The sequence below is a fragment of the Nomascus leucogenys genome, chromosome 12 (genome assembly GCF_006542625.1).
Source record: "Nomascus leucogenys isolate Asia chromosome 12, Asia_NLE_v1, whole genome shotgun sequence".
NCBI lineage: Eukaryota > Metazoa > Chordata > Mammalia > Primates > Hylobatidae > Nomascus > Nomascus leucogenys.
In genome coordinates this window covers 22,046,461-22,507,122 of record NC_044392.1, presented here as the reverse complement: position 1 = coordinate 22,507,122, position 460,662 = coordinate 22,046,461, and the positions used below count along the sequence as shown (strand labels likewise).

Sequence of the window (460,662 nt, the reverse complement as noted above, 5' to 3'; positions counted from 1 at the left end):
TCAGAACTTCAAAAAAAAAAAAGAGGTCGGGCACAGTGGCTCACGCCTGTAATCCCAGCACTTTGGGAGGCTGAGGCAGGTGGATCACTTGAGGTCAGGAGTTTGAGACCAGCCTGGCCAACGTGGTGAAACCCTATCTCTACTAAAAATACAAAAAATTAGCCAGGTGTGGTGTTGAGCACCTGTAATCTCAGCTACTTGAGAGGCTGACTCAGGAGAATCACTTGAACCCAGGAGGCAGAGGTTGCAGTGAGCCAAGATCGTGCCACTGCACTCCAGCCTGGGTGACAGAGTGAAACTCTGTCTCAAAAAAAAAAAGAAAAGGAAAAGAAAAGAATAGAAAAGAAAAGAAAAGAATAGAAAAGAAAAGAGCGTCACCAGGAAAGGATAGCCAAGTTAAACAAGACTTTCAATTTCAGTACTAAAACTGTAACTTGGGCTGTGTGCAGTGGCTCATACCTGTAATCTCTGCACTTTGAGAGGCTGAGGCGGGCAGATCACTTGAGCCCAGGAGTTCAAGACCAGCCTGGGCAACATGGCAAAACTCTATCTCCACAAAAAATCCAAAAAGTTAGCCAGGTATGGTGGTGTGTGCCTGTAGTCCCAGCTACCTGGGAGGCTGAGGTAAGAGGATCATCTGAGCCCAGGAGGTTGGGGCTGTAGTGAGCTGTGATTGGACTACTGCACTCCAGCCTGGGGACAGAGTAAGACCCTGTCTCATAAAATGAAATAAAACTGTAATTTATTTGCAATTCAACTTCAGTTTCACGGGTTCAAATTATCTCTGTGCTTTAAAATCATTTCCCCTGAGAAAGAGAGGTTTAACATCTGATGACATCCAAAGTGCTTCAGAGTGTATAGTCTGTTTCTCTTTTCCTTGAATCTGGGCTGGTCCTGTGGTTTGCTTTAACCAATGAATATGGCAGAATTGACTCTGATTTTGGAGCCTACATCATAAAACATCTTTCATCTTCTATCTTCTACACCTGTGAAACTCCCACTTGAAACACAGCTGAAAGGTTCAAAACAAGAGTTACCTGTAAAATGTAAGAAGAGAATATTGACCATCAGTTTCACAATTATTTCCTGAATTAATAGGTATAATAATCTAAGTTAATATATAGGAATCTCTTATATAGGACTATATGATAGAAATGGAAGAAACTGATGAAGAAATAAGTAATCCTAAGATGTTAGGCAAGTTAGACAGCAGGAAAAAAGGGCCTACTGAATGCTAATGATAAACTTTAGTTTCTTGATACAATCACCATTTAAAAATTAGAATCATTAAAATAATTTCTGAACCCATAATTGGTATAAATTTTTCTTTTTTCTTTTCTTTTCTTTTCTTTTTTTTTTTTTTTGAGACAGAGTCTCGTTCTGTTGCCCAGGCTGGAGTGCAGTGGCACAATCCTGGCTCACTGCAACCTCCGTCTCCTGGGTTCAAGTGCTCTCCTGCCTCAGCCTCCTGAGTAGCTGGGATTACAGGCATGTGCCACCATGCCTGGCTAATTTTTGTATTTTTAGTAGAGACAGGGTTTTTCCATGTTGGCCAGTCTGGTATCAAACTTTTGACCTCAGATGATCTGCCCACCTCAGCCTCCCAAAGTGCTGGGATTGCAGGCGTGAACCACTGTGCCAGCCTGGCATAAATTTTTCTACTAAATTAGGGGAAGGTAACATGGAACTGTATGACCCTTGAAGCATCAGAAAATCTCACTGGGACTGAGTTTCTTGCACTGTAAAATGACAGTTTGGTTAGATAACTAGAATACTATTGGAAAATTTAATTACAATCCTGAGTATCATTACCAAAAAGTGCCTTTCAAGTATGAGGAAGAGAGACACATGGTCACCAGCTTTAGGAAAAAGAACACACATAACCTAAGTATCTGGAGACTGTTAAAACTTCCCTGTTGATATAGCATTGGCAAAGTCTTTGTGTAACCCAAAGGTATGCATACATTAATTTGAAGGCCATTATTCATTTTTTTCTGAGACCGAGTTTCGCTTTTGTTCCCCAGGCTGGAGTGCAATGGTGTGATCTCGGCTCACCGCAACTTCTGTCTCCCGGGTTCAAGCAAATCTCCTGCCTCAGCCTCCTGAGTAGCTGGGATTACAGGCATGTGCCACCACGCCCAGCTAATTTGGTATTTTTAGTAGAATCAGGGTTTCTCCATGTTGATCAGGCTGGTCTCAAACTCCAGGCCTCAGGCGATGCGCCCACCTCGGCCTCTCAAAGTGCTGGGATTACAGACGTGAGCCACCATGCCCAGCCGCTATGACTATGTATATAGAAAATCTGGGATGCTCAACTAAAGAATTTTAGAATTAATACAACAAGTTAGAATGGCTAGCTATAAGTAAAGATCCATAAACTTAGTAGGTTCCCTTTATAGGAGCAATGGGTTAGAAATAGAATTTGAAAAAGTAAAAATAAAAAAAGTATATCTGTACACAATACATATATATATATATAATGTTTATATGTATATGTATATGTAACAAGTTGATCAGAAAAAAGTATTACAGCCGGGGCAACATGGCAAAAACCCGTCTCTACAAAAAAATATAAAAATTAGCCAGGCGTGGTGGTGCTTGCTTGTAATCCCAGCTACTCGGGGACAGAGGGGTAGTCGGGTGGGGAGTGTTGAGGCAGGAGGATGGCCTGAGCTTGGGAAGTTGAGGCTGCAGCGGGCTGAGATTGTTGCAGTGGGCCGAGATCGCGCCACTGTACTCCATCCTGGGTGACAGAATGAGACCCTGTCAAAGAAAGAAAGAAAAAGGGAAGAGAGAGAGGAAGGAAGGAAGGAAGGAAAGAAGGAAGGAAGGAAAGAAAGGGAGAGAAGAAAGGAAGAGAGAGAGAAGGGAGGAAGGAAGGAAAGAAGAGAGAAGGGAAGGAAGAAAGGAAGAGAGAGAGAAGGGAAGGAAGGAAGAAAGGAAGAGAGAGAAGGGAAGAAAGGAAGAGAGAGAAGGGAAGAAAGGAAGAGAGAGAAGGGAAGGAAGGAAGGAAGGAAGGAAGGAAGGAAAAGAAAAGAGTATTAAATGGGAAGTGAGTATAAAACCGTAATAAAGAATACAAAGATTGGCTGGGCACGGTGGCTCACACCTGTAATCCCAGCACTTTGGGATGCCCAGGCGGGAGGAACACTTGAGCTCAGGAGTTCAAGTCCAGCCTGGCCAACATAATGAGACTCCATCTCTACAAAAAATGTTTTTAAATTAGCTGAGTGTGGTGGCTCATGCTTATACTCCCTGCTTGGGAGGCTGAGGTGGGAGGATTGCTTAAGCCCCGCAGGTCGAGGCTGCAGTGAACTATGATCGTGCTACTGCACTCCAGCCAGAGCAACAGAGTGAGACCCTGTCTCAAAAATAATAATAATAATATAAAGATTAACTCAATAAAGAGTCCCTCCTGAAAAGGAGGACTTTGAACTTCTTTCTAAGAAATTGTTTTACCATAATAATCAAAACCCCTTTGATATGAAATAAACACTGTGTTCATATTTTTTGCTAAATTAACAACATATATGTGTATAGCTATACATGTATTTGGGGGAGTTTCTAGTATGGCTATACTCCAGTTTGTCTCTCTTTTTTTTTTTTTTTTGAGTTGGGAGTTTTGCTCTTGTTCCCCAGGCAATGGCGCCATCTCAGCTCACTGCAACCTCTACCTCCCAGGTTAAAGCGATTCTCCTGCCTCAGCCTCCTGAGTAGTTGGGATTATAGGCATGTGCCACCACGCCCGGCTAATTTTGTACTTTTAGTAGAGACGGGGTTTCTCCATGTTGGCCAGGCTTGTCTTGAACTCCCAACCTCAGGTGATCCACTTGCCTCAGCCTCCCAAAGTGCTGGGATTACAGGCATGAGCCACCGTGCCCAGCCAGTTTGGCTCTTTAAAACATTGGTCACCCTAGCATTGGCCATTCATTCACTAAGTATTAAGCTCTTACTGCGTGCCAGCTACTGTATCAGGGACTAAGGTAACAGCTGTAAAAAAGGCAGACAAAATTCCCTTCTCCTCAAGGAAACTGTAGTGTGGTTGGAGAATCCAGTAAAGAAAACTGACAATTAGAATATACTGTGCAATGAGTGCTAAAGAAGGGGAAATGACCTAACAGCACAGAAGCAGGGCCAGGAAGGCTTCCCCCAACGTGGAAATCTGGAGGAAGGGGAAACAGAGGAAGGAAGCATTCTCCCCACCCTAAGGAAGACCAGAGGGAGCATGGCACAGTGGGGAGCTGTGAAGTTTTCTATCACTTTTTTTTTTCTAGCATTAGCAAATATTTGTGAGTGTTTGCTGTATGCTGAGTGATACAAGGAGCACAGAATAACTATGTGAGTGATTACAATACAGTGGGATTGGAAGACATAAGAACTCCGATTTCGGCTGGGTGTGGTGGCTCATGCCTGTAATCCCAGCAATTCGGGAGGCCAAGGCAGGCAGATCACAAGATCAGGAGTTTGAGACCAGCCTGGTCAACGTGGTGAAACCCTGCCTCTACTAAAAATACAAAAATTATTCAGGCATGGTGGCAAGTGCCTATAATCCCAGCTACTCAGGAGGCTGAGGCAGGAGGGTCGCTTGAACCAGGTAGGCAGAGGTTGCAGTGAACTGAGATCACGCCACTGCACTCTAGCTTGGGCCACGGAGCAAGACTCCATTTTTTTTTTTTTTTTTTTTGAGACAGAGTTTCGCTCTTGTTGCCCAGGCTGGAGTGCAATGGCGCGATCTCAGCTCACCGCAACCTCTGCCTCGTGGGTTCAAGCGATTCTCCTGCCTCAGCCTCCCAAGTAGCTGGGATTACAGGCATGTGCCACCACACCTGGCTAATTTTGTATTTTTAGTAAGAGACGGGGCTTCACCATGTTGGCCAGGCTGGTCTTGAACTCCTGACCTCAGGTGATCCACCTGCTTCGGCCTCCCAAAGTGCTGGGATTACAGGCGTGAGCCACCGCGCCCGGCCTAGACTCCATCTTTAAAGATAAAAAAATTTGGGAGGCTGAGGCGGGCAAATCACCTGAGGTTGGGAGTTCCAGACCAGCCTGACCAACATGGAGAAACCCTGTCCCTACTAAAAATACAAAATTAACCGGGCATAGTGGTGCACACCTGTAATCCCAGCTACTCGGGAGGCTGAGGCAGGAGAATCACTTGAACCCAGGAGGCAGAGGTTTCAGTGAGCCGAGATTGCGCCATTGCACTCCAGCCTGGGCAACAAGAGCAAAACTCCATCTCAAAAATAAATAAATAAAATTAATCAGTCAATCAATCAATTGGGCGTGGTGGCACGCGTCTGTAATCCCAGCTACTCAGGAGGCTGAGGCAAGAGAATCACTTGAACTTGGGAGGTGGAGGTTGCAGTGAGCTGAGATTGTGCCACTGCACTCCAGCCTGGGTGACAGAGCGAGACTCCATCACCAAAAAAAAAAAAAAAAAAAAAAGTCAAATTTCAACACAGGAACAAAACACAGCATAAGACATGTCACAACAGTGGAGATACAAATTCAGGTAATATTTTAAGTGACTTTGCTCATTGCTTTTATGTTCTGATTTTTTTTTTTTAGACGGAGTCTCACTCGGTCGCCCAGGCTGGAGTGCAGTGGCATGATATTGGCTCACTGCAACCTCCGCCTCGGAGGTTCAAGCCATTCTCCTGCCTCAGCCTCCCACATAGCTGGGATTACAGGCACCCACCACCATGCTCGGCTAATTTTTGTATTTTTAGTAGAGATGGGGTTTCACCATGTTGGCCAGGCTGGTCTCGAATTCCTGACCTCAGGTGACCCACGGGCCTCGGCCTCCCAAAATGCTGGGATTATAGGCATGAGCCACCATTCCCGGCCTGTTCTAACTCTTTTCATTTGGAAAAAATGTAAAGTTGTAGAAAAGTGTAATGAATACTCACATTTCTCCCCACTTAGATTTACCAACTGTTGACCTCTTGCCACACCTGCTTTGTCTCTCTACATATGTGTACACACATCTCTCTTTTGTTAAAACATTTGAAAGTAGGTTGCAGATGTCCTCTTACATTATTCTTAAATATCCCAGCTTGAATCTCCCAAGAACAGGAGTACTGTCCTGCAGAAGCACAGTGTCCTAACACACTTAAGAAAATCAACATTAACTCAGGCACATCAACCAACATTCACTCAATGCTCAAATTTCTTCACCTGTCCCAAATTCTTTTTTTTTTTTTTTTTTTTTTTTTTTTTTTTTTTTTGAGATGGAGTTTTGCTCTTTTTGACCAGGCTGAAGTGCAGTGGCTCCATCTCGGCTCACTGCAACCTCCACCTCCTGAATTCAAGCCATTCACCTGCTTCAGCCTCCCACATAGCCAGGATTACAGGTGCCCACCACCACGCCCAGCTAATTATTGTATTTTTAGTTGAGATGGGGGTTTCACCATGTTGGCCAGGTTGGTCTCGAACTCCTGATCTCAAGTGATCCACCTGCCTCAGCCTCCCAAAGTATTGGGATTACGGGCGTAAGCCACTGCGCCCGGCCTCCAAATTGTCTTTACAGCTCTTCTCCCAACTCATCACATTTAAAAGTTCTTCTGTACCTTAGTGTACTTCTACTGTGCCTGGAAAACAAATGTAACCTCGTTAGGTCTGTTTCTTCCCTTAAGATAAGCTATACTTTAATATTTATTCTAGTTAGACTTACTGGATATGTGATTTATGACTTATGATTGGATCTGTGAAGAAAACAATTTGGAAAGCATTCCTGGAAAGGCTACACATCACAATTAGCCTCTAGATGTCCTCCTTGGATAGAGGAAACCTGCAGCTAGTACCCAACAAGGACTTTTCCAGAGCAGTCACTATTGAGCAGATGCATTTTTCCCTAGTCGACATAGATGAAAGAGTTTAATAAATGCTTCAGAATTCCAAACTGAATATAAATAAGCTCAATTTATATGGTTCTCTAAACACTTGGCACACCTAAACAAGGTTGTAAGCTGGAAGAGTATGAGGATAAAAAATGAAGCTGACTGTCCTGTAATCCTAGCATTTTGGGAGGCCGAGGTGGGCAGATCACTTGAGATCCAGAGCTCGAGATCAGCCTGGCCAATGTGGTGAAACCTGGTCTCTGCTAAAAATACAAAAATTAGTTGGGCGTGGTGGCATGTGCCTGTAACCCCAGCTACTTGGGAGGCTGAGGCACTAGAATCACTTGAACCCAGGAGGCAGAGGTTGCAGTAAGCCGAGATTGCACCAACTGCACTCCAGCCTGGGTGACAAAGTGAGCCTCCATCTTGGAAAAAACAAAACAAAACAACAACAACAACAAAAAACACAGAAAGAAATGGCCAGGCATGGTGGCTCACACCTGTAATCCCAACACTTTGGGAGGCCAAGGCAGGCAGATCACCTGAGGTCAGGAGTTCGAGACCAGCCTGGCCAACATGGTGAAACCCCATCTGTACTAAAAATACAAGAATTAGCCGGGCACAGTGGTGGGAGCCTGTAATCCCAGCTACTTGGAGGCTGAGGCAAGAAAATCACTGGAGCCCGCGAAGCAGAGGTTGCAGTGAGCTGAGATAGATCGTGCCACTGCACTCTAGCCTGGGCGACAGAGTGAAATTGTGTCTCAAAAAAACAAACAAACAAAAAAAAACAACAGAAGTTGATAGGACAAAAAGAGACCAGGGTAAGTATTCACAGACTTGTTTCTGCCACTTTCAGCTCCTTTTAAAGGGATATTTATATGACTCAATATTGTGCCTTTGTTATACTCATTAGTTAAATGGGCAGAGAAACAGAATGGAATGAGCCTAAATGAGAAGCCATACAGAAGACGCCTGACAGAAATTATTCCAAAAGTGAGAAGAGGAGACCCAGAAAGGATAGGAGTTTCCAAAGAGACAAAGAAGAGCAATTTAGGAGAATAGTTTCTGTGATGAGTGGGACTTTGGGGGGGAGATTTATAGCGGATTATAGAATATGTTGTGTTAGATGGTGCAGTTCTACTTTATCTTTCCTCATATTTATTCCAGTTATAATAATAATAATAATAATCTACTGAATAGTAATTACTGTGTCAGACACTATGCTAAGCACTTTGCATACATTATCTCATGTAATCCTAATAACAAACCTGTGAACTCTTATTATCCCCATTTTACAGTCAAGAAAACTTAGTCTAGAGAAGTTAAGCAGGTCATCCAAGGTCACCCAATTAGTAAATAGCAGAACTAGCAGAGCAAGGATGTGAGTCTTGGCTGACTCCAGAGCTTGTGTTCTTACGTGTTTTGCTATATATGCTATAAACATGATTGCTTGTCACTGACATGTGGGATCTGGAAGCATATGCGAAAGTGTAAAGAGGCCATGCAGCCTACTTCAGCCTACTTCCAGCTGAGGCTGGAGTTGCTACTATGACTTCTATGTCATCAAGCCCTTAACATTCCAGGGTTTTGGATAGTCCTTGCATATTTTCAGAAGGTAGCCATTCCTATCACCATTTCTTCACTCACATAAGAAAAATGGTATACTCCTCCTCTCTCTCTCTGTCTTTTCAAAGGCTGGCATTTTTCTTTCCCACTGTTATTCTTTGGGAAAAGAGCATCAGTGAGAAAGTGGCTAACATGACCTCTGTATGATTCAGAGAAATGTGTCCACCACAACTAAGATAAACTCCTTGTCCAGTGTGGTAAGCATAAAATGACACTTCCTCATCAAAGATGTCCACCTTATAATCTCTAGAACCTGAGAATATGTTGTCTTACATGGTCAAATGGATTTGGTAGATGTGACTAAATTAAGGATCTTGAGATGGGGCGATAATCCTGCATTAGCCAGTGGGCCCAAAGTAATCACATGAATCCTTTTTTTTTTTTTTTTTGAAACGGAGTCTCATTCTGTCACCCCAAACTGGAGTGCGATGGTGCAATCTTAGCTCACTGCAACCTCTGCCTCCTGGGTTCAAGCAATTCTCCTGTTTCACCCTCCCGAGTAGCTGGGACTACAGGCGCACGCCACCGCTCCTGGCTAATTTTTTTGTATTTTAGTAGAGACGGGGTTTCACCATGTTGCCCAGACTGGTCTCGAACTCCTGAGCTCAATCTGCCCACCTCAGCCTCCCAAAGTGCTAGGATTACAGGCATGATTCACCGCGCCTGGCAATCGCATGAATCTTATAAGGGGGAGGCAGGATATTGAGAACAAGAAGAGGAGGTATGACGATGGAAACAGAGGTCTGGAATAAAGCAGGGTTACAAGCCAAGGAAGGCAGGCCGCCTACTGAAGACGGAAAAGGCAAGAAAACAGGCTCTGCCCTAGAGCCTCCAGAATTCATTGCAGTAGCAATAGGAAATGAAATGATCCATGAACACATTTAGGGGTAGACTGACTCCAGAAACTCAGTCATAGCACAGCCTGATTGGTGATAGAGTTCCTCAGTAGGCCAACTCCTCTACACATAGAGGACAAAAGAGCTTCCCAGATCTCTAATAATGGCTAAAATTCAGACTATTCAGCTGGGGATGGTGGCTCACACCTATAATCCCAGCACTTTGGGAGGCCGAGGTGGGCAGATCACCTGAGGTCAGGAGTTCCAGACCAGCCTGGCCAACATGGTGAAACCCCATCTCTACTAAAAATACAAAAATTAGCCAGGTGTGGTGGTGCACATCTGTAATCTCAGCTACTCAGGAGGCTGAGGCAGGAAAATCACTTGAGCCCGCCCCAGCCAAGATCACACTATTACACTCCAGCCTTGGTGACAGAGTGAGACTCCATCTCAAAAAATAAATAAATAAATTTAAAAATCAGACTATTCCTATCCTGTGCCATGTACTGTCCTAAGAGTTTATGTCTACATTTAATCTTCACAATGTCACTGACAAAGCTGGTTCCAGCTGTCAGGTGCCAGTTGCCAGGTCTGCGGTGAGGCAAAGGGCCTTCCCAAATAGGCCTTCCCTAATCTACTCCAGTGTCCCATCTGGGTTGCCAGTTTTATTAACAACAAAGCTGGTCCCTATAAAGATGTGGTATTTTACTATTTGGTGTCATGAAGTCAATATACAAAACTAAAAGTGAGTGTCAGCTAGTGCAGGCTTTATTCAATAGCCATGGAATCCAGAAGTGGGAGCCTGGCTCACAGATCAATGTCTCAACAAGTGAAAGGTGAGGGGACTAAAATTTAGGGCTTCTCTAATAAAGGGGTTGGACATTAAAAGCAAGGGGAGAAATATTCACATTTTTTCTGGAAATGGGTGGTGGGCTTCCCAGAACCACAGTGCTGCCTTCTGTTTTGTTCTTTTATGGCTTCTTCTGGTCATTATCTTGGCAATTGTCAACTGTCATGGCACTAGTGGGAGTGTCATTTAGCATGGAAATGAGATTATAATGAAGCCTGAGGCCTTCTTGAAGTCATTTGGTTGGCTATCTTGGTTCTAACCAGTCTCAGTTAGTCTGGTTACAAAGGGAACTTTTAATTGCAGCCATCCTGTTTCTTAAAGATAAACAGTTTGGATACGGTCGGAATTCAGCTATGTCACGTACACGTTATACCAGGTGACAAATCTCCCAGTGCTACTGCTTGTCATGGGTGTGATGGCTTCAAGACTGCTTTGTAGGCCGGAGTGCTGGCCACACAGGCCCTGAGGGCCTGCAATTCCAGTGGGGTGGCCATGGTGTACTCCATGGCATCTGGAGGTGGTGTTCTTACTGATGACAGGAAGGCGGCTGGGTTGGAGGGGGAGCTCATAATGGCTGCATGGAAGGGACTGGACCCATACAATATAATACCCCCAAAGGCAGCTTCAGTCACAGGGAACACCCTAATTTGGTCCCCACCATCACCAATAAGTGAATAGTGGGCTACATCTACGAAGAGGACAACAGCACCACCATCTAGTTTTGGCTACACAAAGGCAAGACCCAGTGATATCCTAACTGTGGAACCTGCCCCATCAGGGGGCCCACGGAGCCTCTGTGTTAAGTTACTCAAATGTGCTATAAAGTCTTTTCTTTCCAATAAAGACTAGCCATTGCATTGGCCTCTTCTCCCAAAAACAACAAAAAAACAAAAGACACAAATCTCCCTTTTTCTCTACATTCACTCCTCATTCTTTTTCTTTTTCATTTTTTTTTTTGAAACAGGGTCTTACTCTGTCACCCAGGCTGGAGTGCAATGGCATGATCATAGCTCACTGCAGCCTCAACCGCCTGAGCTCAAGCGATCCTCCCACCTCATCCTGTGGGACAGCTGGGACCACAGGTACCTGTCACTGCACCCAGCTAATTTTTGTATTTTTTTGTAGAGATAGGGGTCTCACCATGTTCCCCAGGCTGGTCTCGAACCCCGAGCTCAAGTGATCTGCCTGCCTCAGCCTCCCAAAATGCTGGGATTATAGGTGTGAGCCACTGTGTCTGGCCTCAGTCCTTATTCCTGAGGAGTGCTGTGGAATGAAGGTCTGTCTTCTACAGCTTCTTCAAGCTGAATTTGGGTGTTTACATGGGGCCTATTAGATTAGTGAAATTTTTCCCTAACTAGTCTTAGATAGGTCTGGTTATCTCCTGGGTGCAAATCTAGCTGTTTATATCCCTGTATGGCTTCAATTCACTTTATTTATTTATTTATTTATTTATTTTTTATTTTTTTTTTTTTTTTGAGACGGAGTCTCACTCTGTTGCCCAGACTGGAGGGCAGTGGAGTGGTCTCAGCTCACTGCAACCTCCGCCTCCTGGGTTCAAGTGATTCTCCTGCCTCAGCCTCCCAAGTAGCTGGGATTACAGGTGTGTGCCACCACGCCCAGCTAATTTTTGTACTTTTAATAGAGACGGGATTTCACCATGTTGCCCAGGCTGGTCTCAAACTCCTGACCTCAAGTGATTCACCTGCCTCAGCCTCCCAAAGTGGTGGGATTACAGGCGTGAGCCTCCGCACCCTGCCATCTTCAATTTACTTAGACACAAAAGAGACCAGACAGTTTGAGAGACAGGGCCCAGAATCAAGAGAAGTAGGATGGCAGCTAAAGAGCCCAGGAAGGGTAAAAACCAGGTGAGATTAGGGATGGCCTATTTTGTGATCTCCCATATTCCCTGAGCATTTGTGCCCTTTTTGTTAAATTGGTGCAACCACTTGAACTGGTCATAGATAAATTTAATATCTTTTTCTATTAATGTTGAATTATTCACCAAAGCACAACAGGAAGAGTTAGTGATTACACATACCCCACCTTGCTCTGCCAAGAGGTAATCAAAAGCCAAATGGTTGTCAAGCACAGTATTGGCTAATGAGTCTGGGAAGACTTTGAGGCAAGTAAGAGCATCAGTCTTATAGGCTAGAGTTTCTATCATTGTTGTGAGGTTGCACAAGGTAGTCTCATGCTAGGCAAGCCTTCCCCAGGGGGCAAGGAAACTGCCCACTATCTCGATATCCAGCCAGAATAGTAATCCCAGCACTTTGGGAGGCCGAGGTGGGCGGACCACCTGAGGTCAGGAGTTCAAGACCAGCCTGGCTAACATGGTGAAACCCTGTTTCTACTAAAAATACAAAAAAATTAGCCGGGCATGGTAGTACGCACCTGTCATCCCAGCTACTCAGGAGGTTGAGGCAGGAGAATCATTTGACCCAGGAGGTGGAGGTTGCAGTCAGCCAAGATTGTGCCATTGCACTCCAGCTTGGGCAAGAAGAGCAAAACTTTGTCTCAAAAATTAAATAAATAAATAAATAAATAAATAAATCATAGCAAGAGTGGACTGATCGCTGGGTGTGGTGGCTCATGCTTGTAATCCCAGCACTTTGGGAGGCCGAGGCGGGCGGATCACGAGGTCAGGAGATCGAGACCACGGTGAAACCCCGTCTCTACTAAAAATACAAAAAATTAGCCGGGCGTGGTGGCGGGCGCCTGTAGTCCCAGCTACTCGGAGAGGCTGAGGCAGGAGAATGTCGTGAACCCGGGAGGCGGAGCTTGCAGTGAGCTGAGATCGCGCCACTGCACTCCAGCCTGGGCGACAGAGCAAGACTCCATCTCAAAAAAAAAAAAAAAAAGAGTAGACTGATCAACTTTTGGGGCTGCCCACTTGAGTATTTTATTAGCTAACAATAGCTGTTTTCTTAGCTCAGTGGTTCTCAAACTTCATCGTGTATCAGGATCCTCCCACCTTAGCATCCTGAGTAGTTGGAACCATAGTTGCATGCAACCATGTCTGGCTAATTTTTGTTTTTGTTTTTGTAGAGACAGGGGTCTCACTTTGTTGCCCAGCTTGATCTTGAACTCCTGGGCTCAAAGTATTCTTCGCGCCTCAGTCCTCCTAAGTGCTGTGGGATTACCGATGTGAGCCGTTGTGTGCCGGGTCGGGATTTTAAATAATGATGCAACATGGTTAGCCTTTACCTCCTGCTCTTTTTATAGTATGATACCAAGGCTTATTAACATACTATAGGCATTCTCTTCTAAGATCTCGGGGGAAAACCTATTCTATTTACACGTGTATTACACAATATATTTATTTCACATTTAGCAAAAAAATGCAATCTAAAGATCATGATCATGGCTCATTGTTCCTTGACTTTGATGGGGATAATTGCAAGGCTGAGATTTTTCTCTCCATGTGGGTTCTCATCATTCAGCAACCAGCAGCCAGTTTAAACTTCTTTACATGGCAGCTTTGTTCCAAAACAGCAAAGGCAGAAGCTGCCAAGAATCTTCAGGCTCAGGCTCCAGTGCTCACACATCATTCTGCCACATTCTATTGGTCAAAGCAAATCACAAGGCCTGTCCAGATTCTAGGCCATAGAGTAATAGAGTCTGCCTTTTGATGGAAGGAGGGGCAATGTCACGGGCCATGAGAATGAGGACTCATGAGACTCATAATACTTTGGGAGTCATTATTATAACAATCTGCCACAGTTGGAGAGTGCGAATTATTTTGCTACATAGAGCTTTGATCAACGAAGTATAAAATAATCTCTAGAAATTAGCATCTTTTTCTTTTAAATTATTGAAGGAAATTCTTTATCATAAATCTAGTAAGTCTTTAATCAGCATAACATATATCCCTGAGCCAACTTCAACCATTTTCACTGTACCTAAAAAGTAAAACTGCTGAAACTTCATCTAGAAATTGGCAAGAACTTTGCATTTTTCTTCTCCATTTGAATTCTGTGTCTGAAGTGTAGGACTCAGCACTATACACACTATCTGAACACTAATTAAAGGGAGGATTTTTAAAAGAGAAAAAAAGAAGTGATTTTCATCCTTTATGAGGCAAAAAAGAAAGCATAAATTTTAAACACAGCAAATTTCTCTTAGATCTGTTCTTTTCTACTGTTTATTGAACACTGGCTCATTCTATATACTTCATACCCTTCCTTCCTTCCTTCCTTCCTTCCTTCCTTCCTTCTTTCTTTCTTTTTTTGCGACAGTGTTTCACTCTTGTTGCCCAGGCTGAGGTGCAGTGGGGCAACCTTGGCTCACTGCAACCTCTGCCTCCTGGCTTTAAGCGATTCTCCCCTCTCAGCCTCCCAAGTAGCTGGGATTACAGGCATGCGCCACCATGCCTGGCTAATTTTTGTATTTTTAGTAGAGATGGGGTTTCACTATTGGCCAGGCTGGTCTCAAACTCCTGACCTCAGGTGATCCACCTGCCTCGGCCTCCCAAAGTGCTGGGATTACAGGCGTGAGCCATCATGCCCAGCCTACTTTGTGATTTCTTAAGAAACAATACTTGCACCTGTATTGAGTTGCTGATGAATTTCAATGTGAATAATATTTATAGCTTCTCTTAATTGTCTTAGCACCTGCAGGTGCCTATGATTATTTTCTTTATTTATACTCTCCTTAACTACAATGAGTCACTACTGAGTTCTGGGTAGCAAATTTAGCTGTAAGTTTCAGCTCAGCTGAAGCTAAATTCCAGAAAAAAAGAAAACAGTCTTGGGGCTGGGCGACAGAGGGAGACTTAGTCTCAAAAAAAAAAAAAAAAAAAAAAAAAAAGTCTTTGCATTAAATGGTTACAAAATTATCTGAAAATTTAGAGGATGGTAACAATTATAGGGATATAATAAACATGAAATGCAAAACTGGGCTATTTCCCTGGGCTTGGACTTCTTTTTCTTTCTTATGGTTTCTGTATATTTTGGTTTTTTTATCCTACTTATTTCATTAATGGCAGGACATCAAGTATACAAGAACATAAAGATTTGTTTCATCTATCAAATGCAAGTTTGTATTAGGTAATCTCTTTGATTCTATGATTTTATTTGCTATTATGGGAAATGTTTGTGATTCATCCATGCAAGTGTTGAGTCTAATACTGACACCAAAGAATGTTTTGTTGGCCAGGCACGGTGGCTCACGCCTGTAATCCCAGCACTTTGGGAGGCCAAGGCGGGCGGATCACGAGGTCAGAAGATCGAGACCATCCTGGCTAACGCGGTGAAACCCTGCCTCTACTAAAAAATACAAAAAATTAGCCGGGCGTGGTGGCAAGCGCCTGTAGTCCCAGCTACTCGGGAGGCTGAGGCAGGAGAATGGTGTGAATCCGGGAGACAGAGCCTGCAGTGAGCCAAGATCGTGCCACTGCACTCCAGCCTGGGTGACAGAGCAAAGACTCCGTCTCAAAAAAAAAAAAAAAAAAGAATGTTTTGTGAGCAGTTTTCTTTTGTAAATTCAACTGCAAGATTATGAGATCCTAATTATGAGATTCTGATTCTCTTAATAACTCCTTAAGAATAGCACCCATGAAGTAACAAATCTGCCTAAGAGTTCTATGACACTATAATTGGGATGTCAGAATATTCTGTTCTCTACCCATTGTGATTTCAGGGGTTCTAGAAAACTCCTCTCTACAAAAACAATGCTTTCTTGCACTCTACAATAATGGATAAGACTGGAGACCTTGTCTTTCCATCACTGTTACTTAGAGTAGCACTGAGGTATAATATCCGAACTGTTTTACAAAGTGCAATAAGTTGAGTTAAATTCACACTGGAGTGTAAAAGTATAACATCATAATGCATTTTTGATAAAGGGTAAGATAGAGCCTGGGAAGGAAACATACTAGTTTGTGTCATTTCTGGTAATAAATATCACTGCTTTATGACCTGCATGATGGCGTGGTATTATCTTTCATTTGTTCCATATTTACCTTCCAGGTGCTTCAAGGTGTGTCCTAGCCAAGTAGGTAAAGCTGGCAGGTGGGGTAATGTCCCAGGTCAGGACTCACAGGTCTATCTCAATTGGCTCCATTGTCTATTTCACATCTGCCTTTGCTGTCCAAATCCAGACATGGAGTATGCACATGGTAGGTGGAGGAATTTCAAAAGAAAACAGGGCTTATTTTTGAGACAGGAGAAGAGGGTTTATTGTTTCTCAAAACAAATGCTCCTGATGTCACCTGGAATACGTTCTGAAAATAAATTGATTTATTTCAGTTTGGACTTTATATGCAATAAATTGTATGGGTCTCCTAGAAATGAAAACAAATCCCTTAAAAAATATATCACGCCAGTCAGATGAAGTCCATAAAAAGCAAAAACAAAAACAAAACACAGCAAAAAGGAAATTAGTTGAACCATTAAAGTATAAGATCACTAAGCACAAAAATGCTTCCATACATTTTTATTTTATATTTTTATTTTATTATTTTTTTTTGAGATGGAGTTTTGCTCTTGTTGCCCAGGCTGGAGTGCAATGGCACGATCTTGGCTCACTGCAACCTCCACCTCTTGAGTTCAAATGATTCTCCTGCCTCAGCCTCCTGAGTAGCTGGGATTACAGGCACACGCCGCCATGCCTGGCTAACTTTTGTATATTTAGTAGAGACGGGGTTTCTCCATGTTGGTTAGGCTGGTCTTGAACTCCAGACCTCAGGTGATCCGCCTGCCTCAGCTTCCCAAAGTGCTGGGATTACAGGCGTGAGCCACCATGCCTGGCCTGCTTCCACACATTTTTAGAAAGAACTTACTGAAACCAAAATATGAAGCCTTTTGGGAAATGTTAACCTAGACTTTTGAACTAGTGTGTAGTATTTAAAAAAGCACTTGATGTTAGAAGAAAAAAAGAAAGCACTTGATGAAGAGTCAAGAGTCCTGATATTCAAGTTCAGGCTATTTCATTAACTACTCGAATGACACTGAGCAATCCAATTAAATCTGCTTGTTCAAAGATCTCTAACTCATTTATCATTTATCATTATCATTCTGTGATGCCGTTCATTAGTCTTACCTTGAGCTCTAAATCCTCTCTTGACATCTTTAATTTTTATTAAAGGACATTTCCTACAGTCTCAACTGGCTTGTGCATTTAGCAAAATGTGCATTTCACAACTGCATAAGCAAATTAAGAAAAAATAATAATCCTTACTGATACATACACGGATCTTACTACTGTTCTATAAAAAGTTAGGTATAGGCTTGCTCTTTTTATTGATATCATTAGATTTCCTCAGCCCAGCCCAAGGCAAGGCTTCTAAAATTGTGAGGTTCGTACAGGTAGCCTCACACCTCTCTTTCTTCACCTCCTCCTACTTCCTCATGAAGCCTTTGCCCTGACCCCAGGTGTCTCTGCTTTCACAATACTCTACAAGCTGCCAAACACCCACCTCTTTCTAACCCCCTTGTGCCCACTGTTTTGTTCACTGTTTCATACACAGTGCCTCATTATTAAAATTCCTTCTTATTTATAAAAACCAATGGTCATTCTTAAAGTTCCCAACTCAGTGGATATGATGAGGAAAACTATTAGATTAAAATAATTAATATTAAGTTGTGAATAAATCTACAGCTTATTTTACAGAAATGTAATTGGTGGAATTTCAGACTTAATAGCAATGTAAGAAAAAATTTAGGGGGTGCAGGGAAATTTAGGAAGGTACAAGTCACTTAAAGGGCCTGTCTGCTTTATAGCCTTGCTGCTTAAGTGTGGTCCTAGGACCAATAGCAATGAAATCAGCTGGGAGCTTGTTAGAAATAAGAACCTCAGTTCCACCTGTCAGAATTTGCATTTTAACAAGATAGGGGAAACTCGGGGTAGTTTGTACGTATGTTAAAGTTTGAGAAGCACTGGTTTATACTATTCCAAGTAGGCAAACACCTTTTCTCCACTTTAATTTAAAGCAGGGTCAGCTGTTGCTTATGAGGATCTGTAGTCAGTGAAGACCAATTTGATGTTTCTAAGCAGCCTTCCAATTGTTGACCCAAGGGCATAATTGCCACAAATACTCTATTATAATTTAATACATTTGGAGAGGAAGAAACATTACAAAAAGCTTTTTAAACTCAGTGTTGAAGGGATGTAAAGCAACTGAAAATAAGAAAACTATCTAGGATACACAAGTACAGTAGTGAAAGCAGAAATCAATGGCTGAATAAAAGATTTCAACCTATATGACAATCTAAAGCAAATACAACTGTTAAATAAAATTTATAGGAGGCCATTGTTTTGGACTGAGCTCCTGCACTGGCCCAACAGACCAGGCCAAACCAGAATGGAGTCACTGAAACTAAGTGCCATATAATCAACTGAACTTTGAAATTAACTGAAAATATCAGTTAAAACCAACCAACCAACCAACCAGGAGATTCACAGCAACCAATCAGAAGGGGCCCAGTTTACCTGACCCAGCATGTTAAGAAAGTTCCCTCTGTTTTAACTCTATAAGAAAAGTAGCTGAAAGACCAATCTCCTTTTTGTTATCTTTCTACTTTCTTCAGTGCTTTTTTGCCTATAAAGCCAACCCCCTCTAATCAGCTCAGTGAAACACCATTCTTTTATATAGGATGAGATGTTACCTGTTTCTAGAACTGCAAATGAAAGCCAATTAGATATTTAAACTAATTTTTTTTTGGTAACTTTGCCTTTTGAAGCAAGAATGGAATCACTACACAGTTGCTAGGACTACTATTGAGAAGTGTAGGAAGAAGTTAATGTTGTGTTTATGTTAAATGTATTAATGAAGGTAGCCAATCCAATCCAATTAATTCTACGAGGTCTTTTTCAACTTCCATCTCCTATCTTGTATGAAACCTTTTCTGCTTCTTTCTATACATCTGCCTTTATTAGGTGATCAACTGTCCTGGTTATCTTAGGACTATCCTGGTTTTCTCACTGGAGGTTCTGCATCCCAGGAGATCCCTCAGTCTCCAGCAAACCAGGACAATTTGTCACCCTACCCGCACTCCTAGCTAGAAATACTGCTTCTGACTTTGAACTACTTTAGCTCTCTGAACTCTCACCATTTATTTAGCACCTGTCATATTTTGCTTTACATCATAATCATTTGTGTACAAGAAATGTTTCTGAGATTTGCCTACAAATTACTTCAGGGCAGAACTGCGTCTTTCATCATTTCCTTTATTCCATGCAGCATTAATCCAGTGTTAGGTTTGTAGGAGTCACTCAACAGTTTGAATGAAGGAATCTACTTGAAAAAAATAACTATAGCCAATTGGAACTATGCCTGCCATGGAGTTTCAATCTATTGAGTCACAAAAGTGACAGTTTGGAAATCCAAATAGTCTTATATTCCTATTTTTGCATTTAGGACTATTTTAAATGTGGCTTCAATCCAACCTTTCACTCCTCCACTGTGTTCCTTGAACCATGATTGATGCAAGAATATCCAGGGGGTAAAAGAAATCACAAGATAAGCATTTTCCCAGAGAGTAGTGTTTACTTAAAGGTTTTATTTTTTTAGTGGGGGTGTGTGAATGTCTGCACAATTAATACGTTTTGTCAGATTTTTCATTTGGGGCAGTATGGAAGATTAGGTGTCCAGAGAAATCCTCCTGGCATACAACCCCTAAAAATGATGGAATACACACACACACACACACACGACACACACACACATCACACACATACAAATGGTTAAAAGATAAACTTGACCACATTAATATTTTAATGAGTTTACTTGAGCATTCAGCAATGCATGAATGGGGCAGCTCCAGCCTGCAAGCAGTGAAGTGATCCAAGGGGAATGAGAGACAAACCTTCATGAGGTGTTTGTGGAAGCAAGACAAATAAAATATATTGATTGGTTAACGTGGAAATCCCTAGTTAGAAGTTAATTGATGGCTTCTGATTGGTTAGGCTTAAGTTTTGTTTTGCCATTTACATTGAACTTTGGTTTGCTTGGGTAGGAACCCAAGGTGCTGAAGCCATCTCAGCCTAATGGCCTCCCAATTAAACCATATGTGTGTGTGTTTACACACACACACACACACTCAAAAAGCTTTAGTATGTATGGCTCAGTTGGTAGGAAGACTTGAAATCAACAGTGCACTCAAATGTTAATATTTGCTCTGGGGGCATTTGTCTACATGGGTGGCCTAATGCTTGGGTTCTAGTAGATTCAGTGAGCAGGGGAGAAAACTAAGACTTAGCCCTTTATGGTGCAAGATTGGATGGAAGCCCCTGCATGGATTTGGGAACTGCCCCCCGCCCCCCAACAAAGATACTTCACTTCAGCTGGTAAATTTAAAAAAAAAAATGGCAGGATTTGTCAGGGATGCTTGTCTGTCTCAACTTAAGTTTTGTCAGAGGAAAAATATGTCTTTATGAAAGTTCCTAACCACGCAAAAAAAAAAACAAAAACAAAAAACAAATCCCTAAAAATCCCTAGATACAAATTTAAAGTGGCCTTAGATTGGTACTGCTCCACCTGGCGGAATTACCTGGGAGAGCAAATTCAAACACTCTCTTGAAGAATGCGCTTTAAACCTGGACCTCAGAGAAATCCCAGGGAATGTGAATGTATATTGGTAACTCTATGTTTAACTTTTTGAACAACTGCCAAATTATTCTCCAAAGGGGCTATATTATATTATATTCCCACCAACAATGTAAGAAGGTTCCAATTTCTCTATATCTTCACCAACACTTGTTATTGTCTTTTTATTGTAGACATTCTAGTGGCTGTGAAATGGTATTTTATGGTTTTTATTTGTATTTTCCTAATGACTAATGATGTTGGACATCTTTTCATGTGCTTTTCGGTAATTTGCATATCTTCTTTGGAGAAATGTCTATTCCAATCCTTAGCCCATTTTAAAATTGGGGCTGGGTGCAGTAACTCATGCGTATAATCCCAGCACTTTGGGAAGCCGAGGTGGGCAGATCATCTGAGGTCAGGAGTTCCAGACCAGCCTGGCCAACATGGTGAAACCCCGTCTCTACTAAAAATACAAAATTAGCTGGACATGGTGACACATGCCTGTAATCTCAACTACTCGGGAGACTGCGGCAGAAGAATCGCATGAACCCAGGAGGCAGAGGTTGCAGTGAGCTGAGACTGAACCATTGCACTCCAGCCTGGCCAACAAGAGTGAAACTCCATCTCAAAAATAAATAAATAAATAAGTAAAAATAAAAATAAAATAAAAGTGGGTTGTCTTTTTATTGTTGAATAAGAGTTCTTAATATATTCTGGATACTACTATCTTCTTTTTTTTCTTTTTTGAGACAGAGTGTTGCTCTGCTGCCCAGGCTGGAGTGCAGTGGTGCGATCTCAGCTCACCACAATCTCTGCCTCCTGGGTTCAAGCAATTCTCCTGCCTCAGCCTCCCGTGTAGCTAGGATTATAAGCACCTGCCACCACACCCAGCTAATTTTTGTATTTTTAGTAGAGACTGGTTTAGCCATGTTGGCCAGGCTGTTCTCAAACACCTGACTTCAGGTGATCTGCCCACCTTGGCCTCCCAAAGTGCTGGGATTATAGGTGTGAGCCACCGCACCTGTCCTAGATACTAGTACCTTATTTTATTTTAGTTTTGAGATGGAGTCTCGTTCTTGTTGCCCAGGATGGAGTGCAGTGGCATGATCTCGGCTCACTGCAACCTCTGCCTCCCAGGTTCAAGTGATTCTCCTGCCTCTGCCTCCCAAGTAGCTAAGATTACAGGCACCCGCCACCACACCTGGCTAATATTTTGTATTTTTAGCAGAGACCGGGTTTCACCATGTTAGCCAGGCTGGTCTTGAACTCCTGACTTCAGGTGATCCTCCTGCCTCGGCCACCCAAAGTGCTGGGATTAAAGGCGTGAGCCACTGCGCCCAGCCACTAGTACCTTCTGATGAGGTACAATTTATTTGTGTTTCCTATTGTTACTTTTGCTTTTTGTGTCATATTTAAGGGACTATCACCAAATGCAAGGTCACAAAGATTTAGGCCTATGTTTTTTTCCTAAGTTTTATAGTTTTAGTTCTTACGGTTAGGTTTTTGATCCATTTTGCATTATTTTTGTACATGGTGTGAGGTAGGAGTTCACCTTCACTCTTTTGAATGTGGATGTTGAGTTGTCTCGGAATAGTTTGTTGAGAAAACTATTCTTTACCCATTAAAATATCTTGGCACCCTTTTTGAAACCAATTGACTATGAATGTAGGGTTTATATCTGGATTTCTAATTCAATTCCATTGATACATATCTCTATTATGTCACAAAGTCTTTTATAATCTAATCTAATTATATATCATCACTTCTCCCATATTCTATTGATTACACAGACCCATTCTGATACAATGTGGGAGAGACTACATGAGGATGTTAATACCAGAAGGCGGCCGGGCATGGTGGCTCACGCCTGTAATCCCAGCACTTTGGGAGGCCAAGGTGGGTGGATAATGAGGTCAGGAGATCGAGACCATCCTGGCTACCACGGTGAAACCCCATCTCTACTAAAAATAAAAAAATTAGCCGGGCATGTTGGCGGGTGCCTGTAGTCCCGGCTACTCGGGAGGCTGAGGCAGGAGAATGGTGTGAACCTGGGAGGAGGAACTTGCAGTGAGCCGAGATTGTGCCATTGCACTCCAGCCTGGGCAACAGAGTGAGACTCCGTCTCAAAAAAAAAAAAAAAACAAAAAAAACCAGAAGGCAAGAATCACTGGGGGCCACCTTGGAGGCTAGGTGCCACATAGCAATAACCATATGATTACCCCTTTCTAGACAGAAAAAAATCTTAGTAACTTAATAAAAAATAGAACTTCTAAATCTGATAAAAGCAAGTTTCCAAATACATACTCCAAACATCGTGTTTAATGATGAAATGAAGCATTCCCATTAAAACTAGGAAGCAGACAAAAATGCCCACTATCCCCACTCTTACTCACTGTTGTACTGTAGGTATTAGCCAGTATAATAAGGCAAGGCAATGAATAAGAGATATAAGAAGTTGAAAGGAAGATATGACTAATTCTTGAGAGATAATGATTTTCTACATGAAAAACTGAAAAAGGATCTATGAACCAGTTAATAAGAGCAATTAAGAAGGTTTCTGGATATAAGATTATACCAACAACACATTAAAACTTTCTTTTTAAGTGATAGTCTTATTATAACAACAAAAAATTTTAAATATTTAGGAATAAATCCGGCAAAAATGTGTAAGATCTTGATGGAGACATTTATCAAAGTTTATTTATTTATTTATTTTTGAGACGGAGTCTCACTCTGTCACCCAGGCTGGAGGGCAGTTGCATGATCTCAGCTCACTGCAACCTCCAACCCTCAGGTTTAAATGATTCTCCTGCCTCAGCCTCCCAAGTAGCTGGGATTATAGGCAGGTGTCAGAATGCCCGGTAGTTTTTCTTTTGTTGTTGTTTTTTTTTTTGAGACAGAGTCTCGCTGTCACCCAGGCTGGAGTGCAGTGGCACGATCTCGGCTCACTGCAGGCTCCGCCTCCCGGGTTCACGCCATTTTCCCACCTCACCCTCCCGAGTAGCTGGGACTACAGGCGCCCGCCACCACGCTCGGCTAATTTTTTTTGTATTTTTAGTAGAGACGGGGTTTCACCGTGTTAGCCAGGATGGTCTCGATCTCCTGACCTTGTGATCTGCCCGCCTTGGCCTCCCAAAGTGCTAGGATTACAGGCGTGAGCCACCGCGCCCAGCCAATTTTTCTTTTGTATTTGTAGTACAGACGGGGTTTCACCATCTTGGCCAGGCTGGTCTTGGACTCCTGACCTCGTGATCCACCCTCCTCAGCCTCCCAAAGTGCTCCCTTACAAGCGTGAGCCACCACGCCCAGCCTATCAACATTTATTGAAAGACATTAAGGGAGACTAAATAGAAGGACATAGCCTATCTGTGAATAAGAACTATCAGGAAGACAGTCATGTTCTACTGGGTTTTCAAATCTTATTGTTCAGTTGTACTAATTGAAAACATGAGGTATTGACAAAACAATGAACAAATAAATCAATAGAACAGACAAGAAAGCACAGAAACTGACCACACTATGGGAATTTGACATAAAATAGAACTATCAGTTTAGAAAAAGATACTCAGTTGGATCCATTAAGATTTTTTTAACTCATATCAAATAAAAGTAAATTTTAAATGGATAATTCAATATTCAAATGTGAAAGTAAAACTTTAAAACTTCTTAAATAAATTATGGGAGATCTTCTTCTCTGTGATCTCAGGGTGAAAGGATTTCTTAAGACAGAAAAACTCAAACCATAAAGGAAAATATCACTACCTGCTGTTTATCAAAATACATTATAAAAAGAGTGAAAAAGGCAAGTGACAATCTAAAAGAAGTATTTGTAATATATATATATAACTGTGTGAAAGAAAAAAACACAAAGGGTCAACTAAATATATGAAAGTGCTCAAAGTCACTGGATATCAGGGAAATTCAAAGTAAAACCAGAATCATATTTCCTGTCACATATATCAGACAGGCCAAAACTAGCCAGAGGTGAAGATGTGGAATAACAGGTGCTCCCTTCACTGCTAGTGAAAGTTGGTAAAGCCCCCGTGGAAGACAATTTGGTATTGTTCTATAGTTCCGTAGATGTGTACAAACCACCTCAAACTTAGTGACTTAAAATAACACACCACATTTTCTATGGGTCAGCAAATTGGAAAGGACTTGGCTGGACAATTCTGTAATCTCCTTTAGTTGCAATAGGACATCTGGGACTTGGAGCAGCTAGGGGTTGGCTAGCATCTGCCTTTTTTTTTTTTCTTTTTTTTTTTGGAGACGAGGTCTCCCTATGTTCTCAGGCTGGTCTCAAACTCCTGGGATCAAGTGATCCTCCCATCTCAGCCTCCCAAAGTTTTTGGGATTACATATGTGAGCCACTGTGCCCGGTTGGCTAGGATCTGTCGTCATGCTATCTCAGGATCCCTGCAGGTGACCTCTCAACATGGGGGCCTCAGAGTGCTTACAAGGCTGCTGCAGTGCTTACAAGGGAGCCAAGATCTTTTCGGAGCAAGTATTTGATGTAACAAAGTAGAAGCTGCATGGCCTTTTATGAACTAGCCTTGAAAGCCACATGGTATAACTTCAGCCATATTCTATGGGTTGAAACAGTTGCCCACCCCCTATCAAAGGAAAGGGATATAGATTCCATCTCTTAATGGGAGGTGTGTCAAAGTCACATTGTAAAAAGTCCACGTGAGGTTAAAGTTACTTTTGTGGCCATCTTTCTTTCTTTCTTTCTTTTTTGGAGACAGGGTCTCACTGTTGCCCAGGCTGGAGTATAGTGTCACGATGATGGCTCACTACAACCTGGAACTTCTGGGCTCAGTTGATCCTCCTGCCTCAGGCTCCTGAGTAAGTGGGACTACACGAGTCGCTATGTGCCACCATGCACGGCTAAGCAGCTTTCAAAAATATAATCTGCCACAGGCACTATTTACTAAAGCTGAAGATTTGTATACTCTATGACTTATAATTTCACACCTGGGTATTTGCCCTAAGGAAATTCTTTCCCATATGTGCCTGGAGACACAACTCTCTGTATTATAAAAAAAATGAAAACCACCAAGATGTCTAGCAACACTAGAATAACACAGAAACATTTTGTAATTACAAAAAACCGAAACATCGTCCAGTAACACTGGATAAATTTAAAAATACGAACAAAGCTATTTATGCTACTTTATCTTATATTGTTTAGGAATATCTACATTTGTGGCAAACTAGTAAACAATAGAGAAAAACAAGGAATGATTAACCCTAAATTTGAGACAGTGGTTTGAGGAAGGGAGAACAGGCAGGAGAAACAATCAGGAAGAGGCATACTCAAATGGTTAAGGTTCTGGAGTATTCTGTTTCTTCTCTTTCTGTTTCAGTCTGTCACTCAAGCTGGAGTGCAATGGTGTGATATCGGCTCACTGAAACCTCTGCCTCCTGGGTTACAGTGATTCTCCTGCCATAGCCTCCCAAGTAGCTGAGATTATAGGCACCCACCATCATGCCCAGCTAATTTTTGTATTTCTGTAGAGACAGAGTTTCACCATGTTGGCCAGGCTGGTCTTGAACTTCTGACCTCAGGTGATCCACCCACCTCGGCCTCCCAAAATGCTGGGATTACAGGTGTGAGCCACTGCGCCTGGCCTGGAATGTTGTTTCTTAAGTTGAGTGGTAGTTATTTAGTGTTCAGTTTATTGCTAATCTCTTTTTTTTTTTTTTTCAAACAAAAGGTTTTACATATTTATTACTGAACCAGCCTGGTAGTGCAGAGCATATTCATCAATACTAATTTTTTTTTTTTTGAGACGGAGTCTCACTCTGTCGCCCAGGCTGGAGTGCAGTGGCGCTATCTCGGCTCACTGCAAGCTCCGCCTCCCGGGTTCCCGCCATTCTCCTGCCTCAGCCTCTCCGAGGAGCTGGGACTACAGGCGCCCGCCACCACGCCCGGCTAATTTTTTGTATTTTTAGTAGAGACGGGGTTTCACCGTGGTCTCGATCTCCTGACCTCGTGATCCGCCCGCCTCGGCCTCCCAAAGTGCTGGGATTACAAGCGTGAGCCACCGTGCCCGGCCATCAATACTAATTTTTGCAATTAAACATGTCCAACTGTCCAGATAGTGGTGACGTTTCCAGCTTGATATAGTCAGATGATAGTGACCTTGATACAGAATAGATATGTGTGCCATCCCATGTGCAAATCCTTATAGACCCAGCTTGGTTCTTCTCCAATGTCTCCTCTTAGTGTTGTACCTGATTACCAGTTTTCATCCAAATCCACTGGGGAATGACACAGTTTTGCTTTTGTTTCTTGGCCAGGAATTACTTGATCCTGAAAGTCTTGTGAGAAGACATGGTGAGAAACTTAGTCCTATTATTAATCTTTAAAACATATGTTTTTGTTGCATACATTCTTATATTTATAATTTTCATAAAATTTAAAAAAAAAAAACATTTATATAAAAGGCGGGCCAGGCGTGGTGGCTCATGCCTGTAATCCCAGCACTTTGGGAGGCCGAGGTCAGGAGTTCAAGACCAGCCTGGCCAACATGGGGAAAACCTGTCTCTACTAAAAAATACAAAAAATTAGCCAGGTGTGGTGGCGGGCGCCTGCAATCTTAGCTACTTGGGAGGCTGAGGCAGGAGAATCGCTTGAACCCAGGAGGCAGAGGCTGTAGTGAACCAAGATCGCACCACTGCACTCCAGCCTGGGCAACAGAGCAAGACTCCGTCTCTAAATAAGTAAATAAATACATACATAAATAAAAGGCTTGGTCATATGTATAAGCCAGTAAAACCAACAGGAATCTGTTTTCCCCTAGAAAGTCTATTAACCAAGAATACAAATAGGAAACTTGTATTCTTCTCTGATGATAGACCTTTAAACATTTTTTAGAGTACCATTGATACGATAGAGTAGAATGCAAAATTTACATCCATTTCAAAGATAAAACAAACAGGATGCAGTGGCTCATGCCTGTAATCCCAGCACTTGGGAAGGCTGAGGCAGGATGATTGCTTGAGCCCAGGGGTTCAAGACCCGCCTGGGCAACATAGCAAGACTCCATCACTACAAAAAATTCAAAAAAAATTAGCTGAACATGGTGGTGCGCACCTTTAGTCCTCATTACTTGAGAGACTGAGGTGGGAGGATTGCTTGAACCTAGGAGGTTGAGGCTGCAGTGAGCCATGATAGTGCCACTCCAGACCAGGCAACAGAGTAAGATCCTGCCTCCAAAAAAAAAAAAAGATAAAACAGACTAGGTGGGGACATGGGGCCAAATGCCTACATTCCCTGGCAGGTGGGGCATTCAAATTTATCCTTTCTCTGTAGAGGGTATTTGGACAGAAAAGTTTGAAAATCACTGGGTCTCCTGGCCAAGTTGATCACTGATTATTTCCTGAAGACATTCTGTTTCTTCTGACTTCCATGCTTTTGCGCCTGCTATTATCTCCAATACAAACCTTTCAAGTCACAAAATTTACTTGGTAAGATGGAAGTAGGTGAGAAGCCAACTTGTTCTTGCCTGGCACCAGCACAACTTTGACCTACATTCTGTTTTTTCACAGAAGGAAGATGATCTTAGGTTTGTGCAAGTCTGCCTGACCTGAAATTTGAAGACCTGGATCATAGCTATTTGGTGAAATTAATTGTTGCTATATATATATATATATATATTGTTATTCAGAATTTATTCAGCCCAACTAACCTATGAGGGAATCTTAGTCAACTTCCCAATAGATGGCAATTGATTATATTGCTAAAATTACCACAATTGTTACTTGAATTTTTTTTTTTTTTTTTTTTTTGAGACGGAGTCTCGCTGTCGCCCAGGCTGGAGTGCAGTGGCACAATCTTGGCCCACTGCAAGCTCTGCCTCCCGGGTTCACGCCATTCTCCTGCCTCAGCCTCTCCGAGTAGCTGGGACTACAGGCACCCGCCACCACGCCCGGCTAATTTTTTGTATTTTTAGTAGAGACAGGGTTTCACCGTGGTCTCGATCTCCTGACCTCGTGATCCGCCCGCCTCGGCCTCCCAAAGTGCTGGGATTACAAGCGTGAGCCACCACGCCCGGCCTGTTACTTGAATTTTTACTGGGCAATCTAATCTAGACAATTAGATTCCATTCCACTGGAACTAATAGGTGGACTGTTAGAATATTGCAAAGAGGAATTTATATAGTTCTACAGAGCAACTTTTTATCTCCAAGTATGAAGTTTAATGTCTTCCTATTTCTCATTCTAAAAGATATGCCAAGAAGACATATGTCTCATTATCACACATTGGAGAGCTCAGCTCTGAGTCAGTGACCCTCTCACCTACAGAAATCATCCACTGTGCCAAAGGAGGCACTTCAGTGAGGCAGGTTGGCTAACCTTGTTCTTTATTGCTTATGGGGCTTTATATGTCCTGAGGACAAAAGACTTGAGTTTCAACATCTATCATTTCTGCCTGTTGGATTTCTTAAATCCATCCTATTTAGGAGAAATTTCTTAAGGTGTACATCCCACTTCCTACCTGCATGATTCCGTGATAATCAAAACCTGTTTATTGAGTGCCTGCAATCACTGTGATAGACACTACCCAGGGGAATCAAGAATGGGTAAGACCATCTCTGTTCTTCAGGAGCTTTATAGTCATGTGTGTGTGTTTGTTTGTGTGTATGTGGGAGAATGAAGTGGGAATTAAAAAGTACATAGAAAACTGTAATATAAGGCAGAATACACATGCTATGTGTAGGCCCGCCAATAACATTTCTGGGATTAACAACAAAAGAACAAATTGAGGCCCACATGCCATAGACTTAAATCTGTAAAAGTTGTAAATGAAGTTAACACAGACTACCAAATAAAATATAGCCTCATACCTCAACAAGTAAATTTTCATAGCAACCAAATAGAAAAATATGTGTGTAAAGCTATAGTTTTTATATGATTGAAAGTGAAATGTCAAAAATGACAGAATTTAAATATTATTGCATGTGTCCAGATGTTCCACTGATAATCCAGTGATGTGTGGATGAGAAATAAAATTTTTAAAGTGTAATTTATATAACATTATATTTATTCCATAATTTTTATCTTGCCATCATTTCAACAAAATGGCGAATTATGTTATTATCATTAACATTTTTGTTTATCTGTATTCTATCTACAGCAATTACCTAGATGTAGTAAAAATTAAAGGCTACAGGCCGGGCACAGTGGCTCATGCCTGTAACCACAGCACTTTGGGAGGCCGAGGCGGGTAGATCACTTGAGGTCAGAAGTTCGAGACCAGTCTGGCTAATATGATGAAACCTTGTCTCCACTAAAAATACAAAAATTAGCCAGGTGTAGAGGCAGGGGCCTGTAATCCCAGCTAGTTGGGAGGTGGAGGCAGGAGAGTTGCTTGAGCCCCGGATGCGGAGGTTGCAGTGAGCCAAGATGGCGCCACTGCACTCCAGCCTGGGTGACAGAGCAGGACTCCATCTCAAAAAGTAAGTAAATAAATAAATAAACAAATAAAGGATACAAAAATTGCATATGTTGAATATATTTTCATTAAGAATGTCAATGTAGGCCGGGCGCCGTGGCTCATGCCTGTAATCCCAGCACTTTAGGAGGCCGAGGCAGGCAGATCACCTGAGGTCAGGGGTTCCAGACCAGCCTGGCCAACATGGCAAAACACCGTCTCTACTAAAAAAAAAATACAAAAATTGGCCGGGTGTGGTGGCGGGCGCCTACAATCCCAGCTACTCAGGAGGTTGAGATAGCAGAATTGCTTGAACCTGGGAGGTGGAGGTTGCAGTGAGCCAAGATTGCACCACTGCACTCTAGCCTGGGTGACAGAGCAAGACTCTGTCTCAAAAAATTGAAAAAAAAAGAATCTCAATGTAAAAATGTAAAATAAAAACTACTGGCCAGGCATGGTGGCTCATGTCTGTAGTCCCAAAACTTGGGGAGGCTGGGGCGGGCTGATTGCTTGAATCTAGGAGTTTGAGATCAGCCTGGGCAACATGCCAAAACCCCATCTCTACAAAAAATACGAAAATTATCTGGGCCTGGTGGTACGTGCCTGTAGTCACAGCTACTCAGGAGGCTGAGGCAGGAGGATCACTTGAATCACTTGAGCCCAGGAGGTTGAGGCTGCAGTGAGCTGAGAGCATGCCACTGCACCCCAGCCTGGGTAACAGAGCAAGACCCTTTCTCAAAAAGATTTATTTGATGTTTTAAGTTATTTTACTTATAAAATATTTTTATCTATTAAAATTGAGTAGAAAATAAAATTATAACTAATTAATATCAATATTTTAAGTCAAAATTATTTAAATCTGACATTTAGAAATGTTTTGGCCAGGTGTGGTGGCTCATGCATAAAATCTCAGCACTTTGGAAGACCAAGCTGGGTGGATTACCTGAGGTCAGGAGTTCGAGCCAAGCCTGGCAGACATAGTGAAACCCTTTTTTTTTTTTTTTTTTTTTTTTTTTTTTTGAGACGGAGTCTGGCTCTGTCACCCAGGCTGGAGTGCAGTGGCGCGATCTTGGCTCACTGCAAGCTCTGCCTCTCGGGTTCACGCCATTCTCCTGCCTCAGCCTCTCCGAGTAGCTGGGACTACAGGCGCCCGCCACCACGCCCGGCTGATTTTTTTGTATTTTTAGTAGAGACGGGGTTTCACTGTGGTCTCGATCTCCTGACCTCGTGGTCCGCCCGCCTCAGCCTCCCAAAGTGCTGGGATTACAAGCGTGAGCCACCGCGCCCAGCCCGTGAAACCCTATCTCTACTAAAAATACAAAAATTAGCCAGGTGTGGTGGTGCATGCCTGTAATCCCAGCTACTAAGGAGGCCAAGGCAGGAAAATTACTTGAACCTGGGAGGCAGAGAGCCGAGATTGAATCACTGCGCTCCAGCCTGGGCAACAGAGTGAGACTCCATCTCAAAATAAATAAATAAATAAATAAAAATAAATAAATAGATAAATAAATTTTTTTTCAGCTAAGGTATTGCATATAGTAAAGTAAACAAATCTTAAGTATATAATTTGAAGAACTTTTATACTTGTGTACATCCACGTATTCATCACCCAGATCAGACACTGAATATCTCTAAGACATCAGCAAGCTCCCTCATGCCAGTTCTCCAAGCTGATAACCCTGCAAAAGGTAACCATCAATCAGATCTCTATCACCAGATAAGAGTTTTGCCTGTTTTTTAAGCATTATTGAGATATAATTCACAAAATATACAGTTCACCCATTTCAAGTGTGCAATTCAATGCTTTTTTTTAGTATATAAACAGAGTTGTACAAGCATCACCACAATTTTAGAACATTTTCATCACCCCCAAAAAGAAACTCTATCTCCAAACACTCCCCCTTTCCCACCCATTTTCCCAGCTCTAGGCAACTTCCAATCTACTTTCTGTCCGTATGGATTTACCTATTCTGGACATTTCATACGAATGGAATCATACAATTTATCATCCTTTGCAAGAGCTTTTTTTCACTTAGCACATTTTCAAGGTTCATCCATGTTGTAGCACATGTCAGCACTTTGTTTTCTTTAATGGCTGAATAATGTCCCATTGTATAGATGTGTCACATTTTAACAATCCATTCATTAGTGGTTGAACATTTGAGTTGTCTTCACTTTTTGGCTATTATAAATGATGCTGCTGTGAACATTCTTGTGCGGCCTTAATGTTTCTACTTCTCTTGAGTATGTACCTAAGAGTAGAATTGCTAGGTGATATGGTAACTCTATGCTTAATTGCCAAACTCTTTTGTAAAGTAGTTGTATCATTTTTACATCTTTTCACTTAAAGTCTGTTTTGTTTGATATGAGTACAGTCACTCCAGCTTTCTTATGGTTGCTCTTTGTATATATTTTTCCATTCTTTTACTTTCAGTCTATGTGTATCTTTTTTTTTTTTTTTTTTTTTTTTGAGACAGTGTTTTACTCTTGTTGCCCAGGCTGGAGTGCATTGGCGCGATCTTGGCTCACTGCAACCTCCGTCTCCCAGGTTCAAGTGATTCTCATGCCTCAGCCTCCCTAGTAGCTGGATTACAGGCACCCACCACCATGCCTGGCTAATTTTGTATTTTTAGTAGAGATGGGGTTTCACCATGGTGGTCACGCTGGTCTCAAACTCCTGACTTTAGGTGATCCACCCGCCTCTGCCTCCCAAAGTGCTGGGATTACAGGTGTGAGCCACCGTGCCCGGCTGTATGTGTATCTTTGAATGTAAACTGTCTTCTTTAGCCAGTGTACAGTTGGGTCTTTTTTATAAACGTAGTCTGACAATCTCTACCTTTTGATTGGATTTGATTGGACTGCTCAATTAATTAACATTTATTATTGTTATTGATATAGTTGGATTTATGTCTGACATTACAATTTTTGTAGGCCAGGCTCGGTGGCTTACGCCTGTAATCCCAGCACTTTGGGAGGCTAAGGTGGGTGGATCACCTGAGGTCAGGAGTTCCAGACCAGCCTGGCCAACATGGTGAAACCCCATCTCTACTAAAAATTTAAAAAATTAGCCGGACATGGTGGTGGGTGCCTGTAATCCCATCTACTCAGAAGGCTGAGGCAGGAGAATTCCTTGAACCTGGGAGGCAGAGGTTGCAGTGAGCCGAGATCGCGCCATTGCACCCCAGCCTGCGCAACAAGAGTGAAACTCCGTCTCAAAAAAAAAAATTTTTTTTATTTCTATCTCTCATGTCTTTTTATTCTTCTCTTCCTCCTTTACTTTTTTTTGTGTGAATATTTATTAGTGTAACATTTTAATTCCTTTACTGATTTCTTTTACTACATTTCCCTCGTCTCCCCTCCCCTTCCCTTTGCAAGAGCTTTTTTTCACTTAGCACATTTTCAAGGTTCATCCATGTTGTAGCACATGTCAGCATTTCATTTTTTTTTTAATGGCTGAATAATGTTCCATCGTATAGATATACCACATTTTAACAATCCATTCATTAGTGGATGAACAGTTGGGTTGTCTCCACTTTTTGGCTATTATGAATAATGCTTCTGTGAACATTCTTGTACAAGTTTTTGTGTGGCCCCTTCCCTCCCCTCCCCTCCCCTCCCCTCCCCTTTCCTTCCCTTGACAGAATCTCACTGTGTCGCCCAGGTTGCAGTGCAGTGGCACGATCTCAGCTCACTGCAACCTCTGCCTTACGGGTTCAAGCAATTCTCGTGCCTCAGCCTCCAGAGTAGCTGGGATTACAGGTGTGCACCACTATGCGTGGCTAATTTTTGTATTTTTGGTAGCCATGTTGGCCAGGCTAGTCTGGAACTCCCGACCTCAAGTGATCCTCAAGCCTCAGCCTCCCAAGGTGCTAGGATTACAGGTGTGAGCCACCACACCCAGCCCTATATTTGTATTTTCTTAGTGCTCACTGTAGGGCTTACTATATCATCTTAACTGAGCAGAGTCTTGTTCAGATGTATTCCAAGTTAATTCCTGTGAGGTAAAGAAATACCATTCCTGGCCAGGTGTGGTGGCTCACGCCTGTAATCCCAGCACTTTGGGAGGCTGAGGCTGGGGGATCACGAGGTCAGGAGATTCAGACCATACTGGCTAACATGGTGAAACCCCATCTCTACTAAAAAATACAAAAAATTAGCCAGGTGTGGTGGCAGGCGCCTGTAGTCCCAGCTACTCAGGAGACTGAGGCAGGAGAATGGCATGAACCCGGGAGGCAGAGGTTGCAGTGAGCCGAGATGGCACCACTGCACTCCAGCCTGGGTAACAGAGCAAGACTCCATCTCAAAAAAAAAAAAAAAAGGAAAAAGAAAAAAGAAATACTATTCTTATGTAGTACTATTCCCTCTTTCTCCTTTTGTATCAATATTGTTATACCATATTGTACCACTCAGGTGGGGGATTTTGACAATGGGGGAGGCTATATATGTACACTTATGCGGGGGTAGGTGGTATGTACACATTCTGCTTAACTTTCCCATGAACCTAAAACTGCTCTAAGCCGTGGGGGGTGACTCAAGCCTGTAATCCCAACACTTTGGGAGGCTGAGGCGGGGAGATCACTTGAGTTCAGGAGTTCGAGACCAGCCTGGCCAACGTGGTGAAACCCTGTCTCTGCTAAAAATACAAAAAATCAGCCGGGTGTGGTGGCATACACCTGTAGTCCCACCTACTTGGGAGGCTGAGGCAGGAGAATCACTTGAACCTGGGAGGCAGTGGTTGCAGTAACCCAAGATCGTGCCACTGCACTCCAGTCTGGACAACAGAGCCAGACTCCATCTCACACACACACACACACACACACACACAAACCTGGGCCGGGCGCGGTGGCTCACGCCTGTAATCCCAGCACTTTGGGAGGCTAGGTTGGGTGGTTCACTTGAGATTGAGAGGTCAGGAGATCGAGATCATCCTGGCTAACACAGTGAGACCCCCATCTCTACTAAAAATACAAAATTAGCCGGGTGTGGTGACACATGCCTGTAATTCCAGCCTACTTGGGAGGCTGAGGCAGGAGGATTACTTGAACCCGGGAGGCGGAGGTTGCGGTGAGCCAAGATCATGCCATCGCACTCCAGCCTGGGCAACAAGAGTGAAACTCCGTCTCAAAAATAAATAAATAGGCCAGGCGCGGTGGCTCACGCTTGTAATCCCAGCACTTTGGGAGGCCGAGGCGGGCGGATCACGAGGTCGACAGATTGAGACCACGGTGAAACCCCGTCTCTACTAAAAATAAAAAAAAAAAAATTAGCCGGGCGTGGTGGCGGGCGCCTGTAGTCCCAGCTACTCGGAGAGGCTGAGGCAGGAGAATGGCGTGAACCCGGGAGGCGGAGCTTGCAGTGAGCCGAGATTGCGCCACTGCACTCCAGCCTGGGCGACAGAGCGAGACTCAGTCTCAAAAAAAAAAAAATAAAAAAAAAAAAAAAAAATAAATAAATAAATAAATAAAATTAGCCAGGCATGGTGGTGGGTACTTGTGGTCCCAGCCACTCGAGAGGCTGAGGTGGGAGGGTTGCTTGAGCCTGGGAGGCAGAGGTTGCAGTGAGCCAAGATTTGCAGCCTTGCCTGGGTGACAGAGTGAGACCCTGTCTACACCCCACTCCCATCAAAAACAAAAAAAGTATGACTCAGAAAACATGGTCTACAAACTTTTTAAGTCCTGACACCGGCTCTACCTCTGGGCCCTTTAACAATACTCATGACTTCCTTCATGTCGCCTGGATGGTTCTGGCTCCTTATTGCCTTGTGGCCTTTGACCTTGATTTTTTTTTTCCTTTGTTTGCAATGTTCCTCCTCCCTACCCTGATGACAAAACTCCTCTTACTGGTTCAGAAAACCGGGTTCAGTTAGCTTTCTTCCATTCTCCCTTCCCTCTCCTCCAATTGCCAGCTGTGATAATCATTAACCTGCTCCCACTGTATTCAGAAGATAATAACACAAACAATAATAATAGCAGTTAGCCAGGCCTGGTGGCTCACACCTTTAATCACAGCTACTCAGGAGGCTGCGGCAGGAGAACAGTTTGAGTCCAGAAGTTTGAGGCTGCAGTGAGCTATGATCATGCCATTGCACTCCAGCCTGTGTGACAGAGCAAGAAACCTGTCTCCAAAAATAAGAATAAAAATAAAATAACAATAACTATTAATATTGGTTGAGCACTTCTATATACCAGTGTCTATATGTGAAGCTTTGAAGGTATTAACCCATTTAATCCACACAATGACCCTGTTGGGTAAACACATTTTTTTTTTTTTTTTTTTTTTGAGACGGAGTCTTCCTCTGTCACCCAGTCTGGAGTGCGGTGGCGCGATCTCTGCTCACTGCAACCTCCACGTGCCAGGTTCAAGCAATTCTCCTGCCTCAGCCGCCTGAGTAGCTGGGATTACAGACGTGCACGTGGCGCCCGGCTAATTTATTTTTTTGTATTTTTAGTAGAGACGGGATTTCAGCAAGTTGGTCAGGCTGGTCTCAAACTCCTGACCTTGTGATCCGCCCCTCTCAGCCTCCCAAAGTGCTGGGATTACAGGGGTGAGCCACTGCGCCCGGCCTTTTTTTCTTTTTTTTTTTTTTTTGAGACAGAGTTTTGCTCTGTCACCCGGGCTGGAGTGCAGTGGCGCAATTTCGGCTCATTGCAACCTCTACTTCCCGGGTCAAGCGATTCTCCTGCCTCAGCCTCCCAAGTAGCTGGGATTATAGGTGCCTGCCACCACACCCAGCTAATTTTTTGTATTTTTAGTAGAGATGGGTTTTCACCATGTTGGCCAGGCTGGTCTCAAACTCATGGCCTCAAGTGATCTGCCCACCTCGCCCTCCCAAAGTGCTGGGATTACAGGTGTGAGCCACTGCGCCTGGCCAGTAAACAATTTTTTTAAACATCTTTTTTTTTCTTTTTGAGAGGGAGTCTTGCTCTGTTGCCCAGGATGGAGTGCAGTGGCGTGATCTCAGCTCACTGCAACCTCTGCCTCCCAGGTTCAAGAGATTCTCCTGCCTCAGCCTCCCAGGTAGCTAAGATTATAGGCGGCTCCCACCACACCCTGCTAATTTTTTGTATTTTTAGTAGAGACAGGTTTTCACCATGTTGGCCGAGCTGGTCTCGAACTCCTGACCTCAGGTGATCCGCCCACCTTGGCCTCCTAAAGTGCTGAGATTACAGGTGTGAGCCACCACGCCTGGCCTTTAACATCCTTTTATTGTAACACTTATTGTTTTGAAATGGCTTATACCTATTAGTGTCTCCAATAGACAGTCTTATTCATCTTCTAAGCACTAGCAACTATACAAGTTCTGTACACCTGTTTTTTTTTTTTTTAATATGATGAAGTCAACACTTGCATTTAACCAAACCTTGATTTCCAAGGACCGAGTAATGTGAGATTTTCAGTGCAGTGGTGGGAGAGGCTTGGAGTCTGAGCAGAGGCTTTGGAGTCCCTCCAATCATATATCATCTTTGCCCTTGCAGTAAATGGTATCACCATCCTCTCAATTGCTTAAGGAAACAACCTGGGGGTCATCTTGTTTACTACCTTTCTTCACACCTGCACCTCGGGAAAATATCCTGAAATCTTTCAATTTCTATTTCCACACCAATCAGCCTAGTCCAGGCACCACCATCTACCCCCTGAACTTGCCCAATAACTTTGTATTGTTCTTCAGCTCCTTTTTGTTCCATTTCTGCTCCCTTCAAGTCATTCTCTATAAAATAGGTTGATTTAAAAAAAAATAAACAAACCAATGGCCGGGCACAGTGGCTCATGCCTGTAATCCCAGCAGTTTGCGAGGCTGAGGCAGGAGGATCACTTGAGCCCAGGAGTTCAGGACCAGCCTGGGCAACACAGTGAAACCCCGTCTCTACAAAAAATACAAAAATTAGTCCGGTGTGGTGGTGCCCGCCTGTAGTCCCAGCTACTTGGGAGGCTGAGGTGGGAAGATGACTTAGTGAGCCTGGGGAGGTAGAGGATGCAGTGAGCCCTGATTGCACCACTGCACTCCAGCCTGGGCGACAGAGTGAGACCCCATCTCAAAACAACAAAAATCCAAACCCTTCATTATCTTGCCTTTGCACTTAACAGATAAATCCAAACAATGTGATTAGGTTCCTGCTTAATGCTCCAAACTCAACTTCAAACCCCTTTTTAACATGCTCAAGCCTCCTGGCCCGTTCCTCAAACAGCCACGCTTCAGCATCAGCCACAGTTCAGCATCGGGGCCTTCACACCCATTATCCTCTGTCTAGAATGTTCTTCCTCCCCATGGTTGGCTTGGCTGGCTCCTTCTTGTCATTTAGGTCTTAGCTCCTAAACTGTCTCCTCAGAAAGTCCTTCCCTGACCATTCTGTTTTGTTTTCTGCTCAATACTTATCACTGCCAGTGATTATCTAATCTACTCATTTTATTATTTATGTTCTCCATTAGAAACATAAGCTTTTGTTGTTTGAGACAGAGTCCCACTCTGTCGACCAGGCTGCAGTGCAGTGGCATGATTTTTTGGCTCTCCTCTGTCCCTCACCCCCACCCCCCACCACAAGCAATCCTCTCATCTCAGCCTCCCGAGTAGCTAGGACCATAGGAACCTGCCACAATTCCCAGCAAATTTTGTTGTCATTGTTGTTGTTGTTTTTTAAATTCTGTAGAGAGGGAGTCTCACTATGTTGCTCAGGCTGGTCTTGGACTCCTGGCCTCAAAGTGATCCTCCTGCCTCAGCCTCCCAAAGTGCTGGGATTATAGGCTTGAGCCACCTGTTTGTTTCCTTTCATGCCTAGTCCTGCAGAACATAAGCCTCTAAGTACAGGTGCTTCTTCTGTTTATTCACCACTGTATTTCTAGCACCAAGAATACTATCAATATTTTTTGAATGAATGAATCAAACAGTGAAAAGGCCAGTCATCTTGGTGTATATAGAAGGTGGCCAACAGAGACCCAATAGCAATGAGTCCCTATGTTCCTACTGCTCTATAACTAGTGGGACTGGGGAGGGGAAGCAGCTGGGGGTCTACCAGACCCTGTCACCAACTAGTTGGCACACGTGGCAATCACAGTTGTAGAAGAGGCCAAACGGAGCAGATCTGCCAATGACAGCCAGTACTAAACTCGACTGGACGCTGAGGGCCAGTTCTGCTTTCAGGGAACAGTGCAGCCTGCTGGGTGGCCAAGGGAACGTGTACAAACCCACTTTGTTTAAAGGACCACAGAGAGTAGTCAGTTCTGCTAAACCTCATCTATTTGTTCAGGGATTTTTGTCCTGGGGAGGAGTGGGGAAGAAGCGATTAGTCAGGCCAGGCTAGCTGGTATTAGTTTGCAGGCTGAGTGCGACTCTTCAGTCTCTACTCCTCTCATCATTGCCTTTTCACCTACCTTTACTCTAAATTCACCTACACCTCTGCCTTCACAAATTCCAAGCGATTAACTGTTGTATTTAACCTCTGTCCCAAATCTCTCTGCATCATTCTTCTTTTGATTATGAAGACACAAGGGCCCTTTGTTTATTTTATTTTTAAAACTTTTTTTGAGAAGGAGTTTCGCTCTTATTGCCCAGGCTGGAGTGCAATGGCACAATCTAGGCTCACTGCAACCTCTGGCTTCCAGGTTCAAGCAATCCTCCTGCCTCAGCCTCCCGAATAGCTGGGATTACAGGCGCGCGCCACCACGCCCGTCTAATTTTTTGTATTTAGTAGAGACATGATTTCACCATGTTGGTCAGGCTGGTTTCGATCCTAACCTCAGGTGACCCAGCCACCTCGGCCTCCCAAAGTGTTGGGATTACAGGCGTGAGCCACCGCGCCCGGCCTCAAGGGCCCTTAAATATTAGTTAGTTGTTCCATTGTTTGGTGTGTTTTATTATTTGGTGCAGGTTTTGTCCCCTTATCTAGTTTGAATGTTGCTGAAGGACGCTGGTTTTCAAAGCGTAAGGAATCTCCTGATAAAGGCACGAATCTTGGTGTGCAGATAAGCCAGCGATTCTTGCTTCTGGCTAGTTCTACGTTGTTCCTGGATGGTCAGTTCAAACTGCAATGATCCACAGCTCCAGAAGCGGCTTCTTCCAGTCGGCCCAGGAGCCAAATGCCCCCGCAGCTCCATGCTACCACGCAGGGTGCCGTTTCGGACTTGCAGGGAGTTGTCGCAGTCCCGTTTTGGCTGCACATTCTACCGCTGGGGTGGAAGTGTCAAGCAAGATGTTGTCGCTGGTGTCATGATGTCCGGGTGAGAAGCTTCCTTGGCGGGTTGCCAGGGCCAGCCTGAGAGCACTGGCGCCGGGAACCCGCGCTCCCGGGAAGGGGCGGGGATGTGGGCGGAGCCTGGCAACCTCGGGACCACCAATAGGATGCTCAGCCGGAGCTGGCCCTGCGCGTGACGCAGCGGAGCTCGGAGGCAGGGGGCGTAGGGGCCGGGCTGTCCGGCGCTTTATCTTCTCTGCCGCTCAGCAGGCGACGTTGCGGGCCCTGGGCTCCAGGAGAGCTTCCTTTAGCCGACCTTCCTGCTGGCTGCTCTGTGACCGCTTCGCGGCTCTGCTCACTTGGCCGAAGTGCCTGCTGCCGGGCGCGGGCCTCAGGTATTGGTGGTGCTCCCGCGCCTCTCTTCGCTCCCGCATGGGTCCACTGGCCTCAGCCCGCGGGGAAGGGAGAAGCGGTGGCGGCAGCAGCTCCGGCCCGGCCTTGTCCTGGGCTGTGCTGCGGGGAAGGCGAGGCTGGTCTACTGCAGGGGAGTTGGGGAGGGGAGGGGAGGGCGGGAAAGTTACCGTCAGGCTCACGGGTCACGGGCAGCCTTTTAAACCCTGCACGCTGGTTTGGTGTTCCCCAAATCTCGTGGCATCTCTCAAGTCAGTAGTAAAGAAAGTTAGGAATTAGAAGACGTTTTATTCTTTAAAAAACGAAACCAAAAATGCACTCAGGAAGTCGGCCTTCTAATGATTTAGAGAAAATGTGTGAAGGGAAGGATGGCATTAGCAAGCTTATGTTTTATTCTAAAATATTAGGATGTAGGTAAGTTTCTGTTTTCCCTAAGTGTTAATGGTCATGTAATTTAAATAATAGGTATATTGAAAGGTTATTTGTAAGTGAGAAACAACTATATAAACTTTATTCTCTGTATTTATATTTAGGTTAAGTTCGTTGGTCACTTTTTTTTGTTTGGGACGGAGTCTGGCTCTGTCGCAAGGCTGGAGTGCCGTGGCACAATCTCGGCTCACTGCAACCTCTGCCTCCCGGGTTCAAGCGATTCTCCTGCCTCAGACTACCGAGTAGCTGAGATTACAGGCGTGCGCCACCACGCCCAGGTAATTTTTGTAGTTTTAGTAGAGACGGGGTTTCACCATGTTGGACCAGGCTGGTCTCGAACTCCTGACCTCAAGTGATCCTCCGGCTTCGGCCTCCCAAAGTGCTGAGATTACAGGCGTGAGCCACCGCCTGGCCTGTTGGTCACTTTTTAATATTTAAGTGGCTGCCACCTGTTTAAACCACTTTTTTCTTTTTTTTCAGTATACTTGGTTTCCTCTTCCTTGAAGTAGAGTTCAATTTGAAGCTTTTTTTTTTTTTTTTTTTTTTTTTTTGCTTTTTAAAAGTTGGGCGGTGTCAGTGAATGACTTGTTAAGGAAGTCTGTGCGTTGTCTGGGTGTGAGAATGGGTTTTGGAAGGAGCTCTGTGGCATTGAATTACCGTTTAGAAATGCACGTGTTTTAGTGAATCACATGCTTAGAACCCATCTGTGGTTTCGCAATCTTTTAGGATAAAGACCTACTGAGTGAGCACACTCTTTCTATCTCTGGTTCATTTGGCCCACTTTCCTTCTGGCTTTCCAGGTTCATGCCACACTGGCTTTATTTTTGTTACTGGAAAGCTTCATTTTCTTTCCTATCTCTTGGCTTTTAGGAGTTTCCTCCACCTCTAACGCTGTATTCTCTCCCTCCCTCCAACTCTTATACCTGCATCAGATATCAGCCTACATATCACTTCCTCTGGAAATCACCCCATCCCCATTAAGCCCTCCATGAACTCTATTCTCCTTAGCAGAAGTTGATCATTAATTGTAATGAATTAGTTGCTTTGTTTCCTCTGCTAGTGCATTTCATGAAGGCTGGTTTAGCCTATCTTATCTCTTAATTCTCAGGGTCTGGTCCAGCACTTGGCCCAAAGAAAGAATGAATAAGTTGGTGGACAGAGGAAGGAACTTTTGAATAAGAAATAGTGATCCCCACTTAACTGCTTTCTGTAGTTTCAGCTACCTGAGGTGCGAAACAGAGTACAGTAAGATATTTCGAGAGATACCATGTTCAAGTGAATTTTAATACAATACATTGTTAATCTCTTACTGTGCCTAACTTTTTGAAACTTTGCCTCCTGGGTTCAAGCGATTTTCATGCCCCAGCCTCCCAAGTAGCTGGGATTACAGGCGTGTCCCACCACGCCCGGCTAATTTTTTTTTTTTTTTTTAGATGGAGTTTGGCGCTTGTTGCCCAGGCTGGAGTGCAATGGCACGATCTTGGCTCACCGCAACCTCCACCTCCCGGGTTCAAGCGATTCTCCCGCCTCAGCCTCCCAAGTAGCTGGGATTACAGGCATGCACCACCACGCCCGGCTAATTTTTTTTTTTTTTAAGTAAAGACTGGTCAGATCTTATTGGTCAGGCTGATCTCGAACTTCCGACCTCAGGTGATCCGCCTGCCTCAGCCTCCCAAAGTGCTGGGATTACAGGTGTGAGCCACCACGCCCGGCTCGCCCAGCTAATTTTTGTATTTTTAGTAGAGACAGGGAGGGTTTCACTATGTTGGCCAGACTGGTCTCAAACTCCTGACCTCAGATGATCGGTCTGCCTCGGCCTCCCAAAGTGCTGGGATTACAGGCGTGAGCCACTGTGCCGGGCCTGTAAATGAAACTTTATAATAGGTATGTATAGGAAAAAACAACGTGTATTGGGTTCACTGTTATTCATGGTTCTAGGCATCCACTGGGAGTCTTGGACCGTATCCCCCATGGATATGGGAGAACTACTGTATTAACCGGGGAAGAGTCCCTTTTTCCTATGGGAAAAAGTTTTTAACAAAGACCAGCCAAGTTCTATTTTTCTAAGAGGATGGCTTTGTTTTGCATTTTTTTGCCACATTGGTTAATAAGAGATTATACTAACCGTACAGATGTAAATGAGAATTTGTTCTTGTTCTTTAGTTTTGCTGATTACTTAATGACCCAGTTCTGTGGTATGTAAAAGTTGTAGCCTTGTGTTAGGTCAAACCTTTGGGTGCCAGAGGGAAAAATTTTTGCTCTGGATTGTAAATTCTATCCATAGTTGTGTCCCTTTTCCCCCAGTGAATCTAAGGGGGATGTGGCAAAGTTCTTTTTTTTTTTTTTTTTTTTTTTTTTTTTGAGATGGAGTCTCGCTCTGTCGCCCAGGCTGGAGTGCAGTGGCGCAATCTCGGCTCACTGCAAGCTCCGCCTCCCGGGTTCACGCCATTCTCCTGCCTCAGCCTCTCCGAGTAGCTGGGACTACAGGCGCCCGCCACCACGCCCAGCTAATTTTTTGTATTTTTAGTAGAGACGGGGTTTCACCGTGGTCTCGATCTCCTGACCTCGTGATCCGCCTGCCTCGGCCTCCCAAAGTGCTAGGATTACAAGTGTGAACCACCGCGCCCGGCCGTGGCAAAGTTCTTTACCTGGAGTAGGCACTCAGTATTTGTGATACAGATTTATGGGCTCTTTTGAAAGCTTTATTAATGGGAACACGGAGGCAGGCTAAAGTTGACATGTCTTTCTAAGTTCATTTGTTTCTCAAATCAATTCTTTTTGTTTTGGTTTCTTAAGTTAGATGCTTATCACACTAAACATGTAATTGCGTGCACAGATTAGATTCTTAAGAAATCCTTTTTCGATCAGTGTGTTGTATAAATAGCTGTCTACTTAGCTTTATGTTACCTGGGGGGGAATAGCTTTATGTTACCTGTGACTTTGAACAAGTTTGTTAGCATTTCTGAATCTCCTGCATCTTTAAAAATGGACATGTTAAATGAGATATGTGCTACACCTACTGCACTCAGCACTTTGTTACCTGCTTCCTAAACACTAGAGATTCCTTCACTGCTAGACCTCTTGAAAGACTAGTCTTATGATCACTGTTTTCACTTCCTCAACTTACTTGCAGCATACTCCAATATATTTATTTGTCCTTCCTCCTAAAACTGTGCATGTAATCAAATCATAGCTATTAATGTCCCCCAATTGTGAAATATCCCATGTCCTGTCCTCCTTTTCTTTCCTTTTCTTTTCTTTCTTTTTTTTGAGACAGAGTCTAGCTCTGTCACCCAGGCTGGAGTGCAGTGGCACGATCTTGGCTCACTGCACCCTCCGCCTCCTGGGTTCAAGCAATTCTCTGCCTCGGCCTCCCGAGTAGCTGGGATTACAGGCACCTGCCACCACCCCTGGCTAATTTTTTGTATTTTTAGTAGAGACGGGGTTTCATCATCTTGGCCAGGCTGGTCTAGAACTCCTGACCTTGTGATCCACCCTCCTTGGCCTCCCAAAGTGCTGGGATTACAGGTGTGAGCCAGTGTGCTTGTTTAAGAAACAGTGGAAGGCCAAAGTAATGAGTAGAGAAAATGAGAGAGCCAAGATCATGCCACTGCACTCCAGCCTGCAACATGGCATGACTCCGTCTCAAAAAAAAAAAAAAAAAAAAAATGCCGGGCGCAGTGGCTCACGCCTGTAATCCCAGCACTTTGGGAGGCCGAGGCAGGTGGATCACCTGAGATTGGGAGTTCGAGACCATCCTGACCAACATGGGGAAACCCCATCTCTACTAAAAATACAAAATTAGCTGGGTGTGGTGGCTTGTAATCCCAGCTGCTCGGGAGGCCGAGGCAGGAGAATCGCTTGAACCCAGGAGGTGGAGGTTGCGGTGAGCTGAGATCATGCCATTGTACTCCAGTCTGACCAACAAGAGCGAAACTCTGTCTCAAAAAAAAAAAAAAAAAAAAAGATTGATGGTGTTTAAATGGGTGGTGGTGAGTGGCAGGCAATGCAGGAGTTACTAGATCATGGTAAAGACTTATGATGTTTGAAGGGGTTTAAGTTGTGAAGTGACTTATCTAACTTATCTTGAGTGCAATGGCGTGATCAGGGTTCACTGCAACCTCCATCTCTGGGTTGAAGCGATTCTTCTGCCTCAGCCTCCTGAGTAGCTGGGACTACAGGTGCCTGCCACCACACCTGGCTAATTTTTTGTATTTTTAGTAGAGACGAGGTTTCACCCTGCTGGGCTAGCCAGGATGGTCTTGATCTTCTGACCTTGTGATCTGCCCACCTCGGCCTCCCAAAGTGCTGGGATTACAGGTGTAATCCACCATGCCCGGCCCTGTTTTAGCTTTTGATGTAAGGTTTCCTCTAGAGTAGCTTGATGGTTCCTCATCTTATTACCAAGGACCCCCTTTTTATATTTCTTCTTTTGGAGACAGGGTCTCACTCTGTTGTCCGGGCTGGAGTGCAGTGGTGCCACCTGTGCTCACTGCAACCTTCGCCTCCTGGGTTCAAGCGATTTTCCTGCCTCAGCCTCCTGAGTAGATAGGATTACAGGTGCTTGCTGCCACACCTGGCTAAATTTTTTTTGGGTATTTTTAGTCTAGTGTACCTTAAATATGCTCCAAACACTTAATATTAGCCTACAGTTGGGCAAAATTATTGAACACAGACTATTTTACAATAAAGTGTTCATTATCTCATGTAATTTATTGAATACTAAACTGAAAGTGAAAAACAAATAGTTGTATGAGTACTCAAAATATGATTTCCACGGAATGCATGTTGCTTTTGCACCATCATAAAGTTGAAAAATTTTGAATTGAACCATCATAAGTTGGGGACTATGTTGTGCTTAGAATAATTGGTTACATATTAACTGGTATATTTGCTTTCTCTCTTAATGCCTGCCTGTTGTACTCCAGGTACTCCACACTAGATTTGAGGGAGACTTACAGAAAATACTATGTAATCCCTATCTTTGAGAACTTAAGCCTAATATAAGAGACAGAGTATTGCTCTCTGATTATAGGACAATGCAACATGTGACAGGATGCTCAGTGTAGTGGGACCACAGAGAGGGTGAGATGAGAGGTGGTGGTAAAGGAAACTTCAGAGGGTGTGAGTTGGAAGCAGTCTAGCAATTAGAGGGCAGGTTATAGAATCTGTTAGTCTTTGTTTTGAATTCTAGTTCTGCTGTTGGAGAATTATATGATTTGGGACAAGTTAAATCACTTCCCTAAACTCATCTGTAAAATGAGGATAATACTTATCTAAGGTTGTAAAGATTAAATGTAATGTCGGCCGCCCCGTCTGGGAAGTGAGGAGCGCCTCTGCCCGGCCGCCCCGTCTGGGAAGTGAGGAGCGCCTCTGCCCGGCCACCCATCGTCTGGGAAGTGAGGAGCGCCTCTGCCCGGCCACCCATTGTCTGGGAAGTGAGGGGCGCCTCTGCCCGGCCACCATCGTCTGGGAAGAAGTGAGGAGCGTCTCTGCCTGGCCGCCCCGTCTGGGAAGTGAGGGCGCCTCTGCCCGGCGCCCCGTGTCTGGGAAGAAGTGAGGAGCGTCTCTGCCTGGCCGCCCCGTGTCTGGGAAGAAGTGAGGAGCGCCTCTGCCCGGCCGCTCCGTCTGGGAGGTCTACCATGGAGGCCAGAAGCAATGTGGGGGCTGGACGTGGTGGCTCACGCCTGTGGTCCCGGCACTCTGGGGGGCGAGGCGGGTTGATCACTTCGGGCTAGGAGTTCGAGACCAGTCTGGCCAACTTGGCGAAACATGAAAAATACAACAGACAAACCAACCAACCAACTCAGTGACAACAAAACAGGTCTACCCTGGAGTCATACTCTAATTTTTTCTATTTTCCTTCCTTTCTGATCCTTTATCCCACTTTCTTTTTCTTCCTCTTCCTTCTCCCTCTTCTTTGTCAAATAGAGGATTGAGTTATTATCACTGATCCACATAAAGTCCCTCTCTACCTTATTTTAACTCCCACCCCCCATTTCTATTCCCCGACTTCCCATGTGTAACCTTCCTAATATGTTTGATACGCATCTTTTTGTTTGTATGTATTTTTAGAAAATGTTTATTGTTTTTGTGTGCAAAAAAAAAAATAAAAAAAAAAAAAAAAAAAAAAAAAAAAAAAGATTAAATGTAGTGTAAAAAGTTTAGCAGCACAGTGCCTGGAGGTACATTATAGGTGCTCATTAAATCAGAACTGTTGGTATTAATTCTATTACTGCTGCGGCTGTGATTCTTTGAAGGCTTGAGTAGGAGTTAGCTATATAAAGAAAGGGTAGAGGAGAAATAGCTTTCTATAGACAGGGAAGAGTATATGGGATGCATGGTGGCCAAAGAATATTTGGGAAATAACAATAGTATCTGTCTTGATTCTATTGAGAAGAAAATAATACATGTAAAATACATAAGCACTAAAAAAAAAATCAGCTGTTATTATTCTACTTTGAGAAATATTGCACTGTGCTATACTGTTTCGTAGGGCTTGGGTAATAAACTTTAATCTGGCATTTATTTTTTAATCATTTTGCTGTCTTTTTTTTTTTTTTGAGACAGAGTCTTGCTCTGTCGCCCAGGCTGGAGTGCAGTGGCATGATCTTAGCTCACTGCAAGCTCCGCCTCCCAGGTTCATGCCATTCTCCTGCCTCAGCCTCCCAAGTAGCTGGGACTACAGGCGCCCCCCACCAGGCCTGGCTAATTTTTTTTTTTTTTTTGTATTTTTAGTAGAGACAGGGTTTCACTGTATTAGCCAGGATGGTCTCAATCTCCTGACTTCATGATCTGCCCACCTCAGCCTCCCAAAGTGCTGGGATTACAGGCGTGAGCCACCGCACCCGGCCTCATTTTGCTGTCTTTTATGCTTTAAACTTTTGCTATATGCTCTTTGAAAGAGTATCTACTTTAAATTCCCCATCTGGCCAGAAAAAAAAAGTCTCTGTTCATCTGACCAGAAAAAAAAAAAAAAAAACGCATTATTCCTTGTAAAATTCCTCTCTTACTGAAACATCTTGGTTCCTTTTGCATCTTTCTTTTTCTTCCCTGATTTCTTCTACTTAGAGGCCGTCCCTCAAAGTTTAGTTTTCAGTTCTCACTTCTCTCATCATTTCTGATGAAGAGATAGATGCTCTTTTGGCTTCCTCTGTCACTTTTACACAGAATTGGACCATTGTAAGTTGGGCTGATTAGTTAGCCCTGACTTTTCCCTTAAGTTCCTCTTGATTAGATCTTATGATATCATAACATTTCTACTTGATATATTCATCTGCTGTTCCACAATTGTTTCATTTGTTTGATTTCAGAAATAATTAGAAGAAAGCTGATCTAGATTTGTCAGATTTTTACTTTGCCAAGCTGTGATAGTTGAAAAACAACTAAACCCACCATGTACTATATTTCATCCTTTTATACAGAAAAGGATATGTTAATATAAAAATTAAGAAAGACTGTAGTCTTGGAATTTAAATATATGTAGGTTTAAAATAATGTAATGAGTATTTTACAGTTGTTTTCTTCTTGCTTTAGACTCTTGAAAGCTTTATCACATAGTGAAACACTGCTTTACTTTTTATTTAAAATTGTTGTTTTGGCCGGGTGCGGTGGCTCATGCGTGTAATCCCAGCACTTTGGGAGGCCAAGGCGGGTAGATAATTTGAAGTCAGAAGTTGGAGACCAGCAAGACCAACATGGTGAAACCCTGTCTCTACTAAAATACAAAAATTAGCCACGTGTGGTGGCAGGCACCTGTAATCTCAGCTACTCAGGAGGCTGAGGCAGGAGAATTGCCTGAACCCAGGAGGCGGAGGTTGCAGTGAGCCGAGATTGCGCCATTGCACTCCAGCCTGGGCAAGGCGATACTCCTTCTCAATAAATAAATAAATAAATAAATAAATAATTTTGAGATGTGGTCTTGCTATGTTGCGCATGCCAGACTCAAACTCCTGGGTTCAAGTGATCCTCCCGCTTGAGCCTCCCAAGTAGCTGGGACTACAGCTGCATGCCACCATGCCCAGCTAGTGAAACGTGGCTTTAGAGTAAACCTTGTACTATGTTGATACTGATCTTTGATCATGTTTTTTCATGCTTAAAGTGTCTCACCACTGCCTTCCTGAAAAACTTCTAATTTCTTAGGCCTTTATAGTTTGACTCCTGTCCTCCTTTCTAGTCTTTTCCCTCATCATGTTTCTCCATTACCAACTTTTTTCCCCCAGTATTTAGTGGTCTTTGTAGTTTGGATCCAACTAATGCCAGTTCAAATCTGGCTCTGTCGTTAGCTGTGTGGTCTTGGGCAAGTTACTGTAATGAGAAGAAAAGCAGACTCTAGTACCTGGGGCTGTGGTGTGCGTTCCTATCAACTCAACTTGTTCAACTGCAGGTGTATTCCTGGTACATGGGTGGAGGACACTGATAGTAACTACTTTAAATCATTGTTTTCTCGTGTCAAAACTGAGGGTAATTTTTTTCAGAATCGTTATGAATATTAAATGAGAAAACTTAAAGCACCTGGCAGGGTCCTTGCCCTTAGTAGATACTTAACAAAAACCTGTTTTTGTTGTAGTTCAATTCCATCATGGTTCCCTGAACAGGGCTTATAAGGTCCTTGTTTTAATCCTTTCTTGCACATGGAATGCACAGTTCTCATCCTTCAAGACTGTCTAAAATACCTTTTCTGTGAAACCTTTACATCTTCTGCTAATCTCTGCTGTCTCTGAACTTAAGGTATTGTTTTTACCATTGACTTTGTTTCTAAATCATACTCCACCTTGTGGCATCTTTGTAGTTACCTATTACTATTTAATCCTTATTTTCTTTTACATACTTAATGCTTTGTTCAACTAAATTGTTCTTTAAGAGTGGGGTCTATGTTTAAAAAGGGGCTTCGAAACCAGTCAAATTATTTTATAGGACCTGATTTCTTCAAATTTGTTATCTTGAGTATCTTATACCTAGAAAATGCTTTGAAATGATTAATGCAAAAGGAAGAGAATATATCATCAAATTTCACCTCTCCTAAATATAGTGGTATTGTGAAATTCACGTAAGCCAGATGCTTAGTTCAAAGCTGATATAGTTTGCCTCTGTGTCCCCACACAAATCTCATCTCGAACTGTAATCACCACGTGTCAGGGAGGGATCTGGTGGGAGGTGATTGGATCATGGGGGCTGTTTCCCCATGCTGTTCCCGTGATAGTGAGGGAGTTCTCCTGAGAGCTGATGGTTTTAAATGTGGCACTTCCTTGCTCTGTCTCTCCCGCCACCACATAAGACATGCCTTGCCTCCCCTTGGTCTTCTGCCATGATTGTAAGTTTCCTGAGGCCTTTCCAGCCATGTGGAACTGTGAGATAGTTAAACCTCTTTCCTTTATAAATTACCCAGTCTCAAGTAGTGTCTTTATAGCAGTGTGAAAATGGACTAATACAAAAGCTTTTTACACCTTCTTTCCTAGACAATACAATGGTGGGTGAAGAGAAAATGTCTCTAAGAAACCGGCTGTCAAAGTCCAGGGAAAATCCTGAGGAAGATGAAGACCAGAGAAACCCTGCAAAGGAGTCCCTAGAGACACCTAGTAATGGTGAGGCTTAATTTTTTTTTTTTTAGGTGAATTAGTGAAATAGAGAACAAATACAGTGTTATAGAATAAGTATTGCCATCTCTTTAATTTTTTATTGTAAATGGGTATTGATAGTTTTATATGTCTAGTAACAAAGCAATTAGAAAATAAGTCCTTTCTTGTTAATTAATTCAGTGGACATCTATTGGTATGTGCTGTGTTTTAGAGACCATTCATTCAGTCACCTAACCTACCAATAATTGCTGAGGTCCCCCGCTGGATGCTGGGGCTATAGCAGTAATCAGTACGGATTTGTTTGCCATTATGGAGCTCCAAGTTAAGTGAATGACAAAACCTCTAAAATCATATGCATAATTAGATTTATCACAGTGTAATATTCTTATAATTAACTACTCTCGTAATAGATATAATGAGTAAAATGTGAGTAATTAGCAGGGTGCCTAACCCAGTTCAATACTGAGCTATAAATCTTGGGAGTGGATTAGTTAGGGAGCTTTATTAGTTCTTGTATCCACGTTTGCTTAATGCCTGACTACAAAGAGGAATACGATAGTTCTTTGTTGTTAAGGTCAAGGTTTATGATTATGAATGATAGACTTGTAAACACAACTCTAATTGATGTCATCTATTGCATCAGGGTATTTATTTTTGCAGTGACATTTGTAAAGGTTTGATTTCAACAAGGATTTGAAATTTGAGGATTGTTTAGTTAACAAATAGGTGTGGAACCTTCTGAAACAGTTTGTCTTTGGCGTTTCATCTCTTTTCATAAAGAAACAGTTTTGTTTTTCCTACCTAAATTTAATTAAACTTAAATATCAACAGCTGGATCCCACTAGGAATGTAAATATTGCTGCTCGAGTTGGCATAATGAGGTTTATTGATAGGCTCTTAGTTAGCTATATATGACATATTTATATTGCATAGGGGCTAGTTTTAGTGTGATATAAAATGTGAAATTTATGCAAAGGAGGATGAGCCAATACTGGGGAGAATTCTCCTTCCATGATTTAGGGACTTAGTGAGAACCCAGCTTGTTTCCCTTGCCTGCATTCTCACACATTAAAAACTTCATGCTTGTTTGTTCCTTCCAGTTCTTGGGACAGAAAGGTTATTTTAATTGAAACTTTGTCACTGTATATGATCATTCTCTTTATGTCCCAAGTTTTTAAAAAGATTCTAAATTCTTCTAATTTCTATGTATTTTCATTGTTCTTTATTGTCCTAGTTCATTGTTTTAGTCAATCCAGGTTTTAGTGCCAGTGTTAAAAATTGAATTGGTTAGCTTAAATCAAGAAGTATAACAACCTCTTTGGTTTAATGTAAGTAATGCTAATTTGAAAATCTTTCTTCACATATTGTAACATTTATTCACCTTGGGGAGTAAGTGCTTTGGGAGTAATCCCAAAGTTCTGGGATTATGGGCCTGAGCCACCGTGCCCAGCCTGGTCTAGGTGCCCTTTCTTTCTCTCCTTTTTCTTTTTTTTTGAGACAGTTTTGCTCTTGTTGCCCACAGTGGAGTGCAGTGATGCAATATCGGCTCACTGCAACCTCTGCCTCCTGGGTTCAAGCCATTCTCCTGCTTCAGCCTCCCAAGTAGCTGGGATTACAAGCATGCATCACAACGCGCAGATAACTTTGTATTTTTAGTAGAGACAGTGTTTCACTATGTTGGTCAGGGCTGGTCTCGAACTTTTGACCTCAGATAATCCACCAACCTTAGCCTCCCAAAGTGCTGGGATTATAGGCGTGAGCCACCATGCCCAGCCCTTTTTCTCCTTTTTCTTCCCCTTTTCTTCCTCCTTTGTTTCTTCCCTTTCCCCCCATCCCCTTCTCTTCCTTTTTCCCTCCCTTTTTTTTTTTTTTTTTTTTTTTGAGACAGTCTCACGTTGTCACCTAAGCTGGAGTGGTGCAATCTTGGCACACTGCAACCTCCACCTCCCAGGCTCAAGTGATCCTCCTGCCTCACCCTCCCGAGTAGCTGGGATCACAGGCATGTGCCACCACGCCCAGCTAATTTTTGTATTTTAAGAGTCCGGGCTTCAACGTGTGGGCCAGGCTGGTCTCGAACTCTGGCAAGTGATCTGGTTGCCCCGACCTCCCAAAGTGCTGGTATTATAGGCATGAGCCACCATGCCAGGCCTCCATTCCTTTTAATTTTTTAGTAATATGTTTGCATACCATTAAAGTCACCGTTTTAATTGGTTGCTAATATATTTACAAGATTATAGAACCATCACTGCTGTTTAATTCCAAAACATTTTTATCACCCTGGAAAGGAGTCCCATTCCTCCCTTCTCTTAGCCTCTAGCAACCACTAATATACTTCCTGTCACTTTGGATTTGCTTGATCTGGGCATTTCTTATAAGGGGATTCATAGAACATGTGGCCTTTGTGTCTGGCTGCTTGCACTTAGCATAATGTTTTGCATGTTTGTTTGGTTTTTTGATTTGAGGCGAAATCTTGCTCTGCTGTCCAGGCTGGAGTGCGGGGCTATTCACAGGCATGATTATAGCACATTGCTGCCTTGGTCTCCTGGCCTCGATCTTCCTGCCTCAGCCTCCTGAGCAGTATGTTTTAGTATGTATCAGTACTTCATTGTTTTTTTTTGTGGCTGAATAATATTTCATCATATAAGTATGATACAGTTTGCTTATCTTTCAGTTGATATTTATTTCGGGGGGGTTATTTACAATGATTGGCTATTATGAATGCTGCTGCTATGAATATTTGTGTAGAAGCTTATGGAATATATGTTTTCAGTTCTCTTGGGTATATATGTAAGAGCTGAGTTGCTGAGTCATGGTAAATGTATGTTTAACTTTTTGAGGAACTGCAGTACTTTTCCAAAATAGCCACTCCTTCTTATGTTCCCACCAGCAATGTATGAGAGTTCCAGTTTCTCCATATCCTCACCAAGACTTGTTATTATCTGTCTTTTGATGATAGCCTTCCAGCCAACAGATTAATAATCTCGTGTCAGTTAAGCACCTTTGATCTAAATGTAAGATAGGGTACCAGGTTTGTTAATAGGGATCTTGAAGTTGGTGTGCATAAGATACCCAAATATAAAACAATCCTTTGTTATAAATAGGAGTTAAGGCCGGGTGCGGTGGCTCACGCTTGTAATCCCAGCACTTTGGGAGGCCGAGGCGGGCGGATCACGAGGTCAGGAGATCGAGACCACGGTGAAACCCCATCTCTACTAAAAATACAAAAAAAAAAAAATAGCTGGGCGTGGTGGCGGGCGCCTGTAGTCCCAGCTACTCAGGGAGGCTGAGAGAGGAGAATGGTGTGAACCCGGGAGGCGGAGCTTGCAGTGAGCCGAGATTGAGCCACTGCACTCCAGCCTGGGCGACAGAGTGAGACTCCGTCTCAAAAAAAAAAAAAAAAAAAAAAAAAAAAAAAAAAATATATATATATATATATATATATATATATATATATAAAAATAAATAGGAGTTAAGTGAGTTATAGTAACCAAATAGAGACCGATGGGGTTGGGGAGCCCTTGCTTTAGAATGGAGGAAAGTCTCACTGAAGTAGATTTTGAGTTTGGCCTTTGAGATAAGAAGACTGGGAGAGAGCTTTCAAGCCACAGAGGTATACATTTGCAAAGACTTTAAGACAGTATAGTGTTGTGTGTGTGGTGTTTTGTTTGCTTTCAGAGAGGATGGAGGGATAGGTAGTACAGATGGATTTGTGGTTGGTTTTCATGGATAGGAGTATAGAGCAAATTGGAAAGGCCAGAAGTAATTAAGAAGATAAGGCTCCAACAGCCTCTCAGTGCCCAGCCAACTGCCCTGGCAGCCGGTGGGTAGTGGCCCTTGCTGGGGACCCTCCAGTGGGCCCAGGAAGACAAAAGTGGCTCTAAATTTGACACATGCACATTGAAGCAAGTCAAAGGACTTGATATGAAGCATAGAAGCAGATAGTGTCAAATAGCAAGCAGTAATTGGTATACATTTGGTGAGTGGGGCAGTGTTTCCTTTTTATACTGCTGCCGAGGTGGTGGAAATTAGTTAAATTCATTGTGAAATGGCACACACTGAAGGTATTCGTTAATGAGGGTTCCAGAAGCGTTAAAAGTAGCACCACCAAAAGCTGGGCATGGTGGCTCACGTCTGTAATCCCAGCATTTTGGGAGGCCGAGGCGGGTGGATCACGAGGTCAGGAGATCAAGACCATCCTGGCTAACATGGTGAAACCCCGCCTCTACTAAAAATATAAAAAATTGGGCGCGGTGGCGGGCACCTGTGGTCGCAGCTACTTGGGAGGCTGAGGCAGGAGAATGGCGTGAACCTGGGAGGAGGAGCTTGCAGTGAGCCAAGATCATGCCACTGCACTCCTGCCTGGGCAACAGAGCAAGACTCCATCTCAAAAAAAAAAAAAACAAGTAGCACCACCATATGCTGACCTAGACCAAGTATTTCAAGGAGTCACAAATGCTAATGTGACAAGGCAGAGAGGATTGTTGTAGTAGGACATAATAAAGACATTTCCTTTTCAAAACCAGCACATCTCAACCTTTTTCAGTCAACTCCCTTTAAACCTCTAGCACTAAAAACAGTGACTTGCATACTTAATGTTAAATGAAAGACGACTAGGTTTTCTGGATTTAGAAAGACCACCTTTAATACCCCAAAAGAAGAAATCTGTGCAGTTGGCAGTTGTGAGTGAAAACACTGTTTGCCAAAACAGACGGCTGGTCAGAAATGATTGTATACCTGGGTTATGTGGGATGTCTACCGCTGCCACTTGTAATCCTCGACATGACAATGTCAGGTAAGGCATTTCAAACATAGATACAGTTACAGTAGTTGAAGGAATGTCAGATGACATGACTGTTGGTAGATGCAACTTCATCAGGATGGTAAACTAAATAGACATCTACAGCTTCTAGAAGAGGAGAGCAAAACACATGCAAGAAGAAATGGTCAGTGTTCGGTTACTGTAGCATTCTAGATGCTTAATAGGGGCTCTGGTTTTGTTGTAAAGGTGATGTCAGTTCTCAGAAATACTGTATCAACATGTTCTATGTGGTGGCTTCCATCTATAGTCTGAGCTGCTTGGGAGGATCGTTTGAGCCTAGGAGTTGGAGTCCAGCCTGGGCAACATAGTGAGACCCCATCTCTTTAAAAAATGGTCTTAACTACTGGAAGATTTGCAGATTTAAAAAAAAAAAATAGGACTTGAAGTCTTACTGTATATGTTGTCATTGACTGATGACCTACTTGTGTGAATGATTTTGGACAAATCTTACAGCTTGTCAGTGCTGAGGTTGCCTTTTATGCAAAGCCAAGGATAGCAAATATGAAAGCACTTTCTGAGTATATAGCACTGTGTTCATCAAGGTATTATCTTTTTTTTTTTTTTTTGAGACGGAGTTTTGCTCTTATTGCCCAGGCTGGAGTGCATTGGCACGATCTCAGCTCACCACAACCTCCACCTCCCAAGTTCAAGCGATTCTCCTCCCTCAGCCTCCCGAGTAGCTGGGATTACAGGCATGCGCCACCACGCCTGGCTTATTTTGTGTTTTTAGTAGAGATGAGGTTTCTCCATGTTGGTCAGGCTGGTCTCGAACTCCTGACCTCAGGTGATCCGCCCGCCTCAGCCTCCCAAAGTGCTGATATTACAGGCATGAGCCACTGTGCCTGGCCTCATTAAGGTATTATCTTATTGGCAGTGCTGTCCACTCTTCTGTCCCGGTTCCTAAGGTAGCTTTTATAATCTGTTGTATATCAACTGAGAATTATAATCTACATGAAATCCTCTAATATTCCTACCAGAAATTATCTCTTGATTTAAAACAAGATAATATGATGTTGTAACAGTTTAGCGGTAATAAGACAAATTATCTTCTTGCATGTACAGACAGCCTACACAGTTGATACAGATGTGGTGATAAAAGAAAAAGAAGCCAAAGTTACTCCAGTTGAGTAATATAGTTCCCAGATGGCCGGGCACGGTGGCTCATGCCTGTAATCCCAGCAGTTTGGGAGGCCGAGGTGGGCAGATCGCTTGAGGTCAGGAGTTCGAGACTAGCCTGACCAACGTGATAAAACTCTGTCTCTACTAAAAATAAAAAAATCAGCTGGACGTGGTGGTAGGTGCCAGTAATCCAAGCTACTCAGGAGGCTGAGGCAGTAGAATTGCTTGAACCCGAGAGACGGAGGTTTCAGTGAGCCGAGACCGTGCCACTGCACTCCAGCCTGGGCAACAGAGTAAGACTCCGTCCCAAAAAAAAAAGAAGTTTGGTTTTATTAAACAAATTGCTAAAATATGCTTATATTTTTTTTTAAATTTAAAATAATATATACTCATTGAAAAATTCAAACACTATAGAAAGTTATTAAGTAATATTTCCTCCCTCAAGTAATATTTTTTTTTACATGTGGGATCATATTTAAGATCTCTTCTGCAGTTTGTTTCTTCTATACTTTGTAAGTCTCAGATATCTTTTCATTTAGTGTATGCAATTCTTTTAAATACCTGTGTAGTATTTCTGCTGTACAGATGCTTGGTGGTTTATTTAATTTGCCCCTTATTGATGGAAACTTAGGCTGTTTCCAGAGTTGCAGTATTACAAACAGTGCTACAGAGAGCATCATGAAACAACGTCATTGCTTACTTGTACTGGTATACCTATAGGATATATTCTTTTTTTTTTTTTGAGACAGAGTCTCACTCTTTCGCCCAAGCTGGAGTGCAATGGCGCGATTTTGGCTGACTGCAACCTCCACCTCCCTGGTTCAGGTGATTCTCCTGTCTCTGCCTCCTGAGTAGCTAGGATTACAAGTGTGCGCCACCATGCCTGGCTAATTTTTGTATTTTTAGTGGAGACGGGGTTTCACCATGTTGGTCAGGCTGGTCTAGAACTCCTGACCTAGTGCGCCGCCTGCCTCAGCCTCCCAAAGTGCTGGGATTCCAGGCGTGAGCCACTGTACCTGGCCAGGATACATTCTTAAAAGTGAAATTGCTAGGTCAAAGGGCTTTTGCATTTAAAATTTAGATATTATCAAATTTCCTTTAAAAAATGTTATGCCACTTTATATTCCTATCTATACTGTTTCACCACACTCTTGGCAATAATCTTACCAGTCTTTTAAAACTCCTGATTTGTTGGGTGAAAAACAGTATACATATAGCATAAATTTGTTCTCATGAATTTTAAGTGAGGTGGGGAAATTGTTTCATATTTATTGACCATGTATTTTAAAAGCCCTGTTCATATCCTTTCCTCACTTTTATTCCTTATCTGGTGGTGATTATTTCTACGAGCTTTTTCTATATTACATAAATTAATCCTTTGATTATGTACTTTGAATATTTTCTAACTAGTGATTTGTCTTTTGACTTTGCTTATGTATGTATGCTTTGCCATGTTTTGTTTTTATATATCGAATATTCTTTTAATTGTTATAGTGTTGTTTTGTTTTTGTTTTTGTTTTTGTTTTTTGAGATGGAGTCTCGCTCTGTTGCCCAGGCTGGAGTGGAGTGCAATGGCATGATCTTGGCTCACTGCAGCCTCTGCCTCCCGAGTTCAAGCGATTCTCCTGCCTCAGCCTCCTGAGTAGCTGGGATTACAGGCATGTACCACCACGCCACGCTAATTTTTGTATTTTTAGTAGAGACAGGGTTTCACCATGTCAGCCAGGCTGGTCTCGAACTGCTGACCTCAAGTGATCCACCCACCTCAGCCTCCCAAAGTGCTGGGATTACAGGCATGAGCCACCATGCCTGGCTGCTTATAGGTTTTTTTTGTCATGCTTAGAAATCATCCAAAATTATGAAAAAAAGAAAACAATGACTTTTTTTTTTCCTTTGTGGTGTTTTATATTGAAATATTTGATCCATGTGAAATTTATTTTTGAGCAATGCATTCATCATTGGGGTCTAATTTTTTAGTTTTCCAAAATGGCTAGTGAGTTGTTTCAACATTATCTATTAAGTCTCTGTTTCTGTATGAGCATATACTAATCCACGTTTCTGGCTCAGATTCCATTTTTCTGAAGTAGTGCAGACGTGAGTAGTTGAGAACTTTGTAAAGTTTTTGTGGTCAGTGGAGCAGTAGACGATTACAGATGGATTTTACTATCATCTTCCCTTTTATTATTAAGATTGAAAAGTGATTCACTCTTTCAAGAAATACTCCTAAGCCTAACCATACTATGGACATAAAGGTGATTTTTCAAGTGACTTTTGTATCGCTTTGTGGAGAACAAAGTGAAGCTGAAATGTAGGTATTCTAAGACATGGTCAATGAGAGTTTTTTGGAAAACAATCAGGATTTAAAAATGAGTTTGAATTTCTAGGCAATAAACTAGTCAGTGCCTACACGTTAGCTAATTCTGTTCTTGCCACAAGTAGATGAAGAAAACATTTGTTAAAAGAACTGCAACTTGAAAATTGGTTATTAGTCACTGCTTGGTATTCCTTAGTCATTTTTATGAGTGTAATCACATAGGTTGGCTGGCCTTTTTTTTTTTAATGCTGCATGACTAGGGGTCAGAAGATATGGATTTCTTCAGGCTCAGTTACTTATTGGCCATGTGACAGTGTACAAGATGTTTAATTTCTTTGAATCTCAGTTTCTTTATTTTAAAAATAGAAATGAGGCCAGATGTGGTGGCTCACGCTTATAATCCATGTACTTTGAGAGGCTGAGGTGGAAGGATTGCTTGAGATCAGGAGTTCAAGACCAGTCTGGACAACATGTCAAGACTCCATCTTTACAAAAATATAAAAAAATTAGGTGGGCATGGTACCATGTGCCTGTAACTAAAGCTACTCAGGAGGCTGAGGTGGGAGGATTGCTTGAGCCCAGGAGTTAGAGGTCGCAGTGAGCTAGGATTGTACCACTGCACTCCAGCCTAGGTGACAGAGCAAGACTATATGTTAAAATTTGTAACAGGTTTAACAAGGATGCGGATTTAGAAATTTGGAGGCCGTAACGTCTTCAGGGAAAGAAGAGTTGCAGAAATGGGTGGAAACTATTGGCTAGCAAGAAAACAAAGATAAGAAGTGTAAACTTCTTTCTCAGAACATTTTATATTAGAAGGAAAAGTGCAGCATGTCATGAGGGTTAAGTGATCTTCAAAAGGACTGTTTTTTTAAAAAAAATCGTTTCTCAAATTTCAGTTATTTTGCCATTATATTATTACTATTACTATGTAACTTTAAAAAATTCACTTGAAAATTTATTCTCAACCTAATAAATTGTTAAATCATGGGTTTGATGTTCAATTATTTTTTAAAAACAAATATGTAATACTTGATAAGTAAGTGTTAGTAGAAGAACTACAGATTTTATTTTCAGTATCATTGATGACATCCATATCATAATTTCTGAAACATGATTTTTAAAGGACAAATTGTCTCTGAATGTAAATATGGACAATATAATTGACTCAGTGGGTTGAACTTTTTGAATAGGGAACGATTAAGACAATAATAGTTTGAAGGGTTAGTCTTGAAAAAGAGATGGGCTACTCTTTCCTCTGACACAAATGTTGGAGAAGAGGATGAAAGACAGCGAAAATTAAGAAACATAGAAGACATTTAAGGATTTGGTACCAAAACTGAACAACTAAAAGTTACTTGGTGGGGCTGGGACTTGAAAGTGGGAAAGGTTTCGAACTAACTTTTGTGAGGAATGTCACAGAGATTCATCAAGAGGCAGAGACAAAGATTGCATATTTTCATTGCAGGCCTGCCTGAGGCTTGACAGCAGCAGTTTAGAATGGGCCCATTTTCCTAACTTTTTCTGTAGCGCATGGCAATTTGGAATCAGAAGGCAGATAGCAGGTAATTTCTGGAGTCGGCGTGTGGCATGGTGGGTCCAGGAAATTGGTGGTGGTGATAAGGGACAGATAGAAATAATGACAGAGGGTTAGTAAGTCCGTGCTGGTTAAGAAAACTGGAAAACCAAAACAATGACTTCTATCAGAAGAGAAACTGTCTCTTTCCCTGTCTTTCTCTTTAGCGATGAAACCTTCCCTAGAAATTCCCCAACAGACTTCTCATGTCTCATTGGCCAGAGTTAGATTAAAAGTTATGCTAGCTGTCTACCTTTTGCCTCTCCAGTCTTTTATTTTTTATTTTTTTTTTTTGAGACGGAGTCTCACTCTGTCGCCCAGGCTGGAGTGCAGTGGCGCAATCTCGGCTCACTGCAAGCTCCGCCTCCCGGGTTCATGCCATTCTCCTCTCTCAGCCTCTCTGAGTAGCTGGGACTACAGGCGCCCGCCACCACGCCCGGCTAATTTTTTGTATTTTTAGTAGAGATGGGGTTTCACCGTGGTCTCGATCTCCTGACCTCGTGATCCGCCCGCCTCGGCCTCCCAAAGTGCTGGGATTACAAGCATGAGCCACCGCGCCCGGCCCCCTCTCCAATCTTTTCTACCCTACTTTGTTTCCTGGGAGACTGACCTTAAGAACTGTAACAATAGTCTCCAATGCCCTGTGTGGTTCTGTTAGGCTTGGCCAGTTGGGGAACTTCAGGAGATCTAAGAGCAGAGAGTAAGGTGGGTGTGTTTGTAACTAAGGTTCTCTCCCTGGTAGGTAACCATCGCTCCTTTCTAATATTTCTCTCTAAAGAGTTCTCTCTGGGTTCCACTAACCCTTTACCCCCTTTGCCCTTTCTGGCCTCAGGATAGTAACAGCTTTCCTGATGTTTATTACTAGCCCTAGAATTCCACATCATCCTTACCATCCTTGTTGCTTTTCTTAAACTCTGACCACGCACGTACAATAAGGACCTCTTTAAATTTTTCCTAGTCAATAAGCTTGAGTGGGTCATCTCTTTGCTGCCTAATACTCAGGCCCATTTTTAAATCAGTTTCTGGCAAAGGCAGTGACATGCATGTCCTTATTTGGGAAGCAACTGGCAGTGTTCACCATGGCTATGTTACATTATAAAAAATAATGTGTATGTACTTGTCCGTTTTATTTGCCAACCAGATTTACAGTAAACTTGGCCATCTAGAACAAAGTTGGGAAACGTGGCCATGTTCATTCTTTTGTGTTTGTAGTGCTTTCTCATGTTATCACAGTAGAGTTGAGTAGTTGTTACATAGTTGCAGACTATACTGCCCATTACGGAAAAAGCTTTCTGACTCTTCATCTAGAATTACATTGTTCAATATGGTCGCCACTAGAAGTACACTGTTTAATATAGTCTGGTTGAGCACCTGAAATGTGGCTAGTCTGGATTGAGAAACACTATAGTTGTGATATGTCAGATTTCAGACTTACTGGCACCCGTTTCTTTTTAATGTGGCTCTTAAAAATTTTAAAATTACACATGGTGATTCACATTTTATGTATATATATGTGTGTGTATATATATATATATATATATATGTTTTTTTTTTTTTTAGACCGAGTTTTGCTCTTGTTTCCCAGGCTGGAGTACAATGGTGCGATCTTGGCTCACCGCAACCTCCACGTCCCAGGTTCAAGCGATTCTCTTGCCTCAGCCTCCCAGGTAGCTGGAATTATAGGCATGCACCACCACGCCTGGCTAATTTTGTATTTTTAGTAGAGACGGGGTTTCCCCATGTTGGTCAGGCTGGTCTCGAACTCCTGACCTCTGGTGATCCGCCTGCCTCGGCCTCCCAAAGTACTGGGATTACAGGTGTGAGCCACCGCGCCTGGCCACACATTGTATGTTTATAGGATGACACTGATCAGGAATGTAACTAGTGGCCTAGAAAGTAAGTAGATAAGCTTCCCTTAGGCCAAAGCCTATTAAATACAATATTGTCAAGAAAAGAGAGCATGGCATTAAGAGGCATCTGACTGAGCCTCAGGCCTCGGAAAAATCCAACAAGTCTTCATACTTCATTCCTTTGCCTGGAATAATGTTTCTAGCATTCGTTCACCATAATTTTTCTTTATTATTTGAGACTCAGTTCAAATATTAACTCCTCTGCAAAAGCCTCCTACACCCGTTATTCTCCCACAGCGCTTCTCTGTATTGTCCTTTTCCCTATTTGTAGTTTTCTCTTGAGATCCTGAAGGGAGGGTTTGCCCTGCATGTATTGGGTCCTCAGTGGGCTTTTACTTAATGGATGAGTATATACATTGAGTAAATTAGTTACCAATTTAACAAGCCTGGTTATTTGTCTCTTTTCTTCTGTGTAACTTTGGCGGTAGATTGACTATAGTAATAGAAGTATAGGATTGTTAGGGAGAACACTGTGGAAGCAGCCTAGGTAGAAAGGCACAGCTCCCCGGGACTGCTGAATGGGGCCTGATTGCACTCCTCATTTCTGTTTTTGCTAAAGGTATCACTATAATAGTATAGTACAACAGTGGATCTCTCTTGTCTTGAAGATTATGTAGGGTAAAGTACATTTTTGTTTTATTTTTTTGTAGAGAATGGGGGTCTCGCTTTGTTGCTCAGGCTGGTCTCAAACTCCTGGCTTCAAGCGACCCTGCTGTCTCAGCCTCACAAAGTGCTGGGATGATAATAGGTGTGAGCCAGCACACCTGGAGTCTGGTGTTTTTTTTAGGGTGGCAAAGCATGTCATAATTTTACAAAAATTTTCATCAAAACTGGTTAAAATAAGATTTTTGACATGTCAAGGAATAAATTTTAAACATTCCCATTAAATATAGTAGGTTTTAAAAGATAGCTTTTATTCATGAAGATAAGTATTGCAAGGCTGATTTTTTTAGAAATCAGAAATTTAAGGGAAAAAATGTTGAATAGTTTTCCTTATGGACTTATGTGGGGTTCTATTAAGTTTCGGATAGCAAATAACTGACTCCTAGTGTTAGCAGTTAGTGTGTTACTAGAGGTAGGCAAATGATTCAGAAATTACATCATCCTCAGTCCTGGCTTATCATTGTTTCAGGGTCAGTGTTTTAGACATGGAGAAACCTTGAGTTGAGTGCTCGTAAATAGTTCTTCAAATCATTGGATGCGGGTGGGGATGGTGGCTCATCCTTGTAATCCTAACAATTTCAGATGCCAAGGCATGAGGATTGCTGGAGGCCAGGAGTTCAAGACCAGCCTGGGCAACATAGCGAGGCTCTGCCTTTACAAAATTTTTTTTTTTTAAATTAGGTGGGTGTGGTGGCACATGAGTGTGGTGGCATGTGCCTGTAGTCCTAGCTACTTGGGAGGCTGAGGCGGGAGGATCCCTTGAGCCTAGGAGTTCCAGGCCACAGTGAGCTATGATCATGCCATAGCCACTGCCCCCTAGCCTGGGCAACAGAGTGAGAACCTGTCTTTAAAAAAAAAAAAAAAAAAAAAAAAGCAGTGGATATTAGCTTTTAGGCATTCTTTTGACTTTTTTTAACATCTAATTTTTAAATTTTAAATTGTAGAAAGTTAAGAATTTCTTTGGAATATTGTATGAGGAGGTATTTTGAAGGTAAAGGAAAATGAATTGGCATTTTAAAATATATTTTTCTTCCACTTACTTAACTTTGTCATTTTCAGTGAGGTCTTCAGAGACTCTGTGAACAAACCTGTTTTCTCACTTTCCAGTGGCTGCGTCCCAAAGCCTGTTTGTAATGATGGCTGTCATGTTATTTATGGATAGACATTCTCTTTGGAAGGGACGCACGAGTAGTGAAAATTAATCTTTTACAGTCTCCTTACCACTCCTCCTCCCCCACGGTAGCTGAATTAGTTGAAGGAAAGAAGCTTTTGTCTTCATTTATTTGTGAAATAGTTTATTTATGAAATCATGGTCTGGTCATAGAACTAAATTAAAAATATATTCATATAACTTACTGAAAAATCAAATGGACATTTGTCTTCCCTTATATTTCTTAATCAGTTACCAATTTGTAAATATCTCAAATTAATCCTCTGCTCACCGTTCTCCTTGCCATTTACAACATCACTTTTTGTCTGGATTTATTGCATTTCTCTGTTATGTGGTCCTTTGCATCTTCTAATTTCAGCTCAGTATTTTCCTGCATAAAATTCTTAGTTTCCTCAAAGCCCTTGTTATTATATGACCTCTAGCCGTCTTCCCAGTCATCAACTCTGCCACTGTCGATAATTGAGACATTCCACTGTCTCCTGGCTTCCATTGATGTTAAGTCAGGCACGCGTTGTAATTGCAGTACTTGCGTAGTTGATATTCTTTCTGGGTGCTTTTAGTTTTTTTTAACCCCTGCGTCAGACAGTTTCACTGTGATATATCTAAGTAGATTATTATTATTATTTTTTCTTTTGAGATGGAGTTTCACTCTTGTTGCCCAGGCTGGAGTGCAATGGTGTGATCTCGGCTCACTGCAACCTCCGCCTCCCCGGTTCAAGCGATTCTCCTGCCTTAGCCTCCCGAGTAGCTGGGATCACAGGCATGTGCCACCATGCCCACCTAATTTTGTATTTGTAGTAGAGACGGGGTTTCTCCATGTTGGTCAGGCTGGTCTCAAACCCCCGACCTCAGGTGATCCACCTGCCTTGGCTTCCCAAAGTGCTGGGATTGCAGGCGTGAGCCACCGCGCCCAGCACTAAGTAGATTATTTATCTGCTTGGAATTCTTTGACTTTGTCCTAGAATTTGTGTCTTTCAACAGTTCTGGCCAATTCTCAGCTGTAGTCACCTCAAATATTGTCTCTCCCTATAGAGCTCTGATTAGATGCATTTTGTACCTTCTCATTCTTCATGTCTTTTTTCCAAGCGACATACTGTGAAAAGAAATGTCCAATAGAAGATTAAATTATATTTCTACCATAAAAACAGAGTAATAGGGCAATGAAAATAATATAGAAGAATATGTAATGACAGGGAAAAATGTTTACAATATATTAAGTGAAAAAAGGTTATAAAGCAGTATGCGTATGAGTTTGTTTTTATGTTTTTATGGTTTGTTTTTAAGGGAAGGGGTTCTTAAGCTTAAATTATCCCAAATATGCCTCCAAAGTTCATTTTGGCAAAGTAAATATTTCTGTTCAGTGTATTTTTTCTGGGAAATTACTTTTATAAATTTGAATGGCTTTTAATCTTCCTTTTTAGGCAAAATATACAATAGCAATTGTCAATGCTGAAATAAAAATACTTAAGCTATTACCATGTAGAATAAATGAGAACATACAAATTCCCAATTTTAAAAATTCATCTGCCAAAATGATAGTTCATTATCATAGGGTTGTTTTTTTTTTTAACGAAGATAGCAAACTAGACGTTGTAGTTTTCTGTTTCACACTTTTCAGTATTCATTCCATTCTCTTTCATTCACTTACCTGTGTAGGTCTGTGCACATAATGATGTCTGATGTTTCTCGGCTCCCATAATATAACAGATAACTTGACACTTTATTAAAAAGATAGAATAAAGATATTTAGTATCTCATTATTCACAAACTCATTTGTGAATAATGGCAGATGGCATTCAAAATTAACTCTACCCTGGGCCAGGCATGGCGACACATGCCTATAATCGCAGCATTTTGGGAGGCCGAGGCAGGAGGATTGCTGGAGGCCAGGAGTTCAAGTCAAGACCAGCCAGGGCAACATAGTGAGACCTTGTCTCTACAAAACACTTAAAAAAAAATTAGCTGGGTGTGGTGGCACACATCTATGGTCCCAGCTAGTGGGACGGCTGATGGAGGAGGATCACTTGAGCTCAAGTGTTAGAGGCTGCAGTGAGCTGTGATTGTGCCACTGCAGTCCAACCTAGATGACAGAGTGAGATCCTGTCTCAAAAAAAGCCCCAAAAACTCTACCCATATTTTATTAAAAGGGCAGAGATAAATTAATCTCACTGCTTTTAAAATTATAGTGGTACCATGATTCAGTGTGAAAATAAGAAACTGTCTCTAAATCTGTGACAATAATAAAGCTCAGTATGCACCATACACAGGAGTTACACAGAGCAGCACATTCTCATAGAAAATACTGTCATACCTTTCAAATCCAATTTTTGTTATAAAATTACGAAAAAGATTATCAGTCAGAATACCGCAGTTAGTCAAGTTAAACACCAGGAAACTACATTACTGTAACTTAATATACAGAAAGGAATATTTCAGAACAGAGAAATTAGAATGAAATGAATTTTCGAGTATTTTTAGCATCACCTCCCCAAAACCCTGTACCCATTAGCAGTTACTCCCTTTTTGTCGTAACCCCGCGCCCCGCGCCTCACTCTCTAGGCAACCACCAGTGTTTTGTCTGTCTCAGTAGTTATCTGTTCTGGACACTGTTATGTAAATAGGATCATACAATGTGTAGTCTTTTGTGACTTCCTCTTTTCACTTGGCAAAATGTTTACGTTTCACCCATATTATAGCATGTATTAATATTTCTTCTGGTTAATTAATGTTTCTTTTTTAGTAATCCATTTTATGGATATACTACATTTTATTAATCTGTTTTTCAGTTTATGGGTATTTGTTTCCACTTTCTATTATTATGACTAATGCTGCCCATAAATATTCATATACAAGTTTTTGAAAGGGCATGTTTTTATTTCTCTGGTGTATATACCTAGGAATGGAATTACTAGGTCATATGTTGGCTCTGTGTTTAATCTGTCGAGGAACTTCCAGACGGTTATTCAAAGCACTACACCATTTAACATTCCCACCAGCAGTGTCCTGGATAGTTGAAGTTTCTTTCTCCACATTCAAGCCAACACTTGTTATTGTTTTTGTTTTTGATTATAACCATCCTAGTGGGTGTGAAATGATACCTCATCGTACTTTTGATTTGAATTTTCCTGATGGCCAGGGATGTTGAGTGTCTTTTCATGTGGTTATTGGGCATTTCTATTTTTAAGAGAAATATCTGTTCAGTTACTTTGCATTTTTTTTTTTTTTTTTTTTAAGACCGAGTCTCACTCTGTCACCCAGGCTAGAGAGCAATGGCGCTATCTTGGCTCACTGCAACCTCCGCCTCCTGGGTTCAAGCGATTCACCTGCCTCAGCCTCCCAAGTAGCTGGGATTACAGGCATGTGCCACCATGCCCGGCTAATTTTGTATTTTTAGTAGAGACGGGGTTTCTCCGTATCGGTCAGGCTGGTCTCAAACTCCCGACCTCTGGTGATCCACCCGCCTTGGCCTCCCAAAGTGCTGGGATTACAGGCATGAGCCACCGCACCCGGCCTACTTTGCCTGTTTTAATTGGACTATTTGTCCTTTTATTTTTTTATTTTATTTTACTTTATTTTTGAGATAGTCTAGCTCTGTAGCCTAGGTTGGAGTGCAGTGGCACATTCTTGGCTTACTGCAACTTCTGCCTCATAGGTTCAAGTGATCCTCTCACCTTAGCCTCCCAAGTAGCTGAGACTACAGGTGCGCATCCGCACGCCCAGCTAACTTTTATATTTTTAGTAGAGAAGGGGTTTTGCCATATTGTCCAGGCTGGTCTCAAACTCCTGGGCTTAAGTGATCCTCCCACCTTGGCCTCCCAAAGTGCTGTGGTTACAGATGTGAGCCACCATGCCTGGCCTATTTGTCTTTTTAATGTTGAATTGTAAGAGTTCTTTGTATATTCTGGATACAAGTCCCTAATCATATTTGCGAAATTTTTTTTCCCATTCTGTGGGTTGTCTTTTTACTTTCTTGATGGTGTTCTTTGTAGCACAAAAGTGACTTAAATTTTGATAGAATCTATCAATATAGTTTTTTTATATTTTCTAATGTTGATTGTTCTTTTGGTGTTTAAGAAGTCATTGTCTAGCCCAAGGCCTCTGTTTTCTTCCGTATTTTTAGGTATTTGATCCTTTTTGAGTTAGTTTCTACATATGGTGTGAGTTCCACGTCCATCTCCATGCTTTTTCATGTGGCTATTAAGTTGTCCCAGCTCCATTTGTTGAAAAGAAGAATCTTTCTGCATTTTTCTTGGCACCCTTGTCAAAAATCAGTTATTAATAATCATAAAGGTGAATCTTTATTTCTGGACTCTCAGTTCTTTTCCATTGATCATCTATGTGTCTATCTCTAAAATTGGGAAGTGTGAGTTTTCCAGCTTTGTTATTTTCTTTTTCATGATTTGTATGGCTATTCTGTGTTCTTGAATTTCTGTATGAATTTTAGAATCAGCTAGTCAATTTTTGCAAAGAAGCCAGGTGAAATTTTAGTCAGTATTGCTTTAAATCTATAGAAAAATTGGGGAGCATTGCCATATTAACAATATTAAATCTTCTAGTCAATGAATATGGGATGTCTTTAGACTTACTTAGTTCAATTTTTATTCCATTTTCTTCATGGCACCTTTTATTTGCATCAGATATTATAAAGTTGATGAATTCACATTATTTTATTTTATTTATTTATTTTTTTGAGACAGAGTCTCGGTCTGTTGCCCAAGCTGGAGTGCAGTAGCATAATTTCGGCTCATTGAAGCTTCCACCTCCCAGGTTCAAGTGATTGTCCTGCCATCTTCCCAAGTGTCAGGAACTACAGGCACACGCCACCATGGCCTGTCAAATTTTTGTATTTTTTTTTTTTTTGAGATGGAGTCTCATTCTGTCTCCCAGGCTGGAATGCAGTGGCGCGATCTCGTCTCACTGCAACCTCCGCCTCCTGGGTTCAAGCACTTGTCCCTGCTTTGGCCTCCCAAGTAGCTGGCATTATAGGTGTCTGCCACCATGCCTGGATAATTTTTATAGTTTTAGTACAGGTAGGGTTTCGCCATGTTGGCCAGGCTGGTCTCGAATTCCTGACCTCAGGTGATCCTCCCGCCTCGGCCTCCCAAGGTACTGGGATTACAGGCATGAGCCACCATGCCCAGCCATGAACTCACATTCTTGGACATAATCCTTGTCATCCTTTGCAATCATTTCTGGTTGAGGTATGGCATTTTTATTTTTTCTTGGCATGTTGGCAAATATCCTCTGAGACTTTCTTTTGAACCATTGTATTTTTAAAAACATTTATTGTAGATATAGGGTCTTGCTACATTGCCCAAGATGGTCTCAAACCCCTAGGCTCAACTGATCCTCGCCACTTGGTCTCCCAAAGTGTGGGGATTACAGGCATGAGGCACCATGCGTAGCCTGAACCATTATATCTTTATCATTCATGTTCATCCTAAGACTGTATAACATAATGATTTCCTCCATTATAGTCTGCAGAAATTCCAAGTCAGAAGTATTTGTTGTGGAACTATCCTCCATCTCTAGTGCAGCTGTGGTTGGCTCCCATCTCCAGTTGGCTGTTTGGTTGGACCTGTTCTGTGTCTTTTAACCTCTGTATTATTCTCTGTCACTATTTCTCTAGGCTATCCTCTGTATAATTTCCTTTGATCTATATTCCCATTTACTAGTACTCTCTTCAGACATGTTTAATCTACTGTTTAATTTATCCATTGAATTTGAAACTTCAGTTTTTTTTTGTTTTGAGGAATCTTGTTGGGTTTTTTCAAACCTGTTTGGTTAAATGGTTTCTTGTTCCTTGCTTATGTTTTCCTTCCTTTTTTCTTTCCATTTTTTTTTTTTGAGACAGGGTCTCACTGTGTTGCCCAGGCTGGAGTGCAGTGGTGTGATCACGCTCACTGCGGGCTCAAATTCTTGGGTTCAAGTGATCCTCTCACCTCAGCCTCCCAGGTAGCTGGGACTACGGGCATGCACCACCATGCCTGGCTAATTTTAAAACTTTTTTTTGTAGAGATGGGGTCTTGCTATGTTGTCCAGGCTGGTCTTGAACTCCTGGCAACAAACAATCCTCCCCACCAGCCTCCTAAAGCGCTAGGATTACAAGTGTGCACCCCCATGCCCAACCTTCCTTTTCTGTGTTTTCAAGTTTCACTTTTATTTCCCTTGACATATTAATCATTCTGATTTTTTTGTCCTAAAAGTAACAATTCCATTATCTTTAGTTTTTCAGATCTGCATCTCTTGGCTTTTGTTTCTGCTGTTTCCCATTTATTCTGCCTAGTTTCCTAGTATGTTTTATGAAGTTTGACTATTTTCCTTTTTTTCTTTTTTTTGAGACAGAGTCTCACTCTGTCATCCAGGCTGACGTGCAGTGGCGCAATCTGAGCTCACTGCAACCTCCGCCTCCCAGGTTCAAGCGATTCTCCTGCCTCAGCCTCCGAATAGCTGGGACAAGCTTCTTCTTTTTATGGTAACTTTATCTGTTGGAATTCTGTACGGCCTTGATTGATATTGTAATCTTCCAGGGAGGAATTGCACTTGTGTCTGCCAGTAGCCTGGAGACCCACCTTGGGTTAGCTTTAGAACATATTTATCTCAGATTTTTCAGACCACGTAGATAGTGTGAGTTTAGATTGCAAACTCTAGTGAGGGGGTTATGATTTCTTGGGGCAAATTTTCCCTCTCTGCACAGCATCAAGTAGAGACAGACACATTTCCTTCTGTTTTGGTTTCTTATACACTGAGGATGTAGCCTTATGTGTGGTCCCTAGTTTTATGTGGCAGTATCCTGTTAGACTTCCCATTTTGGGCAGGCCCTAGACTTTGCCATTCTGTAAAGTATTGTCCCCTGTGTACTATTCTGCAAAAATACTGTACCCTGTGTTGCTGTCCGTGTAGAAGCTCAAGGTTTCTAGGATTTGGCGAGAATCCTTACATTTCTCATATGTCCCCTAGGATTCTAGTGTCATTTTCTTTTCCTTTTTTTTTTTTTTTTTTTTTTTGCCTCTGGATTTGTACTAACTTGGCAATAAGTTTTAAAAGGTTTTCGGTTTTTAATATTTTACCCAGCATCTTAGTGGTCTCAATTGTAGAATCTATTCAAGGAATCTAATTTCCCATGCTGTCACAATCAGATCTATAGCATTGCATAATTAACATCGTTGTAATTACTGTGTGTACATTTACTAGTTTTGTTCTGAGTATTTTTACATATAAATTTCCTTCTAGTTATTTTAACCATGCTGTCATGTTTTATGGTTGTACCACAGTTTACGCAGTTACCTTTGTATTTGTTTTCAACTTTATGATTTAGATAGTGCTACTAGGTAGCTGTATCCATCAACTTAAAAGTCATGTTTTTTTCTTCCCATAGGTCGAATTGACATAAAACAGTTGATAGCAAAGAAGATAAAGTTGACAGCAGAGGCAGAGGCAAGTAACTCCCTCTTCTAGAAACAAAAATGTAGTTTTAGATAGAGTTTTGTTTGGTAACATTTTTAATGCTAAATTGTTCAGATAATTATTTAAGCAGTTCATCAGTTGCCGTTATCCTGTGGAGCAAGAAAATAAGATCTGCTGACATGTCATCCTGTATAAGGATCCAGATTGCCTTTTTCTCTCCCATCTCATCTATCACTGGCATTTTCTGGCTCTTACCAGCAAATCTTGGTTTTAGTGCCCCATGTTAATAGTTGATAGTGTTGAATGTCCGTATGAGTGCTTTGCGAAAGTATCTGTCATGGTTCATAGTAAATAGCAGCTGTCCAATAAATGTTGAATCTGAATCTAGAAGTAGATTCCTTGTCAAGGAAGTAGAAATAACAACTTAAAAAAAAAATCATGAAATCATTTCAAGTGGGGATAAATAGTTCTACAAACCAGAATTCTTCAGTACCCTCAGGAAATTGTGGAGGGCAAAGAACACTTTTTTAAAAAAACATTATAATCCAATATCTGGGTGTAAGTTGACTTAAAATCCAAAGCAAACTCCTGTTTTCCCAAGGAGAAGATCACTTCCAAAATTCATTGGCCAGTTTGACTATATAAACATCCAGTGATGAAGATGAAGTAGCCATTTTATTTATTTAGTTACATGCATATATGTATGTACATATGCATTTATAGAATAATCTAGATTTAGAAATATTTTTGTAATCATTTCATGAAATCTATGCCAGATTATTTATACTCACTTTGATGTCAATGTCTTTGTTATTATCAAACCTAGTTTTTCAGTTATCATCCAAGGCCAGGGGCATAGTATTTGTACTTTCATCTAATTTGTTGGAAATCAGTACTGTTTGAGTCCAAGGATGATGCTGTCACAGAAAATTTGTTAAAGAACGTATTTGCTTAACATTAAGAGATCTACCCTGTCCTCCTTCCATCATCCTGTAGGCATATTTGTGATGACTACAATGTAATCCCTTACGGTACTGCTTTATAAAGTGGTACTCAAAAGATGTATTTACTACACTTGAAATTGTGGGTATAGACTCCTAGTTAATGGGGTGTTTAACTTTATTTTTCCTGATTCCATTAAGTTACCTGTGTAAGCCTCCAGCACTACAGTGATGAAGGTCATTTCTGGTGAATGTCTTTTCCAATTAGTGCTTTGTTTCTCCATCATAAGAGATTGTTTAAGGATTTGTTATGCAACTTCTTACCTGATGACTAATTTATAATTTTGGCTAAGAAAATAACAATATTTAATGTATAGACACATGCTAGTTGTTTTTTTGTTTTTTTTTGTTTTTTTGAGACAGAGTCTCTGTCGCCCAGGCCAGAGTGCAGTGGCACGATCTCAGCTCACTGCAACCTCCGCCTCCCGAGTTCAAGCAATTCTCCTGCCTCAGCCTCCCAAGTAGCTGAGACTGCAGGCACATGCCACCACGCCTGGCTAATTTTTTGTAATTTTTAGTAGAGATGGGGTTTCACTGCATTAGCCAGGATGGTCTCAATCTCCTGACCTCGTGATCCGCCTGCCTCGGCCTCCCAAAGTGCTGGGATTACACCCGTGAGCCATCACGCTCGGCCTAAAATTAATTTTGTTTTTATGGTTTACTAGAGTGTTTCTGACCCTTTTTATTTCTCTAGTCAAGCAGGATACCTACATTTTTGTTATTCCTTTTTCAATTCTTCTTTTGTCCTCTTTTGCTCCTCCCCTTCTTATCAAGAACACAAAAACTTATTATGTTCTATTTGTGAGGGCAAGTTTCAAATAGGTGAAAAGTAAGTCTGTCTCTGCTATCATTCCTCTATTTAAAAACCTAAAGTGGGAGGAGAACCTTTTCCCATACAGAATCACAAACCCAAAGGTGAAAGGGAGTTTGGGGTGGAAAGTAGAGGTTTTGTGGAAAAGGGGTAGAAAGGGGTGGCGGGAAGAGAGATAATGGGGGGATGTTCCAAAGATTTAAGTTAAAACTTTTTAAAGAATATTCTACTTGTCTGCTTTATATATTAATAAAATTATGAAATCTTTTAGCTTGGTCACTTAGGAGGATTAGAAGGAGAAAGTAATGAATGAAGTAAGGGAAAAGCTGAAAGAAAGGTGGACCTTGGTTTAGCTCGTATTAATATGTGTATTGTGCAAGTGACATAAGGGTTGCAGAGTTGTGCAAGACTTGTTCCCTGATGTTAAGGGAAGTATTGGCCTCAACAAAGGTAATGGTGTTAGAAAACTTACACTGTACGTATTTTAGGGCACTTGATGGACATCTGTGTCTCTGTTGGGGCACAATGGCAAGAAAAAGTTGAAAAATTGAGGCTAGATTATAAAGCATTTTTTCTCAATTTTTATGCCCTCATTCGTGTAGCTCTTTCTATCTGAAATTTCCTCTTTCTCCATTCACCAATCAAAATAATGTATATCCTTCAAATTCTAGGTCAAATCTTGCTGCTTCTACAGTTTTCTGAACATTGCAGTTGAAATGATGTCCTCTCTACTCTATATTCCTAACTACTTAGTTTATACCCCTACTATATACTCTATATGTATTAGACTATGCATTGTTGTGAATGAGTCACCAAATGTCATTTGGTGAACTTTAGGTGATTTGACTTAGAAGTTTTAAAATTGTCAATTATTTGCTGTCTAATGAGATTGAATATTTTACCATTGTTTATTAATTGTAATTTCTTTTTTTTGTTTTTTTGAGACACAGTTTCACTGTGTCGCCCAGGCTGGAGTGCAGTGGCAGGATCTCTGATCACTGCAACCTCCGCCTCCCAGGTTCAAGTGATTCTCCTGCCTAAGCCTCCCCAGCAGCTGGGATTACAGGCATGTGCCACCATGCCCGGCTAATTTTTGTATTTTTAGTAGAGGCGGGGTTTCACCATGTTGGCCAGACTGGTCTTGGAACTCCTGGCCTCAAATGATCCACCCCTCCTCGGCCTCCCAAAGTGCAGGGATTACAGGCGTGAGCCACTGCACCCAGCCAATTGCAATGTTTTTGAACAAGATATAGTAGGACTACTGTTCTGATCTGGAAGTTCAGGATGGCATATAGAGTTTGGAGACAGTCAGAATAGACAGGGAGCTATTGTAATATTTTAGTATTCTAGACTGAGGAAACAGATGAGCCAGTAGGAGAAGGGAAGCACATTTAGAAGTCCTCTTACAGGCTAAGCTTTTATACTAGGTGCTTTATAATATATAAATAATTTTATACATAATCTTACTTAAATCATCCCATTTATAAGAGATCTCTAATTGGTCACTTTTTTTAGTTGTTGCTTAGATTTGTTGGTTGACATTTACTAACATGGAAGGACTTGAGATGATAGGTGTGTGAACATTGTTCAGAGCCATGAACTTGGCTTGTTTTTTCACATACTAATTCCTCTTGTGGGTTTTTACAAATAATTTTTTTAAAATGCAAGTTAGGAATCTTTCCGGTCGTTTGTAATTTGTGTCATGTGCCTCCCAGTCGTCACGTCATCTTTCCTTGATCTTTAAAGCGAGAGCATTGCACTAGTTGTCTCCAAGGTCCCTTTTAGCTCTAAAGGTTTATGTCATAATTGTGTAGCTGACTAAAGCTTTTTCAGAATTCACTGCTTGTTATTGTAAAGGGAATAGGTAGTTGATAAATCCCATCGGGCAGCTGTTTCAGCTCCACAGAACTAGAGTTGTCAGGTAAAATACAGTACATCCAGTCGAATTTGAATTTCTGATAAACAATGAATGCTTTTTTAGTAATCATGCAATATTTGAGACAGACTAAAAAGTTATTTATCTGAAATTTAAATTTAAATATAGTGTCCTATATTTTTTATTTGCCAAATTGGGCAACCAACAAAGAACTCTGTGAAAAGTTAGATGTGTAGATAGAGAAGCTCTTATTAAGTAAGGAAAAGTGTGAAGAAGTTCGTCAAGCATTGAGCAAACCTTTTAGTCTAAAGGGAAGAGGAGTGAGGGAAGTGATAACATGAGTGTGTTGAAATTAGTGGTTTGAACTGACTGAATCTCTTAAGGTCGCCTCGAGGTCTAACGTGCTTGTTAAAAAAGGTTTTCAGTATGTACTTTTTATCTAATGCCAGTGGGGTCATACAAACTTGTGTAACTCTGAGTTATGACCTTTTGAAATCCTTAGAATTGTGTTGTAACAAGACTTAAAAGATCTTAGAACAGTCCAAGGGAGATTCATATGATAAAGTCCCAACCAACTTACATTAACAATCAAATTAGTTTTGCTTTTGTTGTTAGAAACAAGGTCTCACTATGTTGCCCAGGCTGTTCTCAAACTCCTGAGCTCAAGTAATCCTCCTGCCTTGGCCTCCCAAAGTGCTGGGATTACAGGAGGGATCCACCATCCCTGGCCTAGCTTTGCTTTAACATTACGTTAAGCTATTTCTTTTGGTTGCAAATAACAGAAGCCTACTTTGGTTTATTTAGGCTTAAAAGAAAATATATTCAAATGATATCAATATATCTCACAGAATCTTAGGAGAAGATGAACATTCAAGCTCTGGAAAGAGTAAGGATTTTAGTAGGAAGAGTTTAGATACTTTAGATATTTCAATATAATAAAGTTCCCACTCACTTTCTTTCAAAGCTCAGAACCTCAGATTTATTATAAGAGAGAGAATTGAATTTTGGCCAGAAGGACAAGGTCATATAGTACAGCCCTGGCCTGGACATTACATGCCTGTCCTCGGCCCTGAGAATAGTTTTCAGAGAAAAATGAATATGTTAAGAAGGGCAAAGGGAATGTCTTTACTAATTGGTATTTCTTGAACTTTTAATAATGTACACAACTTTATAGAGGGAATGTTTGGTCTCATGTGAATATTAGAAGGATGAAAAAAATTACTTTCTGTTTCTCCTTCTTAAAAATACATTTTTGGGCCAAGCACATTGGCTCATACCTGTAATCGCAGCACTTTGGGAGGCCGAGGTAGGCGGATCACTTGAATTCATGTATTTGAGACCAGCCTGGACAACATGGCAAAACCCTGTGTCTACAAAAAATACAAAAATTAGCTGGGCATGATTGTGTGTGCCTGTAGTCCTGCTACTCGGGAGGCTGAGGTGGGAGGATCATTTGAGCCCAGGAGGGGAAGGTTGCAATGAGCCGAGATGGTGCCACTGCACTCCAGCCTGGGTGATAGAGCCAGACTTTGTCTTAAAAAAAAAAAAATTGTTGCAACATATTCTGTTTGGTTCTTATATAGCATTTCAAATATTGTTTTTTTCACATCAGTACCTTATGCTATTGTCCAGCCATTAAATAATCAAACTGTGATGAGTAGGAGTCAGTATACAAAAATTAGCTGGGTGTGGTGACGCGTGCCTATAATCCTAGCTACTGGGGAGGCTGAGGCAGGAGAATCGCTTGAACCCAGGAGGCACAGTTTGCAGTGAGCCGAGATCATGGCATTGCGCTCCAGCCTGGGAGACAAGAGTGAAACTCTGTCTCAAAAAAATAAATTAAAAAAAAGAGTCAAGTGTCATGTCTGAATAAGAGTTTCTCACCACGTTTTTTCAGTCATTCAAGTAACGCCTTCTAAAAAAGTTTTTGGTCCAGGCATGGTAGCTCACATCTGTAATCCCAGCACTTTGAGAGGTTGAGTCTGGCGGATCACATGAGTTCGAGACCAGCCTGACCAACATGGTGAAACCCTGTCTTTACTAAAAATACAAAAAAATGAGGCGGGTCTGGTGGTACACACCTGTAGTCCCAAGTACTCTGGAAGCAGGAGAATCACTTGAACCCAGGAGGTGGAGGTTGCAGTGAGTCGAGATCACACCACTGCACTCCAGCCTGGGTAACAGAGCAAGACTTCATCTCAAAAAAAAAAAAAAAAGTTTTTGGATAGTGTTTATCTGTTGATTTATTGGCCAACTGCTGGAGAGACAAGTCTAAGTATTTTCTGTCCAGAAATCCTTTGATTATTGTATAAGTTAAGATTGGGTTTTGCTGTAATAGTGAACAAAATAATAGGGGCTTATAGATTAGTAATTTCTTTTTCTCATGTCAGCAATTCAGAGGTAGCAGGTCCATAGCTGGTACTGGCTCCATGGTCCTCAAGGACCCTGGTTTGGTTCCTTCCAGTTCCCTGTCTCACCATTTGTAATTGCCCGATGGGTTCTACTTACCCTCTGCACAGACAAAACCAATGGACTGAGACAGTGGTAATGCAGTAGAGAAGGAGTTTAATGCAAAGCTAGCCAAGTGGAAGGACAGAAGTTTATTATACACACCAGCCGCTGAGAACTCAGAGGCTAGGGTTTTTAATGGTAAGTTGGCAGGCAGGGGACCTAGGGAGTGGATGCTGCTGATTAGTTGGGGTTGAAATCATAGGGGTGTGGAAGACAGTTCTCATGCGCAGAGTCAGCCTCTGGGTGGGGGGTCACAGGACCAGTCATGGGTTTAGGGGGCAAGCCGTTCAGTCGCCAGAATTCAAAGATCAGAAAAACATCTCAGAAGCCCAATCTTAGGTTCTTATAGTAGTGATGTTTTCCATAGGAGCGGTTGCGGAAGTCACAAATCTTGTGACTTTGGGTACAGTAAACTATTACAGAAAGGCAAGCTGTGCCTACATTTTAGCAGAATTCAGGTCCCTCCCATAATCCTAATCTTGTGGCCTTTCTTTAGTCTTACAAAGGTGGTTTCAGTTCCCAACAAGAAAGGGGGTCAATTTTGGGGAGGGACTATTATTTCCTTACATCAAACCATGAATTTCTCCCACAGTTAGATTGGCCTCTGCTCAGGAATGAGCAAGGATGGCCAGCCTGTGAGGCTAGAAGCATGATGGAGTCAGACATGCTAGACGTTTCTCACTGTCATAGTCTTTGCAAAGGCAGTTTCACATTCATAGGCTGTGGTCCTCCTCATTGCCCAAATGGCTCTAGTCATTTCATCTGAGTTCCAAGTGGCCAAATTGAGGGAAAGGAGTGGGGGTAAGGAACAGGTATCTGTGTCTGTTAAGGAAATTTTCCGTGGACTTTGACAAACCATTTCCACCCGTATCTCATTGGCTACCTAGGTGCAAAGAGAGACTGGAAAATTTATTTATTCTAAGCAGTCATGTGCCCAGATAGAAATCAGGGATTCTAGTACTAAGAAAGCGGGTAGGCATTGATAGGGTTGACAAATAACAGTTTCTACTGTGGCTGTCCATTTTTCTTTGCTGCCGCAATCTACTGGTCAAATTTGACCTTTTTGCTATGCAGGTGTGACTATACATTTTTCTGATTTTTCCTTTCTGCCTTTTCTCATTTAAATGCACAAGTGTAAGAATCTCTAGTCTATTTTGAATAATTTTGTGAAAGTCAGTTTATTGTGCTTTATGATTTCATCACTTACAAAAGGTAGACAGGTACCTGTCCTGTTGCCCTCGAATGTTCAGCAGTTCAATTTAATGAATGCCTACTTGGTTTCTTTGTCTGTCAGGTACTGCATTAAGTGCTGGGATTTTAAAGAAGTTGTGTTTTCTGTTCTCATGCTAACTGAGAACACTATATATAAAATGCATGAGCAAGGGGACAGTGACTTAATTAGATACCTTAAAAATGTTCTTTGGCCAGGCACAGTGGCTCACGCCTGTAAACCCAGCACTTTGGGAGGCCAAGGCAGGCAGATCATTTGAGGCCAGGAGTTTGAGACCAGCCTGGGCAACATTGTGAAATCCCGTCTCTACTAAAAATACAAAATTATCAGTTAACAAAAAGATACGGTGTTTAAAATCAGTTGGGTGGAGGGCAGACAGTGAGATGCCAAAAAGCAATAATATATAGAATTTCAAGTAAGTGCAATGAAGGAAAAGAATGAGATTCAGTAAGAGAGAATAGAAAGAACTTTAGAGTGAATTATCAGGAGACCTTTCTGAGGAGTCAATTTAGTATAAGTCCTGAGCACTGTATTACCTGTTCCATTGTGTTACTTGTTTTGCTCAGAAAGGTCAGGTTTCTGGTACCATGCCACCAAGATTAAAAGATTCTCTGTGCAAAGACAGGCAGCAAATCAGAGAAAGAAATAATTTTTAGACTAGCAATCATATGACCTTGTGGAGTTAGAGTATAATGTTCTTTAAAACCATTTTTGAAGAAATTGTGATCAAGGGACCTACTTTTTTTTTTTTTTTGAGACACTGAAAATATTATTATTTACTGATTGGTTTACTTTGTTTTTTTCTTTCAGCATACTTTAAGATTGTTTTATGTCTCTGTACCTTTGAAAGAGTTATTTACCCATAAATGACCCTGACCTTTTTTCATTATAATACTCAGTCCAAAGTAATGTCTGCCTGGAAGCCTTTTTAGGTAGAAGAGTTATCTTTCTAAAATGCAAATCTGAACATGTTTACAAATCTTGTGCTTAAAATGTCATTGACTTCCAGATGTCTTTAGGATGAAAAATTCTTAAAATGGCTTAAAGATCCATGATCTAGTCCCTACTTGCTTTTCCAGGCTTATCTCTGATCACTATCATTTGTTCCTTTAACTATGTGTTCCAACCATAGGGTCTTTGTATCATGGTTGATTCCTATTCTTGGAATCTTAGAGGTTATCTAATTCAGCTGCTTATTTAATACAAAAGGTTTCCTTAAGCTCTAAAAATATAGTTTACTAGATTACCTAAAAAAGCACCTTTTCTAGTTTCTAGTTAACTGCCTCCTCCCTTCTTCAAGCCCTTCTCCCTTCCTTCCTTCTCTCCATCCATCTGTCATGGTGCTAGGGCTGTCAGAGTCCACTGGCTGCATGAAATTAGTATCAGCAGATATGAGATTGAAAAGATAAGCAAATTAGAAAGCCTATAACCTCAACATTATTTTCAGGTTACTGATACCAGACATTATTCAGATTTATTAGTGATCACATACTGAGTTCTAATTAACAAGTTTCATGTGATAGAAGTCAGAAGGCAGAAGTGGACTGTTTCTGTACTATATTTCTTAATATTCCCTCTTACAAAGGGAGTAACAATAATAAGCAGTTACTCGTTATTGTCATCACTGCTAGGATCTGTGAAAGGAGGAGATTCAGGAAACGTCCACAGAGCAGAGTTCTTTCTTCCTTGTGCCCCAGTGGCAGCACCTTCTATCAACTTTAATTCCTCAGAGAAAGAGGAGAAGGGCATTAGGAAATGAACATTAGGCATGTAATTATAATGCCATGTAAAGGAACGTGGTAGGTTTAGTTACCTTTTAACAATAAAAGCATTAAATGATAGGATTTGCTTAAATTACAATTTTTATTGTACATTGTTTTATTGTTCCTCATAGGATAGCTCAGACCGAGGGGGAGAGGTTGGAACAATGAATACCTGGAGAGTGATAACTGTGTCAGGTGCTATCCTGTGTGCTTTCAGTTCCAGACCATTATCCATGTGTAATAGTTTCTATCCTGCCGAGCTTTGTTTATAGAATCAAGTTGAAAGGGAAAACACCTGTACAACCTGGCCAATCAGACAACCTCACATATCTTTTTCTTCGTAGTATCTTTTAACTAGGATATTCCCCTTCTCAAACACACACACACACACACACACACACAGTCTTGGCTGGGCACAGTGGCTCACACCTGTAATCCCAGCACTTCGGGAGGCTGAGGTAGATGGTGGATCATTTGAGGCCAGGGGTTCAAGACCAGTCTGGCCAACATAGTGAGACCACATCTCTATTTAAAAAGATAAAAGTTTCAGGCTGGGCACGGTGGCTCACGTCTGTAATCCCAGCACTTTGGGAGGCCAAGGCAGGCGAATCACCTGAGGTTCCAGACCAGCCTGACCACCATGGAGAAGCCCTGTCTCTACTAAAAGTACAAAATGGGCTGGGTGTGGTGGTGCATACCTATAATCCTAGCTACTTGGGAGGCTGAGGCAGGAGAATTGCTTGAACCTGGGAGGCGGAGGTTGCGGTGAGCTAAGATCGTGCCGTTGCCCTCCAGACTGGGCAACAAGAGTGAAACTCCGTCTCAAAAAAAAAAAAAAAAAAAAAAGTTTCAAGGAAGAACTCACTTTTTTGTCAAGTGGTGAAAGCAGCTAGCTGAATAATATTCAGGACTGTCAACCAAGTGGGAGGTCAGAAGCTCACCCAGTGGTCTGCAACCATGGCGGAGCCAGAGGGGCTCAAAGGGCCTGTGCTGTACCAAGGCTCCAGTTCCTTGCAGTGCTCCAGATGACCCTGGGCAGTATATTCTTGAGCCCCTTCGTAGTCGCTGTGATTGTCAACTAAAGAAAAGCTTTTTAAGAATTAAAGTTAGTGTATTTAGAAGTCTTATTGAGAACTGTAGACAGAGCCTGCTGCCTGGGAGTAGTCTTATAGAGAGGTTTGGTTAGCCTTTTCTGGCACTGTATTTCAGTCTACTGTTTATGTATAGGTGGTGGGGGTTTTTGCATTTGTAAATTTACATTATGTTTGTTTAGAAGTTAGAAGTTATATTAGAGTAGAATATGTTAAGGTTTGGTGTAAGACTATATTTGGTTATAGATTATAGAAGTGTAATTACTGTCATTTTATTTATAGGAAAAGGCAAGGTTATTATCTCAAGGAATATAGTGACTTAGGCAAGAGATGTGGGGGGAGTGTGTGTTTTATTTTGTCTTAAAAGTATTTGGAAAGCTGTGTATCATCATAGAGTCAAGAACTTTTTGAAATTGTGTTGGCAAGCAGAAATGAGTAAATATGGCTTTTTTTTGGTTTGTTGTTTTGTCTCACATATGGATACCTAAACTACTCACATATGAATGTTACCTCAAGAAAAGAAAATATATGAATTGATCATATTAAAATAGTTACTTTTAAGTAATGTTCTGTACCGTCTGAGGTGTCAGAGATTTGGGGGTCATAGATGAGGGAAATTGTGAAAGAAATTTACAATACTGGGCCAGGCGCGGTGGCTCATGCCTGTAATCCCAGCACTTTGGGAGGCCGAGGTGGGCGGATCACCTGAGGTTGGGAGTTGGAGACCAGCCTGACCAACATGGAGAAACCCCGTCTCTACGAAAAATACGAAATTAGCCGAGTGTGGTGGCACATGCCTGTAATCCCAGCTACTCGGGAATCTGAGGCAGGAGAATCGCTTGAACCCAGGAGGCGGAGGTTGCGGTGAGCCGAGATTGTGCCATTGCACTCCAGCCTGGGCAACAAGAGGAAAACTCCGTCTCAAAAAAAAAAAAAAAAAAGAGAGAGAACTTAGAATTATGGTAATTATAACGTGGGGATAAGGCACAGTGGCACCTGCCTGTAATTCTAACATTTTGGGAAGCTGAGGCGGGAGGATTGCTTGATCCCTAGAGTTCAGCTTGGGCAACATAGGGAGACCCTGTCTCTACCAAAAATAAAATATTTTCCGGAAGTGGTGGCGCACACCTGTGATCCTAGCTACTTGGGAGGCTGAGGTATTTTGTTTTATGCTTACAAGGGGTATACATTTTAAAAGGGTATATAAATCACTATGTTGCTTTTTAGGTAGCTGTTTCTGGAACTTCAAGTCAGATACAGGAATTTATTTTTTGCTTTTACTGCTGCGAACTCACTATGCCTTTCTTTTGATCCAGCTCTGTTTAAGGTAGCCCTTTAGAGAAATGCTAATGACTCACAAGCATGTATTAGTTCCCCATCTTTTTCTTTGTTTTAAAATTCTAGGAATTGAAGCCATTTTTTATGAAGGAAGTTGGCAGTCACTTTGATGATTTTGTGACCAACCTCATTGAAAAATCAGCATCATTAGATAATGGTGGATGTGCTCTCACAACCTTTTCTGTTCTTGAAGGAGGGAAAAACAACCATAGAGTGAAGTAAGTATGTGCTATTTTCTTTTAATGCAAACATCTTCTCAGTATAGTTCAATGGTTAAAATGGACTGCAGCAAATATGTTTGAGTTCACACCCTGGTACCACTTTTTATTGGCTATGTGTTACATTGGGAAAGTTATTTAACCATTTGAAGGGGGGTAGGGTTTTCTTTGTCTTTACGTATAAATTATAACATACATGCATACCTCTTTTAAGACTAATGCCGGGCACAGTGGCTCACACCTGTAATCTCAGCACTTTGGAAAGCCGAGGCAGGTGGATCACCTGAGGTCAGGAGTTCAAGACTAGCCTGGCCAACATGGTTATTTAACCATTTGTCTCTACTAAAAATACAAAATATAGCTGGGCGTGGTGGCGGGCACCTGTAATTGCTGCTACTTGGGAGGCTGAGGCTTGAGGATCGCTTGAACCCAAGAGGCGGGGGTTGCAGTGAGCAGAGATTGTGCCACTGCACTCCAGAGAGAGACTCTGTCTCCAAAAAAAAAAAAAAAAACACAAAAGACTGACTAATAAGGTCAGGCGTGGTGGCTCATACCTGTAATCTCAGCACTTTGGGAGAGTGAGACGGGTGGATCACTTGAGGTCAGTTGTTTGAGACCAGCCTGGACAACATGGTGAAACCCTGTCTCTACCAAAAAATACAACAATTAGCTGGACGTGGTGGTGCACGCCTGTCGTCCCAGCTACGCAGGAGACTGAGGCATGAGAATCGCTTGAACCTGGGAGGCAGAGGTTGTAGTGAGCCAAGATCATGCCACTGCACTCCAGCCTGGGCAACAGAGACCCTGTCTCCAAAAAAAAAAAAAAAACAAAAAAAAAAAACACACACACAAAAAAAAACAAAACTGACTAATAAAACAACATAGCCAACACTTGCTGAGTGTTCTACATGATGAATTCATTTAAACCAAACAGTGATACTATGAAACAGATAACTGTAACTATCCGCATGTTACAGATTAGGAAACTAAAGCACAGAGTACTTAATTAAATGTCCAAAATTACATAGCAGGGATTTGAACCTAGAGTCTTGCTCTAGAGTCCTTGCTCTTAATCATATCGTGGCTGGGCATGGTGGCTCACGCCTGTAATCCCAGCACTTTGGGAGGTCAAGGCAGGTAGATCATGAGGTCAGGAGTTCAAGACCAGCCTGGCCAAGATGGTGAAACCCTGTCTCTACTAAAAATACAAAAATTAGCCGGGTGCCGTGGCAAGTGCCTATAATCCCAGCTACTCGGGAGGCTGAGGCAGGAGAATCACTCAAACCCAGAGGAAGGAGGTTGCAGTGAGCTGAGATCACGCCACTGCACTTCAGCCTGGGTAACAGAATGATACTGACTCAAAAAAAAAATCATATTAATACGTGCCTCTCTATTGCACTCTATACAATACTTGTAATAAAGTACAGTGCGATTAGTGTATACTTTTCTAATTGGTGGTTCATCCAGAATAATCGAGTGAAGGCTATCAAAGGCTAATATATGTTAACTTGCCATTCCATGCTCTTCTCAGTTTTATGCCCCTGTTCGGAGACATAGACTGATGTTCTGGAGAATAGTTTTGACCAATTATAGTTAAGTACTGGTAGTAGTACGAAAAGCCCTAAAGAAGATGAGCAAGATGTTAAAATGGGAGTTTTTAGTAACTTGCAGCAACCTCTAAGATCAGGAGGCTGTTGGGAGTTGCTGGAAGTCCTTTGATATCAGGAAGGGTATGGTAAATATCAGTGCAGTTTCAGAGGACAGATCAATAACAGCATATATGACCTGGAGTAGAGTGTGCTTAGAGGCCTGTCTATGACCTTAGGGGATCTCTACAAGAAGGAAAAGTGATTGCCAAGGTCCACAGGGGCTGGGTGTGGCGACCTTTCCCTTCTTAAGAGTTGTAGATGTACCTGCCTCACAGGATTGTTCAGAGGGGGTAAATGAAATAACATACATAAAAACTGTAACACAATATTTGGATCTGTTTTAGCTGGGCATGGTGGCGGGCGTCTGTAATCCTAGTAGTGAAAAGGTCATTGGTCAATTAATGTTGGATGGTGTTATTGGTATATTCTCTTGTCTGTGGGATTAGATTTCTTATAATACTTGAAGTACTTATATCTTGTTTTAATTTTTCCTCTTCGCAGGGATTTGAGAGCACCTCCAGAACAAGGAAAGATTTTTATTGCAAGGCGCTCTCTCTTAGAGTGAGTACTTTTAGTTGTTTTTAAATATGTTTGATTTTTTTTAAACTATTCTGATAGAATCATTGCTTAGTATATGGACATGTAATGAGTTCTGTATCAGTATAAATCATTAGTGGGTTTTTTTGTTGTGTGCTCTCTCTTGCTCCTTTCTGATCTTTTGGTTCTGTATCTAGTTTCAAAAGAGGAGTTAGGGATAAGAATGGTTATCTGGGCTTGGCACTGTGACTCACACCTGTAATCCTAGCACTTTGGGAGGCTGAGGCAGGCAGATCGCTTGAGTCCAGGAGTTCAAGACCAGTTTGGGCAACATGGCAAGACTCTCTCTACAAAAAATACAAAAAATTAGCCAGGCTTGGTGGTGCATGCCTGTAATCCCAGTTACTCAGGAGTCTGAGACAGGAGGATCGCTTGAGCCTGAGAGGGTGGAGGTTGCAATGGGCCGAGATCGTGCCCCTGCACTCCAGCCTGAGCGCTAGGTGCAACACCCAGCAACTCCAGCCTGGGTGACAGAGCAAGACTGTCTGAATAAAAAAAAAGTGTACTTTTCTTTAAGAAGACATCTTATGCTTATCAAAAGTTACTTTCTGTGAGTCAAGTTGATGTTTACTATTTCCCCTAGATAAGAAGGCCAGTTTTCTAAGCATGCAATGTGCTGTTCAGTGTTTTCTAAGCATGTAATGTACAGTGTTCAGTGTTCTGTCACACTGTAGTTTGAAGGAATTAATCTTTTAAAATTTACATCTTGGGGAAAACGCAGGCTTTTCACATAAAAGGGAAAAGAAAATTTATTTTAAACATTATAATTAGGATTTTAATGATAGAATTTATACATGAAAAATAAACAAAATTACATATTAAAAAAAATTTTAACCAAGGAAACAGAACATGTTTTCTATGGCTTAGATGAGTTTTTATTAGACTGTGAAGATCCTTAGTCCAGAGATTGAGTAGTAGTATATTATATTACTCAAAATCATTTAAAAGGTTAGCATTATCTTTCCAAAAACAAGTTAAAACAAGTTAAAAAAACTGTTTTAGTCAGATATAAAAGATTTATTTAGGAAAAGTCATCTATATTATTGTTATATTCTAAAAGAAAATTAGACCAGTCTTAAATACAAAAGTCAATGAGGAGAAGGTAAAATCTTTGTAAATGGTTGAGTTTTATAGATGTGTAGGGTAGTAGTTGGTTATCATCATCATCATGATCAACGTTATAGAAATTCATGTCAATTTTAACATTTTGGAAATAGATAGTACTTAATATATATTAAATTTAGGGAGTAGAATGTATGAATAGGATTAAAAAAATTCTTAGCATTTGAAATAGTTTCTTTGTTTCCTGTTTTTAGTGAATGGCCTTTGTTTACTTAGAAAACATCCATTTCTGGTAGGTTTTAAAGAATGTAGACCATTCTTTTTTGAGATGTTTTTGGAGAGTGGATTAAGCATCTTCTCAACTGCTTTAAGTTAACGCTTTAAGAAAAGACTTTATTATATGGTGTTTTAAATTTAAATATACATTATTAACTTGTTTTGTTTGAACTACATTTACAGTGAGCTGCTTGAAGTGGACCACATCAGAACAATATATCACATGTTTATCGCCCTCCTCATTCTCTTTATCCTCAGCACACTTGTAGTAGATTACATTGATGAAGGAAGGTAAGACAACAAAAAAGATGGCTGGCTAGTTGATGCATGAGAAGTTGGGGTTTTCACTAAATTTTGGTAAAGGGTAAATTGATTAAATTGCTTCAGGAAATCCTAAAGCAGCAGATTTGAGGGTGATATTCCTCTGCCCTGAAAAGTTTAACTGATGGAGAAAATTAGAAGTTACACTACTTTTATTTTTAAAATGGTTTATTTGAATAGACCATAATCAGTAGTTTCTAGGTTATTTTCCCAAATGGGAGAACTTTGTACACAGTTGACCTACGAACAACACGGATTTGAACTGTGCATGTCCATTTATATGCAGAATTTTTTCAATCAATATGTTTAGCACTCTGTATCCATGGGTTCTACATCTGCAAGCAAAGGCAGATTGGGATCTAGAGTATTCCAGGATGTGAAACACACATACAAGAATGGCAGATTTTTCATATCTGTGGGTTCCATGCGGCCAACTGTGGGCCTCGAATTTGCATAAGTTTTGGTGTCTGCACACTTTCCTGGAACCAATCCCCCGTGTATAGGGAGGGATAACTGTATATGATTTATTAACTTTTTGATTGTCTTTATTTAAGATGGTTACTTAAAACAAGTAGCTTATTGGAATTGAAGGTTGAAAAATTTGATATTTCTTTTTAATGTGAAAGTCAAATTGTAGGCCAGGCGTGGTTGCTCGTGCCTGTAATCTCAGCACTTAGGGAGACCGAGGCGGGAGGATCACTTGAGCTCAGGAGTTGGAGACCAGCCTGGGCAACATCTCTACAAAAAATTTAAAAATTAGCTGGGCATGTTGGCAGACACTTGTAGTTCCAGCTACTCAGGAGGCTGAGATGGGAGGATTGCTTGAGCCAGGGAGGTTAAGGCTGCAGTGGAGCTGTGTTTGTGCCACTGCACTCCTGCCTGGGTGCAAAGGAGACCCGATCTCAAAATTTTAAAACTCAAATTGTAGGTTAAAAAATGACAGTGTGGTAATCATGGATTGAATTATGTGCTTTTTTTGAAAATTAAATTTGGAGATAATGGTATAGTATATTAACAGATTTTTAAATTGTACCTATTTCTTCTGAAAAATCATCTTTTGTACATAAGAATGATTGTTGTTTGAATATTTTCCATAGAATATTTTCGGTTAAAAAATTAATGTGAGAATCTAATCTTTCAGAAGTTCAAAGTCCAATTATCTTAGATATCTTAAGTTTGAAGACTATTTATCTTAGGGCTTTTAGAAAACTTGTTTCTAAAGAACATATTGTTGATATATATATATATATATATTATAAAGCAGATGGTTAGAAGCAGATCTCTAACTAGCAGAACTATTACATCCATGACTTCAGCGTATTAATGTTGTGGTGTTTCCTAAGGTTGAAAGTTTGGTGTTTGAAAGTTTTAAATTCTGTGAACTCAGTGTATATTAAAAATTCACCTCTATGTTCTTTTTCTGTACCTTTTCTCCCCAGGCTGGTGCTTGAGTTCAGCCTCCTGTCTTATGCTTTTGGCAAATTTCCTACCGTTGTTTGGACCTGGTGGATCATGTTCCTGTCTACATTTTCAGTTCCCTATTTTCTGTTTCAACATTGGGCCACTGGCTATAGCAAGAGTTCTCATCCACTGATCCGTTCTCTCTTCCATGGCTTTCTTTTCATGATCTTCCAGATTGGAGTTCTAGGTTTTGGACCAACATATGTTGTGTTAGCATATACACTGCCACCAGCTTCCCGGTTCATCATTATATTTGAGCAGGTAAGGTTTTAAGTGTTACCCAAGGCGATGCTGTCCTCGGCTAAAATAATAATAATGATGATGACATACTGATACTATTATTTTTAGCTGTATTAACTTGGATAAATTTTCATATATTGTTCCTTTTGCCATTATCTGTAAAATTGTTAAACTAGAATCATCTCACCTCTTAAGTTTCATTCTAGCTTCCATGTTCTCTGAATTTTGATAAATAAAATAAATTACGTTGAACTTTTTTTTTTTTTTTTTTTTTTTGAGATGGAGTCTCGCTCTGTCACCCAGGCTGGAGTGCAGTGGCACCATCTCGGCTCACTGCAATCCCCGCCTCCCAGGTTCAAGTGATTTTTCTGCCCCAGCCTCCCAAGTGGCTGGGACTACAGGTGCCCGCCACCACATCCGGCTAATTTTTGTATTTTTAGTAGAGACGGTTTTTCACCATATTGGCTAGACTGGTCTCAAACTCCTGACATTATGATCCGCCTGCCTCGGCCTCCCAAAGTGCTGAGATTACAGGCGTGAGCCACTGCGCCGAGCCACATTGAAATATTTTTGATGCATCAAGATTTTGTTCCTGAATACTTTTTGTAAAAGTCATTTAAATTATAAAATATTTTCGTAATTAAAAACTTCACTTTTGAAATGTCAGATTCATTGTTTTGTCATGTAACTATATGATAAAGGTTTTATTTTGTTTATACACTCATCAGGATTTTCTGACTTTATTGGCCATCTATAATGCATTTGGCTAATGGAAAGGACACTTGCAGGAGACTTTCTTTGAACAGACGTCTTTTTCCTCCTGCTTTTGTAGATTCGTTTTGTAATGAAGGCCCACTCATTTGTCAGAGAGAACGTGCCTCGGGTACTAAATTCAGCTAAGGAGAAATCAAGTATGTAATTTCTTTTGTTCGTTATTTTTTCCTCCCCTCCCCTCCCCTCCTCTCCCCCCACCTCGTTCCCTTCCCTTCCCTTCTTTCCTTTTCTTCTTCTTTCCTTCCTTCTTTCCTTCTTTCCTTCCTTCCTCCCTCTCTCTTTTTCTTTTTCTTTCTCTCTCTTTTTCTTTTCTTTGTGTAATTTCATTAGTTTAAAGGATTATTGGCTGGATATTTCACCCTTTGTTGTTTACTGGGATGTCACATTATATAATGTAGAGGTTGTGTTTTATTTCAAATATATATGATCCATACTGATTTTGAGGACCACTTCATTGTTTCCTGACTATTCCTGCTTTGCCCTTGAACCTACAATTGTAAAAAATTGATTATCTTTTGTAACTTTGCATTATTTTTATGGAATGTTAATAGCCTCATTACACCTGTGCCTGCCTATTCTTTGCAAATTGTTGCTTCACACTCTAGAAGTTATCTCAGTCACAGGAATAACTTGGTTTAAAGAGATTGGTAATATTCAATTCGTGCAAGAATAAGAAGTCATTCCGGAGATCAGGAAAAAACCAGCTGATAAGTCATTTTATTCTTCCCTGTTCTGTGCTTCCTTATATTCCACCCTTATTTTTGCTGTGAAAAATCAGAGAGCCTTTGCTCTAACTATAGTTTTCCTTTTCTAGGCACTGTTCCAATACCTACAGTCAACCAGTATTTGTACTTCTTATTTGCTCCTACCCTTATCTACCGTGACAGCTATCCCAGGTAATGGTACTATGAAGCAGAAATGTGGTGAGCACCAAAAGTGTGGCATGAGTGAGGTGGGATAGGTAAACGGGCCAGTTCATGTAGGGACATCGAAAATATAGAATGAGTTTTCATTTTCTGTCTGACCTGGGAAGCCTCAAATGGTGAGTAGAGAAGTCTAATTTGATTATAGTAATTCTTGACAGAATTATAAAGTATTTCATATGGTCATAAATGATGTTGCTTTGTGTAAAACCATTAATTATATTTATTTTTATTAATTTTTATTATTTTTAATTTTTTTTATTAATTAATTAATTTTATTTTTTTCTGAGATGGGAGTCTTGCTCTGTCACCCAGGAGTGCAGTGGTGCTATGTCAGCTCCCTGCAACCTCTGCCTCCTAGGTTCAAGTGATTCTCCTGCCTCAGCATCCCAAGTAGCTGGCATTACAGGTGTGTGCCACCACTCCCGGTTAGTTTTTTTGTATTTTTATTAGAGATGGGGTTTCACCATATTGGCCAAGCTGGTCTCGAACTCCTGGTCACTGCCTTCCAAAGTGCTTGGATTACAGGTGTGAGCCACCGCACCTGACCAAAAAACATTAATTGTGAGGGTCTTTATTCAAGTTCAATTACTTTATTTAGAAACCTTATTTTTGTTTCTTTCTTTTTCAGGAATCCCACTGTAAGATGGGGTTATGTCGCTATGAAGTTTGCACAGGTAAGTTTTTGTAACTGCCTAAGGTATGTTGATTAGGGGATGGGGATTCATATTTATGATAATAATATAATCTACTTTAATTGGGAGCTAAGAATGCTTTCTGTTGACATTATGCAGTCTTTTAAACTGTTTCCAGTACAGTAAATGGTGTGTGTTTTGCCAACATCAAAAGTAATTTTCTTTAATAAAAGAATATATTAGGCTGGGCGCAGTGGCTCGCGCCTGTAATCCCAGCACTTTGGGAGGCCTAGGTGGGCAGATCACGAGGTCAGGAGTTCGAGACCAGCCTGGCCAACATGGTGAAACCCCATCTCTACTAAAAATACAAAAATTAGCCTGGCGTGGAGGCATGTACCTGTAATCTCAGCTACTCAGGAGGCTGAGGCAGGAGAATTGCTTGAACCTGGGATATGGAGGTTACAGTGAGCTGAGATCATGCCACTGCACTCCAGCCTGGGCGACAGAGCAAGACTCCATCTAAAAAAAAAAAAAAAAAAAAAAAAGAATGTATTATTTTATAAAGTAATTCTAATTCGTTATTTCATTAAGCATTAATTTCCCCCTTCCTGTTTTTCGGGGGAGGTGTATATGTATGTGGGTATAATCTGACTCTTCCCCATTCCTCCTCCCACCTCCATCAGAATCATTAATCCTGGAATATCCCATTTTAAATTATTGTCTCAATCAAATGCCCATTTATGAAGTAAGTTCTTTCATTATGGGTTTTTTTTTTTTTTTTTTTGAGAAGGAGTCCCACTCTGTTACCTAGGCTGGAGTGCAGTGATGCAATCTTGGCTCACTGCAACCTGTACCTCCTGTGTTCAAATGATTCTCCTGCATTAGCCTCCTGGGTAGCTGGGATTACAGGTGCCTGCCACCACACCTGGCTAATTTTTGTATTTTTAGTAGAGACAGGGTTTCCCCACGTTGGCCAGGCTGGTCTCGAACTCTGACCTCAAGTCATCCATCTGCCTCAACCTCCCAAAGTGCTGGGATTACAGGTGTGAGCCACTGTGCCCAGCCATGTTACGGGTTTTAAGCAGCAGGAAAAACAGGTTCTAAGAGTAAGAGCTCTTTTAAAAATATCATTTGGTAAAGGGTTAGGAAAAGTGATGGTAGAAACTAGGCTTGAGTAATCTCCCTGAAGGATTATAGCAGTCTTATGTACTAGTGTTAAATGGAATACATATGCGAACGTTACTTTAAGGGTCACATCTGTACTTTCTTTTGGAGAGAAAAAAATCGCCTTCCATCTTATTAAGCCATCATTATTATAATTCTGTCTCTGTTATGTTCCAGGTCTTTGGTTGCTTTTTCTATGTGTACTACATCTTTGAAAGGCTTTGTGCCCCCTTGTTTCGGAATATCAAACAGGAGCCCTTCAGCGCTCGTGTTCTGGTCCTGTGTGTATTTAACTCCATCTTGCCAGGTAACGTGGGTACTTGTTAATTTGGTCATGCATAAATTCACGAGGTAAATAGAAAGCTATTGCCTGTGAGCACCTTTGCTTTGCCTACTTTTTCATCTAAACTTCTATACATCTATACCCATCTTGACCTCTTTTACATCTACTTTATAAATGAAGTATCCTTCATCCAGTCTAAGGTCAGTCTTTATTTTTTTTATTTTTATTTTTTTGGGGATGGAGTCTTGCTCTGTTGCCAGGCTGGAGTGCAGTGGCACAATCCTGGCTCACTGAAACCTCTGCCTCCCGGGTTCAAGCGATTCTCCTGCCTCAGCCTCCCAAGTAGCTGGGATTACAGGCGTGTGCCACTACGCCCAGCTAATTTTTGTGCTTTTAATAGAGACGGGGTTTCACCATGTTGGCCAGGATGGTCTTGATCTCTTGACCATGTGATCCGCCCACCTCGGCCTCCCAAAGTGTTGGGATTACAGGCGTGAGCCACCGCGCCCGGCCAGGTTAGTCTTTCATCTTATGGCTTTCACTCAAGTTGTACCTTTCTCTGACAGTGGACAGTCCACATTCATGCTGTGTCTTCCTGTTCGCTATTCAGTTCATTGTAATCTTGCTCCTGATTCCACCAAGCCACCTAAATGCCCCTTGTTGAAATTACTAGTAACCTCCATTTTCTAATCCAGTGGATGGATTAAGATGTACTTTACCCCTTATCCAAGTTGACCTCCGTGAAGCATTGGGTGCTGCTGACCACATTTTGAAATCTCTCTTGTCACTGTTTTCTTGCTTTTTTTTTTTTTTTTTTTTTTTTTTTTAAACCGGGTCTCTCTTTGTCACCCAGTCTGAATGCAGTGGTGTGATCATGGCTTACTAGCCTTGACCTCTGGGGCTCAAGTGATCCTCTCGCCTCAGTAGCTGGGACTACAGGTGCATGCCACCATGCCTGGCTAAGTTTTTATTTTTTGGAGAGATGGGGTCTCGCCATGTTGTCCAGGCCATTCTCAAACTCCTGGGCTCAAGTTATCCTCCTGTCTCAGCCTCTCAAAGTGCTGGGGTTACAGGCTTGAGCCACCATGCTCGGCCTTTTGCTGCTATTTCTTATTTTTCTCCTGTCTTTCCAGCCATACCTTGATTTCTTAAATTTATTTATTGCATTTTTTTGTCTATTATGGAGATATGTGGGTACCTATTACTATGCTGGGTGCAGAGGACTCAGAAGTGAACAAGACATGTATTATCTTTACAGTCTGGGAGCTTTTATAGTTTCCCTTACTTTTCCTCTTTTCTTTACTCATTGAATGTTGGTAATGTTTTCTGTCAATCACCTTCCCTTTCTTTTCTTCTCTTGCATTCCTCTTCCAATAACCTTCCCTCACCGGCCCCAAGACTTATTTGAATGAACTCTGTATCTGTCCCTAAAATAGAATATGTGTTACATACTTGAGTGTCTTCCTCACTAGCTGCAAAGTTATTGAGATCAAGGATTGTGTTTTATAGTCAATCACAAGTCTCTCTCATATTGTCTGGTACATAGTTGATGCTCTATAAATATATATTTTTCAATAAATGAGTGAAAGAGGTGGACATATAAATGGATATTTTATAATATATTGTAACATGCACTACATAAGTAGGATAAACAAAATGCTTATGGCCTTTGTTTCATATTAGAGATAACATTTAATATTGGGTATTGAAAAATAGGTGGGTATTTGCCTGGCAGAGAGTTGGTGGAAAGGTCATTCTAGGTAGTGGGATGGATGCAAGGGCATGGAGCATTCTGGAATGGCATAAATCCAGTTGTGGATGATGTTTACAACACTTAGAGGGTAGAATCATTGGAGATATGTTTAGAATGTTATCCATGTCACTATTAACATTTTGGACTGGTTAATTCTTTGTTTGGAGTGGCATTCTTCTGCATTGTAGCATAAACTGTTTAGCAGCATCCTGGCCTCTAACAACTAGATACCAGTGGCACAACTCCCTCTCCTCCAGTTGTCACAGCACTGGTGCAGTGGCTTGCACCGGTAGTCCCAGCTACTCTGGAGGCTGAGGTGGGAGGATCACTTGAGCCCCAGGAGTTGAAGTTCAGCCTGGGCAGCATAGTGAAACCCTGTCTTTTAAAAACAAAAAGTCTCTAGAATTTCAAATGTCCTGTGGGGGAGAGGGGGCAAAGTCTCTCCCAGTTTTAAACAATTGTTTAAGAGGGGGGTATGGGGGCCAGATTTTTAAAGGGCCTTGGGTACTAAGTTAAGCCATATATCTAGGCATTTCTTAAAAACAAACTGGGTAGGCTGGGTGCAATGGCTCACGCCTGTAATCCCAGCACTTTGGGAGGCCGAGGTGGGTGGATCACGAGGTCAGGAGATCGAGACCTGCCTGGCCAACATGGTGAAACCCGGTGTCTACTAAAAATACAAAAAATTAGCCAGGTGTGGTGGTACATGCCTGTAGTTCCAGCTATTTGGGAGGCTGAGGCAGGAGAATTGCTTGAACCCTGGAGGCAGAGGTTGTAGTGAGCCGAGATCGCGCCACTGCACTCCAGCCTGGGCGACAGAGCAAGACTCTGTCTCAAAAAAAAAATAAAAAAAAAAAGCCAGACTGGGTAATGTCATTTGTTGAACCCACTTTGAAGGAAGTTACTGTTTTAAAATTAAGATAATTAACTCTAAAAGTATATCATCTCTGGAATGGGTAAACTGGAATAATAACTTATATTTTACAAAATAATCCCAGCTAAATAAAATGATGGGATATAATTTGTTGCTTGGCATGTGAGCTATTTGGAAAGACTGCTAATATTGTTAATCTCATTTTTAGGTGTGCTGATTCTCTTCCTTACTTTTTTTGCCTTTTTGCACTGCTGGCTCAATGCCTTTGCTGAGATGTTACGCTTTGGCGACAGGATGTTCTATAAGGTAGTATATACTTAGACTTAGCTTTCTTTTCACATTTTATTATCTTCTTCATTATTAGTATTTCGACATTGTTGTCTAATGTCACCAGCCTTTCACACAAACATTGTGAAATAATTTTCTTTTCTACAAGTTTTGCCAATATTTTCTGAAATTCAGTTACAGATATAACTAGCATAACCTTGTGTTTTCTTCTGTCTCTAATATCTGCTCCCTTAACATAAGCACATGGTTTCTGCTGGATCCTGCAAGGATATATTGGTGATTCCAGTAGGAAACTGTTTGTTCAGAGCACACCATGAGACTTCCGAGTGTTCATTCATTTGAAATGGACCGTCTAGTTCTGTAATAATGACCTCAGCAAATTATTCCATTTAAGACAATTGAGCAGTTCACGAGGGAAATAACTTTTCCCTCTTTTGTTTTGAAAGGTATTAATTTTGCTTCAGATAGTATCCTTATGCTTCTAAAGTTGGAATTAAGCTATAGAATTAGAGTCAGAATGGCTCATAGCATTCTTTAACCCTACCTAAAGCTGTCTTTGAGTTTTGATTGTTTTTGGCAACACTTCAAGTCTACCACCTTTTTTCTCAAAGAAACTTTAAGTGTGGATTGCAGATTTTAGATATCTGATTTCATTCATCTGATCTTAAAATTGGGAGCAAGAAATATTTATAGGGATACCAGGACTTTGAGGTAGCCACCATCTCACTCTTTGGGTAATTTTGCCATTTATGGTAACCACCAAACAGCTCTCTAGTGTTAGCACTCTCTCGTCTTCATGACCATAGAATTTTCTCATGACATTCTAGCAAGGTAAGGGGGGTGGGGCTTACTGATTGCTGTTTAGATGAACATTAGATTTAAATGATTCTATGTGTTCTGTAGGAACCTAGGAACTAAATCATATATAGTACGAGAATTCATGTCATATTCAACACTAATAACCAAAATGCCTTTGAAGATTTTTCTCTCATCAGTGTATGAACCAACAGTTTATCACAGTATACTTTGATTTTTCTGTTACATGTGTTCTTTGGGAAGGTCAGGGGGATTTGCTTTCCAGTGGGGTGTGTGTGTGTTTTATACCTTTACTTTTTCCCTCAGGATTGGTGGAACTCCACGTCATACTCTAACTATTATAGAACCTGGAATGTGGTGGTCCATGACTGGCTATATTACTATGCTTACAAGGACTTTCTGTGGGTAAGTAGCAAGGTTGAAGTTGATATTATTTATGAAATCGAGATTCTTTTTCAGAAAGTATGAGTATTATACAGCTGGAAGAAGTTATATTTAATTGCTCATGAGGAAAGGGTAATAGTATCCAGTTTTCTTTTGAGAAATTTACATCTAGAAACCTGCTTTGAATGGTACTGCTTAGAAACCACTGTGTACAGTAGTAGGTCTAATACTGTTTCTTTTGCTCTGAATTTTATCTTACATAACAAAGTAAGAATGCATGGAGATTGTTGGAGTTGAAATGATCCATCAATAAGGGATAGTTTCTTATGAATCTCATTGCCAACAAATAATCTCCCTTTGGTCTTTTTCATTCTTTTTTGGTTAAAGGTAGAGAAACACTTTTTTTTTTTTTTTTTTTTTTTGAGACAGAGTTTCACTCTTGTTGCCCAGGTTGGAGTGCAATGGCATGTTCTCGGCTCACTGCAACCTCCTCCTCCCGGGTTCAAGCGATTCTCCTGCCTCAGCCTCCCAAGTAGCTGGGATTACAGGCATGTACCACCATGCCCAGCTAATTTTGTATTTTTAGTAGAGATGGTGTTTCTCCATGTTGGTCAGGCTCATCTTGAACTCCAGACCTTAGGTGATCTGCCTACCTCAGCCTCCCAAAGTGCTGGGATTACAGGCGTGAGCCACCGTGCCCGGCTGAGAAACACTTTTCTGTGAGAAACACCTTTGTGTGGATTTGTATCTCTCCAATCATCCTATATAATTCATGCTTGCTTTAAATTTTTAAAAATTACTTTGTAATGTTTTCCTTTTTCTTTAGTTTTTCTCCAAGAGATTCAAATCTGCTGCCATGTTAGCTGTCTTTGCTGTATCTGCTGTAGTACATGAATATGCCTTGGCTGTTTGCTTGAGCTTTTTCTATCCCGTGCTCTTCGTGCTCTTCATGTTCTTTGGAAGTAAGTATCTTGGCATGCTGTGAGTACTGGGTACTATGCTAAAAAAGAAAACCAGATAGAAAGGAAACTATAAAATCAATGTAGGAGAACTAGATAGTAGTAGTAACATTTTAAGGTAGTACTTGTTTATCAGATGGTCAGAATATTGACTTTGAATAATTATACACAGCTCTGTCTCAAGATGTTTACACTTTGAAGTAGGGAAATGAACTAGGTAACCTCATGAAGACCATTGATAACACTGATTTGGTAGGTCATAAAAGTTATCTATATAAACAGCTTTCCCATTCGTAAACATTGTCGGTATGCACCCCCTAGAAAACTGACAAGTTTTTGAGTGAGTAGAGAGGGAAAAGTTGGAATATGAATATTCTAATTCCATGAAATATATATACACATGTTCTGAAAACACTGATTTCTTGTAAGTTACTGATTTTAACACTGAAGCTTTATTTGTCTTTATAGAAACAGTGACCAGAATAAAAAAATATATAAACAGTTGTTGCTCACTGTGATTATTAAATAACAGCAGATACCTGAGGCCCCTCATCTTCTGATAAATTATGTTTTGATACCTGTATATTTCTTTCTTTCTTTTTTTTTTTTCTTTGAGACAGAGTTTCACTCTCGTGACCCAGGCTGGAGAGCAGTGGTATGATCTCAGCTCACTGCAGCCTCTGCCTCCCTGCTTCAAGTGATTCTCCTGCCTCAGCCTCCTGAGTGGCTGTGATTACAGGCACACACCACCACGCCTGGCTAATTTTTGTATTTTTAATAGAGATGGGGTTTCACCATGTTGGCCAGGCTGGTCTCGAACTTCTGACCTCTGATAACTGTATTTCTTTGTTGCCTTCCTGTTTTTAGTGGCTTTCAACTTCATTGTCAATGATAGTCGGAAAAAGCCAATTTGGAATGTTCTGATGTGGACTTCTCTTTTCTTGGGCAATGGAGTCTTACTCTGCTTTTATTCTCAAGAGTGGTATGCACGTCAGCACTGTCCTCTGAAAAATGTGAGTCACCGACCTGGTTGGAGTGCAAAAGAACCTGTTTATTTTCTGATTGTGAGAGTTGGTGGGCAATGTTGAGGAGGATAGTAGTGGAGATTATGATGAATTAGTGTTAAAGAGAGGGAAATGAGGAGTAAAAGCATTAGTTTATGATCTGATCTTATCGTACTTGAAGTTTTTCCTTTCGTTTAGTTTTCTTCACATTTAACTCTCCTAGCTTTTGGTTTTCTTCTTTTACTGCCTTTTCTTCAGCCCCTTCTACTTTTTTTTTTTTCCGAGACAGAGTCTCACTCTGTCACCCAGGCTGGAGTGTAGTGGCGCAATCTCAGCTCACTGCAACCTCTGCCTCCCGGATTCAAGCGATTCTCCTTCCTCGGCCCCCGAGTAGCTGGGATTACAGGAGCATGCCACCATGCCCACTAATTTTTTGTATTTTTAGTAGAGATGGGGTTTCACCATGTTAGCCAGGATGGTCTTGATCTCCTGACCTCATGATCCGCCCACCTCGGCCTCCCAGAGTGCTGGAGCCACCGCGCCCAGCCAGCCCCTTCTAAGTATTCTCCAGGGTTTTCCTAATGCCATGTATGTCCTTACTACCACCACCTAAAACATACCTTTTTTTTTTTTTAAACCTCTTTCTTCTAAATAAACTCTTGTAAAAATATTGGACAACACTTAGATCCTTCCATTTCTCTTGATTCTATTTTTGTTTTTGGTTTTTGGTAATTATATTCAGGTTTCATTTATTCTTAGGACTTTAGTTTTTAGCTATACATGGGTACAGATTTTAGGAGGATGGTTTTGTTTTTTTTTTAGAATTTTATTTTCAGGTAACACAGTATAGGACATAGGAATTTTCCAGCAAACACTCTGGTTAATTTAATTGATGTGATCTGGTTAATTAGATCTACTAGCACTAGCCGAAAGTACTGCTTATAGTTATGGATAGAATTTCATGATGGAAACACCCTAAGAAGTAGGATTGCCAGGCTTTTTGTGTATTTGTGTATTTCTTGTATTTAATACTTTTGTCCTGCCTCCTGTATTGGATTTCTTAGAAGACCCCAAATGTCCTATATTCTGCTTTTTTCAGTAAATTACAAAAAATATGGCAGATAGAGCTATTTGTCTCAAGTTCATCTAGGCATCTTGTACTTGTATTTGCTAAATTTGGTGGCCCTACTAATAATTCATTCAATCCCTACAACCTTCTGGGTTTGGAGGGGATGCCTTTTTTATTTATTTCCTGGGTATTTCTCGTAGGCATCTGTAACTGAAAATGTCCGTAATGAAATTAATCAGTTTCCTCTCCAAAGCTTCCCCTCTTTCTGTGTACCCTATGTCTGTTAGGCTGCCTCAACTCTCCCTCTTTATTTCATATTAATCTCCTTTGTTCTTCTGAAGTAATTGCTCTTGACTGTCCCTGGTCACCTGGATTCCACATGTCAGATTTTATTCTCCTATCAAAATCCAGTTTGGATGCCACATCTTCCATGATGATTTTTCAAATGCTTGCTTCCCTCTCTTTCCTATTTCTGAACTTTTGTAGTGCTTCATTTGCTCCTCCTTTGATAGTTCAGTAATTTTAAACCTTGTATTAGTCATTTATATATATATATGTCATGTATGTATATGTTAGTCATTTATATATGTGTATATATAATATATATTTATATTTATATATTTATTTATATATTATATATATACTAATATTTAGTACCTTAAAATCTAAATGGTGGTTATATATATATAACATTTATATTTATATATTAATTTATATATATTTATATATTATATATATGCTAATATATACTAATATTTAGTGCCTTAAAATCTAAATGGTGGTATATATAGGTACTAAATATTAGTACATATTAGTATAGATATAATATATAAATAAATATATAAATATAAATATATATATATATATACACACACACACACATATATATATATATTTGTCATCCTTAACCACCATTTAGATTTTAAGGTAGTAAAAGTAGGGCTGTGCTAAAATAAAAGATACAGAAAGAAATAGTGCCTATTTAGAAACTGGTCAAAGTCCACACAATTGTGTATAGTTTACTGGACTTTAAAAGCTTTATGTGAAGCATCTAAAATAAATAAATCTGTGTCATAGATAAAAGTACTGAACATCTTCTGAATTAGTGAGCTGCTTATACCTTGAGGGTTATTGAAATGGTGGGAGGCATTTTAGAGATGTACAATGTATCATGTTAACATCCCCCACCTACCTCCATACCTCCTCTACTCTACGCAAATAAATTATTTTTCCATTCTTATTTTTCCCCACTGCAGCCCACATTTTTGGATTATGTCCGGCCACGTTCCTGGACTTGTCGTTACGTGTTTTAGAAGCTTGGACTTTGTTTCCTCCTTGTCACTGAAGATTGGGTATCTCCCTGATTTGGAGCCAGCTGTTTCCAGTTGCTACTGAAGTTGTCTGTGTTATTTGGACCACTCCAGGCTTTACAGATGACTCAGTCCATTCCTAGGTCACTTGAAGCAAAGCTGTTGGAAGTTCACTGGAGTCTTGTACACTTAAGCAGAGCAGAACTTTTTTTGGGGGGCTGGGTGGGGGGAGAAGGCCGACTAATAGCTGAAGTAATGACAGATTGTTGCTGGGTCATATCAGCTTTATCCCTTAGTAATTGTATCTGTTTTTTTTTTTTTTTTTTTTTTTTTTTTTTTTGAGACGGAGTTTGCTCTGTGCCCAGGCTGGAGTGCAGTGGCGCAATCTCGCTCACTGCAAGCTCCCCTCCCGGTTCACGCCATTCCCTGCCTCAGCCTCCTGAGTAGCTGGACTACAGGCCCGCCAACACCCGGCTAATTTTTGTATTTTAGTAGAGACGGGTTTCACTGTGTTAGCCAGGATGGTCTCGATCTCCTGACCTCGTGATCCGCCCGCCTCGGCCTCCCAAAGTGCTGGGATTACAGGCTTGAGCCACCGCGCCCGGCCCTGTTTTGTTTCTTGACTCCGTCCAATCAGAGAATAAACATCATAGTTTCTTGGCCACTGAATTAGCCAAAACACTTAGAAAGAAATCACTTAAATACCTCTGGCTTAGAAATTTTTTCATGCACACTGTTGGAATGTATGCTAATTGAACATGCAATTGGGGAAGAAAAAATGTAGAATGATTTTTGCTATATCTAGTAGAAAGAAAATGTCTGTTTTCCAAAGATAATGTTATACATCCTATTTTGTAATTTTTTTGAAAAAAGTTCAATGTTCAATTTTCCTTAGTTTTTACCTTGTTTTCTCTATAGGTCATGATTTCTGTGAAGCAAAAAGATGCCTTTTACCATGAATTCTTGAGTTTACATCAATAATACTGTATATTAAGGGGATCAGAAGTAGGAAGGAAAAAATAAGAGATAGCAGAGGAAAAAGAAAAACATTTCCTCTTATAACTTCTGAAGTAATTTGTAAAAAAGATTTGTAGAGTCAATCATGTGTTTAAATTATTTTATCACAAACTTAACATGGAAGATATTCCTTTTTAACTTTATGGTAACTTCTTTGAAGTTATTTAGAAATATCCTTTGGAACAATTATTTTATCGTCTAATAAATATTGACTTATCTTGAATTATTTTGCAGACTAGTGAGTCTGTAACATAAGTATTAATCACCTCCACTCATATTAAAGTGATCATTAAGAATCCAGAAGCTGGCTTCTGCATTTGCTCAGTTATACTTTTAACGCTAGTATGTTTTTAGGTGGAATAAATTAATATGTGATTGGTTTCAAGAAAATGTACTCTATTATGTAATACTTCCATTTTATAAGATTCCCATTTCTAATACAATGTGTGTAGGAATTGTTTGTATGTATGAGGTATGATTGTAAAGATTGAGCATTGGAAGGGGCATCAGAGACCATCTCGTTCAACTTTCCACTCATAGAAAGATTTATGAATTATTTAAATGATTGTTGTTACTGGGAACAGCCACTTGAGAGGCTCTCTTGGTATTGTTCGGAATTGTTTTAAAGTCAGTTTGAGTCTCACAAGAAGGTAAGTAGAGTTTCTTAATAGTCACAACTTAATTTGAACCCCAAGTATCCAGCTTAATCACGTATCTTACTCATGATACCACTGGTCCAGATGAGTTTAGGTAATTTTCAAACATTAAATCCAACTTCAGCAGACACAAATACACCTCAGAGGAGCTTATTTTTAAAAAGGTACTCTGCATGTTCCTGCAGTAATGTTCTGCACAACAGTATTGTGATTGTAATGGAATCATAACCTCCTAACTGGTTTGCTTGAATATGGCTTGTAATTCTTGACATTTTTCTTAAAATTAAAATGAATCAGTCTCTTGAACTTACAACTGCATTTTAAATATATTAGGAATAGATTGCTCTGAGACCTGGTTATGAGCAAGCCAATCTTTTGAATCTAGAGAATGGAATTCTTAGGTTTATATTTCTGTTAAGAAATACTATAAATATGACTCTTATGAGAAGACTTTGTTGCTCTGTAGTGTTTCTGAATACTGTATTTGTTGGATTGATCGAGGCTATTTTTCAAAAAACTCTCTGCTTCCTGTTCGTTTGTTTGCTTTTGAGATGGAGTCTTGCTCTGTTGCCCAGGCTGGAGTGCAGTGGCGTAATCTCGGCTCACTGCAACCTCTGCCTCCCTGGTTCAAGCTATTCTGCCTCAGCCTCCTGAGTAGCTGGGATTACAGGCCCATGCCACCACGCCCAGCTAATTGTTGTATTTTTAGTAGAGATGGGGTTTCACCATGTTGGTCAGGCTGGTCTCAAACTCCTGACCTTGTGATCTGCCCACCTCAGCCTCCCAAAGTGCTGGGAAGACAGGCGTTAGCCACCGTGCGTGGCCTCTGTTTCCTGTTATTAGTGATTTTCCTGCCCAAGATTGCGACAACAAATATGTAGAACTACAGACTGTTTAGAATGCTGAGGCTGTTCTAAGAAACTTTCAAAAACAGTAGGACTTCAAGGAATGGTCACTTTCTATGAAAGAAACTGGTTTGATAGCCATAATCTTATTGCTAGCTGCTTTTAGCAAAAGTCTTTTCTTGAAACCGCCACCCGTACTCTTTAAACAAATAAAAACTAAAATCTCTTGGTAATGTTTCAGGAAGATTTATTTTTTCTATTTTGCTAATGTGGCGAAAATTATTTTCAGTTATAGGATACTTTTTTCCTTCTGAAAAGTAATAAGCTTAAAGTTTTTGTTTCTGTAAGATGTAATGATAGTAACTATTATTTTGGGCATATTAACCAACAGAACAATTATGTAGGGTGTATATCACTTTCTCATTAGATCTCTAACTTGACCTTCTAGTACCTTTGTGTGTGAGGATGAATTTGTTAGATCCTTTTATTCTCAGTCTTGGATAATGATACAAAATGGAATTTTGTTTTGTTTGTTGGTAGATTCACATACTAAAACTTTGCAGGTAAAGTTGCTTGCCTCATGTTAGAATTTAATTAGAAAACTGAGGCTGCCTTTTTTTTTTTTTTTTTTTTTTTTTTTAGACAGAGTCTTGTTCTGTCGCCCAGGCCAGTTTTTTTTTTTTTTTTCTTGTACAGATAGGGTTTCACCATGTTGCCCAGGCTGGTCTCAAACTCCTGGACTCAAGGGATCTATTTGCCTCAGTCTCTCAAAGTGCGAGATTACAGGTGTGAGCCACGGCTCCTGGCTCCTTGCTCCAGAATCAATTTTTTAATGGAAGATAGCTCATACTTTTTGTTTTTAAAGAGACAGGGTCTCACTCTGTTGCCCAGGCTGGAGTGTTAGTAGCGTGATCATAGCTCACTGCAGTCTCAAACTCCTGGACTCAAATAGTGCTCTGGAGTACCTAGAACTGCGAGTGCCTACCACCACACCCAGCTAATTTATTTGTGTTTTTTTTTTTTTAGAGATGGGGGTCTCACTCTGTTGCCCAGGCTGGTCTCAAACTCTTCACCTCAAGCAAACCTCCCACTGCTGAAAGCTTTTGGGATTACAGGCATGAGCCACCATGCCAGGCCCACACTTATTGTTAATAAAGTTTCAGTGACTTGCTTACTAATCTTATGCAAAATTTCATGTAATTTATGTAATACTACATAGCAATGCTACATATGGTATATATACATACACTGTATACACAGAAAGGTCTGTTCTGGGTATTTTATGTGTCTTATCTCTAGGCTTTATGGCTCTGAAATGGAGGGAACTGGACATAAATGTTTTGAGGAATAAAGTGAATTTTTTGTTGTTGTTGTTTGTTTCTTTTGAGACAGTCTCGTCACCAGGCTGGAGTGCAGTGGCGTGATCTCGTCTCACTGCAACCTCTGCCTCCTGGGTTCAAGCGATTCTCCTGCCTGAGCCTCCCGAGTAGCTGGCATTACAGGTGCCTGCCACCATGCCCGGCTAATTTTTGTATTTTTAGTAGAGATGGGGTTTCACCATGATGGTCAGTCTGGTCTTGAACTCCTGACCTCATGATCTGCCAGCCTCAGCCTCCCAAAGTGCTGGGATTATAGGCATGAGCCATGCTCCCTGCCAAAGTGAATGTTTTGGGTGAAGTTTATATAAGGATTTGACTTTTTTATCATTATTAAAGTTTCTATCAGGTAATACAGTGTTGGCCCTCTGTTGAAATAAAATGTTACATATAGCTGGGTGTAGTGGCTCATGCCTTTAATCCCAGTACTTTGGGAGGCCAAGGCAGGAGGATTGCTTAAGCTCAGAAGTTTGAGACCAGCCTGGGCAACATGGCATAACCCTGTCACTACAAAAAATACAAAAATTAGCCAGGCATGGTGGTGCACGCCTGTAGTCCCAGCTACTCAGTCGGCTGAGGTGGGAAGATGGCTTCACGCCAGGAGATGGAGGCTTCAGCGACCTGTGACCTGTGATCACACCACTTTATTCCTCAAAACATTTATGTCCCAGTTCCCTCCATTTCAGAGCCATGGGCAACAGAGCGAGACCCTGTCTCAAAAAAAAATTACATATAAGCCCGGTTTAAAGAGAGGATAACATGCAACTACCCTAGTTGAAACAGAGTGTGTCACTTCTTTCCCAACCTAAATTTAATGCCTAGTTTGAAAATCAGTAGACAGTAATAAAGTTGATAAGCTTTAGGTTGGTAGGAAAGCTATGTAATCTATATAGTGTACTAAATCCTTATATGTTTTTGGTAAATAAAGACTTTAATAGCTAATTTGGACTTCAGAAAATGGGTTAATTTCACGAGTGCATATCACTTTTGACTATATTAGTCAAGCATATTATTAAAGTTTAAAAAACTTTAAAACTTCTGTACTGTTTTTTTCTTAAGTGCTCTCTTCCTGATTTCTACATTACTACATTCACATTTCTGCTGTCAATAAGCCCTAATGGAGTGATACACTTTAAGCTAGTAGATACTGCACCATGCCTTGTGGTGGTGTTTCCTTAATGAAATGGAAGCTGTAATTCCTGTTTGTTTTTAAATACTTTTGAAACAGTTCATGCACCCCATCATTTAGAAATGCACTTTGAATTTCCGTGGAAAAAGGTGCCAATTTTGGATTGGGAAAGGAGCTGAAGCCCCAGTCAAGACTCTGCCATTTGGGGTAGTGCAGCCGATTCCTGTGTCTGTTTCTTTCCAGCGCGTGTGTGAATCCATAGTGTTCTGAGCACCAGAAGGGTCATGTAAATCTGAAGTTGTTATTAAAGGTTTTTCTATAGTGAAAGATGTCTTTTCTGATTCATTCTTGTATGTTACTTTCCTGAATTGCTATTTCCTCCTCTCCCTGCAAGTCCTTGTCTGATCACTGGTACCAATACTTTGTTTAGTATGAGTTGTATTAGCATTAACTTAAAAATTTTTAGGCCGGGCGCAGTGGCTCACGCCTGTAATCCCAGCACTTTGGGAGGTCGAGGTGGGTGGATCACAAGGTCAGGAGTTTGAGACCAGCCTGGCCAATATGGTGAAACCTCATCTCTACTAAAAATACAAAAAAATTAGCCGGGCATGGTGGCACATGCCTGTGATCCCAGCTACTTGGGAGGCAGAGGTTGCAGTGGGCCGAGATCGCGCCACTGCACTCCATCCAGCCTGGGTAACAGAGCGCGATTCCGTCTCAAAAAAAATTTTTTTTAATTTAAAAATATACAAAAATGGCAAAATGCTGCACATGTGAATGTGATAAATATATTTGGAAGAAACCTAGTCTATTTTTTATTTTTTTATGTCTTTGAGACAGAGTCTCATTCTGTTGCCCAGGCCAGAGTACAGTGGTATGATCTCAGCGTACTGCAACCTCCGCCTCCTAGGTTCAAGCGATTCTCCTGCCTCAGCCTCCCCAGTAGCTGGGGTTACAGGCACACATCACCATGTCTGGCTAATTTTTGTATTTTTTAGTAGAGATAAGAGTTTTGCCATATTGCCCAGGCTGGTCTTGAACTCCTGACCTCAGGTCATTCACCTGCCTCGGCCTCCCAAAGTGCTGGAATATAGGCATGAGCTACTGCACCCGGCCAGAAACCAAGTCTCTTTTAAAAGTAACTTCAAGTGTATTCAGTATTAACTGTATGGTTCATGTACATAAATGCTGTTCATCTTGATACCAGGCAACTTTATATGCTGAATATAGCCAAAAGAGAAGGCAAACAACTGACCAGGACTTTCTTGTCCAGTCTAATGAAGGGGAACTGTGTTAAAGGTTACAAATAAATTGTGGGGCCCAATTGTGACTTTGTATTTGCATCAAGAAATGCAGTGATAGTGACTCTCCTGCCGCCTCTCTCTCTGGAGGCCGTTATTTGTTGCTTAATTCCTTTTGCTCTTGGCCTTTTAAAACCTGTGAAGGGGCCAGGTGTGGTGGCTCGTGCCTGTAATCCCAGCACTTTGGGAGGCCGAGGCAGGTGTATCACTTGAGCTTGGGTGTTCGAGACCAGCCTGGCCAACATGATAAAACCCTGTCTCTATTAAAAATACAAAAATCAGCTGGGCTCGGTGGCACACACCTGTGATCCCAGCTATTTGGGTGGCAGAGGCATGAGAATCGCTTGAATCTGGGAGGTGGAGGTTACAGTGAGCCAAGATCATGCTTCTGCACTTCAGCCTGGGTGGCAGAGTGAGACTCCGTCTCAAAAACAAAAACCCGCGAAGGTATCTAAGAAAGCATTGCTCTACCTCCGATGGGTAGAAATGGACTTTAGATTTTTAATGAAAGGTGAAAAGCAGTTGGCTAGGAGGTATGCCTCTTAAGACTAAGGGAAACCAGTTTTGGAGCAAGATAGGGTTACTTCCTCCTGCTATCGTTTGAATGTGTCTCCTCCAAGATTCAGCTACTGCCAATGTGCTGTTATGAGGACAGCCTATTTTTTGGAGACAGTGTCTCGTTCTGTCGCCCAGGCTGGAGTGTGTGGCGTGATCTGGGCTCACTGCAACCTCCACCTCCCAGGTTTACATGATTCTCCTGCCTCAGCCTCCTGAGTAGCTGGGATTACAGGCGCCGGCCACCATGCCCAGCTAATTTTTGTATTTTTAGTAGAGACGGGGTTTCACCATGTTGGCCAGTATGGTCTTTAACTCCTGATCTCAAGTGATCAACCCGCCTCGGCCTACCAAAGTGCTGGGATTGCAGGCATGAGCCACTGCACCCAGCCAAATTTCTCTTCTTCATAAATTACCCAGTCCCAGGTATTCTGTTATGGCAGCTCAGATGAAGATGCCCTTTCTGCGAAGAATCTACTCGTAATAGGAGCCTATTATGAGGAATACTTGACATTGCAACACTTTGTTGGTGGAAGCACATATGATAGCAACAGTCAAGGAATACTCTCTAGTTACTCTTGATGACCTAGCTATACCCACCTGGCTCTGCAGTGCCAAAGGAGTGGGAAAGGGGAAATCCTTTCAGAAGTTAACTCTGCCCCCGTTTCTTGGACCCAGTGGCTGTTGTTCATTGCTGCTAGGGGCAAAGCCATAGTGTTGGAATTTTTTCTGATGAATTTATGAAAGCTTAGAGTTGTGTCACTTTAGGCTTGGATGGCTATCATTTGGACTCAACCAAATTCATGCATCTGATTTATAAAGCATATAACTTGGTAAATTTACTATGAGAAATCAGTAGCATACTCAAGGTTGGCATGATCATTGAATTTGCTCTCTGTAGATGCCCAACTTAGTGTACAATGAGAAAGATGAATTTATTCTCATAGACTGCATAATCATTTGTCAGATACTGTGCCATGCACTGAAGACACATGAACAATACAAAAGCATATTTCTTCCTGTAGGCATGCCCGTGTGTGAACTGAATGATCAAGTCAGACATCATTCAGTTTTAGGGATGCCCTTCTTGTGTGGAAGCAATACCAGAAGCTACTCTTTCCCTTGGAAAGTGGCTGAGTAGTGCTTAGATTTCCTTCTCAAGTGTCTGCTTTTAAAAGTTGCTAACTGGAGGCCCGGTGTGGTGGCTCACACCTGTGATCCCAGCACTTTGGGAGGCTGAGGTGGGCTTATCACTTGAGGTCAGGAGTTTGAGACCAGCCTGGCCAACATGGTGAAATCCCCTCTCTACTAAAAATATAAAAATTAGCTGGGCATGGTGGCGGGTGCCTGTAATCCCAGCTACACAGGAGGCCGAGGCTCCAGAAAATCGTTTGAACCCAGGAGGCAGAGGTTGCAGTGAGCCAAAATCATGCCACTGCACTCCAGCCTGGGCGACAGAGCGCAAGACTCCATCTCAAGAAAAGAAAAAAAATCGACTCTGACCATCACTTTTACATGTCTTGAGGTTTTCTGTTTACGAAGATTCTTACCTACTCAGTTTACATTTTGCTATGGTATTTTCCATCAAAGACCTTAATAGTATTTTACTTTACTCCATTTTAGGATTCTCGGTATAATTAAAAATTAGGAGAGGAGTTACCCTGTGAGTAGCAATTGTATTTTTTGATAGTGATAGTCTTATTGTACTGTTTTTGTTTATGCCTCATCTATTAACTTTTTTGTGTTGTTTTGTAGAGATAGGGTCTTGCCACGTTGTCCAAGCTGGTCTCGAATTCCTGGCCTCAAGCCATCCTCTAGCCTAAGCCTCTCAAAGTGCTGGGATGACTCTGGCATGAGCCACTACACCCAGCCACTCATCCAACTTTTTTTTTTTTTTTGAGAGGGAGTTTCACTCTTGTCGCCCAGAATGGAGTGCGATGGTGCTGCAACCTCCACCTCCCGGGTTCAAGCGATTCTCCTGCCTCAGCCTCCTGAGTAGCTGGGACTACAGGCATGTGCCACCACGCCAGGCTAATTTTTGTATTTGGTATTTGTATTTGGTAGAGACAGGTTTTCACCGTGTTGATCAGGCTGGTCTCTATCTGACCTCAAATGATCTGCCCACCTCAGCCTCCCAAAGTGCTGGGATTACAGGCATGAGCCACCACACCCTGCCTCATCTGTTCAACTTTAACAAAGTAGGCCTTTGCTGAGAGCTTCAGACCCATGTATTAATGTATAATCAAATAGTTACTTCTCATTCTCATCCAGATATCTCAGTCTTACTGCAAACTTAATATATCCACAAGTCCTAAACGGATCCTTCTCCAAAGCCCTCCTCCAAATCTGGTCTTCCTCCTTTGTTTCCAGTCTCAGTAAATGGTATTGTTACAGGAAAGGGGGTTCAGATTCAGACCCCAAGAGAGTTCTTAGATCTTGCACAAGAAAGAATTCAGGGCGAGTCCACAGTGCAAAGCAAGTTTATTAGGAAAATAAAGAAAAAAAGAACAGCTACTCCATAGAGAGCACTGAGGGTTGCTGGTTACCCATTTTTATAGTTATTTCTTGATGATATGCTAAACAAGGGGTGGATTATTCATTCCTCCCCTTTTTAGGCCATAAAGGGTAACTTCCCTACATTCCCATGGTATTTGTAAACTGTCATGGCGCTGGTGGGAGTATAGCAGTGAGGACGACCAGAGGTCACTCTCGTGGCCATCTAGGTTTTGGTGGATTTTAGCTGGCTTCTTTACTGCGACCTGTTTTTATCAGCAAGGTCTTTATGACCTGCTCTCTCATCCTGTGACTTAGAATGCAGCCATCTGGGAATGCAGCCAAGTAGGTTTCAGCCTTATTTTACCCAGCTCCTATTCAAGATGGAGTTGCTGTGGTTCAAACTCCTCTGACATTATGTATGATCACCGTACCACAGCACAAGACAGAAAAGAGACCTTTGATGTCTCACAGATCTAATCACTTCCTAAATCCTTTAGATTATACTTTATGTTTTTCTAGAATGTGTTCACTTATTTCTATCTGCTTTCTTAATACTGTACTTGGATTTTTTTGAACTAGGTTAAGAATACAAAAGACGGATAACTTTGTGTGCTCTATAATGCTACTATGTGTATTTTAATTCTTTGAAAAATTAGGGTAACAGGGGAGGTAAGGCTAAAGGCTAAAATGCTAACACACCCAACATGTTTGATCGGAAGAGTTCAAAGGGATTATGGAGACTTGAACGCTTTGCTCCAATTTCTCACAGCTATTACTCTCAAAACCAGAAAATAGCCGTAATTCTGTCAAGACAGAAGAGAACTGTCCAACCGATTTTCTCGTTTGTCCAGGCACTGTACTTGGTGCTAAGGAATATGGTGATTGAATAAGATAAAGTTTCCTCCCTGTCTGGAAGCAACTAGACGCTGGGTTTCTCCCAGTGGTTCCTTATTTGGCACTACATCTCTGCCTTAATATGAAACGATCCGGCTCATGCCTGTAATCCCGGCACTTTGGGAGGCCGAGGCAGGCGGATCACCTGAGGTCGGGAGTTCGAGACCAGCCTGACCAACATGGAGAAACCCCGTCTCTACTAAAAATACAAAATTAGCCGGGCGTAGTGGCACATGCCTGTAATCCCAGCTACTAGGGAGGCTGAGGCAGGAGAATTACTTGAACCGGGGAGGCAAGGGTTGCGGTGAGCCGAGATGGCACCACTGCACTCCAGCCTGGGCAACAAGAGTGAAACTCCGTCTCAAAAAAGAAAAGAAAAGAAAAGAAACGATCCCGCCGGGCGCGGTGGCTCACGCCTGTAATCCCAGCACTTTGGGAGGCCGAGGCGGGTGGATCACGAGGTCAGGAGATCGAGACCATCCTGGCTAACATGGTGAAACCCCGTCTCTACTAAAAATACAAAAAAAATTAGTCGGGCGTGGTGGCGGGCGCCTGTAGTCCCAGCTACTCGCGAGGCTGAGGCAGGAGAATGGCGTGAACCCGGGAGGCGGAGCTTGCAGTGAGCCGAGATCGCGCCACTGCACTCCAGCCTGGGCGACAGCGAGACTCCGTCTCAAAAAAAAAAAAAAAAAGAAACGATCCCTCACCGAACCGAGCCTCAGTACAGTGCGAAGGCTCTGACGATACTCTTTTTTTTTTTTTTTTTTTTTTTTTTGAGACGGAGTCTCGTTCTGTTGCCCAGGCTGGAGTGCAGTGGTGCCATCTCGGCTCACCGCAACCCTTGCCTCCCGGGTTCAAGCGAATCTCCTGACGTATCCTCCTGAGTAGCTGGGATTACAGGCGCGCGCCACCTCTCTTGGCTGATTTTTGTTTTTAGTAGAGACGGGGTTTCACCATGTTGGTCAGTCTGGTCTCGAACTCCTGACCTCGTGATCCACCCGCCTCGGCCTAAGAAAGTGCTGGGATTACAGGCGTGAGCCACCGCACCTGGACGCTGATGGTATTCTTTCCTGAGGGCAGGTTTTCACGCCAGAAGCCCCGACGATTATACCTGAGCTAGTTCCACCTAACCTCAATCCTCCTTCCCTGCCCCAAGGGGGTGAAAAATCTGGGCCCAGGAGGCCTTCCTTGTGCTCTGGCGGTTGGCGTTTAAGGGTCCAAGGAAGACATGACCGGAATGTAAAGCACTGGACGGCTTACCCAATAAGGGACCCAGAGTTTCTTATTACCCAACATCCCCCTGAGTCTGGCTTTTAGAAAAATATGCAAAGCGTCCGGGCGCGGTGGCTCACGCCTATGATCCCAGCACTATGAGAGGCCGAGGCGGGCGCATCACGAGGTCAGGAGTTTGAGACCAGCCTGGCCAATATGGTGAAACCCCGTCTCTACAAAAATCAGCCGTGCATGGTGGCCCGCGCCTGTAGTCCCTCGGGAGGCTGAGGCAGGAGAATCGCTTGAACCTGGGAGGCGGAGGTGGCAGTGAGCTGAGATCGCACCACTGCACTCCAGCCAGGGCGACAGAACGAGACTCCGTCTCAAACAGAACAAAACAAAACACAAAATACAAAATTAGCCGGGCACGGTGGCGTGTGCCTGTAGTCCCAGCTACTTGGGAGGCTGAGGCAGGGGAATTGCTTGAACTCAGGAGGTGGATGTTGCAGTGAGCCGAAATCGCGCCATTGAACTCCAGCCTGGGCGACAAGAGGGAAATTCTGTCTCAGGGGAAAAAAAAGAAAGAAAAAGAGAAAGAAAGAGGAAGAAAAATATGCAAAGCAACAACAACAAAAAGCTAGAAAGATGGAAACAACTCTTATAAGACCCTTGCTTAACCCGCGTGCGTCACGGGCCACAGGGGTCGACCCTCGAGCTAACCCCCGCCGGCGCCTGCGCACTGGCCTGGCCCCGCCCGCGGCAGGAAGCCCCGGGGTGAGACACTCTCAGATTCCGTGACAACGGCCGGATTAAACGTTTTTCTTCTCCTTTGCTACGGAACCTATGCTGTGACTTAGAAAACAAGAAACTCCGAGAGGCTGTAGGGATTGTCTTAGCTGTCTCCCTCCTCCGCCGGCACCGCTGAAGGCAGCCCCTATCGAGGGCGCTAAACCTCGGGGCCCTGGGTTTCTATGACGACAAACAGGCGTTCCAGCAAAGGAGGAAGTGAGCGGTTGCTGGGCGGGTACACAATGTGTGGGTAGGATTGCGGGTGTCCCTTTCCCGTCATTTTAAACCAAGAAGCAGTGCGAGGCCTGCCCAACTCCCGAGTTTGTGGAACTGGCGCGCGAGAGTGCTGCCTGTGGGGAAGGTCGGGGTCCCCAGCCGAGCCGCCTGCAGCGAGTGTCGCCCACCAGGGGTGCCGGCGCTCTGCGGGGTCCGCCGAGCGGGTCCTTCCTGCCCTGCTCCTTGACCTTGACCTGACGGTCCACTAAGGCTTCTTAGTCGCGACAGATAACCCCAGAACATAGAGGTCGCCCCGAAGAAGGAAAACCATGCTAGATGAATTCTAAACTGCGATCTGAACCTAAGTACTCAATAGTTGTCATCTTTTTTTTTTTTTTTAATCTTTTTTCCTCTGCCTGCAGGACTATGTGGCAGCGTGCAAGTCCCAGTGCGGCGCTGATTTGTGTCTAAATTAGCTTTCCGGAGGATTATTTCAAATTACTAAAGAGATAGGAGGCATTGTTTATTATGTCTCTCCCGAAAACGTCCTCCACCGCGCTAAACTCTACATCAGCATCTGAGAGCAAAAAGTTAAAAGTGTCTGTAGCCAAGGAAGGGACAAGAGGTAAATTTCGTTGATTCTGAAGTCATAAACAGTCATGGCCGTAAGACAGAAATCACCTTCCATTCACCGGTTTTTTAAATCTGATACTCAGAATACCTTGATTGGCTACATTTTTCTAACACACTTGCTTCAATAAAGCAAGAAGTCATTCCTTTTACAGTATTTTGAGTCAGAGTACTGTTTCACTACTCCATCTAAATACTGTTGATAATTTTTTCAAATGTTGATTTATATATGGTTTTAAATTCACCCTATTTTAAATATCAGTAGTTATGTATTTTTTGGTTCCTGGTCTTTCGCTTTAAGGAACTTTGAAAAAGTAATAGTGAGGCAGGGCGCGGTGGCTCACGCCTGTAATCCCAGCACTTTGGGAGGCCGAGGTGGGCGGATCACTTGAGGTCAGGAGTTCGAGACCAGCCTGGCCAAATATGATGAAATCCCATCTCTACTAGAAATACAAAAATTAGCCGGGCATGGTGGCTTGCGCCTGTCGTCCCAGCTTACTCCGGAGCCTGAGGCAAGAGAATCGCTTGAACCCAGGAGGTGAGGTTGCAGTGAGCCAGGATCGTGCCATTGCATTCCAGTCTGGGAGACAGAGTAAGACCCCATCTCAAAATAAATAAATAAATAGGCCGGGCGCAGTGGCTCACACCTGTAATCCCGTTTGGGAGGCTGAGGCTGGCGGATCACGAGGTCAAGAGATTGAGACCATGCTGGCCAACATGGAGAAACCCTGTCTACTAAAAATACAAAAATTAGGGGGGCGTGGTGGCGCGTGCCGGTAGTCCCAGCTACTCAAGAGGCTGAGGCAGGAGAATCACTTGAACCCGGGAGGCGGAGGTTGCAGTGAGCCGAGATTGCGCCACTGCACTCCAGCCTGGCGACAGAACGGGACTCCGTCTCAGATCACGAGGTCAGGAGTTTGAGACCAGCCTGACCAACATGGTGAAACCCCGTCTCTACTAAAAATACAAAATTTAGCCTGGTGTGGTGGCACTCGCCTGTAATCCCAGCTACTCGGCAGGCTGAGGCAGGAGAATCACTTGAACCCAGGAGGCAGAGGTTGCAGTGAGCCAAGATCTTGCCACTGCACTCCAGCCTGGGCAACAGAGGTAGACTCGGTCTCAAATAAATAAATAAATAAAAAGTAATAGCAGAGATAAGAGAAACGCAGTTTAGTAAAACGTGCCAATTTGTATTAGCTTTTAGTAATTTTTCTAAATGAGAGCAATTCCTTAAGATTTTCATTCATATGCAGATCTGTACTAGAGTCAGCTAGTGTTATCCTTACCCCCTGTTCTGTTAAAGCTTTTCCCATCTCACCTGCACCTTGTACTAAAGCCCCAAGCCCCACCCAACTTTTTTTTTTTTTTCCTGTTTGTTTTGATCTCAAGCTCTCAGGAGATTTGGTAATGTAAACCCTAACAACTTTTGATAGTAATCAAAGCATGATACCTCCTTAGAGAAATAAACATAACCCATACCATGTTAGGGCATAGATTAAGAAGAATAACAACTCAACCCTACCTGACTGACTTCATAGGAGGGCTTTTCCTATATTAGCCCAACTACCTGCCTTTATTACTCCCCTGCCCTAGTCAAGAAAGGTAGAACCCTCTTTTTATGGTTCCCATTCCGCAGATTTGTCAGCTCAGATTGTTCCACTCTCATTTGCAACAATCCCAGTTCCATTTTTACTTTTAAACCCGACCCAGATCCTTTCCACTCTGTAAATGCCTCGACTTAATGCAATTATTCTCACCTTTGAATTCATGTAAGAAAAAAATTACTAAATAATTTGACAGCTTGGGGGGAGAGATTTGTGATTTTCATATGGAAGGGAAAATAGACATTCATTCCTGTCTTCTTAAGGCTCTCCCAGTTACCTGAGCAAGTGAAATGAGTTTCGTTTTCAACTTTGAATTGAGAATCATGCAGGTTCATCTTAGTACCTGAGTTTTTGAAACTGTGTCTGATGTAATGTGAGTAGGGTAGGCAAGATGAATGTTATTTTCCTTGACTAGATGATGTTCACGGTTTTAAATATTATTTGTTACTATCCTTGTCAAATAGAAGCAGTGTTTCTCTCTGTTAGAAACAGATGGGATTGATGAGGCAGTCTGAGAAGCTCCATCTAACTTAAAAAATATATATAGTAAGAGTTTTTCTTTTCCACTACTTACTTAGGACTTCCTGAGCTAAAGGAGAAAAAAAATATGGTGGATCGTTCAAAACCCCTTCCTACTTCCCTTCAGAATGAGTTCATTCCCAAAGAAGTTCTTCTTTCTCTGACCTATGCGGCCAATGCTGGTCCTTGTCCTGAAAACTTACTGCCTCCTAAGAAAATTAAAACCCCAAAGGTTTGTATGTACATATGTAGAGTAATGGGGAACATTATTTTTTGGGAATCTGATTATTCTTTAAGTATTTATTATGCACATGTTATATATTCCAGATAGCCTTAACAATTTTAAGATTGATTGAGACAGAGTCTTACTACTGTGGCCCAGGCTGGAGTGTAGTGGCCTGATCATTGCTCACTGCAGCCTCGACCACCTGGCTCAGGTGATCCTCCCACCTCAGCTTCCTGAGTAGCTGGGACTACAGGTCTGTGCCACCACACCTGGCTAATTTTTGTATTTTTCGTAGAAACAGAGTTTCGCCGTGTTGCCTATGCTGGTCTCAAATTCCTGGGCTCAAGCAATCCACCCGCCTCAGCCTCCCAAAGTGCTGGAATTTCAAGTGTGAGCCAACATGCCTGGCCTTAAACATTTTTTTTACGCTGTAATCCCAGCACTTCGGGAGGCCGAGGCAGGCAGATCACGAGGTCAGGAGATCAAGACCATCCTGGCCAACATCATGAAACCCTGTCTCTACTAAAAATACGAAAATTAGCTGGGCATAGTGGCATGCGCCTATAGTTCCAGCTACTGGGGAGGCTGAGGCAGGAGAATCACTTGAACCCAGGAGGCAGAGGTTGCAGTGAGCCGAGATTGCGCCATTGCCCTCCAGCCTGGACGACAGAGTGAGACTCTGACTCAAAAAAAAATTTTTTTTTAAATAATTTCTTAGATTGAAAACTCCAGTGTTTTGTATAAATTGTTTCCAAGGCTTGAGTATTTCCACTGACCTGTTTTTATGTGGATTTACTAAAATGATCATTGCTACTCTTAATGTTTTTTACTCACTATAGAATTATTCTAGTTTTAGTCTTTATATTATTTAATAAGAATTCTGCTCTCTTTTTTCCTTAGAGTACCCAAGTGCCCTTAATGTAAATACAGTACTTACTGAAAACTATTAATAAATTTTGTTTGATTAGATCGCCCTCTGCTGGATATTCATGTGTATTTGCCTTTTCCCAGGGCACTCTTCCACGCCTTGTAGACCATGTCTGGCATCACCCTGTTCGAAGGAATAAATTCAAATACCTGATTGACCATCCCGTCTCCCTCACGGGAGCTGGAAGGTAAAGAAGGAAAATAGTAGGGTAGATGCTGATAAATAGAGTTGTTTTCTCATTTTGTATGATTACCTTGGGAGGGGCAGAATTAGAAAAATCACTGAATCATAGATGATAAAATTTACAGTGTCTTTGAATCAGAATACAACCCAGAAGGGCCAAAGACCATCTTTTTGTGTATGATTATTATCAGTAGGATGGAAATAGGTGCTGACTTTACATGTTTTTGGTTTAAATTTGCTTTTTGCATGCCTTTGTATACTTGTCCCTATACTCTCCTATTCCCTGTTGTACCCTAGTAAAAGGGACAAGATCCAACAGGCAGAATGCCTTTAGTGCTCCTTTTATCTGTGTGTATGTCTCCTTCGTGGACATCTTTAGAAGAAAGAACTAGGTAACATAGCTTCATGATGTGGAAAACCTTGAAAAACAAAAGCTTAATTTCTGGATCTCTCCAAAGGAAGCCCTTAATCTTTACACTGTTTCAGATCAATTCAGCAAATACTGTTTGTTTTTGTCTCATTCCTACAAACATTCTAAGTCATTCTAAGGCGGTCAAGTGGGTCAACATTTTCCCTGTGAAGATTGAGACCTGCTAGTTTTCTATGTATTGTCTACTTATCAATTTACTCCATGCATGCCCCCTCACTTAAATGTCACTTCTTCTGAAAGAAATGTTTACACTTAACATACTTGAGTAGGTTATTTAGTCTTTCTGAAGCCCCATTTTCTCATATGTAAAAAGGGAATAATAGGCTTGCCCAGTTTTATGTGCCTCCCAGGGATATTGTAAAGCACAAATAAGATAATGGATGCAAGAGCACTTGTAAAACTATAATGTGCTATTTAAGTATAGGTGCTATTACTCAGCTATGCTTCAGTGCAAGGAAAAGTGATAGAAACTTGTCCTATTGACTTTTATGTCCTGAGGCTTTATATTTTATTCTATGCCTCTAGATCATGGTTATAATTATTGGTAGCAATAATTAGTATTATGAGTTGTTTGAAGTACTTTGAAAATTAATTAGCTATATCTGAATGTGGCAATAAGCTGACATTACAGTTTTAATGTCGGCCAGGTGCAGTGGCTCATGCCTGTAATCCCAGCACTTTGGGAGGCCGAGGTGGGCAGATCATTTGAGGTCAGGAGTTCGAGACTAGTCTGGGCAACATGGTGAAATTCTGTCACTACAAAAAATACAAAAATTAGCCAGGCGTGGTGGCGCACGCCTGTAATCCCAGCTACTTGGGAGGCTGACACAGGAGAATTGCTTGAACCTGGGAGGTGGAGGTTGCAGTGAGCTGAGATTGTGCCATTGCACTGCAGCCTGGGCGACCCAGCGAGACCCCCTCTCAAAACAAAACAGAACAAAAAATAAAGTTTTAATGTCAAATGACTCTGAGTTGGAGATTTTTAAGTGTGAAGTCAGGTTGCAGGATAGTGCCCCCTCAACCCCACGAAAACATTTTCACTGTAATCTCAGAACCTGTGAATACATACCTCACCTGGCAAAAGGGACTTTGCAGATATGATGAAAGTTAAGGACATTGAGATGGATAGATTATCCTAGATTGTCAGGGTGGGCCCAGCCTAATCACCTGAATCTTTATTTTTTTAAATTTTATTTTATTATTATTTTTTTTGTGACGGAGTCTCCCTCTGTCGCCCAGGCTGGAGTGCAGTGGCGCTATCTTGGCTCACTGCAAGCTCCGCCTCCCGGGTTCACGCCATTCTCCTGCCTCAGCCTCTCCGAGTAGCTGGGACTACAGGCGCCCGCCACCACGCCCGGCTAATTTTTTTGTATTTTTAGTAGAGACGGGGTTTCACCGTGGTCTCGATCTCCTGACCTCGTGATCCGCCTGCCTTGGCCTCCCAAAGTGCTGGGATTACAAGCGTGAGCCACTGCGCCCGGCCTACACCTGAATCTTTAAAAGTGGAAAAGGAAGGCGGTCAAGTGGGTCAGAGAGATGAGAAAGGAAGAGGACAGATTTGACTTGTGAGAGGAGTTCAGCCTGACATTGCTGGCTTTGAAGATAGAGGAAGGGGAAAAGCAGCCAAGAAATGAATTTGGCTACTAGAAGCTAGGAATTCTAATGACAGCTCAGCTGCCAGCTGTCAAGGGAACAGGGATTGCAGTCTTACAACTTTAAGGAACTGAATTCTGTTAACAACCCAAATGAGCATGGAAACGGATTTTCCTCTAGAGCATCCAGAAAGAAACACAGCCCTGCCAACGCCTTGATTTTAGCCCTTTGAGACCCTGTTGGACTTCTGACCTACAGAGCAGTAAGATAATAAATTTGTGTTGTTTAAGATGCTAAATTTGTGGTAATTTGTTATGGCATCAATAGAAAACTAGTGCACAAATGCACAACTAATAGTATTCATAATGAGATAACTTGTCCAGCAACCTCAATCGCCCAGAACCCAGCAGTAAAATATAAAACAACAAAGCAAATATTCTGAGTAATATTTTTCGACAACTCTTTCAGCAGAATTCAGTGCAGAAAATAAATCAGTCTAGATATTTTAAGCAGGAAAGAATCAAATGCAGAACATTGGGTATTTACAAAATTGTTGGAAGGGCTAAAGGAGCTGGTATGAGGAAGTACCTGTGGGAATAACTCCCAGAACAGGGTGACATTGACAACTTCAGATAAAAGACATGTTTATAGATACACATAACTCAACCAATGATGATTTGCAGAAAAACTTGAATTATGAACTCAGTTAATAATCTGGGGGCTGAAGAACGAGGTGGAGGATTTCTTAAAGACAAATAAATAAAATCCAGTTATTATGTTATGATTAAGAATCAAAGTTGTTTTGTTTTGGTTTGGTTTGGTTTTGTTTTTTTAAATAAAAATAGATTTTCCAGAAGAGTGGAAGCTGGTGTTTTACCATAGAATTTTATGAAGAAACAAAACATATCTCTAATTATTATTATTATTATTATTTTTGAGAGATGGAGTTTTGCTCTTGTTGCCCAGGCTGGAGTGCAATGGCACAGTCTCGGCTCACCACAACCTCCGCCTCCCGGGTTCAAGTGATTCTCCTGTCTCAGCCTCCGAAGTAGCTGGGACTACAGGCATGCACCACCATGCCCAGGTAATTTTGTATTTTTAGTAGAGATGGGGTTTCTCCATGTTGGTCAGGCTGGTCTCAAACTCCCGACCTCAGGTGATCCACCCGCCTCGGCCTCTCAAAGTGCTGGGATTATAGGTGTGAGCTACGGCGCCTGGCCCTCTAATTATTTTTAATAAAAAATTATATTTCAACAAGTAAATAAAACAGGCTTCTTCTAAAAATAAATAACATAATCACCTCTTAAAGGTTCCACTTCATAATGATACTATTAAAATGGCAATTACATTTCCAACACATGAATTTGTAAGGGACACATTCAAACCATAGCAATACCCAGTACTTTAATAGTGTATAGAAATACAAAAGGCTCCTCCAAATCATGAGTGAACTCCCATTCACAATTGTTTCAAAGAGAATAAAATACCTAGGAATCCAACTTACAAGGGATGTGAAGGACCTCTTCAAGGAGAACTACAAACCACTGCTCAACAAAATAAAAGAACACAAACAACTGGAAGAACAGTCCATGCCCATGGATAGGAAGAATAAATATCGTGAAAATGGCCATACTGCCCAAGGTAATTTATAGATTCAATGCCATCACCATCAAGCTACCAATGACTTTCTTCACAGAATTGGAAAAAACCACTTTAGAGTTCATATGGAACCAAAAAAGAGCCTGCATTGCAAAGAAAATCGTAAGAAAAAAGAACAAAGCTGAAGGCATCATGCTACCTGACTTCAAACTATACTACAAGGCTACAGTAACCAAAACAGCATGGTACTGGTACCAAAACAGAGATATAGACCAATGGAACAGAACAGAGCCCTCAGATATAATACCACACATCTACAACCATCTGATCTTTGACAAACCCAACAAAAACAAGAAATGGGGAAAGGATTCCCTATTTAATAAATGGTGCTGGGAATACTGGCTAGCCATATGTAGAAAGCTGAAACTGGATCCTTTCCTTACACCTTATACAAAAATTAATTCAAGATGGATTAAAGACTTAAATGTTAGAGCTAAAACCATAAAAACCCTAGAAGAAAACCGAGGCAATACCATTCAGGGCATAGGCATGGGCAAGGACTTCATGTCTAAAACGCCAAAAGCAATGGTAACAAAAGCCAAAATAGACAATGGGATCTAATTAAACTAAAGAGCTTCTGCACAGCGAAAGAAACTACCATCAGAGTGAACAGGCAACCTACAGAATGGGAGAAAATTTTTGCAATCTACCTGTCTGACAAAGGGCTAATATCCAGAATCTACAAAGAACTCAAACAAATTTACAAGAAAAAAGCAACCCCATCAAAAAGTGGGCAAAGGATTCGAACAGACACTTCTCAAAAGAAGATATTCATGCAGCCAACAGACACATGAAAAAATGCTCATCATCATTGGCCATCAGAGAAATGCAAATCAAAACCACAATGAGATACCATCTCACACCAGTTAGAATGGCAATCATTAAAAAGTCAGGAAACAACAGGTGCTGGAGAGGATGTGGAGAAATAGGAACACTTTTACACTGTTGGTGGGAAGATAAACTAGTTCAACCATTGTGGAAGACAGTGTGGTGATTCCTCAAGGATCTAGAACTAGAAATACCACTTGACCCAGCAATCCCATTACTAGGTATATACCCAAAGGATTATACATCATGCTACTATAAAGACACATGCACACATATGTTTATTGCAGCACTATTCACAATAGCAAAGACTTGGAACCAACCAAAATGTCCATCAGTGATAGACTGGATTAAGAAAATGTGGCACATATACACCATGGAATACTATGTAGCCATAAATGAGTTCATGTCCTTTGTAGGGACACGGATGAAGCTGGAAACCATCATTCTGAGCAAACTATCACAAGGACAGAAAACCAAATACTGCATGTTCTCACTCATAGGTGGGAATTGAACAATGAGAACACTTAGACACAGGCTAGGGAACATCACAGGGTGGGGAACATCACATCCTGGGGCCTGTCGTGGGATGTGGGGAGGGGGGAGGGATAACATTAGGAGGAATACCTAATATAAATGATGAATTAACGGGTGCAGCACGCCAACATGGCACATGTATACATATGTAACAAACCTGCACGTTGTGCACATGTACCCTAGAACTTAAAGTATAATTTAAAAAATAAAATAAATAAATTAAAAAAATAAATAAAAGAAATACAAAAGGCTCCTTAAGTAGCTTGTTGAGAAAATTTGAGTGATGATTACTAAATCAAAATATTCTTTATTAAAAAAAATTTTTTTTTTGAGATGGAATCTTGCTCTGTCATCCAGGCTGGAGTGTAGCGGTGTGATCTTGGCTCACTGCAACCTCTGCCTCCCAGGTTCAAGCGATTCTCCTGCCTCAGCCTCCTGAGTAGCTGGGATGACAGGTGCCCGCCACCATACCTGGCTAGTTTTTTAATTTTATTTTTAATAGCGATGGGGTTTCACTATATTGGCTAGGCTGGTTTTGAACATTTGACCTCAGGTGATCCGCCCATCTTGGCCCCCTAAAATACTAGGATTATAGGCGTGAGCCACCGTGCCCGGCCCCAACATATTCTTTAATTATATGTTTGTGTATATATGCATAAAATATTGTGTGTATAATATATGTATAATTATATAAAATATATAATATATAACATATAATGTATAATGTCCACATATGCATTATATATGTATATACATGTGTATACTGTATACATATATGTACATATACATGTATGTACATATATGTATATAATGTATACATACGCACAGATACACACATGTATGTACATGAAGCATTCATCATTTTTAGCTAACAAAACAATTGTAATGGCCAACTTCTCCAGCATTTATTGTTGTGATAGGAACTGCTGTTCCATCATCCTCAGAGCAGCTCGTTCAGATCTTTGTGACTATCTAAAACCTGTAAGAGGGTGGAACAGAGAAAGAATCTGGAGGATTGGGAAATACAGCTCTAACATTTCTCGCCTGGACATATCCAAGAGACAGAATATCACAGCGCAGGACATCAATAGCTTGATGTCTTTTACTACCAATATATACGTTTAAAAATAGTTATGGTCCATGTTGTATATTTCAGGATCTTCCTGGGACACTAGAACTGGCCTATTTCCACCAACCTCACATGCCACATCAGCTGCCAAATGACATTGCCCTCAAAGCACACCCTCTCCCACCGTTTCACAATATTGCAACCGTTATAGTCATTCTAAAATAATTTAAAATTTCCTTTCATCTGTAAAACCTTTCTAGCTTCTCTTAGACTAAAGCCCAACATGTTAAGCATGATTTGCAAGGCTTTCTGTGTTTAGTTCTCTAATTTCAATAATTTTATTCTTCATACTTCAACTGTATATTCAGTCATCCCTCATACTGAGGGATATGCGGGGGATTGGTTCCCAGACACCTGCAGATACCAGAATCTGTGTACACTCAATTTCTGCAGTCAGCCATACATGAGTCAGAAACTCGTGTATATATATATGGAAAGTTGGCCCTCTGTATATGAGGGTTTCGTATCCAGTGAATACTGTATTTTCAGTCAGTGTTTGGTTGAAAAAATTCATGTATAAGCAGACCCACGCAGTTCAAGGCTGTGTTGTTCAAGAGCCAACTATACTACATTTTCAGTTCGCCGAAGTCACCATGTGCTGTTGTGTCTCAGGACCTATGCATATGCTGTTCTCTATACTTCTTGTTTGCTTACCTAAATCCAAATCAGTTTTTTGTTCTCACTAATTGTTACTGCCTCCCGAGGTTTTCCCTGACTTGGTCTAAACTGTATTTAGGTGTTGTTGTTATTAGTTGTTCCAATAACATTCTATTCTCTGTTACAATAGTCTTTATATTATACTTTTCTTTGGTTTGTGAATCTTCCCCTCTATACTGAAGGCTCTCCAATGGTAGGGACTGTGTCTATTTTAAGAAATAGTTCTATATTCCTTTCATCTAGCATATTTTCTGTCACTTATAATATGGTTAGTAAATATTTGCTGAGCAAATTAATGAATTTTGGGCACGTTCATGCACAATCCTAGAACCCAGGGCACCCAAATTTAATAATATTGTTTTTTCTTTTTTTTTGAGATGGGGTCTCACTCTGTCACCCAGGCTGGAGTGCAGTGGCACGATCTCAGCTCACTGCAACCTTTGCTTCTCAGGTTCAAGCGATTCTCCTGCCTCAGCCTCCCAAGTAGCTGGGACTATAGCTCATTGCAACCTCCGCCTCCTAGGTTCAAGCGATTCTTCTGCCTCAGCCTCCCAAGTAGCTGAGATTACAGGCACGCACCATCACGCCTGGCTAATTTTTGTATTTCTAGTAGAGATGGGGTTTCGCCATATTGGTCGAGTTGGTCTCAAACTCCTGACCTCAAGTGATCTGCCCGCCTCAGCCTCCCAAAGTGCTGGTATTATGGGCATGAGCCACTGCACCCGGCCTTGAAATTGTAATATTTCTGTATTGTCATTCTTCACCACTAGAATCAGTTCCATGAGGGTAGGAACTTTTTATTTGCTTTTTTCACTATTAGTGTTCCTAGCTCTCAGTGCCTGGTATGCAGTAGATGCTGAATTAGTCTTTACTGTGTAAATCAGTAAATACATTTGGAGTTTATAGAAGGATGTAATGGACAATCATTTCAGGGTACCATTGTAGTGATGAATTAATGCCTATTGTTTTCTGTCGTGGAAATCTTAAAAGAGTCAATGACTCAAGATTCCATCTCCTGGGAGAATATGTTTGGCCTAGCTTAGACCACTTGTCCACATCTTGGTTATCAGAGGATTTTTTTCTCCACTTTTCTTTATTTTGTTTTATTAAACTTCTTATTTTGAAATAATTTAAAGACTCACAGAAAAGTTGCAAATGCGATCAACCCTGGAAAACATTCCAGGGGAGCGTGGTGGAAGATAACTGCTAAGAGATTGTTTAACTTGGCAGTGGTAATCATCATCAGCTTTCTAGCAAATAGTTTCAGAAGAGAGGTATGGGTGGAAATCAGATTGCAGGACAATTTCAGGAAGTTTGATGTTTAACACAAGTGAGCAAGGATAGATCAATCGATTGATCCATTGATAGATCATAATAACATGACAGCAGCCAGGCATGGTGGCTCATGCCTGTAATCCCAGCACTTTGGAAGGCCGAGGCAGGTGGCTCACCTGAGGCCAGGAGTTCGAGACCAGCGTGGCCAACATGGCAAAACCCCATCTCTACTAAAAATACAAAAATTTAGCCAGGTATGATGGCACGTGCTTGTAATCCCAGCTACTTGGGAGGCTGAGGCAGGAGAATTGCTTGAATCCGGGAGGCGGAGGTTGTAGCAAGCTGAGATTTTGCGCCATTGCACTCCAGCCTGGGCGACAGAGTGAGACTCTGTGTCAAAATAATAATAATGATAATAATAATCACAACATGACAGCAATGCATGTTCAAGGAAAGATTTTTAGAAGGGGAAAAAGTTTATTATAGGTCAAAGGGGATGTTCCAGTAGAGTTAAAAAAAAGAGATCAAAATATCTTATTTTAAGCCATTTTGCAAACCACAGTTAATCTGTTTTAATTTAAAAAACACAGCGTGGGAGAGTAGATTGTTTTTCCCCTAGAAATCCACATATAAAGTTGTAGGATTCTTATCTTTGGTATCTTGCTAAGTTGAATTTTAAATTCCCTGCTGAATTTAAAGGAAAAGAATCAATAAGAAGTTAGGACTGATGGAATGAGACTCCTGAGGATATGGGCAAAGATGGAATCAAGCACCTAAGTGGAGGGAATAACCATAGAAAAGAGAATATATTTTAACCTGATACTGAAGGAAAGGAAAGAGTTTGTGATATGAATGAGAAATTTCAGGTGGAGAAGAGAAAGAATGTGGGGGAACTCATGTTTAATGCCTCAGTAAAGTGTTACGTAAGGAGATCAGTTTTGCTGACACAGAGGACCGTCTTACCCATTAGAAGGATTTGTGTGGATCTCACCTGCTGTTATGTGGTATCCAGATAGAAAATTTGTTTTGTAAATATATTTTTCTTACTTTTTAGGGATATTTCTTTTCTGTATGATGTTAAATACGCCAAAGGACAGACTAGGGAGAAGGCAGTTTGTCCCCCACATTTGGCCCGTTCATTACAGTCACATGATGGTGTCATTGTGCCCCATAAGGTAAATAAAGTATTTGACAAATAATCTTCTCTCCGTCTGTCTACTTTTAAAAATCATTTTTAAATGATTTTTAATATAAATATAAAATATAAAACAATGTCATACTATAACAACCTGCATTGCTCACCAGTGTTCATAGCATTTTCAAATTACTTCTTAAAATGGGAAAAGGGTATTTAGCAGGAAAAGATCAAAATATCTTATTTTAAGCCATTTTGCAAACCACAGTTAATCTGTTTTAATCTAAAAAACAGTGTGGGAGATTAGATTGTTTTTCCCCTAGAAATCCACATATAAAGTTGTAGGATTCTTATCTTTGGTATCTTGCTAAGCTGAATTTTAAATTCTCTGCTGAATTTAAAGGAAAAGAATCAATAAACTTCTGAATATACTAGCACCAAGGTTATTCTTTAATTTATGGTTATTTTAGAGATGTGTGCTCTGGTTAGTTTTTGTCATTTGCTATGACCCACATTGCTAATATTGTTATTTCTCCAATCAAAATTTTTCAACTTAAAAAATAATGTCTCTTTAGGTTAGGAATTAGGATTTGTGCAAGTGAATTTTTTCGCTATTAATATATTCATTCTTTTCTTTTGCTTTTCTTTTCTTTTAAGCCAAATATATTAACAGATACTTTGATTCCTGAAGAATTTCATATTGTGTCAAGTACAGGAGTTTCAGGTTTGGAGTGTTACGATGAGTGAGTACTACGATATGTAAAGAGTACCTGCCCCAGCTGGGTGGCCCACGCCTGTAATCCCAACACTTTGTGAGGCCGAGGTGGGTGGATCATCTGAGGTCAGGAGTTCAAGACCAGCCTGGTCAACATGGTGAAACCCCCTCTCTACAGAAAATACAAAAATATTAGCTGGGTGTGGTGGTGGGTGCCTGTAATCCCAGCTACTAGGGAGGCTGAGGCAGGAGAATCACTTGAACCTGGGAGGCAGAGGTTGCAGTGAGCCAAGATTGCACCATTACACTCCAGCCTGGGCAGCAAGAGTGAAACTCCATCTCAAAAAAAAAAAAAAAAGAAAGAATACCTGACAAGTTGAACTGTTTCCTCCTTCCCATACATAGAAGAACCTGAGAAAAGTACTCATATTCCTGAGCAATATATAAACTGAAATGAGGAAACATTTGAGCCAGCTGTCCTAATACAATTAAGAAAGATACAAATTGGTGGGGTGCGGTGGCTCACGCCTGTAATCCCAGCACTTTGGGAGGCCGAGGCGGGCAGATCACGAGGTCAGGAGATCAAGACCATCCTGGCTAACACGGTGAAACTCCATCTCTACTAAAAATACAAAAAAATAGCCGGGCGTGGTGGCGGGCGCCTGTAGTCCCAGCTACTCGGGAAGCTGAGGCAGGAGAATGGCATGAACCCAGGAGGTGGAGCTTGCAGTGAGCCGAGATCGTGCCACTGCACTCCAGCCTGGGCGACAGAGCGAGACTCTGTCTCAAAAAAATAAATAAATAAATAAAAGAGAAAGATACAAATTAAAAAAAATAAAAACTAAAAGTACTTAAAAGAGTTTGGGATGTTAGTGATTAAATTATTCTTATTTTTTCCTGCCATTTAATTTTGAATTTTTAAAAAACTGGAACTTTGTTTTGAATGTGTGACAATGCCCTTTAGGAATATTTTGGGCAATGATTATGGAGACAAAGGAAAGTAGCCCTCTGAGCCAGCATCTCATAATCCATGCTCCAGGGCTTGGCTCCACATTGCAGACTCATTATCTTGTCATCTTTGATTCCTGTTTATGGGATTGAAAATAGGATCTTGCTTTTATTTTCTGAAACAACACTTGAATGTTTTATAGTTTAGAAAATGAGAACTTTGGACTAAAGTTTTATAATAAAATATCCAGAGGCTGTCACTCTTTTGATATTGTCTTTCCAATATGTATGTTATAATATATTGCATTTCATTGTAATGGTATGTTTCAGAACAATATTTTGCCCAAGAGAACCAAATGAAATTCATTTTTTGGGTAACCTTTTATTTTAATGTAATTTCAGACAAAAAATTTGCAAAAATGGGAAAAGGAATGCCTATATACCCTCTACCTTGAGTCACTGGTTGTTTACACTTTGTCCCATTTGCTCTTAAACATATACAAGCATGCATACACATGCACATATTTTCAAACTATTTAAGAGTAAGTAATCAAATACTTCTACCACCAAGTACTTCTTTAGTGTGTATTTCCTAACAACCCATTAGTTATAGATCTTTTGATGACTTTTTTTTTTTTTTTTTTTGAGACAGTTTCGCTCTTGTTGCCCACGCTGGAGTGCAATGGCACGATCTCGGCTCACTGCAACCTCCGCCTCCCAGGTTCAAGCAATTCTCCTGCCTCAGCCTCCTGAATAGCTGGGATTACAGGCAGGCACCACCGCGCCTGGCTAATTTTTTGTATTTTTGGTAGAAACAGGGTTTCACCATGTTAGCCAAGCTGGTCTCGAACTCCTGACCTCAGGTGATCTGCCTGCTTTGGCCTCCCAAAGTGCTGGGATTACAGGCATGAGCCACCATATATGGCTGATTTTTTTTTTTTTGAGACAAAGTCTTGCTTTGTCACCTGGGCTGGAGTGAAGTGGCGCGATCTCGGCTCGCTGCAACCTCCACTCCTTGGGTTCAAGCAATTCTCATGCTTCAGCATCCCGAGTAGCTGTGACTACAGGCGCCTGCCACCACGCCCAGCTAATTTTTGTATTTTTAGTAGAGATGGGGTTTCGCCCTGTTGGCCAGGCTGGTCTTGAACTCCGGACCTCAGGTGACCCACCCGCCTCAGCCTCCCAAAATGCTGGGATTACTGGTGTGAGCCACTGCACCTGGCTTTGATGAATTTTTTAAAATTTCATCATTTCTTCTGTATGATCATTATTTCTTCTGCCAATTTGTTATTTGGCATTTTACCATATGGAATAATGGATTTCTATTTTATTTGATGGATTTTAATTCTTTACTATCATTATTTTATTTTATTTTTTGGAGATGGAGTTTTGCTGTTGTTGCCCAAGCTGGAGTGCAGTGGTGCGATCTTGGCTTGCTGCAACCTTCCTGTCCCAGGTTCAAGCGATTCTTCTGCCTCAGCCTCCTGAGTAGCTGGGATTACAGGCACATGCCACCAAGCCTGGCTAATTTTTTTTTTTTTTGTATGTTTGGTAGAGACAGGGTTTCACCATGTTGGCCAGGCTGGTCTCGAACTCCCACCATGGCCTCCCAAAGTGCTGGGATTATTGGCGTGAGCCATCGCGCCTGGCCCTTTATTTTTATTTTTTTATTTTTTTGAGACAGAGTCTCGCTGTGTCATGGGTGGAGTACAGTGGCACGATCTCTGCTCACTGCAACCCCCGCCTCCCAGGTTCAAGCAATTCTCCTGCCTCAGCCTCCTGAGTAGCTGGGATTACAGGCGCCTGCCACCATGTCCGGCTAATTTTTTTGTATTTTTAGTAGAGATGGGGCTTCATCACGTTGGCCAGGCTGGTTTCGAACTCCTGACCTCAAGTTATCCACCTGCCTCAGCCTCCCAAAGTGTTAGGATTACAGGCATGAGCCACTGTGCCCGGCCCATTATTTTGATGCTCAGATTTTTCCAGATTTGGCCAATGGCCAAGGCTGCTCCTTTGAGCTGTCTCTTGTGTTCTTTGGCCATGTCCCCATGATTATTTGAACACTTATTTTATGGCTCGATAAGACTTCCAGGTTCATCTTGTATTTTCCAACTGCAGCCCTGGAATGGGTGGTGAATCACCTCTCCAAGCAGTACTGATTCCTTTCAGTGGAGAATGGTACTTAGAAACCAAGATTCTGAGGGTTAGTTGTGCTAATTGATAAACAGGCCAGAAAATTTTCTTAAAATAACATTTACCTATCTTATTTATTATAGCGAATACACTACTCTCCTCACAGATAGTGAAAACAGGCTGTTGCTCTTCCCATCCATGTAAGTACAGTTTATTTTCTAAAATCTTTCTCAGAAAGAATACCTATATACATACATATTTATTGGTACTTCATTAAACAAAATTATTAAAATTATAGCAGCAACCCAAGGCAATAGTTGCCTATAAGTTCATCATCTAATCAGTGTTTTCGTTTTTACAATTGTATATTCAATGTTTATGTATTTCACTCGTCTAATTGCCTATTCAATTTTACATATTTACATATATAGCATAATGTTTAAAAACTATAAAGTACTTTTATATTCTATGTTTAACCATTAGTATTTCTCCATTTTGCTATAGTCTTTTTTTTTTCCTTTTCTTTGTCCCTTTTCTTCTCTCACATTGTGAGGTAACCAATGTTAAAAGTTTGATGTTTATCTCCCTACATTTTTTCTTTTCTATGTTCTTACACTCCTATATGATAGGTATATAGAATTTTTTGGGGGGAAGCATTATTTTCTCTTATGAAAAAGAGAATCATACTATTTGCATTTTTCTTGCTTTTTTCTACTATATTATGGATCTCTCAATAGATTAATAGACACAGGTCTAATGCTTAAAATGCCATTAATATCCCAGAGAGCATATATATTCTCTTTACACATATTATATTCTTTTTGCCATTTGAGAATTACCTGTTGCAATGTTAACTGCATAAGTCTGCCACCTTAATTTTTTAGGAAACCTAATAAAAGAGTCGAAGTGGCCCAGCTGAATGATGTGATGGATACTATGCTAGAGAGGGCTGGTGTGGAAAATCAGGAATATACAGGACCAACTAAGGTAATTGCAAAGCCGAATGCAACCTGATGGCTAAGAGCGTGCACTCAGGAGGCAGATTGCCTAGGTTAGAATTCTGACCCTGCCATATATTTGCTGGTGGCCTTGGATAAGTCATTTAATGTATTTGTACCTCAGTTTCCTCATCTGAACATTGGAGATAATAATATCACCTGCCTCATAGGGGTTTTGTGGAGATGAAATGACATAATAAATGTAAAGTGCTTAGAACAGTTCCTGGCATGTGGTAGACACTGTATAATTAATTGTTAGTATTATTATTTCACCAAATATAAGGTATCATTGATTGTAAGATCCTTATTATTTCATGTAACACTAAAAAACACTGCCATGTATATTTTTAGTAGAGATAGGGTTTCACCATGTTGGCCAGGCTGTTCTCAAACTCCTGACCTCAAGTGATCTGCCCAGCTCACCCTCCCAAAGTGCTGGGATTACAGGCGTGAACCACCGTACCAGGCCACCACTTGTAATTTTTATTTTCTACTTAAGAAAGAACTCTTTTAGTCTTACATAGATAGAGACTTTTTTCTTTATCAGGGCTATTTCTTTTTGGTTTTATATATTTTATTTGTATATAATTGGAAACTTACAGAAAAAGTTCAATAGAAGACACTGCTATGTCACCTTTACCCGGATTCTCCATCTGGTGATTTACATTGTGCCCTATTTGCTTTTTTATTCTCTCTCCTTCCCTGTCTATATATGCATTGCTTTGTTCTGAACCATTTAGAGTGAGTTGGAGACATCATGCCTCTTTAACACCCAGATATTCAGGATATATTTCCTACAAACAAGGACATTCTCTTATATATCCATAATATAGTTATCAGGAAATTTAATGTTGATATGATAGTATTATCTGACACAGACCACATTTAAATTTTATATTTTATCAATTGTCTCTATAATGGCTTTTAAAAATAGCTATTTTTTCTTCCTAGTCCAGAATCCAAGGATCACACAGTTCTTTTAGTTGTCATGTTTCTTTAGACAGCTTTAATCTGAAACAATTTCTCCTCCTTTCTTTGTTTTTCTTGACCTTGTTGTTTTGAAGAACACAAGCCAGTTATTCTGCAGAATGTTCTTCAGTTTTGGTTTGTCAGATGTATAGTCATGATTTTAGATTGAGGTTTTTTTTTGTTTTTTTTTTTTGGCAGGTATAACATAGAAGTGATACTGTGACCTTTTCAGTGCATCAGATAAAGAGGCACATGATTAAACCAAATTTTTTTTTTTTTTTGAGACAAAGTCTCACTCTGTCACCCAGGCTGGAGTACACTGTGATCACGGCTTACTCCAGCTGCAACCTCCCTGGGCTCAGGTGATCCTCCCACCTCAGCCTCCCAAGTAGTTGGGACTACAGGCATGTGCCACCATGGCTGGCTCATTTTTATATTTTTTGTACAGACAGGGTCTCACCTTATTGCCCAGGCTGGTCTCAAGCACCTTGCCTCAAGCAATCTGCCCACCTCAGCCTCCCAAAATGTTGGGATTACAGGTGTGAGCCACTGTGCCTGGGCGGACCAACTCTTAAAAATCAAATATCACTTTTGTATATATATATAAATGAAAATGTAAGTGAAATAAATTAATCAAGGTGTTTCTAAAACTTATTTACTTTCTGGGTGTTAACCTCTTAAAATGTTTTTTACTAAGACTGTGACAAGTACTGATTATGTTACTTACCTTCTGACAGATGCACAAACTACTACATATATTGAAGAAGGAACAGACCATTTACAACACAATATTTCATGAACTTATTCGACAAGTCAGTGTGGACTGTGCAGACAGAGGAGAACTTCTGTCTAAAGTCAGGTTAGTGCTATTATTGGAATGGTCCAATTTCCTTTTGATTTTTATATTAGATTTGTCTTTATATCTACTTTTGAGAATGTCACAAAAGTGCACTTCTCTGTTCTACTGATCATAAGTAATCTAACTGCATTTTTTTCTTTTTTGTTAATATATGGAAAGGGTCTATAGCTTTCATTTTATTTTTGCCATATTATCTTGGGTGAGATACAGTGAGACCTGATGCAGATCAAGAGAAATAACCCAGAAAGAGTTTTATAGTTTTGTTATACTCACAGCTACACTCCTGGGGAGAAGCAGCATGCCATACAGGGCCATTTGGGGGAGACACCAAGTCAGTCATGAGGTAAAGAGAGGAAGGGAACCTGTGGGGAGGCACCTCTATTGTGGTTTCCTTGGGAAGGAATAGGTGAGGCAGGTTAAGTAGACTTAGGATTGGATTGTTTGGATAATTTCACTGGGCATTCCATAATAGAGGTTGTCCCTGGTTGTTTGGTACCTGGCCTTTGGGCAATAAGAGAATTTTTGAAAGATATTTTTGCTGGATAGAGACAATTTTTAAATTTAGTACTTTAAATATGTTGTTGCCCTGCTCTCATTTGCATTGTTTCCAATGAGAAATCTGCTGCCATCCTTGTCTTTATTCCCCCAAACGTAATGTGTCTTTTTCCTGGAGCTGATTTTAGGATTTTTTCCTTTTTTTTTTTTTTTTTTTTCTGAAACAGAGTCTCGCTCTGTTGCCCAGGCTGGAGTGCAATGGTGCGATCTCGGCTCACTGCAACCTCCGCCTCCAAGGTTCAAGCGATTCTCCTGCCTCAGCCTCCCGAGTAGCTGGGATTACAGGCGCCTGCCACCACGCCCGGCTAATTTTGTATTTTAGTAGAGATGGGGTTTCACCATGTTGGTCAGGCTGGTCTCAAACTCCTGACCTCGTGATCCGCCCACCTTGGCCTCGCAAAGTGCTAGGATTACAGGCATGAGCCACCGAGCCCGGCCTTAAGATTTTTTTCTTTACCATTGCTTTTGAGCAATTTCACTATGCTATGCCTTGGTGTGGTTTTTTTCACATTTCTTGTGCTTGGTGCTTATTAAGCATTTTGATCTGTAGCTTTATGGTTTTCATCAAATATGGAACATTTTTGGCTATTTCTTTAAGTGTTTTTCTGTCCCTCCACCTCTTTTGAGGGAATTTGTTTACACATGTATTAGGCCATTAGTACTGAAGTTGTCCCGCAGATCACTAATGTTTACACATTTTTGCTCTTTTCTATTTGTGTTTGTTTTGGATAGTTTCTATTGCTATACCTTCAAGTTCATTAATCATTTTTTCCCATAATATCTAATCTGCTTTTAATCCTATCTAATTATTATTACTATTATTATTATTTTTGACATATAGAGTCTTGCTCTGTTACCCAGGCTGGAGTGCAGTGGCATGATCTTGGCTTATTGCAGCCTCGACCTCCTGGGCTCAAGTGATCCTCATACCTCAGCCTCCTAAGTAGCTGGGGCTACAAGTGTGTGCCACCACACCCAGCTAATTTTTTTGTATTTTTTTGTAGAGACAGGATCTTACTTTAATCCTATCTAGTATATATTTTCATCTCAGACATTTTTGCTTTCATCTCTAGAAGGTCAGTTTGGGTTTTTTAAATATCTTCCATGTCTCTAGTTAACTTTTCGAACATACAGAATGTAGTTAGATAACTTTTAGTGGTTTTGTCTGTTAATTCTAACATCTATTTTGGTTCTGGGTCAGTTTTGATTCATTGATTTTTCTCCTTATAGGCGTGTTTTCCTGCTTCTTTACATGTTTAGTAATTATTTTAGTCTGCCTTGTGCTGCTATAACAGAATATCACAGATGGGGGGCAATTTATAATGAGCAGAAATTTATTGGCTTACAGTTTGGGAAGCTGGGAAGTACAATATGCGAAGGTGCCAGCATCTGGTGAGAACCTTCTTGTGGTGATCATAACATGACAGAAAGCGAGAGGGTGAGAGAGAGAGAGAAAGAGGGAATGAGTCCACTTGTGCGATAATGACCCCATTCCTGCAATAATGGCATTAGTCCCTTTATCAGGGCAGAGCCCTCATGACTTAAACACCTCTTGAAAGGTCCACCTCTTAAGACTGTTATAATAACAATTAAATTTCAACACTAGTTATGAGGGGACAAACTTTTTTTTTTAAATTTGTGTCAATAACTTTATTTTTTATTATTATTATACTTTAAGTTTTAGGGTACATGTGTACAATGTGCAGGTTACATATGTATACATGTGCCATGTTGGTGTGCTGCACCCATTAACTCGTCTTTTAGCATGAGGTATATCTCCTAATGCTGTCCCTCCCCCCTCCCCCCACCCCACAACAGTCCCTGGAGTGTGATGTTCGAGGGGACAAACATTTAAACCTAGCAGTAATTTTGATTGGATGGCAGACATGAATTATGCCTTATTTGGATGCTGTATATTTTTGTTTTCATACAAATATTCGTTAGCTTTGTTTTGGGACACAATTAAGTTATTTAAAAAAAATTTGATCCTGTTAGGTCTTTAGGTGGGACAAGAGCAGTGCCCAATTTAGGGCTAATTATTTCTGAATACCAAGACAAAACTTTTCTGTGTACCAGATCCAATGTCCCATGAATCATGAGTTTTTACAGACTGGTTGGTTGGTACTGGTACTACTTCTATGCGAGTTCTGGCATTCTTACCTCTGATCCTTTTGGGTAGTTCTTTCCTTGGTCTTGGATAGTTTTCCCACATTTATACCCTGATCAGTACTTAGCTGAACACTTGAGGGAGATCTTCTGCTTATCTTGTGTAACTCTTTTCTCTCTGCTACTCTGTCCTCTGAACTCTAGCTGCTTTCGTCTCTCTAGACTGTTAACTCTGTCTCCTTAACTCAGAGAGTCAACTGGGGTCTTCCCGGATTCCCTCTCTGTGTGCTATGGCCTGGAAAACTCTCCCAAGGCATTAGGCTGGCACAATTGTAGGATTTGCTTTATTTATTTCTGGTCTCTCAGGGATCACTTTCTTTCATTGCCTGATATCCAGTGTCTTAAAAATGGTTTCATATTCTTTATCCTTGTTTTGTTGTTGTTACTTCAGGTAGGAAAGTAAATTTAGTTCCTCTGGATTTCTTTTTATATTTCCTGTACCTATATCTATACTATAATTCACTATATAGATTAATGTCTTTCAGAAGTTTTGGGAAATTATCGGTGATGATCTTTGACTCATGTCTGTACTGCATTCTGTCTTCTGTTTCTGGAGCTTTGATTAGATATATGTTAGATATTCTCATTCTGTCTTTGTCTCTTAATCTCTTTTTCATAGTTTCCCTCTTGTCTCTGTCCTACATTTTGGGTAATTTGTTCTAGGACATTACTGTTTTCTCTAGGTGTGTCTATTCTGCTATAACCCATCTATTATTAACTCAACAATTATATTTTTCCCCTAAGAGATTTTTTTTTTTTTTTGAGACAGGATCTCGCTGTGGCCCAGGCTGCAGTGCAGTGGCATGATCTTGGCTCACTGCAACCTCTGACTCTCGGGTTCAAGTGATTCTTGTGCCTTAGCCTCCCAAGTAGCTGGGACTACAGGCACACACCACCATGCCTGTTTTTTTTTTTTTTTTTTTTTTTGGTATTTTTAGTAGAGACAGGGTTCGCCATATTGGCCAGGCTAGTCTCGAACTCCTGGCCTCAAGCGATCCACCCACCTCAGCCTCCCAGAGTGCTGGGATTACAGGTGTGAGCCACTGTGCCTGGCCTCCCTTAAGAGTTCTGTTAGTTTGTTTCCACATCTGTCTCATCAAGTATAATAATTTTATTGCTTATTCATTTTTAGATTCTTTTTTTTTTTTTTTTTGAGATGGAGTTTCACTCTTGTCACCCAGGCTAGAGTGCAGTGGCACGATCTCAGCTCACTGCAACCTCCACCTCCGCATTCAAGTGATTCTCCCCCCTCAGCCTCCTGAGTAGCTGAGATTACAGGCATGCACCACCATGCCTGGCTAATTTTGCATTTTTAGTAGAGACGGGGTTTCACCATGTTGGCCGGGCTGGTCTCGAACTCCTAATTTCAGGTGATCCGCCCACCTCAGCCCCCCAAAGTGCTGGGATTACAGGTGTGAGCCACCATGCCCAGCCCATTTTTAGATTCTATCTTTTATTTCTCAAACATTTCATGCATAGTCTTATAAAATCTGCTATTGGTTATTTCTTCTGAGTCTCATTCATGGTGGTTTATTTACATTAGTATTTTGCAGCCTTTGCTTGTGGAGCTAATATTTCACTGACCTTGGCCATGGGATTCTCAGGACGTGAATCCAAGATGCTTTCTGGAAAAGAAGATTTGCGTGTGCCCCCTTCTGGAATCTGGGATTCATGCAGTAGTCCTACATTTGCCCATGTCTCTGACTTTGAAGTCAGCCCAAGGCTTAGTCTCTGGTTCTCAGTGCTGGTATTTTCCTGGGGACCACCCTGACCTTGGGTTTGCTTACTGCTTACAACTCCCACTCCATTTCTAACTTACTATTTTTTGTTTGTTCTTATTGTTTTTCATCCCTAGAGTCTTCTGTTTCTTCCTGCAAACTCAGTAATGCTTTGAAAAGTGTGTTCTCTTATGGATCTAGTTGGATTGTAATGGGAAGGTCCTTCAGAGTATTTAGTTCTTATATTGTCAGGAGGGGGAAATCCTAAAGACAATGTTTTTTAAATTGATATTTCCAATATATGAGCTGCATCTTGAGGTGATAAACTCCCTGTCACTTTCAGCCTTAAAGCAAGGGCTGTATAATTCTTTCTGTCAATGGATGAAAGATTAAACGACCAGTCCAACTCAGACATATTACAAATCCAGGACCTCAGGCTTAGGGTGTAACACCTAGATCAGTTTTTTTTTTTTTTTTTTTTTTTTTTTTTTTTTTTAAGACAGTCCTGCTCTGTCACCCAGGCTGGAGTGCAGTGGTGAGATCTCTGCTCACTGCAACTTCTGCCTCCCAGGCTCAAGTGATTCTTGTGTCTCAGCCACCCAAGTAGCTGGGATTATAGGCATGTGCCACCATGCCACGCTAATTTTTGTATTTTTAATAGAGACAAGGTTTTGCCATGTTGGCTAGGCTGGTCTTGAACTCCTGGCCTCAAATGATCTGCCTGCCTCGGCCTCCCAGAGTGCTGAGGTTACAGGTGTGAGCCATCACGCCTGGCCTAGATCACTGTTAATATAAATGAATACTATTCAGTTATGGTATTTATAATTTATCATCTGTGATCACTTCCAAATATTTTGTTTGGTTTTATTCAGAAGCAAAAGAAATGACTTCTTTGTATTAAAGATTTTTGTTTATGTTTAAATAGTTGATGTCGTTTTACATGTTGTCAATTTGAAAAAAGCGGTTTTATTCATGAATTTAACTATAAGAATCTCACTATACGTAAGTCATGCTGTTAGATGTTGTAAAAATACAAATATATAAGACATGGTTTCTAGTCTCATAGAATTTATATCTAGAAGAAGGAATAAAACAAGTTTTTATTTTTGTTTTACATCTCACATATGATATTCCAAATAATTAGGGCTCTGGTTACAATTCTCTACAATTGTTCACTCACTCATGGCAGGAAAACATAGCCTAGAGTCCTTTTTTTTTTTTTTCTTTTTTAATGAAGCCACAGCATTCTGCTTCTGTGCTTTTTATTATTTATTTATTTATTTATTTTTGAGATGGTGTTTTGATCTTGTTGCCCAGGCTGGAGTGCAATGGTGCAATCGTGGCTCACTGCAACCTCTGCCTCCCAGGTTCAAGCGATTCTCCTGTCTCAGCCTACTGAGTAGCTGGGATTACAGCATGCACCACCACGGCCGGCCGTTTTGTATTTTTAGTAGAGACAGGGTTTATCCATGTTGGTCAGGCTGATCTCAAACTCCCGACATCAGGTGACCCACCCACCTCGGGTCCCCAAAGTGCTGGGATTACAGGCGTGAGCCACTGTGGCCAGCCTTCTTTTTTTTTTTTTTCTGTATTGTTCATCTCACATATCTTTTGGAATGTCTGTTTACTATTTCATTCCCTGACATTACTTTCTCTCTTGCATATTTTCTATCTTTTTTTCCTTTCCTTCTGCATGATACCTTGTTTCTCTTATTTTATTTCAATAGTTTTTGGAGAACAGGTGGTTTTTGGTTACACGGATAAGTTCTTGAGCAGTGATTTCTGAGATTTTTGGTGTACTCGTGATGTGGTTTGGCTGTGTCCCCACCCAAATCTCATCTTGAATTGTAGTTGCCATAATCCCCACATGTTGTGGGAGGGACCAGGTAGAGATGGTTGAGTCATGAGGGCTGTTTCCCTCATTCTGCTCTTGTGATAGTGAATTAGTTCTCATGAGATCTGATGATTTTATTTATTTATTTATTTATTTATTTTTGAGATGGAGTCTCACTCTGTTGCCCAGGCTGGAGTGCAGTGGCGCAATCTCAGCTCACTGCCACCTCCGGCTCCTGGGTTCAGGCGATTCTCCTGCCTCAGCCTCCCAGGTAGATGGGATTACAGGTATGCACTACCATGCCCAGCTAATTTTTTGTATTTTTAGTAGAGACAGGGTTTCACCATGTTGGCCAGGCTAGTCTGAAACTCCTGACCTCAGGTGATTCGCCTGTCTCAGCCTCCCAAAGTGCTGGTATTACAGGCATGAGTCACTGTGCCTGGCCAGATATCTGATGGTTTTATAAAGGGCTTCTTCCTTTTCTGGGCTTTCATCCTTCTCCTTCCTGCTGCCATGAAGAAGGGCATGTTTGCTTTCCATTCTGCCATGATCGTAAGTTTCATGAGGCCTCCCCAGCTCTGTGAACTGTGAGTCAGTTAAATCTCTTTCCTTTATAAATTACCCTGTCTTGGGTATATCCTTATAGCAGTGTGAGAATGGACTAATACAACCCATCACCCGCTGAGCAGTGTACACTGTATCAAATATGTAGTCTTTATTCCTCACCCCCCCTCCTAATCTTCCCCCTCAGTCCCCAGAGTCCATTATATCATTCTTATGCCTTTGCATCCTCATAGCTTAGCTCCTATTTATAAGTGAGAACATACAATATTTGGTTTTCCATTCCTGAGTTACTTCACTTAGAATAATGGTCTCAAACTCCATCCAAGTTGCTGCAAATGCCATTATTTCATTTCGTCTTATAGCTAAGTAGTATTCCATAGTGTGTATATACCACATTTTCTTTATCTGCTCATTGCTTGATGGGCATTTAGGTTGGTTCCATATTTTTGCAGTTGCAAATTGTGCTACTGTAAACATGCATGTGCATGTGTCTTTTTCATATAATGACTTATTTTCCTGTGGGTAGATACCCAGTAGTGGGATTGTTAGATTGAATGGTGGTTCTACTTTTAGTTCTTTGAAGAATCTCCATACTGTTTTCCATGGTGGTTGTACTAGTTTACATTCCCACCAGCAGTGTAAAAGTGTTCTCTTTTCACCACATCCAAGCTGACATTTAGTTTTGATTTTTTAAATTATGGCCATTCTTGCAGTAGTAGGGTGATATTTCATTGTAGTTTTAAATTGCATTTTCCTGATAATTAGTGATGTTGAGTATTTTTTCATGTTTGTTGGCTGTTTGTATATCTTCTTTTGAGGATTGTCTATTCATGTCCTTTGCCCACTTTTTGGTGAAATTATTTGTTTTTTTCTTGCTGACTTGTTGGAGTTCATCATAGATTCTGGGTACTAGTCCTTTGCTAGATGCATAGTTTATGAATATTTTCTCCCTCTCTGTGGGTTGTCTGTTTACCCTGCTGATTATTTCTTTTGCTGTGTAGAAGTTCTTTAGTTTAATTAGGTCCCATCTATTTATTTTTGTTTTTGTCACATTTGCTTTTGGGTTCTTGGTCATGAATTCTTTGCCTAAGCCAATGTCTAGAAGAGTTTTTCTGACGTTATCTTCTAGAATTTTTATGGTTTCAGGTCTTTAAGTCGTTGATCCATCTTTTGACTTTCGTATAAGGTGAGAGATGAGGATCGTTTCATTCTTCTACATATGGCTTGCCAATTATCCCAGCACCATTTGTTGAAAAGGGTGTCCTTTCCCCACATTATGTTTTTGTATGCTTTGTTGCAGATCAGTTGGCTGTAAGTATCTGACTTTATTTCTGGATTCTCTAGTCTGTTCCATTGGTCTATGTGCCTGTTTTTATACCTGTACCATGCTGTTTCAGTAACTATAGCCTTGTAGTATAATTAGAAGTCAGGTAATGTGATGTTTCCAGATTTATTCTTTTTGCTTAGTATTTCTTTGGCTTTCTGGGCTCTTTTTTGGTTCCACATGAATTTTCGGATTTTTTTTTTCCAGTTCTGTGAAGAATGGTGATGGTATTTTTGATGGGAATTGCATGGAATCTGTAGATTGAGTTTGGCAGTATGGTCATTCTCACAATATTGATTCTACCCATCCATGAACATGGGATGTGTTTCCATTTGTTTGCGTCATATGCAATGTTTTTTCAATAGTGTTTCATAGTTTTTCTTGTAGAGATCGTTCATCTGCTTGGTTAAGTATATTCCTAAGTATTTTCTTTGCTTTTTCTTTCTTTCTTTTTTTTTTTTTTTTTTTTTTTTTTTGCAGCTGTTGTAAAAGGGATTGATTTCTTGATTTGATTCTTAGCGTGGTTTTCTTGGTGTATAGCAGTGCTACTGATTTGTGTACATTGATTTTGTAACCTGAGAATTTACTGAATTCATTTATCAGATCTAGGAGCTTTTTGGTTGTTTGTCATGCAGAGAGAGGTACGTACAAATGCTTGACCAGATTGCCCGGCAGATGATTGATTTCTACAAAGACTTGGTAACTCAGCGAATGATGGACCAGCGCATTTTAGAAGAATTGTATAATTTCAAACATGTTATTGAAGAACTGACCAGGTAAAAACTATGATTATCTTAAACACAAAACAAAAGTCAATGTCATGTCTCTAAAGGGAGTAAAAAATATTTAGGGAAAGTGGAATGGTTAAAGGCCAAGGTTCTTCTGTTTCCTTTTCATGTTTAGCAAGAGTACAAAAAGAACTAGATGTTATTGTAGATATAGATATAGATAAATGGGTTATGCAAGTTCACATAAAAATGAAGATTCTGTATATATTTGACATGGAAAAGACTTACTCTTTCTTCTAAAATATAGATGTTGCTGGGCATGGTGGCTCACACCTGTAATCCCAGCACTTCTGGAGGCTAAGGCAGGAGGATCACTTGAGGTCAGGAGTTTGAGACCAGCCTGGCCAACATGGTAAAACTCCGTCTCTACTAAAAATACAAATAATTAGCCAGGTGTGGTGGCACATGCCTATAATCCCAACTACTGGGAGGTTGAGGCAGGAGAATCACTAGAACCCGGAGGTGGAGGTTGCAGGGAGCTGAGATCATGCCACTGCACTCTAGCCTGGGTGACAGAGCGAGACCCTGTCTCAGAAAACAAAAATAACATAAAATAAAATACAGATGTTTACCTTAATCAGGTTTATAGAACAGTGCCATAATTATGGATGTTAACATTATGGATGTTAACATCTCAAAGAGAATAAGTATCATATAGCCATCAAAGTTAGTGATCATCTAACTTCTAACCTTGAAGCAAGATGGTTAGTGGTGAGAATAAAGAAGATAGGATAGTCATATCAGAAAGTGGGGTAGACCAGCATGGAGGACTTGCATGTCAGCATCTGCCTCCCTCCATTCTAAAGGATCTCCCCTACATCTTCTTTCTGTCTGATTCCTGCCAGCCTGATTCCATTTCCAAACCTGGCAAGATTCCATCTAGAATGTACACTCAATTTCTTGATTTGGTTTATAAGGTAGAAAAACTGGGAAGGGAGGTACACATGATAACTGAGAAGATTCCTAAGTATAAATCTGATTTTCTCGGTAGAAACTTTTTAGAAATCTCCAAATATGAATTAAAAATTTATTTGATTTATTTCAGGGAACTGTGTCTAGTTAGGGCACATGATGTGAAATTAACAAAGAAAACAGAAAAAGCCCACAAGGATTTGGCACAAGCTCTTTTAGATGCGGAAAAGAATGCCAAGTGAGTTGCTTCAAGTTTGTTTAGCTTACATAGGGGAAAGGGAAGAAGCTTATGTAGCTTCTCAAATAATATATATGATACTAACTTCTTGAATTCTAAAAGCACATATAGATAGCTTACTTTATCTGAATTTAGTTGATTTCTCATTCTGGGTGCAAAGAAGGTAAAACATGATTTTTTCTCTTGGAGATAGACTGTTGCTTTCTGCATTAATCATTTTTGTTGAGTGAGGATTGCAGGCTATTACTTTCTGGTTTTCTACAAGAAAGTGTAAAGAAACAGTGAGCATAGATAGCATAGATTCTGGAACCATACTGTTTGCTGTGTGACCTTGGGGAAGTCACTTAACTTTTCTGGGCCTAAGTTTGCCCATATGTAAAATTGGGATAACAATATTACCTACCTCATAGGGTTATTACGAGTATTAAAGGAAGTAGTATAAGTAAAGCACTTAGAATGGTGCTTGGCATATAGTCAGCACTATGACAATATGAAATATTCTTATTCTGGTTGCTTTTAATGAAATTTTATGTCATGAAATATTTCAAACATTCAGAAAAAGAAAGCATTATAGTGAGTACTCATTTACCTTTCATGAATTACCAAATGTCAGCCATTATGTCATACTTGTTTCACACCCCATTTTTAGGAAACAAAATTTTATAGAAATATTTGGAGATTTAGGCCAGGCATAGTGGTTCATGCCTGTAATCCCAGCACTTTGGGAGGCTGAGGCAGGAGAATCACCTGAGGTTGAGAGTTTGAGACTAGCCTGGCCAACATGGCAAAACCCCATCTCTACTAAAAATACAAAAATTAGCTGGATGTGGAGGTGCTTGCCTGTAATCCTAGCTCCTTGGAAGGCTGAGGCATGAGAATTGCTTGAACCCAGGAGGCAGAGGTTGCAGTGAGCTCAGTTTGTGCCACTGCACTCCACCCTGGGTGACAGAGTGAGATTCTGTCTCAAAAAAAGAAAAATATGTGGAGATTTAAAAAAATACATCTATATCTATGTCTCTATCTCTATATATCTCCATTCTGCTTCTTCCCTCCCCAGAGTTAATCACTAATCAATAGTTGGTATGTAACTTTCCTATCCATGTTTTTATATTTTACTATAATACATAGTTACATATAAAAAAATTTGCGGCTGGGCACAGTGGCACACGCCTGTAATCTCAGCACTTTGGGAGGCTGAGGTGGGCGGATCGCTTGAGGCCAGGAGTTCGAGACTAGCCTGGCCAATATGGCGAACCCTGTCTCTACTAAAAATACAAAAAATTAGCTGACGTGGTGGCATGTACCTGTAGTCCCAGCTACTTGGGAGGCTGAGGCAGGAGAATTGCTTGAACCCAGGAGGTGGAGATTGCAGTGAGCTGAGATTGCGCCACTGCACTCCAGCCTGGGCGACAGAGCAAGACTCCATCTCAAAAAAAAAAAAATTTTGCTTTTACCAACTAAATACTATTCTTTTGAGATCTTCTCATTATGATGCATATAGAACAAATAAATTTTTTCTGCACTATAATATTAACCATATGACTAAATTATAATTTATGTATTAATGTATAATTTATGTATCAATCACTCAGAATGGATTTTTCCATTTGCTTGGTAGATTTTTCTCCATCCCTTTATTTTGAGCATATGGGTGTCATTGCATGTGAAATGAGTCTCTTGAAGATAACATACCAATGGGTCTTGTTTCTTTATCCAGCCTGCAACTCTGTGCCTTTTAATCAGGACATTTAGCCCATTTACATTTAAGGTAAACCAGTAAAGATATATATAGATTTGATCCTGTCATCATGTTAGCTGGTTATAATGCAGACTTGTTTGTGTGGTTGCTTCATAGTGTCACTGGTCTGTGTACTTATGTGTTTTTTAATAGCGGCTGGTAATGGTCTTTCCATATTTAGTGCTTCCTTCAGGAGCTCTTTTAAGGCAGATCTGGTGGTAATGAATTTTCTCAGCACTTGCTTGTCTGTAAAGGATCTTATTTCTCCTTCACTTATGAAGCTTAGTTTGGACATATATAAAATTCTGGGTTGGAATTTCTTTTTTTAAAGAATGTTGAATATTGGCTTCCAATCTCTTCTGGCTTGTAGGGTTTCTGCTGAGAGGTCCACTGTTAGTCTGATGGGCTTCCTCTTGTAGGTGACCTGACTTTTCTTTCTAGATGCCTTTAACTTTTTTTGTTTTATTTTGACTTTTGAGAATCTGATGATTATGTGCCTTGAGGATGATCTTCTTGTGAAGTATTGTACTGGGATTTTCTGCATTTTCTGAATTTGAATGTTGGCTTCTCTAGCTAGGTTGGGAAAATCCTCATGAATGATACCCTAAAATATGTTTTCCAAGTTGCTTACACTCACCCTATCTCTTTCAGGGACATCAATGAGTCATAGATTTGCTATCTTTACATAATCCCACATTTCTCCAAGGTTTTGTTCATTCCTTTTTATTCTTTTTTCTCTGTTCTTGTCTCTCTTATTTCAGAAAACCAGTCTTCAAGTTCTGAGATTCTTTCTTCAACTTGGTTTATTCTGCTATTAATACTTGTAATTGCATTATGAAGTTATTGTAGAACATTTTTTTCAGCTCTATCAGTCCAGTTACAGTCTTTTCTATACTGGCTATTTTGTCTGTCAACTCCTTTATCATTTTATTGTGATTCATAGCTTCCTTGAATTGGGTTTCAGCATACTCCTGCATCTTAATGATCTTTATTCCTATCCATAGCATCAATTCTGTTTGTGTCATTTCTGCCATCTCAGCCCAGTTCAGAACCCTTGCTGGAGAGGTGGTGCAATCATTTGGAGGAAAGAAGGCACTCTGGCTTTTTGAGTTGTCAGAGTTCTTGTGTTGTTTTTTTCTCATATTTGTGGGCTGATGTTTGTTTCATCTTTGAAGTTGCTGATATTTGGGTGTTTTTTCCCCCTTTTATCCTATATGATGACATCGAGAGTTTGATTGTGGTATAAAGTGGATTAAACCAACTGGCTTTATTTCTGGAAGATTCTAGGGGCCAACGCTCAGCTTCCAACTCCTGGACCGTGTACTCCAACTCTGGGGGACTTGTATTGGGACCAGCTTTGTTCTCTGCTCCCTGAGGTTAGGAATCCACTGCACTGGGGGAGCTGAGGTGCTCCTGGACCACTGGTCACTACACTCTGATGGGTGGTGTCAGCCAAAGCCTTTCATAGTGCTGTGGCAGTGGGATCTGCCCTTGTTTTCATGTGTCAGCAGCAGCGGTAGTGGCAGTGTTGTGGGGGTGCATTCTCGTTGGCTGCAACAGGTGCTGGGGTGCCTGCTTCCGTGTGGGTGTCACCACAGAGTGGAGGCAGCACAGCTGGAAGAGGGTTGGGGGGCCCCTGCTGGTAACTGTGTGCACAGTTATGCTGGTGGTGGTCTTAGCATGGGGGCGAGGCTCTGGCAGGTGCAGGTCTATGTGCATTCTCTGTGAGCTGCAGGCAGGGGTGGTCACTCAGGGCAGGGGAGAGTCCACTGTTCTCTGAGCTTAGTTTTACTCTTGGAGGAGTGTTGCCACTAAGGGCAGGGTGCTGGTGGGGGTGGGACTGGCTGGGTGTCTGCCCACCAAGGCTGTCACTGTAATGGATCAAAGCCTTGTGGCAGGGGTTGGGGGGGAGGCTGTGAAAGGGCAGAATGTACTACTGCCATATCAGTGGCAGGGCAGGGTGCATGCACACATGCATGCTGGCGAGGCAAGGAAAGCAAAACATGCCTGCACACACATGGGCCGGCAAAGTGATGTGGGGTGTTGCCATGGGCCTGGGGGAAGCTGCAGTATTGAGAGGGAGCAGGCAGGCTGGTGCTATGGGTCTTGTTTCTGTGTACATGTACTCACATGTATATGTATAGTTAAAACCAAAATTGTATTATATGCACTATTCTACAATCAGTATTTTTTCAGTTAAGAGTGTCTACCTATTTCAGGCCATAGTCACCAAAACAGCGTGGTACTGGTATAAAAATAGGCATGTAGACCAATGGAACAGAATAGAGAATCCCGAAATAAACCCAAATACTTACAGCCAATTGATCTTCAACAAAGCAAACAAAAACAAAGTGGGGAAAGGACACCCTTTGCAATAAATGGTGCTGGGATAATTGGCTAGTCACATGTAGGAGAATGAAACTGGATCCTCATCTCTCACCTTGTACAAAATCAACTCAAGATGGATTAAGGACTTAAACCTAAGATCTGTACTATTAAAATTATAGAAGATAACATTGGAAAACCCCTTCTAGACATTGGCTTAGGCAAGGATTTCATGACCAAGAACCCCAAAGCGAAAGCAATAAAAACAAAGATATATATCTGGGACCTAATTAAACTAAAGAGCGTTTGCACAGCAAAAGGAACAGTCAGCAGAGTCAACAGACAGCCCACAGAGTGGGAGAAAATCTTCACAATCTATACATCTGACAAAGGACTAATATCCACAGTCTACAATGAACCCAAACAAATCGGTAAGAAAAAAACAAACAATCACATCAAAAAGTGGGCAAAGGACATGAATAGACAATTCTCAAAAGAAGATATACAAATGGGCAACAAACATATGAAAAAATGCTCAACATCACTAATGATAAGGGAAATGCAAATCAAAACCACAATGCAGTACCACCTTACTCCTGCAAGGATGGCTATAATCAAAAAATCAAAATCAGATGTTGCCATGGATGCGGTGATTAGGGAACACTTCTACACTGCTAGTGGGAATGTAAACTAATACAGCCACTGTGGAAAACAGTGTGGAGATTCCTTAAAGAACTAAAAGTAGAACTACCATTTTATCCAGCAATCTCACTACTGGGTATCTACCCAGAGGAAAAGAAGTCATTATATGAAAAAGATACTTGCATGGGCATGTTCATAGCAGCACAATTCACAATTTCAAAATCGTAGAACCAACCCAAATGCCCATCAATCAACGAGTGGATAAAAAAACTATGGTATATGTATATGATGGAATACCACTCAGCCATAAAAAGGAGTGAATTAATGGCATTTTCAGTGACCTGGATGGGATTGGAGACCATTATTCTAAGTGAAGTAACTCAGGAGTGGAAAACCAAACACTGTATGTTCTCACTGATACGTGGGAGTTAAGCTATGAGGATGCAAAGGCATAAGAATAATACACTTTGGGGACTTGGGGGAAAGAGTGGGAGTGGGATGAGGGATAAAATACCACAAATATGGTGCAGTGTATACTGCTTGGGTGATGGGTGCACCAAAATCTCACAAATCACCACTAAAGAACTTACTCATGTAACCAGATACCACCTGTACCCCAATAACTTATGGAAAAATAAAATTTAAAAATTAGGAAATAAATAAAAAATAAAAATAAAAAAAGAGAAGATGGCCGGGTGTGGTGGCTCACGCCTGTAATCCCAGCACTTTGGGAGGCCAAGGTGGGCAGATCATGAGGTCAGGAGATCAAGATCATCCTGGCTAACATAGTGAAACCCTGTCTCTACTGAAAATACAAAAAAAATTAGCTGGGCGCAGTGGCAGGTGCCTGTAGTCCCAGCTACTCGGGAGGCTGAGGCAGGAGAATGGTGTGAACCCGGGAGGCGGAGCTTGCAGTGAGCCTAGATCACGCCATTGCACTCCAGCCTGGGCGACAGAGCAAGACTCTCTCTCAAAACAAAACAAAACAAAACAAAAGACACAGAAACAAACAAATGATAAAAAGAATGTCTACGGCCAGGCACAGTGGCTCACACCTATAATCCCAGCACTTTGGGAGATCAAAGTGGGTGGATCACGTGAGGTCAGGAATTCGAGACCAGCCTGACCAACATGGAGAAACCCTTGACCAACATGGAGAAACCCTTTCTCTACTAAAAATACAAAATTAGCCGGGTGTGGTGCCACATTCCTGTAATCCCAGCTACTTGGGAGGCTGAGGCAGGACAATCGCTTGAACCTGGGAGGCAGAGATTGCAGTGAGCTGAGGTTGTGCCATTGTGCTCCAGCCTGGGCAACAAGAACAAAACTCCGTCTCAAAAAAAAAATAAAAAATAAAAAAATAAAAAGAATGTATCTACCCAGTAATGGGATTACTGGGTTAAAGGTATTTCTGGTTCCAGATCCTTGAGGAAAGGCCACATCGTCTTCCATAATGGTTGAACTAATTTACACTCTTTGGGAGACTTTTAATTACTGATTCAATCTTGTTACTCATTATTGGTCTGTTCAGGTTTTCTGTTTCAATTTTGTAGGTTGTATGTGTTCAGGAGTATATCTAGTTTCTTCTAGGTATTCCAATTTGTTAGAGGATTGTTCATGATTATATTTCAGTGGTATCAGTTATATCTCTTTTTGTTTGTTTCTGATTTTATTTGCTTGAGTCGTCTCTCTTTTTTTCTTGGGTAGTCTAGCTAGAAGTTTATTGATTTTATTTTTTCAAAAAGTTAACTTTATTTTGTTGATATTTTGTAGTTTTTTAGTTTCTCTCATTTATTTCTGCTCTGACATTTATTATTTCTTTCTTTCTACTAATTTTGGGTTTTGTTTTTTCTCTCTTTTCTAGTTCTTGGAGGTACATCATTAGGTTGTTTATTTGAAATCTTTCTGCTCTTTTGATATAGATGTTTATTAATATGAACTTCCCTCTTAGCACTTAGTTTGATGGTTTTCTGTAGTGGTAACATTTGAATCCTTTCTCTTTCTCTTTTTTGTTTCTGCTCTGCCAGTGAGTTTTTTTTACGTTGATGTGTTTGCATGATGGTAGATATTGTCATTTTGTTTCTAACTTTTGCATTATCCCATTGGTCTTGTGCTTCATTTGTTTCAAGACATTTAAAAATTTTCTTCTTAATGTATTTACTGACCCAGTGATCATTCAGGAGCATGTTGTTTAACTTCCACATATTTGTACAGTTTCCAGTTTCTCTTGCTATTAATTTCTAGTTTTACTTCATTGTGGTCCGAGAAGATACTTGATATGTTTCCAGTTTTTAAATATGTGTTGAGACTTATTTTGTGGCCTAACATATGGTCACTTGTGGAGAATGTTCCATGTGCTGATGAGAAGAATGTGTATTCTGCAGATGTTGGAAAAAATGTTCTGTAAATTCCTGTAATGTCCATTTGTTCTAAAGTATTGCTTAAATCCAATGTTTCTTTGTTAACTTTCTGTCTAGATGATCTTTTGAATGCTGAGTGTAGGGTTTTGAAGGCCCCAACTATTATCGTATTAGCTTCCATCTATCTCTTTAGATCTAATGTTTGCTTTATACATCTGGGTGCTCCAGGGTTGGGTGCATATATATTTAGAGTTGTTATATCCTTTTCCTGAATTGATTCCTTTATCTTCATATAATGAACTTCTTTGTCTCTTTTTATAGATTTTGACTTAAATTCTGATTTATCTGATATAAGTATAGATACTCCTGCTTGCTTTGGTTTCTGTCTGCATAGAGTGTCTTTTTCCATCTCTTCACTTTTAGGCTATATGTTTTTGCAAGTGAAGTGAGTTTTTTGGAGGCAGCATATGTTTAGGTTGTATTTTTATATCCATTCAGCCAATCTATATCTTTTACATGGGGGAATTTAATTCTTTTATATTCAAGGTTATTATTGATAGGTGAGGACTTATTCCTGTCATTTTGTTAATTATATTCTGATTATTTTGTATAGCTTTTTCTCCTTTCTTCTTATTTTATTGTTTATCATTGCTGTTTGATGGTTTTCTGTAGTGGTAACATTTGAATCCTTTCTCTTTCTCTTTTTTGTTTCTGCTCTGCCAGTGAGTTTTTTTTACGTTGATGTGTTTGCATGATGGTAGATATTGTCATTTTGTTTCTAAATATAGGACTCCCTTCAGGCTGGTCTAGTGGTGATGAATTTCCTCAGTTTTTGCTTATCTGAGAAAGACTTCTTTTGTCCTTCACTTTTGAAGGATGGTTTTGCTAGGTACAGAATTCTTGGCTAGCAGGTTTTTTTCCCTTTTTTTTTTTTTTTTTTTTTTTGAGATGGAGTCTTGCTGTCACCAGACTAGAGTGTAGTGGTGTGATCTCAGCTCACTACAACCTCCGTTTCCCTGGTTCAAGCGATTCCCCTGCCTCAGCCTCCCGACTAGCCGAGACTACAGGCACGTGCCACCATGACTGGCTAATTTTTGTATTTTAGTAGAGACGAGGTTTCACCATGTTGGCCAGGATGGTCTCAATCTCCTGACCTCATGATCTGCCTGCATTGGCCTCCCAAAGTGTTGGGATTACAGGTGTGAAACACTGCTCCTGGCCTCTTTTTTTCCTTTCAGCATTTTGAATATATCATTCAATTCTTTCCTGGCTTAAGGTTTCTGCTGAGAAATCTATTAGTCTAATGTGGATTCCCTATGTGTAACTTGATGTTTTTCTCTTGCTGTTTTTAGAATTCTCCCTTGTCTCTGACTTTTGACAGTTTGACTGTAATATGCCTTAGAAAATATCTTTGTGGGTTGACTATCTTGGGGATCTTTGAGCTTCCTGTATCTGGATGTCTTTATCTCTTGCAAGATTTGGGAATTTTCAAGCTATTAGTTTATTAAATAGGTTTTCTATGTCTTTGTCCATCTTTTCTCTTTCTGAAACTCTCCAGATTAAAAAAAATTTGGTCACTTTATGGTGTCCCATATATCCACATAAGCTTTCTTCATTGTTTTCAATTCATTTCTCTCTCTACTTTTTAAAGTCTGAGTAGGTTTTTTCAAAAGACTTGTCTTCAAGATCAGAAATTCCTTCTTCTACTTGATACAGTCTATTGTTGAGGCTGTCAAATGTATTTTTTATTACATTTATTGAATTCTTCAGTTCCAAGGTTTTTTGTTTCATTCCTTTTTATGATACCTGTCTCTCTTGAGTTCCTCATCCAGATCATGGATTGTTTTCCTGATTTATTTGTGTTCTTTATCTGTGTGTCTTGTATCTCACTGGGTTTCTTTAATATCATTATTTTGAAATCTTTTTCAGACATTTTATAAATTTCCTTTCTGTTGAGATTTGTTACTAGATAATTATTTTTTCATGTTTCCCATGTTCTTACTTTGCTATCTGTGCATCTGATTTAATCGTCATTTTTTTCCAATTTTATGAAAAATTCTTTTTTTTTTTTGTTGAGACAGAATCTCACTCTGTTGCCAGGCTGGAGTGTACTGGTGTGATTTCGGCTCACTACAACCACTGCCTTCTGGGTTCAAGCTATTCTCCTGCCTCAGCCTCCCAAGTAGCTGGGACTACAGGCACATGCCATCACACCTGGTGAATTTTTGTACTTTTAGTAGAGATGGGTTTTTGCCATGTTGGCCAGGCTTGTCTTGAATTCCTGACCTTAAGTGATCCCGCCTCGGCCTCCCAAAGTGCTGAGATTACAGGCAAGAGCCACCAAACCTGGATAATTTTATGAAAAATTCTTTATAGAGGTGGGGTTCACTGTATCATCCAGGCTGGAGTGCAGTTGCATGATCGTGGCCAACTGCAGCCTTGACCTCAATGCTCAAGCAATCCTTACACATCAGCGTACTGAGTAGCTAGACTACAAGTACACACTAGAGTGCCTGGTGCCTGGGTAAAATTTTTTTTTTCCCTGAAATGTGGTCTTACTATGTTGTCAAGTCTGGTCTCAAACTCCTGGGTTCAAGTAATCCTCCTGCCTTGACTCTTAAAGTGTGTTTTCTTTTTTTCTTTTCTTTTCTTTTTTTTGCCAAAAATGACATTGGTATTTTGATAGGGGTTGCATTGAATTTGTAGATTGCTTGGGCAGTATATTCATTTTAATGATATAAATTCTTCTGATCCACTAGTATGGTATGGCTTTCAGTTTATTTGTGTCCTCTTCAATTTCTTTCATCAGTGTTTTGTAGTTTTTCTTGTACATATTTTTCACTTCCTTGATTAAATTTATTCCTAAATGTTCTTTTTTGGTAGCTATTATGAATGGGATGGCTTTCTTGATTTCTACTGGTTCATTGTTGGTGTATAGAAACACTACTGATTTTTGTATGTTGATTTTGTATCCTGCAACTTTACTGAATTTGTATATCAATTCTAAGAGTTTTTTTGGTGCCACTTTTAGGAGTTTTTAAAAAAATATATAAGATCTTGCTGTCTGCAAACAGGAACAATTTGACTTCCATCTTTCTAATTTGGATGCCCTTTATTTCTTTCACTTGCCAAATTAGCTAGAACTTTATGTATTTTTTTAATAAAAATGAGATCAAACATTTTATAATTTTAGCATTTTGGTTTTTTCATTTTGTATTATAACATGAAGAAATTTCCCATGTACCAAAGTATTAAGAATATGATTTTTAGCCAGGTACGGTGGCTCATGCCTATAATCCCAGCACCCCTGGGAGACTGAGGCGGGCGGATCACTTGATGTCAGGAGTTTGAGACCATCCTGGCCAATATGGTGAAACCCTGTCTCTACTAAAAATACAAAAATTAGCCAGGCGTGGAGGTTGCAGTGAGCCGAGATTGTGCCATTGCACTCCAGCCTGGGGGACAAGAGTGAAACTCTGTCTGAAAAAAAACAAAAAACAAAACAAAACAAAGATATGATGATGTTTAATTATCTACAGTGTTTTTTTTTAAAATCATAGAACTACATTATATTTTTATCTGTCTACTCTTTTGTTGTTGGACACTGAGATTGTTTCTGGATTTTTTGCTTTTGCTGTTAAATTAGGGTCATTAATTCTCTTTTGATAATTGAGGTCTAATTTTTAGAAAATAAAGTGCACAAATCTTAAGGGTATAGCTCAGTGAATTTGTACATGTGTATTCACCTGTATAATTTTTTTCTATTAGTTTGAACAAATGAAAGCCTCTAAGACGAGAAGAATTCTACTTCAGTGGCCTTTAATTCTTATTGCAAAGTCCTTGGGAGGAAGTGTTTCAAAAGATTTGTGAAATGCTAATTACATTATAACTTCTATGTTTGTATTTACTTCAGGAGGTCTTTTAATTTTTCTGTCGCCCAATCTGGAGTGCACTGGTGCGATCTTGGCTCACTGCAACCTCTGCCCCCCGGGTTCAAGCAATTCTCCTGCCTCAGCCTCCCAAATGGCGAGAACTACAGGCACGTGCCACCACACCTGGCTAATTTTTGTATTTGTAGAGATGAGGTTGCACCATGTTGCCCAGGCTGGTCTCAAATTCCTGACCTCAGGTGATCTACCTGCCTTGGCCTCCAAAGTGTTGGGATTACTGGCATGAGCCACTGTGCCCAGCCAGGAAGTCTTTTAATTTTAAATGAAGCTTCAGTGTAAATTAGAAGGAAAAAGATATTCTGGTAGACATAAAGAAACAATAGTTAAGAAAAGGTGCTTTATTTAAGGTTTTAAAGGGTTAAGGGACAATTTTCTTTAATCTTGTACTAATTATGTATAATTAAAAATTTTAGTGGCTCACAATTATTGGGCTTTGTACCTTTCATAAAGAATCTTAGGTCTATGAGCAAACTTTGACAATAAAACTGTTAGGTTATTGTTACTTGTATGCTGAATTTTTCATTAGATTTGGTGTTATTATACCATTGGAATGTCATGTCAGAATTCTAGTGAAAAATAAAGAATAAGATGAAAAGTGTTTAGAGCAAGGAACAATATATGAGATTTTTACTTTCATTAAGACTTTATAAGATTTATAAATTTAATGTGAATATTTTTCTTCTATTTCACTGTATATGTGTTATCAATATATTCAACAATTATACCATAATTACCTTATGATGAGTTTTTAAAGGAACACATTACCTATTTTAAAACAAATTTCTTTTTTAAAAAATATATGTGTCTATATTGTTAGTATAAATTAAATGAAGCTGTTTCTTAATTGTTTTTATAGAATGGTAGAAGAATATCATGACTTATATACATTACAAAGAGAAAGGATGGAGAATGATATGAAACAGTTAGTGACAGAAAGAGATATCTGGAGCTCAGCCACATATGAATTGGCCCTAAAGGTTAGTTCATCTGGATTCACAACTCACACTTCTTTTTTGGCTAAAGGTTCATTCTACAGTTTTAAAATTTGTTTTTTGTTTGTTTGTTTGTTTTGAAAGAGTCTTACTCACTCTGTTGCTCAGGCTGGAGGTCAGTAATGTGATCTTGGCTCACTGCAACCTCTGACTCTTGGGTTCAAGCAATTCTCCCGCCTCAGCCTCTTGAGTAGCTGGGATTACAGGCATGAGCTGCCACACCTGGCCTATTTTGCGGTTTTCAATAATCTAGACAAAGACTCAAAAAAATGAGGATGTATATTTGTTGATGTATAATGTAAGTTTTGTGGGCTTTGAAAAGGAAAAGTTGAATTTCTTCTTTTTATTCTTGCATTTGTTGGGTACGTAGCTATTACACAATTAAGGGATCTTTTTTTTTTAAGGGCAGAATCTATGAAATATGAATAAGTGTTCTTTTTCTGTTGTTTGGGAACATGTTAAAATTTTCAACTTTAATTTATACTAATAATAAAGTAGGAAAGGTGGTTCTTATCTCTTCACACAAGGTGACCATATTTGGATCACTGGATATCACACTCTGATTCTCTTTAAAAAAAAAAAAAGAAAACAGGGTCTCACTCTGTTGCCCAGGCTGGAGTGTACTGGTGAGTGGTGCAATCACAGCTTACTGTGGCCTTGACCTCCTGGGCTCAAGCAATTCTCCCACCTCAGCGTCTTGAGTAGCTGGGATTACAGGTGTGCACCACCACTCCTGGCTAATTTTTAATTTTTTGTAGAGATGGGATTTCTCTATGTTGCCCTGGATAGTCTTGAACTCCTAGGCTTAAATCATCCTCCTGCCTCAACCTCTCAAAGTGCTGGGATTACATTCATGAGCCACTGTGGCTGACCCACTCTCTGATTCTGTTACCTTGGTACACAAGATGACAAATGAATTGAAATATGGTACCCTGTGGACCATTATAGTAATACTTTAGGGAAATAGCAAAGTCACACAATATTCTATATTTCTAAAATGTTTACTTGTTGGTTGCCTATTCTGACAACTGGGACTTCTAGGTACAGTGAATTTTGATCCTCAAAAGATTAAAAAATGAGTTCAGTTAAATTGGTTCACTGGTCTACTGGTGGCAGGTCACAGCGTTCTCCATGGAGATATACTGCATTAATGCATTAATACATCTGCATTAGAGCTCTGTATTAACCCTGCCACATGTAGTAGTTTGTCAGTTATTTGGAAGAAAATGTAGAAGGCATCCCTGTCAAGTGTCCTAAAGCTAGAGAGAAAGCTAATACACTAGATGGTGGAATCAAGACTTGTTATTTAGGAAAGTTCATTTACTTACTAGAGGTAATTATTAGAAATCTAGATCGTTACTGGGGACATGCTAGAGGCATTTCCATTCAAGAGAGGAGAAAGGATTTCTGCTATCACTGGAGGTCCTAATTCAGTAATAACATGCAAATAAGATCAAGAGATATAACTACTTAAAAGAAGCAGCAAAATCTCTTTAAAAATTTTTTTTCCCACTGATTTCTTTAGCAAAAATCCCCAGTACATTGTTGAATAGAAGTGGTAAAAGTGAATATTCCTGTTCTCAGTCTTACGGGGAAGACATTCTGCTTTCACCATTAAGTACAATATTTACTGTAGGCTTTCATATATACCCTTTAATGGGTTGTGGAAGTTCCCTTCAGTTTTTCATTTGTTTAGAGTTTAATCATAAATAGGTGCTGTATTTAGTCAAATATATTTTCTGTGTCAATTGAGATTACTACATCTTGATTTCCTTTTACTTTATTAACATATTACATTGTTTTTAACACCTTTATTGAAGTACAATTGATATACAGAAAAAACAAATCTACACATGTTTAATATATTCAATTTGACATTGAACATTTACATACACTCATGATACCCTCATGACAATCAAGGTAATAAACATATCCACATTAACTGTTTATATTTATTTTATTAATTAATTTTAAATTTTATTTTAGATTCAGGGGTACATGTGCAGGATAGCTACATGGATATATTGTGTAAATCATAAGATTTGGGCTTCCAGTGAGCCCATCACCCAAATATTGAACATTGTGTCCAATAGGTAAATTCTCAACTGTTGGTCGTTTCCTACCCTCCCCACTTTTGGAGTCACCAGTGTCTATTATTTTCGTCCTTGTGTCCATGTATACCCATTGTTTAGTTCCCACTTACAAGTGAGAACATGCAGTATTTGATTTTCTGTTTCTGAGTTTTTTTCACTTAATTGCCTTCAGCTCCATCCATGCTGCTTCAAAGCACATAGTTTCATTCTCTTCTATGGCTGCATAATATTCCATGGTATATACCACATTTTCTTTATCCAATTAATCACTGATGGACACTTCGGTTGATTCCATGACTTTGCTATTGTAAATAGTGCTGGAATAAACATATGAGTGCAGGTGTCTTTTTGATTAAATGATTTCTTTTCCTTTGGGTATATAACCACTAGTGGGATTGCTGGGTCAGATGGTAGTTCCATTTTTAGTTCTTTGAGAAATCTCCATACTGTTTTCCATAGGGGTTGAACTAATTTACATTCCCACCACAGTATATAAGTGTTCCCTTTTCTCTGCATCCTCACCAACATCTGTTTTTTTTTTTACTTTTTAATAATAGCTGTTCTGACTGTTGTGAGATGGTATCTCATTATGGTCAAAGTCACTATTATTTCCTGATAATGCAATTATCTACCTAGCAAAGATAAATTTAAATATTATTTGAATTAATTAGCCTTTAATAATGTTGCTGAATATAAGATAAATATACAATTTTTTAACAAACATTGGGCAAATAATGCAATTTTCTACCCAGAAAAAAATAAATTTAAACATTATTTGAATTATTTAGCCTTTAATAAAGTTGATGAATACAAGATAAATACAAAAAAACCCCAACATATTACCTATATACCAATAATAAACACTAGAAATGCAAAGAGGGAATAAATTTAATAAGAAGGGATAAGACCTATATCTTGAAAACACTAAAACCATACTAAAGAACTTAAAAGAAAACTAAAAGGAGAGCTGTTTAGCTTATCACTGGTTGAGAACTATAATCAATATTGTATAGATGTCAGTTCTCTCCAAATTAATCTTGAAATTTGATATAATTCCACTAAAAATCTCAATAACAATTTTATTTTTAGGAATTTGGCAAGTTGTTTATAAAACCCATCTGGAAGAATCTGAATATGAGAATATTAAAACATTTTAAAAGAAGATTAATAAAAATAACTTGTACTTTTAGACATCAAAATGTATTATAAAGTCAAAGTAACTGAGAAAATGTGTTACTTGTGTTAGAATAGATAAATACAACAGAACAGAATAGAATGGTCAGAAATAGACTCACCTATATATGGGATATTCAAATTGGGTTGGCACAATAGATTATTCAATTGTTAAAAAATGTAGATCTCGGCTGGGCGTGATGGCCAATGCCTATAATCCCAGCACTTTGGGAGGCCAAGGCAAGTGGATCACCTGAGGTCAGGAGCTCGAGATCAGCCTGGCCAACATGGTGAGACCCCGTCTCTACTAAAAATACAAAAATTTGCTGGGCATGTTGGCGGGTGCCTGTAATCCCAGCTACTGAGGAAGCTGAGGCACGAGAATTGCTTGAACTCAGGAGGTGGAGGTTGCAGTGGGCCGAGATCACACCACTGCACTCCAGCCTGGGCAACAGAGTGAGACTGCATCTCAAAAAACAAAACAAAACAAAACAAATTTAGATCCCTACCTCATTAAAAAGATACCTAAAAAGTAAATCCCAGAGGGGAATAATTAAATGTTAAAAACAATGTAATTATAAACATAGTGAAGAAATTACGTGAGAATTTTCAAAAAAATAGTAGCTTTTGTGACATATAATTCACCCAATTAAAGTGTACAATTATGTGTTTTTTAGCATGTTCGCAGAACTGTGAAACCATCACCACAACCAATCTGAAAACTTCTTCATTACCCTCAAAAGAAACTCCATACATTTTAGCAGTCGCTTCTCATTACCCCCAACCCATTCAACTTAGGTAATCATTAATGCACTTTCTTTTCTCTCCAGGGTACATCTTTTTTTTTTTTTTCCTGAGACGGAGTTTCGCTCTGTTGCCCAGGCTGGAGTGCAGTGGCGCGATTTCTGCTCACTGCAACCTCTGCCTCCCGGGTTCATGCCATTCTCCTGCCTCAGCCTCCCAAGTAGCAGGGTACATCTTATAATTTAATGCACTCATATAATTTGTAAAGATCAAATATGTGTATTTAGGATAGACATCATCTAAAATATTTGTCCTTTCTTTGTGGTAGATACATTTGATTTACTCTTTTCTAGCTATTTTAGAATGTGCAATAGATTGTTGTAAACTATAGTCAGTATACCTATCTAACACTAGGACTTATTTCTTCTGTTAAATCATATACTTGTACCCATTAATCAACCTCTCTTTGTCTTCTCTCTCTCCTACCCTTCCTGGCCTCTAGTAACCACGAATCTACTCTATCTTCATGTGATCCACTCTTTTAGCTCCCACATGTGGGTACTTGCAAACTTTGTCTTTCTGTGACTTGGCTTATTTCACTTAACAAAATGACCTCCAGTTTCATCCATGTTGCTGCAAATGATAGGATTTTATTATTTTTCAATGGCTGAATAATATTTCCATTGGGTTTATATACTGTGTTTTCATTATTCATTCATTTGTTGATGGGCACTTCGGTTGATTCCATATATTGGGTATTGTGAATAGTGCTGGTATCTTTTGATATATTGATTTTCTTTCTTTAGGACATGTACCCAGTAGTGGAATTAATTGCTGGAGTATATGGTAGTTCTATTTTTAGTTTTTTGAGGAACCTCCAAAATGTTCTCCACAGTGGCTATACTAATTTACATTCCCACCAACAGCGTACAAGTGGAGACAAAAGTGACTCCATGTTGAATGCTAATGTGCCATGCTGACTTCTGATTAGCACCAGTCAAGTGAATGCCTCCTGATTTCTATTTACTTTTCTCAGTGTAAGAACAAAGCAACCTTGATGTTATCACACAAATTATAAGGCTGTGATGCTTACAGCATTCTTGCCTGTTCTGGAGGGTTGCTTTTGTGTTGCACAAAACAAGCATACCCTTTGTTTATGGTATATAAGCCTTGAGCCTGGGGAGTAACAGTGCAGAGATCTACATGTCTTGTGGCTACCCAAGACCATGCTTCTGTTAGTTTCCCCAATAAAACACCCTTTACCCACAAACTGGATTTGTCTGCCTTGGTTTTTGGTTTCTCAGCTCCTTCGGCATTTAGAAAATTCCTTGCATATATGGCCCTTTTATAGAACAGTTCTCCTTTCTCCACATCTTTGCAAGCATCTATGTTGCCTGTTTTTTGATACAATCCATTTTAACTGCGGTGAGATGATATCTCATTGTAGTTTTGATTTGCATTTCTTTGATGATTACTGATGTTGAACAGTTTTTCACATACCTGTTGGCCATTTGTATGTCTTCTTTGGAGAAATATCTATTCAGATCTTTTGCCCATTTTAAAATCAGATTATCTCCTTTTTTTTGCTATTGAGTTGTTTGAGCTCCTATAAATTCTGGTTGTAACTCCCTTGTCAGATAGATAGTTTGCAAATATTTTCTCTACCTCTGTAGATTTTCTCTTCACTTTGTTGATTGTTTCCTTTACCGTGCAGGTTTGTAGCTTGATGTAATTGCTTTTTCTTTCTTTTTGCTTTGGTTGCCTGTGCTTTTGAGGTCTTACATGAAAAATCTTTGCCCAAACCAATGTCCTAGAGTGTTTCCCCAATGTTTTCTTCAAGTTTCAGGTCTTAGATTTAAGTCTTTAGTCCATTTTGATTTGATTTTTGTATATGGTGAGAAATAGGGGGTCTAGTTTTATTGTTGCATTGGTCTGTATGTCTGCTTTTTTGCCATTACCATGCCGATTTGTTTACTATGGCTTTGTACTAAATTTTGAAGTCAGGTAGTGTGATGCCTCCTGCTTTGTTCTTTTTGCACAGGATTGCTTTGGTTATTTGGGGCCTTTTGTGGTTCCATATAGATTTTAGGATTTTAAAAAAAATTTCTGTGAAGAATGCCATTGGTATTTTAAGAGGGCTTGCATTGAATCTGCAAGTTTCTTTGGGTAGTATTGCCATTTAACAATATTAGTTCTTCCAGTCCATGAGCATGGAATATATTTCCATTTTTTATGTCTTTTTTTTCATCAGTTTTATAGTGTTCCTTGTATAGATCTTTTACTTCTTTTCCAAATTTAGGTATTTTATATTATTTATTGCTATTTTAAATAGAACTGCTTTCTTGATTTCATCTTCAGATTGTTTGCAATTGGTATATATAAATCTTACTGATTTTTGTATGTTGATTTTGTATACTTAAAATTTATTGAATTTGTTTTTCAGTTCTAACAGGTTTTTGGTGGAGTCTTTAGGTTTTTTTAAAGTATAAGATTATGTCTTTTGTGAATGAGGCTAATTTGATTTCTTTATTTTCAATTTAGACACCTGTTATTTCTTTCTCTTGCCTAATTGCTCTGTCCAGGACTTCCAGGGATAAAAGTGGTGAAAATGGGCATCCTTGTCTTGTTCTAGATCTTAGAAGAAAGGCCTTTAATTTTTCCCCATTCAGTACAATGTTAACTGTGGGTTTGCCATATATGGCTTTCTTTTATTTTGAGGTATGTTTCTTCTATACTAAATTTGATGAGGGTTTTTATCATAAAGGCATGTTGAATGTTATCGAGTGCTTTTTCAGCTTCTACTGAAATGATGCTATGCTTCTTGTTCTTGGTTCTGTTAATGTGATGTATCACATTTATTGATGTGCGCATGTTGAACCATCCTCATATCCCTGAGATGAATCCCACTTGATCATGGTGAATGATCTTTTTTAACATGTTGTCGAATTTGGTTTGCTTATATTTTGTTGAGTGTTTTTACATCTATGTTCATCCATGATATTGGCCTGTAGTTTTCTTCTTTTTTGTTGTGTTCTTGTCTGGTTTTGATATCAGGGTAATGCCTTATGAATTTGGAAGTATTCTTTCCTATTCAAAGTTTTTGAAGAGTTTATGTTGAATTGATACTAGTTCTTCTTCAAATACTTGGTAGAATTCAACTATGAAGCTATTAGGTCCTGGGATTTTCTTTGGTGGGAGACTTTGTGTTATGGCTTTGATCTCATTACTTGTTATTGGTTTATTGAGGTTTTCCTTTTTTTTTTTTTCCATTTTCCCCCAGGCTGGAGTGCAGTGGCACAATCTTGGCTCACTGCAACCTCCATTTCCCAGGTTCAAGCAATTCTCGTGTCTCAGCCTCTTGAGTTGCTGGGATTACAGGTGCCTGCCACCACACCTGATGAATTTTTGTATTTTTAGTAGAGACAGTTTCACCATGTTGGCCAGGCTGGTCTTGAACTCCTGACCTCAAGTGATCTGCCTGCCCCAGCCTCCCAAGGTACTGGGATTACAGGCGTGAGCTACCATGTCCAGCCCTAGGTTTTCCAATTTGTTCATGTATAGTTGTTTATAAGTCTCTAATGCTTCTTTGTATTCCTGTGGTCTCAGTTGTTACATCTTCTTTTTCATTTTTTATTTTATTTGGATATCCCTTCCTTCCTTCCTTCTTTCCTTCCTTCCTTCCTTTCTTCCTTCTTTGTCAAAGATGGTTGGCTATAAATGCATGAATTTATATCCAGGTTCTATATTCTATTGCATTGGTCTATATGTCTGCTTTTATGCCATTACCATGCTGATTTGTTTACTATGGCTTTGTAGTAAATTTTGAAGTGAGGTAGTGTGATGCCTCCTGCTTTGTTCTCTTTGCACAAGATTGCTTTGGTTATTTGGGGTCTTTTGTGGTTCTCTATGTTTTCCTTCCTTCCTTCCTTCCTTCTTTTTCTTTTCCTTTTTTTTTTTTTTTGAGACAGAGTCTTGCTCTGTCACCCAGGCTGTAGTGTAGTGGGGTGGCATGATCTCAGCTCACTGCAACCTCTGCCTCCTGGGTTCAAGTGATTCTTGTGCCTCAGCCTCCTGAGTAGCTGGGAATACAGGTGTGTGCCACCATGCCTGGCTAGTTTTTGTATTTTTAGTAGAGATGGGATTTTACCATGTTGGCCAGGCTGGTCTTAAACTCCTGGCCTAAAGTGATCCACCTGCCTCGGCCTGCAAAAGTTGGGATTACAGGTGTGAGCCACCACGCCTGGACCTTTATCTTTTTTCTTGTTTAGTCTAGCTAAAGCTTTATTGATTTTGCTTATCTTTTCAAAAAACCAACTTTTCAGCTGGGCGCAGTGGCTCACACCTGTTATCGTAGCACTTTGGGAGGTCAGAGTGGGTGGATCACCTGAGGTCAGGAGTTTGAGACCAGCCTGGCCAACATGGTAAAACTCTGTCTCTACTAAAAGTACAAAAAAATTAGCCAGGCATGGTGGCAGGCACCTGTAATCCTGGCTACTTGGGAGGCAGAGGCAGGAGAATCTCTTGAATCCAGGAGGCAGAGGTTGCAGTGAGCCAAGATTGTGCCATTGTACTCCAGCCTGGGCAACAAGAACGAAACTCCATCTCAAAAGAAAAAAAAAACCCACCAGCTTTTCCTTTCATTGATTCTTTGTATTTATTGTCTCAATTTTATTTATTTCTGCTGTTATCTGTATTATTTCTTTCCTTCTACTAATTTTGGGTTTGGTTTGTTCTTGCTTTTCTAGTTCCTTGAGGTGCATTGTTAGGTTATTTCCCATCTTTCTATCATTTTGATATAGGAATTTATTGTTATAAACTTATCTCTTCATACTGCTTTCACTGTATACCATAGATTTTTGTATGCTGTATTTACATTTTCATTTATTTCAAGACAATTTTTCATTTTGTTCTTGATTCCTACATTGACCATTGGTCATTCCGTAAAATGTTATTTAATTTCTGTGTGTTTATGAAGTATCCAAGATTCCTCCTGTTATTGATTTCAAGTTTTATTCCATCATTGTGGTCAGAAAAAATACTCTATATGATTTCTACTTTTTTGAATTTCTTCAGACCTGTTTTGTGGCCTAAGATATGGTATATTCTAGAGAATGTTTCATCTGCTGACAAAAAGAATGTGTATTCCTTAACAGATGGGTAAAATGTTCTGTAAATGTCAGTTAGGCCTATTAGGTCCAGTGTGTAGTTTAACTCCATTTTTTTTTGTTGTTGATTTCTTGTCTGTCCATTACTGAAAAGGGTGTTAAAATCCCCTAGTATTATTATATTACATTTTGTCTCTCCCCCCCTTTTTTTTTCTTTGAGATGAAGTCTCACTCTGTTGCCTAGGCTGGAGTGCAGTGGTGCAGTCTCGGCTCACTGCAACCTCCGCCTCTTGGGTTCAAATAATTCTCCTGCCTCAGTCTCCCAAGTAGCTGGGATTACAGGTACCTGCCACCATGCCTGGCTAATTTTTGTGTTTTTGGTAGAGACAGGGTTTCACCATGTTGGCCAGGCTGGTCTCGAACTCCTGACCTCAAGTGATCCGCCCAGCTTAGTCTCCCAAGTGCTGGGATTACAGGTGTGAGCCGCTGTGCCTGGCCATCTCTCCCTTTATATCTGTTAATGTTTGCTTTGTATAGTTTGGATCTCCAGTGTTGGGTGTATAATTGTTATACCTTCTTTATAATTGTTATGTCTTTTTGCTGAATTGAATCCTTTATAATTATATAGTAACTTTTTTTTTTACAGTCTTTGATTTGTAACCTATTTTATCTGATATAAATATAGCTACTCCTGCTCTCTTTTGGTTTCCAATTGCATGGAATATCTTTTTCTACCCATAAACTTTCAGTATGTATGTATTATTATAGTTGAGTGGATTTTATGTAGACAGATATTGTTGGGTCTTGTTTCTTTATCCATTCAGCCATTCCGTACCTTTTAATTGGATAATTGAGTTCATTTACATTCAGTGTTATTATTGATAAGTAAGGATTTACTACTCCCATTTTGTTGCTTTTTATCTTGTTTTATAACTCCTATTTTCCTTTCTCACTGTTTTCCTTTGTGATTAAGTGATTATCTCTGATATTATGTTTTAATTTGTTGCCTTTTTTTTTTTTTTTTTTTTTTGAGATGGAGTCTCGCTCTGTTGCCCAGGCTGGAGTGCAGTGGCGCAATCTCGGCTCACTGCAAGCTCTGCCTCCCAGGTTCACGCCATTCTCCTGCCTCAGCCTCTCCAAGTAGCTGGGACTACAGGTGCCCACCACCACGCCTGGCTAATTTTTTGTATTTTTTAGTAGAGACGGGCTTTCACCATGGTCTCGATCTTCTGACCTCATGATCTGCCCGCCTTGGCCTCCCAAAGTGCTGGGATTACAAGCGTGAGCCACCGCACCCGAACATTTGTTGCCTTTTTTTAAGTGAATCTATTGTAGGTTTTTGCATTGTGGTTACCGTGAAGCTTACAAAAAACATTGTATAACAGGTTTTTTTTTTAAAAAAAGAGATGACAATTTATCTTAGATTACAAAAAAAGAAGCAAATAAAATTGAAAAAAATATACTTTATTCTCCTCAACATTTTGACTTTTAGTTATTTGCATTTACATATTTGTATATTACCCATCTCTTAACAAGTTGCTGTAGCTATTATTGTTTTTGATAGATTTGTCTTTTAGGCTTCACACTAGAGTGATTGCATACCACAGTTACAGTATTAGCGTATTCTATATTTGTCTGTGTAGATCATTTTACCAGTGGGTTTTATACCTTCAAAGTTTTTTTTTACATGTTGGTGTTTTTTCTTTTAGATTGAAGAACTCCCATTAGCATTTCTTGTAAGAGAGGTCTGGTGATGGTAAATTCTTTCAGCTTGTGTTTGGGAAAGACTATCTCTCCTTCATATTTAAAGAGTAACTTTGCTGGATATAGTATTCTTGGATAGCAGAGTTTTGTTTGTTTGTTTGTTTTCTTACAGCACTTTGCAAATGTCATTTCTCTCTTTCCTGCCCTGTGTGGTTTCCACTGAGAAGTCTGTTGCCAGGTAAGTTGGAGCTCCTTAACGTGTTATTTGCTTCTTTACTCTTGCTACTTTTAGGATCATCTTTTTGTTCTTGGCCTTTGAGAGTTTGATTATCGTATGCCTTGGGTGGTCTTGTTTGGGTCACATCTGTTTGGTGCTCTCAGACCTTCCTATAACTGGACATTCATATCTTAAGTTTTTGAAAGTTTTCTATTATCTTTTTTTTTTTTTTTTTTTTTGAGACGGAGTCTGGCTCTGTCGCCCAGGTTGGAGTGCAGTGGCACAATCTCGGCTCACTGCAACCCCTGCCTCTCGGGTTCAAGCGATTCTCTTGCCTCAGTCTCCTGAGTAGCTGGGATTACAGGCATGTGCCACCACGCCTGGCTAATTTTTTTTGTATTTTTAGTAGAAATGGGGTTTCCCATGTTAGCCAGACTGGTCTCAAACTCCTGATCTCAGGTGATCCACCTGCCCCGGCCTCCCGAAGTGCTGGGATTGCAGGCGTGAGCCACTGTGCCTGGCCGATTCTTGTTTCTTTCTATCCTTTTTTCTCCTCCAATTGTGTACAAGTAGCCTGTATTTGGGTTCACCGATTCTTTCCTCTTCTTGATGCATTCTGCTGTTGAGAACCTCTGATGAATTTTTCAGTTCAGCAAATGTATTTCTCAAGTCCAGTAGTTTTATTTTTTTATTATTTCAATCTCTTTGTTACATTTCTCTGATAAATTTCTGAATTGCTTTTCTGGGTTGTCTTGGAGATCACAGAGTTTTCTTAAAACTGTAGTTTTGAATTCTTCATCAGAGAGCTCACGTGTTAGAGTCACTCACTTGTTCCTTGCTTTGTCCATTTGGGGAGATCATGGTTCCCTGTTTGCTGTTGTTTCTTATGAATGTATGTCTATTACTTTGCATTGAAGGGTTAGTTATTTATTTAGTCTTCTCTGTCTGGCTTGTTTTATGTTTGATTGGCTATTTTTGCTTAGCAAATCTTAAGGTTGCTGCCTCCTTTTCAGCACTACATGGTGCTTTAAACCCAGGTTCACCTCAACTCTAGTAAAGGATTGAAGTGCTACCCTTCCCATGTAGGGGAGTTTCCAAAGGCAATATCTCTGCTGTGTGAGAAGGATGGCTAGGGGCTAGTGCCCAGGGAATCTGTGGAATGAACCTCGCACAGCATGATGCTGTTGATAAGCCTCTCTCACATGGAGTCTCCTTTGGCTGAGTTGCAGAGCAAAGTTTCCAGGCCTAGGGATGGTAGTCCTTCTTCTACTCTTTGTCTCCACCTGTCCTCAGGCATATTTATCTCTTCAGGCACTTGTGATGGTTTCCTGCCAAGAAATCAACATGATGGGGTCTCCTGCCAAGGAATCGACATGATGAGGAAGCCTGTTGTCCATCTTGATCTCACTTTTTCCAGTGTAAAAACCATGAGTTTGGGGAAAATTTTCCATGTGCTTTGTGCTGGGCAGAAGCAGGGAGGGAGGTTGAGGCTGCAGTGAGCTGAGATCGCACCACTGCACTCCAGTGTGGGTGACAGAGTGAGACCGTGTCTCAAATATGTGTGTGTGTGTGTAAAGAGAGAAATATGGAAGCTCTTTTTTTTTTTTCTTTTTGAGACAGAGTCTCACTCTGTCACCCAGGCTGGAATGCAGTGGCACAATCTCGGCTCACTGCAACCTCTGCCTCCTGGGTTCAAGCGATTCTCCTGCCACAGCCTCTCAAGTAGCTGGGACTACAGGCACATGCTACCATGCCCAGATAATTTTTGTATTTTTAGTAGAGACAGGGTTTTACCATGTTGGTCAGGCTGGTCTCAAACTCCTGACCTTATGATCTGCCTGCCTCGACCTCCCAAAGTGCTGGGATTATAGGAGTGAGCCACTGTGCCCGGCCAAAGCTCTTTCTAAGTATGACGAGAAATCTTAAAATTTAAAACTTCCATTCAGTGACAATCACTAGAAATAAAAACAAATAACAAACTGGGAGAAAATGTTTGTACAGTTAATATTACTAAAGTGGTCGAATAAATAAATTTAAAGGTAAAATAATCCAGCAAAACAGTGGGCACAGACTATAAACAGATAATTCGGAGTAAGAAATTCAAATAGCTAATAAATATATGAAAATATGTTCAACCTCACCAATCATCAATAAGATGGAACATACAGAATAATTAGATAACATTTTTAGCTTAGCATATTGGCAAACATAAACAGATGATAAACATGAACATTTGCATGTACTATTGATGAGCATATATATTGATATAACCATTTTAGAAATTTTTATAGAGGCTAACAGTATTTTAAATTGGTACCTGTTTGATTAACCAATCACACAAGCAAGAAGTCATTCCATTCCTAAGAAATACTAATACAAGTGAATAAGAATATGGATGTTCATTTCAACATTGCTTGTGATTACAAAAATATTGAAATAATCTAAATATCCATCAGAAGGGAAATTATAATTATTCAAACAGTATAATACTAAGGAGCCATTTAAAAGAATGTTGTAGATATATATGTATGTGCAAAGATGGCTATGATAAGTAAAAGAAACAGCAAGTTTTAGAATAATATAAAAGGATAGGAGAACATTTAATAAAAACTATCGCAAGTATATAAATAACTATGTGGCCAAGTGCAGTGGCTCAAGCCTGTAATCCCAGCACTTTGGGAGACTGAGGCGGGCGGGTGGCCTGATGTCAGGAGTTTGAGACCAGCCTGGCCAACATGGTGAAACCCCGTCTCTACTAAAAAAAATACAAAAATTAGCCGGCATGGTGGCCCATGCCTGTAATCCCAGCTACTCGGGAGGCTGAGGCAGGAGAAACACTTGAACCTCGGAGGCAGAGGTTGCAGTAAGCTGAAATCACGCCACTGCACTCCAGCCTGGGCCACAGAGTGAGAATCAGTCTCAAAAAAAACAAAACAAAACAAAAAACAAACAAACAAAACTATATATAGTTTACATATGCACACACACAAAATCTTCACTAAGAGAACAGCAAACTAATAAGATAGATTACCTTTGGTTAGTTGAATGTTAGGGTTGGGTGAGCTGGTGGGAATTTTGAAATTTACTTTATACTTCTATATTGTTTGACTTTGTTTTAACAAATATATATTAATTTTTTGACTATGAAGGGTAATTTTTGAGGATCTACTAATTTTTAAAAATAAACTTTGAGCATGTGTTATGTGTCAGACATTATGCCATGTACTGGTTGGTAAAATAAAAATAATTGAGACAAAGTTCCTGCCCATAAAACTTTATGAGATTCAAATATCTCAACAATTGAGAATGATGAGCCTTTCCAGACAAATGAAATGTTAGCAGGGATAAATGTATAGATTAATCTTATTAATATGATTAACATTAATAATTACCATATTATTTTTAAAAAAGAAGCAGCAATTATTTATTCAGTTATTATTATGTGTCAGATATTTTGCTAAGGGAATAATTAGCATAGTTCTTACAGTAATCCCTTGAAATAGTACTATCATTACCCACATTTTTCGTATGAGGACTCAGAGAGGTAATTTGCCTAAGTTCACATAGCTAATAAATGGTGAACCTAGCAAGTCTGATCCCAGAGCCTGAACTCCCGATTTCCATTATATACCATCTTCAGAGACAAAAGACAAACAAAACTCAGGGCAGCCACCTAAAGGAGGAGACCCAATGTAAGAGCAATCCATGTAAAAAAAAAAAAAAAAAAGATTTGTGACATTGAAGTAACTTGATTCGCTGTAAGGCAACTGCATGAAATGATTCTCAAAACAGTGCTGGACTTTTACAAGATTAGAAGTAAAGAGAATAGAAGGAGATCATTGTCTCATTTTTCTCTGAAATGATCAGACCTCATCTAGAATACAGTGTTCCATTCTGATGCAGAATTTTTAAGGGCACATTGACATTTTCAGAGGAAACAATCATGACAGTAAATACATGATGTAAGAAACAGATTTGAGCTAGACATGTTCAGTGGAGAAAAAAGAAGAAAAGTGAGATCCCTCACACTAGAAGTATTTCAACAGTAGAGAGCTGGCCCCTGGTAGAGGTTTCTGTAGAATTCCTTGCATTTATGAGCTTTGTGTTAGATCATCCCTAGAGTCCCTTCTAACTGAAGTGACAGCTAGAATGTCAATTCCCTGAAAATAAGGACTTTATCTCTTTTGTCCATGTCTATGTCCACAGTGTCTAGAACAGTATTTCATTAAATGACTATGCAGTTGATTTCTTATATTAGTGGTTCTCAAAGTATGGCCCAGGGACCCCCTGTGTGGGGGGGGCGTCCATGAGACCCTTTTAAGAGCTTCAAGAAATCAAAATTAGTTTCACTGTAATACTAAAATGTTTTTTGCCTTTTTCATTCTCATTCTTTTATTAAGAGTATTCAGTGGATTTTTCTAGCAGCTACATGATGTGGTATATTCTAACAGATTGAATACAGAAGCAAATGAGAATCCAGCTCTATTCTTCTAAGGCAAACATTAGATTTGTAAAAATGTAAAACAATAGCACTCTTTTTACTAATTTAACAAAATTTTAAAAAATAAAGATGCTATTTATGTTAATATGTAATGGGTTTGTTAATGTTTAAGTGATTAACAAATACGTTTTAAATCTAGTTTAATTTCCGCCGGGTGCGGTGGCTCATGCCTGTAATCCCAGCACTTTGGGAGGCCAGTGCAGGCAGATCACGAGGTCAGGAGATCGAGACCATCCTGGCTAACATGGTGAAACCTCATCTCTACTAAAAATACGAAACATTAGCCAGGCATCATGGTGGGCGCCTGTAGTCCCAGCTACTCAGGAGGCTGAGGCAGGAGAATGGTGTGAACCCGGGAGTTGGAGCTTGCAGTGAGCTGAGATCGCGCCACTGCACTCCAACCTGGGTGACAGAGCAAGACACCGTCTCAGAAAAAAAAAAAAATCTAGTTTAATTTCCAATACAGTAAATATCAATAGATGCATTCCATATAAATAAAAGCACTTGAGATTATAAAGGGGTCTTGAGATAACATTTTTTGTATAAAGGGGTCTTGAGATCAAGTTTTTGGAGAAGTTTCGCTATACACTATACTTCAATTTGGTTCCAGTTCAGTGGAAAATATGAATTTGTAATTCGTGTTAATGATTTAAACAAGAAATTTTAGTTAATGATTCGATGAAAAATTGATATATGAAATCACTGTAATAAATCATAGTGGTTTGCTAATGTTTTAGGTTCCTGATTATAGTACATTATTTTTATAGGTAATTGAAAGAAATAGAGTCATATTGGCTAGAAGACTTTACCTTAATGAAAAAGGCTGGAATAAATACACTAAGCATTTCATCATACTGTTGTCAAACAAGGTAAAGATCAATTATCTTCAGTTATGGGAAAAAAAGATGCCAAGTGGTGAGGGTTGAGACTGTAAGATGCCTTTGTTAGATTTATTGATTTTAAAAATATCGTTTTATATTAGTGCTTATTGTGTACAGAATGAAAAATCTATGGGAAGGTGAATAAAGGCTCTTATTTGTCTATATTTGTCTTCTAATTAAAGCAATTTATTTAAGTTTAATAACACTACAAGGTTACTCATATATAATCCTATTGATTCATGGTTAAAGTAAAAAAAGTAAATAGCTGTGTTTTTTTGAAATAGTTGCATTATCAATTTCATGGGAAAATTCAGTGAGCACACTAGATAGAAAAGAAGGGCATTTAGCATGTTTCTACCGAGTCAAAACATTTACACTAGTCATTTCATTTAACCCTTAAGACAATTCTGTGAGATAGATATTAGGGTCTTTATGGATAATAAAAATTAATCCCAAATAGATTAGATAACATTGCCCAAGGTGACACAGCCAGTAATAGCTACAATTCACATTTGGTTTGGTTTGGCTTCTTGGTTCCTGTTCTGTCTAGCACACCACACTGCCCCTGTGAAAGTCCTATGGAAACATTGGGTTCATGTTGCAAAGGAAAAAAAAACCTTGTCTCTTAATACTTTATGTACCATGGAAAATTCATCACCAAATGAACAGTGTAATAGTGTAACTTTTCAACTTTTAATCAATTTTCTATGAATTTCTCTAGTATTACAGTATTAATAATGGCCTGGTATATGTTAATGACTTTGTTATATACATAAATGAATATATTATTTGATTCTATGCATTTTATCTAGGACACTGAAGACCTTGCACTGTTGCAGAAGTTGACACAAAAATGGAGAAACTTAGTGAATAAATTTAAACAAGAGGTAGAACAAATGGAAGAGTCTACAAGCGAGACACTGAAAATTGTTAAGGATGGGCTTATCAAATGGCAGGAATTCTTCAAGTGAGTCACCAAGAATCTTGTTTTTCTGATAATACTTATATCATGTCTGATAACTCAGTCAAATTCTCTCTGTTCCTCCTTCTGTCTTTTACCTTGTAATCACTCTAACATTGATTTTGGGGAGCAGTCCCTATGAAGGCACAATCCTGCTAACAACCTTGAATAGTCGTGTGGTTTCTAGTGCTAAGTATCTCTCTAGTCCATCCCGATCCCCCTGCTCAACTGCTGTTGTCCCCATTTGAGTCCAGTTCTTTTTCTTTTCTCTCTTTTTGAAATAAAGCCAACTTATTTCATTACTTTGGCAAACTTGAGTATTTGGATCCATCTGCAAATCATATGCAGAGACGTAAAACCAATGGGTGACAGTTGGAGGGAGATGGTTTTGATTGGATATCATACTTTGCAATGATTAGGGAAATCTGACAATGAAAGAAGCTGCTAATAAAGTAGTTAAGTTGAGGTCAGGTGGCTAAATCACAGCCAAGGTTAGTGGGAATCTATACTTTGGATGCAGTCTGGACTAGATTTCTTTTTTTTAATTTAATTTTTTTTTTTGAGACTGGGTCTCATTCTGTCACCCAAGCTGGAGTGCAGTGGTGCAGTCTTGGCTCACTGCTACCTCCATCTCCTGGGTTCAAGCGATTCTCCCACCTCAGCCTCCCAAGTAGCTGGGATTACAGGCATGTGCCACCACACCCAGCTAATTTTTGTATTTTTAGTACAGACAGGGTTTTTTCAGGCTGATCTCTAACTCCCAGCCTTAGGAGATCCACCCACCTAGGCCTCCCAAAGTGCTGGGATTACAGGCATGAGCTACCATGCCCAGCCTGGACTAGACGATTTCTAAGGTTTTTGTTTGTTTGTTGTTGTTGTGTTGTTGTTTTTTAACTTTAAGATGCTTTGTCTGTTGAGGCCTGGACTAGATGATTTCTAAGGTTTTTTTTTTGTTTTTTGTTTTTAATTTTAAGATGCTTTGTCTGTTAGGTACCATTTCCATTTCAAATTGAGAATAATGGTTTCAGTTTTTCATACCCCCTTAAAGGTTTCCCCAGTAGTAGATTTGGAAGTTCTGGAAGCTGAAGCTGGTATGTCTCCAAGCTGGCTGCTCCTGCCGTGTACCGATTTCTATTGTTTGTTGATTCTTAGGTGGGAGGCATGCACAGGTGGCCATAGTTCTTGTCTCTTTAGCTTCAGAACCTTATTTATCAATAGCTTTCACCTTGTGAGACTTCAGAGCCATTAAAGGAAATTGTTTTCTACCAGAAGTTGGGATTCCTGGCTTAAATCTTGAGTCTTAATTACTGTAAAGGCTTTCTTTCTGTTTATATATTGCTTTGACAGCTGCATTCAACAGATCTTCTTCTGATAACGATCTGGTTTTTAATTCTCAAGACTCAAGAGACCACCCTTTAAAAAAAATACTCTTGTGGCCCATGGCCCTGTCACTTGATTGCTCAGGTCTGAATAGAATCTGAATTTATGTTTACAAATTTAATGATAAATACCTGTGGGGAGAGGGGCTGGACCTGGAAGGCATGCTTCAGAATTATTGAGGAGAAATATGTTAGTTGTTTAGTCTTTAGTGTATGAACTGATGATTTTGTTTGTGCCTTGTTCTGAGACGTTTCTCTCTTTTTTCTTCTTTCAGTGAAAAAGACATTTTATCCCCTAATAACAGAAATATATTTGATTCAGTTCTTTTAGACTTCAAACAGTGGCAGAAGGTAAGACTTTTTAATAAAGAGCTTGGCAATCAAAGTGCTGGTTGTAAACTTGGCATTCCTGACCTACAACTGAGTCACATCTCATCTTTTTTTTTTTTTTGAGACATTGTCTTACTCACTGTCGCCCAGGCTGGAGCGCAGTAGTGTGATCTTGGTTCACTACAACCTCCACCTCCTGAGTTCAAGCGATTCTCCTGCCTCAGCCTCCCAAGTAGCTAGGATTACAGGCATGTGCCACCACGCCTGGCTAATTTTTGTATTTGTAGTAGATACAAGGTTTCACCATGTTGGCCAAGATGGTCTTGAACTCCTGATCTGAAGTGATCCGCCCACCTTGGCCTCCCAAAGTGTTGAGATTACAGGTGTGAGTCACCATGCCCGACCACATCTCATTCTTTAAAAATGCCATATTAGGGGCCGGGCACAGTGGCTCATGCCTGTAATCCCAGCTACTCAGAGGCTGAGGCAGGAAAATCACTTGAACCAAGGAGTCACAGGTTGCATTGAGCCGAGATTGCACCACTGCACTCCACCCTGGGCAACAGAGTGAGACTCCGTCTCAAAAAAAAAAAAAAAATGCAATGTTAAGTTTTATGAACAACAAGGAAAAAAGCAAGTGCTCTGGGACTTTTAAAAATATGCTTAAATATTCTCAGTTCTATTTCAGATTTTTGGGTCAAATTAAGTTAGACTGCTAGAAAAGAAATCAGAAATTTGTTATTGGTCTGTTCAGGGATTCGACTTCTTCCTGGTTTCGTCTTGGGAGGGTGATGTGTCCAGGAATTTATCCATTTCTTCTAGATTTTCTAGTTTATTTGCATAGAGGTGTTTATATATAGTATTCTCTGATGGTAGTTTGTATTTCTGTGGGGTCAGTGATTTCTCCTTTATCATTTTTTATTGTGTCTGTTCGATTCTTCTCTCTTATTAGTCTAGCTAGTGGTCTATTTTGTTAACTTTTTCAAAAAAAAAATAGCTCCTGGATTCTTTGATTCTTTGAAGGGTTTTTCATGTCTCTATGTCCCTCAGTTCTGCTCTGATCTTAGTTATTTCTTGCCTTCTGCTAGCTTTTGGATTTGTTTGCTTTTGCTTCTCCAGTTATTCTAATTGTGATGTTAGGGTGTTGATTTGAGATCCTTCTAGTTTTCTGATGTGGGCATTTAGTGCTATAAATTTCCATCTTAACACTGGTTTAGCTGTGTCCCAGATATTCTGGTATGTTGTCTCTTTGTTCTCATTGGTTTCAAAGAACTTCTTGATTTCTGCCTTAATTTCATTATTACCCAGGAGTCATTCAGGAGCAGGTTGTTCAATTTCCATGCAGTTGTATGGTTTTGAGTGAGTTTCTTAATCCTGAGTTCTAATTTGATTGCACTGTGGTCTGGGAGACTGTTTGTTATGATTTCAGTTCTTTTGCATTTTCTGAGGCGTGTTTTACTTCCAATTATGTGAATGATTTTAGAATAAGTGCCATGTGGCACTGAGAAGATTTGTTGATTTGGGCTTGAGAGTTCTGTAGATGTCTATTAGGTCTACTTGATCCAGAGCTGAGTTCAAGTCCAGAATATCCTTGTTAATTTTCTGTCTCATCAATCTGTCTAATATTGACAGTGGGGTGTTAAAGTCTCCCACTACTATTGTGGGAGTCTAAGTCTCTTTGTAGGTCTCTAAGAACTTGTTTTATGAATCTGGGTGCTTCTGTGTTGGGTGCATACATATTTAGGATAGTTAGCTCTTTCCTTGAATTGATCCCTTTACCATTATGTAATGCCCTTCTTTGTCTTTTTTGATCTTTGTTGGTTTAAGGTCTATTTTGTCAGAGACTAGTATTGCAACCCCTGCTTTTTTTGCTTTCCATTTGCTTGGTAATTAATAACCTACCAACCAAAAAAAGCCAAGGACCACACAGATTCACAGCCAAATTCTACCAGAGGTACAAAGAGGAGCTGTTACCATTTCTTCTGAAACTATTCCAAACAATTGAAAAGGAGGGACTCCTCCCTAACTCATTTAATGAGGCCAGCATCATCCTGATACCAAAACCTGGCAGAGACACAACAAAAAAAGAAAACTTCAGGCCAGTATCCCTGATGAACATCAATGTGAAAATCCTCAATAAAATGCTGGCAAACCGAATCCAGCGGCACATCAAAAAGCTTATCCACCATGATCAAGTCGGCTTTATCCCTGGGATGCAAGGCTGGTTCAACATACACAAATCAATAAATGTAATCTATCACATAAACAGAACCAATGACAAAACCCACATGGTTATCTCAATAGATACAGAAAAGGCCTTTCACAAAATTCAACATCCCTTTATGTTAAAAACTCTCAATAAACTAGGTATTGATAGAACATATCTCAAAATAATAAGAGCTATTTATGACAAAACCACAGTCAATATCATACTGAATGGGCAAAATCTGGAAGCATTCCCTTTGAAAAGACAAGGGTACCCTCTCACCTCTCCTATTCAACATAGTATTGGAAGTTCTGGCCAGGGCAATCAGGCAAGATAAAGAAATAAAGAGTATTCAAATAGGAAGGGTGGAGGTCAAATTATCTCTGTTTGCAGATGACATGATTCTATGTTTAGAAAACCCCATCGTCTCAGCCCCAAAACTCCTTAAGCTGATAAGCAGCTTTAGCAAAATCACAGGAAACAAAATCAATGTGCAAAAATCACAAGCATTTCTATATGCCAACAATATACAAGCAGAGAGCCAAATCATGGATTAACTCCCATTCATAACTGCTAAAAAGAGAATAAAATACCTAGGAATACAGCCAATAAGGGATGCGAAGGACCTTTTCAAGGAGAACTACAAAACACTGCCCAAGGAAATAAGAGATAACTCAAATGGAAAAACATTCCATCCTCATGGATAGGAAAAATCAATATTGCAAAAATGGCCATACTGCCCAAAGTAATTTATAGATTCAGTGTTATTCCCATCAAATTAGCATTGACATTCTTCACAGAATTAGAAAAAACTACTTTAAATTTCATATGGAACCAAAAAAGAGCCCATATAGCTAAGACAATCCTAAGAAAAAGAACAAAGCTGGAGGCATCATGCTACCTGACTCCAAACTATGCTACAAGATGACAGTAACCAAAACAGCATGGTACTGGTACCAAAACAGACATATAGACCAATGGAATAAAACAGAGACCTGAGAAATAACACCACACATCTACAACCATCTGATCTTTGACCAACCTGACAAAAACATGCAATGGGGAAAAGACTCCCTGTTTAATAAATGGAAACAGGCTAGTCATATGCAGAAAGCTGAAACTTGACCCCTTACTTACATCTTATATAAAAATTTACTCAAGATGGATTAAAGACTTTAAAATCCCAAACAATAAAAACCCTAGAAGAAAATCTAGGCAATACCATTCAGGACATAGGCATGGGCAAAGATTTCATGATGAAAATGCCAAAAGCAATTGCAACAAAAACCAAAATTGACAAATGGGATATAATTAAACTAAAGACCTTCTGCATGGCAAAAGAAACTATCATCAGAGTGAACAGGCAGCCTACAGAATGGGAGAAAAGTTTTGCAATCTATCCATCTGACAGAGGTCTAATATCCAGAATCTATGAGGAACTTAAAGAAATTTACAAGAAAAAAATGAACAACCCCATCAAAAAGTGGGCAAAGAATATGAACAGACATTTCTCAACAGAAGACATTTATGCAGCCAACAAACATGAAAAAAAGCTCAACATCACTGATAATTAGAGAAATGCAAATCAAAACCACAATGAGATACATCTCATGCCAGTCAGAATAGTGATTATTAAAAAGTCAAGAACCAATAGATGCTGGTGAGGCTGTGGAGAAATGGGAATGCCTTTACATTGTTGGTGGGAATGTAAATTGGTTCAACCATTGTGGAAGACAATGTAGTGATGCCTCAAGGATCTAGAACTAGACATACCATTTGACAGCAATCCTATTACTGGATATATACCCAAAGGAAGATAAATCATTATACTGTAAAGACACATGCACATGTATGTTTACTGCAGCACTATTTACAACAACAAAGACATGGAACCAACCCAATGCCCATCAATGGTAGACTGGATAAAGAAAATGTGGTACATATACACCATGGAATACCATGCAGCCATAGAAAGGAATGAGATCATGTCCTTTGCAGGGACATGGATGAAGCTGGAAGCCATCATCCTCAGCAAACTAACACAGGAACAGAAAACAAAACACTGCATGTTCTCACTCATAACTGGGAGTTGAACAATGAGCACACATGGACACAGGAAGGGGAAAAACCACACCCTGGAGCCTGTTGGAGGGTGTAGGGGCAAGGGGAGGGAGGGCATCAGGACAAATAGCTAATGCATGCTTGGCTTAAAACCTACATGATGAGCTGATAGGTGCAGCAAACCACGATGGCACACATATACCTGTGTAACAAACCTGCACGTTCTGCACATGTATCCCCAAACTTAAAGTAAAAAAAAAAAAAAAAATTTTTTACGTTGAACACAAAAAGCTTGGTAGATATCAGCTTTACACTTTTTTCTTCTTTGAATATATATTTGCTTATGCAGGGTAAGGATTAGTAACTTTTGCTTTCATGTGTAGCTTAAAATGACAGCTCTACTGTATATTACATTGTAAAGCTTTGTTTCTCCCAACATATGTCTTCTTCATCTATAAAATAGACACTCACTGAAAAAAAAAAAAAGGGAAGAAATTAGGAAAATCTCCTTGGGTGGCAGTGAGTGTAATCCGCATGGACCTAGGGGGACTGAACAAAGGGGGGCAAATGCGGGAATAAAAGAGACAAAAGTATATTTGGAAGAAGGGGTCGGGGGCACCTTGCCTCTAGTGGACAAGGGCCCTGAGCTTTACAAAGCCCTCTGTATTTATTAGGCAAAAGAGATAGCGAGAAAGGGGGCAGGTGATTGTCAGGTAATTGTCAGTGGGCCATTTGGTCCACAGCAGGCTTGCGAGACTGCATCCTTTGAACAATAGGTGCTAGATTTCTCAGTAGATAACTTCAAGGAGCCCAGCACCAGGGAGTGATGTCCCTCAGCAAACCTTTTGGTGGCAGGCGCAGTGTGAGTTTGCTCACATCCTGCATTCATGATAAAGTTTGCTGTTTGATCATATAGCCGCCAGTGGAATGCTGAGTTGGTCACGTCCCACAGGCCTTTGGCTCCCTACATATCCCCCTTTCTGTTTATGTATTAATTGAAAGAATGTAAGGCCAGGCTGGGCAGCTCTCATTTTCCAATTGGTGGTCCATCCGATTTTACAGATTATGAACAGAAGACAGAGACAAAACAACATTATTCCAAGAACTACATATAATATGTTAAGGTGGTGCTTTAGATAGGTCCAAGGGTTGAGGCTCTCCAGGCCTTGCTGGAATTCAGTCCAGTCTTCAAAAGAAGGCTGAAATTCTTGAGTTTGCCTATTTAAATCAAGAATTTTGTTTTGCAATTCACCAATATTAAAGGTGATGGCCGGGCATTGTGGCTCATGCCTGTAATCCCAGCACTTTGGGAGGCCAAGGTGGGTGGATCACCTCAGGTCAGGAGTTCAAGACCAGCCTGACCAGTATGGTGAAACCCTGTGTCTACTAAAAATACAAAAATTAGCCAGGTGTGGTGGCAGGTGACTATAATCCCAGCTACTCAGGATGCTGAGGCTGGAGAATTGCTTGAACCTGAGAGGCTGAGGTTGCAGTGAGCCAAGATCGTGCCACTGCACTCCAGCCTGGGCGACAGAGTGAGACTCCATCTCAAAAATACATACATACATACATACATACATACATACATACATACATAAAAATAAAACAAAGGTGATGTTGGATGTGAAAGCTCCCGGCAAATCAGCTTTCACAAGTTCCCACGGATACTCACTTTGGTTATATCCTAAGTTGGTTACACAAATATGAGTGTAATTAAAATGACAATGCATTTGCTGCTGCAACTGCAAGCTTTGTACTTGTTCCCCTAACCATAGGACCGTGGATTTTAACATTACCACTTCAGTTTGTAACTCAGTGTTAATTTTATTCTGGAGTAGCCACGCTTGGTCGGCTGTGTGCATCCAGTTCTTCAGGTACTATGCTCTTTGAATAGAATTATGCAAAGCTACAGAGGACATCACAACAGAAGTTATTAGTGTGACCAAGGAAACAATAGCAAAAATTATGCTTAAGGCTCTACAGACACGATGAGTAAGCTGAGTTAGAAGTGTCACAAAATGCGGGGTGGAGCCAAGATGGCCGAATAGGAACAGCTCCGGTCTCCAGCTCCCAGCCCCAGCGACACAGAAGACGGGTGATTTCTGCATTTCTGCTTGAGGTACTGGTTTCATCTCACTAGGGAGTGCCTAACAGTGGGTGCAGGACAGTCGGTGAAGCGCACTGTGCGTGAGCCGAAGCAGGGCGAGGCATTGACTCACTCGGGAAGCGCAAGGGGTCAGGGAGTTCCCTTTCCTAGTCAAAGAAAGGGGAAGCAGACGGCACCTGGAATATCGGATCAGTCCCATCCTAATACTGCGCTTTTCCAACGGGCCTGGAAAACGGCACACTAGGAGATTGTGTCCCGCACCTGGCTCGGAGGGTCCTATGCCCACGGAGTCTCGCTAATTGCTAGCACAGCAGTCTGAGATCAAGCTGCGAGGCGGCAGCGAGGCTGGGGGAGGGGCGCCCGCCATTGCCCAGGCTTGCTTAGGTAAACAAAGCAGCCAGGAAGCTCGAACTGGGTGGAGCCCACCACAGCTCAAGGAGGCCTGCCTGCCTCTGTAGGCTCCACCTCTGGGGGCAGGGCACAGACAAACAAAAACTCTGCAAGAACTTCCACAGACTTAAATGTCCCTGTCTGACTGACAGCTTTGAAGAGAGTAGTGGTTCTCCCAGCACGCAGCTGGCGATCTGAGAACGGTCAGACTGCCTCCTAAAGTGGGTCCCTCACCCCTGAGCAGCCTAACTGGGAGGCACCCCCCCAGTAGGGACAGACTGACACCTCATTCAACCCAGTACTTCTCTGAGACAAAACTTTCAGAGGAACTATCAGACAGCTGAATTTGTGGTCTCACGAAAATCCGCTGTTCTGCAGCCACCGCTGCTGACACCCAGCCAAACAGGGTCTGGAGTGCACCTCTAGTAAACTCCAAAAGACCTGCAGCTGAGGGTCCTGTCTGGTAGAAGGAAAACTAACAAACAGAAAGGACATCCACACCAAAAACCCATCTGTACATCACCATCATCAAAGACAAAAAGTAGATAAAACCACAAAGATGGGGAAAAAACAGACCAAAAAAACTGGAAACTCTAAAAAACAGAGCACCTCTCCTCCTCCAAAGGAACGCAGTTCCTCACTAGCAACGGAACAAAGCTGGATGGAGGATGACTTTGATGAGTTGAGAGAAGAAGGCTTCAGACGATCAAACTACTCTGAGCTACGAGAGGAAATTCAAAACAACAGCAAAGAAGTTAAAAACTTTGAAAAAAAATTAGAAGAATGGATAACTAGAATAACCAATGGAGAGAAGGGCTTCAAGGAGCCGATGGAGCTGAAAGCCAAGTTTCGAGAACTACGCGAAGATTGCAGAAGCCTCAGTAGCAGATGCGATCAACTGGAAGAAAGGGTATCGCTGATGGAAGATGAAATGAATGAAATGAAGAGAGAAGGGAAGTTTAGAGAAAAAAGGATAAAAAGAAATGAACAAAGCCTCCAAGAAATTTGGGACTATGTGAAAAGACCAAACCTACGTCTGATTGGTGTACCTGAAAATGATGGGGAGAATGGAACCAAGTTGGAAAACACTCTGCAAGATATTATCCAGGAGAACTTCCCCAATCTAGCAAGGCAGGCCAGCATTCAGATTCAGGAAATACAGAGAATGCCACAAAGATACTCCTCGAGAAGGGCAACTCCAAGACACATAATTGTCAGATTCACCAAAGTTGAAATGAAAGAAAAAATGTTAAGGGCAGCCAGAGAGAAAGGTCGGGTTACCCACAAAGGGAAGCCCATCAGACTAACAGCTGATCTCTCAGCAGAAACTCTACAAGCCAGAAGAGAGTGGGGGCCGATATTCAACATTCTTAAAGAAAAGAATTTTCAACCCAGAATCTCCTATCCCGCCAAACTAAGCTTCATAAGTGAAGGAGAAATAAAACACTTTACAGACAAGCAAACGCTGAGTGATTTTGTCACCACCAGGCCTGCCCTAAAAGAGCTCCTGAAGGAAGCACTAAACATGGAAAGGAACAACCGGTACCAGCCACTGCAAAAACATGCCAAATTGTAAAGACCATCGAGACTAGGAAGAAACTATAGCAACTAACGAGCAAAATAACCAACTAACATCATAATGACAGGATCAGATTCACACATAACAATATTAACGTTAAATGTAAATGGGCTAAATGCTCCAATCAAAAGACACAGACTGGCAAACTGGATAAGGAGTCAGGACCCATCAGTGTGCTGTATTCAGGAAACCCATCTCACGTGCAGAGACACACATAGACTCAAAATAAAGGGATGGAGGAAGATCTATCAAGCAACTGGAAAACAAAAAAAGGCAGGGGTTGCAATCCTAGTCTCTGATAAAATAGACTTTAAACCAACAAAGATCAAAAGAGACAAAGAAGGCCATTACATAATGGTAAAGGGATCAATTCAACAAGAAGAGCTAACTATCCTAAATATATATGCACCCAACACAGGAGCACCCAGATTCATAAAGCAAGTCCTGAGTGACCTACTAAGGGACTTAAACTCCCACACAATAATAATGGGAGATTTTAACACCCCACTGTCAGCATTAGACAGATCAACGAGACAGAAAGTTAACAAGGATATCCAGGAATTGAACTCAGCTCTACATAAAGTGGACCTAATAGACATCTACAGAACTCTCCACCCCAAGTCAACAGAATATACATTTTTTTCAGCACCACACCACACCTATTCCAAAATTGACCACATAGTTGGAAGTAAAGCTCTCCTCAGCAAATGTAAAAGAACAGAAATTATAACAAACTGTCTCTCAGACCACAGTGCAATCAAACTAGAACTCAGGATTAAGAAACTCACTCAAAACCGCTCAACTACATGGAAACTGAACAACCTGCTCCTGAATGACTATTGGGTACATAATGAAATGAAGGCAGAAATAAAGATGTTCTTTGAAACCAATGAGAACAAAGACACAACATACCAGAATCTCTGGGACACATTCAAAGCAGTGTGTAGAGGGAAATTTATAGCACTAAATGCCCACAAGAGAAAGCAGGAAAGATCCAAAATTGACTCCCTAACATCGCAATTAAAAGAACTAGAAAAGCAAGAGCAAACACATTCAAAAGCTAGCAGAAGGCTAGAAATAACTAAAATCAGAGCAGAACTGAAGGAAATACAGACACAAAAAACCCTTCAAAAAATTAATGAATCCAGGAGCTGGTTTTTTGAAAAGATCAACAAAATTGATGGACCGCTAGCAAGACTAATAAAGAAGAAAAGAGAGAAGAATCAAATAGATGCAATAAAAAACGAAAAAGGGGATATCACCACCGATCCCACAGAAATACAATCTACCATCAGAGAATACTACAAACACCTCTATGCAAATAAACTAGAAAATCTAGAAGAAATGGATAAATTCCTCGACAAATACACCCTCCCAAGACTAAACCAGGAAGAAGTTGAATCTCTGAATAGACCAATAACAGGTTCTGAAATTGTGGCAATAATCAATAGCTTACCAACCAAAAAGAGTCCAGGACCTGATGGATTCACAGCCGAATTCTACCAGAGGTACAAGGAGGAACTGGTACCATTCCTTCTGAAACTATTCCAATCGATAGAAAAAGAGGGAATCCTCCCTAACACATTTTATGAAGCCAGCATCGTCCTGATACCAAAACCTGGCAGAGACATAACCAAAAAAGAGAATTTCAGACCAATATCCTTGATGAACATTGATGCAAAAATCCTCAATAAAATACTGGCAAACCGAATCCAGCAGCACATCAAAAAGCTTATCCACCATGATCAAGTGGGCTTCATCCCTGGGATGCAAGGCTGGTTCAACATACGCAAATCAATAAATGTAATCCAACATATAAACAGAACCAAAGACAAAAACCACATGATTATCTCAATAGATGCAGAAAAGGCCTTTGACAAAATTCAACAACCCTTCATGCTAATAACTCTCAATAAATTAGGTATTGATGGGACGTATCTCAAAATAATAAGAGCTATCTACGACAAACCCACAGCCAATATCATACTGAATGGGCAAAAACTGGAAGCATTCCCTCTGAAAACTGGCACAAGACAGGGATGCCCTCTCTCACCGCTCCTGTTCAACATAGTGCTGGAAGTTCTGGCCAGAGCAATCAGGCAGGAGAAGGAAATAAAAGGTATTCAATTAGGAAAAGAGGAAGTCAAATTGTCCCTGTTTGCAGATGACATGATTGTATATCTAGAAAACCCCATTGTCTCAGCCCAAAATCTCCTTAAGCTGATTAGCAACTTCAGCAAAGTCTCAGGATACAAAATTAATGTACAAAAATCACAAGCATTCTTGTACACCAATAACAGACAAACAGAGAGCCAAATCATGAGTGAACTCCCATTCACAATTGCTTCAAAGAGAATAAAATACCTAGGAATCCAACTTACAAGGGATGTGAAGGACCTCTTCAAGGAGAACTACAAACCACTGCTCAATGAAATAAAAGAGGATACAAACAAATGGAAGAACATTCCATGCTCATGGGTTGGAAGAATCAATATCGTGAAAATGGCCATACTGCCCAAGGTAATTTATAGATTCAATGCCATCCCCATCAAGCTACCAATGACTTTCTTCACAGAATTGGAAAAAACTACTTTAAAGTTCATATGGAACCAAAAAAGAGCCCACATCGCCAAGTCAATCCTAAGCCAAAAGAACAAAGCTGGAGGCATCACGCTACCTGACTTTAAACTATACTACAAGGCTACAGTAACCAAAACAGCATGGTACTGGTACCACAACAGAGATATAGATCAATGGAACAGAACAGAGCCCTCAGAAATGATGCCGCATAGCTACAACTATCTGATCTTTGACAAACCCGACAAAAACAAGAAATGGGGAAAGGATTCCCTATTTAATAAATGGTGCTGGGAAAACTGGCTAGCCATATGTAGAAAGCTGAAACTGGATCCCTTCCTTACACCTTATACAAAAATTAATTCAAGATGGATTAAAGACTTAAATGTTAGACCTAAAACCATTAAAATCCTACAAGAAAACCTAGGCAATACCATTCAGGACATAGGCGTGGGAAAGGACTTCATGTCTAAAACACCAAAAGCAATGGCAACAAAAGCCAAAATCGACAAATGGGATCTCATTAAACTAAAGAGCTTCTGCACAGCAAAAGAAACTATCATCAGAATGAACAGGCAACCTACAGAATGGGAGAAAATTTTTGCAACCTACTCATCTGACAAAGGGCTAATATCCAGAATCTATAATGAACTCAAACAAATTTACAAGAAAAAAACAAACAACCCCATCAAAAAGTGGGCAGAGGACATGAACAGACACTTCTCAAAAGAAGACATTTATGCAGCCAGAAAACACATGAAGAAATGCTCATCATCACTGGCCATCAGAGAAATGCAAATCAAAACCACAGTGAGATACCATCTCACACCAGTTAGAATGGCCATCATTAAAAAATCAGGAAACAACAGGTGCTGGAGAGGATGTGGAGAAATAGGAACACTTTTACACTGTTGGTGGGACTGTAAACTAGTTCAACCATTGTGGAAGTCAGTGTGGCGATTCCTCAGGGATCTAGAACTAGAAATACCATTTGACCCAGCCATCCCACTACTGGGTATATACCCAAAGGACTTTAAATCATGCTGCTATAAAGACACATGCACACGTATGTTTATTGTGGCACTATTCACAATAGCAAAGAGTTGGAACCAACCCAAATGTCCAACAACGATAGACTGGATTAAGAAAATGTGGCACATATACACCATGGAATACTATGCAGCCATAAAAAATGATGAGTTCGTGTCCTTTGTAGGGACATGGATGAAACTGGAAAACATCATTCTCAGTAAACTATCGCAAGGACAAAAAACCAAACACCGCATGTTCTCTCTCATAGGTGGGAATTGAACAATGAGAACTCATGGACACAGGAAGGGGAACATCACACTCCGGGGACTGTTGTGGGGTGGGGGGAGGGGGGAGGGACAGCATTAGGAGATACACCTAATGCTAAATGACGAGTTAATGGGTGCAGGAAATCAACATGGCACATGGATACATATGTAACAAACCTGCACATTGTGCACATGTACCCTAAAACCCTAAAGTATAATTAAAAAAAAAAAAAAAAAAAAAAAAAAAAAGAAGTGTCACAAAATGCAAAGCAGGTGTGGCAGCCCAAGGCTCAGACAGATTAACAGGAATCCACAGCCCAGGGATGCGATCTAAAAACCAAAAACCTAAAAGTAGGGATATTATGTGTTTGCAATGTGCTATGATTAATGCAGTGATGTAACTGGCAAGATTTGCAGGTCAATTGGGTGTTGTTTACCTGGAGCTGGTCCTTCCTAGCTGCCAAAAAAAGCGACTGTGTCGCTTACCATTGCTATTATTGGATAATATTCCAACCTGGATGTTGCCGTTCATAAATGGGAGTGCTGCCTTCTATATCATCTCTTGAATTGGTCCTTTCCTCTCTAGATAATGCCAGAGGAAAAGGCAGGCTAAAGCCTGCTCCATGCCAAGCAAGACTGGGATTGGATCTCGGTGTTGTATAAAGAAGAAGCATTAAAAGCTTGCTACCAATGCCAGCGAAGTTTGTGCCATGATTTCTGATTTTCATCTTTTCCATCTAATTGACCTTTAGGTCCCCAATCCACAATGTCTCCAGTTACCATAGATTGTTTTCTAGCCAGTGAACCAAGACACTGGGCCCACAGAAGCGGGTAGGAGCTATTGAATGGAATATATTCTGTATAATCAGCACAATTAGGGCGACTGGGCTGGGAATGGTTGGTTAGCACACCAGTTACATTAATAGAACCAAGACCTAATAAGTACATAATTTTTCCATAGTGACTCAACCATGTTTGAGCTTGAATTGTAAGACAGCTATGGCTGAGCGATGTCTTTGTAGTGATACACAAAGGAAGTCCTTCCAGTGGAGGGTATAATTAATGACATTATTCTGAGAGTCTAACTGTTCTATGTCAGGGGGAGTTAGGGGTCCTGGAGCCCACTCTCCCTGATCATGACAAATCTCAGGAGGAGTTTCACTCCAAAGTATAGGTCGTACTGCTGGGGGATTGGGAACATATGCCCAGTATGTTTTTGCCTCTGTACAGGGAAAACATGGCCAAGAATATGGAATCAGGGGTTTTTGCCTGTCCCTGATGCTCCAGTAGTTTCTCAGCTTCCTGCATGGTTTTCTTGAGTTGTCCCCAGGTTATGAGGGTTGATGTCGTCGTGACCCTTGTCAGCCTTCTCTCCATCTTTGCACTCAGGCTCAGCTGGCTCATGGCTCGTACCGGAGGGACCGGGCCCATGGTTGGCCACCCTGGGTTCCTCCAGTCTCCCATTCCATGGCCGCACGCACCTTGAGGGCACCCACACGGTTTCTCCATCTCCTGTAAAAACACAAGGATAGCCTTGTCCCTACGTCAGTAAATCTACTGGACCTTTCCATTGTCCTTCTTCTGCAGATTTCCATAACATTTTCGGATAAATTTTCCTCTTTTCCTCTAACATTTGCCAATGTCTTTCTGCTGGAGTCTTATCATTTGTACCAGGAGTCAAAAAATTTAAATAAAGCTAAATATAGTTTTGATTGAGGTGGCAGTTGGCCTGCTATACCCCCTTTTTGTCTTTTCAACATGCATTGTAATGTTTGATGTGCCTGCTCTATAATGCCTTGTCCTCTAGGATTATAAGAAATTCCTGTTTTGTGGGTTATAGCCCAAAGCTGTAAGAAATTTTGAAAAGCATACTAGTATAAGCAGGTCCATTGTCAGTTTTAATTGTTCAGGTATCCCAGTGAGCAATTGATGACAGACAATGTCATCGTACATGACCAGCTGTCCCATCCGTTTGGCATGTAGCATGCAGCATATGAGAATAAGTGTCTATAGTCACATGAACATAGCTAAGCTTAGCAAAGGTTGCCATGTGTGTAACATCCATTTGCCAAATTTCACTTGGAGTCAAACCTCGTAGGTTACAGCCTTCTATAGGTGTGGCTCCAGGGAGACACGCTGGCAAGTAGGACAGGCTTGTAGTACAGCCCTAGCTTGGCTGCGAGATAAATGGAACATGCGAGTAAGGGCAGAAGTATTTTGGTGCAGCAGCATGTGAGACACTTGAGCTTGCTGAAACACAGAACCAATCAATTTGTCTGCTTCTCATTACCTAGAGATAGTGGCCCAGAAAGTTGTGTGTAAGAGCAAATAAGAGAAATCTGAAAAGGAGCTGCACAAGAGCGAATAACTTGTTGAAGTCTTAAATTCAGCAGTTCTGGGTCTAGTGTACTTTTAATTGTAGCCGTTTCTATGCAACTGGCTACATTTACAGCATAAGCTGAATCACAGACAATGTTGATAGGATCTGAAGCTGTGAGCTCTAAAACCTGAATGACTGCAATTGGCTCTGAGTGTTGAGCTGAAACCCCAGAGGTCATTGTTTGAGTATGTTTTGGTCCACAGATAGTGGCACAACCTTTGGGAGGGCCATCAGTAAAATAAGTTTGTCCACCTGGAGTAGGTTTGTGGTGAGAAATCACAGAAGAATGAAAGAGTGGATTTTACAAAACTGTAAAATTTTGTCTGAGGGGTAGTGATTATCTGTAGCACCCACAAAATCTGCAAAAGCAGTTTGCCAGGCAGTCGATATTTCCCAAGCTGCGGCTTGTTGCTGGGAGTCTAAAGGAACAATAATTTTGTCAGGATCATATCCCATAAACATTATTGACCTATGTCTGCCCATAGTCACAATTTGTGTAATTAAAGAAAGATAAACTTGCAAGGTTTTGACTGTTTGATTAGGTAGAAAGAGCCATTCTATTACTGTTACAGACTTGTCTATGAACTGGCCCAAAAGTCTTGTTGGAGAGTCGGGGGTAGGAAGAATAAACAAAAGCAAAGGTTTTTGCGTTTGTAGCTGTGAGGCATGTCTCTGCTGTAACATTTGCTCTACAAGCCATAATTCGGCTTCTGCCTCTTAATTGCCGCGGGGAATTTAAAGAAGAATCTCCTTGCAGGGTTTGGTAAAGATGTGAGTTGATAGGTAGCGATATCTAACATCGGGTGTAGCCAATTCATATCTCCTACTAATTGTTGAAAATTATTTAAAGTCTGTAACCTGTCTTGACAGAGAACTACTTTCTGAGGCCGTACACGTCTCTCCGTAACAATAGTTCCTAAGTATTGGTATAGGGAAGTTGTTTGTACCTTTTCTGGAGCTATTTTGAGATTCCATTTAGTCAAAGCCTGATTTGTTTCTCTGAATAACTGATGTAGGATTTGATCTGTAGGAGTGGCCAAAAGAATATTATCCATAAAATGAATGATGTAAGCAGTAGGAAATGTTCCAAGGCTCCTTTAATGCCTGTCCTACAAAATGCTGACATAGCGTAGGACTGTTAAGCATGCTTTGGGGTAAAACTCTCCAGTGATAATGAGAAACAGGTTCTCTTTGATTAAAAGAAGGCACACAGAGGCGAATTGAGACTTATCCTTCTCATGTAAGGGTATAGTAAAGAAACAGTCCTTAAGATCTATTACTACAAGAGGCCAGTCTTTTGGAATAGCTGCTGGAGATGGTAAACCTTTTTGTAAGGCACCCATAGGTTTAATTTTTGCATTAATAGCTCTTAAATCATGTAGCAGTAGCCATCTTCTGGACTTTTTTGGAATAATAAACACTGGAGAATTCCAGGGGCTGACTCCTCTATGTGTCCGGTGTCCCATTGTTCTTTTACTAGCTGTTGAAGTTGTGTCAGCTTCTCCTGAGATAGGGGCCATTGATCCACCCATACACGTTTGTCACTGAGCCATAGTAATGGTAAGGCAGTGGGCAGAGAAGAAATATCAATGACCTCCGTCAGAAATCCTGACATCCTAGCCCTTTTCTGTTTTTCCAGTTACTGATATTGGGTTAAGATTTCCTTGAATAAATTTTCCTAAACCTTTTCCACTCTGATATCCCATGTTCTTTAACCTTTTAAATCCTGGGTTATCAAAGTTTCCATTTGTAAGTCTCATATCCCAAGCTATAAGTAAGTCTCGACCCCATAAATTGATAGCTATATTTGCAACATTAGGCTGAAAAGTACATGGCTGTCCATCCAGACCAAGACAAAGTAAAATCTCAGCACTCTGTTGAAGACTTGGAGCTGTTCCTTTCCCACTAGGGATGTAGGAGTTAATTGCAAGGACCAGGATGGGGGCCGTTGTCTTTAGATATTACTGATACATCAGCTCCCGAATCCATAAGCCCATAAAATTTCTTTCCTTTAATTTGTACTACACAGGTGGGTCTATTATAGGCTATTGGTTGTGATAGATTTCTCATGTAGTTGTACTCCCAAACCCTTTATTTTCTCATTTCTCCTTTCGTGGAGAAGGGTATAATTTGCAGGGAATAAGCAATAATTGAGCAATATATTCTCCTGGTTCAAAAACCCAAAGATCTTGTGACATTAAAACTACTTGAATGTCTCCTTCATAATTAGAGTCAATCACTCCTGGGACTACAGTGATGCCTTGCAAGTTAAGACGGCTTTTGCCTAAAATTAGTCCCGTGTATCCTGTTTGTAAAAGTCCCCAAATACCAGTGGGAACTTTGATAGGTTTGTCTCCCCTGACTAATGTGATTCTTTCTCTGGCGGGTAGATCTAATCCTGCACTTCCTGGTGTTCCTGGGGTGAGGGAATCAATGTGCCTCCGGGAACCCATCCCTGAAACGGGGTTGAGGTCTGGACTGGGAATACCCTCATTGTGTGTGGAGCCTGGGTCCAGGCCCTTGTCTCGTTTCCTGGCAGGAGAGTGCCATTCTGATGAATTTTGAGTGGCACTGATTGGCCCAGTGATTTCCTTTGTTACAGCGAGGATAAAGTCCTGTGTTTTTTCCGTTGGGTGGGGCACAGCATTGTAAGGTCCTTTCTATCCTAACATATGGCGGCATTCCTTTTTAAAATGTCCAGTTTTTCCACAATTATAACATTTTCCCGTTTTAGAGCTTGACCTTTGGCTCCTTTTAGATTTGTCAACTGCTAAATTAGCCATTGCTTGTGCTAACATTGCAGAGCGATGAAGCTCAGTTCCTACATCCTGACAAGCTCTGAGAAAATTCCGCAGGTTTTTTGTACACCTCACCAGTGCCAGTGCACATTTCCAATCCGCGTTTGCATTCTCAAAAGCTAGAGTTAAGGTTAGCATTTCTGCAGCCGCGGTATGAGGAATCTGACGCTTCACTGCCTCTTGTAATCTTGCAAGAACTTGCACATAGGGTTCCTATGACACTTAAATGTATGTAAAAAAGATTGTAATGGGACTCCCTCTTCAGGAATTGTGGCCCAGGCACATTTAGCGGCCTGTGCACACTGCTGATAAGCAGCATCTGGGAGTGCCATTTAACATTCCAGGTCTGAATAAAGGCCATTACCTAACAGCATATCCTCTGTAATGTCTCCATTTCCAGCAGCACGGTTCTGTCTAGCCTGGTCTGCACACATTTCTTGCCAATTTAAATTCCATGTCAGATATGCGCTAGCAGACAAGCAAGTTCGCGCCAAGTGTTTCTCCTCAAAGGGTAGAAGACGCAGAGCACCAAACACAGATTCTAGCAATCTTAAGGTGAATGGACTCTGTATGCTATTATTTACCACACTTGCTTTTAATTCCTTCAACAACTTAAACTCTAGTGGAGTGTGTTCATGAATAACCTGCTGTGGATTATTTGGATCAGGCCTTATGGAAATAGGAAAAGCACAAGGTCCTAAGGGCTCTCCAGCTATGGCAGCACAGCGTAAAATTATTCGTATTGGGGTTTCTATTTCTGCTACCAAAGGAGGCCATACAGATGTTTCTGCAACTGGAGGAGGCGGTATAGGCCAATTTTTATCTTCCCTCTCCTGTTTTTTATTTTCAATTGGAGCTGTGAGTGGGACAACAGATTCTTTCAGATTTTTAGATTCAGCCTGCTGTCCTGCAGAATAATAAGGAGATAATGGCAGAAGTACAGTACGAACTAAACTCCACGTGGAGAAAACTGAAGAATCAACTTTAAGACCTTTTTGATGAGCCTGTTTTAATCCTTCTCCTGCTCTATCCCAATTTTCCACATCAAGAGTGCCTGCCTGTGGAAACCATGGGTTATGTGTAATAACCTCCTGCAGCAGCTTAGTCAATGTCTGAGAACTAACCTGAGGACCATTTCGTTTCAACAAAACTTTAAGCAACTGTACATCATGTTTCTCTTCAACAGACAAATTCTGCTCCATGTTACCCTGATTCAGAAAACTTCCCATTCCCATTATTTCTTTAAAGCACTGCTCTCGGTACCTCTTTAGGGCACTGACCTTATATCCGCTGCTGGCGGACTCATCCTGGGGTCGCTGTTTGCCTTGTCAATTTTAGTTCCTCTGTTCCAGCAGACCTTCTTTGTTCACGTCCTTGAAGTCCTGTGTTCAGATGCCACTATGTAACCCGCACGGACCTAGGGGGACTGAACAAAGTGGGACGAACGTGGGAATAAAAGGCAAGAGACAAAAGAGTATATTTGGAAGAAGGGGTCAGGGGGCACCTTGCCTCTAGTGCACAAGGGCCCTGAGCTTTACACAGCCCTCTGAATGTATTAGGTAAAAGAGATAGCAAGAAAGGCGGGGGTGATTGTCGGGTAATTGTCAGTGGGCCATTTGGTTCACAGCAGGCTTGTGAGACTGCATCCTTTGAACAATAGGTGCTAGATTTCTCAATAGATAACTTCAAGGAGCCCAGCGCCAAGGAGTGATGTTCCTCAGCAAATCTTTTGGTGGCAGGCGCAGTGTGAGTTTGTTCATGATAAACAGTTTGCTCTTTGATCATATAGCCTCAAGTGGAACGCTGAGTTGGTCACGTCCCACGGACCTTCGGCTCCCTACAGGTGAGGGTAGTTCAATGCTATTATCTAACTGTCAGACGTAAGTAACGTTTGTGCCTATCCTATATCTGGTTTTAAGGACAAATTGGACTTCCAAAATTAATAACATTTTTTTTATTGCGGTAAAATATATACAACACAAAATTTACCATTTTAATCATTTTTAAGCATACAGTTCAGTTGCCCTAAATATATTTATATTGTTGTGCAACCATCACCACCATTCATTTCCAGGACTTTTTCTTTTCCCCAAACTGACATTCTGTACCCATTAAACTGTAAGTCCCTATTTCTGCCTCCCCCTACCCCCTGGGCAATCTTGTTGTACTTTCTGTTTATGAATGTGACTACTCTAGGCATCTCATATAAGTGGAATCATACAGTATTTGACTTTTGTGATTGGCTTATTTCCCTCAGCATAATGTCCTCAGGGTTCATCCATTTTGCAGCAAGTGTCAGAATTTTCTTTCTTTTCAAGGTTGAATAATATCCCATTGTATTTATATACCACATTTTGTTTATACATTAATAACATAATCTTTAGGGCTTGGAGCTTGGAAAATAGATTTCATTGATCAAATTACTATCATGTTGTAGTAGTCTGACAAAGGAAAATATATGTGACATTGAAATACTTCCAAGTGAATATCAAAATCATTCCCTAATGAAATTGCATAAGATCCCAACAAACCATTTTCTTTTCTTTAGGAACGACTTGAACAGTATATTCTCAGAATTGAAGATATTTCCTGTTGTATATGCAACATGTCTAGTTTAGTGACTTTTTTTTTTTTTTTTACTTCTTATCTGGAGGTTTTGACATGCATAGAAAAAATAGAAAAAAGTCATACTTCTTCAATTTAGGAATAGTAATAGCTCTCATTTATTAAGCACGTACTCTTTGTGAGGAGCTGAAAATGTGTTTTCCATATATTATCTTACTTACTCTTCATGGCTGCCCTATGATGCAAGTCTTATAATCTCCATGTCCCAGATGTGGAAATTGAAGCCTAGGATGTTAAGTAACTTACCTAAGTTATCTATAAAAGGTAAGTGGCAGAGTCAGAATTTGAGTCCAGATCTCTCCAGTTTCAAAATTCTTACTCCTAATTGCTCTTCTACACTGTCTCCTCATGCTAAGTACTCTTATTGAAGGCCGGGTAATGTTTCTATTATCTGAGCACAAATAATGCCAAATTATATATATAAATTGTACCTTATTTTTCCACAAATATTTATTGATATGTCATGTTCAGGACTTGGACTTGGGTTTAGACAGATAAACAAAACATGAATAAAATACAACTTGTATATTCTAGGAACTTTCCCAGTCTAGTGGGGATCATGTAAACATACATTACAACCTTACTAAAGCCAATAGTAATTAAACATGCTTAGTTTTGTAGGACTTAATTGCTTATCACCACTTTTTTTTTTTAACCACATAGGATTTAATATAATGATTTTCATCCTGGTAAACTATGGGTTATCTCATAGAGTACCAAAATTAGTTTAAATTCATTTTAATTTAAAAAATAAGATATATGTCATATACCATCTCTTTGGAGCATAACAATAATAGGATATGCAACTCCAAAATAATTGGGAGTCACTGGGGAATAAGCATCTGGTAGATTTTGATAAACTCATTAGTGCATAATATGCTACTCTCCCTCTTCCTTTCACTCTTTAGATCCTGAATGAGACAAAAGAAGAGTTTACTGGGGATGTTCTACTATCAAAATATGATACTCTCAAGATTATTAAACATTTACAGGAAAACTGGGCAGATATTGGGCTTGGGATATTTAATCGCCATAAAAGTTTGGAGGGGGAGATGCCATCAGAGCGGCAGTACATGGAGGAAATTATCAAAAACATACAAAAACTCTACAAAGAATATGAAATAAGAATAAATGGGGACAATGGTAAGAAAATACTCATAATAATTAGATTTCTTGGTATAAAATGGTTCCACAATAATTATTTTCAATACAATGAATATTTAAAATAAAAGTAATAAATGCATATAGTTCTAAAAACCAAGCAAAATAAGCAAAGCATTGAGCATCACTTTGAGATATAATTTATATACATTACAATTCACCTATTTAAAGTGTATAATTCAATGATTTTTATTGTATTCACAGATGTGTGCATCTATTGCCAAAGTCAATTTTAGATTATTTTCATCAAAATGAACCTCAAACCCCATACTCTTTAGCTCTCACCCTCTTACTAACCCCAACATCGTCACTTCAGTCCTAAGTTTGCTTTCTGTCGCTATAGATTTCCCTGTTCTGGACTTTCATGTGAATGAATTCATGTACTGTGTGATCTTTTGACTGGGTTCTTTCACTTGGTATAATGTTTTCAATGTTCATCCATGTTTTAGCAATTATCAGTACTTCACCCATTTTTATGGCCTAATAATATTTTATTGTATGTATAAATCACGTTTTACTATTTCATCTGTTGGTAGGCATTTGGTTGTTTCCACTTTTTGACTATTATGAATATTGCTGACATAGACATTTATTACACATTTCCTGGTAGAAATATGTTTTCATTTTCCTTGGATATATGCACAGGAGTGAAATTTTATGTCATTTGATAACTATATCTTTAACATTTTGAAGCCTGCCACACTGTTTTCAAGGAGGCTGCATCATTTTATGTTCCCACCAGCAGTGTATGAAGGTTCCACTTTCTCTGCATACTTGCTAGTACTTGTCTCACTTTTAAATTCTGGCCACACTAGTGGGTGTAAAATAAAATCTCACTGTGGTTTTGATTTGTGTTTTCCTGATGACTACTGATGTCAAGCATTTTTTAAAGGTTTATTAGCCACTTGTATATCTTCTTTGGAGAAATGTCTGTTCAGGTACTTTGCCTATGTTTTTTTTCTAAGACAAAAATTGAGACTTATGCTATTGATTTATAACATGTATAGAAAGAAAAGCAATTTTCTAAGGTTTCATACTACCAGAGAACAGATACCATTGTTCAACATTAATGAATATTGTGTGTTATTGTGTGCTATTATCACTTGTGTTAGAATTCTAGACAAATGTCCACCAGCTGACAATGTAACTCTTTGAAAATGTCAAATAGAATGAGACCTATCTGAGATATTAGTCTGGGAAATAACATTCTATGTAAGTGGTTCTCAAACTTTAGTGTGATTAGGGATTTGGTGGAGAATGCAGATTCCTGAGCCCTGCCTCCAGTCTTCTTGGTACACTGTGTCTACAGAGATACCCATAAACTGGCAATTGTAGCAAGCATCCCAGGTGATTCTGATGCCAATGGTCTACATATCATACTTTTTTTTTAAAAAAAGTCCTTTATTGGGAGTCCATTAGTAGCTAGGTCTAACATAAATGTAAAACACCCTTTCACATACTCTAATGATTCTTTGCCCGTATTTTATTTAGGTTGTCTTTTTATTATTGAGTTATAAGACTGCTTAATATGTTCTGAATACAAGTCCCTTTTCAGATATATGAATTCTAAACACTTTATCTTCTTCTGTGGGTTGCTCTTCCATTTTCTTGATAGTGTCCTTTTTTAAAAAAAAAAACAGAATAAATAAGTCATGTTTAATGCTTCTAGCCTGGTAAAATTAAAAGTTAAACATAATAATCTCTCCATATTTTACTTTTTAAAAATTGATTGGAAGTATGTTACATATTAATGGGGTACATGTGAGTATTTGTTACATTCATAGAATGTGTAATGATCAAGGTCAGGGTATTTGAGGTATTTATTATCTTGAGTATTTATCCCTTCTATGTGTTGGGAACATTTCAAGTCCTCTCTTCTAGGTACTTTGAAATATACTTCATCTACAATGTTGCTAACTATAGTCACCCTTCTCTCCTATTGAATACAGGGGTATATTTGTTCTATCTAAGTGTATGGTTTTACCCACTAATCAACCTCTCTTTATCCCCTCTCCCACCCACACACACCCTTCCCCAGCATCTGCTATCATTCTATTCTCTATCTCCACAAGATCAATTTTTTTAGGTCCCACATATGAGTGAGAACATGCAGTACCTATCTTTCCATGCCTGGCTTATTTCATTTAACACAATAACCTCCAGTTCCATCCATGTTCATATTTAGCTTTAATTTTAAATAACCATTAAGCAAATTTCCATAATCTGATTTTTGTGTATTTAAAATAGTGTTGTCTCTTCAAATACTAATTTTGAATGGAAATATTCATTAGGAATAGGTATAGATTCTACAGTGGCACAGAAAATTCCAAAGGAAGCTACAGACTATGTATAAAAATACATGTTTTAAAGAATGAAGTTGAAGAAAGGTTCAACTTACCCGTGGAGGTGTCATGCCCTTGCTTGAAGGGGGGATGACAACTCGAAGATCTGGTTTTCTACTGTTCATTCCAAGATTACTGCCACCTGGTGGAGGGGGAGACTTCGTAGGCATGACTTTGCCAAACTATTTGCACCAGTAGCTCCAATCAAATTTGGAGAAGCTCTTGAATTTACAAATTCATTCCCCACTGGGCTGCTTCCAGCTGCATTTGGCACTGTGAGGTCTGTAGTGTCCAACATCCCACTTGCATTGCCAGTACTTGGTGGTCTCTGAGGAGCTCCAGGGGACACATTTCTATGTAATATGGTTTGAGGTGGAGAGAGCATGTTTAAATCTGTTAACGTTGAGCTGGCTGCCAAAGATGGGGACACCAGTGAACTCCCTGGGTTAGTGTAGGACAAAGCATTGGGGCTGGTCACTGGAACTGTGACAGACATTGAAAAATTCTGAGGTGGCAAACCAGGTGCGATGTTATGATTCTGCATCATATTATCAAATTCCTCATTAATATTTTTATATTTTTCTTCTGTATGTGGAGTTAGCACACATGAAGTATCAGGGTCTGAGCTGTTGCACCCTCTGTGTTCCTTCTTGTTCAGAGCCTCAACAATATCTGAGTTGGTTGTGCTTTCATAAGGTTAATTATATTCTGTATACTTGAGAAGAACTTTGTCCCTATCAGTGCTAGCATATTGAAACAGTTTGTTAGAGCTGTTGAAAATGCACAGTCACAGAGCACGCTAAGTTCATAGGCTTTCTTCATTAATCCAAACTCTCTCTTTGTAAAAGTGGCCTGTCAGTTCCTTTCATCCATTATGCGTGAGATTTGCATTTTCTTCTGCACCATTTTCAGCCACCTTTCCTTATTTCCTTATATTCCAAATATTTAATACAAAAGTGAATTTTCTTCAATACCATAATGCATCATACAGCTTCTGCTATTTCAGCTTCTACTCCAAGGGCTACAGCTGAAATTTTCTACAAGATTATGTCTCCTGGGCATGCACACGCTGCAGCCTGGGCCCACCACCAGCGCTCTGCACTGCCCGGAACCACCTCCTTCAGCTTGGGACTCGCCGGGACATCCCGATAGTGTCCTTTTAAGTACAAGAGTTTTTAATTTCAATGAAGTCCATCCGAGTTACCGATTTTATTTTCTTTTTTGTTTGTACTTTTGGTGTCATATCTAAGAATCCTTTCCTAAATTTAAAGTCGTGAAGATTTACGCTTAGTTCTTCTAAGAGTTTTATAGTTTTGCTCTTATATAGTGGTATTTGATCCATTTTGAGTTAATTTTTTTTTTTTTTTTTTTTGAGACAGAGTTGTGCTTTGTCATGTAGGGTGGAGTGCAGTGGCACTATCTTGTCTCATTGCAGTCTCAGCCTCCTGGATTCAAGCAATCCTCCCACCTCAACTTCTGAGTAGCTAGGACTACAGGTGTGTGCCACCACTGTCGACTAATTTTTTTATTTTTTGTAGAGACAGGATCTCACCGTGTTGCACAGGCTGGTCTCAAACTTCTGGGTTCAAGCGATCATCCCACTTCAGCCCCCCAAAGTGCTGGAATTAGAGGCATAATGCACTGCACCTGGCCTTGGGTTAATTTTTATATAGTGTGTGAGGTAAGGCCCTAATTTCATTCTTTTGCATGTGGATATTCAGTTGTCCTAGCACCATTTATTGAAAATAACATTCTTCCTCCATTTGATAGTCTTGCATCCTTGTCAAAAATCAGTTAACCAGAGATCTGTGGGTCTTAAGCCTATTCTACTCATGTGTATGTTTGTCCTTGTGCCACATTGTCTTGATTACTCTTGCTTTATAGTAAGTTTCAAAATCGAGAAGTGTGAGTCCTCCTACTTTATTCTTTTTCATGATTGTTTTGGCTATTCTGCATCTCTTGAAATTCTATATGAATTTTATAATCAGCTTGTCAATTTCTATGACGAAATCAGCTTTTGATAGGGATTATGTTGCATCTGTATATTTGTTTGGGGAGTATTGCCATCTTAACAATGTTAAGTCTTCCAATCCATAAACATGGATTTTTTTTCAATTATTTAGATATTTTTCAATTTCTCTTAACAATGTTTTATAGTTTTCTGAGGAGTTTTATATTTCTTTTGTTAAATATTTTTTTAAATATGTTATTCTTCTAGATGATGTGAATGAAAATTTTTTCTCGGTTCTATTTTCAGATTTTTCACTTAAAAGTGTATAGAAATAGAATTGATTTTGTATATTGACCTTATATCCTGCCATGTTGCTGAACTCATTTATTAGTTCTAATAGTTTCTGGTTTTTTAGTGGATGACTTAGGATTTTCTGTTTATGAGATCATGTTATAGTGAAGAGAGGGTTTTACTAGTTTCTTGCCAATCTGGATTCTTTTTTTTGAGACAGAGTGTTGCTCTGTTGCCCAGGCTAGAGTGCGGTGGCGTGATTTCAGCTCACTGCAACCTCTGCTGCCTGGGTTCAGGCAATTCTCCTGCCCCAGCCTCCCCAGTAGCTGGGATTACGGGCATCCACCACATGCCAGGCTAATTTTTGTATTTTTAGTAGAAATGGGGTTTCACCATGTTGGCCAGGCTGGTCTCAAACTCCTGACCTTGTGATCCACCCATCTCAGCCTCCCAAAGTGCTGGGATTACAGGCATGAGCCATGGTGGCCTGGATTCTTGTATTTATTTTTCTGGCCTAATAGCCCTGGCAAGAACCTCCAGTACAATGTTGAACATAAATGGTGGGAGTAGATATTCTTGTCTTATTCTTGTCCTTAGGGGAAAGCATGAGTCTTTCCCCATTAAGTGTGATGTTAACTGTGGGTTTTTCATAGATGCTTTTTATCAGGTTTAGGAAATTCTGTTCTATTCCTATTGAATTCTCTTACATGCAAATGTGTGGGATTTTTAAAAAAATGCTTTCTCTGTATTCATTGAGATAATTGTGTGGCTTTTGTCTTTTATTCTATCAATAGGATATATTACATTGATTTTTGGATATTAATCCAATCTTCCTTGCCTAGGATAAATCCTACTTGGGGCTGGGAGTGATGGACCATGCCTGTAATCTCAATGCTTTGGGAGGCCAAGGCAGGAGGATTACTTGAAGCCAGGAATTTGAGACCAGCCTGGGCAACATAGTGAGATCCTGTACACATAGCTACATAGCTACTCAGCTACTCAGAAGGCTGAGGCAGGAGGAGGCCTTGAGCCCAGGAGTTAGAGGCTGCAGTGAGGTGTGGTCACACCGCTTTACTCCAGCCTGGGTGACAGAGAGAGACACTGTCTCAAAAAAACATAACCTACTTGATCATGGTATATAATTCTTTTTATATGTTTCTAGGTTTGGTTTGCAGGTATTTGGTTGAGGAGTTAGCATCTATAGTTATAAGATATATTTATCTGTAGCTTTTCTTTCTTGTGATATCTTTATTTGGTTTTGGTGTCAGTATAATACTGACTGATGAAATGGGCTGGGAAGATTTTCCTCCTTTTCTGTTATTTTGGAAGAGTTTGTAAAGAACTGGTGCTAATTCTTTTTGAATGCTTGATAATATTTATTGGTAAAGCCATCTGGGCCTGGGCTTAGCTTCATAGGTATGTTTTTTATTACTGACTTAACCTGCTCTTTAAGAGGTCTATTTATATTGTCTCTTTTTTCTTGGCTTGTTTTGGTTGTCTATATATTTCAAAAAAAAGTCCACTTTATAATCCTTTTTATTTCTCCACAGTTGGTAGTAATGCCCTAAAACTTTTAAGTTTCTGATTCTAATAATTTGAGTCTTAATTTTTTCTTGGTCAAACTAGCTAAAGGTTTATCAATTTTGTGGATCTTTTCAAAGAACCAACTTTTGGTTTTCTTGATTTTCTATATTGTTTTTCTATTCTCTATTAATTTTCACTGATATGGCTTGGCTGTGTCCCCACCCAAATTGCATCTTGAATTTCCACATGTTGTGGGAGGGACCCGGTGGGAGATAATTGGATCATGGTGGCAGGTCTTTCCCATGCTGTTCTCATGACAGTGAATAAGTCTCACAAGATCTGATGGCTTGATAAGGTAGTTTCCCTGCACAAGCTCTCTCTTTGCCTGCTGCCATACACTTAAGATGTGACTTGCTCCTCCTTGCCTTCCACCATGATTATGAGGCTTCCCCAGCCGCATGGAACTATAAGTCCAATAAAACCCTTTTCCCATATAAATTATTCAGTCTTGAGTACGTCTTTATCAGCAGAATGAAAATGGACTAATACAGTAAAGTGGTACCAGTAGAGTAGGGTGCTGCTGAAAAGATACCTGAAAATGTGGAAGCGACTTTGGAACTGGGTAACAGGCAGAGGTTGAGATGGTTTGGAGGGCTTAGAAGACAGGAAAATGTGGGAAAGTTTGAAACTCCCTAGAGACTTGCTGAATGGCTTTGAACAAGATGCTAATAATGATGTGGACAATGCAATCCAGGCTGAGGTGGTCTCAGATGGAGATGAGGAACTTCTTGGGAACTGGAGCAAAGGTGACTCTTGTTGTATTTTAGCAAAGGGACTGGCAGCATTTTGCCCCATCCTAGAGATTTGTGGAACTTTGAACTTGAGAGAGATGATTTAGGGTATCTGGCAGAATAAATTTCTAAGCAGAAAAGCATTCAAGAGGTGACTTGGATGCTGTTAAAGGCATTCAGTTTTAAAAGGGAAACAGCATAAAAGTTTGTAAAATTTGCAGCCTGACAATGCGATAGAAAAGAAAATCCCATTTTCTGAGGAGAAATTCAAGTTGGCTGCAGAAATTTACTTAGGTAATGGGGAGCCAACTGTTAATCGCCGAGACCATGGGGAAAATGTCTTCAGGGCATGTCAGAGGTCTTCTTGGCAGCCCTTCACATCATAAGCCTGGAGGCCTAGGAGGTAAAAATGGTTTTGTGGGCTGGGCCCAGGGTCCCCATGCTGTGTATAGCCTAGGGATTTGGTGCCCTGTGTCCCAGCTGCTCTAGCCGTGGCTGAAAGGGGCCAACATAGAGCTCAGGCTGTGGCTTCAGAGGGTGAAAGCCTTAAGCCTTGGCAGTTTCCATGTGGTATTGAACCTGTGAGTGTACAGAACTCAAGAACTGGGGTTTGGGAACCTCCACCCAGATTTCAGAGGATGTATGGAAACACCTGGATGCCCAGGCAGAAGTTTGCTGCAGGGGCAGGGCCCTCATGGAAAACCTCTGCTAGGGAAGTGCAGAAGGGAAATATGGGGTCAGAGACCCCACACAGAGTCTCTACTGGGGCAGAGCCTAGTGGAGTTATGAGAAGAGGGCTACTGTCCTCCAGACCCCAGAATGGTAGATCCACCAACAGTTTTCACCATGCACCTGGAAAAGCCACAGACACTCATTGCCAGCCCATGAAAGCAGCTGGGAGGCTGAACCCCACAAAACCACAGGGTTGGAGCTGCCCAAGACTGTGGGAGCCCATCTCTTGCATCAGCGTGACCTGGATGTGACACATGGAGTCAAAGAAGATCATTTTGGACCTTTAAGATTTGACTGCTGTCCAGGCGCAGTGGCTCATGCCTGTAATCCCAGCACTTTGGGAGGCCGAGGCAGGCGGATCACCTGAGGTCAGGAGTTTGAGACCAGCCTGGCCAACATGGTGAAACTCTATCTCTACTAAAAATATAAAATTAGCCAGACATGGTGGCATGCACCTGTAGTTTCAGCTACTCAGGAGGCTGAGGCAGGAGAGTCACTTGAACCTGGGAGGCAGAGGTTGCAGCGAGCCAAGATCGCACCATTGCACTCTAGCCTGGGCAAGAAGAGCAAATCTCTGTCTCAAAAAAAAAAAAAAAAGATTGACTCTCCTCCTAGATTTTGGACTTGCTTGGGGCTTATAGGCCCTTTGTTTTGGCCAATTTCTCCCATTTAGAATGCCTGTATTTACCCAATGCCTGTACCCCCTTCGTATCTAGGAAGTGACTAACTTGCTTTTGATTTTACAGGCTCATAGGCAGAAAGGACTGGTCTTGTTTCAGATGAGACTTTGGAATGTGGACTTTTAAGTTAATGCTGAAATGAATTAAGACTTTGGGGAGACTGTTGGGAAGGCATGGTTGGTTTTGAAATGTGGAGATTTGGGAGGGGCCAGGGACAGAATGACATGGTTTTGCTGTGTCCCCACCCAAATCTCATCTTGAATTCCCATGTGTTGTGGGAGGGACGCAGTGGGAGGTAATTGAATCATGGGGGCAGGTCTTTCCCATGCTGTTCTCGTGGTAGGGAATAAGTCTCATGAGATCTGATGGTTTTATAATGGGGTGTTTCCCTACACAAACTTTCTTCTCTTGTCTACCTCCATGTGAGATGTGCCTTTCACCTTCTGCCATGATTGTGAGGCCTCTGCAGCCACGTGGAACTGTAAGTCCATTAAACTTCTTCTGTGAATTGCCCAGTCTCGGGTATATCTTTATCAGCAGCATGAAAATGGACTAATACAGGAATCTACTACAGGAATAAGTTGAGAAATGCTAAGGACCTATCCTAAGACATGGGAATGGAGAAGAGGAAAGAAAAATAAGAGAGATTTTAAAAATGTAGGCTACGCAATTATGTGTGTGAGAGAGAGTATTGTGGGATGGCTGTGTTCCTCATTGGACTGTAAATGAGTCATCCAATTTATTAAGGTTAGAGAATACAGGAGAAGGAAAAGTATGGGGAAGGGAGATTATGTATTTAGTATTAAACATACTGACTTTCAAGTAGCTATGGCACAATTAAGTGGACTTGTTCAACAGGCATGTCAGGAATGTGAGAGAAAAATCTTGGATGAAATTTTGGAAGACACCAGGCACGGTGGCTCAAACCTGTAATCCTAGCACTTTGGGAGGCTGAGGCAGGTGGGTCACCTGAGGTCAGTAGTTTGAGACCATCCTGGCTAACACAGTGAAACCCCATCTCTACCAAAAATACAAAAATATTAGCCGGGCCCTGGTGGCGGGCGCCTGTAATCCCAGCTACTCTGGAGGCTGAGGCAGGAGAATGGCGTGAACCCAGGAGGCAGAGCGTGCAGTGAGCAGAGATTGTGCCACTGCACTCCAGCCTGGGCAACAGAGTGAGACTCTGTCTCAAAAAAAAAAAAAATTAGCCAGTCATGGTGGCACATGCCTGTAATCCCCACTATTCAGGAGGCTGGGGTGGGAGAATCGCTTGAACCTGGGAGGCGGAGGTTGCAGTGATTGCACCCTTGCACCCCAGCCTAGGGGAGAGAGCGAAGCTCTGTTTCAAAAAAAAAAAAAAAATTAAAAAAAAAAAGAGGCTGGGCGCGGTCGCTCATGCCTGTAATCCCAGCACTTTGAGAGGCCGAGGTGGGCGGATCACGAGGTCAGGAGATCAAGACCATCCTGGCTAACACCGTGAAACTCCGTCTCTACTAAAAATACAAAAAAAAATTAGCCGGGCGTGGTGGTGGGCGCCTGTAGTCCCAGCTACTCGGGAGACTGAGGCAGGAGAATGGCGTGAACCCGGGACGCAGAGCTTGCAGTGAGCCGAGATCGTGCCACTGTACTCCAGCCTGGTCGACAGAGCAAGACTCCGTCTCAAAAAAAAAAAAAAATTAAAAAAAACATTTTTTGGAAGATACTAGTATATGTGTTAGTTAAAGCCAAGAATTTTTGATGAGATCACCTTGGGGGAAAAATACAAAATGGGAATAACTAAGGACTAAGAATGGATCCCCAACATTTTAAAGGGTAACGAGAGATAGTAGAACAATAGAGGTAGGAGGAAACCCAATAAATTGAGTCATAAGAAGCCAGCTTTGGCTGCATCCCATGTTTTGCATAATTTTTATTATTTAGTTTAAGACATAGTTTTTTTTGTTTTGTTTTTAAAGACATTTATTCAGCGTCATGATCAGACTATTACATTTAGCAATCAACAGCATGGGTGCAAAAAAAAAAAACTACATTAAAACCCTTTGTTGGAATGCTTTACACTTTCCACAGGACACAAACTAAAATAACCTGTTATAGAGTTAGTCACAAATACAGTCAAGTTTTTTGCCCATACTCATCAGTATTTGTCTAAAACATGTCTTCTTTGTAGCACCTAGGCCCTGCTACCACTGTGCTTGGCTGAGTTCACAAATCTGTTGTAACCTGTAGCTTCCCTGTCACTTCTCTGGATCTCCTCTCCTGCTAAGCTTTGTTTCCTAATTAAAATCTGCCACTGCCATAGCTACTGCTGCTACTGGAACCGCCATAGCCACCTTGGTTTTGTGGTTTGACAAAGTATTGGCCTCCACCACCATGGGGGGCCAGAACTTCTGCCTCCAAGGTTTCCTCCCTTTGTGGGTCCAAAATTTGAAGACTGATTGTTATAATTGCCAAAATCATTGTAGCTTCCACTACCTCCAAAATTGCTTCCACTACCACCACCAAGGCTGCCTCCGCCTCCGTTGTTATAGCTGCCACTCCCACCATAGCCATTGCCCTGGCTTCCATAACCCTGTCCACCACTTCCATAGCCTCTGCTTCCTCCAGAGTAACCAGGGCCACCTCCTCCATAACCACCATCATTACCAAACCCATTATAGCCATCCCCACTGCCACCATATCCATTACCACCACAGCTGCCACCAAAGCCATCACGACCACTGAAGTTTCCTCCACGACCAAAGTTGTCATTCCCACTGAAACCACCTCCATGACCATCACCAAAGTTTCCAGAACCACTTCGACCTCTTTGGCTGGATGAAGCCCTAGCCATCTCTTGGTTTGACAGGGCTTTCCTAACTTCACAATTGTGGCCATTCACAGTATGCTATTTCTGAATGACAGTTTTATCCATGGAGTTATGGTTGTCAAAGGTTACAAAGGCAAAGCCCCTTTTCTTGCCACTGCCTCAGTCATGATTTCAATCACTTCAATTTTTCCATACTGTTCAAAATAATCTCTTAGGTGATGTTCTTCAGTGTCTTCTTTAATGCCGCCAACAAATATCTTTTTCACAGTTAAGTGGGCACCTGGTCTTTGAGAATCTTCTCTTGAGACAGCTCTCTTTGGTTCCACAACTCTTCCATCCATCTTTTGTGGCCTTGCATTCATGGCTGCATCCACCTTCTCCACAGTGGCATATGAGACAAACCCAAAGCCCCTGGAGCACTTGGTATTTGGATCTCATTACCACACAGTCCATGAGTGTTCCTCATTGCTCAAAATGGCTCCTCAGGCTCTCATTGCTTGTTTCAAAGCTCAACCGTCCAATGAAGAGCTTCCTCAGCTGTTCGGGCTCTTCAGGAGACTCTGACTTAGACAAGACGGCTGGGAGAAGAGAGACTTTAACGATGCTTCTTCGGCGGCGTCCAGGGGCAGAAAGGCAAGACAGTTTTAAATTTCCATTGTGGTTTGTCTTTTGACTCAGGATTATTTAGAAGATGTAGTATTTACTTTCCAAACATTTCAAAATTTTGTTCTTAGTTTAGCTTCCCCCATACTTCATGCTATTTTTGTGTTTCAGTTCTTTTTACATACTTAAATCTCACAAGACATTATTATTCTTATTTCATATAGTCAATATTCATTTAGATTTATCCACATATTCATATTTTCAATTTGTCTAAGAAAGATACAAGTATTCAAATACAATAACCATAAAAAAGCTGAATTTTTGCTTGTTAAGGAGGGGAGAGCTGCAATACAATGTACAACCTCTCTGAACAAAGCAAGAGATAATCACACGGAAGCATGGAATTCCAAGACTGAAAAACTTCAAGAAAGAAGAGTATTTAGAGATTGTTTTACTTTCAGCCATGGATACCTTGTATTTGGAGTGAGGCTGTTACTTGATTGACTTTCAGGCATGTGGTAACTAGAATAGGATTGTTGCTAACTGGCTGACATTCTGAAGTGAGGAAATATGGGCTGATTTTCTCTTTTTTCTTTTCTTTTTCTTTTTTTGAGACAGAGTCTTACTCTGTTGCTGAGGCCTGAGTGTAGTGGTGTGATCATGGCTCACAGCAGCCTCAAACTCCCATGCTCAGGTGATCCTTCCACCTCAGCCTCTCAGGTAGCTGGGACTACAGGTGCATGCTGTGACTCCTGGCTAATTTTTTTGTAGAGACTGGGTTTCATCATATTGTCCAGGCTGGTCTCAAACTCTTGGGCTCAAGTCATTCACCCACCTTGGCCTCCCAAAGTGCTGGGATTATAAGCGTGAGCCACCACGCCAGGCCGATTTTCTTTTTTATTTCTAGCTTCATAGCTAAGTTTTATTTAAACTTTAAAGAACACATAATTTTAAGATTCTTAAATAATTCTAAGCCTTAGAACAATATGGAAAATCCTCCAAATTGTTTATGAACCCAGAAAACCATAATGTCAAAACACAATAAATATAGTACAAATAAACCCATCAATTTTCTGTTATTTATGACAGTAGGTGCAAACATTCTAAATAAAATAATAATAATTATTATAGCTTAGCAAAGATTAAAAGCAAAACATTTTAACCAAGTAGAATATATTCCAGGAATGCATGAGCAATTCAACATTAGGAAATTGACCAGCATAATACATTTCATAAAAATATTAAGAGAAAAAACTGTATGATTATATAAGAGATGCTGCAATTGTATTGTTAAAATATAGCAGTTATTCTCAAGAAAAAGTCTAAATTAAATATCCCTAGAAAAAACTGCATAAATATAATACTAAAACAAATAAAAAACCAATAGTAATACCATGAATGGAAAAACACTAAAACTTTATAATTAACCTAACAAAATAGATGAGGATGCTTGATATCAATATTTTTTTTTTTGGTGGTTCTAGAAAATGAAATAATAGAATAAAGTAAAATAACAGATATGAATATTGGAAAAGAAAAGATAAAATATTTCTTTGTGCTGATATTATAGTTATATACTTAGAAAATCTGGAACTATAGGAAAAAAAGATTAAAATCAGTAAGACAGTTTGGTGAGGAGACTGAATCAGAATTAAATAAATAAAAGTAAATTGTTTTTCTCTACTTAAGCAATAAAGGACCTAAAAATGAGAATGGGAAAAATATTTCCAAGCCATTAGTTTTTGTCACCTCAAGAATACATTCTTTAAAGGAAGGACTTGCCTATAATGTCCAGGCTGGCTGGCCTTGAACTCCTGGGTTCAAACAATCCTCCTGCCTCAGCCTCCCGAGTAGCTGGGACTACAGGTGCATGCCACTATGCCTGGCTAGAATACATTTAGTTGTTTAAAAGACATAGGTTCTATAGGAAGAAAATTATATATGTATTATAATACATTTTTGTAATATAATTCTTCTAAAATTAATACATAGGATAAGATAATATTTATATAATCAAAATAAATGCTCATGAAAAAGTTTAAAATTGATTTTGTGATTACTTGTTTAGGGCTTGAGTCTATGGCCAAAGAATAACTGATCTTCCCCTTTTGTGAATTTGTAGAGTAAGATCTTTTTATTCTCATATTGCTCCCTTCCTACATTTGCATTTGTCTTTCTGGGATAATTTTCTTTTTCCTTGAAGAAATCTCTTTGGTATTTTCTATAGTGGTGGGTCTGCTGATTATTTTTTGTTTAAAGGCTTGCTTTCTTTTCTTTCTTTCTTTCTTTCTTTCCTTCCTTCCTTTTTTCCTTCCTTCCTTCCTTTCCTTCCTTTCTTTTCTCTTTTCTTTTTCTTTTCTTTCTTTCTTTCTTTCTTTCTTTCCTTCCTTCCTTCCTTCCTTCCTTCCTTCCTTCCTCTCTCTTTCTTTCCTTCCTTCCTTCTCTCTCTCTTTCCTTTTCTTCTTTATTTCCCTTCCTTCCTTCCTTTTTTTATTTTCTCTTTTCTTTCTTTCTTTCTTTACTTCTTTTCTTTCTCTCTTTCCTTCCTTCCTTCTCTCTCTCTTCTTTCTTTTTCCTTCCTTCCTTCCTTCCTTCCTTCTTTCTTTTCTTTATTATTATTATTATTATACTTTAAGTTTTAGGGTACATGTGCACAACGTGCAGGTTTGTTACATATGTGTACATGTGCCATGTTGGTGTGCTGCACCCATTAACTCATCATTTACATTAGGTGTATCGCCTAATGCTATTGCTCCCACTCCCACCACCCCCACGACAGACCCCGGTGTGTGATGTTCCCCACCCAGTGTCCAAGTGTTCTCGTTGTTCAATTCTCACATATGAGTGAGAAGATGCAGTCTTTGGTTTTCTGTCCTTGTGATAGTTTGCTGAGAATGATGGTTTCCAGCTTCATCCATGTCCCTACAAAGGACATGAACTCATCCTTTTTTATGGCTGCATAGTATTCCATGGTGTATATATGCCACATTTTCTTAAACCAGTCTATCATTGATGGACATTTGGGTTAGTTCCAAGTCTTTGCTTTTGTGAATAGTGCTGCAATAAACATACATGTGCATGTGTCTTTATAGCAGCATGATTTATAATCCTTTGAGTATATACCCAGTAATGGGATGGCTGGGTCAAATGGTATTTCTAGTTCCAGATCCTTGAGGAATCACCACACTGTCTTCCACAATGGTTAAACTAGTTTACAGTCCCACCAACAGTGTAAAAGTGTTCCTATTTCTCCACATCCTCTCTAGCACCTGTTGTTTTCCTGACTTTTTAATGATCACCATTCTAACTGGTGTGAGATGGTATTTCATTGTGGTTTTGACTTGCATTTCTCTGATGACCAGTGATGATGAGCATTTTTTCATGTGTCTGTTGGATGCATAAATGTCTTCTTTTGAGAAGTGTGTGTTCATGTCCTTCGCCCACTTGTTGATGGGGTTGTTTTTTTTTCTTGTAAATTTGTTTAAGTTCTTTGTAGACCCTGGATATTAGCCCTTTGTCAGATGGGTAGATTGCAAAAATTTTCTCCCATTCTGTAGGTTGCCTATTCACTCTGATGGTAGTTTCTTTTGCTGTGCAGAAGCTCTTTAGTTTAATTAGATCCCATTTGTCAATTTTGGCTTTTGTTGCCATTGCTTTTGGTGTTTTAGTCATGAAGTCCTTGCCCATGCCTATGTCCTGAATGGTATTGCCTAGGTTTTCTTCAAAGGTTTTTATGGTTTTACATCTAACATTTAAGTCTTTAATCCATCTTGAATTAATTTTTGTGTAAAGTGTAAGGAAGGGATCCAGTTTCAGCTTTCTACATATGGCTAGCCAGTTTTCCCAGCACCATTTATTAAATAGGGAATCCTTTCCCCATTTCTTGTTTTTGTCAGGTTTGTCAAAGATCAGATAGTTGTAGATGTGTGGTATTATTTCTGAGGGCTCTGTCCTGTTCCATTGGTCTATATCTCTGTTTTGGTAGCAATACCATGCTGTTTTGGTTACTGTAGCCTTGTAGTATAGTTTGAAGTCAGGTAGCATGATGCCTCCAGCTTTGTTCTTTTGGCTTAGGATTGTCTTGGCAATGTGGGCTCTTTTTTAGTTCCATGTGAACTTTAAAGTAGTTTTTTCCAATTCTGTGAAGAAAGTCATTGGTAGCTTGATGGGGATGGCAGTGAATCTATAAATTACCTTGGGCAGTATGGCCATTTTCATGATATTTATTCTTCCTATCTATGAGCATGGAATGTTCTTCCATTTGTCTGTGTCCTCTTTTGTTGAGCAGTGGTTTGTAGTTCTCCTTGAAGAGGTCCTTCACATCCCTTGTAAGTTGGATTCCTAGGTACTTTATTCTCTTTGAAGCAATTGTGAATGGGAGTTCACTCATGATTTGGCTCTGTTTGTTATTGGTGTATAGTAATGCTTGTGATTTTTGCACATTGATTTTGTATCCTGAGACTTTGCTGAAGTTGCTTATCAGCTTAAGGAGATTTTGGGCTGAGATGATGAGGTTTTCTAAATATACAATCATGTCATCTGCAAACATGGACAATTTGACTTCCTCTTTTCCTAATTGAATACCCTTTATTTCTTTCTCCTGCCTGATTGCCTGGCCATAATTTCCAACACTATGTTGAATAGGAGTGGTGAGAGAGGGCATCCCTGTCTTGTGCGTTTTCAAAGGGAATGCTTCCAGTTTTTGCCCATTCATTATGATATTGGCTGTGGGTTTGTCATAAATAGCTCTTGTTATTTTGAGATACATCCTATCAATAACTAGTTTATTGAGAGTTTTTAGCATGAAGAGCTGCTGAATTTTGTCGATGGCCTTTTCTACATCTATTGAGATAATCACATGGTTTTTGTCTTTGGTTCTGTTTATATGCTGGGTTATGTTTATTGATTTTCATATGTTGAACCAGCCTTGCATCCCAGGGAGGAAGCCAGCTTCATCGTGGTGGATAAGCTTTTTGATGTGCTGCTGGATTCGGTTTGCCAGTATTTTATTGAGGATTTTTGCATTGATGTTCATCAGGGATATTGGTCTAAAATTCTCTTTTTTTGTTGTGTCTCTGCCAGGCTTTGGTATCAGGATGATGCTGGCCTCATAAAATGAGTTAGGGCGGATTCCCTCTTTTTCTATTGATTGGAATAGTTTCAGAAGGAATGGTACCAGCTCCTCTTTGTACCTCTGGTAGAATTTGGCTGTGAATCTGTCTGGTCCTGGTTGGTAAGCTATTAATTATTGCCTCAATTTCAGAGCCTGTTATTTATTGGTCTATTCAGGGATTCAACTTCTTCCTTTTTTTTTCGGTTGGTAGGCTGTTAATTAGTGCCTCAATTTCAGAACCTGTTATTGGTCTATTCAGGGATTCAACTTCTTCCTGGTTTACTCTTGGGAGGGTGTATGTGTCCAGGAATTTATCCATTTCTTCTAGATTTTCTAGTTTATTTGTGTAGAGGTGTTAATAGTATTCTCTGATGGTAGTTTGTAATTCTGTGGGATCAGTGGTGATATCCCCTGTATCATTTTTTATTGCGTCTATTTGATTCTTCTTTATTAGTCTTGCTAGCAGTCTATCAATTTTGTTAATCTTTTCAAAAAATCAGTTTCTGGATTCATTGATTTTCTGAAGGGTTTTTTGTGTCTCTATCTCCTCAGTTCTGCTCTGATCTTAGTTATTTCTTGTCTTCTGCTAGCTTTCGAATGTGTTTGCTCTTGCTTCTCTAGTTCTTTTAATTGTGATGTTAGAGTGTCAATTTTAAATCTTTTTTTTTTTTTTTTTTTTTTTGAGACGGAGTCTCGCTCTGTCGCCCAGGCTGGAGTGCAGTGGCGCAATCTCGGCTCACTGCAAGCTCCGCCTCCCGGGTTCACGCCATTCTCCTGCCTCAGCCTCTCCGAGTAGCTGGGACTACAGGCGCCCGCCACTACGCCCGGCTAATTTTTTTGTATTTTTAGTAGAGACGGGGTTTCACCGTGGTCTCGATCTCCTGACCTTGTGATCCGCCCGCCTCGGCCTCCCAAAGTGCTGGGATTACAAGCGTGAGCCACCGCGCCCGGCTTTAAATCTTTCCTGCTTTCTGTTGTGGGCATTCAGTGCTATAAATTTCCCTCTACACACTGCTTTAAATGTGTTTCAGAGATTCTGGTACGTTGTATCTTTGTTCTCATTGGTTTTGAAGAGCATCTTTATTTCTGCCTTCATTTCATTATGTACCCAGTAGTCATTCAGGAGCAGGTTGTTCAGTTTCCATGTGGTTGAGCAGTTTTGAGTGAGTTTCTTAATCCTGAGTTCTAGTTTGATTGCACTGTGGTCTGAGAGACAGTTTGTTACAATTTCTATTCTTTTACATTTGCTGAGGAGAGCTTTACTTCCAACTATGTGGTCAATTATGGAATAAGGGTGATGTGGTGCTGAGAAGAATGTATATTCTGTTGATTTGGGGTGGAGAGTTTGTAGATGTCCGTCAGGTCTGCTTGTTGCAGAGCTGAGTTCAATTCCTCGATATGCTTGTTAACTTTCTGTCTCATTGATCAGTCTAATGTTGACAGTGGGGTGTTAAAGTCTCCCATTATTATTGTGTGGGAGTCTACGTCTCTTTGTAGGTCTCTAAGGACTTGCTTTCTGAATCTGGGTGCTCCTGTATTGGGTGCATATGTATTTAGGATAGTTAGCTCTTCTTATTGAATTGATCCCTTTACCATTATGTAATGGCCTTCTTTGTCTCTTTTGATCTTTGTTGGTTTAAAGTCTGTTTTATCAGAGACTAGGATTGCAACCCCTGCTTTTTTTTTTTCCATTTGCTTGGTAGTTCTTCCTCCATCCCTTTATTTTGAGCCTATGTGTGTCTCTGCACGTGAGATGTGTCTCCTGAATACAGCACGCTGATGGGTCTTGACTCATTATCCAATTTGCCAGTCTGTGTCTTTTAATTGGGGCATTTAGCCCATTTACATTTAAGGTTAATATTATGTGTGAATTTGATCCTGTCATTATGATGTTAGCTGGTTGTTTTGCTCGTTAGTTGATGCAGTTTCTTCCTAGCATCGACGGTCTTTACAATTTGGCATGTTTTTGCAGTGGCTGGTGCCAGTTGTTCCTTTCCATGTTTAGTGCTTCCTTCAGGAGCTCTAGTAAGGCAGGCCTGGTGGTGATAAAATCTCTCAGCATTTGCTTGTCTGTAAAGGATTTTATTTCTCCTTCACTTATGAAGCTTAGTTTTACTGGCGATGAAATTCTGGATTGAAATTTCTTTTCTTTAAGAATGTTGAATATTGGCCCCCACTCTCTTCTGGCTTGTAGAGCTTCTGCCGAGAGATCCGCTTTTAATCTGATAGACTTCCCTTTGTGAGTAGCCTGACCTTTCTCTCTGGCTGCCCTTAACATTTTTTCCTTCATTTCAACTTTGGTGAATCTGACAATTATGTGTCTTGGAGTTGCTGTTCTCGAGGAGTATCTTTGTGGCATTCTCTGTATTTCCTGAATTTGAATGTTGGCCTGCCTTGCTAGGTTGGGGAAGTTCTCCTGGATAATATCCTGAAGAGTGTTTTCCAACTGGGTTCCATTCTCCTTGTCACTTTCAGATACACCAATAGACGTAGATTTGGTCTTTTCACATAGTCCCATATTTCTTGGAGGCTTTGTTCGTTTCTTTTTACTCTTTTTTCTCTAAACTTCTCTTCTCACTTCATTTCATTCATTTGATCTTCAATCACTGATACTCTTTCTTCCACTTGATCAAATCGGCTACTGAAGCTTGTGCATTCGTCACGTAGTTCTCGCACCATGGTTTTCAGCTCCATCAGGTCATTTAAGGTGTTCTGTAGACTGTTTATTCTAGTTAGCCATTCGTCTAATCTTTTTTCAAGGTTTTTAGCTTCTTTGCGATGGGTTTGAACATCCTCCTTTAGCTCAGAGAAGTTTGTTATTACGGATCATCTGGAGCCTTCTTCTCTCAACTCATCAAAGTCATTCTCCATCCAGCTTTGTTCCATTGCTGGCAAGGAGCTGTGTTCTTTTGGAGGAGAAGAGGTGCTCTGATTTTTAGAATTTTCAGCTTTTCTGCTCTGGTTTCTCCCCATCTTTGTGGTTTTATCTACCTTTGGTCTTTGTTGACGGTGACGTACAGATGTGGTTTTGGTGTGGATGTCCTTTCTGTCTGTTAGTTTTCCTTCTAACAGTCAGGACCCTCAGCTGCAGGTCTGTTGGAGTTTGCTGGAGGTCCACTCCAGACTCTGTTTGCCTGGGTATCACCAGCAGAGGCTGCAGAACAGCAAATATTGCAGAACGGCAAATGTTTCTTCCTGATCCTTCCTCTGGAAGTTTCATCTCAGAGGGGCACCTGGCCGTATGAGGTGTCAGTTGGCCCCTACTGGGGGGTGTCTCCCAGTTAGGCTACTCAGGGGTCAGGGACCCACTTGAGGAGACAGTCTGTCTGTTCTCAGATCTCAAACTCTGTGCTGGGAGAACTGCTACTCTCTTCAAAGCTTTCAGCCAGGGACGTTTAAGTCTGCAGAAGTTTCTGCTGCCTTTTGTTCAGCTATGCCCTGCCCCCAGAGGTGGAGTCTACAGAGGCAGGTGGGCCTCCTTGAGCTGCGGTGGGCACCACCCAGTTCGACCTTCCTGGCTGCTTTGTTTACCTACTCAAGCCTTAGCAATGGTGGACGCCCCTCCCCCAGCCTCACTGCCACCTTGCAGTTTTATCTCAGACTGCTGTGCTAGCAGTGAGCGAGGCTCCGTGGGCGTGGGACCCTCTGAGCCAGGTGCGGTATATAGTCTCCTGGTGTGCCGTTTGCTAAGACCATTGGAAAAGCGCAGTATTAGGGTGGGAGTGTCCCAATTTTCCAGGTACTGTCTGTCACGGCTTCCCTTGGCTAGGAGAGGGAATTCCCTGACCCCTTGCACTTCCCGGGTGAGGCGATGCCCCACCCTACTTCAGTTCACACTCCATGGGCTGCACCCACTGTCAGACAAGCCCCAGTGAGATGAACCCAGTACCTCAGTTGGAAATTCAGAAATCAGCTGTCTTCTGCATTGCTCGTGCTGGGAGCTGTAGATTGGAGCTGTTCCTATTCGGCCATCTTGGAACCTCCTCTTTTCTTTTCTTTCTGTCTTTTTTTTTTTTTTTTTTTGAGATGGGGTCTAATTATGTTGCTCAGGCTACTCTTGGTCTTGAACTCCTAAGCTCAAGCAGTCCTCCCACCTTGACCTCTCAAAGTGCTGGTATTACAGGCATGAGCCACTGCGCTGGGCCTTAAAGGTTATTTTCTAAGGATTCTAATTTGGCAGTGATTTTCTTTTAGTGTGTTAGTTTAACTTTCTGTTAAACATCCTCTGATTTTTAAATTTTAGTTATTATATTTTTCAGTCCTAGAATTTATTAACTTTTAGAGTTTCTAGTTCTCTGCTGAAATTTTCCATCTTGTCATTTTATAACTTGAAAGTTGTGGTCACAGTTAATTTTAAAATCCGTGTCTGGTGATTGGATAATATTTGGTTCTCCTATAGTTCTATTTTATTTTCTGTATTTTGTCTTGGTTTTGAGTCCATTCTTTTCATATTTCTATTTCTGATTGAATGTTGGACATTGTGTGTGAAAAGTTTTAGAGATAATTTGAAACTCTGGATGATACTATATTACATAAGAAGGATTTTACGAAAGAAGGATTTACTTTTCTGGCAGGTCGTTTAGTGTAGGCACGGATCACCTTAATCCAAGTAGGGACTGAGCTGAAATGAAGTCTGGCCTTGGGCTTTCTGAGGGCTGTTCTATTTCTGTTCCACCGTTATTCTTAAGATGTAGTGCTTCAGAGAATTAGGGGTCCCAGTAGTATCCTGGTGTTACCAGGACCTCTACTCCTTAGCAAATTCTGGAGTTCAATTTTGCCCACCACCCCACCCCTGAGTAGAGTGACTTAATATCCCAAATTTCCATGAAAGATATTGAAGTTCCATCCTCCAAAATCCATGAAAGATATTAAAAATCCATTAAAGCATTTTTGCTCAGTGCATCATGTGTTTCTTAAGAATCCTTCCCAGTAAAGTGTCTCAGGCAACCCTGAACCATTGACTGGCACAATTGTTCAATATAAAACTACACTATAAAAGCTACATGGGAAAACACAATTAAATTTTCTATGGCAGCAATAATATAGTTATTGATAAAATGGCAATAGTTATCCATATCAGCCCTCTGAATCTGCGGGTTTTGCATCATCAGATTCAAGCAACCGTGGATCAAAAATACTTAAAAAAAATAAAATAAATACAAATAAAAACACAGTATAGTATAATAAATATCACATAGCATCTGCATTGTATTAGGTGATATAAGTAATCTAGAGATGATTTAATGTATACAAGAGGATGTGCATAGGTTATATGCAAATACCACATCATTTTCTGTAAGGGACTTGAGAATCCATGAATTTTGGTATCCATGGGGGTCCTGAAACCAATCCTCTGTAGATACTGAGGGATGACTGTGTGTAGTGGGCAGAGAAAAATGAGGTAGCAAATGGTTTAAAATGAAAGAAGAAGTCAAAATTATGAATGGTGGTGAAATTAGCAGATCATTTTGAATATTCCTAAAAGATCAAAATTTACTGATGAAGGAAGGCAGTGAAAATATTTTCATTAAGGACGAGAAAAAGTTTCCTTTTGAATTACTTGTCATATAACTTTGAGATGGGAATGTTTTCATTTCGTATTTTGCAAATGAATAAGAAAAAGAGGGTATTTTGCCATAATCTCATAGTGAATCAGTCCACTGGACCCACATTAGGATCCACACTCAAGTTTTATTCAGACCAAAAGCTATAAACTTTATGAAAACCTGATCAATAACCTAAAAAATGACTCAAGAACTATGATAATCTATTTTAATTTGTTATTCACTATCCCATAATCATGAAGAACCTGATTATTATCATTGTCCTCTTAAAAGAATGATGTAGTGAATTAAGGTCTTTTACAGAAAACTATAGTTGATAGTTTCTGGGTTAAATGCATTTGATTCTCAGCTGAAAAGACAAGAAATTTAGGATATAAACTGTCATTGAAAAAATAGTTTGTTAGTCATTAAAGCACCAATTACACAGTGCTTATTCATTAAACATTTATTTAGGAACTGCTTTTTGTAAGGTTCTCTGCTAGTCAAGCTGTAGGATAATAAAAGATTTTTAAAAGATATGCCCTTGCTCAGTAGGATTTTATAATTTGGTATTAAAATAGTAGTCTTACAAATACTTCTAAAAGTTAATGCTTTTCTTACTTTTCTAGGTTACTCCAAAATTCTTCCAAGTTTGATTAGCTCTCTTGACTTCTGTTCTTTCAAGTTGGAAAACCTGGAGTTTCCTGATACGCCTCTTGAAGAATGGCAGGAAATAGATGAAAAAATTAATGAAATGAAATCACAGTTGGATATATTGTTAAACCTTACTGGTACTGTTCCACGGCACATAGATGTGGATTCTGTTTCGTAAGTTCCCGTAGCTTTCTTTTGTTTTGAGAGAATTTTCCTAAAGGTTTATGGCAATACAATTCACATATAATTCACTTTTTCAAAGTGTACAATTCTGTGGTGTTCAGTATATTTATAGATACAGGTAACCATTACCAGTCAATTTTAGAATATTTCATCACCTCAAAAAGAAGCCTTATGCACTTTAGCTATCATTTTGCAATCCTTCATCCTCTCCTACCGTCCTACCCCCAGCCCTAAGCAACCACAAATCTACTTTGTCTTTGTTGATTGTACTGTGTGAACAATTTTTTTTTTTTTTGAGACGAAGTCTCGCTCTTATTTCCCAGGCTGGAGTGCAGTGGTGAGATGTTGGCTCACTGCAACCTCCTCCACCTTCTGGGTTCAAGCGATTCTCTTACCTCAGCCTCCTGAGTAGCTGGGACTACAGGCACCTGCCACCATGCCCAGCTAATTTTTGTATTTTTAGTAGAGACGGGGTTTCACCATGTTGGCCCGGCTGGTCTCGAACGCCTGACCTCAGGTGATCCGCCCACCTCGGCCTTCCAAAGTGCTTGGATTACAGGTGTGAGCCACCGCACTTGGCCTGTTATGGACATTTTATTTGAAAGGAATCATTGTACTGTGTGGTCTTTGTGTCTAACTTCTTTGACTTAGCATAATTTTTTCAAGGTTCATCCATGTTATGGCATATTTCAGTATTTCATTTTTATGACTGAATCATATTCTATATATGGATATACCACATTTTATTTATTCATTTGTCCATTGATAGACACTTGGATTGTTTCCATCTTTTGGCCTTAATGAGTAATGTTTCAATAAACATTCATGTGCATGCTTTTTGTGGACAAACATTTGTTTTCATTTCTCTTGGGTATATGTCACCTAAGGAGTTGAATTGCTGGATCATATGGCAATTCTATTTTTAATAATTTGAGGAACTGCCAGACTGTTTTCCAAGGTGTTTTTGGAAAACCTACACAATTTTACATTCACATCAGCAGTGCATGTGGGTTCTGGTTTCTCCACATACTTGCCAATACTTATTTTCTGACTTTTGATTCTAGCTATAATAGAGGGACTGAAGTGTTATTTTATTGTGGTTTTGATTCACATTTCCCTAATGACAAATGATGTGAAGAATTGTTTCACATGCTTATTGGCTATTTGTATATTTTCTTTGAGGGAAACTTTTTCTGTGCTGTTGTTGTTGTTGCTTGTGCTGGTGTCATAGCTAAGAATTCTTTGCTAAATCCAAGGTCATGAAAACTTACCCCTATGTTTTCTTGTAAGAGTTTTGTAGCATTTGCTCCTTACATTAAGGTCTCTGATCCATTTTAGTTAATTTTTGTATGTGGTATGTGGTAAGAGTCCAATTTCATTCTTTTGCCTGTGGATATTTAGTTGTACCAGCACCATTTGTTGAAGACTATTCTTTCTCCACTTAATGGTATTGACAGTTTTGATGAAAATCAGTCATGGATTTATTTCCGAATGATTAATTCTATCACATTGATCTATATGTCCACCCTTGTGTCTGTAACACACTGTCTTGCTTATTCTTGCTTTGTAGAATGTTTTGGAAAGGAATGGGAAATGTGAGTCTTTCTACTTGATTCTTCTTTTACAGGATTATTTTGGCTTTTTTGGCTACCTATGCAAATTAATAAAAAAAAAAAAAAAAAAAAAAAAAAAAAAAAAAAAAAAAAAAAAAAAAAAAAAAAAAAAAAAAAAAAAAAAAAAAAAAAAAAAAAAAAAAAAAAATATTACATGAAGTTTTCTGGTAACTATTTTTTTTTTTTTTTTTTTTTTTTTTTTTTTTTTTTTTTTTTTTTTTTTTTTTTTTTTTTTTTTTTTTTTTTTTATTGCATTCCGTATAAATTTTAGAATAAGCTTGTCAATTTTTACAAAGACATTAACTAGGATTCTGAAAAAGAACTTGTTGGATCTGTACATCAGAATGGGAATATTGCTATCTTAAACATGTTAAGTCTTCTATGTGAACGTGGGATGTTTTTCCAATTATTTGGATCTTCTTTAATTTCTTCTGAGTATAAGCTATACACTTCTTTTTGTTATATTTACTCCTAAGTACTTTTTAAATGTTATTGCAAATAAGATTTTTAAAACTTTATTTCAGATTGTTTATTGCATGTGTATAGGAATACAATTGATTTTTAAAATACTGATCTTACATCCCAAAACCTTGCTGAATTAATTTATTAGGTGCAATAATTTTTTAAAGGATTTCTTAGTATTTTCTATACAAAAGATCATACCTATAAATAGAAGTAGTTTCTTTTTAATCTAGATGCCTTTGTTTCCTTCTCTTGCCTAATTGCTTTGGCTAGAACCTCAGTACAATGTTGAATGGAAGATGTTGTTCATATTCTTACGGGAAATGCATCCAGTCTTTCACTGTGAAGTATAATGTTATTTGTGGGTTTTTCCTAGATGCCTTTTATTGGATTTAAGAAGTTTTCTTCTATTCCTAATTTGTCGCATGCTTTTACGCAAAAAAGTTGTTGGATTTTGACAAATGCTTTTTCTGCATCTAGTGAGATGATCATGTGATTATTTTTTTCATGTTCATATGATGTATTACATTCATTTTTTTTTGGATATTAAATTAACTTTGCTTGCATAGGATAAATCCCACTTGGTAATTGTGTAAAATACTTTTGATGTAGTTCAGGATTCTATTTGCTAGTCTTTGCATTGATATTCATAAGAGACATTGGTCTATTTTATTTTCCTGTGATGTCTTCGCCTGGTGTTATATCAATGTAATACTGGTTTCATGAAATGAGTTAGAAGTATCCCTCCATCTTTATCTTTTGAAAGATACTGTGAAGAACTGGTGTTGATTCATCTTTGGCTCTTTGGGAGGATTCAGTGGTGCAGCCATCTGTGGGTAGGTTTTTGAGAATTGATTCAATCTCTTCACTTGTTAAAAGTCTACTTATATTGTCTGTTTCTTATTGAATAAGTTTTTTGTGTGTCTTTCTAACAATTTGACAATTTCATTCAAGTTATCTAATTTGTTGGCAAAATTGTTCATTGTATTCCCTTATAATCCTTTTATTTCTGAGAGAAGATCAGTGCTAGCATCCCGTCTCTCATTTGCAATTCTAATAATTTGAGCCTTCTCTGTTTCTCCTGGTCAACGTAGCTAAATGTTTGTTAATATTGTTGATCTTTTCAAATAACCATCTTTTGATTTCATTGATTTCCTTTAGTGTTTTTCTATTCTCTATTGTATTAATTTCTAGTGTAGTCATTATTATTTCCTTCCTTTCACTTTCTTTACATTTAGTTTACTCTACCTTTTCCAGAGTCTTAAGTTGAGCTGTTAGGTTATTGATTTGAGATTTTTCTTCTTTCTTAACAAAGGTTTTACAGCTATAAATTTCCCTCTAAGGACTGCTCAATATGTTGTGTCTTCATTTTCTTTTTATTTTTGAGACAGAGTCTTGCTCTGCCACCCAGGCTGGAGTGCAGTGGCATGACCTCGGCTCATTGCAACCTCCGCCTCCCAGATTCAAGCAATTCTCCTGCCTTAGCCTCCCGAGTAGCTGGGATTACAGGCATGTGCCACCATGCCTGGCTAATTTTTTTGTATTTTTAGTAGAGACAGGGTTTCACCATATTGGCCAGGCTAGTCTCGAATTCCTCACCTTGTGATCCACCCACCTCGACCTCCCAAAGTGTTGGGATTACAGGCGTGAGCCACTGCACCCGGACTGTGTCTTCATTTTCATTAATCTCAAAGTATTTTTATGATTTCTCTTGTGATTTATTCATTGACCTATTTGTTATTTAGGAGTATGTTATTTAATGTCCACATATTTGTGAGTTTCCCATTTTTTTCCAGTTACAGATTTGTAATTTCATTCCATTGTGGTGTGAGTATATATTTTATATTATTCTAGCATTAAAATTATTGAGGTTTGTTTTACGGCCTAGCATCTTGTCTATCCTGGAGAATTTTCCATGTACACTTGAGAAGAATGTATATTTCATTGTTATTGGAGAAAGTGTTCTAGAGATGTCTGGTCTAGTTGGTTTATAGTATTGTTAAAATCTTCTGTTTCCTTATTTATCATCTGTGTAGTGGTTCTAGCCATTACTGATAGTGGGATGTTGAAGTCTCCAACTGTTACTCTTAAATTGTCTGTTTTTCCCTTCCTTTCTCTTGGTGTTTGCTTCATGTATTTTTGGTACTTTGTTGTTAGGTGCACACATGTTTATAATTGTTATATCTTCCTGATAGAGTGATCCTTTTATAATTATAAAATATCCTTCCTTATTTTTAGTAAGTTTTTTTATTTTAAAATCTATTTTATCTGCTATCAGTACAGCCACACCAGCTTTATTGTGGTTACTGTTATATATCTTTTCCTTTTATACTGTTATATACCTTTTGCTTTTAATGTATTTGTATCTTTGAATCTCAAGTGTGTCTTCTATAGAGAGCATATAGTTGATTCATGTTTTTAATCCAGTCTGACAATCTCTGCCTTTTAATTGGATTGTTAAATCCATTTACCTTTAATGATATTATTGACGTGGTTGGATTTACCTCTGCCGTCTTACTGCTTGTTTTGTTTCATGACTTTTTTGTTTCTCTGTTTTTCTTTTATTGTTTTTTTTTGTATTGAATGAATACTTTCTAATGTAGAATTCATTTCTGTACTGATTTTTCACTACCTTTAAAAAGTTTTTTAAATGGCTTCTCTAGAGTTTACCATAAACCTCTTAATTTAACAGAATTAGTGTCAGATCATGCCTGTAATCCCAGCACTTTGGGAGGCCAAGGTGAGGGGGTGGATCACCTGAGGTCAGGAGTTCAAAACCAGCCTGGCCAACATGGTGAAACCCTGTCTCTACTAAAAATACAAAAATTAGCCAGGTGTGGTGGCGGGTGCCTGTAATCCCAGCTACTTGGGAGGCTGAGGCAGGAGAATTGCTTGAATCCAAGAGGTGGAGTTTGCAGTGAGCCGACATCATGCCATTGCACTCCAGCCTGAGCAACAGCAGCAAAACTCTGTCTCAAAAAAAAAAAAAGAATTAGCTTCAGATTTATACTGGCTTAATTCCAGTGACATATAGATATGTTACTTCTATCTAGTTCGATTCCTTTTCCCACCTTTTGTGGTATAATTTTATACACATTACATTTCTTAATATTTGATATGGTTTGGCTCTGTGTCCCTACCCAAACCTCATCTTGAATTGTAATCCCCACATGTCAATGGAGGAAGGTGATTAGATCATGAGAGCAGTTACCCCCACGCTGTTCTCATGAGATCTGATGGTTTTATAAGCATCTGGCATTTCCCCTGCCTGCACCTCTATGTGTCCTGCTGCCTTGTGAAGAAAGAACTTGCTTCTTTTTCCCCTTCTGCCGTGATTGTGAGTTTCGTAGGTTTCCTGAGGCCTCCTCAGCCATGTGGAGCTGTGAATCAATTAAACCTCTTTTGTTTACAAGTTACCTAGTCTTGGCTGGGTGCAGTGGCTCACACCTGTAATCCTAGCATTTTGGGAGGCCGAGGTGGGCAGATCACCTGAGGTCAGGAGTTTGACACCACCCTGGCCAACATGGTGAAACCCCCATCTCTACTAAAAATACAAAAATCAGCCGGGCGTGGTGGCAGGTGCCTGTAATCCCAGCTACTTGGGAGGCTGAGGTGGGAGAATTGCTTGAATCTGGAAGGTAGTTGTTGCAATGAGCCGAGATCACACTCTAGCCTGGGTGACAGAGCAACACCCCACCTCAAAAAAAAAAAAAAAAAAGTTACCTAGTCTTGGGTAGTTTCTTTATAGCGGTGTGAGAATGGAGTAATACAGGAAATTGGTACTGGAATTGGGGTACTGCTATAAAGTTAGCCTGAAAATGTGTAAGCCACATTGGAACTGTATAATGGGCAGAGGTTGGAATAGTTTGGAGGGCTCAGAGGAAGACAGAAAGATGTGGGAAGGTTTGGAACTTCCTAGAGACTTGTTGAATGGTTTTAACCAAAATGCTGATAGTGATGTGGACAATGAAGTCCAGGCTGAGGTAGTCTCAGATGGAGATGAGGAACTTACTGGGAACTGGAGTAAAAGACACTCTTGCTATGCTTTAGTAAAGAGACTGGTGGCATTTTGCCCCTGCCCTAGAAATCTGAGGAACTTTGAACTGGAGAGAGATGATTTAGGGTATCTGGTGGAAGAAATTTCTAAGTGGCAAAGCATTCAAGAGGAAGCAGAGCATAAAAGTTTGGAAAATTTTCAGCCTGACCATGAGGTAAAAAAGAAAAACCCGTTTTCTGGGGAGGAAATAAAGACAGCTGCAGAAATTTGCATAAGTAATGAGAAACTGAATGTTCATAGCCAAGTCAATGGGGAAAATATCTCCAGGGCATGTCAGCGATCCTCAGAACAACCCCTCTTATCACAGGCCTGGAGGCCTAGGAGGTAAAAATGGTTTCTTGGGTCAGGCCCAGGGCCCCCACTGCTCTGTGAAGCCTCGGGACATGGCATCCTGTGTCCTAGCCACTTCAGCTGCAGCTGTGGCTAAAAAGGGCCAAGGTACAGCTTGGGCTATTGCTTCAGAAGGTGGTCTTGGGCCTGCGGGTGCACAGAAGTCAAGAATTGAGGTTTGGGAACCTCCACCTAGATTTCAGAGGGTGTATGGAAATGCTTGGATGTCCAGGCAGAGGTCTGCTGCAGAGGTGTAGCCCTCATGGAGAATCTCTGCTAGGGCAGTATGAAAGGGAAGTGTAGGGTTGGAGCCCCCACACAGAGTCCCCACTGGAGCACTGCCTAGTGGAGCTGTGAGAAGAGGGCCAATTTCCTCCAGACCTCAGAATAGTAGATGCATCAACACCTTGCACTGTGCACTTGGAAAAGCCACAGACGCTCAACACCAGCCCATGAAAGCAGCCAGGTGGGAGTGGCATCCTGCAAATCCACAGGATTGGAGCTGCCCAGGCCTGTGGGAATGCACCTCTTGCATTAGCATGACCTGGATGTGAGACGTGGAATCAAAAGAGATTATTTAGAAGCTTTAAGATTTAATGACTGGCCTGCTGGATTTCAGACTTGCATGGGGCCTGTAGCCCCTTTGTTTTGGTCAATTTCTCCCATTTGAAATGAGAACATTTATCCAATGCCTCTACCTGCATTGTATCTTGGAAGGAACTGTTTTTTTTATTTTACAGGCTCATAGGCAGAAGGGACTTGCCTTGCTCAGATGAGATGTTGCACTGTGGACTTTTGAGTAAATGCTGAAATGAGTTTAGACTTTGGGGGACTGTTGGGAAGGCATAATTGGTTTTGAAATGTGAAATTATATGAGATTTGGAAAGGGCCAGGGACAGAATAATATGCTTTGGCTCTTTTTCCCTACCCAAATCTCATCTTGAATTGTAATCCTCATGTGTTGAGTGAGGGACCTGTAATTCTCACATGTCAAGGGAAGGAGGTGATTGGATCATGGGGGCTGTTTCACCCTGCTGTTCTCATGATAGTGAGTTCTTATGCAATATGATGGTTTTATAGGCATTTGGCATTTCCCCTACTTGCGCTTCTCTTTTTCCTGCTGCCTTGTGAAGAGGTACTTGCTTTTCCTTCCCCTTCCGCCACGATTATAAACTGCTTGAGGCTTCCCCAGCCATGTGGAACTGTGAGTCAATTAAACCTCTTTTGTTTAAAATTACCCAGTCTTGGGTATTTCTTTATAGCATTGTAGAATTGGTCTAATACAATATTACAAACACAAAAATACATTGTTATAATTATAAATTTACCATCTGTCATCATTTATATCACCCATTAGAGTTTGCTCCTGTCCACCTCTTGTGTGCTGTTTTGGCATATATATTGCACATATATTACATTTTTATGTTATAGGTCCAACAATATATCATATGTTATTTTATACAGTTTCTTCTTTAATCAGTTAAGAAATAGAAAATATGCATTCATATTGTCTTTTAAAATTGCATAATTTTCTTTATAATGCCTTGTTTTTTGTGTAGATTCTAATTACCATCTGTGGTCATTGCTTTCAGCCTGAAAAATTTCCTCTAGGATTTATTGTAAGGAAAGTCTACTAGCAATAAATTCTTCAGTTTTTTTAAATCTGGGGCAGTCTTTATTCCACCTTCATTTTTGGAACACATGTTTGTTGGATATAGGAATCTTGGTTGACATTTTTCTTCTTTAGGCACTGTGAATATGTTATCCCACTGCTTTTTGGCCTCTATTGTTTATTTTGAGAAGTCAGCTGTTAATCTTATTGGGACTCCCTTGTAAGTGATGTGTTGTTTTTCTCTTGCCACTTTCAAGATTTTCTCCTTATTTTGACTTCTAGCATTTTAACTGTCATATATAAGTTTGTAGACCTCTTTGTGTTTATCTTACATGGAGATTGTTAAGCTTCTTGAATGTGTTATTGTTTTTCAATAAATTTGGAGAGTTTCAGCTCCTGTTTCTTTGAATATTTTTGTGTACCTTTTTCTTTTCTCTACTTCCAATACTCCCTTTATGTGTAAGGGTGTCCCATATTTCTTCAAGGCTGTTTTCATATCGCTTCATTCTTTTTCCTCTTTATTTTTTGGCTTGAAATACTTCCATATATTTATCTTCAAGTTAAATTCTTCTCTTTTCTGCCAGTTCAAATTTACTGTTGAGCCCTAGTAGTGATTTAAAAATTTTTTTCAGTTATTGTTGTTTTTCACTCTGAAATTTTCATGTATTTCTTTTTTCCAATTTATATTTTTAATTTCTATTCTCTTATTTGCTGCAACATTGTTGTAATACCTTCCTTTGCTTATCTAATCATGGATTTCTTTAGTTCTGTGAACATGAACTAACATGTGTTAGTCCATTTTCACACTGCTTATAAAGACATACCCAAGACTGGGCAATTTACAAAAGAAAAAGTTTTAATGGTCTCACAGTTCCATGAGGCTGGGGAGGCCTCACAAGAAATCGTGGTGGAAGGTGAGAGGCACATCTCATATGGCAGCAGACAAGAGAAGAGAATGAGAGCCAAGTGAAAGGGATTTCCCCTTATAAAACCATCAGATCTCATGAGACTTATTCACTACCATGAGAACAGTGTGGGGGAAACCACCCCCATGATTCAATTATCTCCCACTGGGTTCCTGCCACAACATGAGGGAATTATGGGAGCTACAATTTAAGATAAGATTTGGGTGGGGACACAGCCAAACCATATCATTTTGCCCCTGGCCCCTCCCAAATCTTATGTCCTCACATTTCAAAACCAATCATGCCTTCCAAACAGTCCCCAAAAGTCTTAACTCATTTCAGCACTAACTCAAAAGTCCACAGTCCAAAGTCTCATCCAAGACAAGGCAAGTTTCTTCCACCTATAAGCCTGTAAAATCAAAAGCAAGTTAGTTACTTCCTAGATACAAAGGGGGTACAGACATTGGGTAAGTACAGGCATTCCAAGTGGGAGAAATTGGCCAAAACAAAGGGGCTACTGGCTCCATGCAAATTCAAAATCCGGCAGGGCAGGCAAATCTTACAGCTTCATAACAATCTCCTTTGACTCCATGTCTCACATCTGGGTCATGCTGATTCAAGAGGTGAGTTCTCATGGTCTTGGGCAGTTTTACCTCTGTGGCTTTGTGGGGCACAGGCTCCCTCCTGGCTGCTTTCATGGGCTGGGGTTGAGTGTCTATGGATTTTCCAGGCACACGGTGCATGCTGTTGGTGGATCTACCATTCTGGGGTCTGGAGGACAGTGGCCGTTTTCTCACAGCTTCACTAGGCAGCACACCAGTGGGGACTCTGTGTGGGGGTGCCCACCTCACATTTCCCTTCTGCACTGCCCTAGCAGAGGTTCTCCATTAGCACCCCACTCCTGCAGCAAACTTCTGCCTGGACATCCAGTCATTTCCATACATCCTTGAAATCTAGGCGAAGGTTCCCAAACCTTGATTCTTGGCTTCTGTGCACCTGCAGGCTCAATACCATGTGGATGCTGCCATGGCTTAGGGCTTGCACCTTCTGAAGCCATGGCCCCAGCTGTATCTTGGACCCTTTTAGTCATGGCTGGAGCAGCTGGGATGCAGGGCACAGCAGAGGGACCCTGGGCCTGGCCCATGAAGCCATTTTTTCCTCCTAAGCCTTCAGGCCTGTGATAGGAGAGGCTGCCCCAAACGTCTCTGACATGACCTGGAGGCATTTTCCCCATTGTCTCGGGGATTAACATTCGGCTTCTCATTACTTATTCAGATTTCTGCAGCTGTCTTCAATTTCTCTTAAAAAATGGGATATTTGTCTCTATTGCATTGTCAGGCTGCAAATTTTCTGAACTTTTATGCGCTGTTTCCCTTTTAAAACTGAATACCTGGCCGGGTACGGTGGCTCATGCCTGTAATCCCAGCATGTCGGGAGGCTGAGGCAGGTGGATCACTTGAGGTCAGGAGCTCGAGACCAGCTCTGGCCAACATGGTGAAACTCAATCTCTACTAAAAATGCAAAATTAGCTGGATGTGGTGGCACATGCCTGTAGTCCCAGCTACTCAGGACGCTTGAACCTGGGAGGTAGAGGCTGCAGTGAGCCAAGATCACACCACTGCACTGCAGCCTGGGTGAGACAGAGAGAGAATCTGTCTCAAAAAAATAATAATAAAATAAATAAAACTGAATACTTTAAACAGCACCCAAGTCACCCCTTGAATGCTATGTTTCTTAGAAATTTCTTCCACTGGCTGGGTGCAGTGGCTCATGCCTGTAATCCCAGCACTTTGGGAGGCCAAGGCAGGTGGATCACTTGAAGTCAGGAGTTCGAGGCCAGCCTGACCAACATGGAGAAGCCCTGTCTCTACTAAAAATACAAAATTAGCTGGACATGGTGGTGCATGCCTGTAATCCCAGCTACTTGGGAGGCTGAGGCAGGAGAATCTCTTGAACTCAGGAGGTGGAGGTTGTGGTGAGCTGAGATTGCACCATTGCGCTCCAGGCTGGGCAACAAGAGTGAAACTCTGTATCAAAAAAAAAAAAAAAAAAAAAGGAAAAAGGCTGGGTGTGGTGGCTCATGCCTGTAATCCCAGCACTTTGGGAGGCTGAGGCGGGCGGATCACGAGGTCAGGAGATCGAGACCATCCTCTCTAACATGGTGAAACCCTGTCTCCACTAAAAATACAAAAAATTAGCTGGGCATGGTGGTGGGTGCCTGTAGTCCCAGCTACTTGGGAGGCTGAGGCAGGAGAATGGCGTGAACCTGGGAGGCAGTGCTTGCAGTGAGCCAAGATTGCACCACTGCACTCTAGCCTGGGCAACAGAGCGAGACTCCATCTCAAAAAAATAAAAATAAAAAATAAAGGAAAAAGAAAGAAAGAAAGAAATTTCTTCCACCAGATATTCTAAATAATCTCTGTCAAGCTCAGAGTTCCACAAATCTCTAAGACAGGGGCAAAATGCTGCCAGTCTCTGCTTAAACATAACAAGAGTCTTCTTTGCTCCAGTTCCCAAGAAGTTCCTCATCTCCATCTGAAACCACCTCAGCCTGGATTCCATTGTCCATATCATTATCAGCATTTTGGTCAAAGCCATTCAACAAGTGTCTAGGAAGTTCTAAATTGTTCCACATTTTCCTGTCTTCTTCTGAGCCCTTCAAACTGTTCCAACCTCTGCCTGTTACCCAGTTCCAAGGTCGCTTCCACATTTTTGGGTATATTTACAGTAGCGCCCCACTCCAGGTACCGATTTACTGTGTTAGTCCATTCTCATGCTGCTGATAAAGACATACCTGAGACTGGGTAATTTACAAAGGAAAAAGTGTTTAATTGACTCACAGTTCCACATGGCTGGGGAGGCCTCACAATCCTGGTGGAAGGTGAAAGGCACATCTCACATGGCAGCAGACAAGAGAAGAGAATGAGAGCCAAGTGAAAGGGGTTCCCCTTATAAAATCATCAGATCTCATGAGACTTATTCACTACCACAAGAACAGTAGGGGGGAGACCACTCCCATGATTCAGTTATCTCCCACTGGGTCCCTCCCACAACATGAGGGAATGATGGGAGCTACAATTCAAGATGAGATTTGGGTGGGGACATAGCCAAACCTTATTAGCTACTTTGAAGTTTTTGAAAAACCAGAGTTCTCGGCCGGGCATGGTGGCTCACGCTTCTAATCCCAGCACTTTGGGAGGCCGAGGCGGGCAGATCATGAGGTCAGGAGATCGAGACCACGGTGAAACCCCGTCGCTACTAACAATACAAAAAAAATTAGCCAGGCGTGGTGGCGGGCGCCTGTAGTCCCAGCTACTCGGAGAGGCTGAGGCAGGAGAATGGCGTGAACCCACGAGGCGGAGCTTGCAGTGAGCCAAGATCGCGCCACTGCACTCCAGCCTGGGCGACAGAGCGAGACTCCGTCTCAAAAAAAAATAAAAATAAAAATAAATAACTGGAGTTCTGGTCACTCTCACTCTCACAGGCAGTTTCTGTTGCCTATCTGGTGTATATGTCACACTTTCTTGTTTCTTATCATGCCTTGTAAGGTTTCTTTTTGTTGTTGTTGTTTTTGGTTTTTGGATACTGGACATATTAGATAATATACTGTAGCAACTTTTGTTGCTACCCCCCTCTTCCTTGTATTAAGTCTCTGATCTTGCTCTCAAGAAGGTGCAGTTTTTGGGTATGCCCACTGTCACCCTGCAGTGACAGTGGTGTTTTGTCAAGGCTTGCTTCTTTTTCTTTGACCACACCAAGCTGTGAAACTTCACTAATTTCTGGTTGATTGGTCTATTGTTTTCTTTTTTTGTTTGTTTTTGCTTTTATTTATTTATTTATTTTTATTTAAAATAAAATGTATTCTTTTTTTTATTTTTTATATTTTTTATTATACTTTAAGTTCTAGGGTACATGTGCACAATGTGCAGGTTTGTTACATATGTATACATGTGCCATGTTGGTGTGCTGCACCCATTAACTCATCATTTACATTAGGTATATCTCCTAATACTGTCTCTCCACACTTTCCCCACCCCACAACAGGCCCTGGTGTGTGATGTCCCCCTTCCTGTGTCCAAGTGTTGTCATTGTTCAGTTCCCACCTATGAGTGAGAACATGCGATGTTTGGTTTTTTGTCCTTGTAATAATTTGCTGAGAACGATGGTTTCCAGCTTCATCCATGTCCCTACAAAGGACATGAACTCATCCTTTTTTATGGCTGCATAGTATTCCATGGTGTATATGTGCCACATTTTCTTAATCCAGTCTATCATTGATGGACATTTGGGTTGGTTCCAAGTCTTTGCTATTGTGAATAGTGCTGCAATAAACATACATGTGCATGTGTCTTTATAGCAGCATGATTTATAATCCTTTGGGTATATACCCAGTAATGGGATGGCTGGGTCAAATGGTATTTCTAGTTCTGGATCCCTGAGGATTTGCCACACTCTCTTCCACAATGGTTGAACCAGTTTACAGTCCCACCAACAGTGTAAAAGTGTTCCTATTTCCCCACATCCTCTCCAGCACCTGTTGTTTCCTGACTTTTTAATGATGGCCATTCTAAGTGGTGTGAGATGGTATCTCATTGTGGTTTTGATTTGCATTTCTCTGATGGCCAGTGATGATGAGCATTTTTTCATGTGTCTGTTGGCTGCATAAATGGTCTATTGTTTTCAATGATTCTCTGGGGCATATATTGCTCTAAAACTACTTTCATGTAATTTTGGCTCCTTGGAAAGAATAATTCCTGAGATCAGTGTTTGATCTTGTTCTGAACTCAAGTGGCCTTCTCCCAGTTGTCTTAGTCCCTAGTTGTTTCCTGCAAACTAGTTAGCCTACAGTTTAACCTCTATCTTGAATCTCCACTGAATTGCATTTCACCAAACCTCCACTATTCTTTAAAGCACCCTTAGATTTGAACGTCTTCAGGCTATGTTGCAAATGAAGTTAGTTTATTTGGGACAAGATTAGGAGCTTTTTAATTTTTTGTTGTTGTTGTTTTTGCCTTCTTCTACCTCCAGGCAAAATCTCTGAGCTAGGGCTCTAGAGCTGGGGTAGGGACAATGGAAAGCTTCTCTCTGAGTGACACTCACACTGTCAGACCTGAGCACTCCTTAGAGGGGAAAGTAGCAGCCTGAGGTCTTCTTGGATTGCCTCTCATGGAGTAGAACCACTGCCTTACAAGCCCAGACAATCAGGGACCCATGATTCTCAGCATGCTATGCATAGCGTAGAGTATTTATTATATAAATAGGGGCTGGGTGGAAAAAGACAACCCCTACTTGTTACCTGCATTTACCCAGTACCTGGACTCAACACCAGATAGCTGGAAGCAGTATAAAAATCCATGATGTCCTGTTCCTTCTGGGAAGAAAGCCATCTGATTGGGAGCTAGAGGGTTAGGGAGCTCTGTGTTCTTGGCTACAGCATTCTGAAATGGAGTTGCTGCCTCACTGAGCTAAGGAGAGGAAGGAGCAGTCATGGTTCAAATACCATAGATTATTGCCTTTCTTACTGAATCTTCATAGATTTTCTTGAATAGATGTTTTTGGAACTTCTCCATAGCACCATTTTTAGAGGCTTTAAGTGATGTATTTAAAAAAATAATTGTTACCAGTTTCACTGGGGTGGGGTTGGTGGAAAGGGCAGCCTTGCTCCTCACACTATCATGCTGGAAGTCATTCATTGAGAGGATTTTAAAATTCATTCTTCTCACATAGTACTGGCCTGGAAGTAAATGTAAAGGGTGTAAGTTTTTGCAGTAGAGAGCTAATATTGAACGTAAGATCTGCTTTGTCCAAAGTGCATCTTGCTACCTACATGGGGGTTAGGAAAGCTTTGTCAGTGAGTAAACTATCATACCAGATAATTCAGGGCTTTGATTCCCCTTTTCTCAGTTCTCAAGCAGTTGTCAACATCTAAGTTTACAATACCTAGCCAAATAAAACTCTTTCTCATAGCTGATAGTTACATTTATCCTTTAAATCAGCCAGTCACTTTTATTTTACTTGATTTTTCCTTCAGGGTACTCCAAGCATATATATTTAACATGATTCGACAATGGCTTTTGAAGATAGGCAATGAAATTAACAACGGTAACATTGAACTTCAGCACCACGTATGTACTTGTAAGGATTTTTGACGTTATATTTTGCCTTGGCTGGCAAATTTCTTCAAGGAAAAACAATGCTCTCCCTATTTAAATGAAGCAGGAGGTTGAGAGGGCAAAATAGAAGCTTGTATAATAATTTCTGAAATAATTTTCAGTGGATTTTTTAAAGCAGAATGTCTCTGCCTCTGGAATGGAGTTTTGGAATTGAAGAGTCAATGAGCAAATATATTAAAGCTGGAAGTATGGATTCAGGCGATCCCTAGGCTTGGGAGAAATTCCTCTGACAACCAAAATGAATAAGAAAAAGGGTAACAGAGTGCTTGTCGCATGGTGGGACTCAGTAAATGTTTGTTGAATGAATTTAGGAAGAATATTCCAGCACTGTTGGTGTCTAATGGTGCTGCTACATTAATCCCTTCTTTGGCAAAAATGCTTGATTTACCATTAGGGATTTATCTCCATGGAATCATAGGCTCAATTTGTTATTTTCTAGAATTTAATTTTTATAGTATGGGATTACTTAGAAAGTGCCTTTATATACCTCAATTTTAAAACTGCATTATTATAATTAATCTGTGTAGAAAATTTACAAGATTGTAAACTCCATGAGGAATTATGTGTATCCTGTGTATCCATATTAACTCTTATTAATATTTAGAAACAGAAAAGTTGGATATAGGAGACAAGATGGCTGACTAAATTCAGCCAGGAGAAACACCTGCCACCGAGGGACTAGAAGATCGGAAAGATCGGTGCACTCCAAGCATATCTTTAGAGGGAAGGCATTGAGGGTGGACAAAGGGAAGATACAGATGCTGGGCTAAAGGGGGAGGAAGCTGGAAACCCTGCACAGGGATATCACGCACTGGGACTCCTTCCTGGCCCCCAATGACTCTTGGGGAAAAAGTGAGCTAAGCAGGTGAGAAGTGACCTTCTCTTGCCGTAGGCTTCTGGAATTCAGACAGCAGGGGATCCCAGGACCCCCACAGTCACTTGAGCTGGCAGAGAGAGCTGCTTAGAGAGGTGGTAGGGGTGGTACTCCCAGCTAGTGTGGCGCCTGGAGGGTTTGGTGTGGGAGCGTCTATAGTGGAGCACAGTCAGGGACGCCTATCCCCCAAGGCCTGCCTTGCTCCTTTAGGAGACATTAGTCTTAGTGGAACTATCAGACCTGAACAATACAGGGTGATCTTGCCCATAAGACAGGGCCAGTTTCACCTGAGCACCCCCCTGTCTTGTGGACTCTCCCAGGACTCCAGCCTGACCATGCCTGTTTGCAGTGCAGCCTTGGATGCCCAGCTGAGGTGCCTCCCAGGGGCCTGCCTCATAGCTCCTATACTGGCAGACCATGCCTGACCATTGGAGAGCTCCAGCGGAGCACCCCCAACTAAGGAGCACCAGCCTGCCCATGTACTCTACCCATCACAGCCTCCCCCATGCCATTTGCCAGTGTGCACTCACCCATGACCACCCCCTACATTGCTTTGCTAGTGTGGTTGCATGTATTCAGACCTTACCCCTCCTTCCCCACCAGTGCACATGCACCCTACCATGCCAACTGCTGCCACTGTGAGTGCATCACACTCCCCACCCCATAACCAATGTAAAGGTATGCAAGGAGACCAGTGGCCCCACACTCTGTCCTGCACTGCCATTGCCATTGGAGTGTTCATGGGTACAGAGACTGCTAACCTTGTGCCTGCCAGTGCCCCACCACTGTGCTAACACTGCTGCTGGCATGAAACTACACATGGATGCCAGCAGACCTGCCTCCCACCTTGTGCAGCCACTGCTGCCTGTGTGAGTATGTGCACAGAGGTTACCAGTCCTGCACCTGCCAGCACTCTGCCGCCATGCTTGAACATGCACAGGGACATTGGTGGGCTACCCCCTGCAACATGCTGCACTGCCACCACTGCAAATGTCCACATCCCTGCCCTCATTAGTGCCCCACCACAGCTGATGAGCATGCACCCTGCTGCACTGCTGCTGCTCCTGGCATGTGTAAACAAACACGGATCCTGCTGTCACCACCTAATGAATTGCTTTGGCTGGCATCACCCATTCGAATGTTGTGACCAGTGATCTGGGAACACCTTGGCTCTTCCAATACAGTAGGTTCCTAGCCTTGAGGGGCCAGATAACAAAGCTGGGGACCTGATACCAGACCCTAGAGTTAGAGCATGCAGTCCAGAAGGCCTAAGCTGAGCCTTGGACCCCTAAAATCTTCCAGAAATGAAGCAGGTTGACTGGACCCAACTTATACCAGAATCAAACCTCCAAGGATGTCAAAGAGGAGGAAAGACAAAAGAAAATGCATTCTAAGGACAGCAACTTCAAAGACTGAAGGAACATCAGCTCACAAAGATTAGAAAGAGCCAGCACAAGAACTCTGGCAACTCAAGAAGCCAGAGTGCCTTCTTACCTCCAAACGACCACACTGTTTCCCAGCAATGTTTCTTAACCAGGCTGACATGACAGAAATAGAATTCAGAATATGTATAGGAACAAAGATCATCAACATACAGGAGAAAGTTGAAACTCAATCCAAAGAATCTAAGGATTACAATAAAATGATACAGGAACTGATAGATGAAATGGCCATTATAAGAAAGAACCACCAGGTGCGGTGGCTCACGCCTGTAATCCCAGCACTTTGGGAGGCTGAGGTGGGTGGATCGACTGAGGTCAGGAGTTCGAGATTAGCCTGGCCAACATAGTGAAACCCCATCTATACTAAAAATACAGAAAATTAGCCAAGCATGGTGGTGGGCACCTGTAATTCCAGCTACTCAGGAGGCTGACGCAGGAGAATCGCTTGAACTCGGGAGGCAGAGGTTGCAGTGAGCCGAGATCATGCCATTGCACTCCAGCCTGGGCAGCAGGAGTGAAACTCTGTCTCAAAAAAAAAAAAAAAAAAAAAAAAGAACCAAACAAACCTGATAGAAATGAAAAACACGCTACAAGAATTTCATAATACACTTGCAAGTATTAACAGCAGAATCAACCAAGCTGAGGAAAGAAATCTCAGAGTTTGAAGACTGGTTCTCTGAAATAACTTAGTCAGACAAAAATAAAGAAAAAACAATAAAGATGAATGAACAAAACCTCTGAGAAATAAGAAATTATGTAAAAATATCAAATATACAACTCATTGGCATTCCTGAAAGAGAGAGAGTGAAACCAAGCAATTTGGAAAGCATATTTCAGGATATCATCCATGAAAATGTTCACAACCTCACTAAAGGGGCCAACATTCAAATTCAGGAAATGCAGAGAGCCCCTGAAAAATACTACAAAAGAAGACTGTCCATGAGACACATAGTCATCAGATTCTCCAAGGTTGAGATGAAAGAAAAAATGTTAAAGGCAGGTAGAGAGAAGGGGCAGGTCACCTACAAAGCAAACTCTATAAGGCTAACAGCAGACATGTCAGCAGAAATCCTACAAGCCAAAAGAAATTGTGGGCTTACATTAAGCATTCTTAGAAAAGAAATTCCAAACAAGAACTTCATATCTAGCCAAACTGAGCTTCATAAGCAAAGGAGAAATAACATCCTTTTTAGATAAGCAAATGCTAAGGGAATTTTTTGTGACCAGATGTGCCTTACAGGAGGTCCTGAAGAGAGTGCTAAATATGGAAAAGAAAGACCATTACCAGCCACGACAAATACACACTTAGGTATTTAGACTACTATAAAGCAACCAGACAAACAAATCTGTATAGTAGCCAGCTAACAACATGATGAGAGGATCAAATCCACACATATCAATACTAACCTTGAACATAAATGGGCTAAATGCCCCAATTAAAGGGCACAGAGTGGCAAGTTGGATAAAGAATCAAAACCTAATAGTTTACTGTCTTCAAGAGACCTGTCTCACATGCAGTGACACCCAAAGGCTCCAGATAAAAGGATGGAGAAAAATCTACCAAGCAAATGGAAAACTGTAAAAACGAGAGTTGCTATTCTAATTTCAGAAAAAACAGACATTCATTTTCCCTCCTGATCCATGGTCTTACCTCCAGTTTTTTTGTTATTGTTTTTCCTTTGCCTCCTTACTTCATTTTACCTGTGCTGCTTGGCTATCTAAAACACTGGTCTCTAAACGTTTTTTATTATGTACCTCTATTAGCAAAAAGTCTTTGAGCAAGCCTTTCTAACTTACTATTTCTGATTTGTGTGCAAAAATTACTCAATTGACATGTTTGGTACATTATAAAACATATACAAAAAGTCAAATGGTATGAAATTAACAATATTTAAAAATGATTTTTGGTAATGGTTCAACAAGCTTCATGATTTTTTATAATTGCAGGTTTAAATTGCAGATTAAACTTGTGATTATAAAGCTATTTGAAGGTCTGCTTCTAAATTCAGTTTCCTTCAATACTAATTTTTAATGGCAGTCACTGCTGAAATGATAGCTCAGAAAGAAACATGAATCCCAACTGAAGAAATACATCATTGGAATGATAATATTCACTTTTCATTTCCATCAATCAGGCCAGGCGTGATGGCTCATGCCTGTAACTCGTCACTTTGTAAGGCCAAGGTGGGAGGATTGCTTTAAGCCCAGGAATTTAAGACCAACGTGGTCAACACAGTGAGACCTCATCTCTACAAAAAATAAAACAATTAGCTGGGCACGGTGGCACACACCTATAGTCCCAACTACTTGGGAGGCTGAGGTGAGAGGATTGCTTGTGCTTGGGAGGTCAAGGGTGCACTAAACTATGATTGTGCCACTGCACTCCAGCCTGGGAAACAGTGAGACCATGTCTCAAAAAAAAAAAAAAAAAAAAAAAAAGAGAAAAAAATTTCAGTTCCATCCATCGGTTATGCAAAGGTTTTTTTTTTAAATTAGTAATTTTTTCCATCTATCATAATGTCAATCAGTTGTTCTTACAGTTTTCTAAAACATTAGACAGTGTAACATTCCTGTATTTTAATAAAGTGTTCCTAGCCAATTGAAATACTTTATTTCTAAGATTTTTAAAAAGATTAGAAATGTACTTCCAGATTTTATATATATGTAGATTTTAGACTTTTAAAAGGTGAGCTGTGTTTCATTTTTAGCAACAAACTCACACCAAGATGGAAATATTTCCTCCTATCCATTTTCAAAATGACCTCTCCATAGTATAAGTTTCTTTTGCTCATTGTTAAATTTCACATATATTTGAAAGGGACAAATTAAGTGTGTGTGTGTTTTCTTTTTGTTGTTTGTTTGTTTGTGTTTTGTAGAGATGGGGTTTCACCAAATTGCCCAGACTGGTCTTGAACTCTTGAGCTCAGGCAATCCTCCCATCTTGGCCTTCCAAAGTGCTGGGATTACAGGCATGAGCCACCATACCTGGCCTGATCTTTCTCTCACTGTCTCTCTCTCTCTTTCTTTCTTTCTTTCTTTCTCTCTTTCTCTCTTTCTCTCTTTTTTCTTTTTTTTTTTTTGAGATGGAGTCTTGCTCTGTCACCCAGGCTGGACTACAGTGGCATGTTCTCAGCTCACTGCAACCTCTGCCTCCCGGGTTCAAGTGATTCTCCTGCCTCAGCCTCCCAAGTAGCTGGAATTATAGGTGTGTGCCACCACACCAGGCTAATTTTTGTATTTTTAGTAGAGACAGGGTTTCACCATCTTGGCCAGGCTGGTCTTGAACTCCTGACTTTGTGATCCACTTGTCTTGGCCACCCAAAGTGCTGGGATTACAGGCGTGAGCTACCGTGCCCAGCTCATTTATTTCTTAGTATCAGCTAATAAGTGGCTAATTACTCACTTGTTATCCCTGAAAAGATTAGTAAATTTGGAAGAAGTCTTTTCACAAAAGAAAAGCAGTTAATTCATCTTAAAATTTCTTTTAAGAATTTTATATAAGAATTACAGTAAATCTATATTTTAGTACAAAAATTATATTCACTTTCCATCTCATTAAAAAGGATTACATATCTTTAGGAAAGTAAAAGATACTCTTTGTTTTTAATTTATTTTAATTTTAAATTCACCTATGATTTATTGTTTGACCTTGATTCTGCCATTTAATCTCTCTAATATAACTTTTAAATTAAGATAATAACGTCTATTTGTGCTTATTTCCTAAGGATAGTCCAAGGATTCATAAATATTTTATGTAAGCAAAAATGAGTTATTTCAATGGTAGTATAATCTAGGCCATTGGTATATGAAAGAATAGTTAGGAATTTGTGTACTTTCACAGAGAAGCAGCAGGGACATAGCTAGTAGAATATGTAAGGAAGTGGTATCTTTTTCTTGTGAAAAAGACTTGCCTTTTTAACTCTTTCTCAGGAAAGGTTGTCCCTTTTCCTGATACGTAAATTCAGGTGTCAAATACATTAATCAACATTGCTTTAGGTCATTAACAACCTTCTCGTCTGAATCAAGAAGCAGGAAGTTTGGGTTTTTATTGGAAAGGCTACTACTTTTCTTTTTTTTTTTTTTTTTTTGAGGCGGAGTCTCGCTCTGTCGCCCAGGCTGGAATGCAGTGGCACCATCTCGGCTCACTGCAAGCTCTGCCTCCCGGGTTCACGCCATTCTCCTGCCTCAGCCTCCCGAGTAGCTGGGACTATAGGCACCCGCCACCACGCCTGGCTAATTTTTTGTATTTTTAGTAGAGACGGGGTTTCACTATGTTAGGCAGGATGGTCCTGATCTCCTGACCTCGTGATCCACCTGCCTTGGTCTCCCAAAGCGCTGAGATTACAGGCGTGAGCCACTGTGCCCGGCCTAGGCTACTACATTTTATTTTTATTCATTCATTCAAGAAACATTTACTAAGAACTTACTCCCTGATAAGTACTGTGTGTGGTATGCAGGGATAAGTTGATGGCTCATGTCTTACAGACAGGTTAATTGAGGAGATGGATGTGCAAATGACTATAACAGAGATATGTACAAAGTACTGTAGAAACATGGGAAAGGGAGCAAATTAGAGCCAGTGGAAACTGGTAAGTCTTCTCAGAGTAGATCATGTTTAAGCCTAGAGAAATACTCCAGAACTAACCAAACAGAGAAAGGGAGTAGGATATTTGACAAGTATGGTGTGTCTGAGTTTTGCATGCAGGTTTTCTGCATTTTATTTCTGGGACCCAGCCTCAGCAAATACTGTAATGCAGAGGTTCTCAAACTTTCTCTATTCACAGCGTCCTTTGGGTTTCAATATTTTCACACTCCTAAGCCAAAAGAAATACCTCACAGTTAAGTTTATTAAGTAGGTAGGTTCAAACTGCTTACTAAATATTTAATGTCCTAACAATTTATTAACCATTTGGAAAAGTACTACACATACACTGAAAGAAAAAACCTTTTATTTTATTCTCATTTAATCAATATCACTTACCAACGTAAGGCATGTAACTCGCTGGCATGGTACAGCTTCTCTGACCTTGGAATCAGATTGGACGTTACCACCTTCATTTCCTGTTCCATGTTAATTTTCACACAGTACTTGTTTTTGTTTTTTTTTTTTTTTATCACACAACCACCAATCAAACCAGTTTCAAAAAGATATGATGTTATCAAAATTAATATAGGGCATCTAAAGTTGAAAACTGTGAATTGTGTTAAGTTCATGCTGTGTCTGGTAGATGTTACATATTACTGTTACTTCCCTCAATTTAAAATCCTATGGCATCCTTGTGAGTTTGCTGTGGAGCCCTGTAATGCCCTGATGTGCAATTTGAGAATTGTGGGTTCTCACAGGTTATTATCTATGGCCAGGCTAAAGAAGAGATTAGTAGCTGTGCGTGTGGTTCACGCCTGTAATCCTAGCACTTTGGGAGGCTGAGATGGGCGGATTGCTTCATCCCAGCAGTTCAAGTTCGGCCTGGGCAACATGGTGAAAGCCCATCTCTACAAAAAACACAAAAATTAGCCAGGCATGGTGGCGCGTGTGCCTGTAGTCCCAGCTACTCAGGAGGTTAAGATGGGTGGATCACCTGAGCCTGGGGAGGTCAAGGTTGCAGTGAGCTATGGATTCTGCCTCTGCACTCCAGCCTGGGCAACAGAGTGACACCCCGTTTCAAAAAAATTAAATAAATATCAATAAAAAGAAGAGAGTAGCTTAATGTCGTATAGCGAGCAAAAGAAAATAGGGTCATGCTAGCTGATGATTTGATTTCATTAAGAATTATAATGTTGAAAGTTGGACACAGGCACGATCATTTCTATTTTAAAATTTGGTGTGGTTTTTACTGTTTGATTTATTTAAAGTGGGTCATTTGTATTATACTCATTTTTTAACAGATGGATGAGTTACATATATCTATGATCCAGTGGATGGTAAATTTGCTGATTTTAATGATACCCAACTTTACTGACCAAGACTGTCTCCTAAAGTTGGAGGAGGAAAGTGCTGAGAAACATGATATAGGAGTTGCACGATTGGAGCTAGATGCGATTGAACTGACAAGGAAGTTGTACCAATACTCCAGCTATTTGAGCAGGTGAAGGTATCTGGTTATTTTATTGTTGCCCTTTTGAAGAATTGAATGTCACATAAAACAGAGAAGAGACAGTGAAGTAGTGGCAATAGGAGTTATTTTAAAACCTTGAAAGAAATACTAGTTCAGTTTTTCAACTAGCTTTAACACTGTGAGCAGTTATAATATGAGATTTTGGTTTTTCTTTTGAAAACTGTTGGCATGGGCAGGATGAGAAGTGTGTGTATGTGGGAGTAAGAATTAGGAAAAAAGGACTCACTTTCTTGCATAAATAAGACACATCTTACACTTTTGCAAATACTGGTGAGGGAGTGGATTTAAGAAGAATATTATAGTTTCCTGTGTACTGTCATGTATTTTTTTAGACAGAGTTTTCTTCTGTCACTGAGGCTAGAATGCAGTGGCGTGATCTCAGCTCACTACAGCCTCCACCTCCCAGGCTCAAGAGATTCTTATGCCTCAGCCTCCTGAGTAGCTGGGATTTACAGGCATGCCCCACCATGCCTGGGTAATTTTTGTATTTTTAGTAGAGGTGGAGTTTTGCCATGTTGGCCAGGCTGGTCTCGAACTCCTGATCTCAAGTGATCTGCCCACCTTGGCCTCCCAAAGTCCTGGAATTACAGCCATGAGCCACCATGCCCAGCCCTGAATGTATACTTTTATGTGCTTCACTAAATGCCAACCAAAACTTCTTTTTACAAAATGGAAAAAAAAAATAACCCACAAACTCTTATATCTGAAAAGCTAGAAAGAAGATTTCCACTGAATAAAGAGGAAGTCTGGAAAATTGTAATCTATTAACTAAGATGCAAGCTTGACGCTATGATTACTTTAAATTCAGGAAGTAGCTTTTACATTCTAAGCAAATTTTCTCTTCATTTCAGTTCAGTTACTAAGGGTCAAAAATAAGAGGGATGGAAGGGAGAAGGAGGACAAGGGTAAGAAATTGAGGAGACAAATTATTCTCCTTGGTGAGTCAGTAGCTGAATTATTATGGTGAACTTCCACTTTGTCTGGATTTTTAAAATTTTAAACAGAAGAACCAACAATAAATAGGTTATGCTGAGTGTGTATGTGCTCTTTTTCTTTTTCTTTTTTTCCCTCTTTTTGCAGTTGTTGCAAAGGGATGGTAACAGCAATGGCTCTGAGTAAATCCACTAACTCACACAAAAATGCTACTGAAGACCTTTATGAGGTGGATAAGTTGAAGGTAATAACTCTGTCTTCCCCTTAGTTTTGTTTTTGTTTTGTTTGTTTTTATCAGATTTTTGAGGTTCAGTTGATGTACAACAAGCTCACATATTTAAAGAATACAGTCTTACAAGTTCTAAAATATGCATATACTCATAAAAACAATGAATAAAAACTAAAAATAGGAAACATATCAAACACACCCAGAGTTTCCTTGTACTCTTCTTCTATTTATCCTTCCAGCCTCATCTTGCCACCAATGTCTGATGTACTATCTAACACCAAAGTTTTTTTTATTTTCTAGAATTATAAAAATGGAATTATAAAGAATATACTTTTTTTCTCTGACTTATTTCACTAAGCATGATTACTTAGAGATTCACACATATTGTTGCTTTTATCAACCACTTATGCTTTTTAGTGCTGAGTAATATTTCATTATATGGATAGACACAATTTATTTATCTAGTCTCTGTTGATATGCATTTGAATTGTTTCCAGTTTTAAATTATTACTAGATAACTTCAGTGCATATTCATATATAAGTCTTTGAATGGACGTATACTTTCACTTCTCTTGGGTTGATATCTAGGAATGGAATGGCTGAGTCACATGGAATGTGTGTGTTTAACTTTTAAAGAAACGGTCAAACTGCCTTCCAAAGTGGCTAATGGGTATAAAAGTGCAGTTAGTTAGAAGGAATAAGCTCTAGTATTCAATAGTACATTAGGGAAATTATAGTTAACAGTAATTCAGCGTATATTTCAAAATAGCTAGAAAAGAAGAATTGGCTATCTCCAACACAAAGAAAAGATAAATGTTTGAGGTGATGGATACCCCCGTTACCCTGCTTTGATCTTTACACATTGTACACATGCATCAAGATATCACATGTACTCCAAAATAAATACAAATATGATATATGAATTTCTTAAAAGGTGGTTAAACCATTTTTACACTCTTGCCAGCAGTATCTGAGAGTTCCAGTTGCTTTACATACTCACTGACACTTGATATAGTCAGTCTTTTTTTCATTTTTTTTGAGATGGAGTCTCGCTCTGTTGCCCAGGCTGGAGTGCAGTGGCATGATCTTGACTCACTGCAACCTCTGCTTCCTGGGTTTAAGCAATTCTGCTGCCTAAGCCTCCTGAATAGCTGGGACCACAGGCGTGCGCCACTATGCCTTGTATTTTTAGTAGAGATGGGGTTTCACCATGTTGACCAGGCTGGTCTCAAACTCCTGACCTCAAGTGATCCGCCCTCCTTGGCCTCCCAAAGTGCGGGGATTACAGGTGTGAGCCACTGCGCCTGGCTGATACAGTCAGTCTTTTAAAATTATACATTTAATATGTGAGTAGTGGGATGTTATTGTGGTTTTAATTTGCATTTTCTTAATGACCAATGATGTTGAACTTCTTTTCATGTGTGTATTTGTAATCCATGTGTTTTCTGTGGTGTAATGTCTGTTCAAATCTTTGACCCATTTAGTATTGATTTGTTTGTTTCCTTATTATTGAGTTTAGACAGCTGTTTTTTTCTCGATACCAAGTCTTTTATCAGATACATGATTTTAAAATATCTTCTCTCAGTCTGTGATTTGTCTTTTTTTTTTTTTCCTAAGATAGTATTTTACTATGTTGCCCAGGCTGGACTTGAACTCCTGAGCTCAAGTGATCTTCCCACCTCAGTCTCCAGAGTAGCCAGGATTACAGACATGAACCTCATGCCTAGTTATAGTGTCTTTCAAAGAGGGAAGTTCTTAATTTTGATGAAGTTCAATCTCTGATTTTTTTTCTTTTATAGACCTTGCTTTTGGTATTCTATCTAAAGAAATTTTTGCATAACAACATCATAAAGATTTTCTCCTATGTTTTCTTCTAGAAGTTTTAAGAGTTTTAGGCATTATATTCAAGCCTATGACTCATTTTGAGTTAACTTTTTAAAAATATGATGCTGGGGATGGATTCAAGTTCATTTTGTGGCATTTGGATATCCAATTGTTTTAGCACCATTTGCTGAAAAGACTGTCCTTTCTCTATTGAGATGCCTTTGTATCTTGATTGAAAACCTTTTAACCATATATGTCTTGGTATTATTCTGGACATTCTGTTGTGTTCTGTTGATCCACTTGTCAACATTGTCACCGTCTCCAAACTGCCTTCATTACTATTGTTTTGTAATAAGTTTTAAAATCAGGTAATATAAATCCTCCAAATTTGTTTTTTTTCAAGATCAAGCTATTCTAGGTCCTTTACTTTCCATATGAATTTTATAATTAGCCTATCAATTTCCTCAAGAAACCCTGCTGGGATTTTAATTGATATTATATCTATTGATCAGTTTGTGGAGAATTGATATCTTAACAATATGGAGTCTTTAAATCTGTGAACATGGTCTATCTCTTCATTTATTTGTCTTTATTTCTTTAAGCAAAGTTTTATAGTTTTCAGTGTATAGATCTTACATATCATTTGTGAGATTTATCCCTAAGTATTTCATATTTTGGTGCTACTATAAATGGTATCATTTTATAATTACAATTTCTGATTATTCATTGCTAATATATAGAATTACAATGGGGTTTTAGTACATTAATCTCATATCCTGTGACCTTGCTGAATTCACTTATTCCTTCTAAGAAGTTTTTTTTTTATTTTGTTTTTTCAGATTTTTTGGGATTTTTAATGTACAGTCATGCAGTCATGTTTTCTGCAGATGGGGACAGTTTTATTTCTTACTTTCCAATCTATATATATTTTTTCTTTTTCTTGCCTTATTGCACTAATAAGACTCTATAATACTAGGTTGAAAAAGTGATGAGAGCAGATATCCTTGTCTTGGTCCATCTTAGGGAAAAAGTGTTAATTGGTCATCTTTAAGTATAATGCTAGCTATAGGTTTTTTTATAGATACCTTTTATTAGAGTGAGGAAATTCTTCTTTATTTCATGTTTGCTGAAAATTCTCTTTTTTTTTTTTTAGTCAGCAATGGATGTTGGATGTTATCAAATCCTTTCGCTGCATCTATTGAGATGCTCATGAGTTGTCTTTTTTAGTGCGTTAATATGGTGAATTACATTTATTGATTTTTAAATTGAATGTTAAACCAGTATTGTATTCCTGGAGTAAACTGCACTTGATCATGATGTATTGTCCTTCTTATATGTTGCAAATTCAATTGATTGATTGTTTAGAATTTTTGCACTGATGTTCATAAGGGATATTTATTAAATAGCTTTGTTTTGTAATATCTTTATTTGGTTTTGATATCAGGGTAATGCTGGCCTTTTAAAATGAGTTAAGAAGTGTTTCTTACTCTTCTGTTTTACAAATAATATGTGTAGAATTGTTTATTTCTTTTTTTTTTTTTTTTTTTTGAGACCTAGTCTCGCTCTGTCACCCAGGCTGGAGTGCAGTGACGCGATCTCGGCTCACTGCAAGCTTCGCCTCCCAGGTTCACGCCATTCTCCTGCCTCAGCCTCTCCGAGTAGCTGGGACTATAGGCGCCCGCCAGCATGCTCGGCTAATTTTTTTTGTATTTTTTAGTAGAGACGGGGTTTCACCGTGGTCTCGATCTCCTGACCTCGTGATCCGCCCGCCTCGGCCTCCCAAAGTGCTGGGATTACAAGCGTGAGCCACCGCGCCCGGCCAGAATTGTTTATTTCTTCTATAAATGTTTAGTAGAATTTACCAGTGAAGCATCTGGGCATTGTGGGAAAGTTTTTAACTAACAAATATAGAGCTATCTAATTTCTTTAACAAGTTTAAATACATTTATCACATATAGAGCTATTATTTCCTTTTCTTGAGTGAGCTTTGGACTTGTAAGGAATTTGTGATTTCATCTAAGTTGTCTAATTTATTGTCATGCTTTTTTTTTTTTTTTTTTTTTTTTTTTTTTTTTTTTTTTTTGTTTGCTTTTAATTTTTGTTTTCTCTATTGTCTAATTTTTATTTTTGTCATGCAATTGCTCACCTATTCCCTTATTTACCTGCCTTATTATTCTTTTAATAATTGTAGGATGCCCACTATCGCATTCTGTTATGGAAATTTTGAATCCTCTCTCTTTTTGTCTTCATGAATCTACACAAAGATTGTCCAATTTTCTTGATCTCAACCAGATTTTGCTTTCATTGATTTTTCTCCACAATTTTTCTGTTTTCTATGTCCTTAATTTCCAGTCTAGTCTTTATTGTTTATATTTTCTTACTTATTCTGGGTTTAATTTGCTCTTCATTTTCTAGTTTCTTAAAGTGTAGCTGAGATTATTGATTTGAGACCTTTTTACCTCCTCCCCCACACCCCCTGTAGGTATTTAGTACTACAAACTTTCTGTTTTAGCTGCATCTCACAGATTTTGATATGTTGTATTTTCATTTTAATTCCATTTAAAATACATTTTAATATCCATTTTGCATTCTTCCTTCATACATGGGTTATTTAGAAGTATATTTAGTTCCCAAATATTTGAGTATTTTCCAGAGCTCTTCTGCTATTGATTTGTAATATGATTTCATTGTAGTCAGAGAACATATTTTGTACCACTTACATCGTTTCCAATGTATTGAGACTTGTTTGAGAACCTAGAACATGATCTGTCTTGGTAACTGTTCCATGTACAATTTAGAAGAATATTCTGTTATTGATGGAGTTCAAATCAAATTGGTTGATACTCTTATTTAAGTGTCCTATATCCTTGTTGATTTTCTGTCTACTTGATCCATCAATTATTCGGAGAGGAGTATTGAAACCTTGACTATAATTATGTTTTGTCTATTTTCTTGGAGTTCTATCAGTTTTTGCTTCATGTATTTTGAAGCTATGTTATTAGGTGCAAATACATTTAGAGTGAACTGACTCTATGAAATTACTCTCTTAACACTGCATCTCAATAGACCCAGAAAAAACTTTCAATAAAATCCAATATCCTTTCATGATAAAAACCCTCAACAGACTACACATTGAAGGAATATACCTCAAAATAATAAGAGCCATCTATGACAAACCCATAGCCAACATCGTACTGAATGGGCAAAAGCTTGAACCATTCCCCTTGAGAACTGGAACAAGACAAGGATGCCCAATCTTACTATTCCTATTCAACATAGCTCTGGAAATCCTAGCCAGAGCAGTTAGGCAAGAGAAAGAAACAAAAGGCCTCCAAATAGGAAAAGAAGAAGTCAAACTATCTCTCTTTGCTGATGATAGGATTCTATACCTAGAAAATCTTAAAAGACTCTGCCAAAAGGCTCCTAGAATTGATAAACAACTTTAGTAAAGTTTAGGATACTAAGTCAATATACAGAAATCAATAGCATTTCTATACACCAATAATGTCGAGGCTGAGAGTGAAATCGAGAAGACAATTCCACTTACAACAGCCACAAGAAAATCAAATACCTAGGAATACATCTAGCCAAGCAGGTGAAAGTCCTCTACAAGGAGAACTACAAAACACTACTGAAAGAAATCAGAGATGACACAAATTAATGGAAAAACATTTCATGCTCATGGATAAGAAGAATCAATATCATAAAAATGGCCATACTGCCCAAAGCAGTTTATAAATTCGGTTCTATTCCTATCAAACTATCAATGTCATTCTTCACAGAATTTGAAAAAAATATTAAAAATTCATATGGAACTGAAAGAGAGCCCAAATAGCCAAAGCAGTCCTGAGCAAAAGGAACAAAGCTGGAGGCATCACACTACCTTACTTCAAACTGTATAATAAAGTAATCAAAACAGCATGGTACTGGTACAAAAACAGACATGTAGACTAATGGAACATAATAGAAAACTTAGAAATATAGCCTCACACCTACCAACCATCTGATCTTCAACAAGGCTGACAAAAACTAGCAAGGGGGAAAAGACTCCCTATTCATTAAATGGTGCTGGGATAACTGGATTAAAGATTTAAATGTAAGACATCAAACTGTAAAAATCCTGAAAGAGAAGACTAGAAAATATTCTTCTTGACATTGACCTTGGCAAATAATTTTTGGCTAAATCTCCAAAAGCAGTAGCAACAAAAACAGAAATAGACAAGTGGGTCCTAATTAAAGAACATCTGCACAGGAAGGAAACTGTCATTGGAAAAACAGAAAACTCCAAAATGAGGGAAGATATTTGCTAACTATGTGTCTGACAAAGGCCTAATATCTAGAATCTATAGGGAACTCAAACAAATCAACAAGCAAAAACCAAATAACCCACTTAAAAATGGGCAAAGGATATGAACAGATATTTCTCAAAAGAAGATACACAGTGGCCAACAAACATATGAAAAAATTCTCAGCATCACTGATCATCAAAGAAATACAAATCAAAACCACAATGAGATACCATCTTACACCAGTCAGAATAGCTATTATAAAAAGTCAGAAAAACAACAGATGCTAGTGAGGCTGTGGAGAAAAAGGAACACTGTTATTTACTGCTGTTAGGAATGTAAATTAGTCTAGCCGTCGTGGAAAGCAGTCTGGAGATTTCTCAAAGAACTTAAAACAGAGCTACGGTTCAACACAGCAATCCCATTACTGTGTACATACCAAAAGAAAATAAATCATTCTACCGAAAAGACATATGCACTCACATGTTCACTGCTGTGCTATTCACAAGAGCAAACAATAATAGACCAAAACTGGAAACAACCTAAATATCCATCAATTGCTGACTAGATAACCAAAATGCAGTGTATTTATATAATAGAACATTATTTGGCAGTAAAAAAAGAAGCACTGATACATGCAACAACATGGAAGAACCTTGAAAACATGCTGAGTGAAAGAAGTCAGTAACATATTGTGATGTTTCAAAAGACCACATATTATTTTATTCACATAAAATATTTCAAAAGACCTCATATTATTTTATTCACATAAAATGCCCAGAATAGGCAAATCTATAGAGACAGGGAGATTAGTGGCTGCCTGGAGCTTGTAAAGGAGGGGCAGGAATGGGAAATGAACAACTGCTAACAGGTACAGGCTTTCTTGGGGCCTGATGAAAATATTCTAGGATTAGATTGCAGCGATGGTTGCACAACTTTGTGAATAACTAAAAACCATTGAATTATACACTTTAAATGGGTGTATCATATGTTTTTGAAAACCTGACTAAAAGGAGGTGATGAAGAGAGCCCAAAATTGGTCTGCTAAAAGAGTAAAATTGGGAAGCTTTTGGCAAGATTAATTAAGACAAAAAGATGCAAAAAATTATATCAGGAATGAGTAACTCAGATGATTCAGATATTAGAAAGATAGTAGGAAGAGATTATGAAGGAAATTATCACAAACATTTGAAAATTTAGATGAAATGGACAAATAAATATAACGCAGAAGACTTGAGAATAAATTAAAAGCCCAAGTAGTCCTATAACCATTAAAGGAATTAGTCAAAAATCTTCCCCCAAAAGATGCTCTTAAGTATAGACAGCTTCAACAGCAAGCCCTATCAAACATTTAAGAAATAAACAATTCTATTCTTATACAGACTCTTTCAGGGTCTAAAGAAGAGGGAATACTTTTTATACAAAAACCCAAAAGGGATTGTTCAAGAAAGGGAAATTATAGACCAGTCTCACGTGGAATACAAAAGTCCTAAACAAAATACAGGCAAATCAAATCCAGCAGTAAATGAGAGGGGTAACACACATTATGAACATGTTAATTTTGTTCTAGGAATGCAAGTTCATAATATAACATCTGTAATGTATCTATAGGTACACTGGATACAACCCAATTGATAAAAAATTAATGGCATGTATATAAAAAATATATATATATAGCCATTAATTGCAGGGTACATTATGTGTGTGTGTATATATATATAATGCCTGCCAGCATTAAGTAGTTCTAAAATGAAACACGAAAAAGGTAATATTTATAATAATTTCAAAATATAAAGTACTTAGGAATAAATCTAACAAAAGTTGATCAGTTTCTTTCTGGAGTATATTTCAAACTTTATTTGAGAAACACTAAAAGACCTAAATGGAAGATACACCATGTTCATGAACTGAAAGACTCTATATTGTAAAGATGTCAATTCTCCTCAGAATGCTATGTAGCGGTCCTGTCCAGTACACTAGCCACTAGCCACATATTGCTATTCACATTTAAATTAATTTTAATTTTTATTTTTTAAGACAGAATCTGGCTCTGTTGCCCAGGCCGGAGTGCAGTGGCACGATGTCAGCTCTCTTGAACTCTGCCTCTCAGGTTCAAGAGATTCTAGTGCCTCAGCCTCCTGAGTAGCTGGGATTACAGGCGCAGGCCACCATACCTGGCTAATTTTTGTATTTTTAGTAGAGACAGAGTTTTGCCATGTTGGCCAGGCTGGTCTTGAACTCCTGGTCTCAAGTGATCCACCTGTCTCAGCCTCCCAAAATACTGGGATTACAGGTGTGAGCCACCATGCCCGGCTGAATTAATTTAAATTGTAAAATTCATCTCTCCAGTCACATTAGCCATATTTTAAGTGCTTAATAGTACATGTTGCTACCAGGGATCATATTGGACCACACATATATAGAACATTTCTATCATTGTGGAAAGTTCCATTAAACAACACTAATCTAGGGGCCACAATTAAGTTTCCAACAGTTTTTTTTTTTCAACTTGACAAACTGTCTCTAAAAGCTGTTTTGGATATTCAAAGAACCAAGAACAGCTAACACACTCTTGAAAATAAGGTGAGAGGACTCATCCTCCCATATTTTAAACTTCTTGTAAAGCTAAACTGAAACAGCATGATGTTAGTTCAAAGGTGGACAACTACGTCAATGGAATCAAAAAACAGAACCAAAAATTTATGGCCTTTTGTATAAGCATGGCATATAGAATTAATGAGGAAATGATGAACTTTCCAATTAAAAATACTAGGGGGCTGGGCGCGGTGGCTCACGCCTGTAATCCCAGCACTTTGGGAGGCTGAGGCGGGCAGATCATGAGGTCAGGAGATCGAGACCATCCTGACTAATACAGTGAAACCCCATCTCTACTAAAAATACAAAAAATTAGCCAGGTGTGGTGGTGCACGCCTGTAGTTCCAGCTACTGGAGAGGCTGAGGCAGGAGAATCTCTTGAACCCGGGAGGCAGAGGTTGCAGTGAGCCGATCACGCCACTGCATTCCAGCCTGGGCGACAGAGCGAGACTGTGTCTTAAAATAAAACAAAACAAAACAAAACAACAACAACAACAACAAAACTCAAAAACTAGGAATATTGGCTATCTATATAGGAGAGATGAAATTAGACTTTTACTTCACACAAAAATCAATTCCAAATGGACTAGAAACCTACATGTGAAAGTCAAAATTATAAAGCTTTTAGAAGACAATATCTAAGATCTTGGGGGTAGGAAAATATTTTTTTAAGTAAGAGATAAGCACTAACTCAAAGGGAAAAGGTTCATAATTTTGATTACCTTAAATTTAAGAATTATTTTTATCAAGAAAATACCATTAAAACAAAAACAATCCACAAAATGGGAGAATGTATTTGCAATACTTATAACTGACAAAGGACCAGTATCCAGAATAGAAAATGACCTTCTAGGAATCAATGTTATAAAAATACACAATCCAATAGAAAAATGGGCAAAAAGCTTGAATGTATACCTCACAAAAGAGAAAATCCCAACGGTTGACATACTTATGAAAAGCTGCTCAATTTCATAAGTGATCAGGGAAATACAAACTAATATCACTACTTACATAACAAGTTGGCAAAAATTACAAAGTCTAGGCCGAGTGCGGTGGCTCATGCCTGTAATCCCAGCACTTTGGGAGGCCGAGGTAGGCAGATCACTTGAGGTCAGGAGTTCAAGATCAGCCTGGCCAGCATGGTGAACCCCTGTCTCTGCTAAAAACACTAAATTAGCCTGGCATGGTGGCACGCACCTGCAATCCCAGCTACTGGGGAGGCTGAGGCAGGAGAATCACTTGAACTCGGGAGGCAAAGGTTGTGGTGAGCCGAGATTGCACCATTGCACTTCAGCCTGGGCAACAGAGCAAAACTCTGTCTAAAAAAAAAAAAAAAAAGAAAGAAATTGCAAAGTCTGGCAATACAAGTGTTAACAAGAATGGGGGAGCAACAGGTACTTCCTATGCTGCTGGTAAGAATATAAATTTGTACATCCACTTTGGAAATCAATTGACATTATCTGTTAAAGTTGCAACACACTTTGCAACAAACAATTCTATTCATCTGTCAGTATACTAGATAAACTCTTACATGAGTGCTCTAGACTAAGAGACACATATAAGAACATTTTGGCCGGGCGCAGTGGCTCACGCCTGTAATCCCAGCACTTTGGGAGGCTGAGGTGGGTGGATCACCTGAGGTTGGGCGTTCAAGACCAGCCTGACCAACATGGAGAGACCCCCGTCTCTACTGAAAATACAAAATTAGCCGGGTGTGGTGGTGCCTGTAATCCCAGCTACTCGGGAGGCTGAGGCAGGAGAATCACTTGAACCCGGGAGGCAGAGGTTGCGTTGAGCTGAGATCGTGCCATTGCATTCTAGCCTGGGCAACAAGAGCAAAACTCCATCTAAAAAAAAAAAAAAAAAGAGGATATTCCAACATTATTTCTAGAAGTATCCTCAAACTGGAAACAACTCAAATGTCCATAAATAGTCGAATAAATATTATGAATATTATGGTATATGAGGACTGGCATGTAGGGAGCAATTCTCTCTTTAAACTGCATATGTGTATTTTATGTCTCTCTGTATATGTGACAGATCTCACAGTTTTTAAACGTTTTATAACTGTTATAAAACTGTTTAAAAACCTTTATGTTATAAAAAATTTTATGTACGACATCTTGCTAATACATTTTAAATCTCTAGGAGATGGAGACTTCTCTAGGAAAATAGTATCATTAATCCTTGAAGGAGAAAATTGGCCAATTTTCAGTGAAAAATTGGATGCACTAATTTTTAGAAATGCTAAAAATTTTGCCTGGATTCCTCAGACAGGTTTTTTCAGACTTTCTTTTTTTTTAATTTTTATTTTTTATTTTATTTTATTATTATTATACTTTAAGTTTTAGGGTGCTTGTGCACAATGTGCAGGTTTGTTACATATGTATACATGCGCCATGTTGGTGCGCTGCACCCATTAACTCATCATTTAGCATTAGGTATATTTCCTAATGCTGTCCCTCCCCACTCCCCCACCCCACAACAGTCCCCGGTGTATGATGTTCCCCTTCTGTGTCCATGTGTTTTCATTGTTTGATTCCCACCTATGAGTGAGAACACGCGGTGTTTGGTTTTTTGTCCTTGCGATAGCTTGCTGAGAGTGATGCAGACTTTCAAGGAGCAGGGTAATCCCCATGCTATATAAACAGTGTAAGAGCATAGATAATGACTGAAAGTTTTCCCATTTTATTTCACATAGCTACTATTGTCCTTTAAAAAGTCCAGATGAGTATAGAGAAAATAAATCTTATGTATTAATATATAGGTGCTAAATTCAAATTTAAAATAGCAAATTTCATGTGGTAGAAAATTACAAGACCAAAACACCATGAACAGTTAGGGTATATGTCAGGGAAGCAATAATATTTTACTATTTGAAAATGTGCTACTATAGGTATATATCACTTCTCATCTAAGAGTTGAATGAAATGTCTGAGTTCTCATTTTGGTTCTGGGAAGGCTTCAGAAGGGTTCTTCACAACAGGCTGTTATACCTCTGAACCAAGCAGTCTCTTGGAGCCAACACTATACATCTAGAAATGTGTTCAAGCCTTCTCAGGCCTGCTGCGAATAGCCCCTTCTTCTGTCCACCCCAGGATGTGGTGGGGATCCTGATTTTGGCAGGCTGGACCTGCCACAGATGGTGGTGGAGACCCACTGGCCAGCTCTATGACACACTTAGTCCTCATTTACCTAAAAGGGGGTAGAGCTCTGTGTGGTGAGACCAGGTTTTCAGATAAAGGCAATCTGGAATGAGGATTTCAAGATGTCTTGAGGTGTATCTCCCTATAAAAGTTAAGGCTATAGCCATATGGAGGACACTATCATGAGGAGCCCTTCCTGAGGGAACTTCAGGGTTCAGGGACTTATAAAATTATCCAGATGAGGAGATTTTGTGGAAGCCTTGTGCTATGGCTGTTCATTGCCCTGTGCCACCCCAGCCCCTGACTGGATGCCCATAACCTGACCATCTCTTTGAGGACCTACACTTTCCACTAGTGCTACTTTGGTCCTCCGTTAAGCTCTTTCTAACCTACTAACCATTCTCTAGTGATTTCAGATAAATAAACTGGGGGAGTCTTATCAGAGGAGGCTGAGAATCTGGGGGTAAGGCTGTAACTGAGCCTATGCAAAGGCCTTCTTCTGCTAAGAAAATGCATATGCCTCTTCTCTAAGCTTGAGGCCTCTCAAGGGTATATCAAGCGAGTTTATGGTAGGGGGCTCAGCAGACCATACTGAGGTACTCTTTAAAAAAATGGTTAGTTCCATCTTCATGAAGGTTATTTTTATTTCAAATTCATCACCATCCTGGACTGCTACCATCTTCTCCTGATCTAGACAAACCTCTATGGTACATGAATCTTTATGACATCAGACTTTGGGATTTCTATGGCCTCATCCACATCCCACAAGGTGAAAAGAAGATGGTTTTCCAGAGAAGTCTTGTCTAATGTGGCCCTGTGGTAATGCTGTGTGGCTTGTGCCACATTCTAGCATTTGACCTACTAGACTGATATTTGGATGACATTAGTGAGTTTCCCACAAGCTAATGTTTCTTGGGCACCTTTCCAGCCAAGGAGATTTGCATGATGCTGGACAGGGTTCAGAACTGAGGATCTCGGCCAGGTGCGGTGGTTCATGCCTGTAATCCCAGCATTTTGGGAGGCTGAGGCGAGCAGATCACCTGAGGTCGGGAGTTTGAGACCAGCCTGGCCAACATGGTGAAACTGCATCTCTACTAAAAATACAAAAATTAGCCAGGTGTGGTAGTGGGTGCCTCCCAGCTACTCAGGAGGTTGAGGCAGGAGAATGCCTGGAACCCGGGAGGTAGAGGTTGTGCCGACCGAGATTGCTCCACTGCATTCCAGCCTGGGCAACAGAGTGAAACTCCATCTCAAAAAAAAAAAAAAAAAGAAAGAAAGAAAAACAGAAAAAAATTGAAGATCTCCTAGGTAAACATCTTTTGGAATTTGATCACTCCTACTGATATATATTCTTACTCCACTTTCCATAACAGTCTAGGTAAATTACTTCTTCAGAAACAGATAGGGATTATCTAGTTCCCCAAGAGTACTAAGGCAGTCCAGTGGCTAATTATCCTATTTACCGTCCACCTGATCCTGGCATAGCTTGATCCAATCTGACCTCATACAGCGGGAGGCCATTTTTTAGGAGGACTCAGTTCTGAGAATCTTTGCCCCTGTGCCTATTTCAGAAAGAAACTGATGTCATTGTATAGCAACCACTCCATTTGGAGATGAGAATTGCTTGTTATAAGGCTTCATGTGAGACTTGGAGGCACTATATCAGAGTCCTGGCATCCAGTAAGAGTATACAAGAACTACTGCAGCCTAGAACAGCTACTGAAAGCCTGGAAACTTAGCCAGGCCAGATAAGCTAGATGGATTTTTTTTTTTTCAAGTGCTTTAGGTTGACCATCTCTACTGTTCCAAGAACCTAGAATTAAGAGTCACTGATACACTGAAGAATAGTCATAATCTGAGCAAATGGCAGATTACTGGGAAGGGCCTCTGAGATATCCTTCAGCAGGCCAAGACTGACAAAAAAGACACACATTGACCAGCACCTGACAGTGCTGAGAACATGAGAGGGAAATATACCAAATAAATACCTATCGTAATGGAAATGAGGACCTCTAGCTGGCGCTTTTCAAACTTGACTTCCAGCTACAATTAACTTCCTCTATGCCAGCTGGGCACAGTAGCTCACACCTGTAATCCCCGACTTTGGGAGGCTGAGGCAAGTGGATCACTTGAGGTCAGCAGTTCGAGACCAGCCTGGCCAACATAATGAAACCCTGTTTCTACTGAAAATACAAAAATTAGCTGGGCATGGTGGCATGCCTGTAGTCTCAGCTATTCAGGAGGTTAAGGTGGGAGGATCATTTGAGCCTAGGAGGTGGAGGTTGCGGTGAGCTGAGATTGCACCACTGCACTCTAGCCTGGATGACACAGTAAGACTCTGTGTCAAAAAACAAAACAAAACTTCCTCTATGCCATTTGGTCTCATCTCTGCCCTGTGTAGTCTGTCAAGACCCTGCCATCCACCTTGGACCGCAGTAGGCTTTCTTTATGTCACCAAAGATAGCACTGCCAGTTCCAGGATTTGGTCCTCCAAAAGGACTATGACTGAAGACGGTGGTAGTAGGAATCTTACTCTCATGATGTTTTAGCAGGTAAACTCAAGGAAGCCCCAGCTTTCCTCCCTTATAGGGGGATCTGGGGATCATGGATTCTTAATATCTCCATTTATAGCCATTGTCTTACTGCTGGTACCCTATAAAAGACTCTCCTGTGGCCTTCTGTTTCTCCTGCTGCAATAGGCTTAACAGTTAGGACTATTGCTTGCTTCTTAAATACTTCTTCACTCCAAACATGAATTTTGGTCCTTTTACTTCACACCAGAAGTCTTTATTAGAATCAATTAAGAATATTCATGGAAAGAGATTCATGGGTATTAATTAGCAACCAAGCTATCCTGGTCGATAGCTGATAAAAAGGTAATATTGAAGGTTTTGAAGGAAAAGTTGCTGAACTCTATAGATTATTGTAAAACTTTTATAGTAAAACTGTAAAAGACTCCTAATGATTTTTTTCCTCATCAGAAGTCTTATGACAGTATCTCCAATGTCTCAGACATTTATAAGAAAATGACCAGGATCTGTTTCATAGCGTGCAAATTCAACTACAGACTAGTTTTAAAATTTTTTTGTTCTAGGTACAATAAAAAAAGGTTAACAAGTATATTAGTCAAACTTTATATCTGGAATTATACTTAGGGGCAGTGGTGTGATAGAAACTCACACTGGCTCACAACAACCAATTATATACAAGCCTTCTCAACTCCACATTCCATGATAGCATACTGAATTGATGCATATCATTGAAATTGCCTGGTGAGAGTATTTATACCATGGAAATCAGAAATTGCTACAAATCAGGGCTTCCCCCAACTCCCTCAGAAATGGTTGTTAAACATTTACCAGGTCACCACTGCATATGGATCACTTAGAGTAAACAAACAGCTTCATTAAATAAAAAAAAGATAAGGACTATTAGGCATTTACTCAAGAACTCTCAACTAATTAGGTGAAGTTAGGACTAAAACCCAACACTGTCATCTGCCTTGTCCACTCTACTTCCTGATATGCAATAAGATACCATCCTAACCCTTTGAATCCAGAATTTAACCATCAGTGACATTAACAAAGCTGTAGTAAACTTACTTTACCACTATAGGCTTCGGTTTCTTTATCTACAACATATGGATTTAGATTTGATTTCTAAAATGTTTTGGCTCTGATGTTTCATAATAATTACACAATTTAAAAGAAATCTGGGCCAGGTACAGTGGCTCACGCCTGTAATCCCAGCATTTTGGGAGGCTGAATTGCTTAAGCCCAGGAGTACAAGCCCAGCCTGGGCAACAAAAAATAAAAAAATTAGCCAGGTATGGTGGTGTACACCTGTGGTCCAAGCTACTTGGGAGGCTGAGGTGGGAGGATCACTTGAGCTTGGTGGGTCAAGGCTGCAGTGAGCTGTGATGATGCCACTGCACTCTAGCCTGGGCAACAGAGCAAGACCCTGTCTCAAAAAAAAAAAAGGCTAATAATGAAAGAAATATAAGGTATATTACTGCTCATTGTGGTTGATTTCAGGAGCCTACAGTGGGTCATTTCACCACATGCTGCCGGTTTTTGGCTAGAGTGACCAGATCTCTGTTCCCGGAGAGGATAACGTTTCCTAGTTCTCAGGGTTTTTATTAACTAATAAGGAATAATGTACCTTTTAAACGTTGAAACCAGCTCTTAGCTGTTAGGAGATCTTGGCAAATACAGTTTAACTATTTACCTTAGGTAATTAAAACCTGCTATAGACCTTTCCCATATCTCAATAGATAAAAGGTGAGCACCTTTTCCAAAAGTGTTTCAAATCTTGATTCATTCACTTTATTAGCAGTAGAGGGATTTTTTTTTTTTTAGTGGTTAAGCACAGACCACATAGATTAGAATCCAAGCATCATACTTAACTATTTTTGTGACCTTGAGCAAGACATTTAACTACTCAATCTCTCAGTTTCCTCATCTTAAAAAATGAGGATAATAATAGTTAATGTCTCATATTGAGGATCAAATGAGTTAATATATACATAATGCTTAGAACAGAGTCTGTCATATAATTAAGTACAAGGTAGGTGTTTGCTACTTCTGTTGTTATTATGCAATCACAGTTGACCTGGTCAGTTGCATAAAATTTATTAGGAGGCCATTTAGACATTAGTAAATAAAACAATCTTTTTGTATCTGTTTTTACGGCACTTCACTACTCCCTGTCCCATTACAACCCAGATCCCAAACCCTGTCAATAAGAGATAATATGATTTAGGTCTATGTTAATAGCCAGTCACCTCTGCACAAATCTTTGAACTGAACTGATATAAAGTTAATTGAATATAGTTATGTTTAGAGGAATTGTATTTATCAGTTCCTCAGTAGCAGTGAGTGAATAAATGAGCTGGTTTTTTCTGCTGGTAATCTTTTATCTCTTCTCAGAAAGAATGTTATGAATGGATCAACACATGCTCTTGCCTCCTTTCTAATATCAAAGGCAGAAAAGTTACATTATTGGCAGATGAAGAAATAGAGCGGCTACTTGAAGAGGTATTTGCCACATGTTAGCATTGGTCATTATTCAGATTATTCCTGTATTTCAGTAGAGAAGGTTCACAGCTTTTTCCAATCAGTGTTCTGAATCCTTGTTCATTTATCCTAACATATGAGAATTTTGGTTCTGATCAAGATCTTTGACAGCTCTTCTTCCCTCTAAGGAAGAGAATCATCAACTCAGCATTTTGCCCCATGTTTTTAGTAGGTCATTTTATAACGGAAAGAATGGCTTTCAGATAGAAGCTCCCTGCCACTTCCTAAGGCGTATCCGCAGGTTCATCTGCTTCTATGCTCACCCTTTTCCCTCCCCTCCAGTCTCAGTCTTTCCATCCAAGGTTATTTCTTCCTTCAAGCACTTAATCCCATGTCCAATGTCTTCTCTCTTTTGCCTCTTTAATGTCTTCTCTAATTGTCCCATTTTATCAATCTAAAAGCAATCTAAAACATGGTCATTTCTCCCATCCTAAAAAGTATGTCCCTTGACTCGTCTCTCTGCTACTTCTTTCTCTCTTTCCATTCCATCATAATCAATTTGTTTAAAACTCTAAAACTACTATAGGGTCACCAATGATTCTTTATTGCCATATCCAAGTATCTTCAATTCTATATTTAACCTGGCTTCTGTGTAGCATTTGGCCCTCTTAACCATTCACTCCTTTTGCAATCTCTCCTCACAAGACAAAAGTGTCCTGGTTTTTCTCCTACTTCTTTATTTCTTTTCACCCTTGTTTTAGACTTTTACCCTTGTCTGCCTCTTAAATGTTGATATTCTGTCCTTGGCTTGCTTTCACTTCTCATTTGTACACGCTACCTATTACTGTGTTTCCTGTGGTTTTAATTACCATCTGCTTACTGAGAATCTCAAATCAGTGAATATCATGTGCTATCACAAACTCAACTCTTGTTTGTATTTCAGCCTCTTTGAAGGTGTTCTCCTCCAGTAAATTCTGAAGAAGCTCCCATTGTTATCAGAGTCATACTATACAGGTATGATCTGATGGCCTATATGTCAGTGTCTTGGGTCTGAGAAAGAAGGGGAAGGTTCTATCTACACATTTATGAAACTTTTTTTTTTACATTTAAACACTAAAGAAACATCGTCTTTCTAAATTATTCACCTTTAACAAATGTTCATTTTACTGTGCTGTCTAGATCTTGGCAAGAATTATTGTGAAATAACCACCGAATGATTTTATCAACATTATAAATTGTAAATTATAGTATACTTTAAGAAACTTAATGAAATACCACAGACATGATCTTGGTGTATCAGATCTAGGAAAAAATCAAGGAACTATACAGAATCAGAGACTTGAGAGCAGAAGGGAATTTAAAGGCAATTGAATTTAACCTTGCATGAATCTGATGACAAATCTTTTAATTTTTCCATAGGTTACTGGGGTACAGGTGGTGTTTGGTTACATGAGTAAGTTCTTTAGTGGTGATTTCTGAGATTTTGGTGCACCCATCACTTAAGTAGTATACACTGCACCCTATTTGTAGTCTTTTGTCCCTTGCCCCCCTCCCACCCTTCCCCCCAAATCCCCAAAGTCCATTGTATCATTCTTATGCCTTTGCATCCTCATAGCTTAGCTCCCACATATCAGTGAGAACATATGGTGTTTCGTTTTCCATTCTTGAGCTACTTCACTTACAATAAGAGTCTCCTATAGTCCCAGCTACTCAGGAGTCTGAGGCAGGAGAATCGCTTGAACCCAGGAGGCGGAGGCTGCAGTGAACCGAGATCACGCCACTGCACTCCAGCCTGGGCGACAGAGTGAGACTCTGTCCCCCCGCACACACACAGAAAAGATTCTCCAGTCTCATCCAGGTCACTGCAAATGCTGTTAATTCATTCCTTTTCATGGCTGAGTAGCATTCCATCATATATATACATATATAATATGATATATATATACACTACCACATATATATGGTATAATATATACATAGTATATGGTGTGTGTGTGTGTGTGTATATATATATATACGTATATATATATATACACACCACAGTTTTTTATCCACTTGTTGATTGATGGGCATTTGGGTTGGTTTCATGATTTTGCAATTGTGAATTGTGCTGCTATAAACATGCTTGTGCAAGCATCTTTTTCCTATAATGACTTCTTTTTTTCTGGGTAGATACCCAGTAATGAGATTGCTGGATAAAATGGTAGTTCTATTTTTAGTTCTTTAAGGAATCTCCACACTGTTTTCCATAGTGGCTCTACTAGTTTACATTCCCTCCAGCAGTGTAGAAGTGTTCCTTGTTCACCGCATTCATGGCAACATCTACCGTTTTTTGATTTTTTGATTATGGCCATTCTTGCAGGAGTAAGGTGGTATTGCATTGTGGTTTTGATTTGCATTTCCCTGATCATTAGTGAGGTTGAGCATTTTATCACATATTTGTTGGCCATTTGTATATCTTCTTTTGATAATTGTCTATTCATGTCCTTAGCCCACTTTTTGATGTGATTGTTTGTTTCATTTCTTGCTGATTTATTGGAGTTTGTTTTAGATTCTGGATATTAGTCCTTTGTCAGCTGTATACATTGTGAAGATTTTCTCCCACTGTGTGGGTTGTCTGTTTACTCTGCCGACTGTTCCTTTTGCCGTGCAAAAGCTCTTTAGTTTAACTAAGCCCCAGCTATTTATCTTTGTTTTATTGCATTTGCTTTTGGGTTCTTGGTCATGAAATCTTTGCCTAAGCCAATGTCTGGAAGGGTTTTTCCAATGTTATGTCTAGAATTTTTATAGTTTCAGGTCTTAGATTTGAGTCCTTAATCCATCTTGAGTTGATTTTTGTATAAGGTGAGAGATGAGGATCCAGTTTCATTCTCCTACATGTGGCTAGCCAATTATCCCAGCACCACTTGTTTAAAAGGGTGTCCTTTCCCCACCTTATGTTTCTGTTTGCTTTGTTGAAGATCAGTTGGCTATAAGTATTTGGATTTATTTCTGGGTTCTCTACTCTGTTCCATTGGTCTATATGCCTGTTTTTATACCAGTACCATGCTGTTTTGGTGACTATGGCCTTATAGTATAGTTTGAAATCAGGTAGTGCGATGCTTTCAGATTTGTTCTTTATGCTTAGTCTTGCTTTGGCTATGAGGGCTTTATTTTGGTTTCATATGAATTTTAGAATTTTTTTTTCTAATTCTGTAAAGAGTGATAGTGGTGTTTTGATGGGGGTTGCATTGAATTTGTAGATTGCTTTTAGCAGTATGGCTATTTTCACAATATTGATTATACTCATCCATGAGCATGGGACGTGTTTCCATTTGTTTGTGTTTCTATGATTTCTTTCAGCAGTGTTGGTAATTTTCCTTATAGAGGTCTTTTGCCTCCTTGGTTAGGTATATCCCTAAGTATTTTATTATTTTTGCAGCTATTGTAAAGGGGTTGAGTTCTTGATTTGACTCTCCACTTGGTAGCTGTTGGTGTAGAGAAGAGCTACTGATTTGTGTACATTAGTCTTGTATCCGGAAACTTTGCTGAATTCGTTTATCATATCTAGGAGCTTTCTGGAAAGTCTTTAGGGTTTTCAAGGTAAATAATCATATTGTCAGGAAACAATGACAGTTTGACTTCCTCTTTACCAATTTGGGTGTCCTTTATTTCGTTCTCTTGTCTGATTGCTCTGGCTGGGACTTCCAGTTCTATGATGAAGAGGAGTGATGAGAGTGGGTAGGTATCCTTGTCTCATTCCAGTTCTCAGAGAAAATGCTTTCAACTCTCCCCATCCAATATTATGTTTGCTGTGGATTTGTCATAGATGGCTTTTAATACATTGAGTTACATCCATTGTATGCTGATTTTGCTGAGAGTTTTAATCCTAAAGGGATGCTGGATTTTGTCGAATGCTTTTTCTGCATCTATTGAGATGATCATGTGATTTTTGTTTTCAATTCTGTTTATGTGGTGTATCACGTTTATTGACTTGCATATGTTAAACCATCCCTGCATCCCTGCTATGTAACCCACGTGATCATGGTGGATTATCTTTTTGATATGTTGTTGGATTCAGTTAGCGAGTATTTTGTTAAGGATTTTAGTGTCTGTGTTTATCAGGGATGTCGGTCTGTGGTTTTCTTTTTTGGATATGTCCTTTCCTGGTTTTGGTATTAGGGTGATTCTGGCTTCATAGAATGAATTAGGGAGGGTTCCCTTTTTTCTCTATCTTGTGGAATAGTGTCAAAAGGATTGGTATCAATTCTTTGAATGTCTGGTAGAATTCTGCTGTGAATCCTTCTGGTTCTGGACTTTTTTTTTGTTGGTAATTTTTTAATTACCATTTAAATCTTGGTGCTTGTTATTGGTCTGTTCAGGGTATCTAATTCTTTCTGAGTTAAGCTAGGAGTGTTGTGTTTTTCCAGGAATTTATCCATCTCTTCTAGGTTTTCTAGTTTATGTGCATAAAGATGTTCATAGTAGCCTTGAATGATCTTTTGTATTTCAGTGGTGTCAGTTGTAATATGTCCCATTTTGTGTCTTAATTAGGTTATTTGGATTTTTTCTGTTCTTTTTTTGGTTAATCTTGCTAATAGTCTATCAAATTTATTTATCTTTTCCAAGAACCAGCTTTTTGTTTCATTTATCTTTTCTATTTTTTTTTGTTTATTTCTATTTCATTTAATTCTGCTCTGATCTTGGTTATTTCCTTTCTTCTGCTGGGTTTGGGTTTGGTTTGTTCTTGTTTCTCTAGTACCTTGAGGTCTGACCTTAGAATGTCAGTTTGTATTCTTTCCATCTTTTTGATATAGGCATTTAATGCTATGAATTCTCCTCTTAGCACAGCCTGTGCTGTATCCCAGAGGTTTTGATAGGTAGTGTCATTATTGTTGTTCAGTTCGAAAAATTTTTAATTTCCATCTGAGTTCCATTTTTGACCAAATGATCATTCAGGAGCAGGTTATTTAATGTCCATGTATTTGCATGGTTTTGAAGGTTCCTTTTGGAGTTGGTTTCCAATTTTATTCCACTCTGAGAGAGTGCTTGATATAATTTCAATTTTCTTAAATGTATTGAGGCTCATCTGGTGGCCTATCACATGGTCTATCTTGGAGAAGGTTCTGTGCACTGTTGAATAGAATGTATGTTCTGTGGTTGTTGGATTAAATGTTTTGTATATATCTGCTAAGTCCATTTGTTCCAAGGTATAGTTTAAATCCATTGTTTCTTCGTTGACTTTTTGTCTTGATGTCCTGTCTTGTGCTGTCAGTGGAGTATTGAAGTCCCCCACTGTTATGTGTTACTGTCTATCTCATTTCTTAGGTCTATTAGTAATTGTTTTATAAATTTGGGAGCTCCAGTGTTAAGTGCATATATGTTTAGGATTGTGATATTTTCCTGTTGGACAAGGCCTTTACCATTATATAGTGTCCCTCTTTGTCTCTTTAACTGCTGTTGCTTTAAGGTTTGTTTTGTCTGATATAAGAATAGCTACCCCTGCTTGCTTTTGGTGTCCATTTGCTGAAATGCCTTTTCCAACCTTTTTGTTTCAGTTTATATGAGTCCTTATGTGTTAGGTGAGTCTCCTGAAGGGAGCAGATGGTTGGTGAGTTCTTATCCATTCTGCAGTTCTGTATCTTTTAAGTGGAGCATTTAAACCATTTACATTCAATGTTACTATTGAGATGTGAGGTACCATTGCATTCATCGTGCTATTTGTTGACTTTGTACCTTGGTTTTTGGTTTTTATTTTCCCTTTTTAAATGTTCATTTTTTTTTTGTTTTATAAGTCTTGTGTGATTTATGCTTTAAAGAGGTTCTGTTTTGATGTGTTTCCAGGATTAGGGCTCTTTTTAACAGTTCTTGTAGTGGTGGCTTGGTAGTGGTGAATTCTCTCAGCATTTGTTTGTCTGGAAAAGACTATATCTTTCCTTCATATATGATGCTTAGTTTCGCTGGATACAAAATTCTTGGCTGGTAATTGTTTTGTTTGAGGAGGCTGAAGATAGGGCCCCAATCCCTTCTAGCTTGTAGGGTTTCTGCTGAGAAAACTGCTGTTAATCTGTTAGGTTTTCCTTTATAGGGTACCTGATGCTTTTGTCTCACAGATGTTAAGATTCTTTCCTTCGTCTTAACTTTAGATAACCTGATGACAATGTGCCTAGGCAATGATCTTTTTGTGATGAATTTCCCAGGTGTTCTTTGTGCTTTGTATTTGGATGTCTAGATCTCTAGCAAGGCCAGGGAAGTTTTCCTCAATTATTCCCCCAAATATGTTTTCCAAACTTTTAGATTTCTCTTCTTTCTCAGGAACATCAATTATTCTTTTTTTAATCCACAAAAAATTATAATGTAAGTTAAAGTACAAATGAGGGTTCATTTTTTTTACTCATCATATTGGCAAAAATTAAGAAATTGCAAGATACAGTCATGCACTGCATAAGGATGTTTTAGTCAACAACAGACTGCAGATAAGACAGCAGTCCCATAAGATTATAAGACTGTATTTTTACTATACCTTTTCTATGTTAAGATACACAAATACAAACCATTGTGTTACAGTTGCCTACAGTATTCAGTGTAGTACATGCTGTACAGGTTTATAGCCTGGGAGCAAAAGGTTATATAGCCAAGGTGTGTGTGGTGGGCTATACCCTCTGTTTGTGTAAGTACACTATGAGGAACATCAATTATTCTTGGGTTTGGTCATTTAACATAATCCCAGACTTCTTGGAGGCTTTGTTCATATTTTCTTTTTCTTTTTTCTTTGTCTCTGTTGGATTGGGTTAATTTGAAGACCTTGTCTTCGAGCTCTGAACTTCTTTCTTCTACTTGTTCAATTCTATTGCTGAGACTTTGCAGAGCATTTTGCAGTTCTGTAAGTGTGCCCAATTTCCCTGAAGTTTTGATTGCTTTTTCTTTATGCTATCTATTTCCTTGAATATTTCTCCCTTTGTTTCTTGTATCATTTTTTGGATTTCCTTGCATTGGGCTTCGCCTTTCTCTGGTGCCTCCCTGATTAGCTTAATAATTAACATCCTGAATTCTTTTTCATGTAAATCAGGGATTTCTTCTTGGTTTGGAACCACTGCTGGTGAGCTAGTGTGATTTTCTGGGGGTGTTAAAGAGCCTTGTTTTGTCATAGTACCAGAGTTGGTTTTTTGGTTCCTTCTCATTTGGGTAAGCTCTGTCAGAGGGAAAGTATAGGGCTGAAGTCTTTTGTTCAGATTCTTTTGTCCCACGGAGTTTTCCCTTGATGTAGTACTCTCCCCCTTTTCCTATGGAGGTGGCTTCCTATGAGCTGAACTGTAGTGATGTTATCTCTCTTCTTGGTCTAGCCACCCAGCAAGCCTACCTGGTTCTGGGCTGGTGCCAGGGGTTATCTGCACAGAGTCCTGTGATGTGAACCATCTATGGCTCCCTCAGCCGTGGATACCAGCACCTGTTCTAGTGGAGGTGGCAGCGGGCGTGAAACAGTTCATGAGGTTCTTAGCTTTGGTGGTTTAATGTTCTGTTTTTGTGCTGCTTGGTCTCCTGCCGGGAGATGGCACTTTCCAAAGAGCATCAGCTATGATAGTATGGAGAGGAACCGGTGGTGGGCAGAGCCCCAGAACTCCCAAGAATATATTTCTTCATATACCCTACCCACCCTTTGTCTTCAGCTACCAGGTTGGGGCAGGGCTAGGCGTGTCTGAGCTCAGATTCTTCTTGGGCAGGTCTTGCTGTAGCTGCTGTGGGGAATGGGAGTGAGTTTCCCAGGTCAGTGGAGTTATGTACCTAGGAGGATTATGGCTGCCTCTGCTGAGTCATACAGTTTGTCAGGGAAGTGGGGGAAAGCAGGTAGTCGCAGACCTACCCCGGCCTCCACACAATCTGAAGGGCTGGTCTTACTCCCACCAGGCCCCCACTAACAGCCCTGAGGCTGTTTCCAGGCAGTGGGCAAGCAGGACTTGAGAACTTGTCCCATGCTACCTGCCTCCCAGCTGCAAAAGAAAAGAATTTTGGTTCTTCTTCCCCCTGTGGAGTCTGCACGCTGGATTCATGCCATCCCCTGAGTTCTAGCAGGAGGCACCTCGCCTGATTCAAATTGTTACAAAGTTCAGCTGGAGACTTCCTTCTCCCTGTGGCATTTTCCCCTGCGCCTCTGGCCGCCCTCCAGAAGGATCCCTGTGGTGCCAGGCAGGAATGGCCTGCTTGGGGACCCTGCGAACTCCTAGAGCCTTTCCCACTGCTTCCTCTACCCTTGTATTTCACTCGGCTCTCTAAATTGACTCAGCTCCAGGTAAGGTTGGAAACTTCTCCTGCAAACCAGACCTTCAGTTTCCCCAGTGGGGGTGTGTTCGGGAGTGGAGGGTCTCCCTTTCCCACTTTCGCAGTTTGGGCACTCACAGTATTTGGGGTGTCTCCCAGGTCCTGCAAGAGCAGTCCACTGCCTTCAGAGAGTCTTTGGGTCCTCTTGGGATTCCTGCTTTGTTCTTGCAGTCATTCTGGAGCTAAAATTTCTGATGTGAGCCTCCACACACTGCTCTGTCCATCTGAGTTGGAGCTACAATCTAGTCCTACCTCCCATCCACCAGGATGATCTTCTCTTTTATCTGATGATGAATCTTAATATAACATCCATACTTGATCATTATGCCTAAGTTTGAATATCTGAAGTGACAGAGAACTACTTTCAGAAAGACTCCGTTCATTTTTGGTGAGCACTGAGTATTAGAACATTAATTCTTTCTATTGAACTAAATGTAATACGTCTCCTCGTAGCTTTAGCATTTTCTGCGAACTGGTCCTAGTTCAGTCTTTTGTGGTTAATATGAACGGGGCTGATTTGTCCTCCATATTATAATATTTCCAACATTTGAAAACAACTATATTCAACCTAAGTCTGTTTTTTGATTTTCTGTTCTTTTCTATTGATCTATTAATGGGTCATTACCACAATATTTTAATTATTGAGGCTTTATGATACATTTTCTTCTTTTTTTTTTTTTTTTGACTTTTAAGTTCAGGGTACATGTGCAGGTTTGTCACAAAGGTAAACTTGTGTCATGGAGGTTTGTTGTACAGAGTATTTCATCACCTAGGTATCAAGCCTAGTAGCCATTAGTTGTTTTTCTTGATCCTCTCCCTCCGTCCACCCTCCACCATCCGAAAGGCCCTGGTATGTATTGTTGCCCTTTATGTGTCCATGTGGTCTCATCATTTAGCTCCCACTTAACAGGCAAAATGTAGTATTTGGTTTTCTCTTCTTGTGTTAGTTTGCTAAGAATAATGGCCTCTAGCTCCATCCATGTCCCTGCAAATGACATGATCTTGTTCTTTTTTTATGGCTGCATAGTATTCCATGGTGTATATGTACTGCATTTTCTTTATCCAGTCTATCATTGATGGAGATTTAGGTTAATTCCATGTCATTGCTATTGTGTATAGTGCTGCAATGAACATACACATGCATGTGTCTTTATTATAGAATGATTTATATTCCTTCCGGTATGTACTTAGTAATGGGATTGCTGGGTCAAATGGTATTTCTGTCTTTAGATCTTTGAAGAATCACCACGCTGTCTTCCACCATGGCTGAACTAATTTACACTCCCACCGACAGTGTATAAGTGATCCTTTCTCTCCACAACCTTGCCAGCATCTGTTATTTTTCGACTTTATAATAGTTGCCATTCTGACTGGTGTTAGATGGTAGCTCATTATGGTTTTGATTTGTATTTCTCTAATGATCAGTGATGTTGAGCTTTTTCTCATATGATTATTGGCCACATTTATGTCTTTTCAAAACTGTCTATTCATGTCCTTTGCCCACTTTTTTATGGGGTTGTTTTTTGCTTGTAAATTTGTTTAAGTTCCTCATAGATGTTGGATATTAGACCTTTGTCGGATACATAGTTTGCAAAAATTTTCTCCCATTCTGTAGGTTGTCTGTTTACTCTATGGATAGTTTCTTTTACTGTCCAGAGCTCTTTAATTTAATTAGATATCCCATTTGTCAATTTTTGCTTCTGTCACAATTGTTTTTGGCATCTTCATTGTGAAATCTTTTCCCATTTCTATGTCCAGAATGGTATTGCCGAGGTTGTCTTCCAGGGTTTTTATAGTTTTGGGTTTTACATTTAAGCCTTTAATCCCATCTTCAGTTAATTTTTGTATATGGCATAAGGAAGGGTTCCAGTTTCAATTTTCTCCATATGGCTATCCAGTTATCCCAGCACCATTTATTGAATAGGGAATTCTTTCCCTATTGCTTGTTTTCGTCAGCTTTGTTGAAGATCAGATGGTTTGTCGGTGTGAAGTCTTATTTCTGGGTTCTCCATTTTGTTCCATTGGTGTATGTGTCTGTTCTTGTATTATACCATGCTGTTTTGGTGACTGTAGCCCTGTACTATACTTTGAAGTTGGGTAGTGTGATGCCTTCAGCTTTGTTCTTTTTTCTTAGGATTGCCTCGCTATTCAGGCTTCTTCTTGATTCCTTATGAATTTTAAAATAGTTTTTTTCTAGTTCTGTGAAGAATGTCAATGGTAGTTTGATAGGAATAGCATTGAATCTATAAATTGCCCTTGCCAGTATGACCATTTTAACGATATTGATTCCTCCTTTTTATGAATATGGAATGTTTTTCCATTTGTGTCATCTGTGATTTCTTTGAGCAGTGGTTTGTAGTTCTCCTTTTAGAAATCTTTCACCTTCCTAGTTAGCTATATTCCTAAGGGACTATGGCAGGCACCACTGTACCTGGCTATTTTTCTATATAACTTTATAAGCTAGTTCTTAAAAATAAGACTTTTTAAAACTAGCATAATATTAAATTTATATATTAACTTAGAGCAGACATGTTTATGATGCTGAATTGTATTATCCAAGAATATGGAATATAGGATGTCTACTTTTATGCCTTTAAATCATATCTTATTTGTTTGCTCATTTTGTACGTTTCTTATTAGGTTTATGCCTGAATATTTTATTTTTTGCTATTTTAAATGAGACATTCTTTTCCATTATATCTTCTAACTAGTAACTGTATATATATATATATAGTTATATATATACAGGATATATATTATATATATACAGATTTTATATATATATAATCAATTTCTGTATTTTAATTTAATTTAATTTTGTTTTGTTTTTTGAGATTGGATCATACTCTGTCACCCAGGCTGGAGTTCAGCGGTCCAGTTATGGCTTACTGCAGCCTTGACCTCCTGTGCTCAAGCAGTCCTCTCACCTCAGCCTCCTGAGTAGGTGGGATTATAGGTGCATGGCACCATGCCTGGCTAATTTTTAATTTCATAGAGACAGGGTCTTGCTATGTTGCCTAGGCTGGCTTGAATTCCTGAGCTCAAGTGATCCTCCTGCCTCAGCTTCCCAAAGTGCTGGGATTACAGATGTTCGCCACCATTCCTATTTTAATTTTATATGCTGTGACTTTACTAAATTCTCTTATTGTATTTCTCTCTCCTCCTCCTGCTGCTCTTCCCCTTACTGTTTTTCGTAGTTTTTCAGTGGATTCTTTGGGGTTTTCTAGATACTTAATCAAATCATCTACAAATAGGGATAGTTTTACCTCTTTCTTTTCAATTCTGATACTTCTAGTTGCTTTTTCTTGTTTAATTGTATTAAATAATTCTTCTAATTCAGTATTAAATAGTAGTGGAGATAAGCATCCTTTTCTTGTTTCTGACTTTAGCAGGAATGCCTTTAGTGATTTACCTTTAAGAAATATGCTGGCATTTGAGCTGATTTATAATTTAATTTATTTGTTCTTTCTTCAAAAGTCTTAGATATCCACCTGGGGTCATTTTTCTTCTACCTTAACCTTTAGAATTTTCTTTAATGAAGATCTCCTGGTGGCAAACTCAGTTTTTGTTTGTCTGAAAATGCCTTTATTTCACCCTCATTCTTAAATTTGTTTTGCTGCGTATGCTATTAATTCTAGGATGGTGTTCTTTTCTCTCAGCACATCGTTATTGTTTTTACTGTTTTCTGGATTTTGTTGTTATTGAACTGACCATTGAGAATCCAGCTGTCAGTTCCTTTGAAGTGAATTCATCTCTTCTCTCTATTTTTAAGGTCGTCTTTTTGTCTTTGCTCTGATTAATGTGGAGATGGATTTTCTTTTCTTTTAAATTTTGCTTGGGATTCTCTTGATTTCCTGAATGTTTAATTTGGTATCTTTTGTTAGATCTGGAAAATTCTCAGTCATCTATTCAAATATTGCCTCTACTGCATTTGCTCTCTTCTTTCCTTCTAGACCTCTAAATGAATGTGTGTTGGAATCAATCCCCCATGTCTCTTAACCTTCTTTCATATTCTCTATCTCTCTATTTCTCTGCATTGCATCCTGAATAATTTTTCTGGCTTACCATCCAGTTCACTAATTTGCCCTCCAATTGAATTTCATCTGCCATTAAACCTTTCTGTTGAGTTTTTAAATTAAATTGCTGAAGTCCTATTTGATTCTTTTTTTAAGTCTGATCATTTTTGTAATCTTTTTCTCTTTGCTCATATTTTCAATCTCTTATTTCTTTAAATAGGTTAAATATAACTTTTGTAGTCTGATAATTCTAATACATGATATATCTGTATAAGAATGTTTATTGCAGCATAGTATAATAGCAAAATACTAGAAACAATATGAATGTTGATCAGTAGGAGATTAGTTAAATACAACATGGTACATTGAAATAATGGAATTCTATGCAGATAAAGTAGATGTTTAAGTAGTTAAATAAATATAATCCATGATATATTATTGAAAAAAGCAGATTATAGAATATAAGATACATTATTTCATTTATATTAAAATGTTTATAGATGCGAAAAGCAGTCTAGCAGAATATTCAGCAAATGATAAAAATTGTTAACTCAGAGTTAAGATTCTTAATTCCTCTGTAGTGTTCAAATATTTTATAGCAAGAATGTTATCAAGAAAAAAGTATTTTCATTTTGTAAAAATATCCTAATACATTGTGACTATTTTTCTATACATATTTCTACGGCATAATTTAACATTGCTATAAAGTATTTTGTTATATGGCTTACACCATAATTTATTTCCACTTGTTCAGCTCCCATTCTGAACTGCCTTTTGCCCTCCTCCCAAGCCCATCACCAGACCTCTCCTCTCTTTACCCTGTCTCAACCCCTGCAGGGGCATTTGTAGCTTATTGCTAGCTTTTGCTTTTATAAATATTGCTGCTGTAAACATCCAGAGGACGTTTTTAAATCTATATAAGTAGACTCCTTTGAGGTGTTCAACACTGATGACTCCTTCTTTCTTCTCTTTGGGCTTTCCTCATGGCCTCTCATACTTCAGAGGCTACTTCTGGCTGCCTTTTCAGGCTCCTCTTTCTTCCCTAGCATTTTATTTTATTTTTTTCAGAGGTTTGAAAATCTATTATTGTTTTCCTTGAGTATAGGCTTTTGATTTCATCTGATTTTTTTTTTTGAGGCAGCAATTTCCTATTTATTTATTTTAATTGACAAATAAAAATTGTATATATTTATTGTATACAACATGACGTTTTGAAGTATGTGTACAATGTGGAGTGGCCAAATTATTTTTCTAAAAATAACAGCTTTATTGAGACACAATTCATGTAATATATACAATTCAGTAATAGTTTGTGGTATATTCACAAAGTTGTGCAGTGATAATCACTATTGAATTCCAGAACATTTTAATCATTCCCAAAAAGAAAATCCATACTGATTAGCAGTCACTCAAATTTCCCCTATCTTCTCAGGCCCTGGAAACACTACACAGTTTCTGGCTCTATGCATTTGCCTATTCTGGACATCTCATGTAAATGGAATTATACAGTATGTGGCCTTTTGTGCTTATTTCCCTTAGCATAGTGTTTTCAGAGGTCAGCCACATTGTTGCCTGCATCAGAACATCATTCCTTTTTTTTTTTCCCAATAGGTTTTTGGGGAACAGGTCATAGTTGGTTACATGAGTAGGTTCTTTAGTGATAATTTCTCAGATTTTGGTGCACCCATCACCCAAGCAGTGTACACTGTACCCAATGTGTAGTCTTTTTTTTTTTTTTTGAGATGGAGTCTTTTATCCCTCCTCACCTCCCACCCTTTTCCCCTGAATCCCCGAAGTCCATTGTATCATTCTTATGGCTTTGCTTCCTCATAGCTTAGCTCCCACTTATGAGTGAGAACATACAGTATTTGGTTTCCCATTCCTGAGTTACTTCACTTAGAATAACGGTCTCCAAATGCCATTATTTCATTCCTTTTTATGGCTGAGTGGTATTCCATGGTGTATATATACCACATTTTCTTTATTCACTCATTGATTGATGGGCATTTGGGCTGGTTCCATATTTTTGCAATTGTGAATTTTGCTGCTATAAACATGCATGTACAATTATCTTTTTCATGTAATGACTGCTTTTTCTCTGGGTAGATACCCAGGAGTGGGATTGCTGGATCAAATGGTAGATCTACTTTTAGTTCTTTAAGGAATCGCTACACTGTTTTCCATAGATCCCTAGCATTTTATGTAACTGGGTTACTGTCTAATTCTCTGGCTACTTCACAAGTTTGCCTTTAGGATGTAATTTACTTTCTTGGCTTTAATTAAATGCAGATAACTGTCAGATCTCTATTTTTAGCCCAATTCTTCCATCTTAAACTCCAGATCCATATATTCACCTTCTTGCTGGATATTTTCACTTGGGTATCTCAGTGGTACCTCCAACTCTCATAGCCTAATCTGAACTCATCTCTCTCCAAACCTATTTATCCAATTTTGTTCATTGTCTCTGTGAATGGCATTGTCATCTCTCTAGTGGTCTAAACTGCAAACCAAGTGTCATTCAAGACGTGCATTTTCTCTAACCATCCCGTGTCCATCCAGTCAATCACTAGGACTTACCTTTTAAATATCTCTTAAATCCTCCTTTTCCTTCTCTTCGTTCCTGCAACCACTGTTTTGTTCACGCTCCTTTTCTTTTCCTCTGCTTCCCTTTCTTCCTCTTCTTTAAAGCTATTCTCCTGTTGCTAGAATGATTGTTTTGAAATGCAAAGCAAATCAACCAATTTATTAGAGCCTCATTGCCTTCAGGATAAGAGCCAATCATCTCCCTGGCTTGACAGTCTAGCCCTTTCTCTATGATTGCACTCCTATTCATTTGTCTCCCAGTTTTTGTCCTATTGAACTATGCTCTCTCAGATCCAATCATGTGCATAGAACATCCTCTGCCCAGAGCTGCTTCTTTTCCTTCCCCATCCTTCAAGAAAAAACTCAAACATTGTCTCCTTCAGGAAACCTTCCTGACCAACTCCCTCTTTTACCCAGTCCACTACCTGGTCTAAATTAGGTGCTCCTACTATGTGAATGTATGCTTTCATTGTATTTTCTTGTCCATGAAATTATCAGTTTCTTAAGGATAGGGACTATTCTTATCAACCTTTGTATCCTTGTCACTAGCACAGTACCCAGCTGCAGGATTAGTGCTCATTAAATATTTTGAACAAATAATCGCTAATATTTATATACACCCTTTAATCATAATATTGGTTTATCTCACAGGAGGCTGTAAAAGAATTCATTGAGCCTGAAATAGATGAATCTTTTAAAGAAGATGAAGAAGAAAGTAAGGAGGATAGGAAACTTCAGGAGGAAAATAAAGAGAAAGCAAAAGAAGTAAGATTATTTGGTATTTGTTTTTCCTCCTACATACATACATATATATGTTTTAGAGACAAGGTCTTGCTCTGTCACCCAGGTTGGAGTGCTGTGGTATCATCATAGCTCACCGTAACCTCGAACCGTGGGGCTCAAATGATCCTCCTGCCTCAGCCTCTTGAGTAGCTGGGACTACAGGCGTGCACCACCATGCCTAGCTAATTTTTAAAATTTTTTTTATAGAGATGGGATCTTGCTATGCCCAGGCTGGTCTTGAACTGGTCTCAAGCGATCCTCTTACCTCAGCCTCCTAAAGTGCTGGGATTACAGATATGAGCCACCATGCCTGGACCCCCACTTTATATATATATATATAGTGGGGGGAAAATTATAGACACACACAGACAGTGGAGAATAGAAGTAGGTGGTCTGGAGTGAACTCCAGTTTCCTTCTTTTCCTCATATAGATTTAGCCAAACCTGCAGAAATATTTATCTTTGTCACTTTAGTTTCAGAGGAAGGGATGTTTCTTTTCCCTTCTAAATCCAGCCATTTCCCATTAGCCTCATTTATACCTATATTCCTATTAACTACACAATCTACCTCTCACTCTGGTGCTATTTTTTTAGCCCTTCATTGCCACATTTTTCAGATAACACTTTAAAACTCCATATTTCCACTTGTTCAGCTCCCATTCTGAGCTGCCCTTTGCCCTCCTCCCAGGCCCATCACCAGACCTCTCCTCCCTTTACCCTGTCTCAACCCCTGCAGGGGCATTTGTAGTAATAGAAACCCTTCCTGGGACATTTGTAATAATAATAATAATACAATGATTACCAAAAATTGAGTGCCTATCATGAGTGATATACTTTGCACATATTATCTCTTATCTATGCAACACAGCTTCAAGGTTTATATTATTGCCCCCATTTTACAGATAAGAAAACTGAAGCTCAGAGAGGTTGACTGACTTACTCAAAATCATATAGCTGTAAGTGGCAGAACCAATATTCAAACCCAGTTAAGTCTAGCACAAGACCCCTTGCTAATTCTTAGATTGACTACTATTGCCTTTGGCTTCCTAGAACTCATGATTGCCTAACACTCTCTACAATGTCTTGATTTACTTCTCTGATATGTTTCTTCTCTGTATATAGTTTAAGTGTTGGCATGACTCCAGACTCTGAAATAGGTCTTCTACTCACTGCACAGGCAGGACAACAGAACAGAAATATTATGTAACACCCAAGCCTATTTCAATCAGCATTTTCTGTTTTATTTCTGGTAAAGTGCTTGGTATATAGAAGGCACAGAATTAATGGAAATTGTCAGAGGTGTCTTAACCAGAGTGACTCCATCTTGAATAAAGTCCAGATAAAGCAAAACCTACTGGGTTACTTTCCCAGGAAATTGGACACTCTTAGTCACAAGATGTTTATGGTTGAGGAAACGAGTTAATGGAAGAAGGCATTCTCAGTTTAAAAATGGGTTTCACTTTAAAGATAATGGTACTGTTACAGGAAAGGGGTCACGATTCAGACCCCAGGAGAGGATTCTTGGATCTTGCACAAGAAAGAATTCAGAGCGAGTTTGCAGTCCAAAGTGAAAGCAAGTTTATTAAGAAAGTAAAGGAATAAAAGAACGGCTACTCCATAGACAGAGTAGCCTTAAGGGCTGCTGGTTGCCCATTTTCTTGATGATATGCTGAACAAGGGGTGGGTTATTCATGCCTCCCCTTTTTAGACCATATAGGGTAACTTCCTGACATTGCCATGGCATTTGTAAACTGTCATGGCGCTGATGGGAGTATAGCAGTGAGGACGACCAGAGGTCGCTCTTGTGGCCATTGTGGTTTTAGTGGGTTTTGACCGGCTTCTTTCCTGCAACCTGTTTTATCAGCAAGGTCTTTATGACCTGTATTTTGTGCTGACCTTTTGTCTCATCCTATGACTTAGAATGCCTTAACCATCTGGGGAGGCAGCCCAGTAGGTTTTAGCCTCATTGTACCCAGCTACTCTTTAAGATGGAGTTTTTCTGGTTCATATGTCTCTGACAGTATACTCATAAATTATTGCTGAAATCAACAGTTACACTAGAGAATAATAATACTAATAGCCTGTCACAAGCTGATCACCAGCCTTTATAATAAAGTACACTATTCTTAGCGTTAGTATCCTATATAAGCAAGCATTATGTTTATGTTAAGGGCATTTCTCCTCTTGCTTTCTGAGGATACCCAACTCTGTAATAGAGTAATTTCTAGTAAACTGCTTTTACTTTACTATATTCTGAGACTCACCCTGAATTTTATCCTGTGTGAGATCGAAGAACCCGCTCTTGGGGTCTGGTAACAACCTTTTCTGGTAACAAAACCATTACTACTACTACTACTACTGCTCTTACTACTACCACCTGTAGACTTAGTTCGGCCCCTTTCCTCTCTATTTTACAAGCACCTGTTCAGCCTTTCGATATCACTTTCTCTGTTAATAATTCCTGAAGTACCTAGGAAGAATGCATGACCCTTTTCTGGGTGCACACAGCCCTTGGATCACACTTTTATGCTAACAGTAATCATGTTATACCATAATTATTCATTTTATTATCTATCTCTCCTATAGTACTGTCAGTTCCTGGAACCTGGAAGAAATCCTCATTGTTTTTCCCATAGTTGTATCCCCTTGTCCACACTCCCCATCCTACCAGTTTTTCACAGCATTTGCTATGTGAAAGTCTTCAAAAATGCTTGTTGTATGATTAAAGGAAGTGGAAAATGTAAGCTTCCAACATGGTGCCAGGAAACTTGCTACCGTGCCAGGAAACTTGCTGGGGTGCCACACCAGCTTGCTAACAGGTCCACATGTTTCTGTGTTCTAGCAACCTTCAACATCTACAGAGAAGGAAAAACTCATTCGATTCATTGGAGAAGATGAAAATGTTCATTCCAAACCTCTATTTGAAGCAGATGTGTTGTCTTCCTGGGTATGTATCTGAAACCCAACTAGGGAATTCAACACTATTTAGCATTACATAAAAATGATATGGTGCTAACATAACTTTCAGCTACTCTAAGGGGACTAGGGGTTCCTAAGTCATGTATTTTACAGATATTTTTCTTCCAACATAATTCCTGGAAAACTCCTTTTTTCACCTTAACTTTACAAAAGCTTCTCATTCTCATCTTTAAACCTCTTTTTTTTTTGATAGAGTTTTGCTCTGCCTCCCGGGTTCAAGCGATTCTCCTGTCTCAGTCTCTGGAGTAGCTGGGATTACAGGTTCCTGCCACCATGCCCGGCTAATTTTTGTACTTTTAGTAGGGACAGGGTTTCACCGTGTTGGCCAGGCTGGTCTTGATCTCCCGACCTCAGGTGATCCATCCACCTCAGCCTCCCAAAGAGCTGGGATTGCAGATGCGAGCCATTGCGCCCGGCCTAAACCCCATTTTAACATCAGTATTTCATCTCTTTCCTTAGTTTAACTATCTTTTGGTCGCTATTTGACTAATTGTTAAACATTCATTTAGTAGACTTTATTGAGAGCTATGATAATAAGCACATACCCCTAAGAACAATAACTGTCGGGAAACTGGAAACTTAGAGACAGTAGCTGTGGACACTCAGCAAGAAAGCAGATTTAAAATGTCTCCACAGAAGTTTGGTTGTAGGACCATGGTAGACTTCAGTCAGCTCTAGATCAGTATCTTACTCTCTACAGAATACTGTGACTTTAAGAGTTTATGGATGGGCTTTATCCCACTAATTCCCTGAAGTGGTGGTAATATTTTGTATGTATGTTCATATTGTGCATTTTCTTGGATTGGGGGATCAATAGATTTTGTCAAATTTCTCCATCCTAAAGTTAAGAACAATTTCATTGTTAGGGGTGTGGGAGCCATAGGCTCTTGGCCCCCTAAAAATTTGCTGAAAAATCACTGGTGTGAGGCAAATTGATTAATAGGAGAAAAGGCATATACATTTGTTTAACATGTATACATAAGAGCCTTCAGAATGAAGATCCAGAAGCTAATATACCATCCTGAGGCCACAGTAAAGAATACAGACTGAGTACGGCTAGAAACAGGTTAACTTGGTGAATCAGGTTAGTGAAAAAACTGGTTGAGAGAGAGAGAAAAGGAAGAAGCTTGGCTGGCAAAGGTGGCCTTGTTATGTAGATGAAGTCTCCCTCAGAGAGAATAGATAAAAATGTTTCTTTTCAGACTTTGAAAGGCATCAGACTCTCAATCTCTCCTGGGTCCTGGAAAGGCATAGAAAGCGGAAGGGGCGGTGACTGCTTTAATGGAGATTCTCTACAGATGCAAATTTTTCCCACAAAAGACAGCTTTGCAAGGCCACTTTTGTTTCCTGGCCAGGCAGCGGCTATTTCAAAATATGTCAAATAAATATATTTGGGGGGTAATATATTTTAATTTCCTTCAGCACATTCTCCCAAAGTGGTGCCTTGGGAGACATCAGAGAACTTTCAACAAGTTTTAAAAATAATGCATCACTATGTTGGTCACTAAGACTGTGAGGCAAATACGAAAGACGGAGCAGTGGGAATGGAATACAATGTCATGAGATTTATTTATTTATTTATTTAGAGACAGAGTCTCGTACTGTCGACCCGGCTGGAGTGCAATGGTGCAATATCGGCTCACTGCAACCTCTGCCTCCCAAGTTCAAGCGATTCTCCTGCCTCAGCCTCCCAAGTAGCTGGGATTACAGGTGCCCACCACCATGCCCGGCTAATTTTTTGTATTTTTAGTAAATGTGGGGTTTCATTATGTTGGTCAGACTGGTCTTGAACTCCTGACATCATGATCCGCCCGCTTCGGCCCCCCCAAAGTGCTGGGATTACAGGCATGAGCCACCACGCTCGGCTAAAATTTTTTAAAAAGGGAGACAAAGACAATGGGTAGCAGCTTTTTATCTGCTAACCCCCACCAGTCCCAGCTACAAGCCCTCCTGCCTCAGACTTGCTTCTCTAAAGTTAGAACTCTGGTATGCCGTCCAGGCTAGGCCCTGGAACCAGGCAGGAAGCAGTCAGGAAACTAGGAGCCTGCAGCCTGGGACAAAACTGAAGAGTATCACATGTCTTTGATAGTGTGAGGTCCACTGCTCCCAGATACTGCCATTCTGTGTGATACTGGCAGTGCCATGTGGATACCCCAGGTAAAGAGAACATGGACCAGTAAGTCCATCTCTAAGCTTTTGAAAAGTTGCTGCTGCTACTATAGATCACTAAAGACCAAACTGTCTAGGTTCTGATTAACCAAAAAGTCTGGAGAGAGGACTGAAATGCCATCTGGATGTACAATTACTTGCAAGTTCCTGGAAGCCAAGAAGAATCACATTCTTCCTGTAGAATGGTGGCTGGAGTACTGCACAAGTAGAACGGGATCATGTAACTTCCCAGTGGGTCCTTCCTGCCCATTGCACAGACACAATCAATTAGCTGGGACCACAGCATTGCAGTAAAGAAAGAGTTTAATTGACACGAAGCTGGCCACACCGTGTAAGAGATGGAGTTACTACTCAAATTGATCTTCTTGAAGCTCAAAGGTTAGGTTTTTTCCAAGATAGTTTGGTAGGCAGGGGGCCAGGGTATGGGTGTTGCTTATTGGTTGGGGATGCAATCATGGGGTATGGAAAATGGTCCTCATGCACTGAGTCCATATTCTAAGATTTTATGCTGGAGCTTTGGTGTAACAGTCCTGTGGGGGCCACAGGACTACTTGAGTTATGAGTCAGAGTGGCACCATCCTGTTGTCAGAAGCTTGAAAAGACATCTCAAAATACCAACCTTAGGTTCTACAATAATGATGTTATTTACAGGCATAATTAGGGAATTTGCAAATCTTTTGACCTCTGGAATAATGGCTGAATTCAGGTCCCTCTTATACTCCTAACTTGGTGGCCTTTCATTAGTTTTACAAGGGTAGTTTAGTAGTTTAGTTTTGGGGAAGAGCTATTATCATTTAAACTTTGCCCATGCCCAGGAATGAGCCAAGTCAGCCAGCCTGTGAGACTCAAGCAAGATGGAGTCAGCCCCGTCAGATTTATCTTACCATCATAATTTTGCAAAAGTGGCTTCAATCACCAGGTGCTCAAACAGAAAAGGCCTAATTGTGCTATTCTAGTAGGGGATGAGGTTGATTGATATTTGGGGATATTGGTACTCAGAGAATAGTCCAAAGCTGATAGGAGCACCCAGTCCAACTAGGAGTCCAGAATTGAATCCCAAGGAGCTGAGCCTGGAGTGGGATCTTCCTTGAGGCACTCCCAAGCCATAGAGATGCAACCCAAAGCCCATTAGTAGAGTCAAAACCCAGGAGGACCAAGCTAAAAAAGCTAAAGGCAGAATTGATGTCAGACGGAGACTAACTGGAAGCTACAGCACATAGGCACAAGCAAGGAGGGTCCAATGCAATTGATTACAAGAGCCGCATGGTCCATGTTTGTCTCTGTCATATAGTGAGTAAAATGGCATAAAAGCCAGAGGAAGGTTTGGAGTCTGAGAAGAAGGCCTGTGGCAGTAACTGTAATTAGCCTTGAGGCATCTGCATCGGTATATGGGTGATGCATGGGGGATTGCCATCTGGCACACATAGAGGATGCTAGCAGCCCCACAACCAGCATTTCAGACCATGGGAATGTCTAAAATGTCATTTCAGACCACGGTCTGAAGCTCTCCTATTGAAGGACTTGAAATGGACCACAAAACATTAATCTGTACCTGCCAGTATCAAAAGAAAGGGATGTTTTCCTAGCATATTGTAACTAAATTTATATCTATTGACAGAATGAGGAGAGAGTCAGAAGGCTCAAATGCACACAGGTGGTAGTGGACAATCCTGGTTTACCTTGGATTCCACCGATAGTTTTAGTTGTTTCATAGGGCTGTAAACCATGTGTGGAATTCCAGTTCTAGAAGCCTCTGCTCTGAAACCCTTTCTTTTAAAAGAACAAATAAGTTAGTAGTGTGTGCCATGCAGGCACAGCCACATCACATACCTGAGGTTCAGGGTGAAAAATGATAGTGTGTACTTTCCAAACAAGTTACCCAAAAGAAGCAACAAAACAGAAAGAGAAAAATATGTGACAGAGAAAATAAGAGTCTAATATCTAGCATAAAAGTGAAGAAATTGGCCAAGTGTGGTGGCCAGTGCCTATAATCTCAGCACTTGGGAGGCTGAGACAGGAGGATCACTTGAGGCCAAGAGTTCAAGACCAGCCTGGGCAACATAGCAAGACCCAATCTCTACCTAAAACAATTAAAAATTGTCTGGGCATGGTGGTGTGCACCTGTAGTCCCAGCCACTTGGGAGGCTGAGGTGGGAGGATTGCTTTAGCCTGGGAGGTCAAGGCTGCAGTGAGCTATGATTGTGCCACTGCACTGTAGCCTGGGTGACAGAGCAAGATCCAGTCTCTATAAAAGAAAAAGAATAAATAAATAAATAAATAAATAGTGAAGAGACTAACACAGGTTCTTTTCTCTTTTAGAAAAAGGTATAGTGGCATGATGGAATGTGTGATTGAGGATGAGAGGCTTAGATGCAGGCTTGCTTTAGCCCACTGGATCATGCTGTGATTGTGGCAGGCTGTCCACCCTCTTCTATCTCTCCTTCTGTCTATAATGTAGCCTTTACCTTGTACTGGGCACTGCTTGGGAGACATGGATAAATGAGACTTTAAAAGTACACTGTTCTGGGAAAATGTTAATATTCAATTAAAAATATGCTTATAGTTTTTGTCCTCTAAATTTCCTCTCTCATCTTCCTCTTATATAGAGTCAAAATAAATTAAAGAGGTTATCTTTTTTCTATATTTTCTTTGCCTGGCAAGATCTACATCTTTAACTGATATTTATGAAGTCCCCTATGGAATTTAAAGATTTCATTGGATTTTGCAATGTTACATTCTTAGTGAAGTAAATTATTAGTAAGACAGATATACAAGTTAGCTTCCTTGATCTTTAACTTGACTTGTAAAGAAACATGTTGACCCTTTTCCTTATTTTTTAAATCTTTTTTTATTTCTCTGTTTCTTTTTGTTGTTACTGTTTCCCCTGCTTCTTCTTTACAATTCAAATCAAATTCTTATTCACCTGTAGCATGAATAATTTAGAAGCTTCTATGCTATTTGGCCACAGACAATCCCTATTTTTTTTTTTTTTTTGGTATTAAGAGTATGCTTAACCATCTATTAGAAGATATGGGTAGTAGACAGAATATTCTAGAAGGTTTGATCCAGAACATCCTGAAAAAGTAGAATACTAATTGTTGAGACTGTCAGTTCATTCATATCTCATATTTCCTCTGTCAGAGAGAATCAGCTAAGCAAGGTACACTGGCCCAAAAATATCTTGAAGCAATGGCTGTAATTGAACATATGCAGGAGAAGTTACTGTAAGTATGAGTCAACACAATGGTAAGAGGATGAAAATGGCTGGCCAGAAGGTTTGACTGAGAAATTCACACTTTTTGGCTTCCCTTTGGCTCTCCTGCTTTTTTTTTTTTTTTTTTTTGGAGACGGAGTCTCGCTCTGGCTGGAGTGCAGTGGCGCAATCTCGGCTCACTGCAAGCTCCGCCTCCCGGGTTCACGCCATTCTCCTGCCTCAGCCTCTCCGAGTAGCTGGGACTACAGGCGCCCGCCACCACGCCCGGCTAATTTTTTTAGTAGAGACGGGGTTTCACCGTGGTCTCGATCTCCTGACCTCGTGATCCGCCCGCCTCGGTCTCCCAAAGTGCTGGGATTACAAGCGTGAGCCACCGCGCCCGGCCTTGCTCTCCTGCTTTCTTTATCCTCATTAGGGGGATGTGTATCTCCACATGTTCTGCTAGAGGCAGTAAACTACACTGCCCTGGTGGGAATATCCATTCTTAACTACAGTGGAAAGATAGAGGAAGTCAAACTCTTTGTCTGTGTTGGAGGGGGGTGTTAGAGTGATCCAATTCAATGTTTGTTTCTAAGAGATGACTTAGGGAAATAGACGGAACTAGGAGAAACTACTGTGCTTGGGAAATAATGTTACATAACTCAAAGAGTAGAAAGGGCAATATAGTTAAGATGGCTGGGGATGCCAGGAGAAGAGCGTAGCCATGTAGACATATAACGTGCTGTAGTAGCTAAGAAGCACATCTCAAGCTGGTTTCTTTGATTGTAAAAATTTGGTTTTAGAGGTGCGAGAAGTGACTCTGTTGAATTTAGTTTGTTGGATCACATCAATTAAGGGAAGCCAAAATTAACCCTTGAAAGGGAGTTCCCTGGCCATTGATGGAGAATTCCAGGTACCCCAAATCAGATTTTACTAAGAAATGATAAATATATTCTTAAATAGCAGCATGATTTCTACTCTGACATTAGCATTCATTCAGAGTCACTCCTGGGCCCCCAGTTCTCAGTTAATCATTGATGCTGTTGCTTCCCTTATTTCTACCCTTCAGACACATTCATCTAATCTTACTGCCTTTTTAGAAAATGAGTTTCTAAATCAAAAATACTTTTTCAACCCTTTCTATTTTGTTGTGTTTCTCTCCCATGTCAGGGAGGTTGAAAATAGAGCCAGACAGGCAGAGGAAAAGTTTGAAGATGCATATGAGAAACTTCATCATACCCTTATAAAAAATAAAGATCTAGAGGAATTAGCCATGACATCAAGAAAGGAGTCTAAAGAAGAGAAAGAAAATGAAGATGAAAGAGAAGTAAAAGAAGAAGAAGAAGAACAAGAAGAAGAAGTCAGGTCAGCAGAAAATTCCTCAAAATCTCCAAAGAAAGGTAAGGATTGCTTCATATTTTGCTTTATTTAGGTTGTATTTATGAAAGAAAATTTGACTGGGCCACAAATATTGTAGAAGAACATTAACATATTTGGTGCTAATCTACTAGTTTATACTTCTCATAGGAATGTGCATATTTTAATCACGTAACCATCATATTCAGATAACTCACAAAAAGGAAAACCAAATGAATAACAATTGTGAATGAATAAAGTAACTCAGATATAATTTTTATTTACAAAACTGGCAAAGGTTTTTTTTTCTTTTTTTTCAATTATACTTTAAGTTCTGGGGAACATGTGTACAACGTGCAGGTTTGGTACATAAGTATACATGTGCCATGTTGGTGTGCTGCACCCATTAGCTCATCATTTACATTAGGTATTTCTCCTGATGCTATCCCTTTCCCAGCCCCCCACCTCCTGACAGGCCCCGGTGTGTGATGTTCCCCTCCCTGTGTGCATGTGTTCTCATTGTTCAACTCCCGCTTATGAGTGAGAACATGTGGTGTTTGGTTTTCCGTCCTTGTGATAGTTTGCTGATAATGATGGTTTCCAGCTTCATCCATGTCCTTACAAAGGACATGAACTCATCCTTTTTTATGGCTGCATAGTATTCCATGGTGTATATGTGCCACATTTTCTTTATCCAGTCTATCATTGATGGACATTTGAGTTGGTTCCAAGTTTTTGCTATTGTGAATAGTGCCGCAATAAACATACGTGTACATGTGTCTTTATAGTAGCATGATTTATAATCCTTTGGGTATATACCCAGTAATGGGATTGCTGGGTCAAATGGTAATTCTAGTTCTAGATCCTTGAGGAATCGCCACACTGACTTCCACAATGGCTGAACTAGTTTACAGTCCCACCAACAGTATAAAAGCATTCCTATTTCTCCACATCCTCTCTAGCATCTGTTGTTTCCTGACTTTTTAATGATTGCCATTCTAACTGGCATGAGATGGCATCTCATTGTGGTTTTGATTTGCATTTCTCTGATGACCAGTGATAATGAGCATTTTTCATATGTCTGTTGGCTGCATAAATGTCTTCTTTTGAGAAGTGTCTGTTCATATCCTTTGCCCACTTTTTGATGGGGTTGTTTGTTTTTTTCTTGTAAATTTGTTTGAGTTCTTTGTAGATTCTGGATATTAGCCCTTTGTCAGATGGATAGATTGCAAAAATTTTCTCCCAGTCCGCAGGTTGTCTGTTCACTCTGCTGATAGTTTCTTTTGCTGTGCAGAAGCTCTTTAGTTTAATTAGATCCCATTTGTCTATTTTGGCTTTTATTGCTACTGCTTTTGGTGTTTTAGACATGAAGTCTTTGCCCATGCCTATGTCCTGAGTGGTATTGCCTAGGTTTTCTTCTAGGGTTTTCATGGTTTTAGATCTTACATTTAAGTCTTTAATCCATCTTGAGTTAATTTTTGTGTAAGGTGTAAGGAAGAGATCCAGTTTCAGCTTTCTGCATATGGCTGGCTAGTTTTCCCAACACCATTTATTAAATAGGGAATCCTTTCTCCATTGCTTGTTTTTGTCAGGTTTGTCAAAGATCAGATGGTTGTAGATGTGTGGTGTTATTTCGGAGGCCTCTGTTCTGTTCCATTGATCTATATATCTGTTTTGGTACCAGTACCATGCTATTTTGGTTACTGTGGCCTTGTAGTATAGTTTGAAGTCAGGTAGCATGATGCCTCCAGCTTTGTTCCTTTTGCTTAGTCTTGTCTTGGCTCTGTGGGCTCTTTTTTGGTTCCATATGAAATTTAAAATAGGTTTTTCCAATTCTGTGAAGAAAGTCAGGGGATAGCACTGAATCTACAAATTACCTTGGGCAGTATGGCCATTTTCACGATATTGATTCTTCCCATCCATGAGCATGGAATGTTCTTCCATTTGTTTGTGTCCTCTTTTATTTCGTTGGGCAGTGGTTTGTAGTTCTCCTTGAAGAGGTCCTTCACATCCCTTGTAAGTTGTATTCCTAGGTATTTTATTCTCTTTGTAGCAATTGTAAATGGGAGTTCATTCAGATTTGGCTGTCTGTTTGTCTGTTATTGGTGTATAGCATGGAATGCTTGTGATTTTTGCACATTGATTTTGATCCTGAGACTTTGCTGAAGTTGCTTATCAGCTTAAGGAGATTTGGGGCTGAGTCAATGGGGTTTTCTAAATATACAATCATGTCATCTGCAAACAGAGACAATTTGACTTCCTCTTTTCCAATGAATACCCTTTATTTCTTTCTCTTGCCTGATTGCCCTGGCCAGAATTTCCAACACTGTGTTGAATAGGAGTGGTGAGAAAGGGCATCCTTGTCTTGTGCTGGGAATGCTTCCAGTTTTTGCCCATCCAGTATGATATTGGCTGAGGGTTTGTCATAAATAGCTCTTATTATCTTGAGATACGTTCCATCAACACCTAGTTTATTGAGAGTTTTTAGCATGAAGGGCTGTTTTTGAAGGCCTTTTCTGCATCTATTGAGATAATCATGTGGTTTTTGTCATTGGTTCTGTTTATGTGATGGATTACATTTATTGATTTGCATATGTTGAACCAGCCTTGCATCCCAGGGGTGAAGCCAACTTGATCATGGTGGATAAGCTTTCTGATGTGCTGCTGGATTTGGTTTGCCAGTATTTTATTGAGGATTTTCTCATCAATGTTCATCAGGGATATTGGTCAAAAATTCTCTTTTTTTGTTGTGTCTCTGCCAGATTTTGGTATCAGGATGATGCTGGCCTCATAAAATAAGTTAGGGAGGATTCCCCTTTTTTTTTTTTTATTAATTGGAATAGTTTTAGAAGGAATGGTACCTGCTCTTCTTTGTACCTCTGGTAGAATTTGGCTGTGAATCCGTCTGGTCCTGGACTTTTTTTGGTTGGTAGGCTATTAATTATTGGCTCAATTTCACCACCTGTTATTGGTCTATTCAGAGATTTGACTTCTTCCTGGTTTAGTCTTGGGAGGGTGTATTTGTCCAGGAATTTATCCATTTCTTCTAGATTTTCTAGTTTATTTGCATAGAGGTGTTTATAGTATTCTCTGATGGTAGTTTGTATTTCTGTGGGATCGGCAGTGATATCCCCTTTATCATTTTTTATTGCATCTATTTGAATCTTCTCTCTTTTCTTCTTTATTAGTCTTGGCTAGCGGTCTATCTATTTTGTTAATGTTTTCATGAAACCAGCTCCTGGATTCATTGATTTTTTGAAGGGCTTTTTGTGTCTCTATCTCCTTTAGTTCTGCTCTGATCTTAGTTATTTCTGTCTGCTGCTAGCTTTTGAATTTGTTTGCCCTTGCTTCTCTAGTTCTTTTAATTGTGATGTTAGGGTATCAATGTTAGATCTTTCCTGCTTTCTCTTGTGAGCATTTAGTGATACAAATTTCCCTCTACACACTGCTTTAAATGTGTCACAGAGATTCTGGCATGTTGTGTCTTCATTCTCATTGGCTTCAAAGAACATCTTTATTTCTGCCCTCATTTTGTTGTTTACCCAGTAGTCATTCAGGAGCAGGTTGTTCAGTTTCCATGTTGTGCGGTTTTGAGTGACTTTCTTAATCCTGAGTTCTAGTTTGATTGCACTGTGGTCTGAGAGACAGTTTGTTGTGATTTCTGCTCTTTTATATTTGCTGAGAAGTGTTTTACTTCCAATTATATGGTCAATTTTAGAATAAGTGTGATGTGGTGCTGAGAAGAATGCATATTCTGTTGATTTGGGGCGGAGAATTCTGTAGATGTCTCTTAGGTCTACTCGGTCCAGAGCTGAGTTCAAGTCCTGGATATCCTTGTTAATTTACTGTCTCATTGATCTGTCTAATATTAACAGTGGGGTGTTAAGGTCTCCCACTATTATTGTGTGGGAGTCTAAGTCTCTCTGTAGGTCTCTAAGAACTTGCTTTCTGAATATGGCTGCTCCTGTATTGGGTGCATATATATTTAGGAGAGTTAGCTCTTGTTGTTGCATTGATCCCTTTACCATTATGTAATGGTCTTCTTTGTCTCTTTTGATCTTTGTTGGTTTAAAGTCTGTTTTATCAGATACTGGGATTTCAACCCTGCTTTTTTTGTTTTCTATTTGCTTGGTAGATCTTCCTTCACCCCTTTATTTTGAGCCTATGTGTGTCTTTGCACAGGAGATGGGTCTCCTGAATACAGCACACTGATGGGTCTTGACTGTTTATCCAATTTGCCAGTTTGTATCTTTTAATTGGGGCATTTAGCCCTTTTACATTTAAGGTGAATATTGTTATATGTGAATTTGCTCCTGTCATTATGATGCTAACTGGTTATTTTGCCCATTAGTTATGCAGTTTCTTCATAGTGTCGATGGTCTTTCCAATTTGGCATGTTTTTGCAGACTGGTACTGGTTGTTTCTTTCCATGTTTAGTGCTTCCTTCAGGAGCTCTTGTAAGGTGGACCTGGTGAAAACAAAATCTCTCAGCATTTGCTTGTCTGTAAAGGATTTTATTTCTCCTTCACTTGTGAAGCTTAGTTTGGCTGGATATGAAATTCTGGGTTGAAAATTCTTTTCTTTAAGAATGTTGAATATTGGCCCCAACTCTCTTCTGGCTTGTAGGGTTTCTGCTGAGAGATCCACTGTTAGTCTGATGGGCTTCCCTTTGTGGGTAACTCAACCTTTCTCTCTGGCTGCCCTTAATATTTTTTCCTTCGTTTCAATCTTGGTGAATCTGAAAATATGTGTCTTGGGGTTGCTCTTCTCAAGGAATATCTTTGTTGTGTTCTCTGTATTTCCTGAATTTGAGTGTTGGCCTGCCTTGCTAGGGTGGGGAAGTTCTCCTGAATAATATCCTGAAGAGTGTTTTCTAACTTGATTCCATTCTCCCTGTCACTTTTGGGTACACCAATCAAATGTAGATTCGGTCTTTTCACATAGTCCCGTATTTCTTGGAGGCTTTGTTCATTTCTTTTCACTCTTTTTTCTCTAATCTTTTCTTCTCGCTTTATTTCATTAATTTGATCTTCAATCACTGATATCCTTTCTTCTGCTTGATCTAATTGGCTATTGAAGCTTGTGTATGCTTCACGAAGTTCTCATGCTGTGTTTTTCAGCTCCATCAGTTCATTTATATTCTTCTCTACCCTGGTTGTTCTAGTTAGCCATTCATCTAACCTTTTTTCAAGGTTTTTAGCTTCCTTGCGATGGGTTAGAACATGCTCATTTAGCTTGGAGATGTTTGTTATTACCCACCTTCTGAAGCCTACTTCTGTCAACTCGTCAAACTCATTCTCCATCCAGTTTTGTTCCCTTGCTGGTGAGGAGTTGTGATCCTTTGGAGGATAAGAGGTGTTCTGGTTTTTGGAATTTTCAGCCTTTCTGCGCTGGTTTCTCCTCATCTTTGTGGTTTTATCTACATTTTGTCTTCAATGTTGATGACCTATGGATGGGATTTTGGTGTGGATGTCCTTTTTTTTGACGTTGATGCGATTCCTTTCTGTTTGTTAGTTTTCCTTCTAACAGGTCCCTCAGCTGCAAGTCTGTTGGAGTTTGCTGGGGGTCCACTCCAGACCCTGTTTGCCTGGGTATCATCAGCAGACATTGCAGAGCAGCAAATATTGCTGCCCGATCCTTCCTCTGGAAGCTTTGTCCCAGAGGGGCACCTGCCAGATGCCAGCCAGTGCTCTCCTGTATGAGGTGTCTGTCGGTCCCAAATGGGAGGTATCTCCCAATCAGGCTACACGGGGGTCAGGGACCCACTTGAGGAGGCAGTCTGTCTGTTATCAGAGCTCAATCGCCATGCTGGGAGAACCACTGCTCTCTTCAGAGCTGTCAGGCAGGGTCATTTAAGTCTGCTGAAGCTGTGCCCACTGCTGCCTTTCCCTCAGGTGCTCTGTCCCAGGGAGATGAGGCTTTTTTCTATAAGTCCCTGACTTGGGCTGCTGCCTTTTGTTCAGATATGCCCTGCCCACAGAGGTGGAATCTAGAGAGGCAGTTGGCCTCACTGAGCTGCGGTGGGTTCCACCTGGTTTGAGCTTCTCGATGGGTTTGTTTACACTGTGAGCATAAAACCACCTACTCAAGCCTCAGCAATGGTGAACGCCCCTCCCCCCACCAAGCTCCAGCATCCCAGGTCTATCTCAGACTGCTGCCCTAGTGGCAAGAATTTCAAGCCAGTGGATCTTAGCTTGCTGGGCTCCATGGGTGGAGGACCCACTGAGCCAGGCACCGGAGGGAATCTCCTGGTCTGCAGGTTGTGAAAACCATGGGAAAAGCATAGCATTTTGGCAAGAGTGTACCGTTGCACCTGGTACAGTCTCTCATGGCTTCCCTTGGCTAGGAAAGGGAAATACCCCAACCCCTTGCACTTCTTGGATGAGGCGATGCCCTGCCCTGCTTTGGCTCACCCTCCATGGCCTGCACTCACTGTCCAGCCAGTCCCAGTGAGATGAACCAGGTACCTCAGTTGGAAATGCAGAAGTCACCCGTCTTCTGCGTCGATCTTGCTGGGACCTGCAGACCAGAGCTGTTCCTATTTGGCCATCTTGCCGGAAAATCCATTTTTTTTTTTTTTAATAAAAGAACACAATGCTGATTAGAAGTGGCAACATATAATAGTTATACAGGTAATACTTGTGAGTAGACAAACACATACGACCATTTTAGAAAATAATTTGATAGTGTGTATGGATATCCCTTTAAAACATGCATATATTTATAATATATGCATGTTAATATATGCATAATAATATATGCACGATGATATGCATGACAATATATGCATGATGGTATGCATAATAATATATGCATGATAATGTATGCATAATAATTTCACACATGAGAATCTTAATAATCCTAAATACACAAAATTAATATACAAAGATGTTCAGTGTATCATTGCATATAATAGAAAAAATAGAAACAATCTACATGTTCAATCATGAAAGATTAAATAAATCATGCTGTATTAATATACATAAATATTACACAACTATTAAAATGGTGTTTAAAGGAGTTTTTAGTGACATGGGAAATTTTTATGTTAAATATCAAATGCAAGAAACAGGATATGACAACATTTTGATGTTATATTTATTTTATGTTAGATATCAAATGCAAGAAACAGGATATGACATCATTTTTTAAAGGCAGAAAAAAGACCAGAAAGAAATATGCCCAAATATTGACAGACATTGCCTCTGGGTAATAGAGGTTTGTAGGAAGTTTTATGTTTATTTTTTGGTACGTGTTTGACTTCATATGATTTTTAAAGCTACTTTATGTTATAGGGAGAGGAATTTAATTGTTCATTTTCTTATTTCTAATTAGTGCTGCAATATGCCCACAAGTAGTTCTCAATATATCTAATATTAGAGGCTATTTTTTGATTTTTGCTTTCATCTCCAACCTGTGGTCTGTTCCCAGGACAGTTCCTGGTGCAAAGGATAGTACTGGAATGACATCTACTTTCCGTTTTTCTCTGTCACCCCTATCTCCACCTACCCCTCAGCAAAAGCAGTGAAGTTAGCCAACTGCTCGCAGCCCCCGGCCCTAGGTACAGGGACATTAACCCTATAGAGTGTAAATTCATTTTTTCTACTCCTTTCAACTCTGAACTGGTGAAAATGTCATTTATTACAAGTCTGACAATCAGTCCTTTAGTTTTAGGTTTGAATGTATGTGAGAAAGTTTTCATGAATTTTTAAAATTTCATCTTATATTCTGAATGTACTTTTATCCTGATAATTTGAAAACTAGACCTTTTCTAGATTTAGGAAGATAAATAAGCAAACAGTCCAAAAGACCTACTTGTTAAACTAGAGAGGTTACCTCAATATGGAATGTGGGACTTTAGTTTTGTCCATTCCCACGAAGGTCTTGAGGATTCAGTTAAATCCAGAACTGAGAAGTTTTAATTATTTAAGGTAGAGAATAGCTACATAAAGTTAGTCCCCAGCCTGCAAACAGTAATTTACACAGACGCCCAGCCACCCTTCTCCCTCCTTCCAGAAACCACCAGCAAAATCATTGCCAGGGGGCTCTGAAGTGGAGGATGAGACGCCTTGCAAAGCTGAGGAGAGCTGCCTCCTACTCACGGCAGTCCCTGTGCCCTGCAAGGGACCTAAACAGAGTCTCCAGAAAATCCATAGGTTAAATCCATCCTTAGAGTTAGCAGGTAGCCCCTTGAAAAAAATGCAGATACCTCTGGAGCAATCTGGCACTGCTATATTTATATATGTTAGTGCAATAAAATCACTTTTTTCCTGAGGGTTGTGCAGTGAAGGAATAGAAAATTATATTGTGGTAATGGCAGGAGCCTTGTGAATGCTCAGTAAAGAGAAGACCTGGACAGAGTAGGGGATATATTTATTTTTATTTTTATGGTCAATATCTTTAATAATTAGCAAATCACTGTGCTCTGAGCTGTGACTGAAAAAGCAATCAAGAGGGAAGTTTGCAAAGATGAATATGGCTTAGTCCTTGATCTCAGTGGGGTCTGCAGTTGGGTGTGGGGAAGTTACACTAACAGTAATACAAAGCGCAAATAGTAATACAAAGGCAACCACATGTAGGATGGAGATGGCAGCAGCCAGTCTGAAGGATTCAAATTGGGAAGCAGTGTCACGGGGCTGTTTTTCACATGCATGTTGGGGGGAGCAGGCTTGATGGCCAGAGGCCTTCTGCACCATCCCAGGGATGGAGTTTGTGTAAGGTCTGTGCACAGGAGCCTGGAAAGAAAGGGTTGGGGAGACAACAGAAGGGCTCAGGAATGGTTAAGGGAAGATTCTGAAGACTGCTTCCATTTGAATTTTTTTCACCAAGCTTCGGATGTGTATAAGAGGGAAGGAGGAGATGTTCTTCTTCTTTCTCTTCTTCACTCCTTGACCACATTCTGTCCTGCCCCAGGACCCAGAACTCAAACAGTTAACTGACCACACTTGAACTTGGGAAATGCATTCTGAATGCCAATAACCAATTTAGAGTCAAATTTGTGGCACATAGCTTATTTGTAGCTTGAGGGTTACCCAGGCAGAAAAAATGTAAAACTGCTTTGTAAAATTAAAAACCGTTAGTAAATATAAGATATTATTACTACAATATTCTAGCTGTTTTTGTCTTTTTAGAGGTACCATGCAAGGACGGTGCTCTCAACATTAAATCCGGAATCCAGATTAAATCCAATGACAAAACAAAACCCAAGTAGTGTCCACAGAGCTCTGGGGTTCACAATGGCTCTATCCACTGAACACACCCCAGATATCACTGTGTTATAGAGCTGATGTGGCTCAGTTGGAGGGACTCCCTTTGTAACAGCCACTAGAAAAGCCATAACCTACAACCCAAGAGCATTTTCTCTTTCAGTCACAGCGATGGCTATAGGGAGTCAGGTGCATTAGCTCACTTCCCACATTAAAAATAGCTTGTGCAAAAGTTTGCTAGCCTCTTCAATTGATTTCCTAATAGAGGTCTGTGAAATGTCAGTTTCTCTCAAGAAAATAATGCTTTTTGAAAACTTTGAACTCTGCAGACAAGACTGGCAAATAAAAAACATTAGTGTTTCAATTTAAAAGAGAAGATCTAGGCCGGGCATGGTGGTTCACGCCTGTAATCCCAGCACTTTGGGAGGCCAAGGTGGGAGGATCACTTTAGGTGAAGAGTTTGAGACCAGACTCGCCAATGTGGCAAAACCCCGTCTCTACTAAAACACAAAAATTAGCCAGGCATGGTGGTGCGCACTTGTAGTCCCAGCTTACTCAGGAGGCTGAGGCACGAGAATCGCTTGAACCCAGGAGGTGGAGGTTGCGGTGAGCTGAGATCACGCCACTGCACTCCAACCTGGGCAACAGAGCAAGACTCCATCTCAAAAAAAAAAAAAAAAAAAGAGAAAATCTTGACGATGCTCTTAGGTTTCTGCAGCATTTTCAGATTTCTTATGATTTCTGACATTTTTATGATTTATCTGATCTTTGCAATAACCCTACAAAGTAGGTGAAGGAGATATTCTCAGAAGATAAAACTGAGGCCCAGTGATTATAAGACATGGTCACAGAGCTGATTGGTGTCAGAGCTCCCAGCTCACTGGACTCATGTCTAGACTGTTTCACAATAGTGAGGGGCCACCAGGCCATTGCTCAGATGGTTTCCTTCATAGCGGCCTGTGTTGCTGAAGATTCATCCAGAATCTCTATTTCTTGCTTTTACTGTCTCATTTGTCTGCTCTGTTCATAACCCTGAATCCATCTAGGCACAAGAGATGGACTAACCTGCAAAAATCAGTTGCAAGTGACAACTGGATGTTCTGGGCAGTCACTCAGCGAGGGCTCCCTGCTGCCTCACTGCTCCTGGCTCACTTGCCTTTGCTCTTATCTCTGAATACCTGTGGCAAGATTTCTACACCTGCATTGACTCCACATATTTGGTGTTTCTCTGGGTTTATCTCCTAGAATTTTAGACCTTTACCTGTTCTTCTAGCCTCAGAAATCCCAACTCTAGAGTCCCCATCTTTATTTAAGCCAACTCTGGCCAGGCCTGTCATTGGCCATCATTAAACTGTGTGAGGGATGGGTTTCAACATTCCTTAGTATATACCTAAGACTACTAGATGGAGTCTGGTCAGTTCCGCTCTTTACCTCTGGGAAAAGAAAACATGAAATTCTTCAGAAACTTGGCAGTGCTCCTGGCCCAAATGACAGATGAGCTGAAGCTGTTGGCTTATGATTACAGCTGCTGCCTGACGGAGCGGAGCCAGCCTTATCTTTGCTCCTTCCCAGAGAAATTCCTGAACAGCTCTAGAAAATTTGGGGACTTTTTGTGGGGCTGCAGAATAATTTTTATTGATTTTCCACTTTGCAGGCATGAGTTGTCATTTCCAAACAAATCAGTAGGCCCCATCCCTGAACATGAGCCTTGTCCCTTAGAATGTGCCAAATACCATGTCATCTCCATTGCGTAGAAGGCTTAGTCACTAAATTCCAGAGTTATATCTGCTGCCACTACAATTAGAATGAGGTGATTGGCATCATGGACCCACATTAGCTGAGGTGGTTTTGTTACAAGCCACCCACTCTTGCAAGCCCATGAAAAAAGATAATGTATTGAAAGGATGCTGGGGGGTTCAAGGATTTGAAGGGAAGTTTTGAAGAACTAGGCTGGGAAAAGACAGGAACCAGCTAACTTTAGATCAGGCACAATAGTTCCTTCACCATCTGTTCCAGTGCTACCACCAAACAAACACCAATCATTTATTTCATCCTTACGTTATTCCACCAAAGTCTCAAAGTCCCAAGAGAGAGAAAAGCTACCCTGTGGTCACAAACCTCCCCATGGATGAACCAGGGATGGTGAGAAAACTTCAGAGGTCTCTCTGGCTTCCTTAAAGCGAAGGAAGGACGCCTTGTGGTGCTGTTCCACTAAGATGGGACACACTATGGGGAAAGGAAATCAGGGTGGGGTTAGGAAGGCATAATGAGTGTTAGGTGGTTAAAAAAAAAAAAAAAAAAAGGTATGCTCCAGGGAGGGCACCTGCACTGCTGCTCTCTGCAAGTTAGCCTGGCCAGTTCCACTCTCCCAAGTAACTGCTTTGTGGGAAGGTTTAGATAGTCCTTGAGACCCTGGCACACCTTCTCAGGGTGTCCCTGAAGTGGTCTCCCAAGCAGAGTGGAGGGAGGAACTTCTGCTGATCATCACTGGCAGTCAGGCTGCCGAGTGAGGCTGTTGTGCTTGCATATGGGAGACTAGCCATTCTGTGCTCAGATGTCCAGACTGAGCCATGCTGTCCATTTTTCTAGAAAGCTGCTCTGGCCCTTCAGAGAGAGGAAACTGGTTAGCCTCATCGCACTCCTCTGTGTCCCAGCCCTCGATCTCAGTGGCGACATGTTGCATGTCCTGTAGTGCCGAGTTGGTACTGTTTTGGGAGTGCATACCATAGTGTACTTAAGGATCTTAGAAAGCTTAGTGGACAGTCCCCCCCAACCACCAGGCCTGGCTCTTCACCACATTCCCACACCAACTCAGTGCGCGTGGGCTCCAGGAGATTCTCCCCTGAGAGATCTGGTTCTACTCACACAATTGGTCTCACTGACTTGACTATGGTCAGGTCACTTGTCTGCTACCTTGTAGCATTCAGTGACTGCGCTTTCCTCTTGTCCTTGGCCTTTCCTAGCTGGAGGTCAATGACCCAGATACTACTTGGGAAACATATCTTGCATTTCACTTTTAAAGCCTGCTGGAAATTCTGCTTGCAGGCCCCAAAGCTCTAGATCACTGTCTGGGTATTCCTGGAATCAAATAAGTATCCATCTACCAGCAAGTATTTCCCCACAGGAAGCAGAGGAGTTTCTCTAAAATTAGGAATAAAACTGCTAAAGCCCTGCTGCGTAGGCCCTGCATACCTGCAAAACTGCAGTGCTTGCTAGGGGAGCCCGAGGCTGAGGCATTCCGTAGCTATATTGATATGAAGCTGTGTCTAGGGTTCATCAGGACTTCCATCACTGCCTCAGAAAAATGGAGAGCTCATTCTAGCCAGGTCTGCCACAGCCTCAAGGCAGTCTCTCGTTCAGGATTGCTAAGCAAGCATACTAATCCCTCTGACCTCAAAGATGAACTATGTAGAGTGCAGGTTTTTGAGAAGTGCAACTTGGCTAAAATGGTGCAACAAAGAACATGTAAGGCAGCCTTCCAGAAGTTCCCTAAGCAGTCCCATTATACAGCAATGTGCCATTCTGCCAGGACAATGCTTCTATTCTTAAATGTCCAATGAAAGGGCACCTGCAAGACTGCAGTGGCTTCTGTCAGTTTGGAGGGCATCCTCTGGTATTTGCAAGGTTTGGGTCCCACGAGCACCTGATCTGGCAGAGTTATACTTTAGGCTACCTCTAGGCCAGCTTGAGAAACACTTTTGAAAGTCTGAAAATTAAGAGTTTCCATGATCTGTCTTGCCAAGGCAAACTGATTTTTAGAAGGCAAAATGTCCCCATCCCTACCCCCTACCCAAAAGTCTGACAGATCCTGGAGTTCACAAGGTACTACTGGTAATTCATCTCTCATTTTCCACTCTGGCCATCCAAACAGTCAAACCCAGGCAAGAAAGAAAGAAAGAAAGAAAGGGGGATTGTCTGAGTTTTGGCTGTAACTATTGCCCACCAAGAGGAAAAACTTTTCTGTCCTGTTTTTGCTCTGCTATGATCCTGAACAGCTGTGCACTTTGAAACAAATGCTTGTTATATCATGGTGGGAATCAAAAACAGGAGACCATATGTGCAAGTTCTAAAGCTGGTTCTGTCCTAGAACAACCACCCTGGGAGCAGGCAGTACTGGCCATCGGGGCTGCCTTTGACACATGGAGGCAACATGTGGAGGGGCCAGCTGGCTCTTATTTGGATGCAGCTTGATGGCTGTCATTTATTGCTACTGAGGTAAAACCAGAATAATAGTAATCACCATTATTTATTAAGCATTTACCTTGTGCAAGCATTGTGCTAAGTATATCATATGCATTATCTTATTTAATCACAACTCTGTGGGGTGGATCCTACTTTTATCCCCATTTATACACAGGATTAATAATATGTCCAAGGTTAAACAGTTAGTAAATGGTAGAGCCTGAAACAAATCTAATATGTCTGAGAGCAGACCCCAAGCTCCCAGCTATAGTGCTGTAATGTCTTTCCAAGCCCAGAAAAGCCGTTGGAAGTGTGTTGATGACCTCTCTTTTAAAGGATTTGGCTTCCATATCCTTTACTTAATGCTCAGCTCAGCTACTGTGCAAAAGCCAGAATTATTGGAACCTCATAATTCCAATAGACTGTCTGCCAAAGAACATTGTAGTGGCCAGGAACAGTCCATCAAGGAGATGCATACTTACTCAGAGCCATCCAGACATGGTCCCCAAGGATGTGGAATGCAGGGGTATTGGTAGAATGACCTGCTGAGCCTTCTAGATAGGAGAGTCCAAGCTGCAGAGCCCCCGTTGCACTGTAACACTACTGGTGAGCCATGGTGGCCCTTGAAATTCTAAGGAAGGCCTTCAAAGCCTCCATAGGGCACATTTCTGATGATTTCGAGCCCAACAATCTGCAGTATACTAGCCCTTAAGGTAGCTGCTTGCATAATAAATTCAGGTCTGAATACACCAATGCCACATCACTGTCAACTCCAAATGCCCTGGAACACCATTCTCCTAGAGTGTGCCATAGACTTCTCCCACTCTCAGAGGCATGTCATTTTGGTCATGGCAGACTCCAATGCCAAACTGGAACATCGTATCCCTGTTTATCAGCTTATTGCCACTCTATTAATATTAAATTATCAGGAAAAAAAAACTATTCCTACAACATATCATGGTTTTAGATTGTACTCTCCAGCTTGTCCTCCAGCCATCATTTCACAATTAGTAACCAGTTGGAATGCAGCACCTGGGTCAGCTCACCTAGCCAGTTTCTGAAGAATTTTACCTTTGACTATCCACTGTACTCTTTCACCTAAACACAGCTTTATAGCGACTTATCGCCATTATTTCCTTCTCATCAAGCCCACCAACTGCAACAGTTGGTTAATTTGAAAGACAACACATGCCATCAAGCAGACCTGAAAGCCCTCAGGCATTCCAATGAGAAATTTAAATACTGGCTTGTGCCAGACATCAGAGGAAACCAAACAATAGGAGATACCATAGGCACTCCCCAGATATGCAAGCAAAATCTGCCTTTGACAAAAAAACCAGTGTTATAAGGAAGTATGAAGAGTCATAAAAGCCATTTTTACCCTGGTGTTCACTTCCGCTTGTTCTGCTTTTGGCTTCTGTTATGCCTGACCCAGCATGACTCTACCTTCTTCTTCATTACACATGCCAAAATTTGCTATCCTGAGATCAGGAACCGTCATATATGGTGTGAAAAGTGACCAACAACCCTTGGTGCCATCTTAATTCCAATAACCAATACACTGGAATGGGTATGGGCCAACACAGTAGTAATGAGAAACATTTCCCACTTCAGGAGTGCTCTGATTGCCATTGACCCTTTAAATGGGCTAAACCACCTATGATCATGCCCCGGCTGGTCCATGAAAGCAAGCTCCACATCCTAGATGATGAGACATTCTAGGAAATCACCTAGGAGTTCCCCAACCCATGTCCTGTTGCTGCTTCATCAGTGTTTGCTTTCTTGTTTCCGACACCATACTCCTGGGTCTGGTAGATTTTGTTACCTGCCTTTGACTTATTTGGACATGAGAGCCTTTTGGATTCCACATTTATATTTCGGCACCCCTGCATAGTTTAGAGTTTTGCCTGTTCCTTGGGCTTCAGAATTTACTAACATTATTTTAGTAATGTTAGTAATGTTTTATAATGTTAGTGACTTTTTTAAGTTTATAGAGAATTTGCTGTAAGTATAGATAAGCTTTCTTATTGGCTTATTTTTTTCTGCAGATATGCATTTCTAATTGTATAAGGCAAATTAATGGAAAATAAGACTTAGAGAAATGTATCTATATTAAGAAATATCTGTATAAGAAAACAATTTGTCAGGGCATGTATAGGTTACCTAATATTATTACCGTTTGAAGAAATAAACAAGCTGGTAAGTTCTATACTGAAAATAGATTACACTTGGGCCCACTATTTATAGTGATTCTCCCTCAGATTTTAAGCCACATGTGTCAGATGTTTTTGTCCTTTTATTTATTTCTTTATTTAAAAAAGGAATCTCCACAAAAAGAATTTCTTTTAAATGTTTTAATTAGGGATAAATTGTATATCCGACTCCAAGTACATCTCTCTTTTTTGCATTCACTCTGAAACATATAAGTGTCACTTTAGGTAACTATCAGGGTTAGGTGTGAGGAATTCAAGGTGGAGCAAAAAGATTGAGTGTGGTTGAGGAAAACTAAGACGTGCCTTTGAAGAATTGGTAGTATCGTTGGAGAGAAGACCGCATCTTCAGGACAGAAGAGCAATAGAGTGTGACAAGCCCAATGATAGGTGCTTGTAGGAAGGGCTGTGTGAGCTGTGGCAACCTTGCCAAAGGGGCCAGAGGACATACAGTGAAAGGGACATCTGAACCAAGTTCCCAGAAGTCAAAATTTAACCACATCTGGACTCAAAATTCTTTCCAAAGTAGAATGTTGACCAAAGCTGTTTCCCATAATTGCTCTGACTAGATGAGTCACGGAAATGTGTTGTCTGCCTTCTCTGTCATTACATCATTTCACTGTCTTCTCATGGATGGTGCATTGTGTCTTTGTGCATTCCATGGCCATTCCGTATGGCAACCAAAGGAAGGGCAGGGAATGAGGACAGAATGCCTCCCTCAGGGATGTGGCTTTTCTATGGCAGGCCCCTTTACAGTCATATTACGCCTCATCCTTCCTATAACATGGGAGAGTCTTTCTTTTTAGGATTTAGTGGCTCAACAGGTTTGGAAAGACTTGGGAAGGGGAGGCTTCCCTGAGTTCTGTTGCTGGGAGAAGACAGGCAATTCAGTAGGTCAAATGGCAAAGGTAAAACCACAGTGGAAGGCTTCTCTGTGGACAGAGACTGAAGGGTGTGGAGATATCGAAGCTGAACAGCAGCAGGGGTGCCTGACAGAATCTCAGCTGCCATCCTCAGGGACTCAGAAGCAGCCTTTTCCCCTTCTGCAGCGATCATCTAGAAAACATGTGACGAAAAGCAAAGTGATTGTTCTTCATTCCCTGAAGGCTTCACCACTATGCAGTGTGACTCAGCAGACAAGCACTGAGCATCTACTATGTGGCAAGCACGGTTAAGCATAGAACAGGTTTAGTCTTCTTTCTGAAGGGTCTTGAGCTGGGGAGACAGATTAAACTATTAATCACAATTTAAGGTGGAATTTGTTAGGAGCCATCACAAGTATAAACAAAGTATTAGGGGAGTTATTAGCATCTGGTGGGCCTTGAAAGATTAGGATTTTGCCAACATAGAGAAAAGATTAGCCAGCATTCCATGCAAAGGCATGACGTTATGAAAGGGTGACCCCCAACTCAGGCAAAGTGAATGGGTAAACATTTCTGGAGAGAAAGTGCTGAGCTCACTACCCAAATGCTACCTGAAAGTGGGTGAAGAGGACTTCACTCAGAGATCTTGAAGCAACTGCCCTGGGGACTGTCCTCCTCCCCTTCCTCATCCCCACGTCCCCTCAGTGGTCCACAGGCAATGATCCTCTTACTGGTTCAGGTTTTTATCTTCACCTGCTCTCTGTTCTTTCAGAGAAATCTGCCTCCCTTCATTCTTCATTTTCCTCTTCCCAAGGCCCCCTCACCCACACCTCAGTCACCAGAAGCTGCTAGCTGCCACATCTTTGCTTCTCGCTGTCATGCCTGAGTGGAGCCGAGTAGCACAGCCTTCTCTTGGTTCTAGCACTGAGGGAACTGGGCCCTGATCGTGGTTGTCCCTCCAAAACTTGTGCCAAGCTTGGGATACAGTTCTAGGGGATACCTAGAAGTTAGGGTGACTATGATTACCCAGGAAAAGATGCCAGCACTAGAGAAGAGGGATTGATGTGTGTGGAGGAGATGCCTTTAAGGAGAGAGAGAGAAGGTGAGACTCAAGCAGTGAGTGGTCACTATTATCAGTAGCTTCAGAGAGGGAGAGGAGTTGCATTAGTCAGTCAGGGGACTATTAACACACTTTAAGAGAGCAATTTTAATAGAGTTGTAAGGGCCCAAGACAGCTTCTGCCCAGTGCCTAATGAATGGACAGTAAGGAAACAAAGGGGAAATGTTCTCCATGAGAAGGCCTTCCTAAAGAGCAGTCTGGGTGGGAGGATGGAGTGCTCACCCGCACTTTGGCTTGTCTTTGCGCTTCAGCCTCCACAGCCAGTGAGTGCTGAAGCCCAGCTGGCAGCCTCACATCTTTACTGAAAAAGAAAGAATGCAGGCATGTAGGTGTGCAGCCATGATTTAGGGGCCAAAGCTTTCACACAGACTTGCAAGCTTCTCTACTGCTGTCTCATGATGAGTAGCAAATTCTGAGTGACCAGAGTGTGCCATCCCTAGACTTCTGAGGTCAAAAGTAGGCAGATCTCCAAGGTCGATGCCTCAAATGCAGTTTTGTATTATTGCTGATGCTACAGTAGAGCTGTAGTTTCTCATTATCAACACAGCAGGTTTTGTATTGATGAGCTGTGCTCAGTTTTTCCACTTAGGATATAATCTAAACCCCAACTAATAAATTTGAACAATGGCTTGAAGAGCCACACTACTGATAACAAACATAAGGGGAATTCATCCAAGTTTATAAAAGAGAAGAATTGATTTTGAAAAGGGTACAACTGACCAAATAAGAATGATGCCTAATGTATTGCATAAAAGGTACAAAATTGTCTTTTGACCCTGATTATAACTATAAAAATGCATATATGGAAAACAGTTTAGCTGCCCCTCAAAAAGTTAAATATGGAGTTACCATATGACCTAGTAATTCTACTTCTAGATACAGACCCAAAAGAATTGAAAACATGTTCACTCAAAAACTTACAAATTAATGCTTGCTGTAGCATTATTCATACTAGCCAAAGAGCAGAAACAACCCAAATGTCCATCAGCTGATGAACCGATAAAATGTGGTATAGCCTCACAACGAAATATTATTTGATCATAAAAAGTAATGAAGTACTGATTCATGCTCAAGCATAGTTGAACCTTGAAAACATTATGCTAAGTGAAAAGAAGCCAGACACAAAAAGCCATATATTGTATGATTCCATTCATGTGAAATGTCCAGAAGAGGCAAATCCATTGAGACAGAAACTAAATTAGTGGTTGCCAGAGATTAAGGAGTACATGGGAGATTCCCACTTAATGAGTACAGGCTTCCTTTTGGGATGATGAAAATGTTCTGGAATTAGTAGTGATGGCTGTACCGCTTAGTAAATATATTATACTAAAACCACCGTTTAAAATAGCAAAAATGCGACATTTCTTTTCTTCTTTCTTTTTTTTTCTTTGAGACAGAGTCTCACTCTGTCACCCACGCTGGAGTGCAATGCGCAATCTCGACTCACTGCAGCCTCCACCTCCTGGGTTCAAGTGATTCTCCTGCCTCAGCCTCCTAAGTAGCTGGGATTACAGGCATTTGCCAACACCCCCGGCTAATTTTTTTTTTTTTTTTTTGAGATTGAGTCTCGCTCTGTGGTTGTCGCTGGAGCACAGTGGCATGATCTTGGCTCACTGAAACCTCTGCCTCTTGGGTTCAAGCGATTCTCCTGCCTCAGCCTCCCTAGTAGCTGGGATTACAGGCATGTGCTACCACGCCCAGCTAATTTTTGCATTTTTAGTAGAAACAGAGTTACGCCATGTTGGCCAGGCTGGTCTCAAACTCCTGACCTCAAGCGATCCACCCACCTTGGCATCCCAAAGTACTGGGATTACAGGTGTGAGCCACTGTGCCTGGCCTAAAATGGGAAATTTCATGTAAATTTTATCTAAAACAATTTTTAGATTCATAGAGAAAAAAATAATCAGAGTAATTTGTCCAAATGTTACAGTGATTGTGTTATGGCTGTAAGATATTAGGTGATTTGTTTCTCTTTTTTATAAATTTATGCTGATATGGCTATAGTACTCAGTGAAAATAATTCTTCAAATGAAAAATTTAAGATGAAACCAGAATATTTTCCTTTATCATACGGTTCTTCCTTGTTAATTTCCTACCCACATTTCTATTCTCTCCACTTTGATTCCCCAAATACAGGTCACTGAATCCAAGGCAACCTGTGGAGAGAAGAATTCAGATGTCAGTGGGAGCCTCCAGGTGGAAGGAGAGCACGCCTAAACCCTGGTGGCCATTGTTCTGTACTAAGGAAGAACATTCCCTTTGAAAGGACATTATTTGCCTGTTGTATTTAACTTCACAGTGCCTTGCAAAGAGTTGTTTAACTTGCATAGTGCCACCCAATAAATATCTGTGCAATTGAAGATTGTGTGGTATGCTGAATAATGGTCCCCAAAGATATCCCATGTCCTAATCCCTGGAACATGTGAATGTTACCCCAAGAGGGATTTTGCTGGTGTGATTAAGTTAAAGGCTCTTGAGATGGGGATATTATCCTGGATTATCCAGGTGGCCCTAAATGTAATTATAGGTGTCCTTATAAGAGGGAGGCAAATGATGATTTGACTACAGAAGAAGAGGTGACATGATGATAGAAGCAGGAATTGGAAGGATGCACTCTAAAGATGGAGGAAGGTGCCACAAGCTGAGAAATGCAGGCAGCCACCAGATGCTGGAAAAGGCAAAGAAACGGATTCTCCTCTCAGAACCTCCAGAAGAAATTGGTCCAGCTGACACCTGGACTCTAGCCCATTGAAACTGATTTTGGACTCTGTGGTCTTCAAAACTAATAATTTTTGTTTGGTTTTAAGCCACCAAGTTTTTGGTAGTTTGTTACAGAAGTAATAGGAACTAATACAGATATATTTTAAAAATCTGTTTTAAAATGCACTGAGTTGAGAACCAGTCTCTAGTCTCTCTTCCAGATGTCTTTCATTTATAGGATGTTTTCACTTCTACAGCTGATGCTGGTGGCTCCAGTTTCCTCCTGCTTCCCAGTCCCGTCCACCCCCTTGATTGAAGTTGGAAACAGGGGAGGGAAGAAAATCGACTGTGGATTCTGGAAAGGAGGGGCAGGGCATGGAGCTCTCCATGTTGACCCAAACTCTTCTTTTTACACTTATTTTCTCATTATTTTTTAGTTATTAGACAAATAGTAAGCATAGTGCATTGAGAACCCTGAGAAGACTAATTTGGGGGTGTGGGTGAGAGTAAGGAATGTTGATAAAGACATCACAGAATAGGTGGCATCTTAAAGGACAAATAAAATCTTGCCTGTGGAGAAAAGGGAAGTTTTCCATGCAGAAGATACAGCCCAAGAGGAGGCAATGGGAGCATAAAAGTGCTGAATGCTGGACAAAAGCTAAAGTAGGTTGGAGTATTAGATTCAGTGGGAGAAGGGTGGCAAGAGGTGAGACTACAACAGTTGGGTCATTTATTCATTTATCCAAAAAACATTATCTACCTGCTGTGTGACAAGCCCGTGCTGAGGACCAAGAGATGGATAAAACATAGCCCCTGCTGCTACGGTGGTTGTAGTCTGGGAAAACTAATGTCTTAGATAGATGGTCCCCAACTTGCAATGGTTTGACAATTTTTGACTTTTATCATGGGTTTATTAGGATACATGCATTTTTAACTTATGATATTTTTTGCTTTATGATGGTTTATAAGTCAAAGAACATTTGTATATATATTCTAATCAGTGTAACAAGGGCAAGCTTGAATGTCAAGTGTCTGGACTTTATCCTTTAAAGGAGAAGGATGAATAAGGAAGGGAGGGTGAAGGGGGACATCCCATAAAGCATAATTACTACCAGTGCCTTTGATTCTTGGGGTCCCTCTATTTGAGGTCCTCCTTCCAACTACCATGATTCACAACCTCCTAACCCAGTTCTGGGCCTGGGTGTCCCCACTGCTTCAGTGACAGGCTCCATTGCTGGTGGTAATTGCCACTCCATTGGCCAGCTGCCTGGAATCCTGCTGTCTTCTCACTTCTCCTCTGAATACCTTTTGCCTACCTGCCTTGGTAAGAATCAAAGCCACCGACCCTGGCCGTGAATGAGCTTGCTGAGCTTGCTGCCTGTGGACTAGAGGGAGCTGCTTGTAAAGCAGTTCTTGCTCTTTCCCCTCTAATTCCAAATTGATTAAATCTAGACAATGGATTGCGTAATTCAGCATGTAAAGGTCTATGACATCTTAGCTTTTGTTGTCTGAAAGTCTTATTTGAACTTATTATTTAACTTGACACTCATTATGCTTGTTTCCCCAGGTAGACAGTAAGCTCCTGGGAACCATGCTTTATCATCTTTGTGTACCAACCCCTCCTGTCCATCCCCACCAACCCCACCATTCCTGCCAGGAATCATTCTCAATACTTAATACTAGGTGAGTACTTGGGTATGAATTTAAAGTCACTGGAGTAGGTTTGAGAGCAAAAACTGTGGCAATGACTGATTAACAAGCACCATACTGATAACTATAATGGACTTAGATTCAATTTGGCAACCTCCTAACTAGCTATGAGCTCCCAAAGGGATGGTCCCTAAGGGATGGAACTGGCCATAGAAGATTTAATAAATGGCCAATGAACAAATGAATAAAAGATAAATATTTCAGCATATTGGCCATTACATTTATCTAAGTACCTTTGTATCTTGGGCGATGCTCTTCCTCTCTAGAAGAATTTCAGTGAGGGATCGATGTGCTAGGAGACGCTTCATGGTGGTTTGCACAAGGAATTGCACAGCTTTAGATACATGAGCAAGACTGCTTAGGAGAAGAGAGGCATTTTCCATTCGGTAGTAGCAAATGGCGTCTATCTCCATTATAAACATGTCTTTGGTCACAATCTAGGCAGAAAAAAGTTCGGATGACAGGCTTGATTCTTGGGCTCCTTTCCTATGTGGGGTTAGAGGAACCAAATGTGTTCAAAGGGAATTTTCTCCGCAAGAGAAAAAGAGAGTTGGCCTACCCTTTATTTAAAATAGACATGTTTTTGAAAATTATGAAATTTTTATTAAATACATGAAAGAATGCACAACTTAATCCTGTGGTAAATCCTTTTGTAAAAAAAAATCAGAAATAATTTTCTCGTAAGAAGACATTCAGTTGATTCCAAACCAGGTCTTTCTAAACTGATACCAAAATAAAACATCTGCCAAAAGAGAAGCATGTTCTGGGAAACAAGCCCTCTAATGTATTGCTTGCTAGAGTGTACATTAGGGGATGCTTTGATGATATACATCACAAGCCCTAGAAAGATGTCTTAACATTTCCCTTTTTATATTGATCATAAGGACATATTTTAAGGGTTTAGCTATAAGGATGTTACTCACAGTTTTGCTAATTGGAATACAAATTGGAAAGAATTTAACATCAACAACAGGGAATTGGTTGAGTAAATTGTGATACAGCCACTAAATGAAATGCTGTATGTCCATTTAAAATAAAGGGATAGAAGCATTTAGCTAATGTGAAAAGATGATCACAATATATTGTTGGGTTAAGAAAGACACATTACAAAACAGTATATATGGTATGATATATGTATATGTGTATATACCCATCTGTAAATATAACCACGTACATTGAAAAATCTGAAAGGATATACTCCAAAATATCAACAGTTAACTATGGGTAACAGGATTAGGGGCGAGTTTTTTTTCCCCAATTTTGTTTATTGTGTTAAAATACATATACCATAAAACTTACTACCATCTTAACCATTTTTAAGTATACAGTCCAGTGATACTGAATACACTCATAATATTGTGCAACTATCACCACCATCCATCTCCATAACTTTTTCATCTTGTAAAACTGAAACTCTGTACCCATGAAATAATAACTCTCCACTTTTTCCTTCTCTTCAATCTCTGCAACCACCATACTACTTTCAGTCTCTATGAATTTGACTACTCTAGGTGCCTCATATGAGTAGGATCATACAGTATTTGTGTGTGTGTGTGTGTGATTGGCTTATTTCAGTTAGCATAATGTCCTCAAGGTTCATCTATCTTGTAGAATGTCAGAATTTCCTTTCTTTTTAAGGCTGAATAATGTTCCATTGTGGGTTATATATCACATTTTATTTATCTTTTCAGTCATCAGTAGACACTTGGGTTGCTTCTTCCTTTTGGTTATTGTGAATAATACTGTTATGAACACAGATGTACAAATATTCTTTAAGACCCTACTTTCAATTCTTTTAGGTTTACATGCAGAAGTGGAATTGCTGGGTCATACAGTAATTCTATTCTTCATTTTTTGAGGAGCCGCTCTACTGTTTTCTACAGTGGCTGCACCATTTTACATTTTCCTATCAACAGTGCACGAGGGTTCCAATTTGTCTACATCCTCTTCAACACTTGTTATTTTCCGGGTTTTTAAAAAAACAGTAGCCATGTTAATCAGTGTAAAGTGATATCTTGTGATATTGATCTGTATTTTCCTAATGTAGTGATGCTGAGCATCTTTTCATATGCTTGTTGCCCATTTATATATTTTCATCTTCTTTGTATGTCATCCTTTGAGAAATGTCTGTTCAAGTTTGTATTAGGGTTCTCTAGAGAAACTATAAAATGTGTATGTGTGTGTTTGGGTTTCACCATACGTATATATGCACACACACACACATACACATATAGGTATGCTGGGGTGGGGAGAGAAAAAAATATTGATTTAAAGAATTGGCTCATGTGTTTATGGAAGCTAGCATGTCTAAAATCTTCAGGCTGAAGACCCAGCGAAAAGTTTATCTTTTCTACTGAAAGAATTCCTTCCTCCTCAAAGGGAGATCAGTCTTTTTCTTGAGCCCTTCAATTAATTGGATGAGGCCCACCCCACATTAGGGAGGGTAATCTGCTTTACTCAACGTCTACTGATTTAAATGTTAATCCCATCTAAAAAAGTACCTTCACAGTAACATCCAGATGTGTTTGGCCAAATATAGGTCAAATGATCATGGCCTAGCCAGGCTGACACATATGGTTAACTATCACAAAGTTCTTTGCCCAGTTTTTAAATCAGGTTGTTTACTTTTTTTGTTATTGAGATGTATGAGTTCTTTATATATCTTGGATATTAACCCTTTATGAGATATATGATTTGCAAATATTTTCTCCCATTCCCTAGATTGCCTTTGCACTCTGTTAATTGTGTCCTTTGATGCACAAAACTTTTAAGTTCTGATGTAGTCCATATCATTATTTTTCTTTCCTATTTTTGAGTATAAATAATCATTTTTTCCATGGTAGATAGACCATGGAAAATGTATAGAGAAACAAAAGCCATCATTTGGCTTACCTCATGAAAAGGTATCTCCAGAGTTTGGAGACGAAGGTCAACCTTGTGGTAGGTATCCAGGCAGGGCAAAAAAAAGAAAAGACCTAAAAGAGAGGGAGGAGGAAGTGACAGATAAATAGCTAGCATGAAGGCTGTTTGGGTTTCACCTTTCTGGGGTCGGGTTGCACACTACATTACTTTTCTTAGCCTGTAATTACAGACCACTGGCCCAGCCCACCTCCACCTGAGGGTAAAAGGAGAGCACTATTATATATTATAATATATAATCGGGGACAATAGGTATAAACAGGGATTATTCCCAGCAAACTGGGCTGTGTGGTCCTGTTAGTCATGGTGCTGGCCTCCCCAGATCTCAGTTGCATGTCTGTCCTTTCGCTAGAATTGAACTCCCTAAGTAGTGTCCTATGCGCTGTTGTTAGCCTTAGTGTCTGACTTAGTGCCTTTTAGGCGCTCTCTAAAATTGTTTTTGAATCCATGAGTGTACCCAGGTGTCAAACTTTAGGGCCAGCAACCTCCATGTCATATTCCTTAGAATGTGAGCCCCAGAAGTAATCAGAATAGCAATTATCATGATACCAGCTTTCTGGTTGGCTAGTTAGTCCTTGCCCACCCAATATAATATATAGGACCAATGTGCAATAAACATTTGTAGGTTGATTTATTGAGATTTTGTGAGAGCCCACTGGATTCTGTGGGCTCCTGCAAGAGCCAAAGCTTTGTGGAAACAAGCAGCACCTCACAGAGTCCAGGATACTAGTCAGCTACTAGTCCTCCTCAGTGCCAATTGAGAAGGTTCCTGAAAACCAGGGCCAGAACAAGATGTTCTTTGTCCTGGAACTACAGGGTCTGGTTCTACTTTTGTGTGGACTCATATGTTCATTCTGAATCTTCAAACTCTGATATTTGTCCCTAGTCTGGTCTCTGTGGGCATGTCCTGGAACTCAGACCCTCTCCAATATATACACATGGGACTTTGCTCCTCATACCTTCCTGGCTGACTTAGATCTCCAAACCCCCACTACTAAACCTTTCAGACTGACCATACTTCTATCTGTCTCCCATAATGAGCTTGGACCTCTGGACATCAACTCCACTAGATCTTAAGGTCCTGAGCAGAGACCATGTCTTATGGTTAGCACAGAGTCTGAGCCACAAGAAATGCTTAATCTATGTTTTTTTTTTTTTTTTTTTTTTTTTTTTTTTTTTTTTTTTTTGAGACGGAGTCTTTCTCTGTACCCCAGGCTGGAGTGCACTGGTGCGATCTCGGCTCACTGCAAGCTCCGCCTCCCGGGTTCACGCCATTCTCCTGCCTCAGCCTCCCGAGTAGCTGGGATTACAGGTGCCCGCCACCACGCCCGGCTAATTTTTTGTATTTTTAGTAGAGACGGGGTTTCACCGTGTTAGCCAGGATGGTCTTGATCTCCTGACCTTGTGATCTTCCCGCCTCGGCCTCCCAAAGTGCTGGGATTACAGGCTTGAGCCACCGCGCCTGGCCTAACCTATGTTTTTTAAATCCCTGTAACTGAAGACCAATTTGTTATTTGAATTCTGAACTTTGCCTATCTCCCATGATTGGATCTGAGCACCTGGATCGGGAACTAGCTCAGCTTTTCTCTGAGAATTCACAGGACTCTGACCATATACACATTGTACTCAAATCAGTCCCCAGCCATTGGTCCTAAGCTAACTTGTTATTCCAGCAAGCCTCGCCCTGGCATCTGGGTTCTCTGTGCCAATTCTCTCTCTTGGCTACCTATGACCTAGTAGTAATAGTCTCTGAAGGATTTTTGAATAACCTATAAGTAACAGATTGGAAAATTCAGATATCATGAATCAAGTTACTTCATTTAATCTGAGGTTCATATTACAAATCTGCATGGGTTGAAGAAATTGGCAAGTCAGGAGAGAGGTGTTTAGAAAAAAAAGAGTGTTTTTTACCAGGGCCTTTGGCTCTTCCAGGAAGCAGATGTCCCAGTCGGAATATAATTACTCTTTCATACTCTTGTACAACCTAAAGAGAAATTTAATCCTTTCAAATCACTCCCAGAAAGAAAAATAAAGTTTTCAAAAGGCCTTGGCATAAGAATGATCCTAGATATCAGAAGTTTTTTGTTTTGAGAACCAAGAAAAAATTTCTATTAATACTTAAGTTTCCAAACTCTATATTTAGTAAGTGTAAAATTTCAGAAATGAAAAAGTATATTAACCATGTTAATTTTTGAACCCATAGACAGAATTTTGATTAAAGACTTATGACTATCTAAAAAACCATGGCCAACTTTCCCTAAATTAATCTTATCAAGGCATATTAAATCTTGTATTTTACTGTGACTTCTGCATTACTAGCTTTTATATGTATTGCTCATTAGCTATTTGACAGAAAGAGGGAGTATATTTTAATACCACTTGTGATATTTTGTTTCAGAGTGCAATTTCTTCTGAGGCTGCTTCAAAATGATTCAATTGGATTTTTTTTTTTTTTCTAGACGAAGTTTCGCTCTTGTTAACCAGACTAGAGTGCAGTGGCATGATCTCGGCTCACTGCAACCTCCGCCTCCCGGCTGCCTCAGCCTCCCAAGTAGCTGGGATTACAGGTGTGAGCCACCATGCCCGGCTAATTTTTTGTATTTTTTAGTAGAGACAGGGTTTCGCCTTATTGGTCAGGCTGGTCTCGAACTCCTGACCTCAGGTGATTCACCTGCTTTGGCCTTCAAAAGTGCTAGGATTACAGGCATGAGCCACCGTGGCCAGCCTCAATTGGATTTTAATTTGCCAATTTTCATTGGTGATAGATCTAGAAAATTTGTGTTTACCCTGAAAATGTGCAGAGATACTTTTAAATGACAAAAAGATTCTGGAGAATGTCTATTAGAAGAGAAATAGAGAAATTACTGCACACTACTTTAAAGATAAACTTCACTTTCTGAACCAGTATCAGAATCTGAGTTCAATTGCATGTTTATCACTGACTTAACTTGGTCTGCTTATTTATATATTAATATATGCCCCACCAGATGAGGCACTCCTTGATGATACGGAATTAATCTTTTTTTCTCAGTGCTTAAAAAATGCCTGATACGGGCGCCTGTAGTCCCAGCTACTCGGAGAGGCTGAGGCAGGAGAATGGCGTGAACCCGGGAGGCGGAGCTTGTAGTGAGCCGAGATTGCGCCACTGCACTCCAGCCTGGGCGACAGAGCAAGACTCCGTCTCAAAAAAAAAAAAAAAAAAAAAAAAATGCCTGATACATTGTAAGTACTCAATAAATATTTATTGAATAAATGAAAGAATGATTTGTGACTATAGACAAATTTATTTTCCTTCCTTATCCTCCCTCCACTTTAAAAAGCTCCAATGAATAATAACTAGCCAGATATAAAAATGTGATAAAGAGGCCCAACAAAACTCATTTTGAAATGTGCTTCTTAAAGTAACAGGATCTACTAACCCACTGTAAGTCCTTTGAGGCTGGGAACCATGTTTTGTTTGTCTTCATGAGGTTTACAATTTTATGAGGCCAGAACACTGCCTTGCTTGAAACAATCAGAATGAATGACTGTATGTGGTTCTTAGAGCATGCCCAGCAATTCCCAATTGCTTGGTTTCCTAGCATTACTTGTTTCTTACCTGCTTTTACTGGAAAAAACAAATTCTCCCCATAGATGAAGGGGAGTCTTACTTCTTCAAGACCTTGCTCAAATATAACTGCCTGGTTCTGCTTTTGTTTCCTCTCCCTAATTGGCTTCTTAGGGCTTACCATCTTAAGTGACCAGACCTGAGAGCCTTTCCCAAAAACCATGGCTGAGTCAGTGTTGGATCTTGTGGCAATCATGCAGGTGCTCAGGTCACCCTTCAAGAAGAGCCTGCTGCCAACTATACACTGTCTACAGGAGACACACTTTATATTCAAAGATATGAACAGACTGAAAGTAAAAGATGGAAAAGATATACCATAAGAACAGTAACTAAAGGAGAGCAGGAATGGCTATCCTAACATCAGAGAAAATGGACTTCAAAAGAAGCAAACATGTTACTAGCAATAAAGTGGGACATTGTATAATGATAAAAGGATCAATGCATTAGGGAAGTGTGACAATGATAAGCATAGATGCACCTAAAAACAGAGTTCCAAAATACATGAGGAAAAAGACCAAAATAATTCAAAGTAGAAATAGACAATTCAGTAGTGACAGTCAGAGAATTCAATATCCCACTTGAAACAATGGATGGAACTAGACAGACATGGAAGACTTGAATAGCACTGTCAACAAATAGACCTAACAGACATCTACACAGAACATCTCCACCCAACAACAGCAGAATAACACATTCTTTCCCAGCATATATGAAACATCGTCTCCAGGATAGATAATATGCTAGGCCATAAACTAACTTTAACAAATTTAAAAGGATTGAAATAACATAAAGTATATTCTCTTATTACAATGAAGTTAAATTAGAAATCAATAACAGAAGGAAATTTGAGAAATTGACAAATATGTCGAAATTAAACAACATACTCTAACCAATGGGTTAAAGAAGAAATCACAAGGAAAATGAGAAAATACTTTGAGATAAATGAAAACAAAAACACGAAATATACCAAAATGTATCTTGGGGAGGGAACGGTGAAGGGGAAGAGGAAAGAGCTGCTGCTTGCTGTGAGGAGTAAAACCAACAACAGCCCCAGCAGCAGATGTACTGTTTCAGCCAAGGTCACAGTCTTCTCTGCAGCTCCAGCCAATGACTGAGATGGCAGGAGTACTAGGGCGGTGCCATTTCTGCCCACTGTGGGACTCCTATGAAGCAAACCTTGCTCTGGAGTTCCCTTTTGGGCTGGCCAATGCTTTCTCAGAGCTGCACCACAGTCAGAGGCTCTTTCTGCCCAATCCTTTCTTCCCCTTCTCATATCACAAGTGTCAGGCCTGCATAACTGTCTGAAGGCTTCTCCTGACTACTCTTGTTTTCTTTCCCATTAATGTTTCACAGGCAATGTCTCCCAATAAATCTCTTGCTCCTCTAATTCCATCTTGGCATGTGCTTCCAGAACGGACACAGGTCTTCATTTACTTCAGGGACAGGCATCTGTAACCAACTGTGGGCCAAAGACAATCATGATTCATGGTCTATAGAAGCTGCCTGAGAAGTTTCGTGGAAGTATGTGGAGTAGATGTCATGATCCATTCTGGTCATAGAATGCAGAGGAATGAGACATAGCCAATATAATACACATGGTAAGTGTTAGAACGAAGCGAAAGCAGAGTGACACGGGAGCACCGGGAAGGGAATGACAGTCTGGAGGAAGGCTTCCTGTTCACATTTGAGCAAGGTCTTGGAGGAGTAAGAGCTATCCTAGAAGGTGAGTCTGGGGTGAGGGCATTCCACATGGAGCAATAACATGTACCAGAAAACAGAAGTGAGAATGGGCATGGTGTGGCCAGTGAGAGGCCTCAGGAAATTACCTATTGGGTCCTCATGGAATCTCACCTTTATGCAGAACCAGATGGAAAAAGGGAAGGTCATGATGATGAAGAGCAGGGAAATGAGGACAAGAAGCCACTCACAGGCCCCTAATCCGGAGGATTTGGTACCTTAAAAAAATCAAAGCAAAAGAATAATTATATTGAAACTTCACTGTATTCACTGACTAGCATCTGTTGGTCCAATTCTTGGTATTGGAGTCGGTGCAACTTGGAGACTTTGCTGGAAATATTAGAATAAGTCAAATCAGAGTAATCAGAGTTCACAGGGCCTGGAGAGGAGCAGGCTCCTGGAAAGGTAGTGGGGACCAGGCACAGTGGCTCATGCCTGTCATCCCAGCACTCTGGGAGGCTGAGGTGAGAGGATCGTTTGAGTCCAGGAGATCAAGATCAGCCTGGGCAACATAGTGAGATCCTGTCTGTACAAAAAAAAATTAAAAACTAGCTGGGTATGGTGGTGCATGCCTGTAGTTCCAGCTATGCAGGAGGCTGAGGTGGGAAGAAAGGTTGAGCCTGGGAGGTTGATGCTGCAGTGAGCTATGACTGCACCACTGTACTCCAGCCTGGGTGACAGAGCTAGATCTTGTTTCAAAAATAAAATAAAAAAGAAAGGGAGTGGGGGTATATTGGAACAGGCACAAAATTTGTGAAGAAGGTCTGGATTCCAGTTCTGGCTCTACTGTTTCATATCCAGATGACCTTAGGCAAGGCGTATGACCTTTTCACACCTCAGTTTCTTCACTATATTATGAGGATGCTAACATCTCATGACTATCCCATAATAACTAGTTCATGAGCTATATCACCTATCTCTGGCATAAGGATAAAATAACACATACATATAAAAAGCACTGAGCTTTACATGTGTCTGTTTTTGTTGTTGTTTTTTGTTTTTATACTTTAAGTTCTAGGGTACATGTGCACAACGTGCAGGTTTGTTACATAGGTATACATGTGCCATGTTGGTTTGCTGCACCCATCAATTCATCATTTATATTAGGTATTTCTCCTAATGCTCTCCCTCCCCCAGCTCCCCAGCCCCCAACAGGCCCCAGTGTGTGATGTTCACTGCCCTGTGTCCAAGTGATCTCATTGTTCATTTCCCACCTATGAGTGAGAACATGCGGTGTTTGCTTTTCTGTCCTTGTGATAGTTTGCTGAGAATGATGGTTTCCAGCTTCATCCATGTCCCTACAAAGGACATGAACTCATCCTTTTTTATGGCTGTATAGTATTCGATGGTGTATATGTGCTACATTTTCTTAATCCAGTCTATCATTGATGGACATTTGGGTTAGTTCCAAGTCTTTGCTATTGTGAATAGTGCTGCTATAAACATATGTGTGCATGTGTCTTTATAGTAACATGATTTATAATCCTTTGGGTATATACCCAGTAATGGGAGTGCTGGGTCAAATGGTAATTCTAGTTCTAGATCCTTGAGGAATCGCCACACTGTCTTCCACAATGGTTGAAGTAATTTACACTCCCATCAACAGTGTAAAAGCATTCCTGTTTCTCCACATCCTCTCTAGCATCTGTTGTTTCCTGACTTTTTAATGATTGCCATTCTAACTGGTGTTAGATGGTATCTCATTGTGGTTTTGATTTGCATTTCTCTGATGACCAGTGATGATGAGTATTTTTTCATGTGTCTGTTGGCTGCATGAATATCTTCTTTTGAGAAGTGTCTGTTCATATCCTTTGCCCACTTTTTGATGGGGTTTTTTTTTCTTGTAAATTTGTTAGAGTTCTTTGTAGATTCTGGATATTAGCCCTTTGTCAGATGGGTAGATTGCAAAAATCTTCTCCCATTCTGTAGGTTGCCTGTTCACTCTGCTGATAGTTTCTTTTGCTGTGCAGAAGCTCTTTAGTTTAATTAGATCCCATTTGTCTATTTTGGCTTTTGTTGCCATTGCTTTTGGTGTTTTAGTCATGAAGTCCTTGTCCATGCCTATATCCTGAATGGTATTGCCTAGGTTTTCTTCAAGGTTTTTTATGGTTTTAGGTCTAAATTTAAGTCTTCAAACCATCTTGAATTAATTTTTGTGTAAGGTGTAAGGAAGGGATCCAGTTTCAGCTTTCTACATATGGCTAGCCAGTTTTCCCAGCACCATTTATTAAATAGGGAATACTTTCCCCATTTCTTGTTTGTGTCAGGTTTGTCAAAGATCAGATGGTTGTAGATGTGTTGTGTTATTTCTGAGGCCTCTGTTCTGTTCCTTGGTCTATATCTCTGTTTTGGTAGCAATACCATGCTGTTTTGGTTACTGTAGCCTTGTAGTATAGTTTGAAGTCAGGTAGCGTGATGCCTCCAGTTTTGTTCCTTTTGCTTAGGATTGTCCTGGCAATATGGGCTCTTTTTTTTGTTCCATATGAACTTTAAAGTAGTTTTTTCAAGTTCTGTGAAGAAAGTCATTGGTAGCTTGATGGGGATGGCATTGAATCTATAAATTACTTTGGGCAGTATAGCCATTTTCATGATATTGATTCTTCCTATCTATGAGCATGGAATGTTCTCCCATTTGTTTCTGTCCTCTTTTATTTAGTTGAGCAGTGGCTTATAGTTCTCCTTGAAGAGGTCCTTCACATCCCTTGTAAGTTGGATTCCTAGGTATTTTATTCTCTTTGTAGCAATTGTGAATGGGAGTTCACTCATGATTTGGCTCTCTGTTTTTCTGATAATGGTGTATAGGAATGCTTGTGATTCTTGCACATTAATTTTGTATCCTGAGACTTTGCTGAAGTTGCTGATCAGCTTAAGGAGATTTTGGGCTAAGATGATGGGGTTTTCTAAATATACAATCATGTCATCTGCAAACATGGACAATTTGATTTCCTCTTTTCCTAATCGAACACGCTTTATTTTTTTCTCTTGCCTGATTGCCCTGGCCAGAACTTCTAACACTATGTTGAATAGGGTGGTGAGAGAGGGCATCCTTGTCTTGTGCTGGTTTTCAAAGGGAATGCTTCCAGTTTTTGCCCATTCAGTATGATATTGGCTGTGGGTTTGTCATAAATAGCTCTTATTATTTTGAGATACGTTCCATCAATACCTAGTTTATTGAGAGTTTTTAGCATGAAGGGCTGTTGAATTTTGTCAAAGGCCTCTTCTGCATGTATTGAGATAATCATGTGGTTTTTGTCATTGGTTCTGTTTATGTGATGGATTACGTTTATTGATTTGCATATGTTGAACCAGCCTTGCATCCCAGGGAGGAAGCCAACTTGATCGTGGTGGGTGTGCTGCTGGATTCATTTGCCAGTATTTTATTGAGGATTTTCGCATCGATGTTCATCAGGGATATTGGTCTAAAATTCTCTTTTTTGGTTGTGTCTCTGCCAGGCTTTGGTATCAGGATTATGTTGGCCTCATAAAAAAAGTTAGGGAGGATTCCCTCTTCTTCTATTGATTGGAAGAGTTTCAGAAGGAATGGTACCAGGTCCTCTTTGTACCTCTGGTAGAATTTGGCTGTGAATTCATCTGATCCTGGACTTTTTTTGGTTGGTAAGCTATTATTTATTGCCTCAATTTCAGAGCCTGTTATTGGTCTATTCAGAGATTTGACTTCTTCCTGGTTTAGTCTTGGGAGGGTGTATGTGTCCAGGAATTTATCCATTTCTTCTAGATTTTCTAGTTTATTTGTGTAGAGGTGCTTATAGTATTCTCTGATGGTAGTTTGTATTTCTGTGAGATAGGTGGTGATATCCCCTTTATCATTTTTTATTGCATCTATTTGAATCTTCTCTCTTTTCTACTTTATTAGTCTTGCTAGCGGTCTATTTTGTTAATCTTTTCAAAAAACCAGCTCCTGGATTCATTGATTTTTTGAAGGGTTTTTTCTGTCTCTATCTCTTTCAGTTCTGCTCTGATGTTATTTATTCCTTGCCTTCTGCTAGCTTTTGAATGTGTTTGCTCTTGCTTCTCTAGTTCTTTTAATTGTGATGTTAGGGTGTCGATTTTAGATCTTTCCTGGTTTCTCTTGTGGGCATTTAGTGCTATAAATTTCCCTCTACATACTGCTTTAAGTGTGTCCCAGAGATTCTGGTATGTTGTGTCTTTGTTCTCATTGGTTTCAAAGAACATCTGTATTTCTGCCTTCATTTCATTATTTACCCAGTAGTCAGTCATTCAGGAGCAAGTTGTTCAGTTTACATGTAGTTGTGTGGTTTTGAGTGAGTTCCTTAATCCTGAGTTCTAATTTGATTGCAGTGTGGTCTGAGAGACAGTTTATTGTGATTTCTGTTCTTTTACATTTGCTGAGGAGTGCTTTACTTCCAATTATGTGGTCAATTTTAGAATAAATGTGATGTGGTGCTGAGAAGAATGTATATTCTGTTGATTTGGGGTGGAGAGTTCTGTAGATGCCTATTAGGTCTGCTTGTTGCAGAGCTGAGTTCTGGTCCTGGATATCCTTGTTAACTTTCTGTCTCATTGATCTGTCTAATGCTGACAGTAGGGTGTTAAATTTTCCCATTATTAGTTTGTGGAAATCTAAGTCTCTTTGTAGCTATCTAAGAACTTGCTTTCTGAATCTGGGTGCTCCTGTATTAGGTGTGTCTATATTTAGGATAGTTAGCTCTTCTTGTTGAATCGATCCCTTTACCATTATGTAATGGCCTTTTTTTGTCTCTTTTGATCTTTGTTGGTTTAAAGTCTGTTTTATCAGAGACTAGGATTGCAACCCCTGCTTTTTTTTTGCTTTCCACTTGCTTGGTAGAGCTTCCTCCATTCCTTTATTTTGAGCCTGTGTGAATCTTTGCACATCAGATGCATCTCCTGAGTACAGCACACTAATGGGTCTTGACTCTTTATCCAATTTGCCAGTCTGTGTCTTTTAATTGGGGCATTTAGCCCACTTACATTTAAGGTTAATACTGTTATATGTGAATCTGATCTTGTCATTATGATGTTTGCTGGTTATTTTGCCCATTAATTGATGCAGTTTCTTCATAGCATCAATGGTCTTTACAATTTGACATGTTTTTGCAGTGGCTGGTACTGGTTGTTTCTTTCCATGTTTAGTGCTTCCTTCAGGAGCTCTTGTAAGGCAGGCCTGGTGGTGATAAAATCTGTCAGCATTTGCCTGTCTGTAAAGGATTTTATTTCTCCTTCACTTATGAAGCTTTGTTTGGCTGGATGTGAAATTCTGGGTTGAAAATTCTTTTCTTTAAGAATGTTGAATATTGGCCCCCACCCTCTTCTGGCTTGTAGGATTTCTGCCAAGAGATCTGCTGGTAGTCTAGTGGGCTTCCTTTTGTAGGTAACTCAACCTTTCTCTCTGGCTGCCCTTAACACTTTTTCCTTCATTTCAACCTTGGTGAATCTGACAATTATGTGTCTTGGGGTTGCTCTTCTCAAGGAGTATCTTTGTGGTGTTCTCTGTATTTCCTGAATTTGAATGTTGGCCTGCCTTGCTAGGTTGGGGAAGTTCTCCTAGATAATATCCTGAAGAGTGTTTTCCAACTTGGTTCCATTCTCCCCATCACTTTCAGGTACACAAATCTGCCGAGAGCAGCTCGGTCGGGGAGACCCTTACCCAGTGGCGCTAAAGGAATTAAAGACACACACACAGAAATATAGAGGTTTGAAGTAGGAAATCAGGGGTCTCACAGCCTTCAGAGCTGAGAGCCTGGAACAGAGATTTACCCACATATTTATTAACAGCAAGCCAGTCATTAGCATTGTTTCTATGATATTAAATTAACTGAAAGTATCCCTTATGGGAAACAAAGGGATGGGCCGAATGAAAGGAATAGGTTGGGCTAGTTAACTGTAGCAGGAGCATGTTCTTAAGGCACAGATTGCTCATGCTATTGTTTGTGGCTTAAGAATGCCTTTAAGCGGTTTTCCACCCTGGGCGGGCCAGGTGTTCCTTGCCCTCATTCCCGTAAACCCACAACCTTCCAGCTTGGGCGTTAGGGCCATTATGAACATGTTACAGTGTTGCAGAGATTTTGTTTATGGCTAGTTTTGGGGCCAGTTTATGGCCAGATTTTGGGGGGCCTGCTCCCAACACCAATCAAACATAGCTTTGGTCTTTTCACATAGTCCCATATTTCTTGGAGGCTTTGTTCGTTTCTTTTTACTCTTTTTTCTCTAACCTGGTCTTCTCACTTTATTTCATTAATTTGATCTTCAGTCACTGATACCCTTTCTTCCACTTGATTGAATTGGCTATTGAAGCTTGCACATGCGTCATGAAGTTCTCGTGCCATGGTTTTCAGCTCCATCAGGTCATTTAAGGTGTTCTCTATACTGTTTATTCTAGTTAGCCATTCGTTTAATCTTTTTTCAAGGTTTTAAGCTTCCTTGCGATGGGTTTGAACATCCTCCTTTAGCTTGGAGGAGTTTGTTATTACTGACTTTCTGAAGCCTACTTCTGTCAACTCATCAAAGTCATTCTCTGTCCTGCTTTGTTTCATTGCTGGTGAGGAGCTGCAATCTTTTGGTTTAGAAGAGGCGCTCTGATTTTTAGAATGTTCAGCTTTCTGCTCTGGTTTCTCCCCATCTTTGTGGTTTTATCTACCTTTGGTCTTTGATGTTGGTGACCTACAGATGTGGTTTTGGCGTAGATGACCTTTTTGTTGATGTTGATGCTATTCCTTTCTGTTTGTTAGTTTTCCGTCTAACAGTCAGGTCCCTCAGCTGCAGATCTGTTGGAGTTTGCTAGAGTTCCACTCCAGACCCTGTTTGCCTGGGTATCACCAGCGGAGGCTGCAGAACAGCAAATATTGCTGCCTGATCCTTCCTCTGAAAGCTTCATCCCAGAGAGGCAGCCGCCTATATGAGGTGTCTGTTGGCCCCTACTGGGAGGTGTCTCCCAGTTACGCTACACGAGGGTCAGGGACCCACTTGAGGAGGCAGTCTGTCCATTCTCAGAGCTCAAACGCTGTGCTGGGAGAACCACTGCTCTCTTCAGAGCTGTCACACAGGGATGTTTAAGTCTGCAGAAGTTGTCTGCTGCCTTTTGTTCACCTATGCCCTGCTCACAGGGGTGGAGTCTAGAGGCAGTAGGCCTTGTTGAGCTATGGTGGGCTCTGCCCAGTTTGAGCTTCCTGGCCACTTTGTTTACCTACTCAAGCCTCAGCAATGGCGGACACCGCCCCCCCCCCCGCCCCAGCCAGGCTGCGGCCTCGCATATCAATCTCAGACTGCTGTGCTAGCAGTGAGCAAGGCTCCTTGGGCGTGGGACCCACCGAGCCAGGCATGGGAGAGGATCACCTTGTCTGCAGGTTGCTAAGACCTTGGGAAAAGCACAGTATTTGGGTGTGAGTGTCTTGTTTTTCCAGGTAGTCTGTCATGGCAGCCCTTGGCTAGGAAAGGGAAATCCCCCGACCCCTTGTGCTTCCTGGGTGAGGTGACGCCCCGCCCTGCTTCAGCTCACCCTCCATGGGCTGCACTCACTTTCTGACCAGTCCTGGTGAGATGAACCAGTTACCTCAGTTGGAAATGCAGAAATCACCTGTCTTCTGTGTTGATCACGCTGGGTGCTGTAGACCAAAGCTGTTCCTATTTGGCCATCTTCTGTCCGGTTTGTTTTAAGTGATTCCAAGCACATGTCCAGAGGCTTATCTTCCATGAAATAACTTCCCCATTCATTACATGCCTTAATGTCTGAAATTCAATCATTTTAGCACCTCCATTAAGGTGTTGATCTCAATAGTCTTTGAAAATTAACTTTATGGGGTAATATTCACCTACTAATATGTATGAAAAAAGTGATAAGGAACTGGGGTTCAGAACATCCAAGATGCTTGGGTGATAAATGAAACAATATCAAGGAAAGTCAGTCTCAAGAACACAAGCTTCTTGGGGTCTTGTCTTATTTACACTATGCCCCCAGGACTTAGAATAGTGTCTGGCACCATACGTGTGCTCAATAAATATTAGTTGAGTGTGAGAAGAAAGGAGGAATGAAAATGATTTAAATGTAAGAGTTATGAAAATTTCAAGAATTTTAACCTCCAGGTACTAGAAAACTGACTAAAGGAATATTATTTGCCAGTTTAAAAAGATCATAGAGGACTAGGTGACTAAAAATTAGGAAATGGTAAAGTCTACTTTCCGTCCCTCCTTCCTTCCTTCCTTCCTTCCTTCGTTCCCTCCCTCCCCTCTTTCTTCCTTCCTTCCTTTCTCTCTCTCTTTCTTTCTTTCTTTCTTTCTTTCTTTCTTTCTTTCTCTTTCCTTCTTTTTTTCTCTCTTTTGAGACTGGGTCTTGCTCTCTCCAGGCTGGAGTGCAGTGATGCAATGATGGCTTTCTGCATCCTCGGCCTCCTGGGCTCAAGCAGTCCCCCCACCTTAGCCTCTCAAGTAGCTGGGACTACAAGTGCATGCCACCTTACCTGGCTAATTTATTTTTTTGCAGAGATGGGGTCTTGCTATGTTGCCCAGGCTGGTCTCAAATTCCTAGCCTCAAGTGATCCTCTCACCTCAGCCTCCCTAAGTGCTGGGATTATAGGTATGAGCTATGGCACCTGGCCTAAAATCTTATTTGTAAGAGATGGGAACAAAGGGGATAACTAATTAGTAGGCCTGAAAATTTGATTTTCATGCCCCAGAAAGGTCACCACCAAATTGATGTGCAGATCACTTGAAGAAGAGGACAGAGATGCAAGCTGCACCAGCACAAAAACAAAATCAGCACTGAATACCATAGTATGGCAGTTTCTAAAGGCAATCCTACGAAATACTAATACCACAGGGTGCTCCACCAAAGAAGAATTTCCTGGGCAAATGAGTTTAGAGAATACTAGGCACTACATCCCATTTCTGGAGTTCCCAGTGCTATTCAGGACATTGAAGCTATGAGAATCTCGCAAAGCATTCTTAGCTTTGTTTACACACATTTGGACAGGTAATATTTTCTCTAAGGAACACTCGTTGATATTCTATGGAACTTATTTCTCATGGAACCTACTCTGGGAAATGCTGCTCTACCAACATATTAATTTTTATAATATTCTTCTTCAAGGGCAATGACTAACAGTATCATTGCCAGTTTTAATTAGTTTATAAATATGTTTCAGTTGCCAGTGGTAGCCATGGCAAGTAAAAATAAATAAATGCATATACAAAATTACATTTTATAAGTGAAGAAAGGCCTCAAAAATTCCTTCATACAGTAGCAAGAGATATGAATAGAAAACTAATTTATATCCTCAAACCTAACGTGAAGACTTACCCCCAAGATATTATTCTGTTAGAATAAGTTGCTTGAATATCCAACTTGTTTGGTTTAAGTGAATAGTGAAACATTAATTATTCAAGCAGGAAAACCTTTAAACATTGTCTGAGAGTCCCCAACATTTTGGTGAGGTGAAGTGCCTTTTCATTTCTCCCGTCTTAAGTAGCCTGCCTTTGGGAGTGTGGTGCTAAGTGAGAAAGAGGAGGGGACGTTACTCTCTGTTCCCCATGAGCTTCAGAAACCTCCCACACAAGGGCTCAGCAAAGGTCACTTCATCCTTAGTGGGACTCCTCGCCCATTGCTTGAGGTCTCCTGCTTTTGTTACTCTGTACCTGGAGGGACTGAGGCCCAAAAAGGTGCCCAAGGCCACAGCCAGTAGGACCATGACCAGAAATGAGTGGCAGCACCAAGCAAGGGTGAGCATTTCAATCAGACTGTCTTACTCTAGGATTTTGGCTTCTCTACTTCCCAGCTACGGGACTTGGGCATGTTACTTAATTTCTCAGAGCATGTTTCCTCATCTGTGATAAGAGGATGGTGAGGGATTAAATAACTCAATAAAACACCCAGTGTGTGCCTGGCATATAGTAGGGGTTTCATAAATGGTGGCTCCCTTACTTGTCTACCCTACCAGTGTGATCTGCTGCCTAACAGTTACAAGCCCTCTAACTTCAGCATTGAACCCAGCAACCATTTACTGAACAGAGGTTTCTGACTGATGAAAGGGTATCATCAACTGGGCAAAACAGTGTTAACATGACCCATTTAAATTATACCCCAACTGCAGAGATCTTCCTTAAATTGTAGCTTTCAGTGATCCAGCATGTACTGCATTGCTGGTAACTAGGAAATGTTAAAACTTCATAGCCAGCAGGAAGCAATATAACACACTGTTCCTTAGTTAATTTCTTTTAACATCTGTCATCCCACTGAAGTGGTAATCATTTTTTTCTTCCACTCATTATAAAAAAGACTGGAGGTAGATAAAATTTTCCCAAGAGTTGTTTCTCCTGCAGAAGCAAAAGAGACACTTTCTTTGCATTCCCTCCTTTGATCTAATTTTCCTGTCTCTTAGCTTGCAGCTGGAATTGAGTACGTTTTTGTTCCAGACTTTGTGCAAAGTGCTTTGGATGCCTTTTCTCGTTGTATCCTCACCACTACCCTCTGAGGCAGGTACTGTTATATGAGAGATGGTTAAGGTCCTTCCTATGATCACATGGCTAGCAAGTGGTTGAGCTGTGATTTAAACTCAGGTGTGGCTCTTCTTCACTTGGCTCTGCTGCGACTGCTTTTCAGAAAGAATGATCATCTTCCCAGTTTAAAATGCTTTTAGGTAAGACCGAGGGGTGGGGACGCAGGAAGAAGAATAAGCCTACAGCCTACAGCCACCAGCTCATGCATGTCTTTACTTAAATTAGGTGCCCATATGCCCCTCCATGGCCACAAAAACCAAGTTCATGGCTCCTTTGCCAAGTTGCTTCGTCCCCAACCTGTACCACACTCGCTCCCCACGCCCATCCAAGGCTGGCCCCGAGACCAGTATATAGTGATATTTGTATTTCTTTTGATGTTCTTTGCTCACCATAGCAGGTTGCTGGGTTCCTAACTTACGCCTTTCCGTTCCCAGGAACCTGAGCATCCAGCAGTCTGCTCTGGCTTCAGTGGGTCTCGTGGGATGACCCTTTCCACCTTATCTGACACCCCTTAGTTACCACCTGGAAAGGTGGCAGATAATGGTGCCGAATCCGTACCTTCCTCGGGCCGCTCGCTCTCCAACAGCGCCACGACCTCGGTGCCCTCCTCGCCGGAGCCCCGGACCTCATCCACGTCCACCACTGTGGCTGCGGGCGCTCGGGGCTCCCCCGGGGTCCCCGCCCGTCCTAAGCCCGACGGCTCGGGCCCAGCCTCCTGGTGCCCGCGGCCTCCGCCGCTCCTCTCGGCCTTCGCCCTCTTGCTCTCCTTGTGCGGAGTCCTGCCGCCTCGCCCGCGGGACTCCCTGGAAGAGCTCCGCGCCCTCCTCTCCATCCTCAGAGCTGCCGGGCGGCTGGAGCAGCAGCGCGGGAGCACTAGGGGCACGGGAGCGCAGTCCCTGCGGAGTCGCTGCGGGTCCGCGTGGCGTGCCCGGGGGACCCTAAAGACCGTCGGGTGGGGGCTGAGGGCGAGGGGCGGGACCCCGGGGCCGTGGGCGGGGCCGTGGCGGGGCGCACCCGGAACCCCGACGGCTGTGTCTGGGTGGAGCTGTGGACTGCGCCCGCCGACTCCCACGGCCGGGGCGGCGCTGAAGCAGAGAGAGGCCTGGGTGGGAGAGCCGGCCCCGGGCAGTGCGTGTCTGCAGGTGCCAGCCCGGGCTGTGAAGACTCAGGCCTGGAGGGTTCCTAATGTCATGCTAGAGGGCTGACGGAGATACAGAAGCTCATCGCAAGCTCTGGTTTCTCTTCAAAACGAATACATCTTTTGCCTTTTACTGCAGATTTCCGTGGAAAGGAACAGTTGTTAGTAACCTTTTTTGTTTGTTTGTTTGGTTTTTTTTAGGTCATGCTTGGGCAGGGCCAAGTAAAAAAAGAAAAAAGAAAAAAACCACAAAAGGTCATCGAATTAGGGTGACTTTAAGGTAAAATCAGAAATTTCCCCTCAACCCCCAACTTTCCTTCTTGGAGTCGTCTCAAGGATGCGTTTCTCTCCTCCCTACTTATTTCTTATTTTATATCCTGGCAGTAGTTGTTCTACATATGCATTAACCCGTAATGATGTTGGCTGATTCCTCCTGGGAGTATTTACATTTTAAAGGGGATAAAAGAAAACTCTCTTTGCGATGTGTTTTGTCTCTGTTATTATTTAGGGTCTTTATTAATGCTTACGCCTGATGATGACGCAATGCTTCTTGAAGAATCATAGGCAGGAAGGGGTCTGGTCTAACTTCTGTGTTTAGGAAGGGACATTTTGTCCCGTGCTTCCATGATGAAAGCAGGAGTTGGGCTTTTTCAGGGTTCATTGGCCAGGCTGGATCTAGCAACGAACTGGGGAGCTGCCTCACCCTCTTCTGAGGGACTTGAAACATTGAATAGGTTTATTTCTCTTTCACTTTCTGTTAATAATTTGTTTCTTACTGAAAGGGAGGTTGGTCAAGGTAACCCATCACCCAAGATTTATGATACTACTCAGATAGTTCAGATCACATGATGGCAGAAATAATGCTGATTTTTTAAATTTTTCAATATTTATTGAATTCACACAGCAATAGCTTTTTTTCTCTCCCAAAACCTTATTAAAGACTGAGGACCTGAAGTAGCTGAAGTGCATCTGGACAAACCATTCCACTACTTTCTTCTATATGTTCCAGGTTAGGCCACTGGGAATAAAGTAAATAAAAGATGAGCAATCCAGTCATTTAAATAGGTTTTTTACGGTCTAAACCTGATCATTGCATGGGCTAAGGAGGACAAATATTTCCTCGCAAGGGCCTGCCTCAGTTGATAGTTTCTGCCTACAACACTACAGTGAGAAAAATTCCAAAGCTGCGTTTGGCTCAAAGAGAGAAAGGTATCATGATTATTTCATATTCCCCCAAATTAACATTTGCTATTAAACACAGCTAGCATCTTTATCATCCTTTAGAGATTTCCCTGTTAGAAAAAGTGAGAAACTATTTGTAGCATTTATTGGTATTTTTCCTCAGCCTGGTCCTGTCATAAATTAATTTCATCCGCATCCCTAGCTAGACTCTTACACTAAAATTGCACCTGTTTTTTACTCCAAGAATGGAGCAGGATATCTGGTCAAATGATATTCCCCAAACTGTACTGTCTTTCAATAAGAGAGAAATTCCTTGTAGGAGAAAAATCAATGAAAAAAGGCCCTACTGGGTGTTGGAGCCCATGCTGGGCACTTGTTCTCAGTCACCTTTGCTCAGTTTCCTTGGCTTCTTTGACCACTGACAAGTTACATAATCATTACTTCATTTTCTATATCTGTACATAACAGCAATATAAGCAGCTGCTTATAACACAAGTCTGCTGGGATTATGAGTGACAATGACAAAATCAGAGAAGCTGCAGACCATTCCATGATAAAAAGGTCAATGCAGCATGGCTGGAAGGTGGAGGAGTTGGGGAAGGGAGTGCTGAGTTAGCAGCTAAGTCCAGCTGGCTGTCCTCATCTACTTTTACAGGGATGCTGCTGTTTTCTTTTAGATTCCTTTTTAATTGAAAGTATTGCTCATCCCTTTGCTGAAAATATGATATGCACACATTCTGAAACTCTCAATACTTTACTCCTTGTTTGGATTTGTTAAGAAACTGACATCTGTGGGAACTGAGTTACTAGAAGAAAGGGAGGATCAATTAAAGCTGTTTATTTTTGAGTTTATGTTTCCAAGATGAAAGATTATGAAAGAGTGCAAGGCTTTCTAAAGTATTACACTTATTCCCAGTTAGTGTTTTGAAGTATTATATCCATATGAATAAGTGAATGTATGAATACTGATTCATTTGGATTATTTAATGGAAAGGCTGGAATTGATTGGCACTACATGATGTTACAAATCCTGTTATTTTAGAGCTGGAAATTATAAGGACTTACCAAATTTGACTTTCTCAATTTGTAGGTGGCAGAGAGACTAAATAGGAGGGCACAATAGTGGTCTAGGAAGGTGATACAACTGAGAGCCTGATCTGCAGCTTTGGCAGTGGGGATGGCTTGGATTCAGGAAATATTTCTGAGGGAGAAAATCAAAATAGTTTGGTAGTCTCATGGGGTTATGGGGTGGGGACCATGAAGGGATAGAGGACTTGAGAAAGATGGAGAGCTCAACCTTAGTAGGCTTAGCAACTGATCAGAAGTTGCGGCTGCTTTGGTTGATCCACATCCCCTAACTGTTCTGACCCCAAGCATCTTATGTTCCTACACTCTTTGCTTTGAAATGCAGGTGTTGGCCTGTTAGGTGCAGGGACGAGATGAGACTTATTTAACTTCTGTCTCATTAATTCACTCCATAGATACTTAGTGAGCACCTACTACATGTATTGCACTGCTCACCCCTGAGGATTTAAAGGTAAGACATGGTGCATGCCCTTGAGGAGTGCATAGTATAATAGGGAGAGACAGATGTGTAAACAGACAAGTGTGATAAAGTGTTGTACGTCCAGGTTTTTCAACCTCAGCACTACTGACATTTTGGACTGGATGGTTCTTTGTTGTGGAGGGCTGTCTTGTACATTGTAACAGCATCGTTAGCATCGCGGCATCGTTAGCAGAATCCCTGGCCTCCACCAGATGCCCGTAGCACTTCATCCCTAGTTGTGGTGACCAAAATTGTCTTCAGATATTGCCAAGTGTTTTCCCCATGGCATCAAACAAAATTGCTCCTGGTTAAGAACCACTGATCTATATGGCACTGTGAGAACACAAAGAAGGGAGTGAGTAACATTACCTGAGTGGAGTCAGAGGGGATCCAGTTTGGGCCATACTGGGATGAGTGGGTGATCCTCAGGCAGACTTTGAGAGCTGGACCTTCCAGCCAGAGGAAACAGTACAAAAGATAGCAGGTCAATCAGTGGCTTGACAAACTGGCACAAGAGGAGGCCGGAGAGCTAGGCAGCCCAAGAAATGAAAAGCCTTTTATACCATATAAGAGAACTTATATTTTATCTATTGCCAAAAGAAGCTATTGAAACATTGTGAACAAGGAAAATGGTAAGATTTGCAATTGAGAAGAGTCACTTTATGGACAAGGTGGAAGGTGAATTGAAATGGGAAGAGGATGGGCCTGGCGCGGTGGCTCACGCCTATAATTCCAGCACTTTGGGAGGCCGAGGTGGGCAGATCACGAGATCAGGACATCAAGACCATCCTGGCTAACACAGTGAAACCCCGTCTCTACTAAAAATAAAAAAATAAAAAAATTAGCCGGGCGTGGTAGCGGGCACCTGTAGTTCCAGCTACTCGGGAGGCTGAGGAAGGAGAATGGCGTGAATCTGGGAGGTGGAGCTTGCAGTGAGCTGAGATCATGCCACTGCACTCCAGCCTGGGCGACAGAGCGAGACTCCGTCTCAAAAAAAAAAAAAAAAAAAAAAGAAGAGATACATTTCCTATTTCTGGTGGCTTGTGTGACCCTGAGGACTCTATTTTGTCCCTTTATAGTTCAGTGTTATGGAAGAGGTATGGCGGGGAGAGAAGGGGTGGAGAGGGAAGAGGGGACAGACAGGGATAGAGAGAGGGTGATCCTAGCGTAGTGCTTCCAGTCTTTTCCCATTAAAGGACAGAAAATGATACTATTTGAATAGCATACTGGGGCAACTTGAGGGGATTTGAGGGTATCTGTATAGGGCTTGGTGAAAAAATTAATTTTTGATATATAATCATTGTTTTAAAAAGTGTTAGGGATTCAATATCAGTAAACTAAATTTGTATACAAATATTTTAAAATTTTAAAATAGAATCTTGAGTTTGCTTCCACAGATATAAATTTCATGTTTGAAATGACTACATAAAATTCCTAATCAAAATTTTTTAAATGACGAACTCTAAATTTTTGTTACCATGAATGAGAAATGTGTTCACACAATTTTAAAAGCTTTAAAAATCATTTTTACAATCACTTAAAAATTTACAACAGTTGAACTTAAAGAATCTAATTTCTGTCATCAACAAATGTAATTTTGATATTTCTTGTGATAATATGAATGGGTTTCAAATCTAATCAACTTTTTCTTTAAACTTATTTCAAAATGGCCAGGCGCGGTGGCTCACGCCCATAATCCTAGCACTTTGGGAGGCTGAGGTGGGCGGATCAGGAGGTCAGGAGATCGGGATCATCCTGGCTAACATGGTGAAACCCTGTCTCTACTAAAAATACAAAAAAATTAGCCGGGCATAGTGGCACGCACCTGTAGTCTCAGCTACTTGGGAGGCTGAGGCAGGAGAATGGCTTGAACCCAGGAGGTGGAGGTTGCAGTGAGTCGCGATTGCACCACTGCACTCCAGCCTGGGTGACAGAGCGAGAATCTGTCTCAAAAATAAATAAATTTATAAAAATAAATGTATTTCAAATAATAATGAGGCTGGGCACAGTGGTTCATGCCTGTAATCCCAGCACTTTGGGAAGCCAAGGCAAGAGGATCTCTTGAGCCCAGGAGTTTGAGACCAGCCTGGGCAACCTAGAGAGACCTCTGTCTCTATTTATAAATGAATAAATTCAATGAACAAGTGAGTGAAAGAATGGATGAATGAATGGGAAAGGGAAAGGAAAGGAAAAGAAAGGAAAGGAAAGAAGCTCTAGGGAGCCCAACACATGCATTATGAAGAGCTGTCGTGGTGCAGCTGGAGTAGATTCTCCACCTGTCTCGCTCTATGCTATGCAGTCTCCATATGCAAGGGACCACAAACTTCACCCGGAAGTGAGGGCGGAAGCAGGTCCTTGACAGCGCTTAGCTTCTTGCAGCAGATCAATGGATGGCTTTTACCATGCCACCTGGAGGCCTGTGGCATGCCAGCCGATCCCACTTGGTTGCCTTCTGAAAAGTCTGGGTGTATGCTACTTTGGTCCGGAGGTTCCTGGCATCTCTGTAACCCCCAACCCTAAAGCTATCCCTATGGGCTGAGAATATCAGTATCAGACTGCACACCTGTAATCTATTTGGGGCAACAGAGGTGGGAAACTCCTCTACAGCATGCATCAGAATCACCTGGAGGGCCTGTTAAAGCATAGATTGCTGGACTCATCCCCCCATCCCTACTTTCTGATTCAGCAGGTCGAGTGAGGCCTGATAATGTGCATTTCTAGCCAGTTCCCAGGTGATGCTGTTGGTCTGGAACCACACTTTGAGAGCCAGTATGATACAGGTTAAACAAAAGTGTTTTCTAAATACTCCATTTACAGCAGCCCCATTCTCACTGTCTTATCCTGGTTTATTTTTTGTAAGATCCTTTATCATTACTTGACATCATATATTATATATTTTATCTGCTTAATGCTTGTCTTTGGTAATGTCCAGAAAAACAGAAACTTTGTTTTGCTTACTGTTATAGTCCTATCTCTTAGGACAGTACTGGGCACACAGTAGGAGCTAAAAGATATTTGTTGCTTGAATGAACATGCCGTTTGGAAGGCATTAGCCAAAGCTGAAACTATGAGAATGAGAAAGCTGACCTAGGAAGAGGGGGATGGATAAAAAGGTGAAGAGCCAGCTGGGTGTGGTGGCTCATGCCTGTAATCCCAGCACTTTGGGAGGCCGAGGCAGGCGGATCACCTGAGGTCAGGAGTTCGAGACCAGCCTGGCCAACATGGTGAAACCCCGTATCTACTAAAAATACAAAAATTAGCTGGGCGTGGTGGCAGACGTCTGTAATCTCAGCTACTCGGGAGGCTGAGGCAAGAGAATCACTTGAACCCGGAAGGCAGAGGTTGCAGTGAGCCAAGATTGCGCCATTGCACTCCAGCCTGGGGGACAAGAGCGAGAGTTGCTCTCAAAAAAAAAAAAAAAAAAAAGGCAAAGAGCCAAGGACAGACCCTGTATTAAATGTACGTGGGCATTAACAGAATAACAAAAGGAGCAAATAGAGAAGAATGCTAGGAGCCAAGCCCAGTGCAACAGCATCATAGAAACCCACAGAAGAGAGATTTTTCAGAAAGCGAGGAGACACCAACAGTAAACAGCAGAGATCATGTAAGATGAAAAGTCTGTAAAACTTGTCAATTAGTAAGTTTGCCATTGATAATTTTGGTAAAAGAAAGAAGTCCTGAGTAGCAGGCTGATTGCTATGGACTGAGCAGTGAATGGTGGATGAAAAGGTGGAAAAAAAACTGAGTGTAGACTGTTTAAGGATTTGGCCACAAAGGAAAGGCTGGAGTGGGGGGTAGTTCAAGAGAAAGTGTTTATTTCTCCTTCCTGCTGTCTTTCTCCTCTGTGTTATGTGTATGTAAGATCAGAGCATAATTTTATGCTATAGGAAAGTAGTCTGTGAAGAGGTATTGAATATGTGTAACAGTAACCAAAGGGTAAGGTCATGATCTAGAGGAGCTGGGGGGAATAAAATCAACAGTAGGATGGATGACCCCCTCATTGACCGAGACCAGAAGGAAAGACACGATGGGGACTAGTTTAGAGGACTGGGCTCAAAGTTGAGGGGGTTCATGTATGAGAGCCTCCATTTGCTCTGGGTGGTTTGGAGCAAAGTCATCTAGTGGTAGAGCAGGAGTAGGGTAAGAAAGGTAAGAGCAATGGCAAAGGCCTGGAGTCATTGCTGCAGGAAATAGACTTGAACAATGGCATCCGATGGGCCCAAATTGGGTCTCTCTCTCTCTCTGTATCTCAGCTGTTTTCTAGGGCAGGAATGCTGGAAGGAGCAGCTGCAAATTAAAATACACTCCCACAGACAAGCAAGGATGGGAGGCATTCATGTGGAGGGAGTTAATTACCAGAAGAACAGTGGGCTCCAGTCATCATAATAGGCAGCAGGGTGGAAAACACATTGGTCTGACCCAGGAGCTCTCTGGATGTGGTTAAGTAATTTTAGGAACCCAAGGAATGAACTCAACAAATAGCCCATTAAGTCTTTTTGGTTTGTATAACAAAAACAAATCCAGGCCGGGCAGTGACTCATGCCTATAATTCCAGCATTTTGGGAGGCCAAGGTGGGAGCTTTGCTTCAGTCCAGGAGTTTGAGACTAGCATCGGCAACATAGCAAGACCCCTACCTCCCCCTCCAAAAAACAGTAAAAAAAAAAAAAAAAAAAAAAAAATTAGCTAAGTATGGTGGAGCATGCATGACTAGCTACTCAAAAGGCTGAGGAGAGAGGACTGCTTGAGCCCAGGTCTTCAGGTCTTCAGTGAGCTATGATCATGCCACTGCATTCCAGCCTGGGCAACAGAGTGAGATCCTGTCTCTCTAAAAAAACAAAAAACAACCCACAAAACACAGCTTTATGTCTGGGGAACAGAGACCTCTCCTGAGCAAGAGAGATACAACTTGTCATCCCATTACCAGCACTAAATCAGATCCCAGGATCCACAGCCTTTTGAGCATAGCCCAAATATTCTTGAATAAGGACGCTGTGGAAATATTGTACCTAAGACTGCATGCAAACTTTCATCTCCCCAAAGAGTTTGTGCTCCCTTATAGATAATTGCTCTGCAGAAAAGGAAATACCCAAATTTTTTAGTGACTATCATATGCAAATCCCAAACTAACACTAATTTCTGGGACCCAAAATGTTGCTGTTTGCCATCAACATTTTGAGCTTATAGAGGTTGGGTGACAAATGAACTGAATTCTGGCCCAGGTTCACCTTTGGGGCAGGGCTAGTGGAACTGTGAATTCATCCTGTGGTCAAGGGCCCTAGTTGCCAAGTGAATAGCTGGAATAGGTAATCTTAGCAACTGGCAGAATTCCTACATTGGTACACTCACCCATGGTGTAAGGGTTATTCCAGTAGGAAGTACCAAGTGGGGTGCCAAAACAGTACATCAAAAGCAATGCCACATTCCTGGAGAATTGCAGAGATAAGTGTTACCATCAAAGGAGAGAAAGATGCTACTGTGATGGTTCCCACCTCATTCCCATTCACTTCACAGATCAGCTGCCACAGATGACTGATAGGTCTTGGTTACTGCAAATCCAATCAAGTGGGGACTGTAAGGGTAGCTACTGTTCCCCAGTGGAGTCTTTCTAATGAAGCAACTTCACACAGCCTCTGACACTTGCTTTACAGTTATCAAGCTGGGATTTAGCTCCAGAATATCTTTGTAAAAACTCTCTTTTTTATATTATGCACCAATAACTTTTTGATTCAATAATATATTTTATGTTGTATTGCCTATCACTCTTTCATATATTCTGGTTCACATCTGTATATCAGTTTCTTCACTTTAAAATGGGCATCATAATTGTACCTTTTTCAGAGTTATTGGGAAGAAAATGAGATAATCTGTGTAGAGCGCACATAGTATGTGCTCAATGTCTGTGGCCTCCTCTGTTGGGGATGAGAATCTGGGACATCTTTTTTGTAATTCGTTGTTCATTTTGCAGGAGTCATTTTCAAGTCATTCAATGAGATGGTAAACTTTCTGAATCCTTTCATGTCTAAGAATGTTTTTATTTTCCTCTCACTTTACTGTTGGTTAGCCTAAAGGATTCCAGAGTTAGCCCTGAAGATATTGCCATTGAGAAATTCAAGGGCAAACTAATTTCCATTGTTTTATAGATAACATTTCCATATAAAAATCTCTTGATTCTCTTTCTTCTAGAGTTTACCTAGGACAGGATCTTTTTTCATTAATTATTTTAAGAACTCTAAGTGGGCCCTTTTAATAAGATGTGTTTTGGTGCAAATTTGGGACATTTTCTTCTTTTTAACTCCCCAACCCTTACCATCATTCTTGCTGGTTTTTGTTTATACAGCTTTTGTCATTCAAATGTTGCAATGTTTAGATCCATTTTCCATGTCTTATAATTTTCCTTTTTGTTAGTTTGTTATGCAGCCCTGCTCATTCTGCTATAAACCAGCCCATAATCTTATTTTCAATCTTTCGAGGATTCCTCAGTATTCCTGGCTCATTGATGGAACATTTTGTTCCCTTGGCTTAAAAAAAAAAAAAAACAGCATTATGTCATCAGATTTAAGAAAGAAGGCCGCGGCCGGGCGCCCGGAGCGGCGCAGCCACACTGCCCGGGAATCGGCCCTCGGCCCCAAGCCCCGGCGCTCGGAGCTCGGAGCTCAGAGCTCAGCACTCAGCGGCTGCCAGGGCTCAGCACTCGGCGGAGCGGGGCCTAGAGCTAGAAAGAGGCTGCGTCGCAGGAAGGCGCCCTAGCGAGCCTCCTCCTGGGCCCGTCACGCCCGCCGCGGGGCGCTGCAGGTGGGGGCGGTGGGGGCGCGCTCCAGGTAGGGGCGCGCTTCCCCGGGGTGGCGTGTTGACCCGAGACGCCCGGGCTCGCCGGCCGCTTGTCCCCTGCCGTGAATTGAGACCGCGAGACAGCCCCGCCCCTACTCCGCCCGCACTTTTCTCGAGCCTCCTCCGCCCGCCGCCGGCGGCCAGGCTTGTGGCGGGGAGGGGCGGCGGCGGCTGGGGACGGTGGCGGCGGCGGCGGAGGCTGGGGGCGGGCGGCTCCGGGCGTGGCGCCTGCACCATGAACTACCAGCAGCAGCTGGCCAACTCGGCTGCCATCCCGGCGGAGATCCAGCACTTCGAGTTGGTCCACCCCAACCTCTACTCCATCTAGGAGCTGCTGGAGCACGTGAAGGAGCCGGTGCTGCAGAACCAGATCCGGGAGTACGTCATCGCCATCGAAGATGCCTTTGTGAACAGCTAGGAATGGACGCTGAGTCGATCTGTCCCGGAGCTCAAAGCGGTGGCAGGTTCAAGAAAGAGATTGTTGTTGATGGACAGAGCTATCTGCTGCTGATTAAATATGAAGGGGACCCCCCCCCGGAGGTGCAGTTTGCCATGTCGGTGGACGCAGTTATATTTGTTTTCAGCTTGGAGGATGAAATAAGTTTCCAGACTGTTTACTACAGTGGAATGGCCAACTATCAGAACATGAGCGCGATTCCTCTGGTTCTGGTGGGAACCCAGGATACCATAAGTTCCACTAACCCGAGGATCATTGATGATGCCAGGGTAAGGAAGCACTCCAACGACCTGAAGTGGCGCACGTACTATGAGACGTGTGCTATGTATGGGCTGAACGTGGAGAGGGACTTCCAGGAGGTTGCCCAGAAGATTGTTGCCACAAGGAAGAAGCAGCAGCTGTCCATAGGACCCTGCAAGTCGCTACCCAGTTCTCCAAGCCATTCCGCTGTCTGTTCTGCACAGGTGTCCGCCATGCACATCAATTAGACAAGTAATGGAGGTAGGAGTTTAAGCAACTGTTCCTCCTCCGTTCCATCGACTCCCAGCACCAGCCAGAAGGAACTTCAGATGGATGTTCCTCCCACTGCCAACACGCCCACACCCGTTCACAAGCAGTCCAAGCAGGGTCCAACCTGTTCACCTCTCAGAAAGGGAGCGACCCAAAGAGAAGAAAGGCCTAGAGAGTCGTGCATAGGGCATCGGGAGCAGCAAAGCCATGTCAATTATGCAGGGCATGCTGTTGAAGCAGAGAGGTAAATCATTGAAGAGTGGAAAAAGAAATATGTCATCCTGTGTGACAATGGTGTGCTGACCTATCATCCAAGTTTACATGATTACATGCAGAATGTTCATGGTAAGGAGACTGACCTTCTGAGAACCACTGTGAAAGTCCCAGGGAAGAGGCTACCCCGAGCCACATCAGCCTGCGTGCCCATCTCCAGGCCTAAAACCAATGGCCTATCCAAGCACATGAGGAGTTTACACATCTCACCCAATTCAGGGAATGTCACTAGTGCATCTGGGTCTCAGATGGCAAGTGGCATCAGCCTGGTCTCCTTCAAAAGCCAACCAGATGGCATGCACCAGTGCTCCTACTCAGTCTCCAGAGCCAACCAGTGAAGTGAGGCTACAGTCATTGCAAACTCGGCCATTAGCAGAAACACGGGGTGGGTGACTCCGTATGCTCCAGTCCCAGTAACTCCAGCACCACCAGCCCACCTCCCCTCACACCAACAGAAAGAAGCACCGTAGGCAGAAAACCACCAGCAACTTCAAAGCCGATGGTCTGTCTGGCACTGCTGAAGAACAAGAAAACTTTGAGTTTATCATTGTGTCCCTCACTGGCCAAACGTGGCACTTTGAAGCCACGACGAATGAGGAGCGGGACACCTGGGTCCAAGCCATCGAGAGCCAGATTCTGGCCAGCCTGCAGTCGTGCAAGAGCAGTAAGAACAAGTCCCAGCTGATGAACCAGAGTGAGGCCATGGCCCTGCAGTCAATCTGATACACGCACGGGAACTCCCACTGTGTGGACTTCGAGACCCAGAATCCTAACTGGGCCAGTTTGAACTTGGGAGCGCTCATGTGCATCTAGTGCTTAGGGATCCACTGGAATCTTGGCACTCACCTTTCCCTGAGTCTGATCTCTGGACCAGGATGACTGGCCAGTTGAGCTTATCAAGATGATGTCACCCATTGGGAACGAGCTACTCAACAGCGTCTGGGAAGAGAGCAGCCAGGGGCAGACGAAACCCTTAGTAGACTCCACAAGGGAAGAGAAGGAACAATGGATCCATGCCAAGTACGAGCAGAAGCTCTTCCTGGCCCCGCTACCCTGCACGGATCTGTCCCTGGGCCAGCATCTGCTTCGGGCCACCGCAGACGAGGACCTGCGGACGGCCATCCTGCTGCTGGTGCATGGCTCCCGGGACGAGGCGAAAGAAACCTTCCGGGAGGGAGACTGAGATGGCTGCCCTGCACTGCATCTGGCCTGCCACAAGGGAAATGTGGTCCTGGTGCAGCTCCTGATCTGGTACGGGGTGGACGTCATGGCCTGAGATACCCATGGGAACACAGTGCTGGCCTACACCTGGCAGGCCTCCAGGCAGGAATGCATCAATGTGCTGCTGGAGTATGGCTGCCCCGATGAGCGCTGAGTGCTCATGGCCATCCCTAACTTGTCCAGGAGAAACAATAACCGGAACAGCAGCAGCAGGAGGGTGCCCACCATCATCTGAGGAACAGCCGTGCCTGCCTACCCGCCAGCCACACCTGGGACATGGCAGCCTCGCCGCATACTCACTTGGAAGTCGCAGCACGTGAGTCCCGTCGCATCCCCTCACTCTTCCTGGTGGTCACCTCCCTCCCACCCACCCACTTTCACCCCACACAAAATCACAAAACCTGGACATCCTCAAGGGGTGAAGAGGCAGCTGGGAGACTGCAGAAGCAGCTCCTTTGCACAAACTCCGCTAAACCACAAGCAGGAGAGAGCGACAGGCCTCGGCTCTTTGATGATAGCACACGGCGCAGGACCCTTGTCCTGGTGGCACAAGGGACAGGGATGTGAGGGGGACGGGCAACTTTCCTTAACTGGCAGTTAAGCACATCAGTACTACCAAGCAGAACACTTGGATCCCATCTCTTCTCTGAGGAGCTTGACGGCATACATCAGAAGCAAGGACAGTTTGTCAGGTTTGAAGCCCTTATAATGGTATGTGTCAAATCAGTTGTAGCTAATCTGTCCAGGGAGAATACTGGCTTCATTACACTTGTATAGTTGAGTTCTTCCAGCATTACTGCTGTTTAATAGAAGATGATTAGTCATCACCAAGAAGAAAGCGTATTAGCCAAAGAGGTAGTTATGCGGCATGCTCCGGTGATCGCCACGATGTGATCGCAATATTCGTAGAAGTATCATATTATCCCAGATATGGTTTTTCAAGCCCTTGGAGCCCTCCTTTCTAAATTCACTGTCATAATTTAGTATCTGTTTAAATTTTCAGTCCCAAGAGAGGAAATCAGTTGCTGAGTAACTTTCTTTTGACTGCGGTCTCCTTGGTGCAAAAACAAAATGGGAAAAATAAATAAGAATAACTCAGAAATTCAAAAGGAAATCACAAATTCAGCTAATAATAGCATTTTGAGTATATTTTGTAAACTAAATAAACACACAAAAGGCTATTTTTTCCAACCATAAGAGACATTTTCTGTCCTTTTGCCAAGGTGGATGTGTTAGTCTCAGGCCCTCCTGGGCCACACTGCCCAACTCACACGGGCTTCTGCATTATGTATTTAGAGTGAAAATATATTTGAATAAAAGAAGTTCATAAATATGCATTGATTTTTGTACAGACAAATAACACCTCTCTTAATTTATAAATTGAACTGGATGTGAACTAATAATGTGCAACTAGTGAGATAAGAGGGTTACAAATCATTGTACATGGAAAATATTCCCAGCAGTAAACACTTCCATTAATATGATCTACAGCTTTTAAAAAGGAGCATCTCAGAATAAGATGGTGGTACAATTTGCTTATTAAAACTGAGGAAAAAAAAAGACACACTGGAATACATTAGAAAGGGAAAAGAAGGAATGTGATTTCTCCCGATCGAAAGCATGATTTGGATCAGATACAGCTTTTGCTAACCAAGACCAAGGGGCTCTGGCAAGACGGGGTGGTTTTCCGAATGCCAGACAGAGGTGCCTTACAAAGGCAGTTGCCGATGGTTCTGTGGCACAGACTGGCTCCTGAGAACCCAGACGACCTTGACCCGGCACCCCCGCCCTCCATGCTAGTACCGCCTCTGATTTCCATCGCCACAGTATCCGGCCGCGTGAGACATCAGCTGCCTTCAGTGGTGGCAGTCAAACGTAGTCAGCCAAACCATGGCATCCCTTAGGTTAAAAGAAAACGGGGCAGCTTTGCCCAGAGCCCGTTGGCACTGTGGGGGGGAGGGGGTTGGGGGAGACAGAAGGGTTGTCACGATGGAAGACGAGGACACTAGTCTCATATAGCACAGAAACACGAAGTCACACGAGCTGGCAGCCTCTGGGGTGTTCCTTGCTGTTGTATATTAAACCTTACATTTTATAAGAAAAAAAAAGAAGGAAGATAAGGTTGTTGTGTGTGCTCAAGCCTCTTTGTTGATTCAAATTCTTTGGTTATTTTGGTTTGTCTTGTTTCTTTAATTAGACTGTACATTTTAAGGTACAAGTCTTTATATTATACAATGCCTCCCTATTCTATATCTCTTAAACTACTGTTTTCTGGTTTTAAAGGACTTTATAAATCTGGCTCATTATACCAAACCAACTATACATCCAAATAAATCTCTAGTGGCACCTAGAATGTTGTCCACTCATTTAAAAAGGTCTCCTAGCCCCACCCATTCCTTCATCAGGGAGCCAGAGTTGCATTTAGCTCTGCAGGAATTCTCAGCCAAGAATCAGAATTGTCTGTGATTTTCCTCAAATAAACCCAGACCTATTGAATGAGAATCTCTGCTTATCAGACCTGTGCACGCTTTTCTCCTCTTAAATAGCCCCACAGGTGATTCTGAGGCCCACGCGGCCCGCTTCCCTCCCTGCGTCAGGCCGGGCCCCAGCTCTTGAGGTGGTTGGATTGGTCCAAGTGCCGCAGCCCCACCTGGCGCCTTCGCACCGCGTCGGAGGACGTAGGCGCCTGGGATCCTGGAAGGCGGCCTCTGCAGCCGGGCCCAGCGGCTCCTGAGACTGGGGCGGACCTCACACCTGACCCCGGAGCGGCTAATCCTGCCCAACCGTCCCACCCGCCACGTGTCCTCGGGGCTGGAACGAGGCGCCCCGGGAGAGGCCTGCTGGTCAGGGGGCGCTGGTGCGCAGGCGCGCGGGGCCGCCGGCTCAGCTACAGTCCTGCGCCGCTTCGGAGAGGGCCCCCTAATCCCTACTCTGCCCGCAACGGCAGTGCTGGCGTCAGGGCGCGGTGGAGGCAAGACGGGTGACTGGTAGCAGGGCGGTGCCGGGCGAGAAGGGCGCCTCACCTGGCGCCTCCCGCCTTCCTTTCCACCTCAGGTTGCAGAGAGCCGCCAGGGCAGGTGGAAGGGCCACGCCCGGCTCCCGCGAGGGTCACCGGGAGACATTGGGGGTGGGGCAGGGACCCCAACCCTAGACCAGATAGGGGGCGGGCGAAGATTGGTGGTACCTTCAGGTAAGAGGAAGTGGGGAGCGCCCCCTCGGCTTGGGGTGTCAGAGGTGTGCAGAGGGAGAGCCTTTCCATGGGGCCCTCGCCCTGCAGGGCGGAGGCGGCATTGCGTTGGCCTCAGTTCCTAGTCCTGGTTCCCGAGGAGCCCCTGAAGGCTTCGGATGGGAATTTTGCGTTGGAGTCGACCACCCGACAGGAACCCCAGTTAACGCCACCCCATGGCCAGGGGCAGAGTTCTTGACACCTGTAGCTTAATCAACGCAGGTGGAGATTCATGGCTTGAATCGCCCGGCCACGCGCAAGTCGCAGGGCACCCTCATACTACTGCTTGTGCCTTATTACCCTTAAAACTGGCGTCTTAGTTATTTGTATCCGACTATTGTTTTTTTTTTAAATCTTTTTTTCGTGGGTTTGCCCTCTTTTCCTCATGAGCTGCGTTTCTGTCTTCAGTCCTGTAGGGCACAATGTCTGAACAAGAGCGTATACAGGAATGTCTGCGGAAGGAAATAAGGTCACTTCTCATTTCCACCAAAGATGGTTTGAGCCCACAGGAGTTGGAGAAGGAGTACCTTTTGATGGTTGGCAACCGTCTACCACTCCGAATCCTTGGGTATCGGTCTACTATGGAGCTGGTATTGGACATGCCTGATGTTGTTAGTGTCTGCCCCGGTGCAGGTGGTACTGTAATACTGAAAGGTAGGCTTAAGATTTTTGAAGGTCTATAAACTTTGTAATAAAAACAATTGCTTAGTAAATAATTATTCTAGTTCTGCAGTTACTATGCATCCCAGCCAGTGGATTTTAATTTGGTGGGGGAGGGAGACTCATAGGTGCTTTTGAGGTTGTGGGCAAAATTAGAACCTCTGCAAAATTAACAAATCGTTCCCCCAGACAATCGTGCACTCACAAAAACTACATTTTTACATATGATTTCAGGTTATTGCACCTTAAGTCGGGAGAAACAAAAAAAGAACTTTTAATTATAAAAACATGTTTTAAATTTGGTGAAGCACAAGAAAAAACTATTGTAGGGAAGTTTGCAGTTCATCCCAAGAGTTTCAAATCTATCAGGGGTCAATTAGTTGTAACGATAATACATTGAGTTATCTTTTCTTCAGCTGGCAGAAGAGCTAGCAAGCTGTTGCCCAAAATGCAAGAAATTGAGGAACCAAGAGTTACTGTTTATCGTGCTGCCTGGATAAACAGCTCCTTGGAGAGTTAAAAACTGTATAAACACAGATACTAAGGATAAAGAAGAGAGTAAGTTTTCCTCCTAAATATGATTTCTTTTTTTCACGTCTCAGCCATTCCAGATGAATCTACCAAAGGAATAGCAAGCTTAGTTGCAAAACAGAGGAGCAGCCATAAGGTTCGAAACTCCATGCATAAGGGAAGACCTAGTATTTATTCTGGACCAAGATCTTATCAGCGAGTACCTTACCGTGGAAGGGTTGCCCCTGTTCTTCCAGCTGTTGTGAAGAGTGAGTTGAAGGACCTGTTGGCGTTATCTCCTGTTCTCCTTTCTGATTTTGAAAAGGCATTTGCCAAAAGATTTGGACGATCATTCCAATACATGCAATATGGATTTCTCTCTATGTTTGAAGTGCTTAATGCGGCTTCAGATGTCATTTCTGTAGAGCAGACCAGAGCAGGTTCTTTGTTGATGCTAAAGAAGAGTGTAACAGAGGAAAAGCCGAGAGGATGTCCAGCAGGTACGCATGTGAGCAAATGTTGGAGCAGTCCTGGCACAGAGAGGGGTGTGTAATCGCTAAGGTCCATGAGTTTGTTAGAGTTGAAGCCTGGCTCTACTACTTGCTAGCTGAGTGGTCTCGGGCGAACTATTCAATCTACTTAAGCCGTAGTTTCCTCATCTTTAAAATAGAAATAACAGTATTTGCCTCCCGGGGTTGTGTTGAGAACCTTACATGAGGTGAGTTCTGTAAAGTCTCTGGCATTTAGTAAGCTGATAATAAGTGGTAGCTATTATTATTTTTAAAACTACAAGATCAGCTCTCTCTAGAACACTGTAAATGAACTTTACATGAATGTGTTCATATAAATAAGCTGTACAGAAAATGAAAAGTTAAAATACTTAAATTCTTAGCCTTAACCCTTCTAATCTTTGCTATCACTGGGGCTTATCCTAGGAGACACTTTGGTAACTTTTGTGCTGTAATAATAACCACCTTATCTGTATAGCATTTTACCTTGCATTCTCATTACCATACTAGGTAGGGTAAGTAACCGTGTCTTATAGATAAGGAGATCAAAGCTAAGGAAAATTAAGTGGCTTTTCCAAAGTCACACGGCTGGAAAAGTGGTACAGCTAGAGTTAGATACCCAACTGTTATTGCTGCCCATCCAGTGAGTTTCTGCCCAAATGCTGTGTCTGTTAAAGGCTCAAGAGACCGATGTGACCATCTGGATAGTATCTCCCTTGACAATGTACAGTTTATACACTGAGCATAGGCGGAGCCTACTTGGGAGAATTCTATGCTTATTTCAGTGATTTTCTTTTTCTCCAAGGTCTGCATTTAGATTAACGTGGTTGAACCATGAGGATGTGTCACAAGTTTATAAACCAATATTTACACTGGTGGGTGATGTAGTTTGAGGATATGAGGATATACTTGGATAGGGAAGGCTCTGGAGGCCACTAAGTGTTTCAAGTCTAGCCCTCAACTTTATCAGTATTCTTGAAGTCCTAAAACTTGGGAAGACTGACTCATACTATTAAACTTGCAAGAGATTGAGTTGTAGAAAGCACTTTACCAATTTATTGAATAGTGGGGGGTGAATATTCCTTTCCAGTGATTTTGTTCATGTTCTCCATCCATGGTTCCTACTTCTATCATCAGGATATCTTGAAGTCAACTGGTGGTTTGTTTTTTTGTGTGTGTTTGTTTGTTTGTTTGTTTTGTTTGTTTGTTTGTTTTGGTGAACTTGACCTTAGGGTAAAGAAAGAGCTAGGCTGTGGTGAAGTCTGGTGTTGTATCTTTCATGTCATACAACAGAATACACCTCTCCAGTGGTATTCCCTCTCCCTACAAATCTTGAAGAATTTATATTTTATTCTGTAGCTTTTCATCCTCCCAGAACTGTGGTACTACTAGTGGTTATCCAGTTTGAAAAGCATAGTGCTAAGCAGGCTCCTTGGAGACTTTTTTGTCTCCTAAATGGGATACAGCTTTTTACATATTGAATCCTACCTCTCTGCAATTATATTCAGGTGACCTTAAGTGGACTTTTAGATAGCCCCAACCTTTTTGGTAACACTTATGGTCTCTGTCTTCCGCTATGGATGACTAATAACTTACACTATATGTAAGTTTTGGCTTGATATAAAAATGTAAGCTTTCTTTTCTTAATTTTTACTTCTAAGTTGAAGGCACTTAGCTCACAGTAGCCTCTATATGTAGCCACCAGAAAATGAAATAGAAGTTGCTAGTGACAATTTTTCTCTCTTCTTCCATTACTCACAAAAGGTAAAATTTTTACCCAGCCATTTAGAATGAAACAAGGGTCATACTCCACAGGCTTTCCGGTAGCAAAGGCATGCTTTTCACAACCCACTTCAAACATGGAACCACCGAAGCAAATGATGAGCATGGGAAAGACTTCCAAGTTAAATGTAGTGGAGACTTCAAGGCTGAATCACACTGAAAAATTAAACCAGGTGAGAGATAAGAATTTGGAGATATAATGGAAAAGTTGACCTTTTAAAAGCTGAAGTCATTCGCTTATTTCAAATTTGACTAAGCATTTCCTATGGTTCTGTAGATCAGTAAGAAGTGAGAAGTGGAGTGAAAGAAGAGTACAATTTTATCAACTCCACAGTTTCCACTATTTTCTGCAAATGACTCCCAACTCCCAAATCTGTATCTCTAGTTCCAGTTCCTCACCAAAGTTACAGAAGCATATTTGCAATTCACCTCACGAATATCTTCTGAATGGCTGTCCCTGAGCATAATAATCCTGGTATTTTTCTGTGACTGTAATGCTGAAGGACTTTGAATAAAAACTATTAGAATATAACCAATAAATGCCTGCCTAAATCATCATGTTAACAACTTAAGTTAGAGCTCAGAACGAGCACGTGGAAATTAAGTTCAAAACATGAAAATGCCTGATTTCTACTAAAATTAGCTTTAGTAACAATTTACATGTAAAATTTACTCATTTTAAGTGTACAGTTTGAGTTTTGATTAATATATGATTATATAATCACCATCAAAATAAAAAATAACATTTCCATCATCCCCAAAAAAGCTCCTTCATGCCACTTTGTAGTTTCTTTCCCCAACTGCAGCCACAGACAACCACCGCTTTCTATGATTTTGGCTTTCCAGGAATTTCATATAAATGGAATCAAACAATATCTAATCTTTTGTGTTTGGTTTCTTTAACTTAGTAGAATACTTCTGAGGTTCATCCAAGATGTATATATCAGTAATTTGTTCCTTTTTCTTGTTTAGTATTAGTCCATTTTACAGATACACCTAAATTTGTTATCCCTTCCCCATTAGATGACATTTGGGTTATTTCCTCTTTGGTTCTTTGCTTATAAAGCCACTGTCAATATTTGCATACATCTTGTGTGGCCATAGTTCATTTCTCTTGTGTAAATACCTAGGGGTTGGATTACTGCATCATATAGTAAGTGTATGTTGATAAGAAATTACCACTGTTTTCCAAAGTGACTGTGTGACTTTCCTTTCCCATGAGATATGTATGAGAGTTGTAGTTGTTACACATCTTTGTTAACATTTGGGATTGTCAGTTTTAAAAATATTAGCCATTTGAGTGGGTGTGTAGTGCTATCTCATGGTTTTAAGTTGGATCATAATAATCTAATGATAATGTTGAGCATCTTTTCAAATGCGTGTTTGCCATTTGTATATCCTTTTTGAAGTGACTATTCAAATATTTTGCCCATTTTATAAAACTGTGTTGTCATTGTATTGAATTGGAAAAATTTACATATTCTAGATGTAAGTCCTTATCAGAGGCGTGTTTTGTAAATATTTTCTCCTGGACTATGTTTGCTTCTTCATTTCCTTAATCTTGTCTGTTGTGGAAAAGTCTTTAATTTTGATACAGTCTAATTTATTCATATTTTTCTTTCTTTTCTTTCTTTTTTTTTTGGATGGGGAGTCTTGCTTTGTCACCTAGGCTGGAGTGCAATGGTGCGATCTCGGCTCACTGCAACTTCCGCCTCTTGGGCTCAAGTGATTCTCCTGCCTCAGCCTCGTGAGTAGCTGGGATTACAGGCATCCGCCACCACACCTGGCTAATTTTTGTATTTTTATTAGAGACAGGGTTTCATCATGTTGGTCAGGCTGGTCTCGAACCCCTGACCTCAGGATCTGCCTGCCTTGGCTTCCCAAAGTGCTGGGATTACAGATGTGCGTCACCACGCCTGGCCCATATTTTTCTTTTATTCTTGCCTATCTAATGGATTTTAATCGAAGTTACAAAACTTTTCTCCTACGTTTTTCTTGAAGTTTTGTTTTCAGTTCTTATATTTAGGTATATTATCCATTTCAAGCCAGATTTGCCTAAGGTACCAGGCATGGATCAAAGTTTTCTGCATATAGACAGTTACTCCTTATTATTTTGGCACCTCTATCGAATCTATTGACCTGACACATGTGTAGTTGTATTTTGAGACTCTGTTCAGTTCCATTTATCTACATTTCTGTTTTTGCCAATACTGTACTATCTTTATTACTGTAGCTTTATCTTAGTCATATATAGTCATGTGTCAATGACAGCGATATGATCTGAGAAGTGTGTTGTTAGGTGATTTTATCATTGTATGATCATCATAGAATGCAGTTACACAAACCTAGATGGTATATAGCCTACTACACACCTAGGCTATATGGTATAGCCTATTGCTCATAGGCTACAAACCATTATAGCATGTTATTGCACTGAATGCTGTAGGCAGTTGTAACACAATGGGGTATTTGTGTATCTAAACATAGAAAAGATACAGAAAAAATACAGTATTATAATCTTGTGGGACCACCATCATACAGGTGGTCTATTGTGGACCGTAAGTCATAATGTAGCCCATGACTGTAGTTAAGTCTTGCAACTTTGTTATTTTTCAAAAGTGCTTTGGATATTCTAGGTTTGCATTTGCAGATACATTTAATTTGATACAAATCAACTTGTCAGTTTCTGCCAGAAATAAATAAGATTGTGATCTTTATTAGAATCACATTGGATCTCTAGATAAGTTTGGGGGGAAAATGACATCTTAACAATGTCAAGTCTGCTGCTTCAAAAGCATGGTATATCTTCATTTATTTAGATATTTACATTCAGCGATGTTTTATAGTTTTCAGTGCATAAAGCTTGCATATATTTTGTTAAACTTATCCTTTACACCTTCCATATTTTTTAGCTATTATAAATGGTATTTAAAATTTCTAATCATTGCTAATAGAAAATCAATTGGTTTTTTTTTTTTGGGGGGGGGGTATGTTGACCTTGTATCCTGTGACCTTGAGTCATGGTACTTGATAAACTCAGTTCTGTAATTCAAATCATTCTAGCACCTATTTTGTAGAGTTTGGATTTTCTGCATAGACCATCATGCCATCTGAGAGTAAAGACAGTTTTACTTCCTCCTTTTCAATCTATCTGCCTTTCTTCCAACCCTGACCACACAGTGTAGGCTCTCTAGTATTATATAATATTATATAAATGTGAGAGTGGAAAATCTTGACTTGTTCCTAACTATATGGGGAAAATATTCAGTCTTTCATAATTATGATATTAACTATAGCTTTTTAGATGCCTTTTATCAGGTTGAGGAAATTCCCTCCTATTCCTAGTTTCTCAGAATTTTTTTCATGAATGTATGTTGAATTTTGTCATATTCTTTCTCCATACATTGAAATTATTATAGGACTTTTCTTTTTTAAAAATTACTTTTCTTGGTTTTATATTCAGCCAACCTTGTATTTCTGGATGAATCCCTCTTGGTCATCATATAGTATCCTTTTTATATGTTGCTACCTTCAATTTGCTAATATTTTAAGGGTTTTGCATTTATGTTCATAAGATATATTCTGTAGTTTTCTTGTAATGCTTTTATCTGGTTTTGGAATCATTTTAATACAGGCCTCATGTGAAATGAGTTGGGAAGTTTCTTCCATCTCTTTATTCTGAAAGAGTTTGTGTAGCATTGGTATTTGTTTTTCTTAAATATTTCATAGAATTTGTCAGTGAACCAAATTGGGCCTGGAGCTTTCTTTGCAGAAAGGTTTTAAACAACAGATGCAGTTGCTTTAACAGATATAGGGCTATTTTGGATTTTATGCTTTCTTTTTTTTTTTTTTTAATCAAATGAGCCTTGGTACCTTGTCTTTCAAGGTGCTGTCCATTTCATCTAGGTTGTCAAATTTATTGAAATAAAGTTGTTCATAATGTTCTCCCAATAACATTTTAAGGTCTTTAGGGTCTGTGATGGTTGCTCTTTCTCTCCCACACACATATCAGTCTCGCTAAAGATTTATTCACTTATACACAGTCATGCACCACATAATGACACTTGTGTCAACAAGACTGCATGTGCAACAGTAGTTCTACAAAATTATAATAGAACTGGAAAATTCCTGCCACCTGGTGGTGATTAGCTGTTGTAACAACATAGTGCAATGCAACACATACTTGTGGTGACAGTCATGTATATAGCACAGTTATGTACAATACATAATAGTTGATAATGACAATGAACAACCATGTTATGGGTTTGTGTTTTTATTGTACTTTGTATCATTATTTTAGAGTGCACTCCTTACTAAAAAAATTAATTGTAAAACAGCTTCAGGCATTTCCTTCAGGAAGTATTCCAGAAGGAAGGCATTGTTATCATAGGTGATGACAACTCCATGCATATTATTGTCCCTGAACACCTTACCACATGACAAGATAAATTTAGTGTAGCCTAAGTGTATGATGTTTATTAAGTCTACAGTAGTGTACAATAATGTCCTAGGCCTACACATTCACCACCCACTCACCCAGAGCAACGTACAACCCTGCAAGCTCCATTTATGGTAAGTGCTTTATACAGGTGTGCCATTTTATCTTTTATACTGTATTTTTACTGTACCTCTTCTGTGTTTAGATACACAAATACTACTGTGTTACAGTTGCCTATAGTATTCAGTACAGTAACATGCTCTACAGGTTTGTAGCCTAGAAGCAATAAGCTATACCATATATCCTAGGTGTGTAGTAAGGTTATACCATCTAGGTCTGTGTGACGTACATTCTATGTTTGTACAACAATGAAATCGCCTAATAATGCATTTCTCAGAATGTATCCCCATTGTTAAAAGATGCATGGCTGTATTTTTCAGAGAACAAGTTTTTAGTTTTGATAATTTTTTTTATTTTTCCACTTTTTATTTCATTTAGTTCTGTTCTAATTGTTTTGTAACTTCTGTTTACTTTGGGTTAATTTCCTCTTTGCTCTTAAGGTTTGGCCATTGATTTTGGTCCCTTTTTAATGTAAACATTTAAGGTTAAAAATTTCTTCTAAGTATTGCTATAGCTACATCTCCCAAACTTTGATATGAAATTCAAATTTGATAGGAAAATCATTTTCAGGTCAAAATTTACTAATCTCCCTTTTGGTTTTTTTCTTTGTATCATGGATTATTTAGAAGTGTGTTGTTTAATATCCAAATATTTGGGGATTTTTTTCAGAGATGTTTCTGTTTGAATTTCATTGTGGTCCAACAACAGAGATTTCATTCCTTATATATTTATTGAAACTTATAGGGCTCAGAATATGTTTATCTGGGTAAATGTTTTATAATTCACTTCAAAAGAATATATATTTTGCTATATTTGGGTATAATATTCTATAAATGTCATGTCAGTTATGTCATTGATTTCTTCTTAACTGTTTTCTAATGAACTACTGAGGGAGGAGTATTGAAATTTTCAAACATAATTATAGATTTGTCTATTTTACCTTTTAGTTCAGTTGGTTTACGCTTTGGCTATTTCGTTTTTCAGGTTTTTGTTTGTTTGTTTGTTTTATTATTTTCCACAGGTGGTTGGGGTACAGGTGGTATTTGGTTACATGAGTAAATTCTTTAGTGGTAATTTGTGATATTTTGGTGCCCCCATCACCCAAGCAGTATACACTGCACCCTATTTGTAGTCTTTTATCCCTCGCCCCCTTCCTACCCTTCCCCTCATGTCCCCAAAATCTTTGTATCATTCTTATGCCTAGGCGTCCTCATAGCTTAGTTCCCACATATCAGTGAAAACATGATGTTTAGTTTTCCATTCCTGAGTTACTTCACTCAGAATAATAGTCTCCAGTCTCATCAAGGTCACAGCAAATGCCATTGATTCATTCCTTTTTTATGTATGAGTAGTATTCCATTGTATATATATACCATAGTTTATTTATTCACTTGTTGATTGATGGGCATTTGGGTTGGTTCCATGATTTTGCACTTGCAATTTTTGCTGCTATAAACATGCATCTGCAAGTATCTTTTTCGTATAATGATTTCTTTTCCTCTGGGTAGATACCCAGTAGTGGGATTGCTGGATCAACTGGTAGTTCTACTTTCAGTTCCTTTTGAGACGGAGTCTCACTCTGTCGCCCAGGCTGGAGTGCAGTGGCACAATCTTGGCTCACTGCAACCTCCACCTCCTGGGTTCAAGCAGTTCTCCTGCCTCAGCCTCCCGAGTAGCTGGGACTACAGGCACACGCTGTCAACGCCCAGGTAATTTTTTGTATTTTAGTAGATATGGGGTTTCACCATGTTGTCCAGGCTGGTCGTGAACTCCTGAGCTCAGGCAGTCCACCCGCCTCAGCCTCCCAAAGTGCTGGGATTACGGGCATAAGCCACCGCACCCGGCCTACTTTTAGTTCTTTAAGGAATCTCCACAGTGTTTTCCATAGCCGCTATCCTAGTTTACATTCCCACCAGCAGCATAGAAGTTGTTCCCTGTTAACTGCATCCATGCCAACATCTGTTTTTTGATATTTTGATGATGGCCATTCTTGCAGGAGTAAGGTAGTATCTCATTGTGGTTTTGATTTGCGTTTCCCTGATCATTAGTGATGTTCGGCATTTCTTCATATGTTTGTTGGCCATTTGTATATCTTCTTTTGAGAATTGTCTATTCATGTCCTTAGCCCACTTCTTGATGGGATTGCTTGGTTTTTTTTTCTTACTGATGGGTTTTTGGTCATGAAATCCTTGCCTAAGCCAATGTCTAGAAGGGTTTTTCCAATGTTATCTTCTAGAATTTTTATAGTTTCAGGTCTTAGGTTTAAGTCCTTAATCCATCTTGAGTTGATTTTTGTGTAAGGTGAGAGATGAGGATCCAGTTTCATTCTCCTACATGTGGCTAGCCAATTATCCCAGCACCATTTGTTTAAAAGGGTGTCCTTTCCCCACTTTATATTTTTGTTTGATTTGTCAAAGATCAGTTGGCTGTAAGTATTTGGGTTTATTTCTGGGTTCTCTATTCTGTTCCATTGGTCTGTGTGCTTATTATTTTTTTTTTGAATGCGCTATAAAATTTATTTACCTGATTCCTAAATAATACATCATTCTTAATAGTACTCCTTTTTTTTTTTTAAATTATACTTTAGGTTTTAGGGTACATGTGCACAATGTGCAGGTTTGTTACATATGTATCCACGTGCCATGTTGTTTTGCTGCACCCATTAACTCATCATTTAGCATTAGGTGTATCTCCTAATGCTGTCCCTCCACCCTCCCCCCACCCCACAACAGTCCCCGGAGTGTGATGTTCCCCTTCCTGTGTCCATGAGTTCTCATTGTTCAATTCCCACCTATGAGTGAGAACATGCGGTGTTTGGTTTTTTGTCCTTGCGATAGTTTACTGAGAATGATGTTTTCCAGTTTCATCCATGTCCCTACAAAGGACATGAACTCATCATTTTTTATGGCTGCATAGTATTCTATGGTGTACATGTGCCACATTTTCTTAATCCAGTCTATCGTTGTTGGACATTTGGGTTGGTTCCAACTCTTTGCTATTGTGAATAGTGCCGCAATAAACATACATGTGCATGTGTCTTTATAGCAGCATGATTTATAGTCCTTTGGGTATATACCCAGTAATGGGATGGCTGGGTCAAATGGTATTTCTAGTTCTAGATCCCTGAGGAATCGCCACACTGACTTCCACAATGGTTGAACTAGTTTACAGTCCCACCAACAGTGTAAAAGTGTTCCTATTTCTCCACATCCTCTCCAGCACCTGTTGTTTCCTGACTTTTTCATGATGGCCATTCTAACTGGTGTGAGATGGTATCTCACTGTGGTTTTGATTTGCATTTCTCTGATGGCCAGTGATGATGAGCATTTTTTCATGTGTTTTTTGGCTGCATAAATGTCTTCTTTTGAGAAGTGTCTGTTCATGTCCTTTGCCCACTTTTTGATGGGGTTGTTTGTTTTTTTCTTGTAAATTTGTTTGAGTTCATTGTAGATTCTGGATATTAGCCCTTTGTCAGATGAGTAGGTTGCAAAAATTTTCTCCCATTCTGTAGGTTGCCTGTTCACTCTGATGGTAGTTTCTTTTGCTGTGCAGAAGCTCTTTAGTTTAATTAGATCCCATTCATCAATTTTGGCTTTTGTTGCCATTGCTTTTGGTGTTTTAGACATGAAGTCCTTGCCCATGCCTATGTCCTGAATGGTATTGCCTAGGTTTTCTTGTAAGGTTTTAATGGTTTTAGGTGTAACATTTAAGTCTTTAATCCATCTTGAATTAATTTTTGTATAAGATGTAAGGAAGGGATCCAGTTTCAGCTTTCTACATATGGCTAGCCAGTTTTCCCAGCACCATTTATTAAATAGGGAATCCTTTCCCCATTTCTTGTTTTTGTCAGGTTTGTCAAAGATCAGATAGTTGTAGATATGTGGCATTATTTCTGAGGGCTCTGTTCTGTTCCATTGATCTATGTCTCTGTTGTGGTACCAGTACCATGCTGTTTTGGTTACTGTAGCCTTGTAGTATAGTTTGAAGTCAGGTAGCGTGATGCCTCCAGCTTTGTTCTTTTGGCTTAAGATTGACTTGGCAATGCGGGCTCTTTTTTGGTTCCATATGAACTTTAAAGTAGTTTTTTCCAATTCTGTGAAGAAAGTCATTGGTAGCTTGATGGGGATGGCATTGATTCTTCCAACCCATGAGCATGGAATGTTCTTCCATTTGTTTGTATCCTCTTTTATTTCGTTGAGCAGTGGTTTGTAGTTCTCCTTGAAGAGGTCCTTCACATCCCTTGTAAGTTGGATTCCTAGGTATTTTATTCTCTTTGAAGCAATTGTGAATGGGAGTTCACTCATGATTTGGCTCTCTGTTTGTCTGTGATTGGTGTACAAGAATGCTTGTGATTTTTGTACATTGATTTTGTATCCTGAGACTTTGCTGAAGTTGCTAATCAGCTTAAGGAGATTTTGGGCTGAGACAATGGGATTTTTTAGATATACAATCATGTCATCTGCAAACAGGGACAATTTGACTTCCTCTTTTCCTAACTGAATACCCTTTATTTCCTTCTCCTGCCTGATTGCCCTGGCCAGAACTTCCAGAACTATGTTGAATAGGAGTGGTGAGAGAGGGCATCCCTGTCTTGTGCCAGTTTTCAAAGGGAATGCTTCCAGTTTTTGCCTATTCAGTATGATATTGGCTGTGGATTTGTCATAGATAGCTCTTATTATTTTGAGATACGTCCCATCAATACCTAATTTATTGAGAGTTTTTAGCATGAAGAGTTGTTGAATTTTGTCAAAGGCCTTTTCTGCATCTATTGAGATAATCATGTGGTTTTTGTCTTTGGTTCTGTTTATATGCTGGATTACATTTATTGATTTGCATATGTTGAACCAGCCTTGCATCCCAGGGATGAAGCCCACTTGATCATGGTGGATAAGCTTTTTGATGTGCTGCTGGATTCGGTTTGCCAGTATTTTATTGAGGATTTTTGCATCAATGTTCATCAAGGATATTGGTCTGAAATTCTCTTTTTTGGTTATGTCTCTGCCAGGCTTTGGTATCAGGACGATGCTGGCCTCATAAAATGTGTTAGGGAGGATTCCCTCTTTTTCTATCAATTGGAATAGTTTCAGAAGGAATGGTACCAGTTCCTCCTTGTACCTGTGGTAGAATTCAGCTGTGAATCCATCAGGTCCTGGACTCTTTTTGGTTGGCAAGCTATTGATTATTGCCACAATTTCAGAGCCTGTTATTGGTCTATTCAGAGATTCAACTTCTTCCTGGTTTAGTCTTGGGAGGGTGTATTTGTCGAGGAATTTATCCATTTCTTCTAGATTTTCTAGTTTATTTGCATAGAGGTGTTTGCAGTATTCTCTGATGGTAGATTGTATTTCTGTGGGATCAGTGGTGATATCCCCTTTATCATTTTTTATTGCATCTATTTGATTCTTCTCTCTTTTCTTCTTTATTAGTCTTGCTAGCAGTCAGTCAATTCTGTTGATCTTTTCAAAAAAGCAGCTCCTAGATACATTAATTTTTTGAAGGGTTTTTTGTGTCTTTATTTCCTTCAGTTCTGCTCTGATTTTAGTTATTTCTAGCCTTCTACTAGCTTTCGAATGTGTTTGCTCTTGCTTTTCTAGTTCTTTTAATTGTGATGTTAGGGTGTCAGTTTTGGATCTTTCCTGCTTTCTCTTGTGGGCATTTAGTGCTATAAATTTCCCTCTACACACTGCTTTGAATGTGTCCCAGAGATTCTGGTATGTTATGTCTTTGTTCTAGTTGGTTTCAAAGAACATCTTTATTTCTGCCTTCATTTCATTATGTACCCAATAGTCATTCAGGAGCAGGTTGTTCAGTTTCCATGTAGTTGAGCGGTTTTGAGTGAGTTTCTTAATCCTGAGTTCTAGTTTGATTGCACTGTGGTCTGAGAGACAGTTTGTTATAATTTCTGATCATTTACATTTGCTGAGGAGAGCTTTACTTCCAACTATGTGGTCAATTTTGGAATAGGTGTGGTGTGGTGCTGAAAAAATGTATATTCTGTTGATTTGGGGTGGAGAGTTCTGTAGATGTCTATTAGGTCCACTTTGTGCAGAGCTGAGTTCAATTCCTGGATATCCTTGTTAACTTTCTGTCTCGTTGATCTGTCTAATGTTGACAGTGGGGTGTTAAAATCTCCCATTATTATTGTGTGGGAGTTTAAGTCCCTTTGTAGGTCACTCAGGACTTGCTTTATGAATCCCTGTGCTCCTGTGTTGGGTGCATATATATTTAGGATAGTTAGCTCTTCTTGTTGAATTGATCCCTTTACCATTATGTAATGGCCTTGTCTCTTTTGATCTTTGTTGGTTTAAAGTCTATTTTATCAGAGACTAGGATTGCAACCCCTGCCTTTTTTTGTTTTCCATTTGCTTGGTAGATCTTCCTCCATCCCTTTATTTTGAGTCTATGTGTGTCTCTGCACGTGAGATGGGTTTCCTGAATACAGCACACTGATGGGTCTTGACTCCTTATCCAGTTTGCCAGTCTGTGTCTTTTAATTGGAGCATTTAGCCCATTTACATTTAAAGTTAATATTGCTATGTGTGAATTTGATCCTGTCATTATGATGTTAGTTGGTTATTTTGCTCGTTAGTTGATGCAGTTTCTTCCTAGCCTCGATGGTCTTTACAATTTGGCATGTTCTTGCAGTGGCTGGTACCAGTTGTTCCTTTCCATGTTTAGTGCTTCCTTCAGGAGCTCTTTTAGGGCAGGCCTGGTGGTGACAAAATCACTCAGCATTTGCTTGTCTGTAAAGGATTTTATTTCTCTTTCACTTATGAAGCTTAGTTTGGCTGGATATGAAATTCTGGGTTGAAAATTCTTTTCTTTAAGAGTGTTGAATATCAGCCCCCACTCTCTTCTGGCTTGTAGAGTTTCTGCCGAGAGATCAGCTGTTAGTCTGATGGGCTTCCCTTTGTGGGTAACCCGACCTTTCTCTCTGGCCACCCTTAACATTTTTTCCTTCATTTCAACTTTGGTGAATCTGACAATTATGTGTCTTGGAGTTGCTCTTCTTGAGGAGTATCTTTGTGGCGTTCTCTGTATTTCCTGAATCTGAATGTTGGCCTGCCTTGTGAGATTGGGGAAGTTCTCTTGGATAATATCTTGCAGAGTGTTTTCAAATTGGTTCCATTCTCCCCATCATTTTCAGGTACACCAATCAGACGTAGATTTGGTCTTTTCACATAGTCCCAAATTTCTTGGAGGCTTTGTTCATTTCTTTTTATTCTTTTTTCTCTAAACTTCCCTTCTCACTTCATTTCATTCATTTCGTCTTCCATCACTGATACCCTTTCTTCCAGTTGATCGCATTGGCTACCGAGGCTTCTGCAATCTTCGCGTAGTTCTCGATACTTGGCTTTCAGCTCCATCAGCTCCTTTAAGCCCCTCTCTCCATTGTTTATTCTAGTTATCCATTCATCTAATTTTTTTTCAAAGTTTTTAACTTCTTTGCTATTGTTTTGAATTTCCTCCCGTAGCTTGGAGTAGTTTGATCGTCTGAAGCCTTCTTCTCACAACTCGTCAAAGTCATTCTCCATCCAGCTTTGTTCCGTTGCTGGTGAGGAACTGCGTTCCTTTGGAGTAGGAGAGGTGCTCAGCTTTTTAGAGTTTCCAGTTTTTCTGCTCTGTTTTTTCCCCATCTTTGTGGTTTTATCTACTTTTGGTCTTTGATGATGGTGATGTACAGATGGGATTTTGGTGTGGATGTCCTTTCTGTTTCTTAGTTTTCCTTCTCCCAGACAGGACCCTCAGCTGCAGGTCTGTTGGAGTTTGCTAGCGGTCCACTCCAGACCCTGTTTGGCTGGGTGTCAGCAGTGGTGGCTGCAGAACAGCAGATTTTCTTGAGACCACAGATTCAGCTGTCTGATAGTTCCTCTGGAAGTTTTGTCTCAGAGGAGTACCTGGCCGAGTGAGGTGTCAGTCTGTCCCTACTGGGGGTTGCCTCCCAGTTAGGCTGCTCGGGGGTTAGGGACCCACTTTAGGAGGCAATCTGTCCATTCTCAGATCTCCAGCTGCATGCTGAGAGAACCACTACTCTCTTCAAAGCTGTCAGACGGGGACATTTAAGTCTGCAGAGGGTTACTGCTGTCTTTTTTTCTGTGCCCTGCCCCCAGAGGTGGAGCCTACAGAGGCAGGCAGGCCTCCTTGAGCTGTGGTGGGCTCCACCCAGTTCGAACTTCCTGGCTGCTTTGTTTACCTAAGCAAGCCTGGGCAATGATGGGTGCCCCTCCCCCAGCCTCACTGCCGCCTTGCAGTTTGATCTCAGACTGCTGTGCTAGCAATCAGCGAGATTCCGTGGGCATAGGACCCTCCAAGCCAGGTGCGGGACACAATCTCCTGGTGTGCCATTTTCCAGGCCCGTTGGAAAAGTGCAGTATTAGGGTGGGACTGACCCGATTTTCCAGGTGCCGTCTGTTACCCTTTTCTTTGACTAGGAAAGGGAACTCCCTGACCCCTTGCGCTTCCCGAGTGAGGCAATGCCTCGCCCTGCTTCAGCTCGCGCACAGTGCCCTGCGCCAACTGTCCTGCACCCACTGTTTGGCACTCCCTAGTGAGATGAACCCGGTACCTCAAACGGAAATGCAGAAATCACCCGTCTTCTGTGTCATTCAGGCTGGGAGCTGTAGACCGGAGCTGTTCCTGTTCTGCCATCTTGGCTCCACCCCCCTATGTGCTTATTTTTATACCAGTAGCATGCTTTTTTGTTGACTATAGCCTTATAGTATAGTTTGAAATAAGGTAGTGTTATGCTTCCAGATTTGTTCTTTTTGCTTGGTCTTGCTTTGGCTATGCGGGCTCCTTTTTGGTTCCATGTGAATTTTAGAATTTTTTTTCTAATTCTGTGAAGAATGATAGTGGTATTTTGATGGGGATTCCGTTGAATTTGTAGGTTGCTTTTGTCAGTATGGTCATTTTCACAATATTCTATCCATCCATGAGCATGGGATGTGTTTCCATTTGTGTGTTTCATCTATAATTTCTTTCAGCAGTGTTTTGTAGTTTTCTTTGTAGAGGTCTTTTGCCTCCTTGGTTAGGTATATTCCTAAGTATTTTGTTATTTTTGCAGCTATTGTAAGAGGGGTTGAGTTCTTGATTTGATTCTCCGCTTGGTCACTTTTGGTGTATAGAAGGGCTACTGATTTGTGTACATTAATCTTGTATCTGGAAACTTTGCTTAATTCTTTTGTCAGCTCTAGGAGCTTTCTGGAGGAGTCTTTAGGGTTTTCAAGGTAAATGGTCATATTGTCAGCAAACAATGACACTTTGACTTCCTCTTTACTGATTTGGATGTCCTTTATTTTTCTTGTCTGATTGCTCTGGCTAGGACTTTCAGTACTATGTTGAAGGGGAATGGTGAGAGTGGGCATCTTTGTCATCTTCCAGCTCTCAGAGGGAACGCTTTCAACTTTACCCATCCAGTATTAGGTTGGCTGTGGGTTTGTCATAGATGGCTTTTATTACATTGAGGTATGTCCCTTGTGTGCTGATTTTGCTGAGAGTTTTAATCATAAAGCAATGCTAGATTTTGTCGAATGCTTTTTCTGCATCTTTTGAGTTGATCATGTGATTTTTTTAATTCTGTTTATGTGGTGTATCGCATTTATTGACTTGCATATGTTAAACCATCCCTGCATCCCTGGTATGAAACCCACTTATCATGGTGGATTATCTTTTTGATATGTTATTGGATTTGATTAGCTAGTTTTTTTGTTAAGGATTTTAGTGTCTATGTTTATCAGGGATATGGATCTGTAGTTTTCTTTTTTTATTATGTCCTTTCACGGTTTTGGTATTAGGGTGATGCTGGTTTCACAGAATGAATTAGGGAGGCGTCCCTCTTTCTCTAGCTTGTGGAATAGTGTCAAAAGGATTGGTACCAATTCTTCTTTGAATGTCTGTTAGAATTCTGCTGTGAATCTGTCTCCTCCTGGACTTTTTTTTGTTGGTAATTTTTAAATTACCATTTAAATCTCACTGTTTATTATTGGCTGTTCAGGGTATCCAATTCTTCCTGACTTAAGCTAGGAAGGTTGCATTTTTCCAGGAATTTATCCATGTCTTCTAGGTTTTCTAGTTTATGTGCATAAAGGTGTTCGTAGTAGCCTTGAATGATCTTTTGTATCTCAGTGGTGTCAATTGTAATATCTCCTGTTTCATTTCTTAATGAGGTTATTTGGATTTTCTCTCTTCTCTTCTTGGTTTATTTTTCTAATGGTCTATTAATTTTATTTATCTTTTCAAAGAACCAGCTTTTTGCTTCATGTATCTTTTGTATTTTTTTGTTGTTGTTAATTTCATTTAGTTCTGCTCTGATCTTGGTTATTTCCTTTCTTCTGCTGGGTTGAGGTTTGGTTTGTTTTTGTTTCTCTAGTTCCTTGAGGTATGACCTTAGAATGTCAGTTTGTGCTCCTTCAGCCTTTTTGATGTAGGTGTTTAGGGCTATGAAGTTTCCTCTTTGCACCACCTTTGCTGTATCCCAGAGTTTTTGATAGGCTGTGTCATTATTGTCATTGAGTTTGAAGAATTTTTTAATTTCCATCTTGATTTCACTTTTGACCCAATGATCATTCAGGAGCAGGTTATTTTCCATGTATTTGCATGGTTTTTAAGGTTCCTTTTGGAGTTGATTTCCAGTTTTGTTCTTCTGTTGTCTGAAAGAGTGCTTGATATAATTTCAATTTTCTTTAATGTATTGAGGCTCGTTTTATGGCCTATCATATGGTCTATCTTGGAGAAAGTTCCATGCCCTGTTAAATAAAATGTGTGTTCTGCAGTTGTTGGATGAAATGTTCTGTATATATCTGTTAAGTCCGTTTGTTCCTAGGTATAGTTTAAATCCATTTTGTCTTTAACTTTCTGTCTTGACCTGTCTGGTGCTGTCAGTGGAGTATTGAGGTCCTCCACTATTATTGTGTTGCTGTCTATCTCATTTCTTAGGTCTATTAGTAATTGTTTTATAAATTTGGGAGCTCCAGTGTTAAGTGCATATATGTGTAGGATTGTGATATTTTCCTGTTGGACAAGGCTTTTACCATTATATAGTGTCCTGCTTTGTCTCTTTTAACTGCTGTTGCTTTAAAGTTTGTTTTGTCTGATATAAGAATACCTACCCTTGCTTGCTTTTGGTGTCCATTTGCATGAAATGCCTTTTCCACCCCTTTACTTTAAGTTATGTGAGTCCTTATGTGTTAGCTGAGTCTCCTGAAGGCAGCAGATAGTTGGTTGTGGAATTCTTATCCATTCTGCAGTCCTGTATCTTTTAATTGGAGTATTTAGGCCATTTGCATTCAATGTTAGTTTTGAGATGTGAGGTACTATTGCATTAATCCTGCTATTTGTTGCATTCATTGTGCAACAATGAGGTCTCTCAGCTGTGGATACCAGCACCTGTTCAGGAGGAGATGGGGGGTAGGAGGGTTTGCTCTTGGTGTTGTACATTCTGCAGGTTTTGACAAATGTGTAATGGCATGTATCCACTATTGTAGTGTCATACTGAATAGTTGCACTCCCCTAAAAGTCCTCTGTGCTTGCGCCTATTCATCTGTCTCGTCCCTTAATCCTATGGTAACCACTGATCTTTTTACTGTCACCATAGTTTTGCTTTTTCCAGAGAGTCATATAGTTGGACTTACACAGCATGTAGCCTTTCAGATTGGGTTCTTTCACTTAGTAATATGCATTTAAGATTCCTTTATGTCTTTTCATGGCTTGATAGTGCATTTCTTTTTGGCACTGAGTAATATTCCATTGTCTGGTACCACAGTTTATCCACTTGTACTGAAGGACGTCTTGCTTGTTTCCTTATAAAGTTGGTATAAACGTGTGTGGGTTTTTTGTGTGGATAGCAGTTTTCAATTCATTTGGGTAAATACCAAGGAGTACAGTTGCTAAATTGTCAGATAAAGATATGTTTGTTTTTATAGGAAACTGCTAAACTGTCTTCCAAAGTGGTGGTACCATTTTGCATTCTCACCAGTGATGAGTGAATGTTTCTGTTGTTCCCCATTGCTGGTCAGCATTTGGTGTTGCTAGTGTTTTAGATTTTGGCCATTCTAATAGCTGTATAGTGGTATTTCATTGCTGTTTTAATTTGAAATCCCCTAATGACATGATGTTGAACATCTGTTCATATGCTTACTTGCCATCTGGCATATCTTCTTTAGTGAGAGGTCTCTTCAGATATTTTGCCCATTTTTAATAAATTGGATTGTTTCTTTTCTTATTGCTGAGTTTTAAGAGTTCTTTGTTTTGTTTTTTTTTGAATAATAGTCTTTTATCAGATGTGTCTTGCAAATATTTTCTTCTAATCTGTGGCTTATTTCTCAATCTTTTGACATTCTCTTACAGAGAAGTAGTTTTTAATCTTAAGACCAGGCAATCAATTATTTCTTTCATGTATTGTGCCTTTGGTGTTGTTTCTAGAAACTCATCACCTTATCCAAAGTCAGCTAGTGTTATCTTATGTTGTCTTCAAGGAGTTATATAGTTTTGAATTTTACATTTAGGTCTATGATCCATTTTAAGTTAATGTTTGTGAAGGGTGTAAGGTCTAGATACGTGTGTGGGGGGTCATTTTTGTGGGTTTTTTTGCAAGTGGATGTTCAATTCTAGTACCATTTGTGAAAAGACTATGTTTGATTCATTGGTTGCTTTTGCTCCTTTATCAAAGATCAGTTCACTGTATTTATGTGAGTCTATGTCTAGGTTCTCTAGTCTGTTCCACTGGTCTATTTGTTCTTTCACCAGTACCACACTATTTTGGTTACTGTAGCTTTTTTAGTAAGTCTTGAAGTTGGGTAGTGTCAGTCCTCTGGCTTTATTCTTCAATATTTTGTTGGCTATTCTGGATCTTTTGCCTCCTATATAAACTTCAGAATCAATTTGTTGATATTCACAAAATTACTTGCTGAGATTTTGTTTGGGATTGAATCGAATCTATAAATCAAGTTGGGAAGAGCTAACATCTGGACAATATTGAGTTTTTCTATCCATGAACATGGAATAGTTCTCTGTTTATTTCTTCTTTGATATCTTTCATCAGAGTTTTGTAGTATTCCTCATACAGATCTTGTACATATTTTGTTAGATTTATACTTAAGTATTATATTTGGGGGAGTGCTAATGTAAATAGTATTTTTTAAATTTCAGATTTCACTTACTACTGGAATATAGGAAAATGATTGACTTTTGTACATTAACCTTGCATCCTGCAACCTTGCTATAATTGCTAATTAGTTCCAGGAGTTTTTAAAAAATTCTGTGATATTTTCTACATAGATGATGTGATCTGTGAATAAAGGACAGTTTTATTTCTTCCTTCCCAGTCTGTTTGTTTCACTTCATTTTCTTGACTTACTGCACTTGCTAGGACTCCAGCAAGATGTTGCAAAGCAGTGGGAGGGAACACTCTTTGCCTTGTACCTGGTTAAGTATTTTTTTTAGGATCCCACTTTATCTTTTTTATTATCTATATTTTTCAGTTTTATATTTTTAGTGGATGCCTTAGGGTTTTCAACCTATATTTTTAACTTATCACAATTGACCTTCATATAATATTACAACATTTCATATAAAATGTAAGAACCTCAGGACAGTAAATTTACATTTCCCCTCCTCCATCCTTTGTGCTCTTATTGTGATACATTTTAGTTCTCATGCTATATACCTCTTAATACATTGTTATTTTTGCTTAGAAAATGTTTAAGATAAATAGAAATATTTATTTTAATACTAAAATATTAAAAACATAAGTCAAATTTTAAGAGATTAAAAATGAAAAAAACTTGTTTACTTACACTTATTTCTGATGCTCTCCAATTCTTTCTGTTTAAATTTCTCTCCAGTATAATTTTCTTTCTGCTTGGAAAATTTTAACATATCCTCTAAGATAAATCTGCTGGTGGTATATAGTCTTAGCTTTTATTCATCTGAAAAGGTCTATTTGTCATTTTCATTTTGAAATATTATTTTTCCAGGTATAGAATTCTATCTGGTTTGATAGTTTTTGCCCCCTTTTAGCGCTTCAGAGATGTTATTCCATTTTTTTGTCTTCATAGTTTCTGACAATGTCTGTAATAATTCTTACTTTGTTCTATACATAATGTGTTTTTCCCTCTGATGCTTTCAGGATTTTCTCTTTGGTTTTCCACAGTTTGATTGTAGTATCCCTTGGTGTACTTTTCTTTATTTTTTTCTGCCTGGGATTCATTGAGCTTCTTATATCATTGAGCTTCTTGTATGTGGGTTTATAATTTTCATGAAATCTGGAAATTTTGTCTTCAAATATTTTTCTCTTCTTTCCTCTTTTGGAGTACGGTCACATCTATTTTAGATTGCTTGTTATTTTCTTGCAGGTCACTAACGCTCTTTTTCTTTCATTACAATTCTCTTTTTTCCCCACTGTGTGCTTCATTTTATATAGTTTCAATTGCTGTCTTCAAACTGGTTAATCTTTTCTCCAGAATGTAACCTAATTCCATCCAGATTATTTTTCATTCAGATGTTGCATTTTTAATCTTCAGGTATTCCATGTGGGTCTTTTTAATATCCTTATTTCTTCTATTCATTATGTTAATAATTTCTTTATGGACATAAGCATATGTATAAGGTTTGTAATAACTGTTTTAGAGGGCTTGTCTAGTTTTATTATCTGTGCCATTTCTGTTTTTTTTCCTATTGATTTTTTTTCCCTGACATGATCATATTCTACCACTTCACGTGGTTGGTGACTTTTGATTGGATGCTAGACCATTGTGAATATTTCATTGCTGGGCTTTACATATAAGTTACTTTGACTCAATTTGATCATTTCGAGTTTTTCTTTTAAGCTGTATTAGAGTGGGTACTATAGACTTAATTATGTTCTCCCCATATTTATATATTTAAGCCCCAGCCTCCAATATGATGATATTAGGAGATGGGGTCTTTAGGAAGTAATTAAGGTTAGATTAGGTTATGAAGGTGGGGTCCTTATGATGGGATGAATAGCTTATACAAAGAGACACTAGAGAGTTTGCTCTCTCCATGGGAACACCCTGAGAAAAGGCCACATAAGTACACAGCAAGAAGGTGGTCATCTGCAAGTCAGAAAGAGAGTGCTCATCAGGAACCAAATTGGGTAGTACAGGTCAAATATCCCTTATCTGAAATGCTTGGTTGAGTATCCCTTATCTGAATATTTGCATGTACATAATGAGATATCTTGGAGATGGGATCCCAGTCTAAATATGAAATTCATGTATGTTTCATATATACTTTATACACATAAGCTGAAGGCAATTTTATACAATATTATAGATAATTTTGTCCATGAAACAAAATCTTGACTGTGTTTTGACTGTGACTCATCACATAAAGTCGGGTATGGGATTTTCCACTTGTGGCATCGTATTAGCATTGAAAGATTGGGATTTGGGAGCATTTCAAATATCAGATTTTTGGATTTGTGATGTTCAGCCTATGTCTTAATCTTGGACTTCCCAGCCTCCAGAACTGTAAGAAAAATTCTGTCATTTAAGCCACCCAGTCTATGATATTTCGTTATGGCACCCTGAGCAGACCAAGACCTGTGGGTCCAGAACAGCCTTCAATCTAGGGCTAATTTAGCCCCACCACTGAAGCATTACCTTTCTAAGGATTGACTCAATGTATTACGAAGTACTCCTACTCTGTCTAGTGGGAACACTGTTCCTAGCCTTATTGAGCTTGGAGTATTGTTCAGCCTGTTGCTTCTTGTTTGTTTCTCCAGCCTCAAAGAACTTCTCTCCACTTGTGCAGATCAGTACTCATCTAGAAACTTAAGGGAGTTCCTCGGCAGATCTCTAGAGCTATTTCTGTGCCACTCCTTTTCTATACTCAATCCTGCAAATTTTAGCATCCTCATCATCTCAAAATCTGTCTCCTCAATTCATGGAGACTGCCAGGCTCTGTTTCTGTTACTTCTTCCTACACTGTATCCTGAAAGCTCTCCAGACTGTAAGGTGGGCAGGGTGTAGGAGGGGTGTGTTCAAGGCTCACCTCTCAGTTCTGCATTGTTATTCAACAGCTCTAAATTGTTGTTTCATACATTTTCCCAATTTTCTAGTTATTTATGGCAGGAGAGTGGGAGCCATAACTTTTATTTTAAATGGTGAAAGTAATGCTTAATACAGAAACCTCAGCCTAAAAAGAGTTATAGTCTTACTACCAAGAAAGTGTTCATTTATGTTGCTTTCTTAGTAATTTTCCTATTTTTAGATTATTTTGATTTCTTTTGACATTTCCTGTGCCAAAGAAGGCTGAAACCAGCCTGCTTATCTTCCTTTGTAGGTAAGCTGACTAACTGCATGTTTGTCAAATTCTTTTTCTTTGAAATTCAGGAAGATTATCATGAATTGTTCAGTTACTTCTCATTCTTTTCATCAAAGAAAATCTTCATTTTTTTAAAATGGCTTTTGTTAAATTGACCTCCAGAAAAGTGTCAATATATGTTTCAACTCAGAGTGTGGTAGTGTCTTTTTTCTCCATATTTTCTAATTATATGACTCTTAGGATTCTGTGTGGTTATTAACTCAAATGTCAATCCTTGAAAGATGGTTAAGTACAAAAATTTTTTCTCATCAAAAAGCTAAACATAGAGTCTAATTGTTTCACATCAATTTTTGGTTACTGACAAAGTTGATTTTTTTAATCAGCCATTTTTATTACTTTTAAGTTCATTTTAATGTTTTTTAAGACAAGTCTCCCCTGGTTAGTCTCCTTTCAGACCTTTTTTCTAGTTTTTTCCTGAAAGTTTAGAATTGTTTTTGTAAGTTCTAAAATTTCAGTGAGATTTCTTAGAATTAAGTTTAAAATTTTTGAAGAGACTTCATACATTTCATTAAGTGTATTCATTAACATGTTGTAGTTCTGTATTTATTCAAGTATTAATCTTATGCCTTTCATTGCAGATATGTAGTTTTCTTCATTAGAGTTTGGCACATTTCTCGAAATTGTATTCTTAGATATTATATGTTGTGATACTTTTTTTTTTTTTTGATGGAGCCTTGCTCTGTCACCCAGACTGGAGTGCAGTGGTGTGATCTCGACTCACTGCAACCTCCTGGGTTCAAGCGATTCTCCCACCTCAGCCACCCAAGTAGCTGGAATTACAGGGGTGTGCCACCATACCTGGCTAATTTTGGTATTTTTTGGTAGAGATGGGGTTTCATCATGATGGCCAGGTTGGTCTCGAATTCCTGACATTGAATGTCTGCCTCGGCTTCCCAAAGTGCTGGGATTATAGGTGTGAGCCATCATGCCTGGCTAGTTGTGATACTGTTTTTGCCATTAAGACTGGAATTCTAAGTGTTCATGGTTCAGAAAGAAAGAAATTGACTATTAAATATTATTTTGAAACTATCTTAGCAAACTTGGTTGTTTCAATAGTTTTCCCATAGGTTTTCCAAGTAGACTACCCTACCATTTATGAACAGTAGATTTGCTGTGCCCTTTTCAATATTTAAAGTTCTTATTTCCATTTTCTAAATTTATTGTGCTGACTAAAAGTTCCAGAAAAAATTAATTATAATGTATATTTCTTTTTTCAGAAACTTTCTACTTTATAGAATTTAGCAGGAAGACTCTACCTTTTAACTGTGAGAGCCAGGCAATAACGAATGCAGAGTTGAGGACATTTGCTCATGGCATGGCTCCAAGTTGAGGAGTGAGAGAGATGCAGATACACTTTCTTCTGTCTTTTCTTTGAGTTTCATCCTGAGTTTTGCAGCTCTAATAATTCCTCATAGATGCAGCCTAATAACCACATTTTACTTCCAGTTGAAGTTTTTGCCACCAGAACAATTTAAATCTTGTTCTGAGAGGGGGTGTGGGTTCTAATTCCTAAACTATGTATTTTAATTTATGGTAGGACAAACACTACAAAATTATCAGACCTCACATAATCCTATTTACAAAAAGTGCGACTTTCCATTTCTTCAAAACTGTAGATCTACTAGTTTGCTAGGTATTCTCTCAAAACTCTACAAGTTTGTGCTTTTATGTGCGTAGAAAAATATATAACAAAATTAAAGTGTAAACTTTTTTCTTTTTGATCATCTGTGTCTTTTGTTCTTCCAAAGTGAACATGCATCATTTCTGTCACAAGAAAATATTATTAAAATGAGAAAAAAGTTTTTCCTTTCTAAAATGAGGATCAGAATGTCTTCACTTTCCTCTTGCAAGAGAAACAGGCTGGCTTGGCCATTTGTATCCCACCCCTGCCCATTGCTTTATTTCACAAAGCAATTTGTTAGAACAGTTTAAGGCCTCTTTTGAAAGGCGTTCAATTTTCTTTATTTTGACTTCTTGAGAGGGAATTTAGAGTAGAAATGAACATTTTAATGGGTGAATAGCATATGTATTTAGCTGTATTTTCTAGTGGGTAAAGCCTCAGATGCTGTGTCCAGCCCAGGTCATCAGAATTTTCTGCATTGTGTGTAGTTCTAGACCACAGATTACGTTGCTTTCCATTAATAGGTATTTACCTTGAAGAGTAGCAATTTGTCAAGGAACAGAGATCTGGCATTTCTAGGATCTCTAACCTTAATACCATTTAAGAGTACATCATCCTGCCAGGTGCAGTGGCTCATGCCTGTAATCCTAGCACTTTGGGAGGCGGAGGTGGATGGATCACTTGAGGTCAGGAGTTCAAGACCAGCCTGGCCAACATGGTGAAACCCCATGTCTACTAAAAATACAAGAATTAGCTGGGGTGTGGTGGCATGTGCCTGTAGTCCCAACTACTCAGGAGGCTGAGGTACTAGAATCTCTTGAACCCAGGAGGCAGAGGTTGCAGTGAGCCAAGACTGCGCCACTGCACTGCAGCCTGGGCGACAGAGTGAGACTTTGTCTCAAAAGAAAAAAAAAAGAGGACCCCATTCTACCTGTTCCATTCCCACTCTGTCTTACAGATTCAAGACCTTATTGTAACATTCACCATGAGATTAAGGTAGATAAACTTGGACTTACAAAGAAATATCTTCTCATCTAAATGAAATCAGGGTGGTCTTAGTTTGAAGACTTTTAATTTGCATCTAAACAATTGACAGTTTTTACATGAATTAGATGCTTTGCTTGGCATTACATATAAGAGGTGAAACATTTTATTTCACCTGATAACCTGATTCAACTGTAGTTCAAGAGTATCTTTGATAAATAATTGGATATATTAACAATTATCAGAAGGAGCTATTCAGTGGGTTAACTAATGCAGTTCTCTGGGGGTTATGTTCTCTGGCCAGCTTAGAGTAGCTTTTCTGTAGCTGTTTTCCCACAAGTTCAGATGAAGTATTTAGTATGGCAAATCAAATTCCATACTGCCTGGCTTTTAGTCAAATAAGTCAAACCCTACATAATCCTATTTATAGGGTCTTAGTTCTGGCTGCTATAACAAGCTACCGCAAACTGGGTGGCTTGTAAACAACAAACATTATTTTTCAACATTCTTGGAGGCTTGGATTTTTCAACATCTTGAAGTCAAAGATCATGGCTCTGGCATATAAGGTGTCCAGTTAGAGCCTTCTTCCTCATTCATAGATAGAGGTCTTTCATTGTGTCCTCACAATGCAAAAGGGGCAGGGGATCTCTCCAAGGCCTCTCTAATAAGGGCACTAATCCCATTCATGGGGGCCTTTCCCTCGTGATCTAATCAGCTCCCAAAGGCTCCACCTCCTAATACTATCACCTTGGGATTTAGGATTTCAACTTAGGGATTTGGGGAGTGGGAGGTAGAGAGGCATACATCTGTACTATAGCATATACCTAACAAATACTTTAGCAGCTGAAAGCATTGGTGCTGTATGTTTCTGTGCCAGTTTTGTGATCTTTGTAAGAAATGTATTAATGTTTTCCCGTATGGCCAAAAGGTCTGAAATATATTCATCTGAGATGTAACTTCTGTTTCTTTCTGCTTTTAGCCGCGTGCATCCTCTTTCCAAAATGCTTTCATCATTAGATAATGTTTCTAAATTATCTAGGTGTCTGTTTTTAAATTTTTTTATTACAAAAGTAATATAGATTGATTACAGAAAACTTGAAATACAGAAAAGCAAAAAGAAAAATAAAGATCACCTGTGTACTCTTATCACGTGAAAATTTGACTTAAAAAATTAAAATCATTCTGGTTCTTAGTTTGTGACCTGCTTTTTTTCCTCTTATGCATTGCGAATGTGCCACATTACTAAATATTCTAATGCAACATAATTTTAAATGATGGCATCAGTGTGCCATGATTTTAAATGATGGTATGAATGTGCCATAATTTAACTTGTAGCCTAAGTTGGGCATTTGCTCTATTTTCAGTTTTTGCTATTAAAAATAACCTTATGATGAAAATCTTGCTCAAGTATGCACACATCTCTGTTACTCCACAGGATAAATTTCTAGAAGAGCCATCATTGATTGAAAGGAATGTTTATTTTTATGGCTTATCCTGTATGTGGCTAGGTTGTCATCCATAAGAATTGTTTCAGTTGATACTCGCATAGATTGTGTGTGTGCTCCTTTCCTTGTACCTTTGCTGGTACTCAGTACAAATGGAGTTTCCTTCAGCGATCCCTCCCCACCCACCTGCATTTCCTTCTGATACCTTCAGGCATATTATCCTTTCGTGACACTCATGGGAGGGGGGGTTTAAAAAGATTTTTAATTGACGAGTAAAAATTTTATATATGGTGCACAACTTGATGTTTTGATGTATGTATACATTGTGGAATGGCTAAATCAAGCTGTTTGACATGTATTACCTCACATACTTGTCATTTTTTTTGTGATGAGAACACTTAAAATTTACTCTTAATTTTCAAATACACAATATATTGTTAAGTGTAGTCAACATGATACACAATAGTTCTTTTGAACTTACTCCTCCTAACTGAAATTTTGTGTCCTTTGGCCAATGTCTTCTCAATCCTCCCACCCCTTAGTGTCTGGTAACCACAATTTTACTCTGTGTCTACAAGTTTGACTTTTATGCACTTCCCATATAAGTAAGATCATGTGGACTCTGGGTTTTTTCATTATAATAATTGTAATTACATATATATATATATATATATATGATCGATTCAGGTCTATCTCTGCAAGTTCCATGAGGACAGGGACCATATCTAGTTTATTTACCTCTGTATATCCAGCACTTAATACGATGTAAAGCACATAGTGTGATCTCAATACCTATTTGTTGAATGAATAAGTGGGTATTTTTAAAATTTTATAATTTGATGGGCAAATAACTGTCTCTGTTAATGTGTATTTATTTGAGGTTGAGCTTTATGCTTTAATTTGCTACTTAGTCTTCTATTTTATTGCCTATTCATGTTTTGATTCATTTTTCTGAAGAGTGTATCTTTTTGATTGAAAGCCCTTTCTCTTCTGTGGTCCTATAAGCTCCTATCTGAATATAGCATATTTTGTCACTTTCCATCTTCATTTTCTAGTTCTATCCCATTCTTCATGTTTGATGTATAGGCATCTGACACTAAAAGCGTTGAAATCACTGATTACCTCCCAATCTTACTTTTCCCTTCCACATTATAACTTCTGCCCTCTATAATTATAGATATCCCCAACTTTTCCTGGGCTTTAAAAAATCTCCACTGCATTCAGTTTAAAGTCACCTTAATTTAGACATTTTGCTTGAGGTAAACTTTTTTTTTTTTTTTTACTGTTTTCAGAAGCATTCTATTCCTAGCTAAAAGCTCACCATTTTGCTATCTTAAACCCCAGATTGGCAAATATGTTCTCTAACAGATTACACTGTAAATATTTGAGGCTTTGCAGGCTAAATGTTCTCTGCATCTACTAAACACTGTCCTTATAGCACAAGAGCAGCCATAGGCAATATGTGAATGAGTGAATATGGCTGTGTTCTAATAAAACTATGGACACTGAAATTTGAATTTCATATAATTTTCACATGTCACAAATAATACCTTTAATACCTTTTCCCACAGCCATTTAAAAATATAACCATTCTTAGCTTATGGGAAGCACAAAGAGAGGCCATAATTTGCCGACCTTTGTCATAAGCCATGATCCAGAGAGACACATCAAGTCTGTAATCACCGTCCTGCCATTTACCTCCCAGTTTTCCAAATTTTATAATTGATTAAAAAACAACAAAAGCCTACCTCTCTGTTCCACGGTACTTTTGTTTCCTACATAGAACTTGAGGTCCTTGAGGCTATTTCTCTGGTCTCATCATTCATCCCTGTAGAATCAGCGATTTCTTCCTCTTCATTGTCTTTCCTACTTTCTATGGATTCCACCTTTGTCATATCCCTTCTTTTTCTATTCTCTCCCAGCACCCAGTTAAAACTCTTGCCTAGAGAGTTGCAGTGGTTTCCTAACTGGTTGTCCACCCATCCAATCTAATCTTCTGTTGCCAGATTACAGTTCTGATAATCTGTCTCCCTTGCTAAAAATCTCTAGTATCAGTATCTCTGTTTTTGCCTCTATAACCAAGAAAAACTCTTTAGCTTGGCAGTTAAGGTATTCTGTAATGGGACATTAATCCACCTTTCTAGTTTTTCTTTCACTATTTCCCTAATGCCTTAGGCAAACAATTTTATTCAATTTTCTTTATGAAGTTCCTTCTACCTTCAGTGTTCTCTCTACCATGTGTGTCTGCAGAATTCTCTCCATCCTGCAAGGTCCTTATAAAAGGAAGCCTTCTGGCACTTACAGCCTTAGGTTATAGATGTTTATGCGTTGATCTCACTTCCCTACTTAATTGTAAGTGCCCTGAGAGGAATTACACAGTCAAAGGTAATCTTTTTTTGTCCCTGAAACACCTAGCACAGTGATAACTTAATATGTTATTGTTATTGAATCTGCAAATGGCAGGAACCTTCGGATGGAAAGATCAGTTATCTTTAGAAAGATTATCTTACTGTTCACTGGGAGAGCTTTAGGAAATTATCTCATGGCAACTACAGCAGAAATGTAAAGAATCTAAGACTAAGGGCTAGGTACCTTTTGTTAAAGCTAATGATATGATCATAGGTGTCTAATCCTCTCCTTCCCAGACGCATGGAAATGCCCAAGAAAATGTGAAAATAGGGGAAAACCCTCAGAAGCTTGATAGGGAGCCATGCACTCGCCAAAACTTGGAGGGGCTTCTGCTGAATGCTGTGCCAATGGTATTGGATGAAAAGAAGAGTAGTCAGTGCCAGAGGGAGAATCCTGCCATGGTAAGTGCTGCTTGCCAGAGGAGCAGGCAAGGGTCATGCTCACACCATGTGCCAGGCATTAGTTATGCACTCTTCGTGCCTCATCACATTTAGTTTTCTCATCAGCCTTGTGAGAGATGGAGATTATCTTCATTTTTCGGGTGAAGAAACTGAGACCTAAAAGGTTACACAGTTTGTAAGTAATGTCAGGCCAAGTAAGAGTAAGAAGAAAGACCAAAAGAAATAGTTTAGATGGAAAAAGTATTAATAGTGATTGTGTCTGGGTGGTAGGATTTTAGGTAATTGGTATTTTTCTTTATATCTTTGTGACTTAACTTTTGTTTTTTTTACATTCAGTTATCAACTTTAATGTTGATTGAACATAACTCCACAATCTTTCACTCCGCTTTAGTTCTCCTGCTGTGGCTGTTCACTGGACCTTGGCTAAATGGATATTCTCCCTGCTACTTTCCGATCACATCCTCCTGTCCTTCCAGCTTACTTTTCAATTATTCCCATGCATGATCATTTTATTTTAGTGGGGCCTCTATATGCCACTGACTTCTCTCTACTAAAATCCTCAGACTCTACTGTCTTAACTCAGATTCCTCCTGTCCTGACTTCCTACCTGCTAAGTTTAGATTATCATCCAATATTTCCTTAACTTTATTTTCCCACTTTTTCTACTTTCTCAAATGTCTGACCTCCCTCCTCTTTCCTTTTACTTGCAGGAGTGGGCCTTGCTTCTGAACTCAGAGAATGCAGGAGCTATCAGATTTTAACTCTCTGTACCTTCTGACTCCACATTTACAGAGCCTTTCTTTGTACCCTTACCTTTTCCCCCACTCTCTTTGCTTCTATTACAACAGAAAAACTTTTCCTTCCTGCCCTTTAGGGCCAGTTGTCCCACCATCCAGGGACATTCCACAATCCCATCTCTTCCCTGCATTAGGCATTCATTAAGTATGTTTTCAATAAACATGGAATACTTTTATAAATAGGAGAAAATTAGTAACAAAAATTCTTTCTGGGTAAGAGTATGGGATTGAGTAATAGACTCTAGAATAATTGTTAGAGAATGTTAGTTAGCCTAGAAAATTCCTCAGCATTTAGTTTCATAATGATTCTATCTACTCTAAGTGTATTTCATATGGTATGAAATGTTACAGTTCCTCTTAAGAACAGTATTTTGTCTATTTAATTGCAATATGTCTCCTTTTATAGATTTTTTCTTTACATATTGTTTAGATCTACCTTTGACTTTCTTTGGGCAGGGGGACTGTGACTTGACTTTTTTTTTCTTTTTTCATAGCTGGAGAACACATTCAAATCAGTTATTGCACAAATTGGACCTGGAGGAACTATCAGTTCAGAACTAAAACATAAGATAAAATTTGTAAGTAATTTCTGTTTCTGGAAGACAATAATAATTGGTTTATAAATTTATATATCATTTGTGGTTGAGTTTGTCTGCAAGTATTAATTTACATCTAATCTTTAATATACTGCAAACTAAGTGACAATTCTTTTAGAATAAGAAAAAGAAACAAAATACGTACTCCTAAAAATTTTTAACATCAAACTATTTAGCAAATAAGTTCTTCCATAAGTTCTCTCTTCCTTTCCTTCTTCCCGTCATCCCAGTAAATCACTGTTGACAAACAGTTCAAGATCTTTCCAAATACCAATTTTCTAAATGTACATTAAATATTGTTCCAATGTGTGGTATCCCATTACATTGATGCACCCTGTTTCACATAGAGATCCATGATTGATTAAAGTTTTGGTGTTTTTATCTTTGGCTATGGAAAAAGTTCTCCAGTTAATGTCCATGGACATTTTTCTAGAAGTGGAATTGCTAGTCAGAGGCATCTTATGTTTTGATTATAAATATTACTAAATTGCCCTCTAAAATGCTTGAACAGATTTATACTCCCACTGACAGGTGTTACTATCCAATCACGTTGTTTTAGTTTATCTCTTGATTTTTACATTAAGCATCTTTTCATATGCTTAGTAGTCACATATATTTTTTATGTGAATTGCCTGTTTATGTCATTGGTCTTATTTCTTTTACCTTACTAATAAGTGAAAACTCTTTGGTGTTATGTATTGAGCCAAAGAGTTATGTACACTGAAATTTTTGGTGGGAACTGTTAATCCTGCTTTGAGTAATCAAGGTGCTATTACAGCTTGTACTGTCTTATATTATTCCATTTCAACTGTCATGATTTTACTAGGAGAGATGCAAAAACCTTGATGCATTCAGGCCCTGTTTTTTTGTTTAGACACTTGAGCAAGTGTCCAATAATTACTTGTTAAAGGACATTCAATATGACTTTTTTTTTAAGAGACAAGGTCTTGCTTTGTCACCCAGGCTGGAATGTCGTGGTGCAATCATAGCTCACTGCAACCATCAACTCCTGGGCTCAAGCAATCCTCTCACATCAGCCTCCCGAGTAGCTGGGACTACAGGTGCATGCCACCACACCCAGCTAATTAAAAAAAATTTGTAGAGACAGGGTCTTGCTCTGTTGCCCAGGCCTGTCTTGAACTCCTGGCATTAGGTATTCCCCCACCTCAGCCTCCCAAAGGCAGAGATTACAAGAGTGAATATGATTTTTTTGTGGTACCAAAAATTGGAGAAAAATTAGTTTTAAAATTAATTTTAAAGGATTGGTTATGTATCAATATTGGATATTCTCCAAACTAGGGATGTCATGTAGCTTATGAGAAAGTTTATGTATGTTTCTCTTAGTTTACATGGAAGTTTCTCCTTGACATATTGTTGGACTTTAAAAACAGGTTTTATAGAATAGTGTGTTTAGAATTGTTCTTTCATATAAAATCATGAATAACATATGTGCACACATAAAGGGGTTTCTGAAAGGGTGTTTCTCTAAATGTAGCAATGGCTGTCTCTGGGTCACAGGATTTTGAAATAATTTTTACTTTATATTTTTCTGAAGCTTGAATTAGAATTTTGTATAAAATATATCTGGAAAAATTTAGAAAACAAAGATTTTTATACTTTATTGGGATAGAGTAAGTCTATTTTTAGGAAATTATTCTAAAAATCATTGAACTAGTATGCAGAACTCAAGCATGAGGATAATCATTACAATATTTGGGATGAAAAATAAGAAACAAAATAGAAGATCAAATAAATTTAGGTGTCTTTAATATTTTGAAAAATCTGTGGCCAGTAAAAATGTTTATCTGTTTTTACTGACATGGAAAGATGTCTTTGGTATGATATTTAAAAGCTGGCTATAGAAATATTGACCTCGTTTTAATATTAAATAGATTTTTGATGTATGTATGGACAGTATTGCTGTTAACAGATCTTTTATTTTTGCTTAACTGTATTTTCCAAAGTTTTTTCTAGTGTTTATTGCATTTCTTTTCTAACAATTAAAATGCTTGAAACTGTGCTGTAGGATGTTTTATGTGAGCTGAAGCTAAATGTGTTAGCTGAGCTTAAAGAAGTGCAGGAGTTTCTGGAGAGCTGTGGTATTGCAGTATCATGTAATAATGATTTCTCAACTCTGGAAATGTTGGAAATCACAGTCTCTTTTTATTCTAATGTTTTTTAAAACTGGAAACTAATTTAAAAAAAAACAATGTAATATGACTAAAATTCATTTAATAATGTTACTTTTGCCTTTGTTGTTATTTGTTTATATTATTTTAATATTGTGTCACTCAGCATTTCAGTTGTGTCTGTATTGTATTTCACTTTCTATTTATTAGGTTGTATCTAAGTTCCCGGAGGGTTTGTTTATTTCTAAACTGCTTGGAGAGTATGAGGTAAGTGTTTTGCTTTTCCCCAACCCTAACTTTTTATGGCTTATATTTCTTGTGATAGATGGAAATGTTGTGGCTACTCCTTGGATTCTCCAGGTCTATGCTCTAAAACGGAAACATTTTGTTTTGCATTTTAGTGTCTTTATTATCAGACTTGAGAATATGATCTTTAACAAATACTTGATTATGCATAGGAAGGATATTTTTACCACTTATTGTTATTATTATAATAAAGGTTATCCCATTAATGTCTGACAGTATTATACCAAATGTCAGTGGGAATGCGGAGAAGCAGAATACCTCATACGCTGCTTGTGGGACAAAATGCTCTTAGGGAGCATTTTGGCATTATCAAGTAAAGTTGAAGGCATGCACCCTCAGGGATCCAGTAGTTCCACTTTTACATTTGCAGTCTAGAGAAACTCTTGCACATGTACACATGAAGATATGTAAAGAAGTGCACAGCACAACATAGGAACAAATAAGAAACAAATGGACATCAGTAGGATAATGAATAGAGATTGACATTTATATGTAGTAGTATAAAATAAATCTGCTCTGCAACATGAATCATTTTTAAAACCATAATGTTGAGTGAAAAAAAATCAAGTTGCAGAATAATTCAGCTAATGCCATATATCCAGTTTTTAAAAAGATAAGTCCTATACATATGTTAACTGTGTGCCAGGCTCTATCCAGAGCATCTTTCATATTGGCATATGTTCATTTTGTTTTCACAACAAATAGAGGCACAGAGAAGTAACTTGCCTAAGCATCAAACATCCAGTAATAGGTGGAGCCAAGATTTTAACCTGGGCAGTCTGGCTTCAGAATCCTAACTCTTAACTACTGTGCCATGAAAACTATAGTATATTTATGGGTAAAAACATGGATATTGTGAGATAGTATAGCATAATGGTTAAGGTATATAATTCTGTGTGCTATCTTATAGACAATATGTTAGGTCAAGATAATACCTACTTTATAGAGTTTTGTGAAGTTTAAATGACTTAAAAGCTCTGCTCAGATCTCTGCCTGACCTTTAACTGCACATGCTTGGGGCAGACATAGAGCAGCCTCTGTTCTCTTAAGGCTAAAAGAACTGAAGATATTTCAGCTGTTGCCCATCACAGGGTGGCAGATTTTGGGTTTATGTTCAGCCAAATTTAAAATGAATCAAACAATAATCTCCAAAGGAGCATAAAAGATTCCAGATTCTCTACAATACATGTATCATGATGCCTGGAACACAAACCAAAATTACTAGATATAGTAAGAAACAAGAAAATGTGACCCCTTGACAAAGAAAAGGTGATCAATGGAAATTCTGAGATGATGCAGATATTGAAGTTAGCAAAAAAGGTTTTAAAGTAACTCTTACAACCATATTAAAGGATATAAAGGAATGTGTATTCAGAGTAAATGAGGAGATAAGATATTTCAGTGCAGAAAAAGAAACTATAAAAACCAAGTGATTTTCATAACTTAAAATATCTGAAGTAAAAAATTCACAATAGCAAATTGGAAATGGCAGAAGAAAGCTTTAGTAAACTTCAAGACAGATCAATAGAAATTATCCAATTTGAAGAACAGAGAAACAAAACAGAACTTGAGTGACCTGAGACCTGTGGAATAAAACCAAACAGCCTAATGTATCTATTAATATAATTGGAACCCAAGAAAGCACAGCAGAAATATATTTGAAAAAATAATGGCCCAAATTTCCCAAATCTTGTGAAAGAAGTTTATAAATCTAAGAAGCCCAGAAAACCCCAAACAAGTAATACAGAGAAAACCTCACATAGGCACATCATAGTAAAAATGCAGAAAACCAAATATAAGTAGAAAATTCTGAAAGCAGCCAGACTGAAAATAACACACTTCATACAGAACAGTGATACAAATGATGGCTGACCTCTTAAAGCAATCCTAGAAGACAATGGAATGACATCTTTAATGTACCCAAAAGAAAAGTACTGTTAACTCAATATTTTATATCCCGTGATAATATCAAGAATGAAGATGATGAGATAGACATTCTTGATAATCAGAATTGCAAGCAGACTGGTACTATAAGAATGCTAAATAATGTTCTTTAGGCTGAAGGAAATAATGCCAGATTGGAACTTTAATCTTCAGGAAGGATTGAATAAAGGATGTAGTAAATATCTGGGCATGTATGAAAGACTGCCTTTTTTGATCAGTTAAAATATATGACTGTTTAAAGCGAAAATTACAGCATTAAATAATTGGGTTTATAACATGAAAATGTAATGCATGTGAAAACTACTGCATAATGAGTGGAGGGGCAGTACCTGGAACTATAGGGTTGCAAGATTCTTATATTTTATTTGAAGTGGTACAGTAAGACTGAAAAGGATGTATATTGGTTTTGTTGGTGAATTCTGTAAAACATTTAAGGAAGAAATTATATTAATCATATACAGATTGTTTCTTAAAATAGCAGAGAATATTCTCCAACTCATTCTTTTTTTTTATTTTATTTTTTTATTTTTTTTTTAGTTTTAAGAGAGAGTGTCACCCAGGCTGGAGTACAGTGGCATGATCTGGGGTTACTGCAGCCTTGAACTCCTGGGCTCAAGTGATCCTCTTGCCTCAGCCTCCTGAGTAGCTGGGACTACAGACATGTGGCGCCATACCCAGCCAATTAAAAAAAAAATTTTTTTTTAGAGACAGCGTCTCACCATGTTACCCAGGCAGGTGTTTAACTCTTGCCCTAAAGCAGTCCTTCTATCTCAGCCTCCCAAAGTGCTGAGATTACAGGCATGAGCCACCACACCTGGCCTCCCCAACTCAATTCTGTAAATACATTGTCCTGCTACTGAAGCTTGACATAGACATTATAAAAAACCAATTAGAACATGTTTCTCATAACGTGGGCACAAAAGTCTATTACAAAACAGTAGTAAATTGAATTCAGCAGTTCCTGAACAAGAGGGGTTTATCCTAAGAATGCAAGGTTGGAGTAACATTTCAAAAGGAATTAAGGTAATTCACCATTTTAATAGAACAACAAGGAAGAAAAGCCATGTGATTATTTTGGTAGATGCAGAAAAAGAATTACCAAAATTTAATACCCATCCACAATTAAAACTCTCAGAAAACTAGGAATAGAAAATAAATTCCTCATTCTGATAAAGTGCATTTGTGAAAACCTATTAATATACTTGTCATACTCAATGGTGAAACACTGAACAATTCCCCCTTAAAATCTGGAACAAGGCAAGTATATCCAGTCATACTGCTTCTATTCAACATTGTATTGCAAGTTCTAACCAGTGTAATAAGGAAATAAAAGGCATGAAAACCTAAAAGAAAAAAAGTAAAACTTTATTTGTAGAAAACATGATTGTTCATGTAGAATATACTAAGGAATCCATGAAGAAGCACTAGAACTAATTTGTTAGGTCAAAATACAAGGTGTTAGTATACAGAAATCAATTGTATTTTCATATGTAAGTAGCAAACTATTGGAAAATGAAATTAAATTCTGTTTATTATATCGTCAAATTACTTGGAAATAAGTTTAACAAAAGAAACATAAATCATGTACACTGAAAACTAATAAATATTGTTGAGAAGTTGAAGACTAATAAATGGAGAGGTATACTTCATGTCTAAAACACCAAAAGCAATGGCAACGAAAGCCAAAATTGACAAATGGGATCTAATTAAACTAAAGAGCTTCTGCACAGCAAAAGAAACTACCATCAGAGTGAACAGGCAACCTACAGAATGGGAGAAAATTTTTGCAACCTACTCATCTGACAAAGGGCTAATATCCAGAATCTACAATGAACTCAAACAAATTTACAAGAAAAAAACAAACAACCCCATCAAAAAGTGGGCAAAGGACATGAACAGACACTTCTCAAAAGAAGACATTTATGCAGCCAAAAAACACATGAAGAAATGCTCATCATCACTGGCCATTAGAGAAATGCAAATCAAAACCACAGTGAGATACCATCTCACACCAGTTAGAATGGCCATCATGAAAAAGTCAGGAAACAACAGGTGCTGGAGAGGATGTGGAGAAATAGGAACACTTTTACACTGTTGGTGGGACTGTAAACTAGTTCAACCATTGTGGAAATCAGTGTGGCAATTCCTCAGGGATCTAGAACTAGAAATACCATTTGACCCAGCCATCCCATTACTGGGTATATACCCAAAGGACTATAAATCATGCTGCTATAAAGACACATGCACACGTATGTTTATCGCGGCACTATTCACAATAGCAAAGAGTTGGAACCAACCCAAATGTCCAACAACGATAGACTGGATTAAGAAAATGTGGCACATATACACCATGGAATACTGTGCAGCCATAAAAAATGATGAGTTCATGTGCTTTGTAGGGACATGGATGAAACTGGAAAACATCATTCTCAGTAAACTATCACAAGGACAAAAAACAAAACACCGCATGTTCTCACTCATAGGTGGGAATTGAACAATGAGAACTCATGGACACAGGAAGGGGAACATCATACTCTGGGGACTGTTGTGGGGTTGGGGGAGGGTGGAGGGACAGCATTAGGAGATACACCTAATGCTAAATGACGAGTTAATGGGTGCAGGAAATCAACATGGCACATGGATACATATGTAACAAACCTGCACATTGTGCACATGTACCCTAAAACCTATAGTATAATAATAATAAAAACAAACAAAAAAAAATAAAATAAATAAAATAAAAAAATGGAGAGGTATAACATACTCATGGGTGAGAAGACTCATTATTGATAACATATGAACATGATAACATTAATGTATAGATTCAATATAGTCCCCATCATAATTCTTGCAGGCTATTTGTAGATACTAACAAATCCATGAATTTGGCCTTACAGTGCATGCATAGGAGATCCACCCATATACACTGAAGTGATTTTTGAGAGAGGTGCCAAAGGAATTCAAAAGGGATAAGAAAGTATTTTCAGCTCTGGGCATGGTGGCTCATGCCTGTAACCTCAGCACTTTGGCAGGCTGATATGGAAAGATTACTTAAAGCCAGGAGTTTGAAAAAATATTTTCAACAAATGATGCTGGAACAACTGAATGCAAGATACAACTGAATACGAAAAAAAAAAAGAATCCCAACCCCAACCTGACACCATGTACAAAAATTATTTCAAGATGTATCATAGACCTAAATGAAAAAATTAAAGCTCTAAAACTTCTAGATTAATTAAAATATATTAATGACCTGGACAGGCAAAGCTTTCTTAGGACACAGAAGCAGTAATCAGTTAAAACTGATAGAGACTTCATCAAAATTAGCTTCTATTTAGGAGACCCCATTTAAAATTGAATAGGCAGACCACAGACTGGGAAGAAATATTTACAATCATACATCTAACAAAGGACTTATATTCAGAATACATAAAGACCAGTCTATAGCTCCATAATAGAAAGCCAAACAATTCTTTCTGTAAATGGCCCAACTTCACAAATGCAGATATGAGTGACTGATAAACATGATAAACTCACATTTTTGGTGCAAGTATAAAATGGCACAACTACTGTGGAAAATGTTCTTACAATTTCTTATAAGTATATATTTATCCTTTGACCCAGAATTATACTCCCAGATATTTATTCAAAGTCTGCATCCTCAAAGACTTATAGTATTCATAACAGCTTTATACATTATAGCCTCCCAAAACTGGAAATAAGCCCACTATTCATCAATAAGGTAATGAATGAAGAAATTTTGGTATGTTTGTACAACAAAATACTATTCCACATTAAAAAGAAGTAAATAGCTGATACATGAACCAGTGTGGATGAATCTGAAAAATAGTTGCTGTGGAATTAAGTCTCACACAGCAGCATATTATAGAATGTCTTTTATATTAAATAATACAATAGCCAAAGATAATCTATGGTGGAAAAAAAGTTTGTCTCTAGGAGTGACTGGGAAAGGGAGAACTTTCTGAGGTGATGGAAGTGTTCTGTATCTTGAATAGGGGTTTGGGTTACACAGTTCTGCATTTATCAGGGCTAATTGACTGGTAAACTTAAGTTGTATGCATTTCACTGTGTGTAAATTTTACCTAAAAGTGAACAGATACTGATTTCTAGTTAATGCTGTATGTGCTGGCCTATTTTAGGGTAAAGGCTACTGATGTCTACAGGTCACTTTGAAATGTATATAAAAGATAAGATGGGTTGGTAGATGGTTGGATACAGAGATGACATAGCAACTCTATAGTGGTAGAGTTCAGTATCTAGTTCTTTCAACTTTTTCTATGTTTGAAATTTTACATAAGAAAATCTTAGGGAAAAAAAGGAGAGATAAAGATGATTCAAGAGAAAATGACAGGTATTAAACAGGCAAAGAAGAGCCAACATGAATAATAAAGCCAAAGAAGGAAACAGAATGAAGCCTAAAAACTAGAATTCAAGTAAACCTTACTGAAATGGAGGCTATGTGTTTTGAAGAGCACACTGCATATCTGACAATATCAACTCAGAATGACCAATATCAAATTTCTGGACTTAAAAGAAAAAAAAATTTTCTGGGCATTTAAAAACAGCAAGTGACTTATAAAGGAAACAAAAGTTAAATTATTAGACATTTTCACAGCAATGTTTTAAGCTAAATGAAAGGGGAGTGACTTATTTTATATACTCAAAACACGAGCCAAAGATTCTCTAGCTAGCAAAACTGACTTTCAGTTGCAGAGAGCCAGACAAGCTATTATCACCATGCAAGAATTCAAGAACTCTTGTTCTCACAAGCCCTTCCTGAGGAATCTACTGGAGAATGAACATCAGAAAACCAAAATCACACTAGAGAGACATTGATAAAAGGACTGAAAGTGAATGCCATTTATACAACTAAGATCAAATGAGGGTTGGGGGGAGAGAATGTAGTATTTAGTGGCAATGTACTCTGCTAATGTAGACAAAGTACAGTTACACAAAATAGTGGAAGAAGAAAGAGTGAGCATATGAAAAATTACTTTGTTTTGATTATATTGGTGGTAGTATTCTGAGACCATTGTATAATTTGATATAAAGCAAATGAATAATTAGGAGATAATTCAAATTGTGTATACAAGGATATCCTAGTTACATAAATTGAGTTTGGAACATCTTGTCATACCAGACCAGCAAGGAAGCTATTAAAAATTAGGTTCACATTAGAAGAGCTTAGGAATTCACTTGAAGAATTATTTCAGGCTACAATAAGGATAATAATTGCAATATTTTGAAGCCTATCAAATATATTCTGTGAGTTTATATGATACTAAAAAAACTGATGACTCAACATAGAGGATGATGGAACTAATTCACTTTCTTTAAAAATGGTAAAGAGAGCCAATCACTTATCTTGGCATTCCTAAATGAATTGATACAGCTGGATAAGCAAAGAGCAGGAGGGAAAGCATACATCTGTAGAGTGTTCCAACTAAATAATGAAAAGGAATTGACAGAATGCTGCTATTAAAACCCTCAAAGTAATGGATCTAGGAATTGACTAATAATGGCTCTTAACAACACCAAAAAAGAGACAACCAGATATTATGTGCCCCTTTTTAGAACATAGCATAACTTATAGTATTGTCAAAGAGATCAAACATAAATCTGATCAAGCCTGTGGGGATATCCATTATGCTAATTTGCAGGAAATAAAGTGTTTGTACTACAAGACTGTCAGACTTTGAGGAAACAAAATCATGTAAACAGGATATATACACATATATGAAGGCATAAATCTAAACTCTAAGAAAAGGATAATTAAAACTTCGTTGAAGGTGGAAGGAAAGTAAGGAGGATGGGAGTAGAAATATATCAATTTCTTTCTGTCTTTTCTTTTTTTTACTTTTTTTAAGACAGGGTCTTGCTGTTGCCCAAGCTGGAGTGCAGTGGTACAATCATAGCTCACTGCAGCCTCAGCCTCCCGAGTAGCTGGCATTACAGGCACATGCCACCATGCCCAGCTAAGTTTTTTTTAAATTGTAGAGTCATAGTCTCATTATATTGTCCAGGCTGGTCTCTAACTCCTGGCCTCAAGCAGTCCCTCCTGCCTCAGCCTCCCAAAGTGCTGGGATAACAGACATGAGCCACTTTTCCCCGCCCATCAGTTTCTTCATTGCTCATAGTTGGGAGCCAATAAAGCAGAAAGCATAACAAAGGAATTAGGATAAAATATATCTGACATATTAGTAAATTGACTAACCTTTTAAAAGAAACTGAGTCTCAGGATCAGCTAGCAAAACTCAACTGTGTTTCATGTACTGAGATAATAATTGAAAAAAGCAAGATGTACGTAGTATATGTAATCTATTATGTTGAATCATGTTTGAGTTTTGATAATTTCTGGAACATTTTAACAAGGAACTGTCAATAATGGTTGCTTCCAGGGAAGTGATTGCTAGGTGACTCAGGAATTTGTTGTTGTTGTTGTTGTTGTTGTTGTTTTTGCCAATTTAACTGAAGTGTTTATTTTTTTAATGCTAATACTTTATTATTATTTTTTTCTTTGTAGATCTCTTTTTTTTAATTAATCTTTTTTGCACACAAAACAAGAAACATTTTCTAAAAATACATACAAACAAAAAGATGCATATCAAACATATTAGGAAGGTTGCACATGGGAAGATGGGGAATAGAAATGGGGAGTGGGAATTAAAGAAAATAAATGAGAGAGGGACTTTGTATGGATCAATGATAATAACTCAATCCTCTATTTGACAAAGAAGAAGGAGAAGGAAGAGGAAGAAAAAGAAAGTGGGATAAAGGATCAGAAAGGGAGGAAAATAGAAAAAATTAGAGTATGACTCCAGGGTAGACCTGTTTTGTTGTCGCTGGGTTGGTTGGTTGGTTTGTCTGTTGTATTTTTCATATGTTTCACCATGTTGGCCAGGCTGGTCTCGAACTCCTAGCCTGAAGTGATCAACCCGCCTCGGCCTCCCAGAGTGCTGGGACTACAGGCGTGAGCCACCACGTCCAGCCCCCACATTGCTTCTGGCCTCCGTGGTAGACCTCCCAGACGGGGCGGTCGGGCAGAGGCGCTCCCCACATCCCAGACGGGGCAGCCGGGCAGAGGCACTCCTCACTTCCCAGACGGGGCAGCCGGGCAGAGGCGCTCCTCACTTCCCAGACGGGGCAGCCGGGCAGAGACGCTCCTCACTTCTTGCCAGACAGGGCAGCCGGGCAGAGACGCTCCTCACTTCTTGCCAGACAGGGCAGCCAGGCAGAGCGCTCCTCACTTCTTCCCAGACGGGGCGGCCGGGCAGAGACGCTCCTCACTTCTTCCCAGACGGGGCGGCCGGGCAGAGACGCTCCTCACTTCTTCCCAGACGATGGGTGTGGCCGGGCAGAGGCGCTCCTCACTTCCCAGACGATGGGTGGCCGGGCAGAGGCGCTCCTCACTTCCCAGACGATGGGTGGCCGGGCAGAGGCGCTCCTCACTTCCCAGACGATGGGTGGCCGGGCAGAGGCGCTCCTCACTTCCCAGACGATGGGTGGCCGGGCAGAGGCGCTCCTCACTTCCCAGACGATGGGTGGCCGGGCAGAGGCGCTCCTCACTTCCCAGACGATGGGCGGCTCGGCAGAGGCGCTCCTCACTTCTTCCCAGACGGGGCGGCCGGGCAGAGACGCTCCTCACTTCCCAGACGGGGTGGCGGCTGGGTAGAGACGCTCCTCACATCCCAGACGATGGGCGGCTGGGCAGAGGCGCTCCTCACATCCCAGATGATGGGCGGCCGGGCAGAGACGCTCCTCACTTCCTAGACGGGGTGGCAGCTGGGCAGAGGAGCTCCTCATCTCCCAGACGGGGCGGCAGGGCAGAGGCGCTCCTCACATCCCAGACAATGGGTGGCCAGGCAGAGACGCTCCCCACCTCCCAGACGGGGCGGCGGCTGGGCAGTGGCTGCAATCCCAGCACCCTGGGAGGCCAAGGCAGGCGGCTGGGAGGTGGAGGCTGCAGCGAGCCAAGACCACGCCACCGCACTCCGGCCCAGGCAACACCGAGCACCTAGTGAGCGAGACTCCGTCTGCAGTCCCAGCACCTCGGGAGGCCGAGGTGGGCAGAGCACTCGGGGTCAGGAGCTGGAGACCAGCCTGGCCAACATGGCGAAACCACGCCTCCAGCCAAAGGAGAAAAAGCAGGCAGCAGTGGTGGCGCGCGCCGGCAATCCCAGGCAGCCCGCAGGCTGGGGCAGGAGAATCACGGGAGCCAGAGGCAGGGAGTCTGCAGCGAGCCGACTACATTCCAGTCTGGGCCACAGAGAGAAGAAAAGAAAAGGAGAGGGGAGAGGGAAGGAAGCTGAAGTGTTTATTTTTTAAAAAGTTCCTGATTAAACTCACATCCTGCCTTTTAATAATCAGATCACTCAGCATCATTACAGTTCACCAAAATACAGATAAATTCTTTTATTTAATTTTATTATTATTATACTTTAAGTTTTAGGATACATGTGCACAATGTGCAGGCTTGTTGCATATGTATACCTGTACCATGTTGGTGTGCTGCACCCATTAACTCGTCATTTAGCATTAGGTATATCTCCTAATACTATCCCTCCCCCCTCCCCCCACCCCACAACAGTCCCCAGAGTGTGATGTTCCCCTTCCTGTGTCCATGTGTTCTCATTGTTCAATTCCCACCTATGAGTGAGAACATGTGGTGTTTGGTTTTTTGTCCTTGTGATAGTTTGCTGAGAATGATGATTTCCAGTTTCATCCGTGTCCCTACAAAGGACATGAACTCATCATTTTTTATGGCTGCATAGTATTCCATGGTGTATATGTGCCACATTTTCTTAATCCAGTCTATCGTTGTTGGACATTTGGGTTGGTTCCAACTCTTTGCTATTGTGAATAGTGCTGCAGTAAACATATGTGTGCATGTGTCTTTATAGCAGCATGATTTATAATCCTTTGGGTATATACCCAGTAATGGGATGGCTGGGTCAAATGGTATTTCTAGTTCTAGATCCCTGAGAAATCGCCACACTGACTTCCACAATGGTTGAACTAGTTTACAGTCCCACCAACAGTGTAAAAGTGTTCCTATTTCTCCCCATCCTCTCCAGCACCTGTTGTTTCCTGACTTTTTAATGATGGCCATTCTAACTGGTGTGAGATGGTATCTCATTGTGGTTTTGATTTGCATTTCTCTGATGGCCAGTGATGATGAGCATTTTTTCATGTGTTTTTTGGCTGCATAAATGTCTTCTTTTGAGAAGTGTCTGTTCGTATCCTTCGCCCACTTTTTGATGGGTTTTTTTCTTGTAAATTTGAGTTCACTGTAGATTCTGGATATTAGCCCTTTGTCAGATGAGTAGGTTGCAAAAATTTTCTCCCATTCTGTAGGTTGCCTGTTCACTCTGATGGTAGTTTCTTTTGCTGTGCAGAAGCTCTTTAGTTTAATTAGATCCCATTCGTCAATTTTGGTTTTGTTGCCATTGCTTTTGGTGTTTTAGACATGAAGTCCTTGCCCATGCCTATGTCCTGAATGGTATTGCCTAGATTTTCTTCTAGGGTTTTTATGGTTTTAGGTCTAACATGCAAGTCTTTAATCCATCTTGAATTAATTTTTGTATAAAGTGTAAGGAAGGGATCCAGTTTCATCTTTCTACATATGGCTAGCCAGTTTTCCCAGCACCATTTATTAAATAGGGAATCCTTTCCCCATTGCTTGTTTTTGTCAGGTTTGTCAAAGATCAGATGGTTGTAGATATGCGGCATTATTTCTGAGGGCTCAAAATACAGATAAATTCGCTTTCTCATCTGCACCAAGAGAAACAAGCAGATGAGAACACAGTGCTCAGGAAAATGTCACAGGAAAATGTCATTTCTGAATAAGAGCTGTCAAGTCAAAGTGATTGAGAAATCCAGATGAGCACTGTGTTCTCATCTGCGTGTTTCTGTTGGTGCAAGGAGAAAGCTGGAAGATGGCAGCTTACATTTTCATGACCAATTTAGTAGATAACAACCCAATATAAAACTCAAAAATAAATTCACAACATAAATTGAGGAAACTGAAGCTTATTCACTTTAAAAACCAAAAGGATTGAGAATAATGTATTAAAATTCAAATGGGAGACTACCTGAAGAGCCAAAATGAGAATACATATCAGAAGGTCTTCCACTGAAAGCATTAACATTAGTATTAAAAAGATAATTTGCACGATAGATTAAAAAGGGAAAAATACACTAATTGAGTTTTTCAGGATAAAATGCATGTAAAGAATGAAGATAGAAGTCACTCAACAACAAAAAAGTCAGATGTAGTAGGTTTTGTTTTTTAGGCTCAGAAATAAGCCAATTTATTATCTTAGGATAATACATACAATAAATGCAACATATTTATTGTCTTTCTTAGAATAATACCTACAATAGATGCAAAATATGAAGACTGAAGGCAGCTTTGGGAGAACATTTCACTTTTAACCCTTTGGATTAGTTTTTTTTTAATGTTTTAAGAATTTTTGTAAGATACAGTTAATATAAATGAGTGAAACTAAAACAATGTTGGTGATGCTTTTGACTACGGAATAAATAACTGGTAATAGACGGTCCTTTTAAGATATATGAAATGTTTTCTGTTTAAGGAATGTATTTTATGTGTCTATCCCATATATATTGTCTTCTGCCTTCATTTGGTGTGAGTTTTCTTCTTTTCTAAGGCAAGAAAATCAAACTGTATGCTATGGGAAATACACTGATAGATAGCTGCTCATTTATTCCAACTTCTTTTTTTTTTTTTTTTTTTTTTTTTTGAGACGGAGTCTTGCCCTGTCACCCACGCTGGAATGCAGTGGTGCGATCTTGGCTCACTGCAAGCTCCACCTCCTGGGTTCACACCATTCTCCGGCCTCAGCCTCACGAGTAGCTGGGACTACAGGTGCCCATCACCACGCCCGGCTAATTTTTTGTATTGTTAGTAGAGATGGGGTTTCACCGTGTGAGCCAGGATGGTCTCGATCTCCTGATCTCATGATCCACCTGCCTCGGCCTCCCAAAGTGCTGGAATTACAGGCGTGAGCCACCGCACCTGGCCTTTATTCCAACTTCTAAGGTGAAATAATAAACAAAATTTAAGGAAATATTTTTAAAAAATAATTTCTGTACATGTCAGAAGTGATATTGAATATTATCTTTATTGGAAAATAGAGAAATACCAATAGTTTTATTACAACTGTTGTAATTTGTGCATTCTCCTCTTGTTTTTTTAAAACACTTTTGCTTTATATTCAGACATTGTTAAAAATGAGAAGTGAAAAGCGCCCACCCTAACTTTTACTTTAGTTTACCACATGCTTTAAAAGGAACTTGACATTGACCTAGAAGTTTTATGGTAAGGGATTATTGGTCACTTGGTTTGTTTTATACTGGTATGGAAGTGAGCCCTTACTCTGTGATACTTGAGTTCATTGACCCTTGTAATACTTGAGTTCATTGACCCTTTAAGATTTAGTTTGGTTGTCCAAGGACAACTATATATGTTATATATCTGTTATCTAATGCTGTTTCATGTAATTTCTATTTTCTTGTGACAGGTAATTTTTAAAGAGCAACTATCACCAAAAAAATTAGGCTTCTTAAATGTGACAGAACTTGTTGGAGCTCTTAGTGACATTCTCCATGTTGAGTTCAGGGAAGGACAGCAAGACTTACTAGTGTTTGATGCGGATAAGAAGCCTCTACCACCTGGTGAGTGGAACCACAGTTTGATGCAAACCTCATTTTTATTGTCCTTATGAGGACAAAGAGAAAACATCAAATAATGCCTAGCCATGAAATGTTTCATAAAATGACCTCCTTTCTAGTGGTATTTGTTGTAACAAGGTTAATCTGTATTATTAAGAAAAATAATCTGAATTTTAAAATTTTGCTTTCTTGGGCCGGGTGCAGTGGCTCCCACCTATAATCCCAGCACTTTGGGAGGCCGAGGCAGGCGGATCACAAGGTCAGGAGATTGAGACCATCCTGGCTAACACAGTGAAACCCCGTCTGTACTAAAAATACAAAAAAACTAGCCGGGCGTGGTGGCGGGTGCCTGTAGTCCCAGCTACTCAGGAGGCTGAGGCAGGAGAATGGCATGAACCCGGGAGGCGGAGCTTGCAGGGAGCCGAGATCAAGCCACTGCACTCCAGCCTGGGTGACAGAGCTAGACTCCGTCTCAAAAAAAAAATTTTTTTTGCTTTCTTCATTGTCTGGATTTTTTGATAATTCTGAAGGAAATAAAGTTCCTAAAATGGTGGTCTGATAGTGCAGTGGTTCTTAACTCAGGCCGTGCATCAAAAGCTTTTTAGAAATATATGGAGATGCAGAATAAATGGGTGTGCGTTGGGACTCAGCACTTGTATTTTTTAAAATAAACTTTTAATTTTAGGATAATGTTAGTGTTACAGAAAAATCATAAAGGTAGTACAGGGTTCCCATACACCTTTCACCCAGTTTCTTCCAATATTAATGCCTTATTTACCATGATACATTTATTGAAACTAAGAAATTAACATTAGTACATTGCTAGTAACTAAACTCCAGGCTTTATTCTGATTTTACCAGTTTTTCCAAGAATGTCCTTTTTCTGTTTGTGTATCCACTCCAGGATTATACCACATTGCATTTAGGGCACTTGATTTTTGTTTTTATTTTGGGGGGGGAGGGGCGCGGGGTGATGAGGGACCTTCTTTTTCTTTCTTTTTTTTTTTTTTAAAGATAGATTCTTGCACCGTCCCCCAGGCCGGAGTGCAGTGGCGCGATCTCAGCTCACTGCAACCTCTGCCTCATGGGTTCACACCATTCTCCTGCCTCAGCCTCCTGAGTGGCTGGGGTTACAGGCGCCCACCACCACTAATTTTTTGTGTTTTTAGTAGAGACAGGGTTTCACCATGTTAGCCAGGATGGTCTCAATCTCCTGACCTCGTGATCCGCCCGCCTCGGCCTCCCAAAGTGCTGGGATTACAGGTGTGAGACAGTGCGCCCGGCCGTGACCTTCTTTTTCTTTCGAAGTTTTTACTGAGATAATTTTAGATTCACATGGAGTTGTAAGAAATAATACAGTATGATACCTTTTACCCAGTTTCTCCAATGGCAGCACCTCGTAAAACTAGATTGCAGTATGATACTTGTATTTTTATAAGCTTGAATGAGTGGTTATGATGGACAGGTTTTTTTTTTCCTAAAATGTAACTACCTTTATTGATTTTTCTGATTATTAAAGTAACTCATGTTCATTCTGAAAATATATAAACAGCACAGATGAGTAGAGAGAGAACATTTTCTATTATTTTATCCACTCCCCCAAAATAATGCTGTTAGAATGTTTATATAGCCTCCAAGACTTTTTCCAATGAATATGTAAGACATAGATCTTTTTTTTTTAATCACAAAAGCTGTACATGCTTGTTTAAACAATTCCAACAATACAGAGGTAACTAGCATTAATAGTTTTAGTGTGTTTATATTTGGACCTCTTCTATATGATATAGCTAATTATCACATGTATAATTTTTCCTACACAAAACAGTAGTATATAAATACAAATTTTCCTCAACTTATGATGGGGTTCTATCCCAATAAACCCATCATAAGTAGACAATGCATTTAATATACCTAGCCTACTGAACATCATACCTTGGCCTAGCCTACCTTAAACATGCTCAGAACACTTACATTAGCCTATAGTTGGGCAAAATCATCTAATACAAAGCCTATTTTATACTAAAGTGTTGAATATCACCTACAATTTATTGTATACTATACTGAAAGTGAAAAACAGTGTTTTATGGGTACTTGAAGTATGGTTTCTAGTGAATGCGTATCACTTTCATACCATAAGAAAGTCAAACCACTGTGGACATCTGTATTATGCGAATCCTCGTTTCTTACACTTCATATACTATGGGTGTTTTTTCATATTAGTACAAACAAGCTTATTTCATCATTTGAAGTTACATATAATTATAATGTACTTAACCAGTCTTCTACTGATGAACATTAGGATTGTTCCCATTTTTGCACCGTCACAAAAAAATACAGTGACAAATATTCTTGTACCTACATCTTTGTGTACTTACGACTTCATTTTTTAGGAGCCACCATGCTTGTAGGTCTATCTGGATTTTTTTTTTTTTTTTTTTTTTTTTTGAGATGGAGTCTCACTCTGTCACCCAGGCTGGAGTGCAATGGTGTGATCTCGGCTCACTGCAACCTCCACCTCCCAGGTTCAAGCGATTCTCCTGCCTTGGCCTCCCAAGTAGCTGGGACTACAGGCGCCCACCACCATGCCTGGCTAATTTTTGTATTTTTAGTAGAGATGGGGTTTCATCATATTGGCCATGCTGGTCTTGAACTCCTGACCTTGTGATCCACCTGTCTCAGCCTCCCAAAGTCCTGGGATTACAGGTGTGAACCACCACACCCAGCCTGGAGTCTGTTTTAATGTGCCAACCTCTTGTAGTTATCATACACATGTAAATTTGAACAAAATACATGATTAACTTGAAAATTTCGTAAGAATTAAGGAATTGTATTGTGGAATATTAAGTAGTTACATACATTCTACATTAAGCAACAAAGAATATTCCCTGTTTAATTTGAACAAGAAGTAAATTGAAATCAAGATGCTGAAAAAAATTAAGTCTTTAACTAAAGTTTAAGAAACCTTGGCTGGGCGCAGTGGCTCATGCCTGTAATCCCAGCACTTTGGGAGGCCAAGGCGGGCAGATCACGAGGTCAGGAGATCGAGACCATCCTGGCTAACACGGTGAAACCCTCTCTCTACTAAAAATATAAAAAATTAGCCGGGCATGGTGGGGGGCACCTGTAGTCCCAACTACTTGGGAGGCTGAGGCAGGAGAATGACGTGAACCCGGGAGGCGGAGCTTGCAGTGAGCCGAGATCGCACCACTGCACTCCAGTCTGGGCAACAGAGCAAGACTCCGTCTCAAAAAAAAAAAGAAACCTTATCAGATCACAAGCCTCCCTCCCCCTCCCCCTAGCACAAATAATTTAAGATTTGTTCCCATCTAGAACTTCCCTTATATTTTGCCACACTGAAAGGTCTGCAAGGACAGGTTTGTATCTCTCATTTATCATTGTCTTTCTAGCACCTGGTGTGTTGAGGTGCTTAGTAATGGTTGTACAGCTATTTTAACAAATATGCATAGGCTGCTCTATTGGCCATTTGAGATGGAGTTGTTTCATCAGTCAGAAATTTGTGTTTAGTTCAGTCAGATAAGAAAACAGAAGCCAAAGCTTGTGTCTCCAGTCCACCTAGAAATTCATTGTCTACTGCTGCTGTCAAAGAGACTGTATGGAATTGCCCTTCAGAAAAACAAAAAGAGCCACAACAGAAGATTTGCAAGAAGCCTAATCTGGTGGTAAAGCCTTTACAGCTGGTGAGTGAGGTTTAAAGACTTTGTGCACCGGAAAGTAAATGAATGTATGTTTCTTTAAACCAAAATTCTTTTTAGAAAAGTCTTATTTCTGGATATATCATTTATTAAAAGAAATCATCTTCGTATTGAAGTTATGTCATATAGCATTCTTTCTAGTTTTCAGTCTTTTATATAACTAGCTTTTCCTCAAGGCTCATTTTAAAGTTTTCGAATGGTTTTGAGAGTTGACAGCTCTCCCATGCTGTCTTGAAAACCCACAGGGGCTTTAGAGGGAAAACGTGAGAGGCTTCGTTTTGGCTGTGTGCCTCAACACTGCTGCAAATTGCCTCTACACCCATCCTCAATTATAGGGTGCTTTTATTTTTTTTCTTTTCTTGCATCTCCACACACAGTTCACCCTTTTTGTGTTCTTATCTCCTGTTACTTATTTTGTTGTTATTAAGGAATCATTGCTTGCTCTTTTTCCCTTCTACCCTTTCTACCTGGCTTCTTTCATGGAAGGAAAAAGTTTTGTTTGGAGAGCTTGCTGTATTTTCTGGAGGAAAATAGAAGGCCTAGAGGAAAACAGTATGTTTCAGAATGAGAGTATTTGAGAAATCCTGCTTTTGATTGGAAGACTAGTCTGAAATTTAACCTATTAAAGTTACCTTTGACTGCTGATATGTTTGAGTAGGATAAGAATCCACCTTGGTTCAGCCTGGATGTTTGAAGTATCATATTTTCAATTTTGTATAGGGCAATTGTGTAATGCTTTTAAAATCTATACCTAATGTCATAAGGTAGTAGTTTTCATATTTTAACCTAGGTAAGAATCACCCAAGGAATTTTTTTAAATGCATAATTGTGGGCCCCATTCCCAGGCATTCTGAATCAGTAAGTCTGGGCTAGAGTTCAAGAATCTGTATTTTTATAATTTCCCAAGTGATTCTGATAAAGGTGATTCATGAAATATACTTTGAGAAACATGCCATGGGGTTTGAAATGTCACCAAGAGATTTTTAATGTTTTTTTTTTTTCTAACTTATAGCAAGTAGAAACAAACAAATCACAGCTCAACCTGGCAATGGCAAATTATGACATCCCGCCAGATGCTGTGCCGGACAAGAAATTATGCAGACTCCCACCATTAGACACCAGTTCCCTCATAGGGGTCTTTGTGGAGTATATCATCTCTCCTAGTCAATTCTACATCCGGATCTATGGCAGGGATTCGTCAGAGTTACTCGAAGACATGATGATTGAAATGCGGTAGGAGTCTGTTGTTTTCAATGTGTTTTTCACGTATCTCTTAAATCGGCAGTTCTCAAACATTTTGGTTTCAGGACTCTTAAAAATTAAAGACCCAAGAGAGCTTTTTTTTATCAGTATTTATTGTATAGAAATTAAAACTAAAATTTTAATATTAAAATAATTCTCGTGTTAATATAAGTAACATTTTTATGAAAATTACTTTTTGTTTAAAAATTTAGAAGGGTGGCATTGTTTTATCTTTTTGTAGATCTTTTTAATATCTGGCTTAATAGAAGAAAGTTGATTTTTCATATTTGCTTCTGCATTTAATCTGTTGAGATATGTTGTTTTGGTTGAAGTATCTGAAGACATCTGGCCTCATACCAGTGTGTAGTCTGGGAAAAAGTATTTTAACGGCTTTTTCAGAAAATTGTGAATATTCTTTTTTGATAGTATGCTAAAACTTGAGAAATGGTAGTTTCTCAAATGTTATTTGGAATTTGAACTTTTTATACTCTATTATGTTAAAATCCACTGGTCTGCCTTTACAATTTGAATGGATCTAAGACAGGCTGTGTAATTGCTGGCCCTGGTGCAAAATTAAAATGCAGTGCCCCCTGTTTAAAAATTACTAATTTCAAGATGGCAACAGCAGAATATTAAAGCAAGCACAAAGCTGCTTCTAAGCATGGATTCAAACTATCCCTGAATGGATCATACAACTTTATAACATCATGTATTGGTCATTTGGAAAATAATTAGTTTGCTAAATTATGCGGATCTTCCAAATGTTGACACATTTCATTATGCAGTATAAAAATATCACATTAATATAATCACTAATTTCATAAGAAAAATATTTAGTATTGGGAAGCTGTCAAGCTCACAGTGGTGAATGCAACATTTCCAAAATCCTTTTACTCAAAAGTTTGATTTTTGTCGTTGACAACATGTACTGTGAGTTGTTTTCCTTGAAGTGACAAGCTTGCTTCATTTTTGAAAAATGTGTGTCAAATACCCAAGTCGGCTTGCTAGTGGTTCTTTCAAGCAAAAATGATATGAAAGAAATGGCTAGTTCGTCTTCCAGATAAAAATCATGTTTGTGGACTATACTTTGAGAACTACTAACTTATATTATCTCTTTTCTCTACTAAAAACTGTCGTTTGTTAGCCAACACCATGTAAAATATGAACATTTTCAACCACTTCAGATTTATTCATGAACAACGATGTCTGATTTATATATTGTTGTCATAGAAGAATAGTTTATTTCATTTTATTTTGTATCTCAAAAAACATGCCATGTTTTTAATTTGACAATAGTATGTATTCTTCTACTCCAGGACACATGGCATAATGTAAGTCGCATAATCACTTGGTAAAAATATATATTCCATTTCAGTATGCCTATGGGACATTTGTACATGTTTTAAAAGCACACTCACTGGCTCTGTGACCTTGAAGTTACTTTACTTCTCTGGGCCTAGTTGTCTTATCTCCAAAATGAGATAATAATAGTACCTACTTCACAGAATTCTAAAAATTAAAGTACTTGGAGCATAGCCCAAATGTTAGCTGCTATTATTATTAATACTATAGACTGGGTACAGTGTGGTTCATGTCTGTAAACTTAGCACTTTGGGAAGCCAAGGTGGGAGGTTTGCTTGAGCCCAGAAGTTCAAGATTTATCTGGGCAACATAGTGAGACCCTGTATCTACAAAAAAATTAAAAATTAGCGGGGCATGATGGTGCATGCCTGTAGTCCCAGCTCCCCAGGAGGTTGAGGCTGCAGTGAGTCATAATTGTGCTACTGCACTCCAGCCTGGGCAACAGAGTGAGGCCCTGTCTGGAAAAAAAAAAAAATACTGTAACTACTGTGTGCTTGGTGTCAGAATGTTGATGCACTTGTGCTACAAGGATAAGTAAGATATGGTCCTTTGCCTTTGCGAATACCATGATTAGCTTAAGAAGATAGGAGATACATGGGATATTATAAAAGGGAGTCGTTCTGCCTGGGCAAGGTTGAGGAAAGCTTCACAAAAGAGATAATTGAGCTAGGCCTCAAAAACAAGAATTTGCGAGTCAAGGAGGTTATGAGTGGTTATAATCAGGTCCAGTCACTGGAACCAAGGCCAACATTAACAAAGGAGTAAGTGGCGTGCCCTGAGAACAACAATAAGGAAGTGACGTTAGCACCAGGTGAGGTTGCAGGAGTCAGGAAGGGGGAGAGAGTGACTGATGTGATGCTAGAAGACTAAGAAAAAGCTAGATTCTGAATACCATGGGAAGATGTTTTATCTTATTCTGGGGAAGCACTGATGGTTTTAAGAAAGCCATTGGAGTGAAGGGATGAAAATCTATTAGTGGACTAGTCTTGATGAGAGTGAGACTAGAAAGGAAGAGATAAATTTGGAAAATGAAAATTGCCAAGTGACTAGAAGAGTGTTGAGAAGAATAAGAAAGAGAAGGAGATGATGAAAATTGTTTGCTTTAGAGACTGGGCAGGTTTGAGCTGCAGTGAAAACTTATTAGTAGAAGTTTACCTGTAGTGTCTCTAAGTTGACCATGAGAGTCACCGGCAATGTTGAATAGACAGTATGAGTTAGGATTAGGTTTAGCCACTGTTAGATATAACTTTATCATAGTAGCTTAAAGAAGATAAAAGTTTATTTCTTCTTCCCATAATAGTCCAAATATACACAATACATTCTGATACGATAGTTCTGTGGTGGGAGGGGGACACAGGTGTAGAATCTTGCTGTTCCGGAATAGTGTGTTGTCCCTGTTCACGTGGTCTTGGGTGTGGCTGACCACTACCACCACCCAGTCCTCCTGCCAGCTACTGGGAAGGGGAAAAAGAAGTGGGGGATGGGAGATATACCTGTTTTATTGAAAGACACAACCCATAATTTTCACTCTTAAAACTGTGGGTAAAATACACATTAAATATATTCGTTTTAACTATGTACACTTTTTCTTATATCCCACTAGCCAAAATTTAGTATTCATATAGCCACACCTAGATGCAGGAGAGCTTGGGGAACCTGAATGACCATTTACCTAGTTAAAATTTGGGGGAATCTATTACTAGAGAAAAGGGAAAGAGGAGAATGGGCATTGAGGAACAACTAGCATGTCTTCCATATAATTGGAAATATTCGAGTTTTGAAGTGCAGAAAGGATGCAGGGTCTTCTAGAGATAGATTGAGAATTAGCAATTGATCAGTAGTATGGTATAAGACATGAAAATGGGTGAGACAGTATATAGCAAGAACAATAGCTAATATTTGAGTGCTTAGTATATGTGTACACTGTCCTAAACTTTCAGATGTTTTAACAAATGGTTTATTTTTATCATCCCCATCCTGAACAAGGAAACTGAAGCACAGAATGATTGTCACAGAGCTGGTAAATGATGGAGTCAGGATTTGGACCCAGGTTATTGGTTCCTAAGCTTATATTATGTTATACTTCCTAAAGATAAGTGAACCTTAACATTTAAGGCAATACAGAGACAATAAAAAAAAAATAACTATTGACAAAGAAGTAGAGAATTGTGTCTTAGAAACTAGGAAAGGGTTTGAAACAGGACAGGGTAATGCTGCAGCAAGATCATGTGTATTGAAGGCTGAGGAGAGAGGCTGCTGGATTTGGGAGCTATCAGGTCATTGATGTCTTAAAACTAATTTAGCCTAGGAAGTACTGGGGAATGAAGATGGGGTACATTCTATCCAGCAGAGAATGTGAGATCAGAAAATGAGTGTGTGTTTCTCTTCGAAGAAGTTTGTTGATGAAGAGATGGGATTCAGATAAGAAAAAACAATTAGTTGGTATTAATGAGCATTAACAATTTGACAAAGTCAATTTTTTTTCTTTGCTTTTTGCCAAGACTTTCTGGCTTGATACATTGATAAAAGTTATCTTTAATTTTTTCTTCCCCTATGGATTTCTCTGTATTATGGAATTCCACAGGCGCTGTTATTCTAATCAGCTGGTTTCTGATCGATATGTCATGCCAGAATGTTTTATTCAGCCGGGACATCTCTGTTGTGTGAGGATTTCTGAGGATAAGTGGTGGTATCGGGTCATTATCCATCGAGTCCTTGGGAAACAGGAAGTTGAAGTGTTCTACCCAGACTTTGGAAATACTGGAATTGTTCAGAAGTCCTCCCTGAGGTTCCTCAAGTGAGTTGAATTGAATTAGAACAATGGATGAATTAAATTTTGAATCACAGTGTTGAAGCTCTGTGGAGTTGGGATCTCTCTTTTCTCTTGCCTTCCTCCCTCCAATCCTTCCTTTCTTCCTAGTGCATATTTGACAACTGGGTCATTTCATTTCACAGATGGATTGTAACTCTTGTGTTGTCTTTTACATGACACTGAATTTTGAATGGACGATGAGACTATGTTTTAGTCTCTTATTAAGAAAGTGATTCTTTGGGTCATGCTAAGAGGTGCATTTATATAGCAGGAAGATTGAACTTATATATTTGATTATCTATTGCAGGTGCTGCTACACAAAGCTTCCAGCTCAGGCTATCCCTTGTTCTTTGGCTTGGGTGAGACCAGTAGAGGTATGTTTGCTTGTCTCCCATTTAATCAGCAAACACTTGAGTGCCTATTATGTGCCAAGAACAGTTTTACATGCTCAGGATATGAAGATAAAACACAGAACCAGCCCTCAAAGAAGTCAGTGTATAGAGTATGGAAAATACACATGTAGACAAAAATTGTTATGCCATATAAAATTTGCTATAGGAGAGGTTTCAAGAATGTATGGTAGAGGTGCAAAAGGAAGATTGCTTGTTTCTGCCCAGGGTAATCAGGGAGGCATTTGAGTGGCACTTTGAAGGAAGATTAGGAAGATGGTGAAAAAAGAAAGGCATTCCAAGCAAAGGGAGGGTAGCATGAAACATCTCAAATGGGAGAAATTTTAAGTAGTTCTGTTTGGCTACAGAATGTAGGATGAGCTACAGTGGGTGCATGGTAGAAAATGTCAAAGAAATAGGAGCCTAACCTGAAGACCCACATTCAGAAGACTGAACATTGTCGTCCTTTAGAGGCTGGGGAGCAACTAAAGGATGTAAATAGGAAACTGCCACCGACAGATAACATGTTTTCGAGATAATTCTCTAGCAACATTGTAGCAGAGCTTTGAGGTGGAATGGAGCAGGAGGCATTTTCATGTATGTAGGTGCATTTATATAATTATAATTATTTTATGTACCTAATTTTGTATTTTTCCTTCAGAACTCTTGCTAGCTCATACCTACACATTTATTATGCCATATTTGTCTGCTGAATCTAAATAACTTATCAGTTGCTCACATATAAATGGATTATTTTAAAAATATTTTTTATCTGAAAAATTCTGTAAAGAAGAAAGAAAAACTAACGCCTGTAATCCCAGCACTTTGGGAGGCCAAGGCGGGCAGATCACCTGAGGTCAGGAATTCAAAACCAGCCTGGCCAACCTGGTGAAACCCCATCTCTACTAAAAATACAAAAAATAGCTGGGCGTGGTGGTGGGCGCCTGTAATCTTAGCTACTCAGGAGGCTGAGACAGTATAATTGCTTGAACCCGGGAGGTGGAGGTTGCAGTGAGACGAGATTGCGCCGCTGCACTCCAGCCAGGGCAACAAAGAGTGAAACTCCGTCTCAAAAAGAGAAAGAAAAAAATTACCTATAATTCCACCACTCAAACATATACAGTTTAGAAATTTGGTGTATGTTTCTTCCAGTTTATTTTATTGGATGTTTGGAGCGAGGGTTTTTTGGTATAGTTTTCAGCATTACTTAAAATAGTAATCGTAATATTTTGTATTCTGCTCTTTTGCTTAGCATTATAGCGTAAGTACTTTTATATGTTATTAAGTTCTCAATTTTAATGGATTCATAGTGTAATCTGTTAGGTAAATGTGCATCATTGCCTGCTTAACCATTTCTTTATTGTTTGACATTCAAACTGATTCTAATTTTTGACTATTAGAAACAATGTATGCAAAATATGTTTTTTGGTGGAAGCCTGTATTCAAGGTTGTTTTCTTGGGGGCATTTTATTCCCGATAAGTTTCTTTTTACTATTTTGGCATCAGGAAGCACAGGACTAAATTTGTGACTCAGTTGTAGCCAGTGTTCATTACTTTAATATCAGCCAGATAGCTTCCATTTTTTGTTCTCTTCTTTTTTCTTTTTTTTTCCTTTCTTCCTTTCTTTTTTTCTTTTCTTTTTTTTTTTTCCACCAAGTTTAAATTCACATCTTTAATATAGAAATTTAACCTTTTTATGTTTGCTGTTACGACTTACATGTTTGGTCTTATATTTTTACTCCTCTCAGCATATTACATGTTTATTTTTAATTTTTATTTTTTAATTATTGTACTTTAAGTTTTAGGGTACATGGGCATAATGTGCAGGTTTGTTACATATGTATCCATATGCCATGTTGGTGTGCTGCACCCATTAACTTGTCATTTAGCATTAGCTGTATCTCCTAATGCTATCCCTCCCCCCTCCCCCCACCCCACAAAAGTCCCTGGAGTGTGATGTTCCCCTTCCTGTGTCCATGTGTTCTCATTGTTCTTTTCCCACCTATGAGTGAGAACATGTAGCGTTTGGTTTTTTGTCCTTGCGATAGTTTACTGAGAATGATGATTTCCAGTTTCATCCATGTCTCTACAAAGGACATGAACTCATCCTTTTTTATGGCTGCATAGTATTCCATGGTGTATATGTGCCACATTTTCTTAATCCAGTCTATCATTGTTGGACATTTGGGTTGGTTCCAAGTCTTTGCTATTGTGAATAGTGCCACAATAAACATACGTGTGCATGTGTCTTTATAGCAGCATGATTTATAGTCCTTTGGGTATATACCCAGTAATGGGATGGCTGGGTCAAATGGTATTTCTAGTTCTAGATCCTTGAGGAATCGCCACACTGACTTCCACAATGGTTGAACTAGTTTACAGTCCCACCAACAGTGTAAAAGTGTTCCTATTTCTCCACATCCTCTCCAGCACCTGTTGTTTCCTGACTTTTTAATGATGGCCATTCTAACTGGTGTGAGATGGTATCTCATTGTGGTTTTGATTTGCATTTCTCTGATGGCCAGTGATGATGAGCAATTTTTCACATGTGTTTTGGCTGCATAAATGTCTTCTTTTGAGAAGTATCTGTTCATGTCCTTTGCCCACTTTTTGATGGGGTTGTTTGTTTTTTTCTTGTAAATTTGTTTGAGTTCATTGTAGATTCTGGTTATTAGCCGTTTGTCAGATGAGTAGGTTGCAAAAATTTTCTCCCATTCTGTAGATTGCCTGTTCACTCTGATGGTAGTTTCTTTTGCTGTGCAGAAGCACTTTAGTTTAATTAGATCCCATTTGTCAATTTTGGCTTTTGTTGCCATTGCTTTTGGTGTTTTAGACATGAAGTCCTTGCCCATGCCTATGTCCTCAATGGTAATGCCTAGGTTGTCTTCTAGGGTTTTTATGGTTTTAGGTCTAACATGTAAGTCTTTAATCCATCTTGAATTAATTTTTGTATAAGTTGTAAGGAAGGGATCCAGTTTCAGCTTTCTACATATGGCTAGCCAGTTTTCCCAGCACCATTTATTAAATAGGGAATCCTTTCCCCATTGCTTGTTTTTGTCAGGTTTGTCAAAGATCAGATAGTTGTAGATATGCAGCATTACATCTGAGGGCTCTGTTCTGTTCCATTGATCTATATCTCTGTTTTGGTACCAGTACCATGCTGTTTTGGTTACAGTAGCCTTGTAGTATAGTTTGAAGTCAGGTAGTGTGATGCCTCCAGCTTTGTTCTTTTGGCTTAGGATTGACTTGGCAATTCGGGCTCTTTTTCGGTTCCATATGAACTTTAAAGTAGTTTTTTCCAATTCTGTGAAGAAAGTCATTGGTAGCTTGATGGGGATGGCATTGAATCTATAAATTACCTTGCGCAGTATGGCCATTTTCACAATATTGATTCTTCCAACCCATGAGCATGGAATGTTCTTCCATTTGTTTGTATCCTCTTTTATTTCATTGAGCAGTGGTTTGTAGTTCTCCTTGAAGAGGTCCTTCACATCCCTTGTAAGTTGGATTCCTAGGTATTTTATTCTCTTTGAAGCAATTGTGAATGGGAGTTCACTCATGATTTGGCTCTCTGTTTGTCTGTGATTGGTGTACAAGAATGCTTGTGATTTTTGTACATTGATTTTGTATCCTGAGACCTTGCTAAAGTTGCTAATCAGCTTAAGGAGATTTTGGGCTGAGACCATGGGGTTTTCTAGATATACAATCATGGCATCTGCAAACAGGGACAATTTGACTTCCTCTTTTCCTAATTGAATACCCTTTATTTCCTTCTCCTGCCTGATTGCCCTGGCCAGAACTTCCAACACTATGTTGAATAGGAGTGGTGAGAGAGGGCATCCCTGTCTTGTGCCAGTTTTCAAAGGGAATGCTTCCAGTTTTTGCCCATTCAGTATGATATTGGCTGTGGGTTTGTCATAGATAGCTCTTATTATTTTGAGATACGTCCCATCAATACCTAATTTATTGAGAGTTTTTAGCATGAAGTGTTGTTCAATTTTGTCAAAGGCCTTTTCTGCATCTATTGAGATAATCATGTGGTTTTTGTCATTGGTTCTGTTTATATGCTGGATTACATTTATTGATCTGCGTATGTTGAATCAGCCTTGCATCCCAGGGATGAAGCCCACTTGACCATGGTGTGTAAGCTTTTTGATGTGCTGTTGGATTCGGTTTGCCAGTATTTTATTGAGGATTTTTGCATCAATGTTCATCAAGGATATTGGTCTAAAATTCCCTTTTTTGATTGTGTCTCTGCCCGGCTTTGATATCAGGATGATGCTGGCCTCATAAAATGTGTTAGGGAGGATTCCCTCTTTTTCTATTGATTGGAATAGTTTCAGAAGGAATGGTACCAGTTCCTCCTTGTACCTCTGGTAGAATTCAGCTGTGTATCCATCTGGTCCTGGACTCTTTTTGGTTGGTAAGCTATTGATTATTGCCACAATTTCAGAGCCTGTTATTGGTCTATTCAGAGATTCAACTTCTTCCTGGTTTAGTCTTGGGAGGGTGTATGTGTCCAGGAATTTATCCATTTCTTCTAGATTTTCTAGTTTATTTGCATAGAGGTGTTTGTAGTATTCTCTGATGGTAGTTTGTATTTCTGTGGGATTGGTGGTGATATCCCGTTTATCATTTTTTATTGCATCTATTTGATTCTTCTCTCTTTTCTTCTTTATTAGTCTTGCTAGCGGTCTATCAATTTTGTTGATCTTTTCAAAAAACCAGCTCCTGGATTCATTGATTTTTTGAAGGGTTTTTTGTGTCTCTATTTCCTTCAGTTCTGCCCTGATTTTAGTTATTTCTTGCCTTCTGCTAGCTTTTGAATGTGTTTGCTCTTGCTTTTCTAGTTCTTTTAATTGTGATGTTAGGGTGTCAGTTTTGGATCTTTCTTGCTTTCTATTGTGGACCTTTAGTGCTATAAATTTCCCTCTACACACTGCTTTGAATGTGTCCCAGAGATTCTGGTATGTTGTATCTTTGTTCTAGTTGGTTTCAAAGAACATCTTTATTTCTGCCTTCATTTCGTTATGTACCCAGTAGTCATTCAGGAGCAGGTTGTTCAGTTTCCATGTAGTTGAGCGGTTTTGAGTGAGTTTCTTAATCCTGAGTTCTAGTTTGATTGCACTGTGGTCTGAGAGAGAGTTTGTTATAATTTCTGTTGTTTTACATTTGCTGAGGAGAGTTTTACTTCCAACTATGTGATCAATTTTGGAATGGGTGTGGTGTGGTGCTGAAAAAAATGTACATTCTGTTGATTTGGGGTGGAGAGTTCTGTAGATGTCTATTAGGTCCACTTTGTGCAGAGCTGAGTTCAATTCCTGGATATCCTTGTTAACTTTCTGTCTCGTTGATCTGTCTAATGTTGACAGTGGGGTGTTAAAATCTCCCATTATTATTGTGTGGGACTTTAAGTCCCTTTGTAGGTCACTCAGGACTTGCTTTATGAATCTGGGTGCTCCTGTATTGGGTGCATATATATTTAGGATAGTTAGCTCTTCTTGTTGAATTGATCCCTTTACCATTATGTAATGGCCTTCTTTGTCTCTTTTGATCTTTGTTGGTTTAAAGTCTGTTTTATCAGAGACTAGGATTGCAACCCCTGCCTTTTTTTGTTTTCCATTTGCTGGGTAGATCTTCCTCCATCTTTTTATTTTGAGTCTGTGTGTGTCTCTGCATGTGAGATGGGTTTCCTGAATACAGCACACTGATGGGTCTTGACTCTTTATCCAATTTGCCAGTCTGTGTCTTTTAATTGGAGCAGGTAGTCCATTTACATTTAAAGTTAATATTGTTATGTGTGAATTTGATCCTGTCATTATGATTTTAGCTGGTTATTTTGCCCGTTAGTTGATGCAGTTTCTTCCTAGCCTCGATGGTCTTTACAATTTGGCATGATTTTGCAGTGGCTGGTACTGGTTGTTCCTTTCCATGTTTAGTGCTTCCTTCAGGAGCTCTTTTAGGGCAGGCCTGGTGGTGACAAAATCACTCAGCGTTTGCTTGTCTGTAAAGGATTTTATTTCTCCTTCAGTTATGAAGCTTAGTTTGGCTGGATATGAAATTCTGGGTTGAAAATTCTTTTCTTTGAGAATGTTGAATATCGGCCCCCACTCTCTTCTGGCTTGTAGAGTTTCTGCCGAGAGATCAGCTGTTAGTCTGATGGGCTTCCCTTTGTGGGTAACCCGACCTTTCTCTCTGGCTGCCCTTAATATTTTTTCCTTCATTTCAACTTTGGTGAATCTGACAATTATGTGTCTTGGAGTTGCTCTTCTCGAGGAGTATCTTTGTGGCATTCTCTGTATTTCCTGAATCTGAATGTTGGCCTGCCTTACTAGATTGGGGAAGTTCTCCTGGATAATATCTTGCAGAGTGTTTTCCAACTTGGTTCCATTCTCCCCGTCATTTTCAGGTACACCAATCAGACGTAGGTTTGGTCTTTTCACATAGTCCCAAATTTCTTGGAGGCTTTGTTCATTTCTTTTTATTCTTTTTTCTCTAAACTTGCCTTCTCACTTCATTTCATTCATTTCATCTTCCATCATTGATACCCTCTCTTCCAGTTGATTGCATTGGCTACCGAGGCTTCTGCAATCTTCACGTAGTTCTCAAAACTTGGCTTTCAGCTCCATCAGCTCCTTTAAGCCCTTCTCTTCATTGGTTATTCTAGTTATCCATTCGTCTAATTTTTTTTCAAAGTTTTTAACTTCTTTGCTATTGTTTTGAATTTCCCCCCATAGCTTGGAGTAGTTTGATCGTCTGAAGCCTTCTTCTCTCAACTCGTGAAAGTCATTCTCTGTCCAGCTTTGTTCTGTTGCTGGTGAGGAACTGCGTTCCTTTGGAGGAGGAGAGGTGCTCTGCTTTTTAGAGTTTCCAGTTTTTCTGCTCTGTTTTTTCCCCATCTTTGTGGTTTTATCTACTTTTGGTCTTTGATGATGGTGATGTACAGATGGGATTTTGGTGTGGATGTCCTTTCTGTTTCTTAGTTTTCCTTCTCCCAGACAGGACCCTCAGCTGCAGGTCTGTTGGAGTTTGCTAGAGGTCCACTCCAGACCCTGTTTGGCTGGGTGTCAGCAGCGGTGGCTGCAGAACAGTGGATTTTCTTGAGACCACAGATTCAGCTGTCTGATAGTTCCTCTGGAAGTTTTGTCTCAGAGGAGTACCTGGCCGAGTGAGGTGTCAGTCTGTCCCTACTGGGGGGTGCCTCCCAGTTAGGCTGCTTGGGGGTCAGGGACCCACTTTAGGAGGCAATCTGTCCATTCTCAGATCTCCAGCTGCGTGCTGGGTGAACCACTACTCTCTTCAAAGCTGTCAGACAGGGACATTTAAGTCTGCAGAGGTTCCTGCTGAATTTTTGTTTGTCTGTGCCCTGCCCCCAGAGGTAGAGCCTACAGAGGCAGGCAGGCCTTCTTGAGCTGTGGTGGGCTCCACCCAGTTCGAGCTTCCTGGCTGCTTTGTTTACCTAAGCAAGCCTGGGCAATGGTGGGCGCCCCTCCCCCAGCCTCACTGCTGCCTTGCAGTTTGATCTCAGACTGCTGTGCTAACAATCAGCAAGACTCTGTGGGCATAGGACCCTCCGAGCCAGGTGTGGGACACAATCTCCTGTTGTGCCGTTTTCCAAGCCCATTGGAAAAGCGCAGTATTAAGGTGGGACTGACCCAATTTTCCAGGTGCCGTCTGTTGCCCCTTTCTTTGACTAGGAAAGGGAACTGCCTGACCCCTTGCGCTTCCCGAGTGAGGCAATGCCTCGCCCTGCTTTAGCTCATGCACAGTGCGCTGCACCAACTGTCCTGCATCCACTGTTTGGCACTCCCTGGTGAGATGAACCCGGTACCTCAAACAGAAATGCAGAAATCACCCATCTTCTGTGTCTCTCATGCTGGGAGCTGTAGACCAGAGCTGTTCCTATTCAGCCATCTTCATATTTCATAATTCTTTTACCTAGAATTTTTAGTTGTTTTCTATGGGAGGGTTGGTCTAATAATCTAACTCACAATTTCTGAAAATGGAAGTTGCACATCACATAATTATTTAAATTTTTTCAGTAATTACATTTTTTATCATTTTTCCTTTATTCTGACTTTTCTCATCCCCAAATCATATATATCCTGCTATGTGTTATTCTTGTACTTTTATGGTTTTATTTCCACTTAAATCTCTAGTTCATCAGAATTCATTGTTGTATATGGTTATTTTAATTCATGTTTAGATCTATCACCTGAATCCCATATCTTGATCATATTTCAGGAACACTGGACATCGAAAGCTATTTTGCAGTTCCAGAAGTTGTGCGGTTTGAAGCCATTAGTGGGGGTAGTGGGTGAATATGTAGATGGAATCCTTAACATTTTTTTGTGTGACACATCCTCAAACGAAGATGTCTATTTCCATCATGTCTTGAGAACAGAGGGCCATGCTATTGTATGCCGAGAAAATATCTCTTCTAAGGTAGAGCAGTCTGGATGTACTTTGTAATATATTTTGTTTAATTTCACCACGTCAAAGTATAAGATAATTTATAAAGAAGTTTATTTGGTTTATTCTTTAACCAATTAGAGACATCCACGAGATTCCTGGCTTTTTAATGCAGAGCACTCTTAATTTTCAGATGACCACAGAAAAACTGCATTTCACTAATTGTCCTTTGAAATGTGAATACTTTTATTTTAAATAATTAATTTAAAAAGTAGTTATCTGGCCGGGCACAGTGGCTCATGCCTGTAATCCCAGCTACTTGGGAGGCTGAGGCAGAGAATTGCTTGAACCTGGGAGGTGGGGGTTGCAGTGACCTGAGATGGTGCTACTGCACTCCAGCCTGGGCAACAGAGTGAGACTCTGTCTCAAATAATGATAATAATAATAATAATAATAATTATCTTAAATTGTCCTAGAGAAGAATAACACTATTTTGCAATTATTGATAGTACCTGTTTCACTGTTATGTTGATAATTTTTGTAACTAGCAAAAACTGTCAATAATGGACACATTTTTAACTGTTAAAATTTGGAAGATAGGCCCGGCATGGTGGCTCACGCCTGTAATCCCAATGCTTTGGGAGGCCAAGGTGGGTGGATCACGAGGTCAGGAGATTGAGACCATCCTGGCTAACACAGTGAAACCTCGTCTCCACTAAAAATACAAAAAATTAGTCAGGCATGATGGCATGTGCCTGTAGTCCCAGCTACTCAGGAGGCTGAGGCAGAATTGCTCAAGCCTGGGAGGCAGAGGTTACAGTGAGCCAAGATTGCACCACTGCACTCCAGCCTGGGCAACAGAGCTAGACTCCATCTCAAAATAAATAAATAAAATAAAATTCAGAAGATAATATACTTCCATAACATTTGAAAGTTATTAAGTGCTTTCTCACCCTTTTTCTGTTGGTCATGTAAATTAAACCATCCCTTTTCTTTTTTTTGTCTTAGGGTTTCAGTGAGCTCAACCCTTTAGCTTTATACACGAAATCCAGTGGAGAGCCAGAGGACATTGTCTTGACAGAACTGGGTTATCCTTCCCAGCAGCACTATTTTAATGAAGACCGAAAGATAAGTCCACAGTCAAAAGAGAGTGAGTTACAGATCCTGGTAAGAGATTTTTGCAAATACTATTATAATTATTTTTATTACTGTAATCCTCATTTTTTTAGACGAAGAAACCAAGGCTTTCCAAATTTTGGAAAGTTTGGAAATTTCGCATAGTGATCTTAACAATTTGTCTCTTTATTTGCTGGCTTAAATGTTTGCTTCAGTCTTGCCTCTTCCTGAACAATTGCTCTCATATAGTGAATTCCATTGCTGCCTTTGTGCAGTTGTGACTTCACTACACTGACTCTGAACGCTATTCTTCTTCCCTCTGTAGTACACAGGTTCTTCAGGTATTCTCATTTCTTACTTTCCCTGTAAACTTTCAGAAACTCCTCCCTTCACAGTAATAATAATATTATAACGTTATTATGTATTTTTTCCAGCCCACAGTAATAACAACAACAGCATTATTTATTGAACTTGTACCACATGGCAGGCACTGTTAAAAGCATTCACATGTGTTAACTAAATTTAATCTTTACAGCAACTTACCAGGTTTATACTTTCATATCTTCATTATAAAGACAGGTTGTACATCTCTAATGCACAAATCCAAAACCTAAAAAGCTCCAAAATCTCAAAATTTTTGAATCTTGACATGATATCACAAGTGGAAAGTTCCACACCTAACCTCATATGACAGGTTGCAGTCAAAATGCAGTCCAAACTTTGTTTCATGCACAAAATTATTTAAAATATTATATAAAATTACCTCCAAGCTATGCATATAATGTATATATGCAACATAAATGAATTCCATGTTAGACTTGGGTCTTATCCCCAGGATATCTCATGTATATGCAAATGTTTCAAAATCCAAAATTATCCAAAATCTGAAACACTTTTGGTCCCAAGCATTTTGGATAAGGGATACTCAATGTGTAAAAGGCAAGTGAAGCATATAGTGAGGACTTAATGTTTCTTGAACAAATAAACCATGTCCTCCAAGTCTTATATTCCTCACGACAACAGATACTGGGCCAAGAATACAGGATGTGTTTAATTTGAGGGCCAAAAATGTTTTGTTTTATTGATACAATGTCTTTTTATTTTCTTTGAATAAAATGTAAAAATATTATTTTGTTTAGTGTGTTTTATATATCTGACTTTTAAAATAAAATAAAATTATAGAGATGATTTTTTAAGTAGACATTTACTAATTATTAGAAAAGATAAAGGCCATTTTGACTACTGGGAGATTACCTATTATGAAAAATATGTACCGATGTTTCCTACTGCACTTCAAAACAATATAAAGATTTTTAGATTTCTAGTTAATGTTAAAATTAATGAAGCTTGTATGCCCATAACACTTTCCAAAGCCTGAATTTTTCTTAGTCATTATTACTGGACTAGGAGAATTCTATTTCTTCATTCTTAAATAGTAAATTGAATTCAACCTTTAATATTTTAAAAATATCCTATCACTCTGTTGGTGTCTTCAAATAATCATAGTTTTATTCTGGAAATGAAATAAGAACCATCTTTTCTGCAAAAGAGAAAGGGCTCAAAACTCTACTATTCCACCCTAGTCTGTACTTTGACATATTAAGACTCCCATATGCTACACACACACCTACTCCTTTACACCCAGTTCCTTGTGAATTCCTACTCATCTTTTAAGTGTTATCTTCTTCATTGCATCTTCTCAGATGTCCTCTTCTATCAATCATATTTTGGTCATATCTTTGTGATGGCTGTACTTGGAAGACTGATTCTAGGTCTTTCCATAACATTTTTTAGTTCCTTTAGAGCTGGAATCTGTTGCATTCATCTTTGTATTCACAGAGCTGTCTTGTAGACATTTCATAATAAGGGTTCCATAAATGTTCATTGGCTGGAACTAGGGTAGCAGGGTGGGAAGACCTAGGATCATGGATAAAGCTATAAAATAATGTAGCATTTGTGTGAACCATAGCAAAAACTTCCCCCCAAAATGTATAGGCATGTAGATTTTGGAAACAGCATTAATATTGAAAATAAAGGAATTCTCTTTCATATCTATTAGCAAGATATTAATGATGAAAAGTCTTTACATCATCTTAAATCTGAGTCAAAGGAGCCATTAAAGGATTCGGAATTTGATTCTTTGAAAACCTGTAATAAGAGCTTTGAAGAAGATCTAAAGTGGTCCAACCCAGAGCCAAATGATCTGAAGGAAGAAAATGAGGTAGGAGAACAAAAGATAGTCTTTGAATATGTAATTAATGTAATACACTGAATTCATAAGTGAAGAGGACTGGAATAAACTCTCTTTAAACCCCACTGCTTTTAGTATTACAAATTCTTAGGCCAAGTGCAGTGGTTCACACCTGTAATCCCAGCACTTTGGGAGGCTGAGGTGGGCAGATTACTTGAGGTCAGGAGTTCGAGACCAGCGTGTTCAACATGATGAAACCTTGTCTCTACAAAATGTACCAAAAAAATTAGCCAGCCATGGTGGCATGTGCCTGTAATCCCAGCTACTCAGGGGGCTGGGGCTTGAGAATGCCTGATTCTGAGAGGTGGAGGTGGCAGTGAGCTGAGATCGTGCCACTGTACTCCAGGTGGGTGATAGAGTGAGACTCTGTCTCAGAAAAATTAAGTAAATAAAAAAATTTGTTCATTGTAACCAAGACCAAAGTTGTAGCAACATAACCTTGATCATAAAAAAGTTATCTGGCTTTGATGTGTTAGTTAATATCCTGTGACTTGGGGTGGTCTTCAAGAATTATACAGTGGCTAGAAACTAGTATTGAGAAATTATATTATGAAAAACCCATTGGAAAAAATGTTTACAACTTTGTTGGAGGATGTATTTTTATTTTAATCAAATGTTTATGTACACAAAACTTAAGATCCCCCATGACTCCTTCCCCTATATTTCCTATTTCCCAGAGCAACCACGTTTATCTCTTTTAGAATTTACTTCTCTTTCATTAAATAACATCCTCATGTTGTTACTTGTTATTTGCTGATTTTTCAGTTTTAAGTATCTGTGGATTTCCCACTATTAAAGGTGGGGGCTTAGTTCTCTTCCATCGCCTTACCACCACCACACACAAACATAACCTTTTTGTCCCTTCCCCCTACCATGTTACTGATATAGTATATCAAACTTTCCATCAGATCACCATTCAATATTTACATTACTGTGACTATGTAAATGCTCTTCACGGCTTGGCCAAGTATTATAGTACACTATTACACCTTTTTTTCCCTTGTATAACTTCTTTTCATGTTAATATTTCTTTCCTTTTATAAATTAACACATAGTAAAATTGACTCTTTTGGTGTACTATTCTATCAACTTTAATAAATGTGTAAATTTGTGTAACCAACACTGCAGTTGGGATGCAGAACAGCTCCATCATCTAAAATAACTCCCTTGTGCTACTGCTTTGTAATCACAGTCTCCCCATATCCCTAACCCCTAGCAACTGGTCTGGGGTCTGTTTTCTGTCACTCTAGTTTTACCTTTTCAGGACTGTCATGTAAGTAGAATCATATACTATGTAACCTTTGGAGACTGGCTTCTTTCATTCAGTATAGTTCTGTACCTTTGAGATTCATCCAAGCTCTTGCATGTATCAATATGTTCTTTTCGATTGCTGAATAGTATTTTATAGTATAAATATACCACAGTTTATATACCCATTCACCCATTGAAGGACATTTGGGTTGTTTCCAGTTTGGGGTATTTATGAATAGAGCTGCTATAAATATTCATGTACAGGTTTTTGTGTGAATATAAGCTTCATTTATCTGCAGTAAATACCCGGGAGTAAGATTGCTGGGTCATGTGATAAGTGTATGTCAAACTTTTCTCCAGAGTGGCTGTACCATTTTGAATTTTCACCAGCAATATATGAGTTCCATTTGCTCCATTTTCTTGTCAGCACTTGACATTGTCAGTAATTTTGCTTTAGCCATTTTAATAGGTGTGTAGTAGTATCACAGCATGATTTTAAATTCGAGTGATTAATGATGTTGAACATCTTTTCATGTGCTTAGTTGTCATCTATACACCATTCTTGGTGAAATTTCTGTTTAAGTCTTTTTCCCATTATTTTGATTCGGTTTTTTTCTTACTCTTGAGTTTTCAGAGTTCTTTATATATTCAGGATACTAGTTCTTTGTCAAATAATGTGATTTTCAAAAATATTCTCTCACTTGTAGCTTGTCTTTTCATTCTCTTAATAGTGTCTTTCATACAGAAGTTTTTAATTTTGAAAAAACCTAACATATCAACTTGTTTTCTATTATGGACAGTGTTTCCGGTGTCAAGACATCTTGAGTTAATTTTAGTGTAAGGCATGAAATTTAGGTCAGGTTTCATTTTGTTACATGTGGATGTCCAATTGATCCAGCATCCTTTGTTGAGAAGGCTATCCTATCTCCATTGAATTGTCTTTGAAGCCTTATCAAAAATCAATTGTTGGCCAGGCGCGGTGGCTCATGCCTGTAATCCCAGCACTTTGGGAGGCTGAGGTGGGCGGATCACGAGGTCAGGAGATCGAGACCATGGTGAAACCCCGTCTCTACTAAAAATACAAAAAATTAGCCAGGCGCGGTGGTGGGTGCCTGTAGTCCCAGCTACTCCGGAGGCTGAGGCAGGAGAATGGCGTGAACCCGGGAGGCAGAGCTTGCAGTGAGCCGAGATCGTGCCACTGCACTCCAGCCTGGGCGACAGAGCAAGACTCCGTCTCAAAAAAGAAAAAAAAAGAATTGTCTGTATTTCTGGAAGTCTATTTCTAGACTCTATATTCTTCTCCAGTGACCTATATGTATGTCTCTTCATCACTACCACATTGTCTTGATTACTGTAGCCTTATATAGTACCTCTTAAAATCAGGTAGTATGGGCTGGGCGCAGTGGCTCATGCCTGTAATCCTAGCACTTTGGGAGGCTGAGGTGGGTAGATTACCTGAGGTCAGTAGTTCAGGACCAGCCTGGCCAACATGGCAAAACCCTGTCTCTACTAAAAAATACAAAAACTAGCCAAGTGTGGTGGTGGGCACCTGTAATCCCAGCTACTTAGGAGGCTGAGATGAGAGAATTGCTTGAACCCGGAAGGCAGAGGGAGGTTGCAGTGAGCTGAGATCACACCATTGCACTCCAGCCTGGACGACAAGAGCGAAACTCTGTCTCAAGAAAAAGAAAAAATCAGGTAGTATGATTCCTGCTATTTTATACTTTTTCAAAATTGTTTTTAATATTTTGGTTCCTTTTTCTTTCCTTGTAAATTTTAGAATCAGCTTATCTATACCTGAGATTTTGATTGGTGTTTTGTTATATATATAGATAATTTTGAGGAAAGTTGATGCTTTAGTCCATGAACATGGTGTATCTCCCCGTTTATTTAGGTTTTCTTTTATTTCTTCAACAGTGTTATAATTTTCAGTATACAGGATCTGTATATGTTCTGTTAATTTTATACCTAAGTATTTCACTTATTTTGAGAGCTATTATAAATGTTTTCCCCAGTTTTTGTATTTTAATTGCTAGTATATAGAAATTGGTGTTTTTTTGAACTACCTAACTTCACTTATCCATTCTAGGGCGTGTTTTGTTGGTTTCTTTTGTGATTTTCTCTATCAGTAATGTTGTCTGCATTAGTACATGCAAATGGATATCTGTTTTCATGAGATACTGGTCTGTAGTTTTCTTGTATTGTCTTTGGTTTTTGTACTGGATAATCCTGGCCTCATAAAATAAATCTGAATATATTGCCCCCTTTGCTGTTTTCTGGGAAAGATTATGTAGAATTGTATTTCCTTTTTATTTATTTTTGTTGTTCGTGTGGATCTTTATTTTCTTAGTTTTTTTAATTAAGTAAAATTGCATATATGCTGTACAACATGTTTCAATATATGTATACACTGTAGCACGTATAAGTCAAGCTATTTAGCATATGCACTACCTCACATATTTGTTATTTTTTTGTGGTGAAAACACTTAAAATCTACTCTCCTGGCAATTTTTAAGTATACAATATGTCATCATTAACTGTAGTTACCAAGATGTATAGCAGATCTCTTGAACTTACTCCTCCTGTCTACTGAAATTTTGTGTCCTTTGACCAACATCTGCCCAATCCCTCTACCTCCTAGCCTCTGGTAACTGTTATTTCACTCTGCTTTTTTAGATTCCCCGTGTAAGTGAGATCATGTGTTATTCCTCTTTCTGTATCTGGCTTTTCATGTAACATAATGCCCTCCTGGTTCATCCATTTTGTCACAAATTACAAGATTTCCTTCTTTTTAAAGGTTGAATATTATTACATTGTGTATATATACCACGTTTTCTTTCTTTGTTTATTGATGTACACTTTGTACAGGTGATACTGTCCTAATAAAATGAGTTGGAAGTATTCGCTCATCTATTTTCTGGAAAAGATTATATAAAATCAGGTTCTTTTTCAGGGAGAGAAGTTAATTTTTAAAATGTTTGATATTACCTTATAAAACTATCTGGGCCTGGAGACTTTTTTCCAGAAGAATTTAAATTATAAAATCAATTGTTTTAGTAGATATAGGATTATTCAAATCAGCTATGTTATCTTAGTCTTGGTATTTTGTGGTTTTTGAGGAAGTGACTCATTTAAGTTATCAAATGAGGAATTGGTTCACTTCATCTAAGTTGTCAACTATATGTATAACATTGTTTATAGTATTCCCTTATTATCCTTTTGTTATCTGCAGGGTCTGCAGTGATAATCTCCTATTACATTCCTGATATTGGCAGTTTGTCTTCTCCCCTTTTTATTAGTCTTACTAGAGATTTATACATTTTATTGAACTTCCCATTCCTAGAGAATAAGCTTTTGGTGTCACTGGTTTTATCTCGTCTTTCTGTTTTCAAGTTTATTGAATTCTTTCTTTTATTTTCTTTGGGTTTATTTTTGCTTTCTTTTTCTATTTTTTTAAGATGGAAGTTTACTTTATTGATTTGAGACCTTTCTTTTCTAATATAAGCATTGATGCTATGAGTCTCTACATATCACTTTAGCTGCATTTCACAAATTTGAACGTACTGTATTTTCATTTTCATTCAGTTCAAATATTTTATAATTTATTTTGAGATATTATCTTTGACCCATGAATTATTTGGAAGTGTGTTGTTTAATTTCCAAGTGTTTGGAAATTTTCATGTTAACTTCCTGTTACTTCTTTCCAGTATGGTATGGTCTTAGAACACGCTTAGTGTGATTTCAATTCTTTAAATTTGTTAAGGTTTGTTTTGTCAACACAGGATGTGGTCTAGCTTGATAAATGTCCATGTGTCTTTGAAAAAAAACATGTATTCTGTTGTTGGGTGGAGTTTCTATAAATGTCAGATCCAGTTGATTGGTGGTATTATTCAGTTCTTCTGATCCTTGCTATCTACCAATTTTATTGATTACTGAGAAGAACACTGAAGTCTGTAACTATAATCTTGGATTTTGTCTATTTCTCCTTTCATTCTGTCAGTTTTTTTGTTGTGCATTTTGAAGCTCTATTGTTAGGTGTTATCCATTTAGGATTCTTACATGTCTTGGTGAGTTGACCCTTTTATCATTATGAAATGTCTTTCTTTATTCACAATTACTATTTTTGCACTGAAGTCTACATAATCTGGTATCAGTATAGCCATTCCGGTTTTCGTGTGTGTGTGTGTGTGTGTGTGCGCACGCGCACACGTGCGCGCTTGCCTGGTATATTTTTTTTCCATCCTCCTAACCTACCTGTGTCATTATATTTGAAGTAAGTTTCTTGAGACAGCATATAGTTTGATTATTTATTTATTTATTTATTTTATTTTTTGAGATGGAGTTTTGCTCTTGTTTCGCAGGCTGGAGGGCAATGGCATGATCTCGGCTCATGACAACCTCCACCTCTCGGGTTCAAGCAATTCTCCTGCCTCAGCCTCCTGAGTAGCTGGAATTACAGGCGTGTGCCCCCTGCCCCGCTAATTTTGTATTTTTAGTAGAGATGGGATTTCTCCATGTTGGTCAGGCTGGTCTTCAACTCTTGACCTCAGATGATCTGCCCACCTTGGCCTCCCAAAGCGCTGGGATTACAGGCATCAGCCACTGTGCTCGGCCTTGTTTGATTATTTTTTAATCCACTCTGACAATCTGAATTTTAATTAGTATGGTTTGGACCATTTATGTTTAATGTGATTATATATATGTTTTAATTTTAGATCTGCCATTTTATTTTTGTTTGTTCCCCTGATTTTCATTCATCTGCCTCCTCTTTCTTGCCTTCTCTTAGGTTATTTGAACATTTTTTAGTATTCCATTTTATCTACTATGTTTTTTTTTTTTTTTTGTGATGGAGTCTCGCTCTGTTGCCCAGGCTGGAGTGCAATGGTACAATCTCCACTCACTGCAACCTCCGCCTCTCAGGTTCACGCCATTCTCCTGCCTCAGCCTCCCGAGTAGCTGGGACTACAGGCGCCCACCAGCACGCCCAGCTAATTTTTTTATATTTTCAGTAGAGACGGGGTTTCACCGTGTTAGCCAGGATGGTCTCGATCTCCTGACGTCATGATCTGCCCACCTTGGCTTCCCAAAGTACTATGTTTTTATTATATCTGTTTGTGTAGTGTTTTTAGTGGTTGCTTTAGGAATTACAGTTGTCATTCTTGACTTTTACAATGTACTTAGTCAGCATTTTACCACTTTGGAATGTCAGTATCTTACCCTACTATTTAGGTCTTTTTACCCCTTCCTTTTTCTTTTATGCCATCCTTGTCTTATGTATTACACCTACATACAATTTATGATGTTAGTTTTTGCTTTCCATCTTCAAGAATATTCTTTAAAAGTTCAAGAGAATAGTCTATTATATATACCCAGATACTTATCATTTCTGTTGATCTTTCTTTTTCTGATATTCCAAGTTTCCTTCTGATATCTGTTTCTGTCCAAAGAACTTCCTTTAGCAATTATTTTAGAGTAGGTATGCTGACCATGAATTCTGTTTTCTTTATTGAGAATATATTTATTACTTCATTCTTGAAGGATAGTTTGGCTGTATATAGAAACCTGACTTCCCATTTCTTCTCTTTTAGCACTTTAACAGTTTCATTCTTCTTTCTGCCCTTCATGGTTTCTGATGCAAAATCCACAGTAATTGAAATTGTTCTTCCTTTATAAGTAATGTGTTATTTTTCTTTGGCTACATTCAAGATAGTTCTTTGACTTTAGTTTTCAGCAACTTGAGTAGAACCTGTCTAGGCATGGATTTCTTTAGGTTTATCCAGTTTGGGTTTTGGTGAACTTCTTGAATCTGTAGATTTATGTCTTTTACCAAATTTTGGATGTTTTCAGCCATACTTCTTCAAATTATTTTTCTGCATTAGACTCTTTTTGTTCTCCTTGTGAGACTCTGATGACACAAATGTTATATCTTTTGGTATTGTTCCACAGTCCCTGAGGCTCTGTTTTGGGTTTTTTGTTTGGTTGTTTTTTTGTTTTTTTCCCCCCAATCTTTTTTTCTCTTTTGTTTAGATTTGATAATTTCTAGGGTATCTGTCTTCAAGTTCATGCATTCTTTCATTTCTGTTCTGCTGTTGAAAAGATGGCCAGGGATCTCAATATTCATTATAAAAACTTTCATTTAATTCCTTAATAATTTTTTATTATGATTGCTCCATCCTCAGTTTTACCCTCCAGAATATTTCTGGTCTTCTGGCGGATAGAGGAGATGTAGTTGCCTGAGTCCTTGGAGTAGGGGAGAGTATCTGGAGATCTAAGTCCTACTTACACAGACTTTGAGCCAGTGTGCTTGTTTTCATTCCCATTTTACCCCCTCAATTCCAAAAATCTTTTAGTACAAATTTCTGAGTTTTTAAGGTATATATTGTATAGATTTGGGTTGCTTCTCAATTTTTTCACTACAAGCTCAGGATTCCACTTTCTCAGGACTGCTTAATCGGTTGCCACTTGTCTGCTTTCCTGTACCCAGAAAGTAGATGGTGCTTTCTCCTCTTCTGTTCTCTTTGACTATAAAGATTATATCCTAAATCTCTTTATTATTTTGGTGGCATTTCAGAAGGGAAAGTAATAAATTGTGAATTCAAACTGTCATCTTTACCTGGAGTCAGGAAAAAACTATAAAACTTAAATTTTATGTGCTCATATAGGAACTATAAATGATAGTTTTTCTTTGTCTTCTGTTACATTTTAGGATGAGATCCCCACTGGAATGCCATGCCTAGAGTCAGTGACCATAGGTGATGATATTTGGGATGAGAACTGGTTACCTCTACAGGCTAAGATGGGAAAAGGAGGTGATGCTGCCTCCCATCTATTTACTGCAAGCCTTGGTGGAAAGAATCAGTATTCATCATGTAAAGAAATGCCACAGAAGGTTAGATCCTTGGAAAAATAGAAAGCAAATCAGGCCGGGCGCTGCGGCTCAAGCCTATAATCCTAGCAGTTTGGGAGGCCAAGGTGGGCGGATCACTTGAGCTCAGGAGTTCATGACCAGCCTGGGCAACATGGTGTGACCCTGTCTCTACTAAAAATAGCCAGGTGTGGTGGTGCGCACCTGCTCTCCCAGCTACTTGGGAGGTTGAGGTAGGAGGATCAATGCTTGAGCCTGGGAGCTGGAGGTTGCAATGAGCCAAGATCATGCCACTACATTCCACCAGCTTGGGTGACAGAATAAGACCCTATCTAAAAAAAAAATAGGAAAAGAAAGCAAATCAGTACTGAGAAAAGGAAATTTAAATTTAATTGTCTAGGTCCAAGAAAGCTGTATATTCTGGAATTCCAAAGTATTTACCAGGCCGTAATTGAAAGAATACATGATTTTAAAAAATGGTAGTGGCATGTAGGGGGACAGAGGATTCATCATGGGACAATAAACCATAGGCCAATTTTTGCATATCTGCCCTTTTAATCATTATGATTTTTGTTTTATCATTGGCCCCTAGTCAAGGCCCTTAGGATCTATAAATAAATGAAAAAAACCATTTTCTCTAATTTTACTTTTGTTGCTTTGGCCTTGTAATATAACCCCTGGATTTCTGGAGTCAGCATATTTGCTAATACTAGGCCTAACTATATATATTTAAAATTTATTTTCCACTGGCTATAAGTTTCTGAAATTATGTTGCTCCTTCATGTTTGTGCTATTTAAGTACTAGATGATCATGAAAAAACTCATCTAGCCATGAAAAAGATATTAAAGAAAAGACTACAAACAGAGTTGTATTTATTTTTGAGATCCATGTTTTCAGAGTTCAAGATACTGGGTATGGACCAATAAAGCAAGGAAGAAAGTCACACTGATATAGAAAGTTAATAAATATCTTTTTTAAAATATGTATTGCTTTCTTGCATTTATCTTGCCCAAGTTATCCTCTTTTTGGGTCATGTCGCACTTTATCTCAGTCTGTTGTTGCCATTTTTTCATTATAGGACTGGTGTTTTTCTACCCCCAAAGATACATGGGATGATTCTTGGCAGCCTTCAGGCCTTGTAAATGGAATGAAAGTAGAAGTTCATAAGCCAGAAGTACTGGGTGCTCAGGAGAAAAATACCGGCACAAACAGGACTCAAAAGGTAAATGTCTAATGCAGGTTATTGGGACAGGTTTGCATAAGGAAGTCCTTTCATTTTTAGAAAGCAAAATTGTCTTAATTTACATATTTTGATATTGCCTATCTCTTAACAGGTTGCTGTAGCTGTTGATGATAAATGTGACTTTTGACCTTTTGGGCTTTGTACTAGAGTTATGAGTGGATTTGCACCCCAGAATACTTGTGGTTAATGACCTCTCAGCAGTTGTAGAATACATATACATAAAATATATGTTGATTTTAAAATGAAAGCATAATTCCTTATTGCTTCAGAAGAGAATCTTGAGCCTAGAATTTTAAAAATGATTAAACCTGTCTTAGAGATAGAGAAAATTGGGATTTTCCTGTAACTTAGTCATAATTTTAAGCTCTATATTTGTCACACAGTCTAGACTAGTTTCTTCATTCACATTGCTTTGGCAGAAAGCAGTAATCCTGGCACAGAATCTGTTTGTTTCAGGTTTCTTGAATATATTACGAGCATCCTGAAAGCAGCAAGACAATTTGTGTGAATCATGAAATTTGGCTGCCGGGCCTATTTACTTTGGTGTGTTGAAAATAAAGAGCTTAAGTCTAGAAGACTTGTTGAAAAGCAGATCTAGGGAAGACGAACCTTCTAAGTGACCCATTTCCTTCAGACTGTGGTTACTTTTGTATGAGAATGATGAAGTCATTCTGTATTTCATAGAATGGTCTCTTCCAGAAATGTAGCTTACTTAATGCATGAATTTAGTTTTAGGATAAAGTAGGCTTTTATATTTTGTTTCTCATGTCTTTTTTTTAAATACAGCTTTATTGAAATATAATTGATATACCATTATAATTCACTATTTAAAGTACACAATTCAATGTTTTTAGGATACACAGCTGTGCAGCTATCACTACAGTCTATTTTAGAGTATTTTCATCACCCTCTAAAAAAAAACACCCATGACCATTAGCAGTCATACTCCTTCCCCGTCCTCTCACAGCCTTAGGCAACTACTTGCTAATCTGCTTTCTGTCTCTACAGATTTGTCTGTTAAATGGCACACAGTATCTGGTTTTCTGTGATTGTCTTCTTTCACCTAGCATTAATAATGTCTTCAAAATTCATCCTTGTTGTAGTATGAACCCGTACTTCATTCCTTTCTATGGCTGAATAATATTCCCTTCTATGATATACCACATCTTATTTATCCATTCATCAGTTGGTGGGAATTTGGGCTGCTTTCACATTTTGGCTATTATGCTGCTAAGAATGTTCAAGTACAAGGTTTTTGTGTGAACACATTTTAGTTTTTCTTAGATATATACCTAGGAGTGGAGTTTCTGGATCGTATGGTAGATATATAACTAGGAGTGGAGTTTCTGGATCGTATGGTAATTCTGCTTTTAACATTTTGCGGAACTGGCATACTGTTACTCAAAGTGGCTGCAACATTTTATGTACCCCCCAGCAGTGTATGAGAGTTCCAGTTCTCCATATCTTCACCAACACTTATTGCCTGTTCTTTTGATTATGGCCATGCTAGTGGATATGAAGGTTTTTATTTCCATATCCCTGATGGCTAATGATGTTGCATGTCTTTTCATGTGCTTATTGGTGATTTATCTTCTCTGACAAGATATTCAGATCCTTTGCCCATTTTAAAAGTAGGTTGTCTTTTGTTATTCAGATATAAGAAAATATTATAAGTCCCTTATCAGATATATTATTTCCAAATTTTCTACTCTTCTGTTTTTCTTTTTCACTTAATGGTGTCCATTGCAGCACAAATGTTTTTTTAATAAAATCCAATAGATTTTTTTATTTCATTGCTTGAGTTCTTGGTCTCCCCTAATAAGCCATTGTCTGACCCAAAGTTACAAAGATTTACACTTGTGTTTTCACCTAAGCATTTTATAATTTTAGCTCTTACATTTAGGTCTTTGATCCATTTTGAGTTAATTTGTTATGGTGTGAGATAGAGTCCGTCTTTATTCTTTTGCATGTGGACATTCAGCTGTACCAGCACTAGTTGTTGAAACGATGATTCTTTCCCCATGAATTGTCTTGGCATCCTTATTGAAAATCAGCTGACATAAAGATAGGGTTTATTTCTGGACTGTCAATCCTATTCTCTATGTGTCTGTTTCTATACCAGTGTCACATTGTCTTGATTACTCTAGCTATTTAATAAGTTTTGAAGTCAGGAAATCTGAGTCCTCAAACTTTTTCTGTCATGTAGTTTTATACTATTAATTTATACTCCATGAAGAGAATTTACAAAGGTAAAATCTTTACTGTATCATAATGAACTTCTTAAGGTATATTTCTTAAGAAAGTTTTCTTTTTCTACCCCTTTTTCTATTCCTATTCTAAAGCAACCTGTACTTACCATGCAGGTTGAATATCCCTTATTCAAAAGGCTTGGGACTGGAAGTATGCTTAGGATACAGTCCTCTCCTGCTGTCTGTATCTTCAACCTCTTTCTACTGGAGTGTTCTCATAAGCATTTAAACATGTTAATGTACCTTCCGTCTAAACAAAATTTAAACATTCTAAATTTTTTTAATCCCACAGTCCTCTCTAGCTACCACACTTGTTTTTCATCCCCTATATAGACAAACATGTTTTGCCTTTGAAAATTATAAAAGTACTACATATGCAGGATTTTAAAATTCAAGTAGTTCTGAAAGTTACGAAAATAAGATATCCTTGCCTCTTCTAATCCAATTCCCATCATAAGCAGTTTCTTGTGTATCCTTCCTAGAAACTAAACACATACATGAGAACATAATACACATACCATTCAGCACCTTTCCATTTCAGTACTTACAAACCTACCTCACTGCTTTAAACTCCTGCAGAGTTATGGATATGCCACACTGATTTAAATAGTTCTGATGAATATCTATTTTTAAGAGTTCATATGACTGTAAATAATACTACAGTGATTATCCTTCAAGTCACCATCTATTCCCATGTTGCTAAATTAGGTGGGCATGTTTTAACCTTACAGTACCTGATTGCTCAGCAATATTTGAAAGTAATCTTGCATTCCTTCTTGAAACATAATCTTCCTTTGGCTTTTGTGATGCCATGATCTTTTTTCCTCCTACCTCCCGACGTAATTTGTAGGCTTGCTCCCTGTGGTGTCTCCCAGAGTTCTGCCCTATGCCGTTTTCTTACTCCTTGCCATGTTTTCATTTATCTTAGCATGTAACTAGATAAACATATGGCAACCCTATGTTTAACATTTTGAGGAACTACCAGGATATTTTCCAGAGCAGTGGTGCCATTTTACATTCCTACCAACAATTTAAGAGTACTCCAGTTTGTCCATGTCAACACTTGCTGTTCTTGCCAACAATTGTAATCATGTCTTTTTTATTATAGCCATTCTAGTGGATGTGAAGTGATTTGGGGCATTTGTTCATGTTTCATAAATCATGAACATGTTTGTTGAGACTAACCTGTAGTTCCAGCATGGTATATTTCCAAACAACTGTGAGGGAGTCAGTTATTTATAACTACAGAAGAATAAATCTGGTAGAGCAGTGCTTCTCAAACTATAATGTGCATACAGGTCACCTGGGAATCTTGTTAAAATGCAGATTCTTATCCAGCATATCTGGGGTAGAGACCAAAGCTCTTCATGTCTAGCAAGCTTCCAACTAATGCTGATGCTGCTGATGAGTGAATACCACTTTTGAGTAGTAAGGCTTTAGGTTACTGTTAGAAGGGGAAGACTTATTTTCAACTAATTGCTTAAATTTACTACACGTACTTGCTTTCAAATGTCATACAAATTTAGAGTGAAATTCAGAGTGAAAGCTATCAGGATGCATTTAAATATGTGTCAACAGTGCATCTTTCTTAAATCATATTTGTCAAGAAAGAAGATATAGCTTTTTAAAAATGTTTCTGTATATTATCAATTAAACAGCTAAACATAGCCAGTAGGGCATAATGTAATGGTCTGTAAGTGCTATAATCTAGGGCCTAGTCTTTACCACTGACTAGCAAGTTTAAACAAGTTACCTTTTGTACCCTGAGCTTGCCCACCTGCCAAGACTGATTTGAACTCGTAATCTCCCCAGCTTAAAAAATTTATGATATTAATAAACATTGATTTACTTATTATTGCAGCTTATTGAAAGAATTCACTCATTCTCAGCCTCATTTTAAATGAAGATAAACTTAAAAGGTAGCTCAAGTATACGTGTGAATTGCATAAACTATGCAAAAATTTGAGTCCAGGTCTTTGGTTTCCTGAAATAACATCTTGTATGGCCCAGTATAGCTATCTGGAGTTTTAGAATTTCTTTTTTGCAACCAAGAAAGGTTATACACACAGGCATTTGTATATTATATAATTATATAAGCCACATTCATGCCAGCCATCTTTGAAAGTGAGCCGCTATAGATTTTTGCCACAGAAGGAACATTTGCTGATATTAAATGCGTGCTGCATATGAGCCAGAAAAACAAGCCTACATCTGTTTGTACAATTATTGTTTCAGTTTGCTTTAGGCAGATCCCAGACGATAAACCACTTAGTTCAGTTTGTTACAGCTTGGTCTGATGGGGTTCTCTTTACTCATGTTAATGCCAGTTGACATCACCAAAGATCAATGCTATTAAATGACCATAGAGTACACTTACTTCAGCAATGACTATATGGTAGGAAATGGGGTCTGATTCATAATGGTTAAAATTTGGCACTCCCTTCATTTAAACTCAAGTTCAATCTCAGTTTGGAAGTTCATCTTTTTCTCTCAAACCCTGGCCTTTTTGTCCCTTCTGAGAAGCATGCAGCTCTTGCCTCCTTTCATGGCTAGCAGCACACACACTGTTTCCCTGACTGAGGACTGAGCGCCAGAGACAGGGATCCTGTCTGACTAGGAGGTGGTGTGGTAGAGCACTGAGAACATAGACTGGCCTAAGTTCAAATCTGTACCCTGCCATTTACTGATGGACATTGGATAACTTAACCACTCTGTAAAAGCATTATGCTAAGTGAAAGAAGATGTAGTATCACCTACCTAGGACACCTGTTCTGATGTTCAAATGAAGAAACACATGCAGATAACCTAGCACTGTGCCCGACACGGGGTGCTCAGTGAACATCACTTCTCTTGTGCCCTGCCTCTCTTTCCCAGCCTGTGTATGGTAGCACTCAGTGCCCTGTTTGCTTATGGGATGTGTTCCGTAAATGTTTCTTGAATTGAATTTATGTTCATTAGGATAGAGAAGGACTTGCTTTTTCTAGAGAGTACCTAGGTTCTTTTTTTTTTTTTTTTTTTTTTTGTGACAGAGTCTCGCTCTGTCACCCAGGCTGGAGTGCAGTGGCGCAATCTCGGCTCACTGCAACCTCCGCCTCCCGGGTTCACGCCATTCTCCTGCCTCAGCCTCTCCAAGTAGCTGGGACTACAGGTGCCCGCCACCATGCCCAGCTAATTTTTTTTTGTATTTTTAGTAGAGAATGGGGTTTCACCGCGTTGGCCAGGATGGTCTCAATCTCCTGACCTCGTGATCCGCCCACCTCGGCCTCCCAAAATGCTAGGATTACAGGCGTGAGCCACCGCGCCCGGCTGAGAGTATCTAGGTTCTTGAAAGTGAGTGGTTTTATTTATTAATTATAATATGGAAATATTTGTATTTTGCTTATAAGTAAGGAAATAGGGCTTAATTCTTATACTAACATTTTTTATGTTTTTGCCCCATTTTTCCCCATTCTGCAGCAACTAGACATAAATGGTTCTTCAGATTCTTCCACACTGCCCAAATTGGAAGAATTCTGTGCCTCTCTTACCCAGTCAGAGCAGTCAGCAGACGGGAGCCAGTCTGAACCCAACAACAGTCAGACTCAGCCAAAGCAAATTCAGCTTTCCACAGCAGTACCCTGTTCAACAACTGCAGTGGATGATTCTGCAGAAAAGCCCTCTGGTTCTGGTATGTTTGTGTGTACTTGTGCATGCTCACAGTTGACAAACATGATGGTTTGCCATGTTGCTAAAAAAAACCTTCATTTATCCCTTGCAAAATACACCTTGAAACATTACTGACCTTAGCATTTGTGTTAAGTCCTTGTTTTATGTTTGGGCTCAATTGTTTCTTTAACTTTACCACTCTTCTTTTTTTCTGCACTTTTTTTTTTTTTTTTTGCGGGGGGAGGGTTCCCATTTATATAGAGCAAAATTTGCTGTTGTCAAGCGTATAGTTCTTTGAGTTTTGACAAATGGATGGTCTTGTCGTCAGAGCCATAATCATGATAACATTTCCATCAGCCTGAAAAGTTTCCTTGTGCCCCTTTGCAGTCAGTCCCATTGCCTACTTGCCTCTGGCATGTCACTTTCCCTTTTCTAGAATTTCATATAAATGGAATTATATGTAGTTTTTATGTCTGGCTGGCTTCTTTCACTTATAGTAATATTTTAGAGTTTCATTTATGTTGTGCCAGTATCAAAACGTTGTTCCTATTTATTTGCTGAATAGTATTCAGTTACATGGATATACCACAATTTACCTGTTTACCAGTTAATGGACACCTATGATGTTTCCAGAATTTGACCATTATGAATACAGCTGCTATGAACATTTGCACACAGCTTTTTGTGTAGACGTATGTTTTTATTTCTATTAAATATATACATAAGAGGCTGGGCATGGTGGCTCATGCCTGTAATCCCAGCACTTTGGGAGGCTGAGGCGGGTGGATTACGAGGTCAGGAGTTCAAGACCAGCCTGGCCAAGATGACGAAACCCTGTCTGTACTAAAAATACAAAAATTAGCCAGACACGGTGTCAGGAGCCTGTAATCCCAGCTACTTGGGGGAGGCTGAGGCAGGAGAATCGCTTGAACCCAGGCGGCAGAGGTTGCAGTGAGCTGAGATCATGCCACTACACTCCAGCCTGGGTGACAGAGTGAGACTCCGTCTCAAAAAAAAAAAAAAATTATATATATACACACACATAGGAGTAGATTCGCTAGGTCATACAGTAACTGCATGTTTAACTTTTTAGAAACTGCCAAAATGTTTTCTAAAGTGATTGCACCAGTTTGCAGTCCCACCAGCAAGGAATAAAAGTCCCAAGCACTCCACATCCTTGCCAGTAGATGTTATTGTCGATCATTTTAAATTTTGCCAGTCTGTTGGGTATGTAGTGGTATATTATTATAGTTTTAATTTGCATTTTCTTGTTTACCACGATGTTCACCATCTTTTTTGTGTGCTTATTTGCCATTCATATATCTTCTTTAGCTAAGTGCCTGTTAAAGTATTTATTTACTTTTTAAATTGGGTTATCTTCTTACCTACTTATAGAAGTTCTTTATTCTGTATACACATTCTTTGTCAGGTATAAATATTCCTCCAGTCTGTGGCTTGCCTTTTAGTGTCTTTGGAAGAACAAAAGTTTTCAAGTCCAGTTTATTGATTTTTTTCTCTTTACAATTTGAGCTTTGTGTATCTGGTTTAGAAATCTTTAACTCAAATAACTAAGATTTTCTCCTACATTTTCTTATAAAATTTTTATAGTTTTAAGTCTGAGATCCAATTCAAGTTAATATTTGTATAGGGTATGATGTGAGGATCACTGTTTATTTTGTTTGCATCTGAATGTCCATTTGTTCCAGCACCATTTGTTGAAAAGACTATCTCCAGTAAATTGCCTTGACACCTTTGCCAAAAATCAATAGGCTGTATTTGTGAGGATCTGTTTCTAAAATTTCCATTTTGTCCTCTCCATCTATATGTCTGTTTTTGTACTACTGTCTTAATTACCATGGCTTTATAATAAGTCTTGAAATCACATAATGTTAGTCCTCCAACTTTCTTTTTCTCAAGTTGTTTTGCTATTATAGGTCCTTTGATTTTCACATAAATTTTAAAATTAGTTTGTCAGTGTCTACACAAAGCCTGCTAAGATTTTGATCCGATTTTTTAAATTTAAGTTTGTAGATCAATTTGAGGAAAATTCTCATCTTAACAAATATTAAGTCTATCCACATACTACATTTTTTGTTTTGCAACAAAGTTTTCCTTAGAATGTAAGTTGTTTAGTTATACTGTACTTCTTATGTATAATTTTCATAAAATATTTTGTAAAAACAGGATAAATTACATGATTTTTTTAATTTAGAAAAATTTTTTACTTCAATAGGTTTTTGGGGAACAGGTGGTGTTTGGTTACTTGAAAGTTCTTTAGTGATGATTTCTGAGATTTCGGTGCAGTCATCACCTGAGTGCTATACACTGTACCCAATATGTAGTTTTTTATCCCTCGAAACCCCCCACCCTTTCTCTTGAGTCCCCAAAGTCCAATGTATCATTTTTATGCCTTTGCGTCCTCATAGCTTAGCTCCCACCTATAACTGAGAACATATGATATTTGGTTTTCCATTCCTGAATTACTTCACTTAGAATAATAGTCTCAAATTCCATCCAGGTTGCTGCATATGCCATTATTTCGTTCCTTTTTATGGCTGAGAAATATTCCATGGTGTGTGTGTGTGTTTGTGTATATATATATCACATTTTCTTTACCCACTCATTGATTGATGGGCATTTGAGCTGGTTCCATGCTTTTACCATTACAAATTGTGCTGCTATAAATGTGTGTGCAAGTATCTTTTTCGTATAATGACTTCTTTTCCTCTAGGTAGATACCTAGTAGTGGGATTGCTGAATCAAATGGTAGATCTTAGCTCTTTAAGGAATCTCCACACTGTTTTCCATAGTGGTTGTAATAGTTTATATTCTCACCAACAATCCCCACTTGGGATTGTTTCATTTTTTCTTTCTGAGTTCTTTGTAGATTTTTGGATATTAGTCCTTTGTTGGATGTATAGATTGTGAAGATTTTCTCCCATTCTGTGGGTTGTCTTGTTAACTCTGCTGATTATTTCTTTTGCTGTACAGAAGCTTTTTAGTTTAATGAAGTCTCATCTATTTATCTTTGTTTTTGTTGAATTTGCTTCTGGGTTCTTGGTCATGAATTATTTGCCTAAGCCAATGTCTAGAAGGGTTTTTCCAATGTTATACTCTAGAATCTTTAAGGTTTCAGGTCTTAGATTTAAGTCTTTGATCTATCTTGAGTTGATTTTTATATAGGGTGAGAGATGAGGATCTAATTTCATTTTTCTACATGTGGCTTGCCAATTATCCTAGCACCATTTGTTGAATAGGGTGTCCTTTCCCCACTTTATGTTTTTGTTTGCTTTGTCAAAAATCAGTTGGCTGTAAATATTTGGCTTTGTTTTTGGGTTCCCTATTCTGTTCCATTGGTCTATGTGCCTATATTTATGTCGGTACCATGCTGTTTTGGTAACTATGGCCTTATAGTATAGTTTGAAGTCAGGTAATGTGATGCCTCCAGATTTGTTCTTTTTGCTTAGTCTTGTTTTGGCTATGTGGGCTCTTTTTTGGTTCCATATGAATTTTAAGATTGTTTTTTCTAGTTCTGTGATGAATGATGGTAGTATTTTGACGGGAATTGATCTGAATTTGTGGATTGCTTTTGGCAGTATGATCATTTTCACAATATTGATTCTACCCATCCACGAGCATGAGATGTGTTTCCATTTGTTTGTGTCATCTATGATTTCTTTCAGCAGTGTTTTGTTTTTCTCCGTATAGAAGTCTTTCACGTCTTGGTTAGCTATATTCCTAAATATTCTATTTTTATTGCAGCTATTGTGAAAGGGGTTGAGTTTGTGAACTCAGAAAATCTGAGACAGGTCTCAGTTAATTTAGAAAATTTATTTTGCCAAGGTTGAGGATATGCCTGTGACAGAGCCTCAAGAAGTCCTGATGACATGTGCCCAAGGTGGTCAGGGCACAGCTTGGTTTTATACATTTAGGGAGACATGAGACATCAATCAATATATGTATGAAGTACATTGGTTCGGTCTGGAAGATGGAACAACTTGAAGCAAAGGCAAGAAGCAGGGAGGGAGCTTCCAGGTCACAGATGGGTGATTCACAAACGGTTACATTCTTTTGAGTTTCTGATTAGCCTTTCCAAAGGAGGCAAATCAGATATGCATCTGTGTCAGTGGGCAGAGGAGTGACTTTGAGTAGAATGGGAGGCAAGTTTGCCCTAAGCAGTTTCCAGCTTGAGTTTTCCTTAGTGATTTTGGGGGCCCAAGATATTTTCCTTTCACAAGTTCTTGATTTGATTCTCAGCTTGGTCACTGTTGATGTATAGCAGAACTACTGATTGTGTACATTAATTTTGTATCCTGAAACTTTGCTGAATTCATTTACCAGTTCTAGGAGCTTTTTGGATGAGTCTTTAGGGTTTTCTAGGTATACAATCATATCAGCAAACAGTGACAGTTTGACTTCCTCTTTACTGGATTGGGTGCCCTTTATTTCTTTCTCTTGTCTGATTGCTCTGGCTAGGACTTCCAGTACCATGTTGAATAGAAGTGGTGAAAGTGGGCATCCTTGTCTTGTTCCAGTTCTCAGGGGGAATGCCTTCAACTTTTCCCCATTCAGTGTAATGTTGGCTGTGAGTTTGTCATAGATGGATTTTATTACCTTATGTCCCTATATGCTGATTTTGCTGAGGGTTTAATCATAAAGGGATGCTGGATTTTGTCAAATGCTTTTTCTGCATGTATTGAGGTGATCAAGTGATTTTTGTTTTTAATTCTATTTATGTGGTGTATCACATTTATTGACTTATGTTAAACCATCCCTGCATCCCTAGTATGAAACCCCTCGGACCATGGTGGATTATCTTTTCAATATGTTACTGGCTTCAGTTCACTAGTATTTTGTTGAGGATTTTTGCATCTGTGTTCATCAGGCATATTGGGCTGTAGTTTTTTTTATTATGTCCTTTCCTGGTTTTGGTATTAGGGTGATACTGGCTTCATAGAATGATTTAGGGAGGATTCCCTCTTTCTCTATCTTTTGGAATATTGTCAATAGGATTGGTACCAATTCTTCTTTAAATGTGTGAAAGAATTCAGCTGTGAATCCATCTGGTCCTAGACTTTTTTTATTGACAGTTTTTTTTATTACCATTTCAGTCTCACTGCTTGTTATTTGTCTGATCAGAGATTCTGTATCATCCTGGTTTAATCTAGGACAGTTGTATATTTCCAGAAATTTATCCATCTCTTCTAGGTTTTCTAGTTTATGTGTGTAAAGGTGTTAAAAGTAGCCTTGAATAATCTTTTGTGTTTCTGTGGTATCAGTTGTAACATCTCCCATTTCATTTCTAATTGAGTTTATCTGGATCCTCTCTCTTCTTTTCTTAGTTAATCTCACTAATAGTCTTTCAATTTTTATCTTTTCAAAGAACCAACTTTTTGTTTCATTTATCTTTTATGCCTTTTTTTGTTTCAATTTCATTTAGTTCTGCTCTGATCCTGGTTATTTCCTTTCTTCTGCTGCGTTTGGGTTTGGATTGTCATTGTTTCTCCAATTCCGTGAGGTATAACCTTAGATTGTTTATTTGTGCTCTTCTAGACTTTTTGATATAGGCATTTAATGCTGTGAACTTTCCTCTTAGCACCACTTTTGCTGTATTCCAGAGGTTTTGATAGGTTATATCATTCAGTTCAAAGAATTTTTAAATTCCCATCTAGATTTCATTGTTGACCCAATGATCATTCAGGAGCAGGTTATTTGCTTTCCATCTATTTGCATGGTTTTGAGTGTTGATCTTGGAGTTGATATCCAATTTTATTCTACTGTAGTCTGAGAGAGTACTTGATATAACTTCAATTTCCTTAAATTTACTGAGGCTTGTCTTGTGGCCTATCATGTGGTCTAAGAGAATGTTCCATGTGTTGATGAATAGAATATATATTCTGCATTTGTGGGGTAGAATGTTCTATAAATATCTGTTAATTCCATTTGTTGTAGGGTATAGTTTAAGTCCATTGTTTCTTTGTTGACTTTCTGTTTAGTGCTGTCAGTCAAGTATTAAAGTCCCCCACTGCTATTGTGTTGCCATCAATATCTCATTTCTTAGGTCTAGTAGTAATTGTTTTATAAATTTGGGAGCTCCAGTGTTAGGTGCATATATATTTAGAATTGCTATGTTTTCCTGTTGGACTAGTCCTTTTATCATTATATAATGTCCCTCTTTGTCTTTTTTAACTGCAGCTGCTTTAAAGTTTGTTTTGTCTGATATAAGAATAGCTACTTCTGCTAGCTTTTGGTGTTCATTTGCATGGAATATCTTTTTCCACCTCTTTACCTTAAGTTTATGTGAGTCCTTATGTGTTAGGTGAGTCTCCTGAAAGCAGCAGAAACTTGGTTGGTGAATTCTTATCCATTCTGCAGTTCTGTATCTTTTAAGTGGAGCATTGAGGCCATTTACATTCAATGTTAGTATTGAGATGTGAGGTACTATTCTATTCATCATGCTATTTGTTGCCTGAATACCTTGTTTTTTTCATTGTGTTATTGTTACATAGGTCCTGTGAGATTTATGCTTTAAAGGAAGTTCTATTTTGGTGTATTTTGAAGATGTGTTTCAAGATTTAGTGCTCCTTTAGCAGTTCCTGTGCTGGCTTGGTAGTGGCGAAGTCTGTCAGCATTTGTTTGTTTGGAAAAGACTGTATTTTTCCTTCATTTATGAAGCTTAGTTTTGCTGGCTACAAAATTCTTGGCTAATAATTGTTTTGTTTAAGGAGGTTAGAAGTAGGACCCCAGTCCCTTCTAGCTTATAGATTTCTGCTGAGAAATCTGCTGTTAATCTGATAGATTTTCCTTTATAGGTTACCTGATGCTTTTGCCTCACAGCTCTTAAGAGTCTTTCCTTGGTCTTGACTTTAAATAACCTGATGACTATATGCCTAGGCAGTGATCTTTTTGCAATGAATTTCCCAGGTGTTCTTTGAGCTGCTTGTGTTTGGATATCTAGATCTCTAGCAAGACCAGGGAAGTTTTCCTTGATTATTCCCTCAGATATGTTTTCCATACTTTTAGATTTCTCTTCTTCCTCAGGAACACCAGCTATTCTTAGGTTTGGATGTTTAACCTAGTCCCAAACTTCTTGGAGGCGTTCATTTTTTTAAATTATTTTTTCTTTGTGTTTGATGGATCAGGTTAATTCAAAAGCCTTGTCTTTGAGCTCTGAAGTTCTTTCTTCTGCTTGTTCGATTCTATTGCTGAGCCTTTCCAGTGCATTTTGCATTTCTCTAAGTGTGTCCTTGATTTCCATAAGTTGTGATTGTTTTTTTATTTATGCTTTCTATTTCACTGAAGAATTTTTCTTTCATATCCTGTATCATGTTTTTGATTTCTTTAAGCTGGACTTCACCTTTGTCTGGTGCCTCCTTGATTAGCTTAATGATCAACCTTCCGAAATCATCTTCTGGCAATTCAGAGATTTCATCTTGGTTTGAGTCCATTGCTGGTGAGCTGGTGTGATCTTTTAGGGGTGTTAAAGAACCTTGTTTTGTCATATTACCAGAATGATTTTTCTGGTTCCGTCTTATTTGAGTAGAGTATATAAGAGGGAAGATCTGGGATTCAAGGGCTGCTGTTCAGATTCTTTTGTCCCACAGGATGCTCCCTTCATGTGGTGTTCTCTTCTTTCCCCTAGGATTGGGGCTTCCTGAGAACTGAACTGTGGTGATTGTTTTTGCTCTTCTGGGTTTAGCCAGTAAGTGGAGCTACTGGGCTCTGGGCTGGTACTGGGGAGAGTCTGCAAAGAGTCTTGTGATGTGATCCATCTTCAGGTCTTGCAGCCATAGATACCAGCACCTGCTCTGGTGGAGGTAGCAGGGAAGTGAAGTGGACTCTTTGAGGGTCCTTGGTTGTGTTTTTGTTTAGTACACTGGTTTTGTGTTGGTTGACCTCCAGCCAGGAGGTGGTGCTTTCAAAAGTACATCAGCTGTGGCCCTATAGGGAGGATGCAAACTTGCCCTAGGCATACCTGGTTAAGTACTCAGGTTTCTCAGGCAGTGAGCAGGGCCATTGAGCTCCCAAGAGCTCTTTGGCTACCAAGGCAGGTAGAGAAAGATCACCAACCAGGTGGGGGCAGGGACAGGTGTGTCTGAGTTTAGCCCCTCCTTGGGAAGGGCTTGCTGTGGCTGCTATGGGGGTGGGGGTGTGGTTCCCAGTCCAGTGGAGTTACACTCTCAGGGGGATTATGGCTGCCTCTGCTCAGTCATACATGTTGCCAGGGAAGTGGGGGAAATCCGGCAGTCACAGGCCTCACTCTGCTCCCATGTAGCCTGCAGTTCTAAAGGCCAGTCTCACTCCCACCGTGGCCCCCTCAACAGCACCGAGTCTATTTCTAGGCAGCTGGTGACCAGGGCTGAGAATTTGCCCCAGACCATGAGCCTCCCCGTTGAGAAAGCAAGCAGACTCAACAGTTTTTCAGCATCTCAGGGAACCTTCAAGGGTGATCCAGTTTCTTCAAAGGGTCTGGATTCTCTCAGCTTTCCCTATTTGCTCCAAGAACTACCACAGGAACATAAGTTCACGATGTGAGTCTCCACATGCCACTTTGTCCATCCAGGCAGGAGCTACAGGGTAGTCCTGCCTCCTCTCCGCCATCTTAATCGACTATATTTAAACATTTATTCTTCTTTAATTTCTAGCAATGATATTTTGTAGTTTTCAGTGCATAGGTGTTTTTCATCTTTTGTTAAATTTATCCCTAAGTATTTAATATTTATATACTATTGAATAAATGGCATTTTAAATTCAATTTTTTATGATTACTGGTATATAGAAATATAGTTGGTTTTCATATATTCTGTGACCTTGCTAAACTCATTTGTTCTAATAGCTCTTTTGGGATTTTCTGTATAGACATTTCATATGGGGAGGAAAAAAAATCAGTTTACTACTTGTGAAATTGTTTGCCATTTTTCCTTTTCCGTGCACTGGTTAGGACTTCCATTATAGAGTTGAATAGGAGAGGCCAGAGTGACATCCTTGCATTGTTGTTGATCTTATAGGAAGCATTTTATCTTTTACAAATAAAGTATAATGTTAGCTGTAGCCTTTTTGTAGATGCTGTTGGTAGGCTAAGAAAGTTCCAATTTATTCCTAGATTTCTGATAGTTTTTATCATGAATGGGTGTTGAATCTTATCAAATGCTCATTCTGCATCTATTGAGATGATTATGCTGTTGCTTGTTTTAATTGACTGTTTATGGGATGGTGAATTATATCGATTTTCAAGTATTAAACCAACCTTACATTCCTAGGATAATGCCCTCGTGGTCATGATATACTATCCATTTTATATAATGTTAGACTCTATTTGTTAAAATATTGTTAAGGATTTTTATGGCCATGTTCATGAGGGATATTTGTCTATAGTTTTCTTTTTTTATAATGTCTTTGTCTGGTTTTGGTATCCAGATAATGCTACTGTCATAAAATAAGTTGGGAAGTGTTTCTTCCTCTTCTATTAATATCGTCTGGAAGAATTTGTGTGGAATTGATATTATTTCTTCTTTAAATGTTTGGCACAATTCACTAGTGAGGACCTCTGGACCTAGAATTTTCTTTGAAGGAAGGTATTTTAAGCTAATGTCTTTAATAGATACAAGGTTATTGATTATCAGTTTCTTCTCAAGTAAACTTTGGTAGTTTTCTCTTTCAAGGAATTTATCCATTTCATCCAAACTGTAAAATTTATTAACATAAATTTTCAGATTATTCCCTTATTTTAATATCTGTAGATATTAGTAATTTGTGCCATCTTTTCCCCCCCAATCTTAGTGTGCCTAAAGGTTTATCAATTTTATTGAGCTTCTCAAATAACCAGATTTTTGGTTCCGTTGATTTTCCTGTTTATCTGTGTTCTATTGATTTATGTTCTTTCTTTTCCCTTCCATTTGATTACTTTGGGCTTAATTTTCTCTTTTTCTGCTTTTTCAAATTGGAACCTTAGATCATTCATTTTACAGTTTTTCCTAATATATGTTTAGTGATACAATTTTCCCTTTAAACCCTGCTTTTGCTGAATCCCATGAATTTTGATATGTGGCATTTTCATTTTCATTCATTTCAAAATATTTTATAATTTCCCTTGTGAATTTTCTTCTTGACCTATTGGTTATCTAGAATTATGTTGTTTAATTTCCACATACTTGGGGGTTTTCCAGATGTCTTTCTATTGTTTATTTCTAATTTAATTTATTGTGATCAAGTAACATAAATTTTAATTCTTTAAAATTTTTGACACTTTTATAGCCTACGGTATGCTCTACTTTTGTAAATGCTTTATCTCTACTTTAGAACAATGTATATAGTCTGATGATAGGTAAAGTATTTCATAATATCAAGTCAAGGTGATGAATAGTGTTGTTTGAATCTTCTATATCCTTACTAGTTTTCTAATTGTTCAGTCAATTATTGCGGGATAATTGTTGAACTCTCTAATATAGTTGTTGATTTGTCTTTTTCTTTTTTCTGTTTTAACAGGTTTTGCTTCAAGAACTTTGACGCTCTGTTAATTAGGGTTATTATGCTCTCTGGATGAATCAATCCATTTATCATTATTAATTTACTCTTTATCCTTCATAATATTCTTTGCTTTGAAATCTATTTAGTTGATATGGATAAAGACACTCCAAATTTCTTTTGATTTGCATTTGCAGGGCATATTATTGCCATCCTTTCACTTTTAACCTATCTGTATCTCTATACTTAAAATAGGTTTCTTGGCTGGGTGCTGTGGCTCATGCCTGTAATCCCAGCATTTTGAGAGACCAAGGCAGGAGGGTCACTTGACCCCAGGAGTTTGAGATATGCCTGTGCAACACAGTGAGACCCTGTCTGTACTATGTTAAAGCAACCACTAAAAAAGAACAAAACTCCCAAGCCAATAAAGGAGATAAAGATGGAATTAAAAAAACCTCACTTTAAAGGTAGGAAAAGAGAAAAAAGGGCATATGACCAAATGGACAAATAGCAAAATAATGTATTTGTTTTTTAAATTAGGAAATTTAAAAAAAATAGCAAAATAATGTATTTTAACCCAAGCATATCAATTGTCACCTTAAGTTGTCCAAAGATTCCAATTAAAAGACATCGTCAAGATTGATAAAAATGCAAAACCACACCATGTGTTTACAAAATTTTATCTATCTACATTTTTATGTTTTTGAAATGGGGTCTCTCTCTGCTGCCCAGACTGGAATGCATTGCTGCAATCACCACTCATTGCAGGCTCAACCTCCTGGGTTCAAGTGATCTTCCTGCTTCAGTCTCTCAAGCAGCTAGGTGCACACCAGCACACCCGGCTAGTTTTTTAAAAAATTTTGTACAGACAAAATATTGTATATATCTTTAAATTGTCTCCTTCAAATGATATCACTTTAGGTATAACATTAAAACTTTTCCTTTTTCCCATGCCAGCCTTTTAGCTATTGTCATTTTACTTTTTAAATACGTTGTAAACCTCACAGTCCGATTCTTGGATTGGATATCAAAAATATCCAGTTCTTGTTATTTTTGCTTTATAGTCAATTATCTTTTAAAGAAATTAAAAATGAGAAAAGTCTTTTATGTTTACTCACATATTTTCCATTCCAGTGTTCTTCATTCCAATGTATAAATTGGGGTTCAGCAAACTTTTTCTGTAAAGAGCCAAAAAGTAAATCTTTTCAGCTTCGTAGGCCATATGATCTGTGGCAATTATTCAGCTCTGCTGTTATAGCATGAAAACAGCCACAGACAATAGGTAAATGAATGACAGTAGCTGTGTTCCAATAAAACTTTATTTATAAAATCAGGTGGATTTGGTCCACAGGGCCAAAAAAAAATTAATTTTTCTTCTGTCACCGTTAGCCCCATTTTCTTGTAACTGTAGTTGTAACCCATTTTCTTGTAACTGTAGACCACTGGATGTTGTTCTATTGCTCACTGATACATTTCTTACTCTCAGTCTTTACTGTGTCTCATTTGAGTTCGTTTCTACTACTATGTCTCCAAGTGTACCAGTCTTGTTCAGTTTCTGATTCAGTGTGTTTTTCTTTTTCTTTTTTTTTTTTTTTTAAGACAGAGTCTCGTTCTGTCGCCCAAGCTGGAGTGCAGTGGTGCAATTTCGGCTCACTGCAACCTCTGCCTCCCAAGTTCAAGCTATTCTCCCACCTCAGCCTCCCGAGTAGCTGCGATTACAGGCTTGTGCCACTACGTCCAGCTAATTTTTAAAATTTTGGGTAGAGACAGGGTTTCACTGTGTTGGCTAGGCTGGTCTCGAACTCCTGACCTCAGGTGATCTGCCTGCCTCTGCCTCCCAGAAGTGCTGGGATTACAGGCGTGAGCCATGGCACCTGGCCCAGTGTGTTTTTCTTCTCTAGAGGTTTGACTTGGGTCTTGTTTATATCTTCGGTTTTTTTCCACATTATAGTCAGGTTTTTCTGTCTTCTTGAATAGAGTGCTCTTTAAACAACTGTTTTAATATCCATGTCTTATGATTCTATCATATATATAACTTTTGAATTCTATCTATGTCATTTCTGAATCTGTTTATATTGATTTTTTTCTCCTGATTACAGGTCATATACATTCTTTGTATCTGGTAATTTTTTATGGAATGCCAGACACTGAATTTTACATTGTTGGCTTAATTTCTTTTTATTATTATTACTGTACCTAAGTTCTGGGATACATGAGCAGAATGTGCAGGTTTGTTACATAGGTATACACATGCCATGGTGGTTTACTGCACCCATCAACCTGTCATCTACGTTAGGTATTTGTCTTAATGCTATCCCTTCACTTGCCCCCCACCCCCTGACAGGCCCCAAATGTGTGATGTTCCCCTCTCTGTGCCCATGTTCTTATTGTTTAACTCCCACTTATGAGTGAGAACATGCGGTGTTTGGATTTCTGTTCCTGTGTTAGCTGAGAATGATGGTTTCCAGCTTCATCCATGTCCCTGCAAAGGACATGAACTCATTCTTTTTTATGGCTGCATAGTATTCCATGGTGTATATGTGTGTTGGCTTAATTTCTTCCCTTTCTCCTTTTCTTCCTGTCTTTTTTTTTGGGGGTGGAGAGATGCAGTTTAATTTCCCAATTTTTTTTTTTCTTTCAGTGTTCCTTTTAGGTTTATTAGGCTGGTCTGGAAAAGCCTGTGGTCTACGTCTGGTTCGGCTCTGCTATTTTGGCAATACCTAATACACCTTCTGAGATTATTGATGGACTTGATGTTGCATGTGTTAGGATGTCTTTCCACTGTGGCTGGTGAGAACACAAACTGTTTTGTCCCAACATAAGATCTAATGATTAGTCTGCCTGTTCCTTTCTGGTAGTTTTTCCCTGGCCTTGGTAGTTTGCTGACACACACAGGAGTCAGATGACTACTCATTCCAAGACTCAAGGAGACCTCTCAGCAGATCCTCAGTTTCTTCTCTCTCTCTCTCTGCAGCTGCCTCCTCTCTGGTACTTTATATCCACAAATTTTAGACGACTGGCCTTTCTGAATTCTGAACTCTCTTTTCTCAACTCAGTAAGACTACCTGGTTCAGTCTGGATTCCTCCTTCTCATACTACAGCCTGAAAATTCTTTTCAGGCAGTGAGCTAAAGCACTTACAGTTTTCCTTCTCTCAGGGTCACTGTCCTGGGATGCTTGTTCAATGTCTGAAAGCTGTTGTTTCATACATTTTGTCCAGTTTTCCAGTTGTGTAAGGCAAGAGAGTAAATATTCTTGTCGAAAAACACCGTGACTGAAAGCAGAAATTTTGCTACTCTTAAATCTTTGGCCATCAGAGAAATGCAAATCAAAACCACAGTGAGATACCATCTCACACCAGTTAGAATGGCCATCATTAAAAAATCAGGAAACAACAGGTGCTGGAGAGGATGTGGAGAAATAGGAACACTTTTACACTGTTGGTGGGACTGTAAACTAGTTCAACCATTGTGGAAGTCAGTGTGGCGATTCCTCAGGGATCTCGAACTAGAAATACCATTTGACCCAGCCATCCCATTACTGGGCATATACCCAAAGGACTATAAATCATGCTGCTATAAAGACACATGCACACGTATGTTTATTGCGGCACTATTCACAATAGCAAAGAGTTGGAACCAACCCAAATGTCCAACAACGATAGACTGGATTAAGAAAATGTGGCACATATACACCATGGAATACTATGCAGCCATAAAAAATGATGAGTTTGTGTCCTTTGTAGGGACATGGATGAAACTGGAAAACATCATTCTCAGTAAACTATCGCAAGGACAAAAAACCAAACACCGCATGTTCTCACTCATAGGTGGGAATTGAACAATGAGAACTCATGGACACAGGAAGGGGAACATCACACTCCGGGGACTGTTGTGGGGTGGGGGGAGGGGGGAGGGACAGCATTAGGAGATACACCTAATGCTAAATGACGAGTTAATGGGTGCAGGAAATCAACATGGCACATGGATACATATGTAACAAACCTGCACATTGTGCACATGTACCCTAAAACCCTAAAGTATAATAAAAAAAAGAAAAGAAAGAAATCTTTGGTCATGTGTTCCTGCTTTTCATACCTTTTAATATCCAAGCTCACCTAAGACTTCCTGTAAAATCACATTATGTAATTAAAAAATATTCTTTTTCCTCTCTAATAGACACTATAGTTTTATGATCAGAATTTCACTTTTTAGAATACGCTGTCAAATCCTCCTCGAACATAACTCATCACAAAAGTGTAGAACATTATCACATGTTACTCTGCTAGATGCTAAAAATGCAAAGATGAATAAAATAATGGATTATGCCTCCATTTTCTCTGAATTTTTTGAAATCTATGTTTTTAAGATCTAGAACAGTGCTATTCAAAATGTGGTCTACATACTGGTGCCAATTTGAAGGGTTTGCAGCAGTGGACTGCACTGTAAGGAGTTTGTTTCAGAGTATTCAAGCAGCTATGTTGCTGAACACGTTGCTTAGCTCACCTGAATTTTTTTTTTAAGCAGGACTTTCTTGAAGGAAGCAATGTGTTGGTTTAGATGCCAGAAAAAGGGCCTTCTTTCATTGTAGGCAGGTAATAAGCCGTTTATAGACCAGCTATGAGTACACATCTCAGAGTGCTTAGCATCCCCTTCCTTGGCTATTAGGAAATTTCAAGCATCACAGGTCCAGCCATTTTATTTAAATGCTTATTTCTTCTTAATTAAAACTAATTACTTCAGCATTTATTTTATTTCATTTATTTTTTTATTATACTTTAAGTTTTAGGGTACATGTATACAGCGTGCAGGTTTGTTACATATGTATACAGGTGCCATGTTGTTGTGCTACACCCATTAATTCATCATTTACATTAGGTATATCTCCTAATGCTATCCCTCCCCTCTTCCCCCACCTACAACAGGCCCTGGTGTGTGATGTTCCCCATCCTGTGTCCAAATGTTCTCATTGTTCAATTCCCAGCTATGAGTGAGAACATGTGGTGTTTGGTTTTCTATCCTTGCGATAGTTTGCTCAGAATGATGGTTTCCAGCTTCATCCATGTCCCTACAAAGGACATGAACTCATCCTTTTTTATGGCTGCATAGTATTGCATGGTGTATATGTGCCACATTTTCTTAATCGGGTCTATCATTGATGGACATTTGGGTTGGTTCCAAGTCTTTGCTATTGTGAATAGTGCTGCAACAAACATATGTGTGCATGTGTCTTTATAGCAGCATGATTTATAATCCTTTGGGTATATACCCAGTGATGGGATGACTGGGTCAAACGGTATTTCTAGTTCTACATTCTTGGGGGATCGCCACACTGTCTTCCACAATGGTTGAACTAGTTTACAGTCCCACCAACAGTGAAAAAGTGTTCCTATTTCTCCACATCCTCTCCAGCACCTGTTGTTTCCTGACTTTTTAATGATCGTCATTCTAACTGGTATGAGATGTTATCTCATTGTGGTTTTGATTTGCATTTCTCTGATGGCCAGTGATGATGAGCATTTTTTTATGTGTCTGTTAGCTGCATAGATATCTTCATTTGAGAAGTGTCTGTTCATATCTTTCACCCACTTTTTGATGGGGTTGATTTTTTCTTGTAAATTTGTTTAAGTTCTTTGTAGACTCTGGATATTAGCCCTTTGTCAGATGGGTAGATTGCAAAAATTTTCTCCCATTCTGTAGGTTGCCTGTTCACTCTGATGGTAGTTTCTTTTGCTGTGCAGAAGCTCTTTAATTAGATCCCATTTGTCAATTTTGACTTTTGTTACCATTGCTTTTGGTGTTTTAGACATGAAGTCCTTGCCCACGCCTATGTCCTGAATGGTATTGCCTAGGTTTTCTTCTAGGGTTTTTATGGTTTTAGGTCTAACATGTAAGTCTTTAATCCATCTTGAATTAATTTTTGTGTAAAGTGTAAGGAAGGGATCTAGTTTCAGCTTTCTACGTATGGCTAGCCAGTTTTCCCAGCACCATTTATTAAATAGGGAATCCTTTCCCCATTTCTTGTTTGTGTCAGGTTTGTCTAAGATCAGATGGTTATAGATGTGTGGTATTATTTCTGAGCCCTCTGTTCTGTTCCATTGGTCTATATCTCTGTTTTGGTACCAGTACCATGCTGTTTTGGTTATTGTAGCCTTGGTATAGTTTGAAGTCAGGTAGTGTGAAGCCTCCAGCCGTGTTCTTTTGGCTTAGGATTGTCTTGGCAATGTGGGCTCTTTTTTTGGTTCCATATGAACTTTAAAGTAGTTTTTTCCAATTCTGTGAAGAAGGTCATTGGTAGCTTGATGGGGATGGCATTGAATCTATAAATTACCTTGGGCAGTATGGCCATTTTCATGATATTGATTCTTCCTGTCCATGTGCATGGAATGTTCTTCCATTTGTTTGTATCCTCTTTTATTTTGTTGAGCAGTGGTTTGTAGTTATCCTTGAAGAGGTCCTTCACATCCCTTGTAAGTTGGATTCCTAGGTATTTTATTCTCTTTGAAGCAATTGTGAATGGGAGTTCACTCATGATTTGGCTCTCTGTTTGTCTGTTATTGGTGTATAAGAATGCTTGCGATTTTTGCACATTGATTTTGTATCCTGAGACTTTGCTGAAGTTGCTTATCAGCTTAAGGAGATTTTGGGCTAAGATGATTGGGTTTTCTAAATATACAATCTTGTCATCTGCAAACAGGGACAATTTGACTTCCTCTTTTCCTAATTGAATACCCTTTATTTCCTTCTCCTGCCTGATTGCCCTGGCCAGAACTTCCAACACTATGTTGAATAGGAGTGGTGAGAGAGGGCATCCCTATCTTGTACCAGTTTTCAAAGGGAATGCTTCCAGTTTTTGCCCATTCAGTATGACATTGGCTGTGGGTTTATCATAAATAGCTCTTATTATTTTGAGATACATCCCATTAATACCTAATTTATTGAGCATTTTTAGCATGAAGGGCTGTTGAATTTTGTCAAAGGCCTTTTCTGCATCTGTTGAGATAATCATGTGGTTTTTGTCTTTGGTTCTGTTTATATGATGAATTATGTTTATTGATTTGCATATGTTGAACCAGCTTTGCATTCCAGGGATGAAGCCAACTTGATCGTGGTGGATAAGCTTTTTGATGTGCTGCTGGATTTGGTTTGCCAGTATTGAGGATTTTTGCATTGATGTTCATCAGGGATATTGGTCTAAAATTCTCTTTTTTTGTTGTGTCTCTGCCAGGCTTTGGTATCAGGATGATGCTGGCCTCATAAAATGAGTTAGGGAGGATTCCCTCTTTTTCTATTGATTGAAATAGTTTCAGAAGGAATGGTACCAGCTCCCCTTTGTACCTCTGGTAGAATTCGGCTGTGAATTCGTCTGGTCATGGACTTTTTTTGGTTGGTAGGCTATTAATTATTGCCTCAGTTTCAGAGCCTGTTATTGGTCTATACAGGGATTCAACTTCTTCCTGGTTTAGTCTTGGGAGGGTGTATGTGTCCAGGAATTTATCCATTTCTTCTAGATTTTCTAGTTTATTTGCATAGAGGTGTTTGTAGTATTCTCTGATGGTAGTTTGTATTTCTGTGGGATCAGTGGTGATATCCCCTTTTTCATTTTTTATTGAATCTATTTGATTCTTCTCTCTTTTGTTCTTTATTAGTCTTGCTAGTGTTCTGTCTACTTTGTTAACCTTTTCAAAAAACCAGCTCCTGGATTCATTGATTTTTTTGAAGGGTTTTTTGTGTCTCTATCTCCTTCAGTTCTGCTCTGATCTTAGTTATTTCTTGCCTCCTGCTAGCTTTTGAATGTGTTTGCTCTTGCTTCTCTAGTTCTTTTAATTGTGGTGTTAGGGTGTCAATTTTAGATCTTTCCTGCTTTCTCTTGTGGGCATTTAGTGCTATAAATTTCCCTCTACACACTGCTTTAAATGTGTCCCAGCGATTCTGGTATGTTGTGTCTTTATTCTCATGGGTTTCAAAGAACATCTGTATTTCTGCCTTCATTTTGTTATGTACCCAGTAGTCATTCAGGAGCACGTTGTTCAGTTTCCATGTAGTTGAGCAGTTTTGAGTGAGTTTCTTAATCCTGAGTTCTAATTTGATTGCACTGTGGTCTCAGAGACAGTTTGTTATAATTTCTGTTCTTTTACCTTTGCTGAGGAGTGCTTTACTTCCAACTATGTGATCAGTTTTGGAATAGGTGTGATGTGGTGCTGAGAAGAACATATATTCTGTTGATTTGGGGTGGAGAGTTCTGTAGATGTCTTTTAGGTCTGCTTGGTGTAGAGTTCAATTCCTGGATATACTTGTTAACTTTCTGTGTCATTGATCTGTCTAATGTTGACAGTGGGGTGTTAAAGTCTCCCATTATTATTGTGTGGGGGTCTAAGTCTCTTTGTGGGTCTCTACGGACTTGCTTTATGAATCTAGGTGCTCCTGTATTAGGTGCATATATATTTAGGATAGTTAGCTCTTCTTGTTGAATTGATCCCTTTACCATTATGTAATGGCCTTCTTTGTCTCTTCTGATCTTTGTTGGCTTAAAGTCTGTTTTATCAGAGACTAGGATTGCAACCCCTGCTTTTTTTTTTGTTTTCCATTTGCTTGGTAGATCTTCCTCCATCCCTTTATTTTGAGCCTATATGTGTCTCTGCACATGAGATGGGTCTCCTGAATGCAGCACACTGATGAGTCTTGATTCTTTATCCAGTTTTCTAGTCTGTGTCTTTTAATTGGAGCATTTAGCCCATTTACATTTAAGGTTAATATTGTTATGTGTGAATTTGATCCTGTCATTATGATGTTAGCTGGTTATTTTGCTCGTTAGTTGATGCAGTTTCTTCCTAGCCTTGATGGTCTTTACAATTTGGCATGTTTTTGCAGTGGCTGGTACCAGTTGTTCCTTTCCATGTTTAGTGCTTCCTTTAAGAGCTCTTGTAAGGCAGGCCTGGTGGTGACAAAATCTCTCAGCATTTGTTTGTCTGTAAAGGATTTTATTTCTCCTTCATTTATGATTATGAAGCTTAGTTTGGCTGGATATGAAATTCTAGGTTGAAAATTCTTTTCTTTAAGAATGTGGAATATTATCCCCCACTCTCTTCTGGCTTGTAGAGTTTGTGCAGAGAGAACCACTGTTAGTCTGATGGGCTTCCCTTTGTGGGTAACCTGACCTTTCTCTCTGGCTGCCCTTAACATTTTTTCCTTCAACTTTGATGAATCTGACAATTATGTTTCTTAGAGTTGCTCTTCTCAAGGAGTATCTTTGTTGTGTTCTCTGTATTTCCTGAATCTGAATGTTGGCCTGCCTTGCTAGGTTGGGGAAGTTCTCCTGGATAATATCCTGCAGAGTGTTTTCCAACTTGGTTCCATTCTCCCCGTCACTTTCAGGTACACCAATCAGATGTAGATTTGGTCTTTTCACATAGTCCCATATTTCTTGGAGGCTTTGTTCGTTTCTTTTTACTCTTTTTTCTCTAAACTTCTCTTCTCACTTCATTTCATTCATTTGATCTTCAATCACTGATACCCTTTCTTCCAGTTGATCGAATCAGCTACTGAAGCTTGTGCACGCATCACGCAGTTCTCATGCCATGGTTTTCAGCTCCATCAGGTCATTTAAGGTCTTCTCTATGCTGTTTATTTTAGTTAGCTATTCATCTAATCTTTTTTCAAGGTTTTTAGCTTCTTTGCGATGGGTTTGAACATCCTCCTTTAGCTCGGAGAATGTTATTACTGATCGTCTGAAACCTTCTTCTCTCAACTTGTCAAAGTCATTCTCCATCCAGCTTTGTTCCATTGCTGGCAAGGAGCTGCGTTCCTTTGGAGGAGAAGAGGCACTCTGATTTTTAGAATTTTCAGCTTTTCTGGTCTGGTTTCTCCCCATCTTTGTGGTTTTATCTACCTTTGGTCTTTGATGATGGTGATGTACAGATGGGGTTTTGGTGTGGATGTCCTTTCTGTTTGTTAGTTTTCCTTCTAAGAGTCAGGACCCTCAGCTGCAGGTCTGTTGGAGTTTGCTGGAGGTCCACTCCAGACCCTGTTTGCCTGGGTATCACCAGCGGAGGCTGCAGAACAGCAAATATTGCAGAATGGCAAATGTTGCTGCCTGATCCTTCCTCTAGAAGCTTCACCTCAGAGGGGCACCCGGCTGTATGAGGTGTCAGTTGGCCCCTACTAGAAAGTGACTCCCAGTTAGGCTACTCAGGGGTCAGGGACCCACTTGAGGAGGCAGTCTGTCCGTTCTCAGATCTCAAACTCCATGCTGGGGGAACCACTACTCTCTTCAAAGCTGTCAGCCAGGGACATTTAAGTCTGCAGAAGTGTCTGCTGCCTTTTGTTCAGCTGTGCCCTGCTCCCAGAGGTGGAGTCTACAGAGGCAGGTGGGCCTCCTTGAGCTGTGGTGGGCTCCACCCAATTCGAGCATCCTGGCTACTTTGTTTACCTACTCAAGCCTCAGCAATGGAGGGCGCCCCTCCCCCAGCCTCGCTGCCACCTTGCAGTTCAATCTCAGACTGCTGTGCTAGCAGTAAGTGAGGCTTTGTGGGCATGGGACCCTCCGAGCCAGGCATGGGATATAAACCTCCTGGTGTGCCATTTGCTAAGACTGTTGAAAAAGCTCAGTATTAGGGTAGGAGTGACCCGATTTTCCAGCTGCCATCTGTCATGGCTTCCCTTAGCTAGGAAAGGGAATTCCCTGACCCCTTGCGCTTCCCTGGTGAGGCGATGCCTCGCCCTGCTTTGGCTCACACTCCATGGGCTGCCCCCACTGTCCTGCACCCACTGTCCAACAAGCCCCAGTGAGATAAACCCAGTACCTCAGTTGGAAATGTAGAAATCACCCATCTTCTGCGTCACACTGGGAGCTGTAGACTGGAGCTGTTCCTATTCGGCCATCTTAGAACCTCTAGGCATTTATTTTATGGCTGATAACTGGTTTGGGGGACCTCTTAGCAACCACAGTCTAGGATGGTTTTATTTTTTACCCTAGCACAGACTTGGAATTGGAAGAACTCTGGCAATAGAGAGAACGCCTGTGGGACACCATTTAGCTTAGTGCTGGAAGGAAATAGAAGCACTTATGGGCTCTTCTCTGAGATTTCTGTTATATCCAATTTATTTTTATGACATTCCTGGAAATAAAGAATCCCTTCATTGTTCATAAGTATATTTTCCCTCTCTCACTTACCTTCATCCTGACAAGATTTATTTTATCTCAGTTCATGATTCCCCATTTCCTTTCCATTTGTTGGCTGGTTTCTAAGTCTCATCTTCTCTGATTAGCCATTGGTAATTGTCGCTACCTAACAGAAAATGATTGTAACACATATTAGTATAGAACTAGAATGGGGAAGAGAAGGCAATGAGTATGAGTACCCCTTGAAAAGATGTTTGTGTACTCTTTCTTTTCCAGTGGAAAGCTCACCAGAGATCCTAAAGAATGAAGATTTTTCTAGCAGCCGTGCTATTACATTGTACAAAGACAAGAGTCAAGAATCCATGGACCAGCTGTCTTTGATTTTGTCTTATGAGTGCCAGATTTCTCAGAAGCTCTACATTCCTCGAAGTACAGCCACTGCTGCCTTAGGTGCTGCTGCACGGTTAGCTACATCCAGGAGCCTCCTACACTGGTACCCCAGTGTGAAAAGGATGGAAGCATGAGGGAGGGAGAGAGGGAGGGACAAAAACAGAATCCAGCCGCTTAGGCCTTGATGAACTCCCAGGCCAAAATGAGGAGGTATTGAAGCAAAATAGTATCTTGATCGTTGATACTTTTGGCTTTCTGTGACTATATGTTAGCTTTATTATGCTAACAGTCTACTTTGATGTGTAAGTATTGATATTTACTGTTAATCTTGATTTTTCTTGATTTTATTTTATTCTGTGTCATTTTGTTCACCTTTGTTTTTAATGTAGTTTAAAGGAATTTTTTTGTGTTTCTGTTTTTCTTGTACATTATCATGACTGATAAATGAAAATTGAAAAACTAATATTTGTGATCCATATTTGGCAAGACAAAATCGTCTCACATTCCTATCTCCAGAAAAAAAGGATGTCTGACTCTTAGGGCTGCTTTCTAACTTGAAGTCTTCTATATCATAGAGCATCATTATGCCTTTGAAATACTGGGATCAATAAGAAAATCTACACCCTGAAGCTTTGGTCATACAAATACTTTTATATTTCAAAAAAATTAAGCTGTTTGTTTGCAGTAAAGGCAATTTCTGAAATGTAGCTGAGCCATCTCTATAATTATCACAGTTCCCAAGAGCCTTAATGTAGCAATCGTTCAACATTGGCATTGTTTAAGCATTTATATAACATGACATTCTCTGAGGTCAAATTCTGTGAAATGTGATACGGTAGTCTATTGAGTTCATAGTATAAATCATCAAAAAAGACTGAAGGTGAAATTTTAAAATGTGAGTAATGCTAGTAAATTTTTTTACCACACTTATACCCAGATTTTAAAAATATTTTACTCACAGAATTAACTCCCAAAACAGAATCATTTCTTAGAAGTAAAATCTGAGAAAGAGATGTAAATAGCATGCTTCATGTAACAAGGTTCTCACCCACATAGCTACTCTTCTAAGGCCTCCTTTTTCTGGCATTAAATGACAGAGCTGATCTCCTGGTTCCTCTCTCTTTTTCTACAATAAGGAATTTCTCCTCTTTCCTTCTCAACTACTTAATTAGCAAAATATCCACTAAGGAAGGGAGTAGGAGGGGGGTAAATACAGAAATATGTTCAGAGTATTATCATGAGACAAAGGCAGACCAAAAGTCTTTACTGATCATTTTCTGTTTAAAAGCCTTAGAGAAAACATGTTTAAATGTTGTACAATTTAAAGGCTCAGATTCACCTCTAATTCCAATATATCTATAAGAATAATATAAGGATACAGTAATTGACAAAAAAAGACAAAAGTAATCTGGAAACATCACGGATAGTTAATCCAGCTGATGAAATAGTTTTGGGCTTTTTTATTTTGTATCAGACATCTTTATTGGAGAAGGCAGGTGGAGAGTTATATGGAGGGTAAGTGGACAGTTAAATATCATGTGATGGTTAAATATTATATATATATATGATAATTGGTATGAACCAGTGGAGCTGTTTTTCATATAATTTTAGATAATTAGACAAAATGTGTTTCAAAAGAAGAAAATTCATTGTGAAGTGATGGTACTTTTGATTCTTCCTTTAAGGAAGTGGCCAAATCTGATACTATATTTTACTTTTCCAGGTGAACACTAAACTGGGTTTGGGGCAAGATGAATCTGGTAGAAGCAATATGTCATAAGGGTTGATGGAAATACACATTTAGTAAGCCAAACTGTAACCCTCTCTATAATAGCATCCAGATACCAGAAGGAAGTCTGTCAAAGCTGGGTAACCTTTTTGCAAGTTTGATAGTTGGTTTCATAATCTGACAGGGGCTAATTTTACACCTTGCAAACTGGATGAGGATTATGAAATAACTGTGCTAAGGCTGTTTCAGAATCTCATTTGCCTGTGGCTAGATAGATAGAGAATCATTTAGACAAAACTATCTCAAACTTCTTTCAAATGAGTGTCAACACACTTTGAAAGAAGCCTATTTAGTAATTAATAATTAATACCTTATTTCAGTTAGTGTGAAGAAAGAGCCTTTCAGAGGCTTGTACATGTTGACTACTTGGCTTTGACTAGGATAGCCACCCTGTCAATCTGTTTACTTATTATACTTTCTCCCAAAAAGGTGGGCTTTGTCTAGTAAACTAAACTGTCAGCAAAGAATCAAAGTAGATACATCATTTGAAAATGAGTAGATTTCTGTATATGGGCAGGAACAGTGATAAGAAAGAAATGTACAAAAGATATGTAGATGCTATGTGTTTTAGAGTTAATTTTATTTTATTGTCAAAAGATGGGCTGACATCTATACTTTGAACAGTTCCCTGCCCCACCCCCAACATTTTTGGTATTCAAGAGCTGTTTGCAGTAATGGAGGTCCCCAGTGAATGTTGAATGGGAAATGGGAGCCTGAGGTATGTGAAAGGAAATGAGTGAGAACATAAAGGAAAATCCTGGTGCTAAACTCCTTAGGGATGGAAGAGGGACTGGCTTTACTAAAAGCGACTCTGGTTTCACCTCCAGTGGCTTGTACCCATCTCCCATCCAAAAATACCCCAAAAGCCTGGGGTAGGGGGTGCTCATGCCTGTAATCCTAGTACTTTGGGAGGCTTAAGTGGGTGGATTGCTTAAGGCCAGGAGTTCGAGACCAGCCTGGCCAACATGGTGAAATGCTGTCTCTACTAAAAATACAAAAATTAGCTGGACTTGATGGCATGTACCTGTTCGTCCCAACTACTCAGGAGGCTGAGGCACAAGAATCATTTGAACCCAGGAGGCCGAGGTTGCAGTGAGCCGAGATCGCACCACTGCACTCCAGCCTAGGCGACAGAGCGAAACTCTGTCTCAAAAAAAAAAAAAACAAAACAACCCATGAGATATCAAAAGAGGAGCCATTCCAGCAGCAAGCAGCCTTTCCCCTCTAAACTTCACATTTGATATGTCAGTTGCCCGTTTCAAGGCATGGGGAGTAACTAGAGGCTTCTGCCCACAATCAGCCTATGTCTAACCTAGAGACTTAGAATTACAGAATTTTGATCTAGTAGGGAACTTACATAAGGAAATTTGAAGTCTAGAAAGATCAACTTGACAGCAGCCAGGGGTGGCTGGCAAGATGGCTGAATAGGAACAGCTCTGGTCTGCAGCTCCCAGCAAGATCAACACAGAAGGTAGGTGATTTCTGCATTTCTAACTGAGGTACCAGGATCATCTCATTGAGACTGGTTAGACAGTGGATGCAGCCCACTGAGGGTGAGCCGAAGCAGGGGAGGGCATTGCCTCACCCAAGAAATGCAAGGGGTTGGGGATCTCCCCGCTGGCCAAGGGAAGCCATGAGGGACTGTACCATGAGGAATGGTGCATTCCAGCCCAGGTACTACACTTTGCCCATGGTCTTCACAACCCACAGACCAGGAGATTCCCTTGGGTGCTTATACTACCAGGGCCCTGGGTTTCAAGCACAAAACTGGGCAGCCATTTGGGCAGACAGCTAGCTGCAGGAGTTTTTTTTCATACCCTAGTGGTGCCTGGAATGCCAGCAAGACAGAACCGTTCACTTCCCTGGAAAGGGGGCTGAAGCCAGGGAGCCAAGTGGTCTAGCTCAGCGGATTCCATCCCCACAGAGCCCAGCAAGCTAAGATCCACTGGCTTGAAATTATCGCTGCCAGCACAGCAGTCTGAGCTCGACCTGGGATGCTCAAGCTTGGTGGGGGGAGGGGTGTCTGCCATTACTGAGGCTCGAGTAGGCGGTTTTCGCTCACAGTGTAAACAAAGCTGCCAGGAAGTTAGAACTTGTTGGAGCCCACTGCAGCTCAGCAAAGCTGCTGTAGCCAGACTGCCTCTCTAGATTCCTCCTCACTGGGCAGGGCATCTCTGAAAGAAAGGCAGCAGCCCCAGTCAGAGGCTTATAGAGAAAACTCCCATCTCCCTGGGAGAGAGCACCTGGAGGAAGGGGCAGCTGTGGGCACAGCTTAAGCAGGCTTAAGTGTTCCTGCCTGCCGGCTCTGAAGAGAGCAGCAGATCTCCCAGCACAGCACTTGAGCCCTGCTAAGGGACAGACTGCTGCCTCAGGTGGGTCCCTGACCCCCATGCCTCCTGACTGGGAAACACCTCTCAGCAGGGGTCGACAGACACCCCATGTGGGAGAACTCTGGCTGGCATCTGTTGGGTGCCCCTCTGGGATGAAGCTTCCAGAGGAAGGAACAGGCAGCAATCTTTGCTGTTCTGCAGCCTACACTGGTGATATCCAGGCAAACAGGGTCTGGAGTGGACCTCCAGCAGACCTGCAGCAGAGGGGCCTGACTGTTAGAAGGAAAACTAACAAACAGAAAGGAACAGCATCAACATCAACAAAAAGGACATCCATACAAAAACCCCATTCAAAGGTCACCGGCATCAAAGATCAAAGGTAGATAAATACACAAAGATGAGGAAAAACCAGCTCGAAAAGGCTGAAAATTCCAAAAACCAGAATGTCTCTTCTCCTCCAAAAGATCTCAATTCCTCTCCAACAAGGGAACAAAACTGGATGGAGAATGAGTTTGATGAATTGATAGAAGTAGGCTTCAGAAGGTGGGTAGTAACAAACTCCTCTGAACTAAAGGAGCATGTTCTAATCCCATGCAAGGAAGCAAAGAACCTTGGAAAAAGGTTAGACAAATTGCCAACTAGAATAACCAGTTTAGAGAAGAACATAAATGACCTGATGGAGCTGAAAAACAGCACGAGAACTTCCTGAAGCATACACAAGTATCAATAGCTAAATTGATCAAGCAGAAGAAAGGATATCAGAGATTGAAGATCAACTTAATGAAATAAAGCAAGATGACAAGATTAGAGAAAAATGAAAACAAATGAACAAAGCCTCCAAGAAATATGGGACTATGTGAAAAGACCAAACCTATGTTTGATTGGTGTACCAGAAAGTGACAGGGAGAATGGAACCAAGTTGGAAAACACTCTTCAGGATATTATCCAGGAGAACTTCCCCAACCTAGCAAGGCAGGCCAACATTCAAATTCAGGAAATACAGAGAACACAACAAAGATACTCCTTGAGAAAAGCAACCCCAAGACACATAATTGTCGTATTCACCAAGGTTGAAATGAAGGAAAAAAGGCAGCCAGAGAGAAAGGCCGGGTTACCCTCAAAGGGAAACCCAACAGACTATAAGCAGATCTCTCTGCAGAAACCCTACAAGCCAGAAGAGAGTGGGAGCCAATATGCAACATTCTTAAAGAAAAGAACTTTCAACCCAGAATTTCATATCCAGCCAAACCAAGCTTCGTAAGTGAAGGAGAAATAAAATCCTTTACAGACAAGCAAATGTTGAGAGATTTTGTCACCACAAGGCCTGCCTTACAAGAGCTCCTGAGGGAAATACTAAATATGGAAAGGAAAAACTGGAACCAGCCACTGCAAAAACATACCAAATTGTAAAAACCATCAACACTATGAAGAAACTGCATCAACTAACGGGCAAAATAATCAGCTAGCATCATAATGACAGGATCAAATTCACACATAACAATATTAACCTTAAATGCAAATGGGCTAAATGCCCCAGTTAAAAGACACAGGATGGCAAATTGGATAAACAGTCAAGACGTATCAGTGGGCTGTATTCATGAGACCCATCTCATGTGCAAAGACACACATAAGCTCAAAATAAAGGGATAGAGGAATATTTGCCAAGCAAATGGAGAGCAAAAATAAAGCAGGGGTTGCAATCCCAGTCTCTGATAAAACAGACTCTAAACCAACAAAGATCAAAAAAAAAAGGAAGGGCATTACATAATGGTAAAGGGATCAATGCAACAAGAAGAGCTAACTATCCTCAATATATATGCACACAATACAGGAGCACCCAGATTCATATAGCAAGTTCTTAGAGACCTACAGAGACACTTAGACTCCCACACGATAATAGTAGGAGACTTGAACACCCCACTGTCAATATTTGATCAACGAGACAGAAAATTAACAAAGATATTCAGGACTTGAACTCAGCTGTGGACCAAGTGGACCTAATAGACATCTACAGAACTCTCCACCCAAATCAACAGAATATACTTTCTTCTCAGCACCACATCACACTTACTCCAATATTGACCACATAATTGGAAGTAAAACACTCCTCAGCAAATGCAAAAGAACGGAAATCGTAACAGTCTCTCAGACCACAGGGCAATCAAATTAGAACTCAGGATTAAGAAACTCACTCAGAACCGTACAACTACATGGAAACTGAACAACCTGTTCCTGAATGACAACTGGGTAAATAATGAAATGAAGGCAGAAATAAATAAGTTCTATGAAACCAATGAGAACAAAGACACAACATACTAGAATCTCTGGGAAACAGCTAAAGCAGTGTTTAGAAGAAAATTTATAGCACTAAATGCTCACAGGAGAAAGTGGGAAAGATCTAAAATTGACACCCTAACATCACAATTAAAAGAACTAGAGAAGCACCAGCAAATAAATTCAAAAGCTAGCAGAAGACAAGAAATAATTAAGATCAGAGCAGAACTGAAGGAGATAGAGACACAAAAAATGCTTCAAAAAATCAATGAATCCAAGAGCTAGTTTTTTGAAAAGATCAACAAAATAGAAGACCACTAGCCATAATAAGAGAGAAGAATCAAATAGATGCAAAAATGATAAAGGGGCTATCACCACTGATCCCACAGAAACACAAACTACCATCAGAGAATACTATAAACACCTCTATGCAGATAAACTAGAAAATCTAGAAGAAATGGATAAATTCCTGGACACATACACCCTCCCAAGACTAAACCAGGAAGAAGTTGAATCCCTGAATAGACCAATAATAGGTTCTGAAATTGAGGCAGTAATTAATAGCCTACCAACCAAAAATAGCCCAGGACCAGATGGATTCACAGCCAAATTCTACCAGAGGTACAAAGAGGAACTGGTACCATTCCTTCTGAAACTATAGCAAACAATAGAAAAAGAAGGACTCCTTCCTAACTCATTTTATGAGGCCAGCATCATCCTGATACCAAAACCTGGCAGAGACCCACCAAAAAAGAAAATTTCAGGCCAATATCTCTGACGAACATTGATGCAAAAATCCTCAATAAAATACTGGCAAACCAAATCCAGCAGCACATCAAAAAGTTTATCCACCAAGATCAAGTTGGCTTCATCCCTGGGATGCAAGGCTGGTTCAACATATGCAAATCAATAAACATAATCCATCACATAAACAGAACCAATGACAAAAACCACATGATTATCTCAATAGATGCAGAAAAGGCCTTTGATAAATTCAACATCCCTTCATGTTAAAACACTAGGTATTTTAATAACTAGGTATTGCAGGAATATACCTCAAAATAATAATAACTATTTATAACAAACCCATAGCCAATATCACACTCAATGGGCAAAAGCTGGAAGCATTCCCTTTGAAAACTGGTGCAAGACAAGGGTGCCCTCTCTCACCACTCCTATTCAACATAATATTGGAAGTCCTGGCCAGGGCAATCAGGCAAGAGAAAGAAATAAAGGGTATTCAGGTAGGAAGAGGGGAAGTCAAATTGTCTGTTTGCAGATGACATGATTGTATATTTAGAAAACCCCATCATCTCAGCCCGAAATCTCCTTAAGCTGATCAGCAACTTCAGCAAAGTCTCAGGATACAAAATCAATGTGCAAAAATCACACATTCCTATACACCAATAGCCAAATCACGAGTGAACCCCCATTCACAATTGCTACAAAGAAAATAAAATACCTAGGAATACAACTTAGAAGGGATGTGAAAGACCTCTTCAAGGAGAGCTACAAACCACTGCTCAAGGAAATAAGAGGACACCAACGGAAAAATATTCCATGCTCATGGATAGGAAGAATCAATATTGTGAAAATGGCCATACTGCCCAAAGTAATGTATAGATTCAATGCTATCCCCATCAATCTACCATTGACTTTCTTCACAGAATTAGAAAAAACTACTTTAAATTTTATATAGAACCAAAAAAGAGCCCATATAGCCAAGTCAATCCTAAGCAAAAAGAACAAAGCTGGAGGCATCACGCTACCTGACTTCAAACAATACTACAAGGCTACAGTAACCAAAACAGCATGGTACTGCTACCAAAACAGATATATAGACCAATGGAACAGAACAGAGGCCTCAGAAATAATGCCACACATCTACAACCATCTGATCTTTGACAAACCTGACAAAAGCAATGGAGAAAGGATTCAGTATTTAATAAATGGTGTTGGGAAAACTGGCTAGCCATATGCAGAAAACTGAAACTGGACCCCTTCCTTATATCTTATACAAAAATTAACTCAAGATGGATTAAAGACTTAGATGTAAGACCTAAAACCATAAAAACCCTAGAAGAAAACCTAGGCAATACCATTCAGGACATAGGCATGGGCAAAGACTTCATGACTAAAACACCAAAAGCAATGGCAACAAAAGCCAAAATTGACAAAAGGGATCTAATTAAAGAGCTTCTGCACAACAAAAGAAACTATCATCAGAGTGAACAGGCAACCTACAGATGGGAGAAAAATTTTGCAATCTATCCACCTGACAAAGGGCTAATATCCAGAATCTACAAGGAACTTAAATTTACAAGAAAGAAACAACCCCATCAAAAAGTGGGTGAAGGATATGAACAGACACCTCTCAAAAGAAGACATTTATGCAGCCAACAAACATATGTACAAAAGCTCATCATCACTGGTCATTAGAGAAATGCAAATCAAAACCACAGTGAGATACCATCTCACACCAGTTAGAATGGTGATCATTAAAAAGGGAACAACAGATGCTGGAGAGGATGTGGAGAAACAGTAACTGTTGGTGGCAGTGTAAATTAGTTCAACATTGTGGAAGACAGTGTGGTGATTCCTCAAGGATCTAGAACCAGAAATACCATTTGACCCAGCAATCTCATTACTGGGTATATACCCAAAGGATTATAAATCATTCTACTATGAAGACACATGCACACATATGTTTATTGCAGCACTATTCACAATAGCAAAGACTTGGAACCAATCCAAATGCCCATCAATGATAGGCTGGATAAAGAAAAGTGGCACATATACACCATGGAATACTATGCAGCCATAAAAAAGGATGAGTTAGGTCCTTTGCAGGGACATGGATGAAGCTGGAAACCATCGTTCTCAGCAAACTAACACAGGAACAGAAAACCAAACACTGCATGTTCTCACTCATAAGTGGGAGTTGAACAATGAGAACACATGGATACAGGGAGGGGAACATCACACACGGGGGCCTGTCAAGGGGTGGGGGGTTAGGGGAGGGATAGCATTAGGAGAAATACGTAATGTAGATGATGGGTTGATGGGTGCAGCAAACCACCATGGCATATGTACACCTATGTAACAAGCCTGCACATTCTGCACATGTATCCCAGAACTTAAAAAAAAAAAAAAAAGATCAACTTGCCTATGGTCACGTAGTTTGAATTATCTATCTGCTGATTCCTAGCTCAGTGCCCTTTCCACAGGAAATATCGCAGCTCCATCTTGTGTACTTGAAATGATTTGATGCCAGAAGACACAGCTTTGATAGATCAGTCCATAAGAAAGGTGCTTGGTGGTGGTGTTGGAGCAAGGGACTAATTGGCAGGCTTGGTCATATCCTTGAATGTGGATACTTAAATAGTGGGCCAGTTCTACAGCTGAAGAATCTGAAAAAGGGATAGGATAGCATAAGGAATGAGAAACCAACTTCTTACAGAGAAATCTTTCTGAAGCTTTCTATTAACATTTATACTAATAGGCATTTCTGACATTTTTGATATCCTTTCATAATCTC

General features: G+C 39.9%; 4 protein-coding genes, 1 non-coding gene and 3 pseudogenes across 8 annotated transcripts; 5 read left to right on the top strand and 3 right to left on the bottom strand.

The window, feature by feature from the left end:
• The first annotated feature begins 40,448 nt into the window (after positions 1–40,448).
• Positions 40,449–101,663, top strand: SOAT1 (sterol O-acyltransferase 1). The gene is made up of 16 exons (XM_030823927.1): positions 40,449–40,676; positions 50,580–50,705; positions 71,647–71,705; positions 83,364–83,515; positions 85,666–85,725; positions 87,283–87,390; positions 88,860–89,142; positions 89,954–90,032; positions 90,710–90,791; positions 91,450–91,495; positions 92,795–92,924; positions 95,736–95,833; positions 96,938–97,036; positions 97,842–97,977; positions 98,842–98,987; positions 101,304–101,663. The coding sequence occupies exons 2-16, from the start codon at positions 50,588–50,590 to the stop codon at positions 101,358–101,360; spliced, it is 1,653 nt and encodes a 550-aa protein (XP_030679787.1). The 5' UTR covers positions 40,449–40,676; positions 50,580–50,587; the 3' UTR covers positions 101,361–101,663.
• Positions 101,664–113,813: 12,150 nt separating this feature from the next.
• Positions 113,814–306,380, top strand: AXDND1 (axonemal dynein light chain domain containing 1). Its single transcript, XM_003258953.2, has 26 exons — positions 113,814–113,862; positions 114,266–114,468; positions 116,656–116,828; positions 117,834–117,937; positions 127,093–127,213; positions 127,831–127,916; positions 131,113–131,169; positions 131,854–131,956; positions 133,674–133,795; positions 142,592–142,732; positions 143,790–143,894; positions 155,766–155,886; positions 172,206–172,307; positions 173,132–173,286; positions 174,935–175,010; positions 195,919–196,153; positions 219,177–219,375; positions 234,395–234,488; positions 242,739–242,938; positions 244,049–244,145; positions 260,910–261,017; positions 276,542–276,655; positions 279,515–279,619; positions 284,962–285,044; positions 286,184–286,413; positions 306,087–306,380. Exons 2-26 carry the CDS (start codon positions 114,372–114,374, stop codon positions 306,092–306,094), a joined length of 3,036 nt encoding a protein of 1,011 aa, XP_003259001.2. The 5' UTR covers positions 113,814–113,862; positions 114,266–114,371; the 3' UTR covers positions 306,095–306,380.
• Positions 198,561–199,419, bottom strand: LOC105740560 (annotated as a pseudogene).
• Positions 206,760–208,356, bottom strand: LOC105739719 (annotated as a pseudogene).
• NPHS2 (NPHS2 stomatin family member, podocin) lies at positions 302,097–328,025 on the bottom strand. 2 transcript variants are annotated; one of them, XM_003258954.4, is made up of 8 exons: positions 327,670–328,021; positions 316,738–316,841; positions 313,191–313,263; positions 311,253–311,335; positions 308,594–308,797; positions 306,051–306,106; positions 304,173–304,251; positions 302,097–303,023 (listed from the first exon to the last, which is right to left on the bottom strand). In XM_003258954.4, the coding sequence occupies exons 1-8, from the start codon at positions 327,941–327,943 to the stop codon at positions 302,745–302,747; spliced, it is 1,152 nt and encodes a 383-aa protein (XP_003259002.1). In that variant the 5' UTR covers positions 327,944–328,021; the 3' UTR covers positions 302,097–302,744. The 2 variants fall into 2 exon arrangements, with proteins under 2 accessions (XP_003259002.1, XP_003259003.1); XM_003258955.4 differs by lacking the exon at positions 308,594–308,797 and having other exon boundaries at positions 302,100–303,023; positions 327,670–328,025.
• A 313-nt stretch (positions 328,026–328,338) lies between these two features.
• On the top strand, positions 328,339–328,454 carry LOC115837690. Its single transcript, XR_004032750.1, has one exon. It is a non-coding gene; the product is annotated as a U5 spliceosomal RNA (small nuclear RNA).
• A 9,587-nt stretch (positions 328,455–338,041) lies between these two features.
• LOC100582903 lies at positions 338,042–340,502 on the top strand (annotated as a pseudogene).
• Positions 340,503–342,915: 2,413 nt separating this feature from the next.
• Positions 342,916–451,194, top strand: TDRD5 (tudor domain containing 5). 3 transcript variants are annotated; one of them, XM_003258957.4, is made up of 18 exons: positions 343,131–343,368; positions 343,902–344,147; positions 344,756–345,163; positions 346,937–347,127; positions 376,011–376,094; positions 378,452–378,508; positions 392,056–392,209; positions 395,732–395,904; positions 396,932–397,152; positions 401,108–401,320; positions 401,643–401,709; positions 409,969–410,169; positions 411,145–411,303; positions 413,312–413,473; positions 421,461–421,643; positions 422,699–422,842; positions 428,569–428,779; positions 450,618–451,194. In XM_003258957.4, exons 2-18 carry the CDS (start codon positions 343,916–343,918, stop codon positions 450,863–450,865), a joined length of 3,108 nt encoding a protein of 1,035 aa, XP_003259005.1. In that variant the 5' UTR covers positions 343,131–343,368; positions 343,902–343,915; the 3' UTR covers positions 450,866–451,194. The 3 variants fall into 3 exon arrangements, with proteins under 3 accessions (XP_003259007.1, XP_030679047.1, XP_003259005.1); XM_003258959.1 differs by lacking the exons at positions 343,131–343,368; positions 413,312–413,473 and adding an exon at positions 342,916–342,968 and having other exon boundaries at positions 343,606–344,147; XM_030823187.1 differs by lacking the exons at positions 343,131–343,368; positions 413,312–413,473 and adding an exon at positions 342,916–343,124.
• The last annotated feature ends 9,468 nt before the right edge of the window (positions 451,195–460,662 follow it).

What these genes read in the sequence shown, in the direction of transcription:
- SOAT1 (XM_030823927.1), top strand. Translation starts at nt 50,588, where the DNA reads ATGGTGGGTGAAGAGAAAATGTCTCTAAGAAACCGGCTGTCAAAGTCC. An exon ending in TCATCATTATATTTGAGCAG is followed by an intron (nt 89,143 to 89,953) that starts GTAAGGTTTTAA and finishes CTGCTTTTGTAG; the next exon opens with ATTCGTTTTGTAATGAAGGC. An exon ending in TTCAGCTAAGGAGAAATCAA is followed by an intron (nt 90,033 to 90,709) that starts GTATGTAATTTC and finishes TTCCTTTTCTAG; the next exon opens with GCACTGTTCCAATACCTACA.
- TDRD5 (XM_003258957.4), top strand. Translation starts at nt 343,916, where the DNA reads ATGTCTGAACAAGAGCGTATACAGGAATGTCTGCGGAAGGAAATAAGG. An exon ending in TAAAACATAAGATAAAATTT is followed by an intron (nt 376,095 to 378,451) that starts GTAAGTAATTTC and finishes TCTATTTATTAG; the next exon opens with GTTGTATCTAAGTTCCCGGA. An exon ending in GAGAAAATATCTCTTCTAAG is followed by an intron (nt 410,170 to 411,144) that starts GTAGAGCAGTCT and finishes TTTTTGTCTTAG; the next exon opens with GGTTTCAGTGAGCTCAACCC.
- NPHS2 (XM_003258954.4), bottom strand. Translation starts at nt 327,943, where the DNA reads ATGGAGAGGAGGGCGCGGAGCTCTTCCAGGGAGTCCCGCGGGCGAGGC. An exon ending in GCATCGCCCAAGATACAAAG is followed by an intron (nt 306,107 to 308,593) that starts GTACTTAGATAA and finishes TTCTCTCCACAG; the next exon opens with GTTGCCTTGGATTCAGTGAC. An exon ending in AAAGACAAGCCAAAGTGCGG is followed by an intron (nt 303,024 to 304,172) that starts GTGAGCACTCCA and finishes CATGTTTTCTAG; the next exon opens with ATGATCGCTGCAGAAGGGGA.
- AXDND1 (XM_003258953.2), top strand. Translation starts at nt 114,372, where the DNA reads ATGTCTCTCCCGAAAACGTCCTCCACCGCGCTAAACTCTACATCAGCA. An exon ending in AATATACAGGACCAACTAAG is followed by an intron (nt 131,957 to 133,673) that starts GTAATTGCAAAG and finishes ACCTTCTGACAG; the next exon opens with ATGCACAAACTACTACATAT. An exon ending in ATGAGGTGGATAAGTTGAAG is followed by an intron (nt 244,146 to 260,909) that starts GTAATAACTCTG and finishes ATCTCTTCTCAG; the next exon opens with AAAGAATGTTATGAATGGAT.